The 576,716-nt window shown below is 49.5% G+C and overlaps 3 protein-coding genes across 10 annotated transcripts; 2 read left to right on the top strand and 1 right to left on the bottom strand.

Annotated features, from left to right (window-relative positions):
• Nucleotides 1-92,818: 92,818 nt before the first annotated feature.
• On the top strand, nt 92,819-375,175 carry BEGAIN (brain enriched guanylate kinase associated). 5 transcript variants are annotated; one of them, XM_048486195.1, is made up of 8 exons: nt 92,819-93,631; nt 153,630-153,658; nt 235,405-235,494; nt 267,175-267,336; nt 275,120-275,186; nt 354,943-355,050; nt 365,226-365,309; nt 372,994-375,175. In XM_048486195.1, exons 1-8 carry the CDS (start codon nt 92,888-92,890, stop codon nt 374,365-374,367), a joined length of 2,658 nt encoding a protein of 885 aa, XP_048342152.1. In that variant the 5' UTR covers nt 92,819-92,887; the 3' UTR covers nt 374,368-375,175. The 5 variants fall into 5 exon arrangements, with proteins under 5 accessions (XP_048342152.1, XP_048342153.1, XP_048342156.1 ...); XM_048486196.1 differs by lacking the exon at nt 235,405-235,494; XM_048486199.1 differs by lacking the exons at nt 92,819-93,631; nt 235,405-235,494 and adding an exon at nt 148,711-148,728.
• A 34,251-nt stretch (nt 375,176-409,426) lies between these two features.
• WDR25 (WD repeat domain 25) lies at nt 409,427-535,992 on the bottom strand. 4 transcript variants are annotated; one of them, XM_048486509.1, is made up of 7 exons: nt 535,963-535,992; nt 532,677-533,414; nt 452,438-452,585; nt 436,132-436,262; nt 416,133-416,303; nt 411,364-411,504; nt 409,427-410,950 (listed from the first exon to the last, which is right to left on the bottom strand). In XM_048486509.1, exons 2-7 carry the CDS (start codon nt 533,352-533,354, stop codon nt 410,729-410,731), a joined length of 1,491 nt encoding a protein of 496 aa, XP_048342466.1. In that variant the 5' UTR covers nt 533,355-533,414; nt 535,963-535,992; the 3' UTR covers nt 409,427-410,728. The 4 variants fall into 4 exon arrangements, with proteins under 4 accessions (XP_048342466.1, XP_048342465.1, XP_048342467.1 ...); XM_048486508.1 differs by lacking the exon at nt 535,963-535,992 and adding an exon at nt 535,849-535,958; XM_048486510.1 differs by lacking the exon at nt 535,963-535,992 and adding an exon at nt 534,588-534,609.
• A 62-nt stretch (nt 535,993-536,054) lies between these two features.
• Nucleotides 536,055-575,234, top strand: WARS1 (tryptophanyl-tRNA synthetase 1). The gene is made up of 11 exons (XM_048485391.1): nt 536,055-536,159; nt 544,882-545,093; nt 545,754-545,961; nt 547,326-547,434; nt 548,998-549,117; nt 550,439-550,621; nt 553,254-553,354; nt 557,403-557,515; nt 567,773-567,946; nt 572,308-572,448; nt 574,753-575,234. The coding sequence occupies exons 2-11, from the start codon at nt 544,980-544,982 to the stop codon at nt 574,909-574,911; spliced, it is 1,422 nt and encodes a 473-aa protein (XP_048341348.1). The 5' UTR covers nt 536,055-536,159; nt 544,882-544,979; the 3' UTR covers nt 574,912-575,234.
• Nucleotides 575,235-576,716: the final 1,482 nt, after the last annotated feature.

The following is a 576,716-nucleotide window of genomic DNA, read 5'->3' as shown; positions in this document are numbered from 1 at the left end:
GCCTTTGGGAGCTCACATGCAGGAGGTGAAAGCAATGGCCTTCTGCGGCTGTTGCTCCCGAGCACCTGGACTGTTAAGGCATTTGCAATCTCAGATCAAAGAGGATCCAAGATTGGTAGCCATAAAATCAGGAAACTTTCTCCTCCATAAATCTGTCCAAGCCCCTTTTAAAAAGTTATCCAGGTTAGTGGCCATCACCACCTCCTGTGGCAGCATATTCCAAACACCAATCACATGTTGCGTGAAGAAGTGTTTCCTTTTATTAGTCCTACTTCTTCCCCCCAGCATTTTCTGTGAATGCCCCCTGGTTCTAGTATTGTGAGAAAGAGAGAAAAACTTCTCTCTGTCAACATTTTCCACCCCATGCATAATTTTATACACTTCAATCATATCCCCCCTCAGTCGTCTCCTCTCCAAACTAAAGAGTCCCAAACGCTGCAGCCTCTCCTCATAGGGAAGGTGCTCCAGTCCCTCAATCATCCTTGTTGCCCTTCTCTGCACTTTTTCTATCTCCTCAATATCCTTTTTGAGATGCGGCGACCAGAATACAATACTGATCTTGATAGACTGATGAGCTGATTCATTGTAAGTCAGCTTCACGTGAAAGGCAAAGATCACTCAGTGAGTTCCAGACTCTGGCTAGGAAGACCTGGGTTCGAATCTCTGCTCCCCCACGCAGTTCCCTGGACAACCCTGGGTCATTCTCTAGCACGGAGACATAATCTCCCTCACAGGACTAGTGGGAGGCGAAAAATGTGATCCTTGCCTCAAGCTTCTCGCATATGTATGTTAGAAACTGGAAATGTCATTCTCTTGTCACCTTTGGGCTCTGTTTAAATAGATACAGAATGGGAGCCAGATCATTTGTGGCTCTGCCAAAAAGACTATACACAACCATTCAACTAAATATTGTCAGCTTCAGGCAATTTCCCGAGGAAGCCTGAGGGGCAAACGGCAATGAATTCATGCGTCTCCTCTCCCACCATTCGTTGAGTTTGAACTTTGGTTGAATGGCATGTTCTGGCTCCCTTGATGATTAAAACAATATGCTGCATCCAGTCACAAAGACGGACTGCGTGTTCTTCCTCCAGGAAAGAACCGGGATGATCCAAAATTCATGCTCTGGGATTTACTGTTTCTGATTTTAACCATGACAATCCCCCACAACCTTCCTATCAAAATATTTCACAGAGGCTTTCAATCTCACCATCATCCACATTTCTCTTCCAGTGCTGGATTAACCTATTAGCAAAAGTAGTGTGGGGCCCCTCATTTTCAGGGGCCCCACACTAAGGACTGGGGCTTAAGAGCTCTTAGGGAGGAAGGGTCCGGGCCTGGGGGTAGGGCCAGGACTGGAAGCCGGGGGCAGAGAGGGCAGGAAAGGAGGGATATAAAGGCCCAGGGCTCTTGATGGAGAGTGAGAGCCAATCTAGACAGCCAGTTGGGTCACCCTCTCAGCTGTACAGGGGCCCCCAAACACATCTGAGGTCACAGGGCGGACTTCAACAATGACCTTTATGTAACTTATCACCCAATTTTTTGTCTAACTAGAGATGTCAGCCATTGAACCTGGGACTTTGTGTATGAAAAGCAGTTCCAGATGCCCATAGCCATGACCCCACATAAGGTAAATGGCTTTCTGTAGTGTTTCTCTTCCTACACTTTAGTTCCCCAGTCTGTCAGAAGATCCTAATTACCTTGGTGTTCCTCATGATCTGTATCTTGTCAGTTTCATTAATGCATCTGTGGCTTACGAGGAGCGGGCTGAGCTAATTTGATTCCAATTGCCTTTGTCTTGTAGAGAGTTGTGCACCCGTTCTGTTTGCATGCCCCTTGGAACCAGGAATCTATTTGTGTTCTTTAATTTGCAGATAAATGTGACATTTTAGAAAGACAATGTGTTTTCCTAGGGGGGTTACTCCTAATTGATTATGGAATAATTGCAATAATTTAAATGACTGCTATGTAATAAGATCAGGATGGAAAACGTGATAACGATGACAATGACAACATACTCTTTGACTGCACTGGCGTTTGCTCTGTGTAATGGTAGAATTTATAATTAGAGAAACTGTCTTGTACCTAACAGTGTTGCAGCCCTATCTGAGGAGGGGGACTGTGCAGTGGCCAAGGATGGCGCCACAGCCCCGCCACCTCTACAGTCATTTCAGGCAATGCATAAAGGGCAAATACGGAGCAAAAGTCAATTGAAGTGGCAGATTTATGACACGCTTTTTTGTGTTGTAACTCTGCCACCAGTATGGGGGGGCATTCCCAGGCTGAAAGCCCTGTGGAAGCTGACTACAGTTGGCTCTGCCTCCAGAAATGCCTCCAGACCATGCCACCCCCGCTGGCACAAGATGTTGTGCCCAACAGATGCCGTCACAGTTCGAACTTCCGGGTTCGGGCGCTGGCATGCCCCATTGCCCATGAATTTGCCCATCCCACTGGCATATGGAAAATGACAATCTAAGCCAGGTGTCTGCCAGTTGGCCATGCTGGAGGAGCTGGTGGGAATTGTATTCCATGAACATCTGGAGGGGCCTAGGTTGGAGGCTTCTGGTTTGTATTGTCATTTTCCATGGAAGCTTAGACTATAGTAAACCTATTAGGCTTTTAAGGTGCTAGAACAAAAACATGCAGAACATTCACATTGCCATTTACTGGGGAAGAGAGCTTTTTCTCCGTAGCTTCTGCTATGTGTGTTCTTCTGTTGTTCCAGAGTAACATAGCTACCTGTATGGAATTAACATTGATAAATATGTGAAGAAGAAGAAGAAGAAGAAGAAGAAGAAGAAGAAGAAGAAGAGGAGGAGGAGGAGGAGGAGGAGGAGGAGGAGGAGGAGGAGGAGGAGGAGGAGGAGGAGTCTGGATTTATATCCCCCCTTTCTCTCCTGTAGGAGACTCAAAGGGGCTTACAATCTCCTTTCCCTTCCCCCCACATAACAAACACCCTGTGAGGTGGGTGGGGCTGAGAGAGCTCAGAAGAACTGTGACTAGCCCAAGGTCACCCAGCTGGCATGTGTGGGAGTGCACAGGCTAATCTGAATTCCCCAGATAAGCCTCCACAGCTCAGGCGGCAGAGCGGGGAATCAAACCCGGTTCCTCCAGATTAGAATGCACCTGCTCTTAACCACTACACCACTGCTGCTCCTTATAAAAATATAAACAGAAATTATATAGGCAACATTCGTTTATCTCTTGTTTGGAATTGCGTCATTTGAATTTTATTTGTGTGTAGACTGTCCTCCATAGCATCAAGCATTGACTTCAGTAGTTATTTCACCACTTCTGTGTCTTAGACCATTTTGACAGCAACCCACAGAGCATTCTGTCGACACTCATTGTTTCAACTTATTTCTAATCCTGCACTTTTTAACACTGTGTAATAATTTTCTTTAAAGTTCCCTGCAGCAATTAATGACACATCCCTTTACTCATCAGCTTATTCATCAAGTAAGTAATGTGGGTCTCAAAACAATTATTTGGACAACAAAATACCAGAATGGCAAAGATGCCTTTTCACGCTGGCTTCCAGAGAGTTTGTTATCCCAGATTGTGTTTTACCACAAGATGTATTCTCACAAAGGGCCAAACTAGCTGCATCCGGGACAGGGAGAATCAGTAAGTATTTATCCTTCTAACCATCCATTCAAACGTGAGACTGGACTTGAGGGATGTCTTTTTTTATAACTTTTTTCTTGGAATCATAGAATCATGGAGTTGGAAGAGACCCCAAGGGCCATCAAGTCCAACCCCCTGCAATGCAAGAACACACAATCAAAGCACTCCTGACAGATGGCCAACCAGCCTCTGCTTAAAAACCTCCAAAGAAGGAGATTCCACCACACTCCAAGGTAGTTCATTCCACTGTTGAACAGCCCTTAGTGTCAGGAAGTTTTTCCTGATGTTTAGGGTGGAATCTCTTTTCCTTCACCTTGAACCCGTTACTCCTGGTCCTAGTCTCTGGAGGTGCAGAAAACAAGCTTGCTCCCACACCATCGTGACATCCCTTCCGATATCTAAACATGGCTGTCATGTCACCTCTTAACCTTCTCTTCGCCAAACTGAACACACCCAGCTTGGTTTAATTGTTTTAGCATTTTTCATGATACTCCTTATACCAGAACTGGGCTGGAAGAAAAGAGCTTGCAGCATTGGAAAACTACATGGTAAGAAAAGGGGAGAAAGTTTAACATACCTGTGCAGTCTGTTTCTATGTATAGGACCATCTCCCCAACCCCCCACTCTTTACAGGGATCAATGACCTAAAAAAACAAAAACAATGATAGCAGCTTGCACAATATTGATATAAGGAATATTGATATTATATTTCAAGGTCTCCAAAAAAAGTTGGCAATCTTCAATGTTGCGTTGGACAGGGAAGTGACCCAAAAGTGGGGTTAGGCAAGCTGCATAAGCCACCCAGCAGGCAGTGGGGCACCTGCTCATATGTACATAAGGAAATGCGAGGAGACCCCACTGCAAAGGCACCACAGGGAAAGGAGAGTCGTGGGAAGCACTTCATGCATAATAGGCCAGCATTCAAGTCAATAAGGATTGTAAAATCGCTATATTAAACCTGCCATTCTGAGAATTTGGGACAAACATGGGTTATGTCAGGAAACACCATTATGGCTTTCATCACAAGAAGCACTATATGGATGAGAAATGATATTTGAAAATAGGTGGTTGATATGTTGTGATAAATTAGACTTTTCTCAGCAATGCAAAAGGAAATCAAGAAAAGGTTTAGTTACATACCTGTCATTGGGGTTTTTTTCTATGCACAGTTTTGGAAAGATACAAAGTAGATAAAATATATAGTGGTTTTGAATTTTCTAAGACTTAATGAGAAGTAGAATTATGTATGGATGAACCATATTTGGCTCTTCTTAACAGATATTTTCGAAAAAAATGGAATTTTGTTTTTATTTAGGACATCAGCAGTGAGAGAGAATATTCCGTGCGAAAAAATTGAAAACTTCATCTATACCCACAGCAGAAGAATGCTTTGTGAAGATACTGGAATTGGCTAAGATGGCTACGCTATTTTTTTTTTATTAGAGAAAAGAACTTATCAACGTTTATCAACTGGAAACCCCTAATGGACTTTTTTTCTCAAAACAGAAAAAAAATGAACTGATGGCTTGAGGATTTGAGAATTAGGAGAATAAGAAGATGGATATAATAGAGAAAGGGATGGATCCTATTTAATTAGTAATAATGACGGAGAATTAATCGAATTATAATTTCATAATTGCAATTAGGGAGCAAGTGGTAATTCTTCAGCTGGGTTTATATTTGGTGCAGAGGGAACTGGGAGCCCTCCTTTTCCCTCTTTTAGTATTGTTTTTGGGTATATTCTTATGATGCCATCCTAAGGAGGGGGGAACCACTTAGGAGATGGAAATGCCACTTGCACCACCATAAGGGGCATTTATGTGGCGCAGGCGTACTTACGCCAGTGTTGGGGAGTCTCGCAGTAGCACAACAACTGGGTGTCAGCACAGCTGTGGCAGCAATACTCCTCTAGTGCAGGAGCCTGTTCTGGCACCAAAGTGGGCACTCTTGGAGGTGGGTCCAGCTCTAATCAGCTTGCTGAGTCCTTTTGTCCCAGGAACATCCCCATTTTCTAGTGCTGCAAAATCAGTGATGCAGCCCATTGAGCTGAATTTGCCACTTTCATGGGGGAAGGGGAGGCATCGCTGTTGGCGTCCTGTTCATGGTATAGCAAGCTCCTTAGAAGTGCAGCTGTATGCCACGGCTCAACTACCTCCCTTCAGGATCGCAGCGACAATTGTTGTTTGTCTTTTTAAAATTTCGAATAGAGTTATGTAACGAAATTCTCCTTGAGAATTGAGAAAAGTAGGGAAGCTGGGGAGCAGATCTACACAGAAGAATGGAGCCTTCTATTCAATGGAAGAAGAAGGAGAAGAAGAAGGAGAAGGAGGAGGAGGAGCAGGAGCAGGAGAAGGAGGAGGAGGAGGAGAAGAAGGAGGAGGAGGAGGAGGAGGAGAAGAACAACAACAACAAGAAAAGTTGTTTTTATACCCCACTTTTCTCCACCTTTAAGGAGTCTCAAAGCCGCTTACAAACTCCTTCCCCTCCCCACAATAGACATCTAGTAAGGTAGGTGGGGCTGAGAGAGTTCTGAGATAACTGTGACTAGACCACAGTCACCTAGCAGACTTCATGTGGAGGAGTGAGGAATTAAACTTTGTTGTTCAGATTAGAGTCCACTGCTCTTAACCGCTACAGCACACTGGCTCTCTAGGTCTGTAGACATGGGGTGAGGAGGATCACAAGCACAGCAAGAGGGCCACTGTTCCCTCTACCTGCAGCGTCCCCTGAACATTAGCTGGGAGGCTCCTATGGAAAGAATGCTTGAAAAGTTTCAGCCGGCCTGCAGTTATGATGGTGTTCTGAGTAGGTTGGTGCTTTCCATTAATATTTATGCACTGAGATTATTTATATCTTGTCTCAGTAAAAGTACTCATGAGATGGCTTCTACTAGTAAAAACGTAAGACTATAAATTCAAGATAGTAAAATAGTCCAGCATTTATAAGGTCATTATCTGTTGATTGGTGCTTTCTTTTGCATATTTATTTGTTTGTTTGCATTTCTTTGTATCCTGCCTACATAAAGGTTGCTGCATCAGAAGGGTGAGAGCATTAGATTAGAATCTGGAAGACACGGGGTTCAAGTGTCCCTTCAGCCATGGAATCTTTCCGGGCAGCCTTGAGTCCGTCACAAACTCTCAACTAGACCTACTTTGCAGGGTGGTTGTGAAGATAAAATGGAGGAGAGGAGAACTATGTAAGCTACTTTGGTTCCCCACTAGGGTTCAAATCCAGGTTCAAATCCCCATTATAATAAAACAAATAAATAAATGGAAGCTCACTGGACGACCTTGCGCCAGTCACACTCTCAGCCTATCCTACCTACAGGGTTGTTGTAAGGATAAAATGCAAGTGATGATCATTACATTAGCCTCTTTGTGCCCTCCATTGGGGAGAAAAGATAAAGTAAATAAATGCATCAAATAGATAAATAAGTGAATATATGAAGTAAAATTATCCTCATATAGAAGAAGAGAGAAGGAAGAAGAAGAGTTTGGATTTATATCCCCCCCTTTCTCTCCTGTAGGAGACTCAAAGGGGCTTGCAATCTCCTTGCCCTTCCCCCTTCACAACAAACCCCCTGTGAGGTGGCTGGGGTTGAGAGAGCTCAGAAGAACTGTGACTAGCCCAAGGTCACCCAGCTGGCGTGTGTGGGAGTGCCCAGGCTAATCTGAATTCCCCAGATAAGCCTCCACAGCTCAGGTGGCAGAGCGGGGAATCAAACCCGGTTCCTCCAGATTAGAATGCTCCTGCTCTTAACCACTACGCCACTGCTTCCTTTTAGAAGGTAAAGCGTATCGGCGATGACTCACATTTTAAAGAGCTGTGCAAGTGTGCGAGCAGAGGGGGCAGGCCGCTCGCACGCCTGCGCAGCACTTTAAAAGATGCATCGCCGGCAACAACAGTTTTCTGAATGAGACTTGCCAGCCACCAGGAAGCAGCACTTTGGGGAGGCCGGCCGCTGAGAAGGCTCCCCTCTCCCCACCCTTCTTCCCTCTTTTAATAGTTGGGACCTTGTTGTCCCCTTTTTAGAGGAGTTCCATCATTAGACGCCATCTGTTTGCTATTTTGATATTTTATTCTACGATTTAAATGTTATGTTTTAAATTGTATTGGTACCACTTGTGCCATTATATTATTTGTTGTTATTTGTTGTTGTTGTAAACCGCCCTGAGCCCTTCTGGGGAGGGCGGTCTATAAGTTTAACCATAAACAAACAAACAAATAAATAAATAAATAAGAGGGGAGGCAGGCAGGCAGCAAAAGAACCAGCAGAAACCCACTGGTGGTCAGGAACAACCTTACAAGCAGTGGCAGTGGCGCAGCAGGGACCCCTCAGAAAAGAGAAGCCAAACTCTCCCCCATTTGCCTTCCCCACCACAGATAGGGGGGGCAGCTGCACCGAAGGGAAGGAGCCACGCCTACATGTGCTGGGGGAAAGAGTGGCCAGAAAAGAAGAGGAGGGGCAGGCCCACCGAGCAGGGCCCACCGAGTGCTGCCTGCCTGCATTTTTTTTCTCACAACGGACTTAGCACCCAGATGTGCAGAGGTTTCATCTGGTGAATAACCACAGGATACGTCTTGGAATTAAAACAGGCCGCAGCCCTTTTTATTGAGGCAGAAGCTGGGCGAGCAAGAGGAGCACATCCGAGGAGCCGGTCAGCACCCATGGCTGAACCCCCGCACAATCCCAATCCATATTGGGGAGGACAGCAAAGATACTGGGCCACCTAGGCGCCCGCCTGCTGTGGCCCCCTTCCTGCTGGGGTGTCGGGCTCGATTGCAGAGGCCTCTGTGGCATGCGCCATGAGCCCGCCCCACCCCAAGCCTCTTATGGAGGCCCCCAATCGCGGGGAGGTCCAGCATGCAAGCTCAGCCTCCCCATAAGGGTGCGCTCCTCTGTCCAAACCGCCAGGGCTGCAACAAGTCAAGCAGCCAACCCAACTCTTTTAAAACAGGGAGGGTGGGTGAGTCAGTTTGCTCCAGGCGTCGAAGAAGGCCGGAGCAACCATGTGCTGCCTAATATATAGGGAGCGTGCTCCACCCTCATTGTGCTTGTGCGTCAATGCAATCAGGTCGGGTGTGGCTCAGCCGCCCGACCCTGGGCACGCATGCTCCCTGCTCCGGAGCTCACCATGTGCCCTGCCCCCTGTAGCAATTACGGCCTAGTTCAATCTAGTGCCGTTATTTATTGCCAGTAAATAAATTCTTACAAAACTATTGGTCAGTGATACCAACTGAACTGCAAACACCAGCTGTAGCTGCAGTGGCGTAGGAGGTTAAGAGCTTGTGTATCTAATCTGGAGGAACCGGATTTGATTCTCCGCTCTGCCGCCTGAGCTGTGGAGGCTTATCTGGGGAATTCAGATTAGCCTGTGCACTCCCACACACCCCAGCTGGGTGACCTTGGGCTAGTCACAGTTCTTCTGAGCTCTCTCAGCCCCACCCACCTCACAGGGGGTTTGTTGTGAGGGGGGAAGGGCAAGGAGATTGTCAGCCCCTTTGAGTCTCCTGCAGGAGAGAAAGGGGGGATATAAATCCAAACTCTTCTTCTTCTTCTCTCCTGTCCTTTACCTACAATGAGGCTGCCAGTCTCGGATGGCCACATCAAGCCAAGTGACTGCCTTAAACCATTTGCTTTCCAAACTGACACAGATGTCGGTTTTAGGGCCTGCTGTGTTATTGCAGCATTTCTCCACGGTTTTGTCTTCCCATTTTGTCAAATTGTTTTATTTCCAGCGGGCATGCTACCTCATTTCTGCACAATAATATATGTTTTTAATCTGGACTCTGAATTACATTTATCAGGGAGAGCGGAGATTAAAAAATAAAGTGATTACAAGAATAACTGCAAAGGGACCCCCTGAAAACTCAATGACTGCTGTGCCTCTCGCCGGGTCCCACGTCTTATCTTGCGAAGTTAATAATGACTAAAGGCTTTTAGTACATGTAGCCTTTAGAGTGATAGCCATTTCTTCCCTCGGTCTCTCAAATTTCTCACTGACACAGTTTGGTTGTCTTTAAATTGAATTGTTTTTTTTCCTCCCTACCTCCAGCTTATGACAGCTCTCTTTTATCACTTTGAAGTTTCATTTCAAATGCCAGCAGCAATTTTATGGCCAAAATTTTCTCAGTGGGTCCCCCCCCCCCCCCGTTGATTACTACAATTTATGATTTATGGACCATTTTTAATTTGCAAAGTGCTTTGCTGCCTCAAAGCTCCTATGGCAAAAATCATACCGATTCCTCTTTAGCAAACCAGAATCTCTGGTAGACAGATACTAAGATGACCGAGACTGTGATCGGCATTAGCCCTTGGCAAAGGTGGGATTTAAACCCAGGTTTCATACAGGTGCATGAACTCTGACAACAAAAGAGCAATAGCAAACTCCTTTCCCTTCCTCTCCCCACAACAGACATCTTGTGAGGTAGGTGGTGCTGAGAGAATTCCAATGAACTGTGACTAGCCCAAGGTCACCCAGCAGGAATGTAGGAGTGCGGAAACACATCTGGTTCACCAGATAAGCCTCTGCCACTCAGGTGGAGGAGTGGGGAATCAAACCTGCTTCTCCAGATTAGAAGCCACCTGCTCTTAACTCCTACACCACACTGGCTTTGAGGCATCCAGGATCTCGCTCAGACTATCAATCGATACAGCTGGCTTCATCTGCATATTGATGACAACCCAACCTGAAACCCCTAACAGGGCAAGGGGAGCGCATATAGATGAAGGGCAAGGGGAGCGCATTGAGGAAAGGATTGCTCTTTGTGAGACTCCACACACCAGAGGGTGCTGTGATGAGACCCTCATCCCAAGTGCCACCTTCTGTCCCTGAATCTAAATCAAGGGGGTCTTCCCCCCCAAAAAAAGTCTACAGACACATACAATAGAAAACAGTCTTGTGCACATCCCACAATTCCCAGTTCTCAGATCTAAATGTTAAATGGCAGAAATGTTTGCTGCATGTTCTGGCTGCGATCACCTGTCAGGAGGATGGCATCTGGGCAGTGGTGGGAGTCAACTAATTTAACAACCAGTTCTGGTGGTGGGATTCAAATAATTTTAACAACTGGTTGTTTGCAAGCACCATTTTAACAACCGGTTCTGCCGAAGTGGTGCGAACCCACCACTGCATCTGGGTGATTGAAATGTACTCACAAGATATATATAACCTGCCTGACGAATGTAATGGAACTCTCATTTCTCTTGATCTTTCTTTATGGCTTCCCACATTTGTGGCTTCCCACATAGGCTGACCCTGGCAGTTTACACCCAGGGGAAATGGGAAGTGCCTGTTGCCCTGCGGGGGTAGACAAGCCAGGAGCAGTGTCTCCCTATCGCCAACCTTGGGGCACCTAAGCTCCAAACTAACTCTTTTCACACATTCTTTGGGGAAACAGGAGGGGGGAATCTTCGGGGATAAAGGGGTCAGCAAAAGCCAGGTCTGGCAGAACTAGCTTTCTAAAGCTGGGTGCTTCATTGCCTTTCAATAAACACTACTGATCAATAATCTGGAGCACAGGTGTCAAACTCGCGGGCCTCCAGATGTTCATGAACTACAATTCCCATTAGCCCTTGCCAGTATAGCCAATGCTCATGTTGGAAGGGACTGATGGGAATTGTAGTTCATAAACATCTGGAGAGCCGCAAGTTTGACACCCCTGATCTAGAGTTTTTATTGGCTAAAGATCCAAGACCTAACACCACCACAATATGTGAAAGGGCAGTTTACCTACTTATACACTATAGATGTCATGGGCTGCTGCTTCAAAAACTAGAGAAATGCAACAGACAGTGGTGCTAGGACACAGACTTAAAGCTGGAAATCGAACAGTCTTTTCCAGCCCCACATTCAGTTTTAAAGGCTTTATGAAGTTTCCAACCAACTGTAGAACAGGTCACATATTTAATGTATTGTCGAAGGCTTTCACGGCTGGAATCACTGGAGTGTTGTGTGGTTTCCGGGCTGTATGGCCGTGTTCTAGCAGCATTCTCTCCTGACGTTTCGCCTGCATCTGTGGCTGGCATCTTCAGAGGATCTGATGTTGGGAAAGCAAGTGGATGCCCTCACCTATTGACCTGGCTGTCTTCTTTGTTACTCACAGACAATGTTTCTTCACCCACCCTGGACACTCCAACAGGTATGTATACTCCACTTGCTTTCCCAACTATCAGCCCAGAAACCACACAGCACCCAAGATCACATATTTAATTCTGAGTAGCTGCTTGATGGGAGGTCAGGTGCCACAGCGTAACCTAAATCTTGAATGCTAAGTAGGATCAACACTTAGAAGGGAGACCACTTACTCAGTGGAAGGCAATGGCAAACCACCTCTGCTTAATCAGTTCCCTTGAAAAGCCCAGCTGGGATCAAAATAAGTCGGCTCCGACTTGATGGCACTTTACGCACCCAACTGCTTGACGGCCAAAGGCGTAGCCAGGGGGGAAAGCCCCCGGTGCACTGGTGTGTCCTCCGCCCCCGTCCTGCCCCAGAATGCCCCTGTCCCACCCCGGAATGTCCATGCCATGCCCTCACCACACACCCCACAAGGGTGCTTGCCCGGTGCGTCACACACACCCCGTCCCCTTGGAGCTACGCCTCTGTTGACGGCTGCACGTGCCCCTGGAAAAAGTGGAATTAAAAATGAAATTTAGCAAATAATGGGCAAGCCACACCAGGGCGGAATTTTGGCCAAGCTGTGGCAACGAGAGGAGCTTATCCCCATTAGGTTTCCTGGTAGCATCTCTGAGGGGGGAAAAAATGAATATGGTATCTTTTCTGTCACGGAACAAAAGGCAACCAGGTCTGATGTATTATTTATGTGCTAGCAGAACCAAGGATCTCATTAGTTGCGTTTGTTTAGGCTGGAATTCCTTCATTTTGCATGAAAACGTACAACCAGAATTCAAATACTGACCTTGCCAGCTACTTAAGGGTCTGAATTATTCCTAGCTGGTTCGTAACGCACAGTGTCATTAAAAATACAATGCTCTGGTGTCCAATTAGTGATTCTCTCCTTCTTTGCACATTCATGGCTGCCTTCTTCAACTCTTGGCAAAGTTTTTTGGCTCAACTTTTTTAAAGATAGAAACTTTTTTTAAAAAAAATTAGCTATACCACAAACAATCCTAGATAGAAATAGTTTACATGCATAGAAGAAGAACTGTTTTTTATACCCTGCTTTTCTCTACTATAAGGCGTTTCGAAGTGGCTTACAATAACCTTCCCTTCATTCTCACAACAGGCACCTTGTGAGGTGAAAAAGGCTGAGAGAATTAAGAGGGAAACGTGACTGGCCCAGCTTCATCCAACAAGCTTCATGTGGAGGAGCAGGGAAACAAACCCGGTTCTCCAGATTAGACTCTGCCGTGCTTAACCACCTCACCATTCTGGTGGAGCTGACCAAACCTGAATATTGTTAAGGAACTTCTCTCCAAGAGATTGCAATGTCTGTCCATCCCTCCCTAAGATTCATTTGCTCTGAAACAATCTGTTTTGTAACAGAAGAGGAGGGCTTTGGCCCAGTAGTGTAGAGCCTTTGCTTGTTATGCAAGCTCTACTTCCTTGTTATAAAGGTCCTGGGTTCACTCCTCAGCATCTCCAGTTGATCAGGTGAAAGATCCCACTTGAGACCCTGGAAAACTGCTGCCAGTCAGAGTGGACAGGACTGATTTGAATGGAGAGTGGTCTGATTCAGAATAAGACAGCTTCATGTGTTCCTATGTGTGCTGTGATTGAGCCAGTGTGGTGAAGTGTGGTATTGAGCCAGCGTGGTGTAGTGGTTAAGAGCAGGTGGGTTGTAATCTGGAGAATTGGGTTTGATTCCCCACTCTTCCACCTGAGTGGCTGAGGCTTATCTGGTGAAGCAGATGTGTTTCTGCACTCCACATTCCTGCTGGGTGGCCTTGGGCTAGTCACAGTTCTCTCAGAACTCTCTCACCCCCACCTACCTCACCAGGTGTCTGTTGTGGGGTGAGGAAGGGAAAGGAGCTTGTAAGCCACCTGGAGTCTCCTTACTCCAGAAAAAGGTGAAAAAAGGAGGAAAAGGTGGGATATAAATCCAAACTACTACTACTACTACTACTACTACTACTACTACTACTACTACTACTACTACTACTACTACTACTACTACTACTACTCTTCGTCTTCGTCTTCGTCTTCGTCGTCTTCTTCTGTTGAAGGAGACTGTCTAAAAACATTAAAATTAAAACATTTATATGAATATCAGTGCCCCATGATATTATTGTGGTACTCTAAAGAGTTGGGAGGGAAGGCAGTGTGGAATTGCCCAATCTTCTCAGATCTCAGAAGCTAAGCAAGATTAGTACTTGGATGGGAGTCCACTAAGGAAGGCTTTGCAGAGGAAGGCAATGGCAAACCACTTCTTCTTTTATTCTGCCTTGAAAAACCCTTGCTACTGTCACTGTACGTCAATTGCAACTTGACAGAACTTACATAATACCCTAAAGAGTTATATGGAAACCCGTGGCACAGAGTGATAAGTTGCAATATTGCAGTCAAAATCTCTGTTCACAACCTGAGTTTCATCCTGATAAAAGTTAGTTTCAGGAAGCCAGCTCAGGGTTGACTCAGCCTTCCATCCTTCTGAGGTCGGTAAAATAAGTACCCAGTTTGCTGGGGGTAAAGTGTAGATGACTGGGAAAGGCAATGGCAAACCACCTCTCATAAGTGTCTTGATGTGATGTCACCAACTGGGTCAGTCATAACCCGGTGCTTGCATTGTAGCAATAGTCTGGGATGAGCTTTCATGGGTCAGAGCACGCTAGTCCACACTAGGGTTTTTGTCCACAAAAAAAACCTAATATCAGAATGTATCTGCTATCTGTGGATCTTTAAAGTGGTCTTTAAACCCTTATCTGAGCGTGATGCAGCCTTGCCCTAAACTTTGTCCAGAATTGTTCTGTGCCGTTGAGATAAAACTCCAACGATAAATCTGTTTTATTTATTTACTGACTTCCTTTTTTGCTCCTCTTTTGCACTGAGATTCCAAGGTGAAGTACACCAGTTAAAACAAGGCAATCGAAGCAATACAACACGTACAACAAAGAATGTGATAAAAACTAGTTGACAAAATCAGAAAATGTGCTAGAGAGATTTGATAAAGCAAGATTACCGACCTGGAAAACAATGGAACAAAACAATATGATACAGGTAACGGAAACTTTGTCTTTAGGGTAGCTCGAGACTCTTTGTTGACTGAGGGATCCAACACGGAGTGTTCTCACTTAGAAGATAAGGGATTTCTGTACTTTTATTCCTGGAATTTGAGACACAGAAGGTGCTGAAGGCCAGGCGTGGACTGAGAAGATTAAACAGCCCAGGAGCAAGTTGGACTGGCGGTTCCCTTCATCACATGTAGAGCTGTTAGAATCTGGGCTTTTTGTTTTGTAAAAAGGGGCGTAACTGGTGAATCAGCTGAGGCTACTTAAACATGGTCTTGACCACTGCTGGGTATCCGGAACACACCCAAACTACCAACCTGCACTTTTGGGTCAAGTGTGACCCTCCCTGTCCAAGACAAAGGCCTTTTCCACACACCACTCTTATCCCATTTCCAAAGTGCTTTCGATCTCATTGTTTAGAACAGGGGTCCCCAAACTACGGCCCGGGGGCCAAATGTGGCCCCCTGAAGGCATTTATCCGGCCCACCAGGCATGGCGGCGATGGCTCCATTCATGTGCAGTGGGGGCTCGAGGGAGAGGAGGAACCGGCCCCAATGGCTGTTGATTGCAGTTACATGATGGCACCCCCAAATCTCCATGAATTTTCTGACCCAGAGTTGGAAACCTTACATGTGGCAACACCCGCCCCGCCCTTCCCTCTCAGCTACTCCATGTGTTGCTCTCAGCGGGCTTTCTGTTCCTACTTCACTCCTGACATTGGCATCAGCCAGACGCAGGCTTAATCGCTTCAGCTGGCTGCTAGGGAGGAAAGAACCCAGGAAGATACCTGATCCTGGGTTAGATGGAATGTTTCATTGGGAAAGTTCTGCTTTTTTTTTTTTTTACAGGGGAAGGTATTCCACAGCCTCCCCAACAATATTTGGAGCCCACCCTGTACTTGACATACTTTGGTCACTGTTCTAAAAATAGACCATGACAGAAAGGCTGAAAGGTGAAATCAAACATTTTACAATCATTTGTGCATAGGAATTTGTTCATAGTTTTTTTTAGTCCGGCCCTCCAACAGTCTGAGGGACAGTGAACTGGCCCCCTGTTTTAAAAGTTTGGGGACCCCTGGTTTAGAACGAAGTGCATCCACACTCCCCTCCTCCAAGTGTTCTTTTCTGGCGGCCATTCTTTTCTTTTTTGCTTTTCTCATGCACGAGCTGCAGCAATGATTCATAGCACTGCTGATTTGATGGTCCCAAAACACCGGGATTCAACAACTTGGATTCACAATAGCATTTCTACCAGCGCAAGGATTTCCACCTGCAGAGCAAGACTGTTCCACTTCATCCTGGCCACCACAGTTCCAAAAGCCTCCTCCTCAAACTCTGCCCCTGACGGACAGAGCGGCATTTTGGTTTTCCACAGAAAAGAGAAGTGGGGAAATGAACTCCATAGGCAGAAATTCATATGCCCAAACATTCATCTGGATCCAAGCAGGTGCCCTAATCAGTTCATGGAAGTTGGATGTTTTGAGCAGAGGCGTAGCTGCATGGGGAAAGGGGGTGGATGATGCACTGGGCACACGCCCCTGTGGGGGTGTGGCGAGGGCATGGCGGTGGCAGTGGCAGTGGCGGTAGCAGTGGCAGTGGCAGTGGCATAGCGTTCCAGGGGCGTGGTGGGGGTGTTCTGGGGTGGGGGTGTTCTGGGGCGGGGTGGGGACAGAGGACACACCAGTGCACCGGGCGCTTCCCCCCCTTGCTACGCCTCTGGTTTTGAGAGAGGACATCATTCCAAGCCAGGCTTCTACAGGGAAATGAAAAGGTACTCATCTGCTTGAGTGTGCTCCTCCCAGAGCATCCTCAGTCCGTTGCATTTCGCTCCACAACATGGCCTTATCAGGCACTGACCTTGCATGTACCTCGTGACAATCGACGGCTTTGCAAGCAGCGCCTCCTGGATATTATCAGGGCTCGATGCTGAAGCTGTCAATCATCAGGGTTTTTTTCCCCCCAGCGCCCAGGCCGGCTCTCTCATCAGTGAATAATCAGATTCCCAGCTGCACTGAAAATGCCTCCTGAATAAACATTGGGAGAAAAGACATCCTGTGGATTTGGTTGCAATTTTAATCACGGATTGCCACTGTTTCCCCTTCAGAGACGCAGCTCAAGAAGACTTCCTTGTTGAGCAAACAGCTCGTAGGGAAAGGCCAGCCTCCCTCCCCACCCCAATTTTTATCCTACCCTGGTAAGTATCTGTCTCTTCCACAATCAAATAAATGAGAAGTTGCCCTACCTCAAAAGAAAAGGATTTTAAGGAGAACTTTCTTTTCCCATCCCTCAGTTTAGTTCTTACCTAACTGCACCTTAAAAAGGGTATCTGGCATGGATCCATTCCATCGTAGCTGTCTCTTAGATCCTGGCTGTTTTTCTTACTCTTTACCCTGCAGAAAGGGAAGGGAGTCTCATAGCAGGAAAGTCTGTTGATCATTTAAAAGTCGGGTTGAAAACCAGAATGGTGATAATTTCAGAACAAACACAATGGACCCTAGGACTTGCTGTTCTGGCAATCAAGTTGCTTGTTCACTTGTGGGTTTACTTTAGCCTGTTTCAATGTTTTTGTTCCTAGTTTGAACCAAATGCTGCGCAAAGCAGTTTTGTGTGTGTGTAGTAGCCAATGATAACAATACCACCCTTGTAGCAATTGTAGACTTGCTGCCCACTAGAGGGTGCGTTGTTATTTGTCAGAAGTGACTTGAAAGTGAGCTGATGCTCTTCAGTGCTATTTCCAGAAGACTCAGTGGGTCAGACCGTTATTGCAAGAGAGAGAGAAAGGGGGAAAAAACCCTCTTCCAACTTGCGCTGCTCATCTTGACTTGCATCCACTACAATTATATGATGAAGCAGCAAATGCTTGCGAAAGCTCGTTCAACAAGACAATTACTAATCTGTTCAGTCATCTGGTTCTTTTATGTTGTACCTTAGTAGTCACTTCTTTGTTGCAAAACAAACGGGGGGGGGGGGTTAAGAAAATCTCTGTACATTCCCCACCCCCACCAAATTAAGTGTGTGAATTTACTACGTTAATCAGCTATCTCCTCACCAGACACTCAAAGAGAATATTCACCAAAAACTCACACGTAAATCATATGAAACAAGAAGGCAAGATATCGCAGGAGAAGCGGAATAGTTCCAGCCCAAACCTAGGCTGAAAGACTTTTGAAGATCTGCACTTTCTGGTGAAGAGTTGGGCCTTTTCCACACAGCAAATGTAAAGTGGGTTGCAGGCGGGATAAATGAACCCATCGTAGCCCCAGGCACGTGGTCAACAAGCGCATTGGCCGGGGCACGCGCATTCGCACGGAGGTGTTTCTTTCACTCACCTTCCTCCACTGCGTAGCTATGAAGCCTGGCAGCCATGGACCTCCACAGCCATGCTGCCATCCCTGAGCCCCTCCGTAGCTATGCAATAGAGAGGCAGGGACTGAATAAAAAGGGGGGAGCTCAGCCAAGTAGTATGTTTCCCGGGGCAGCCTTTTGCTCAGCCGAAGCTGCAATCCACATTGAAACAAAAGAATAGCGGGGTGGGGGGACTGCAGAGTGGACTCGCGTTAGGAGCGGGATTTGTGTGAAGCCCCCCCGCCACCACCAACATGGGTTTTATACCATGGTTAGCCCATTTTTATTGCCCCGTGCGGATGAGGCCTCTGTGAAATGAGATGTTGAGACTCTCTCAGGAAAGCTTTTCCATAAAAGGAAGGTATAACATAAGACACTATATAGGAAGGATCCCCGGTAGTTGGTTTTAAGGAACCCTTCCTATTATTTCAGTTGTTTTTCTCTTCGCTGCCACCAATATAAATTAAAGCCCACAAAAACTGATTTTAAACGGTCACCACCCTGACTGGGGAACACAGACACACAGACAAAAATAATAATAACTGGAACGGATTGTCTTGAACAAAAACTTAAAACTTTTATTGCTGGCTTAACAGAGGCTTCTCAGGTAATTTTGAGAGGATGTAAGCGTATTGGTTTCAGAGGAAGTTTGTTAAAGCTTAACGGTTGCAGAGTAAGTTTGTTTCTTAAAGCTTAACGGTTGCAGGCACTTCACTTAAGTTCTAAAATAAGCTTGAACACTCGCAGGTGTCACGTTATTTAAAATTTTACTTCAGGATAGATGTTTCAACAAAGATGTTTCTTTGGCGGTTTCACACTCCCTCTTTAAAAATACTTCAGTCCACTGTACCTCCCCACAAAAATAAAACACCCAGTCTACGCCCTGTGGGATTCAGGCATAACAGCCTCCCTCTCCCACAATCCCAAATTTGGCTTCTCTGCCCCAGGGACTGGGCCTCCCCAAGACTGGTGTTCACTGGAGGACAGACTTTTTAAAACTTTACAGAGGTTTCCCTCACAAACAAAACACCTGAGGGCGGACACTCTCCTCCAAACCCAAAGTTTTAGTTGACTTAATAGCCTCCTCGGCTATTACTAAGCCACAGCAGTGAGAGATCTGGCGGATTCTCCTCACGCTGCTACAAAAAGTACCCGAGGGCACAGAAGCTCACACAGAGCCAAAAAGTCATAAAGACCAAAAAGCAAGAACCCCTCAGCACTCTCGCTGACAGTATTTATAGTATCTGCGTTTTTTCCTCTGGCCAATCAGGGCTGGCCAGGGCTTAACTCTTTCAGGGGTGGCTCCACCCTGTAACCTGAATGCAGTATAAATGCATTCGTCACAAAAGGGCTACCAGTAGGAATACCCTGTTCAGTACAGTGGAACCTCAGTTTTCATTGCCTTCGGTTTGTCTCGGTTTTCATTGATTTGCCTCGGTTTTCATTGATTTGCAGTAAGGGGCATTAACTGTTTGGGTGGAACTTGCTATGCAAAGGTGTGGTTGAGTGCATTGTATTGCGGGTGGGGTTATCAGTCTATTTTTTAAGTACTGGGAGCCAGGCCCTGCTAATCTTCAAAGTCTCTTCTTTCTTATTGAAGTTGTCCTGGTGTTTGTGAATTTCAATGGCCTCCCTGTGCCGTCTGACATAGTAGGCTTCTGAATTGTCCAAAATTTCAGTGTTCTCAAATAAAATGTTACGTCCAGTTTTGTTTAACACATGTTCTGCAACTGCAGATTTTTCAGGATGGTTAAGCCAACAGTGTCTTTCTGCAGGAGTATATCGCATACCCCTGTAGCTGTGGAAAGGTCTACATAGGAACCACAAAACGCAGCATTCAGGCCCGTATTAAGGAACACGAAAGACACTGTCGGCTTGACCATCCTGAAAAATCTGCAGTTGCAGAACATGACGTCTAACATCCCCTGGAGAACAGAACTATCACCTCGCTAAGGATGAGTGGGGATGCTAGCCAAAAAATGAGACTGAGCAGAAAACTGACCCAAGTCACAGTCATTTCCACAGGCTGTAACGCTGGATCCCCTCTCTCCATTTTAGCTGTTGTTGGTTTGAGGCTTTGGTTCGCCCATGGTGTGGGTGACACTTTCCTAACTTCCAGTCAGTTCAGAAAGTGCGACTGATAATTATCTTGGCTGCCATTGCTGCCTGGGAGAGGGGTGAGCTCGGCCAATGCAAGCAGGGGCAAGTAGCTGGAGAGGGGGGGGAGCTGTGGCCTTATAAGGGAAGGCCAGACCAGGCCTTCCCGTGACTCTCTTCCGCTAGAGCTACAACAGCTTCTTCCACCCAACTCCCCTCATTTTTTCGACCTTGTAGTGTTGTCCTATTCTTTTGTTGGGCTTTCTTGTTAGTTGCATTCATCCATCACAGCCTGGCGGGTTGTGCATGGGGACTGATCTGTTCAGGGGAGGAGGAGCCTGCGTGCTGGTCCTCTCCTTTCGGTGCGGGCCTCCATAAGCCTAAGAGGTGGTAGCAAGCATGTGTATTGTATGCCCAGGCAGGGGCTGTGGGTGGCTTGCAGTCCCTGGTAGCAAAGGGAGTTCATCCAGAGACCAGCGCCCAGATGGCTCTGACTGTCTTGCTGCCCCATGCATTGGGTTGGGGGAAGGTTATTACTGGGGGACAGCAGACATCCTGCCCAGTGGTCACTGCGGAACAGCAGATGTGCTGACCAGTGCCAGATCCATCCCCTATGCTGCACCTCTGCTACCTTCAGCCAGCATACCAATAAAAAGGGTGTGGCCAAATTTTATTCCATACAAGGGGGTTGTCTGTATTGCCTTTCCGCACCCTCGGAGCTCGTTCTTCCCTCCCTCAGGCTGCAAGTATTACACAGTTGCCTAGGCAACTAGGAAACTTTCCCTAAACTCCAAATCAAAGTTGCAGCAGTGTGCCAGAATAAAAAGAAGTGTCTGTGCATTGCCTAGGCAACCAGGCAATTCCCAGTCTTCCAGCTCTGAGCTTTGCACCAGAGGGAAAGGAAGCATGCTCCATGCAATAGGCAAGCCATGTGATCGGTACTCACCATCGAAGTACATCTGGGGCTATTTTAAAAGGCCAATTTATCTACATATAAGTAGCCCAGACTATCTCATCAGAGCTCAGAAACTAAGAATGGTCAGCCATGGTTAGCTTTGGACGAAAGAACACCAAGACCTCGGTTGCTATTCAGAGGAAGTCCATGGCAAACCACCTCTGCTCACTTCTTGCCTTGGAAACCTCACGAGGGGTCACCATGAATCAGCTGCAACTTGGACGGCACTTAACATAATTTACAATTTATCCACAGATTCCTGCTAGGCCATCAGGGACAACCGTGGCTCAGTGGCAAATCGTCGGCACGCAGGAGGTTCCAGAGTCAGTACTTGGTACCTACAGTTAAAAGAATTATGTCATTGATGGTGTGAAAGATCTTCACCTGAGATCCTGAAGAGCCACCACCGGTCAGAGTAGACAGTATTGACCTTCATAGACCCATGGTCTGACACACTTAGTTTTGTGTGTGTGTGTGTGTGTTTGTGTGTGTGTGAGTGTGAAGTACCATTCAGTTACAGCTGACTTCTGGCAACCCTGTAGGGTTTTCTAGGCAACAGACATTTGGAGGTGGTCTGCCACTGCCTGCCTTTGTGCGGGTTGAGAAAGTTCTGAGAGAACTGTGACTGGCCCAAGGTCACCCAGTGGAGGAGTGGGGTAACAAACCCAGTTCTCCAGATTAGAATCCCGCTGCTCTTAACCTAAGGTGACCAGATTGTCACCTTTTTAAACCAGGACCAGGGTGGGCGGCCGAGCGGCCGCAGGAGCGCACTGCCTTTTGGGGCGCTCCCCGGTTTCCCACCCTGTCACAGGGCGGGAAAAGGGGAGCGCCCCAGAAGGCAGTGCGGCAGCCTTCCAAAAATCAGGACAGTAAAAAAACCTGCAGGACGCGGGACAAATTGGTTTAAGGCAGGACTGTCCCACCAAAAGTGGGACGTCTGGTCACCTCCTCTTAACCACACTGGCTTTCCATGTGCATTTCCTTCACGCTTTACAGAATACATGAACCCAGGAAACGACCTGACACTGAACCAGACCTTTGGTCTATCAAGATCAGTACTGTCTCCTCAGGCTGGAAGCAGCTCTCCCAGCTTTCAGACAGAGGCCTTCACATCAAGTACTGCCTGATCCTTTTAGCTGGAGGTTCCAGGGATTGAACCAGGGACCTTTTGCATGCCAAGCGGATGCTCTACCTCTGAGCCATGGCCCTTCCCCTAATGTTAGGAATGGCCTCTCTGATGCCTACAGGTCAGCAGCAGTGACAGCCTTGCACTGCCAGGGCCACGACCTCCTGTTCTGACAGCAACTCTTACGTTCTTATGTTCTTAACTCTGTCTTCTTCCCACATTAAAATCTAAAGTCGTAACTCGGCCTTTGAGCTCGCTAATGAAGCCAGATTTTTCAAATGTGGCCTCCTGTCACTGAAAGCCTCTCCCTCAACTTCTTCTACCCCGTGCCCATGCTTATTCCAGGAATATATTTGGATTAGAGCCTGCTTCACGCCAATACAGGATTGTGTGGGTTGCAAAACGCTCAAAATTGTCTAATTTTCTACTCAAGGAGACATTTTCACAAATCATGAGCAGTGTTTTTAGCAACACGACTCCCATTAGAATCAATGGGAGTCTCGTAACTGAAATCCCACAGGAGGTCTAAAAATTCATGGTTTAAACTGGTCCTCTTGGCAGCCTCCCCCCACCCCCGTTGGAAATTTCTAATGTTGTTTCCCCCCGTCTGTATATGTAGCTGCTTAGTTACCGGAACGGTTACTACGCAAGACAGTTGTAGAATGTTTTGAATATAGATGGTCATAAAATTGCTGTCTCTAAAAACAATTAGAGTTGGCTGTGATAGAGTTCTGGGAACTAAATACACCCCCTCCCCCACCAACTGGGAGACAATGCCGTTGCTCATATGTTTGGCCGTTTAAAAGTAGCAGAGCAGGTGCCTTGTGCCAGCGTGGCATGGTGTTTAAGAGTGGTTGGCTCTAATCTGGAGAACTGGATTTGGAGAACTGGAGAACTCATTCACATAAGCAGCAGGGCAGAGGTGGGATCCAGCAGGTTCTCACAGGTTCCCGAGAGTAGGTTACTAATTATTTGTGTGTGCCGAGAGGGGATTACTAATTGGCGATTTTGCCACGTGATTTTTGCCTTAGTTACATCCCTCCTCTCAGCAGTAGCGCGCAGAATTTGAAGCAGTCTAGCAGGAGGTGCACCGGTGTGCGTGGCAGCCTGCGCCTGCGTGCATTCGTTTCCTGCCCAAAGACCTGCGCAGCGGCTACGTCCTTGCCACAGCCCTGCCCAGGAATGCCCCGCCCCCAGAATGCCCAGTCACGCCCCATTGTGCCCCGCCCAGCCCCATTGGCGCTACGCCACAGTTTGAATCCCACCACCATGGGAACCTGTTACTAAAATTTTTGGATCCCACCACTGCAGCAGGGTTTATCTGGTGAATTGGATTTGTTTCCCCATTCCTACACATGAAGCCTGCAGGTGACCTTGGGCTAGTTACAGTTCTCTCTGAACTCTCTCAGCCCTACCTACCTCACAAAGTATCTGCTGAGGGGAGAGGAAGGGGAGGAGTTTTTAAATTGCTTTGAGACTCCTTATGATTGAGAAAAATGGGATATAAATCCAAACTCCTCCTCCTCCTCCTCCTCCTCCTCTTCTTCTTCTTCTTCTTCTTCTTCTTCTTCTTCTTCTTCTTCTTCTTCTTCTTCTTCTTCTTCTTCTTCTTCTTCTTCTTCTTCTTCTTCTTCTTCTTCTTCTTCTTCTTCTTCTTCTTCTTCTTCTTCTTCTTCTTCTTCTTCTTCTTCTTCTTCTTCTTCTTCTTCTTCCCCTAAACATAAGAAAAGCCTCAGTGGATCAGACCAGTGGTTCATCTAGTTTCACACAATGACCAACCAATTGTCTTTAGAGAGCCTATGAACAGGACGCAGAAGTCAAGTCCTTCCCCTGATTCTGAGCAGAACCAGAGCTTCTTTGAAGACTTACAGCCAGTTTTGAGAGGAATGGTCTGATCCAGAGCACCTGGGTCTCAAAGCTGCATACCTCTCCTATAATAGAAGCCAGCACCAATCATAAATGAGCCTAACATGGTAAGTCCACATTTGTTGTCTCACTCACTGACTTAAGATCCAAACAACTTAAGATGCCCAGTAATCACAATCCTAAGGACTGGAATTATGCCTTCTGAAAGCACTATATTCTTGAGAGAAAAGTTGACAGGCAAAATACCATGGATGATCAACACACACACCACATGAATCAAACCATGGGTCTACAAAGGTCAGCCATGTGTATCTGACTGGCAGTAGCTCTCTGCAGTCTCAGATTTTCACGTAACCTACGACATGATGCTCTAAAGAGGAGGCACTTTGGCTTGAACCTGAGACCTTCTGCATGCAATCCAGATGCTTTATTACTGACCATATCATGGAATAATTTGTTGTACATCTGTCAAAGTGTTCTTTGGCTCATGAAAGTTTATGCTGCAATAAATAGGCTGCTCCTTAAGGTACCAGAAGACTTAAATTAGCCTACAATAGGTTAAGACTAGTCTCAACAACAGGCTGATCTTTAATATGCAAGATGCCCTCCTACAAATGGTTTGATAATTGACAACTGTGGACTTTGATGGTCTCTGGGTGCACATTCAAGGCTAAACTCATGGGTGCGAAAGTTAGGCAACGAGGAAAGCTGACGGGAAGAAAGTAGTCCAATTTAAAATGTGGTGTTGGAGGCAAGTTTTATGGATAACGTAGATGGATTCTACACAGGGCAAATAAAACGGGTGTAGGCAGTGGTGGGATCCAAAAAATTTAATAACAGGTTCCGAGGGTGGTGGGATTCAAACAGTGGCGCCGCCGCACACACGCCCCTCCAGTCCCTATTGGGCAGGGAGGTTGCTTTAGTAACCCCTTCTCGGCACTCAGAAAAAATTAGTAACCACTTCTAGAGAAGTGGTGAGAACTGGTTGGATCCCACCTCTGGGGGTAGGGTGCAATACAAACCATTTGAGAGGTAGGACTTCGCACAGGTCCCGTCCCCAAAACGAGTCTGCCCTGTTTTATTTCCCTCAACCCAAGATTTCTTGATCTGAGGTTGCAAATGCCTTAGCAGACCAGGTGCTCAGGAGCAACAGCCACAGAAGGCCCTTGCTTTCACATCCTGCATGTGAGCTCCCAAAGGCACCTGGTGGGCCACTGCGAGTAGCAGAGAGCTGGACTAGATGGACTCTGGTCTGATCCAGCAGGCTTGTTCTTGTGTTCTTATGTTCTTATTATAAAAAATCATGAAACCAGCAATCCTTTTGCAAAATCTCGGGTTGGAACCACTCCTGTGAGAATGGTCAGGAAGGAGCTGCTTTATTTCCAGTCAGGGAGAATCTGCCTGCCATTGTCCTGTCATTGCAGGGAGGCCTCTTTTTCTTTTAATTTTTTTTTTTGCATGTTGCACATGTGCAACTACGCAGGTGCAGCTGGTCGTTTTGTGGGATGATCGGCATGGCCGCAGAGGTTTGTTTCTGTCTGCCTGCGCAGCTGCACATGTTTTTGCAGGAAATAATTTTAAAAAAAAAATAAAAAGAGAAGTGTCTCTGTGCAAAGGCATGAAAGCAACCTGGGTTGTTTCCGTGGGCTCCAATAACTGCCTGCACAGCACACATGTGAACAGGAAAAAGGAAAATGGGTGTCTCTATAATGACTACAACCCGTTATACGTTTGCTGCGCGGAACCGACCACAGACTACCAAAAAGTAAAATAGGCAGGTTCTAGATTAAACCAATATTAAATTAGATTAAACTCCTCCTAGAAGCTAAAATGACTAAACTGAGTCCCGGTAAAAGATAATAGTGCTACAAAAAGTGGAAGGCAGCAGGAGAAGAGGAAGTCCCAACCTGAGATGTATTGACTCCATCAAAGAAGCCATGGACCTTAGTCAGGAAGACTTGAGCCAGGCAGTTAATAGGACGTTCGGGAGGTAATTAATTCATGATGTCATAATGAGTTAGAAGCAATTGTTTGCAAGTGGATTTTGCTAATCCGCACAGTAAAATCCAGCTGCAAAGTGCATTGAAAGTGGATTTAAAGTGCTTTATTCTGCATGTGTGGAAGGGGCCTATCACACACAAACTGAGAGCTACCAGTTTGGATACTCTATGCCAATGAAACTTCCACAGCTGCCCAGTGGAATTTCTGTTACAGTTAAATTAAGATGTTGGAACCAAACCATGGGCCTTTCCCCACTTACCTTAAGTCCCGCGCTACTCTCCGAAAGTAGCGCGGGGTCCCCCAGCACTCCCCACGACAGGGGCGGCGGCAGCGCAGCCGCCCCAAAGCTGCCGCTGTCATGCCCCCTCAGCGCGCGGCATCCCTGGCGCTCTTTTAAACGGCGCCTTGTGATGACCCCGCACAGAGCGCACGGTCGTGGGGACGGCCAGGCGCGTGCCAAGGATGTCGCGCGCTGAGAGTAGCGCGCGGCATAGAGGGGATCATGGTAAGTGGGGAAAGGCCCTAAGAGAACAAAATATCACCACTGGTGCAACTTCTACTGTTACCATAACATTGTGATTTGTGTGTGTGGGTGGGGGGGTGTTGTTTGAACTGCTGGACTTAGCAACCCTCAAGCTGCCATGGGGTTCAAGAGGCTGAAGGAATTTAGGATGAGCTACGTCGATTGATTCCAACTCTCTGGCAGCAGGCTCCCAATTGTAATGAATTGAAGAACCGCAAAGATGTCCCGACTTGGCGAAATCAGTTTTGTAGCAGCGGTAAATCAAAAGTGTTTGATCAGCAAACTGTGCTTTTATTCACAGATCAGTTTGACTTTGTGTCAGCAGGAATGGCAATTATTGCATTCTTTTGTACTACCAATAAAAGCTTTACAGTGTTCTGCTATTCTTCATTTCCAGGATCCAGAAAGACGAAACAGTAAGATAGAGCACACATTGACAGAAACACCGTTTGATGGAAAAGGAGATATTTCGGGCTTTACAAGGCACATCTGACCACTCTGAAAATTTGAGAAGGAGAAGTGCCAGGGAGTCAATAATTTTTATTTAACTTTGATTGGTGCCTAGCTACTCCCTGCCGTATAATTAAGTAACTGAAGGGAAGGCAAAAGACCCAATGCATTTTCACAAGGGACTCCTCTTCTCTGTTATTCTGTATAGCTGAAAGGTGCTTGCCCCCAAATTATCTCCTCCAGCTTTTCAGCAAACCAGACATTCCGCTGTATCCCATACTTTCTCCAAGGAGCCATACATGCTCATGTTTGATTGGATGAGCTAATGAGTTGAGCTAGTGAGATCATCCAAAGGGGATTTCCCCATGCCTCCCAAACTCAAGCGAGATTGTGTATGAAAACAACTCCCATGATTTTCTGGTTCCATCATCCATGGACCTTCTCCCCCAATCCCAGTGATGTTCCGTGACCTGGAATGTTTGTCTCACCTGGTCTCTCTCTCTCTGTGGTTCTAGGACACTGATAAGGGAGCTCTCTGGAAATATTAAAATGGAGAAATGGCTATTCTTGAAAACCCAGCAAGTCTACAGGAGTGCACACGTACTTAAGGACACAAACACGCATGAACACGTGAAGCTGCCTTATCATGGGTCACACCATTGGTGAATGAGTTCACTATTGTTAGTTAGTTGCAAAAGATCTGGCCAAGAGAAAATGCAAGCGAGGATACAGTAAGTCTGATTTAGCACCAATAGCTACCAGTCTTCTTGGATTTCCTTGTGCAAGAATTCTACAGCAAGTAGAAATACATCACCGGATGCAATTCCCAGAGTGGCAACCCATTCCCATTAATACAATAGTACAGGAATCTCACCCTGTTTGTAGATAAATCAGGGGTGGATTGGGTTGTAACCAAATTAAATATCATTAGACTTTGTAACAGGTTTTCAAAATGAGGGTTGAGAAACACTTCAAAATGTTGTCTTAAAACTTCACTGTTCTTTTATACATTTTGGTGTACTTTGGGGCAGAGAGAAATACTTGAATGGGGTGCTGTGTGGTTTCCGGGCTGTATGGCCGTGTTCTAGCAGCATTCTCTCCTGACATTTCACCTGCATCTCTGGCTGGCATCTTCAGAGGATTTGAAGAGGATCAGATCCTCTGAAGATGCCAGCCACAGATGCAGACGAAACGTCAGGAGAGAATGCTGCTAGAACACGGCCATACAGCCCAGAAACCACACAGCACCCAAGTGATTCCGGCCGTGAAAGCCTTCGACAATACATTCACGATTGTTAGCTTTGCATGGTGGCATCTAGCCAGGTTCTCTGGTGGAGATCTTTCATAACACCTACTACCAGATCTTTTTGGATGGAAATGGCAGAGGCTGACCTTGGGACTGAACTTGGAACTTGCATGCATCTATTGGAGAGTGCTAGGTAGAATATGTAAGGCCCAGATTCAAATGCCCACTCCATCATAGAAGATTATTCAATGACCTTGGCCCAATCGGTTATGGCTCAGTCTGGTTTAGTTGAGGACCCCTGGGAGCAGGACTCAGATGGAGAGGAGGGGACAGTTTTGGTTTCAGATGCCCAGGGTCTGCCTATAAATGCAGAGCCTGACCAGTCATTAGTCCCTGCAGGACCCAGTCCAGAGGCTCAGACAGAGCAGGCAGACAGGGATCCACAGCCAGGTATAAGCTCTAAGACTCTTCAGCCTCTTCTCAATGAGCCAGAAGGGACCCTGCCAGCCCTGTTACTCCCCCTGTCTCCAGAGCTCCAGGAACAACGCAGGAGGAGACTGCATGCTAGGTTACAGCCACAGCATCCACAGAACTGTTTCAGGCTGGAAAAATAGGAAAGGGAGGGATGGATTTATTTTATTTTACTTTCAAATGTCTTATCCCGACCTTCCCCCAAGGGCAGGGACAGAGCGAGGGGGGAAAGTGCCCAGTGCACTGGTGCGTCCTCTGCCCCTGCCATGCCCCCGTCCGCCCTTGCCATGCCCCCACCCCAGAACGCCCCTGGAACTCCCCCACCATTCCCCCGGAACGCCCTCACCACACCCCCACAGGGTCTTGTGCCCAGTGCATCACGCACCACCACCCCACGCCCTTAAGAACATAAGAACATAAGAACAAGCCAGCTGAATCAGACCAGAGACATTCTAGGGAACATGTGTGCATACTAACAGAAATTTTATAAGCCATTCTTAAAATCTGCTCCAACAGCAAGATAAGGACAGAGTTTTATCAAAACAAGTAGCAGTACTGGCGAACCAGAGACAGTAGAAACAGGTAAACTTTTCTGTCCAATCCTAAACAGTTATAGCCTTCCAAACCCATTGACTTCAAGAGGCTCAAAAGTGAAATGGCTCTGCTTAGGACTGCAATGTGTATTGTGGCTTTATTTATTTATTTATTTATTTATCTATCTATCAAATTTCTAAACCGCCCACCCCCGAAGGGCTCTGGGCGGTGTACACCAGGCCAGAAACAGTATTACATACAATAGGCCAAAACAACAGTACACAGAATAAATTAAATTAAATCAGGTTAAAACAATTTACAACGTTCATAAAACTAGCAGCATCAATAAGAACATAAGAACATAAGAACAAGCCAGCTGGATCAGACCAGAGTCCATCTAGTCCAGCTCTCTGCTACTCGCAGTGGCCCACCAGGTGCCTTTGGGAGATCACATGCAGGATGTGAAAGCAATGGCCTTCTGCTGCTGCTGCTGCTCCTGAGCACCTGGTCTGCTAAGGCATTTGCAATCTGAGATCAAGGAGGATCAAGATTGGTAGCCATAGATCGACTTCTCCTCCATTAATCTGTCCAAGCCCCTTTTAAAGCTATCCAGGTTAGTGGCCATCACCACCTCCTGTGGCAGCATATTCCAAACACCAATCACACGTTGCGTGAAGAAGTGTTTCCTTTTATTAGAGCTACACCTCTGCCCAAGGAGCCTCAGGGCAGCAACGACATTTTTAAAACAGACACAATAAAATCTTATTAAATAAATTAAAACAATATTAAAAAGTGCTAGAAACTAAGTCCAGATGGCGACTTACAAAATTCAGTATTCTGTATTCCCTACCCTACCCTGCCCCCGGGAGGCCAAAATAGCTGTTAACCCGGCTGGCCGTTAGGTAAAGCCCGATGGAATAACTCCATTCTATAGGCCCTGAGGAAAGTACTCAAGTCCTGCAGGGCCCTGATCTCAGTTGAGAGCATATTCCACCAGGTAGGGGCCAGAGCTGAAAAGGTTGATGCCCCTCTTCCATAAAACTTGGTTTTCGTTGGAATTGGGCACTGTAGGTGTGGGAATTGAGGAAAATTTGCAACTCTCATCTGAATGTGTAACATCTAACACAGGGTGAGGATCTAACCTGTACATTCCACAATAGGAGACTTCTTTGATCAGAAATCGCATTTCTCTCCTCCACATCTGTGATTGACAGCATGAGCATGATTGCCAGGTTCAGACTTCAAGAAGTCTCCTATACTGTTATTAATGTCGCAGATGCTAGAAATCCCTTACGATGCACATCTTTAAACGAGACAAGCACCCGCTCTGGATCTGGACTTGGAAACCGTGAGGGATTTCCAAGCCAGTATGAGTTCCAGCATCTCCATTTCAGAAATTAACTTGACTCTCTCTAGGAAGATTCAGATTGTAGTGTTTAATTTTATACTCTGGAGGAACTTGAAAAGATCATCCGTTACTGAATACCATGAGGGGGGAAAATGGTGACCTCAGGATTACTGGATAGGATGAGGGGGAAATGGCAACCGGGGGCAGACATCACGAGGGGAAAATGGCAACCTGAGGTAAACACGAATTTACACAAATTTGTTGGTGCTTTTTAGAAATGGCACCAGGTGATTTTTTTTTCAAAATGTTATTGGTTTTACTGGAGGAATTTTTATTTAATTTCAAGAAGCTCCCTGGGAGAGCAGAGACAGATGGAAGTGAATTTATGCATGCGTAGTAGAGTATAACTAATTGTTTAAAATTATTGGCACGGGGCTGAGGTTTTCAGCAACAGATAGGCCTTACTCAAAGATTATGAAGTAGAACAGACATGCGAGAATGGAACATAATGAAATCCAAGGATGTCATTTAATTATTTCTTTATTCAAGGAGGAGATTGTGGAATTTACTGCCAGGAGATACAATGATGCCTACAAGTATAGATGACTTTTGGGGGGGGGGGGCGCGGTTTTAACGGCTTCATACAGAAAAGTTCCATCAGTGGCTACTAGTAATGGTGATGAAAGGGAACCTCCACAGTCAGAGGCAGCAAACTTGTGAACATCAGCATTACAAAGCAACATAATGAGAAAGTATTGTCGAAGGCTTTCACGGCCATACAGCACCCCAATAATGAGAAAGTCTTGGCTCTCCTTCGCGTTTGTTGGGTCTGCAAGACAACTGGTTAGCAACTGTGTGAGGTAGGATGCTGGGCTAGATAGACAGCAGGCCTGATCCTGCTGTTCTCTTCTTATGTCGTTATTTTTGGAGAAGAAGTTACGTGAGCCACTTTTTTCCATGAGATATATAGGAGAGCAATGATAGGAAAAGGCTACGTGAAAATGTTAGGGTTCTGAGGTAACTTTCCCTGGACAGGATGACTCCACAGTAAGGAACCTAAGTTGGGGCTAATACCCACATTGCCTTGCTTCGAGAAGCTGTCATGATTCATTAGCCTCAGATTATTTTTGTCATTATTTATTTAAAGATAATAGTCAGAAAAGTCACTTTTATTCACCATTTTCTGCTCGGTGACTATGAATGTCAAACATGACTTCTCATGTTGAGATCTGACATGTGCCCCATTCCCCAGAACAATCAGTTTTTCAGCGGCTCCTGAGGAATCAAGGAAGAGAGCCGAGCCAAAAATGGCAGGGGAGGGCAAAATTGCTATGTGAGGCTTGGCTCGAACGGCTCATCCAGCCAATGCAACATTCTCACTGATATGTAGAATTATACTTCTTCCAACTGGTGTCTTACAGGCTCCCCAGTGAACCCACCCACTTTGGCCTCAGGAAAGCCTGATCATTTCCCACCCCACTGGCTATATTGTTGGCTGTTTTTGCAGAAGAACTCAGCAAGCAGTTTAAAGTACAGGTTTGCTGTTTCAGACATTTCCCCCATTCATTCAAGCTTGCTGACTTCATTCCGTATGCACAAAAGTGGTTCAGTCTCTTTTTCTGAATCTCGGCAGGTGGTGACGGTGGGCTTGGTTTAGCCCTTCGCATCAAAATCTCTCTGGGGTCTGTAACAATTGTAGCGTCAGTTTTCCATATGTGAAAAGGAAATAACAGGGACCTATCTCAACGCAAATAAGCTGCTGTTGAAGCAAGGCTGTTCAGAAGAGGGGATATATCAATTCTGGCTATTAATAGCCCTTTTTTTTTAACCTGTTATCAGTAGGGATGTGTGTTCAGATATTCCAGAGTGAAAAACGTATTCAAAATGTGCTGTTTTGTATTGGTTTGGGGATAAACAACATGACCCTGAAGGCCCACAATATTCCAAGGGTAACAAAAAGTGACGTTTTTGGAGTGCTGCAGGTTACAGAGAGATTTGTTAGATGGAAAATATCTCTCTGCTGGCAAGCATTTCCCTGTTTGATGTATTTCAAGTAGTTAATTACTTCAGTCAATATTGAAAAATGCTTTTCAAAATAATCTAATTTAGAAGCTTTCTCCTGTGAGTACGCTATAATCAGGGACGGTGTTCTCTAATGGCTGAATCTCCTGTCAGCCCTCCATGCGTGTTCATTCCTCACAGAGATCCATGTTCTGGCTGCACCAGTCTAGGGCTACATTCATGATCTTCTCATGTCTACCTTCTCACCTGACCTTCTCATGCTTGCTGCTCCCAGAACAACTGTAGCTCTTAGTTAAACACTGAAAATGAGCAGTAGCGGTCAGCAGTGGCGTAGGAGGTTAAGAGCTCGTGTATCTAATCTGGAGGAACCGGGTTTGATTCCCTGCTCTGCCGCCTGAGCTGTGGAGGCTTGTCTGGGGAATTCAGATTAGCCTGTGCACTCCCACACATGCCAGCTGGGTGACTTTGGGCTAGTCACAGCTTCTCAGAGCTCTCTCAGCCCCACCTACCTCACAGGGTGTTTATTGTGAGGGGGGAAGGACAAGGAGATTGTAAACCCCTTTGAGTCTCCTGCAAGAGAGAAAGGGGGGATATAAATTCAAACTCCTCCTCCTCTTCCTCCTCCTCCTCCTCCTCTTCTTCTTCTTCTTCTTCTTCTTCTTCTTCTTCTTCTTCTTCTTCTTCTTCTTCTTCGTGCAGATGTGAGCTGGCATGATTTTTGTACCCCACAACTCAAAAGTTTTTCCATAGATAAAAGTATCAAGTGGAAGGATTCTCCGTTGCTATTATTTGGCATATTCAGCATTTTCTTTTGTCCAGAGAAGAATTAAATGGTATGAAGCTCCACCCCCTTGGAGTTCTGAACTTTCCATCTTGAGAGCCAGCATGGTGTAGTGGTTAAGAGCAGTGGGCTCTAATTTGGACAACTGGGTTTGATTCCCCACTCCTCCACAGGAGCAGCAGACTCTTATCTGGTGAACTGGATTCGTTTCCCCACTCCTAAATATGAAGTTCTCTCAGAACTCTCTCGGCCTCACCTACCTCATTTCCCCACTCACCTACCTCGTTTCCCCACTCCTAAATATGAAGTTCTCTCAGAATTCTCTTGGCCTCACCTACAGTTCTCTCAGAACTCTCTCGGCCTCACCTACCTCACATTGTGGGGAGGGGAAGAGAAGGAGTTTGTAAGCTGCTTTTTAGACTCCTTATAGTAGAGAAAAGCAGGGTAAAAATCCAAACTCTTAATCTTTCTAAAGGGCAATATAAATGATTAATAATAATCGGGTTTGGCAGGTTCTGCATCAGATTTTTGGATGTGTTCCCCAACCTCACTCATAAACGTCAATTTGTGAAACGTAGCCTGTCAAAGAGCTTAATTATATTCCTTCTCCCTAGCAACTGCTAATTATATCCCACACTGCCTAAAGTAAAATAACTGGGCCAACTATTTCCCGCCACATCAGTTCTTGCCTCTGAACTGACTGGACACTTTTCAAGAGTCTTCTGACCGTTACTGCTCATTTTCAGTATTTTACTAAGACTGTATAATATGCAAATGGAGTAATATTCATGATTGCATCAGCCACTGAATGCATTTTCCCCATAATGCATTTGATTACTCGTAATGCGAGAAAACCGCAATTGTGAAAATAATTAGATTGAACAACTGTTACTGTGGATCATGATGAAAGGTAAAAGTGACAGCTGTCATATATTACACACTCACGCAAACAAGCATAACAGAGAAACTCAGCAATTGGAGATTGTAAGCCCTATTGGTCTGATCCAGCAAGGCTTCGCTCACTTTCCAAGTTATTACCTGATATCTTCCTCCAGTGGTGGGATCCAAAAATTTTAGTAACAGGTTCCCATGGTGGTGGGATTCAAACAGTGGCACAGCGCCGATGGGGCTGGGCGGGGCATGACGGGGGCGTGGCCGGGCATTCTGGGGGGCGGGGCATTAATAATTTCTGTTACTGTAAAAAACTCTTACTGTAAAAAAAAAGTTCCTAATTTCCAGCTGGTATCTTTCTGTCCATAATTTAAACTCATTATAGCAAGTCCTATCATCTACTGCCAACAGAAACAACTACTTCTCCTCTAATTGACTGCCTGTCAAATACTTAATACTTCCAAATACTTAATTTTGTTTCTAGAAATCAAAAGAAGGATACTTTCCTTAAACAAGGAACTTTACCATATTTCTAAAACATGTTTTCTACCGTTTTCTACCTTCGCTAACCAGCCACATAGGAAACAACAGGACTTTATGATTTTTGGACCTAATGGAATTTCTAACGGAAAAGCAGACCGAATTAGTAACCCCCTCTCGGCACACACAAATAATTAGTAACCCACTCTCGGGAACTGGTGAGAACCTGTGGGATCCCACCTCTGTCTTCCTCTGTTTTACTCCTTCTCAACACCTTGGGAAAACTGAATATTAAGGAGAGAGGTAAGTTGAGATCTACAAGTTAAAAACGCTTTCTTCTCCTCCTCATACGTAAATGCTGTCCCCTCCATTTTCCTCTGCCCGTTGGTGATGTGACCATTGGGGAACTGCAGAATTGTCAATCAACAGAGCAACGTGCACCTCATGTGGCGAAGATGATGTATAGCAGAAAGACAGGAGAAAGATGATCTCAAAAATCAACCATGTAAAGCTAAAAATGTCGAAGCACTTGTGCACACGTACATTTACAGAAATGCACAAAAATATAAACCAACATTCAGTCAAAAACACAGATAAAGATCAAACTACATACTCAAATTCCCACAATTTGGAAGAAAACACAGAAAATGACTTTCAACTACAATCAACTTTTTTGACTTCAAAAGACAGATCATAGTTTTCAGACTCTGTCTACAATAGCTGGGTATTAATGTTCATAAGAGAATATCAGTATTATGATCAGTCCCCTGTGAGGGAACTTCAAAAAATTATTCCAGATCAATGCTGGTAAACAATTATAATCCCATCCTTATTACACTCAGGAAATCTCCATGAAGATTTAACCCATACAAGCACATACACTTTTGTATTACATTCATGGTACCGGTTAATTTTCAGAATCTGGTGAGTAGATTCAGTTCTCAGAGTTTTAACATTTACAGACCTGGAAAAGGAATCTGAAATATGAGCCATTCTAGGGAACATGTGTGCATACTAACAGAAATTTTATAAGCCATTCTTAAAATCTGCTCCAACAGCAAGATAAGGACAGAGTTTTATCAAAACAAAGTAGCAGTACTGGCGAACCAGAGACAGTAGAAACAGGTAAACTTTTCTGTGCAATCCTAAACAGTTACAGCCTTCCAAACCCATTGACTTCAATGGGCTCAAAAGTGAAATGGCTCTGCTTAGGACTGCAATGTGTATTGTGGCTTTATCTATCTATCTATCTATCTATCTATCTATCTATCTATCTATCTATCTATCTATCTATCTATCTATCTATCTATCTATCTATCTATCATCTATCAAATTTCTAAACCGCCCACCCCTGAAGGGCTCTGGGCAGTGTACACCAGGCCAGAAACAGTATTACATACCATAGGCCAAAACAACAGTACACAGAATAAAATAAATTAAATCAGGTTAAAACAATTTACAAAGTTCATAAAACTAGCAGCATCAATACAGTGCAATACAATACAACAAGATTATAACAAAATTATAAAAGTGTGGCGCCCGAACCCAAGGCCGAGTGGGGGCAGCAGTGTAGATTAGATGTTATATTGGACGTGCCGATGATGGAATGGCACGCAACACGGGGGCATCCCAGAGGGGAATCCGCGGCCGGCCTCACCAAAAGCCCAGGGGAACAAAACTGTTTTACAGGCCCTGCAGAATTCACCAAGGTCCCGCAGGGCCCGCACATCTGATGGAAGGGTGTTCCACCAGGCAGTATGGCCATGGCTGGGAAGGAAAAATTGAAAAGGCATCTTTCTATAAGCAAAAGACTTATCTTCTGTTTCCAAGGGCCCAGCATAAGGCTGAACTGTAAAGTCATTTTTCTTTTGCATTACCAAGATGCCCTCAGTTTTTGAAATGTTAAGACAGTTGTCGCATTTGAACTATCCGTGGCTTGCACATTTGCTGTAAAACCTGCCGTTGTGTGCGGGGGAGTCTAGAGTGTTGGGCTTTCAAGCCCAAGGTCTGAAATGAAATCTGAAGGAGAAAGATATGGTGATATGACAGATCACACCCCAACAAAATATATATCTCTTATTTACAAGACATTTCTAGGCCAGGCCACATATAAGTATTCTGTTAGTGCTTTTATTTATAGTTACAGGTACGCTCTGAAGTGATAGACTTTGATGTGGTAGTCATGGCAGGGATGCCCAAGATGAAAAAGAAAGTGCAAATTTGGGGAAGATGGAGGGCTGCAGAGTGGTAACCCAATGATCTAACTGTGCCTTTATCATACATTGAGAGACAAGGTAGCTGCAGATCCATATACTTGTCCTCAGGCCATTCGACTATGTAGGCCTCAGGCTGTAGCAGATATTTGGGATAGTGTTCAAGATAACCGATCATTCTGTCTATATGTGTGCATGTGTGTTAAGTGCCACCAAATTGCTGCCGCCTCTGGTGACACTATGAATTAACGAGTTAATTAAGGAGCCTACCACATACCATGTAGCTGTGGACAAGTCTACATAGGAACCACCAAATGCAGCACTCAGACACGAATCAAAGAACATGAAAGGCACTGCAGACTATTTCAGCCAGAAAAATCAGCAAAAGCAGAACACATAATAAACCAACCTGGACACAGAATATTATTTGAAAACACAGAAATTCTGGACCACTCTGACAACCACTACGTCAGACTACACAGAGAAGCCATTGAAATCCAAGCACATGGACAATTTCAACAGAAAGGAAGAAACCATGTAAATGAACAGAATTTGGCTGCCAGTTTTGAAAAACACTAGAGGCAAGACAGTGACTAATCAGCTCCACACAGACACAGGATGACTACAGATAATCAAAGGGTACAAAGGCCGGACTACTTCTATTCAGATACCTCACCTATTGGCCTTGCTATCTCTTTTGTTACTCACATGCTACACTTCATTGTTACTCACTTGCCAGGCCACTCCTATTCAGATGCCCTCACCTGTTGACCTTTACTCACAGGTGTATATACTCCACTTGCTTTCCTTTCCAACTATCAGATCCTCTGAAGATGCCAGCCACAGATGCAGGCGAAACATCAGGGGAGAATGCTGCTAGAACATGGCCATACAGCCCGGAAACCATACAGCACCCCAGTGATTCCGGCCGTGAAAGCCTTCGACAATACATATGAATTAACTATCTCCAAAATGTCCTATCATTAACAGCCTTGCGCAGGTCTTGAAAATGAAGGGTTGTGGCTTTCTTGATTGAATTAATCCTTCTCTTGCCGGGTCTTCCTCTTTTCTGTTGTCTTCAACTTTTCCTAGTGTAACCCCTGACAATTTTATTTCCATTGGAAGATTTGCCCAACTGCAGGAGCCTCAACCCCCTTCAGGCAATCTGGGCTACAGCAGAAGGGAAAAGGCCCAGAGCTTGACTGAGGAAACTGGTAATTTCCTTGCAAACAGTGGTGGGATCCAAAAATTTTAGTAACAGGTTCCCATGGTGGTGGGATTCAAACAGTGGCGTAGTGCCAATGGGGTTGGGGCCCGAGAACCGCTGGACTTGGGGAGCATGTTAGCCCAGACATTCGGTGGCAGGGCATGCCTGGGTGAGGCTGTGGCTTGGGGCGCTTGAAGGCGCTCGCCATGATCCTTGGGCGGAAAATGAATGCACGCAGGCACAGGCTGCCACACACGCCAGTGCACCTCCTGCTAGACTGCTTCAAGTTCTGCGCGCTACTGCTGAGAGGGGCGTAACTAAGGCAAAAATCACGTGACAAAATCACCAATTAGTAATCCCCTCTCGGCACACACAAATAATTAGTAACCTACTCTCGGGAACCTGTGAGAACCTGCTGGATCCCACCTCTCCTTAACAGATATGTGGTGGGCCAAAAGAGGGAGAAATATGAAATAGTTTCCCATTAGCAGTTGTTATAACAAAAGGATTTGCCAGGATTTTAGTTCTGTTGTGGTTCAAGATAATGGCTTAAAACTTTTTTCCACCCAGCCTTTTTATAATGAGTTGCAATCATCATTAATGAACCCATTTCCCTTTTTCACAAGTGTGTTATTTACACATTCGGAAAGCAATTTGAACCCATGGAAACCATTCCGGTTGTTTTCGCACGAAAACGCTTCCCTTTTTCTTTTCTCTCTCTCTATTTTTTACAACACATATGTAGCTGTACAGGCACAGATAAATGAGACCTCACAGTCATGCTGATTTTTCTGCAGTCGGGTTGGCTGCACCTGCATATGACTGCACCTGCATAGCTTTGCATATTCAACACACTTTTTTTTTAAGAAAAGGAAAAGGGACTGTCTTGCAATGGCCAGGCAATAATTAATGTGTTACTGTAGATCTATGAGTGAAAATGTAGTTATACTCACTGCCACTGAGAGAAAACATGCTTGGGCGACTTGTACAATGGTGGGCACTCAGAGGACTGCCCTACAAGGTCTCCTGCTGTTGTACTTGTGCTGGAGCATCTTCAACCAAAATTTTCCAGAAAGGTACCCTGTTTCCCCTAATATAAGACATCCCCGAAAAATAAGACATAGTAGAGGTTTTGCTGAAGTGCGAAATATAAGGCATCCCCCGAAAGTAAGACATAGCAAAGTTTTTGTTTGGAAGCATGCCCGACGAACAGAACACAGGAAAAATAAGACGTCCCCTGAAAATAAGACATAGGGCATCTTTGGGAGCAAAAATTAATATAAGACACTGTCTTATATTCGGGGAAAGACGGTATCTACTTAAGCAATTTTTGGAAAACCCAGTTTAAGAGAAATATAATGGGCAAAGTTCTTCCCAAATGCTATTCATAAGGTCCTAAAGAAGTTATGTTTGGGCTGTGTGGAAACCACCAATTTGCTTTGCAGAAGGAGAGAGAAGACCTAGATCTTGACTGAGGGAACTGGTAATTTCCTAATACTAGCATAATGCATTGTCTTTTCCAGTGACTCTTGTCTTCTCATGATGCGACCACAATGCAAAAAGCCTCAATTTAGTCAGTTTAGCTTCTAAAGCCATGGTGTCAAACTCACGCCCCTTCAGATTTTATGGACTACAGTTCCCATCATCCCCTGCCAGCAATGTGCTGGCAGGGGCTGATGGGAACAATAGTCCACAACATCTGAAGGGGCGTGAGTTTGAAACCTATGTTCTAGGGAGAGTCTGAGCACACCATTACATTACACTGCATTTGTACAAGATATAACTCTCCGCCAGAACCAAACCGTTGCTGATAAGCATTGGTGGTATTTTTGATGAACATACCCAGGGCATCTTCAAGGAGATGCTGAAGTACTGCAGGGTCATGTTACAACTAGGGCTTGCCAACCTCCAGGTGGGGCCGGGAGCTCTTCCAAGAATTACAATTAGTCTCCAGACCACAGATTAGCTCCCAAGGAGGAAACGGCAGCTTTAGAGGACATCACATCCACATGGAGATGCCTCTCTGCCTCAGACTTTACCTTCCCAAGACTCCTCCTCCAAATCTCTAGGAATTTCCCAACCTGGATTTGGCAACCGGAGAAAAATCAGCTCCTGACATTTCTTGAGGTTTTCGAAGAGGAAGCAGCACCGTTTTGGAAAAGGGAACCGGTACAGCGTTTGTCCTTGTGAAAAACAGGGAATGTCCTTTCGGAAGCAACAAGACCTGTGTCTTTCATCCAACTTCTGTTGGCAGGAAATCAGAGCAATAACGGCATCATAAGAGTGGGCTGGGCATAGGGAATTCTCTAAAGCCTTTCACCCGCGCACATTTTCTATAATTAGGCATTCCATTTTCTTTCTAGGTCATGCCCCTGTGCCTTTGTGATTTTTTTCCCCCCCTGATTTTCAAGAAGAAGAGTTTGGATTTATATGCCCCTCGTTTCTCGACTGCAAGGAGTCCCAAAGCAGGTACACACTCTTTCCCCTCCTTTTCCCACAACTGACACCTTGTGAGGTAGGTGGGGGTGACAGAGTTCTGAAAGAACTATGACTAGCTCAAGGTCACCTAACATATGTAGGAGCAGGTAAACAAATCCAGTTCGCCAAATAAGTCTGCTGCTCATGTGGAGAATTGAGGGTCAAACCGAATTCTCCAGATTGGAGTCTACCACTTCCAACCACTATACCATGCCCCCATTTTTGTTTTTGAAAGTCTGTTGTTAAAGGCAGAGAGAGAGGGGGGTGTCAGCCCTCTTGAAATCCTTAAAAAGCCCTCCTTGCCCTGCTTTTCTTCAGAGTGGGGTATGCTTTTATTTTATTTTCAAACCATGCACCCTGATGCCTCCATGCAAGGGTTCAAATTATTTTTAAAAAATTTCAATTGCGTAAAAAAATACAAATTAAAAAATGGTTACAAACGAAACAAGGCAAACAACAGGAAGTTACAATACATTTCCAATAGTATGAAAGGCCTTCAGGAGACATTCAAAGCTTGGTCTCAGAAGTAAGGGAATCATTATTGCATCAAGAAAAAGATGCAAAAAGCATGGCTCTCTCACTAAAATCATCCAAAGATTTCCTAGACCACCAAGCAGTGGCGGAGCTACAAGGGACAGGGGGTACGCCGTGCACTAGGCGCATGCCTGGGGGTGGAAAATTGCCCCCGGGGCCCTGCCCCTTCCCCCTGCCCCCCGCAGCACCCCCTTGCAGCGCCCCCCACCCCCCTTCCCACACTTACCTTAAGGTACCTTCCCACACTTAAAAGGCCTATTCACTGTACAGGCTAAAAATGGCCTGAGGAACTACAGTTCCCAGGAGACCTTGGGGCTCACAAGGTCTCCTGGAAAGTATAGTTCCCATCAGGCCGTTTTTAAGCCTGAACTGTGAATAGGCCTTTTATCAGCCTGAAAAAGTTCTAGGAAAAGGAAAGGAACTAAGGTAAGTGTGGGAAGGGGGGAAAGGAAGAGCTTACAGCTTGTGGGGCCATGGGGGCAGCAGAAAATATAGACTACGCACCAGGTGCAGTTTGGCCCAGCTACGCCTGTGCCACCAAGGAAGATTCTGCAAGGAAAGGCATGGTAAACCAGTTCTACTTCTCATTGCCCTTGAGAGCCGTGGTCTGGGTCACCATATGGGCCCTTTCCGCACGAGCCATTTAGACCGGCGTGGGGCTGGTAAAAACACCGTTGTGAGGGAGAAGATCACACAGCTGCATCCCCCCCGCCCACAACAGCGTTTTCTTGAGTCACTCCTTAAGCAAGTCTTTTTGAAAACGCTGGCTTCCATCCGTTTTCCCCACGCTGCTCCTGGTCCCCTTTTACCTCCTGCTAGCTCCTGTCGCTATGGCCATGGGCATCACTATGGCCATGGGGGCGTGTCCCCTGGCCTTCACAGACCGACAGGAGCCAACAGGAGGCAAGAGGGGACTGGGAGTGGTACGGCCCATGCAGAGGCTGCACTGCTGACTGCTGAGCCAGCAGGGCTGTTCATGTGAACGGCCCCAGGGGGTGCACCACTAGTGGACTATGCCAGTACACCGCCACTCGTGTGGCCCATGCGGAAGGGGCCTAAGTCGTTTGCAACTTGATGGCACTTGCATACATATGTAGAGGTTCCCTACAGGACAAAGATCATCACCCTGAACCTCAAGATCTCACCACGAAACAAATAATCACATATTAGGTATGTGGGTTTTTTTAACATTTCCCAGGTCTGTTGTCTAAACACTTAAATTGTTTTGGCAAATAAATTCATCATTCAATGATTCCCCATCACACAGCAACACAGGAGAGTACGCAAAGAAAACTGATTTAGCAGGAAAGGTGCACAAAAGCCACCTGAAACAAATGTAATAAATGGAGACTTCAAATGGCAGCCAGACAAGCGAGGAAAAGCTCTTCCAGATGTCCTCATGCAGCTTCCTGCCCTTTCATAGTTAGGAACTCTTCCAGGCTAATATCGGTGTCCATGTGGATGAAGAGCTCAAGGAGAAACTATGTCAGCCCGGCAGAGCACCCACTTTGCGCAAAGAAGGTCCTAGTTTAATTCCCTGGATTCATCATTAGAGGAGCCAAGCAGGAGTTGGTGGGAAAGTCTTCTCCTTGAAAGCCCAAAGAGCCACTGCCAGTCACAGTAGACAATACTAACCTTGAGAGACCAGTGTTCCCACTCAATATAAAGCAGATTCATGTGTTCCCTAAACCATATTTTTCATAAATAGACTAAGCCGATTGAGTGCTTTGAACGAATATGGCACTTTATAAAGGAAGGTCCTTGTTTCTTACAGTCCAATGCATGACTTACGGGGAAATGTGATTTTTTTCTTAATAACCACAGATACTTGAGTGCCGATCCACTAGAGACAGGATCAAGACCTTTCAGAGGAATTTGAAAGAAGAAAAAGATGCATCATACAAGAACATAATTATACTATTCCAGGCATTTAAGGCAACAAAGGGAAAAGAGGGCAATCCTTGGAAGAATCTGAAAAACTTTGAATAGCTGAGGTTAAGGATAATTTGTTGTTCGCAGAAAAACTGAAAAGTGAACTTACTATTTGAAAATTGAACGTACTTTATTCAGAATGTCTGTTTAGAGTTCCAAGAACACTACTGCTTCTTTGAGTCTAGCGATGCTATGAATCTTGCATGTCCCATCTTTGCTCAGGAAGAAGAAGAAGAAGGAGGAGGAGGAGGAGGAGGAGGAGGAGTTGGATTTCTATCGGACTCAAAGGGGTTTACAAACTCCTTGCCCTTCCCCCCGTCACAACAAACTCCCTTTGAGGTAGGTGGGGTTGAGAGAGCTCCAAAGAACTGTGACTCACCCAAGGTCACCCAGCTGACATGTGTTGGAGTGCCCAAGCTAATCATGTTCACCAGATAAGCCTCCACAGCTCAAGTGAATGAGTGGGGATTAGAGTGCACCTGCTCTTAACCACTACACTACGCTGGCTCTATTAAACTCAAATTAGATATACTGTTCAGGATCTCAAGGTGGCTCGCCCCCTCTTCACTAAATGAAAGCTGCAGGTGAAGCCCGAGGGTGGGGTTCAGGGAGAGGAGGAACCTTAGTGGCTATTATGTTATAGAGTCCACCCTACAAAGTTTCCATTTTTTCCAAGGAAACTGATATCTGTAGCCTGGAGATCAGATATCATTCTGGGTGAACATCAGCCCCCCCGCTCCTCCCCAGGATGGTTACCCTACAGCAGTGGTGGCGAACCTTTGGCACTCCAGATGTTAAGGACTACAATTCCCATCAGCCCCTGCCAGCATGGCCAATTGGGGGGCTGATGGGAATTGTAGTCCATAACATCTGGAGTGCCAAAGGTTCGCCACCACGGCCCTACAGGATCAGACCAGAAGAAGTACTTCCTTGGTTAAGAAAGAAGGTTTGAACTTTGGGGATGGGAGGAACAGCTGTAAAAACCCTCTTTCTTGTGGAATGTTCAGTACAAATTAAAGACTAAAAAGCACTGCTTCAGATAACAGCCATTGTTGAACGTCTATTGCCCACACAATATGATTCAATGGCAGAGCTACAAGGGGACGGGGGTGTGCCGTGCACCGGGCGCATGCCTGGGGTGTGGAAAAATTGCCCCCAGAACCCTTCCCTGCCCCCCCCCCGTCCCCACACTTACCTTAGTTCCTTTTCTTTTTCTAGAACTTTTTCAGGCTGCATAAGAACATAAGAACAAGCCAGCTGGATCAGACCAGAGTCCATCTAGTCCAGCACTCTGCTACTCGCAGTGGCCCACCAGGTGCCTTTGGGAGCTCACATGCAGGAGGTGAAAGCAATGGCCTTCTCCTGCTGCTGCTCCCGATCACCTGGTCTGCTAAGGCATTTGCAATCTGAGATCAAGGAGGATCAAGATTGGTAGCCATAGATTGACTTCTCCTCCATAAATCTGTCCAAGCCCTTTTTAAAGCTATCCAGGTTAGTGGCCATCACCACCTCCTGTGGCAGCATATTCCAAACACCAATCACACGTTGTGTGAATAAGTGTTTCCTTTTATTAGTCCTAATTCTTCCCCCCAGCATTTTCAATGAATGCAAAAGGCCTGTTCGCAGTAAAAATGGCCTGAGGAACTACAGTTCCCAGGAGACCTTGGGGCTCACAGGGTCTCCTGGGAAGTATAGTTCCCATTTTTACTGTGAACAGGCCTTTTGCAGCCTGAAAAAGTTCTAGAAAAAGGAAAGGAACTAAGGTAAGTGTGGGAAGGGGGAAAGGGGGGCGCCATGGGGGGCAGAAAATATAGAACACGCTCTGGGTGCAGTTTGGCCCAGCTACGCCTCTGATATGGCTCCACCCTCATACTCATCATCGAGGCCATTGCTTTGCCCATTGCTCCCCAAACTTCACTCATCACCCTGATGAGGTCAGGAGTTAATCTGGGGTTACCAACTCTGGGTTAGTAGGAAATTTCCGGCAGTTTTGCGATGGAGTCTGGAGAGGACGTGGTTTGGAGAAGCAAGGGGCCCTCAGTGGCTTGGAATGCCATCCTGACCAGCCTCTGAAGCAGGCATTTTCTCCAGGGAAACTGATCTTTATCGTCTGGAGACCAGCTGTAATTCTGGGAGATCTCCTGATCTCACCTGGGTGCTGGAAATCTAGTTTCATTCCCTCCCAAGCTGCATTTAGAAGCACAACCACCTTCCGTTTTCCCTTTCCCAAGCTCATTTCCTTTGAGGGTGAGTCATTGGATCTATATTGCTTTTCCTTGCACCAACGGATAGTGGGAAGAGGTGGGATGGTTCTGACTCAGAAGGCAATGTAGATATTTTTGTGAAACGGCCAGAACACGGGAAATGCAACCCCTCTTGTCCTTCTCAGTGTCCTTTCTACCACCAGCACACAATCTCTTTCGTCCCTATGCCCTTTACTTAGGCAGTTTAATGCCAAGTAGTTTGTGAACATTCCGTGATGTCACCGCAGCTCAACCAATGGTGCTTAAAAAGAAACAGGGACCTCATTTCACTAACTGGAAATCGATGAACTTCGACCTCTATGCTTCGAGACATGGCAGCTCAAACGAAAGGTTGGGAGGCTTACAAACTGATAGTTCATTGCTACCCTATGGCTATCTTAGAAGTTACTGTCTTTCCAAATTCCTGTGACCTTTCTGGGAGCGAATTGGCAAAACAATGAATTAGGTTTTTAAAAGGTGCCTTTATGTCCTGTTCTTTGATTGCTCATCCCCATAAGTGTTTGTGTCATTTATTGATTTGGAAAAAAAACCCTCCATCCTGCCCCTTTGTGCAAAGTTCTCTCAAAACAACAGGCAGCCCAATCCATAGGGGAGGGGGTGGTATAGTGGCATCCGGGGATAGTACTGTTGCTCTTCCTCAGTGGCATGGGCACCCAGGAAGAAGGTAAAGACCTTTAGTCCCCTGGGAAAGCCCATAGTGCAAAATGATTTACACTACCCTTTTTGGTGGCATACGTCTGTGCTGCTTGATCTCAGATTGCAAATGCCTTCGCAGACCAGGTGCTCGGGAGCAGCAGCAGCAGCAGAAGGCCATTGCTTTCACATCCTGCATGTGAACTCCCTAAGGCACCTGGTGGGCCACTGCGAGTAGCAGAGTGCTGGACTAGATGGACTCTGGTCTGATCCAGCAGGCTCTTTCTTATGTTCTTATGAAGGGGCATTTCTGGGCCAAAGTGCTCCAGGAATGCCCCTGGGACTTCCCCCTCCATGCCAAAACAGGCATGTACAGCAGTTTGGTGTGCTGCAGTGGTTTGGGTGCTGCAGCGGCTAGCTGCCAAGCTGTCCCGCCAGGCCTTTCCATCGTGCCAGCCAGGTTAAACCATCAAGTTTTGTCATGGCCTCTTGTGGGTTTGGATTGAGAAGCCGCCATCTGGGTTTTACGGTTTTTAAAGTTTTTAAAACATGTTTGACTGGTATTGTTGCTGTGTTTATTGGGTTAAATGTATTTGAGTCGGAATGTGTCTTGTTGTGGGTTTTGATGTACGCTGCCCTGAGCCCTTTCGGGAATGGGAGGCCTAGAAATCCAAGAGAAAAAGAAAGGGAAAAAAAGAAAGTCCCTCAGTGCCAGCATTTTTGTCATTTTATGCTGTGCTGTGGTATGGATGCCAGTGGAACCCTTCTGCCATCTCCAATGTGGCTACACCTCCCACCCTTTTTTGGATTGCCCTGTAACAGCATAAATCAATCTGAATTACAACACAGCTATAGACTGCTTAGACCCGTGGTGGAGAACCTATGGCACTCCAGATGTTCATGGACTACAATTCCCATCAGCCCCTGCCAGCATGCTGGCAGAGGTTGATGGGAATTGTAGTACATGAACATCTGGAGTGCCATAGGTTCACCACCACTGCCCTATGCTAATAGCTTAATGAGTCAACTGCTGGGGGGGGGGGTGGGGGGGGGGGGGGGTGGGGGGGGGGGGGGGTGGGGGGGGGGGGGGGTGGGGGGGGGGGGGGGTGGGGGGGGGGGGGGGTGGGGGGGGGGGGGGGTGGGGGGGGGGGGGGGTGGGGGGGGGGGGGGGTGGGGGGGGGGGGGGGTGGGGGGGGGGGGGGGTGGGGGGGGGGGGGGGTGGGGGGGGGGGGGGGTGGGGGGGGGGGGGGGTGGGGGGGGGGGGGGGTGGGGGGGGGGGGGGGTGGGGGGGGGGGGGGGTGGGGGGGGGGGGGGGTGGGGGGGGGGGGGGGTGGGGGGGGGGGGGGGTGGGGGGGGGGGGGGGTGGGGGGGGGGGGGGGTGGGGGGGGGGGGGGGTGGGGGGGGGGGGGGGTGGGGGGGGGGGGGGGTGGGGGGGGGGGGGGGTGGGGGGGGGGGGGGGTGGGGGGGGGGGGGGGTGGGGGGGGGGGGGGGTGGGGGGGGGGGGGGGTGGGGGGGGGGGGGGGTGGGGGGGGGGGGGGGTGGGGGGGGGGGGGGGTGGGGGGGGGGGGGGGTGGGGGGGGGGGGGGGTGGGGGGGGGGGGGGGTGGGGGGGGGGGGGGGTGGGGGGGGGGGGGGGTGGGGGGGGGGGGGGGTGGGGGGGGGGGGGGGTGGGGGGGGGGGGGGGTGGGGGGGGGGGGGGGTGGGGGGGGGGGGGGGTGGGGGGGGGGGGGGGTGGGGGGGGGGGGGGGTGGGGGGGGGGGGGGGTGGGGGGGGGGGGGGGTGGGGGGGGGGGGGGGTGGGGGGGGGGGGGGGTGGGGGGGGGGGGGGGTGGGGGGGGGGGGGGGTGGGGGGGGGGGGGGGTGGGGGGGGGGGGGGGTGGGGGGGGGGGGGGGTGGGGGGGGGGGGGGGTGGGGGGGGGGGGGGGTGGGGGGGGGGGGGGGTGGGGGGGGGGGGGGGTGGGGGGGGGGGGGGGTGGGGGGGGGGGGGGGTGGGGGGGGGGGGGGGTGGGGGGGGGGGGGGGTGGGGGGGGGGGGGGGTGGGGGGGGGGGGGGGTGGGGGGGGGGGGGGGTGGGGGGGGGGGGGGGTGGGGGGGGGGGGGGGTGGGGGGGGGGGGGGGTGGGGGGGGGGGGGGGTGGGGGGGGGGGGGGGTGGGGGGGGGGGGGGGTGGGGGGGGGGGGGGGTGGGGGGGGGGGGGGGTGGGGGGGGGGGGGGGTGGGGGGGGGGGGGGGTGGGGGGGGGGGGGGGTGGGGGGGGGGGGGGGTGGGGGGGGGGGGGGGTGGGGGGGGGGGGGGGTGGGGGGGGGGGGGGGTGGGGGGGGGGGGGGGTGGGGGGGGGGGGGGGTGGGGGGGGGGGGGGGTGGGGGGGGGGGGGGGTGGGGGGGGGGGGGGGTGGGGGGGGGGGGGGGTGGGGGGGGGGGGGGGTGGGGGGGGGGGGGGGTGGGGGGGGGGGGGGGTGGGGGGGGGGGGGGGTGGGGGGGGGGGGGGGTGGGGGGGGGGGGGGGTGGGGGGGGGGGGGGGTGGGGGGGGGGGGGGGTGGGGGGGGGGGGGGGTGGGGGGGGGGGGGGGTGGGGGGGGGGGGGGGTGGGGGGGGGGGGGGGTGGGGGGGGGGGGGGGTGGGGGGGGGGGGGGGTGGGGGGGGGGGGGGGTGGGGGGGGGGGGGGGTGGGGGGGGGGGGGGGTGGGGGGGGGGGGGGGTGGGGGGGGGGGGGGGTGGGGGGGGGGGGGGGTGGGGGGGGGGGGGGGTGGGGGGGGGGGGGGGTGGGGGGGGGGGGGGGTGGGGGGGGGGGGGGGTGGGGGGGGGGGGGGGTGGGGGGGGGGGGGGGTGGGGGGGGGGGGGGGTGGGGGGGGGGGGGGGTGGGGGGGGGGGGGGGTGGGGGGGGGGGGGGGTGGGGGGGGGGGGGGGTGGGGGGGGGGGGGGGTGGGGGGGGGGGGGGGTGGGGGGGGGGGGGGGTGGGGGGGGGGGGGGGTGGGGGGGGGGGGGGGTGGGGGGGGGGGGGGGTGGGGGGGGGGGGGGGTGGGGGGGGGGGGGGGTGGGGGGGGGGGGGGGTGGGGGGGGGGGGGGGTGGGGGGGGGGGGGGGTGGGGGGGGGGGGGGGTGGGGGGGGGGGGGGGTGGGGGGGGGGGGGGGTGGGGGGGGGGGGGGGTGGGGGGGGGGGGGGGTGGGGGGGGGGGGGGGTGGGGGGGGGGGGGGGTGGGGGGGGGGGGGGGTGGGGGGGGGGGGGGGTGGGGGGGGGGGGGGGTGGGGGGGGGGGGGGGTGGGGGGGGGGGGGGGTGGGGGGGGGGGGGGGTGGGGGGGGGGGGGGGTGGGGGGGGGGGGGGGTGGGGGGGGGGGGGGGTGGGGGGGGGGGGGGGTGGGGGGGGGGGGGGGTGGGGGGGGGGGGGGGTGGGGGGGGGGGGGGGTGGGGGGGGGGGGGGGTGGGGGGGGGGGGGGGTGGGGGGGGGGGGGGGTGGGGGGGGGGGGGGGTGGGGGGGGGGGGGGGTGGGGGGGGGGGGGGGTGGGGGGGGGGGGGGGTGGGGGGGGGGGGGGGTGGGGGGGGGGGGGGGTGGGGGGGGGGGGGGGTGGGGGGGGGGGGGGGTGGGGGGGGGGGGGGGTGGGGGGGGGGGGGGGTGGGGGGGGGGGGGGGTGGGGGGGGGGGGGGGTGGGGGGGGGGGGGGGTGGGGGGGGGGGGGGGTGGGGGGGGGGGGGGGTGGGGGGGGGGGGGGGTGGGGGGGGGGGGGGGTGGGGGGGGGGGGGGGTGGGGGGGGGGGGGGGTGGGGGGGGGGGGGGGTGGGGGGGGGGGGGGGTGGGGGGGGGGGGGGGTGGGGGGGGGGGGGGGTGGGGGGGGGGGGGGGTGGGGGGGGGGGGGGGTGGGGGGGGGGGGGGGTGGGGGGGGGGGGGGGTGGGGGGGGGGGGGGGTGGGGGGGGGGGGGGGTGGGGGGGGGGGGGGGTGGGGGGGGGGGGGGGTGGGGGGGGGGGGGGGTGGGGGGGGGGGGGGGTGGGGGGGGGGGGGGGTGGGGGGGGGGGGGGGTGGGGGGGGGGGGGGGTGGGGGGGGGGGGGGGTGGGGGGGGGGGGGGGTGGGGGGGGGGGGGGGTGGGGGGGGGGGGGGGTGGGGGGGGGGGGGGGTGGGGGGGGGGGGGGGTGGGGGGGGGGGGGGGTGGGGGGGGGGGGGGGTGGGGGGGGGGGGGGGTGGGGGGGGGGGGGGGTGGGGGGGGGGGGGGGTGGGGGGGGGGGGGGGTGGGGGGGGGGGGGGGTGGGGGGGGGGGGGGGTGGGGGGGGGGGGGGGTGGGGGGGGGGGGGGGTGGGGGGGGGGGGGGGTGGGGGGGGGGGGGGGTGGGGGGGGGGGGGGGTGGGGGGGGGGGGGGGTGGGGGGGGGGGGGGGTGGGGGGGGGGGGGGGTGGGGGGGGGGGGGGGTGGGGGGGGGGGGGGGTGGGGGGGGGGGGGGGTGGGGGGGGGGGGGGGTGGGGGGGGGGGGGGGTGGGGGGGGGGGGGGGTGGGGGGGGGGGGGGGTGGGGGGGGGGGGGGGTGGGGGGGGGGGGGGGTGGGGGGGGGGGGGGGTGGGGGGGGGGGGGGGTGGGGGGGGGGGGGGGTGGGGGGGGGGGGGGGTGGGGGGGGGGGGGGGTGGGGGGGGGGGGGGGTGGGGGGGGGGGGGGGTGGGGGGGGGGGGGGGTGGGGGGGGGGGGGGGTGGGGGGGGGGGGGGGTGGGGGGGGGGGGGGGTGGGGGGGGGGGGGGGTGGGGGGGGGGGGGGGTGGGGGGGGGGGGGGGTGGGGGGGGGGGGGGGTGGGGGGGGGGGGGGGTGGGGGGGGGGGGGGGTGGGGGGGGGGGGGGGTGGGGGGGGGGGGGGGTGGGGGGGGGGGGGGGTGGGGGGGGGGGGGGGTGGGGGGGGGGGGGGGTGGGGGGGGGGGGGGGTGGGGGGGGGGGGGGGTGGGGGGGGGGGGGGGTGGGGGGGGGGGGGGGTGGGGGGGGGGGGGGGTGGGGGGGGGGGGGGGTGGGGGGGGGGGGGGGTGGGGGGGGGGGGGGGTGGGGGGGGGGGGGGGTGGGGGGGGGGGGGGGTGGGGGGGGGGGGGGGTGGGGGGGGGGGGGGGTGGGGGGGGGGGGGGGTGGGGGGGGGGGGGGGTGGGGGGGGGGGGGGGTGGGGGGGGGGGGGGGTGGGGGGGGGGGGGGGTGGGGGGGGGGGGGGGTGGGGGGGGGGGGGGGTGGGGGGGGGGGGGGGTGGGGGGGGGGGGGGGTGGGGGGGGGGGGGGGTGGGGGGGGGGGGGGGTGGGGGGGGGGGGGGGTGGGGGGGGGGGGGGGTGGGGGGGGGGGGGGGTGGGGGGGGGGGGGGGTGGGGGGGGGGGGGGGTGGGGGGGGGGGGGGGTGGGGGGGGGGGGGGGTGGGGGGGGGGGGGGGTGGGGGGGGGGGGGGGTGGGGGGGGGGGGGGGTGGGGGGGGGGGGGGGTGGGGGGGGGGGGGGGTGGGGGGGGGGGGGGGTGGGGGGGGGGGGGGGTGGGGGGGGGGGGGGGTGGGGGGGGGGGGGGGTGGGGGGGGGGGGGGGTGGGGGGGGGGGGGGGTGGGGGGGGGGGGGGGTGGGGGGGGGGGGGGGTGGGGGGGGGGGGGGGTGGGGGGGGGGGGGGGTGGGGGGGGGGGGGGGTGGGGGGGGGGGGGGGTGGGGGGGGGGGGGGGTGGGGGGGGGGGGGGGTGGGGGGGGGGGGGGGTGGGGGGGGGGGGGGGTGGGGGGGGGGGGGGGTGGGGGGGGGGGGGGGTGGGGGGGGGGGGGGGTGGGGGGGGGGGGGGGTGGGGGGGGGGGGGGGTGGGGGGGGGGGGGGGTGGGGGGGGGGGGGGGTGGGGGGGGGGGGGGGTGGGGGGGGGGGGGGGTGGGGGGGGGGGGGGGTGGGGGGGGGGGGGGGTGGGGGGGGGGGGGGGTGGGGGGGGGGGGGGGTGGGGGGGGGGGGGGGTGGGGGGGGGGGGGGGTGGGGGGGGGGGGGGGTGGGGGGGGGGGGGGGTGGGGGGGGGGGGGGGTGGGGGGGGGGGGGGGTGGGGGGGGGGGGGGGTGGGGGGGGGGGGGGGTGGGGGGGGGGGGGGGTGGGGGGGGGGGGGGGTGGGGGGGGGGGGGGGTGGGGGGGGGGGGGGGTGGGGGGGGGGGGGGGTGGGGGGGGGGGGGGGTGGGGGGGGGGGGGGGTGGGGGGGGGGGGGGGTGGGGGGGGGGGGGGGTGGGGGGGGGGGGGGGTGGGGGGGGGGGGGGGTGGGGGGGGGGGGGGGTGGGGGGGGGGGGGGGTGGGGGGGGGGGGGGGTGGGGGGGGGGGGGGGTGGGGGGGGGGGGGGGTGGGGGGGGGGGGGGGTGGGGGGGGGGGGGGGTGGGGGGGGGGGGGGGTGGGGGGGGGGGGGGGTGGGGGGGGGGGGGGGTGGGGGGGGGGGGGGGTGGGGGGGGGGGGGGGTGGGGGGGGGGGGGGGTGGGGGGGGGGGGGGGTGGGGGGGGGGGGGGGTGGGGGGGGGGGGGGGTGGGGGGGGGGGGGGGTGGGGGGGGGGGGGGGTGGGGGGGGGGGGGGGTGGGGGGGGGGGGGGGTGGGGGGGGGGGGGGGTGGGGGGGGGGGGGGGTGGGGGGGGGGGGGGGTGGGGGGGGGGGGGGGTGGGGGGGGGGGGGGGTGGGGGGGGGGGGGGGTGGGGGGGGGGGGGGGTGGGGGGGGGGGGGGGTGGGGGGGGGGGGGGGTGGGGGGGGGGGGGGGTGGGGGGGGGGGGGGGTGGGGGGGGGGGGGGGTGGGGGGGGGGGGGGGTGGGGGGGGGGGGGGGTGGGGGGGGGGGGGGGTGGGGGGGGGGGGGGGTGGGGGGGGGGGGGGGTGGGGGGGGGGGGGGGTGGGGGGGGGGGGGGGTGGGGGGGGGGGGGGGTGGGGGGGGGGGGGGGTGGGGGGGGGGGGGGGTGGGGGGGGGGGGGGGTGGGGGGGGGGGGGGGTGGGGGGGGGGGGGGGTGGGGGGGGGGGGGGGTGGGGGGGGGGGGGGGTGGGGGGGGGGGGGGGTGGGGGGGGGGGGGGGTGGGGGGGGGGGGGGGTGGGGGGGGGGGGGGGTGGGGGGGGGGGGGGGTGGGGGGGGGGGGGGGTGGGGGGGGGGGGGGGTGGGGGGGGGGGGGGGTGGGGGGGGGGGGGGGTGGGGGGGGGGGGGGGTGGGGGGGGGGGGGGGTGGGGGGGGGGGGGGGTGGGGGGGGGGGGGGGTGGGGGGGGGGGGGGGTGGGGGGGGGGGGGGGTGGGGGGGGGGGGGGGTGGGGGGGGGGGGGGGTGGGGGGGGGGGGGGGTGGGGGGGGGGGGGGGTGGGGGGGGGGGGGGGTGGGGGGGGGGGGGGGTGGGGGGGGGGGGGGGTGGGGGGGGGGGGGGGTGGGGGGGGGGGGGGGTGGGGGGGGGGGGGGGTGGGGGGGGGGGGGGGTGGGGGGGGGGGGGGGTGGGGGGGGGGGGGGGTGGGGGGGGGGGGGGGTGGGGGGGGGGGGGGGTGGGGGGGGGGGGGGGTGGGGGGGGGGGGGGGTGGGGGGGGGGGGGGGTGGGGGGGGGGGGGGGTGGGGGGGGGGGGGGGTGGGGGGGGGGGGGGGTGGGGGGGGGGGGGGGTGGGGGGGGGGGGGGGTGGGGGGGGGGGGGGGTGGGGGGGGGGGGGGGTGGGGGGGGGGGGGGGTGGGGGGGGGGGGGGGTGGGGGGGGGGGGGGGTGGGGGGGGGGGGGGGTGGGGGGGGGGGGGGGTGGGGGGGGGGGGGGGTGGGGGGGGGGGGGGGTGGGGGGGGGGGGGGGTGGGGGGGGGGGGGGGTGGGGGGGGGGGGGGGTGGGGGGGGGGGGGGGTGGGGGGGGGGGGGGGTGGGGGGGGGGGGGGGTGGGGGGGGGGGGGGGTGGGGGGGGGGGGGGGTGGGGGGGGGGGGGGGTGGGGGGGGGGGGGGGTGGGGGGGGGGGGGGGTGGGGGGGGGGGGGGGTGGGGGGGGGGGGGGGTGGGGGGGGGGGGGGGTGGGGGGGGGGGGGGGTGGGGGGGGGGGGGGGTGGGGGGGGGGGGGGGTGGGGGGGGGGGGGGGTGGGGGGGGGGGGGGGTGGGGGGGGGGGGGGGTGGGGGGGGGGGGGGGTGGGGGGGGGGGGGGGTGGGGGGGGGGGGGGGTGGGGGGGGGGGGGGGTGGGGGGGGGGGGGGGTGGGGGGGGGGGGGGGTGGGGGGGGGGGGGGGTGGGGGGGGGGGGGGGTGGGGGGGGGGGGGGGTGGGGGGGGGGGGGGGTGGGGGGGGGGGGGGGTGGGGGGGGGGGGGGGTGGGGGGGGGGGGGGGTGGGGGGGGGGGGGGGTGGGGGGGGGGGGGGGTGGGGGGGGGGGGGGGTGGGGGGGGGGGGGGGTGGGGGGGGGGGGGGGTGGGGGGGGGGGGGGGTGGGGGGGGGGGGGGGTGGGGGGGGGGGGGGGTGGGGGGGGGGGGGGGTGGGGGGGGGGGGGGGTGGGGGGGGGGGGGGGTGGGGGGGGGGGGGGGTGGGGGGGGGGGGGGGTGGGGGGGGGGGGGGGTGGGGGGGGGGGGGGGTGGGGGGGGGGGGGGGTGGGGGGGGGGGGGGGTGGGGGGGGGGGGGGGTGGGGGGGGGGGGGGGTGGGGGGGGGGGGGGGTGGGGGGGGGGGGGGGTGGGGGGGGGGGGGGGTGGGGGGGGGGGGGGGTGGGGGGGGGGGGGGGTGGGGGGGGGGGGGGGTGGGGGGGGGGGGGGGTGGGGGGGGGGGGGGGTGGGGGGGGGGGGGGGTGGGGGGGGGGGGGGGTGGGGGGGGGGGGGGGTGGGGGGGGGGGGGGGTGGGGGGGGGGGGGGGTGGGGGGGGGGGGGGGTGGGGGGGGGGGGGGGTGGGGGGGGGGGGGGGTGGGGGGGGGGGGGGGTGGGGGGGGGGGGGGGTGGGGGGGGGGGGGGGTGGGGGGGGGGGGGGGTGGGGGGGGGGGGGGGTGGGGGGGGGGGGGGGTGGGGGGGGGGGGGGGTGGGGGGGGGGGGGGGTGGGGGGGGGGGGGGGTGGGGGGGGGGGGGGGTGGGGGGGGGGGGGGGTGGGGGGGGGGGGGGGTGGGGGGGGGGGGGGGTGGGGGGGGGGGGGGGTGGGGGGGGGGGGGGGTGGGGGGGGGGGGGGGTGGGGGGGGGGGGGGGTGGGGGGGGGGGGGGGTGGGGGGGGGGGGGGGTGGGGGGGGGGGGGGGTGGGGGGGGGGGGGGGTGGGGGGGGGGGGGGGTGGGGGGGGGGGGGGGTGGGGGGGGGGGGGGGTGGGGGGGGGGGGGGGTGGGGGGGGGGGGGGGTGGGGGGGGGGGGGGGTGGGGGGGGGGGGGGGTGGGGGGGGGGGGGGGTGGGGGGGGGGGGGGGTGGGGGGGGGGGGGGGTGGGGGGGGGGGGGGGTGGGGGGGGGGGGGGGTGGGGGGGGGGGGGGGTGGGGGGGGGGGGGGGTGGGGGGGGGGGGGGGTGGGGGGGGGGGGGGGTGGGGGGGGGGGGGGGTGGGGGGGGGGGGGGGTGGGGGGGGGGGGGGGTGGGGGGGGGGGGGGGTGGGGGGGGGGGGGGGTGGGGGGGGGGGGGGGTGGGGGGGGGGGGGGGTGGGGGGGGGGGGGGGTGGGGGGGGGGGGGGGTGGGGGGGGGGGGGGGTGGGGGGGGGGGGGGGTGGGGGGGGGGGGGGGTGGGGGGGGGGGGGGGTGGGGGGGGGGGGGGGTGGGGGGGGGGGGGGGTGGGGGGGGGGGGGGGTGGGGGGGGGGGGGGGTGGGGGGGGGGGGGGGTGGGGGGGGGGGGGGGTGGGGGGGGGGGGGGGTGGGGGGGGGGGGGGGTGGGGGGGGGGGGGGGTGGGGGGGGGGGGGGGTGGGGGGGGGGGGGGGTGGGGGGGGGGGGGGGTGGGGGGGGGGGGGGGTGGGGGGGGGGGGGGGTGGGGGGGGGGGGGGGTGGGGGGGGGGGGGGGTGGGGGGGGGGGGGGGTGGGGGGGGGGGGGGGTGGGGGGGGGGGGGGGTGGGGGGGGGGGGGGGTGGGGGGGGGGGGGGGTGGGGGGGGGGGGGGGTGGGGGGGGGGGGGGGTGGGGGGGGGGGGGGGTGGGGGGGGGGGGGGGTGGGGGGGGGGGGGGGTGGGGGGGGGGGGGGGTGGGGGGGGGGGGGGGTGGGGGGGGGGGGGGGTGGGGGGGGGGGGGGGTGGGGGGGGGGGGGGGTGGGGGGGGGGGGGGGTGGGGGGGGGGGGGGGTGGGGGGGGGGGGGGGTGGGGGGGGGGGGGGGTGGGGGGGGGGGGGGGTGGGGGGGGGGGGGGGTGGGGGGGGGGGGGGGTGGGGGGGGGGGGGGGTGGGGGGGGGGGGGGGTGGGGGGGGGGGGGGGTGGGGGGGGGGGGGGGTGGGGGGGGGGGGGGGTGGGGGGGGGGGGGGGTGGGGGGGGGGGGGGGTGGGGGGGGGGGGGGGTGGGGGGGGGGGGGGGTGGGGGGGGGGGGGGGTGGGGGGGGGGGGGGGTGGGGGGGGGGGGGGGTGGGGGGGGGGGGGGGTGGGGGGGGGGGGGGGTGGGGGGGGGGGGGGGTGGGGGGGGGGGGGGGTGGGGGGGGGGGGGGGTGGGGGGGGGGGGGGGTGGGGGGGGGGGGGGGTGGGGGGGGGGGGGGGTGGGGGGGGGGGGGGGTGGGGGGGGGGGGGGGTGGGGGGGGGGGGGGGTGGGGGGGGGGGGGGGTGGGGGGGGGGGGGGGTGGGGGGGGGGGGGGGTGGGGGGGGGGGGGGGTGGGGGGGGGGGGGGGTGGGGGGGGGGGGGGGTGGGGGGGGGGGGGGGTGGGGGGGGGGGGGGGTGGGGGGGGGGGGGGGTGGGGGGGGGGGGGGGTGGGGGGGGGGGGGGGTGGGGGGGGGGGGGGGTGGGGGGGGGGGGGGGTGGGGGGGGGGGGGGGTGGGGGGGGGGGGGGGTGGGGGGGGGGGGGGGTGGGGGGGGGGGGGGGTGGGGGGGGGGGGGGGTGGGGGGGGGGGGGGGTGGGGGGGGGGGGGGGTGGGGGGGGGGGGGGGTGGGGGGGGGGGGGGGTGGGGGGGGGGGGGGGTGGGGGGGGGGGGGGGTGGGGGGGGGGGGGGGTGGGGGGGGGGGGGGGTGGGGGGGGGGGGGGGTGGGGGGGGGGGGGGGTGGGGGGGGGGGGGGGTGGGGGGGGGGGGGGGTGGGGGGGGGGGGGGGTGGGGGGGGGGGGGGGTGGGGGGGGGGGGGGGTGGGGGGGGGGGGGGGTGGGGGGGGGGGGGGGTGGGGGGGGGGGGGGGTGGGGGGGGGGGGGGGTGGGGGGGGGGGGGGGTGGGGGGGGGGGGGGGTGGGGGGGGGGGGGGGTGGGGGGGGGGGGGGGTGGGGGGGGGGGGGGGTGGGGGGGGGGGGGGGTGGGGGGGGGGGGGGGTGGGGGGGGGGGGGGGTGGGGGGGGGGGGGGGTGGGGGGGGGGGGGGGTGGGGGGGGGGGGGGGTGGGGGGGGGGGGGGGTGGGGGGGGGGGGGGGTGGGGGGGGGGGGGGGTGGGGGGGGGGGGGGGTGGGGGGGGGGGGGGGTGGGGGGGGGGGGGGGTGGGGGGGGGGGGGGGTGGGGGGGGGGGGGGGTGGGGGGGGGGGGGGGTGGGGGGGGGGGGGGGTGGGGGGGGGGGGGGGTGGGGGGGGGGGGGGGTGGGGGGGGGGGGGGGTGGGGGGGGGGGGGGGTGGGGGGGGGGGGGGGTGGGGGGGGGGGGGGGTGGGGGGGGGGGGGGGTGGGGGGGGGGGGGGGTGGGGGGGGGGGGGGGTGGGGGGGGGGGGGGGTGGGGGGGGGGGGGGGTGGGGGGGGGGGGGGGTGGGGGGGGGGGGGGGTGGGGGGGGGGGGGGGTGGGGGGGGGGGGGGGTGGGGGGGGGGGGGGGTGGGGGGGGGGGGGGGTGGGGGGGGGGGGGGGTGGGGGGGGGGGGGGGTGGGGGGGGGGGGGGGTGGGGGGGGGGGGGGGTGGGGGGGGGGGGGGGTGGGGGGGGGGGGGGGTGGGGGGGGGGGGGGGTGGGGGGGGGGGGGGGTGGGGGGGGGGGGGGGTGGGGGGGGGGGGGGGTGGGGGGGGGGGGGGGTGGGGGGGGGGGGGGGTGGGGGGGGGGGGGGGTGGGGGGGGGGGGGGGTGGGGGGGGGGGGGGGTGGGGGGGGGGGGGGGTGGGGGGGGGGGGGGGTGGGGGGGGGGGGGGGTGGGGGGGGGGGGGGGTGGGGGGGGGGGGGGGTGGGGGGGGGGGGGGGTGGGGGGGGGGGGGGGTGGGGGGGGGGGGGGGTGGGGGGGGGGGGGGGTGGGGGGGGGGGGGGGTGGGGGGGGGGGGGGGTGGGGGGGGGGGGGGGTGGGGGGGGGGGGGGGTGGGGGGGGGGGGGGGTGGGGGGGGGGGGGGGTGGGGGGGGGGGGGGGTGGGGGGGGGGGGGGGTGGGGGGGGGGGGGGGTGGGGGGGGGGGGGGGTGGGGGGGGGGGGGGGTGGGGGGGGGGGGGGGTGGGGGGGGGGGGGGGTGGGGGGGGGGGGGGGTGGGGGGGGGGGGGGGTGGGGGGGGGGGGGGGTGGGGGGGGGGGGGGGTGGGGGGGGGGGGGGGTGGGGGGGGGGGGGGGTGGGGGGGGGGGGGGGTGGGGGGGGGGGGGGGTGGGGGGGGGGGGGGGTGGGGGGGGGGGGGGGTGGGGGGGGGGGGGGGTGGGGGGGGGGGGGGGTGGGGGGGGGGGGGGGTGGGGGGGGGGGGGGGTGGGGGGGGGGGGGGGTGGGGGGGGGGGGGGGTGGGGGGGGGGGGGGGTGGGGGGGGGGGGGGGTGGGGGGGGGGGGGGGTGGGGGGGGGGGGGGGTGGGGGGGGGGGGGGGTGGGGGGGGGGGGGGGTGGGGGGGGGGGGGGGTGGGGGGGGGGGGGGGTGGGGGGGGGGGGGGGTGGGGGGGGGGGGGGGTGGGGGGGGGGGGGGGTGGGGGGGGGGGGGGGTGGGGGGGGGGGGGGGTGGGGGGGGGGGGGGGTGGGGGGGGGGGGGGGTGGGGGGGGGGGGGGGTGGGGGGGGGGGGGGGTGGGGGGGGGGGGGGGTGGGGGGGGGGGGGGGTGGGGGGGGGGGGGGGTGGGGGGGGGGGGGGGTGGGGGGGGGGGGGGGTGGGGGGGGGGGGGGGTGGGGGGGGGGGGGGGTGGGGGGGGGGGGGGGTGGGGGGGGGGGGGGGTGGGGGGGGGGGGGGGTGGGGGGGGGGGGGGGTGGGGGGGGGGGGGGGTGGGGGGGGGGGGGGGTGGGGGGGGGGGGGGGTGGGGGGGGGGGGGGGTGGGGGGGGGGGGGGGTGGGGGGGGGGGGGGGTGGGGGGGGGGGGGGGTGGGGGGGGGGGGGGGTGGGGGGGGGGGGGGGTGGGGGGGGGGGGGGGTGGGGGGGGGGGGGGGTGGGGGGGGGGGGGGGTGGGGGGGGGGGGGGGTGGGGGGGGGGGGGGGTGGGGGGGGGGGGGGGTGGGGGGGGGGGGGGGTGGGGGGGGGGGGGGGTGGGGGGGGGGGGGGGTGGGGGGGGGGGGGGGTGGGGGGGGGGGGGGGTGGGGGGGGGGGGGGGTGGGGGGGGGGGGGGGTGGGGGGGGGGGGGGGTGGGGGGGGGGGGGGGTGGGGGGGGGGGGGGGTGGGGGGGGGGGGGGGTGGGGGGGGGGGGGGGTGGGGGGGGGGGGGGGTGGGGGGGGGGGGGGGTGGGGGGGGGGGGGGGTGGGGGGGGGGGGGGGTGGGGGGGGGGGGGGGTGGGGGGGGGGGGGGGTGGGGGGGGGGGGGGGTGGGGGGGGGGGGGGGTGGGGGGGGGGGGGGGTGGGGGGGGGGGGGGGTGGGGGGGGGGGGGGGTGGGGGGGGGGGGGGGTGGGGGGGGGGGGGGGTGGGGGGGGGGGGGGGTGGGGGGGGGGGGGGGTGGGGGGGGGGGGGGGTGGGGGGGGGGGGGGGTGGGGGGGGGGGGGGGTGGGGGGGGGGGGGGGTGGGGGGGGGGGGGGGTGGGGGGGGGGGGGGGTGGGGGGGGGGGGGGGTGGGGGGGGGGGGGGGTGGGGGGGGGGGGGGGTGGGGGGGGGGGGGGGTGGGGGGGGGGGGGGGTGGGGGGGGGGGGGGGTGGGGGGGGGGGGGGGTGGGGGGGGGGGGGGGTGGGGGGGGGGGGGGGTGGGGGGGGGGGGGGGTGGGGGGGGGGGGGGGTGGGGGGGGGGGGGGGTGGGGGGGGGGGGGGGTGGGGGGGGGGGGGGGTGGGGGGGGGGGGGGGTGGGGGGGGGGGGGGGTGGGGGGGGGGGGGGGTGGGGGGGGGGGGGGGTGGGGGGGGGGGGGGGTGGGGGGGGGGGGGGGTGGGGGGGGGGGGGGGTGGGGGGGGGGGGGGGTGGGGGGGGGGGGGGGTGGGGGGGGGGGGGGGTGGGGGGGGGGGGGGGTGGGGGGGGGGGGGGGTGGGGGGGGGGGGGGGTGGGGGGGGGGGGGGGTGGGGGGGGGGGGGGGTGGGGGGGGGGGGGGGTGGGGGGGGGGGGGGGTGGGGGGGGGGGGGGGTGGGGGGGGGGGGGGGTGGGGGGGGGGGGGGGTGGGGGGGGGGGGGGGTGGGGGGGGGGGGGGGTGGGGGGGGGGGGGGGTGGGGGGGGGGGGGGGTGGGGGGGGGGGGGGGTGGGGGGGGGGGGGGGTGGGGGGGGGGGGGGGTGGGGGGGGGGGGGGGTGGGGGGGGGGGGGGGTGGGGGGGGGGGGGGGTGGGGGGGGGGGGGGGTGGGGGGGGGGGGGGGTGGGGGGGGGGGGGGGTGGGGGGGGGGGGGGGTGGGGGGGGGGGGGGGTGGGGGGGGGGGGGGGTGGGGGGGGGGGGGGGTGGGGGGGGGGGGGGGTGGGGGGGGGGGGGGGTGGGGGGGGGGGGGGGTGGGGGGGGGGGGGGGTGGGGGGGGGGGGGGGTGGGGGGGGGGGGGGGTGGGGGGGGGGGGGGGTGGGGGGGGGGGGGGGTGGGGGGGGGGGGGGGTGGGGGGGGGGGGGGGTGGGGGGGGGGGGGGGTGGGGGGGGGGGGGGGTGGGGGGGGGGGGGGGTGGGGGGGGGGGGGGGTGGGGGGGGGGGGGGGTGGGGGGGGGGGGGGGTGGGGGGGGGGGGGGGTGGGGGGGGGGGGGGGTGGGGGGGGGGGGGGGTGGGGGGGGGGGGGGGTGGGGGGGGGGGGGGGTGGGGGGGGGGGGGGGTGGGGGGGGGGGGGGGTGGGGGGGGGGGGGGGTGGGGGGGGGGGGGGGTGGGGGGGGGGGGGGGTGGGGGGGGGGGGGGGTGGGGGGGGGGGGGGGTGGGGGGGGGGGGGGGTGGGGGGGGGGGGGGGTGGGGGGGGGGGGGGGTGGGGGGGGGGGGGGGTGGGGGGGGGGGGGGGTGGGGGGGGGGGGGGGTGGGGGGGGGGGGGGGTGGGGGGGGGGGGGGGTGGGGGGGGGGGGGGGTGGGGGGGGGGGGGGGTGGGGGGGGGGGGGGGTGGGGGGGGGGGGGGGTGGGGGGGGGGGGGGGTGGGGGGGGGGGGGGGTGGGGGGGGGGGGGGGTGGGGGGGGGGGGGGGTGGGGGGGGGGGGGGGTGGGGGGGGGGGGGGGTGGGGGGGGGGGGGGGTGGGGGGGGGGGGGGGTGGGGGGGGGGGGGGGTGGGGGGGGGGGGGGGTGGGGGGGGGGGGGGGTGGGGGGGGGGGGGGGTGGGGGGGGGGGGGGGTGGGGGGGGGGGGGGGTGGGGGGGGGGGGGGGTGGGGGGGGGGGGGGGTGGGGGGGGGGGGGGGTGGGGGGGGGGGGGGGTGGGGGGGGGGGGGGGTGGGGGGGGGGGGGGGTGGGGGGGGGGGGGGGTGGGGGGGGGGGGGGGTGGGGGGGGGGGGGGGTGGGGGGGGGGGGGGGTGGGGGGGGGGGGGGGTGGGGGGGGGGGGGGGTGGGGGGGGGGGGGGGTGGGGGGGGGGGGGGGTGGGGGGGGGGGGGGGTGGGGGGGGGGGGGGGTGGGGGGGGGGGGGGGTGGGGGGGGGGGGGGGTGGGGGGGGGGGGGGGTGGGGGGGGGGGGGGGTGGGGGGGGGGGGGGGTGGGGGGGGGGGGGGGTGGGGGGGGGGGGGGGTGGGGGGGGGGGGGGGTGGGGGGGGGGGGGGGTGGGGGGGGGGGGGGGTGGGGGGGGGGGGGGGTGGGGGGGGGGGGGGGTGGGGGGGGGGGGGGGTGGGGGGGGGGGGGGGTGGGGGGGGGGGGGGGTGGGGGGGGGGGGGGGTGGGGGGGGGGGATTAGTGAACTCCATTCTGGATAGAAAGGTAGGTAGATAGAGTCACTATGCTATCTTAATCTAGCTGGATGGAGATGGATGCGAGGAGCATCCATCCTCTCTCTAGGCATGGTAGGAAGAAGTGGGAGAAGGGGTCCAGGAAGAAGCCGGAAGGAAGGAAGTCCCTGAGAATATCAGTCTAACATCAAAGGGATAGAACCAGCATGATAGAGTAAAGGTGTCAAATCCCTAGTCCCTATCTAGCCACTAGCTCTCTAGTAAAAAACCCCCTCTGTAGGTTGAGGCAGGAAACAGCGTAACAAAGTCCTTCACTTCCAACAAGGGGCAGGAGCTGTGTGAAGTCCCCCCCTCCCAACGGGTTTTATCCCATTGTTACCCCGGGTTCATTGGCCCTGTGGAAGTGTGGAACTTTTCAAGAGCAGACCCATGTAAAGTACAGTACAAAAGTCTAGTGTTATTGTGGAATAGATCCAGGTTGCCAGATCAGCCAGGGCAAGTTAGGAAGCCATCTTCCAGGCTAAGTTATGTTGTGAGAAAGTACTTTTTACAGCTGCATGAAGTTCCTCCTTCAGCAGTAAAGCTGTATCCTGTATAATCTGTAGTTTCTCAACCCAGACAGCATCAGCTAAACTCCACCAGAAGGTGAACACTGAGGGGGGGAAAGAGTTTGAGATTATACCCTGCTTTTCTCAACCGTAAGGAGTCACAAAGCAGCTTACAAACCCTTCACCTTCCCACAACAGACACCTTGTGAGGTAGGTGGGGCTGAGAGAGTTCTGGGGGAACCATGACTTATAGCTTTAAAAGGGGCTTGGACAGATTTATGGAGGAGAAGTCGATTTATGGCTACCAATCTTGATCCTCTTTGATCTGAGATTGCAAAGGCCTTAGCAGACCAGGTGCTCGGGAGCAGCAGCAGCAGAAGGCCATTGCTTTCACATCCTGCATGTGAGCTCCCAAAGGCACCTGGTGGGCCACTGCGAGTAGCAGAGAGCTGGACTAGATGGACTCTGGTCTGATCCAGCTGGCTTGTTCTTATGTTCTTATGTTCTTATGACTAGCCCGGGTCACCCAGCCGGAATGTAGGAGTGGAAGAACCAATCCAGGTCAGCAGGTAAGAGTCTGCCCCTCATGTGAAGGAGTCAAACCTGGTTCTCCAGAGTAGAGTCCACCCCCCCCCTTAACCACTACACCACACTGGCTCTCCAAAAGCTGGTGCAGTTTGGAATTGAACAAACCGATGGAATTATGTCCCTATAAAGCACTCCGCTTGTTAGTGTTCAATCCACTTTGAATGGCAGTTTCTTGGTGAACATGTAAAGATACCTGATACTGAGTCAGACTGTTGGCCTATCAGTGTCATTATTGTTACCCTGATTGACAGCAGCTCTCCGGGTCTCAGACAGAAGCCTCTGACAGAACGCACCTCTGGGTGCTTTCCAAGCAGAGATCCTGGAGATTTAATTTGGCACCTCCATCAGGCAATGCAGACGCTCTGCCACTGACCCACTGCCCATGGTTAAACAAACACACAAACTGCTGTGCCAGAATATAAAAATGTCAACTGTATTGGAAGCTGAGGGCCCTGGTAATTCGGCGATCAACAGATGCCAACTCAGATATTAATTTAGAAGAAAAGAAGCTGGTTTTTCTACCCTGCTTTTCTCTGCCTTCAGGAGCCTCCAAGCAGCTTAAAATAATTTACCTTCTCTTCCTTCCTGCGGAGGAGTGAGGAATCAAACCCAGTTCTCCAGATTGAGTCCACCATTCTTGAGCCCTTTTCACACGAGCCAATAAACACAGGCTAATCATGGGATGAAACCCGTGTTAGGGGGAACTTCACCTGGCAGATTCTGTGCTCTGCAGTGGCTCCATTGTAGCCAGTGGGGAATTTCTGAGTGTGTAAGCAGGCTGCGCATTTTTGAAGATAGAGGCACCAGACTTTCAAGGTGACTCCAGGAGGCCCTCCTGGTAATAGCCTCCAGTATTGGTGAACTTTGCTTCTGGGGTGGTGGGAGGGGGTGCATTGAGAGAGTTCTGAGAGAACCCAGCCAGCAGGCTTCATGTGCAGAAGCGGGGAAACAAAATAAGCCTTTTGGGGGCACATAACATTGAACCCCCAGAAGCAAAGTTCACTAAGCCTGGAGGCTATTACCAGGAGGGCCTCCTGGAGCCACCTTGAATGTCTGGTGTCTCTGACTTCAAAAATGTGCAGCCTGCTTATACACTCAGAAATTCCCCACTGGCTACAATGGAGCCAAGGCACTGCAAAGCAGAGAATCTGGGCAAATTTCTTGAGGTGCCTGTCAGGGGTGCATTTGTAAAGCTAGTGGCACCAAAATTTCAGAGTATCATTTGGAGACTGTCCTGATAATACTACCTGAGTCTGGTGAAGTTTGGTTCAGAGGGGCCAAAGCTATGGACCCCATCTTCTGTTAGCTCCCATTGGAAACAATGCGGGTACCCCCTTTGGGGGTCCATAGTTTTGGCCCCCCTGAACCAAACTTTACCAAACTTGGGTGGTATCATGAGGACAGTCTCCAAATGATATCCTGAAATTTTGGTGCCCTGCAGGCCAAAAACGTGAAAAAATACCAAAACAAAAAACAAAAAAAGCCCGAATACCCTCATTCGGATTCATTCATATTTGGGCAGGACATATTCGACTGATTTTGGCCCGAATACGTCCGAATTCACCCAGATTCGGGTCGAATCCAGTATTTGTTGCACCCGAATCTCCAAACCTAACCCCCTCAGCACTAACAGTGGAGACAGCTTCTCCAACTTTGTGCAGCTGTAGCTTCTCCACTTTCCCATCAGTGGTGGCTTCCCGACCTCTGAAGCAGCAGCAGTGGTTTATCCACCTCAACAACAGCAGGGACCCCTTCTCCACCTGCGTGCAGCTTTGTAACCAAGAGGAGGGTAGTGGGGACAACTCAAATCCTCCATACTGGCAGCTTCACCACGTGGAGTGCTGGAAGCGGTTAAAAAAACACTACTTTTTATTTTTCAAAATTTTCTGCAAATCTGGGCGTCTCCCCAAGTTTGAAGAATTGTCTGTTTACAGTCAGTATGGCCCCAATCCACAGCTGCCTATTTTCCCTTCCTACCAAAGATTTTTTCCCACTAGTTCCCATCCAAATGTGTCGATGAGATTTCTTTCAGAACTCCAGTCCCTGTTCTTCTTCTCTTTCAGAAGGTGTGGCAGTCCTTCAATCTGACTTGCCTCCTCTCCTGTACCTATCAGAAGTGCTAATTAGTTCTTTGCAGGTTTCTTCCTCTTCCTGGAGAACCTGTTAAAGTTAACCTTTTTTCATACTGTCACTGAGCACCCTTTCTAGTGGTGGGATTCAGCAGGTTCGCGCCCCTTCAGCAGAACCAGTTGTTAAAATGGTGCTTGTAAACAACCAGTTGTTAAATTATTTGAATCCCACCAGCGGAACCGGTTGTTAAATTATTTGAATCCCACCACTGATCCCTTTCCCAATGCCAAGTTGCACACTGTCAATGCACGTGGCTAGTGCATATATCATTCAGCACACTGACGTCTTGTGTGTGCTATCATAGACCTGCACAGATGGTGCATGCTCATCTGTTTTCCTGTCTGTGTGCCCTGGGTTCTGCCATGCTAGTCAGATCCAGCTTTTCTCCTTTGGACTAACTGGCCGGCATTACCCACTTATCCCCCTTATGAAGCACCTGTTTGGGGGTGCACACCCCAAGTCAGAGCCCCTGTGCCAGTCTGAGGGTCAATGGAATGAGGCCACCCCAAACAACTTGTCAATGCAATAAAAAGGATATGTATTGTTCTCCCCCATCATTTCAACTTGCTTCTCCCTTCTACCACTTATTTTCTGAGTGGTGGTAACTACCATGCAGGTGCCAAAACAAAGTGCTGGTACTGATGGGCAGCATTGTATTTTGCTGAAATGTACAGAAATACTGCTCCGACTGCTTCCCTGATTCTTCTCGATACCCCATCTCTCATTATTCCAATTTATTCTGGCTTTCTAAGCCTGCTTTAGAACTCTGTCACTTTTCATTTCAGTCCCAACTCCCTGAGCACACAGTATTCATTCCCTTCCATCTGAGCTTGGTTCTGAGTACTCATTACATGGAAAAGGAAGTTTACACATGGTGCCCTCAACAAATTTGGTACTGAGCAACACCTTTATGCCTGCGCACACTGGGAAATCATGGCCTCCAAATTTCCTCATGTTTGTGGAACCTCCCATTGGTTTGTGATTAGTTCCCTCCCCCAAGTGGCAGCCATTTTGGAAAGGCGCCCACAACTTTTTCTCAATATTCTAAATGTGTCTGGAGGCTCAGTAAGGTTGGGACTGCTGATGCTCCCCATGACAAAGGTGTCTAGAAAATATGAATGTTATTTGATAAGCTCTATAAATTTTTTACTCACAGCCCCATCTCTTGGAAAAAAAAGTGTTTTAAGCCCTGCAAAGCTCTACATACATCAAAAGTCAGATTCCTTCCATTGCCTGGGGCAAAGAAACAACCAATCCCATATGCTTAAGATTCCACGGCACCTTTTGAAAGCCTCTTCAATTCTACCTCCGGGCAGAATTTATCTCAAGACTTATTTATTGTTTTGGTGAGACTTTAGCACTCTATATGATCCTTGGCAGATACCGCCACACAAAGAAGACAATTAGGCACTCATTATGAAAGCAGATTTCTCTGTACATTTAAACATTTGTTAAATTATTGATGCTTTAATTACCAGCTAAAGGAGAGAAGCCACACAGGTTGTGCATGCGTCCATCCTGATATGCAATCATTCTGAAGAAAAGTTTGGATTTATGCCCGCCTTTTTCCCCTGTAAGGAGTCTCCAAGTGGCTTATAAACTCCTTCCCTTCCCCTCCCCATAACAGACACCTTTCGAGGAAAGTGGGGTTGAGAGAGTTCGGAGAGAACTATGACTAGCCCAAGGCTTCATGTGGTGGAATGGGGAAACAAATCCAGGTCACCAGATAGGTCCACCGCTCATTTGGAGGAGAATCAAACCCAGTTCTCCAGACATAGAGTCCACCGCTGTTAACTACTACACCATGCTGGCTGGCTGCCATCTTTCCATAGACTGTGGGCCAAACTAGACTTGATAGTGTTGCTATGGCCACCACAAAGATGCCACTGCCATGTAAAATTTAAAAATACTGCAAAGGCTGGATCTTGATTGGCTCCAGAGCATAGCGCTCTTGTTCCCCACCCCCATATACTTTTTCAAATGCTGAAACAACCTGGGTGAAGGTGAAGTTATTTTGGCAATTGAAAAGCTACAGATAGTGAAATGAGTGTCCTCACCCAGCATGCTTTGGACCCAATCAGGCATGAGGACACTGTCACATCTAGAAGAAGAAGAGTTTGTATTTATACCCTCCCCCTCCTGTAAGGAGACTCAAAGGGGCTTACAATCTTCTTTCCCTTTCCTCCCCTCACAAGATCACCCAGCTGGCATGTGTTGGAGTGCACAAGCTAATCTGGTTCCCCAGATAAGGCTCCACAGCTCAAGTGGCAGAGCGGGGAATCAAACCCGGCTCTCCAGGTTAGAGTGCACCTGCTCTTAGCCACTACGCCACTGCTGCTCCATCTAGTATGGTCCTGAGGCGAGGCTGGTGCTGCAGGGAGACACAGGGCAAGAACAAAAGGGCCACAATCTACACTGAAGCACGACCAGAGGATTCAGGCGGGGCGGGAAGATAACATATTTGTCGAATTTGTCTCTGTATCATCCAACATGCCTTTGTTTTGATCTATCCTATTCTTCGGGGAAGGTTGAGACAGGCAAAATAGGTACTTCAGCCTCAACCAAATCACAACAAGATGTCATAAACATTGATTCGTTGCAATCACCTGTCCCTTAAAAATGTTTATATCCATTTGAAAAGACAACATATTGGATCATCATGCTGCTGTAAATGCAGCCAGCCGCTTTACACAAATTGCTGCGCGCCGAAAATGTTCATATTATGATTGTTTTATGAACATTTTCTCCATGAAAGCAATTTGTATAAATCTGCTAGCAGTGTTTAAAATATTATGGTGATCAGATGTGCTGCTGTTTTGTTTTATTTTATTTAAAAAGGATGGGTGATTGTAACAAATATATTCTTGTGATTTGTTTTAGGATTTAAAATGCCTTGTTTACATGTTTGAAGTTTCCCTTGAAGCAGAGAACAGATCAACCCCTGTGCATAGTTAGATTTTTAAAAATCACATTTAATACTTAACTTTTTTTTTACTGTACTGATAGGATAAATACACTGGGGAGCGCAGGCAGCATGACAGAGTCCAGTTTGGTAGGATCTCAGGAACTAAGTAGGATCAATTCTTGGATGGAAGACCACCAAGAAAAACTCTGTAGAGAGAGACAATGGTAAACTTGCCTTGTACATATATTGTCGAAGGCTCTTGCTGCTGGAATCAACTGGCTGTTTTGGGCTGTGTGGCCGAGGTCTCGTAGAGTTGGATCCTAATATTTCAGCCACATCTATGGCTACCATCTGCAAAGACATGGCACAGTGAGATGTATTTTTCTCCCTGATGCAGTGCAGAATGATTGTGGGGTAGATGTTTTGTCCACTTCACAGGGAGGTAAGACACATTTGCATGTGTCTGGGTAGTGTTCATTTGCTGTTGCATTCACAATCACAGCTGCAATCACAGTTGCAACTGCATTAGTCTGTATCTGAGTTGAGTACATTTGCAGTTGCCTTAGAATCAGAGGTAGAATCAGAGGCCTTATAGTCCCATACCAACACTTGGTGCAGTGGTTAAGAGCAGGTGGATTCTAATCTGGAGAACCGGGTTTGATTCCCCACTCCTCCACCTGAGTGGCAGAGGCTTATCTGGTGAACCAGATGTGTTTCCACACTCCTACATTCCTACTGGGTGACCTTGGGCTAGTCACAGTTATCTCTGACCTCTATCAGCACCACCTACCTCACAAGGTGTCTGTTGTGGGGAGAGGAAGGGGAAGGAGCTTGTAAGCCACCTTGAGAGAAAGGTGGGGTATAAATCCAAATTTTTCTTCTTCTTATAGAGTGTGGTGCATGTGGACCCTTTCTGGGCTGTTTGATATTTTATCTTGATGTGGAAAATCCAGTCATTGACTGCAATGCATACTGAATTTGAATGACATTTGAAACGTCAACCTGTAACTAAGGATGGAAAAAAGTAAAGACCAAATATGCAAAATCCTGTAGTATGTATTTGCAAAGACTGGGAACTACCACTGACCCTTATTTTTAAATTGGGGCAGTATGAGGAGGGGATAACTAGGAAACTGAATTATAAAGGATGCCACATGCTCCAGGATTCAAAAGTCAACATTACATATTCACACCATGTAGAAATGTACTGAACAAAGATTCAACGGAAATCACAAACCATTCTATTTCCCTAAACATGTTTGTTTCCAAATGTAGCTAATGCGCAAAATAGTGTTCTTCAATACATTCCATACAATATTCTTCATTTTACCACCCATGGGTTGAAAAATATATCTTGATCTCAACAAGTCGAAAGAGGCTTATTCACCATGTGTTGTCATCTGAAAGATGTTTGTGTAGGCCCAATCCAGTTTGTGTAGGCCCAATCAGAAAAATGTAGAATTTTTCAGAAGTCTTAGTCAGCCGACTGCAACACAGCACATCCCAGTGGCATAGCGCCAATGGGGCAGGGGGGCACAACGCCCTGGGTGCATGCCTGTGCGGAGGCGTGGCCGGGGCATGGAGGGGCGCGGAGGGGCGTGGCCAGGGCACACGTGCCCCAGGTACAGTTCCCCCTTGATCCACCCTGGCACATCCTACTTTGAAAATTTGTTGTGTAGGTCTGATCTACTAGAGTAGTTTGGAATTTCATGAACGAGGATAAAATGGGGTAACCCATATAAGCTCCTAATAAGCTCATTTTCTCTGGGTTTCTTATACTGGCCTGAATCCCAGTTATCAGTAATCCATAGACATTCTGCGTCAAGGAACAGCAAATATGCTGCAAATTCAAAGTGCAAAAATGATGCTAACTGTGCTGTACTGTTTTTTGGATGTAGGAAGGGCTGTGGCTTAGTAGCATAGTGTTAAATCTCAAACCTTGAAGCAACAAACGGACTCTGTATTGTTGATCAGCAGTGTTTATTGACAGGCATCAAAGCACCCAGCTTGACAAAGTCCGTTCTGGCAAACCTGCTACCCCCTTTATTCCAATGTTAATCCCCCCTCCCATTTCCCCAAGAAATGTTAGAAAGAGTTAGTTTTGGCAATAGATAGAGATAGAGCCACCTGGCCTCCTGCCCCCACAGGATAACGGAAACAATCCCGGTTCCCATGATACCAAAATGTCAGGAGAAAGCCTAGTTATCTATTCAGTGTGTGAAGCCATAAAGGAAAGAATGTCCCAGGATGGCAGTGATAACAAATAGCAGGCGGGTTACATATATCTTGTAGCAATTACACTGAGCTAGGAATGTATCTCAATCACCTAGATACAATCCCCTTGACACACAGCATCAGTGTTCAAACCCCAGTATCTCCAGTTGAAAGGATTGGACTTAGGTGGGTGATGAGAAAGACCTCTACCGGAAAACCTGGAGAAGAACTGCAGGTCTGAGTAGATACAACTGACTGATGGACCAGCTTCATGTGCTCATGTGTGTCCTTTCCGTTCCTATTCTGAGCTTTGTTTTATAAGCTCTCCCTCTCATTGGTTGGCAACTAGGAAATACCTGCTGCGTGAGCATTTAACTCGCAGGCTATTGAAGCCAGCATTAAATGCTGGTGAAAAAAAGGCACTCAAGAGAGAGGATAACATACCTCATCCCGGAAAAAATATTCCCTTCCAGCCATATTTGTAATCTGTTTCCAATGCCGTAAATGGCACTCCATTACAGAGGCAATGACTGGGGCAGTCAGAGGAAATTGAGGATGGCATGGAACCCCAGCATCTGCATGCGACGGAATAAGTAAGCGAGCCAGGCTTCCCGCCTCTTCAAAACCTGCAATTTGGGCTTGTATTACTATAATTTAGGCAGTGTGGAAAAGTCCGACCTTCGATTGCGTTCCACCGCTATTATTTGCTACATGGGGTGTGCTTGTGTGTCCAGAGAACCTTTGGCAAAACACCAGCAAAATGCGGCCCGCTAACTCCTTAGTTGTAAGGGGATCTAATTTCCTTAATAGCTCAGTAAACAGAAGAAAGGTAGCAATCACGTAATTGGTGGTGGTGGGGGGGGTGTTCAGGTGGACGGCTGTTCCAGTTTGGAGGTTCTGGTCTAAGAGTAAGGCCACTGTCTTCACCGCAATTTTGACGGATGCAGCAGGAGGGACGCACCTTTCTTTGATAGTGATAGAGCTGCTGTTTTGCATGCAGAATGACCCGGACTCAGCCTCCAGCATCTCCAGTTAAAAGGATCGATGTAAGTAGGCAATGTGAAAGATAGTCACCCCCATTCAGAGTATGACACTGTCCAAGGAGCCAGCATGGGGTAGTGGAAGAGAGTAGGTAGACTCTAATCTGGAGGACGACGTTTAATTCCCCTCTCCTTCACATGAGCAGCAGACTCTAATCTGGAGAGCTGGGTTTGTTCTCCACTCCTACACATGAAACTTGCTGAGGGACCTGGGGCTGGCCACAGTTCTCTGAGAACTCTCTCAACCCCGCCTATCTCACAAGGTGTCTGTTGTAAGGAGAGGAAAAGAAGGAGTTTGTAAGCTGCTTTGAGACTCCTTATGGGTGAGAAAAACAGGGTATAAATCTAAACCAGCGGTTCTCAACCTGTGGGTCGCGACCCCTTTGGGGGTTGAACGACCCTTTCACAGGGGTTGCCTAAGACCATCGGAAAACACATATTTCTGATGGTCTTAGGAACCAAGACACAAATAATTTTATGGTTGAGGGTCACCACAACACAAGGAACTGTATTAAAGGGTCGCGGCATTAGGAAGGTTGAGAACCACTGATCTAAATGCTTAAGAGTCCAAATTATCTAACACAATATAAAAGCAATTCAGTTTGTTCCTTGGCTGGAGGTCACACTGAAGTCCTGCTTCGTTCTCCAAAAGGGTATTTCTAGATGTTGCTGTGCTCTCAAAAGCAAGCACTTGAATGGAACATAAAACTTTGAAAAAGTTCTCCTAACTTATTCAGTTTCATGCCAAGATTATTTTTTGAGGGGGTGGAAAGAGATGTTTATTAGTCTTTAGAACCACAAGGTCCCACGTAAACTGTGAAAAAGCTACTGGAGACTTTATTGCAGATAAAAGACTTCTAAGGATTCCAAGTGGCAGACAAACAGATGTCATCTTTGTTGTAGTCTCACTGCGCTCACATGCATTATGCATCATTAGTATATGTTGAAGAGTCTGGCCAGATGTTCAGAAGAATCCAGATCAGTAGCGATTTCCCTGTGATGAGATTCATTTGAGGTGAACCTATGGAGGAATAAGTGGAACGAACACGTGGAAGTGGATCTTCCTCACCTGCTCTTTCCCCAAGCTGCCTCCTTTTCATGGGCCACCAAAGCCCTGTACTGTGGGTTAGGGGGACCACTGGACTGGCTGAAGTGAGCTGGGGGAATCCAGCCTTGCCCACTGCCAGATCAGAAGGGTCCATGCAGAAGGAGCAAGGCTCAATTCCCAGCATCTCCAATTAAAAAGATCAGATGGTTGGTGACATGAAAGACCTGAATCCAGGTAGTGCAGCTGCAATCTAAAGTAGACAATACTGCCATTGAAAGGCCAATGCTCTGACTCAGTAGAATGGAGCTACATATGTACTGTGACTCTCCTATTGAATGCATCTGATCCAAGAGGTACTTGACACTGGGCAATCAGGCAGAGGTGTAGAAATGGGGGAAAGTGCCGGTGCACCGGTGCGTCCTCCGCCCCCCGTCCTGCCCCGGAACACCCACACCACACCCCCAGAGGGGCGCGCACCCAGTGCATCGTGCACCCCCCTCCTGCCCCCTTGGAGCTATGCCTCTGCAATCAGGACAGGACAGGACAAGGCTTCAGTTGGTTCAGAAGTAAGCTTGGAGGTGGTGTCAGATACCCCTCCCCAGAGATTAGGCCAGACAAGAGCAGCTTGTCACATTTATTCTGATTTGGGTACTTCTTTAGGAACAGCCTGTGCCAGAAATGTTGAGAGCTTCCTCCTGTCCAATTTTATTAACTGTTGACAGCTGAGGATGCGGACAAAGTGCTCGGCACTGTTTGCTTTATTGCATGCTCACAAGGCACCTATCTATCTTGGAGAGTGTCAGCCTGTTGAACCGGGCTATTGGATTTTACTGCCTGATTGGGAATGCTTCTCTACATGACAGATGGATGCAATCAGTCCTTAAAGAAGGTAGCAAGAAGAAGGTTTACTTAAGGAGCTATCTGTAGAATCGGGGGATTCTAAACCTATGTCGGGTCATCCCTTTCTGGTTGGGGTGGTCAAGTGGGTGGTGATATAACAGCTCCAGGCACTTTGGGAATAAAAAAGGTTACCTGCATCCGTTTCAGTCTGACGCATAGCTAGAATACGGGAAATAAATAGCTTTGATAGTGCATGGAAGATGATCTTACCTGGCTAGAGTCAGGAGTATAACCCTTTCGATTCACCTATATCTGTAGTTTTCGATTCACCTGCACCTTTCGATTCACCAGTATCTGTATTTTTTGATACTATCAGCCATGATATTTTTATTTATTATTTTATTTTATTTTCACCCCTTCCCCGAAAGGCTCAGGGTGGAAAAAATATCATGAAACAACAATAAAATCACAATAAATGTGTTTGAAACAATTACATAATACCTGCTAAAACAACCCAACCCAAGATGGCGACATACCAAACCCAAACATATCCCCCCTAGGAGGTCAAAAAAAAGATGTCAGTCCAGCTGGCCTCCAGAGAAAGCTTGGCGGAATAGCTCTATCTTACAGGCCCCGCGGAAACTACTGAACTCCCACAGGGCCCTAATCTCAGTTGGGGGCATATTCCACCAAGTATTCCACCGAAAAGGCCCTTGTTGAGGCCAGCTGGACTGCTTTTGGGCCAGAGACTACCAAAAGGTTCTCCTCCAGAGAGTGGAGGGGCCTACTTGGGCAGTATGGGGACAGCTTGTGTGAATCAGGAGAATAGTCTTGCAGTGACCCTGCTGCTGTCTTGTAGGATGGTCTCAAAATGTGGGCTAAGGTCCTATTCCTCTTCCCGTAGGGATTTTTCTGCAGGATTGCTTCTTGACATGCATTTTTTGATATCTGTCGAAGACTGATGGATTTGGAATGCAGCAGCATCAGTATGCCGATGAACCCCAATTTTACTTCTCCTTTCCTTCTGCACTAGACACAGCAGCAGAGGTGGAGCTACCAGGGGAACAGGGGTGGGCGTTGCACCAGGTGCACACCTGGGGGGTGGAAAATCACCCCACCCCAGGCGCCCCACACACACGCACTTACTTTCATCAAACAGTGCAGGCTGGAGAAGTGGCCTGTTCCCTTCTGGCTGAAAACGGCCTGGTGGGAACTACACTTCCCAGGAGACCTTGCGAGCCCCAGGGCAGCATGGGAAATGTGGTTCCCACCAGGCCATTTTCAGCCTGAAGGGAACAGGCCTTTTCTCCAGCCTGCACTAAGGTAAGGGAGGGCGAGGGGTAGGGAAAACACAGAGTGTGCACCGGGCACACTCTGGCCCAGCTACGCCTCTGCACAGCATCACTCCCCACTCAGCCAGTAATGAAATTGACGAGGTTGAATTAATTGATGAAGATGGGGATGGTAGAACGACCCTCTGTTTATGGTCGTAGGAGTAACTCTGTTCTTGACATGCAATTTTGGAGCACTAGAAGGGGCATTGTTTTAGGCTGGCCATAAGTGCTTTTTTTTCACTTACAGGCCGTTTCTCAACCACATCTTATGCTGAAGGGAAAGGCTAGGCCATGGCATTGCACTATATGCCTGGGCAAGTTTTCAGCTTGACTGCTTGAACACACTTGTCTGTTCAGCTACCCTTAGAGATAATTTGGAAACTTCAATACATCTAGAATGCAGACGCCTAAAGGTTAACTGGAGTCAGTAATGGAACACATAAGACAACAGTTTTTTTACCATTTATATCGGTATTAATTTCGTTTCCAATACGAACGGAAGGTGTGGCTCCTGAAGGGGCTAGATTCAAGCTACCTGTTGTGTGGCCTCCATATGGTCTTTCGATGGAATACTTCTTTAGGTGTTGCTGCTATTCGAGAGCCAGTGTGATGTGGTGGTTAAGAGCAGGTGGACTCCAATCTGGAGAACTGGGTTTGATTCTCCACTCCTCCTCAGGAGTGGCGGACTCATTTCTGGTGAACAAGATTTGTTTCCCACTCCTACATTTCTGCTGGGTGACCTTGGGCTAGTCACAGTTCTCTCAGAACTCTCTCAGCCCCACCTAGCTCACAGGCAGGCAGAGAGCATTGCTGCCAAAGATTGGCTATTTATGATCAATTCCACCCCCATACCTACCAGCTCCCATTTGCACTGGAATACTGTGGTCATCAAACATCCTTTTCCAGGTAATGATTTCTTCCAACTGCTACTAATAAGCCTTCCAATACCCTGTAATAAACTTTAAAGTTTCCACACAAAGCCATATAAGAAGAAGAGTTTGGATTTATATCCCCCCTTTCTCTCCTGCAAGAGGCTCAAAGGGGCTTACAATCTCCTTGCCCTTCCCCCCTCACAACAAACACCCTGTGAGGTAGGTGGGGCTGAGAGAGCTCCGAGAAGCTGTGACTAGCCCAAGGTCACCCAACTGGCGTGTGTGGGAGTGTACAGGCTAATCTGAATTCCCCAGATAAGCCTCCACAGCTCAGGCGGCAGAGCTGGGAATCAAACCCAGTTCCTCCAGATTAGATACACGAGCTCTTAGCCTCCTACGCCACAGCCCAGGGACATGTTTCCATAGATAAACTCTAGAGGACCCAGGGGCCAATTCTCTTGTTGCCTTGCAGAGAGCAGCTGCCAAGAGGACTAATTGGTCTGTGGTTATTTTTGCTGTTATTTTTTATTTAAGGTAATAGTGGCAAAGGTGGCTCTTATCAACCATTTTCTATTCAGTTACTAATTTGTTCAAATGTGCCTTCTCATGTTGAGATCTGAAATGTGCCCCATTCTGCCGAACAATCAGTCGTTCAGCGTCTCCTGAAGAATCAAGGAAGAGAGCCAAGCCAGAAATGGCAGGGGAGGGGAAAATTGCTATGTGAGGCTTGGCTCAAAGGGTGCATCCAGTCAATGCAAAATTCCTCACTGACATGTACAATTATACTTCTTCCTATTGGTGTCCTGCAGGCTCCCTTTGACAGCATGGCGAACCTGCCCACTTTGGCTACAGGCAAGCATATTCCTTTTCAACCAAAACTGGCCGTATTTTTTGGCTATTTTTGAAGAGAAACTCAGTGAGGATTTCAAACCACTGGGTCGCCGTTTCAAACATTCATTCATTTCACCCATTCATTCAACCCACCTATTGCATGTGCACAAAAGTTTAGTCTCGTTGCCAGTATCTTGGCCTACGGAGAGCAGCTGGCTTTAGACTTTCCCCTCCATCAGAATCGCCTTGGAGTAAGCAGAAGTTGCAGCTCCAGTTGTCCATACATGAAAAGGAACTAACAGGGACTTAGGACGAATACAGCACTGTTAAAGCAGTACTGTGCTGTGTGACTATCAGCCAGATTCACCTACAAGCAAAACTAGGGTCCTACATTTTTGAGGCCCTTGTACTAAATCAGTGGTGGCGAACCTGTGGCACGCGTGCCAGAGGTGGCACTCAGAGCCCTCTCTGTGGGCACGCGCGCAGAGTTCATCATGTGGGGTGAGTGGAAAATCACCCCCCCACACACACACACATCTAGGCTGGCCTTGCTTCTGAGTAAACCCTCCTAGGATCGTGATTCACTCATTCGAAGTGTTGCACAGTTGCTTCACCAAGCTTACTCCCAAGTAACGCGTGCCTCAGAGCAAACAGGTTTTTTTCTAAACTAGAACCTCAGTATTCAGGTTAAATTGCCATGTTAGCACTTTGCGATAAATAAGTGGGTTTTGGGTTGCAATTTGGGCACTTGGTCTCGAAAAGGGTCACCATCACTGTACTAAATGTTTGCAAGCTGTTTGGTGAAATCAACGTCTCAACATATTCTCATGATCAGGCAGGGCTGTGGTTTTACATGTCAATTAGTTCCATAGGAAAAAAAAGTTCTTTCCATCTTCAGGTGCTTCTTCAAATGGATTTTGAAACATTCTTCTTTCCTTTTCATGCTTATGGCAATCAGTGAATCTGGAGCTCCATTCAGACCCGTAATAAGGAACACAAAAGACACTGTTGGCTTAACCATCCTGAAAAATCTGCAGTTGCAGAACAGGTGTTAAACAAAACTGGACATAACATTTTATTTGAGAACACTGAAATTCTGGACAATTCAGAAGCCTACTATGTCAGACTGCACAGGGAGGCACAGGGAGGCCATTCACAAACACCAGGACAACTTCAATAAGAAAGAAGAGACTTTGAAGATTAGCAGGGCTTGGCTCCCAGTACTTAAAAAATTGACTGATAACCCCACCCGCAATACAATGCACTCAACCACACCTTTGCATAGCAAGTTCCACCCAAACACTTAATGATTGGTTCCTCACCCTGGGACATGGACAATTTACCACACTAAACTTTCCCTTCTCACTTAGACACAGTGTGTAACAGACTTCCCTCTGTGATACACCTCTGAAGATGCCAGCCACAGATGCAGGCGAAATGTTAGGACCACCAGACTTCGGCCACACAGCCCGGAAAACCCACCAGAACCATTTGAAAAGTATCTTCACTAATTTACTCCCTCACAATGTGTAGTTTTGCTTCAAAAGCTGTCAGTTGAGAATACATGTGACACAAGCTTTCTTTTTCCCTGCAACCTCAGATGCTCTGTGATATCAATGAAGAAAGCCAAATCAAAAATCCATTCAGGGTCAGAAAGTATTTCTTGACCTTTTCCCTTCTCCTTGAGGAAAACATCAACTTCATGATAAAGGCTGGAAAAGTGTTTGAGGACTCTGCTAAGCCATCTGACTCCTGCATGGCACAACACATTTCCATATTCTGCATCTATCTCTGAGAGAAAAAAATTGAAGCTGATAATGAGTAAGGCCATGAAGCCTGATGTAATTAATGCTGGATACAACAACACACATCACACTTTCCCACTGAAGAATCTTACTACCCAAGGCTTGCTAACGGACGATGCAGTGAAATTGCGTGGGAAGCATACCATTTAATTTCATTGATTCTTGCAACTCTTCATTGATTCTTGCAACTACACCAGTTTTACTTCCCACCATATTTCTTGCATCATCAGTTGTAATGCTTTTAATTTATCCCTTTTCAGACGAAGATTTTCTACTGATTTACACACCTTCAGAAATATGTTTTCTGCAGTTGTCGTGCCTTTCAAAGACTGCAGCACGCATAACCGTTCTGAAATTCTGAAGCTGGAATCTCAAATGTTATTGCTCTCATCTAATGCCAAAGGGGGAAAATATCAGAACTTTTTGTCTTAACAGTCAGTGACATATACGGCTCTTTTTCTAGTTCTTCAACATGCCTGGTGATTTGTAGATGCAGATAAACTAACACAGCTAATACAAGATACCTTATTGGGGCACATTTCCTCCATTACTTTAACCGTGCACTTCTTAACAAATTTGCCATCACTGAATGGTCTACCACTCACAGCAATACATTTAGCAACATGGTAGCTGGCCTTCACAATAAACAGGTACTCCCCTACATGCTTTTTAGCACTATTTTGCTGCAAAAACATTTTTAAGAGACTGTATCTGGTTCACTCACATCTCTCCTAGATATATGTGACAGGACTGAAAGTCTAACATTGTACTTCTTCAATACTGTCACTGGTTCAACACATATTAGGCAAACTGCTTTATCCTTGTTTAAAACAAAGAACTAGTAGTCCATTTGTCATTAAAGACACAATGCTTATTTGTAATCTTTTGTTTCTTTGAAACAGTACTTTCTTTTGCAGACATCTTCTTATAGAATTTTAGCAGAGAAGCAGTTTCAGAGCTTCAATACTATCCTTAAAAAAGTTTAATGAGATGTTAGGGGCCTAACTCTTCCCTTTCCCATCAAATCCACCCAACTCTAACTGCTACTAGCTGAAGGTGTTCATTTCAACCAGGGCAAAGACCAGAAGGGACCTTTGTCTCCTGATCCATTAGCTCTCAGGAATATTGAGTAATATGCACAGGTCAGGAAGAATTTTTATTAAAAAAATGGATTATGAATCAGACCCACCAGATGGTAGAGTTGCAATCCTAAGAACATTGGATGCTATGAGGTTTATTTCTTAATAAACACACTGCCTTTAGGTTTAAATCCGCACATGCTAATATTTAAAAAAACGGAGGCTGTCCCCAAAAAAGGCAAGTAGAAAGAAAGAGCAAATGGAAGCCTCCCTCCTGGAGCAGAGGATATGTCATTAAGTTGACTTCAAATTATAGAATTATTGAATCATACACTGGCAGATCTTGTTGAAGCAGTGGATTTACTTGGAGTAGACCACCTTGCAGGATGCAATGTAGACAAGAACTGACAGACACACAGATCTAGGGGGGCAGAGGGAGCAGATACCCAGGTGTCATTTGCCTGGGTCATGTGGGGGTGCATTTTGGCCTCCTGCCCCCTCTTGCCCTCCCCATCCCCAGGCCTTGGCCAAACTCTCCCCTGTCATTAAACTCCCATGCCGCCATGCGTGTAAACCCTCCAACAAATCTTCTTCTCTTTTGAGTGGTGCCAGCTGGCAACATACTGGGAATGGGGTTAAGACCAGGGGAGGAATATGTCTTCCCTGGCCTTAATCCTGCTCCCAGTGTGTTGCCAGCTAGTGCTGGCCAGAGGAAAAAGGGTTTGTTGGGGGGGGGGGGGGTTGCAGGCATAGTAACAGCAAGGGGTTTGGTGGGGGGGAGTTTAGCAGTGGAGGTGGGGGTGGGAAGCAGGGGGAGTTCAGTGGAAGGGTTTCAGGGGGAGTTCGGCCAACTGGCTTGCCCCAGGCGCCATTTTGTGTCAGTACACCACTGGAATCATAGAGTTGTAAGAATCCATAAGGGCCGTCAAGTCCAACCCCCTGCCATGCAGAAAGGCACAACCAAATCACTGCACAACAAAAATTATATGCAGGGTGCACATACACATCACTGCCTGCCGACCAATCCTCAATGACGAGAAGCAAATTGGCAGTTGAAGGGAGGGAACTTGGCTGGAAGAAAATGTGGGAAGGGAAATCCCATCGGTTTCCCTGCTAAAAGTACTCTTTCCCAATCAACCCAAGGGGCCACTCACTGGCTCCAGCAATCACAGATGCAAGAGAAGGCTCCTAGCTGGAGTGGGTGGGGGAGGAAAGGCAGAAACAAGCAAAGCAAGTCAGAGCAGTCAGTTCTTGTTGAGAAAGACAGGCCCTTTCCGCACGGGCACTGAGTGGGGGTGCGTTGGCATAAACAATGCCGATGCACACACACCCCTCCCGGGACCGTTCGCACAGACGTTCCTGGTAGGAGCGCAGGGGAAGGCGCAGCCTTTGCACAGGCTGCGCCTCCCCCAGCCAGCTTACCTGCTCCTGCTGGCTCCCATTGTGTTGTGGAGGCCAGGGAACACGCCCCCCTGGCCAGAGCGACGGCGCTGGAGACGGAGACCAGGGGGTCGTGTCCCCTGGCCTCCACAATGCGACGGGAGCCAGCAGGAGCAGGTAAGCCGGCTGGGGGAGGCAGGAGGGAAACGCCACCTTCCAGCTGGAAGGCACCCCTTTTGAAAAACCTTGCTCGGGGAGCGAGGTTCAAAAGGGGCATTTCTGTGCTGCTGGGGTGGCGCGACCATGGCGCTGCTGCGTTGCAGCAGCACCTGCTATGCGAATGCCTCCCCAGGGATTTAGGCGTCTTAGTTGATAGTTCCATGGGAATGTCAACTCAATGCATGGCAGCTGTAAAAAAGGCAAACTCTATGCTGGGGATAATTAGGAAAGGAATTGAGAATAAAACTGCAAAGATTGTCATGCCCTTATATAAAGCAGTGGTGCGACCGCACTTGGAGTACTGTGTCCAGTTCTGGTCGCCGCGTCTCAAAAAGGATATTGAGGAGATAGAAAAAGTGCAGAGAAGGGCATCAAGGATGATTGAGGGACTGGAGCACCTTCCCTATGAGGAGAGGCTGCAGCATTTGGGACTCTTTAGTTTGGAGAGGAGGCGGCTGAGGGGGGATATGATTGAAGTCTACAAAATTATGCATGGGGTAGAAAATGTTGACAGAGAGAAATTTTTCTCTCTTTCTCACAATACTAGAACCAGGGGGCATTCATTGAAAATGCTGGGGGGAAGAATTAGGACTAATAAAAGGAAACACTTCTTCACGCAACGTGTGATTGGTGTTTGGAATATGCTGCCACAGGAGGTGGTGATGGCCACTAACCTGGATAGCTTTAAAAAGGGCTTGGACAGATTTATGGAGGAGAAGTCAATTTATGGCTACCAATCTTGATCCTCCTTGATCTGAGATTGCAAATGCCTTAGCAGACCAGGTGATCGGGAGCAACAGCTGCAGAAGGCCATTGCTTTCACATCCTGCATGTGAGCTCCCAAAGGCACCTGGTGGGCCACTGCGAGTAGCAGAGAGCTGGACTAGATGGACTTTGGTCTGATCCAGCTGGCTTGTTCTTATTTATTTATTTATTTTTATTTATTTTTCAGTTTTATAGACCGCCCCATCCCCTGAGGGCTCTGGGCGGTGTACAACATAATAGCCATCATATACAAATAAAACAGATAAAACCTTTAAAAGCAGCGGTAAAATGAGAGACTAAATATAATAGTTAAAATTAATTTGTAAAATGGCATCCGACAATTTCGTTTCCAAATCCTCTTTCAAGGAGGGAAGGACAGCAAATCCCAGAGTAACAAAGGCACAGATGTAAAGGCCGTGGGAGGGGGCACTGTCAACGGCTGGTACCTCCAAAGGCCCGACGGAACAGCTCCGTCTTACAGGCCCTGCGGAACTCCATAAGGTCCCGCAGGGCCCGGACAGCTGGTGGAAGAGCGTTCCACCAGGCTGGGGCCAGGGCTGTAAAGGCCCTGGCCCGCGTGGAGGCCAGCCGTATCATCGAGGGGCCAGGGACCACCAGTAAGTTGGCCTCTGCTGAGCGAAGAGGCCGTATTGGGACATGTGGGGTGATGCGGTCCCGGAGATACGAAGGTCCCAGGCCGCGTAAGGCCTTAAAGGTCAGCACCAACACCTTGAAGATGATTCGGAACTCTACTGGGAGCCAGTGCAGCTGGCGCAGCACAGGCTGGATATGATCCCAGGTGGCACTGCCTGTGAGCAGGCGCGCAGCTGCATTTTGGACCAGTTTTAGCTTCCGAATCAAACGCAAGGGAAGGCCCGCGTAGAGCGAGTTACAATAGTCTAATCTGGAGATGACTGTTGCATGGATCACTGTGGCCAGGTCGGTCTGGGAGAGAAAGGGGGCCAGCCGCCGGGCCTGACGAAGGTGGAAAAAAGCAACCCGGGTTATATGGGCCACCTGAGTCTCCATTGATAGAGACGAATCCAGGTGGACCCCCAGGTTGCATACGGAGGGGGTCGGTGCCAATGTGACCCCCTCCCACACTGGCGGCTGAAACACCGGCGGCTGAAACATCCCCCTCTCCCCCTCGCGGCCCAGCCAGAGGATCTCCGTCTTCGATGGATTCAGTTTTAACCTGCTCTGTCGCAACCAACCAGCGACCACCTCCAAACAATGCTGTAGAGCTGCCGGGGCAGTGGCTGCTCCCCCCTCCATCAACAGAATGTTCTTATGTTCTTATGTTCTTATGTTCTTATGATGGCGTTCTACCGTCCCTGGAGCGCTCTATTCCACTCATGTGGAAAGAGCCGAAGAATGCTTCTGCCTGTAGCACCAACCTAACTAGTATCCTTGGAAGCCTCTTGGAGGAGCTTTGATGACTGGCGTCTCTAGAAATGTTCAGTATGCAAAATTATCCTTTTCTTGCATAAATACTGGCTTTTTTATTGTCCTTTCCCTCACTTTTTTTAAAGCAGGTCAGACATCTCCTGTACCCATTCACACAGCTGCTGTATCTTCCTTACCTACATATAACCTTCAGCATGGTAATGCTTTTGCTGTTGTTGTTGTTGTTGTTGTTGGAGTTCTGTGTTGAATTGACACTTCATAAGAACATAAGAACATAAGAACTAGCCTGCTGGATCAGACCAGAGTCCATCTAGTCCAGCATTCTGCTACTCGCAGTGGCCCACCAGGTGCCTTTGGGAGCTCACTTCAGTGCCTCACAGCCTTGTGCTGCATTTTATACCCCTCGCACACTTCATACTTTGAAGATTGCCCCCCCCCAAAAAAATATTAAAGAACAAACAAAAAAATGCAGTGGGCGAGCTCAGAAAATGGCTCCGAGGAGGAAGATCAGGGCAGCAGAGAAGCATGGGAAACGTAATCAACAGATCGCACAGCTACTGAAGACACTTTCACGACGTTTCAGCCAGAGAAATGTTGTAGAAGGGGATTGATTTAAAACATTCCGAGGGCTGGAAATAAACATTTGGGAGTAAAAACAATGAGGCACTCCATGGAGGAAACATTTTATTTCCTGCCTCAAACTGTTTTAAACGGTTCGTGTGGAAAGGGCCAGTGTGGGTCTGAGGTAAAAAACCTTGAGGGGGATGGCAGCAAGCAAGCAGGTTAGAGGGCCACACGGAAAGAGCTCAGAAACCGCATGCCACCTGCAGGTTGGGGATCCCTGATTTACATAATATACTTGCCTTCCTACTAAGCTCACACACACACACACACACACACACACACACACACACCATCACAACAGGCACTTAGCCTGTGGGGAGAAAAAGTGAGATTGAAACTGGTAACACAGCATGGCCCGCTGATAATGTTCCGTAGGAGGCCCTGTGGCAGCCATGGGTATCCTGCTATCAATGCTTTCAGCAGTGGAGTATCAACCTCAGAGATTTAACCCACCAGTGCTACACACACACACCCCTTAGGGTTCAAAGAGAAAGGGGGAAATGATTGTTATGAACTGTAACAGCAGGTGGTATATAACAGCTCCAGCCACAAAATGAAAACATCTTTCCCTGCTCTTCTGTAGGAAACTTTCAGTTGTCATAACAACCTTTTCTGCAGTGGCCCCCATATTGCCATAGCAGATTTAGTTTGCTTATGGCAACATTCTCCATAAAGCACTCTCCTTCTCTAGTTTTTTAAAAAATTAAACAGAAATACAGTCAGGGGGGCAAAAGCTCCTCTCTACCTGAAAGTAAGATGTATCGTCATTTCACAACAGAACGTGCCCACCCTCCCGCTTGAAGATGTAGAAGTCTCCAGAGTTATTTCTCTGAAGCTTCCGTTCTGTTCTAATTTCCACACCAAACCTGCAGGTATATGTATGAGAGGTTTTGAAAAAGGCATTTGGCATTTGGCGCATAAAATAAGCTCCAATTAACCTTTGCCAAAAATCTTTATATGCCCTCAGCCATACAGCTAACAATATATTTACTGGAAGTGCTGCCCAAATGCATCATTCCAAGACCTCCAAGAAACCAAACTATATACACCAAATATCAATCAACTGTGCAACATGCTTTTGATGTTTATCTACACAGATTCCTGGAGCATTCAGTCCACAGGGGAATTCTGGACAAATGTTCTAAAGAACCACTACAAGATAAACAAAAAATGAACTCTGTTGAACCTCTTTGGAGTTTCAGCAATTTACCTCAAGACTGTAGCATTTAGCACACACACATAACCGAGCTGGGAAAGCTACCGTGATGCTTTAGGGCCAGAAGACAATTCCCAAGTCGATTCAAACTCTTGAGGAATTACATTGAAAAAACAGGGAATTGTATAAGGTAAGAAAGCCAATTGCCCCATTAAATTTTCATTGTTATTGGAAAGAGAAAAGCCGTTCTTAGAAACTCTGTGAAAGTTAACATTCACTAGTAATTCTTAATTTTTTTACAGTAGAACCAGCAAGAAATGTTTGCCTCATAAAGCTTTTTCTTTTTTTAAACTATTACACTAAGAGAACAGTACATTCTGTTTACCGGTACATTACGGAAACAAAAGTGACATCTGGGTATTTGTAAGAGATATATGGTTGGTTTTGCTCTTTACCAGCACACGCCATAATTTCCTCTGAGCCTCTTAAAATCCTAAGGATTACAAACAAATGTCAGCGTTTACCAGATGTCTGGATCTCAGTGCAGGTAGGGGCTGGAGATCTCCTGGAATTACAACTGATCTCCATATTACATAAATTGCTTGTTTATTTATTTTCCATTCGTTTAAAACATTTATTCCACTCGAGAAAGCAGCTGCTTTGGAAGGCGGCCTGCGTAGCATTAGACCCTCCCTAAAGCTTCTCACTAGGCCCTTAAATCTCCAGGTATTTCTAACCCTGGAACTGGCACCTCTATGCAACATGCATATGCACATATTGGCCCGTGCAGAGGCATAGCGAGGGAAAATGGCGCCTGGGGCAACACCGAGGGGCACCCTGTGGCGGCCCTGCCAGGCCACTCCTTAAGCTGGTGGAGGCTCTGTTGGCTGAAGGAGAAGCCTGGCAGAGCCGGGCTGAGGGGGGAAGGAGGAGGGTATGGGGGTAATTTTCTGCCCCCCAAGCAGAGGTGGGATCCAGCAGGTTCTCACAGGTTCCCGAGAGTAGGTTACTAATTATTTGTGTGTGCCGAGAGGGGGTTACTAATTGGTGATTTTGCCACGTGATTTTTGCCTTAGTTATGCCCCTCCTCTCAGCAGTAGCGCACAGAACTTGAAGCAGTCTAGCAGGAGGTGCACCGGCGTGCGTGGCAGCCTGCGCCTGCGTGCATTCGTTTCCCGCCCAAGGACCGGCGCAGTGGCTGTGTCCTTGCCACAGCCCCGCCCAGGAATGCCCCACCCCCGGAATGCCCAGCCACGCCCCCGTTGTGCCCCGCCCAGCCCCATTGGCGCTACACCACAGTTTGAATCCCACCACCATGGGAACCTGTTACTAAAATTTTTGGATCCCACCACTGCCCCCAAGTGACCGAACAGCGGTCTGCCCAGGGCATTTGTCCCCAGATGGCTTCATGGAAGTGTAACCTCAGCTTGTGGGCTCTGTGGGGCAGAACTTGGAAGGAGTTTGCAACAACCAAATTTTAAACAAAATGGTTTACTTTCTTTAACATATGACACTTATCAAACATTAACATTTAACTTAACACTCCAAGGTCCTGTTCAAGTTTCATTCCAAGTCCTTCTAATCACAGTCTGATAATGCCAAGTCCATTCTTCCTGCTGGTGGTTGGCTCATGGAGACTCCAGAGGCTTGGTGAACTGGATTCAAGATGCTGAAGGTCCCCAGAAAAAACTCTCACCATTTACATACACAAAAAAAAAACAGTAAATTCTAACATTTACAATATAGCAAAAATAAACAACTCCCTTCCCACTAGTTCCCAACAACATTGCAGTTACCTTAAACAAGGTGTTAAGGGCTTAATAAAATCAATCAAGGTCCCAGCCTGGCAGCCTTGCTTCCTCCAACCTCGTGAGTTCTGCAGCCTTCTACTTCTTTTCAGACTCCACCCCTTTCTGGTCATCTCATTCTTAGCATAGGGATTACAGAAGTTCTGCCTCAGGGCCCATGATCCAAATCATTATGCACAGCCTTCATCACAATGGATTTCCAGACAAAGTTTCATTATATCGTACCATTGTTAAAAATTCAGATTTAATTGAGAACCATTTTGTCTTCCATTGAGGAGGGATATATGCCATCAACTGAAATGTTTAAGGAAGACACCGAGCCAGGACTCTCTTGAGAAGCTGTTTCAAGAGAATAGCTCTGCTGTGTTTCCTAAATCGGCACAACTGGGCCCCTCAAAGGCTTTCCCAATCATAACAGAATAATGGTCTATTTCTCACATTATATGCGATTATCTCCTGTAGAAAAAGCCATTTTTGTCTAGAAAGCTAAATCTTTAGAAGTGTCTGCACACACTGTGTGAAGCTTTGGCTTAAAAAACGATATCCATTTCTTGGAGAAGGCAGATTTTCACTAGTAATATATTGTTACAACACTTCAAGGCCAACATGGTGTAGTGGTTAATGACACCAGGTTCAATTCTCACTCCTCCACATGAAGCCTGCTGGGTGACCTTGGGCCAGTCACAGTTCTAAATATGAAGAATGAGCCAGAAACAGTATGGATATATGAAAAAAATTACTCTGCCTGGCTCAAAAGAACAGCAATAAAACCATAAACTTTAATAGAAATGAGAAGGAGAAGAAGAAGAAGAAGAAGAAGAAGAAGAGGAGGAGGAGGAGGAGGAGGAGGAGGAGGAGGAGTTTGGATTTATATCCCCCTTTCTCTCCTGTAGGAGACTCAAAGAGGTTTACAATCTCCTTGCCCTTCCCCCCTCACAACAAACATCCTGTGAGGTAGGTGGAGCTGAGAGAGCTCCAAGAAGCTGTGACTAGCCCAAGGTCACCCAGCTGGCGTGTGCGGGAGTGCACAGGCTAATCTGAATTCCCCAGATAAGCCTCCACAGCTCAGGCGGCAGAGCGGGGAATCAAACCCGGTTACTCCAGATTAGAATGCACCTGCTCTTAACCACCACGCCACTGCTGCTCCACTGATTAAAAGTACAATAGCTGAAATATCAACAATGGAAACAATATTGCAATACACGAACAACACTGACAGACAGAAAAGGGATCCCAAAATATGCACAAAAGATAACAAGTCTCTGTATGAATAATATCCCTTCAGTGAAATCCTTGCAATTCAGTTGTAAGCATCAAGCAGACCTCCAGTAATCAAATCAAATCAACTGAAATGAAATGAAATGCTTGTCCTTCATCAAAACATTGGATTATCCAAATAGTCGGCTGCTTGCTGCTCTGATGATAGAGGCTTGAAGTGCCCCAGTTGCCAGATCTCACCTGGATACCATGTAAAGAGATAAACTGGCTATGCATAAGCATGAATAAATATCAAAAGTTGGAAGTACTCCAGTTGCCAGATGTTCAGTTGGATGCCGTGTCAGGAGATAAGCTGGCCACATGTAAACATCAAATACATATCAGCAGTGTTAACCTAGGTAAGTTAAACACTTTCAACCTTTGTCTTCTTCAGCCACAACAATTATACACAGAAGTTATCAAGGCATCTAGCCCCAAAGTATCATTATTGGGGATGCTTCATCCATTATGCTTAGATGCATCTTCTTCTTTTATTTATCCCTGAGGTTGCGGTGTTGTTGTTGTTTTGTATGTACTATGTAACAGTTTAGCAGTCCATTACCAAACATATATTTTTAATGTCACAGTTGTCCGTTCTTTAGCTGGTTGTTGGCTTTTCATTACAATTTGAGCCTCACCCAGAGGCCTAGGAAGTTGTAAAGTATTGGCATGGTATTCGTGAGGATCCCAGCAGAGCTGCCTTCTGAATCTGACAGATGTTAATTTTGTCGATCTGAAGATATTTCAAGTGCCACCCTAGTGTTTTCGGAATGGTGCCCAGGGTGCTGATTACCCTGGGACAACCTCAGTTTGTCCCCCGGGACAATTATGGTTTGTGCCATAATTGCTGAATCTCGATTTTCAAATTGTGATATTTGGTGGCCTTTTCATGTTCTTTTTCAGTTACCCCGCTATGTCAACAATGGTCACTTTCTTGTCCTCCATCACTGTGATTATGTGCCAATGCTTTGTATGTTTGAATCTGAAAGTGCCACAAAATCTCGATGGTCTTATTTTCCATGACTTTCTCTGGACAATGTTCCCACCAGTCTTTAGATGTTCTAATACTGTAATTCTTCCATTAATTCCAGTGGATCATTTTGGCCACTAAGTTGTGCCTCTGTTGGTACCCAGTCTGGGCAATCTTTTTGCAGCAGCTGAGTACATGATCTATAGCAGCCATTCTCAACCAGGGTTCCCTGGTACCCTGAGGTGCCATGAGCATGTCCCAAGGGTACCACAGCAACACTACCGCCCACCCCCCTCATTTTGGTGGTGTCTCCCACCGGCGCCAGCAAGGACATGGAGCTGGCCCATGGGGCAGGGCCTGCCACAAGGTCAGCAGCCACCACCCCCCCAATGCTATCCTTCACCCTGGGAGGGGAAGGTGGGGGTGTGGCAAGCAGGGGCAATGGGAGGGGAAGGTGAAGGGTGGCGGCAGGGGTACCGTGAGATATGAAGAGTGAGGTCAAGGGTACCCTGACCTCAAAAAGGTTGGGAAACACTGATCAATAGTTTTGTTGGCTTCCTTGTTGTTGTTGTTGTTTGTTGTTGTTGTCGTCGTCCGTTGGTTGCTTTTATGCAGTGTCTATGGCTCAGTCCTGGAAGCGATGGTGTCTTGATGGCACAATGATCTAGGATTTATCCTAAACTCTATGGTTTAACATTAGAGTTTTGGGTGAATCCTAGAGTGCCCCACTGATGCAGTTAGGTTAGTTCCAGTTTTGTGCTGGAATTGAAGTTGCATGCCAGTGCAGCTCCAAAGAAATTGTTCCAGCCCCAGCCCCATTTTTCTGCCAGAGCGAGGGCAGACAGCAACAGAACCTCAACAATCACCTGGCAGTTTGATAGCTCTAGAGTTCTCAAGCTAGAAGTGTGCAATGATCAGCACTTCATTTCATTCTTGGTATCAGTTCCATGGTGCTAGACTCCGGAACAGTTCCAGTACAAGTTTTATTAACCTTTGGAGATAAGCTGGCTAGAAGAACTGATATGAAGGACTATAGCAGGCATGTGCTCCTTCATTCGTTTACTAGATGTTTATGAAAGAGCCTATCAGCATCTTCCCGCAGCTCTTACAAGATAGTCCTGGAAGTCTTCCAGAGTCACAGCTGATCTCCAGACAGCAGAGAGTAGTTCTCTTTGCTTAGCTACTTTTCAAAACTTCACCCTCCTCAGATTGTTCCGAAATCTCTAGGAAATTCCTAAACTGGCAACTGTACTTATATAAAAGTACATGTTTCTATTCCTATGGGTATACAATACAATACAACAACCTTTATTAGGCATATTAAAATAGGCTCCAGAGCATTACAGACATTTCTGAAGTACAAATCAAAAGTATATTCAAAACACAGACAGATAAACTGTATCTAGCATCGGACGTTACTTAGAAAATTCTGTCACTTGTAAAATAAATTTTGCTACTTTTTCCAAGAGTATTTTCCAAGAGGCTCATTCCGCACATGCAGAATAATGCACTTTCAAATTGCTTTCAGTGCCCTTTGAAGCTGTGCGGAATGGCAAAATCCACTTGCAAACAGTTGTGAAAGTGGTTTGAAAACGCATTATTTTGCGTGTGCGGAAGGGGCCAGAGTATTTTTCCAAGAGTATTCATGCTGAATAAAGCCTCTGTGTTATTTAACAAAAGCTCCACAACAGAGTTGTCAGAGTCTCTTTCAGATTTGTCTAAGATCGCTCAGGAGAGACATTCCTAATACCCACATACCTCGGACAGTCAAGTATAATGTGAGCAAAAGTCTCCACTTGTTCCTATGGGTATGATCCAGTCCTACCACAGGTGCAGTGTAAAAGAGTTTCCATGGGATCAATTAGGGTTGCCAGACCTCTGCCAGTGGTGGGGGGCTCCCTCCCCGGTTTTGGCACCATTAAGGTGACCAGTAAACAGACCTACCAGCAGCAAACTGACACCTAGGCCTGTGTCACTGGTGGCGCATCAATGGCACTTTCTGCACTCAATGGAGGTGGTCATTAAGTCACTGGCAACATAGGGGAACTCCGATATTTGGACAAAAACTCTATGATAAAAACAGCTCTTACTGTAGAATTCTTGCCCAAATACTAGAGTATCCCCATATCGCCAGCAAAGCAGTGACATTGCTGCATTGCCACAACAGAGACCTAGGCTTCAGTTTGTTGCTAGTGTGTTCCCCGAGCCTAGGATCAATATAGACCAGTTTCCGTCATGACACGCGCATACACACACTAATAATAGGATGCTTTCATTCATGCTGAATGAAGCACTTTCAATTCGTTTTTCAACACACTGTGACCGAGGTGCAGCTGGGCCAAACTGCGCCCAGTGCACATTCTATATCCACCCCCCGCAGCGCCCCCCTATGACACCCCCCACCCTCCTTCCCACACTGACCTTAGTTCCTTTCCTTTTTCTTGAACTTTTTCAGGCTGCAAAAGACCTGTTCGCAGTAAAAACGGCCTGATGGGAACTATACTTCCCAGGAGACCTTGTGAGCCCCAAGGTCTCCTGGGAACTGTAGTTCCTCAGGCTGTTTTTACTGCAAACAGGCCTTTTGCAGCCTGAACAAGTTCAAGAAAAAGGAAACGAACTAAGGTAAGTGTAGAAAGGGGGTGAGGGGTGCCATGGGGGGGTGCTGCGGGGGTGTGGGGGAAAGGGCCTGGAGTGATTTTCTGCGCATGGCGTGCATGGCGCTCCCCACGTCCCCTTGTAGCTCCGCCACTGCACTGTGCAACTTGACTGCGTGAAATGCCAAAACCCACTTGCAAATGACTGCCAAAGAGCATTCAGAATGAACTGAAAGTGCATTATTTAGCATGTGCAAAAGTGCCTAAAATCACCAGAAAAGGACCTATTTCCATCCAGAGGTTCCTTCTTGTTCAGTACAAGTCAAATATGCTCCAGATCATTGGGTAGAAAGGAGGACTGGATGGAGAAATTGGAAGCGCTCACAACAGACTTCCCATGTGCTCTGGTTTCTCTTCAGATCGTATAAATCTTTCGCCTTTTGCAACAGACTTCCCATAATGTACAATTCCATTACCTTTGAATATATAAGTGAAGAAAAAGACCTTACTGATCCTAAATGAATCCTCCACACTTCCCATGAGCTAAACACCTTTTTCTATCATGTGATGGATCCTTATAGATTTACATCCCGTGAACAAGAGGAGGGCACGTCAAACCATTACACAACCTTCAGGATTATCTGATTTTTAAAAAGCCCTGACTGCATTGTAACCACCCAAGAGCCTACTTAGCATGAATTGATTCACATCACACCAGATGAGTTCACAGTTCAACAAGCAGGCATAGATCGTAGGCTAGTCTAGATCGATGGAAGCCCACGTTTCTCAGCACCCTGGAAAACAATTTTTTTAAAAAGAATGTGCAAGTGCTGAATTATGGATCCGGTTAATTAGCACAGCTAATTAAAACCACGCAAAGTTGCCATTGGTCCAATTTAGGTGGCATCACACACGTGTGTGACTTCAGGGTTGGAAAGTCTGGGAACTAGACCAGAGAGGGCAAAAAGCATTTCGCAAAGGATCTGCTCTGTTTACATGGAGGGAAAATGGGGAGTCGTGCTTTGTGAACTGTAGGTTACGTGGTGAGGCATACAAGGCGTTGTTCTCCAAAAGATCTCCATCACCTATCAAGTTAGAGACTGGAGCACATAGGAGACTCCGGAAACAAGCAGGGCCTATAGGAATGGCGGAACAACGACCATGTCACAGTGGTGGCTATCTCTTCCCCTCTGAAGAAGGACGTGCCCAGGAGAAGAGGCTTTCGAGTGTCCTCGCCATGGACAGCTATTCTAAACCCAGCACATCCAGCGAGGACAGTTTTGAGCTGCAAAGCAGCCCTGGGTCAGACATTAAAAGCTTTGTTCACGGCATCAAGAAGGAGGAAGGCTACCAGCCTCATCGATTAAAAGCCAGCCAGAAGAGGGGTGAGAAAATCCACCCTCTGGAGCACTCTTTGCTCTACCCAGACAGAGCAAGGAACCCCAGACAGACGCTGCAGAGGCAAAAGGCTGCCCAGAACAGAACCAGCTCGTCCACGTCTGACCTCAGCGTGGTGAGTCAGGGGTCTTCGGGGTCCTTGTCGGTCGTGGAAGAGAAAATTGAAGCCAAACTCAAGTTCTCTCAGTTCCTGAACGAGGTGACATTCCGAGTGCTGGACCCTGCGAGCCTGCAGGCCTTCCGAGCGGCCGAGGTGAAGAGTAGCCTAGGCTCTGGCGGGAGAAGCCTGGACGACTTGCGTATTCAGAAGAAAGGCCTCGAGAGCTGGCAGAGGGAGGCTCCGGTCCGAAAACCAACTCCAGAAGCCGACCTCGAGAGCCTGCGAAGCGACGACACCATGGCCAGTGCACAGCTGCACAAGCTCGAGAAATCGTTGTCTTTAGACACCGACCCCTCACTTGGGCAACATGGTAATGAAATCTCTCATCAAGTCAGACCAATCTTACCAAGAGAGACTTTCGTTTCTCAAAACAATGAAATGCCTGCGAGAAAATCTGCCTCTCTGCCTCGAAGTATCAGCACGGTAAGCTGAGGGGATACTGTCTTTTTTACTGTAAGTTCTCCATTTGGGATTCACACCAGCTTGGTGTAGTGGTTAAGAGCAGGTGTATTCTAATCTGGAGAACCGGGTTTGATTCCCCACTCCTCCGCCTGAGTGGCAGAGGCTTATCTGATGAACCAGATGTGTATCTGCACTCCTACATTCCTGCTAGGTGACCTTGGGCTAGTCACAGTTCTTCAGAACTATCTTAGCCTCATCTACCTCGCAAGGTGTCAGTTGTGGGGAGAGGAAGGGAAAGGAGCTTGTAAGCCACCTTGAATCTCCTTACAGGAAAGGTATAAATCCAAAATCATCATCATCATCATCACCTTCTTCTTCTCCTCCTCCTCCTCCTCCTCTTAGTAGCTCTTTTGGCTCACTGGTCATCTGTCCCTTGTGGGCAATGTGTGTTCAAATGCCCCCCACCCAACAGCCTGGGAGGAAGCAGGGCCCTTATACCTTTGGGGACAGAGGGATCCACAGCTCAAGCATACAGTACATACTTTGCATTCTCAACGTCCCAGGTTCCACCCCTAGCATCTCAAGGTAAAAGGGGCTCAGGCAGCTAGAATGAGGAATATCCTTGTCCCGAAGAGCTATAAAGATTGTCATAGATGCTGCCATGCTATGGAAAGTAATGGTCCACACTCAGAGAAAGATGTTCATACGGTCAGTTGAGGTGCAGTGGTCAAGAAAATCGTATACTTCCGCATTAGAATATAGTCCTGAATGAATATGAGAATTATCATTCATTTTTACGTGCCGCCTTTGTCAAGACCATTATTTTGTGCCTTATTAAACATGGTGCTTTGATACAAGAGCAGGTATTTTTTTTACTTTCAAATGGATGGTGGGGAGCAGGTCTTGGTAGGCACTAGGACCCAGGCATTGCATTCTGCAACAAAGAAGGTCTGGTATGTTGAGCTCTGTGGTGGAGGAATATAGGACCCTGCTTTCATCTTTTTCTGAGACAAACCATGACCATCTAAACTAGCAATTGCACATGTAGCTGTCATATGGGTAAGCTTTCTGAGTTGCAGCACGGTGAGATCTGTCACGGAGGTAGATGTCCCAGTCCCTCTTGGTTTTCCTCTACTTCCCATCTTCTGCTATTAGCCATTGTGAACAGAAATGTGTGTTCACAGTGCTGCCAAGTTGCACTCAGTAGGGGTTTCAAGACAAGAGACTAACACGGGTGGTATGTTATTGCCTTCCTCTGCGTAATGACCCGGATATTCTTTGGTGATTTCTCATTCAAGTACTAGCCAGGGTCAACCCTGCTTAGATACTAAGATCTGATGAGATCAGGCTAGCCTGACCCATCCAGGTCAGGGCAAAAACAGAAATGTACTACCAAAAAATGTGTGGGTGTCTTTAGAGGAACAGCAGCAAAGGCTCATCTGGTATCAAACTGATATGTGAACAGGGCTAAGCATAGTTTTAGTGGTTAAGAGCAGGTGGGTTCTAATCTGGAGAACGGGGTTTGATTCCCCACTCCTCCACCTGAGCGGCGGAGGCTTATCTGGTGAACCAGATGTGCTCCCGCACTCCTACATTCCTGCTGGGTGACCTTGGGCTAGCCACAGTTCTCTCAGAACTCTTTCAGCCCCACCTACCTCACAAGGTGTCTGTTGTGGGGAGAGGAACCCCCTTTTAAAGCTATCCACAGGAGGTGGTGATGGCCACTAACCTGGATAGCTTTAAAAGGGGATTGGACTGATTTATGGAGGAGAAGTCGATTTATGGCTACCAATCTTGATCCTCTTTGATCTGAGATTGCAAATGCCTTAACAGACCAGGTGATCGGGAGCAACAGCCGCAGAAGGCCCTTGCTTTCACATCCTGCATGTGAGCTCCCAAAGGCACCTGGTGGGCCACTGCGAGTAGCAGAGAGCTGGACTAGATGGACTCTGGTCTGATCCAGCTGGCTTGTTCTTATGTTCTTATGAGGAAGGGAAAGGAGCTTGTAAGCCACCTTGAGTCTCCTTGCAGGTGAGAAAGGTGGAGTATAAATCCAAACTCCTACTCCTACTCCTACTCTTCTTCTCCTTCTCCTTCTCCTTCTCCTTCTCCTTCTCCTTCTCCTTCTCCTCCTCCTCCTTCTTCTTCTTCTTCTTCTTCTTGAAGTTTAATTTTTTCCAGTGATTCTAAAGAGAATGGGGTGTGTGGGGTGAACAAATGAATGCCTTATACTGAACCAGACCCTTGGTCCATCAAAGTCAAGAATGCCAGGGGCTCTTCAGCATCTCAGGCACAGGTATTTCACATCACCTGCTACCTGACCCTTTCACTGGGAATGCTAGGGATTGAATTGCGGATTGTTGGCAGGCAAAGCAGATGCTGTACCAAGCAACACTGCAAGCACCAAGATCGCTTCGCAGGGCAGGCTGCTTGCTCCTTCTCATCTGTTCGAGATGTCTGCCACAGAAGGGACAAGCAATCTGACCTGGGTGACTGCATAATTCCACTCTATTCACATTGCTGATGCCTTCAAGCTGAGCACTCATATCCTGACAGATGTTAAGTCACTTTAATGTCAAGCATCGCCAGTCCAGCTATAAAGGCAACGTTTGCCGCCACAGAGGGCAGAAAATTTCTCTGCTTCTATTCATTGGCCCCGTTCAGACCGGTAGCCTTTTAATATCAAAATTGTCTGTTTGCACCACTGTAATTTTATAGGGAGTCTCTAGTTGTTTGTTCCATGTCAGAGAGGTTTGAGGGGAGGCAGAAGACAATAACTGGAGGAGCTGAGTGCTCCAGCTCAGGTCATAACTCTGAATAGCAAATGCAAGAGTATAAAGAGCTGCCCACTCTTCACAGCTCAAATGATTCCAATTGGAGTTTTGGGCCATGCATTCAGAAAAATGCAACCGTCAAGCAGGCAGCTGAATTATTCCCGTGTGTCAGTTTCAACCACACAGGCAGTAGCGTCTATGGCTGCAGCTTGCGGGTCAAGTGAAACCAAGCCACTGGCACCCGGACCAAAGCTGGCCATCTTTGGCCTGACAGCCAAGCAACACCGCAAGCACGGTTTGTCTCCAGCTATTTGCCATGATAGCCGAACGGAACACCCAGGTATTGTTGCAGTATACCTTCAAATAACAGATGCTGGATACAAGCTAGAGTCCTAGCAGCTGATGGAACCTTAACAGCCATCTAGACCAACACGCTGCACCAAAGTTAGAACATCTCTTTCGTGCGCTGCTTACGTGCCATGAGGCACACAGCCAGCCTCTGCAGGAAACAGAAAGCTCAATCTAGCGGGAAAGTTTGCAGAAAGAGTCACTAGAGCAGAACCCGTCCGTACAGCCTGCCATTTGTCCCACAAGGGCCAGGAGAGCTTCGCATACTAAACGGTGCTCCGTAACCGAGTGCTAGAGTGAAAAGTGAAATTGTCTTCTCTCCCTGATTTGAATCTGCAGTGTAACATGAGTAGAGGGAAAACCTTACAATTTTTTTCAGCCAGCCTGATCTTTCATAGCCTCGAAAAATATATCTGGCTGATCTCCCCTGCCCACCCCCTTCCCCCAACGAGGCTAATAATAAATTAAGAGAAGAATCTGGGAAATGGCTTAGGGAAAATGAATGAAAGCCTTCTCTTGACCAAATGGGCCGAATCTGACCATAAAAATATGTTGGGAGGTGCATATTGCAACTATTATCAGAGTTAAACCTTTCTAAACCCATTGAATTGGAAAGGTGTAACTCTGTTTAGGATTACACCAATCGTCATGGAGCTCTTGCATAACATCTAGTTCAACCTTCGCCATGTCACCAAGACCTCAATTTCCAATTAGTTTAATTTCCACTGCATCTGTAGCTAATCTACAGAGGACAGTGGTTTCCTATTCTGGTGACTTTGACGCCATTGAGTCATAAAACCTCTAACTCTCTTGCTACGAGAGATGAGAAATTTGAAACTTCAAATAATCTTTCTTCGATAAACTTCTCTTCTTCCTGTTGTGACAGAACTTATACTTTCAAGATATTCTGTGATATTAGTCTAGGGGGTGAATTTGAAGACTTTCCCAAGGGTGACGCACACACTGAAGGAGACAGTTCATTTAGTTGAGAGTGACTTCATGAACTTGTTGGAGTTGGTCCTTTGATTAAAGTTGTTAGAGTTACTCCTGCTTCTTCTAGTCCAGGGGTCTGCAACCTGCGGCTCTCCAGATGTGCATGGACTACAATTCCCATCAGCCCCTGCCAGCATGGCTGATGGGATTTGTAATCCATGCACATCTGGAGAGCCACAGGTTGCAACCCCCTGTTCTAGTGTCTATTTTGGAACCCAGAAACATTAGCCCTCTCCTTTTACAGTATTAAAGTGTAGTATCTCCTCCTCCAAGATCTACGTCTTCTTTAGAGCTTTCCCCCCTCTCTGCAATGTTTGAAACAGGTTTTTGGCGTCTGAGAGATGTTGAGAAGGAAGTAGGTGGCAATCTGAGTTTTGTAGCAATGCAGGCATGAGTAACGTTTGTAACTTTAATGTTCATTAAAGCCACTTTGAATCCTACTATCCAGGGGAAAAGCCGCATGTAAATATTTAAAATCAACAAATAACAAAAGTACCAGTTGAGTTTGGATTTATGTACCACTTTTTTCCAACTGTAAGGAATCTCAAAGCGGCTTACAAATTTCTTCCCTTCCTCTCCCAACAGTCAGTTTGCTTAGATGGGTATAACTTTGCTTAGGTTTGCCCTGTAAGTAGCCTGTTCCCAGACCATTTAGGACATTTACCAGTTCTCAGACCATTTAGGGGACAATTGTTTGGTACCTCTCTATATGTAGCCTTTCCAGGCTTCCAGGTTCAATCCCAGGCATCTCCAGTGAGAAGGAACAGGAAGAAGAATCCCTTCCCAGGCTTAGGGCAAAGTCCAACATTTTACATGAAACCATAAAATCAATTTAAAACATCATTTAAAACAACATGTAACAGTGGCGGAGCTACAAGGGGACAGGGGGTGCGCCCAGTGGTGGGATTCAGCAGGTTCTCACCACTTTGGCAGAGCCGGTTGTTAAAACGGTGCTGTAAACAACCAGTTGTTATTGAAATCCCACCACTGGGTGTTCCGTGCACCGGGCGCACGCCTGGGGTGGAAAATCACCCCCAGGACCCCCCTTCCCCCACCCCCCATGTGGTGGGCTCACAAAGTCTCCTGGGAAGTATAGTTCCCATCAGGCCGTTTTTAAGCCTGAACTGTGAATAGGCCTTTTTTCAGCCAGAAAAGTTCTAGGAAAAGGAAAGGAACTAAGGTAAGTGTGGGAAGGGAGAAAAGGGGGGTGCTGCCTTGGGGGGCGGAAAATATAGACTGCACACCGGGCGCAGTTTGGCCCAGCTACACCTCTGCCATATAAACCCATTTTGACCATCTGTGGTGGCAGTTCATTAAAATAAACTACTGAACCCACTGAAGTGAAGAGGGTGGAAGAAGAGGGAAGAGAGGGAGGTCAAGATGGAAAAAATAGCAGCCTCTACCATATGTCTGATGGAACAACCAGACTGCAGCTTGGTTGTAATGCACCCCTAAGAAGTGGCGCCCGGGCCTTTTGCGCCCCCCTCCTTCACCTCGTAGCTACACCACTGGCCACTCTGAGACTCCTCCACTCTGAGACTCCACTCCTGGAGCAGCAGTGGCATAGGAGGTTAAGAGCTCGTGTATCTAATCTGGAGGAACTGGGTTTGATTCCCCGCTCTGCCGCCTGAGCTGTGGAGGCTTATCTGGGGAATTCAGATTAGCCTGTACACTCCCACACACGCCAGCTGGGTGTCCTTGGGCTAGTCACAGCTTCTCGGAGCTCTCTCAGCCCCACCCACCTCACAGGGTGTTTGTTGTGAGGGGGGAAGGGCAAGGAGATTGTAAGCCCCTTTGAGTCTCCTGCAGGAGAGAAAGGGGGGATATAAATCCAAACTCCTCCTCCTCCTCCTCCTCCTCCTCCTCCTCCTCCTCCTCCTCCTCTTCTTCTTCTTCTTCTTCTTCTAGGGAGAGAAAAGCAGGGTATAAATCCAACCTCTTCTCTCCTTCTAGAGGACCTCGCCTTTTGTATTTAACCAAACTTTATTTTAAGAAATTCCATTCTAGATAGGATATAGTAAAGTTAGCATTCTAAACAAACAAGCCAAACTAGGATGGCTGAAGGTGCAAGAAAGCATGTTCTGCCCTCAAGATGGAGAGAGAATGGTAGCAGGAAGAAAGCAAGATCCACTTAGAGGAACAATCTACACATCAAAGAGATAGCACCAGAATAGTAGAAAGGAAGGGATCCACAGCTCCTGAACTACCTATCTCTCTCTCTCTGTAGTCCCTCTTTGGAGTATCAGGCTAAGAAACAGCACTAAAGTCTTTCATTTCCAACAGATGGAAAAACAAGATGTAAAGCAGTTCCCATCATGTGCAGGAAGCGTTCCACATTCTTCTTTTCATGCACATGAAGTACTAGATTGTGGCCACTGCAGGCTATGTTGCGGGGGCAAAAAGTAATTATACTTTTAGATTAACGAAACGAATCTCTTGCAAACTGAAAGAAAAGATAATTATAGAAAAAGCAAGACAAAATGTACTTGCAAAAGATCCCATTTTGTTTGCATTAGCTTACTCACTTTCTCCTGTGCCATTCTAGCTATCTTTCTTTTCTTTTCTTTTCTTTTTTTACCAAAAAAGCCTTACCTGCATAATTTCCCCGTGAGAACGGATTTTTAAATAGTCATTTTCCATTGATATACTTCCTTCAGTGATCACCCTGTATTTATCATTTCCTTGATTTAACATCCTGCTCTATCTTGGTACAGATGTCAAATATTTCAGACACCGAAGGAGTGGAACTGGGGATGAATTTCAAAGGGGATGTAGTCAAATCCATTGTCATAATAAATAACTTCCAGATATAGGCGCCATTTGAATGAAGACTTAAATATGCTGACTTTTGGATCCAAAGTGAATTGAATTTCTTACAGTTTGCGATTAACATTTCCAAACCCCATGACAAATCTGGGGATTTGTATCTTGTTCCTCTGAGAAACTCATTCAGCTGCATTAGCTTTTCATTAATTTCTACTATATAATCCAAGCGCGCGGCTACAAGTTCTGCCTTAATTATGGGATGGATCCGTACTGGGTCTGAATTAACACAAGGCTTGTAAGGGGGTGGCAGTTGAGGGAGCTTGCAAGAAGGCTCCCATACCTAGGAAGTGCACCTGAAGAAGGCTCCCATACCTAGGAAGTGCACTACCCTGTTTCCCTGAATATAAGACATCCCCTGAAAATAAGACATAGTAGAGGTTTTGCTGAAGTGCAAAATATGAAGAAGGCCCCACACCAACTAGGAAGTGCACCTAGGAAGTGCACCTGGAAGAAGGCTCCCATACCTAGAAGTGCACTAGGAACACAGAAAAAATAAGACATCCCTCCTGAAAATAAGAGCTGGGAAGTGCATGTTTGGGAAGTGCACTGGAGTGCACTAATAAGACACGAAGTGCACCTTAAAGTGCACTGAGGCTCCCATGCCTAGGAAGTGCACTAGGAAGTGCAGCCTAGGAAGTGCACCTGAAGAAGGCTCCCATACCTAGGAAGTGCACCTAGGAAGTGCACCTGAAGAAGGCTCCCATACCTAGGAAGTGCACCTAGGAAGTGCACCTGAAGAAGGCTCCCATACCTAGGAAGTGCACTAGGAAGTGCACCTAGGAAGTGCACCTGAAGAAGGCTCCCATACCTAGGAAGTGCACCTAGGAAGTGCACCTGAAGAAGGCTCCCATACCTAGGAAGTGCACTAGGAAGTGCACCTAGGAAGTGCACCTGAAGAAGGCTCCCATACCTAGGAAGTGCACTAGGAAGTGCAGCTAGGAAGTGCACCTGAAGAAGGCTCCCATACCTAGGAAGTGCACCTAGGAAGTGCACCTGAAGAAGGCTCCCATACCTAGGAAGTGCACTAGGAAGTGCACCTAGGAAGTGCACCTGAAGAAGGCTCCCATACCTAGGAAGTGCACTAGGAAGTGCACCTAGGAAGTGCACCTGAAGAAGGCTCCCATACCTAGGAAGTGCACCTAGGAAGTGCACCTGAAGAAGGCTCCCATACCTAGAAAGTGCACCTAGGAAGTGCACCTGAAGAAGGCTCCCATACCTAGGAAGTGCACTAGGAAGTGCACCTAGGAAGTGCACCTGAAGAAGGCTCCCATACCTAGGAAGTGCACCTAGGAAGTGCACCTGAAGAAGGCTCCCATACCTAGGAAGTGCACTAGGAAGTGCACCTAGGAAGTGCACCTGAAGAAGGCTCCCATACCTAGGAAGTGCACTAGGAAGTGCAGCTAGGAAGTGCACCTGAAGAAGGCTCCCATACCTAGGAAGTGCACCTAGGAAGTGCACCTGAAGAAGGCTCCCATACCTAGGAAGTGCACCTAGGAAGTGCACCTGAAGAAGGCTCCCATACCTAGGAAGTGCACTAGGAAGTGCACCTAGGAAGTGCACCTGAAGAAGGCTCCCATACCTAGGAAGTGCACCTAGGAAGTGCACCTGAAGAAGGCTCCCATACCTAGGAAGTGCACCTGGCATTTTTGAAATCTTCAGATGTCCCAGTGCCCCTGATGCTCCATAAACATGCAGGGAAATCTGCCTTTCAGCAAACTGGCGGCTTCCATGAGACAGCTTTCACAGGGAAGGAATCCCAGTCCCAACAGGTGGACTCAAGTCACAGTCACACGTTACTTCTGTATTGTCCTTTTTTCTCTCTTTCTCACAATACTAGAACCAGGGGGCACTCATTGAAAATGCTGGGGGGAAGAATTAGGACTAATAAAAGGAAACACTTCTTCACACAACGTGTGATTGGTGTTTGGAATATGCTGCCACAGGAGGTGGTGATGGCCACTAACCTGGATAGCTTTAAAAGGGGCGTGGACAGATTTATGGAGGAGAAGTCAATTTATGGCTACCAATCTTGATCCTCTTTGATCTGAGATTGCAAATGCCTTAACAGACCAGGTAATCGGGAGCAACAGCTGCAGAAGGCCATTGCTTTCACATCCTGCACATGCGCTCCCAAAGGAACCTGGTGGGCCACTGCGAGTAGCAGAGAGCTGGACTAGATGGACTCTGGTCTGATCCAGCTGGCTTGTTCTTATGTTCTTATGTCGTTCTTTCACTCATGTGCCATTCATGCTTCAGATGGGTACTGTGGTGTTTTTTCATAGAATACAGCTATTTCATAAAATCATAGAGTTGGGAGAGACCACAAGGATCGTCCCCTACCATGTTGATCAAAGCGTTCCTGACAGATGGCCATCTAGTTTCTGTTTAAAAATCTCCAAAGAAGAAGACTCCACCACTCTCCGAGGCAACTTATTTTACTTTCAAACAGCCCTTACCATCAGGAAGTTCTTTCTAATATTTAGGTGGAATCTCCTTTTCTGCATCTTGAACCCATTACTCCTTGTCCTACTCTCTGGAGGAGCAAAAAACAAGTTTGCTCCCTCTTCAACATGATATCCCTTCAAATATTTAAACATGGCTATCATATCACCCCTTAACCATCTCTTCTCCAGTCTAAACCTAGCTCCCCAAGTTGCTCCTCACAGGGCTTAGAATCCAGATCTTTTACCATTTTTATTTATTTACCGCTTCATTTATTGTCTTCTGAATTGCTCAGCTTAGCCCAGGTTCATCACAACTTGATTGCTAAGCAGGGGTAGTCAGGGGCAGTACATGGTTGGGAGGCTACCAAGAGCCAGGGTGGTGCAGTGATTAAGAGTGACAGACTCTAATCTGGAGAACCAGGTTTGATTCCACGCTCCTGCACATGAAGCCTGCTGGGTGACCGTGGGCTAGTCACAGTTCCCTCAGAACTCTCTCAGCCTCATGTACCTCACAAGGTTCCTGTCGTGAGGGGATAAGGGAAGGCAACTGTAGGCCACTTTGAGACTTCTTTATGGTAGAGAAAGACTGCGATTGCTACAAGAAGGAAGGCAACCTCTCCTTGTCTCTTGCCTGGAATACCCTGTGAATGGGTTATCATGAGCTGGTTGCAGCCAGAGGCGTACCAGGGGTAAGTGGCACCTGGAGACAAATTGTCTCCAGGCACCCCCCCACCTGGGGGCCAGGCTCCGCCAGAGACAAAGCTGCCAGGGGATGGGGGGTGCGCATTGCACTGGGCGCCCCCTTATGCGGGGTGCAAAAAATGCAGATTCGTTTGTGTTTTTTTGGTATTTTAGTGTTTTTTCAGTTTTTGGCTTGCAGGGGGTGCAGCTTTTAGACTAGTGGCACCAAAATTTCAGGATATCTTTAGGAGACTCTCCTTATGATACTACCCAGGTTTGGTGATGTTTGGTTCAGGGGATCCAAAGTTATGGACTCCCAAAATGGGTGCCCCATCCCCCCATTGTTTCCAATGGGAGATAATAGGAGATGGGGCTAGAACAAGAAGAAGAAGAGTTTGGATTTATATCCCCCCTTTCTCTCCTGTAGGAGACTCAAAGGGGCTTACAATCTCCTTGCCCTTCCCCCCTCACAATAAACACCCTGTGAGGTGGGTGGAGCTGAGAGAGCTCCAAAAAGCTGTGACTAGCCCAAGGCTACACATTTGAGGGTCCATAACTTTGGACCCCCTGAACCAAATTTTACCAAACCTTGGTGGTATCATCAGGAGAGTCTCCTAAAGATACCCTGAAATTGTGGTGCGGCTAGCCTAAAAACTGCACCACCTGAAGGCCAAAAACTTTAAAAACACTAAAAAAATACAAAAAACACGAACGAAAGGGGGGTCACAAAACTTAGATTTTTGCGCCAGGCTCCATTTTCCCTCAGTATGCCTCTGGGCTCTGTCCCCCCGCACACACACACACACACACCTGGTTGCAGCACAACAGTACATTCTTCTTTTCTCACTAAGACACAATGCTTCTATTTCGGCACATCCCCACATTCTATATCCAAACCCTCTTCTGAACCTCTGAGTCCTTTCTGATCGATGGTTGCCAAGTCTATAAGCATGGACACCATCAGCTGCCTCTGAGGAGCCAGACATTTCCCTTTCTAATTGTTTTTGAACTCTGATTCTGATGAATCACCAGCTTGAGAAAAAAAGATGTCAAAAAGCTCTAAGGAATAAAGAGACTGCACAAGCCTAGACAGAAGGAAGCAACTGGTGTCCTTAATATTTTACATAACGTCTCTTCTCCATCGCCACAGCCATAAGTGCTCTGGCACTACTTCAGAAACGTTTATCTTTTAGGAGTCTGTTGGTTCCTGAGGTGTTGACAACTCCAAAGCAGGATCCCTGATGAGCAAGGCTGGAAGACTGGAGAGATTCCTTATCAGAGATGGCTGTTACCACAGCCGCTTCTCTTATTCTCAGGAGCACATGACTGCTGTACCGTGTCTACCACAAATGGCCACCTTAGGTTCACATTACCTCAGAGAAGCAAGATGAGGCCTTCATAAGTAAGCTGAGTTTCTGGAGAACAACTCTAGAAAAAGTAGGTGGGACAGAGAGGGGTACAAGCTAGGACCATGGTGGCGAACCTTTGGCACTCCAGATGTTAAGGACTACAATTCCCATCAGCCCCTGCCAGCATGGCCAATTGACTCTTTTCCTAACCCTGGAATAAACAACTATGCGCTCAACAGTCCAGATGGCCATAACATCTGGAGTGCCAAAGGTTCGCCACCACAGCATTAGAGAAACAGCAGCCCCAGCCTTTGCTCACTGACTTTTAGGTCAAATTGGTGTAATACATACCCTGTCAGTTTTCCCTTCAGCTTGAATACTGGTACGGCTGCGTACATCACATTCATCCTCAATGTCGGATACATCTTCTAGCTCTTCTGCAGTCTGGGAAAATAACATGAGATAAAGAGATATTACTCTTAGGGACAAACTCATTTCCAGTCTGGAAACATCCCAGGTTCTTTTCTGGACTTCTGAGGTTCATCTGGTAACATGGGTGCATGCTGGTCTCACCCTGGTCCTAATAAAGGCATCTTTGGCATCTTCTTCCTTCTTCTACCGAACATGATCAGACAGGAAAAATGTAGAAGTTCAATAACATGCTAGTTCTCCATGACCCTGTATGTATACAGCATGTTCAACATTCATTTGGGTACCAGGTAAAATATATGTGTCCAGTCTGTTTATCCTGTATTTTCATTTTATAACTCTTGATTTTGTTGTCAGTTGTACACAGCAATTGTATATCGTCTTTCTCTAAATACAATACTGTATTTCATTGTTACAGAATCACAAGATATTTTATTGTTACCTATATATCTTGTTCCCACGTGGGCCCTCTGCCTGTGGATACTTAAATCTGCAGATGGGGACCCCCTAAGTCTGCAAAAATCTGAAAATTAAAAATAAATTATTGGGCCAGTTAAATTCCCCCATTTAAGAAACTGTTGATTGTGAATATGCAGACAATGCTTTTACCCATTCAAGTGATGGTTGCCATCTCAAAATCAACACTGGGCCCATTGTGACTTCAGTTTGGCTGGGAGGGGCCTCTTTCACTTGCCCGCCCAAAGCTGTGCAGGTGGTGAGGCTTACAATTGACATGGCCCCATTCTCCCCAGCTTGCCTTAAGCTATGCTAGGCGCTTTCCACACACACACGGAAACGCACCTCCACTGGCATTAATTATGCCAGTGGAGGCTTGGGGACCATTGCAGCCCAGACTTTCCCCTCAGCCAGAGAGGCAGCTCCATAAGGAGCCACTCTGGTTGCCCCCCTCAACTCACTGTCCCATCCAGCGTCGCTCTGGAGGACTGCAGGACCAGCCCCCTGCCCTCCAGGGGTCAGAGGGCAGCATGGGCAGCCCTCTGCAGCCCTCCAGAGTGATGCTGGATGGGACGGTGAGTGGAGGGGGAGGGGGAAAGCAGCGTCTTCCCTCCAGTGCTGTTCGCATTGCGCTGACGGGAAGATGGTGCTTTGGAAAAACCTTGCTTGTTTAGCAAGGTTAACAGGGGCGGCTTCACGCCACTCCCGGGCGGCCACTCCTGTGCAAACAGCAGCCCAGGGATGCCGTTTTTGCCATCTCTGGGCTGCTGTATTACGCCCGTGCGGAAAGGGCCAAGGGCCATCAAGTTCAATCCCCTGCAATGCAGGAACACACAATCAAAGCACTCCTGTCAGACAGCCATCCAGCCTCTCTTTAAAAACCTTCAAAGAATGAGACTCCACCACACTCCAAGGTAGTGCATCGTACTGTCAAACAGCCCTTTCCATTTGTGCAAGAGTTTTGCATGAGAAATTATGGGATCCAACCCCACACGATTTCAGGTTCCAAACCACATTAGAGTGTTGCTTTGTAAAATTTTATATGGTGCTCTAACTTTTGCAAATATCATATTTAAACAGGAAATTTGGCTTGAAAACGATCCACGTTCCCTCTTGAGCTGAGTACCCCACACTTCTCACGTTGATGATTCACGCACAATTTAACAAGTGGAATTTGTGCATATTTGTGTCTGCTCAGTCAGTGGCATTCATCCTCACAGATGCAACCTTGTTGATGTACGCTCCAAATTTACTGGATTGCTGGGGATGATGAAAACAGTAGTTTTTGTAGCTTTCCAATTCAATTTGAGAGGCTGTAAAAATTGCCATTTCCACAAAAACCGCATGAACCCTGGCAGGAAATCATGCTTGAGAAATCTAGAAAAGGTAAATTACAGCCCTGGCATGGAGCTGTTTAAACAACCATTCCCCACGCCCAATCAGATTCTTTTCAGAAACTTAAGGTTTGCAGTTTGGATAGGGGTTGATGGGTGAGTATTCATGTTTCACGTTTCCTTATTGAATGAGCTCAAGGGGCCCGCCCACATTCTATCAAAAATGTGAACAGATACATGTGAAGCAGGAAGGTTCCCAACCCTCACTCATTTTATGAATTTTAGCATTATTGATTCCTCAGATTTATTTTTAGATTCGCATTTTACTGTAACAAAGGAAAAAGCTACTTCCTCTCGAAAAAACCTCTGTTCTCGTTTCTGGTATGCACTTAAATGCTATCAAGGTACTACTTACTTGCGGCAACCCCAGCAGGGGGTTTTCAAGGCAAGTTTGCCATTGCCTTCCTCCGCAGAGACTTCCTTGGTGGCCTCCCCTCCAAGTACAGACCCACCCTGCTTAACTTCTGTTGGGCCCAACTTTCTTTCTTACCAAATATCCAGCCAACAGAAGAGATTTTGTAATAGCTCTATTTGCAAAGAAAGAGGAGCCGGCCCTAAACGGGGCAGACTCCGCTGAAACATTCCAGACCTGGTCATTTATAGCCTATTATTCAGTGGCGGGATCCACAAATTTTAGTAACAGGTTCCCATGGTGGTGGGATTCAAACTGTGGCGTAGGTGGGGCATGATGGGGGCATGGCCGGGCATTCTGGGGGTGGGGCATTCCTGGGCGGGCCTGTGGCAAGGACGCAGCTGCTATGCCGGTCCTTGGGCGGGAAACGAATGCACGCAGGCGCAGGCTGCCACGCACGCTGGTGCACCTCCTGCTGGGCTGCTTCAAGTTCTGCGCGCTACTGCTGAGAGGAGGGGCGTAACTAAGGCAAAAATCATGTGGCAAAATCACCAATGAGTAACCCCCTCTCGGCACACACAAATAATTAGTAACCTACTCTCGGGAACCTGTGAGAACCTGCTGGATCCCACCTCTGCTATTATTCCCGACTGAGAAAAATCCTCTCCATCCCCCCACTGGCCAATGGTAGTAAGAGTCACAGACTTCCTGTTCCACCTATATGCATGTTTCCCCTTGGTATGCTGTCCCCCTCCCTTATTTTTCCTGTATGTTCATTATAATATAATTTGTCATCAGGGCAGGAGGCGAAGTTAACATTTAATAGCCTTTAAGCACACATAGCTTAAACTATTTCAAGCAATGTATTCTCGAAGGCTTTCACAGTCAGATTCAACTGGTTATTGTGGGTTTTCCGGGCTGTGTGGCCGTGGTCTGGTGGATCTTGTTCCTAACGTTTTGCATGCATCTGTGGCTGGCATCTTCAGGGGTGTATCACGGAGAGACGTCTGTTATACACTGTACTTGGAGGGGAGGCCACTGTACTTGGAGTCTGTACTTGGAGGGGAGGCCACTATGGCCAGAGACCTCTGCAAACCTTTGGAAATTGTGTCACACTCGATTGCTTTAGATAAAAACCAAAAAACTGTGCAGCCTTGAATGTGGCCAGCGACAAGGAAAGGGTTTTGAGCATGCAACGGGCTGCAAGAGGCAGCTGACTTCCAGAGTGGAACAGTTTCAGACTATGAGTGGAGTATCTGGTATTCCCAATTGGTCATGAAGATCACCGGGTGACTTTGCATCAGTCACTACTCTCAGACTCATTTATCTTACATGGTTGTTAAAAGGACTGGGCTGTGGCTCAGTGGGAGAGCATCTGCTTTGCGTGCAGAAGGTCCCAGGCTCAAACCCTGGCATCTCCCAGTTAAAAGGATCAGGCTGTATGAAAGTCCTTGACTCTGGAAGAGCTGCTGTCAGTCAAGACTAGACAATACTGACCTTGAAAGAATAATCGACTGGTTTGGTATATGTCAGTTTCTTATGTTCAGCATAAACTGGAGAATGGTCTACCAACCTGAGAAAGGACAGGGTAAAAATGTAACTGATATATGTATGTATGGGATGGGATGGGATGGGATGGGATGGGATGGGATGGGATGGGATGGGATGGGATGGGATGGATGCATGGATGGGATGGGATGGGATGGGATGGGATGGGATGGGATGGGATGGGATGAGATGGGATGGACCGGGATGGGATGGGATGAGATGGGATGGACCGGGATGGGATGGGATGAGATGGGATGGACCGGGATGGGATGGGATGAGATGGGATGGACCGGGATGGGATGGGATGCATGGATAGATGCATGGATGCATGGATCAATCCGACGGGATGGATTTGGACTGACGGGATTTGACGGATGACGGACGGACGGATTTGGATTTGACACCGGACGGACGGACGGACGGACGGATTTGACGGATTTGGGATGGACGGATTTGACGGATGGATTTGACGGGATGGATGGATGGATGGATGGATGGATGGATGGATGGATGGATGGATGGATGGATGACAGATGGGCAGGCAGCTTTCAGATTTGCAGAAGCAGCAACTGGGACTGTTAAATGTTGGGACCAGCACCAGCTATTGCACCCTTGCTTCACATCAGCTTTACCTGTACCAAAGATCAAATGACTAAAGAGCAAATATCTAGCAGAATAGGACATCAGCTTTACCTGAACCAAAGATCAAATGACTAAAGAGCAAATATCTAGCAGAATAGGACGAGGGCAGTTCTACCAGACAATAGAAAGGGCAGTTCCCTTTCTATTGAAATACCCCTTTCTATTGAAAGAAAACCAGCAATCGCAAGCGTGATCCAGCCACCCTGTGCTCAGTCAGTTTTCTGTTATCTGTCTTTAGTAGCCAAGTGGTTCGGCTCAGCATCCTTTGAGGGAGAAACTCACGCAATGTCCTCAGCAAATCCTATTTCAGGAAACTCGGGCTCTGAATCACAGTCCACAGGAAGCGAGGCAACCGAAGAGCAGCCGGCAAAGTGGCAAGTGGTGCGGGGAGAAGCAGCAAAAACACAGCAATAGGCAGCGAGACCCGCTCAGTAGGAAAGAATGCTCATAAACACTAATCAAAGTGAGGGGACTGGAGAGAAGAAAACATTTACAAACAGACGGTCTCCAAGCCTAGGGAATAAAGTCTGCCGCAATTCCTGAGGAAAAAAGACGGTGCCTTTTTGTCCATGTGCTTACTGCTCAGTCTACAAAATATTAGCTTCTTGCTAATCGCAAACCACTTGAAAGGGCGGGGGGGGGGAGGATATAGTTGGGCTGTAATTCACAGCTGCCTTATGGTAACCCCCACCAAGGAATTTTCAAGGCAAGTGAGAAGAAGGTTTACCATTGCCAGAGTGTTCCTTGGTGGCATCTCAGCCAATTACTGGCCCTGTTTGGCTCCTGAGATCTGACAGGATTGGGGTATACCATGCAACTTTTAACCCTTGACTTTCCAAGCATTATTACAATCTATGATGTATAGGGTGGGTTGTGTTGTGGCACCAGTTTGCTGGGTTGCAATCACGACAGAGCCACCATTTTTGAAAAGATCTGCTACTAGTGTGCATGAATGTCATAATTTTTGCCCCTCAGCATGCATTCATGCTGAGAGGAACAGCAGAAGGGAGAAGTCAATATTACTCAGTGGTAGCGAGGATTCCTCCATGAATATAACCCTTGATCTTGTCATTTATGTGATACACCTCCTGGGGATCAGCTTGTGTTTCTGATCCCTATATTTTTTGGTTTAGATGAATGGTTTGGATTTATACCCCAACTATCTCTGCTGTGAGGAGACTCAAAGAAGGCTTACAAACTCCTTTCCCTTCCTCTCCCCACAACAGAGGTAGGCGGGGCTGAGAGAGTTTTGAAGAACTGTGACTAGCCCAAGATCAGCAAGCAGGCATCATGTGTAGGTGTGGGGAAACAAATTCAATTCACCAGGTAAGAATCCACTGCTCATGTAGAGGAGCAGGGAATCAAACCTGGTTCTCCAAATTACAGTCCACCATTTTTAACCACTACACCACTATACACGCCACCATTTTGAACTGCTGGCTCTCAGTCCCACAGCCTCAGTCCCAGCATCAGCTCCAATGATGTCATAACCCTGGCCCGCTGTCTTCCTATCATGTGATTTTGGTGGTCAAAGGGTTTGGAAACATTGAAGTCCAATGCCTTAATAGACAGCCTTACCAATCAGGACTCTGAAGTAAAACCTCTAACAGTGCAATCTATGCAGATTTGCTCTGTGGTAGGAACTTAACTATGTGAGTTGGTTTAGGAAAGACCAGAAACTCAATGCTTTTATCATAGAGTTTCTGGCAATTTCTAGAAAGGTGAGATCCTGCTTGTGGGATTTGCCATTACTGAACACCACCCACCATGTCTCCACCCACCCCCTAGACCACAGGTGTCAAACTCGCGGCCCTCCAGATGTTATGGACTACAGTTCCCATCATCCTCTGACAGCATGATGCTGGCAGGGGATGGTGGGAACTGTAGTCTGTAAAATCTGGAGGGCTGCGAGTTTGACACCTATGCCCTATTCCCACTGATTGTCAGGTCATGCCTGATAACCCTAGAAAGCCCTTCTCCTCTCACCAGGGACGTAGGTATAGATTTTTTATGGGGGGGTTCAGGGGTGGGGCCACACCCACATCCATCCCTGGGGCATGGCCACACCTCCCCAAGCCCCCCCTGGCCCCAGTGCTTATAAAAGCAGCTCTCCGAGGCCCTCCCCCACCAGCTGGGCTCCCAGCCAGCAGCCGGCAGTCCCTTCTGCCCTCCCCTCTGGGCAGAGACGTAGCTAGGGAAAATGGAGCCCAGTGCAAAATCTGAGTTTTGTGCCCCCCCCCCACAGCAGCCACTGTGATGCTGGAATCCACCCCCAAACAGCATCACTTTCAATGGCGTTTCAGCTAGGGAGCCCAAATTCTCCTTCTAAATCCACCTTAAAGGGAGAATCTGGGGTCCCCAGTTAAAACAACATTGAAAGTGATGCTGTTTTGGGGTTGATTATCCCCCACACTGAAACAGCATCACTTTCAATGTTTAAACTGGGAACCTCAGATTCTCCCTTTAAATCCATGCCGAAGGTGGTGGATTGAAAAGGAGAATCTGGGGAAATTTGGGGGGTGCTTGCTGTCAGCGGTGAAATTGTTAAGCTATCAGCACCAAACATTCAGGGTATCTTTAAGAGACTCTCCTGAAGATGCTTTCCAGGTTTTGTGAAGTTTTGTTCAGGGGGTCCAAAGTTATGGACCCTCAAAGGTGTAGCCCCCATCTCCTATTAGCTCCCATTGGAAACAATGGAGGATGGGGGCACCCCTTTGGGAGTCCATAACTTTGGACTCCCTGGACCCAATTTCACAAAACCTGGGTGGTATCAATAAGAGACTCTCCTGATAATAAATCCCAGGTTTGGTGAAGTTTGGTTCCGGGTGTCCAAAGTTATGGACCCTCAAAGGTGTAGCCCCATCTTCTATTAGCTCCCATTGAAAACAATGGAGGATGGGGCACCCCTTTTGGGAGTCCATAACTTTGGACCCCCTGAACCAACCCTCACCAAACTTGGGTAGTAACATCAGGAGAGTCCCCCAAACAATCCCTGAAAGTTTGGTGCTGCTAGCCCAAACAATGTGGCCCTTTCAGGTCAAAAACTGAAAAAACACTAAACATGTTTTTAAAACCCACAAACGGAGGGGCGGAGTTTCGGACATGAATGGGGGGTTCTGAACCCGAGAACCTCCCCTTTACCTACGTCCTGGGCTGCTTCTTTGTCTTTTAAAAAAACAGAGAGAAGATTCAGCTATGGCTTTCCCAGCGAGAAGACCTCAACTCTTCTTCTCTGGATAGACATATCCTTGGTCTTCTACAACAACCTGAACCACTCCCACTTGTGGCCATACCCAAGATTTGCAGTGGGGGAAGGCTGCCTGCATAGCCTTGTTAAATGGTGACCGGACTTCAGTGGGCAATCTGGTTGGGAGTCAGGGCTTCCCATGTGACCCAAACCAGCCTGTGAGGGCATGCCATTTCTGTCAGCCAGCTTTTCTAAAACCGCCTCAGGCAAACTTTGCAGGAGGCATCTAGGCAGGCTCATCTAGATCATTCCTGTGGTTTATAGCAGTAATGGACTGGCAAAATGTCTACAGAAGAGGGTTTTTAAAACTTCCCCTCCAGCACTTCATCGTCTGGCTTCTCCTTGACACGTTAATGATCACTCTGCTGTCCATATTGTCTCCTCACAATAGCCAATCTTCAGTGAATTTTGAGCCACCTGACTGTAAGAAAATATCACCAGAAAAAACCACCAAGGTTTCTCTCCCCTCAGTCAGTTTTAAAAATATACATTCAGTAAAAACTGAAAGATGAGTAGCGTAATGAAAAATAGTTCACACCGTTTGGGTGCAAAAACATAAACTTTCAGCAAAATGATCTCTAGGAATTTTTTTCTGAAACAAAACATGTTATCAGGAGCAAAGGAGATGTGAGGCGAAGCTGGTCAAGTGGAGCTGCGTGAATGAAATCGAAGGAAAAGTGCTTTCTTAATGTGCTAGTTGTACATGTCTTATCTTGCACTGGGTTAAACGTCTTGGATCAGAATACAAAGCTATCCACCCATGGAGAAGACAAAGAAAGGAAACCATCAAATTATGGTGTTTGGAGCAACATAAATCAAAACAATGAGGATCCTGAACAAACCGAAAAAAGCTAAGCAAATTCAGTGTCCACTGTAGCAGAATAGTGAGCATCAAATAGTGTTGTCAAATGAGTGTTTGTCAGTGAAAGGGATCCCTCACATTGAATTATGCCTCTGTTCCCTGTAACTAGGTAAGAAAGTCCAGGACATCACATCATCACACCACATACATCACAGCACAACTACCCACCTGCAGCCAATAAGGTGGACAGAGAAAACATCGCCACACATGTTTGCTGAATGAAATTAATATAAAAATGCACACAATGTGCACCCATAAAGCACGGCCATGATTTACCATGAATGCCGTTGCTACCCGGGAAGGGCTCAAGCAAGGGCCCCCTCTGGTGCCTTGCCCTGCTGAGGGCAGGTTGGCAGAGTCAGGGCCAGTTGTGGGCATGCGCCCCACTCAGGGCTGGCATCATCAGTGGGGGCCGGCCAGGCTGCCTTTAAAAAGTGGCAGCATACTGGAGACCCCCCCCCCTCTTTGCTCATCAGCCTCAGCGCAGTTACCCACCCTTCCCTTTGTTTGTTTTGTGTTAATGCGTGCTTCCATGCCATAGTCATGTTTTGCGGGTTACGCATTGGGGGTGTGTGATCCGTTGGAAAGGGGGAGTTGGTGAGCTAACCCTATTTTGGCACCTCCTTAAGAGGTTGGGGATGGAGCAAACCATTAGTCAGAACGCCCAGCAGGGACTATGGAGGCTTGCGCCCCTAGAAGCAGAATGGGGGGCTACAGACAGGGGCCCTGTGCCCACCTGGAATCTCCCCCATTCTTGCTGCTGTGGTGGGTGGTGGAGCAAGCCATTGGTTGGAACACCCAGCGGGGGCTACAGAGGCTTGCGCCCTTAGAAGCAGAATGGGGGGGGGGGCTACAGACAGGGGCACTTTGCCCACCTGAAGTCTCTCCCATTCTTGCTGCTGGGGATATTTTCCTCCAGCAGGCAGGTTGGAGGAAAGGTTAGCACTGGGGGACAGCATTCGGGCTGCCCAGTTGTGTGGATCACCCCTCCCATGCTGCGCCTTTTGCTTCCTGTGCCTTTTGTCAATAAACCTCTTGGCTATGGCCACATATTTTACCCACAAAAGCTGTTGTGTGCGTCTTACTGTTGGGTGAACCCTAAGCTGCCAGGTTCCTTCCTCGGGTGACGACGTAAAGGAATCTTCAAGACTAACCTTGACAATTCAAAACTAACAATGGAAATCTGAACAAATATATTCTTCTCATTCCAAGTCTAGCATTGTGTTTACAAAGCAAGCAGCTGGGCTACCCTTCCCAGATTCAATCTCCTTCTGATTTCCTGGTTGCAGACTTCCTTTTGGTTGGTGATTTAGCCATACTATAGAGAATCATGAAAATTTATTCATTGTGAACCGTGCAATTCCTCAGTAGTCGTTCCTTTTGTCTTCTTAACATTCAGCGCTCTGTTTGACACAGAATAGAATCACAGAATCGCAAAGCTGGAAGCGACCTCCAGGGTCACCAAGTCCAACCTGCTGAACATACAGGAAATTCATCGCTATCTCCCCCCACACCTCCAGTGACTTCTGCTCCATGCCCGGAAGATAGTAAAAAAGAACTCCCCCAGTATCCCTGGCCAATTGCTTATTGGCCTTAACCCTTCTTGCCCTCCCTCTCATGATCTGCCTAAGTTCACAGCTTCAGCATTGCTGCCGAATGGCCATCTAGCCTCGGTTTAAAAAACAAAAACTCCAGAGGAGTGCCCACAACTTCCTGAGAAAACCAGCTCCACTGAGGAACCACTCTAATTCCCCACTCCTCCCCATGAGCTGCGGAGTCTTATCTGGTGAGTGGGATTTATTTCCCCACTCCTCCACATGTAGCCTGCTGGATGACCTCGGGCCAATCACAGTTCTCCTACCTCACCACCTACCTCACAAGGTTCCTGTTGTGGGAACAGGAAGGCAAGACAACTGTACGCTGCTTTGAGACTCCTTACAGGAGAGAAAGGTGGGGTATGGTACACGGGAAGTAAGGGAAGATGGCCCTTTGGAGCCATGATATAAAAACCAGTGTTTATTCTTACGCAGATTTCGGCATTTGGGAATGCCAATAAAAGTCTCCGGAGAGGAAAATACCTTGTATTTCTGTGAATAGCAGGATGCAGCTTACCTAACCTGTTTTGTATTTCCATAGATATTTTTTAGAGCACTGGAGTCCTTTGGTCAATAATTTATTTAACCCAGCGACTTTGTGTACAGGTTGCAGCTTCTTCAAAGCAGACTCTTACTTAAAATTCCAATATGCTGCTTAGATGTTAGACTGAACGTCTCATCTCTTGGCAGCCTAATTGAGGTTTTCCTTCTCAAAGAAGTATAATGCAGAATTTCAGTTCAGGGTTAGCCATTCCGCTACCAGTTTTTCTATGGACGACATTTTTAAAAAAATCTTCACTTTCCTCCAAAGAGCTCAAGGTTATGCGCATAGATCTCCCCTGCTCCATTTTACCCTGACAACAGCCCTGTGAGGTAGATTATCCTGGGAGGGAGTGACTGGCTCCAAATGAACTTCACAACTGAATGGGGTTTTGAACCCAAATCCCCCTTCTTAGGCTGAAATTCTAACCACTGCATTGGTTCGACTCCCCACTCTGCCATAGAAGCTTGCTGCATGACCTTGGGCCAGTCACAGTGGTGGGATGCAAAAATTTTAGTAACAGGTTCCCTCGCCAGCCCCCCCTCAGCAAAGGGGGCAGAGGCGTACCTAGGCAAACCTGAGCCCTGGGCAAAACCTGAGTTGGATCCCGCCCCCCCATGGGCAGCCACCCTACCACGACCCCAAAAAATTTTTTTGCACCAGGTCATTTCTAATTCATCATCACATTATAGAAAATGCCCCAACTCACAAATCTGAACACAGCAATGGTGAGATAAAAGGTACGAAAGGTTGAGAATCAATGAATTGCACTACCTGAAAGGGATTAGCCCAGTTCAGGGAATTACATTATTAGTCACAATTGCTATATGGAACTTTCACGTTCAAAGGCAGTATGCCTCTCGGGGAGGCGAGGGCATGGAGATGGAAAAGCAGACCCAATTAGTAACCCCCTCTCGGCACACACAAATAATTAGTAACCCACTCTCGGGAACTGGTGAGAACCTGCTGGATCCCACCTCTGGCCAGTCATATACTCTCAGCCTAACCAAACTGACAGGGTTCCCATTGGGGAGAAAAGAGGGCTATACTGAAATAAAATAAACACACCACACTATATGAGTGCCACTCTGAATGTGCTAGCCTTGAAAACATTCATTTTGAATGTGTTTATTTCATTTTTATCCTTCCCTTCCTCTGAGGAGCTAAGAATGATATGCATGGTTCCCAAAAGCTCCTTCGTTTTCATAACACGCCCGTGAGGTAGGGCAGGGCAAGAGATGATGGCTGCGTATCCATGCTGTGAACCATTCGTCATGTGACAGCATCCATGCTGTGTACCATTAGTCAACTCACCCCCAGCTCAGGGTGGTTTTCAAAGCAAATGAAGGGGTTTGCCGATGCTTTCCTCTGCAGGGCCTTCCTTACTAACCCTGCTTCGTTTCTCAGATCTGATGAGATCGAGCGATACTGTGCCACTTTCCACAGTATCTGGAGTTCTTATAATCCCACAAATCAGGGTTGCCAGCTCCAGATTGGAAAAACCTGGAGACCTTGGAGCAGAGGTGGGATCCAGCAGGTTCTCACAGGTTCCCAAGAGTAGGTTACTAATTATTTGTGTGTGCCAAGAGGGGGTTACTAATTGGTGATTTTGCCACGTGATTTTTGCCTTAGTTATGCCTCTCCTCTCAGCAGTAGCACGCAGAACTTGAAGCAGTCTAGCAGGAGGTGCACCGGAGGGCGTGGCAGCCTGTGCCTGCGTACATTCGTTTCCCGCCCAAGGACCGGCGCAGCGGCTGCATCCTTGCCACAGCCCTGCCCAGGAATGCCCCGCCCAGGAATGCCCGGCCACGCCCCCATCATGCCCCCCCCAGCCCATTGGCGCTTTGCCACAGTTTGAATCCCACCACCATGGGAACCTGTTACTAAAATTTTTGGATCCCACCACTGCCTTGGAGGCAAAGTCTGAGAATGGTAGCTTTGGTGGCGGGGAGAGACATCAGTGGAGAATAGTGCCATAGAGTCTATCTTCTGAAGCAGCCATTCTGTCCAGTTGAACACATCTTTGTCATCTGGAGATCTGTTGTAATCTCAGGAGAGCTCCAGTCACCATGTGGAGCTCAGCAGCCCCGCCACAGGTCCATATTCACAAAAGGTTGCCAGTTAAAATACTGACCCACTTAAAAAGATCAGAACCAGGGCATTGGTTGGCCAACCTTGGCACTTCGTGAATAACAAAGCCAGAACAGCATAGGGAGAAGACTATACATGGAGTAAACCATTTTATTAATATGATTTTTAAAATTATTCCATATTCTTAAACCCAAAATATATTTCTGTCACCTTTATATGCTACCCTGAGAAAACTCAGCAATGAAGGAATAAGAGGGGAAGTCCTCCTATGGATTAAAAACTGGTTGAGAAACAGGAAGCAAAGAGTGGGTGTAAATGGGAAATTCTCACAATGGAGAGATGTAAGGAGTGGTGTCCCCCAAGGATCCGTTTTGGGACCAGTGCTCTTTAACCTATTCATAAATGACCTGGAAGTAGGGGTGAGTAGCGTGGTGGCCAAGTTTGCAGATGATACTCAAATTATGTAGTGTAGTGTGGTTGAGAACCAAGCAAAGGATTGCTTGAAGAGCTCCAAGCGGACCTTGATAAATTAGGTGAGTGGGCTAAGAAATGGCAAATGCAGTTCAATGTAGCAAAATGTAAAGTGATGCACATAGGGGCAAAAAATCCAAACTTCACATACACGCTACAGGGGTCAGTGCTATCAGTCACAGACCAGGAAAGGGATTTGGACGTCTTAGTTGATAGTTCCATGGGAATGTCATCTCAATGCATGGCAGCTGTGAAAAAGGCAAACTCTATGCTGGGGATAATTAGGAAAGGAATTGAGCATAAAACTGCAAAGATTGTCATGCTCTTATATACTAAGAAACAGTTAGGTGCTGGACCCCGCATTCTTCGTTGAGTACTGTGTTCAGTTCTGGTCGCCACATCTCAAAAAAAAGGATATTGAAGAGATAGAAAAGAAGTGCAGAGAGAAGGGCAACGAGGATGATTGAGGGGACTGGAGCACCTTCCTTATGAGGAGAGGCTGCAGCATTTGGGACTCTTTAATTTGGAGGAGGAGAGTCTGAGGGGGGGGATATGATTGAAGTCTATAAAATTAAGTGCATGGGGTAGAAAGTGTTGACAGACAGAAATTTTTCTCTCTTTCTCACAATACTAGAACCAGAGGGCATACATTGAAAATGCTGGGGAAGAATTAGGACTAATAAAAGGAAAACACTTCCTTCACACAACGTGTGATGTTGGTGGAGTGTTGGGAATAGCCACTGTCACCAGGAGGTGGTGTGAGTGGGCCACTTTTGCTGGATAGCAACTTGGGTAAAAGGAGACTTGGACCAGATTCTATGGAGGAATAAGCTTCCAGTACCTTTATGGCTACCAATCTTGATCCTCTTCGATCTGAGATTGCAAATGCTTTAACAGTCCAGGAGCTCGGGAGCAACAGCCGCAGAAGGCCATTGCTTTCACATCCTGCATGTGAGCTCCCAAAGGCACCTGGTGGGCCACTGCGAGTAGCAGAGAGCTGGACTAGATGGACTCTAGTCTGATCCAGCTGGCTTGTTCTTATGTTCTTATGTTCTTACCCTCTCTCCAGGATGTCATACTTGGTTGTCCTTTTCTCCATTTTATCCTCAAAACAATCCTGTGAGGTAGGGCCAGGCAAGATAAACTGACTAACCAAGTAAGATTCATAGTGGAGTACAGAATCTGAACCCAAGTTTTCCCAGCTCTAGTCTTACAACCACTATGTTGCAGTGGCTCTCATCCATCCCCTCTTTTAGCTGATATAATCAGCACAAAGGCCACAGTTCCACTCACTGACCACAGGGTTTTGGGACCAGACAAGGCAGCTACAGGGCAGAACCGTAGCAAGGAGGAACTGTGCCCAGGCACGTGTGTGCCCTGTGCCCCTGCCACACCCCCACACCGGTGCCTGCCCGGGGCAAGACGCCCTTCCCGTCCCCTGGGCGCTACACCACTGCTACAGAGCCAGATAACACAGCTGCCCTGCCCTAACCAATCTACTTAACCTTATCTTCACGATGTACAAAACTCTTGAACCCATCTTATCATGACACGTCTCTGAAGACGCCAGCCATAGATTCAGGCAAGACATTAGGAGTTAAAACAGCCAGACCATGGCCACACCGCCGAGAAAACCCACAACAGCCAGTTGCTGGGTAACTTTGGTCTGGTCGCTCTCTTCCGGCCTACCTCACGGGTTGTTGTGAGGATTGCATGGAAGAGAGGACAGCTCCTGAACTCTTTGGAGGGAAGGATAAAAAAATGCAATCGATCGCTTGAGGGAAATAGAGGTTTTCTACCAACTCTGAGACTTTTGCGCGGCCAGCCTGTATGACACAGTCTGTATCACGTTCACAGCCACTGTGCGTTCAGAAGCCTCCAGATGCCCGGGACAACATCTGTCACTTCCTTCCAAATGCCTCTTCTGCCCTTGTGGTGACTTTACCTGCTGCCATTAATTGCTCATTCACAGTCTTGGCAGCACCTGACTTCTTCTGCCTTCACAGAAGAACAGGGAAATCAGGACTGCCCCCTCCATTTCTTCCTTTCCGCTAATAGAGAAGAGCCAAGCAATGCTGAGACGTGTGTGTGTGTGTGTGTGAGAGAGAGAGAGAGAGAGAGAGAAAGTATGCGGTAGCAGGTGGCGGAGCTGAGAAGGCTGGAAGGGATCTCTGTCTGTTTCTGCAGATGCCCGTGGCTATTGACCGTGTAGCCATCAAGAGGCCCCAGAAAATGCGCCGGCTGCATCACAGGCTGCTGTATGAACTGGGCCACAGTCGAAGGATGTTTTGCAGCACAGTGCAATTTCAGCCTTTGCCGCAAAAGAGAGCTGCCCTATTCAGCACACGGAGGAGTTTCAGGTTTCCCAGTGGGCTGAACGGCCCTTGCACATCCGGCTGCTGCTTCTTTTAATTTAAAGCAATCGCTTGGGAAAGAGTGTCATGTTACAAGAGACGCCAGGCTACCACTGAAACAGAAGTCTCGTGTCATTCCCCTATTTCGCTCATAACTTGACTCGTGTCCTGATGGCCTTATGCTGTTGGGGGGTGAAGGGTGGGGGGAAGATTAGTGCTCAGTATAATAATAAGGCATGAGGTTATTTGTACTACATTTTACAGGGAGAGGGACGAAATCTGACACAGAGATCCTGTTTTCTGTTGAAGTCTGACATTTCTTATAATGTGCACCTGTGCATTGGGAGCAGCAGTGGCGTAGTAGGTTAAGAGCTCGTGTATCTAATCTGGAGGAACCGGGTTTGATTCCCAGCTCTGCCGCCTGAGCTGTGGAGGCCTATCTGGGGAATTCAGATTAGCCTGTACACTCCCACGCACGCCAGCTGGGGGACCTTGGGCTAGTCACAGCTTCTTGGAGCTCTCTCAGCCCCACCTACCTCACAGGGTGTTTGTTGTGACGGGGAAGGGAAAGGAGATTGTAAGCCCCTTTGAGTCTCCTGCAGGAGAGAAAGGGGGGATATAAATCCAAACTCTTCTTCTTCTTCTTCTTCTTCTTCTTCTTCTTCTTCTTCTTCTTCTTCTTCTTCTTCTTCTTCTTCTTCTTCTTCTTCTTCTTCTTCTTCTTCTTGTTCTGCCCCCCAAGTGAATCTGTTTTTGGTGCCCTGTACTTGGCTAGGACAGAGTGTGGGAGACACAAGCCAGGTTCAACAGTTCTTACAATGGGTGTATTACTTGAGAGAAACAAGACCCTAACTCCTCCCTTGGGTCTATCTAAGTCATAGTACTGTTTGTCTTGAGCAGGTTTGAAGCTGTAGACTGTGTCTTCTCTTGGTTGCTTTAGGAAAGTCCACTGTGTCTTGCTTCCTTTCAGCTCTTTCAGTCTTTTTCTAGTTCTGCCTGCGATTAAACTTGACTTGTTCTCTTTGGACCATCATATAATAATATGGACGTCACGAATATTCTGGTTTCCAACTACCCTTAACATCTCTCTCAGACTGACTGACTAAAACTAAAACAGGGGGTTGCTGGGTAAAGAAGGAAACTGCCTATTGGGAAATGTCTTAAAGGGACAGGGGCTAACTAAAATACCCTCCCTTAGAAGACTTAACAAAGAACTAAAACTGTGCTAACCATGGGGAAACTGAAGCTTAATGGGGAAATAACAAAAGCCTCTGTGGGGGCATGACAGATGTTGTATGGTTTCTGGGCTGTATGGTCATATTGTAATAGCATTTTCTCCTGACGTTTCGCCTGCATCTGTGGTTGGCATCTTCCTCTGAAGATGCCAGCCACAGATGCAGGCGAAACGTCAGGAGAGAATGCTGCTAGAACACGGCCATACAGCCCAGAAACCTCACAGCACCCCAATACATCTGTGCATTGTTCCATGCAAACCCTTGGTTTGCCCCACCTACATTTTTTCCCCCAAAAAGACAGGCACTTTAATCTGTGATGTGGACATCCATTTAAGGAGTAAGTACATTTTTAAAAGAATAGCAAATTTTTTAAAAGAATAGCAAACTAGCAAAATCTAGTTTTAGAGAAATGCTTGAAGCTGGATCCTCTCCCATTCTTCAGGCTCCACCTAAAACTAGAAACGTTGCTGTCCTTTTAAAAATGTACTTACTGGATCTGGTTAATTTTGCCTGCCAAAGATTCCCTTTAGTTTCAGGTGGATTTTTCAAGATCATATGGCTGTATTCGAACCGGTATAGCGCAGTGGCTGTGAAGCTGGGCTGGAGAAACTCAGACTGAAATCCCCTTTCAGTCTTGAAGTTTACAGGGTGACCTTGTTCTTTCACTCTAACCTACCTTGCAGGGCTGTTGCAAGGGATAACATTGAGAGAGGAAAACTGTATGCACTGTTCCAGTCTCTTCAGAACAATGGTGTATCATTGTGGCTGGTCTGTCATGCTAATATGATTCTGAAGATAAAAAAATCTACATTTAGCTGTTGCATCTCAGACCACAGTGAGATGCTCGTCCATTCTTTAATACTAATAATTTTCAGACACTAAAATACACAGGGACACTTAGTCCTTGTGAGATGTCTGATGGCTAGAAAGGAAATCATGGGTTTTTGCCTTTATTTCTTTGTACCATATTTGGACATATGATGGCCCCACTTTGCAAGGGATGTATGCTATAGCCTACCACTACTCTACAGAGTACTGGCCAATACATGTCTACTGCTTTAGAACTCTACAAGCTGTCTGGAAAACAAAGCACGTGAGTCAATTTACTGAACAAAGCATTATGGATTGTTTTTAAGCCAGTGGAAACCATTGCGCTAATTAAGTCTTTCAGAACACACTCATAAGCATAAGAAGAATATATTTTCTGACATACGATCTTGCCATATGGAGAGTTCTATTCTTCCCTCCGTGCCCATCCTCTTCTAAGCCACCCGGCTTAGGTTTCATCCTTCTGTTTGGTCTTGTCACTTCTTGCCATATGGCATGTGGAAGACTGGGAGGGTGACCTCTTTCAGCCACGGGGTTGTCATATGGGGAGTGGCTCAGATGTCACGGAAAGAGCAAGCGAGAAACAGAACCTGAGTCCACCCAACCAAGTAATAGCGATTTTCACATGTTATGCCAGAAACCTGAGACTCTCGACCTGATCCACGGCCTTTGGGTTACATTTCGAGAGCGAAGAGGGGGGAAACGGGTCTCTCCTCCTTGAAGTGGATGGCTGAAGGTCTTGAGCAAAAGATGTACTCGGAATATATGAATCCCCGTTTTCTTTGACGCTTTTGTGTAGCTGTTTAAATCATGGCAAGAATAAATTAAAATGAATTTGGCTTTCTGGAAGCATGGGCCTCTCTTAAAAACAGTGGCATCTCCAATGCGTAGTTGCCATAACTACCATCTATGAACACCTTTTAAATACACTGATGGTGATTATGGATTCCTCCAAATAGGGAAATGGCACAGTTCTATTACCGGGGTCGTGTATCACACTAGTTCCTCCTTAAAACCACCTTTCCCTAAAACCACTTCCTCCAGCCTGAGGAAACACACACCAGCACTGATTATTGTGCCTTTTTGAGAATTCACATATAACACAGGTGTCAAACTCGCAGCCTTCCAGATGTTCATGAACTACAATTCCCATCAGCCCTTGCCAATGCTCATGTTGGGAGGGACTGATGGGAATTGTAGTTCATGAACATCTGGAGGGCCGCTAGTTTGACACCCCCTTCAAGTTGCAACTGACTCATGGCAACCCCTCAATGGTTTTCGGGACGAGAGATGAGCAGAAGTCGTTTGCTATTGCCTTCCTTTCCTTTGCATAGCACCTCTCTTGATCATAATGCCCTTTTAACATTCCCAGATGGAGGTCTGGGGCTAAGAAAGTAATAGTTGACTTCAGGCCACCTGGGGGCCAAGGTGAGCTTTGAATGAGGCTTGCCCACAAGCCACCATAGCTCTTGGTTTGAAAACTCTGTTTTGAGTGAAAGACCTTTCTGTTTCCTGTGCAGACAATTTATGAAGGAAAGAAGGTTGTATTTGCAGTTTCGGGTGTCAATACCTGGAAGACAGGCACCCACACTTCTTTAATTCTGCAAACGATATAAAATAATTGGGAGGTCACCAAGGAAGTTTGGGGTAGAAGAAGAAGAGGAAGAATTGTTTTTTATATCCTGCTTTTCTCCAGAGGCGTAGCTGGGCCATGCTGCGCCCGGTGCACACTCTGTGTTTTCCGCCGCCCCCCCCCCCCCACGCCCCCCCCCCAACACTTACCTTAGTTCAGCCTGGAAAAGTGGCCTGTTCATTTCAGGCTGAAAAAAGTCTGGTGGGAACTACACTTCCCATGAGACATTGGGGAATATCAAGGTCTCCTGGGAAGTGTAGTTCCCACTAGGCTGTTTTCAGCCTGAAGGGAACAGGCCGCTTCTCCAACCTGCACTGTTTCACTAAGGTAAGTGTGAGGGGGAACCAAGGGGGGCAGGAGGGGCCACCACATGGGTGTGTGTGTGGCAGTGAAAATTTTCCACTTGCCAGGCATGCACCTGGTGCAATGCCCCCCCCCCCGTCTCCTGGTAGCTCCGCTTCTGCTTTTCTCTACTGTAAGAAGTCTCAAAGTGGCCTTCTGATCCTCTCCCTGCAACAGACACCTTGTGAGGCAGGTGGGGCTGAGAGAGTTCTAGAGAACTGTGACCTGCTCTTAACCACTATACCATGCTGGCTCACAAAAGGCAATAGCAAGCCACTTTTGAACATCTCTCACCTTGAAAATCCTACAGAGTTGCTATGTCAGCGGTGACTTAACAAAAATCATACCTTTTTTTTGCATTGATGTCATAAAATTCTATACAATTAATGATAAAAATGGCGTATCATGTAAAAATGTATTGAAATGTCATAAAAATTCCATTAAACGCCATTGAAAATGAATAAATCAAACACATGAAGTTGCCTTACACTGGCTTACACTGGTCAGCATTGCCTACTTCATCTAGCAGTTCTCAGACAGACAGTTTTCACATCCGTGATTACTTGACCTTTTAGCTAGAGATGCTGGCAATTAAACGTGGACCTTCTGGGTGTCAACTAGATCCTCTAGCACTGAACCCCAGACACTCCCTGAATCAAATTTGAAGAATTAATAGGCTCACAATGACCTAGGAAAGCAAAAAAGAAAGAAGAACATAAGAACGAGCCTTCTGGATCAGACCAGAGTCCATCTAGTCCAGCACTCTGCTACTCGCAGTGGCCCACCAGGTGCCTTTGGGAGCTCACACGCAGGATGTGAAAGCAGGCAGGTTAGGATTCCTTCATATGATTAGCATATACTCCAAACGGAATGTCTGTTTTCAGAAAGCATGTTCCCATTCAAGTTGTTCCCAGCCAGACAGCTGGATCTGACCAGATGAAGACAAGGGAATATCGGCTGCCATGGCAACAGATGCTCCTCCCCTGGACACCCACCCTCTTGCAAACAGTTTTGCATTGCAGGTTGCCAGGTTTCCCCTGATCACTGAGAGGGAATTGGGGGTGGGTGGGTGAGAGTAGGATTGCCAGATCCTGGCTGGGGAAACCCCTACAGATTTGGGGATGGAGCTTGGGCCCCTTCCGCACCTGCAGAATAATGCCCTTTCGGTCCCCTTTCACAATTGTTTGCAAGTGGATTTTGTTCTTCCGCACAGTAAAACCCAGCTGCAAAGTGCATTGAAAGTGGATTGAAAGTGCATTATTCTGCATGTGCGGAAGGGGCCTTGGGGATAACAGGGGTACGATGGGGGCACAATGCCACAGAGTCCACTCTCCAAAACATCCGTTCTTCTCTGTAGTCTTTAGATGAACTACAATTCCAGGGGATTCCCAGCCCCCACCTGGAAGCTGGCTTCCCTATTGGCACCATTTCACCCAGGCGGTATCCCCCTCCAACAAACCCCCCCTTCCAAAGTGGGGAAGGGCTTTTATGCAGGAAAGCGAAAGGCAAAAATGTTTCCACAACATCCCTTACATTTTGGTTTAGTGCTCCAGGGAACTGAGCCCTCTTCAGTAACCATTTACCTGGCACACAGATTCATCCACTTTTATGCGCCTTTCCACTAACTGAATTATGCATGAGTCCAGCAGTACAGCTTCCTATATCCTAACACATCACTGAAGTATCTGGCTCAAGTCTTCTTGTGAGGCATGAACCTCACCAATATTCAACGTCTAAACTTTGTTTAAGGCCTAATACTATTAACATACATTTTAATGGCTATCGGGGGCAGCCTTCTTCGAGGATCTATGGTTGCTAGGAGACTGTTGCCTCAGTTGTGTGAATCTTGCATGCTGCGTACAGTATCCTGTATCAGATTTTGTCATCTGGAAGCCTTACAAAGCATAGATTGGTGGCAGGGGGGGGGGGGGGGGGGAGATGACACACATTTCCCACCTTTTTTAAAAATAAAAAAGAGTTTTGATCAGTTTAATGCCCCTGCTCACTTAAAGGAGAACAGCCTGAATGTCCTCAGCGTTGAGATTTGCTTTGTTGCCTTGTAATCCTGAATCAATGTTGTTCCACAAATTGGTACAGATTTTTCAGAGCTGTACATTGATAAGTCCTGAGCACAGCAGAGGCGGAAGTAAGAGAGCTCTGGTTTAGGGGTGGAGTACACCGCTTGAAGCTTCTACATATCCCATATGACTGACATGCTTCCCACACTTGAGTCCTGGAGGGTTGGAAGAGGTTGCATCTATTTCTGGGATCTTTTCATATATGCATTGCAGGGGGTTGGACTTGATGGCCTTTGGGGTCTCTCTTCCAACTCTATGATTCTACTATTCCCGTGGTGGCGAACCTTTGGCACTCCAGATGTAATGGACTACAATTCCCATCAGCCACTGCCAGGATGGCCAATTGGCCATGCTGGCAGTGGCTGATGGGAATTGTAGTCCATTACATCTGGAGTGCCAAAGGTTCGCCACCACTGTCTATTCTATTCTATATCAGCCACCCAGTGGCACAATTGGATCGCGTGGCGATTCTTGCTTGAACTGATTTTTCGTGCTACACTGAAGAGCATTTATTGATCTAGTTTGTGCTCCCATTTTCGCAGGAGTTCCGTGTCCTGCAGATAAACGAGGGGCCAAATTCCCATTTGGATGGATATTAAGTCCATTCCAATTGGATCTACGCACGTAACTCAATTTTTCAACTTTTGTAATTAAGGCTATTGAGTCGGCGTCCGCTGGGATGCTGCAATTGCTTCAGAACGTAAGAGGCGAAGTGTAATCAGCGGAAGCCTGCTCTTTCTGCCCGGCCAACTAACCTTGGGAGCATATGAAACCCAGACTTCCCCTGTATCTCATGGAGAATTATTCATGAGTCCACTAGGCCAGCTCGATATGTTGTAGTTTAATTAATCTTTAAAACAACACCTTGGCATTATTCAAAATGAGCATCTTGAAAGTTTGTTTTCCCTGCATTAACGTCTTCAGTGTTGCTGGTTGACCTTCCTTTTCCGGAACCCTCGATAATCTCTGAGCAAAGAAATGGAGTCCGTTGCCGGGCTTAAAACGGGGTTTTACAAAACCCTGCTAGGAAGTTGCTAGGACATAGGTGTCAAACTCGCGGCCCTCCAGATGTTATGGACCACAGTTCCCATCATCCCCTGCCAGCATCATGCTGGCAGGGGATGAAGGTAACTGTGGTCCATAACATCTGGAGGGCCGCGAGTTTGACACCTGTGTGCTAGGAAGACAAGAAACAAAGAGGTAGTGTTGATCGTGGATCCAAAGAACCCCATTTGCAGTAGAAGGTGGGTGGTAGTGGTTCTGGCGGGTCCCAGAACCAAAGAACCCTGTTAGCATTAACAGCAGGAAGGTGGAACGGTAGTGGTCCTGGAGGTCCTAAAATCCAACTTGGGCCCCTTCCGCACATGCAGAATAATGAACTTTCAATCCACTTTTGTTTTGCAAGTGGATTTTGCTATTCCGCACAGCTTCAAAGTGCATTGAAAGTGGATTGAAAGTGCATTTTTCTGCATGTGCGGAAGGGGCCCAGGATTCACATTTGTGTAACAGCAGCAACAGAGCTTGGAATAAAGGGGTTAAATTTAAGGAACATGGCTGCTTTCCCCCCCCCTCCCCCTTCCCTTCCACTGCTGCCTAGAAGAAAGCAAATGGGATCCATCAGAAAAACAGCCGGTCTCGTTCTCTGACCCCAATCAAATTTGCGCAAGTTTTCCGCCTTCCCTGTTTCTTGCAAGCTGCGCCTCCCCCCACCCACTGCAGGGCTCAGTGTAGTTTTAGAGGCCTGCTTCCTGGGACTGTTTTGGATCCAGTCTAGCCTGATCTGCCATTAGGGGCTGTTAAGGGAAACGTCTCGTTCATCATCAGCTAGCTGCAGGGCACTTTGCGAGAGATTGTTAACTGCATGTTCATTTTCGAGTTGTAATTTTCACACCTTTCATTTGGTATACGCTTCTGTGATTTTTTTTAATATAAAAAACTCTCTTCTATACATACAGAGAAGCTTTTATTTTCGGGCTACGGGAGCTGCTGCTCCACCGCATAAACAAGAAAGAAAAAAAGCTGCTGCCGTCTTAGTAACACTTTCCTAGGAGTAAGCCTCACTGAATAAAACGGGACTCGCTTCTAAGGAGACTTGCTCAGGATTGCTGCCTGAAAGAACCTGGTGCTCTGGCCAGTGAACTGATTTTTGCAATTCTCTGCCCTTCCTTCATTAAAAAGCCATACTTAAAGTGTTCACACTTTCAGTGGCTTTCGAGATGAATTCCAGTGGTCTCTGTTCATTGCACGGATATCCAGTAGGTGTCCAACAGGTAGGGCCAGAGGTGGGATCCAGCAGGTTCTCACAGGTTCCCGAGAGTAGGTTACTAATTATTTGTGTGTGCCGAGAGGGGGTTACTAATTGGTGATTTTGCCACATGCTTTTTGCCTTAGTTACGCCCTCCTCTCTGTAAGGAATTCCAAAGAGCAGAAATAAAAAGGCTTTTGATTATAAGTCCGTTTATTCAGACATCCTGGAAAGCACACACACACGACATGGCAGGAATGAGCATCCCCGCTCAAACAACAGGTTGTAATGCTTACTAACCCATCCCCCCTGCCCCGTTCTCATGAGAACGGAATTCTACTATGCAAAAGCGAGATAAGCATTCTCACAAGGTTGGTGCAGGTCCTGGCCGGACGCCCGGCCAAAAGAATCTCCGTCAAGGTCAGGTTAGGCTGTAAGGGAAACAAGAACGACTGAGATCCTTACACTCTGCCTCCCCTAAAAGAAATCTCCTCTTTTTCCCCCTCCCCCGGTTTGTCCGGAAAAGCTTGGTGAAATGCAGCAATTAAAGAGGGGGCATCGATATTCTCTTTATACACCCATTGATTATGGCCAGAAGAATAGCCAACCCATGACACCAGATATTGTAGACGTTTGCGAAAGAAGCGAGAGTCCAGGATAGCGTCTATTTCATAATGCTTATGTCCATCAATTATAACTGGCGGGGGTGTCTCCGGAGGGTCGTGCCAGGCATCTGAAGCGGGAGCCTCCTTGAGCAAGCTGGAATGGAAGACGGGATGAATGTTACTTAGTGAATTAGGCAGATCTAAGCGAGCAGTAAGATCATTGATCACTTTTGTAATCTGAAAGGGACCCACAAATTTCTTGCCAAGTTTTGAGTATTTATGCACGTCTGGAAGGTTTTTTGTGGACAAATAAACCCAAGCTCCCACACGTAAGGGGAATTCTGAGCGGTGTTTATCTGCCTGAAACTTTTGGGCTTCTTGAGCCTGTTTTAAGGTAGACTGAACTGACTTCCAGCCTTCAGCTAGTGACAAAATCCATTGATTGAATTCTGGTGGCTGCAATACCTCCGCCGGCAGCTGGGGCAACGGCGGGAAGGATCGGCCAGAGACTACTTCGAATGGGGTTTTCTGCGTACTGCTATGAATTGCATTATTGTAAGCATACTCTGCGAAGGGAAGCAATTCACACCAGTTGTCCTGATGGTAGTTTGTATAACAACGTAAATATTGCTCTAGTGTTCTGTTCGTCCGTTCACTTTGCCCGTCACTTTGAACGTGGTAGGGGGCGGCGACTGCTGGTGTGGTTCCCAACAATTCCAGGAAAGCCTTCCAAAATCGAGAAATGAATTGAGGGCCACGATCCGACACCACCTTCTCAGGAGAGGAATGTAGGCGGTAGATGTGTTGAATGAACAACCGGGCTAGTTTGGGAGCTGAAGGTATGGTGGTGCAAGGAATGAAATGCGCCTGTTTGGAGAAGAGATCCACCACCACCCACAAAACAGTGTTCCCGTGACTGTTCGGCAAGTCAGTGATAAAATCCATTGAAATAACCTGCCAGGGTCGGGAGGCAACGGGGATAGGTTTCAGTAACCCATGAGGCTTTCCCGGTATTGACTTGGCCTCCGCACATATGGAACACCCTTTAATGTAAGACTCAACGTCCTTGCGCATAGAGCGCCACTAAAACTGGCGGCGGGCTAGATGAAGGGTTTTCACAAACCCGAAGTGCCCAGCCTGACGAGCATCATGGCATGCTTGAAGAACCTGTTTTCGGAGGGGAGTAGGAACGTACCAACACCCCCCCCCCTTTTCCAGACACCATCCTCCAAGCGTAGGTTGGCTAAGGAGGAAGCCCGCTACCGTGCGGGTATCGCTTGGAGGAAGCCCACTACCGTGCGGGTATCGCTTGGAGGAAGCCCGCTACCGTGCGGGTATCGTCCCCCTGCAATTCATAAAGAGAAACAAACCACTCAGCGGCTACCCCGTCCAACACCGACCCAATGTCTCGTATTTTTTCGCGTTCAGAACGATATAGATCATGAAATTCTTGCATATGAGCATCGAGTTGCAGAATAAAGTAAGGAAGTTTGGACGCGGTACCATCAAAACGAGCTGGGATGGGGGGTCTGTAGAACCCTCTTTCAATCGCTCTAGGTGCGTGTTGGGGTTGCTGCTGCATGTAACCTGGTTGTTGTACTGGATAGGGTAGGGGCGCTGGAGGAGCAGGGGGTTGAGGAGGTGCCCCAGGTTGAAAAGCTGGAACCGGGCCGCGAGGCGCCGCGCCTCCGGCAGGAGGGAGGGCCGCCGGTGCGGGGGTGAAGGTGTAGGCACCAACTGGGGCTCTAACCAACGTCTCACGTTGCCGTCGTAGAGTTTGCTCCTGTTCAGCCAATTCCCTTTCCTTGCGTGTTAAGGCATCTTGGTGCGCGTGCAAAGCTGCCCTCTCTCGATCCAATTTAGCTCTTTCATCTCGTTGAACGGCTAAAGTCAGTTCATTCTGGGTTTGGATGGCTTTGATGTTGTCGCGCTGGCGCTGTAAATCCAGTTTGGACTGATCCAGCACTTTGTCATGAATCGTTAGATTCTGTTGATACTGTTGACGCAACGCTTCTCTTTCACGGTCCAACTCCATTTGGATTTCCTTGCGTTGCTTTTCACGGTCCCGTTGCAGACTTTCACGGTCCCGTTGCAGATTTTCGCGCTCCTCCTCCCACAGTTCGCGCTCGCGCTCCCAGGCAAGTTTGGCGTCCCGCAGCATGGCCACCGCATTGTCCCAATTTTCTTTCGAGGGCATGGGTAACGATTCGGGATCGGGATCCAGTTCCTCCTCTGATGGTTTTTCCTCCACGCCTCCAACTGCTCCAAGGATTTCACCCATTCGCTCGTTCGCTCCCGGGTTTGGTACGGCCGAGGTGGTGTGGAACCCTCTTCCGATCATCGATCCAACCCTCGTCATCGTCCCTGCTTCCGCTGTAACTTTGGGACGAGCTCCGGTGCTATGCCACTGCTGATCTCTGGGAATGTCCTCGAAGTATTTGTCCAGGAACCTTTCAATGGATTCTTGGGTGTCAGCATGAATGGTAGATAATCCAAACTCCTCAGGGACTGGCTGCATCTGGGGTTTGTAATCCACACGTTGCCGGGTGGAAATGAACCGGTCAACAGGCGCTCGATCCATAGATAGCGCCCCAAAAGTCTCATGCATCTCCACACGATCTGAACCATGTCGATCGTCCCAAGGGAAGAGAGGCAGACTCGAACTGGACCGAGGTCGGGAGAGAGGCACCAGAGAAACCGGATCATCTCCCAGATCCTCGGAGTCTGGAAGGGAAGGCTCGAAACCCTCTATGGGGGCTATCGTGCCTTCCACATGGTCAAGAGTACTCAATCTCTGCATGTTAGAACACCAGAGATCCAAACACAGTCAAGAGAAAAAATGAGTTAGATTCCTGCCATAATGTAAGGAATTCCAAAGAGCAGAAATAAAAAGGCTTTTGATTATAAGTCCGTTTATTCAGACATCCTGGAAAGCACACACACACGACATGGCAGGAATGAGCATCCCCGCTCAAACAACAGGTTATAATGCTTACTAACCCATCCCCCCTGCCCCGTTCTCATGAGAACGGAATTCTACTATGCAAAAGCGAGATAAGCATTCTCACAAGGTTGGTGCAGGTCCTGGCCGGACGCCCGGCCAAAAGAATCTCCGTCAAGGTCAGGTTAGGCTGTAAGGGAAACAAGAACGACTGAGATCCTTACACTCTCAGCAGTAGTGCGCAGAACTTGAAGCAGTCTAGCAGGAGGTGCACCGATGTGCGTGGCAGCCTGTGCCTGCGTGCATTCGGTTCCCGCCCAAGGACCAGCGCAGCGGCTGCGTCCTTGCCACAGCCCCGCCCAGGAATGCCCCACCTCCGGAATGCCCGGCCACGCCCCCATCGTGCCCCGCCCAGTCCCATTGGCGCTACGCCACAGTTTGAATCCCACCACCATGGGAACCTGTTACTAAAATTTTTGGATCCCACCACTGGGTAGGGCTGCATGTAGCTCCAGCATGGGAAATTCCTAGACATTTAGGGTGCTGCCCAAACTCCACCCCCATCTCTCCAGGAGTTTGCCAACCTGGATCTGGCAGTCCTACTCCCCAATCCCCTACTGACAGCCAAGGAGGACACCGAAACCCTATGAGCAAAGCTTGTCAATGGTAGGATCTTTTGGAATCATTCATTTGTAAGTCAGAAGCAACTTGACAGCACATAACACGCACCTACACATGCAGAGGACTAATTCTCGAGTTAGTACCCTTGCATAGCTCAGACCTTTGCAGTCTTTGCAGTATACTTGTGTCAAAGGCTGTCCTTAAAGGGGACCCGTGTGCCTCCTGACTATCAGGGCATGGAGTCCGAAGCCCTTCCCTGATGCTGCTTCCTATCGCTGACATTCCTACCAGTGATGTTCTGATTGTGGGTCACCTACATTACTGTCAATAATATAAGCACAGTGAGAAATGGCTATGATTCAGTGGCAGAGCATCTGCTTTTCATGCAGAAGGTCCCAGGTTCAATTCCTGGCATCTCCAGTTAAAAGGATTAGGTAGCTGATGGTGTGAAATACTGGAGGCCTTGGAAAGCTACCAGTCAGTGTCAGACATAGATGTGGGTGAAACTAGCCTCACCAGACTAACTTGGTATAAAGAAGTTTTGTGTGTTCAGATTTGCTGTTTGAGGGAAGTAACCAGTGGTGGGATCCAAAACTTTTAATAACAGGTTCCGATGGGGGTGGGATTCAAACAGTGGCGCCACCGCACACACGCCCCTCCAGTCCCTATTGGGCAGGGAGGTTGCTTTAGTAACCCCTTCTCGGCACTCAGAAAAAAATTAGTAACCACTTCTAGAGAAGTGGTGAGAACTGGTTGGATCCCACCTCTGGAAGTAACTAATGACCCTCCCAGCCATAACCCCGTAATAATCACGCAACAACTTTAAGATTTTGTGTATGGAAAAAAGATTGGCCATAACCATTTTAGTAACATATTGGTTCAAGGTAAATGAAGCGTAAGGCGCAGCATGGGGGTCTGATCCAATCTGTGTGCTGGGCAGCTGAAGAGCTGTCCCCCAGACACCTAATTTTTTCTTCAGCCCGTCTGCCGAGGAAAAATTATCCCACGCTGGAGCAGCTGTGAGATTCCAGCTGGGCAGTAGCCACTTTCTGAAGACTCTTTGCTGCCGGGGTGGGGGGGGCAAGCCCTCTAAGCCCACATCTGGGCATGTTCCCCAAATATGCCTTGACTTCACAATGAATTGTGGACCAGTACCTGGATACATGGCAGTCGGGGGAATCACAAGCTCAGCTGTACAGGCATTGATTGTAGCATGAGAATTACTCTGTGAGCCTTTCCCCACTTACCGTAAGCCCCGCGCTACTTGAGGAGAGTAGCGCGGGGTTCCTCCTCCCTCCCCACGGCAGGGGCAGCCACAGCGCAGCTGCCCCGACGCTGCCGCTGTCGCGCCCCCTTAGCGCGCGGCATCCCAGGCGCTCTTCCGAACGGCGCCTTTTGACGACCCCGCACAGAGCGCGGGGTCGTGGGGACGCCTGGGCGCGTGCCTGGGATGCCGTGCGCTGAGAGCAGCGCATGGCATAGGGGGGATGGAAGGGAGTGGGGAAAGGCCCTGTATGTGCACAAAGTACAATCCAGAGGGCACGAGCTATACATGCATTCACTGTAACTTGGGAACAGGCAGAGGTGGGATCCAGCAGGTTCTCACCAGTTCCCGAGAGTGGGTTACTAATTATTTGTGTGTGCTGAGAGGGGGTTACTAATTGGGTCTGCTTTTCCGTTAGAAATTCCATTAGGTCCAAAAATCATAAAAGTCCTGTTGTTTCCTATGTGGCTGGTTAGCGAGGGTAGAAAATGGGATAATTCTCCCTGTTGGGCTGTTTTAAAAACATGTTTTAGAAATATGGTAAAGTTCCTTGTTTAAGGAAAGTATCCTTCTTTTCATTTCTAGAAACAAAATTAAGTATTTGAAAGTATTAAGTATTTGAAAGGCAGTCAATTAGAGGAGAAGTAGTTGTTTCTGTTGGCAGTAGACGATAGGACTTGCTATACTGAGTTTAAATTATGGACAGAAAGATACCAGCTGGAAATTAGGAACTTTTTTTACAGTAAGAGTTTTTTACAGTAACAGAGAAATTATTAATGCCCCGCCCCCGGAATGCCCAGCCACGCCCCCATCGTGCCCCGCCCAGCCCCATTGGCGCTACGCCACTGTTTGAATCCCACCACCATGGGAACCGGTTACTAAAATTTTTGGATCCCACCACTGGGAACAGGGCTAGCATAAGACAGTTCTATGTGTACAAGAATCTAGCACTGCTAACATAACTGTGATAGCTTTTCCTTCTTCTTTTTTAACTGAACATGTAGCCTGAAGAAGATTCTGGGGAACTTGAACACTCGCTTGCTGTTCTGTGATGTTTCCATTGATCCTCATAATGAATTATTCTGATAATTAAACCCCTTTTGAATCACAGGCAGCAGGCTGATTTGCCTACATTAAATTCCCTAAATTTCAATTCCTAAATTCGAGACATTCCCATTCCTCTCAGTGATTTTTTAATTAATTAATGGGGGGGGGGGAGAGATGAATTCAGAAGAACATAAATCTTGTTCAAAACTTACATTTAATAGGGCTTTTTTCAGATGACTTCAGTATGTGGCCGATTTACACACGTGAAATTTTCCCGGTCAGACTATCAAATGCAACAACATGAGAAGATCCTGGCCGGGTGAACTAGGGATGCCAACCTCCAGGTGGGACCTGGGGACTCCCTGGAATTACAAGTCATTTCTAGGCTTCAGAGATCAGTTTCCCTGGGGGAAAAATAGATGCTTTGGAGGGTAGATTCTATGGCATGCGTACCCCCACTGATGTCCCATTCCCCCTAGACTCCATACCCCACTCTCCAGGAGTTTCCCAGCTTGCAACTGGCAACCCTACAACCCCTTTCCCCACCGATGGTCAGGGAGAGGGGGACTCTGGTAACACTAGTACAGTGGTGGCAAACCTATGGCACGGGTGCCAGAGGTGGTACTTAGAACCCTCTCTGTGGGCACGCGCAAACAGAGTCGCCCCCCCCCCCCACTCATCTAGGCTGGCCTGGGCCACTGGGCTCGATTATTAGCATTAAACCTAAGACCTAGTTTTAGGAGGCAGTGTAGGTAACCCTGTTAAGTGCTGTTAAACCCCACTGATTTTCATGCAAAGAACTTAAGCGCGATCATTTACCTGGGAGTAAGCTTGGTTGCTGGCAATGGGGCTTGCTTCTGAGTAAACCTTCCTAGGGTCGTGATTCACCTGAAGCATAGTTGCTTCAAAGCAAAACCACCGACTACCACCAAGCTTACTCCCGAGTAACGCATGCCTCGGCGCCAACCGTTTTTCTAAACTGAAACCTCAGTATTCAGGTTAAATTGCCATGTTGGCACTTTGCAATACATAAGTGGGTTTTGGGTTGCAATTTGGGCACTTGGTCTCGAAAAGGTTCGCCATCACTGCCCTAGTACATAGTAAGTGAATTTGTTACATTTCAGTCCCGCCCCTCTTCCAAGGATCTAATTTCATCCTCAAAACACCCCGTAAAACAAGTTGCACTGAGAGTGGTGTTTTGTCCAGGGTTCCTCTCTTAACGGCAGAGACATTATCCAAGATTTGGTGTGGTAAAGCAATTAGTGTGTTAGGACAGGGGTCTGCCAATTGGCCATGCTGGCAGGGGCTGATGGGATTTGTAGTCCATGAACATCTGGAAAGCTGCCGGTTGCAGACCCTGGGCTAGCATAAGGCAGTTCTGCATGTACAAGAATCTAGCACTGCTAACGTAACTGTGATATGCTTTGCCGTCTTCTGGAGAGCCGCAGGTTGCAGACCCCTGGTTTAGGAGGTACAAATCCCTAAACTCACGGGAACCTCGTTGGGCCTCGGGCCAATCACTTTCACCTAACCTACTTTGCAGGGTTGTTGTAACAATAAAATAGGGAAAGGGCAATCGTGTCCATCACTCTGAGCCCCTTGGAGCAATGGCTGGCTGAATACTACCCCCGAGCTCCCCCCCGCCCTGTGAAATCTGGTGCAGACCAAAGAATCCCGGGGCTTGCATTCTTCCCAAGGATGCAGACAGAGTTAGCAACAGCCAGCGCCGCTGAATCATTGACAAATTCAGCCTAAACCACTCTCTCGTGCTTGCCTTGACAACTAGTCTCCTGAACGGCAATTGGATGAAACCCCTGTCTAAAAATAGCCTCGCACAGGAAAAGAATGAGAAGCAGGGAGCCACTAGACAATATTCGTGCAACGTTTCTTCAGCTGGGTGCGGGAGGAAGAAAAGGGGATCGGGGAGGGGTGGGAACCAGGGCGCCCGCGAGGAGTCCGCGGCGAGTTCAGTAAATATGGCTTCCTTGTGTCAAAGGAACCTACAGAACCTGAAAAATCCTAACGACTCCCCATTTTGTGTGGGAGTTGAAGAACTGACTTTTCCTTAACTGGCAGAAGAGACTTGCCGACAGGAATGCTAATGCACTCGCAGCGAAAGGGGGGGAGAGGGTTGACTTCTTATGACCTTACAGCTATTAAAATATCATCCAAGCCTACTGCCACTTTCATAGCAGCCTCTTTGGTCAACTGGCAGTATTTCAGTTACGCTATTCGGTTCCACTGGAGCTAGTGCGGTGTAGTGGTTAAGGGCAGTGGTCTCTTTTCTGGAGAACGGGGTTTGATTCCCCACTCCTCCACACGAGCGGCAGACTCTTATCTGGAGAACTGAATTTGCTTCCCCCCTCCTCCACGTGAAGGCTGCTGGGTGAACTTTGGCTCCCAGTGGAATTCTGAATCATCTTCAAGGTGTGGGTTTTGACCTTTAAGGCCTTACGCGGCCTAGGACCCTCGTACCTTAGAGACCGCATTACCCCATATGCCCCTACTCGGCCTCTGCGTTCGGCAGAGGCCAATTTGCTAATGGTTCCTGGCCCCTCAGTGATGCAACTGGCTCCACACGGGCCAGGGCCTTTATGGCCCAGGCCCCGGCCTGGTGGAACACTCTCCCTCCAACCGTCCGGGCCCTGCGGGACCTTGGTGAATTCCGCAGGGCCTACAAGACTGAGCTGTTCCGCCAGGCCTTTGGAGTGTCCAGTCACTGAGTAGGGCGCCCCCCCTTTGCTCCCTTATCTTTACAACTTTGAGGGAGGAGTCCAGGCGTTCCCTCTTTTGGGGGAGGTTTTTAATGAACTGGGTTATGGGACGCCTGTTATTATTGTTTTGACCGCTGTTTTAATGGATTTTAATGGATTTTAGTCAATGTGGTCACTATTGTGATCCTTGTTATACCTTGTATATTTATTGACACTGTTGTGCATCGCCCAGAGCCCCTTGGGGATGGGGCGGTCTACAAATCTAAATAAATAAATAAATAAATAAATAAATAAATAAATAAAAAAAAATAAAAATAAAAAAAAATAAAAAATAAAAAATAAAAAAAACTCGGACTGGTCACAGTTCTCTCCGAACACCTTCAGCCTCACCCACCTCACAAGGTATCTGTTGTGGCGAGAGGACAGAAAGGAGTTTATAAGCCACTTTGAGACTCCTACAGTTGAGAAAAGTAAGCTATAAATCCAGACTCTTCTCTTCTTCGATTTTTCCCAGGTCCTTTACAGGAGAGATCCGAAAAGTTAAAGGACGATGGGTTTTTCTGTGTTTTATGGGGTGGGGATTAGGGGAGAGATCACAATAAACACGTTAATTCAAAAATATGGATGTCAATTCATTTCATCCAGTATGCTGGATGCGACATAAACCCTTGAGTGCTATGGCCATAAAGAAGTGCTTTACAAGACCCAGCTGAGACCTTTCTTCTGTTTCTAGGACCGCCAGTTATATGGAGGGTCCCCCTTGCATCAAGTACTCACTCTTGTGGAATGTCAGATTCATATGGCTCTGCATATGTAGTCACAGAAAGCAGCCTTCTACGATCAGAACCACAATTTTAGGGCTGCCAAGACCAGCTTCAGCAATTCCTAAAATGTACGTTCTACGGATTCATATCCCTGCTGATTCCACCCAAACTCTCCCCTCCCCAGGCTCCTCCCCCTTCTGCCAAATCACCCAAAATTTCCCATGTGGCTTTAGTAACCCCAGGTACAATTGTTATTCAGCCACACTGGCCAGTGTGATATAGTGGTTAAGAGCAGGTGGATTCTAATCTGGAAAACTGGGTTTGATTCCCCACTCCTCCACCTGACTCCTCCATCCTGCACGTGAGCTCCCAAAGGCACCTGGTGGGCCACTGCGAGTAGCAGAGTGCTGGACTAGATGGACTCTGGTCTGATCCAGCAGGCTAGTTCTTATGTTCTTATGAGTGGCAGAGGCTTATCTGGTGAACCATATATGTTTCTGTGCTGCTACATTTCTGCTGGATAGCCTTGGGCTAGTCACAGTTCTCTCAGAACTCTCTCAACCCTACCTATCTCACAAGGTGACTGTTGTGGGGAGAGGAAGGGAGAGGAGCTTGTAGGCCGCCTTGAGTCTCCTTACAGGTGCGAAAAGTGGGGTATAAATCCAAACTCCTACGCCTCCTTCCCCCCCTTCTCCTCCTCCTCCTCCTCTTCTTCCAGATCATTCCATTGAAGTATCCTGTATTGCAACAGGCTACCCTATCATGTGACCCTTTTGGAAAGCCACCAGCTTCCTCCCACAATGAGAAGACCTGGCTGCTCATTGCAGAGCAATCCTGCCCAATCAGGAGGACAGCTTGCACTGCAAAAGGTCCAAGAAGGAAGATCAGAAGAGTCTTCCAGAGGACAAATCCACCATGCCCCGGAATTTTGACTGCCTGTCAAACATCACCGTGGATGAACACTGAATAGCAGACTCCAAGCCTAAATGGCTTGAAGCAGTTATAGGCATCCCAGTTAACTATTTCTCTGTATTATGTTGCACGCCACTGGCGGACCTACCTAGGGGACAAGGAGTACCCCTTGTCCCCGGGCGCGGCAATTTTGGTCACGTGGGGGGGTCACGTGGGGGCGCCGAGCCAAAACGCCCCCACACACACAGACTGCACCATCATCATGGAGCTGGCAAGCTGCTGTACACAGAAGTCGGCTCGGGCTGTCTTAGCCCCGCCCACTCTGTACGGTGGCTCACTGGGTCAGTTCCAGCTCTCAGTTCATTAGCAAGCTCCACCTCCCTTTGACCCAGTGTGCGTTGCCTTCTGCCAGGGTCAGGATGTGGTTGCACAGACAAACCTCCTCCCCTGCTGCTGACTGGCCAGTGGCCACCAGCACAGAAGGGAAAGAAAGGTGAGCAGGCCCAGGAGGAAGCCCTCGCAGCAGCTGCCTCGTCACAGCCTGAGAAAGGTTTGTTTTTGTCCCTCCATTGTTCCCCCCTCCCTCCCTCCCCGCCCGCCCCAACAGGCTGAGAAAAGTTGGATTTTGGGACCTCTTATTGAAACCACTTTGGCTGGATTGGGTCCGATGAGCTTAAAGGAAATATTATTGTATTGTGGGGTGGAGGGCAGGGCATTAAAGGCCAACTATTTTTGGCTGTTGTGGGTTTTCCAGGCAGTTTGGCCCTGCCTGGTCTGCCAGTTTTTGCTGCTAGCCTTTCGCCCGCATTTACGCCCGTGGACTGAAGATGCCCCAATGCCCGGGGAAACCCACAACAGCCTGTTGATTCTGACTCTGGAAGCGTGCAAAATACAGCCTGGTGTTTTAGGATTAGAGAAATCCGACAATACATTCCAAGCAAGGAGAAAACGCTCATTCCAAAGTGTGCGTTACTCTCTGCTCCAGGCAACTGGCTTCAAGCATCGATGGGAAGCACCTGGCTGGGGGGGGGGGGTGCCCTCCTTCCCAGCGCTGGGGATCCCGAGCACAAGGCTCTTGTATGCGTTGCAAAGGCAGAGGCAGGCAGAAGCCCCAAACCTCCTTTTCAGTGCCAGGACTCTGCCCTGGAAATGGCTCCTCTAATAAAAGAAGAACGAGCCTCTGGGCATGTGTAGAATATGACCAGTCAGAGTGCTGCTGGTATAGAGCGGGCTTCTCCGTTGGTATGGGTGGCTCTGGAAGGAGAGGAGAAAGACAAAGGACAAGCTCCAGGGGGTGGGGTGGGCGCAAAGTCCTTGGAGAGGTGGGCTCAGGTTTCTCATGAGTTGGAGGTCGGGAGGAAGTGAATCCCCTCCCAAGCCCAAATGAGTGAATCCCTCCCCAGCCTCCCTTCTCTCTCTCTCTCTCTCTCTCCCCCCACCCCCCGCAGCACATCTGCAGATTGTCACTCAGCAACGGTGCTGATTTCAAATCCGGGTGGCTTGTTGTTGTGGGAACCCCAACTCGGCCTAATTGTGTGCCTCCCCAAAAGGACCTCTCTGGCTTTGATGGATTTACTTTTCTAATTTCCAAGTTATGTTTCCTGGCATTGCTTGCCCGACGCATCAGGGGGACAAAATGCCCCCTTCCTTTGGATCTGAAAGCCAGAGACGCGGCCCCGCTGGCTCAGCTCCCAACTTTTTCACAATCAGTTTTTTTGGGGGGGGGGAGGGACCCTGTTAGTCTGTTGCATCAAAGTCAAATAGTAAAAGAAAGCAGGCATCTAGGGGCACCTTATGGGGAGAGCTTCTAATCAAGACTCCTCTGAAGTAAATCCCAAGATCCCTTCTGCACATGCAGAATAATGCAATCTCTTCAGTCCCTTTCACAATTGTTTGCAAGTGAATTCAGTGATGTTCTGCACAGTAAAATCCAGCTGCAAAGTGCACCTGGAAAGGGATTGAAAGTGCATCATTCTCCATGTGTGCAAGAGGCTTAAATGGTGCAATGGGCTAAGCCTCCTTACTCCCAGACAACAGTCATTCAGATCCCGGCAACCAGTCCAGTGGGATCCACTTCCAAGTTGGGACTGGTGTTAGTGAAGCTATATAAGTAGACAGACACAGGTCTTGGTGGTTATAAATATCTAAGGTGCATTCTTTCAGGCTATCACCTTATATAGTTCACTTTCTTACCTGCATCAGTGAAGGCACTGGAAACCACCCGGTTAACAGAGTCTGCCTGGTGCAAAGGTAGTGGGATGTGATGTCTGTTAATGAAAGAAGAGTGCACCTGCACAGCCCATCACTTCTCCCTCCCCCCCCCAAAGCCTCTCCCTGCTTCCAAGGGCCAGTGGCTCCAGCTGAAGGAGGAAGGTTTGTTGTTGCTGGCTGTGGGGGGAGTGATGGGCCAGCGGGGCACATCCCTCTGTCATCTGGCCCTGAAGAGAAGAAACCCCATTTTTGTCTTGGGAGGGGGGGTTAAACAGAGACACATGAGCAGGTGCTCTGTTTTCCCAAAGACAGATTTTTCCTCCTCCCACACTTCCAACAAAAAAGTGCCACCTCCTGTACTCATCTGATTTTGGGAATAAAAATGACTCCTCTTCCCAACCCTGTGCCTCATCCCTTCCTGCTATTATCTGTGCTCTTTTACACATAAAGACAATAATACTGAGTTGTCACATCCTGGGCTTTTAAACACTAATTCTGTACAGTTAATTTGTGGGAGTCCCTCTGTTGGTTAGGGACTGTGAGAATTTTTTTGCTGGATCAGATGAGCTCTCCAGTCCTCTGCCTCCAGTGGCCAGTGGGATACTGTTGGATAGCTCTAGACACAGAACGCTATAGGCAAATGACCTCATTCTGTTTATACCCAAGTGTGTGTTTAATCAGAAGAATAATTCTTCTGGAAACATAGGAGGGTTTGTTTCCTCCATTATTCTGCCTTAATAGCAGTTGCTGCACATTCATGTTTACTCTTTATAAGCATAAAACATAAGAACGAACCTGCTAGATCAGACCAGAGTCCATCTTAGTCCAGCACTCTGCTACTCGCAGTGGCCCACCAGGTGCCTTTGGGAGTCTCACATGCAGGATATGAAAGCAATGGTCTCTCTGCTCCTGCTGCCCCTGAGCACCTGGACTAGATAGCAAAAGCCATCTAAAACATCTTGTGGCAATGAATCCCATAGGAATATTTTCTACCTATCACATTGTAATCCAGTCCCTTTCCTCTAAAGAGCTGGACTGTGGTTCTCCCTCATCTGCATTTTCTCTCGCCCAAGGTTACCCAGTGAAAGAAGAAGAAGAGTTTGGATTTATACCCCCCCCTTTCTCTCCTGTAGGAGACTCAAAGGGGCTTTACAATATCCTTGCCCTTTCCCCGTCACAACAAACACAATTCTGTGAGGTGGGTGGGACTGAGAGAGCTTTAAGAAGAACTGTGATCTAGCCCAAGGTCACCCAGCTGGTGTGTGTAGGGAGTGCACAGGCTAATTTGAATTCCCCAGATAAGCTCTCCACAGCAGAGCGGGGAATCGAACCTGGTTCCTCCAGATTCGAAAATGCATCTTGCTCTTTAACTACTAAGTGCCACTGCATAGGAAGGTTTGTTGTTGTTGGCTGGGGAGGGGGAAGAGATGGGCCAGCGACCGCGATCGATCGCATTGGGAGTACACCTGATGGCCCATTGCTCCCCCCCCACCCTGGCAGATTTGGAGATATGAGAAAGGGGAGTGGGCACTAATACAAAATGACAGGCATGGATTTTGGGCCAATCAGAAAATACTGGAAAGGTTGGAAGATAAAGGAATCTTTTTTTGCAGATGTAAAGGTGATGCTTTATGGGTTTTTCATAAGCATCTAGTGTGCCACCTGTATTGTGGGAAGAAGAAGAAAACTCTGACATGATAGGAAAACTAGTGGAGGGGCACTTGGCTAGGTTGACCAACTTCTTGGAGAAAAAAATCCTGTCCCTTTAATAGAGGCTTAATGGGTTACATGTGATGTTAGTTATAATGTGATGGTGATTTAGAAATGACCTGGTGCAAAAAATCATTGTTTGGTCGTGGTGGGGGAGGGTGGCTGCCCATATGGGGGGGGGGCACCAAACTCAAATTTTGTCCCCGGGCTACAGTTTGCCTAGGTACGCCCCTGTTGCACGCCCACACAAGTTATTTAGCAAAGTACGATAAACAGAGATGTGCGCCAATTCACTACAAGCGCACTCTTATCCTCGGTCTGTTTGGTTTCATACCGCCTTGGCTTCCCAACGCTTCTTCCAGCAACATTCTCTTCAGACACAGTGTACCTTGCGAGGGCACGCTAAATTGAGTTTGTTGAGCTGGCTGTGAGTGAACTGCAAACAAGATGAAGAGTGTAGGGACCCAATACCATTCCCTCCTGTATTTAACCTTCTGTATATTCAGTGCAAAGTCAGAGCTGTTTGTGTGTGTGTGCGTGAGTGTGTGTGAAGTGCTGTCAAGTCGCAGGCAATTTCTAGGGACTCCATCATGCCTGCCTCGGCATTGCGACCCTGGGCTTCCTTGGTGGTCTCCCTTCCAAGTTCTAAACAGGGCTGACCCTGCTTAGCTTCTGAGACCTGACAAGACCGGACTAGCTTGGGCTATCCATGTCCGGGCAAAGTGGAAGCTCCTTTGTAGTGGGCACTTTCACACTTGCAGAATAATGCACTTTCAATCCACTTCCAATGCACTTTGCAGCTGGATTTTACTGTGCGAAATAGCAGAATCCACTTGCAAACAATTGTGAAAGCGGATTGAAAGTGCATTATTCTGCATGTGTGAAAGTGCCCAGAGTATAAACAAATCAAAGGACACAGAGTCGGAATGCCAGTCTTCAAGGACCTGGAGCTCCCTGGAATTACAGCTATCTACAGACTACAGAAATAAGTTCCCCTGGAGAAAATGGAGGCTGTGGAAGAAGAGAAGAATAAGAGTTTGGATTTATATTTCCCCCCCTTTCTCTCCTGTAAGGAGACTCAAAGGGGCTTACAAACTCCTTTCCCTTCCCCCCTTTCAACAAACACCCTGTGAGGTGCGTGGGGCTGAGAGAGCTCAGAAGAACTGTGAGTAGCCCAAGGTCACCCAGCTGGAATGTATTGGAGTGCACAAGCTAATCTGAATTCTCCAGATAAGTCTCCACAGCTCAAGCAGCAGAGCGGGGAATCAAACCTGCTCTTAACCACTACGCCTCTGCTGCTCAATCAGAGGGTGGACGCTGACATTGTACTTTACTGAGTTTCAGGTACTGTGGCTCTCCCTGCAATAACCAGACTCTTGGTTGCAGAAATTGGTTTACTGAACAGGATTGACAGCGTACAGCAATTCTTTGCTGGAACTAATGTCGACAGAGCAATTCTGGGTTAATAACTATTCCCTTCCAACCACCTCCCTTGGAATCCCAGTGGGATGAAGTAACAAGCAATATACTAAGAAAAGCTGGATCTTCAAGGTTGTCCCTTCGATAAGACAGGTATTGCTCAGCTAGAAGGTGAGAAGGCATTTGTATGCCCAAAGCAAAAAGGAAAACAGGACAGAGATTTCCCACCCCCGACCCACCCCCAAGATCCAGGGCAAGAGGAAAAACTGACACCTGAACAGGTTTTCACAGGATCTTCTCACTGAGTTCCTTGTCCTCTCCAAGTTCCATCCCTAAATCTCTAACCTGGATCTGGTAACCCTCCCTCTCCATCCCCCTTTGGTGGCCAAGGGAGACCTGGCAACGCGACCACTGAGTAATTCTTTCCAAACTGAACCTGGGAAAGGCAATCTTTTCCAAGTATAAGCCAAACGCCACCTGCCCGTTTTGAAATGTGACCTGCCGAGTGATTGACAACCTTCAGGTTTGCGGTTTGAGGCCAAGGAGCAACAGTAGTTAGGCTGGGGTTGGCTTAGCGCACAGGTGTCAAACTCGCGTCCCTCCAGATGTTATGGACTACAGTTCCCACCATCCCCTGCCAGCATCATGCTGGTAGGAGATGATGGGAACTGTAGTCCATAACATCTGGAGGACTGTGAGTTCGACACAGCGGGTCACCAGTCACGCCCCACTGCTGTATGGAATAGCTCATATGTGGGTTTTAGTCATATTAAGTACTGTTGAACTGCAACTACATTGTGCAAAGAATGTGTTTTAAATGAGGATATTTGAGTCATGTACCACTGTTTACGTGCCAGCCAGCTACACACTGTGGGATGTGTATTCCAGGAGCGTAATGCCCATTGGGCAAGGTGAGCAGCTGCCCAGGGCACCACCTTGTGGGGGGCATCAAAATGCAGGGTTCATTTTTGGGTATTTTTAGTGGTTTTCCATTTTTGGCCTGCAGGGGGCGCAGTTTTAGGCTAGCGGCACCAAATTTTCAGTGTATCATCAGGAGACTGTCCTTATGCTACCCACCAAGTTTGGTGAGGTTTGGTTCAGGGAGTCCAAAGTTATGGACTCCCAAAGGGGATGCCCCATCCCCCATTGTTTCCAATGGGAGCTAATAGGAGATGGGGGCTACAGTTTTGAGGGTCCATAACTTTGGCCCCCCTGAACCAAACTGCACCAAACTTGGGGGGTATCATTAGGGAAGTCTCCTGATGAGACCATGAAAGTTTTGAGACTGTGTCTTCAGAAATGTGCCCCCCCAGCCTGCAACCCCCATTGACAGCAAATCAGAAAACTCAATGCAGAACAAAGATTCTTGGGCAAATTTCTGGGATGTTCCTGCAGGGGGTGCATTTTTTTGACATATCAGCACCAAAATTTCAGGGTATCATCTGGAGACTGCCATTATGGCACCCCCCATGTTATTGGACCCTCAAAGGGGTAGCCCCCATCTCCTTAGCAAAGAATGCGGGGTGGAGCACCCCCTTTGAGGGTCCATAACTTTGGACCCCCTAAACCAAACTGCACCAAACTTGGGGGGGGGGGGTCCCATAAGAGAGCTGTGACTAGCCCAAGATCACACAGCAGGCTTCATGTGGAGATGTGGGGAATCGAACCTGGTTCTCCAGATTACAGTCCACCATTCTTAACCACTACACCATGCTGGAAACAATTTGTATAGGTTTTTCCCCAAAACTCATCATGTGCAAAGACTGAATGGTGGCCATTAGTGTCACTAAGGGTGGTTCAGACAAACACTAGAGGGTAGGACTGACAGCATTTTTATGACTCATTTATAGGATTTGTGACAGCCATATTTGAATCCAATAGCACCTTAGAGGCCAACTAGATTGGGGGGGGCGGGGTCTGAGCTTTTAAGAAGAAGAGTTTGAATTTATATCTCACCTTTCTCTCCTGTAAGGAGACTCAAGGTCCTGTCCTCTCCCCACAACAGACACCTTGTGAGGTAGGTGAGGCTGAGATAGTTCTGAGAGAACTGTGACTAGCCCAAGGTCACCCAGCAGGAATGTAGGAGTACGGAAACACATCTGGTTCACCAGCTAAGCCTCTGCCACTCAGGTGGAGGAGTGGGGAGTCAAACCCAGTTCTCCAGATTAGAATCCACCTGTTCTTAACCACTACACCACGCTGGCTCAACAGTCACAGCTTTCTTCATCGGATACAAGATTTAACTCTGAAAAGCTCACACCCCCCCAAACCTTGCTGATCTTTAAGAAGCTGCTGGACTCCACTCTAGCTGTTCTCCTGCAGACCAGTGCATCTTCATAGGATTTGTGAGTTGATCTAATTTTCCATTCCAATTATTGCCTGCTGAGCGGGAGCGGTTACTCAGTGTAGGGAGGGGTAGTAGAAATCGAGTGGGCTGTGTGAAAACGTGCCTGTGGGAAAAGGCAGTGGCGTGGCCCTGCGTGGTTAGCAAGCTGTACAGTACAACCACCTGCGGAACACCCACAAGCAGATAGACCATCACACCAGTCATTGAAAAATCAGGTCTGTATTTGCAATTGAGGAATACAACACAAGCCAAAGCAGCATACCCTGTTTCCCTGAATATAAGACATCCCCTGAAAATAAGACGCAGTAGAGGTTTTGCTGAAGTGCGAAATATAAGGCATCCCCGAAAGTAAGACATAGCAAAGTTTTGGTTTGGAAGCATGCCCGACGAACAGAACACAGAAAAATAACACATCCCCTGAAAATAAGACATAGCGCGTCTTTGGGAGCAAAAATTAATATAAGACACTGTCTTATTTTTGGGGAAACACGGTATGTTTAAGCAACCCTCCTATAGAGTGCCCCCTGTCCTGTTCTATCAGAGCAGACGGTTCAATAAAAGTCATGGTCTGCGCCATTTATGACACCACTGGTCAAACAATCCAGAGAGGAAAAGTATTTTCTGTTACCGCTAACACACAGTGACGACCACCTTGTCGTTTTTGTTCCCAAACAACTTTGCTCCTAACCTTCCGCACTACCACACTGAGCTTACTCATGGAACGATGCGTTTGAACACAATGAAAAATTGATGCGGACGTCTTTGCAAAGCAAACACCGAATGAAATATAAAAGCCTTTTGAAAGGTTAGCACGATTCTGAAAGCCGTCGCCCCCCCCCCCCCGCCCCCACAGACGGGCAGATCATAGCCATAAACTGTAAGTAAGGAAATGGTCTTTTAAGGACAGGCGGTCCTGTTCACATGACGTACCGAGGGAGATGGAACATGGGAGTGAGGGAGAAGCCCGGGATAGCAAGCTTTGCTTCTGTCTGGTGTGCAAGGCCAGATTAAGCTAGTGCGGGGCCTGTAGCACGTGTTATAAGAGACCCAGTGTGGTGTAGTGGTTAAGAGCAGGTGGATTCTAATCAGGTGATCTGGGGTTGATTCCCCACTCCTCCACCTGAGAAGCAGACTTTCATCTGACGAACAGGATTTGTTTCCACACTCCTGGTGGGTGATCTTGAGCTAGTCACAGTTCTCTCAGAACTCTCTCAGCTCCACCTACCTCACAAGGCGTCTGTTGTCAGGAGAGGAGGGGAAAGCAGCGTGTAAGCCACCTTGAGTCTCCTTACAGGAGAGAAAGGTGCAGAGGTGGGATCCAGCAGGTTCTCACAGGTTCCCGAGAGTAGGTTACTGATTATTTGTGTGTGCCGAAAAGGAGTTACTAATTGGTGATTTTGCCACATGATTTTTGCCTTAGTTACGCCCCTCCTCTCAGCAGTAGCACGCAGAACTTGAAGCAGTCTAGCAGGAGGTGCACCGGTGTGCGTGGCAGCCTGCGTCTGCGTGCATTTGTTTCCCGCCCAAGGACCGGCGCAACGGCTGCATCCTTGCCACAGCCCCGCCCAGGAATGCCCCGCCCCAGGAATGCCCAGCCATGCCCCCGTCGTGCCCCGCCACACCTCATTGGCGCTACGCCACAGTTTGAATCCCACCACCATGGGAACCTGTTACTAAAATTTTTGGATCCCACCACTGGAAAGGTGGGATATAAATCCAAACTCCTCCTCCTCCTGCTTCTTCTTCTTCTCCTTCATCTCCTTCTCCTCCTCCTTCTATAAAGCGGCCCTTGTCTCATGCTCGCTGCATTGGCACAGGTACAGCCTTTAGCAGCGTAAAAGTGCATGTTGCAGTGGCTTGGGAGAGTGGGAGGCGGCACAAAGGACACCCCGCCTGTGTACCCGACACAGCAAGGAGCCAACACATTCCTGCACACCTGCAAAACCCACAACATGTACCATGCGGCTCCCGTGGCATGTTAAAAGCAGCATTGCCAGCTTGTGAGAGCACAGAGAGAGGCCAGTGTCCCCAGACAGCTCAGAAACGTTTCATGCAGGGTCCTTGAAAATGCAGGACCCGTAGCCTGTACTATTTTTGCGGTTAGAGTAATCTGGCACTGCTTACGTGGGGTATAAAGGCGCTGCATGTATAAATGCCTGTCAATAGGATCAGGAACAATCCAGCATTTGATCATTCCATGAATTCCAGCATAAGAACATAAGAACATAAGAACTAGCCTGCTGGATCAGACCAGAGTCCGTCTAGTCCAGCACTCTGCTACTCACAGTGGCCCACCAGGTGCCTTTGGGAGCTCACGTGCAGGATGTGAAAACAATGGCCTTCTGCTGTTGCTCCTGCTCCCGAGCACCTGGACTGCTAAGGTATTTGCAATCTCAGATCAAGGAGGATCAAGCTGACGTCCCACCCCTCCACAAATGATCAATACGATCAGTGCGGCTCTTGATTGCAGGAACAAAGTCCTGTACATAGAGGAAAGAATCATGGCTCAGTGGTAGAACATCCGACGTGTCTGCAGAATGTCCCAGGTCCTGTCCCCGGCATCTCCAATTAAAAAGATCAGGAAATTACATCCATAAGTGCCGACAATATGCAAGGAACTTCTGGTATCCCCAGCAAGGGGCTTTCAAGGCAAGTGAGAGGCAGAGGTGGTTTATTGTTGCCTTCCTCTGCAGAGTCTTCTTGGTTGACCTACCCATCCAAGTGTGATGCGGCAGCCAAGAAAGCCAATGCGATTCTGGGCTGTGTCAATTGGAGCATAGTGTCTAGATCAGGGGTAGGGAACCTGCGGCTCTCCAGATGTTCAGGAACTACAATTCCCATCAGCCCCTACCAGCATGGCCAATTGGCCATGCTGATAGAGGCTGATGGGAATTGTAGTTCCTGGTATCTGGCTGGATCTGGTCTAAATCAGGGAGAGATATAATTGGCCTCTTCTGCATTGGTTGGGCTCTTCACGGAATATTTGGCCTGAATTCACGGAGCGCTTACGTTCGGAAGGTTATTGACAAAAGCTGGAACAGGTCAGAGGAGGGCAACAATGTGGTCAGATCTTGGGAATCCCGCGCTACCGGAGAACTTGAGGGAGCTGGGGATGTTTAGTCTGAAGAAGCAAGCGTTAAGGGGGGACATGATAGCCATGTTTAGATATTTGATGGGATGTCATGTTGGTGAGGGAGCAAGCTTGTTTTCTGCAGCTTCAGAAGCTAGAACCAGGAGTAATGGGTTCAAGGTGAAGGAAAAGAAAGTTCACCCTAAACATTTAGGAGAAAAAACTTCCTGACGGTAAAGGGCTGTTGACAGTGGAATGCACTACCGCAGGGTGTGGTGGTCACCTGCTGGAGTTTTTAAAGAAAGGCTGGATGGCCATCTGTCAGGAGCATAAAGAACATAAGAACTAGCCGCAACGGATCCAGACTAGAGTCAAAATGCAGTCGCTCCTTTACTACTTGATGGCCCACCAGGTGCCTTTGGGAGCTCACGTACGGGACGGTGAAACGTGGCCTTCTGCTGCTGCTGCTCCTGAGCACCTGGTCTGCTAAGGCATTTGCAATCTGAGATCAAGGAGGATCAAGATTGGCAGCCATAGATCGACTTCTCCTCCATAAATCTGTCCAAGCCCGCTTTTGCTACCCCAGGTTAGTGGCCATCACCCGCACCACCAGCAGCATATTCCATAATCACCGCGTTCATTGAAGAAGTGTTTCCTTTTTAGTAGTCCTAATTCTTCCCCAGCATTTTTTTTCAATGGATTGCTGGTTCTGGTGTTGTGAGAAGAGAAAAAAATTCTCCCTGTCCAACATTTCTACCCCATGCGTAATTTTATAGACTTCAATCCATATCCCCCCATCAGCCGTCTCCTCTCCAAACTAAGAGTCCAAACGCTGCAGCCTCTCCTCATAAGGAAGGTGCTCAATCCTTCAATCATCTCGTTGCCCTTCTCTGCTTTTTTCCCCATCTCAACTGCGTGCTCCTTTTGAGATGTAGTGACTAGGCTGACACAGTACTCCAAGTGCGGGCGCTCCACGGCTTTGATTGTGTGTCCCTGCATTGCAGGGGGTAGGACTTGATGGCCCTTGGGGGACTCTTCCAGCTCTGTGATTCTACCGACCCTGCTGAGCTTCCAAGATTTGATGAAACCAGGCTATCCCACCCCACCTTCCCTCCCTATCAGGTACTTGGGTGAAATGAAAGACCTCTGTGTGAGATCCTAGTGAGCACCTGACACTCAGAGTAGACCCTTCTTCTGACTTCGCATGGAATGCACGGCTGACGGTTTCCAATGCGGATTTAGAAGTGCCAAAAGGCTGCATCTCGTCTGGCCAGCCTGCCCAGCCATGTGGCATTTGCAAGCAGACTTCTCCTCTTGTACACGGAGTGAGTTGCAAGAATGAACATCATGAATTGTTGGATTCTGCCAGCTTTGCCAGGCTGTTTACTCGCGATTGCCAAGGCAACGCTGGACACAGGGGGCTCTTGGCCTCCACGGAAGGGAGCGAGCTGGAGGGAACAGACTCGGGGGGAGAAAAGGAAAGATGCCGGCTGGCTTGGATCTCTTCAGTATAAAACACCAGCAGCTCCCCAGGTTTTTCATTCCAGCTTCGTTGCTTCGCTCAGCCTGTTTCATAGCATATGGTGCAGAATTAGGACTATCTAACATAGCAAAGGAGGCTTTTATTTAAAGCAGGGATTTAAAAAAATATAGCTTATGCGTTAATTTCATGCAACTGGGATGCAAAAAGATAAGGAAGGTCCGGCTCCGCCCCCCCTCCCCCCGGAGAGTGGGGGGTGGGTTTAAAGGCAGTTGTGGTCAAGAGACCGCGTCTCATTAAACAGCTACAGTATTAAGCCCAATTGTCCCAAGGTTTACAAATTTAGCAGGGAAACAGGTTGGATTACGACGGCGGTCCCGGAGCACTTAAACTGGTTAATCTGCGAATGACAGGTCTCTTTAGGTGTAGAATTTAGGATGGAGTAACTTTAGGTGTAGTTACTCCACGCTAAACGCGCCCGTTCGGCTAGGAGTAACTTTCCATAGGATCACAAGGAGAGATTTCCAGCATAGCAACCTACAAGGGTCCTGATCCGGGTCTGGGGAGAGAGAGAGAGAGAGAGAGTGTGTGAAATCTAGCCCCCCCCCCCACCCGTAACACTATGGGTTGAAGAGTCAGAGGCCCCACCCCCACCCAAGATTGCCTTTCGTGCCAGGAAGCTGCGTGGTATGGAAAGGGTTAACGAGAGTCCCTTCCCTCCCCCCCCCCCCCCATAAACTTTCCTCGGGGCCCTCAAAAGGATGGAGAAAGAACGAAAATCTGTGGGGAGGGGGAGGAATGCGCGAGGAGCTTTTGCACTGGGGGGTGCGGAAATTTGGGTGCCTGGAAGTCTTGCCAAAGCCGCTCTGCGTGTGCGCAACTCCACGGGGGGGGGGGGAGCGGCTTGCAACGTGCTCCTGAACCCAACACGCCCGCCTGGAGACGCGCGGGGCGGTTGGAGGAGCTGCCGGCGGATCCGGAGCCGCTCCGGCGTGGTCCTCCCTCCCTCCTTCCCTCCCTCCCTCCCGGATCGCAACTTTCCGCTCTCCGGGGCGCAGCAGGAACCTGTTACTGGCGCCCGGCGAGTCCCCGCCGGTCCCTGGGCCGCCGCGCCTCCGTCTCTGGCGTTCGCCCCTGTTTGCTCTCTCTTTTGCAGGCCTCTGCGGCAGAAATGGAGAAGATCAGGTAAGGGAGACCCGTTTTCCTCCTGTTGCCCGGGCGAGGGTCCCGGCAGCCCGCTCGGGCAATCGCACATTTTGGTGATCGGAGAAAATGGCTGAGGGGCGGAGGCCGTCGGAAACGAGCGGCGGGCACGCGTGTCGCCAGCGCCAGCGTCTATTGATCCGCTCTGCACGCGGACATGCTGACCCGCCTGGAGTAGGAGGATAGGTGTCGCCGGGCGCCAGCACACGCAAGCGGATAAGCCAGCTCCGGAGGGAGTCCAGGAGAGGCTGCTGGTTTTTTCATAGAAAGGAGCAGGGTGGGGGGGGGGGGGGACTACTACACCCGACCCTCCACTGGTTCAACCTGGTTGCCAGTCTCTGTTTCCGTGTAACGTTGCAGTTAGTGGTGTCGGTTCTTCTGTCTGACCTTTCTGGAATTGCTGAGATTTTTATTTTTAATTTTTCAAATATATATTTATATATATGTTGTTTCCTCTGTGTTCGAAATGTGACCAGCCTGTGCGATTCTGTTTCCAAGCCCGGATCCCTGCTTTAAACCCAAAGGGACGTGGCGTGTTTGAAAACGTCCAAGTTTCCCCATCTTGTGTCTGAGTGTAAAGTCTGCTTTTCGAGGTTTGGCTTCTGTGTGTGCTGAATGCCCCAGCGTGGGTTGTGAGTTGCTAAGTGGTCCTCTTATTTTATTTTATTTTATTGTACTATACGAGGTGTGGACAGAACTCAGCTTTGACTTGGGAAGAAACCCTGTAAGCTCTGCGGGGCTGATTTCTGAGTCAACAGGCGTAGGCTCAGACTGTAGGTTGTTTCCCCTGAGCTTGGGGACTGTCCCCCGGCTGGGTGTGATTTTGGGACCCTGATAGCCTTTAAGGTCTCTTGAGATCTTTTGTGTCTGTTTCTAGTGGGCCATTCAAGGCAGTTCGTCCAATGGGATTCAGCTTGCTGGTTCTCCAGTATGCAAACTTCCTTCCAAACTTGGTGGTGCTACCTGAGGAAAGTTGGGAGGTTCTGGGGACGGTGAAGAGAAGCCTGCCCGGGTGAAAATGAACATTTTGGAGGGGGAAAAAAACAAGTCAAAAATCTGCTCCAGCTGGAGTTTATTGGGTCAAGTGTAGACAGAATTGGTTCTGATAGGAAGTAACAGCAAAGGTACTGCCAGGGACCGTTTCTAGGGTGATGCAATCGGTGGCATGGTGTGGTCAGTCCTTCATAACGGGCCCCTCAAATGGAAATTCTTCAGATTGCTGACAGAGGTCTGGGGATGTTCTCTGGCCCATTTGGTGTCAGGAGAGAGATGGGAACGGGAGCCATTCTGGACATTCGTGGGTGTTTTCGTTCTCTTCCTTTTGAGGAACGTGGCAAAATGCTCAAGGGAAGGTTCTGCGCATGAAGTGGTCGAGGGGCCTGTTTTTACGGGGAGAGGGTTGCGAGGCAAAAGAAAGGGGCGTTGAAGAGCCCAGTTGCACAAGCAGCAGGAAGCGTCGCCCAATCCTGCATTTTTGTTTCCTTCTTCCTGAGGAAATGTTTGGTCTCTGTGGCGCCAGAAGCTGCGAGAAGCCACGATTTTCATTAGCGGCTGCTTTCCCCTGATCAAGTGTTATATGCTGAGGAGTGCGCTCCCTCTCCCAGCTTCAAAAGTGGGGAAAATAGGGATGAAAAGAAAACGGCAGGACTAGAAAGATGTAAACCAGAAGGGATGTCGTTTGGACTTCAGCATCATTTAGAGAAAGGGAGGCCTGCCCCCACGGCAACCAGCCAAGGCAGCCGTGTTTCTAACCTACTTATTGGTTTGGACTACTGAGTAACTATCTTGAGAAACAATTCAATAACCTTCGCTGCAGAAAGGCACGCCTAGAGTTGATGTGATGTTGTTACAGCGTGGTGGCGAACCTTTGGCACTCCAGATGTTATGGACTACAATTCCCATCAGCCCCTACCAGCATGGGCAGGGCTGATAGGAATTATAGTCCATCTGGAGAATATGATTCTACTAATTCGAATTTGAGAGAAAATCCAGGTTCAAATCCCCACTCAGCCCTGAGGTTCACCGGTTAACTTTAGACCAGTTGCTGTCATCCTGTCCTACCTGACAGGGTTGCTGTGAGGCTAAAAGTAGAGGAGAGAAAAACTATATGCTGTCCTGAGTACCAGGCTCAGACCCATTCCCTTTCCCCAGCTAGAGTGCCTTGTGCTAATGCTGCTATAGTTATGCTGAGGTATGAAAAGTCAACACAGTGTTAAAACACTTTCAAGCTTTTGGTGGATTAGGATGCTTTCAAGTAGCCCAGTCTCATCAAATCTCAGGAGCTACGGAGGTTGCCCTGGTTAGTACATGGATGAGATACCACCAAGTAAATCCAGGGTCATTATGCAGAGGCAGGCAATGGCAAAACCACCTCTGTCCATCTCTTGCCTTGATAACCCCATGGCATCGCTAGAAATAATCTGTGACTTAATGGCAGAAAAAAAAGGAGATATGGGGCTCAGAACTGACTGAGGATCTTACTTGCCCTCCATCCCAGATCCTTTGAATACACAACCAGTTGGGCATCTATTTAGTTGCACAGGGTAGCTGTTGAATGGTGACACCTTAGGACACAGGTGTCAAACTCGTGGCTCTACAGATGTTATGGACTACAGTTCCCATTATTCCCTGCCAGCATGGCAGGGGATGATGGGAACTGTAGTCCATAACATCTGGAGGGCCACGAGTTTGACACCTATGCCTTAGGAGGTCTTTGCCCCTGAAGAAGAGCTTGGATTTATACCCTGCCTTTCTCTCCTGTAAGGAGTCCCAAAGTGGCTCACAAGCTCCTTTCCCCTCCTCCCCCCACAAACTGCTTTCCGCTCCTCTCCCCACAACAGACCGCTCATGAGGCGGGTGTGCCTGCCTCCTACTTCATGTGTAGGAGCAGGGAAACAAACCCTGTCCACCAGATCAATCTGCCTCTTGTGTGGAGGAGTGGGGAAACCAACCCAGTTCTCCAGACAACAGTCCACCACTCTTGGCCGCTACACCACGCTGGCTTTCTGGTGCGTCTCTTCCTCTAGCCAGCGGAGAAATGTCAAGTGTGACTGGGGGTTGCGTCGTATTCACGGTTCTGCAGCACTTCTGTTTGCATCGCCCCTGCCTGCCTGCCTGCCTCCCTCCTCTCTAGCGAGGCTTTCGGTTGAAACAGGTTGGCACGAACGGAAGTGCTGTCTCACTGGAAACGTTGGCTTCGCTGTCTGTGCCGAAGCATCGCAGAAAGACAGAAGAAACCCAGAGGTGAAGCTTTCTCCTTAAGGGAAATCAGCCTCCCTCCTGAAATAATATACATGCTCAGCCTACGGGCTTAGCTTTTCACCTGAGGGCTTGGATTTTTTCCCAGCATATGCATTTGTCTTTGGAAGGATTTCTTTTTGGAAAGAGTAAGACTCTGTGGCAGCACCACACTTGCCCCAGAAATCTCCTGGCTTAGGAGAGTCGTGCCTTCCCTAGACAGCTATGTAGCCACAAATCATGAAATGCCAATCCGCCCTTCAAGCCCAGCCCAAGTCCCACCACCCGTGGTTTATCTACTTATTTTATTTATTTTTAGATTTTTACCCCACCCATCCCCGAAAGGCTCAGGGCGGCAATAACATCATAAAAACAGTATTACAAAAACCACTATAAATACATTAAAACAGTTATACAAACTCATACTAAAACAACTCAAGATGGTGATTTACAGACCCCAAATATATCCCATGGGGAGGCCAAAAAAAAGATGTCAGCTCAGCCGGCCTCCAGAGAAAGCCCAGCGGGATAGCTCCGTCTTACAGGCCCTGCAGAAACTACTGAAGTCCCGCAGGGCCTGATCTCAGTCGGGAGCATATTCCACCAGGTAGGGGCCAGGACCGAAAAGGCTCAAGGCCAGCTGGATCGTTTTGGGGCCAGGAATTACCAAAAGATTCTCCTCCAAAGAACAGAGGGACCTACTTGGGCAATATGTGGAGAGGCGGTCCCTAAGGTATATGAGTCCAAGACCGCTCACCTTGAATACCTTGAAGATAACCCGGTAGTCGATAGGCTGCCAGTGAAGGTGGTACAGGACAGGTATTATGTGGTCCTTACTAGACGCTCCAATTAGGTTGATCTCCTTTTGTGCCCCAAACAAATTTCACACAGGAATCCACCCACATGATGCTGGCAGGGGGTGATGGGAACTGTAGTCCATAACATCTGGAGGGCTGCGAGTTTGACTCCTGTGAACTAGATCATGTGAGGTTCTTGTAGGTCACCTGGGTAAGTCACATGACACTTCAGCTATCCATATGTTTGGATTGCAAATGAAAAGAAAGACAGCTTGTTTTCTAATGCGAGTGCTCTGTGCTTTCTCCTGTTCTGAGCTGGGTGGAAGCTCAGCAGCCGGTCACTTTTGATCTTTTACTCATCCCATACACAGGTGCCTTGTAGTGAGTTGGAACATTGATTTGTCGAGGTTGGTCTTGATTACTCTGGTGGGCAGCAGTTCTCCAGGGTCTCCAATTGAGGTTTTTCACATTGCCTGAACCTTCTAGCTGGAGACCTAACCTGTAAACTTGTCCACACAATGTCGTTGCTGCACCGCCTGATGGATGTCCTGTGCAAAGTATCTCCAAGTCAGTATTGTCAATTTTTCAGGGAGGACTTTCATGTCACCTACTAACTGATCCTTTTAGCTGGAGAAGCCAGGGATTGAACCGGCGACTTTGTATCCATAGCAGGTGCTTTACCATGGAGCCACATCTCCATCATTTATAGAAGTCTGTCTTGCATAGTAGTGCTGAAGAACAGCTCCCAGTGTAGAGAATTTGATGGTAAGAGGTAAGACCTTTCAGTCTCCATAAACCAAATCTTTACAGGCAAAGCAACTACATGGAAATGTCTGTGTGTAAAGTACCATGAAGATCCTTATAGCAAACCCTGGTGGGGTTTTCAGGACAAGCGATTAAGCAGAGATGGCTTGTCATTCCTTCGTCTGCAGAGTCTTCCTTGGATGTCTTCCTTCCAAGTAACCGACCCAATTTAGCTTCTAAGATCTGACAAAATCTGGCTATAGGATACCATTCCAAATCCCAGCAGGAGGAAGATACTGAAGAATATTCCATCTGTGCTGAATATCCTCCATTTTCAACTCTGAGAATAAATCTAGCAGGTTTGATAGGTCAGAACTGCAGCCTTCCATAACACTTAATGTCCAGCACCACAACAACCCTTAGATTCTCTTTCCTGAATTAGTCACAAGAGAGATCTAACCCATTCATCCAGTATGCATTGAATGGGAGAATGCTGCTGAAAGTCAGTGCAATTTTGGGCTACATCAATTAGTATAGTGTCTAGATTGAGGAATGTAATTGTGCCTCTTTTCTGCATTGGTTGGATCTCACCTGGAATATTGTGTACAGTTCTGGGCACCGCAGTTCAAGAAGGATATTGACAAACTGGAATGGGTCCAGAGGTGGGCAACCAAAATGGTAAACGATCTGGAATCCATGCCCTACGAGGAGAGACTTAGGGAGCTGAGGATGTTTAGTTTGGTGAAGAAAAGGTTAAGAGGTGACATGATAGTCATGTTTAGATATTTGAAGGGATGTCATGTTTTCTGCTGCTCCAGAGACTAGGACCAGGAGTAATGGGGTTCAAGGTGAAGGAAATGAGATTCCACCGAAACATCAGAAAAACTTCCTAAGGGCTGTTCGACAGTGGAATGAACTACCTCGGAGTGTGTTGGAGTCTCCTTCTTTGAAGGTTTTTAAAGAGGCTGGGTGGCCATCTGTCAGGAGTGCTTTGATTGTGTGTTCCTGCATTGCAGGGGGTTGGACTTGATAGCCCTTGGGGATCTTTTCTAACTCTATGATTCTATGTAAACAGTGAGGTTTGGTTTCATTATGATGTCACTGTGAAAGTGAAGACAATTGTGCATGAGGGCAAGTGATGGCAGTGGCAAGTAATGGCAACAAGAGCCTGTTATGTATATAAATATATGTCCTCAGTCTTTAGCCTTGGAATTTAGGGCAAGTTTGCTTGGCCGAGGAGGTACAATCTTTGTGTCAAAACTCGGATACTTTTAACACACCTCCTGCACGTCAAACCTTCTCAGTCTTCAGTAGCCATCTGATGCTGTAACATAATTCAGTAAGATAGGAACACTTTGCTTTAGAGTGGCTCCAGAGAGCAGTCATATGCCAGAATAGATCTGGCATTGGTGAAGCAGCGCTCAAGAGAAGAGCATGAATCTTGCTGGTCTCTGCCACATCCGCTCGTTGCTCGCTGTCTCGGATATTAAATTCATTGCCAGTGATTTCTTCACCCAGAGAGAGAGGCTTGGCTGTTTAATCCTGATTATCCTACAGACTCAGTGGTCCGACCGCTGAAGAGGGAGATCACAAGCCCCTGCTTTGCACCAAATCCTATTGAAGTTTAATCCAGTTTTCACTTTAGGCTGTAAACCTGTTGGGGGGAAATGACCTGTCCTTTGTTTCCAGCACAATGTAAACACTCCATGGACAACTGCAGCTGTTGTGTATCAGTGTGGATAATATTGACTGAAAGCAAGTTAGGTATTTTAAGTTTCCATCAACTGGTTTCAAAAACTCATTCTGCATGTTAATAGGGTCTAGTAATTTTGAGCAAGGAGCTTGCCTGGACTGGAATTGACTGGACAGAGAGAGGGGAGTGGAAAAGGAGACAAAAAGCTGCCTCGATTTTTAAGTCCCTTCCTGGGCCACCTGTTCGACCCTCAGTCTAGATAGCCGCTGCTAATCCCAGGGATGGGTCACTGATACGATAAAATTGGGCAGTTGGTAATTTGTCATTAGAGACCCTGCTCTAAGGTTTGCGGTGATTCATACTATTCCAGAATGCATCCTCTCCCTCCAGAATGTCTTTGATTATTAGAACTCATCCCTAGTAAAACATTGTTCTTAGTTGGTTCTGGTGGGTTTTCCAGGCGCTGTGGCCGTGGTCTGGTGGATCTTGTTCCTAACGTTTCACCTGCATCTGTGGCTGGCATCTTTAGAGGTGTATCACAGAGAGAAGCTGTGTAACAGACTTCCCTCTGTGATACATCTCTGAAATACCCGATCACAAGTGGCTGTCAGAGCTAAGATCCACAAACCACCAGAACCAGTTGAATCTGGCCGTGAAAGCCTTTGAGAATACATTGTTCTTAGTGTGTCCTGGTTTTATTGTGGAGGATGATTTGGGGGTCATCTTCTTTACTTGAACAAAAACATTCATGTCTACCTGTCCACCATAGTTATCTTCCTTGAGATTTCAATGCTCTTCTCAAGGAGCTACCTCTATGAGCAGGGCTAGAACCACTTAGGCATCGAGGTACGTTCATTTGCTAAAGTGCCACATAGCTCACAGCTTGCTATTTCATATTCCACGGTGGGTGAAATTTATTTATAAGTTGATAGCTCACTTCCAGCATCATCCAAAACCGTTTTTCAGCTCACTTCCAACATCATGCAAAACCGTGGTTTGTTTGTTTGTGAACTCAGCTCTGGTTTCATAATCATTCATACCCTTGATTGAGTCAACAAATGCTGGCTTGAGTGCCTTCTGTCTGTAGCCTGGAAGAGTGTTGCCAGGATTAAACCAAGAGGGCGCATATACAGCCATGCAGTTACTTCGTTACAATGGCATTTCCATTTGTGGAAGAAGTGGCAGCATTTCTGCCAATTTCCACCCCCTGCCCCCTATTGCAAACTCTCCCAGTCTACTCCTGTGTAGTTGGGTTCCCTGCTCAGAAGAGCGGCGAGCTTAGCAGACTGTATAAAATGCAGGCAAGTCCCCTTGTGTTTGGTCTTTGGATGGCTGGAAGCACACGGTGTTAGACTATCATAATGCACATTTGAATCCAACGTCTTTTCATCTCCAGAGCTGCCTAGCCCAGGGGCCTGCAACCTGCAGCTCTCCAGATGTTCATGGACTACAAGTCCCATCAGCCCCTGCCAGCATGGCCAATAGTCCATGGAAACAGTTGCTCAGGTATGCAAGATTGAAGTCAGATGGGTAGTTTTTTTAAAATGGAAAAACAGGATTGTTTGGAACTGAAAGTCTGACCATTTCATTATGGCCTCTGATGATACAGAGTCAGTAAAATGCTGATTTGAAACAGAGGTGATTTTTTGCTGTGGGAAGGATATTTTCCAAGCTTGGGTTGAGTAGCACAGATTAGGAATAAATTTATGTGAATAAATGTGGCGGCTATAGAACTGGTATGGAAACAGCAGCAGTTGGAGTGGGAAATTTTTGCCAGTGCTTTTATTTGTTTCTGCTGTGCTTTATTTTTCTGCATTTCTCAAGTTTTCATTGTCTTGTAAAATTTCGTTATACGAAAAGAGCGCCATCACTGATACGATAAAATTGGGCAGTTGGTAATTTGTCATTAATTATTTTTAGGAGATTATCCCTGAGAACCGTGTACGAGAGTACCTGTAGGTCTGTCTCGCCCCTACCTAGCCACTGAGATCCAAGCATCACTCTCTTTCAAACTAGACTACTGGAACTCCCTCTACACAGGGCTGCCCTTGTGGCTGCTCTGGAAACTTCAGCTGGTCTAAAGTGCAGTGGCCAGGATCCTTATGTAGACCCCATTAAGATCTCATGCTCGGCCTGTACTCAACCAGTGGCCCTGGCTCTCAGTTGAAAAGGTTCAAGGTTTTGGTGTTAACCTTTAAAGTCTTAAGTCTATGGTGGTGAACCTTTGGCACTCCAGATGTTATGGACTACAATTCCCATCAGCCAATTGGCCATGCTGGCAGGGGCTGATGGGAATTGTAGTCCATAACATCTGGAGTGCCAAAGGTTCGCCACCACTGTCTTAAGTGGTCTGGGACTATTGTACCTCTAAGTACAATACAATCCCTAGAGCACAGGTGTCAAACTCACAGCCCTCCAGATGTTATGGAGTACAGTTCCCATCATCCCCTGCCAGCATCATGCTCTGCTGGAAACAATCTGCTAGTGGTCCCTGGCCCTAGAAACATCCAGCTCTCCTCAACTAGAGCCAGAACTTTTTCAGCTGTGGCTCTGGTGTCAGGATATGTGTTCTCCTTCCATCAAAGCAATGCCCTCAGTTGAGGGCATTCGTACCTACTCCAGGGAAGGGGCTCCCCTCTCCTATGATAATGGACCTTTCCCTTCCTTTCATTTCCTTTGATGTCTGCAACTAGGAATGACCCTGGTGCCAACTCCAAGGGGGGCGACAGCAGGTGGCTGGTCTATTGCTTCTCTGGTCTTGGGGATGCTTGCCTCCCAAGCGGCTCTTTCTTTCCGCTGTGTCTGTCTCACATTCCATGAGGAAAGGGAGGGGGGATTTATTGATGTTGCATGGGGATAAAGACAGGGGCAATGGCAAGCTAGGACTAATAAAAGGAAACACTTCTTCACGCAGCGTGTGATTGGTGTTTGGAATATGCTGCCACAGGAGGCAGTGATGGCCACTAACCTGGATAGCTTTAAAAAGGGCTTGGACAGATTTATGGAGAAGTCGATCTATGGCTACCAATCTTGATCCTCCTTGATCTGAGATTGCAAATGCCTTAGCAGACCAGGTGCTCGGGAGCAGCAGCAGAAGGCCATTGCTTTCACATCCTGCATGTGAGCTCCCAAAGGCACCTGGTGGGTCACTGCGAGTAGCAGAGTGCTGGACTAGATGGACTCTGGTCTGATCCAGCAGGCTAGTTCTTATGTTCTTATGTTCTTAAGCATAGTCAGGACTGGCTTTTGCAAAGCAGGTATGTGCTGTTGTTATCAATAGAGACTTCTGATCAAGAATCCAGAGTCCCTTATTGAGTTCAGTCATAGAATGTGACACCTGGTCTAGTGGAACTGTGTATAAACTGAGACTTAAGCCCTGTGGGATCTGCAGTTCTGCAGTGGCTGCATTTCCACAGGGGCTGTAATATACGGGTGTTTTGTCAGGCCTATAGGTGAGGCAGCAACAGTTGTGTCTCTGCTGGCCTCCCTACTTCCATCCCTACCCCTTTTTCATTACCTTTATGTGTTTGATTAGGTGTTTTGGTTTTTGATCATTTTCCCCCCTAATGTCCGTCCCTCCTTGGTTGGTCGTCCTCAGTAATGTGAATGAAATGAAATAATTGGAACGCCAACATGGATTTTAATTGGTGAGGTTTTAAATTGTATTATGTATTTTAACTGAATGCACATTTTTTAATGTGATTAGCCGCCCTGAACCCCACTCTGGTCAGGAAAGGGCAAGATATAAATCTAATAAAATAAAAATAAGTCAGTGTATTGTCGAAGTCTTCTGTGCCCCAGAGAGAAACACATCTCACTGTAATATGCCTCTGAAGATGCCAATTATAGATGTGGGTGAAATGCAAGGAGCAGAAACTGCCAGACCATGGCCATTTAATTCTGAACAGCAAGAATTTAACACACTCAAAGTCCTAGGATATGAGCAGTGTTGAGGGGATAGGTTTGGAATAGATGTACCGAATTGGGGAGTAAAGGTTATAGTCACCTGATCTTGGAGCAGAAAGGTCCGATGAACAGAACTGGCTGACCCACACTTAGCTCTGGTAGAAGAAACAACAGCATGTTGTGTACAGTATCAACAGACAGAGAGATGTCCAGAGATATTGAACACTGGCTGTTGGGAGAGGGGACTATTTATAGGGAAAAGGAGACCCTCAGGGTTTTGCAGCATGGCTCATCTCCCAGGACTAAGGGAAATCCTGCTTTTCCAGGGAAAGACAAGAGGCAGGCATCAACTTTAAGTGTTGAGATGTTAATCTGATGGCTTGGGTGCTTAGCTTGATGGGCTAAGCTGGGAGTGCCCGGAGGTAGGCAGAGGGTTGAGTCAATCAAAGCTGTAAAACAATGACATTGTAAATGCCGTGGTCATTAGAGGGGTATTAGTCAGACGTTCTTGGGTTAGTACAATACTGGCAGAAAAGCTTGGGTCAAATACATTGACACATCCTTTGTCTTTGCAGGACAGGTAATCCGGGGCTGCAGATGGGAACAATCTCTAGGACAGGGGCATTGTGTTAACATTGATCTCTTCTGGAAGGGTGTGAGGCAAGTATTTTGCAGATATGAACGAGGGCAAGTCCAGACAAGCTTTTGCTGTCCTCGGGGAATACTAGCCAGTGCAGAGAACAGGCTCCCCATTTTGGCACGGCACTGCTAGGCACCCCAAGGATTGGCAGGATGGGTAGAGCCATTGTTGTCTTAAAACAGAGCTCCCCTCCACCCACCATGGGTTGGTCTGGTAACACAGTGACCTCCTTGGAACAGAGCCAAATTCTGTTGCAAGAGATGAGTGGATATTTACTAAAAGTCACAGACCATTCAAAGCAGAGTTCCACCGTATTGTCGAAGGCTTTCACGGCCGGAATCACTTGGGTGCTGTGTGGTTTCCAGGCTGTATGGCTGTTCTAGCAGCATTCTCTCCTGACGTTTCGCCTGCATCTGTGGCTGGCATCATCAGAGGATCCACAGATGCAGGCAAAACGTCAGGAGAGAATGCTGCTAGAACACGGCCATCCAGCCCAGAAACCACACAGCACCCAGAGTTCCACCCTTTGCAGGTAGTGTTTAAGATTGAAGCTAGTATTGAAGTTAGTGCTTAACTTCCAAGTTTGTGCTTGGGAATCAGGAACTTCCTCCTTACAGTTAGTTGAACTATGTGCATGTCACAATGTCTTTAAATCTTTACAAGCATTGTTTTATGAGTAATGATATTCACATAAAGCTTTGATTTCTTTGAATATAGCATTCAAGCCATGTTTGACTGATATTTTTTCATAATCAAAATATCTCAATTTAAGTATCTGTTGTTGTTGCTGTTGTTGCTATTGGGACATAACATTAAGACAAGGGGGACCTTTTAAGATTTGCTTAGTAAATATATGTCAAGCATGCTATCGTGTTGTATTTGGTGCATTTTCCAACCCGGGGGCGGGGGGGTGTTGGAGTTTTCAACTGACATTTTTTTTTTTTTGATTTTCTGGAAAATCCACATCACTGCAGAGGTCAAATCTTGAATAATTAACCTGGCTGTACGTAACTGAGCAGGACAGGGAGGGTTTTGATTAGGCAAAACTCGATACAATGTACAGAATGAACATAAATTCACTTGTGGTGTATGGTGCAAAGTGCATCAAGTCATAGCTGATTTTTGGCGACCACGTAGGGTTTTCAAGACAAGAGACAATGGGAGATGGTATAACAAAATAGGTCCAATGACATGTTTTATTGCAGTGATGGCGAACCTATGGCACAGGTGCCAAAGGTGGCACTCAGAGCCCTCTCTGTGGGCACGCGCAAACAGAGTTCATCATGTGGGGGGAGGAAATCGCCCCCCCAAACACATATCTAGGCTGGCCTGGGCCGCTGGGCTCAATTATTAGTATTAAACCTAAGACCTAGTTTTGGGGAAGCAGTATAGGTAACCCTGTTGATGCAAAGAACTAAAGCGTGGTCCTTTACCTGGGAATAAGCTCGGTTGCTGGCAATGTGGCTCGCTTCTGAGTAAACCCTCCTAGGGTCGTGATTCGAAGAGTTGCTTCAAAGCAAAGCCAACAACTACCACCATGGTTGCTTCAAAGCAAAGCCAACAACTACCACCAAGCTTACTCCCGAGTAACGCACGCCTCAGAGTCAACCATTTTTTCTTAACTAAAACCTCAGTATTCAGGTTAAATTGCTGTGTTGGCACTTTGCAATAAATAAGTGGGTTTTGGGTTGCACTTTGGGCGCTCGGTCTCAAAAAGGTTCACCATCGCTGTTTTATTGAATTCCCCCATTTTTTCTGTGTGCAGAAGTGCATGCAAATATATGCAGATTAAGAGTTTGATTTAACTCTTTAACTCTTGCATGCTTTCCCACTGATTTCAAATGTTTCACTGGACTGCACTACCACACTAACTTTTACCACCCTTTTTTCAAACAAAAGAGCCACATCTATCGATTTATTAAATCAGGGACTATACAGCACCTGCTTAGCACACAGAAGTCCCATGGTTCAATCCTAGGTCTCTCTACTTAAAAGAATCAGAAAATATTTGAAAGGCCTGCAACCCCAGAGGGCCAGTCAGAGCGGACAGTTCTGAGCTTGATGGACTGATGATCTAACTCTGTAAAAGATACCTTCACGCGAGTGCTAGTTTCATCATGTCAACTGCATCATATTCTCAGATTCTATGAGATCTTGGTCTGAGCTAAATATAAAATCTTTAAGGGTTGTAAACATTGATCAGAATGTTGTCCTCATCTTCAAAAAGGGAAAAAGAGGACCCAAACAATTACCAGTCAGTCTGACGTCAGTGCCACGAAAGATTCTAGAGCAGATCATTCAACGGACAGTCTGGAAGCACATAGAAGGGAATGCTGTGATCACTAAAAGTCAACATAGGTTTCTCAAAAACAAGCCACATCAGACTCATCTTATCTCTTTTTGATAGAGTGACAAGTTTGATAGATGAAGGAATGTATGAATGTAGCATACTTTGATTTCAGTAAGGCCTTTGACAAGGTCCCCCATGACATTCATGCAAGCAAGCTAGTAAAATGTGCGCTAGACAATGCTACTGTTAGATGGATTTGTAATTGGTTGACTGACCGAACCCAAAGGGTGCTCACCAATGGCTCATCTTCATCCTGGAGAGTAGTGAGGTGCCACAGGGTTCTGTCCTGGGCCCAGTGCTATTCAATATTTTCACCAATGACTTGGATGATGGACTAGGGGGCATGCTAATCAGATTTGCAGATGACACCAAATTAGGAAGGGTAGTGAATACCCTAAGGACAGGATCAGAACTCAAAATGACCTGAACAGATTAGAGAGCTGGACCCCAACTGACAAAATGAATTTCAACAGAGATAAATGTTCTAAGCAGAAAAAAATGAAATGCACAGATAACAGGATGAGTGACACCAGTTTGACAACAGTACATGGGAAAAGGATCTGGGAGTCTTAGTAGACCACAAGTCAAACATGAGTCAATAGTCTGATGCGGCAGCCAAGAAAGCCAATGCAATTTTGGGATGCATCAATAAGAGTATAGTTTCTAGATCGAGGGATGTAATAGTACTGCTCTATTCTGCATTGGTCAGACCTCACCTGGAGTACTGTGTCCAGTTCTAGGCACCACGATTCGAGAAGGATATTGACAAGCTGGAACGGGTCCAGAGAAAGATGACCAAAATGGTAAAAGGTCTGGAATCCATGACCTATGAGAAATAATGTAGGGAGCTAAGTGTGTTAAATCTGGGGAAGAGACAGTTAAAGGGTGACATGATAGCCATGTTTAAATATTTGAAGGGATGTCATGTTGTAGATGGAGCAAGCTTGTTTTCTGCTGCTCTAGAGACCATAACATGGAGTAATGGATTCAAGATACAAAAAAGAGAGATTCCATCTAAACATCAAGAAGGACTTCCTGACTGTCAGGGCTGTTTGACAGTGGAATAGGCTGCCTCAGAGAGTGGTCGAGTCTCCTTCTTTAGCTGTTTTTAAACAGAGGCTGGATGGCTGTCTGTTGGGAGTGCTTTGAGTGTGTATTCCTGCATGGCAAGGGGGCTGGACTAGATGGCCCTTGTGGTCTCTTCCAACTCTATGATTCTTTAGCTGTTGTACAATGAATCCTCAGCAAGGCAGTGAGACAAAACCATCTGCATGCAAACCTGCCATGGACACAAGTAACTGGGATTTTAGGTAGGTTTACGGCATCAACTGACTGAACTGCAAAGTGTTATGGAAATCAGATTGATGATGCCCACTGGCAGGCCTCATGCCAACATATTTGATGTTCACAGAGCTGGGCACAGTTGCCTGTTGATGGACACAGGGCTAGGAATAGTCATGATCACCCCTCTTTAAAGAAGATATCTTCAAACTAGGATGAATACAGAAAAGAGCAACTAAAATGATTATCGGGTTGGACCATCTTTCTCAGGAGAAAAGTGAAAAGATTTGGAGGCTTTTAATGTTCAGAAACAAGGTAGCAAGAGTTTATCTGTTCACCTGTTTCTCCAAGGCACTTGGGGTGGCACAGATGACTTCCTCTCCTCCAACTTTATGTTCACAGCAACTCTGTGATGTAGGCCAGGCTGATACAAAGTGAGAGTTCCAGGGCCAGGCTGTTAACTTCCTCAGAGAGTAGGCTGTGGACCTACCAACAATCACTGTACTCATCCCAAGCAGCAGGACTTTTAGCCTCCAGAATCAATAGCACTGCCTGGAAATTGTTGAAGTCCAGCCTTTTACCTCAGTTGCCTCATGTCACATTTACTTGGAAACTCTTGTGTAAATGCCCTGTTTGGATCCTCTTTGGACTCTTAGCCCACTCCCATAATCCTCAGCCCTGTCCCAGAATGAACATTGAGAAGACCACCACCCCATTTCACTTCAAGATTTTTTTTTTGTGATCATTTCTCCAATTAATATACAGGTTTGGGGCCGTTTCAGGTGGGTAACCATGTTGGTCTGCAATAAAAGAGCAAGATTAAAATCTAGTAGCACCTTGAAGATCAGCAAGATTTCCTGGGTACAAGCTTTTGAGAGTCAAAGTTCCCTTCATCAGTTATCAATGAAGTAACTAACAAAGGAAACCTGGATTTTTGAAAGCTTACATCCTTCTTTGGAGCACTGTTAGTACCGAGAAACCTGGACGATGGAGAAACAATGGGCACTCCTCTATTTATCTAACACATTCATATGCTGCTTTTTAAGCACCTCTTTTAAGCAAGCTTGCAACAATGAAGGTAATAAAACAATAGTTTAAAACAGTTTAAAAAATGCAACGGGACACAAGCCGATCAGCCAGTCACAATTTTTAAAGAAGTGAACACCGATCTATGGGAAGGCACAATCTCTAAAAACTAACTGGATGAGCAAAGTTTTACAACTCTTTCTAAATACGAGAAAAAAAGGAACATTTCTTCCAGAAGGAGATTCTTCCACAGCCTCGGGGCCACAGGTGAAAAGGCCCTGCTTAAGGCAACTGGCATTTGTGTGACTTGCAGTTGTGATCAGTGAAGCAGGACTTGACTGGACTAACAGTCACGATGGGAAGGTTAATATGCAACACGGGGCATAGTTGGTGTCCTTTTTAAAAATATTATTTTATTTATTTATGTGATCTATAGTCCACCTTTCTTACTGAGAGTCGAGGGGGGCTATATAGTGTCAGTCAATAGGATGGGATAGCCAGTGAATGGTACAATAGGGCTTGGTTTACAGAAATGTGAATACAAGCAAAAATATAAAGCAGAGACGAAACCAATGGTAAGCATTTAAACACTGCATGCTAAGCTGTGTAGAAACTGCTCAGTCGGCGCATAGCTACACTGAGGGACAAAGATATAGTAGTGTAGCCCACAGCCTCTGTAGGGATGTTCCTTCTTTGCACTGTTTCTGTCCATAAGCGTTGGCAAAAAAGCAATGAGATAAATAGTGTGTGGGCGATGCTCAGCAGCTGACGTAAGAACTGTGTGCCTGCAGACAGGAACACACATACACTCGCTCTTGCATGGAGTTTAGTATTATAATTTTATTCTCTTTGTCTGCGAAGGAGATGCCACTGCCCTGCTGCGTTTCATCTCGTCTTTCTGGTTGAAAAGCCGCATTTGCAACCAGAAAGGTATCTGGGGCGGAATATGGGAAAACGTTCCAAAAACTAGCCTCAAGTGCAAGGGAACTCCCTGCAAAATAGAAGCGTGCTGTTTTGCTCTAAACATAGCCACGGCTGGAACACCCGCCAGCCCGCATTCTTTGCACTGTGAATAATCCTTAGATGCGCGCAGCACCGTGGAGTTGTGTTTGCAAGGATGAGGCGCGGGTTCTTTAAGCCGGGGAGTGAGACCGGAGTTCCTAATCACAAAGCTCTTATTGCAATCTGCATTTATGTAGGTTGGCTGTGTATATTTACCCAAAGTCCTTAAGCACTAATTATCGTTGACTCGATTGCAAGCAGCCCAAACCGTGTCTAAAAGCAAGGGCAGAAAATTCCAGTCCTTCAAGCGCAACTGGAAGTGCAGTTTGAAAGTATATGCTGGGTTTCATTACACTAGTCTAATGAGCTCCTTACAGCTGGAGCGGCAGGGAGGCTGGGTTTTTATTACTTGTGCCTTGCATGCAGAATTCGTTTGTGGAGTTGGACTCGCTCCTGTCGATCGGCCTCGGTTCCTGATGTCCTTAGATACCACGAGCTGGAAACGTCGTTGCGTTTCTGGTTGCCTTAGAGCTCTTGTGCAAGCATAAAACCATGATAACTGCTGGCATTGAGTCAAGCCTGCCGTATCCCTAGTTGTGTTTCCGCGCTTGCACATGCAGCCAATTTCTGGGAACTCAGCAGTGGCATAGTGGTTAAGAGCAGGTGTACTCTAATCTGGAGGAACCGGGTTTGATTCCCCGCTCTGCCGCCTAAGCTGTGGAGGCTTATCTGGGGAATTCAGATTAGCCTGTGCACTCCCACACACGCCAGCTGGGTGACCTTGGACTAGTCACAGTTCTTCTGAGCTCTCTCAGCCCCACCCACCTCATTGGGTGTTTGTTGTGAGGGCGGAGGGAGGGAAAGGAGATTGTAAGCCCCTTTGAGTCTCCTACAGGAGAGAAAGGGGGGATATAAATCCAACTCTTCTTCTTCACTCTAATATGTAACTGGAAAATACTGGGTGTTGCGGAAGATCTTGCGAGAGTGGAACTGTGCTAAGTCTATCTATGCTTCTCTTGCACGTGACTGGATCCAGGCCTGTGTTTTAGACAATGTGCACACACAACTGGAGACCCTTCTGAGGCGGCATCTACTCAGGGAGCACATTGTGCCCAGTCACGACAGCAGCAAGCGAGGGAAAACAATCTGGCATGGCATTAAGCGCTCTGCCCTATCCCCTTGCCTCTCACTTCGACACCCCATACTCTGCACCTAGCCCCATCCACTTTTGTGCACGATGGTGATTGTGTCAAAATCCCTGACGCCTCATCCATTCCCTTCTCCTTGCCTGCCATGCCGCCCTTTAACATGACAGCATTGCTCAGCAGGGGAAGAGGCAATAATCCTTTTGAGGGCTAAGGAAAAAGAAGAGAAGTTTGGATTTATACCCCTCTCCCCTTTCTCTCCTGTAAGGAGACTCAAGGTGGCTTACGAGGTCCTTTCCCTTTCTCTCCTCACAACAGACACCCTGTGAGGTAGGTGGGGCGGAGAGAGTTCTGAAGGAACTGTGGCTAGCCCAAGGTCACCCAGAAGGAATGTAGGGGTGCGGAAACACCTCCGGTTCACCGGATAAACCTCTGCCGCTCAGGTGGAGGAGTGGGGAATCATACCCGGTTCTCCAGATTAGAATCCACCTGCTCTTAACCACAACACCACACTGGGAGGGGGAGCAGCATATTGCCCTGTATTGGTACACAGCAGCATATTGCCCTGTGGTTTTTTGGGAGTGGAGTTTTGCTCCCGACCCCCTCACTGTAGGATGTTTACATGGCTCTGCCACTATCCCACTGATTCCCCCAACTGAACTGGGTTAAATCGGTGTTTTTTTTAAAAAAAACATGGTTTAGAGGAAATGCTTTGGCAACACCCCAAGTAATGTTTGGCATAAGAATGACATCATGTGGCTATTCTGCTTGATTGCAGGGGCGTCCTCCTTTCCATATAGCAGTGATGGCGAACCTTTTTGAGACCGAGTGCCCAAACTGCAACCCAAAATCCACTTATTTATCACAAAGTGCCAACATGGCAATTTAACTTGAATACTGAGGTTTTAGTTTAGAAAAAAACGGTTGGCTCCGAGGCATGCGTTACTCGGGAGTAAGCTTGGTGGTAGTCGGTGGCTTAGCTTTGAAGCAACCATTCAACTCTTCCAACGGGTGAATCACGACCCTAGGAGGGTTAACCCAGAAGCAAGCCCCATTGCCAGCAACTGAGCTTACTCCCAGGTGAAGGATCGCGCTTTAGTTCTTTGCATGAAAATCAGTGGGGTTTAACAGCGCTTAACAGGGTTACCTACACTGCTTCCCCGAAACTAGGTCTTAGGTTTAATGCTAATAATCGAGCCCAGTGGCTCAGGCCAGCCTAAATGTGGGGGGGGGGGCAACTCTGTTTGCACGTGCCCACAGAGAGGGCTCTGAGTGCCACCTCTGGCACCCGTGCCGTAGGTTCACCACCACTGCTGTATAGGGAGACACACACACCCCTACACACACACACCCCCCGTTGCTTCCCTGGACTCAAAAAGCAGGGCAAAACTTTTCCAGCCACCGGGCAGGCCATGCCTGCTCGCTCCAGCCGAAGTAGAATATTCAGGAAGCTTCACACCTCTAAATATTTAATGCGAGGATCTGCAATCATACACCATTGTAGAATACAGGATGCAGCTCCGCAGGTGGAGAATTCCAAAGCACTGACAGTTTGCTTTCCCTGCCAAGGCAGACGAAGCGTCATAATAAATAAAACCAGCTGCAATTTAATTACCTGGTGTGCTGCTCACAAAACCAGAGCTGGATGGAGTGGGATTTTGGGAAAGAGTGGGTGTCTTGAAGGAATTTTGGGGAAGAGGTTACTGAGTGACTTGCTCTGTTCTGGCTGCTATTCATTCCAATTTAACTTTTGTTGTTGTTGCTGCTATCGTGAGGCCTGCCGTTACGTGCAAGGCTGTTGGGAGAATAAGAAGGGCTGTACTGAGCTCTTTAGGAGGAGAAGAATAGGATACACAGCTAAATGTTTTTTAAAGGTTTCGTAATTACAGCTCGAGGTCCGGTCTTATCAGCCTCTTGCTTATAACCCGTTGACAAACCAGCACATCTCCACGTGATCCGTACGGCTTATATCAATTTAGACACCCCTTCTTCACTTCCAATGTACTTCTTGGTGTATTTTGAGCCACCTGCTGTGCCACCTGCGTGACCATGTAAACTATTGCCTTTCTCCAACATGGTGAGGGACTTCCTCTGCTGTCTCAGGTATCTCGGAACGTACCGGAGTTCACAGTGCCAGACTAATAACTGCAAATATGTGGCCTTCCCTTGCGGCTAATCTGAAAATTAAAACTGGTCCAGCCTATGGCAGCCTGTGGCTTCTCACAGGGGAATCTATTAGGGGCCACATCTCCCCTGTTCTGCGCCAACTGCACTGGCTCTCAGGGGAATACCGGATCACTTTCAAGATGTTGGCTTTGACCTTTAAGGCTCTTTGCTGCCTGGGGCCTTCATAGCTTAGGGACTGTCTCTCCCCTCATGTCCCTACTCAGCTTCTGTGATCTGCAGAGGCAAACTTGCTGGTGGTCCCCAGCCCCTCAATGATGCAACTAGCCTCTACCTGGGCCAGGGCTTTTACTGCCTGGTGGAATACACCCTGCCTGGTGGAATGCTCCTCCTCCGGCCATCAGGGCCCTCCAGGACCTTGGACAGTTCTACAGGGCCTGTAAAACAGAGTTGGTCCACCGGGCTTTGGGAGAGGCTGGTTACTGATTGCCTTCCCCCACGTACCATCATAACTGGCTGCCCCTGTATTGTGCCCAGTCCCCTCCTGGGGATAGGAGGTTCTTCGAGTTGCTATCTGATGTTAGATTTTTCTGGTTGTGGTGGGTTTTCAGGGCTGCGTGGATGTGGTCTGGTGGATCTTGTTCCTAACATTTCGCCTGCATCGGTGGTTGGCATTAATTATTTTAGTTTAAATTATTCTATTATATCCTTTTAATGGTTTTATTTTCTGTACATTCTCAGAGCCCTTCAGGAATGGACGGTCCAACAAATAAAATAGAATGAATGAATGAATGAATGAATGAATGAATGAATGAATGAATGAATGAATGAATGAATGAATGAATGAATGAATGAATGCATGAATGCATGCATGCATGCATACATACATACATACATACATAGGATGCCTTCTCATTCAATTGGAATTAGTGTTCAAGGCGCTCTATGCAAAAAAAAAAAAAGCGGTCAATCATATTCCAGTTTCTTCAGTATCAATTTTTGAAAAAAAAGGGAAAGATGGATGGGGAGATGGAGTCAAGAGAAACTCAAAGGGAAACAAGCAGTGGTTCTCTTAAAATTACTCGGCAATTCCCCCTCTCCCCTGAATCAAGAGGAAAAAAAAGTATTTCTCTCTATAAGGCAAGGTGTATTTGTGATGACTCATTTTTTAAAGAGCTGCGCAGGTGCGTGAGTAGAGGGGGTAGGCCGTGTTTATGTGAGTGTGTGCAAGGCGTATTGGCAATGATTCAGTTTTCCAGAGCCTGTTACGTTTTGTCATACAACAGGCTTTATTGCTAGTTAGGAGATCATGAGGATGTGGAATGCTCTGCCACAGGATGTAATGATGGCCGGTGTGGCCACCCCTGGTGGGGTTTTCAAGGCAAGAGACATTCAGAGGTGATTCACCTTTGCCTGCCTCTGCATCACAGCCCTGGTACTTCTTGGAGATCTTCCATCCCACTAATTCCCAGGGTTAACCCTGATGATAAGAGGATGTGACAGGCTCAAGGTTACCCCATGAGCTTCCATGGCAGAGTGGGGTTTCAAACCCGGATCCTGCTCAGATACTATAACCTCTAAACCACACTGAGTCTCTTTTAAAGCCTGTAATGCTTTTGAACCACACTGAAATGCACAAACATTAGCAGTGAAAAGGAGCAGCAGTGGCATAGTGGTTAAGAGCAGGTGGATTCTCATCTGGAGGAACCAGGTTTGATTCCCCGCTCTGCCGCTTGAGCTGTGGAGGCTTATCTGGGGAATTCAGATTAGCCTGTGCACTCCCGCACATGCCAGCTGGGTGACCTTGGGCTAGTCACAGCTTCTCGGAGCTCTCTCAGCCCCCACCCCGCCACCCCACCTCACAGGGTGTTTGTTGTGAGAGGGGAAGGGCAAGGAGATTGTAAGCCCCTTTGAGTCTCCTACAGGAGAGAAAGGGGGGATATAAATCCAAACTCTTCTTCTTCTGCTGATTTCTGTGGCTTGAGGGTGCAGAACCCATGGGTTTGGGTTTGGTCAATTCTGTTGGCATCCCTACCTAGAGAAGCATGAATGGAACAATTTATTCTGAAGGCATTTTGTCATATTTACTATGTTTCCCACACCCACCTGTCCCCACTGGGGAGAAGGCAGAATAAGAAATACATGAGATGGTAGTCATATTAATAATAGGTTCTTGTGGCTCTCTGTCTTCTTATCATGTGACCTGAGGCCTCTGTAATGCCATGTCTCATCTGCAAAACTCAGTGGGGCCCGGTAACGAGAAGCACCACAGCACTACATGATAACTGACTGGGTTTGTAGATTCTAGAAATACATCTGTCTTGTAACAAAGCCAGGCTTCTACCTGCTAATGGCTACGGAGAAATGTTCTTCTTTTGAAAGACAAAAATACCACCCTCTTTTCCTTTCATCAAACAGAATTTCCTGGCATAGGGTGAATTTTTTTTGTCTTTTTTACTGAAATATTTTGTTAATATGAAACAATAAAAAATTGACAAGGGTGAAATTTCTATCGGTGTATGAACTTTGCTTCAAAACGAGTCTCTTCGGTGAGTCATAGCTTTTGGCCATTGGGGTAGATCTTTTCTTCATTTCCATCTGTGGGGGGCCAGGATAAACAGCTGAACGATTTGCTACTGAGTTGTTGCTGGGAATCTGACAAGAATTCCTCCAACAAGGCATTTCAGCCAGGGTTCCTCTGCAGGTTCATTTAACACAGATTAGCTGTGCCTCAATTGTTAAGAGTTTCTGGGCCACGGGGATCTCATCAGAGCTTATCATCACCCAGTTCAGAATTTTAGCAGATATTGGCATGCAGGCAGCAGGCACCTGTAGTTGAAACCTGGCAACTTTCCTGTGATATTACCTCCCTGTCTCAGAATGCACTCAGCTGAAGAAGAGCAACCAAACGGGTCCAGAGGAGGGCAACCAACATGGTAAAAGGTCTGGAATCCATGCCCTACGAGGGGAGACTTAGGGAGCTGGAGATGTTCAGTTTGGTGAAGAGAAGGTTAAGAGGTGACATGATAGCCCTGTTTAGATATTTGAAGGGATGTCATGTTGGTGAGGGAGCAGGCTGGTTTTCTGCTGCTCCAGAGACTAGGACCAGGAGTAATGGGTTCGAGGTGAAGGGAAAGAGATTCCACCTAAACATCAGGAAAAACTTCCTGACAGTAAGGGTTGTTCGACAGCGGAATGCACTACCTCGCAGTGTGGTGGAGTCTCCTTCTTTGGAGCTTTTTAAAGAGAGGCTGAATGACCAACTGTCAGGAGTGCTTTGATTCTGTGTTTCTGCAGTGCAGGGGGTTGGTTGGACTTGATGGCCCTTGGGGTCTCTTCCAACTCTATGGTTCTATAATTCTATTATTCTAAGAGCTTGAACTCCCTGTTTGCATGGGCATCTGTGGGTGCCTTGTGGAAGGCAAAAGAGATAGGAAAACAGACAGACCATCTTTTCTCTTCCCTTCTCCTCATCAGCAGCAGCTCAGCTGCCAGAGTCCCTAGGAAATGTGCAATTCCTTAGCACATGTGCTATGATCTCTGGGATATATAGTTTTCAGTGTGCCATCTGTATGAAGAACATTGGGTCCTCTGGAACAAAACAACCCCCCCCCCCCCGATTTCCTTGAGTCTTTGGCATCTGGGATGCTGCCATAGCTGTGTCCAAAATACTGGAGAGGGAGGGAATAAAGGTGGGGTGTCATCAGGAGGGCAGTGGGGTTTCCAGATTCTGAGTGGTGCCCAAAGAAGTCACGTATGAATGCAGCAGAGCTGACTTCATCCTTTATTGCTGAATGCACACAGTGCAGAGGCGTAGCTGGGCCAAACTGCACCCAGTGAGCAGTCTATATTTTCCACGTCCCCCCCCCCCCCATGGCACCAACAGTTACCTTAGTTCCTTTCCTTTTCCTAGAACTTTTTTCAGGCTGAAAAAAAGGTCTGTTCACAGTTCAGGCTTAAAAACAGCCTGATGGGAACTATACTTCCCAGGAGACCTTGTGAGCCCCAAGGTCTCATGGGAACTGTAGTTCCTCAGGCCGTTTTAAGCCTGTACTGTGAACAGGCCTTTTTTTCAGCCAGAAAAAGTTATAGGAAAAAGAAAGGAACTAAGATAAGTGTGGGAGGGGGACTGCAGGGGGGCACCATGGGGGTGGGGGAGGGGCCTGGGGCGATTTTCCACACCCCCCCAGGCATGCGCCCGGTGCACAGCGCACCCCCTCCCCCTTGTAGCTCTGCCACTGACTCAGTGGCTGCTGGGGGAATGAGGAGGTGGGGAGATACTTGTGCAGAACTAAGGATGAGAAGGCAGCCACAGTGGTAGAGCCTCCATTTCGCATTCAGAAACTCTCAGGTTCAATCCCTGGTGTCTCCAATTAAATAGATCAGGTTTTTGAATGGTGTGAAAGACCTGCGCCAGAAATCCTGGAAAAGTAGTGTCGATTTGAGTAGATAGTGCTTACCTTGATGCATCAGTACTCTGACTCAGTGTTAGATGGCTTCGTATGTAAAGCACTTTGGTGGATCAAGGGGGCTCTCTTGCAAAGAAAGTGGTCCATGCTAGATGGAAGCCAGCCCATCCCTGAACTCCGTAACAACGTGCAAGCTCCAGGGAGAAAATCTTCTTCCCCGCCATTCCCCTATAAACTCATTTTCTGTGTTTATTTTAGTGCCGCTGAGTGTCTCTTCTGCGAATTAGCTCCGAGCTGATTGGTGCAGACCCGGGATCCTTCTAAGAAGAGTCCATTCACTCTCTTCTTTTTACTCCCCCATCTTACATCTTCAGGGAAAGATGAGTACTTCCATTCTTAGAACGTTCTCATTCGGAAGCCGAAATTAGAGCTCGTGAATGTAAAAATAATCTCTCTGGAAGAAAATAGCTCGGCAATTACGAGCAGCCTGCAAATTGTGCTGACAAGCCACAATTAAAGGCCACAGCAAGGACCCCGCAGAAAACACAATTACCCAGTTAACCCTGTGGAGATGGTCACAGGCTCATTCTGCAGCCCCATTTAATGCTATTATATTCATTTGAGCGAATGCCACCCTGCTAACGTGCTGACATTGTCTCGACGGAGATTTGGCGAGCGCAACCCCGTGCCAGGAGATTGTCAGCGTCTTTTCGGCTTCCGTGCCTCCGTCATCTCGAGATTGCCATCGGCAAGGCAGGGAGACCTGTCACGTCCAGCTCGGAGTCCCCTGTGCTTTTATGGGCTCTCCCTGATTCGTATTTCTCTTCGTTAGATGTTTGCATGCTGGATGCACAAGGTGCGCTCCGGATGAGTCACGACGCTGTCCCCTGATGACTTTGCCAATATTTCCCTTGAACGGCAGCAGCTCTTGGAGCCCGGCCCACATCATTCCACTCGGCTCGCTGAAACTGAGCAAGATAGATGGCTGAACGAGCTGCATGGGTGGATTCTGGAATCGGCAAGCAGCAGCAGCAGCAGCAGCAGGAACTCTGCCCGGGGTGCGCTTGCTTCCTCATTATCTACCACTGTGGGACAATTTAGGCAGCACTTAGCCCCTGTGGTTGCCACTGGAAAGCCTGTGCTGCAGCCGACGTGGTGTTGTGCCCCCGGACTGTTCAATAACGAGACTTTGCATTCGGACTATTTCTTTTATTGGTAACGGCATCAAAAAAAAAAGGCATTTAGACTTCTGTTGCCAGGACTAAGGTTTAGGCGCTAAAGCAGTGATGGCAAACCTATGGCACGGGTGCCAGAGGTGGCACTCAGAGCCCTCTCTGTGGGCACGCACACACAGAGTTCGTCATGTGGGGGGTGGAAAATCACCCCCACCCACCCACCCACCCATCCACACACACACACACATCTAGGCTGGCCTGCGCCACTGAGCACAATGTGCGCACACCGCAGTGAGCAGGGAGGATTCGCCTGGCGGGCCTGATGCCTGTGCTCCGGGTGGCTGCTGCCCGAGGGGGGGGGCACAGGGGAGGCATAGATGCTAGAGAGGCACAGAGCGGTGCGTGCGGGACTTGCTGGAGGCTAGAGCAGGCTGGCCCCTGCTCAAGCGGGTGGGGCAGAGGAAGAGGGGGCCAACCGTTTTTTTTTCTAAACTAAAACTTCAGCATTCAGGTTAAATTGCCGGGTTGGCACTTTGCGATAAATGAGTGGGGTTTGGGTTGCCATTTGGGCACTCAGTCTCAAAAAGTTTCGCCATCACTGCGCTAAAGCGACAACCATTATTTTCATTTATTGATTTGTTTGTTTAATTTGATATACCGCCCTATCCCCAAAGGGCTCTGGGTGGTGTACAGCACAAATCACCATACATAAAATCATCATAAAACAGAGGCATAACAAGAGGAGCAAATAAATAACTGACCAATAAATAAATACCTAAAGTTAATAACTCAAGCTCCACGAACTATAAAATACTGATTTTCATTAAAACAGTGATTGCTACACTAAATCAGTGTCCCACGAAAAACCCTTACTTAAACCCACCTAAAGAAGAAGAGGGGGGAATGGTGGATCCCAATGATGTTAAGGGACCCTTAGAACAGGAGAACAGAGGGGGCACATCGCTCAGCGGCTGGTCTCTCCAAAGGCCCGGTTCCCAAGAGCAGTGCTGAGCTGGACCCAGTAGCCAAGGGAATCAGGCCCCCACTCTTACCCATCACCATGCTCCCTTTCCATGTCTCTTCACGTCACACAACACCACCCCTCTGCACCGGTTCCCAAGGAGGGGCCACCTCATGGGAAAGAGACATCACGGCCTTCACCGAGCAAAACAACTCACACTCGCCAGCCTCTTGAAATGCAAAAGCCAGCAGGTATCGAATGAGCAGATCAGACCACCCCTGGGAAACAACACTAAGCGGCAAAGAACAGATTGCAGTCCTAGGGAGGGAGGGATCCATGGGGAAAGGATCCTATATATTGCGTGCGGGAGACATGGTTGGAGCAGGCCCGGACTGGGCAGATTGTGACTCATGGTAAAGGGTAGTGCTGAATGATTGCATCGAGCATTGAGCCTATATGGTTCAGGAACTTCCGTGGGAGCTTCTCCCAATAAACATGGACTACAATTCCCAATTGGCCATGCTGGCAGGGGCTGATGGGAATTGTAGTCCATGAACATCTGGAGAGCCACAGGTTGCAGACCCCTGGTCTAAGGGCAGAGTGTTTGCACTTTGTGGGCTGCTGTAGCCCTGTGGGGAGGCTCCCATCTCTTGCAAGGGGTGGAATTTGCTGTGCCCACATTGCTGTGCTCCTTTAATGGATACTCTTTTCCCCCCAATCCAGATCCAATATCAGAAATGGTTTGAGCTGCAGAGAAAAGTGCTTCAGCATCTGAGTGCATTGAGGTCAGGCAGGGGAGTGTACCCTGTACCCTGGATCTGTATCTTTTGTACCCTGGGTCTGCATCTTTTAATGCCATGTAAACATAGCCTTCCCCCCAACCTCCCCCCCCACACACACACAAATTAGTCACTGTAGATGGCTCTTAGGGAAAAGTAAACACAGGTCCTCAAACTTTTTGAACTTGCACGCACCCTTGGCATTATGAAGCAGCAAAGAGGGCATAGCAACAAGATGGCTGCCACAAAATGGCTGCTGCTGGAGAAAGAGCCAGCCACAAAAAGGGTTGCTATAGCTGCCGTTCAATAATACAGTGCAGTTCCTCGTGCTACAGTGGAAGCTGCTGCTAAATCAATGTTTTAAAGCATCCAATTAGAAGCCTTGGTGGGCGCCAGAAAATGTGCCAATTGGTGCCCACAGGCAGAACATTGGAGACCACGATTCAGAATATTTGTATCTCATCCTTTTTTTCCAAGGAAGCCGCTGTCCACTGTGGGCCCTCCTGGCTTCCCCGGACTTTCTGAGGCTCTCTGCTCTCACCAGGTGACCACATCATGGAGCAGGGCATTGGCCAGGATGTCCTAGGGGGACACTGAGTCACCATGGTGAGGCCAAACGCGGCCATACATTGTGGCTGAGATGCCCTCAGCCAAATTAGAGCCCATTGGCTTGCAACACAAGGATGCCTCACAGCCAGCCAATGAGACCTAGGTTGTGAGAGTGGCAGCCCCCACAGAAGATGCGACTCAGGCTGCAGAACAGGGGGATGCAGCAGGAAAGCCTTGCCCAGAAGAGTGTTGGTAAGGGAAGACCTCCCAGTGGAAAGCAAGAGAGCAGGAAAGAGGAAGATGGATCAGGAGTTTGGCGTGGTTTAGAGTGGTGGAAAAGGGGAGAAAGAGTATCAAGGGAGGAGTTGCCAGGTGACTGAGATGGAAGATACCCAGAAGGATCTGTGGTGCTGAGCTGGACCCAGTAGCAAAGGGAATCAGGTCCTCTAGTTGAGGAGGCCCATCCCGTTCTGAGGCCAGGCAATGACTCCCGAACATGACAGAGGGAAGAGGAGCGGCATCAACTTCTCTTTCCATTTTATCCTCACAGCAAACCAGTGAGGTAAGCTGGTTCGAGAGAGTGTGACAGGCTCAGAGCTACCTAGTGAGCTTCATGGCCATGTGAAGGTTCAGCCCTGGGTTTCCCAAATCCAGTCCATGACTTTAACCATTACATACTGCTCACCCTCTTCCTGTGAAGTGGAAATAAGGCTAGGGAGCATTGGACTCTGTGTTCAAAAAGAACTTCCATATTCAGAGGCAATAACTCTCTGAATCCCAGTGCCCAGAGGCCTTCAGGGGAAGACCTTGGCCTCTATGCCCTGTCTACTGGCCCTACTCCACCCCCACACTTACCTTATTGAGTCCAGTGCAGGCTGGAGAAGTGGCCTGTTCCCTTCAGGCTGAAAATGGCCTGGTGGGAACTACATTTCCCAGGAGACCTTGTGAGCCCCAAGGTCTCATGGGTAGTTCCCACCAGGCTGTTTTCAGCCTGAAAGGAACAGGCCACTTCTCCACCCTGCACTGGATTCAATAAGGTAAGCGTGGGGGGCGGGGGACACAGACTGCGTGCGCACTGGGCACACTCTGGCCCAGCTACACCTCTGATCCATCATGCAAGAAGCTGCCTGGTACTGCCTCAGACGCTTGGCCCAGCAAGATCAGTATCGTCTACTCAGGCTGGCAGCAGCTCTCCAGAGTCTCAGGTGGAGGTCTTTTGCATCATCTACTGCCAGATTATTTTCATTGGAGGTGCCATGGATTGAACCTGGGGACTTTTGCACGCCAAGCAGATATTTTCCCACTGAGCCACAGCCCCTCCCCAAAGCTGGTGGAGGTGAGTCCAGTGGTGGGATCCAAAAATTATAGTAACAGGTTCCCATGGTGGTGGGATTCAAACTGTGGTGTAGCGCCAATGGGGCTGGGCGGGGCACGACGGGGGCGTGGCCAGGCATTCCGGGGGTGGGGCATTCCTGGGCAGGGCTGTGGCAAGGACGCAGCTGCTGCGTCGGTCCCTGGGTGGGAAACGAATGCACGCAGGCGCAGGCTGCCACGCATGCCGGTGCACCTCCTGCTAGACTGCTTCAAGTTCTGTGCGCTACTGCTGAAGAGGAGGGGCATAACTAAGGCAAAAATCACATGGCAAAATCACCAATCAGTAACCCCCTCTCGGCACACACAAATAATCAGTAACCTACTCTCGGGAACCTGTGAGAACCTGCTGGATCCCACCTCTGGGTGAGTAGTGAACTGGCTGGGCCACAAAGCAAACATGAACCTCTGGCGTGTCTGTTGTAAATAAAATTAGCCTTTGCCGTGAAACCTCTGCATTTTTTTGTGTAGGGGCTGCCTTGTCCTTGGCAATGCTGAAAAAAGATGATACAGTGAAGTGAGCCAGTGTGGTGTAGATAACAACAGGTCGACTCTAATCTGGAGTACCAGGTTTGGTTCCCCATTCTTCCACGAGCAGTGGACTCTTATCTGGAGAATTGGATTTGTTTCCTTGCTCCTCCACATGAAGCCTGCTGGGTGACCTTGGGCCAGTCACAGTTCTCTCAGAACTCTCTCAGTCCCACCTACCCCACAAAGTGCCTGTTCGGGTGGGGGGGGAGGGTTGAAGGATTATAAACCACTTATAAGTCTTCTTTTAAGAGAGGAAGGTGGGGTATAAATCCAAACCCCTTTTCCACTCTGGGGCTTCACAACAGGACTTTCCGCATTTATTTTAACCAGCTAAGTTACCTCATTTTATTCGAGACGTCCTTTCAGAGTTCTCAATAAAGGAAGAGGTCTAAATCTGCCTGTTCTGCCCGAATGGTCGTCCTAATTCAAGCTATAACTTAACGAAGTTTTGAATCAATATGGTGTTGATGGGGGGGGGGGGGGGCGGGCGCAGGAGATGAATGGGATTATTAGTTCAGCTTGGAAAGGGAGGGAAGTCGTCCAGGGAAATCCTGGAGGTGAGCGGCTGAGATTGCTCAGCAAGACAGTGCCTCCAGCGATACGTGAATTCATTATTGGGAAATTACGTATGGAACATTAAATCCAGTGGGAGCTTCGAATGTCACCGAGAATTTTTTTTTTTTTTTTACAGAGACAGGGTCAATAACCCGGGGCCAATTTTATTCTGTGGTTATTCAGCAACTGAATAAACTGCTTCTTAAGATGAGAAGAGGAAAGGTTGAAGAGGTCTGGGGCTTCTCGGTCCAGAGAAAAGACAGCTAAGGGGGAACATGATGGAGGCTTATAAAATTATCCACGGGACGGAAGAAGTAGTAACAGCTTTTTCTCATTTTCCTATAATATGAGATCCCAGGAGCTCTCAGTGAAGCTGATGGGCTATAGTTCTAGGGTAGTAGGCGGATCGAGTATTCAGATAAGCAGTGGATTACACTCATCAGCCCCTGCCAGCATGGCAGGGGTTGATGGGAATTGTAGTCCATAACATCTGGAGTGCCAAAGGTTCGCCACCACGGTTCTAGGGCAGACGAGAGGGCGTACTTTTTTACCTAGTGAGTAATCCTATGTGAGTAACCTTATGTTTCTTATGTTCTTATGTTCTTATCCACTGGAATCCATTATGAGTTTAGATGGCTTAAAAGAGAAGGTTGGATGGATTCCTGGAGGTGAGGCCCATCCATGGCTACTAACCGTGGTGACCAAAGGAGACCTCCAGATTTAGAAACAGCAAATCTCTGAATACCAGGGCTAGGTGACAGAATCAAGGGGAGGTCTATGCTCCGTTTATTGACCTTCCGAGTCAGAGTGTGATGGGTCGCGAGTGTGACCCAAAGGGGCTATTTGAAGAAGGAGACAAATGTTGGGAGGGACGTTTACTTATGTATTATTGTATCTAATAACCAAGGATTACCCCTCCTGGTAAGGATAGACAAATCTGTACTACAGGGCTAACTACGACTGCCCTTTCTGGATGAGTTAGGTCTGGGGAATTGCTGTTTAATCCTTTTTTTAAAAAAACGAATTGAGGGGGAGAGGGAGCAACCTGCATCAATTTAGTAGCAATGCCTGGAGTTTTGGCAATACTTGGGGTTGCCATGGTAACTGAAAATGGTCCCTTCCCAGGGGGCATTCCTGATTCCTTGTGCATATCCCCTGAGTAGATCCATTCTCCCAAGGACACTTTTCCCCAGAGGAAGCCTTTGCTCCCTGGGTAGCTAGTACTGGTAGACCGTCCTGGTTAGTCCATGGATGAGAGATCCCCTAATGAAGTCCATCATTGCTGTGCAGAGGCAGGCAATTTCAAACCACCTCTGGTTGTCTCTTGCCTTGAAAACCTGCAGGCTTGCCGTAAGTCAGATATTCCTTGACTGCACTGTCCACAACTGTCATTGAAACGGCTGTTACACTGGGGTAATTGTAATTGTGACATATTCTGCTGTTGTGTAGTAGGTGTAGTACATGGTGTAGTAGTTAAGAGCAGGTGGATTGTCATCTGGAGAACAGGGTTTGATTCCCCACTCCTCTACCTGAGCAGCAGTGGCGTAGGAGGTTTAGAGCTTGTGTATCTAATCTGGAGGAACCGGTTTGATTCCCAGCTCTGCCGCCTGAGCTGTGGACGCTTATCTGGGGAATTCAGCCTGTACACTCCCACACATGCCAGCTGGGTGACCTTGGGCTAGTCATAGCTTCTCAGAGCTCTCTCAGCCCCACCTACCTCACAGGGGGTTTGTTGTGAGGGGGGAAGGGCAAGGAGTTTGTAAGCCCCTTTAAGTCTCCTGCAGGAGAGAAAGGGGGGATATAAATCCAACTCTTCTTCTTCTTCTTCTGAGTGGCAGAGGCTTTATCTGGTGAACCAGAGGTGTTTAAGCAGTGGTGGGATCCAAAAAATTTAATAACAGATTCCGATGGTGGTGTGATTCAAACAGTGGCGCTGCCGCACACACGCCCCTCCAGTCCCTATTGGGCAGGAGGTTGCTTTAGTAACCACTCAGAAAAAACTAGTAACCACTTCTAGAGAAGTGGTGAGAACTGGTTGGATCCCACCTCTGTGTTTAAGCACTCCTACGTTCCTGCTAGTCACAGTTCTTTGGAACTCTCTCAGCCCCACCTACCTCACAAGGTGTCTGTTGTGGGGAAAGGAAGGGAAAGGAGCTTATAAGCCACCTTGAGTCTCCTTACACGAGAAAAGGAGGGGGTATAAATCCAAATTCTTCTTCTCCTTCTCCTTCAGTTCAAAGTGAGTTACAGTTTCAATAGAGAAATATGAAAATGCAAAGGAAGACATTGCTTCCACAGTAGCTTCTGCCTTTCTCTTCTGTTTTCTCTTTGCTTTGCTTCCCATTGCATCCTGGGATGTAAAAGAACTGCATGTATCCTGCCTTACTTCCATGAAACCAAGGACAGCATCCCACGAGATTTCCCAGCCAGACTCTGACCACCTTGAAATTAGCTTAGCTTCAGTAAGGTTGTGGCACCATTTGACTTCAGACAATTCCCCAGACCTGGGACTATGCAGAGATCACCATGACTTGATGACCAGAGGCACAAAAAAAGTCTAGTAACTGCAAACATCCTCGCTTATTTTGTTTAGACGGTACCTGTTGGCTCAGAATGGTTGCACAGCGCGACGCTAAGTAGAAATTAACCCTTGGAAGCCTATTGACTTTGATGGGCTTACAAGGATGTCTCTGTGCTCAGGATGGCGCGGTCAATAAGCCATATAACTAATGGGCAAGGCCACCGTTTTTAGTAATGAATAGCCAGCAGCTGAAATATAGTGGCTTTTGAAAAACAATGTTGGCATTGACGTCCTGTAGCTCATTAGGCTGAAACACGGAATCAGACGAAATGTGTTTTCTTTTTTATCTCCCTGAGCTTTTTCCGTGATCACATACCAAAGGATGCTGGCAAATCAGAAGGTTTCGACGTTCTGTTTGCTCTCTGTATACTGTGTTTATCTCTCCTTCCCCAACTCGCATCTGGCATAATGGAGAGGCTGATACCTCTCTACAGGCTGGCCTGACATGAGAATTAATTGCTCTGAGCCAGCAAAGTGTCTTGAGATCATTAAGGGGGAAATAGTTATGCTGCAAACTGTTCATAGTTTAACTAGAGAGGAAGATATTTTGATGCAAGAGACCTGTAGGAATGCAGGCAAATGGTTCAATTATCTTCTTAAATATCATTTAGAGCATCCCTTACTGTATTTTTTTTTCCAGAGGGTGGAAAAAATTTAAAAGCACTTAGACTGGAGTAACGATTTATTTTCGTCTTAGCCCACCTGTTAAAAAAAATGAATGTAATTTTCAGTTTTTCGCCTTTCCTTTTTCAGAAATCTCTCTCTCTGAGGTTCTGGTCCATACATGGGCTGGTGCATTACTCGATTGTTCTGTTGACTTGGGATGATTTTGTAAAATGGTAAAAACGCCCGCGCCAGCTATCATCCAGGAGCCGCAGGCCGTCAAGGCCTTTTACCCCTGCTGTTGATTTTGCACTGCTCTCCGGCATTCCTCCACTTGCACCGTGAGGTCTTCGGCAATGTCTTCTACAACCCGCCCCCCTTCCCCCCCTGCTCACTTTCACCAATTGAGTTTACTCTGCACAAAACAGGCACTGGGAATTGGCGCCCTCACCCATCCCCATCTAAAATCCTTGCATGTGCGAGGGAATCGCGGTACTCTAACCACCACCACCACCCCTGTCTAAACTCTTTATGTGTGCAAGAGAATCGCCGGGCCTCCGCTCACACAGCACCTTTCTCACACGCTAAGGTTCCTGCAAGGTTTTTCTGCTGCTTTTGCAAGGTTTTTCCCTTTGTGTTTTTAATTCTACTACAAGAGGGGGGAGGGCACCTGTTCATTGGAGGGGCGGGCCAGAGCAGTGAGGAAGGAAAAATGGTCTGCTCCTGAGGAGGTTTCTCTGCAGCAGAAGCCCCCGGAGCAACAGAGGGGCATTGCAAAAGGCCCCCAACCTTTGTGGTTCTGGAAAGTCCTCTAGCAAAGCCACTGCTGTGAGGCAGAGCCGGGGCAACAGCATGCGTGCCTGGTGCTGTGGGGAACTCCCCGTTGTGTCGGGTCATTCCCCGTGCCAACAACGGGGCATTTTTAACGTGCAAAATCGGTCTTGGTGCATTCCAGGGAAGGACTTCACAAATAACACTGGGCTGCCACCAAAAACGTAAGCCCTGTGTTGTGTCCTCTCCCATTCTGTCATAACAAAGGAGCAAGTTCTCTGAGGGGGAAAGTTTCTGTCATAGCTGAAACTGACTAGGCATGAGACTCCATCTCCCATCATCCAGACCAGGGGTCTCCTGATCTTGTTGGCCTGTGGGCACTTCTGGACTTTTGCGAGCAGGCAACGTGTGCCACGACAACATGGCTGCCATGGGGTACTTGGGCCAGTCACACAAGGCTAGGAAGTTGTTAAGTCGGAAGTCCTTCTACTGTGAAATCAATTCCTTTCTGGGGTTTGCTGCTCCAATGAGGTGGAGGCAAGCACGGGGGCACCAGAGAAGCCTTTGGCAGGTGTGATGATACCCATCAGTACCACGATGGAATCACTGATCCAGAGAGTGCACTTCAGACGAAAGCTGAGGATGGGCCGTAGGGACAGAATTGACCCACATTTTCTTCTCCGTCTTCATTCAGCGTAGACAGTTTCTACTTGTATATGAATTTCTTGTTTGTTGACAAGAGTGGTGGTCGTGGCTGTGAAGTTATATCTGGAATCCTCAAGAACTGGGACGCAGAGGAGACTTTTTTGGAATAGGCAGTATTTATAGCAGCATTCGCAACAGTTTTTCAGACTCTAGAATTTACAACTGTGTAGAAAGGGCTGGACAAAAAGCGCAGGATGTACAATTTACACCTTCGGCTGCCCTCCTGCCAAAAATCTCCTTTGTACATCATAAGTGTTATTCTGAAGGGCTAATTTTGCATGCCATTTGCACCTGCTCCTTGGAGGAGACCCTCTTGCAGAATCGCTTGTGTCTGACTCTGGGAGATTTGGCTGAAGGCTGCCCAAAGTGGCGTGTTAACAGAAAGCTGCCTGCCGTGACTTTATGGAGTATAATTGTTCTGCTGATACCGTGGCACATCAGTTAATCATTGTGGGAATCTCCACTTTGGCTTAATGCTCGGAAAGATGAAGTGCACTGTTTCAACTAATTACTTTTGAAAAATGCTCTTCTGTTGACAATTGTTGAACGCTTTGTGTTCTCATCCAATTTGACGAACCATCATCGGAGCGTTTGTTACTGCCAGTGTGAGAAGGGAGAGTGCTTGAGCCGGTAATGCACACAATGGAGTGTTACTTATTTAATTCCCAAGTATTTGATGCACTGCAATTGTCAGCGGGAGGAGAGGCCTGTAGATGAGAGAGAACCTTGGGGCCAATCTAGATGTTACTGTTAATGCACAGATGCTTTCAAAAAAAATGGCAGCCAGTGGTATAGCTGCCAATGGAGCATTGATCCAGGGACAAACGCCTCTGGGAGTTGCAGGGTGATTTTCTGGGGCTCCTCAGAACTTTCTACAGGGCCCCCCCCGAAAATCATCACCCCCACACTTCTGGAAGAAGGAATTATTGCCTCCCACAAACCCCTACAGAAGTGTGGGGTGATTTTTCCAGGGGGCGTGAGTCCCATGGGGGCCCCCCAGAAAAATAACCCCCACACTTCTGGGAAGAAGGGGCGTGGCTGGGCCTCGGTGTGACATGCATGCGCCACCTGGGCCAAGTCGACATGCTGCAAGGAGGGTGCCATTTTCCTCTCTGACGCCACTGATGGCATCTCGTAATACCTGGTAGATTATTCTTCAGGAGAGCCACTAGATATTCCAATAGCTATCCCATCGCGGTTCCCTACCCTATCTGGTCATTAGCAGCCAAAGATAATGGAGGGGGACTGAGAATGGTGTGGCTCTCACACCATGTTTCAGTTCTTTAGATTACCTGTGGCTTCTCCAGATAGCCTCAGGATTTCATCAGCCCCTGCCACAATTGGCTGTGTTGGCAGGGGCTGATGGGATTTGTAGTCCATGAACATCTGGAGAGCCGCAGGTTGCAGACCCCTGTTCTAGATACTATGGAGGCCAAAGGGAAACCTGCCGCAAGAAGACGTTTCCCTACCAGATTTTTTTTGTCAGATGGCTGCTGAACATGCAAATTGTTAATCTGGTTGGTGACATTAGAGTGGGCCAGTCCATCCATCAGTGCCAGGCTTAATGAGGCTCAGCTATTGTCTTTGCAGCCAGTTAGGAAGAAAGGAGGATGTGTCCTCCCCTTTATCTCTGCGGACACAACAGGCTTTACAAAGGCTTACTCCAAGTGGTTGTCATCAGCCCTGGCGGCCGCAGCTAATCAGGGAGTCAGCTGCCCTCTCTTCCATCTAGCACAGTGGTGGCGAACGTTTGGCACTCCAGATGTTATGGACTACAATTCCCATCAGCCCCTTTCAGCATGGCCAATTGGTTCGCCACCATGAATCTAGCATCTCTCATGCTGGGTGGTCAGGATGTCTCTGTTATTTGAATCCTACCGCCGCAACTTTGTCACCACAGTTCCCGCCCATCTGAAGAAAAAGAGGAGGAGTTTGGATTTATACCCTACCTTTTTCTCCTGTAAGGAATCTCTGAGTGGCTTACAAACACCTTCACTTCCTCTCCCCACACCTTGCGAGCTAGGTGGGGGCTAAGAGAGTTCTGAAGAATTGTGACTAGCCCAAGGTCACCCATCTGGCTTCATGTGTAGGTGTGGGGAAACAAATCCAGTTCATCAAATAAGAGTCTCCTGCTCATGTGGAGTAATGGGGAATCAAACCCAATTCTCCAGATTAGGGCCTGTCGCTCTTAACATCACCACGCTGGTGCCACTAGGTCTGTCTGTCAGTCAGTTGCAGCTAGGCTTGGAGATTCGGGTGCAACAAATACCAGAGTCAACCCAAATCTGGGCAAATTCAGGCATATTTGGGGCAAAATCGGCTGAATATGTTCTGCCCAAATATGAACGAATCTGAATTCAAAGTATTCATGCTTTTGGGGTGTGTGTGTATTTTTGGTGTTTTTTCTCATTTTCTCATTACGTCCTGGTAATAGCATCCAGGCTTGGTGAACTTTGCTTTGGGGGGTTCAATTTTATGGGCCTCCAAAAGGCTTATTTTGTTTCCCCACTCCTGCACGTGAAGCCTGCTGGCTGAGTTCTCTCAGGACTCTCTCAACGCATCCCCTCCCACTGCCCCCAGAAGCAAAGTTCACCAAGGCTGGATGCTATTACCAGGAGGGCCTCCTGGAGCTACCTTGAAAGTCTGGTACCTCTACCTTGAAAAATGTGCAGCCTGCTTACACACTCAGAAAATTCCCCATTGACTACAATGGAGCCACTGCAGAGCACAGAATCTGCCAGGCTCTTCAGCAACTTCTATGGTGAGAAAAAATAACCTTTTTCTCCACTATGGCTTCAATGGGGCTTGCTGTTATGCCCAGCTGGCTCTGTGGTAGAGGTTTCAATGGGGGGCACTCAGGTGGGGGTCTTGCTCTGGGTAGGGGCACTTATTTCCTGCAGGGCTGCTAGTGTGAGCCTCCTGAAAGGAACCAGCCAAATTTGCTAAAGTTTGCTTGGGAGGGGCAAATGCTGTGGGCACCCAGTTGAAGGTGAACATGGTGGTGATGGTGATGGTGATGGTGATGATGATGATGATGATGATGATGATGATGATGATGATGATGATGATGATGATGATGATGATGATGATGATGATGATGATGATGATGATGATGATGATGATGATGATGATGATGATGATGATGATGATGATGATGATGATGATGATGATGATGATGATGGAGGAGGAGGAGGAGGAGGAGGAGGGCTGTAGAGTCACATTCAACTTATAGCAATCCCAGATGTGGTTTACAAGGTACTTGATAAGGCCAAGGTAGTTTGCCATTGCCGTCCTCTGCAAAGTCTTCCTTGAAAGTCTCACTTCCAACTACTGACCCAGATTAGCTTCCATTTTCTGACAAGGGCCCCTTCCGCACATGAAGAATAATGCACTTTCAATCCACTTTCACAATTGTTCACAAGTGGATTTTGCTACTCAGCACAGTAAAATCCAGCTGCAAAAGTGCATTGGAAGTGGGTTGAAAGTGCGTTATTCTGCTTGTGCGGCAGGGGCCAAGATCAGGTTATACTGAACCATTCCACATCTGGAGAACCATTCCACATCTGGAGAACCATTCCACATCTGGAGAAACTCATTGAACCTGGCCTCTTTTTGTGCAGTGAGAACTCGTTCATTTTAATTTTTTTAATCACATGTTTCTCCCACACGGAGTACCCAAGGTGGTTTGTGGAATAAAATATGCATCAGTAGTACAATTTAAATAAAAATCTACAGAAACGTCCCCCAAACTGAAAACTGACAATGAGCTCTCAAGGCAGCCCAGAATGGTGCCAATTCCGCCAATGTTGAATTGTAGGCTGCAAGCCACGGGCTAAGAGCCAGCCCTCTTTGGGCAAGCACAGACTTTAACAAGGCAATCTGAAGTTGAGTTATACCCTTCAAAGCCCATTGACTTTTTAAAAAGTTAGAAGGGTGTAGTTGCCTAGCGTTGCTCTGTAGAAGAGAGACAAAACCTCACCCTGGGTCTTGCTCATCTGGCTCCAGTGTTTTGTTTCTTTTTTTCCCCTTTCTTCCCTTCTGAAGTGTCTGTGCGCATGAAATTTAACAACCGAGGCCATTTCTTAAAAATTGATTTTCCCCAATAGAAAATAAAGATAATAGCATTTTGTTCTTGTTCGGTTTTTGTCCTTCTCAATTACCAAAGCTCCAGTTAAGTGTATTCACAGATGGACGGGGATTTTGCTGTGGGGGGAAATATACTTTGCCCACCAGCAGGCATAAAATGAATGAACTGTGATTGGGGGAGGGGGAGGGGGAGAGAGGAGAGGAGATCCATCATCACACACAGACTGATTTAGACAAATTTGGATGAAAGCCAAATGTCATACTTGGTGTCAGATTGAGCCAGGTTTTATTAAGAACATAAGAACATAAGAACAAGCTAGCTGGATCAGACCAGAGTCCATCTAGTCCAGCACTCTGCTACTCGCAGTGGCCCACCAGCTGCCTTTGGGAGCTCACGTGCAGGATGTGAAAGCAGTGGCCTTCTGCGGCTGCTGCTCCTGAGCACCTGGTCTGCTAAGGCATTTGCAATCTGAGATCAAGGAGGATCAAGATTGGTAGCCATAGGTCGATTTCTCCTCCATAAATCTGTCCAAGCCCCTTTTAAAGCTATCCAGGTTAGTGGCCATCACCACCTCCCGTGGCAGCATATTCCAAACACCAATCACACGTTGTGTGAAGAAGTGTTTCCTTTTATTAGTCCTAATTCTTCCCCCCAGCATTTTCAATGAATCCCCCCTGGTTCTAATATTGTGAGAAAGAGAGAAAAATATTCATTGCCCCCCCCCCCCCACTACAGCCCATAGGACACATGGCTTCTCTCCATTGCAATCCCATGATCCTCAACGTAGCTGGTCTTTGGTGGCCAGGGGGATTATTCCTCCCTATTTTTTTCATCAGCAAAAAGCTGGTTGACTGCAACTCAATGGGATGCTTTGTCTGATCTTGCATTGATCAAGGTGTTGGACTAGATGGCCCGTGTGGCACCTTCCAACTCTGTGATGCTAACCCCTAGAACAGTGATGGCAAACCTATGGCACAGGTGCCAGAGGTGGCACTTGGAGCCCTCTCTGTGGGCATGCACACACAGAGTTCGTCTTGTTGGGGGTGGAAAATCACCCCCCCCCTCCACACACACACACACGTGCGCACACCACAGTGAGCAAGGAGGACTCGGCTGGCGTGCCTGGTGCCTGCGCTCTGGATGGCTGCTGCCCGAGGGGGGGGGGTGCACAGAGGAGGCAGAGATGCTAGAGAGGCACAGAGCGGTGCGTGCGGGACTTGCTGGAGGCTAGAGCAGGCTGGCCCCTACTCAAGCAGGTGGGGCGGAGGAAGAGGGGGCCAATGGTTTTTTTCTAAACTAAAACCTCAGGATTCAGGTTAAATTGCCAGGTTGGCACTTTGCTATAAATGAGTGGGGTTTGGGTTGCCATTTGGGCACTCGGTCTCAAAAAGGTTCGCCATCACTGCCCTAGAATGAAGCCCATTTTCATTCTTTGGGTCACAGTCTGTATGAAATTGGCTGGGAGAATTTTCTCGAATTTCATAGCACTGATGATAGCATCCTGCAGGTCTCTACGATATCAACTTCCTCTTACACACTACTCCCCCTCCTCCACTCTGCCTAATCAAACATGTAATTGCTGAATGGCTTTGGGGCGGGCACACAAGAAAGGATCTTGCAAAGAGCACTTGGAGGAAAAAACTGTCAAGTTAATTGTTAGGAGCGGCCTTAATGGGGCAGCGCTTCTGCTGCATTAAGGCTGCATTAATTGTTCCATTATAAGATGATGACATTTTAGTGTTAAAACAGTGTCTAGTAGCTGTCAGAATTCCACATGATCACTGGCGGGAATCAGCTATCATTTGTCATTCATCTTTCCTGAGTGACAAAAGCTGTTTTACTGAGTGTTCCCGCCCAACACTGTCTAGGCCGAATGCCAGGGGATTTGAGGAATGGTGCCTGGAGAGCATGTGATGTCACTTCTGGGTGATCCACTAAGAATTTGTCTTAAACTCTATGGCAAAGATCATAGAAATTAGGGGACATTTCTAGAACATCACTATGGACGCCATTTTTTTCCTCCTACACCTCAATTTCTCAAGGGTGGGAGCAGCAGTGGCGTAGGAGGTTAAGAGCTTGTATATCTAATCTGGAGGAACCGGGTTTGATTCCCCGCTCTGCCGCCTGAGCTGTGGAGGCTTATCTGGGGAATTCAGATTAGCCTGTGCACTCCCACAAACACCAGCCGGGTGACCTTGGGCTAGTCACAGCTTCTCGGAGCTCTCTCAGCCCCACCTACCTCACAGGGTGTTTGATGTGAGGGGGGCAAGGCAAGGAGATTGTAAGCCCCTTTGAGTCTCCTACAGGAGTGAAAGGGGGGATATAAATTCAAACTCTTCTCTCTTATTTAATGATATGATTTATCCACTGGGCTCAGGTAATGGGGAAACCTAGATTTCTCATTTGTCTGATCTTCCTATTCATCCACACACCCTTAACTCGGTAAAACACTATTTTGTAAGTATTCTGACACAATTTGAAGCTGTCTGTTTAATACAGTGTAATCACTTACGAGTTGGCAAGGTGTGTAATTATTCTTAGCTTGGTGTGTAATTATTCTTAGCTTCTTTTTTCACATCGCTTGGTGGTTTTCGCTTATATTCTATCACGTAGTACCATCATTTTTCTAGAGTTATCTTCAGTACTGAATGAGCTCAACCAATTGAATTACCTGCGAGACAGTCCAAATCTTCTTGCCGAGTGTCCCATAATTACAATGGTGCCTTTGGCCTGATTTGGATACTAGAAGGACGGTTGGATCCCCCTCACAGGTACATACATAGAGGAGAAGGGAAGGAACGTTTTGTTCTGTGGGCTGTGAGTGGGTGAAAATAATACAGCTTGGCTCAAACCTATGGAAAGAAATGTGCTAGTGTAAGAATGTAAAAATACAGACTTAAAGCCTGCCCAGGTCTCCAATGGAAGCCATCCTAAGTATCCTCAGAAGTTTACACACATAATAAAGAAATATACATAAGGGCTGTTAAGTTGCAACTGACTTATGGTGGCCCCAGTAAAGGTCTTTCAAAGCAGTGGAAAGCAGAGACAGTTTGCCATTGCCTACTTCTGCAGAGTCTTCTTGGTAGTCCATCATCCACATACCAACCTGCTTAGCTTCCCAGATCTGATGAGGTCAGGTTATACCATCCCAAGTAACATCCAACCCCAGTGAAAAACTGAATGGATTTGTCATTGATTTTCTACTGTGGATGCTTTTTCATTCACAAACAGCGAACAGTAAGTGGTAACTGGCTGTACTTTGGGAACACAGTTTATTACTGTACAGTTGACAGCATCCTAAAGGGAAAAGCTATGTAGAGACATCTGAATGCATTCTGCCTAAAGCCTACAAATTCACCCCAACTATAGTTTGAGTGTTTAAGTACACCCTTAAAAGACTGGTGAAGTCTTATTGGGTGAACCCAGAGGTGGAATCCAGCAGGTTCTCACAGGTTCCCGAGAGTAGGTTACTAATTATTTGTGTGTGCCGAGAGGGGGTTACTAATTGGTGATTTTGCCACGTGATTTTTGCCTTAGTTACGCCCCTTCTCCGCTCCTCAGCAGTAGCGCGCAGAACTTGAAGCAGTCTAGCAGGAGGTGCACCGCATGCGTGGCAGCCTGCGCCTGCGTGCATTCGTTTCCCACCCAAGGACCAGCGCAGCAGCTGCGTCCTTGCCACAGCCCTACCCAGGAATGCCCTGCCCCCAGAATGCCTGGCCACACCCCCATTGTGCCCCACCCAATCCCATTGGCACTACACCACAGTTTGAATCCCACCACCATGGGAACACAGTTTATTACTGCACAGTTGATAACATCCTAAAGGGAGAAGTTGTGTAGAGACATCTGAATGCATTCTGCCTAAAGCCTACAAATTCACCCCAACTATAGTTTGAGTGTTTAAGTACACCCTTAAAAGACTGGTGAAGTCTTATTGGGTGGACCAGATTTGTTTCCCCACTTCTACATTCCTGCTGGGTCATCTTGGGCTAGTCACAGTTCTTTGGAACTCTCTCAGCCCCACATACCTCGCAAGGTGTCTGTCATGGGGAGAGGAAGGAAGATGAGTTTGTAAGCCCCTTTGAGTCTCCTTACAGGAGAGAAAGGTGGGGTATAAATCAAAACGTCGCTTCTTCTTGTATGCAGCGCAGGAGCACTGCTTACTAAAAGGGTGCCCAGGGCTCAACCTGGGCACTGTGCCCCCAACTGTGCCCTGTGGGGCATAATCAGCCAGCCCTGATCTCCACATGTAGTTTGGAGTGTCACATTTGATTCTGGCTTCAGCTGGGTGAGGCCAGCAGCAATTGGGCTGCACCACTCCCCGATTCCGTGTGGAGGTCAGGGTAAGGTGAGCCAGCTGACCCCCCCCCCCACTCCCGTGGAGTTTGGGGAAGGGTCAACTGGGTGGCTCTCCCTTCCGAGCTCCACATGGAGTTGGGAGCGTTTTACTGCACCCCTACCCCAAACTCCTTGGGCCGGGACACTTAGGGAAGACAGCAATGTTCTCCCCAAGAAGTGGTGTCCAATGCTCTAGCCCCCTTGTGTCCCCCTTATTACATCAGTGAAGCAGCATTAACTTTCAGGGATGAGGTGACACTTGTAAAAATAATAGAAACTGTTTGGCACATCTTTAGTTTGGAAGAAATCCATGAGACTTGAACACTTTTGTTCCCGTTGCCTCCAATGATGTAATCCTTTCGTTCTTAGCATCTGAGTGAGGTCAGTAGCAAGTGCTTTGTGGATGCAGGAAGTCTGGTTATTTTATTTTAATGCCACCTACTTCACTTTTAAAACTGAGATATATCTGCTGCCAAGAATATATTTCCCTTTCTGTTGTGGGCGGGGGTGTCAGAGATCGGTCTAAAAATAAAATGCAGTCAAAAATTGGAGAGTCTAACTTGTCAATGAATCCAACAGTCAGTGAATGGGATTCTGTAGGGCAAACAATGGCACTCAGTCTGGGACCAAATTCTAAGCCTTTCTAGTAACCGTAGAAACAGGTGCAACAATGGCAGTTATGAGTTAATGCCCTAGAGTTGGGTCACCACGTTAACATTTTCCCAAGAAACAGACTGCCAGAATTAAATTTAATGACCAGTTTTTTAAAAAAAGGAACTAGACAAGGTTGTCCACTTTCACCTAATTTATTTATTTGGAGCATCGAGAGCTTAATTAAAAAAAACATCTTAAAAGATGATGAAATCAGGAGTCAGAGAATCAAGCCTGAGGAATATAAAAATCTGTGCATTTGCAGACAATTTGATAGCCTGTGTGGAAGATCCATTCGTTTCATCCTTTAAATTATTTAACAGATTTTATGAATTTGGGAAAATATCAGGATTTAAGGTTAACAAAGAAAAGACTAAAATAACAGCGTATAACATGATTTAGACTTAAAACTAGGAGTGAAAGTTCAAAAGAAGACAAAATACCTGCGAATATATCTGTCAAAGAAGAACTGTTCATTGTTTGACTGTATAAAAAACATGGAAAGAAATTAAGACTTTATTGAGGAATTGGGTGATCTTCAGCTATCATTAATGGGGAGAATAGCAGCAATAAAAATGGCGGTATAGCCAAAATTGACCTTTCTATTCCAAACACTATCGATCATAACATCTGAAAAACCATTCGATCAATGGCAAAAAGATTTATCAAATTTCATCCAGCAAGGGAAAAATCCAAAAATTAAAATTAAAAGTTTATACCATGGTAAGGAAAGGGTAGGTTTAGGAGTACCAAATTTACTACTTCACTATGAAGCAGTTGCCTTTGTGTGGTTGAAGGAATGGTGTTAAAAGATAGATACTTATTAAATTTAGAAGGCCATGAATCTGTTTCCGTTGGCATGCATACGTTGGTTATGGAAAGTCCAAGCGAAGACTTTTGTAATCATTACATTAGAGCAGCTTTTAAAAAAAAATGTGGATGAGATATAAATTGTACTTTTAAAAAATCCAAGCTGGTTCTCACCACATGATGCTTTATTCAGTAAACAATCAATTGGACTGTCGAAGGCTTTCACGGCTGGAATCACTGGGGTGCTGTGTGGTTTCCGGGCTGTATGGCCGTGTTCTAGCAGCATTCTCTCCTGACCTCTGAAGATGCCAGCCACAGATGCAGGTGAAACGTCAGGAGAGAATGCTGCTAGAACACAGCCATACAGCCTGGAAACCACACAGCACCCTAATCAATTGGATTTATAGCAAGGTTCTAGTCTACAGTTCACATAAATTAAAATTGAAGAACTGGAGAAATAATGGTAGGAGAAAATGCTGCTAATTTTTTGTACCTACAGTTGCTAGAGAGGTGGAAGATTGAGACAAAAACAAATTTTTCAGACAGAAATCAGTTTGGAGAACAATTTCTGTCAGAAAGGGGATCACCTTTATATATTTTTGGGAATATATTTTTAAACAAGCTTGGAAGTCAGTTAAAATAAAACTTAGCAAAGATAAATTAATTGTTATCAGATTTACGTTTTCCAGTAGGAATTTAGTGTAATATAAAGATATCGGTTGGGGCAAAATTAGGAAGTCTCTGTTATATTGTTTGTGAACATAAGAGATGGTTTGTACGTTACCTTAGATTGATGCAATTAAGAATGTATGACTTTGTTTTAATGTGTTAATTTAATTGAATTCAATAAAGAATAAAAATACAAAAAAACATTCCCAAGAAACTGAAATGCAGAATGAATTGAGGTGGTCTGACTTTTCCCCTTGAAAAGTGGGGAAAGTACTTTATGCAAAGACTGGGAGAAGGTGAAAAAAGGCTTCTCAAATGAAAGTGAAGATTCTTTGTATTGTCGAAGGCTTCTTGGCCGGAATCACTGGGGTGTTGTGTGGTTCCCGGGCTGTATGGCCATGTTCTAGTAGCATTTTCTCCTGATGTTCTGCCTGCATCTGCGGCTGGCACCTTCAGAGGATCTGAAGATTCTTTATCCAGAGGTGCCAACTGAAACCTGTTTCACAGAGTCACTATTTAGCAGAGACTATTGCTGGTTCTGGCTCTGGCAAACGACTATTTCAGAGGGCCAATCCGGTGTTGTAATTAGAGCACTGAACTAAGACCTGGGTTCAGATTCTCACTTGGCTGCAGAGGCATAGCTGGGCCAAACTGCACCCGGTGTGCACTCTGTGTTTTCTGCCCCACCTCTGCAGCGCCCTGACCCCCCTGCCTCACCGCACACAGACTTACTTTAGTGAAACAGTGCAGGCTGGAGAATCGGCCTGTTCCGTTCAGGCTGAAAATGACCTGGTCGAAACTACACTTTCCAGGAGACCTTATGAGCCCCAAGGTATCCTGGGAAGTGTAGTTCCCACCAGGCCATTTTCAGCCTGAAGGGAACAGGCCGCTTCTCCAGCCTGCACTGTTTCACTAATGTAAGTGTGGAGGGGGGGGGGTGCCACGGGGGGGGTGATTTTCCACCCCCAGGTGTGCACCTGGTGCAACACGCACCTGCCCACCACCTGGTAGCTTTGCCTCTGCTTGGCTGTCAAGCTTACTGGGTGATCTGGGGTCTGTTCCCTTCTTTCAGCCTAGCCTGCCCCACGGAGTTGTTATAAATGTAAAATAGAAGGGGTGGGAGAGCCACGTACACAGCTTTAAGCTTCTCAGAGGAAGGGTGGAGAAAAGAAACATAGAGATTGTTTAGTATTTAAGTATCTCTCAGAGCTCACTATAGCCTGATACTGATGGTCCTCCAGAGGGTTGACTCACTGCAAGCAGAAGGAGAGCAGACTCAAGTGTTCTGACCCTGCTTCCTCCCATCTCTCTGTGGTTGTCTGGTTCTCTCCAGAGAGTAACTTCAGGGAGCTTCCAACATTTAAATGCAATCAAACCAATGAACCATAAAGAAGAAGAGTTTGGATTTATACCCCATTTTTCTCTCCTGTAAGGAGACTCAAGATGGCTTACAAGCTCCTTTCCCGTCCTCTCCCCACAACAGACACCTTGTGAGGTAGGTGGGGCTGATAGAGTTCCGGAGAACTGTGACTAGCCCAAGGTCACCCAGCGGGAATGTACGAGTGTGGAAACACATCTGGTTCACCAGATAAGCCTCTGCCGCTCAGGTGGAGGAGTAGGGAATCAAACCCTGTTCTCCAGATTAGAATCCACCTGCTCTTAACCACTACTCCACGTTGGCTCTCTGACAGTAAAAAACCAAATGACAAAAAAACCCAGTTTCCATTAAAATAATCCAGCCAATATTAGCAGTAGAGGGGAGTAGAAGAGGGAGGCCCTGTGGATGGTGTTCTGCCATTTCTGTCCTGTATGGAGTTCCTATGTAAAACAGGCCTTCTATTCCTTTCTTAAAGCAGCAAGCCTTGTGTGGACTTTATTCCATGAGCAGCAACATCTCCCCCCCGCCCCCCGCAGTGTGAACTCAGCTCCAGTGCTGCCGCAACGACAACAAGCAATTGCAAGTGATAGTCTGAAAGTTGTGTTGATCGAAAGCGCAACACCGCTTATCCCGCTGTCCTTGGGGCAGCCTGGGGCAGCATATGGTTGCTGGCGACCGCTGGTGTGTCCCTTGCAATGTAATCAACTATCAACACTGCTCCATTTGTGAAAGGAGAGTGGCTATACCTCTTGGTGCAGCCATTAACGAGGAAATGAACTGTTTTCATACATCCAGTGTATTAAAGAAGCCACTCGGGACTGCGGTGGGTGATATAATGTCAGAAGTTCTCTTGAATTCATCGTCTGTTCTCGACGATGGCTATTTGAGCTTGCCTCATTTAGTTTGTTCAGCATTTACATGCTTCCTAATGCACTTAAGGGGCACATTAGGGGAGCATTGGTGCTGTCTCTGTCTTGTTAGACACAGAGGTTGATTCCTCCAAAGCACTGTATGCGCCTAACCGCTTTTAGCATGGATGGAAATGCTACAAGCCCATCCTTGGGGCCCAATATGTCCTTTCTTCAATAGGGTAACCCGCGGCTTTGTTACGACTTTGTTAAAAGATGATAAAAGATGTTTCACTTTGCTCTTGCATTAGTCTTGGTCTTCAGGGCATGGATTAGGACCCTGGAGAGGGTCATGGAGGTCCACCTGCTAGGTCAAGGGTCTGCAACCTGCGGTTCTCCAGATGTTCATGGACTACAATTCCCATCAGCCCCAATGGGCCATGCTGGCAGGGGCTGATGGGATTTGTAGTCCATGAACATCCGGAGAGCCGCAGGTTGCAGACCAATTGGCCATGCTGGCAGGGGCTGATGGGATTTGTAGTCCATGAACATCTGGAGAGCCGCAGGTTGCAGACCAATTGGCCATGCTGGCAGGGGCTGATGGGATTTGTAGTCCATGAACATCTGGAGAGCCGCAGGTTGCAGACCCCTGTGCTAGGTCGTGAGCCTCTATGGTAGTTTGCTTGTGTCGTGAATCTCCAGCCTTCTTGAGACTGTGAACACCTTTGGAATTTTGAAAGGGTATGGTGAGGGCTGTCCCAAAATGACTGGCACAGAAATTGGAGTCCCCCGATATTGTTAACTAGATTCTGACGACATCCACTTGCTTTGACCCATATACTTGCCCTGATCTATAGGTCTCATCCCTGGCTTGCCAGCACTAACACCGACAGACATGGAACTGTAGGGCTGCTCTTCACAAACAGAAAATTCAGGGTTATCTCTGAAACTGGGGGGAGAGTGGAATTGAACACTGAAGGGCAACTAGATCGACCAGATCACAGCCACACAGCCCGGAAAACCCACAACAACCAGTTGAATCCAGCCATGGAAGTCTTCGACAATACACTGAAGGGCAATTTAGTGTAATATTGTAGATACCCTGGTCACCATTGTGGTTTCCACTAAACTGTTTTGGTCAATTCAGGCCTGTTGGAGAGCATCATGGTCAGCCAGTGAGCTCTAGGGCTGAGTTGGGATTTGCATAAAGCATCAAACTCACCATTCTGGTGGCATAAAGTGTTGTCAAGCAACCATCTTAAGGTTACCCTATAGCCGTGGTGGCGAACCTTTGGCACTCCAGATGTTATGGACTACAATTTCCATCAGCCCCTGCCAGCATGGCCAATTGGGCAGTGGTGGCGAACCTGTGCCCCTATAGGGCAGTGGAGGTGAACCTATGGCACTCCAGATGTTCATGGACTACAGTTCCCATCAGCCCTTGCCAGCATGGCCAGTTGGTTCACCACCACGGCTATAGGGCTTTCAGATGAACAGGGATTGTTGGCCATAGCCTGCCTGTGCATCGCAGACCTTGATTTCCTTGGTGATTTCTCCCATCTGAATGCTAAACAGGACTAGCTCTGCTTAGCTTCTGAAATCTGATGAGATTTGGCTAGGCTGGGTAATCCATTTCAGGTCTCCACTGTTCTACTTACCTGATAGCCATGCAGGGACATACCGCCCATGGAGTCATGTGGTATTACATATCCCCGGGCGCATGCCATCTAGTCACATGGGGGGGGGGGCGCCAGGTGCTGGCCAGGTCCTTGTGCCTGGCCTCTCCTGTGGCACGCGCCCAGCAGCTCCGTCTGTGCCAGGGCCACACTTGCCGGCTTCGGGCCTGCTGGGTGCTGTGCCACAGGAGAGACCAGGTGCAAGGACCTGGCCGATGCCTGGCAGCTCCCTCCATGCCGGAACACCACTCGCTGGCTGAGCTGTTTTCCACAGCCATAGGCCGGCTCTTGCCCTCTCCAGCCTCCCTGTCAGCCTATCAACCTGAAAATCTCCAGGTGCACATTGTGGGGGTGGGGGGGAGGGCTGGGCCCTATGAGCTGTCAACCCTCCAGAGCCAAAGCCCATGCCGGCACACCGACTCACCCTTTCCAGCCTGCCCAGTGGTAGACCTGGGCCCCTTCCGGGCCTGCCTAGCAGTAGACCTGGGCTCTCCTCCATGAGATTGGCAGACAGCTCAATCTCTCCCCCCACCCCATATCTAGGGAAAATGGAGCCCGTGTGGGAGGACGGAAAACTTGGATTTTGCCCCAGGCTCCGTTTTCCCTAGATACACCTCTGGGTAGCCATGTCACTGACTTTCTTGTAGAAATAAGGTAACACTATTCTGTTTACATTCTTTCCCCCATGCAGTTTTAAGTTTAGGACTGTTCCTCTGTATATCAGATCCGTGAGCCACAGTTCCCATTCCATCAGACACTCCTCTGTGGCTGCCTGGCTCTCTTATCTTCAGTAAGTAGGTGAACAATCGTTTTTGACTCTTCTAAGGCCCTTAAATACTGGGAAACTGTCAGTCGGTAAAAACGTTACAGTCGCAACCAAACAGCACCGTCTTTTGACCGAAATAGAACTTCCTAACCGATGTAGAGAAGCTGTGTGCTGTTGAATTTAATTTAAATAAATTGAAATGTAAATGTTACTCTAATGTAGTCATTTCAAGATATTTTTTTAATGCAGATCAAAGCCCCCATGCCCTCAAGATTTTACATGCGCGCACAGACACCCCCTCCCCGCAAAGGATTGGTGCATTCCCACCCCCACCCCCCACTTCAGAGTCTTCTGTGAATTCGTGGAGGAAGCACAAATGAACACACGACGAGAGTTATCCAGGCAGTATTAAGCCTCACCTGGAAATGCAGATTCCTTAATTATTAAATGTGACATGTTCGACAACAGTTGGTTTGGAAGGCTAGGAGGGAAGGTAATTCAGTCAGCTCATAATGGAATTATTTGTGCAATGATTACTCACACCTGGTAAGGTTTTTTTTTTAAAAAAAAAGATTATCCCAATTTTTTTCTTTTATTGCATTTAAAAGGAGCAACTTTTGAAGTTTAATAGCAAGATTTGCATTTTAATCTGTGGCTTTATATGGGGCACCTTCCGATGGAGTGATGAGTTCCCATTTGATTTATTTTTAGCCCAATATCAGATAACCCAGATGCTGGGATACCAAACAAGGAGGCTGTATATTCACACACTTTTACTGGGTTGTTTATTATTTTTTTTATCTTTTTTTTAAACTAACCATTTTATGTTGCAAACAATATTTAAGGCAGTTTAGAAGAAGAGGAGGGGGTTGGATTTCTTTTCTCTACCACAAGGTATCTCAAAGCAGCTTATTACTCTTTCCATTCCTCACCCCATAACATACATTTTGTGGGGTAGTGGGGCTGAGAGAGTTTGGAGAGAACAGTGACTACCCCGAGATTACCCAGCAGGCTTCATGTGAAGGAGTGGAGAATCAAACCCTGTTCTCTAGATTACTGTCTACCAGTCTTAACCATTATACCACAATGTAGCAAATAGAGTAAAATAATAAACCCAAAGATAAAACCATAGATGATTGTGGATCTCCCAGGATCTCCCAGGATTAACAGGGGCTTTGGTAAGTTGTTTTACTTACTTCCTCAGCAATTTGGGCAGAATCATTCAGAATCATAACATGGATTTAAATCAGTGGTGGCGAACCTAAGGCATGCGTGCCAGAGGTGGCACTCAGAGCCCTCTCTGTGGGCACGCACGCACAGAGTTCATCATGTGGGGAGAGCGGAAAATCGCCCCCCCCCCTACTCACCTAGGCTGGCCTTGCTTCTGAGTAAACCCTCCTAGGGTCGTGATTCACCTGTTTGAAGCGTTTCATGGTTGCTTCACCAGGTTTACTCCCGAGTAACACGCTCCTCAGAGCAAACCATTTTTTCTAAGCTAAAACCTCAGTATTGAGGTTAAATTGCCATGTTGGCACTTTGCAATAAATAAATGGGTTTTGGGTTGCAATTTGGGCACTCGGTCTCAAAAAGGTTCGCCATCACTGATTTAGATGAATAAGGAATTTCCAATCTGTTCAGTGAATTTTACATGAATACATGAAGCTGCTTTATACTGAGTTGGGCCATTCTTCTCTCAAGAGCAGTATTGTCTACTCTGACTGGTAGCATTTCTCCAGAGTCTCTTGCAGACTTCCTGATCCTTTTTAACTGAACCTGCCAGGGATTGAAATTGGGACCTCCTGCATGCAAAGCAGATTCTTTGCCACTGAGCCACGGGGCCATACCCATCTCAAGCATGAGATCTCCCCATAAGACTGTCTGTTTTGCTTGCTAGAACTGTGAGCATCCAACTCGTTTGCAAAAGCCAGGCAGAGAACTGAATTCCTATTTGTGTCAAGCAGTCCGGGAGAACCAACAGGTGATGAATGGCCACAATATTGCCTCACAGTTTTTATGAACACCTGCAAAATGTGTCTGAGTGGATTCATACTCAGTCATTCCCCTCTCAAATTAGGCTGCTGCAAAATTCTCCCCAAAATAGGGCAGAATTTGGGAGTTCAGTGGTATGAAGTAGCTTCTTACTCTGAATTCTAACAAGGTAAGCTTTGTGTTTTCAGACTTCCTACGCATAAAGTTGCATATAGAATATCTAATTTAACCGAGTGTTGGACAAGTTTAGCCCTTACAAAATCTTATGATGCAGTGAGACTGGGAGTAAAGTACAAAGCATATAAAAATCTGGGGTTTTATAGGATTACAGTCAGGTAGAACAAGAAGTCACTTGTCTTGAGAACTCCATGGGCCTGCCTGCCTGCCTGCCTGCCTGCCTGCCTGCCTGCTTCCTTCCTTCCTTCCTTCCTTCCTTCCTTCCTTCCTTCCTTCCTTCCTTCCTTCCTTCCTTCCTTCCTTCCTTCCTTCCTTCCTTCCTTCCTTCCTTCCTTCCTTCCTTCCTTCCTTCCTTCCACTGGCTTCAAAGTCCATGTGGGCTTGGGAAATGGCGGCAAGGAGAGGGAAGTTTTAAAAGCGAACATTCAGCTAGGTGTATTCAGCTTTTTGAATACATCTTGGGGGTTTCATCGGTAAAAGAAAAAAACCCCAAAAGCTGATATGGCTTTTTTGAAGTTTCTGTGTAATTTGAGTCTACTGAACCAGCAAGCCTAGTTGTGACAAGCGTTGGGACGCAGCCAGTGGTGGGATCCAAAAATTTTAATAACAGGTTCCGATGGTGGTGGGATTCAAACAGTGGTGCCGCTGAACACACGCACCTCCAGTCCCTATTGGGCAGGGAGGTTGCTTTAGTAACCCCTTTTCGGCACTCAGAAAAAATTAGTAACCACATCTAGAGAAGTGGTGAGAACTGGTTGGATCCCACCTCTGAACGCAGCTCCCCTATCAAGGAACGTATCTTGAGTTTGGAGAGGAAGAGGGGCTTCTGGCTTCTCTCCTCTGCCATTTGTGCCAAGTAAATGGCCTCTGCGGCCCTCATGGCTGTTTCTCCTGGCAAAAATAGCATAGGAGGGAAGCCGGAAGCTTTTTCTCCCCTCTCAAAGCACTTCCCTCCCTGCCAGCACTGAGATGAATGGAGTGCTCTCAAGGGGTGTTACCCCATTCTTCTGTGTGACCGTCAGTCAGGCTGAGCTCCTGTGTCCTGATTTTTGTCACATGTAACATCTAGTTGAGCTCTCGTCATACAGCCAATAATAAGTTAGAACCAATCCTGGCTCTCTAAAGAACGTATTATTACGATCCCCATTTTCAACAGGTGTATGTGTCATTCACCCTGACCTGGATTGCTCTAGGCTAGCCTGATCTCCTCAGTTCTCAGAAGCTAAAGAGGGTCGACCCTGGTTAGTTTTTGAATGGGCAGTTTTCAAGGACTACCAGGGTAATGGTGTGAAGGCAGGCAAATGGCAAACCACCTCTGGATGTATTCTGCATTGAAAACCCTACGGGATTGACGTTAAGTCCGCAACGACTTGATGGCGCACACACAAAGTGTTGTGTCATTCACTCAAGACATTTTCCAGTGTACACTTTGAAAAATAAATAAGCATGCAAGCAAGCAGCTGTGGTGTGAGGGATCCCTGTGATATCACGAGCTTCAATTATGAGCGTTTGGCCTTTAATGTGAGACAAATGATTGGGAAAACAGTATGTTGAAATCCGTGGGCTTCCTGTTAAAGTTCATGTGTTGTGAGGGGGGGGGAAAGGCATTACAAGTAAGATAAAAAGGCTTTTGCGCTGTTTAATTTTAACTGTTTGGCTCAGGAAGCAGTGGCATTAAATGCCTTTTAGAGTGTTATTGAGGTCAATAGAAATATTTGATTGTGAGATTTATACAGCCAGCCTGCATATGTATTCATTAAAAAAAAACTCCCTGTACTTCAGTTTGATCTTGTTTTCCCTCCAGAGTAATTCTTCAACTACATTGTAGCTTATCCCCTGTGGAGCTGGAATGATGCTTTTGGTGTCTCTTTAAAGACAAATTTTCTTTAGAAAGGCACAGAGCATATCTTCAAAGATAACTATCAAAGCTGCAGTAAATTGATGGGGCATTAAGTTTTTTTTTTTTTTTAAAGCCTGGGAAGTCCTGGATTCTAGCAACCTCTGGAAGATCTGTTGGATGGCCTCTAAATTTCTGCTCCTGAGACCTGTTTAGAATAGTAGTTTCAAGAATTTAATTAGATTATGAGAGTTCTGGGTTCAGTTCCCCATTGCATCATGATGTGATCTTGGACCGATCACAATATCTCGGTCTAGACTACCTCACAGGGTTGTTGGGAAGATGAAAATAAATAGTGGAGGGAACCCGAGCCTCTTAGAGGGATAAAAATGTAAATACCTGAAGTTCCCTTATACTAAGCCAGCTAATTTCTCTAGCAAGGTCAGTATTGTTTGCCCTTTCAGGCACCGGCTGTCCAGGATCTGAGGCTATGGACTGTGGTCTTCCATGTTACCCATTACATGATCCTTCTGAACTGGAGATGCTGGCCACTTCTGCATGCAAAGCAGATGCAACATCACGGAGCTGTAGCCCCTTCCTTGGTAGGAGGGAACTTGATAAATTGGCTGGTGAATTTGCTGTACCACAACACTGGTGTTCCTGGCCTGTTGTGATCAACCAAAGGCTTTTTACTCTTATAGACTGGTACAGAAAGACATCTAGTTCAGCACTCTGCTACTACATCTACATTTGAAAGCAGCGGCTGTGTTTTTTCCATCCCTAAGGCACTGTTATTTGGCCGTGCGGAAACGGCCTTGGTGTTGCAAGATTTCTTGCAAGCTTATTTATTTATTTTATTATTTAGATTTAATCCCCATTACTACTTCCAATGGTCTTCTTCCTGCATTGGAAGGATCCCACGTAGCGCAAATTAAATGTTTGGAGAATTGCAAACCTAGTTGCTAACATTTTTTTTTTTTGCAACCATATGCTCTGTCAATTCTGTCTTTTTGTAAAACACCCAAGGAAAAAAATGGTTCATGGATAATATAATGTAATTGGCATTAATGGAGGAGAAATTTCTTAGCTAGACGGGTGCATGGCTGTTGAGTGTCTTGGATTGATTTAATTTCCACCTTGCCAAAAGGGTAGGATATATTTGCTTGATGGAACTTCCCTTTCCTCGGTCTTTCCTTTTACAATGGCTTCCACTCCCCCTTGAATATGATTCCAAAAATATACTCCCAGCGAAGCACTCCCAGCAATCTATCGCAGCATTAAAAAGAACTGTCAGCTTCCGCATCCAGTGCTTTTAGGAGAAAGTGGGTAGATATAATCCCAAATGGGTAAATTAATGCATTCTGTATGTTTAACTGGATTTTGGGCTTTGCTCCAAAGGAACAACTGGTCTTTATGGATGTCACACATCTCCAAGAAAGCCCTTTTATGAGTTGGCACTTAAATTGAGGCTCATGCAGCTGGATCCTTTGGGTCAACTGGTGCAAGGTCTCTGTGGGTCATGCGTTAATAAGAGGAGTCCAGGATTGTCAGATGTGTCTAGCATCTGTGGCCACGGAGGCTATGGCTGTGAATTGCAGGGGCTTTTAGATGTCTTCCTACAGATGGATGGTCTGGTATCCTCTGTTGCGTATGGCACAGTCTTCACCCAATTTGGATCGATTCATTTGCTGCAGCTTTTCCTTTCTTAAGCATGACCTGGCCCCAGATAGCCACACTCTTATAACATCCTAGGGTCAGAAGGGGCCATGCAGGCCATCTAGTCCAGCCCAGTGCTCAAAGCAGGATCAGCCTTGAGCATTCCTGACAAATTCCCAATCCTGAATCCTGTTTGGGTGATTCCAAGATGCTCTGAATTGCCAACCTGCAGTATATTCACGTGACATAGACCCCGTGTTCCGTGACGGAGGAATAGTAGTAGTAGTTTGGATTTATATCCCCCCTTTCTCTCCTGCAGGAGACTCAAAGGGGCTTTACAATCTCCTTACCCTTCCCCCCTCACAACAAACACCCTGTGAGGTGGGTGGGGCTGAGAGAGCTCTGGAAAGCCGTGACTAGCCCAAGGTCACCCAGCTGGCTTGTGTTGGAGTGAACAGGCTAATCTGAATTCCCCAGATAAGCCTCCACAGCTCAAGCGGCAGAGCGGAGAATCAAACCTGGTTCCTCCAGATTAGAATGCACCTGCTCTTAACCACTACACCACTGCTCACTGCTGGTCATACCATCTTCACATACACATGTATAAAAAGCTGCCTTATACTGAGTCAGACCATTGGCCTATCAAGTTCAGTGTTGTATGTATCAGCTCTCCAGAGTCTCAGCCAAGAGGTGTGACATCATCTTCCACCTGATGTTTTTAATTGAAGATGCTGGAGATTGAACCTAGGTGTTATGCCCTGTGACTGTAGTCTCAATTGAAGAACTCAGAATTGGCTCATGATATTCTTTATTGCAGAACTATGGCAGGTTATTGGCAGGCAGGGAACCATAGACAGATCTGAAATCACAAGTTGCTTGTTGATATACATGCAAGAGCCTCCCCTCCTTTTCCAGCACCAGGTGGAATTGTTCTAAACAGACAAGAATTGGATGTTTACATAACGGCGAAGCTGGGTTCTCAGGGCAGCGAGAGTCATGTTATGCTTACACCCAGCGAAAGGAATGCAGACAAGCAGTTTTCCCACAAAGAGGCCCAGGATGATCAGGAAGGAGAGTGTGAAAGGGCAGGCAGCCACACACATAGATACCAGAGGCATAGCTCCAAGGGGGCGGGGGGGGGGCGCACGATGCACCGGGCGCGCACCGCTGTGGGAGGTGAGGCGAGGGTGATCCAGGGTTGTGGCGGTGGCATTCTGGGGAGTGGCAGGGGCATTCCGTGGTGTAGCAGAGGTGGAGGATGCACCAGTTCACCGGGCACTTTCCCCCTTGCTACGCCTCTGATAGATACCAAGGACAGTTCCTAATCTCCCGGCAGAGGTAGCAGCAATGCAAGGACTCCCAGATCCCCAGCAGATGAGGAAAGCAGCATTATGGCAGGACCATCAGGGGCATGACACAGGGACCTCCTGCATACAAATTAGATGCCCTACCCCTGAGCCACTGTCCCTGTTCACCAGAAACATTTTTTCATGCAACATGTTATTGGTGTTTGGAATATGCTGCCATAGGAGGTGGTGATGGCCACTAACCTGGATAGCTTTAAAAAGGGCTTGGACAGATTTATGCAGGAGAAGTCGATCTTGATCCTCCTTGATCTGAGGTTACAAATGCCTGAGCAGACCAGGTGCTTGGGAGCAGCAGCAGCAGGCCATTGCTTTCACATCCTGCACGTGAGCTCCCAAAGGCACCTGGTGGGCCACTGCGAGTAGCAGAATGCTGGACTAGATGGACTCTGGTCTGATCCAGCAGGCTGTTTCTCATGTTCTTATGTTCTTATTTCCTCAGCAGAGCTCACTTGCATGAGTCAGACTGCCAACTAATGGATGGTGAAAAGAGGCTATTTCGTGGATTGAAGCTTCTCTTGGTTCCACCTCTTGGTTCCTTGTATCCAACAGCTGACTGCTAGCATTTTGCGGAGGCATGGCTGCAGTGGCGTAGCGCCAAGGCAGCTGGGATTGCGTGACACACCAGGCGCATGCCTGTGCAGGGGCATGGCAGGGGCATTCCGGGGCGGGCAGGGGCATGGCAGGGATACAGGGCACGTGTGTGCCCTGGGCACAGTTCCCCCTCGCTCCAGGCCTGCATGGCTGTTCTTTGCCAGGACCGAGGGTTCTGGCCAGCCTGGAAACCCATTATGTGATGGCATGTTATTGATTGGATTTGCACAGCCTGTATTACAAATTTGTCCTGGGCTGAGAGAAATGATGTTTTGGGCCAGCCATGGCACGAGATGCTAAGAAAGCCTCAGCCGGGCAGCGCTGCAAAATGAAATAAAATAAAACCAGATTCAACAATGAGCTATGAAAAAGGAACGAGGGAAATAAATTACACGATCAAACCATCATGCAAAAAAAAAATAGCTTTTTATTTCTATCCTGAAATTCTGCATGTTCAGCACTTCGCTATTTATAGAGAAGTTTTTCCTTGCAGGAAATCATGCCAGCTTCGTACTATAGACAAAATAAAAATATTGCTATCTTATGAATGGGTGCTTATATGACTTCACCGAGTGGCTAATTTATGAAGAGCTTTCCCCCATTAAATGAAGTGAAAGTTTCCATGTTTTCAAGGAAATAATTTTTTCTTTGGTAAATGAGAAGTAATGTCTGGTTAGGCCAGAATTTCCCATTGCGCGCACTTCTTGCTCACGATGAAACCATTTCTCTTCTTATTTAGGGATGTCATTAACTCCATTTTCATATTTCTAATATGCCTGGCAAATAAACAAGTGGCATAATTGCTCATTATCTCTCGACCTTACATTTGTGAATCGGATTAGCTGGGCTACGACTGACACTGATTACCCCTGACAGGAAGTTATTAAATCGCTTTGGGAAAAGCTTTTCTTTTTTAAATGGTGCCTTGTTACATTTGCAGCACAGTCCTTTGCCCAGGTGGGTTCATGGAGGACTCATTATGCCAGAGATACTGGCAGAGAGACCCTGTGTGGTGTAACACTTAGAGTGTTGGACTAGGACCATGGTGGCGAACCTTTGGCACTCCAGATGTTATGGACTACAATTCCCATCAGCCCTTGCCAGCATGGCCAATTGGCCATGCTGGCAGGAAAATGATAGTGCTATGGAGTACCAAGAACCACTTCCTGGACTAGGATATGAAAATGTGAGTTCGAATCCCCCACTCTGCCATGGGAGCCTGCTGGGTGACTTGGGCTGGTCTTACACTCTCCACCTAACTTATGTAATGAGAATAAAATGGAGGAGAGGGGAACAATGTTTGCTACTTTTGGGTCCCCACTGAGGAGAAAGATAAGGTATAAATGAAGTAAGTAAATAAATAAATAGTCTGTATCAAAACCTGTAAAGACTGGATAGCTTTCAAAAGGGCTTGGACAGATTTATGGAGGAGAAGTCGATCTATGGCTACCAATCTTGATCCTCCTTGATCTCAGATTGCAAATGCCTTAGCAGACCAGGTGCTCAGGAGCAGCATTAGCAGCAGAAGGCCATTGCTTTCACATCCTGCACGTGAGCTCCCAAAGGCACCTGGTGGGCCACTGCGAGTAGCAGAGTGCTGGACTAGATGGACTCTGGTCTGATCCAGCAGGATCTTTCTTATGTTCTTATGACTCTTGTGCCATCATATAGACTTATAGAGCCAGTATGTTGTAGTGGTTAGGAGCAGGTGGGCTCAAATTTGGTGAATCGGTTGGTTTCACCACTCCTCCACATGAAGTCTGATGGGTGATGTTGGGATAGTCACAGTTTTCTCCATACTCTCTCAGCCTCACCTACCTCACAAGGTGTTTTTTTGTGGGAAGAGGAAGGGAAGGAGTTTGTAAGCCGCTTTAAGACTCCTTACAGTTGAAAAAGCGAGGTAAAAATCCAAACGCTTCTTACTTATTCCTATATTTATGCACTCCTTTCCTCCCCAGTAGAGTCTGAATGACCTATAGCATCAGTCATCATAACAACAGCCCTGTGAGGTAGGGTAGGCTGAGGAAAAGTGATTAGCCCAGGACCATTCAGAGAGCTTCCAATGCAGAATCAGGATTGGAACCTGTGTGGTGTAGTAGATTAGAATGTCAGACTATGATTCTAGCTAGCCCAAGTTTTCATCACATGCATCAGTTTTATAGCACCCATGGGGCGGGGGGGCGGGGGTGTTCCGGGGCAGGGGTGGGCAGCACACTTGGCAAGGGTGCAGGGGCATCGCCTGGGCACAATTCCCCCCCTCCTCCCACCCCAGAGATGCATGAAGTGGATCCTTGGTTGACGGAGGTGGATACAGAGAGGGAGAAATTGTGAAGTGGGGGTAGAAACCATATATCACTTGGTGATAATTCTATGCAAAATTTGGGAGTACAAGATTAGCCAAGTGACCCATCTCCATACCATGTCATCAAGGTCTGATCCCTTGCAGTGAATTCATAAGAACGATCTATTTAGTGTTACAGGCTGTAAAAAGAATTTTTGTATCCCTGAAAACTTGAGTTATTTTCCACAAGCCCTTGTAGCACCGTCTAGGAAGTGTAACGGTGAGCTGGCTTGTCTCGGCCAGCCTGGTTTAAGGCCTGCCAATGGGAAGGCAACGAATGCGTGGCCTGCCTGGGGCTACCCACTGCGTTTCTGACACAGACCAGATTTGAAGCAGGGATTTCTTGGTTCACTGCTCAGACTCTTCTCCACTCCGCTCACTTTCCCCTTTTGTGTGAATAAGGCTTAGCTGCAGAACTTGTGATGAAACGCCTGCTCTTTCATTACTTCAGGGCTCGCCACCTTCCTTCCAACTCAGTTCAGAGCTTGGGCTGGAGAGGTGTAGATTATCAAGCCAGAATCTTTATATCTCGAGCTATAAAACGGCAGATGATTCTGGAGGGCGAACAGCAAACGAGACTCTGCAAGATGGCACCGTGTCTGTATCTTTTACTCTCTAGACAGCTATCTTTGCCGTTGCTTTGCCGCAAGCTGAAGACGGCCCTTGTTGAGTCTGGTGCTGTGGTTTTAACAGGCCTGGATTTTTAAACTTTCTTTTTGTTAACTGACACTGCTGAAAGGCAACACAGGAAAGGGCTTTATTGAGTAGTATTTTCTACTTTGTGGGATGGAACTCAGAGAGTCTGTTTTGGTAAGGTAGAAATGTTTCAAATAAATAGAAGAGTTGGTTTTTGTACCCTTCTTTTCTCTACCGCAAGGAATCTCAAAGTGGCTTAAAATCACCTTCCCTTTTTTTTTTTTTCTTGAGCTTTTATACCGCCCTATTCCCGAAGGGCTCTGGGCGGTGTACAACATAAAGGGAACAGTGTAAAATAAAACATTTAAAAACAGCGATAACCATAAAAACTATTTCTGACAAATATATAATATATCTCAATAAACTAAATGGCGTTCAACAGTCTGTTTATAAATTTCCCTCCCCTCCCCTGAAAGGGGGGAGTGGCATCCAGTATTCTAGCTTTAAAATTCCCTCCCCTTCCAAGAGGGAGGAATGGCGAGTCTCATCGGATGACAGTAGGCCCAGATGTCAAGGGCCAGATAAGGGGGGGGGGGGCACCATCAGCGGCGGTTCCTCCGAAGGCCCGGTGCAACAGCTCCGTCTTGCAGGCCCTGTGGAGACTCACCAAGGTCCCGCGGGAACCGGACAGCTGGAGGGAGAGGCGTTCCCACACCAGGCCCATGACCAAAGCCTTTCAGGCCCTGACCCGATGTGGAGAGCCAGCCGCGCCGGCTGGGGAGCGAGGGGACCACCACCAATGAATTGGCTCGACTGATCGAGAATTAGCACAGAGGACATATGGGGTGATCTTGGTCCACAGCCTCTGATGGTCCCAGGCCGCGTAAGGCCTTAAAGGTCAACACCAGCACCTTGAAGATGATCCGGAACTCCCCTCATGGCAGACACCTTGGGAGGTAGGTGGGGCTGGGAGAGTTCTGAGAGAACTGTGACCCAAGGTCACTCATCAGGCTTCATGTGTAGGAGTGGTTGACCAGATTAGAATCTGCCACTCTTAACCATTATACCACAGTGGCTCCCAACATTGCACTGGCTCCCATAATAAATGGAGCATAATGAAAACCTCAGCTTCCTGGTTGAGAAGGGATAGAATGTGGCAGGTGTATTTCATCAGTAGAGTGACTGCTTTATATATGAGGGGGTTGGAAGGGGTCTAACAGGCCATCTCGTCTGACCCTTTGCCTGTTGCAATCCAGACTACAACATGTAGAATTGCCAGACCATGCTTTGCAAGGAGTGGGAAGGGTGGGGCTGTGGTATCATGTGGGGCTGTGGTATCATATATGCCATGTGGTGACTTCCGGGGTAAACCCAGAAGTGAAATCAGGTCGCTTTAGGAATTGTCAGAAACTCTGTGCTGTTACCCACCATAGTTCTTGTTTATAGTCCACATTTCGCACTGTGATTCAAAGCAGATTCCAAGAACCAGCAAACAAGTCAGTTCGTCACCTAAATTTGCAAACCTCCTGCTAGAGAGAGATACTACCCCCCCCCCCCCCCCCCCCGACCCTGCCCCAGTAGCCAGTTCCATTTTGAACTGCTGTTTGCATTAAGGTGTTTTGCTTCATGTTCAATAGGAACTTAACCTCCTGTAGTCCTTTAGAGCAAATTCTGGCCTCCAGGACAACAGACGATGAGAAATCTTTGCCTTCTTTGGGTATTTGAAGAGGGTCCTCTGGAATAAACTCATGGAGTTCATTTGTATACAAGGTCCTGTATTCAGTAGGGTTGTGAATATTGCCTTGACGCAAGACGCCCCTGAGCTCAGTGAGGACAGCAACCCTCCAGACCCTTCAGGGGAGCAGTGGTGCAGTGGTCAAGAGCAGGTTCACTCTAATCTGGAGAACCAGGTTTGATTCCCCGCTCTGCCACTTGAGCTGTGGAGGCTTATCTGGGAACTAGATTAGCCTGTGCACTCCAACGCATGCTTGCTGGGTAAACTTGGGCTAGTCGCAGCTCTTCGGAGCACTCTCAGCCTTCGGAGCACTCTCAGTGTTTGTTGGAGGGTGGGGGGAAGGAGATTGTAAGCCTTTTTGAGTCTCCTTACAGGAGAGAAAGAGGGGGTATAAATCCACCCTCTTCTTCTTCTAGGGCAGGGGTAGGGAACCTGCGGCTCTCCAGATGTTCAGGAACTACAATTCCCATCAGCCTACCAGCATGGCCAATTGGCCATGCTGACGAAACTGATTCTAACTGAGCCTAGGATAAAGTACTCAGTTCTTCCTGAGGTGCCAGCGATTGGGAGGACTTCACGCACTACTGTACCATCAGGCATTAACTCTTCTCCACCCTCCTCCCATTTTAAATGAAGTTCAGCCCTGTTTCCCTCAGTCCTATGAGCTTGTCTTTTTTTCCTCATTGAAGTCCTTGACAGCTGGGATGGCCATTCTGGATTTTCCTTCTGTACTATGTATACGCGTCAAGCAGGGGTCATGGCTCAGCGGCACCAGTCGCCAGTTAACTTCTACCGTGGGAAGTGTCAGGAGTCAAGTCCACTTAGAAACTCTGGGCTGTAGTGCTAGATGTCTGGGAAAGTGCTGACGTTAGTCACAGATGAGAGAGCTGCACTTGGCACACAGTAGAAAGGAGGCTCCAAGTATAAGGTCTGGTGAGGATTTTTAGCAATGAAGCCCCTGAGCACAGCAGCTGTTGTGATTGTGCAGCGGTGTGCATGCAGTTTCCAGCAAGGTCAGTCGCCAGCATGGCGTCATTGTCAGAGTGTCATTCAGACTAGAATCTCGGAGATCCAGATTCCAATCTGTACTCTACCATGCATGCTTTCTGAATGGCAGTCACTGTCTCTCAGGCTGTCCTACCTTGCAGGTTTGCAGTTGTGCTGATGGCAACAATAAAATGGAAGAGAGAAGAACTATCATGTAAGCCGCTCTGGGTTTCTCTTGGGAGTATAATTAACTTATAAAATGAATAAAAATAAAAAGTGTGTTGTGACAGTATCCGGGGAGGGGGGGGGGTGCTCCCCCTGAAACCACTGTTTGTCTACAGATGCTCTCTCTCACATTTCTATCACTTCCTTACACATAGCAGTTTAGGGCAGTATACAAAGTTCTCTTCTCCGTTTTATCCTTACAACAATCCTGTGAGGTGGGTTAGCCTCAGAGAGAGAGAAAAAACTGGTCCTAGGTCATGCTGTGAGCTTCGAGAAGATGGGAATCTGGGTCTTAGTCTTAAGAATGCAGCCTTGGTCCAACCACAATAGCTGCTGTAGAGAACAAACTGGACATAGGCTGCTGCTGAGTATTCAGATGGGGGTCCATTTCCCAATTTCCAACTATGGAAGTGAGACTGAAGTTCTGCAGTGTAATAAAGATTATGGTGTTGGGCGAGCCGTGGGGAGACATGAGCTCCAGTCCCCATTCTACCATGATGTTCACTGAGTTTATCTTAGGCCAGTCATTCTCTTTCTCCTTCTGATCCTAACCTGCTTTACAGGGTTGTTGTGAAAGTAAAACAGAGGAGAAGAGAGTGATTTAAGCAGTTTTGGCTCCCTGTTGGGTCATGGACAACCATGTTGTTAACCATGTAGTTGGAAAGGGATGTGGGAGTCTTAGTAGACCACAAACTGAACATGAGTCACCAGTGTAATGCTGCAGCTAAGAAGGCTAATGCAATTCTGAGCTGTATCAATGGGAGTATAGTGTCTAGATCAGGGGTAGGGAACCTGCGGCTCTCCAGATGTTCAGGAACTACAATTCCCATCAGCCTCTGTCAGCATGGCCAATTGGCCATGCTGAACATCTGGAGAGCTGATAAATTTCTTACCCCTGTATTATATTGAGGGATAATAATAAGTACCACTCTATTCTGCATTGGTCAGACCTCACCTGGAATACTGTGTTCAGTTCAGTACACCACAGTTCAAGAAGGATATTGACAAGCTGGAATGGGTCCAGAGAAGGACAGCCAGAATGTTAAAAGGTGCAATGATTGGCCTATTTTTGGCCGATCCTGCCATATATCCCAAGCAGGCTGTGGGATCTCTCCCTCCACCTTCTATCTCTCCTTTGTTTCTTTGTTTTATTTTTCAGGCAAAGCCTAATCTGTCCGTTAGTCACCTCCTGGCTTTTTGCACTTCAAAGTGCTGGGGGAGTGTGGGTTGTTTTGACCTAGTGAAGGTTGTGCTGTCTCCTTCTTGTGAGATGGGAGGGGTACCATTCCCCCCATGAGAACTGGTACCGAGCGGGTGGTGTTATGTGACATGGAGGGGCAGGGAGTCGGGTATAATGGAAGATACTTTGGCACCTAACTTTAGTTCCGGCAATAGAAGTCTAAATGCCTTTTCCTGAAGCTTTTTCTCAATACAAGAAATCATCTGAACATGAAGTCTCATTATTCAACAGTCCAGGAGCATAACAAAAGGTATGGATTCTAGGCCCTATGAGGAGCGGCTTGAGAGTTAGGTCTGTTTAGACTGGAGACGAGAAGGTTACGGGGTGACTTGATAGCTATGTTTAAATATTTGAAGGGATGTCTTAATGAAGATGGAGCAAGCTTGTTTTCTGCTTCTCCAGAAACTAGGACAAGAAGAATGAATTCAAGGTATAGGAAAAGAGATTCCACCTAAACATTAGAAGGAATGTTCTAATGGTAAAGGCTGTTGGAGGAATATGTTGCCTCAGAGGGTGGTGGATTCTCCTTTTTTGGAGGCTTTTTAACAGAATCTGAATAGCCATCTGTCAGGGGTGCTTTCATTGTGTATTCCTGCATGGCAGGGGGTTGGACTTGATGGCCCTTGTGGTTTCTTCCAATTTTAGGATTCTATTTACCTGCCACACTGGATGTAGAAGAAGAATGTAGTAGAGAGGTGGAAGGGAACTGGATCAGGGCCGTACTGTTGCAAAAGGGAGAAGACTTAACTCTGTAGCTGAGTTCTGTAGCTGAGTTCTGAGGGGAGGGGGCCGGCTTCTGGACATGGCCCACCCACCCTAGTGGAGGGAGGGGAGGGGTATGGGTGGCATGCAAGGGAGGGGAGGGAGAGGCCTGTCATCTGGACCTGGCCCACCCATCCTAGCAGGGGGAGGGGGAGGGGGAAGGGTGGCATGCAAGGGAGGGGAGGGAGGGGTGGCATGCAAGGGTGGGGAGGGGGCTGGTAGTAGGGGGGAAAGACAGGTGTTTTTATTGTGCTTGGATTTTTCCCCTCCCAGGGCTTTAAGAAGCCGGGAGAAGATTTCTGTCTGGAAATATGGAGATCAGAAAAAGCTACGCCTCCTCTTCCCTAGCACGGGCCTCTCTTCCTAGGGCTGCTTCTGGCAACTCAGTTCCACACCTGAGGATCCTGAGGGTCACATCTCTCTTCTCGTTGGTTGTGTTGTTTAGGGAGGGCTCTGTTTCCAAGCACAGCAGCATTTGTGACCGGAGCAGGAAATATGTTTTATTCAGCTCAAGTGGCCCTTACTGTGCTGTTGAGCTCTCACCTAGCATATTCCAGCTCCAACTGCAGGAGTGGTCTTCACATATGGTTCTGAAATAAGTTCCTTCCTATGTTCTAAGTGCTGTAGGTTCCCAGGACATCGTGCAATAATTTAATAAACCAACTTAAAGAGAATGAAATACTTTTTTTAAAAAGCCATATGTTAACAATGGACAGAAATGCTCACTTGTTGAAATAACATCGGTGCTGCAAACGACACACAGGCAATGTGCAGAATTGACTGTTTAAAAAACCTAATTAAAAATATTGAAACATTTGAAGAAGGAAAATGAGATCCTTAGAAGGGCAGGGCAGGCAAAATTGTTATCTGAATGATATTTTAAAAAACCTCAGGGACACAAAACAAGAGGGGACAGAGGTAACAAAAATAAGGAAAAATTTTAAAAATGTAAGAAACGTTGGCAGGCACAGTGACAGTTTAATTGCTGAGGGGAAGATGTTCCACAATTAAAGGACTACAACTGAGAAGGCACCATTTCTAGTGACCACCTACCTTACCTCAGAAAATTGGGTGGTACAGAAGAGGGCCTCTTAAAAAAATATCAATGAATAGTAAGGTTCGTCTAGGAACAAATGATCCTGCTAAGTTGAAGTTTTAAAAAGGCAAGAGCCAGCATTTTGAATTGTTTTGGGGAGTGAATCGGCTGCTAATAGAAATCTTTTAGCACCAGCCAGATACGTTTACGACAGGCCGCCACCGCCACCACGTTTTTCACCAATGAAAATTTCCGAACAGTCTTCAAAGCCAGGCTCTTTGCATTGCATTCTCCTGACCGACATGTGATCAGTGCGTGGTGAGAACATGTTTCTCAAGCTGGTGATCTGAATGAAGCTGGTAAAAGGCTGGAGTGACTTTTCCATTGGGTCATAGGTCAGGAGCAGCAGTGGCATAGTGGTTAAGAGCAGGTGCATTCTAATCTGGAGGAGCCAGGTTTGATTTCTCGCTCTGCCGCTTGAGCTGTGGAGGCTTATCTGGGGAATTCAGATTAGCCTGTGCACTCCCACACATGCCAGCTGGGTGACCTTGGGCTAGTCACAGCTTCTCGGAGCTCTCTCAGCCCCACCCACCTCACAGGGTATTTGTTGTGAGGGGGGAAGGGCAAGGAGATTGTAAGCCGCTTTGAGTCTCCTACAGGAAAGGGGGGATATAAATCCAAACAACTCCTCCTCCTCCTCCTCCTCTTCTCCTTCTTAAGTTGGTGGTTGCTTAGGAGCTAGTGATTCTGTAAACTGACTTAGCTATCACCATGAAATGACAGCTTTGAAGCTTTAGGAGCTGGGTTTGGATGTAGGATGTGGGGACAAGCATAAAAATGTCATTGGCTTCCATAGTTCCATGTTGCTTTGGAAAACCCATCAACTTGCCAGCTTTTCTCACAATTGCAAAACAAAATGGCATGTGTGGTGTCTGGGGTGGGCTGTGATTGGTCGTTCATGCTGTCAGTTCAGCAGGGCCAGGGCACAGTGGTGTGCTGTTGATACAAAACTCATGGGTGAAAATGTGAGATGTGATGCTCATCGTGCTTTGATTATGTGTTCCTGCATTGCAGAGGGTTGGTTGGACTTGATGGCCCTTGGGGTCTCTGATAACTCTATGAATCTGTGATTCTGTGAAAAGCACCTCATGCCCTCCTCTGGTGAATGTGGATAGAAAACCACTGTGTTAGGAAAGAGCATAAATTAATGCCTTCTCCTTGGCATCTACTCTCTTTGGCCCTTTCCACACGGGCGGAATAGAGCACCCCAGGGATGGCAAAAACAACGTCCCTGTGGAAGCATGCACACAGGAGGTTGCTGTCCTGGCCGCCCCGGAGCAGCGTGAAGCCGGCGCTTTAAACCTCTCTCATTGATCAAGGTTTTTGAAAAGCGCCATCTTCCCACCGGCATGGTGCAAACCGCACGGCTGGGAAGATCTCGTTTTTCCCCTTCCCTCCACTCACCGTCCCATCCAGAGTCACTCTGGAGGGCTGGGGAACATGCCCATGCTGCCCTCCGACCTCCAGGGGTCAGAGGCAGCGTGGGCGTGTCCCTCCAGCCCTCCAGAGCAGTGCTGGATGGAACAGTGAGTGGAGGGGGCCGACGGAGAGGCGGCTCCGTGCGGAGCCACCTCTTTGTCTGGGGAAAAAGTCAGGGCTGCTCGCACACTGCCATGCAAGCAGTCCTTGAGCCTCCACCGGCACAAATCGTGCTGGTGGAGGGGCGTTTCTATGTGTGTGCAGAAACAGCCTTGGTGTGGACTCAGGTTTCTTTTTGTATGAGAGAACATTCAGTAATGTGAGCTTCTATCTGCAGTTTGAAGTGGTCTGATTTTACTTCCTCAGCAAGAATTAGGCCATAGTTCCGAGGCTGAGAAACCAGGGACCATCTAGGAATACCAGCCACCTGGTGGGATGTGAGAGTCATTCAGAATTACAGCTCATCATTTTCCCTGGAGAAAATGGATGCTGTGGAGGGAGGATTCTATGACTGTACCCGAGAGGGGTTGCTGTCCTCCCCAGACTTTTTCCCCAAATCTCCAGGAACCCCCAACCTGAATCTGGCAACCCTACCCCTTCATTCCCTGCCAGTGGCCAGGGGGGACCTAGCAACCATTTGACCGTCTGTTCTCCCATGTTCATTAATAGCCTTCAATAATGCCAAATTCCAGTGAAAGTCAACACTACATGACACATCATCACGAAAGTCGATGGCACAGGCAGGAGCTCCTTGGCCGGCAGCCAGTAGCAACTTGTCCATCGCTCAGATTTTCCATTGGGTCACAGGTCAGCCAGCACAATGGAAATGTGTGGGACAAAAATAGCCTGCCAGAGCATCGTACCTGATCTTGAAAATATCTCTTGAAAACTTATGTGGCTAGCCTTTGACAAAGGGATTTAGCAAATAAATCTTGTTTACCATTTATGCCCTTCGCAATACTCATTCAGATGTTTGGGGAAACTGGTTTTAAACTCTGATGTATTGGTTTCATTTTAAAAAAGAAGAAAGAAAAGAAAAACCAGGAGATGCTGGAGAGATTTTCCTTTCCAATCAACACCTGACTTTTTTTTCATAGCTAGCATAAAAGCTGTGATTCCTGAGGCTTATTTAGGGCAGCCATCATTTAACCTGGACCGCCTAGCAGCATCCGTTGGTGAAGGTAATTAGAATATCCCAGGCCTATTTTTCTTCAAACCATTTCATGATAAAAGTTCCAGGGAAAGGCAGACTCAAATACTCTAGACTTTTTCTTCTTTGTGTTTACATGTGCCTAAGACAGCAGTCCTAAACTGGTTGACTCAGAATCCTTCTTAAGTCTTCTCAGGCTTGCTTCTAGGAGAGTATTAGAATTGCTCCAAGGCCAAGGTGACCAGATGGTCACCTTTGTGAACCGGGACGGGGGTAGGTGGCCACGCGCGCGCATGCGCGTGCAGCCTCAGGAGCACACTGCCTTATGGGGCGCTGCCGTTTCCCACCCTGTCACAGGGCGGAAAACGGCAGCACCCCAGAAGGCCATGCGCTCCTGCAGCCGCTTGCGCAGGAGGCTGCTGCACTGCCTTGCGCCCCACAAGACAGTGCGGCAGCCTCCCAAAAATCGGGACAATTGAAATAACCCGCGGGACGCGGGACAAATTGTTTGAAGGCAGGACTGTCCCACCAAAAGCGGGACGTCTGGTCAGCCTATCCAAGGCTTTTCTTAGATAGTTCGAATTCCTGAGCTGAAATACCTCCTATGTGACCATTACACCACACCGGAAGGTCTAAGAGGCCATTATAGTGTAGTGGTTAGAGTGTTGGCCTCGGATCTGGGAGACGCAACTTTGAATCTCCACTCTGCCATGGAAATTTCCTGGGTGACAGTCAAACACTGTCTGTATAACCTTCCTAACGAGGTTGTTATGGGGATAAAATGGAGGATGGAAGAAGGGTGTAAATTACTTTGGGTTCTCATTGAGGAGAGAGGCAAAGGATAAATGAACTAAGTAAAAAATAAATGATAAATAAATAATGAGGCACATGGAAGATGGAGAACCTGTAACTAGGAGTGGACAAAAAAATTTCAGTATTTTGGGGGGGTTATTAACCCCAGAAATGTTTGAAAAATTTGAAAATACTACATATTGGCTTTTTTCAGCTTTTCCGGAAAAAAATTGGGTTATTAAACCCTCCAAAATATGTCTAGCTCTAGATTCCACATGGGTCAGAGGGGCAGCAGGTGGCACAGAGCTGATCCCTTGCTTGCTGCTGCCTTCAATCCCTGAGTCTGGAGGCAGGAACAGAGCTGAACTCTGGGTCCAGCCTGGCCAAGCCCAGCATTGAATTGTGGGCTCCACCTCCCAAGTCAAGGTGGTGTGTACAACTGGACCTGGACAGGCTGCAGGTAAGGGAAGAAGGATGATGGGTGACAGGTTGTCTTTTTTTAAAGGTAGCAGGCCCAAAAATGCCAAAAAATTTAATCATTTTTTGGGGATCCAATTATTGGACTCCTTTTACTGTTGCCTTTTTCAGGTGACCCCCCCCCCCCCAAAAATACCAACCAGGTTTCTTTTCTGATTCGGGTTTACTGAATGTGTACCCCTACCTGTAATACTCCCTATAAAATAGGTGTTTGAAAAATCTGCAGTGCATTGATTAACATGCAGCGATCCATCAAGTTCAGGGTCATCTGTTCAGATTGGAAACGGCTCTTCAGAGACTCGAACAGAGGCCTGTAACATCACCTACGACCCAATCCATAAGATGCCTGGATCCTTCTGAATACAGTACTGATGTCTTGCCAGTCGGCCGTGGCCCCTTGGCTCCCCGCAAATGTAACGCAGTACACTGCAAGTTTAGGAGGGGGTGTATAACAGAAGGCGCTTATATATTCTACTTTTCGCTGCCACCCAAATGTAAAGTTTTTCTCTATAGCCCACTCAGACTGATTTTTCATGGTCACCACCCTTTGCTGGGGAACACACACAGACACAGACAGAAAATAAAAATAACTGGAACGAGTTTAAAGTTGGACAAAAACCGAAAACTTTTATTGCTGGTTTCACAAAGGCTTCTCAGGTAACTTTGAGAGGATTTGAGCGTATTGGTTTCAGAGAAAGTCTCTTAAAGCTTAGCAGTTGCAGAGAAATAGTGTTTTAACGCTTAATGGTTGCAGGCACTTCACTTAAGTTTTAGAATAAATATGAACACTCGCAGGTGTCACGTTACTTAAAATTGTATTTCTGGTGTCACTTTACTTCAGATGTTACTTAAAATTTTACTTCAGGAAAAGATGTTTCTTAAAAGATGTTTCTTTAAAGATATTTCCTTTGGAGGTTTCACACTCCTTCTTTAAAAATAAAGTTTTCAGTCTGCTGCACCTCCCCACAAAATAAAAACACCCAGTCTATGCCCAGTGGGATTCAGGCATAACAGCCTCCCTCTCCCACACTCCCCAAAATTTGGCCTCTCTGCCAAAGGGACTGGGCCTCCCAAGACTGATGTTCACTGTGGGACAGACTTTTAGACTGTTAGAGGTTTCCCTCAAAAACAAAACAAAACACCTGAGGGCGGGCACTCTCCTCCAAATCTCAGGGTTTTAGATGACTGAATAGCCTCCTCAGCTATTCATAAACAACAGCCATGAGAGATCTCGCGGATTCTCCTCACGCTGCTACCAAAAAGCACCCGAGGGCACACAAGCTCACACCGAGCCAAAATGTCAAAAGACTCCAAAAAGAAGAACCCCTCAGCACTCTCGCTGACAGTATATATAGTCTCTGCCTATTTTTCTCTGGCCAATCAGGGCTGGCCAGGGCTTAACTCTTTCAGGGGCGGTTCCACCCTGTAACCTGAATGCAGTATAAATGCATTCGTCACAGGGTGTTTTTCAGTAGAGAAGAGGTTGGGAGGGTTGCTTAATCTTCCTCAGCCACCTGTTTCCCCACTAAAGCTCCCACACACAATCGCAGTTGCTTCTGTTTGCCCAGAGCTTCAGACCTATATTTTCAAGTTACTCATGGGTGCAGGACACTGGGTGAAGGGCGAGCAGGGAAGGACAGGTGAGAGAAGAACAGCTGTTAAGGTTATGCTCACCCATCCCCTACCCGTTCTCTTAAGGTTGTTTTTCAGTGGAGGGCCCAGGAAGCTAATCTGTTATTGGGGTGCTGTGTGGTTTCCGGGCTGTGTGGCCGTGTTCTAGCAGCATTCTCTCCTGACGTTTCGCCTGCATCTGTGTCTGGCATCTTCAGAGGATCTGATAGTGGGAAAGCTTCTCCTCAGGAGTCATGTTGTGGCTTTCAGTGTCTCCATAGGATCCCCTCTGCATCACAGTCCTCATACTTCCATCTATGATGGAAGGCCCTTGAAACCAATATATTGTACTCTCTTGCGCCATTAGAGCATTTTGTACAGAGAACATAGACTTCATTTCTGTGGTCTATCACAATTTATTTTCCATTATGTTACAAAAGGTCTGGAACTCTCCCTGAATGTGTTCAAACACATTCAAAATTGCAGTCTTGTCTTCAGAAGACCAATAGCGGGAAGTATCTTGACATTATAAAATTGTTCTGCTTATTCATCCTATTATTAAGGAACGTTTGGCCTTTGATGGACACTGATATTTGAAGGGGGGGGCGTGCGCGTGTTTTCTAATCAGTTTTATTTTTCTATAGAGCAAGGCATGCTTAGCATTTCGGTTGCTAGTTTTATTCCGTTGCAAAGGACAATATTTGAAAAATATCAAGGGCTGTACTTTATTATATGCTGCTAAATTTGTAGGGTGGCTGTGCAGAATCTGAATGAAAAGGGACACCCCTAAAATGACACCCCTGTAATAGGCAGGTATGCTTAGTCATTATGGCCAGGAATGAAAGCTATACAATCAGAGAAAAGCTAATGCAGGTTTATGGTAGCGGAGAAAGGTGTGAATCATCTATTCAAACAACATTGTGTTTAGCATTGGAGTATAAAGGTATTTGGAACAAACTGAGCTCTGATTGAGGAATGGCAGGAGCATCTAATTGGGATTATGATAATCTGAAAGTCTCACCGTTGACTGTTAACTACACGGTGGACAGTCAGATCCAGGGACGGACTAGCCATTGAGGCCTCCAGAACATCTCCTTGTGGGCCAGTGGCCTCCCAGCCACAGGCCAGCGTCGGCTCAGTGGCAATGAGGATGGTGCGTAGCCTGGCCAAACCATGTGTAGCATGGGACTGGCTGGTCAGGCAGGTTGGCTTGCTCTTTCTCCCTCCCTCCTGCAAAATGGGGGTGGCAGAGGTGGGATCCAACCTGTTAGGCTAGGTAACAAACCAGTTCTCACCACTTCTCTAGAAGTGGTTACTAATTTTTTCTGAGTGCCGAGAAGGGGTTACTAAAGCAACCTCCCTGCCCAATAGGGACTGGAGGTGCGTGTGTGCGGCGGCGCCACTGTTTGAATCCCACCACCATCGGAACCTGTTATTAAAAATTTTGGATCCCACTACTGGGGGGTGGAGCTTTTCCAGTACCACTCTCCCCTTCTACGCTGCCCTGAACATATCTGTATGTTCCAGTTTATTGAGTGAAGCAGAGAAGAATATAAATGGTCCTTGCACTTAAGGGACCTTGTTAATCCTCAGTTTTGCTAGCCTAAGGTCTTTTTGGTGGTTGCACCTTGATTACAGGATGCCATCCCCTTTGAGTTCTACAAGACCTCCTTGCAGGGGGCTTTCAAAGACAGTCTTTATTATGTTGTGAGAACGGCAAGATTCACAAGAACACATACTCATGAAGCTACTTTTACCAAGTCAGACTATTGATCTACCAAGGAGAGTATTGTTTACTCAAACTGGCTGTAGCTTCTCAGGGTCTTCAGCAGAGACTGAATCTGGGACCTTCTTCACGCAAAGCGGATACTCTGCCATTTCGCCATAGCCCCTCCTCTTCTGGGTTTCACTAGACACCAACTGGAGCATGGGTGTCCATCTGTGGCCCTCCAGATGTTCATGAACTACAATTCCCATCAGCCAATTGGCCAGGCTGGCAGGGGCTGATGGGAATAATAGTCCATGAACATCTGGAAGACCAGAGTTCGACATCCCTGCTCTAGAATATCCAGGGGAAACTTTGATATATCCAATGATATAAATAAAGACTTATGGAGCCAGCGTGGTGTAGTGGTTAAGAACAGGTGCACTCTAATCTGGGGAACCAGGTTTGATTCCCCGCTCTGCCACTTGAGCTGTGGAGGCTTAGCTGGTGAACTAGATTGGCTTGTGCACTCCAACACATGCCAGCTGGGTGTCCTTGAGCTAGTCACAGCTGTCTCAGCCCCACCTGCCTCACAGGGTGTTCGTTGTGAGGGGGGAAGGAAAAGGAGAGAAAGAGGGGATATAAATTACAGGAGAGAAAGAGGGGATATAAATCCAAACTCTTATCTGTTCCTGGCAATTGTACTTTTTTTGTACATTCAGAGCATGTACCATGATCACATATCCATGGGGACCAGGAAAGCAGCATCAAACTGAGCCATACGTTATGTGCACTCATCAAAAAGGTAGGTTTAGAGCCTATTGATCTACAGATGTATGTGCTTCATTAAATCCAAAATCCTGTAGTACATGTGGTACATGCGTAGGCGCCATACACACCTATGAAAGAAGCCAGAATTCTGATCTAGGGGATGCCAACCTCCAAGTGGCACCTAGAGATATCCTTCTGTTACAGTTGATCTCCAGATGACTAAGAGCAGTTCCCCTAGAGAAAATCACTGCTTGGGGAGAGGGGAGTCTCTCCACTTTTCAACCCCACCCTTCGCAGGCTCTACTACCAAAATCTCCAGGTATTTCCAAACCCAGACCTGGTGACCCTACCTGATGCCCCTCTGCATATGTTCACTGAACAAACTTTGAAAATGTGAAACAAACTCTTGACTTTGGGCTTAGCCTTGAGATGAAAGAGATCAAAGGCGCTTCTGCTCCATTCCCAGTGCTGTAAAACTGCTATAAAGCTAAAAATAGCAGGAAGATAAAGAGAGAAAAAAACTCAACTGTTTAATATTGGTTTTAATATCAAAGTCTTTCTAGATTTATGGGCTTCAGCAGACTGTTTCATTATTGTAAGCCCGACTGATGGGGGCCGTTTGGATGAAATGGTGTGGGAAAATAGAGATGAAAATCTCAGTTTGTGGGCTTGGAAATTGTAGTGTCTGAAAGAATCTGGCTTAGAAGTCCAGGGCTTGTGCATCAGCAGCCATTACACTTACCTGAAATCTTCAGGGAACTAACTACCTTTCAATCGAAACCTGTAACAATAGTATTCACCTTTACAAGACTACCATACTTAGAGTTTCTTGGAGCATTCTGGATAGCCAAGCTTTCTGTGGACTGACTTGCTTTATGCTTTATGGGGGTGGGGGAGTGAGAATTTTAAAATGTCCCTCCCCGCACAACCAAACCAGCAATAATACATGAACGGGCAAGTTGTGGGTTGAATCCAGCACACAGATCGAGCAAGGCCTACAGATCTGCTGCTGGAAACAGCAGGATGAGGTAATTTCACTCCGTTCTGCCTCCCGACTGCAGCCTTCCGACCCATGAGGTTATATATTCCATATAGGTCCTGTGACATCTGAGATGGCTGCCGGGGGAGCGGGAGGAGACAGTGGAGAAGATCCACAGCCATCAGTGCTGCCGTCCACTTGTGGGTCACTGGATCAAAGAAGAAGGAGGAGGAGGAGGAGGAGGGGTTTGGATTTATATCCCCCCTTTCTCTCCTGCAGGAGTCTCAAAGGGGTTTACAATCTCCTTGCCCTTCCCCCCTCACAACAAACACCACCTGCCCAGTGGGTGCAGGAGGCTGAGAAGAGCCTCCAGCTCGCGACTAGCCCAGGAGGTAGGGGAACCTCGCGGCTCTCCAGATGTTCAGGAACTACAATTCCCATCCAACCCTCTGTCAGCATGGCCAATTGGCCATGCCTGGTAAACTGATAAGGTATGAGGATTCCTGAACATCTGGAAAACACAATTCCTATGAACTAACTGGAGTCACCCAGCTTCAAAGCGTGTGTGTGTGTTAAGTGCACGGGCTAATCTGAATTCCCCAGATAAGCCTCTACAGCTCAGGCGGCAGAGCTGGGAATCAAACCCGGTTCCTCCAGATTAGATACACGAGCTCTTAGCCTCCTACGCCACTGCTGCTCCTTAGCAACCAAAGGTATCTTATGTCCTCTTCGCGACATAGGGACGCAATGTCGCTTGAAGTCATACCCTTCAGGAAAAACTGTATCATTCGGTTCATATGCATGCATTATTAGATAGTATCCAGTGCTTTGGATATTGGGTGGTATTGCTATACAATAACAAATGGCCTGATCCATTCCAATTGTGGGGACAGCACTGGTATGCAGAGATCTCAGACAGGACACATGAGGGGGCCCAGCAACACATTAGGACACTGGGGGAATAGCGGGTCTGTGCATGTCTTTCCTATCCCCATATATTGCTCTTTTCCCCTGTGCTGTGCTCTGAAGCTGAAACATTGTGTCTCAAAACAAACAGCTCCCTCTCAAAACATTTCAGGTTTTATTAGTGGCAATGCTGTGTACACAATGGTAAGAGATGGTTACCTGGCAGAAACTGGCTCTGTTATGAGGGTACCGTGTACTTTTATCATGCTTGCCAAGCAAGATTTGCTTGCACGTACTGATTAGCCAGTAGTTACTGTATTGTGTACTAATTAATTATGGAGAATACAAATCAGATTTCCTGCGCATGGAACAGCTAGCTATTTGTATAGTTCAAGTGATAAGAGGAGAACGTCTGGTCGTTAAATATAAATGATAGCTGACTGTGTCTGACTGGGTCCTGTGTCTGTTTTGGCCTAACTTTCTCTGAGGTGCTAACCCTGGTTCTGGGCTGCTCAGGTGAGAGCCAGTGTGGTATAATGGTGTTGGAATAGGAACTGGGAGAGCTGAGTCCAAAACCCGGGAAGGACATTGGGTGATGTTGATGAATTACCTTCTCCCGGCCTAATTACATTGGGTTTTATCTAGCTGCTCTGAGCCCGCTCTGGCAGGAACAGTGGGATATTAAACCTAATAATAATAATATCCAAATGGACAAAGTGTTGGTGTATAACTCAGCGGACGTCACAGTGATCAGGATATGAAAGCAATCATCATCAGCATAGCAATACCTGGGAACAACATGAAAAAGAACATGAGAAGGTCACTAAATATGATTTGAAAATCAAGATTCAGAAACTATGGCACAAACCAGCTGTGGTCTTCCCAGGGGTAATGGGCACCCGGCATATCATTCCAAAAACACCAGGGCTGCCCTTAAGAACATATGAACATAAGAACTAGCCTGCTGGATCAGACCAGAGTCCATCTAGTCCAGCACACTGCTACTCGCATTGGCCCACCAGGTGCCTTTGGGAGCTCACATGCGTGAAAGCAATGGCCTTCTGCTGCTGCTGCTGCTCCCGAGCACCTGGTCTGCTAAGGCATTTGCAACCTCAGTTCAAGGAGGATCAAGATTGGTAGCCATAGATCTACTTCTCCTCCATAAATCTGTCCAAGCCCCTTTTAAAACTACCCAGGTTAGTGGCCATCACCACCTCTTGTGGCAGCATATTCCAAACACCAATCACGCATTGAATGAAGAAATGTTTCCTTTTATTAGTCCTAATTCTTCCCCCCAGCATTTTCAGTGTATGCCCCCTGGTTCTAGTATTGTGAGAAAGAGAGAAAAAATTCTCTCTGTCAACATTTTCTACCCCATGCATAATTTTATAGACTTCAATCATATCCCTCCTCAGACGTCTCCTCTCCAAACTAAAGAGTCCCAAATGATGCAGCCTCTCCTCATAAGGAAGCGGCTCCAATTCCTCAATCATCCTCGTTGAAACAGCCCAGGACCTGATTGAGTCCAGCCAGATGCTTTTAGGGTTGAGGACTGCCAGAAAGTTACTTTTGGAGGACCGTTGTGTCCTCCGGGGCTAATACAGGGAGAGGCGGTCCTAAAGCTAAGAAGGTCCCAAAATCAACTGGCAGCCAGTGCAGACGGTGGAACATGGGGGAAATATGTGCTCACATTGCAGTCTGACTGAGCTATCCGGGTTCAGTTGGCAGAGGCAAGAGATTCTTAATTGGAGGGCATGTCCCCACATTGGGTGTCAAAGGAGAGGAGTAATTTCTGGCCCCTTCCGCACATGCTGAATAATGCATTTTCAATCCACTTTCAAAGCACTTTGCAGCTGGATTTTACTTTGCGGAATGGCAAATTCCACTTGCAAACAATTGTGAAAATGGATTGAAAATGCATTATTTGGCATGTGCGGAAAGGGCCACAGACACAAATGTGTGCTGTAAAGCAAATCACCAGTTGCTGAGAATGCTTTTCTTTGACCACATTACTGACATCAGTACTGATTATTGACAATAATACTGAACGTAGTCCTCTTCTTTCTACTGTCTACTAATGGATACTATTGCTGATAACGTGACTGGGATTGTGCGTCCATGTTCTTGGGTACTGAATGAGGATTTTCAGCTTCAGGACTGTTGTGAGGTCAGGTTGGTTTGAAGAAAGGGTAGGATGTACTCACCTGAGATATCCACCTTATGAAGCTCTGCCAGGATGCTGTGCCTACTGCTGAGGACAGCTGCAGCTGGATTTCACTGTGCAGAATAGCAACATCCACTTGCAAGCAATTGTGGAAGTGGATTGAAAGTGCATTATTCTCAGTGTGGGTCCCCCCCCCCTTCACATGAAGCCTGTCGGGTGACTTTGAGCTAGTCCCAGTTCTCTCAGAACTCTCTCAGCCCCATCTGCCTCACAAGGTGCCTGTTGTGGGGAGTGGGATGAGCCCCTAAAGGAAGAGAAAAGCTGGGTATAAAACCAACTGTTCTTCTGGAAGAAAAGAGCGGGGATGCATCTTCATTTCAGTCCAAATGTTGTTCAAGAAAGCAACCTTGTTGTTTTAGTGGCAGTAGAAGAGACTCAAAAGATGTAGTAAACACTAGGAGCGCTGCTCGGTGTTGGCAGTTCCCAGCTATCTATTATCACACCACGACTTCTTGTTGCTTGTGTTTTGTAAGCTACCTGTTGATCTTTTGTTGGGCTCTCAATCTACTTCAGCTGTATGTGTTAACTGTAACTGGTTATATCTTCTCTTCTTTGGGTTTAATCCCCATTGTCCTTTTTGTTGCTGTTGCTGTTACATTTTGCAGCTACTGTTCCACCTCTGAGCTCAGTGCACCGCCTACAGAATCTGCTTCTAAATCCAGTTTCAATCAAATTGCCCTTGCTGCATCTTAGAAAAGATAGTTAACTGTACCTCAGTGCTTTTTCTTTGAGAGTACGGTAGGGCTGGGATGCCCAACCCATTTTTTGAGTCCATGGGTACCCATAGAATTCTGACACAAGATGGTGGGTGCAATCACAAAATGGCCACCACAGAAGCTTGAGCCAGTCACAAAATGGCTACCACAAGAGGCAGAGCAAACCACAAAATGTCAGGGAGTGATATAGTTCTTAACTCTGTTAGTCACTCTTCAGCGTTTCTGACTGAAGCTCCATTTAACAAGATGCCTTTTTAAAACATACATATTGTTTAAATATACTTTCATGCATACACTGTTAGTTGCACCATGAATATCCTTGTGCTGTGTGATTGATGCAACTTTAAAAAAAATCTGCACAGCCAATCTGAAGCTGTGCTGGGAAAAAGCATCACCTGGCCCTACCATTTTCTACAAGTTTTGGGTGTGCACCAGGAAAGGTGTTAGTGAGTGCTATAGTGCCCATGGAATCCCTGCCCTAAGGGTAGAACCACTTCAGTGTACAAGGTAATCTGGCTGTTTTTTTCTTGCCCAGACTCTTTGTGTGTGGACATTGTGTATTCAGAAAAAAGTGATCAAAAGGCAAAAAGATGAATCAACACAAAAACAATATAATCTTAGGATCTCCTGCTTGCTCTATGAGACACTCTCAGTGAGGTTAAAGGCACAGTTCCAGATGCTTTGTATCTGTCTACCCTGGGTGCATTCACACAGCTTATGTTTCTCCCCAGGGTGCAGTGATTATATTGTGGAATGTGTTGTATATTGAACACCTCTAGTCTGCTGCAGCCAAACCCACCAGCACAGGCACTGAGTCGTTAAAGTTTATATCTCAATAATTTCATATTAGTTAAGGTGCTACTTAACTCATTATCATTGTAGGAACCCTCTTTTACCATGTTTTTACCACATCTGCAGACATTAGTGGATGCTGAATAGAAGCCTGTTGCCCGAGAATCAAATGTCAATCTGGGTGTGATTGGATCTCCTGATGCTGTCTTTAATGTTAAAAAGCAGTCCCTGTGTTCCCACTACTTGTATCGTGGCATTCGTGATAAAGCATCTTTTGGGCTGCAAAAGATTCCAGGTTCAGTTCTCAGCATCTCCAGTTAGGATGATCAGGAAGTAGGTGATTTGATATCTGGTTCTGGTGGCCTTTTTGGGCTGTGTGGCCATGGTCTGGTGGATCTTGTTCCTAATGTTTCGCCTGCATCTGTGGCTGGCATCTTCAGAGGTGTATCACAGAGAGGTGTATCACAGAGGTGTATCACAGAGAGAAGTCTGTTACACACTTCCCTCTGAAGATGCCAGCCACAGATGCAGGCAAAATGTTAGGAACAAGTTCTACCAGACCACGGCCACACAGCCCGGAAAACCCACCAGAACCAGTTGAATCTGGCCGTGAAAGCCTTCAGCAATAGATTTGATATCTGTCTGAGACCCTGGAGAGCTGATGGCAGTCTGGGTGGACCATCATGACCATGTGAGCCAAATGGTTTATTTCAGTATGAGTCTGCTTCATATGTTCATGTGGATTAAATGGTGGGTATTTAGCAGCAAAATTCCAATACAAATTCCTACCCGCATTCCTCAATCTACTTTTAAATATTAAAGACAACACTAGGAGATGGTATCATGGACCTCCCATGTCCTTTGAGTCTGGAATCACCCACAAAGTGCTTAATTTGAGAGGGGAGGGCAGGAGTAATGGAGTTCCAACAGCTGGTTAATCAACGGGATCAACTTATGCAATTAGGTGGTTAACACTGACTGCTGAGGCTTCCCGTGACATCTCTTTCATGTTAATTGTTTTGTGTTAAAACCTCTTTGTGAACCAGGCTAATTGTGGAGGTAGGGCTCAACCAACTTGGCCACTTTACAGGTGCATACGCTGTCTTCATGCGTACCCCAACCTGGGTCACAGCCCATTTATTACATTTGGGAGACACTCACCAACAGCAACGACAAACAAACAGCCCCCTGTGTTGGTCCTTTTGGAGGAGCGGGCATTAGGGGCAGACCTCACTGAAGTCACAATACCTCAAGAAATGAGCTACTTATTAAGAATCCCATAACTAACCAGGTCATACTGTACATGGCTAGGTGTCTTAGCTAAGTTACCACATGGATGTCTGTTCTGAGCCGTTCCTAGCTATGGTTTATCCTCTATTCATGCTGCAGGGTACGAAATTCCTGGGTGCCAGCCTGCCTTTGGCAACCTAGAATACTCCAGGGCAGGCTCACAAAATCTTCACCTACCCTCTGGGACAGGTAATTAAACAGTCATGTTTTATCAAATTTATGCTTTTCTTGTAACTTTCTGCTGTTGCTTGTTTTCATCCCCACCCCTTCCACACCTGCAGAATAATGCACTTTCAATCCACTTTCAATGCTCTTTGCAGCTGGATTTTACTGTGCGGAAGAGCAAAATCCACCTGCAAACAATTGTGAAAGTGGATTGAAAGTGCATTATTCGGCAGGTGCGGAAGGAGCCTAAGTAGTAACTTAGTTATTCAGTGAAAAGAAATGTGGCATTTTAGAAATGTAGAACTGTGACGGTGGCTTTTGTCCTCTGACTTGTTTCATGGGGCAACAAGATGAGTTTTGAATGGAGCTGCCACCTTTTAGTAGTCCCTATTCTGGGCCTTTAAGGCCAGCTTGATATGATAATACGTCTCTATGAAATGCTGGATTTCTAAAGCACCTGCTACACTTAAAGGTACAGGACCCATGTGATGCAAGTTTTGTGGACAAATTAGTATTGCTTGTCTTTATAGCTGCTATCAGAATTTGACAATCCCTTTATTGGCAAAGATGGAACCAGACAGCTTGTCTTTCAGCTGTTTGTGATTTTTCTGCTGAATCCATGACCTCCAAAGACACAGTTCTCTCTGCAGAAGAGCAGTGATAGTATCCCTGGAGCAGGGGTCAGCAAACTTTACCACCCAAAGAGCCATTTGGATCCATTTTCCATGGCCCCGAAGATCTACCAAGCCGGAGAGGCAGTTCCACATGCAGCTGGCTCCAGTTCAGCCCCTCCACTCACCTTTCCTTCCAGTGCTGGGAGGCAGAGGCACTGGGCAGAGGGGGGATGGCGGCTGAGGCCTGCCCGGTGCCGCCGTCTCTCGTGCTGTGGGAGGCAGCAACGCCAGGGAGGGAAACCCTCTCTGCCCACCTGTTCCGTGGGGCAGAGGGAGGATGGCGGCTGCTCTGGAGGGATATGCCCACACTACCCTCTGACCTCCAGGGGTCGAAGGGCAGCATGGGCGTGTCCCTCCAGTCCTCCAGAGCAGCGCTGGAAGGAGAGGTGAGTGGAGGGGATGTGAAAAGCGGCACCCTCACACACAGAGCCGCCTCCGGTTTGGCCCTCCACTCACCTTTCCTTCCAGCGCTGCTCTGGAGGGCTGGAGGGACACCCCCACGCTACCCTCCGACCTTCAGGCCACGTGGAGCCGCAGTATAAGGCTGAAAGAGCCACATGCGGCTCTCGAGCCGCGGGTTGCAGACCCCTGCCCTGGAGGAACCCCAATGTATTCTGGTACAATCTCTACTTTCAGGGTTGCTGTCATGGAATTTGGATTGATTTGTTTTTGGTATTGTGTGGAGAGGTTTGGGGGGTTTTTAATTGGAAAATTTCCCCCTGCCAATAAAATGGTCTCTTCCCTGTTAAGTTTTATGAAAATGTTTTGAAATAGGCCACTTGTAGATCCCTTTCCTTATAGTAAAAAGTGCACAAAACAATTATTAATGTGGCAGTGGTGATTCCCAAGATGATAGCTGGTACCACAGGTCATTCTTTGGTAACATAGCTCATTGTCAGTAGTTGGGAAAAGATCCCACTAATAGTAAACAGGGTGAATGACGCTAAACATATCATGTGTCAACTCCTAGCCATTACCTGGAATCGGAGTCCCAGACTTACATACCATATAATGCAGTTCAAGTCTGCACACTCTAATTACTCATGTTTCAAGGACAAGTAGCCTGAGCATTGGAAAGAAAGGTTACTGGACAGTGTTATAAGAGGCACCCTTAGGTTTCCATTTCATAGGTTTAACATCAACAATAATTAAAAGTATGACCATTAAAATATAAAACCCTGAAAGCTGAAACATAAGTTTGGCTCCTAAGTTTCTGGGGTGCCTTGCCAAGTCAAACAAAATCTATCAAGGCCTGCTTTACACAAACAAACAAACAAAAAAAACCCACCCACCCAGTGGTGGGATCCAAAAATTTTAGTAACAGGTTCCCATGGTGGTTGGATTCAAGCTGTGGCGTAGCGCCAATGGGGCTGGGTGGGGCACGATGGGGGCGTGGCCAGGCATTCCTGGGCGGGGCTGTGGCAAGGACGCAGCCGCTGCGCCAGTCGTTGGGTGAGAAACGAATGCACACAGGCTGCCACGCACGCCGGTGCACCTCCTGCTAGACTGCTTCAAGTTCTGCGCGCTACTGCTGAGAGGAGGGGATAACCGCTGGCGTAATCACCCATTAGGCGAGGTGGAAGGGCAGCTGCCCCAGAATCACCTTAATGGGGGGGCATCATTTTGCTGGGAAAACCGTTTTTGGGTATTTTAGTGGTTTTCCATTTTTGGCCTGCAGGGGGCGCAGTTTTTAGGCTAGTGGCACCAAGATTTCAGTGTATCATCAGGAGACTGTCCTTATGCTACCCCCCAAGTTTGGTGAGGTTTGGTTCAGGGAGTCCAAAGTTATGGACTCCCAAAGGGGGTGCCCCTATCCCCCATTGTTTCCAATGGGAGCTAATAGGAGATGAGGGCTACAGTTTTGAGGGTCCATAACTTTGGCGTACCTGAACAAAACTGCACCAAACTTAGAGGGAATTATCGGTAGGGCAGTCTCCTGATTGAGACCCTGAAAGTTTTAAGACTTTATTAACACCGAAATGTGCCCCCCACAGCCTGCAACCCCCATTGACGTGAAATGCAGAAAACTCCAATGCAGAACAAAGATTCTTGGACACGTTTCTAGGATGTTCCTGCAGGGGGTGCCTTTAGGATGTATCAAACTTAAAATTTCAGAATATCATCTGGAGATGATGGCACCCAGGACACGAGATTTGGTGCAGTTTGGTTCAGGGGGGCCAAAGTTATGGATCCTCAAAACTGTAGCCCCCATCTCCTATTAGCTCCCATTGGAAACAATGGGGGATGGGGCACCCCCTTTGGGAGTCCATAACTTTGGACTCCTTGAACAAAACCTCACCAAACTTGGGGAGTAGCATAAGGACAGTCTCCTGATAATATGCTGAAATTTGGTGCTGATATGTCTAAAAATGCACCCCCTGCAGGCACCAATGTCCTGGTGCAAAAAAATTTGGTCGTGGTGGAGTGGCGGCCCATGGGGGGGGGGCATCCAACCCAGGTTTTGCCAGGGCTACAGTTTGCCCAGGGCTGCCTCGTTACACCCCTGGGTGTAACTAAGGCAAAAATCACGTGGCAAAATCACCAATTAGTAACCCCCTCTCGGCACACACAAATAATTAGTAACCTACTCTCAGGAACCTGTGAGAATCTGCTGGATCCCACATCTGCACCCACCCCTTAAGAACACAACTCTTTAGTGAGTGGGAAGGGAGACAAGTATGAAGAAGATGAAATGGCAGGCTCAGAACGGCAAACAACTGAAGGTCTGAAAAATAAAAGGACAAAGATTCAGCAATTACTTGACTGTAGATTTAGGGGAGGGAGAATGAAAAAGATCCTTTAGATGACTGAATCTGGAAAGTAACAACGGCAGGAGAAAATCAGCAGCAGGGTGAGGAACTCATTTCAATGTCTGTAAAGCTGGAGACAATTTGCCAACCAGAACAGCATTTAAGTCCTTGTTAGCAGAATTTTGACAAGTGTTTGTTCCTTGCTCAAAGCTCTAGTCTCCAACTGTGGATTGCTTTTAAAGTAATCTGCCTTGAACATATTCCTTACTGTTTTCCATCTCAGTTCAATTGACGCTTGCATAGGACAGATCATAAGGTTAGGTTATGCAGGGTAGCGTAGATCTGATTCGCAAATTTTCTCTGCATTTCATAGGTACTATAAACCAGTGGTTCGCAAACTTATTTGGCCTACCGCCCCCTTTCCAGAAAAAATATTAGCGCCCCCTGGAAATTAATTTTTTTTAAATTTTAATAGCAATTAAACAGAAAGATATATGTATTAATGTTTCTACCTGTGGCCATCACCGCCCCCCTGGATCGCTGCAGCACCCACCAGGGGGCGGTGGCGCCCACTTTGGGAATCACTGCTATAAACTTTGCCTGGTTTATTCATTATATGCATCTTCATGGTTGCAGCATATACAAATGGCTTGTTGGCTTATTTATTTACTTCATGCCTTCCATGCTATAAACCACAGGTGTCAAACTCGCGGCCCTCCAGATGTTAAGGACTACAGTTCCCATCATCTCCTGCCAGCATCATGCTGGCAGGGGATGATGGGAACTGTAGTCCATAACATCTGGAGGGCCATGAGTTTGACACCTATGCTATAAACAATGTAGAAGATACAACCAACAGTGAATAAAAATGGGCTACAAAATTGGAGAACCACGTACTAAGCCAGGGGTAGGGAACCTTTAACAGCCAAAGAGCCATTTGGACCCGGTTTCCACGGAAAAGAAAACACATGGAGCCGCAAGGACGCGGTGGCGACTGCAAATAGAAGATAACGCCGTATATATTGTTTTGGACCAATTGCAGTGTGGCCTTATGAAAGCAGTGGCTTTCACATCATGCATGAGCTTGCACACACACAGGGAGAAAGACACACACACACCCATTCTCCCTTAATGGTTTTGGGAAAACTGAAGTCGCGTGCAAAATAAATATATTTTATAAATATGAATATAATAATGGAGATGGGGAAAGTCATTTGGCTTCACTAATTCTGTTCCGTTCTGGGCAGGATTTTTTTTTTGGGGGGAGTGCTTTTAAAGGGCGCTATGCTAGTCATTATGGCTGAAGAGATACTTAGAAATCACAGCACCTGTTAAAATCTCAGAACCCAGAAGGGCTGCCATTATTCAGAACTGACCATTTCAGTGCACTTTCTCTGCCACACTGACCTCATCAGGTGTCTGTTGCAGGAAAAGGAAGGGAAAGGGGTTTGTAAAACCACCTTGAGTCTCTTTTGGGGCGGGAAAAGTGGGGTATAAGAAATCCAAAATCATCATCTTCATCTGTATTGAAAGCTACTTTACTACAGCGTCCCCCATCTACTACTCACAGAAGGCATGGAGGGCTTTGTGTGGAATAAGGACCACTGATTTAAATAATTTTTTTACAGACACTTCTGAGGCGGCATAGAAATTGAGCCCGTAAGAATGAATAAAATCTCTGGAACTCACTTGACAAAACCTTTCTTAAGCAATACAGAGAGTATGTTGGAGCGATGCTTATCACAAAATTAATAAGCCCTATTCCATGATGCAATGTTTGTGAGCTATAATGTATCTTAATCAAAAACTATATTTAGTAGGTTTTTCTTCAACTCTGCTCTGGAGCTCCCCTTCCTCCACCTGGCTGTGTGTGGCCAGAGGTGCCATCCCTCCCTTTCACTCTGGTTGGCTGGTCCCCAGCCTGGCATCCTTTCTTCTAAGGAGGGTGGGAGGTGGTATTGTGAGTGGTTCCCACCCTTCCATGTCCTGCAGTGAGCTGGGCACTTTCTGCCCACAATGTCTCTTTTGGTGGAAATTCCTGATTGCTACTCCAGATTGGTCTGTAATTGCTAGGCACAAGTGTGGCACATGTGCCAAAAAGATTGATTCCCTTTGAATTTCTCCTTGATTTCCAATGCTCTCACCCCCCCCTTTGCTGTGGCTGTCTCTGGAGTTTAATTTGCAGCCCGGGGGCATCCCCACCACCCAAATCCCAGACAGGATCCCAGGCTAAACTCAGATATTTCCTGTGGTGTTCCGTTCTGGAAAATCACCAAGTTAAACAGCTCAAGCTAATTAACACCGAAAATAATTTAGCAGCAGAGCAAGCAGGGGAACCAGCCCCACACAAAGTGTCTTTCCAAGTGCGACGTGTTGCCACCCCGGGGTGCTGTGTGGGGGCTTGCACCCATCCCCTTTCAGGGTGGTGAGTCTCCCCGTCAAGGGCCTGACAGGCGGGGCCTAGCCTTCTTCAAAACCCTTAGCTGGGTTGGAGCTAGGCAGACCGCTTCTCCTAACCCACCACGCTCTTCACTCCCTTTTTCCTCCCACTCCCAGCTGGGCTAGGATTCCTGGCTTGTCTTGAGGGGTTGTTCTTTCCCCTGAGACTCTTCCCCGTCTCCTCCCCTTCTCTCTCTCTCTCTCTCTCTCTTGCTCCATTCTCTCACCTCTGCTTCTCTCTCTCTCTCTTGCTCCGTTTTCTTTTCTCTGCTTCTCTCTCTCTCTCTTGCTCTATTCTCTCACGTCTGCTTCTCTCTCTCTCTCTCTTGCTCCGTTTTCTTTTCTCTGCTTCTCTCTCTCTCTCTTGCTGTATTCTCTCACGTCTGCTTCTCTCTCTCTCTCTTGCTCCGTTTTCTTTTCTCTCTCTCTCTCTTTGCTCCTTCAGGAGTAGGAACCCTGGCAGATGTTGCAGGTGTTTGTCCTTTCTGTCCTTGTGAGTGGCCATGCTGGTGGCTTGTCTGGGCTCCTGGTCCTGAGCTATCTCAGGCTTCCACTGAGTCCTCCTAATCTCCCATCTCTGCTTCTCTCTCTCTCTCTCGCTCCGTTTTCTTTTCTCTGCTTCTCTCTCTCTCTCTTGCTCCATTCTCTCGCCTCTGCTTCTCTCTCTCTCTCTTGCTCCGTTCTCTTTCCTCTGCTTCGCGCTCTCTCTCTCGCTCCATTAAATCACCTCTGCTTTCTCTCTCTTGCTTCGTTCTGTCTGTGCTTCTCTCCCTCTCATCTCACAGGAGGGCTGTACGTGAATGACCATGGCCGGTGTGGGAGGGGCATGGGAGGCGGCGTCATTCTGCGTCACAGGTTCAGCATTCCTTCGGCAAGTAAAGCGCCAGCGTTCTTCGGCACGGAGGAGGGAGGAGGGAGGTAAGCGATCCTTCAGCACAGGAGGGAGGGAGCCGAAGTGAATGTAAAGCAGTCTTGAGACAGACTTGTGGAAATGTCACGAGGCCCAGGAAGGGCAACCATGCCGGGAGCACGCTGCAAGTGATCCCAAAGTGCGTTTAGGCTGCGACGGAGTTCCCGACCCCTGTACTAAGCACAACGATAACAGTCTTATATAACAGCAATACATGCAATATAACAGTCTTAGATATGTGAATGGGCCAGGCATCCATTGCAGATAGGATTTAATTTCAGGTCACGTTGAACCATTTCTTTTCAGTGGCCTTTTATGAATTACTGTATTAGTGGTTGTTAACTGTAAATAAACCCTCATCCAGTCATATCTTCTGCTCATCATCAAATACATAGTAGTCAAGAAGAGAGTGTTCAAGTGATATATGTGTATGGGTATATTGGATGTTCTGTTCCCCAAGTAAAACAATCTAAAGGTGCCCTGTTCTTGGCAGGAACAGAGTGGGAGACACACAACAAGATTAGCAACGAAGTTTCAAAACAAGGTTTTGTTAACCCAGAAGAATTGCTGACCTACTCCTCCCCAGGGTCTGACTAAGATAAGGTGCTTGCTGACTGATGAACAAACTTGAAGCTGTATGGAGCTGTAGACTTTTTTATTCTTTCTTGGCTCTTTCTAAGAAAGTCCAGCATACTCACTTCCAGCTGAGTTCCTTCAGTCTTTGTCTATTGACTTTTCTTTGTCTCTAGAGTTCTCTAGAGTTCTCTAGACTATATGCACTTTAGTCTATGCACCATAGACTAGGAGCTGACCGTCCATACTTAGCAATTTGTCCCGCAGGTTTCTTCATTATCGATTTTGAGGCTGGGGCTTGGCGTTTTAGGCAGAATGAAATGTAAACCCAGAGCACAGATGCAGCATGACATGCGTGCATGCACCACTTGGCAGCAAGCAGCCTACCTCCCGGTCCCGGTTCATAATGAGTCCACCGCACATAGACATGCTTGATATTGCGGCGCTGAACTCCTAGGCACCTTGGACTGACTGAGCTAAACAGGGCATTGCTGGGTAATTAAAGGAAGACTGCCTCTAGGGAAATTTCTTAAAGGGACAGGGTCTGACTAAAATTCCCTCCCTTAGAAGACTATACAAGGAACTAAACTCATGCTAGCTATAGGGAAACTTAGACTTAATAGGAAAATAACAAGAGCTTCTCTGGGGGCATAACATTGGACCTTCATAACTGGATGCTGGACATGCAAAATGATGCCACTGGAAAGTATTTTTGTGACAGCCAATATGACTGTTTGTTCTCTGCATTGTTGTATCTGGCTCATTCACATTGAAATACCTGCCAACAGGTAGATAGACTGGGAATCACTGAACTGCATAGGTGGCAAATTATACCCCAATAGCTGGCACAGCAGTTGCAAAGAGAAAGCTGTTTACTGTAGCCATGCTGCCTTCCAAAGAGAGCCTCCCTGCCCTCCTCCATTTGTAAATTATCTGTGAATGGAGTCCATTTTAAAAAAAAAACACTCAATTCCAATTATTTTCAAGTCTCTCCTCTCCCACATACTCCCATATAATATGTATTACCCGGAAATACCATTTCAGCCTCGGGTTCCACCCAAATGCTACTACAGATGCTTTCACCAGTAACTGTTCCTGTTGCTTCCCAGATTCACCTTCCCTCTATGGCCTGTGGTCTTATGGCTTCTAGGCATGACTGTGTTGAAACAGTGTCACCCTATCATTAGCAAGAGGGATAGATTGTTCCTTACCAGTGAAACTTTCAGTGGGCCAGTGCCCCGGAGGGTCTCTGGAACCCAGGAGAACTGTGCCATTGCCAACACTGTAGGGCCCACGTGGCTCAGTCTTTTGGCTCAAACCCATCCAGTTTGACCAAGTGGTGACCCAAGAGGAGACAAGAGGTGAAGTTGGGCCCATCACCATCTTCCCCACTGACCAAGCTGGCAGAAGAGCCCTTGGCTGAGCTTTCTCCTTGGCCCTCTTTACAGGTCAGTCTGCTGCTGATTGGCCAGGCCAAAGGCCACATTTTATCTGCAATGGTGGGGATGGTGCAGGAGAATATCAATGAAAGCCAACTTTCCAGGTCGTGGTATGGCGACCTGTCCTGTAACAAGGTTTTACACTAAAAGTGGTTGGCACCTCACCTGCGGGATGTCAAATTGCTGGGACTGGATGGATGGTCAAGGATATAAATTTAGTTAGAAGGGTGTTTTACAGAGAAGGCTTAAGAGTGACGGCACTCAGGCCTTTGGATGTCTGCGGCTTTCTCTGGGAATTCCCTTGATAATCATTGAATCTGGCAGCAAGGTGCCTGTATTCTTGCCTCAGCCAAGTAATTTGTCTTCCTCAGGCATGCAGTTTCACCTCTCTTCAATATAGAGCCCTCAGAAATGTCTTGTTGATAAAAACAAGCAGTGCCATTTGAAGAATCCAGGTCAGGTGAACTGTGACCTTCAGACAGCTGTTTAGGCCTTAGCACTTCAGGACCCATCTCATGTTTATACTGTGGCTTCTCCCTGTGACATTATTGTGCCATTTTTGTAGAAGGGACAGCTTGCTTTATTTGTTTACTTATTTAACAAAATGTATGCTTCACCTTTCTGCCATTGTAAGGGTCACAAAGGCAACTAATGATTTAAAGCATACATAATAAAATACATAATAAAAGCAGTTAGGGGAGAAATGCAGAATGGATTCCTTCAGTGGAGTGACGCCCGTCCCAGAAGTCACCCATCTATTTTGAGTGGCAAGGTGCTGTAAAGCTGCCATAAAGCAACAGGTGAAATAGACCATGCTACACTCAACCTTTCCCAGTAACCAGAATGGCCAGTCCACCCCTAAACCAAGATTCACAGCAATGAGAGGAAAGGATGTTACCCAGGGACTACGTCAGCTTCTGCTTTGTTTCCCCTTCTCCATTTTATCTTCCTTACAGCGGTAAGCCCATGGAGTGGAATTGGTTGAGGGATTGGCTGGCCCGAGGTCTAGAAGATATGGGATTACCGCGAAGACACCACAAGGGCCATCAAGTCCAACCCCCTGCCATTCAGGAATACAAAATCAAAGTTCTCCTGACAGATGGCCATCCGGTCTCTATTTAAAAACCTCCAAAGAAGGAGACCCCACCACACTCACAGGCAGTGTATTCCACTGTTAAACAGCCCCTTACTCTTAGAAAGTTCTTCCTAATGTTTAGGTGGAGACAACATGAACCTTTGAATCCTACTCCTTGTCTGAGTCTCACGCTTAAACAGAAAAACAAGCTTGCTCCTCTTTCAACATGACATCCCATCAAAATATTTAGGGCTAGGCTATCATGTCACCCCTTAACCTTCTTCAGACTAAACATACTCAGCTCCCTAAGTTCTCGTAGGGCATGGATTCCTGATCTTTTACCATTTTGGTCACCCTCCTCTGGATCTATTCCAGCTTGTCACTATCCTTCTTGAACTGTGGTGCTCAGAACTGGCCACAGTATTCCAATGCAGAATAGAGAGGTACTGGCACATCCCTCAGTATTCCCTATTGGTGCAAGTTTTCCAGAAACACATTTGAATTTTCTTGCTTCCACATCCCACTGCCAACTCATGTTCAGTTTTTGGTCTACTAAGACTCCCAGATCCCTTTCACATGTACTGTGATCAAGCCTAGTGTCACCCACCCTTTATCTGTGCATTTCATTTTTTTCTACCCGAGTGTAACATTTTACATTTATCTCTTGGAAATCATTTTGTTAGTTTTGGCGCAGCTCCCTAATCTGTCCAGGTCATTTTGAATTCTGACCTCGTCCTCTGGGGTATTAGCTATTCCTCCTATTTTGGTGTGATCCACAAATTTGATTAGCATGCCCTATATTCCATCATCCAAGATAAAAAAAAATATTAATTAACACTGAATTTGCTATACATTTCTTGTGCTTGTCCCTTTTTAAATCTCAGCTCAGTTGGAAAAGTTCTTTGAACGTATCCCACCTGGGATTTCCTTAAGCACCTTCCATTTTCCCTCCTCATTGCAACTGCATGAAATTGTGCCTTCAAGATCTCACTTCTAAGAAATCCCATCCATCATGCACTCTCTTCTGTTTTAGTATTCTTAACCATGGGATCACACTCAGTAGTTTCCTAAGTTTACTTGAAATCAGCTTTCTTAAAGTCTAGAATGCTTTCGATACTGCTCATGCAGCATCACTTTCCACTGTTTTAACAAATTCCTGAGGAGAACGTCACTCCCACCTAAGTGTGAGTGTGGTGTGTGCATTCACCACTTCCACGCCATTAACCAGGCCATCATTGTTGGTTAGAAGCAGATCTAAAATAGTAGATCCCCTTGTTGCCTCTTCCACCATCTGGACCGTGTAATTGTCTGTAAGGCAAGTGAGAATTTGTTGAAACTTATTGTCTTGGCAGAGTTTGACTTCCAGCAAATAACAGGATTGGGACTAATAAAAGGAAACACTATTCACGAATGTATGATTGAGTGTTTAGGGCTATGCTACCACAGGAGGGAGTAGGCGATGGCCGGCTCTTTGGACCCATAGCTTTAAAAGGGGCTTTGGGCAGATTGTGTGGAGAGGAGGAATCCGGTTATGGCTACTCTCAATCTTGGATCCTCCAACTCTGATCTGAGATTGCAGTATGCCTTAACAGACCAGGTGATGGGGAGCAACTTAACCCATGAGAAAGGCCATTTTAAGGTTTATCCTACATGTTAACAAAACTCCCAAAAGGCTTTACCCTGGGTGAACAGGCCTACTCAGTAGCAGAGGGCTGGACTAGATGGACTCTGGTCATGATCCCAGCTGGCTTGTTCTTATGTCCGCCTTGTGTTCTTATGTTCAGGATAATTCAGTGATCTCTCCGTACTTTACTGCTCTCTTTCGTGAAAAGTTTTAGTTATCATTCAGGAAGTCTGTAATAGATGCATCACTGATGAGTCTACCTTGTTGTTTTTTCTCTGCCATTACCTTACCCAGATGCTCTCAAAGTGGCTTTCAAGATTTAAGATATAGACCTGCTGATGAGTATAATCATCCCTGATGTATAATACCGCTACAGTACTCCTTTCCTAGTTGGTCTATTTCTCTGAAATAGGTTATACCCTTCAATTATTACATTCCAATCATGAGACTCATTCCACCAGGTTTCAGTGAGGCCTACTATATAATGTTTGCTTTGCCCTGTTAAGAGTTCAAATTCTTCTTGTTTATTTCCCATGCTCTGTTATCCAGAGGATTTCTGTGGCAAATCAGGGATTCAGATTTGGGTCTCCCTGAACCAAGCTTGACACTCAAACTACTATAACATGCCATTGCTCTTTCAGTATCATCCTTGGAGGGAAAAACTTCTCCTTTTGCTCTGTGCCTTTGAAGATGGCAGAGTGCTAAAAGGGGTAACTTAAGGAAGCTGTCTTTTATTTAAGAGTGGTGTTCGCTGTAAGTCGATAAAAGCTTCTGGACTGGAAAACAGCTGTCCTTATGTGGTCAGCGTTAAACTTGATGCCCACAGGCACTAGAAGGCATAGCGCACAAGACATCGCGGGCTTCAGAAAATCTTAGAAGTGCGATTAATAGGAGTGTAAGGATATGGTTATTCCAGCTAATTTAGAAGGCTGCCACACATTACTCCCATCCAGCAGGCACTTTAAATTTAATACCGCATCAGTTACCCGGGCTGATTTAGTAAATATTAAAGGCACAATGCCTTCAAAGCCCTTCATGGCCTTGAACCTTCATATCTGCAAGACCACCTCTCCTGCCACAACAGCTTTGCTCATCTGAGCAGGGTCTTCCACAGGTGCCAACCTGCAAATAAGCAAAATCAGCAACTGTGTGTAACATGTATCCTCTCTATTGTGGCCCATACCTGGTAAAACTGCCTGCTTGAGAAGGTCAGGAATGCTCCTACTCTCCTGATTTTCACGCAAATTATACCAGAGCAACTTGTAATTAATTGAAGAGTTTCTTGATTGCGGCTACCGAAGTTTAAGCTGTATTGACTAAATGAAAATCACAAGAGTTAGCGGAAGGTATTAGGGGATTGTGGTCAATACCACTGTATATAGTTTGCTGCAACAAGGCTCCCACTGTGCAATTTTGCGCTGTTTAATGTGTCATTTAATATTTCCCCTTTGTTTCAGTTCTGCTTGTAGACTTCTGACTGGTTCTGCAACCCTAAACTTATTGCACTGATTATTGAATGCCCCATGCATCGATAGTATCGACTCACTCTATATCAGGGGTAGGGAACCTGCGGCTCTCCAGATGTTCAGGAACTACAATTCCCATCAGCCTCTGTCAGCATGGCCAATTGGCCATGCTGGTAGGGGCTGATGGGAATTGTAGTTCCTGAACATCTGGAGAGCCGCAGGTTCCCTACCCCTGCTCTATATAAATCAACCTTGAGTCTAAGTGAGAAAGGCAAACTATAAATAACATAAACAAACAAATAAGGCTGCCTGCAGTCCCGGCAGAGGCTGTTCCCATGTGTTTCATGTGCTTTGGGAGACTGTGAACTAGTGTCTGTCATGGATAGCATCTACTCAGTGGGTATACCATATAGTCTGTCTTACAAAGCACAGATCTCCACACCCCCAACCACTCAAGAAGCCCCCACCAAGGGCGGAGCGAGGGGGAGCTGCGCCTGGGGCACGTGTGTGCCCTGAGCCCCTGCCCCTCCCCGGAACACCTCTGGAATGCCCCAAAACGCCCCCGCCATCCCCCCCCACTCCCCAGCCATGCCCCCACACCAGCATGCGCCCAGGGCATCACCCCCCCTCCCCACCTCATTGGCGCTATGACACTGGCCCCCAGACCATTGTTGTGTTGTACAAATAGTACACAAAGGTATTATTCACCCCAGAAGCTATCTAGAAGACCCAGGTGAAATTCCAAATGTATAATATATGATATGGGGCCTAGGACAGTGGTGGCGAACCTATGGCACAGGTGCCAGAGGTGGCACTCAGAGCCCTCTCTGTGGGCACGTGCAAACAGAGTTCCCACACACACACACACACACACACACACACACACACACACACACACACACACACACACATCTAGGCTGGCCTGGGCCGCTGGGCTCGATTATTAGCATTAAACCTAAGACCTAATTTTGGGGAAACAGTGTAGGTAACCCTGTTAAGCGCTGTTGAACCCCACTGATTTTCATGCGAAGTACTAAAGCGTGATCCTTTACCTGGGAGTAAGCTTGGTTGCTGGCAATGGGGCTTGCTTCTGATTAAACCCTCCTAGGGTCGTGATTCACCCATTGGTAGAGTTGCACAGTTGCTTCAAAGCAAAGCCACCGACTACCACCAAGCTTACTCCCAAGTAATGCACACCTCAGAGCCAACCGTTTTTTCTAAACTAAAACCTCAGTGTTCAGGTTAAATTGCTATGTTGGCACTTTGTGATAAATAAGTGGGTTTTGGGTTGTCGAAAGCCTTCGAAAATACCAGTGTAAGTGGTTTTTTTGGTACCCCCCCCCCCCCAATTCTGTAGAGGGAAAACATTTGATACACTTATCATAAGTGACAACACAATAATAAAGGTTTTAAACAATTTGCTTTATTTGATTTGGCGTCATCCCTTAAGCCCATCAACTTTGTAGTTTACCTATGTGCTGGCCCTATTTAAAAAACAAAATCAGAGATCTTTTAAAATATCCATAAGATCAGCTGCTTTTTTTAAAAAAGACACTCATGTTTGACACAGAAACAAGGTTTCAGGAACAATGATTAGGAGAATTTCAACTCTTTTATGTTGATACCTTTCTCCACGGAGAGATAATGCAGCGTCTCCAGGCCCAGCTACTTGAGAAGGAAATCTCGTGATCATTGGCCAGCTTCACTTTCAGCTCAGAAGTGTGGAAGGAGATCGTGACCCCCAAGGAGAAAGTTAGACTGGCTGCTAATTTGAAAAATTGTCAGGACTAGAAGAATCAGTCTGTAAAAGGCTGGGAGCACGTAGCTGTGTCAATTATATCTCTTAACAAGGACTTAAGGACTTTTGCAGCAGCTTAGAGAATCAGCAATAGACCACAGTCCAGCATGATATTTTGGTTACGTCCCTGGAGTGAATATTCGGGACAACCTTTGACGCTTAAAATTTTTGGGAGAGAGCATTGCAAATGCCGTGAGCCACTGAAGTTCTGTTGAGGTAGGACTCTTATCCAGATGCCCGACTAGTTCAGTGATTTATATGTATTCTTCGTATTATGACTTTGATTCAGACACTTGGTGTATAAAAATGATACTGAACGCTTTGTGTCATACTTTGTTGCACAAGCAGTTCATTGTTGAATTGAACGTTAAGCTGTTGTATATATCGTCTATAAGATTAATACATGAGAAGTATCTGGAAGTTTGTTTCTGTAGGGTTTATTCAGGGATGTTTCTGTAGGGTTTATTCAGCCCTGTAAAGAGATATAAGTGACAGAGCCATGGGCTGTGAGCCTTTTGTGGTGCAGTTGTTCCAGGCGTGACAATTGGTTTACACTGACCCAAACTTGTTTTCATCATGACTAATTTTAAAATGTCTCTTTCAAGTAACTCCACCTTTCCTTGGTGCCTGAATGCCAGCAACTTGAAGGCCTTCCTGGCACTTGCAGGAAGGTAGTTTCGCAATGGCAGTGCAAAGAAAGGCTCTGCTCCAAGCTGATGATGGCCGTATCAGACTATATGTTGCCACCTTAAGTAGGCTGTTCAGACAACAGGAGAGTCTTTGGAGAAGTCTTTGCACAGGAGAGTCTTTGGAGAAGTGGCCTGGAAAATATGAGGGTTCCAGGCTCTGCCTGCTGCCCTTCCATGGTTTAGAGGAGATATGTTTCAAACATTTAAATAGCTACTAAAACCTTTGTTTCTATACTTGAGTAGTGCGGCATGACCACCACTCAAACTCAATGAATAATGGACATAAGCGTTCCCAGATGGACTCCAGTCCAAGTCCTGACAAGATCTAGGCTTCTTAGCTTAACAGAGTTGCTGGGTCACATTTATTTAGCCTGTGCTTTGATGATGTTCTTACATTCTTATGATGTGCCAATAGGTTTGCCATTTGCCCACCTGTGGTGGATAAACTCCCACCTTCAAGAAACTGAGGAATGGGAGAAAAAATGGCCAGAAAATGGCCTTCATAGTGAGACGCTAGGCATTTCTCCATTTCTCTGTGCTCATTATTATAAAATGTCTATGGACAATATTGTAGAGATTAAGGGAAATTCCCAGAGGGTCACTAGAAAGTAATGTCACACCCTTACCAAACTCTACCTTTCTCAAGCACTACCCTCAGAATCTCTCAGCATTTGCCAGAGCAGTGTTGGTAGCCCTGTGTGGTGAATACATGTGTATCTTTTTTTTCCTCCATTGATCTCAGGTAGTATAAACCCAGCGTATTATTGAGTGAGCCTGTCAGGTTAAAAGAGACAGAATGGCCCAATACAATGTACCCTCTGAGTCTGGGAGGAATTTGAACCCAGGTCAAACAGTATCTGTTCTAGCAAATTAGTTCATTCTCACACATGCACACACATATAACTCTTTGCCAAATACCCAAATTTCTTTACATAAAACTCTGTAAGGTAGCCCTGGCCCCAGTCTTTTCCTATTTTTTCCCTACACAATCTGAAAAGACTTAGGGGAACACTGCCTTGCTTAAGGCAATGCAGTCAGTTGAAAGCTAAATTGCAGTTTGAGCTGAGGACTTAATTTATCTTCGTAATCGCTACTACGCTGACTTTCTGTATGTGCTATTTTAAAATCATGTGGATTCTTTTGAAATAGGCATAGCAACAACCTGAATAGGATATTCAAATCCTCTTTTCATTGTGGTTGACTGACTGTCTTCCCAAAAATTATAAAGAATTGAAACTTCAACTTCCATCAAGGTACGGACGGAGACAAAAATAATTGTTGCTGTGCATAGATCAATGGCGTAGCACCAAGGATACAGGGGGTGCGCAATTCACTGGTCGCTCACCGGTGCAGGGGCATGGCGAGTGGGTGGAGGGGACGTTCCGGGGCAGGAGCGAGCAGGGCGTGGCAGGTGCGCAGGGCATAGATAGCATGTTTGGGTGAAGACAGACAAACCTTCCTTATTGTAGGGAGCACAATTTGAATTCATATGAACTACATTACAAGGGTCCATTTGGAATTCATTCAGTTAACAGAAGCTCTGGAATAAACATGTCTGTTTTCTGAAAATTCTCTTGTGGCTTGAACATAAGAATGTAAGAGGTGCTCTGCTGAATCAGACCAGTGATCCATCAGCATCACACAATAGCCAACCAATTGTCTTATAATGTTTATCTTATTTAAACCATCTGGATCCTGCCATTCCATTCATGGATCAAGAGAACTTAGATAATTAAACATCATCCTAGAAATAAGCAACATTGCTTCATGTATGCTAGTAGTGTTGTACATGTTCCCTATCATTTTGATCCTAGGGATCTGTGGTTTGTAGAACCAGTACCAGTATGGAGAACCATTTGGAAATTCTACTTCCTCCATCCCATTTTGCTACATCGTCTCAACCAATGGAATATCAATGCTTGATTTATAATAGAACTACATGGCATGACTAAGCCCCCTTCCACACATGTAGATTAATGCCCTTTCAATCAACTTGCAATACACTTTGAAGCTGGATTTTACCGTGCGGAATAGCAAAATCCACTTTCAAACTGTGAAAGTGGATTGAAAGTGCATTATTTTGCATGTGCGAAAGGGGCCTCAGAGTTGGGATCCAGCCGGCTTTTCTGCTCAGTCTTATCCAATTCTTCTCTTTACTACAGCCCCCACTCCACATGCCTTTTGTCCCCAGCATAATCCTTTTCAGTGGTAAGGAGAACAAATGCTGCATTCAGAGTGCATCTGATTCATTTTTCTTCTAGTGCAGATCTGTATTACGGCAACAAACAAAGCAGAGAAAACAAAACTTTTTACCTGTTCTTAATTTAGCTTGCCCTGTTCCATACTTTTCTTCTTTCTTCATTTTGCCCTTTTATGATATGTCTTCATCTCTCTCCACCCCTTTCTAATCCTCCATTTGCCTATCTTGGTCTCAGTTCCTCCTCACTTCATGATTGGCAGCTTAGAATGTACTTACTGATAGTATAACAGCAAACCCTTGTTAATACTTTGAACTGAACGTGGTGTGGTGGAGGGAGTTAATATTTCCCCCTGATCTATCAAGCTAATAAAAGGATACTCTTTGCATGCATGGTCATGGAATGTTAATCTGGTTTAGCAGTTTTACATGTGGAACAGAATGTTATAACTCCTTCTGTCCCTGCCATTAGATTTAATTACATTGTATGGCGGGGTATAAATGAAATGAATGAATGAATGAATGAATGAATGAATGAATGAATGAATGAATGAATGAATGAATGAATGAATGAATGAATGAATGAATGAATGAATGAATGAAATTAACACTGTTCAGGCAACAGGTTATTGTGTTGGTGAAACATCTGAAATCCCTGTGTAAACTTTGCAAACATTGCTACTGTAGAGGTCTAGCTTCATGTTATATGACAAATGACATAATCCTTTTAGGAGATGTCAGTTAAATCAATCGCAGTGGTCTCCATTTTTCTTGTCCAGTGCCACTACATAATCAGTTTACCTCTGCTTTTCTGCTAGGAAAAGGTACAAGGATTCTTACAGATTTACTTACTAAAATTACAAAATTTTGCACATCATTTGGGTGAGGGTCATACCAGGGAGGCAGGTAGAATCTTTGCCCAGGTTCCCATGGTGACAGTCGGCAGCTCTACCCTCTACTGTGTGATCCATTTAACTGGTGATGCCAGATGTTGAACCTGGGGCCTTGTGTATGCCAAGCAAAGGCCCTACCACACAGCCATGGAAGGGCATTTTGCCTCAGAATCACTGTGCTGGGGAAAGGGGTCATGAATTAGCTTTGATGTGATTAACATGGCAAAATTGTGGAAAGGTGTTATCCCGCTTTTCTAGCTCTGTAGTCCCAAACCAGTTTCCACTCGTAACAGGGTTTTTTAAAATAGAAATCTGAATATAATCATGGATCTCCCAGTGACTCATCTTGTTTAGCCCTGAATGAGTAGGATAAGAGGAAGCAATGGGAGGAAGTCACCATATGGCACCAGGATACAGTGAAACAATTTTATGATTTTATTGACCTTATTATTGTCAACTGATATTGTAATACACCCTGAGCCCATATGGGGAAGGGTGGCCTATAGAATGAATGAATGAATGAATGAATGAATGAATGAATGAATGAATGAATGAATGAATGAATGAATGAATGAATGAAAAATGACTGAGGAGGAAGGACTCAAAGCAGGAAGTAAACCAATGTATAAAACATATACTGTGTGTCATATGCTAGAAGCAGGGCAAAGGTGAGGTTTGACCAATCAAATAGAAGGAGATGGTAGAAGACCAGAGACAGCAGACAGCATATGGGTACTAGGAGGAAGTTCCAGCCTGATTCCCAGAAGGAGGTGGGCACAAGGCATCCATTACAAAAGTTACACTGGAAATGGCTTGCAGCAAAAAGCTGTGTACCTTTGAATGAATAAACAGTTTCAATAAACAAACAGATTCTCTGGTTTATTTTTTAACAACTCAATGATAAACAATAGTGCTATGTAGTAAAGAATCACTGTATACAAACAGAAAAAGTGTGTCAAAGTATATTCATCAACTCCATGCCCACTAAGCTAATCAGAATCCAAATAAAACCCGTCTCATAAACACTTCCAAAGGCTAGGGGTGCGTACAAAAAGAGACTTAGCGAGGATCGTTGTACAATTTATCCAAAAGTCCCCTTGCAATAATGCTCACGTATAGAAACCTTATTAGTAATTTGATGGTCCCAAAAATCTTTAAATTTGTTCCAAGGTACAACGGAATCAACTCAATACAACTTGTGATATAACACAAGATGAATAAGCACTATAATACAATATAAAATACTATAAAATGCAATGTAAAATCAAGTGATACCAGGACATTAACCATTTTGGAATGTGGTCTGTGCTGAAGCTCTTGCTGCTGCAAACATCTTTGGTAAGCTAAGAGCATTTGAGCTTATAAAGGGAAGACGATCACAATGTGTGACAAATTACAGATATGCAGAGAAGTCCAAACCCTGGTTCAAACTGGCTGGCAGCAAGGTACTGAGGTGAAAAATGTAAAAAATGCGCTTTCCATTTTCTGAAGTTGCTGTTGGACATTCATGTAAATGCTGCTCCCGTCGATTGTCATCAGAACTCCGAAGCGAAAAGACTCAGGAGAATGTTGTTTCAAAATTTATTTTAATTTTTCTTAATTCTGCAATTTATACCCCATCCTACACCACAGTCTCAAAGCGGCTAACAAATGGGGATGAAACCCCATTAAAACAGGCGAAGTTAACATCACAATAAAAACATAGCTAAAACAATACATGAAGTCCATTAAAACCCCATTAAAAATCCCCACCCCACCCCCCGTGGCTGACATTAAGAGGGTCCCCTGAAAATGTAGGTCATCACAGTGTCCAATGCAGCAAACAATAAAACATGAAACAGTTAATTAAATATACCAGCTAACTCCCAAATCACAGATCCCACAACTACAAAAACTAAAATACAGTGAACTAACATAGAGTCTGCTCCACCTACAGCATAACCCTCCCCAAACAGTCCCCAAATGGGCCCTCAGCGGGCGGCACCTTGGGCTGCTGGTGGAACTCCTGTTGTACCTACCAGACCCCACCCCCTCCAGGTGTTTCCAGTGGGGTGGGTAGGGAAGGACAGCAGGCGGAAGCTCACCAGGTCAACTTCTGCTTGGCTGGCTGGCTGGCAGGCAAACCAACAGGGAGGCTCTGTCCCAGGCACGGCTGAACAAGCTGGCTGCCTTGGGCTGCTGGTGGAACTCCTGTTGTAGCTGCCAGACCCCACCCCCTGCAGGTGTTTCCAGTGGGGTGCATAGGGAAGGACTCTCCTTCCCATGGGCAGCAGGCGGAAGCTCACCAGGTCAACTTCCCCAGTTTTTTATCTTTATCAGACCTATCAAGTGGGGAGTGTCACAACCCAGTAATTCCTGAATCAATGGCCATTGGCCAATATTTGTAAATAATATTTTTAATTTTGTTACATGGGAATACTTCCAAGAACATACAATTTTGTTCACTAAAGTCTTAGGTCTAGGTTGTAAAAGAACTAACCGCTGGGAATCAAAACCGGCCCCTCCAGATTAGATACATGAGCTCTTAACCTCCTACGCCACTGCTGCTCCTAAATTCAGATAAGGCAAACTTTCCAAAATCATGGATGCTGTGAACGTAATTGTGCTATGTAGGGCATTTAGCCAGTTCACAAAAGAATCTACAATCTCACATTTTCTTAGTATCATGAAAAGCTCATCAATAAAATGCTTGTATAAAATAATTGTCTCAAAAATGGATTTACAGCTGGTCTCTAATTGAGCTGTCCTCAAATTGGGACATGAACAAATTGGCAATGAAAGGACATATGGGTGACCCCATGGCGACCCCTTTAATTTGAAGATAATATGACTGGTCAGATCTAAAATAATTATAATCAAGAACCAAATCAAGTAATTCCAAGAGGAAATGTGTGGGAGGGTGTTTAACCAGTTAGCCTTCCCGCTCCCTCACACTCCCGTCCATGCCTTCCGCCTCACCCCTGTTCCATGTTGCCAGCTCCTTTCTGCCTCTCTGAACACTATATCAATATAATAGTAACAGAGAGCTGGCTTTTGCAAGAAACAGTACAAGCAGGACTTCTTGTTGGCTCCACCCCACCTCTGCTTTCTCCCTCACCGATGATCAGGAGGGCTTTAAAAAACTTTATTTCAAATAAGACTCTATTTTAAAACAAGCCTCTCTCTTCTCTCGTTGCAGCAGCAGCAGGAAGAGAGTGTGTGTGTGTGTGTACGTGTGTGCATATGGAGGGGGAAGGAGGAGGAGAGAATATCAGTCCTAGTCTTGAGACTACCGGGTATGATGAGATCTGTGCCTTCAAGGCTAAGTTGATGGGCAGAGTTAAGAGAACCAGGAGAAGCAGAGGCCCAGCAGAGTTCAGCAGACAAACTGCACTGCAGGCTGTAAACAGAAAAATGCAAGGAGACCCCACTATAAGGTCATTCTGGGAAGAGCCCCGAGGTAAGCATTCCATGTATAGTGGGCCTGTCTCTGTCTTGCAGTGGCTTAATATGGGGAAACAGGCAGTGGAAATATGTCATGTAGCGGAAGTAACATCACCTGAAAAGAATACTCATTCAACCTCTATTAAAGGAACAGAATTATATTTTTTTGCCCAAATGTTGGAATCTTGCAGTGAGGGTGATAGAAAGTGCTGTCAAGTTGCAGCTGATTTATGGCAGCCGGGTTGGGCTTTCAAGGCAAGAGGCATTCAGAGGTGGTTTGGCATTGCTTGCCTCTGGGTCATGCCCCTAGTACCCTTCGGAGGGCTCCCATACAAATGCTAACCAGGACCAACCTTGCTTACTGGTAGCTTCTGGGATCTGACTAGCTTAGGCTGTCCTGGGCCATGCAAGTCAGGACTCTAATCAATTATGGCTCATGGTATATGAATCAGTGGTGAAGCATTATGGATTAATGATCAGCACTACAGTTGTGAAAGAAAGAAAGAAAGAAAGAAAGAAAGAAAGAAAGAAAGAAAGAAAGAAAGAAAGAAAGAAAGAAAGAAAGAAAGAAAGAAAGAAAGAAAGAAAGAAAGAAAGGAAGGAAGGAAGGAAGGAAGGAAGAAAGAAAGAAAGAAAGGAAGAAAGAAAGAAAGAAAGAAAGAAAGAAAGATTTCTCTACTACTTGAATCAAAAGAATGGAATTTTCTTCGTCTAAATCTTGGACTAACTTCTTAAAGATAAATTCCTTTCCTAATCCTTTCCTTTCCTAAATTCCTTTCCTACTCTCTTTTTCATCTCCCTTATTCCTATGTAATTTTACTTGCTAAAATGCCCAATAGAAATTAAAACATCAGTGCAGAGAGAGAAAGGCAAAGGATGTTGAGAACCACATTACATGAGGCGTGAAAGTAACTTTAAAATGTAATCCTAAACCAGAGTCTCCCCCTTCTAAACCCATTGGCTTCACTGGGTATGACCGTTTTAAGCTTCCACTGTAAAATTTCTAACTGGGACTACCTTCCTCAGGGGCTCAAAACAAAATGGGAGATAACCACGGCAGCCATTTTTCTACAGGTACCCCTATCCAACAATTATCCGCTTAATTTCATTTGCGCGTCTAGCACTTTACGTTAGGTCACTGTACGCTGTATGTATTAACACACCTGTAAGGTTGTAGCAGTGCATTAAATCCAAAAATCTCACTCTTTGATATTTTTTTAACTGCTGATTCCTCTTACAGCGATGTGCATACGACATAACTCGCTCTCCCTCTAGACAAGGAAGGGTCCCAATTAGACATGCATGCTCAGTTTTTACTGGAGGCAATGGAAATTGTTCAGTCCAGAGGCAGAGAGTGACCTAATTAATTATTTTCCCCTAATATAAAACTGGGCAAGGCTCCAAGCATATTTGATCCCAAGCTGCAGCAGGAGAAGAGAACATGAAGATGTGGAGGCATTCTCTGTTTAGATCATCCCCTGCCATGGCAAAGGGTTCATTGGGACATTTCAGGGTAATGATACTGGAGCCTGGCAGATATATCAACTGTAGAACAACTGGGAATAAATGAGAAAGAAGAACACAGATTTTTATTCCCACAGGGCGAAAACCTACTGTATATATTCGCATGTAAGTCGAATTTTTCAGCACATTTTTGTGCTGAAAAAGCCCCCCTCGACTTATACATGAGTGAGGTGTATTTTTAAAAATATTTTAGGGTCTTTATTTTGTCGGCTGCCAAGGGGTGCAGTTTTTAGACTAGCAGCACCAAAATTTCAGGCTATCATCAGGTGACGCTCCTGATGATACCAGCCAGGTTTGGTGAAATTTGGTTCAGGGGGTCCAAAGTTATGGATCCCCAAAGTGGGTGCACCCATCCCCCATTGTTTCCAATGGAAGCTAATAGTAGATGGGGCTACCCTTTTGTGGGTCCCTAACTTTGGACCCCCTGAAACAAACTTCACCAAACCTGGGTGATATCATCAGGAGGGTCTCCTAAAGATACTCTGAAATGTTGGTACTGCTTACATAAACATTCCTCCCCTGACAGCCACCCTCACATTTTCCCCCTTTAAATCCCCCCCCCTTTTTTTTTTTTGAGTGGATTTAAAGGGAGAATCAGGGCTTACAGAGCTAGTTTACTGTTTTTCTTTGAAATAAATATTCAAAAACATTTAACCTCAATTACTTTAATTTTATTGGTATCTATTTTTATTTTTGAAATTTACCAGTAGCTGCTGCATTTCCCACCCTCGACTTATACGCGAGTCAATAAGTTTTCCCAGTTTTTTGTGGTAAAATTAGGAGCCTCAACTTATATGCGGGTCGACTTATACACGGGTATATACAGTATGTCCTTCCTTCTCATTTATTCCCACGTATATTAGGATTAGTTTTTTTGTAGAGTTTTTAATATGTCATGTTTTACATGTATGCAAACCACTCTGAGCCTATACTATGATCAGGAATGGGCGTGATATAAATGCAATAAAATAAATAAAACAAAATAAACATTTCCTGTGCAAGAGTCTTAAACAGTGAAGATAAAATATTGTATATGTATGCGTGTATATACATGTGCACACACAGCTAACCGGTACAGAGAGTCTGGATACTTGAGGGGCATTTACCGAAAGGAATAAGCATATAGGAAAGAGCTATGGCTGGGTTTGCCTAATCTCTTTACCATAGACATTAGGGGAAAATCCTGGAGTGCCACCTGGAAGTGACATCACATCCCCCTTAAATTCCACCTACTCCATGCATTTCCCTCAAAATTGGCCAGCATTTGTTGAAGCAAAGCTGGAGATCCTAGCAGTGACTTGGTGATAGACTATATGTAAAAGTCCAAGTTTCAAGGTCTCTGGCATTTCCATATCAGGCACTTCAGGTGGGAGGTGCTGGGGAAATCCCTTCCTCTGCTTGAAGTCTTAGGGAGTTGCTAGGCCGAAGAACATATGGCACTAAAAATGCCATAATTAGGATTTTTCACTGTTTTTAAAACAGATAACTTCCCCAGGCAGACTGGGGAAGGCTCCCTGGGTGAGATTTTAACCTTTTCTTTATGTCAAGAGCATTGTGTCGTGGTTTGAACATTGCAGTAGGACCCTGGTTCGAATCCTCACTCTCCTACAGAATCTTGTTGGGTGACCTTGAAGCTGTCATGTCATAATCTCCCTTGCAGGACTGTTGTTGTGAGAATAAAGTGGCAGAGAGGAGATTTATGCAGGCCACTTTGGGGCCTCATTGGGGGAAAGATGAGGTACCGTATATACTTGCGTATAAGTCGACATTTTCAGCACATTTTTTTGTGCTGAAAAATCCCCCCTCGACTTATACGCGAGTGCCTCGCAGAAGCCGGTTGCTTCGGCAGCCAGCTTCTGCAAGGCTTTCATAGCCCCCTCGCTTCCCCGCATGGCAGCGAGGGAGAAAGGAGGCTTTGAAAGAGAGAGGAGGCATTTCCCACCCTCGACTTATACTCGAGTCAATAAGTTTCCCAGTTTTTTGTGGTAAAATTAGGTGCCTCGACTTATATTCGGGTCGACGTATACTCGAGTATATATGGTATAAATGTAATTAATTAATTAATTTAAAACACTCCCTCCAAAACATTGAAATTCGATCTGCAAAAAGTGTGACATAGGATCTCTTTGTGTCCAGTAATCATGATTTTATACACATAAGGTCGGCTATCGTGGGCCATCTACTATGATGTGATTATTTTCATTTGAATAATGGGTGGTCCTTGTCTATTCTTGACCTTTTGCCACTTAATTCCTTGTTTGGGGTTAGGTTTGTTAATTTCCCCTTTCCTTGTTGGCTCTTAATCTGACGTTCAGGACTATTGGGTTGTGGATAGGGTTTAGCCTTGGTTAGAAGTGGGATTTGCAGATTCGGATTATGTTGGAGGTTTGAGTTGGTTAAATGCAACTGCAGTTGGACTGGAGATGCGGCATGTGCAAGTTAGGGCTGCCAAGCGGCCTGGAGAAAAATGTCCTTTTTATAAAGACTTACTATGTTATTTATGGGCAACATTATTTACCCTGATCACTTGAAAAGCTTCAGCTGCCCATTTCCAAACATGATGAAGAAGAAAGAGGAGGAGGAGGAGGAGGAGGAGGAGTTTGGGTTTATACCCAACCTTTCTCTCCTATAAGGAGACTCAAGGTGGCTTACAAGCTGCTTTCTCTTCCTCTCCCCACAACAGACACCTTTTAAGGCAGGTGGGGCTGAGAGAGTTCCGAAGAGCTGTGACTAGCCCAAGGTCACCCAGCAGGAATGTAGGAGTGCGGAAGCACATCTGGTTCACTAGTCAAGCCTCTGCCACTCACATGGAGGGGTGGGGGATCAAACCCAGTTCTCCAGATTAGAATCCTCCTGCTGTTAACCAATACACCACGCTGGCTCTCTTTTAAGCTTCTTTTATAACAGAAGTCTTCAAACTATGGCCCTCCAGATGTTTATGGACTATAATTCCCATCAGCCCCTGCCAGCATGGCCAAGTGGCAGGGCTGATGGGAACTGTAGTTCATGAACATCTGGAGGGCCGTAGTTTGAAGACCCCTATTTTATAAGGACAAGTCATTTTTCTTCAGGCCGGTTGGCAACTTGAATACAAGTTGATTTTGCAGTACATCAGCCCATTTCACTCTATGCACCATCAAATCTGTCTGAAAAGAAATGTGTTTTATGTGCTGGAAAGCAAACTTTGCCGACAGTTAGCGCTGTGCTATTGTAGACTTTCATCTCTCTTTTATTTTAAGTGGCACAACACACATATAGTAACGCAGTCATTTGGACTGGAACTGATATTTTGTCGTCTTATTGATTTTTGAAATTCATCGATGTGTTTTAAAACTCTCGGATCAGGAAAGAAAGAACAATGCAAAATTAAATGAGGCAAATCTCTGTGCAACCATTTCTCATTTTTGAGTGAAAAAGGGGCCTAAGAGTGCAATCCAAAGCGAGGGTCAGAGTCGTAGCAAGGGGGGAAAGTGCCCGGTGCATCCTCCTCCCCATCCCAGAACACCCCCTAACCCTAACCCTCACCACACCCCCTCAGGGGCGCCTGCCCGGTGCATCATGCCCCTTCCCCTTGGAGCTACGCCTCTGGTGGTGGTGAACTGTGAATGGAGCCTTGGAAGTGGTACAGGATTCCACTGACACGGGTGTCCACTCCGGCAGCATAAGGGGCAAATATGCTGGCAGAGGGCTACTATGCCAGTGCCAGGATGCTACACAACTGCCCCCCTCCACCAGCTTGGGTAGTGACTGTCTGGGAGCATTCCCAGGGGTGGTGCAGTTTGGGAGTGATGCTGTTTATGGGTGGATTCCAACATCACTTCTTCAAACTAGGGAGCCCAGATTCTCCTTTTAAATCCACCTTAAAGGGAGAATCTGGGGTTCCCAGTTTAAATAACATTGAAAGTGATTCTGTTTCCCCCAATTGGGGGGTCTGGATACAACACCATGAAATGTTTTCATAGCAGTAATAAAACATTTTGAAAGCATTTTGAAAATGTTTTCAAAAAAATTATTTCTGCTGTGTGGCATGGCCGATTGCTGTGTTCAGATTGGTGAGTTGGGGCACGTTCTATAATGTGATGGTGACTTTGAAACGACCTGGTTTAAAAATGGTGTAAAAAATCATTGCTTGGTCATGGTGGGGGAGGGCAGCTGCCCATGGGGGGTCACCAAACTCCAGTTTGCCTAGGCGTAGCTGGGCGAAGCTACAAAGGGGCCAGGGGATTGCGCATTGCACCGTGCATGCGCCGGGGGGGGCATCAAACTCAGGTTTTGCCCAGGGCTCCAGTTTGCCTAGTTACGCCACTGCCATTGATTTAGGTGACCCCATAGAAGTTTCAAGCAAACGATGTTCAGAGATGATTTGCCGTTGCTTGCCTCTGTGTATCAACCCTGGACATCCTTGGTTGTCTCCCATCCAAACAATAATTGGGGTCAACCCCCTTAGCTGCTGAATCTGATGAGATCCCTAGGTCAGGGTTTATACATCTATACCCCCAGTTTAAACTTGTATATAAAATTTGGACCTAATCCTCCTTTGTTAAAACAGGTCCTCAGATTTGAATCTGGACAGCTTTTCCACTTAGCCTTGCCCAGTTCCATTTCTTAGCACGGCCATGTTCCTGCATGAATTTTTGTCCCTATAGGCTCCATGAACTCCACTATAGGTTTTTGGTGGCCCTTTGTTCACCAGTGGGAAAACTGGCTGGATCAAACCCACTGCGTGGAATGTATTCCCATAGTTCTTCAGTCAAAAGGCAGATTGTAAATATTTTGATGAACAAAATTAAGCATGTGCTTAAGTGTTCTAAGCAGGCCATACTTACAACCTCCCACAAATTTCAGAAAACAGAGGCTGTTTCCGCATGGGCCAAAAACAGCAGTGTGAAAATGGTGTAAAAGGGTTTAAAATGGTGTAAAAGGGTTTATACTGTTCACATCACTTTCACCGCTGTTTTTGGCCCATGCGGAATCAGCCAGACTAAGAAGCCAGCTTGTAACTGATTGGGCACGCATTTGTTCTCTGTGCTGAGTTACCTTTTCTCCAGATGTTTAACTTCCTCTGTTAATTGGAGCACAATGATCAACGTTTATTGCAAATGTAATGGAATTAAAAAAAAAAAACAATGGTTGGCAAAACATTACATTATTTCCAGTCTCTTGGTTCTAGTCACAGCAAACGGATGACAATTTCCAGTTCACTTCTCCTTAACTGATCTACGCTTCTGCAGTTTAAAAGAACCGGATTGTCAGTCTTATGCCTTTAAGATTACCACAAATTGTGCAGGGGTTACCCTTTCCGTTGCAACGCCTTCAATAAATCCCTTCCAGAATATTCCCATTCACAAGCTGAGGAAATGGTATAGGTGCTGTGAATCCAACCTTGCAAGTGATAAAGAAAGCCAGGATTTACTTCGGCGGACTTAGAAGAGTCTAACACTGCCGTGGATTATGCTGAAATATATACCGCGGTTCGCAAAGGCTTCCCTGCTCACTTGCAATGAAGTTGTTACGAAACGGAAGCATGGGCACGGGTGTATGAACACTGCAACAAAAAGCCAAATTGCTTGACAGAAATTATTCTTATGGGATGCTTTTAGAAGATGCCCTTAAGCCCATTTTGGGGAGCACGTCGAAGGAAAATAGACATAATTGCCCATCCTCCTTTTAAAAAATACTCAAGAATACACAGTCCGGCTATGGTTCTTTTTAAATTGCAACGTGCATCTGAGTGATATGTCCTCTTAAAACCTTCCTGTCTTCTAAAACATGTATGCAATTCCGGATTTCAACAGTGTGGGGAACATAATAAGTTAAACTCTCCATTTTACCAACAAAGGGTCAAATGAGACCCAGGTCTGGTACAGTTCTGTGGGGCTTTCAAGGCGGAGCTATTCCACCATGCGTATGGTTGAAGGCAGCTACAGCATTCCGACACAGCGTTCTGACCTCCTTTGATCCCTTTCTCTTCCCTTCTTTCCTCTTCCTTTCTTCTTCCCTTTTCCTTTTTCTTTCCCTTCTCTCTTTTCTTCTCATTCTTTCCCCCTCTCCATTTTCCTGTTTCCCTTTAATTCATTCCCCTTAGTTAGGAATTGATTTCATGGCACCATTGTGAAATATATTGGGAAATATATTCACATGCTTTCACATCCTGCACATGAGCTCCCAAAGGCACCTGGTGGGCCACTGTGAGTAGCAGAGTGCTGGACTAGATGGATTCTGGTCTGATCCAGCAGGCTAGTTCTTATGTTCTTATGAGAACTGATAGTTAATTTTAACTATGGGTTTTTCTTGCATGCCACCTTAAGCCCATTTGATATAAATCAAATTATAAATAAATAAATGAACTTGCAGAGTAAAGAATGGATTTTGGCCTAAGGTCACCCATGTACCCCCAGCCGTAAAGCTGGCTCTGTATTTATACTATGGCATGTACTCCTCAGTTTTCAAGACCTGAGACTTAATGGGATGTTTGGGAGGATGTTGCTTCATAGGGTTTCACATGTGCTGAATAGTGAACTTTGAACCCACTTTCAATTCATTTTATTGATTATTTGCAAGTAGCTTTTGTTTCACACAGTAAAATCCAGTTATAAAGTGCGTTGTAAGTCAACTGGAAACTACCATTGGTACAAAAATGTGGCCGCCCATCAGGGCAGGTTGCAGGTGACATCTCAAACCTACTTTGCATTCTTTGCCTTGGCTAACTGTTGGCTTCCATGTCCAGTTGGTGCTCACTGTTGAAGTCCTTCATAAAGTCCTTCAGGATGGAGTTCCCAACACTGCCTTGGCAACTGCCAAGAGATTTTGGAGTGGTGCCTGGAGTGGGTGGAGTTTGGAGATAATGTGATGTCAGGTGTTCTAGGCCGCCTCAGCTAACCTCTTTGATCTTCGCAATAGAGACTAGGGGAAATTCTTTACTATACGCAGGTCATTTTTTCCCTCCTGCTCCTCAGGAATGGCAAACTGGGCCTGGGGACTGATAATACTTGATTCTTCTGACCGCTGCAGTATGACCCTGCGATAATTCTGACCCTGTGTTTCAATTCTGCCTACTCTGTAAGTGCTCTGGTGTGGAATAGCCTGCTGGTGGAAATAAAATCTGCGTTTCTCTTGCCATTTTGGAGGGCTTGTAAACTGGAATTCTTTAGAAGAGCTTTTAACTGTTCAAGATGGTTGCTTTGTGGATGTTTTGAAAGACACCAATCTGTGCTGATCTTTTTTCCCCTGTTGGTTGTTTTGGTTCAGTTTTTACTTTACAACAACAACCTTTATTTGGCATTTAAAAATAGGTTCTAGAACGTTGCCAGACATTTTTGAAATACAAATCAAGAGTACATTCAAAGTGCAGACAGAAAGACTGTATATAGCCGTATACATTACTTAGAAAGTTCTGTCACTTGTAAAAGAAATTTTTATACTTTTTCCAAGAGCATGACACCTGTGTTGTTTAACAGAAGTTCCACAACAGAATAGTCAGAGTCACTTTCGGATTTGTCTAGGGCCAGCTTGGGAGAGAAATTCCTGATGGCCACATATCTCGGACAGTCAAGAATAATGTGAGCAAGAGTCTCCACTTGATTTTTACAGTGTGGACAAACCCGCTCCTGGAGAGGGATGGATAAGTAACGACCCTTTGTAATGGCCGATGGGAAGGTATTGGTTCTGGCCAATTTTTATCATTATAGTATCTTGAGCTGATTTTATTGGTGTTACCTGCCTTAAGTCCCAGCAGTCTGAAAGAAAGTTAGGTTTTTATGTTCAGTAAAGTCGGATGCCTAGGTGCCCAGCCTAAGGTGTGAAGTGTCTTCTGTCAGAGGAAGACTCTGTAGGCTCGAGGAAATCTTCAGACGTCACTGCTCAGAGTAGTAAGATTCAAGGCACTGTTTTTCTTTATGGGAAACAGAGTGGTCACGGAGGGTGAGGGATCATTTACATTCTGTCTTCTGCTGTAATAAACTTTGGCTACGTTTATTAGCTTATTATTCCCCAACCTTTGTTTCTTTTTAAACCAAAACATGCTACAGTCTGGAGCATCTTTCTAAATGTGAGTTTGTACGTGATTTTGAGCTTTTTTTTAGCTTCAAGTTTTAAAACTGCTGATCCAGACTTGATTTACAGATTTTTTAAAAAACTGATGTTGAATGTTGCAAAGATATAATTTATGAATCTAGTTGCTTGAGAACCTTTGCAGAAATGTTGACCCGCAACCTTATTTTTTTCTTTCTAGCACGCTGCAAGAACAGAAGGGGGAACTGCGCAAGCGTCTTTCCTACACAACCCACAAACTGGAAATGCTTGAAACAGAATTCGATTCTACGCGCCAGTATCTTGAAGTAGAACTGAGACGTGCTCAGGAAGAACTTGAAAAAGTGACAGAAAAGCTGAGACGGTCAGTTCCTTGTTGGTTGGTATAGCAACAAAAGAGGCTACACGTGTTGTTTTAAGGGACTGTCAGAAAAATCAAACAACACCAGAAGGAAAAGAAAGAACTCAAACAGGAAATCACAGGGAGCCTCAAAGGTTGAGCTAAAACTGTAAAATCAGTAACAAAATATATTTATTACCATATATACTCGTGTATAAGCCAACCCGTGTATAAGCCAAGGCACCTAATTTTACTGTCCAAACCTGGGAAAACATATTCTCACGGGTATAAGCAGAGAGTGGGAAGCTGGGAGACAGAGGGAGCTCCTTATTTGGGCAGTGACATCAGGGGGAGTCACTGCCCAAATAAGGAGCTCCCTCTTCCTGCCAGCTGGGTTTGACAAAGCCTGCTAGTGGGTAGGTAGAGGGATATTTGGGCAGTGACTCCCCCTGATGTCACTGCCCAAATAAGGAGTCCTCTGCCTGCCAGCTGGCTCTGACAAAGCCCAGCCAGGCACTCCAGCCAGGTTGCCCCTGGGTTCCCTTCCACCTCCTAGGAGGAGGCAGCAACAAGCTGCTTCCCAAGCAGGGAGGTTGTCCTGGCCTCACTCCCAGCCCTCCCCTTGCAGACAATAGAAAATGGTGATTTGAGTATAAGCCGAGGGGGCTTTTCTCAGCCTTTAAACAGGGCTGAAAAACTCGGCTTATACGCGAGTATATATGGTACATGGTATGTTTATTATGTAGTATATATAAAGAATACAGATCCTAGAATACAAGCTGCACATTAAAAGTCAGTATAAACTGTTGCACAGATCTCAGACAATGATGATGCTACAATCAGTTGTTGTTGTTGTTGTTGTTGTTGTTGTTGTTGTTGTTTTATATACCACCCTTCCCCTAAGGGCTCAGGGTGGTGAACAACAGTTTAAAACATACGTAAAACCGTAATTTAATACATCAGTATGTATAATACAAGAACCCATAAAAATACAGATGGCATCTAGCTGCACTCCCCTCCCCCACCCTCCGTGCCCACGGGAGGCCAGATGGAACCGTAGATGTATTTAACCAGGCTGGCCAAATGCCTGGTGGAACAGGTCCACAGGGCCCTGATCTCTTTAGAGAGCCTGTTCCATCAGATAGGGGCCAGGACTGAAAAAGCCCTGGCCCTTGTAGAGGCTAGCCTGATCACTTTGGGGGCAGGGATCACAAGTAGGTCCCCTTTTGAGGAGCGGAGGGGCCTAACGGGGCAATATGGGGAGAGACGGTCCCTCAGGTATGCAGGTCCCATGCAAGTGATATCCGATTAGTGTTAGGTTTACATGGTAGCTTTAGCATTTTTCTTCCTGATAAAATATCAGAAGCCTGTGGCTGGCATCTTCAGAGATCCTCTGGAAGAAGCCAGCCACAGATGAAGGCGAAATTAGAGAAAAAATGCTACTAGAACACGGCCATACAGCCCGGAAACCACACAACACCCCAGTGATTCCGACCGTGAAAGCCTTTGACAATAGATATAAATGATGATATCAATACAATATAAATGACCAGTATAGGCAGTGTAGACCATACCCCAAAGGCATATCTAGGAAAAATGTAGCCTAGTGCAAAATCTGAGTTTTTTACCCCCCACTCCCGGTATGGGCAGCCACCCTCCCCCATCATGACCAAACAACTTTTTTTTGCACCAGGTCTTGAATTCAGTGTATGGACCCAGGGGGGAGGAGGAGTGGGGGGCGATTTTCTGCCCCCCACATGACTAAATGGCCACAGCTCGGGGACTTTTGACCTCATAAGTCCCCCTGGGCGGTACCCCCCTGCCATACCCATTTCAACCTGCTTTTCTCACTGGTCATAAATACAAAACAATATTCACACAAACCAGGGGTATTTCATCGCTGAAATTGGCCAGTTCCTTTTATCATTGGCTGATGTTACACACATCTGGAAACATTGGTAATCAAATGCCAGATTTCAGTGTGAGTGAGCCAGTTTCAATGTTGAAAGACCCATGGTTTCTGTGAATAGGCAACATCAGGCCACACAAGATATAAGGGTTTCCATTTTCAGATATTAATATCTGTAAGGTGTATTTCCCAATGTGTTTTCTCTACTAAATAGACTGAAATGGACATGGTCTTATACTGCTCATTTATAATCATTCTATCATCAACAGTGTCTGAGATCTGTGCAACAGTTTATATTGATTTTTTGAAAATATGTAGCGTGTATTTTCACGATCTGTGTTTTTAACAAACCATCTCCTCTGAGCCGGAGGATGTCTTGTGAGTGTTTCCCATCATCCAATCAGAGAGGCAGGAAATTATTTTTTTCTTTTCTTCCCCTTCCTGCTGGAGTGGGAACACCCCCTCCCCCAGTTCTATTCCTGCCTCAAGGGGAGAAGTATGTAGCTAGGTTACCTGTGCTAATTCTTTGACTCTTTAAATTTCTACTTCTCGTTTTCTGTCCTGTTCCTATCATGCCTCTCCCTCCTTTTCACCATATAATAAATATAATTATTTTGTTATATAATTTCAGAAAACTGACAAAAGCCAACATCCACTCCACATTCTAAAGGAGGTTAGTCGGAAAATGACACTGAGTAGATAATTTAGAGGCTAACCTGCCAAACTTTTTTTATTTATTTTTATTTATTTATTTATATTTCAAATTTATAGGTCACTTCTTCCCTGTTGCCTCTTCTCCCCAAAAGCCCTCCCCTGGCTGGCTTTTCCCTATCACTTGTAAGTGAAAAAGGGCTTTTTCCCTATCACTTGTAAGTGAAAAAATAATTTTCAACCTTGCCTGGTTGCAAATGTCAAAAAGTAAGTCTTACGCCTCACTCCTTTTTGACATGTACTGGTACATTTCAAGAACTACAAGAGCATTAAATGAATTAATCATTTTACCCATCTTTCTTTAAGTTTTCACTAAACTTCCTGAGACATGTTGAAGGACAGCCTCTGTTAGGCAAATGATATTTTCACCCAACAGCCTGTATCCAAAGTGGTCCATCATGTGACTTTTTATACATGGCTTCCTCAAGGTGCCATCAGCCATAACTCATGTATCTGCCTTACATAGTCAGTAATGAAACCATACATTAAACAAAGGGCTGAGCCCTGTGGGGAATCTATGTCCCGATAGTTCTCATCTGGTTACTATAGGTGAGATCCAGCCAGAGACTGATCCCACCTTCACGCTGCTGACCCAAACACAGCCAAAACTTATAGATCACAACCCAAACTTATAGAAGATCCACTTGACCTCTCAGTGCTACAGTGGGCAGAAACAAAGTAATGTTAGGGGAGAATCTATTTCTAGCAGATATGTACACATGACTTGGGTATGTCTGAGTTAATATTGTAGAGTTGTATAGTATTGGATGCAGTAAAAAAAAAAACTCCAAGGAAGTAAATTGCAGGGGGGGAACACATTTATTGAGGTAGAATCAATTCACATCCGTGTTACAGCTGAAAGGAGAGCAAGAGAAACCGAATTTGAAGAATATTGTTCCCTATCACAAATGGTTAGCTACTCCAGCATCATGTGTGTTCAAGTAATAGGAGATGGCTTTTACAAGAAAGAGCTGTAGATGTGCCCTGCTCTTTGAACAGTCATGAGGAAAGACAAAAGACACATGAGGAGAGGAGGAGGCAGAGAAAAGCTTCCAGATTGAAACAAAGAGGCATCCCATTCATTACGGAGGTAACATATTCATGTTACAGACATATTCATATCTAAAGCAATAGGACACCTCCCAATATTCAGGTATGTTGAGTCGCTCTACTCTGAGGCTCCTTCCGCACATGCAGAATAATGCACTTTCAAACTGCTTTCAGTGCTCTTTGAAGCTGTGCGGAATAGCAAAATCCACTTGCAAACAGTTGTGAAAGTGGTTTGAAAACGCATTATTTTGCCTGTGCAGAAGAGGCCTGATATTCTTTCTGTACTGAAACTCTTTAAGCAGTGCTGTACGCGAAGAGAGGGCCCTTTTGTAACCCTCCTTTGCCTTCTACAGGCCATTTTTTGCTATGTTGTTAGAAAAGAAACTTCACAGCTTTGTGCTGTGGAAACAGATCAAAAGAGTTACCATCTTTCCAGGTCAGAGCTGGGCTGTGGCTTTGATCTGACGCTTGTGACGTTCATAAATCACACCCTCATTCAAAGCTGATTACTTTTGAATAATTTCCTCGGAAGATTGTGGAACGGTTTTGCTCTCAGAATCACCAACATGAATTGGAATTTACAAAGATGAATTAACAAAGCCATTTCCAAGGCAAGGGGGAGGATTTTTGAGTGCTGAGAAAAGAGTTCCCACAAATGCCTTCATTGTTCCCCTCAATTTATAGGAATGGTTTCCCTTCCTGTGTTGTTACTTCTGCGACATTCTCACCCCCTGGGTCCTTCTTCTTGAAGTAATTCCACCTAATGAGAGTCATAATTACTGTCATGATGCCATGTGGCCAGTAGGCATATCCATATGACAATATCGTACGGGCAGTTCAGAGTAAACAGAGGCAAAACAGACTGTTTTGTGGGGATATATGCCTGTGAATCTTTGGTTTGGACTCTTTAGTTTGGAGAGGAGATGTCTGAGGGGAGATATGATTGAAGTCTATAAAATTATGCATGAGGTAGAAAATGTCGACAGAGAGAAATTTTTCTCTCTTTCTCACAATACTAGAACCAGGGGGCATACATTGAAAATGCTGGGGGGAAGAATTAGGACTAATAAAAGGAAACAGTTCTTCTCGCAACACGTGATTGGTGTTTGGAATATGCTGCCACAGGAGGTGGTGAGGGCCACTAACCTGGATAGCTTTAAAAGGGGCTTGGACAGATTTATGGGGGAGAAGTCGATCTCTGGCTACCAACCTTGATCCTCCTTGATCTGAGGTTTCAAATGCCTTAGCAGACCAGGTGCTCCGGAGCAGCAGCAGCAGCGGAAGGCCATTGCTTTCACATCCTGCATGTGAGCTCCCCGAAAGCATCTGGTGGGCCACTGCGAAGAGCAGCGTGCTGGACTAGATGGACTCTAATCTGATCCAGCAGGCTCTTTCTTATGTTCTTATGAATATTTTCATTCTGCTTCACAGCCCGCACGCAGTTACTGTAGGTAGTATTGTTGTGTACAGAAACATCCATTAAAAGAGCCTTCTCTTGTGTCTCATCAAAGTTAAATGATGTGAAAATGTGTTCCTGCAATATAAATTCAATTTGGATGTTCCAAGTGTCAGAACAGTGACACGGTGCATTTCAGACCTCCTCCTCGACCCATTTGGATCTATTTCATACATTACACAATAGCAAATTTTGCTTTTGCAACTGAATGTATGCTCAGCATGGAGTCACTGCTGATTCTCGCTTTCTGCTAAGAGTTTGGATTTATATCCCCCTTTTACCTCCTGTAAGGAGACTGAAAGGGGCTTACAATCTCCTTTACCTTCTTCCCTCCACCTTCCAAACACCCTGTGAAGTGGGTAGGGCTGAGAGAGCACTGAAGAACTGCAACTAGCCCAAGGTCACCCAGCCGGCATGTGTTGGAGTGCACAAGCTAATCTAGTTCACCAAATAAGCCTCCATTCAGAGGCATAGATACCATGGGGTCATCTGGGGACAAATGTCCCGGGCGCCTATCATTGGGAGCGCAGAAAAATTTGGGCTCATTTCTACTTTTATTTTTATTTTTGGTATTTTTAGTGTTTTTACGTTGCCGGACAGCAGGGGGCACATTTTTAAGCTAGCCACTCCAAAATTTCAGTCGATCATCAGATGATACTCCTGATGATACCAGCCAGGTTTCATGAAGTTTGGTTCAGGGGGTCCAAAGTTATGGACCCCCAAAGGGGGTGTCCCCATCCTCCATTGTTTCCAATGGGAGATAATAGTAGATGGGGCTATCCTTTTGACGGTCCATAACTTTGGACCCTCTGAACCAAACTTCACTAAACCTGGGTGGTATCATTAGGATAGTATCTTGCTGATACCACCCGGGTTTGGTGAAGTTTAGTTCAGGGGGTCCAAAGTTATAGACACCCAAAGGGGTGCCCCATCCACCATTGTTTCCAAAGGGAGCTAATGGTAGATGGGGCTACCCTTTTGAGGGTCCATAATTTTGGACTCCCTGAACCAAACTTCACTAAACCTGGGTGGTATCATAAGGAGAATCTCCTGAAGATAGCCCAACATTTTGGTAATTATTAGTTAAATTATGTTTCTCCAGATGTGAACTACATCCCATCAGTTTCTACCAGCATGGCCAATTGGCCATGCTGACAGAGGCTGATGGGAATTGTAGTTCCTGAACATCTGGAGAGCCGCAGGTTCCCTACCCCTGGCTTAAACATTTTTCCCCTAACAGGCACCCTCAAATTTTCCCCAGGTTCTCTCTTTAAATCCACCCCCTTTGGATTCTCCCTTTATCTGGGCTCCCTAGATTAAAAAACATTGAAAGTATTGTTGAAGGCTTTCATGACCAGATTCAGCTGTTTGTTGTAAGTTTCACAGGCTGTGTGGCCGTGGTCTGGTAGATCTTGTTCCTAACATTTCGCCTGCATCTGTGGCTGGCATCTTCAGAGGTATTTCACAGAGAGAAGTCTGTTATAAGAGAAGTCTGGGCACAGTGTATAACAGACTTCTCTCTGTGATACACCTCTGAAGATGCCAGCCACAGATGCAGGCGAAACATTAAGAACAAGATCTACCAGACCAGGGCCATGCAGCCTGGAAAACCCACAACAACCAACATTGGAAGTGATGCTGTTTGGGGAGTGTGGGTGGGGAATCTACCCTGAAACAGCATCACTTTCAATGTTGTTGAAACTAGGGAGCCCAGAGTCTCCCTTTAAGGTGAATCTGGGCTCTGTAGTTTAAACAGTATTGAAAGTGATCCTGTTTGGGGGTAGATTCTTCCTTTATGGGGGATTTAAAAGGAAAATCTGGGCTCCCTAGTTTAAACAACATTGAAAATTATGCTGTTCTAGGGTGGATTCCCCCCTTTCGAACAGCAACTCTTTCAATGTTGTTTAAATTAGGGACCCCAGAGTCTCTTTTTAAGGTGGATGTAAAAGGAGAATCTGGGCTCTCTAGTTTAAACAACATTAAAAGTGATGCTGTTTCAGGTTGGATTCCCTCCTTTCAAAAAACAGCATCACTTTCAATGTTGTTTAAACTAGGGAGCGTGGGTGTGTTCAGATTTGGGTGTTGGGGCATGTTCTGTAATGTGATGGTGACTTTGAGATGACCTGGTGCAAAAAACATTGTTTGGTCGTGGTGGGAGAGGGTGGCCACCCATATGGGAGGGGCCACAAAACTCAGATTTTGCCCTGGGCTCCATTTTCCCTACCTACACCTCTGCCTCCATAGTTCAAGTGGCAGAGTGGGGCATCAAACCCAGTTCTCCAGATTAGAGTGCACCTGCGATTAACCACTACACCATGTTGGATGCTGGCTTTCCCCAACTATCTGTTAAAGTCACACTGCTTTTTTAGGGGAACACTGAAAACATCAATGTATACCTGAAACATTTTCCACATGAAGACATCCCTGAGCCTATGTGGCAGGACTCTGACCGCTAAGGACTGGGTTACAAAACAGCTCTCAAAGACTAGACGGATTTAAAAAGTCTTCAGATCTTACATTCACAAAAATAAAAAGCTTCACTGAGCAGCAGAATTGATGATCAAATAGTCGTTAATTAACGTCAGTGGAAAACTAAGTTTACAGTCATTTGTGGAAAAAAATTGTGGTTAAAAAACAGTACAGAATGCTATGTTAATGACAGGATTTTATCTTCATTTCAGGATACAAAACAATTACCTAGCCTTACAAAGAATTAATCAAGATCTCGAAGACAAACTGTACAGGATGGTAAGTACAGGGATGGCTATTTTTTCACTCCGTACATCTTGGTGGTTCTTCAGTCATATACTAAATATATCCAGCATTGATTCGGTTAACCTGTTGAGTGAGTCTGTAATGCTAGTCATGGATTTCTGTGATTTGGCACTGAGAACACTTCTTAGTGTATAAGAGTAACCCCCGCTTTGTTTTTGAATGTTTCCCTCATTCAAGTGCTTCACATTTTGCAGATGGGGAAACTGAGGCTGAAGGTGTCTTGCCTAAGACCACTTAGACAATTTATGTTTGAGGTGAGATTCAAGCTAGCCCCCTTGTGGATCATGGTTTGTTGTCTTAGCCAGGTGGTACATTTGCTCTCAATGTCAAGATGTTCACTTTACTTCTTAATTGTCACTGAAAAATGAAAGGCTGGGATGGGGGTGTTCTTTTCTGCATGTAAACTACTGAGTGAATGAGAATATTGGGGGAAAGAGAAAATTTACTAGAGAGGACATGTGGTAGGGAAAGGGAAATAAGTTGTGGACCAGACGCATTCTGACTTCTCATCCAGTAAGGAGGACAAAGGAAGGGACTGTTTGAACACCTGACATCATCTCAGCAAAAGGCAGCTGAGATACTTCTGAGAGGCCCCAAGCCCCAGAAGTCTGACTGAATCTGCTCACCCTGGAATTTAGCCCTGATTTGGATTTGGACCTTCCACAGTCCACTGGCCTGGTTTGGTGAAGTTTGGTTCATGGGGGCCAAAGTTATGGATCCTCAAAAGTTCAGTCTCTAGCTAAACCATGAAGTTCACTGGACATTCTTGAATAAGCAACTGTCTTTCCATCATGGGTACCCATCTGTGAAAAGGTAATTACAGCACAAAACATTAGAAAACTGTAAAACCCTATGCATGTTAAAAATAGCTAGAAAGATTAGAGAGAAATGTCTTTTTTCAAATTAAAGGTTTCTTTCTGTAGCATTTATTTTTTATTAATTCAGCAGAAGGCACCATCAGATTTAGCGGCACCACACAACTTCCTGCCATACCACACAGTAAGACCCTTCAGATTAGTAAATCCCACGCTACACTGGGCCAGAACTCCAGCTGGCTTGGAGGAGAACTCCACCAGTTTTAACAACCACTCTAATTAGTACTGTCTAAGAATTCCACTGTACCATCTTTCCTTTAAAAAATCAATGGACAATAAATATTGAGAACATGCGGACAAGGAAAAAAACCCTCATGTCTTTCAAATAAGGAAAGCTACAATGAGGGCTATCCAGTTGATACACTTTCTCTTAATTGTCATTTTTTTGGTTCTGGTGGGTTTTCTGGGCTGTGTGGCCATGGTCTGGTGGATCTTGTTCCTAATGTTTCGCCTGCATCTGTGGCTGGCCTCTTCAGAGGTGTATCACACAGGGAAGTCTGTTACACGCTGTAACCACGGCCACACAGCCCGGAAAACCCACCACAACCAGTTGAATCCGGCCGTGAAAGCCTTCGTCATTTTTTTTCCTTGAGTATTAGTAACTTTAGTGATCCCTTGGGAAAGGAATGCTGTTTCAGAAAAGCCATTCTTGTTTTAAGATGCAGTCACCGCTGTGGCAGGAGAACATTACTATACATGGGAATGCATTTCGGCAATGGAATATCCTATCCATGTTCCAATGTGCAATTCAGTCAATAATTCAGTAAGATCTACTTTACCCTGTCACATTATCTTATACCTAGAATGCCCATGATTCCGGTTTGGTTGCCCATTCTTTGAACCAGACAATGGATATAGTATGATGTACTGGGGACCGTTGTGCATTCACAACAAAGAGCAACTGAGGTATGCTAGGTTTTCACCACATATACATTGACGCCTCTGGCACTGATAACACTGAAAACATTTTAAATAAGAATTTTTATTTATTTTACACATCTAACAGTCTCATAGCTACCATGGGGCAGGGGGCGCCCCACCCCGGGCGCGTGCCATTGGCGTAATGTGGGGGGCAGAAAATCACCCCCACACCCGCTCCCTTGCCCCATCCCGCCAGGCCCAACAGAAGCCCAAAGCAGCCTGGCGGGCCCAGCCAGACTGCTTTTTCAGCTGGCTGCTCTTTGCAGTTGGCTGAACTAAGGTAAGGGGGGGTGGGGCCCCATGGAGGGGCAGGGCCCGGGCACCATTTTGCCTCGGGCACCATTCCCCCCTACAGCTCTGCATCTAAATAGCATATACATAGAAAGATAAAGAAAAGACCCCCTTCCCCCCTATTCGATCCCTTCCAGTTTCGATCCCTTCCAGTCCGGCTTCCGTGCTGGGCATGGGACGGAGACTGCTCTCGTCGCCATCACGGATGCGCTCCGTATACAGCTTGATCGAGGCGGATCGGCGCTGCTGGTTTTGTTAGATCTTACCGCAGCGTTTGATATGGTCGATCACGACCTTTTGACCCACCGGGCCGTCTTTGGGGTGCGGGGCACTGTCCGTCACTGGCTTGCCTCGTTTCTCCGGCGAGCCAGCAAGTGAGGTGCTTGAGGGATGAAGCCTCCGGTGGTGCCCGGGCTTCATTGCGGAGTACCTCAGGGTGGGCACTGCTATCCCGCTGTTATTTAACATCTATATGTGACCACTTGCTCAGCTGGTACGGAGTTTTGGGCTGATTTGTCATCAGTATGCTGATGACACTCAGCTCATTCTGTTGATGGAGGGGGGAGCGATCGCCGCCCCTGTGGCTCTCCAGCATTGTTTGGAGGCGGTAGCTGGTTGGTTGAAACAGAGCAGGCTGCAACTGAATCCATCGAAGACGGAGGTCCTCTGGATGGGCCATGAGGGAGAGGCTGGGATTTCCAGCCACCGGTGTGGGAGGGGTCTCATTGGCCGACCTCCTCCGTCCGCTGTCTGGGGGGTCCACCTGGATTCATCTCTTTCTATGGAGACCCAGGTGGCCCTTACAACCCGGACTGCGTTTTTTCCATCTGCGCCAGGCCCGTGACTTTCTCTCCAAAATGGACCTGGCCACTGTGATCCATGCAACGGTCACCTCCAGGCTAGACTATTGTAACTCGCTTTACGCTGGCCTTCCGTTTGATTCGTAAGTTAAAGCGGGTCCAGCATGCGGCGCCTCGCCTGCTCACAGCAGGCGCCTCTAGAGACCATATTCACTCTGTGTTGCGCCAGCTGCACTGGCTTCCAGTCGAATTCCGAATCATCTTCAAGGTGTGGGTTTTGACCTTTAAGGCCTTGCGCTGCCTGGGACTCCTCGTACCTTCTCGACCGCATCACCCCATATATCCCTACTCGGCCTCTGCGATCAGCAGAGGCCAATTTGCTGGTGATCCCTGGCCCCTCTATGATGCGGCTGGCCTCCACGCGGGCCAGGACTTTTACAGCACTGGCCCCGGCCTGGTGGAACACCCTTCCTCCAACTGTCCGGGCCCTGCAGGACCTGGGTGAGTTCCGCAGGGCCTGTAAGACTGTGTTGTTCCACCGGGCCTTTGGAGTGTCTGGCCGCTGATATGGTGCCCCCCTACTGCTCCTTATTGCCCTCTGGTTTTCAGGGCTGTTACATCAGGGTCCCCTCATATTGAGGGGCCTACCGTCCCCCCCTTTTTTCTGGGGGTAGGTTTTAAATTTGAGGTTGGACGCCTGCTTTTATGCTTTTATGTATTAATTTGTTTCCGCTGGTTTTAGGTTATTTTAGTGCTGACATGAGATGGAGCTTATGTCTTTATATTGTATATGTGTTTTGCTCCTGTTGTCTCTGAATCCTTGCTGTTCACCGCCCGGAGCCCTTCGGGGATCGGGCGGTATAAAAGCCGAATTAATAAATAAAATAAATAAAAAATAATAATATTAAATGAAAAGAAGAAGAAAAACACCTACACAAACACCTACACATATATATGGTGGCTTCCAGCTACCTTACTAAGGATCCAAGAATCAATCTAACTCCGTGCTTATAATTACTATCCACATTTTTTTCACTTTTAGTCCTCATAAAGTTGTCCCCGATAATACTGAAAACATTGAAGCTTTGTGTTGATAATACTGGAGCGGATCTCTGCCCCCCTCCAATGGAAGACCCACTTCAGTTGGAGGATGTTTCTTGAGACTGGAGGACGGCTTCAGACTTTGCTCAGCAGAGTGGTAGGATGAGGTATGAACCACCCCAAAATATGACATACAGAGATATAACTGAGATATAACTCTGTGCCTCAGCGCTAACGGGGCTTGACTTCCACATCCAAAGAGAGGGCAAATCCCCCCCCCCATGGGAGCAGCACGCAGCTGTGCTGGCAAATTTGCCCTCCCCTGGTGCTTGCCTCGGCAGAGGGCCAAATCCACCAGTGTGCAGTCGCTATGGCCCTTCCCGGTGCTGGGAAATCAAGCTGTATAACGTGGCAGCATCCCAGCGCCCCTGTTGCGGCTGTTGTAGCAAGCCAGTGGCATGACTGGGGGAGGAGCCAATGTTAGTTGACTTTTTCCTGGCCATTTGCTGCCTTATGCCGGCAGCCTGGGCCTCAGACATAAGCCACCCAAAAGGTGGTGTAAGTCTTTTGACCCCCATGAGGGCTTCTTGGCAGCAGGGAGGCTTTTTCACTTTGCATGCCTCTCCACACCACTAGGAAACCTCTATGGGAGCGTCAGGGTGGGGAGGCACAGCTGGGCACCTGGCCCCTTGGATGGGACTGCCTGTCTGCTAGCTTAGCAGGGGATCTCTTCCTTGAGACTAGAACCACATGATCCAGGGGATCATGGATTTTGGGAAACTCAGGGCGGAAAACTCAGATTTTGCACCGGGCTACATTTTCCCTAGATTTTTAAAAATTTATTAATTCGATTTTATAGGCCGCCTCATCCCCAAAGGGCTCTAGGCGGCTCACAACAGTTCCAAACAACCACATAATAAAACAAGTAATCCAATAGGATACATAAACCATCTAAAACAATAGTAGATAATAAATTAATTAAAATACCATGCAGCAAATCCCTTTAGCACAACGGTACAATACATGATTAAATTGGAGGCACCCGATCAAAAAAGCCGGGAGGGGCTGGCCAGCGCAGAAAGATGGAAAGATATGCCTCCGACTTGCAGTCTGCTTCTTTGGCTTCTTACACAAAGGTCAGAAAGTGTGTTAGATGTTCCACACATGTGGATGTCTACCATGCTGTGGTTATTAGTTACACAAGCCACATCATGCCTGCCTTCCTGAACACGACATCACTTCTTTGGTTGCTCATTGCAATTAACAGCAACCCAGAGCGGAAAGTGTTGGACGTTCTCTGATTTGTCATGCAAGAAAGTGTAGGGAAAGCATTGATCATGTCATTAACAGCATGTCCAAAGGAGGCCTTCCTTATTAGATGGTTCACAGATTTTTGAAGTATTTGGGTATTAATGACGAGGGGTAGAGCCTGTTTTCTAGCCCTTTTGATATAAGTTTTGATGATTATTGCTGGTGTAACCTTCATGAAGATGCATGTTTTAAGATACTTGATTTTTATTAGGCTCGCAGCGATAATCGTGATTTGAGAAGTACACTGATTTGATCCATGTCTGTTGTAGCTTTTAAATACCCTGTTTCCCTGAAAATAAGACCTACCCCGAAAATAAGCCCTAGCATGATTTTTTTGGATTTTTGGAGGATGTTTATTAATTCGGCTTTTATACCGCCCGATCCCCGAAGGGCTCCGGATGCTTGAAATATAACCCCTACTCCAAAAATAAGCCCTAGTTACAGATTTCCCGGCACACCTGATCTGGTCACATGGGGGGGGGGGGAATAAGACATCCTCTGAAAATAAGCCTGAATGCAAAAATTAATAACTCTGTCTTATTTTCGGGGAAACACTGTATTGTTTTGGTCTTTTGAAAGGATCATATTTTTAATTTGCTCAATATCAATTCCTCCACTGAGTTGGGAATTAATGTGGTACATGCAAACCACTCGAAATGTTCTGTAAGATCATTTACGGTGTCCATATTTATATTCTGTCCTTGAAATTCAGTAACTCTAAATTGAATTGCTTTGCCCAGGCATGTGACATCTTTTTTATCCCTGAAAGATTTTATTATCCATTATCATACGGGGAGTACTACTTTCATATAGAAGGCGTAAGTTGTTCTTCTCGTGCGCCTCTTTGTAAAATGAATTCTTTGCTGAAGAGGAGTCATTGATTTTTTTTTATTTCATATACCACTCGTCTGCCAAGACACTTCAGGTGATTTACGGTTTCAGATAATAAGCTACAGTCTAGGAAATGTCTTGATTAAAAGGTGGGGGCAGGGAGGGGAAAGGAAACCAGCAAATTCGGGTATTCTTTCATAATGACTGTTTCTGCAAACTGAAGTTACTCCTGATTTTCTGGGGAGTCCATCCACAAGCATTGGAATCAGTTTGGGCAGAATTCTTCTGCATGGCTGACCCCCTGTGAATGTTTACAGTAGTGGATTCTGTTTTCTTCCACACGTGGCTTAAATAATGAGGAATTTCAAGGGAGGGTGCTGTTGTAATTGGTGTCATTATCGGCATTGTAGGGCCCCCCCCCATTTTTTTACAAAAGTGATAAAATACTGATAAAATGCTGCAGTTCCACAAGGATAGTTTGAGCAGGTGCTCTGAATTCCCAGCTTTCAATTTTAAAATAGTAAGTCTCTTGGCCTTTCCATCACTGAGATAGGCCATTGTCCTTCATCTCCGTGAGTGACTAGAGAGTTACTTCAAAAACAATAAAGACTTGGAATTCAGACAACTGGCTTAAAGTTTCATTGTAACACTGCAATATTATATCACTATATCATGTGCCCCCCCCCTACACCCCTCTTCCTTCCCCCCTCGCCTCAGCCCCACCAGGCTGCCTGGGACTGCCCCCACCAACTAAGTGAGGCATGGGGGAGGGTGCGGGGAGCGCCCAGAGCAGGTGTTGCCCCAAGTGCCATTTTCCCTCCCTACGCCTCTGCCTGGATGAATTTGGATTTGGATGTGTTTTTAGGGAAAGGGGAAGATTTTCAATTCATCTATCCTCTGCTGTTCCCCTCCCTGATTTCCCCCTCTGCCCCCAGATTGGTCTCTTTAATTCCAACGCCCATGCCTAGCAGGGCAGAAAAAACGGGCCATCCATAGAAAAGAAAGGGATTTTTCAATATATTCTGGCATAACAGGAACACTTGATGGGGGAGAGTGGTTTATTAATCTAACAATGATGATGATGTAAATTTAAACAGTTGAATATTATTCTCTTCCCCTCTGTCCTACAAAAATGACCTGAAGACCCCTGAGCATGCTGTTGATAAGGAGACGTGGCAGATGCAGTATCATAAAAACTGTCTCTTTGAGTGACTCCCAACAAGCTGAGAAAAGGAACGTCCAGTGCCACTAATGAAGACATGAAAGCCCCATATTATAGCAAATAGGGTTTGGAATATTGTTACACATTGACTTTGATGCTGATTTGGAATATTGTCATATACCTAGAGGCATTTTCCAGACGGACATAATACCCCGGGAAAAACTGGGATCATACCTACCGGGATGTTTGTATCTCAGTTTCTCCCACTGGACAGCAGCCTGTCAGCGCATTCAGGCCGGCAGGAGGAACTCCAGGTGATTATGCACGGCCCCAGTTTAGTTTCATTTTCCTCGCCAACGTTGCTGCGCATGTGCGAACTGTCCTGTTTTTCTGATGTTCTGATTGGCTGCAGAGGGCAAGGTGGGAAAAATAAACTGGTCCATCTTACGCGGTGTTTGCATGGGAACGGGAGCAGCACGTTTTTTAAAAAAAAGAGCCACCAGTTTATAGTTTTTTTGAAACCCTGGGATAAGGGAAATCTTGCAGGGCAAGCCCAAGTTAGACTCGGAAGCCATGCAGAGGGCCGAACCTCCTTATTCCAGGATATATGGTCTGTGCGGAAAACACCAGAAATTCTCATGGACTGTGATGCATAGAGGACTTAAATTCCTAAGAAATTTATTTATTTATTTATTCCACTTATATACCGCCCTCCCCCGAGGGGCTCAGGGCGGTTTACAACATGAATACAAACAAGTGGAAGGATAAAATACAATATTAAATATTAAATATTAAAATGCAGCGCTTAAATTCTTAACCATTTAAAATACAGATGGCGTATGACCATTTAAACTCCTCTGAGAGGGGGAACAGCGGGTCCAAGAAAGGAGTGTGCATTATAATAATAGGATGTCCATAGTCTTTTTAGTTTGTTTACCTGTTTCTGTTGCACCTTTGCATATGAATAGAGCACCTTTGTATATGAATAGAGCACTTTTCCCCTGTTCGTGGTTTTTGTATGTAATAAGTGTGGGTGGCCAAAAGGCATAGTGTATTTTGGTGTTCTGTTGACCGCTAAGCATGTTCCAAGAGTCAGGGAATGTTAATGGTTGATATATGTCTGTTAGGTGCCCCTGCCCCTCAACTTTTGCAATTCATTTTTTTTATAAAATGGCCATCCAATATCCTGTTTGGACAAAAGCAGTGAGGGATATTGTAACATTTATAAGCATAAGCATAAGCATAAGCATTTTATTGTCATTGTGCACGCACAACGAAATTTACAGCAGCATTCCTCGATGCACACAATTTCAGACTCATACATCATCCTCACTTTCCCCTTCCTCCACCCATCCCTACACAGCCCCAAATACATCAATATGAAGCAGCGGAGTTTAGCATAGCCACAGCTCTAGAGTAGAAGCTGTCTCTAAGCCTCTTTGTCCTAGTTCTGAGGGCCCTGTATCGTCTGCCAGATGGTAACAGTTTAAAAAGAGAGTGTGCTGGATGAGACGGGCAAAAAGGGTGGCTAGATCCCAACCCCTCACATGAGGCATCCCACTCAGTGTGAGGGAAATCACCTTTCAGTGTGGAAATCTCATTTTCAAAGTAAGAAGAAATGTGTAGAGAGGAAATATTTCCTACGCTCTTCTATCTTCCCCACCCCTCACTCTCTGTGCAAAATTGCCCCTCTTGAAACTAGTATTCATTATGAAGAAGAAGAAGAAAAAAGCACTGGCGCTTTATTACATCTGTTTGCTTATAAAGTGCTGCTCTGCTCCTTTGGAGATTGCCAATCTCTTCCTAAATCTTTTTCATTGTTACAGCAGCGGGGGGGGGGGGACCACTGCCTTGCTTAGATAAGGGAGGCTGAGAGGCTCGGAGGGGGCCATGGGATGAATCAAGATATGAGCATTACAGTTTGTGTGGTACGAAGGATAGCTTGAGTATAGATTTTTTTAAAAAAAAAAAATTAATTGGCCCCTCCAGACTCCTGCGACAGCATTTGGAGTGTATGGAACGCTACGACGTCGACTGTCAACATTGTTATTAGTTTGCCCATAGTTACTTATTGATTTAATTATTTGCTGTACATTGGGGAAACAAGCTTTTCCTTTATACGAGCGACAGTGTCAATGCAATCTCATCTCTGAAGGTAGCATTAGAGGGACTCCGGGGAATTAACCGCAGATGAATTTCCCTCCTTTTCCCTACAGCTGGAATGGGCTTGCATAATGCGTCATTACAGCCACCAAGTCCCGCTTTACTGTTCGATGCAATTTGGCTCAAACTCGGCACGATACATGCCTGGTTTCACTCATGTAGCAAACCATTTGCAATTCAGTAGAATGTTGGAGCCGATCTGAAGCCCCCGGCACCCCCCACGTGCAAATTCTAAGCAGTTAGGCTTGTGGTAAGACGCTGAGGTAATCGCTTTGGCTTGGATCCTGTGGTAAATCTCTGCCAACAGAATGGAGTTCTGTCAGCAAGGCAGGACTTCCTGCCACCCTCCTTCCCTCCACAACCCAAAATGTCCCCCAAATGAGGGTCAAGGAGCGTGTGTTTGAAGTCATAGCTGACTTAAAGCAACCCCTGCTGGAGTCTTTCAGGCAAGTGATTAAGCAGAGGTGGTTTGCCGTTGCCTTCCTCTGCAGTCTTCCATGGAGGTCTCCCTTCCAAGTCCTGACCCAGCTTCGTTTCTCAGATCTGACAAGATCTGCCATTCCATTCCACATCCTGCTCATCTGCATAGCTCTGTGTATTTAAAGCCAATCAGCCTGCTATTTTTGCATACCTCCAGGGCTCTCATCCCTCCTGACTCTTATCAGCTGCCTTTCCAAATCTGAACTGTCTGCTTTTTTTCTTAAATGTTTTGGCTGAGATGCTTCATTCTCTCAGCGTCCTGATTATTGAAGAGCTTGCACAAGTGAAAGCGTTCTCTGGCTTTTAGGAATGATGCGTCACATTGATGTGGGCCCCTCCCAGTCTGTGCATGAAGGTTAAGCAGATGTAGCATGATAAGTGTTGAAGGGGGCGGAAGGGATTGCTTGTTTAAGCCACTGTGACTATGCCAATACCACAGTTAAAAGTTGCAAGCCGTAATAAGCAGCCATTCCCCAGTTTTAGTGGGCATCCATGTTGATCTGCAGTAGAGCAGTCCACTAGCACCTTAGAAACTTATGCAACTTATCCCTGAAATCTGCCTCCATCCCTGAAGACTGGAAGATGGCCAATGTCACACCAATCTTTAAGAAAGGGTCAAGGGGGGACCCAGGAAATTAGAGGCCAGTCAGTTTGATATCTGTTCCTGGTAAATTAGTAGAATCTATCATTAAAGATAAAATTATTAAACATGTAAAAAAGCAAGACCTGCTGAGAAAGAGTCAGCATGGCTTTTGCAGAGGCAAATCCTGTCTTACAAACTTACTAGAGTTCTTTGAGGGTGTAAACAGACATGTAGATAAGGGGGAACCAGTGGACATTGTCTACTTGGATTTCCAAAAGGCTTTTGACAAAGTTCCTCACCAGAGACTATTGAGAAAACTCAGCAATCAAGGAATAAGAGGGGAAATCCTCCTATGGATTAAAAACTGGTTGAGGAACAGGAAACAAAGGGTAGGTATAAATGGGAAGTTCTCACAATGGAGAGATGTAGGGAGTGGTGTCCCCCAAGGATCCGTTGGCCCTAGTAGAGGCAGCCAGACGTGTTTTGGGCCAGGGACCACTAATAGGTACTCCTTTGAGGAGCAGAGGGTCCTAGCAGGGCAATATGTGGAGATGTGATCCCTCAAGTATGCAGGCCCAAGGCCGCTTTTGGCCTTAAAGGTTAAAACCAGCACCTTGGACAGGTGGGAGGCACGAGAGTGGACGGAACGGAAGTGGGCACAAGTGGTGGTGAATAGAGGAGGGAAGGGGACCCCAAGAGCCCTCTGCTTGCAGCCCTCTGGAATCAGTCCTGACATAAACTGTGGGGTTAGATCCAGACTAAACTGGCATTTGTTCCCATTCTCCCTTTCTGCTGCTGCCCCTATTACGACATTCTTTAGCATTCCCAACCCCAACTCCCCCCCCCCCCCCCCCCCCCCCCCCCCCCCGGTAGCATTTTATAGAGATTAGTGGGTTGCAATTAAAAGAGGGAGGCAGGAAAGCTCCATTCCACCGATGGAAGATTTCCTGTTGATCCAAGCCTCTAGCTTTCAAGACTGTAACGAAGCCCTCTATTGCACGGTTTCCATCTCATCAACATTCTCGTCATTTCTGGGCTTTCGTGTTTAGAAACTTCCACTGGGTTGTAAATAGTGAGAAACGAGGAACAAAATTTGCAAAAGTGCACAGCATAGGAAAAAAAGAAGAGCCGCGAGGCCTTATTATGAGCCAAGAAAGAGGAACGGGAGGTAGATGGACCAGCTGTTTCTGCGGGTGACATTTTCTCCTCGTACACATTTTCTATAATTAACTCTGCTTAGTGCTGATTTAGTACCATTATAACAGAAACAAAGAGCATTTGATCCATTGCCAACCTCTTCACTGAAGTGTCTCAAACTAGATTACTTGTGGCTTTAATGTCTACAGAAAAGAAAAGGGGGGAATTGTGCTCTTTAAACATCTCTATCAATAAGGTTGCAAGAAACTCATGCATCTGCTGTTTCTTGGCCCCGAAACTTCAAATGCCTGAGCTCTGCTGACAATAGCAATGTATTAAGAGGTGTTGCTGAGCCACAGACATTAGGGCAAATAGAACGCTTGTTCTGAGTGGAGGCCGCAAAACTGTTCATAGCTTCAACTCTGGATCCAGCACACTTGCCAGTGCAGAGAACAGAGGATGCCAGAAAGAACAGAAGCACTTTCTAAAGGTAGTCCATGCCAAGGGCCTCCAATCTTTTTCCACTCAACCTGTGAGCGCTTTTGGAATTTTGGCACAGGGTTGTCGGCAGAAACACAAAATGGCTGCTACAAGAGAAGAAGAAGAGTTTGGATTTATACCTTTCTCTCCTGTCAGGAGACTCAAGGTGGCTTACAAGCTCCTTTCCCTTCCTCTCCCCACGACAGACACCTTGTGAAGTAGGTGGGGCTGAGAGAGTTCCAAAGGTTTGTGACTAGCCCAAGGTCACCCAGCAGGAGTGTAGGAGTGCGGAAACACATCTGGTTCACCAGATAAGCCTCCGCTGCTTAGGTGGAGGAGTGGGGAATCAAAACTGTTTCTCCAGACTAGAATACAGATTAGAAGAGGTGGAGACAGGTACAAAATGGCTGCCACAGAAGGTGAAACCAGCCACAAAATGGCTGCCACGGGAGGTGAAACCAGCCACAAAATGGCTGCTGCAGGAAGAAGGAAAACACACACAGAGAAAACCCAAATGCAGGGGAAACAAGGGGTAATTTTTAAAATAGAGATAAATCCAAGTGAGAGAAAATAAAAGCAATTTTTTAAATAGAGAGAAAGCCAAGTGAGAGAAAATAAAAGCAATACGGGTGGTAGCTGCTGCTGAAACGTTATTTTGATCTGCCCAATCAGAAGCTCTGCTGGGCAAGAGCCCTAGGTAGCCCAACCCACTTTCTAAAACCACTTGGCGACATCACCACCACCCCAAAAAGCTGTTGACAGGCGCCATAGTGCCCGCAAGCACCATACTGGAGACCCCTGGTCCATACAGTGGAGCAGCAGTTTATCCAACAGTAGCTGTGTAAATGAGTCCGGAGTCTACTGCAGCCATAAGTAAAAGATGCTTTATAAATAAAAACGTGATGACCCTGCAGACTATTCGCTTGGTTTCTGTCCACAAAATGTGCAAGAGAAAACTAGAGGGTTTTTTTTTTGTTCTGCCTGCAAAAGGCTGAATTGCAGCCTTTTGGATGCTCCAGTGATTGGATATCAAAGCAAAATTAATTTAGGAGCTGGAAGCATGTTCGGAAAGCTTATGCTTTTGAAAGCGTACACCATGTATGACCAGGAATCACTTTTGTGCACTTTGTGTGTGTGATATATATATTTATCCCCAGGGAAAAATAACAGATAGAAACATCGACTAGGAGGAAAACGTACCGCTGAGAATCTGGTAGCAATAAGTTGTTAGCAGCTCTGGGAATATAGAAGCTCTGATCTATGAAATAGTAACACCACTAAAAGTTATTTTTAAATCCAGCATGGTACAAAACCCCAACTTTTGCCTCCTCCTGATTAGCTCTTCAGGTAGTAACTGCAGAGGGTGTTTTTGCTTAGCTCTGGGCTATGGTGGTGACACTTTTTGATCCATTATTAAAGCAGATCTGACTTGAGTGAAAATGTGTGAAGTCTTGGCAGAGCTTAACTTAGTAGGTTGCTAAAGAGGAGAACAGATTTTTTTTCCTTGGGCTTATTTTTTTTTCTAAAATAAAAGGCAGGTCTTTTTCTGGCAGCTAGAAAGGTTTCATGTTGGCCTTCTCGGAAACAGTTCATCTATTTCAACAATAAACCCAAGAGAAGGAGAAGGAGAAGAGTTTGGATTTATATCCCCCCTTTCTCTCCTGTAAGGAGACTCAAAGGGGCTGACAATCTCCTTTCTCTTCTCCCCCGCACCAAACATGCTGTGAGGTAGGTGGGGCTGAGAGAGCTCAGAAGAACTGTGAGTAGCCCAAGATCAGCCAGCTGCCGTGTGCTGGAGTGCACAGGCTAATCTGAATTCACCAGATAAGCCTCCACAGCTCAAGTGGAGGAGTGGGGAATCAAACCCGGTTCCTCCAGATTAGAGTACCTGCTCTTAACCACTACACTGCTGCTTTCTCAACAGGCTGTCTCACCTGCTCAATAGGATGTAGTTAAAAAAACTAAGAGAGACATGCTACTGTGGCATTTAGAACCATGTCTGGATATTAAATATTTGTCAACATTTCCTCTAAAGAATTCGGAGCAGTGTACATAGTTGATTCTTTCTCCATTTTATCTCCACCGCAGCCATCTGAGGTCGGCTGAGGGAGAATTTAAACCTAGATCTCCCAAATCCCAGCCTGGTACTCTAGCCACTGCACTCTGGCCCTGTGACGAGGCTGTATATTAATGTGATCCAGCTAGTTTATGTGAAGGCCAGTTGGATGAGAAGTAGGATACAAAAAAGCAACAAGCTCTGAATTTCCTGTCATATGAGACAATGACTTGCCAGTTAGAAACATTGCAAGGAGCTGTCCAGTGCTGAAGTCATTGGCTGGCGCCTGCTAGAACGGCTTCATGACTTCCATACTGGTCTCTCCTGCTTTGGGGGGCTCAGGTGGCTAACCCAGGGCCTAAGCATCCAAGGTTTATCTGGGAAGAACTAATTCGGGGGCCCACAAGCATGGCTGCAGCATAGAATACTTGCCTTTTCCCTGTGTTGCAGTTTTGCCTGAATCGCTCTCTCAGTAGAGGTAGAGGTAAAGTCACAGGGTCTGTGCAGGGAGCGGCAGTAGAGAGCCATAGTGAGGCCCCAGAAAAAGGGTTATGTAGAGATGAGAACTTAAACTGCTTGGTGAGGACAGCTTTAGAGCTATTATCCCACCAAAGTACCTTGCTTGGCTTTTGAGGCAATCCACTCCCCGGAATTTTGTACCTTGGCTGCCACACACAGACAAAATCCCTGCTGCACAGAACTGTGATACTTACTCCATGCTTCTGAATTCACTTGTCACATTTGCCAAAAAGGTCTGACCAGCTGTAACTTGGAGAGCTTGTGCATTCTGAGGATGGAATCCTGGCTGAAACACGGAGGCCGATGGACTGGTGTGATCATGGAAGATGTTAGAGTATTCCTTAGGGAAATCTGTTGTGTGGCCAACAAAGTATTTACACTCTAGGACAGGGTTGTAGAATTCTAAGGGGTGAGTTGCCCAGAGACCTGATCAAAGACCTGAGCCAGGGTACAGTAACAGCATATCTGTTCTGATCAAGTGTCTTGTATTGTTTTTAAATGTGATGGTGGGGAGAGGGGGAACAGTGGTCTTCATTCCATGGGCTGGGACCTTCAAGTGCATTATGAAATCCCTATAGAGCTCTCTTTTTCTTGCTTTTATGAATGGTCTGCTTCTAGAATGTATGCTGTCCTGCCTTTTTAACACATGACTCTGCCATGCTACTTTCTGTCATGCCCTTGCAGCTCCATGGATCCCATACCACTGCTGCGTGGCTGGCGGAATCTCACATCTGGCATCTTGAAGGCCGCTGCTTTACGAAACCTCAGAAGAACATTTCTGAGCTCTTGGAGGAAGTGCAGGATAAAAATGTGGACTTGGCCAGCTTTGCTATCTGTGCCTCTGCCTGGAGAGCAGAGGCAGGTAGCTTTTTTTCGGTGGGGGCCCTACACCTTTGAAACATCCTCACCCAGAGGTTTTCCTGGCCCTTACTTTCACACCAGGCCAAAACATTTCTTTTTATGCAGGCTTTTAACTGAGAGGTTCTAACTTTTTAAACCTTGTTGCTTCTTGCTTCTAGCATGATGATGGGAGTTTTATGACCACCATTTTCGGAAGCTAAATGTTTTATTGCTGGGAGTTTATGGCTTCTTATTTTGTAATGATAATTTTATGCTTCTCATTTGATTGTATTGTTTTACTTGTATGACAACTCAAGTAGGTCTTTGGAGAGACAACGTAACACATTTTCCAAACAAATAGTAAAAGGGTCTTAGATTTCATGTTCATACACCAACCAGCGTGATGTAGTGGGTAAGAGCAGGTGGATTCTAATCTGGAGAATCGGATTTGATTCCCCACTCTTCCACATGAGCTGCAGACTCTTATCTGGATTTGTTTCCCTGTTTGGGTGACCATGGACTAGTCACAATTCTTCAGAATTCTCTCAGCCCCACCTGCCTCACAAGGTGTCTGTTGTGGGGAGAGGAAGGGAAAGGAGCTTGTAAGCCACCTTGAGTCTCCTTACAGGAGAGCAAGGTGGGGTATAAATCCAAACTGCTCCTCCTCCTCCTCCTCCTCCTCCTTCTTCTGTCTTCTTGACACACCGTATAGTGTTTGGGAAATCATCATACCTGGTTTTGCAGGGGGAGGGGCTTCTATTTTACTGTCTCTAATTACCATGGTTAATCTTTGCAGTATTTCCTTATCAAATTCAGGATTATTCAATATTATCTTAAACAGGCATACTTGGTGACTTTCCAGAGCATGGGCAGTGTTTGGAATTATGAACAGTAACGTTTGACAGCCATTTAACAATCCCATCAATCATCCTGACTGTTTGATTACTGAGCTTCCATGCAAAGAATTGCAAGGTCCTGTTAAATTCAGTAACTTTTAAATGTGAGCCAAAATGTATAGGAAGACTTAAACAGAAACCTCACTGGATTGACTCCATTGTTTCAGCAAAGAATTTTGAGTATCAATTTAGCTGTAGATCACATTTTGAAGCACCTCAGTATGAATCCCGTGTACTTCTATGAATACAGATCTTAGGGGGGGAAAGGTATGCAAAAATTGGGTGATACCCCAAATGTGACAGAATGAATACATTTATAAACTTATAAATGCACAAAGCCTTATAAACTCAAACCCTTAATCAGTATTGTCTGCTCTGACTGGCAACAGCTCTTCAGGTTGACAGGTGAAGGACTTTAATATTTCATACTACCTGATCCCTTTAACTGGAGATTCTAGTGAACCCTGGACTTTCTTCAGGCAAAGTAGATACTATTGAGCCATAGGCCTAGAGATAGTGTTAACATTTTCAACCAGGTGCACTTAGTGAGAGACGCCCAGGTTGAAATCTCCACACTGCCATGAAAACTCGCTAGGTGACCTCAGCCCAGTCATTTCTTCTCATCTTAAAGTACCTCACAAGGTCTTTTTAAGGAGGAGGAGGAAGAGGAAAAGAAAGAAGAAGAGTTGGATTTATATCCCACCCTTTCTCTCCTGTAAGGCGACTCAAAGGGGCTGACAATCTCCTTTCCCTTCCCCCCTCACAACAAATAACCCTGTGAGGTAGGTGGGGCTGAGAGAGCTTAGAAGAACTTTGAATAGCCCAAGGTCACCCAGTTGGTGTGTGTTGGAGTGCACAGGCTAATTTGAATTCCCCAGATAAGCCTCCACAGCTCAAGCGGCAGAGCGGGAATCAAACACGGTTCCTCCAGATTAGAGTACACCTGTTCCTCCAGATTAGAGTACACCTGCTCTTAACCACTACGCACTGCTGCTCTGAAGAAGAGTTTGAATTTATATCCTACTTTTCTCGACCGTAAGGAGACTCAAGGTGGCTTACAAACTCCTTCCCTTCCTCTCCCCTTCCTCTCTTCCTCTCACCCAGCAGGCTTCATGTGGAGGAGTGGGGAAAGAAACCTGGATCACCAGATTAGAATCTGCCGCTCATGTGGAGGAGTGGGGAATCAAACCCAATTCTCCAGATTAGAGTCCACCACTCTTAACCACTACACCACACTAGCTCCAGTCAAACAGTAGAATATAGGAATGGGACCAGTACATGCCAACCTGACTTCTTGGGAGGAAAGGCGGGATAAAAAAATGTGCTGAATAAGTTATGAATAATAATATTCACCTGCCACTTTTCAGATGTTTTAGTATAATTGAACCTCCTTGCAGAGGCCGTCCCTGAAATGCCAAAGCCTGCCAAACGGATTATGACATTTGAAAACCATCCTATATCATCACCAACTAGGCAGATCCTTTCAATAATCTGAAACGATGAAGCCGCCTTATGGTGAGTCAGCCCATTAGTCTACCTACATCATTGTTATCTACTCTGACAGCAGCTCTCCAGAGTCTCAGGCTGAGGTCCTTCACATCTCCTACAGCTTGGTCCTTTTAATTGGAGTTGCCAAGGATTGAACACGGGACTTCCACCATGCAAAACAACTCTATCACTGGGCAATGGCCTCTTCCAGCTTTGGCAGGCAACAGTTCTGAAGGTTTGTTCTACTCTCCAAGGTCATTTTATCTGAAGAGTCAAAGGTTGGAAAGTAGTACCCTTTGCCGGGAAATCATGAGGTTTGCCCACCAACCAGCATGTCCCTCTTTTATTGACTTCTTTGTATTTCTGCTTAGTGTAGTGCCAGCGTGGTGTAGTGGGTAAGAGCAGGTGGATTCTAATCTGGAGAACCTGGGAAGGAGAGGGAGGGAGGGGTGGCATGCAAGGGGGGGAAGGGAAGGTTCGATTCTCCACTCCTCCACCTGAGTAGTGGAGGCTTATCTGGTGAACCAGATGTGTTTCCTCAATCTTACATTCCTGCTGGGTGGCCTTGGGCTAGTCACAGTTCTCTCTGAACTCTCTCAGCCCCATCTGCCTCACAAGGTGTCTGTGGTGGGGAAAGGAATGGAAAGGAGCTTGTAAGCCACCTTGAGTCTCCTGACAGGAGAGAAAGGTGGGGAACAAATCCAAACTCTTCTTCTTAGTGAATTCAGAACAGTGTGCAACACAGACTACCTGAACAGGGCCAGGTTCTATGGTTAGCAAGCCTCATTGCTGGTCAAGCTTCATTCATTAAGTCAAGCACATGGTAGCAGCCTTCTAGTTAATCAGTAGTCAACCAGCATCCATTTTCATTAGTCAAGGTTCCCTGGGAGATTTCCCAATAAAGCTGTGTTCCTAATTAAGCTGAATCCAATTAATTCAGTCATGATTGAGAGTTTTTTTTGTTTTTGGGGAGGGGGGTTGCAGCCTCTTTTCCGACTGTATTCTAGGCTGACGTTCCAATGGGAAATTTTATTCAGGTGACCAGAAGATGAGCGCATAGCACACTTTGCAAAGCATCAAGGATGAAGGACATTAATGTACTGACCCCTTTTAACGTGCGCGGAACTCTGCACACCTTGCGTTAATGCAGACGAGGTCCTTCATGGTTCACGGAGATCAAGCGCCGGCTTATTTCCAAGTGTTCGTTCAGTTTGTTTTTCCCATTTAGAAATTGCAACGGGCGCTTTTTTTCCCTTCTCGTGCCTTGCCTGGAAGAACATAGTGAGTTTTGCCAAAGTGTATTAAAAGCCTAGATGGTTGCACATTTAGTCATTGAACCAAAGCATCTGTGCCTGAATTGTACTAGACAATTTCCAGTGAAATCCAATGATAATCAAATCAGTTACAAAGTTTTACAGAATTCAGTTAGATAGTGTGAATGGAGTGTAGCACATCTTTTCAACTGATTCTAAACTGTTCTAGTCAATGTATTGTACTCAGATCTCTTGTATATTTAATTTTTATCTCTTTTAATGGCAGTAATGGCTTGTGGTATGGTGTGTGTGTGTGTGTGTGTGTGTGTGTGTGTGTGTGTGTGTGTGTGGGAGAGAGAGAGAGAGAGAGAGAGAGAGAGAGAGAGAGAGAGAGAGAGAGAGAGACTCTGAACTCTCTTGTTGCCATAGGACTGCATAGGACCTTTGAGATTTCGAAGGTGGGAATGGTTTCAGGTGTGTAGCCATGCAGGTCTGCCATAGAAGAGCAAGATTGAAGTCCAGTAGCACAATAGAGACCAACAAGATTTCCAGGCTTTTGAGAGTCGAATTTCACTTTATTATCTACAAGATGTGGAGTTGAACTCGCTTTTTGATGCAGAAGCAGATTGGCCCTGTGTGTTATGGGTCCTGGATTCAGCTGAACAAAGTCAGCCATATAGGGGTTTCTCAGCACCAGCCTTAGAAGCAGTGAATGCAAGGGTGGACATAGACCTGTCTGCCAGCTTCTTTTGCATCACCATCAGGTGGCAGCTGTGCAGGATAAGCCAATAGGAACATTATCATTGGTTTCTGTCAGAGGCCCTCCAAGGCAGTGTCCTCTGGGAACTTTCCCATTAATTAAAGAACTAATCCACCTACTGTACAGAAGCAAGCTGGTCTTAAATGAGACTCCTTCTAGGATTGCCCATAGGACAGTGGTGGCAAACCTATGGCACTCCAGATATTCATGGACTACAATTCCCATCAGCCCCTGCCAGCATGGCCAATTGTAGTCCAGGAACATCTGGAGTGCCATAGGTTCACCACCATGGCCATAGGAAAAGGGATCATAAAATACATATTTGTCTTCTTCTTCTTCGTCTCCGTGTCCGTCTCTGTCTCCGTCTCCTCCTCCTTCTCTTTGTATCATACCATTGGGAACTCAAGCATGTGCACGCATGCCATTTTGAGAGTTAAGCTAGAGTAGATATTTGGTGCTTGAATTGCCCTCTCTGGAGAAGGAGGCTGAACTCAAAATGTACGGAGGAGGCTGGTCTCCAATTAGTCTCCTTTCAGGGTTTTGTTTTTCTTTGTTCTGTTTTTCCATCAAGTCACATCTGACTTAGGGCAACCCCTTGTTGGGTTTTCAAGGCACATGATGTTCAGGGGTGGTTGGCCATTGCCTGCTGTCAAGAGGAAGTATATTCTTGAGTAAATACTATTTAAAAGCAGTAAAAATATTTCTGTAAAGAAAAAGGGCGAAGAAGTCAGCTGGAAATAATTTAGTTTCAGGCTGGAAGATAATGTGCTTTGTGAAGTTGAAACACCTGACTGGAAGAAGGGGATTGGCTGTGGCTTAGATAAAAGGAGCTTAGAAAAAGTTGGGCGTGGGGGTGGTTTGTGGGTGGAGTAGATTGAAATGCTGCATATGGAGGAACCTGTGTAGTGTAGCTGAACAACCCGGACTGGAAAACGACAGCTCAGGAATTGTCAATTGAGTCTGCTATTTGTCTTGTAGCTGGAGAAGGGTTAGCTAGCACCCTAAAATGGGCCTACATATGTTGCTTTAGTTTTGCATGAATTGAGTACTGGTTTTGAATGCTCTTCCTGTAATAAGTCTTCGAGCTCTCTTGTTCTCTTACAGACCGAATGAGCCCATTGGTCACGCTACTTGCCTGCCTCCCAGGAAGGTTGGGTTGGAACTGAAACCCCTCATGGGAATAATTCAAGAGGTTGGGAAACGTGAAGTCCTGCCTTAGGGCAATTTTCCTCCCACCTACTTCCACGTCATGACCCTGATATTTCTTGGGAGTCTCCCATCCAAATACCTGACGGGGTCCACTCTTCTTAGCTTCTGAGATCTGACAAGATCAGGCTAGCGTGGGCTATCCAGATCAGGACCCTTTCAGTATTGTTTGCAGGAAAAAATATATTTCATGGCTTGCTCTTTGGTGCTGAGTTACCTCACAGGAGCTGGGAGATCGCAAATGAACAGGCTTTTATTTAACAAAAGGACATCATCGGCTTACATACATGATCCAAAATAAGAATAGATGGCAGGGTGGGTTTCATTTAAGTCCAATTGATTTGGAAGGAACTGAGCGAGCACTTAAAAACTCTTGATTTAAATCGGTTTAATTTGTGAGGTTTTTAAAGTACTCACTCAGCTCCTTCCAAATTTCACAGCAGCAGCAATGAAGCAGTTATTTTTTTATTTTGTTTAAAGCTTCAGAAATGGGTTCCAGGATTCTCATCATATCTTCAACATTCCTCTTAAGCCCAATGGCGAGGACTTTGGCCATAACAGCATTATCTATTTTCTCCCAGTTTTGTTGACAAAATATTGTCAGAATAGACCAGTTCTTGATATACTGCTCCAAACAGTCCACTGCAGAATTCCATCTAACATCTTGTGGGAGCGTTAGCTGGCTTCCACCCATTCCTTTCAGAGCTGGTGCTGCAAAATGATTATTACAGACGTATTTAGCAATTTCGTCAACATTCATCTTTCTTTCTGGGACACCGGAGTCTTTGGCTAGGAGGTGTGGCAGATGAGCACAGCAGCCGTATGTTATTAGCTTTTTATTCTCTTCATGCTCTTCTAAATTTCTTCTCATCTTGGGTACATTTGCAGCATTGTCCATGACTAAACTACATACTAGACATTTGAGTGTTTGTTCATATTTTATTATAGCTTTTGCTGCTACTTCTTTTAAGTATTTTGCTTTATCTACATTTTCTAACATATTAGCTGTTTCTTCAAGAAAGACATTTCCTTCTTCTGGTGTTATTCAAGCACTGTGGATCACTGTGGACATTATTCCACCCATCAAGAATTAGGTTAACAATTTTACCCTCTAGGCCTGTTGCACACTGCTCCATTTCTCAGGCATATGCTTTATCCAGAAGTTTCCCTGCAACATCTGCTCTGCTGGGTGGGCTGTATCCTGATCTCAATGACTGAACCATATTAATGAAATATAGGTTTTCAGTCAGACGGAAAGAAGAGTGTGTTATGTAAACCAACAAGACAGTTTTTTCATCAATTACCGTTTTTCTAATCTACTGATTTTTATCACAAACTCAGAGGTGGGATCAAGCAGGTTCTCACAGGTTCCCGAGAGTAGGTTACTAATTATTGTGCTGAGAGGGGGTTACTAATTGGTGATTTTGCCATGTGGTTTTTGCCTTAGTTACGCCCCTCTTCTCAGCAGTAGCGTGCAGAACTTGAAGCAGTCTAGCAGGAGGTGCACCGGCGTGCGTGGCAGCCTGCGCCTGCGTGCATTCGTTTCCCGCCCAAGGACCGGCGCAGCGGCTGAGTCCTTGCCACAGCCCTGCCTAGGAATGCCCTGCCCCTAAATGCCTGGCACACTGCCTCAAGCAGCTCCAGCCCAGCCTCATTGGCGCTACGCCACAGTTTGAATCCCACCACCATGGGACCCTGTTACTAAAATTTTTGGATCCCACCACTGCACAAACTTATCTATGAGGGTTTCTGGATGGTCAGATTTTTTTCATTTTTAGGTGATATGCAGTGGATATGTGATGTATTTGATGTGACCGAAACAGTATCCTGGACTAATAACTGCAGAACAGTAAGATGGTGATCTCAAAGGTGGATACTTACAAAAAAAAATCCTTTACACATTGATGATGGATTCCCCTAAACAAAATGATACCATTTCAGCTGATTCAGTATTTCTCCCTGTATTCACTGCCACTCAATATGGCCCCCAAAAAGAAATATTTGCTTATTTCAGCTCTTTCGCTCTTCATAATAACTGTATCAAGATGACAGTGACATGTAGTAATAATAACAAATATGTTTTGCTCAAATATGACAATTCCTCAAGGCAGTCTTTAAGAAGTGTGAGGAAATCAAAACATTTACCAACCTGAAGATCCTGCCTCTTCAAATATTTTCCTTTTGTCATCTTCATCAAAGGGCCACTCATTATGTTGTTTCATTCGGGCCACCAGGCCTTGCATTTCTTGGTTGCAGTGTTTGCATTTTGCCTGCATGCCTGCCTTTTCATAGCACAAGGAGCGTCATTAAAATATTCTCTTTTGCGGCCTGCTGCCATTATAGGTTTTCTCCTCCAAGGAGAGAATAATGTGATCAACCTCAGGCTATCACACACAAAGATCCCAGACTTGTGGAGTATTCTGCTCAAAAGGTTTCATTTTCATTTTTGCTGCTTGTCCTTTCCTCTATACACAGAGCTCCTTATGCATATCAATAAACTTAGCACTTAAGAGAGAAGAGGTTGATTCTGTTTACATAGATTTTTCAAAGGAACAATGAGGCTCAGGTCTTTTTCTCAACTCTGTATGTTTTATGTTATAACAGTTTTGCTGTGAAGAAGCACGTTAGCTCACTGCAAAACCAAAAATCCTTAATAATATCTACTAGATCAGGGGTAGGGAACCTGCGGCTCGAGAGCTGCATGCGGCTCTTCTGCCCTTGCACTGCGGCTCCACGAGCCGAGCTGCTGGCCCCATCCTTGCCCGCAGCCGGCCCCATCCTTGCGTGCATCAACTGCCCGCAGCCAGCTGGGCCGCGCCACTGGGCTTCCCTTCACTGCTTGGAGCCGGGCTGCCTCGCAGCCGGCGAGGCCGGTCGGGCTGGGTCCCCATCCTTGCCCCGCTTCCAAGGGCAGCAGGTGGGGACGCATCCATGCACTTCTTAGAATGAGTGGAGTAAAAGGTAAAAAACCCCAATATATACAGTGTTATCTTTATTTTAAATGTCAAAAATTATTTGCGGCTCCAAGTGTTTTCTTTTCCCATGGAAAACGGGTCCAAATGGCTCTTTGAGTGTTAAAGGTTCCCTACCCCTGTACTAGATGGACAAATTGAGCAAAACAATCTTACAGAAACCTCTGGAAGAGCTTGACATTGCGAACGGATTAATGGGATTCATTTACCAAAAAAATGGTAAGCATCGCATGCACATACAGCCTCAGGCAACATAATTAAAAACTAATCCTTATTTCACGATGAATAACTTTTGGACTATAATGTATCTTAAGCAGAACATTATCTTTAGATAGACTTTTCCTCAAAAAAAACCCTTTCAAAAAATCCAATTTAATTTTTTTAATCTAATTTAAATTTTTAAAATTTGATTCATTTGTATTTTTTAAAAAAATTATTGGTTTTTATCCACCCTGACAGGTGGCTCTGATTTCTGTGCAGAGGGAAGCTGATCTACCATTAAATAGGGAGAGGAATTCAGCTATTAAATCAAAGTGGGAAAGGTCATTCTCATTAAATGTCCTATCAGATCCAAATGGGGAAAATAAAAACACTGAGTAATAAATGTCAGTCCTTCACTGTATCCATTTTTCTGGCACATGAACATCTAGCTTGGGCTAACTCGGGGGTGAGGAGAACTGGAGCGAAGGAGCAGAGTTAATCAGTGCACATACTTTACCCAGGGGCAGGGTGTTCTTTGGTATTGCATGCTAAAGACTGAAGTAATCATTTTGTTTCCACCCCCCTAGATCAGAGGCAATGTACAGAGGGGTAGAAGAGAAGAGTTTGGATTTATATCCTCCCTTTCTCTCCTGTAGAAGCCAAGTGGTGTAGTGGTTAAGTGCTTGCACTGCCACTCACATGGTCAGGAGTTCGAGCCCCCTGCGGATCAGATATCCTGGCAGCTGGCTCATGGTCAACTCAGCCATCCATCCATTTCTTGGTCGGTTAATGAGTACCTAGCTCATAGCTAGGGGATAAAGAATAGCCGGGGAAAGCAATGGCAACCTAACCCACAAAAGTGGCTTGCCTATAAAATCACTGCTTGCAGTGGTACCCCAGGGTCGGATACAACTGAAGGGGAAACTACTTTCTCTCCTGTAGGAGACTCAAAGGGGCTTACAATCTCCTTGCCCTTCCCCCCTCACAACAAACACCCTGTGAGGTAGGTGCGGCTGAGAGAGTTCCAAGAAGCTGTGACTAGCCCAAGGTCACCCAGCTGGCATGTGTGGGAGTACACAGGCTAATCTGAATTCCCCAGATAAGCCTCCACAGCTCAAGCGGCAGAGTGGGGAATCAAACCAGGTCCTCCAGATTAGAATGCACCTGCTCTTAACCACTACGCCACTGCACTTTACTCCACACCCCCAGGATGCCTGGCAATGTGTACTGCAATCAGAGAAAGAGAAAGCTGCTTTAAATGGAAGCAGATTGAGTGTGACAATTTTCAGTAGGAAAACGCCTGGTGGGTAACCCTTCCCTTGAAACTGAGAAAGGGGACAGTGTAAGAAATATACACAATGCAGCTGCTAATGATGAACATTGGAATTTCAGTTTGGAATTTCCCGGCCAATAGTGGACAGCATAATTAGTTGCTCCGTTCGTATGTCAGCTGTTGCGAAAATGCATTCGTTTCTTTCCATTCCACTAGACAATACAAATCCTCTTACTGATGTCAGTGTATTCTTTGGACCTATCTATAGCATTACTGGACAGATCCAGCCAGAAAGAAAGGATCATTTTCCTCTTTCACAGTATCATCGAGTAATCACGAGATCTTTACTGAGAATGGTCTCCACCATTGCACATGAAGTGGAGTTTTTGTTGAGGAACGCGTAACCTGGAGATACCACCTCATGCATTCTCTGTTTGTCAGGAAAGAGAGATATGGGGATGGTGGTTGCCGTGGCAGCAATGCATCCTCCCTAAAATTCAGTTCCGACTGAGGTTGCTGACAGAATTTGTAATTACCTGCTGAGAATATGAATTGCCGTGGCTCATGGTGCTCAGGTCTATTATGAATCAAATGTCGTTTCTCTGAGCTAGTCATCTACAACTTGAACTATAAATTGAGATTTTTTTAAAGAGAATTATGGTTTGTTTAAGATTAGGTTTTTTTTCAAGCCATGGCCTCTAATGAGAGCTCAGATTATCCTAAGCAAACACACCCAAATGGTGATTTCTGAGGCTCCAGGGAACAATGAGCATTCCCACAGATACTCCAGAACCTTTAAAAAAAACATATTTTATTGTATTTTGTAAATGGCATATATCCATGTACATATAGTGAAATTCTATATCTTTTCCCCCCTTTGTAACTGATTGTAACCCTCGAACATAAGCAATGTAATTATAAACAATAAACACAATAAGTATATATGATAATACTATTGGAAGAATTCAACATACTACTATTCGATAATAAAAATATATAAATAACATATAAACATTGACATGCAGAAGAAAGCCATATCTTTTTTGAGAAAATTGACTATGACAGGAAAAAATAAGAACTATCTAATTTATAATAAACTGTATAAATTATACGCATAGCTATTTGTTACTTTGGAAATATCTATTTTAAACATGTTAATGTGTTTAATGTCAGTAAGCATACACACACACACACACACACCCCAGGGGTCTGCAACCTGCGGCTCTCCAGATGTTCATGGACTACAATTCCCATCAGCCCCTGCCAGCATAGCCAATTGGTCTGCAACCTGCGGCTCTCCAGATGTTCATGGACCACAATTTCCATCAGCCCCTGCCAGCATAGCCAATTGGTCTGCAACCTGTGGTTCTCCAGATGTTCATGGACTACAATTCCCATCAGCCCCTGCCAGCATGGCCAATTTGTAGTCCATGAACATCTGGAGAGCTGCAGGTTGCAGACCCCTGGTATATACAGATACTCCAGAACCTTAGCGGGGAGGGGAGAGGCTGTGCCCAGCCCATGAGCTTCCCAAACCAAACTCTGGTCCCTTCCACACGTGCCAATACATGGGTGTAGGATGCTAAAAAAAACTTGGGGGGGGGGAACTTTGCACAGATTCCACCCCCAAAACAACTCTGCCTTGGGTTATTTTCCCAAAACCATGTTCTTTCAAAATCATTAAACTAGTGAGTCTTTTCAAAAATCCCGGGTTGCAGCTGATCGCGAGCAAATGGCCAGGCAGGAGGTGCTTTATTCGCCTCCCTTTATTTTTTTGTTTTGTTCCCTACATCTGCGTGTCTATGCAGGTGCAGATGGATGTATCGTGAGACATGAGCATGGCTGTGGAGGTTAATTTGTGCATGCCCGCATAGCTATGCACGTGTGGGAAGCGTTAAAAAATATAGAAGTGTCTCCGTGCAAAGGCGCAACAGCAACCTGGATTGTTTCTGTGGGCTACGATTGCTGCCTGCACAGATGCATGTGAATGCAAAAACAGGGAAACAGGTTCCTGTATCTCGACTGCAACCCATTATACATTTCCTGTGCGGAAGGGGCTTCTGTAAAGTTTTCCACTAAGCTTGAGCAACATCAAAAAAATTCGGGCAAATTCGGATTCGGCTTGATTTGGTTGTAAAATTGTCAGTATAGCCAATTCAGCTGAATCCCTGATTCGGTGTGCCCAAATTTATTCGGGTATACTGAAAAATTCAGGTTCAGTAGCATTTTTTTGGCATTTTAAATGATTTTTTCCTTTTTTGGCCTGTAGGGGGTCATTTTTGAGCTAGTTTCACCAGGATTTAAGGGTATTTTCAGGAAACTCTCCTAATGATACCACCCAGGTTTGGTGAAGTTTGGTTTAAGCCGTGGTGGCGAACCTATGGCACTCCAGATGTTCATGGACTACAATTCCCACCAGCCCCTGCCAGTATGGCCAGCTTGCAGGGGCTGATGGGAAATGTAGTCCATGAACATCTGGAGTGCCATTGGTTCACCACCACTGGTTTAGGGGGTCCAAAGTTACGGACCCCCAAAGGTGAAGCCCCATCCCCCCATTGTTTCCAGTGGGGGCTAATAGGAGATGAGGGCTTCAGAACATGCCCTGAGTCCCTTTATCTTCCCTTACAATTGTGCGGTAAGTCGGAAAATAAGTCTCTGTGAATAATCAATGTTATGAATCAATGTAGAACTGTAAAAAAAAAATTTGAAAGAACCTTTCTGTATTAATGTTCATGATATAATCTTACACCTGAGGCTGAGGAATGGACCGGCCAGTAGGCCTCAAAAGATCCTTTCCCTCCTGCAGAGGTGTTGAACCTTGACTTTTATTTTTCTGCAAGCCTACATTTCTCAGGCACCCTCCAAACCTAGGGTTGTCAGTTCTGGGTTGGGCAACACCTGGATAATTTAGGGGGTGGAGCCTATGGAAGGCAGGGTTTGGGGAGAGGAGAGACCTTATCAGGGTACACTGGCACAGGGTCCCCCCTCCAAAACAACCATTTTCTACAAGGGGCTGATCCCTGTCATCTGGAGACCACTTGTAATTCTGGGAGATCTCCAGCCACTTCCTGGATGATGCAACTCTGCTCCAAGCCCCAGGATTAGCCTGGGGAAAATTGAGGGGAAAACAGGAGATCGTTGCTGTTAAAGAGGCAGAGCATTTAATACCCTGAATCTGGGCAGAATTGAGGCTGCTTTTGGAGGGGGCGGATCTTTTGCCCCAACTGAGGTTGAATCTGACCTAAGGCGGATCAGATATTGGGATAAAGTTACACATCCAGTAAGACAGCCGTGCTAGGGAACTGCCAGCTTCTTTTCCTGAAAATTTTGCCTTGGGGGTTATAGTGTACCAGATGTTAATACTTCTGTACTGTCTTAACCATCTCTTGTTTAATTAGTTGTTACAGTACTATATTTACTCGAAAGGAAGAGGGCCCTGAAGATAAAATGACCCCCTTAAAAATATTATATGTAAATAAAACGTAAAAAATATTGGACATAATCATAATTTGCATGCAATTGAATTATTTTACCCCTTGGGTTTTGGTTTGGGGGGTGTGTCAGTTTTTTTGGATGGAATAAAACTTCTGAGAAAACCTAGTCCAGTGGTTCTCAACCTGGGGGTCGGGACCCCTTTGGGGGTTGAATGACCCTTTCACAGGGGTCGCCTAAGACTCTCTGCATCAGTGTTCTCCATCTGTAAAATGGATAAATGTTAGGGTTGGGGGTCACCACAACATGAGGAACTGTATTAAAGGGTCGCAGCATTAGGAAGGTTGAGAACCACTGACCTAGTCTTTCCTTTGTGTAAATACGGCATTTGTTTACTAAGTTGGCTTTTCTGTTCCCTCTGCCTGTGTCCTTCATTCCTCATATGTGGTCACACAGAATAGCTTGTCCTGAACGAAGAGTGTTTTCCCCCGGGGGGAGGGGACATGGAGGGTGGTGTGGGCCTTTCTCAGCCAAACCCCAGAACCAGACTGGTGGCAGCTAATCAATCTGCTTGCCTTTTGGGGGGCTGAAGAGGGATGCAGGGGATTATGTGGGGGTTGGAAACTGCTTGGGAAGGAACCTCTGCCTACAGGAAAATCACGCAAGGCCTTCTTCCTGCAACAGCTCATAATTCTCATATCAACCGATCTGGGGAGGGGGTCCCATCACTAGTTAAACTTCTCATTCATAAACATAATTCATGATTTTTCATTGGATGGAGTGGAGCAATTTGCCCGCTTCATGTTTTGTGTGTCGTTCGCTGCTCAACCTGTCGCAGGGATCACACATGGCAATAAGAACGCCATTGGCCTTTGACGCCCTCTCCCCCATTCTGCAGGCTGTGAAACGGACTAACCCTTGGGTAATCCGTGCACTTAGTAGGCATAATGATTGTAAACTTTTTAAGAAAAGTAATTACATTTGTCTCTCCCTTCTTTAGTAACTATTGTGGCAGCCGTTGAAGTATCCTTCATTAGCAGTGGCAGGAATACTCTACTGAGCAATAAAAATCCAGGATTTCTTTATGACTCCAGCTAAACGCTATTAAGATGATGAACAAACTAGTCTGTGTTATTATTTCTTGCTAACCCAGCACTATTCCCACAACCCCTTTTAAAGGACTGTGTAAAAAGGAGAGAGAAGGAGACTGCATCAACACAGCAAATTGGCTTTCAAAGAGTGTTTCTGCTGATTGAAGGGGGATATTTGCTAATTCCACCACTCCCGCTGCAGCCCTCCCTTTCCAGACGTTCCTAGTGGTTCCAGCCCTCCCCTCTTCCCCCAGAAATATTTCAAGTAGCATTGGCAGCTATTGGGGAAATCACATTCTGGTGATAGGAAATCCTTCTCTTGGTCAGTGTTTCTGGAAGAATCCTTTTGTTTGGTCAAACATACACCACATTGGTCAGGCCACACCCAGAGGTGGGATCCAGCAGGTTCTCACAGGTTCCTGAGAGTCGGTTACTAATTATCTGTGTGTGCCGAGAGGGGGTTACTAATTGGTGATTTTGCCACATGATTTTTGCCTTAGTTACGCCCCTCCTCCGCTCCTCAGCAGTAGCGTGCAGAACTTGAAGCAGTCTAGCAGGAAGTGCATTGGCATGCGTGGCAGCCTGCACCTGCGTGCATTCATTTCCCGCCCAAGGACCGGCACAGCAGCTGCGACCTTGCCACAGCCCCGTCCAGCAATGCCCTGCCCCCAGAATGCCCGGCCACGCCCCGTTGTGCCCTGCCCAGCCCCATTGTTGCTACGCCACTGTTTGAATCCCACCACCATGGGAACCTGTTACTAAAATTTTTGGATCCCACCACTGGCTTATGTATGGTTTTGGAGGTCTCACGTCAAAAAGGATACTGCCAGAATGGAGCAAGTATGTAGGAGAGTGACGAGGAGGCCAAGCCCTAAGAGGAAAGGGTGAGCGGTTGCAGAAGGAAACATACCAGCTGGATATTAGACTTTGTTTTAATGGTAAGAGTTGTTCAACAGTGGAATTGGCTACTTGGGAGGTGGTGAACTTTCCTTCCCCAGCAGTCTTTAAGGAACAGCTGGACAAACACTTGTCAGGAATGCTTTCAGCTGCTCCTGCATTGAGCAGGGGGTCGGACTAGATGGCCCCTTTCAACTGTGTCATTCTCTGAAATGTTCTATGGGGCAAAGACTGTTGATGGTATCAAATGGCATCCAACATAGAGGCATGTCTTCAGTGACAAACATCCCCAGTTTGAGTTTCATATCCGTTGTGTCCCAGTAATAGAAGCGGGGTATGTCACTTCACCACACAGTGTGTTTTCCCACATGGCATTGTGGGAGAACACAATTTTCTCCACAGAATTGGCTGTGGGGGATGTCATGATTTAAAAAATAAAGGTTCACAAAAGGGTCATCTTCTAATTAGCAGAAGTTGGCAACGGCAAAGCCGGAGACAGTAAGTCTAGGGCAGGGGTCGGGAACCTTTAAGATCCAAAGAGCCATTTGGACCCATTTTCCAAGGATAAGAAAACACTTGGAGCCGCAAGGGAGTGGGTGGGGACAAGTGATTGGGCTCCGAGGACGCATCAGTGGCGAGGCCCCTTGCGAGGGGAGAGACATGGCTTGGGCTGTCAGGATGCTGAGCAGTGCTGCCACAGGTGGGGGAACTGTAGTGCAGCTCGCTGCATGTCGGGCTTTGGAGCGTGTCGAAGAGCCCCGCGGAGCCCAACAAGGGCAGACAGCCGCTTGTAGACTTGGTTGGAAAGCCCGGATAGCTCCACACTTCTTCCACACTTCTTCTCCAGAGGGCACCTCTTGGTCAGGGCTGCCAAGCTATTGCCTCGGGCTGTCTCTCAGATGCGGCACCTCCTTTCTCTCTCCTCAACCCACATTGCTTGGAGCCCTGCAAAGTGATCCCGAGGCGCACTCGGTCCGTCCCTTGCTGGGGAGGTCGTTGCGAGGAAGCGCTGAGCTGGAGCAGGGGATAGGGGAGCTGCCCTGCGCCTCCTGCTGCGGCCAGTGGGAGCTTCCGCGGGGGGGAGGGGGACCTGGCGGAGGAAACTTGGCGGGTGCCGGACGGCCTCTTTCCCGCTTCCCGCTGAGGCCCTTTATGCACAGGGGCTGGAGGGTTGCCTGCTTTCGGCTGGCTTCTTCTCCCCTGCTCTGGCCCCTGCAGTCTGGAGTACCGCCAGGTAGCTGAGGGGTGTGCTGGTGGTGGAGGGAGAGGGAGGTGCCCCAGAAGGGCGTGGGCTGGCCCGGGCCCGGCGGCAGCGCAGCAGCAGCAGCACTTTGCCATGTGAAGGACCGAGGCTGGGCCGAGGCGTCTCCGCCTGCCAGCCTGCCCACCCTCAACCTTTTTTTTTGCTGCCCTGCGCCTCCCCTCGGCTAGAGCTCCGGAGCGCGCGGAGTAGACCTGCCAGGAACCTCTCTTTTTCTGCCCGCCCCCTCGGCGGCATGCTGAGGGAGTGGTGTCTTCCCCCTCCCTTCCTTCTGCACAACCGGGCACTGCCCCAGGAGCCAGTTGTGGGGCTCGGCGTTAGCCACGCTGGGGGCAGACGCGCCGCCTCTCTCCCTGGCCCCTAAGTGTTGAGCCGCTAAGCTGCCCCAGCAAATGCCCCAGGGTCCTGCAAGGGAGCCATAGAACAAGAACAAAAGAGCCGCATGCGGCTCGAGAGCCGCACGTTCCCGACCCCTGGTCTAGGGCAAAGGAAAAACAGTTGACCTTTAACATGATTGGTGAGTTCAACTGTGGCTCTAGACCAATGAGAGGCTGTTGCTGGGGTGGGAGAAAAGTATCTGATTGGATGTATAAGAACCATTGCATTGTATATGCAAAGTTCTGAGTAGAGTCTACATTGAGAGTGTCTAGCTCTGTGTGTGTTCAACTTTGTTCTTGCTGAAGAGTTCTGTATAGTTTTATAGTCTTGTATAGCATAGACTTGTGTAACCTTGCAACTGCTAAAGTGAAACCTTCCTATGGAAAGAACATCTTGTGTGGAGAGTATTCTTTTCCAAGTGTGGTCGGAGGCTACAGTGAGTGCAAGAAGACTATAGACTTTCTCATCTTACCAGACTAGCTCCGCTTTGAACTCTGCTGATAGGGGAGACCAGTGTAGAGGCAGAGAAAAGTGGTAAGAGCACACATTACCACATGTTGTGGGAGTGTGGAAGGGAATCACAATACAGAGATGATGTTCACAGGAGCAATCCCTTGTTTTAACAGATGCCTGTTCTACCCTGAATGCATCCCAGCCCAGAGAATCAGATAAAACATTTTTTCCAGATTAGCGAACTAATAGTTAAAAGTTCTAATGACTTTCATTTATGCAATCTGGCCTTGTTGTGAAATAGCATCAGTGGAATTTTTTCCAGGTAGGGTTTTTTTTAAAAATGAAGATCGGAAGATTAAGCCTCAAAGCAAATGCATCTGAGTTTCTTCTGGGTTTAATCTTAGCTCAATGAATCCCCTGTAGATTCCAATAAGGAACAATGGTGTTCAGATCAAAAGCTTTCCGATTAAGTAACCTAATTAAGAGATGCGTGAAATCAGCATACTGGCAATATTTTTCCAACTAGCAGGATGAAAGAAAACTTTCCTCCTTTTTTTTTTTTACTGAATGAAGGATAAATATTTACTTCCAATGGCACTGGTGTCCACACTTCCTGCTAATTAGTGCCTATAAAGTTAAATCCCTTTTCTCATCTTATTTTAACATAGTATAGATCAGAGGTTTGAAAAAAACAAGGATTTGAAAAATTTAGATAAATGTATATGTATGCTGGGGAAAAGGGAGGAAAATTAACAGTGACAGTAGATCCTGGAAGATGAGTGGAGTTACCAGGTTACAACTTGGAATATACATAGATGTTTCTGAATTGAATCTCACATGGACCTTCCTCCAAAATGTCTGATTTGATACTGTCTGCAAGAGATCTCTTCGGCCCCTTCCGCACATGCAGAATAATGCACTTTCAATCCACTTTCAATGCATTTTGCAGCTGGATTTTACTGTGCGGAATAGCAAAATCCACTTGCAAACAATTGTGAAAGTGGATTGAAAGTCCATTATTTTGCATGTGTGGAAGGGACCTTCTTGTCCTGCTAATGGTTTTAATTATATTTATACTTGTTTTGAGATTTTATGTTGTACACCGCCCGGAGCCCCTCGGGGATGGGGTGGTATAAAAGTCTAAATAATAAATACATACATACATACATACATACATACATACATACATACATACATACATACATAACCAAGGTGCGTTGAACTGGGGACAGGGCCATAGCACATAAACCACTGATTTACCCTGTCTAAGTTTGAGGGTAGAGGGTTATTAACTTATGACACCCAATCATTTATTCACTTCTAACCTGCCTTATTCCCCAATGAGAACCTGAGGAACTCACAACACAAAGCACAACTCTGTAGAAAAAGCAAAGGAACTGGAGAAGGGAGGAAGAAGGCTTCTAAAATACACCACAGAGTACATTCTTTCTTGCTGTGTGTACACGTGCTCAAGTGCATGCATGTCAGAAGATATTTCTGCTGGTTTGAGGATATTGCCCTCAGGTTAAGAATGCTTCCCCCCAGCCATGCCCAGGCCTTAAGTACCTACAACATGGCAGGGAAAACCCTTCCGCCTGGATCTCACAAGCTGGTAGAAATCTTCCTATGATTCCTCCTCCTGCTCAGAGCTTCCATTGAAGTAATGATGGATTGCTTTTAGAATCCATGTTGGGGGGTGGGGGGTGGGGTTAACTAAGGCAGCTGGAGCTCCCTAAAAGGCATATTGCTATACACTCCACAGATCCGCTGACCTCTGACTCCTCTAGGCTAAGGGTGATCCTTTATAGTGTTGTGAAAGCTGGCTCTAGTTACTGTGATCTACTCTATCCAATGGCCTTGACAGAAAGCAGCTTGCCTCAGGGGGAGCGGGGAGACAGAGTCTGTGATAATAAGAATGGGGATGCTATTCAGTGACTGTAAATATCTCCTCAGTAGACCTCAATTGTTAGAAACTGGCTATGTCCAAGATGAACGCTGACTCCAGCGAAAGGGAGAGTGCAAATCAAATGTGATTCTGGAAGTGAGAGAGAAAAAGACATATACAGGATGAGATGTCTGAAACAGCTTTTAGTGTGCAGGATCCTTCTCTGTTCACATGTTACAGTGAACACACAACTTGCACGGGCACTCATTTTCCGTTTGTAAGAAAGAGCCAACATGTGTTTATTTTGCTACTGAAACCAGGAACCACCACTTAGATAAATGTGGGGTTTGAACAGTCTCTCTCTGTGTATGTCTCCCTCTGTGTGTGTGTGTGTGTGTGTGTGTGTGTGTGTGTGTGATGTGATGTGATGTGATGTGATGTGATGTGATGTGATGTGATGTGATGTGATGTGATGGAGTGGAAATGGAGCAGAGTCTCTTCCTCTCCCAGTGATCTTTTCGTATTTTTGTAAATAAGTCTCCAGTTTGTTCTCCTCCAAAGTGGACTAGCATGGGTAGGCCCTGGCCCTGGAGTGTCTTACTTCTTGGACAAGTGAGTAGCAAGTAACAAGCGTTATTATGAGTGAGAAGGGCCAAAAGTTTCCAATGGGGGATGGAATAGTTAAAGTAAGTGATTTATTTAAAGCAGGTAATCATTATCAGCAGCCTCATAGCCCAACCTGGCCCAGTCCTGTTGGAGCTAGAAAGCTCAGCAGGATCCGCCAGTGGCTGGTATTTGGATAGGAGACCATCCAGGAAGTCCAGTTGCTACGTACAGGAAGGCAATGGCAAACCAACTCTGCATATGTTTTGTCTTGAAAACTCCGTGGTCCTGGGGTCGCCATTGTTGCATAATCTCCTCGTAGAGATTTCCCATTCGCACAACGAGCAGAGTGCGTGGAGGCTGAGCACAGTGGAGCATATCCCGAGCATGCGTGTGAGCTTTGACACAAAGAAACAACGGAATCGTTTGTAGTTTCTAATCAAATAAAAAGAGTATTTATTCGTGAACTCCATTCTGGATAGAAAGGTGGATAGATAAGTTCACTATTCTAATCTAAACTAGCTGGATGGGAATGGTTGCACTCAGCATCCATTCTCTCTACACACATGGTGCTGTGGAAGGTTTGAGATCAAGAGGAATGGTGAGAGAGAGGAGAGCCGGAAGGAAGGAAGGTCCCTGAGAATATCAATCTAACATCAAAGGGATAGTGCCAGCATGATAGAGTAAAGGTGACAATCCCTGGGTCTAGCATCTGGCTTACTAGTAAAAACCCCTGTGTTGTTGAGGCAGGAACCGTAAAGTCATTCTCTTCCAAGAGCCATGAGGTGATTGTGATTTAGCAGCACATGACAATCCTCATCATCAGTACAAGTAACATAAGGTAACCAGATGGTCACCTTTGTGAACCAGGATGGGGGTAGGCAGCCGCACACGCAGCCGCAGGAGCGCACTGCCTTCTGGGGCGTGGGAAACGGCAGCGCCCCAGAAGGCAGTGCGGCAGCCTCCCAAAAATTGGGACAATGGAAATAACCCGTGGGATGCGGGACAAATTGTGTGAAGGTGGGACTGTCCCGCCAAAAGCGGGACGTCTGGTCAGACTAAAGTAACATCATCTTCATTTTTTATACCTAGCGTACAGTATATTAATAATCCATAAACATTAAAATAAAAAACATTAGGGAGGTGGGTAGCTGTGAACATCAAATTTCTGATGTCGAATTTGTTGACCTGTTCTTCCTTTGTTGATTTGGTCCTTTCTGCCACTTAATTCCACCCACTGTTCTATCATAATTCTTGCACCTGATTTTCAATTCTATGCCTGTTTTGCTAACAAGGCTTTTAATGGTTTGTGTTGTTTTATGATGCTGGTATGCTGTTTATGTTGTTTTTCTTGCATTGTATGATTGGAAATAGCCTCAGGCACATTTTGTTAGGAGAATTCAGCGTGCAAAACCCATGAAACATAAGCACTTGGCTTCTGGCAGATTAAAACTGTAAGCTGTTTCAGCTGCTCACACCATCAATATAAGAACTTGTTTATCTTTGTGAAAGAAATGCCTCCTCCTGTTTTATCACACAGCCACAGAGATCCATTTCTTGACAGCTCTTCAGCTTGACTGAAGCCGCTGTGTCTTGAAAACAGCATTATTACAGGCGTGACAATTTATCAGTTACCAACTTTTATCTAATCACGAAATCCACAGGAAGGAAAGGGACAGGAACATTGTCCAGAGATCAGAGAAAACCATGGTTTCTAAAGTATGGTTGGACAAACCCTGGTTAGCTGTGGCATCACTACTGTAGAGATGACATTGTAAGGAAGACATCTTTCCTACTGAAAGGTGGGAGCAAAGGAAAAAAACAGACCTACTCGGATTAATGTTACACACTAATCCCAGTTTGTTACTTATATCTGATAGACTAGATATCTTTAGTATGTTACCCCTGGGGCCATGGTGCCTACTGGTGTGTTTCCTGGACTCACAGTTGTTTCTTCCCCAAAGTAAACAGCCATTCCTGGCTTTCTACCATCCCATTGGAGCAGGAAGTGCTTCAAAAGACACCCCCCCCCCGAGTATAACCTAGAGGTCTGCAGGAAGACTGTATTTGGAAATAGCTTGCCCTATCATAGAAGGATACTTGGCTTAGAATCTCTCAATCAGGGGTGGAGCAAGGGGGAACTGTGCCCCTGCCACATCCTTGTCCGCCCTACACTACCCCGGAATGCCCCTACCAGGCCCCGCAGGGGCACATGCCCGGTTCATCGCACACCCCTCTGTCCCCTTGGTGCTACGCTACCGCTCTCAATGCTTAGTAATTTCCTACCTCTTTGCCATTTTGTGGTGGCTTTCTAAATACTCTGAAAAATGCTCACAGGTGCAGTAAGGTTGCGAGTCCCTGTAGTAGCAAATCTAACCGATGTGAATCTAACTGTTCTGCTGCAAACTCATTCCCTGAAAGTGTAGCTTGAGTATAGCTGTTGTACAACTGGTAAAGGAGTTCTGGCAAACTTTCCTCAGTCACTTCTGGGTGACCTTGACATTTTCAAGGGCTAGATCCTGTGGCTGCAGTGCTGTCCTCTGCTTTGTACGCTAGTAAACAGGTGTAGAAAAATAGAAAAGGCTAAATGTCACAACCCCAAATGTATTTGCAAAGTCCAGAAAAGTGAGCGATCGAGAATTACCTGCTGTGATAGCTGCTGCGTGTTGAATAGATATTTTAATTCTTGGCTGATAGAGTTGTTCCAGCCTCTTGGGCTCTCGGCTTTATGATTTTCCAGATGGACAAGCGACTACATACTACATATAGTTATGTGAGTCAGAGTGTTTATACGATTTTGAGATCAAAGCGCACTCTGGAAACCCTCCCAAAACAATGACTTATTCCATTCAGCTTCTCAGCAGTCTCCGCTTGTGGGAGTGTGAAAGAATAAAGAAGAAGGGATGTGCTCGGGAAAGAAAAACCAAGGAATCAAGACTTGAAGACAGATCCTGACCTCCAGACACAGTTTCAACAAACGCTACTTGTTTTGTTGTCCTTCTGAGAAAGGGAAAGCACTTCTTATAGAAGAAGCAGAGCATGATTATATAATTTGGCCTCAGGGCTATGCAGAATCTTAGTTATTCTGGAAGTATGGGGTGGCAGAGGCACGTGCATCCTCTGCTCCTGTCCCACACCAGAATGCCCCCGGAACGCCCCCAGAATGCCCCCACAGGGGTGCGCCCTTGGAGCTACTCCTCTGTGGGGTGGTTCCTTTCCCCAAAGTTTCTTCCAAATTGCACCTCATTTGGACTTTCTGGGGGAAAAAATAGTTTCAGAGGATTGGTGTGTTGGTGTCCAGTAAGTGCCCTCTGTTAGGCTTCTGTTCCGTTGTGGCATTTGTACGCTACCTTTCTTCCTCCATGAATTACAAGGCAGCATACAGAAAATTCCCAGCAGATCTCTCATCCAGGCACAAACAAGAGCCAGATCCATTTCGCCATAGCAAGGTGAACTTCCGGTCACCCCGCCACACACTCCTTCCCTTGACTGGTCTTCAGTTTTATGTGCAGGTATATTCTTGCCAGTTCCATTGAAGAGTTTTTCGTAAGCTCTGCATAAACTGCGATGCCTCCCTTGGTCTTTCAATATTTTTCTGCCTTCGGTCGCCAACACTCCCCCACCCCCATCGGCTGTGTTCGCTGGCAGCAGCAATAAAACGATTTTTGTATTGCCCAATAAATAGAAGTTCAATGATGCCCTTGAGGAGTGTGGTAGCTAGCAAGTTCTGCCCCCCCCCCTCCTCCCAGTTTCTGTTTTTCTGGTATGGGAAAGTGAATCAAAATGAGTTCTCATCTGTGGGGCTCTCTCTCTCTCTCTCTCTCTCTCTCTCTCTCTCTCTCTCTCTCTCTCGTTCGCTCTCCATTTTCTCATTTGGTTTTAATGTAAACTCATTTGTCTTGGCTCTTTTCATGGTAAATCTAGAAAATTTGCTTCGAACATTGGCAGGGTTGCTTTCTTATTGAGCTATTTAGCTGACATTCACCAGGAAAAGAAAGTACTTAGTGTTGCCTGAGATAAATGTCCAATTACCTAAGAGGTTGGGATAAAAATAGAGGAGAAATCCAAAGCATATGATGTCTCCAGGGATCCAGGAGTCTTTTCTTAGGGGCAGGGGATCAACATACAGAGCTGACCTTAAAAATGTTCAGTTTATTTGCTTTTTTTTACCTCAGCCTTTCTCCCTGAGACTGATAGTGGATTGCACAATCAAAAACCATGTTGTAGGAATAAAGAGACAGATTATAGGCCCACTTATTTAAGTATTGTCTATCCCAGGGGTAGGGAACCTTTAACACTCAAAGAGCCATTTGGACCCATTTTCCACGGGAAAAGAAAACACTTGGAGCCGCAAATAATTTTTGACATTTAAAATAAAGATAACACTATATAGAGAGAGTTTTTTAACCTTTTACTCCGCTCATTCTGAGAAGCGCATGGATGCGCCCGCCCTGCTGCCTGCAGGGCGGGCAAGGATGAAGCCTGCGGCTCGGCCTTGCCGGCTGCCGGGAAAGCGCCCACCCCGCTCCAACGGGGTGGGCGAGAGGGGAAGCCCGTGGCGCGGCCCAGCCAACCGTGGGCAGTTGGTGCGCTCGGCTTGTGGAGCCACAATGCAAGGGCAGAAGAGCCACATGCGGCTCTCAAGCCGCAGGTTCCCTACCCCTGGTCTATCCTGATTGGCAGTTGCTCCAGGGTTTCAGGCAGTAGAAGGTCCTTCTCTCCTCCCTGAGGGTCAGACTATGAAAGGCAATAGGAGATCCATGACTGGACCTTCCTGGTGATTTTTAAAGAGCTGTTTCAACCTCACAAGATCTCAGTTTTAGTTGGATCCAAGAGTGAAGAAGTGGTTTTACCCTTTTCCTGTAACTTATGAAGAGTTCTGCCCCACCCAGTCACGTGACTAGGGATGAGCCTTCCTCATTCGTTCATGCATACAGTAAGAAGAAGAAGAGTTTGGATTAATATCCTGCCTTTCTCTCCTGTAAGGAGACTCAAGGTGGCTGACAAGCTCCTTTCCCTTCCTCTCCCCACAACAAACACCTTGTGAGGCTCGTGGGGCTGAGAGAGTTCCAAAGAACTGTGACTAGCCCAAGGTCACCCAGCAGGAATGTAGGAGTGGGGAAACACATCTGGTTCACTAGGTAAGCCTCCGCCACTCAGGGGGAATCAAACTCGGTTCTCCAAAGTAGAATTCACCTGCTCTTAACTATTACACTATGTTGGCTCTCAACAGTAAGGTATCTGGCTCTCAATAGTAAGGCATCTGCCTACTATTTTTTCCACAGGGAAGAGCAGTGTTGGGAGAGGAAAGTTTTGGTCACCAAAACTGCAGAGGGGTGGAGGAGTTAAGCTCCTTCATTTTGTGTGCATCAGCTGTTTTCAAGATTTAGGCAGCTTGGGGAGCATTTTGCTAAAATAGTACAGGGTTGGCTACAGTTGAATCAGACACTGAGGAAACAGAAAGGAGCTAGGAAGAAGTAAGGGCTCGTTCCGCACATGCAGAATAATGCACTTTGAAACTGCTTTCAGTGCTCTTTGAAGCTGTGCGGAATAGCAAAATCCACTTGCAAACAGCTGTGAAAGTGGCTTGAAAATGCATTATTTTGCATGTGCGGACGGGGCCAAGGTGCCAACAAAGACAAGGGTCATGTTTCCATACATATTTCAACCATTTTGGGTAAGTATTTCACCAACAAAACAAGAAGGTTGAGAATATGTCCTTCAGTGAACAAGTAATTGAAGTCAGTTCCCAACAGGTCATTCCACCTGGACCACAGGGTAAAAGATCTGGAATGAACATTTTCAGCTCCAACCATGAAGGAAAGGTTTCCAAGAGTGTTCTCTCCACATTTTGTTATCTTCTTCACAGTCAGTTTTCAGCATTGTGCAAGGTGGCAGCTGTGTTCTTGCTCGCTGCTGCTTGGTGCCATATTTTCTTTGGCTACACGGTACAGTGTCAGGTTTAGGGCAGGAAGCGTTGCTCTCTCTCGGGTATGGCTTTGGAGTTCTAATCAGATAGGATGACATGATTGTAAAGCCAAATCAGAATAAGGGCAACGCTTCCTGCTCATATTCTGGCCCTGCTTTATGAAGCTGAAGGGGAAAATCTTGATAAGCAACATCAGGGAGTGCGGTTGACATAGGCAGATTCCGCATGGGCCAAAAACAACACCCCGGGGATGGTAAAAACTCTTATCCCTAAGGTGCTGTTCGCATGGCTGCCACCTCCACAATGAGGCAGCGCTGTGTGTCCCCCCCTCCTCCCCCGGGCAAAATGCTGTTTTTCTGCCATGCTCAATGAGCTGCCGAGTGGCTTTGGAGCACAACATTCTCCCAGACTGTGTGGAAACACCGCTGGGTTGAAGGCATCACTTTTTGGCACCTCCATTGTCACCCACATTTACCTTCTCTCCCTGTGGAGCTCCACAGGGATGGGGAGGCACGCCCATGCTGTACAGCTCCACAGGGAGATAAGGCAAGCAAGGGGAAAGAAAACGGAGGCACCTCCGTGGGCTGTAGCCGCTCTGGGGCCACTTGCACCTCAGCATGCGAATAGCCCTGGGGCTCCACCGGCATCATATATGTCGGTGGGAAGCTGCTCTAGTGGCCCGTGTGGAGTGGGCCATAGCTAGGACTGTCACTGATAAGTTGTGTGAACAATTTGTCCCTATTAGGAGGTACCACCGAAGAACTGTGGAAAGAAGTGTTTTGTGCAGTGCATTTTATAGGGTAGCAAAAGATGTATTAGTATACTTTGTTTTTCTCCCCATTGGGGCCCCAAAGTGACTTCCAGCACCATTCTCCCCTCCTCTATTTTACGTTCTCAACAAAAATCCCGTGAGGTGGATCAGGCTGAGAGTGTCTGACCCAAGGTCATCCAGCTAGCTGCCACAGGGAGTGGGGATGTAGTGCCGTGGTGGTGAACCTTTGGCACTCCAGATGTTATGGACTACAATTCCCATCAGCCCCTGCCAGCATGGCCAATTGGCCATGCTGCCAGGGGCTGATGGGAACTGTAGTCTATAATATCTGGAGTGCCAAAGGTTCGCCTCCATTGATGTAGTGCAACCATTCTAGCCACACTCAAACACACGCGCACAAACTCACGTGCATGTTTCTTAAGATGACGCATTCAAAACTGACCCCCCCCCCTTATTTAGTGTTGCCAAAAATAACTATTTGCTATTGAACGGCTTCATCTTCTGGAGCTAAATGTGTACATTTGTTCTGAGATTAAATACACAGCCATCTACAAGCACTGTTCCCAAAGCATCTGCTTATCTGCAAAACCTCCCTTTCTGTAGCTGTTGCACAGAAGATTTAGTGAGGCTCAAGGTCTTACTGTGCTTATTTCCACAGTAAACAAAAGGCAGAGGGGATTTGAGGCAGGGCTTATTACCTAAATTGCATTCTCAATATTCCGGGGGTAATATCAGACAGAGAGATCAATTACAACCTACTTATGCACGGCCTTCCTTGTCCCCCCTCACATGAGAATAAAAGGGAACAATCGAGTCGATTTGAATGTTTGCGAACCTAAGGAAGGAAACGAAGCAAAATGAAGTGAAAGACATTTGCAAACATTTTCGTTTCGTGGGCTTCGTTCCGCCGGGCTTGAGGGGGGGGGGGCAGCTGCTGAGGGTGCCCCCTGCCTTCTAACCCCTTCCCCCTTGTTCTTCGCCTTTCATTATGTGGCCCATTTTATTTATTTATTTGTTTATTTTTAAATTTTTAATTGTACTTTATTGAAAAATTAAAAGAAGTTACAAAATTAAAAAAAGAAAGAGATGAAAGAAGAGATATAAGAAGCACAAATAAATATATCTATATTAATAGAATAGAATAGAATAGAATCTTTATTAATTAATCTTTATTTATTAATTTTTATTTATTTAGTAATTAATCTTTATTTATTAATTTGGCTTTGTACATTTTCTTACTGTTTTAGCTTCAGTTTCATTAGCAAGTTCATTCACTTATTGCTCATCATTTAATACAAAACGATAACTTTTCATAAGAACATAAGAACATAAGAACAAGCCAGCTGGATCAGACCAGAGTCCATCTAGTCCAGCTCTCTGCTACTCGCAGTGGCCCACCAGGTGCCTTTGGGAGTTCACATGTAGGATGTGAAAGCAATGGCCTTCTGTGGCTGTTGCTCCCGAGCACCTGGACTGTTAAGGCATTTGCAATCTCAGATCAAAGAGGATCAAGATTGGTAGCCATAAATCGACTTCTCCTCCATAAATCTGTCCAAGCCCCTTTTAAAGCTATCCAGGTTAGTGGCCATCACCACCTCCTGTGGCAGCATATTCCAAACACCAATCACACGTTGCGTGAAGAAGTGTTTCCTTTTATTAGTTCTAATTCTTCCCCCCAGCATTTTCAATGAGATGCCCCTGGTTCCTAGTATTGTGAGAAAGAGAGAAAAATTTCTCTCTGTCAACATTTTCTACCCCATGCATAATTTTATAGACTTCAATCATATCCCCCCTCAGACGTCTCCTCTCCAAACTAAAGAGTCCCAAATGCTGCAGCCTCTCCTCATAAGGAAGGTGCTCCAGTCCCTCAATCATCCTCGTCGCCCTTCTCTGCACTTTTTCTATCTCTTCAATATCCTTTTTGAGATATAATAATATTGGTTATAGTAATAAAGAAACGACTTCATATGAAACATAGTTTTGTTGCATAGAAAAGGGAGGAGAGGGTTAGGGTTAGGGTTATGTGGCCCATTTTAGTGAGGGGCCTTTTAGGTTCCCTGAGAGGGTTTAGTTTTAGTTCCCGGATGCTGGTTTTGTATATTGTAATGCTGCAATGCTGTTTTAATGGTTTTAGTAATGACAGAGCTTATATTATATTTGTATTCGTTTTAACTTATGCTCTGTCTGTTTATGTTCCTCTTGTACACTGCCCTGAGCCCTTTGGGGGAGGGCGGTATATAAATCCAATAATAAATGAATAAATGCAAAGCACTTTTACTTGCCCATTTAATGTAATGAACATAGCAGTATATTTCCATCATGTCGCACATGATCAGGTTGGATCTTATGGAGGATTTTCATGTTTTCCTGCAAGTGAAAACACTAAAATTGTTTCTCACAGTCTGCTTGCACTAAGTAAATGATGGTGTCCTGACTGTATTTGCAAGACACAGCAAAGGTATTGCGATTTCAAATACAAATGAAACAAAATCATTCAAACCACCTATTGTGCACTCTGTAGCTCTATACTTATATTGCTAAAAAGTTAAAGAGCTACGTGCCTCAGAAGCTCGTGGCTGTCTCACTCGTCGAACTGTACTAAATACATTTTCCGCTTATGCATCGGTGTCTCCAAGCCATTGCTTGGTAGCGGAAATGTTCAACTTGTACATTAGTAAACAGAAACAAGCTGGAAAGAGCCTGTAAGGAACTGTAGGGAGGATAAATAATTTGGTACTTCTCCAAACCTTAATTTCCTCTGCCTCATTCTGCAAGCCCTCAAGAGATTACTGAAGTTTAGCATCGCCCTGTATTTTTCCCCTTTAATTAACTCTCCACTTGCCTCAACATTCCACATCACCTAGAACATCACATCTCTTTAGTGTTGATAACTCCAGATCGGGACCTTCCTGGATATTTTGAGCTGGAGCCTGGGAAAGGTGGGGTTTGTTGAAGGGAGAGACTTCAGTGAGGTATAATTCCATACAGCCCACCCTCCAAAGTATCCATTTTCTATAGATGAACTGATCTTTGTGATCTCAAGATCAGTTGTAATTCCAGGATATCTCCTCACTCCGCACAGAGATTGATAACATAAGAAGGAGCCTGCTGGATCAGACCAGAGTCCATCTATTCCAGCACTCTGCTACTCACAGTGGCCCACCAGGTGCCTTTGGGAGCTCACATGCAGGATGTGAAAGCAATGGCCTTCTGCTGCTGCTGTTCCCGAGCACCTGGTCTGCTAAGGCATTTGCAATCTCAGATCAAAGAGGGTCAAGATTGGTAGCCATACATGCAGTGATGGGATCCAAAAATTTTAGTAACAGGTTCCCATGGTGGTGGGATTCAAACTGTGGTGTAGTGCCAGTGGGGCTGGTGGGGCACGACGGGGGCATGGCCGGGCATTCCGGGGCGGGGCATTCCTGAGCGGGGCTGTGGCAAGGATGCAGCCGCTGCGCTGGTCCTTGGGCAGGAAATGAATGCACACAGGCGCAGGCTGCCACGCACACCGGTGCACCTCCTGCTAGACTGCTTCAAGTTCTGCGGGCTACTGCTGAGAGAAGGGGTGTAACTAAGGCAAAAATCACGTGGCAAAATCACCAATTAGTAACCCCCTCTCGGCACACACAAATAATTAGTAACCTACTCTTGGGAACCTGCGAGAACCTGCTGGATCTCACCTCTGCATACATGCCTCAGAAGGCACGTAACCCTACACCTCTTTGGGATCTTCCTGTTTTTCTTAGGTATGATTTCTAGTCCTGTTTTTCACCATACCTGGGACAGCCGCGTGAGTTTGTAGACACCCCTGCCTCAGCTCTTTGGCCTGCTTTTGTGATTGGCACAAACCATCCACTTTACAAAATATCTCCACTCTTGTCTTTTCACAAGGAAACTGACCCTAGAGAAGGTTTCCTGAAAAGTCTTAATTTCTCAGAGAAGTGAAAGGGAACCAAGCATTATTTAGGAATCCCCCCAACAATGTTGTACTAACAGGAACAGATGGGACTTGGGTTTGTTTTAAGATTATCCAGTTGTTTCAGAACCTCTCCAACTTTTCATTTGCGGCACAGAAGGAGACACTTTCAAAAAGACCAAGACCGGAAAAGATCACATGTAAATTGCATCCTGTATCCAACCATGGATGCTAAGAACCATGAAGTGTTCCCATTTTCTTCTCCATTCCATCTTGTCCTTGTGACCCATATGAAGAACATCCCTGATGGTTGTGTTGGGGTTGTTGTGTCAAGGAGGAGAAAGGTAGCAACAGTGCCCCTTCCTTTTCTTTTCTAACAGCAGAACTGTATTTATGAAGGACACAGAGAGATTTCACCCTCTTCCCTGCAGAGACCCAACCTTCACAGATATTTCTTTGCATGAGTCCCACGACCCAAGGTGGTGGCCTTTTTGTGGATCAGAAGGGCTTCCAGAATAGAAAGGGAACATAGAAATATCAGTGTTCCATGTATACATAGATGGATACAAGCCTCTATTTGGCTATAATTTCAGCAGAAGCTATGGAACATGATCTGCACTGCAGTAAATATTCAGATAAGGGAACAGTACAGACCTAGCTGCCATAATAACAGGAAGGAGATCCTGAAAACAAATTATGTCTAGTTTACTGTGATTATTATTATCTCTTTTGTGATAGAATCTAAGATTAGGCCTTGGGGCAAAGAGGGAAAACAGCCAAGCAGCTCATGATATTATTAATATAGTATTTGGTACCTCAATAACACTACCTCAGGGGCGGAGTGAGGGGGAATCGCGCCCAGGGCATGCATGCACCCTGCACCCCTGCGACGCCCCCGTCATGCCCCACCCTGCCCCTTCCACGTGCCATGCACACACCCTGTCCTCTTGGCACTACGCCACTGCAGTAAAACCAGTAATAACATACAGCCATGCATAAATTTTGAAAAGCAGAGGGGAAGAATCTGACAGGGGAAACACAAAGGGCAAAGGAGATCAGGTTTTTGTGTAAACACTCATACTTGAACTATTGTATACTAGAAGAATCTGATTTGTAAACAGAGCATTCTCGGTCCTGTGGCCACATATGAGGCATATGCATTCAATTCAGAATGATATTTTTTTAATGCAGAAAACCCCATTTCTTTTGGAATGAAAATGAATAGGAATTCAAGTTAATGTCTTTATCCCACTGTTTGTTTCTGTTGCTTTCCATAGGAAACACATTTCTAGCTGTAATACCTTTTTTGTTTTCCACAATTAGGGGGTGACATTTTCAGAGAATGTCTTCTTACCTGAGGGAATACATTCTAATGGGTAGGAGAAAAGAGTCTCAATTTTTATCGGCAGTTGAAGCTGAAACAAATTTATGGATGCAATGACCATTTCCCATCCATTTAGAATGACATTCTCAAGGAATATAACCCCTTGCTGAAAGAATTGTGGGAGGAAGGAATCCAAAATAAAATTTCATGGATCTAAATCAAATTGGACAATGTACGTTCTGTTTATTTATTTAAAATTTTTAGCCTGCTTTGCTTCTGCATGGGTGGGCTTAAATTAACTTACAAGGTAAAATCAACAAGTTACATAGACATGCAAAGAAAACAGTCTCACTATTCCCTCCTCTACTAAACTGAACTTTAATAGTAAGAAGACTCAAGTAGAACTGGTCTTAATCCTTCCTCAGGCAGGACTGGGCCTCAGTCCTATAATGCCTCAGGCACAGGAGAGGGCTAGACTGCAGCTGGTTGAGCCCCGACTCTCCCCATTGAAGTAGGCAACAGCTGGCAATGTCTAGAAAGCTACTTAGAGTAAACAGGGAGTAACCACTGCTTGAAGCAGACAGGACACAGTCAATAAACAGGAAGCGTTTAATCAATCACCAATGTGAAACAGAACTTATGTTTGTGTTGTCAGAGGGAAGGAGAGAGAAAATCAGAATGCGCAAAAACTGGCAAACAAGGCACATTCAACCAATAAGATTCATTCAGTCAGCAAATTGATCTTTTACTGGGTTGTGTGTTGCCGCCCGAGGACAGGACCACCCCTTCTCTGAGCCCTTTAACCCAATGAACACGCAACACTCATGGCTGGGGAAAATTATTTGGCGATATCCAATCATGTTATTGCAATAAGGAGCGTGAGGCAAAGCATGGGATTCTGATCTGCTTTGTAACACTGGGCAGCCCCTCCTCGGGGGTGCCTCCCAGGGCAAGCCGCTCTTCCCTGCTGGCTGACGGATGTCCTTGCCGCTGCTGCAGAGCTCCAGCGGGCGGGCAGCCTCTTTCTGGAGTTTCTCTGTGATGCTCAGCTGGGCGGTTGGCCTCTTGCCAAAGCATTTGTACCACAGCGGGGGGGGGAGGTGGCTCCCTAGCTTCCTCCCCCCCCCCAGCCTTCAAATCAAGTCCCATGCGCCAAACCACCACAAGAGTGGGGCTCACCCCATTCCCACCAAACGCTTCTCATGCCCCCAGCCACTCGCTCAACACTGTCCAGATGTCATGGAGCCACAGGTCCAGAGGTGGGATCCAGCAGGTTCTCACAGGTTCCTGAGAGTAGGTTACTAGTTATTTGTGTGTGCCGAGAGGGGGTAACTAATTGGTGATTTTGCCGCGTGATTTTTGCCTTAGTTACGCCCCTCCTCTCAGCAATAGTGCACAGAACTTGAAGCATTCTAGCAGGAGGTGCACCGGCGTAGGTGGCAGCCTGCGTGCATTCGTTTCCTGCCCAAGGATCGGCGCAGAGGCTGCGTCCTTTCCACAGCCCTGCCCAGGAATGCCACACCCCCGGAATGCCCAGTCACGCCCCCGTCGTGCCCCACCCAGCCCCATTGGCGTTACGCCATGGTTTGAATCCCACTACCATGGGAACCTGTTACTAAATTTTTTGGATCCCACCACTGCACAAGTCCATCCCTTTTTCAGTCAAGTGAACCCCGTCTCCCCAGAATAGGGAAACGTCCCTGAACGAGATCCCCAGGTGCAGGATAGTCCTGCTTATAAGGAAGGCTCTGCAGAGAAAAAGCAATGGCAAACCATCTCTGCCTCTCACTTGCCTTGAAAGCCCCTTGCTGGGGTTTCCATAAATGGCACTTGATGGCACTTTTCCCCACACACATTTATGTTTGGCCTCATGTTGCATATAAATCTGGGACTCCTCCTCCTCATTGGGTTTCAGTCCATGAGAGTTTTCATTCCAACTGGATAGGAAACAAAGAACTTCCCACTGGAAATATGCTTTGACCATAATTGCCTATAAAACTGGGACCCTTTCTCCCATCTGTCTGAAATTTGGCAGGGCATGTCCTTTGCACGAGAGGTGCAGCAGATGAAAGTCTCATCCAGATGGGATGAAAATAAAAGAAATCTGTGGAAAACAGACACAAATTACAGCAAAAAAATTAATTAAGAACTTAATAACCGATTAGAGTTCTTGTGGCGGCAAAAGGGAGACCGGGAGTCGTATATGCTTCTTGGGGTATAAAATTTAATAAGTAGAATGAATTTAATAAGTATAAAATTTTGGGAAGCATGAAAGAGAGCCCCCACAAAAAACAGTGGCAAATTGGACACATAATGAATGAGCTTCAGAGTCATTACCAAGTGCAGAGTCAGTAGCCGAATTCACTGAGGAGGGGGGAGGTTGTGAGTGGAAAAGTCCCTGCCCAATAAAGTCCAACATATTTTGTACAAAACGGGCTGATTTTTGGCAGCCGCTCTTCGATGCTGTCACTTATTAGAGCTCGCTGCGCTCTGTTCCCATTTCCGTCTCTTTCAGACTCATTTGTTCTGTGCTACTTCGTATTCCCCCTGCTGCTCTCCCCTCCCCCCAATCCTGCCCTCTCTAAACATTTGGAAGGATCTTCTTCCATCGCAGCTGGCTGACAAGGGTAAAGAAATAGGGAAACGGCCACGGCAAGTCGCCGATCATTCCCTAATGAGTCAGGAACACGGTCTGCACATTGAGCTGGTGTTGAAACGGAGATGAAAAGCAGAAAGCTCATTTACTTCTGCTGTCAAGCAAAAACCTTTCCTTTCTTCCCGAGCCAAGGCCAGACAGCTACCTTGACATCAGCTTACAAAATAAGAAATAACAGTTGTGTTCACCTATAAGATTGCGGCGTAAAAGAATGGGAGTGTCAGGCTAGGATTGGGAAATATAGATGTGCATCTTTACCGAATCATGAAACTCTCTTGGTGACTTTGGACCAGACCCATCTGAGAGCCAGCGTGGGGTAGTGGTTAAGAGCAGGTGGATTCTAATCTGGAGAAGCAGGTTTGATTCCCCACTCCTCCACCTGAGTGGCGGAGGCTTATCCGGTGAACCAGATGTGTTTCCACACTCCAATATTCCTGCTGGGTAACCTTGGGCTAGTCACAGTTCTCTCTGAACTCTCTCAGCCCCACCAACCTTAGAAGGTGACTGTTGTGGGGAGAGGAAGGGAAAGGAGCTTGTAAGCCACCTTGATTCTCCTTACAGGAGAGAAAGGTGGGGTATAAATCCAAACTCTTCTTCTTCTTCTTCTTTAGCCTCACCTGGTTGTAAGGATTAAGTTGGGTCTACTCTTTCCTTTAATATATACTCGACAGCCACTTTTTTGTAATTCTAATTATGAATAAAGGACTATTATTAGCCAATTTGGCCATGATGGCTGTTTATAACAATTTATGTTGAAGGCCTTATTTGTCCACGTCTACCTGTTTCCTCATTTGTTTTTGATCAGCAGCACCCTGTTGTTGCTTTTTAATTATTGCATCCACACCTGGATAGTCCAGGCTAGCCTAATCTTGCAAGTTCTCCGAAGCTAAGTCCTAGTCAGTATTTGGAAAGGAGACCACCAAGGATGTCTAGGGATGCTGTACAGAGACATGCAAAAGCAAGTCACCTCTGAACATGAATTGACTTGAAACTCCTACAGAAAAGCCTATAAATCAGCTGCAAATTGATGGCAAAAAAACCCATCTGCAGTTACTTAGTGTTTCTATAATATACGGGTGTCAAACTCGCGGCCCTTCAGATGTTATGGACTGCAGTTCCCATCATTCCCTGCCAGCATGATTCTGGCAGGGGACGATGGGAACTGTAGTCCATAACATCTGGAGGGCTGCGAGTTTAATATTTTCATTGATTTAGTATTTGTAGGGAGGATTAGCAGAGGGCTGACTGCACAGTCACACATGCTTGCTGATCTGTGCATACAGGAAACTTGCTGTTCCTACAACGTACCAGCATTGCACATTCCCCTCCCCCAGTTACACCGGAAGTGGGTCCCGTCGGAGGATAGGCTGTAGGCCAGGAGTCCCCAGCCTTTGTGAGCCAATGGGCATATTTGGAATTCTGACACAGCATGTTGGGTATGGAGACAAAATGGCTGCTGCAGGAGGCAGAGCCAGTCACAAAAGATTGGTACACCTTAAATCCACTAAACAGTGCAGCTGTGGCCTCTGTTTGTGAGTTCTGTAGGGCAGAACTTGGAAGGCGTTTGCAGCAACTAAATTTTAAACAAAATGGTTTACTTTTCCTTAATATATGTACACTTATCAAACATTAGCATTTAACATCACACTTCAAGGCCCTATTCAAGTTTCATTCCAAGTCCTTCTAATTACAGTCTGATAATGCCCAGTCCATTTCTTCCTGCTGGTGGTTGGCTCATGAAGACTCCAGAGGCTTGGTGAACTGGATTCAAGATGATGAAGGTCCCCAAAAGAACTCTCACTAATTATATACACACAAAAAACCTCTGAAACAATAAATTCTAACATTTACAATATAGCAAAAATAACAACTCCTTTCCCAGTAACACTGCAGTTACCTTAATCTGCAGTTACCTTAAACAAGGTGTTAAGAGCTTATAATAATCTATCCAATTCCAGCCTGGTAGCCTTGCTTCCTCCAACTTCATGAGTTTTGCAGCCTTCTGCTGCTTTCAGTCTCCACCCCTTTCTGGGTCATCCCTTTCTGAACATAGGAGTTACACAGTTACTTATGTTGCAGCTAGAGCTGCTGTCAAAGAACACCTGTAAACAATCTGCCCAGCCAATCAAATCTCCAACAGTCAATCAGAAGTATTGCTAGACAAAAGCCCTACCTGACCCCACCCACTTCCTAAAAACATGTGGCAGGTGCCATGACACCCATGGGTAGCGTTTTGGGGATGCCTTCTATAGGCCATGGTAGCTATGAATGGAAACTCCATATTCCCACCATATTCAGAGGCAGCAGATGTCTGATTCACAGAGGCTGGCAAAAAAGCGTAACTATCTTTATTTGGGGATATGGAATGTTATGGCTTAACCCAATCTTGGAAGTTAGGAAGGGTAAGTACTGGGATGGGGGACCCCCAAGGAAGACTGTGCTGAAGAAAACAATGGCAAACCACCTCTGCTTCTTCTTTGCCGTGAGAGCCAGGTGCTGGGGTCCCCATGGGTCGGTTGCAACTTGACAGCACATTCATATGTTTATTGTGCTTTTAAGATTCTGAGGGTCGGTAGGATGACTTCTGTTGAGTAGGCTTTCAGGTCATAACAGTAACGATTCATACATCCTTATCTTAGTATGTTTCTTTCTATAGCTTTGGGCTAAGCTGCGTTATTTTCATCCATCCCCAGCCCAAATAACAAAATTCTCCTTCTCTTCTCTCCCACCAATGTACCTGAGGGGCAGATTTAACTTTCCTCCAGCCTAATGACCTTTCTTTCAACTTAAGTGGATCTTCCTTCCATAGAGTGGAGGGAGAATTCAAACTTGGGCCAAAAGGAAAAGTAGGGTATAAATATTTGGATGCATACATAAATGGGTCTTAACTCAAAAGCATAGGAAAATATCTGAAGAGAAGTCATTCTCGAATCAGTACTATAATCGAATCAGTACTATAATTAGGCATCTGTTAGGGCCCTGCGGGGCCTTGGGGAGTTCCACAGGGCCTGTAAAACCGAGCTGTTCCACCGGGCTTTTGGGGAGGCTGGCCGCTGAGTCCGCCCCTCTTTGTTGCCCTATGTGTCATCGGCTTATCTGAACATCTGCCAGTCCCCTCCCAGGGTTTAGTACCGGATGTCATCCACTTAATTTAATTAATTATGGAAAGGTTATTGCCGCTACTGTTTTTATTGTATTTATTGTTTTAATTGGGATTATTCTATTGTTTTCTAGTTGTAATGTATTGTGTGTGTTTGGCTTGTAAACCGCCCTGAGCCCTTCGGGGGTAGGGCCAGAGGTGGGATTCAGGGAGTTCCGAAGGTTCTATAGAACCTGTTGTTAAAATTTAAAATATCACTTTTTTAATACTTGAAATATTTTTAATTAAGTATAAATATTTTTAATACTTAAAATAAAAACGTGATATTAAAAATATATTTTTAATACTTTTTAACAGTCATTATTTGAATCCCACCACCATCGGAACCTGTTGTTAAAATGTTTGAATCCCACCACTGGGTAGGGCGGTCTACTAAATTGAATTAATAATAATAATAATAATAATAATAATAATAATAATAATAATAATAATAATAATAATAATAATAATAATAATAGCAGCGTATCTCATGTGCCATACGTAGTCCATGAAGAGAAGAAAACAAAGCTCGGTGAGAAATGTTTCATTTATAGTTCTAGATCCCCCCACATTTCGCTCGCTGCTTCCCCAGAGGATCTGACTAAAAACAAAATTAAGAGAATACAATACTAACAGAAAATTCAAAGCCCAGTGCAGACGGTGATATATGTAGTCAAGTTCTTCATGTAATGTTGGGCATCCTTGACCAAACTAAATTGTCTATGCACCACCACCTCTTATAATTGAACTAACCACCAGCATTATGGAATGGGGAAATTAGAATACACAATTGAATAAATAGACTGCTCTGGGAAAATGGAACGGAGGGTACATTGCTTGGTCTAGCATATCAAACATAATTGGAAGTCAGACACTCTCTTCAGTTGTCTATTTGCATAATGGCACAAGCCCGTTTTTAAAAAATCCCTTCTCGTGTACATTCTTTAATATACTTATTTGGCTACAGAAGCTCGAATAAACAAGATGGCTGTTAAAAGATATTTGAATTAGGAGGATGGGGAGGGTGGAGAATGGGATGGAAATGGAACAATTTGTATTAATGATTTTTTCTTGCTGCCTTCGGTCAGGAGGAGGCTGGGGTGCTACATATCCTAGGGAACTTCACTTGATTGCAGGAAGCCTGAAATAGTGTTTTCAAATTGAAGCTCTTTTAAAAACAAAAATGAAGATTAGGGGGTCTATGACTGCAGAGAATAATTCGCAGACCAGAGGGAGAGAGAAAGAGAGAGAGAGGCACAAGTATATATGGCCGCAGCTTATATCGAAAGCAGCTTGAAGTGGAATGCAAAGAGCAGAATCCGCAAAGCATACTGTTGAAACCCTGAAACAATTGTCCTGAAGATCAGGATGCCAATTGAGTTTGTTTGTTTGTTTTGTGGTGCTTATGCTTGTGTAAGGTTGTCTGTCAGCAGACATTAATCAGACTCTGATACTGATAATGGTAGTCATTTTTGAAAGTTTGTGTAAGGTAAGGCAGCATACATTTCATAGCCAGATCTGAGAAACGTGAGGAAGTCCAAGGGAGATATAGTCAGCCCCCTCTTGGCAGTTGGCGGGAAAAGCAGGGATTTTAGAATGTTTACGTCTAGTGAGGTGATTTACATTATCTGGTTGACCAACACTACAGGGGTTGGGGAATATGACGGCCAAGTGGAGTTGGGAGAATCTGAGAAGTGAGACCAGTTAGAGATTAGGACTATAAATGAGATTATATCGGTTCTGAGGTGAACAGGCTTTTGGGTGCCAGCCTCCCGGCAGGAAACACTAATAAACTGTCACCGAATTAGGCATTTATTAACTGAAACTGTGAAAAAGATTAGATGGTTAATAATAGTCGTTGTAGAAGCACTTAGGTGAGAAGTACTTGATCACTTAGGCGAGAAGTAATATCTTTTATGACATGGTCCAAAGTCGGTTACCCATCTTTTAAGGGAATATTCTTAAGGAATTAAACTTTTTCAACACAATCCTAAACCGGGTTTATGAGAAATAAGTCCCATTTTATTCAGTGGGGCTTACTCACTAGAAAGGGTTTTTTAAGACTGTAGTCTGAAACACAAATAACTTGGATATTCAGCCCTCATAGCAACCTCCTAAAGTGCTGTCAACTTGCAGCCAACTCATGGCGACTCTGTAGGGTTTTCAAGGCAAGAGATGTTCAGAGGTGGTTTGCCATTGCTTGCCTCTGCATGGTGATGCTGGGCTTTCTTGGTGGTCTTCCATCCAAGTACTAACCAAGGTCTGATAAGATCTTGGTAGTCTGGGCTATCTAGGTCAGGGCATTTTGATAGCCAGGTCATAGTTTGGCTTGTGCTCCTACATAAAAGGTTGGGTCCAGACGAGTGTTTTGACCTGTGTCACATAACTTGTCTACTTCCCTCCTTCCAGTGCAGTCTGAAATGGCCCCTGAAATCTTGACCCTGGGACCCCAGACTAGTTTGGATCCAAGCTAAAGAATCTTGCGGCATGAATACTGTGTCACAGCAAAGGAAAACAATTAGAATGCCAGGCTGCTTGATGTTCTAACCCTATGCTTTTATTACATGCCTCTTTTTTTTTTGCATGGGGAGTGTTCAAAAATAAAGTCCCCTGTATCTAAAGTTTGAACAGTACAGTATAAAAGCCCATCATGTTAGCCTGTATGCCGCACTGAATGGAGCCATAACATTGTTTAGTTTGATTTATGTGAAAGCGTTTATTGTTTTGTGAAATCAGCAAAACAAATAAGTCTTAAATCAAATACTAGCCTTGTTTCCCCGAAAATAAGACAGGGTCTTATATTAATTTTTGCTCTAAAAGGTGCATTAGGGCTTATTTTCAGGGGATGTCTTATTTTTTGCTCTCCCCCCCCCCCCCATGACCAGGTCAGCTGGGCCGGGGAATCTTTAACTACGGCTTATTTTTGGAGTAGGGCTTATATTTCAAGCATCCTCCAAAAAATCCTAAAAAATCATGCTAGGACTTATTTTTGGGGTAGGTCTTTTTTTCAGGGAAACGGGGTATTAATTTAAAAAGAGCTATCTGAAAGCATCAGTGAGAAATTTAGAGTATGCAAATAAATCACAAATCATGTACTTGTAGCTTGCCCATGTCAGATCTAGCTCCTCCTGTGTGCTTTAGGTGAAACAGCAACTAACTCCAGCTGGCAAGATACCAGAAAACATATTGCTGGAAAATACAGTAGAACACAGTGGAGCCCATGGTGCAGCTCTTGCCTGTACCACAACTCCTTCCCATGTTGACATTGCCCCTTCTAGGAACCAGTTTCTGGGAAGAAACTGTGAACTCTTGTTCTCAGATGAGAATACAGTGAAGAGGTCCCCACATTCTCCATAAGGGCTAAGGGCCAAGCTAGATGAGAGAGTGTCCCCATGGGTTGTGCCACCATTTTATGGAATGAATTCCCACAAGGGAACTCCTTTTAACACTAACAATGCTTAGTTCTGATCAGGGACGTAGATATAGATTTTTTTATGGGGGGTGTTCAGGGGGGACCACACACCCCACCCGCCCCTAGGGCATGGCCACGCCTCCCCAAGCCCTGCCCCCGGCCTAACGCTCATAAAAGCAGCTCCCAGACTGGGGATGGAAGACTTGCCCTCGCCTTGCCCTCCCCTGCCCCCAACCAGCTGGGCTCCCAGCCGTCAGCTGCCAGTCCCTTCTGCCCTCCACTCCAGGCAGAGGCGTTGCTGGGGAAAATGGAGCCTGGTGCGAAATCTGAGTTTTACGCCCTCCCCGGGCAGCCGCTGTGATGCTGGAATCCACCCCCAAACAGCATCACTTTCAATGATGTTTAAACTAGAGAGCCTAAATTCTCCTTTTCAATCCACCTTAAAGGGAGAATCTGGGATCCCCAGTTAAACAACATTGAAAGTGATGCTGTTTTGGGGTGGATTATCCCCCACCGTGAAACAGCATCACTTTCAATGTGGCGTAGTGGTTAAAAGCAGGTGCATTCTAATCTGGAGGAACCGGGTTTGATTCCCTGCTCTGCCTCTTGAGCTGTGGAGGCTTATCTGGGGAATTCACAGGCCAGCTGGGTGACCTTGAGCTAGTCACAGCTTTTCGGAGCTCTCTCAGCCCCACCCACCTCACAGGGTGTTTGTTGTGAGGGGGGAAGGTCAAGGAGATTGCAAGTTCCTTTGAGTCTCCTACGGAGAGAAAGGGAGGATATAAATCCCAACTCTTCTTCTAAACTGAGGACCTCATATTCTCCCTTTAAATCCATGCCGAAAGGGGTGGATTAAAAAGGAGAATCTGGGGAAATTTGGGGGGTGCCTGCTGTCAGGGGTGCAATTGTTAAGCTAGCAGCACCAAACTTTTAGGGTATCTTTAAAATACTCTCCTAATGATACCATCCAGGTTTGGTGAAGTTTGGTTCAAGGGGTCCAAAGTTATGGACCCTCAAAGGTGTAGCCCCATCTCCTATTACCTCCCATTGGAAACAATGGGGGATGGGGCACCCCCTTTGGAAGTCCATAGCTTTGGACCACTTGGACCAAACTTCACAAAACCTGGGTTGTATCAGTAAGAGACTCTCCTGATGATACCTCCCAGGTTTGGTGAAATTTAGTTCAGAGTTCCCAAAGTTATGGACTCTCAAAGGTGTAGCCCCCATCTTCTATTAGCTCCCATTGAAAACAATGCAGGATGGGGGCACCCCCTTTGGGAGTCCATAGCTTTGGACTCCCTGGACCAAACTTCACAAAACCTGGGTGGTATCTGTAAGAGACTCTCCTGATGATACCTCCCAGGTTTGGTGAAGTTTGGTTCAGGGTGTCCAAAGTTATGGACCCTCAAAGGTGAAGCCCCCATCTTCTATTAGCTCCCATTGGAAACAATGGAGGATGGGGGCACCCCCTTTGGGAGTCCATAGCTTTGGACCCCCTGGACCAAACTTCACAAAACCTGGGTAACATCATCAGGAGATTCCCCCAAACAATTCCTGAAAGTTTGGTGCTGCTAGCCTAAATAGTGCGCCCCCTGCATGCCAAAAACCAAAAAACAGTAAAAATGCTTTAAAAACCCACAAACGGGTGGGCGGAGCTTCGGATATGAATGGGGGGGTTGAACCCAAGAACCCCCCCCCCTTACCTATGTGCTTGGTTCTGATTAGAACCACCATGGTGGGTGGGGCAGGGGAGAGGCTCCTGCTTCCTCCATGCCATTTTCCAAACCCAAAATGGTGCAAAGGGTTATTATTTCTCCCCTGCTGTGGTCCCCACCAGAATTGGATCTCCGCAGCACTGTTAAAAAGGAGAGATAGGAACTCTCTCTACAAAATGGTGGCTCATGCCCGGGGTGAACTTTGTGATGCTGTCTCGTCTGGTTTGGCCCTCGGTTTATTTCAGAGATACAGAAATGGTCTTATTTCTTATTCCTCAAAAAGTGCACAGATACTTGTTAGAAATTTGTCAGTGGGGGCTGTAATGTTACATCTATTTCACCTTTCTGCTACAAAAAAAAAATCCATAGCAATCAGGTTTATATAGCCAGCTTCCTGTCTTCCTGTCATTTCAATTGATTTCATCGTATGAGTTATAATAGTGCCTTTCCTAAATCGTAGTGAATTTTCCTAAATTAAATTACTGGCATTTTTTTCATTGTTTACTTTACCTTGAATGTGTTCACAAGCTGGTCCTTGGGCCTTACCGAATGTTCCTCCTCTTCCTACTCAAATGGCACCCCTGATTGTGAGAACTAATTAGATACCAAAATAGTACTCCGCTTGGCACGGCAGAAATTATTAGCAATAATAACTGAATGCCTCAACTGTCACAGAGGTGGGACTGCACTCTGCTGATTATCCAGTACAGCTCAAATTAACCGTGTGTCTGGAGGACATCAAATGTTCTTAGATAATCTGAAGGGTGAATAAAAAGGAGCTCTGGTTTCATGGGCAGAGATTGTCTTGATTATATTGATCGTAAAAAGGTAGTTTGGGGCAAGGGGAGAAATGACCAAAAAGGTTAAAGTTGTGAGCACAAGAAGCTGCCTTCTGCTACGCAAGGCCAGTGGTCTGTCCAGAGGCGTAGCTCCAAGGGGACAGGGGGGTGCAACACACCAGGGCGTTCCGGGGGTGGGGCAGGACAGGGTCGAGGCAGGATGGGGCGAGGGTGGAGGATGCCCTTGCTGCCTTGGCCACTTTTCCCTCTTGCTACGCCTCTGGGTCTATCAACTATGGTCTACTCTAATTAGTAGGGACTGGGTAGGGTTTTAGGCAGAGGTCTTTCATATCACTTTCTTCTTGATCCTCTTAACAGAAGATTCTGAAGATTGACCCTGGACCTAGATGCGCTCCCACTGAGCCACAGACCTTCCCTCCTCAACTCTTTATATGGGTTGGGTTTGTTAGTTGAATGGAGAATGTGGATAGATACTGACCATTGTGAACATTGACCAAAAGACATGGAGAATGTGCACAAATTGGAAGGGTAAATAGGAAATTGTATAATTGCCTGGTAACCTCACATAACCTCCAAATAATGTTAAAAGACATCAGGAATTCACTAGTTGCCTGGCAAATGTGCATAGTGTTCAAGCATTATGAAAAGGGACAGGAAAATATATGAAATACCATTTATCCTATTGAATTATGCATTTTCACCAATATCTTTTAGAGAATACAAACCCTGACGGTGCACATATGCAGCATCCTTGATTTATGAAACTCCTTTGTATACATTCTCTGTTGTTTCTAGTGGGTGTGTGGAATGGCATGGGATATGCACATTCTCACTGTAACTGCAGCTCATGACGGAGAGATATGGCCTTGGATCCTATGACATTGTTCTTCTCTAGCTTCCACTGAGACTTTCCTCTCCTATAGCACTCACTTCCTCTGTCCCTGTGTACACTAGATCACTGTTTTTAATGGAGGCCTTCTGCACATGGAAGAGCTAGCAGCAGAGAAAATTAGCACCACAGCAAAGGAAAAGAGTAGCCAGAGAGAAGGAGGAGGAGGAAGAGGAGGAGGAGGAGGAGGAGGAGGAGTAGTTTGGATTTATATCTCCCCTTTCTCTCCTGTAGGAAACTTAAAGGGGCTTACAATCTCCTTGCCCTTCCCCCCTCACAACAAACACCCTGTGAGGTGGGTGGGACTGAGAGAGCTCCGAAAAGCTGTGACTAGCCCAAGGTCACCCAGCTGGCATGTGCTGGAGTGCACAGGCTAATCTGAATTCCCCGGATAAGCCTCCACAGCTCAAGCGGCAGAGCGGGGAATCAAGCCCGGTTCCTCTAGATTAGAATGCACCTGTTCTGAACCACTACGCCAATGTCAAATAATCAAGACATGGATTTTGGTTTGGGTCCTGTGCATGGTTTCCAATCCATGCAGGTACGGTTCTTGTTCAAGAGACCAACTGATGGAAGAAACAGGAGAGACAAGGGCGGTTTGGCAGTGGAATTTACTACCTTGGAGTGTGATGGAGTCTCCTTCTCTGGAGGTTATTAAAGAGAGGCTGGGTGGCCATCTGTCAGGAGTGCTTTGATTGTGTGTTCCTGCATTGCAGGGGGTTAAACTTGATGGCCCTTGAGGTCTCTTCCAACTCTATGGTTCTATGACAATTTCACTGGCTTCTTCCTCTTCATTGCAACCACCCATGTTGACAAGTTTCTTGGAAGGCCACCACTGGTCCTATGACTCCTTGCCCATCCCTCCTTTAAAAATCATGTGAAGACCACTTCAATGAATCCTTCATATCTATTTTAAACAAATTACTAATGCAGGGCACCTTCCCTCGACCGCTCAAAGATGTGGTTATTTGTCCACTACTTTTTTTAAAAAAGCATCCCAAAATGATGCCACCCGTTATTGCCCGCTCGCTAATCTGCCCTTCATAGGCAAAGTGATTGAGAGAGCAATAGCAGGCCAACTCCAGGTCTTCTTGGATAACTCATCTTCTCTAGACCCTTTCCAGTCTTGTTTCAGACTATGATTTGGGATAGAGATGGCTCTGCTGTCTTTAGTTGAAGACTTCTGTCTAAATGTAGACAAAAGTCACATCTCCCTTTGCTCCTGCTGGATTTACCTGCTGCTCTGACACAGTGGACCATGCCATCTTGTTGAGGCACCTGGAGGTAGAAGTAGATATCAGGGGTTATACATCAGACTGGTTCAAATGACTTGTCATGGCCCAGACCCACAGAATTACCATTGGGGACCAGTTATCATCAATGTGGGACCTATCCTGTGGGCAATTTGATTCCCCCATACTCTTCAGTCTTTATGTAAAGCCTTTATGCCAAATAATTTATAAGAACGAGCCTGCTGGATCAGACCAGAGTCCATCTAGTCCAGCACTCTGCTACTCGCAGTGGCCCACCAGGTGCCTTTGGGAGCTCACATGCAGGATGTGAAAGCAATGGCCTTCTGCGGCTGCTGCTGCTGCTGCTGCTTTTGCTGCTGCTCCTGAGCACCTGGTCTGCTAAGGCATTTTCAATCTCAGATCAAGGAGGATCAAGATTGGTAAATTTATAGTTTTGGGATGGCTGATGTTAATATGCAGATATATATATATCTCCTTATCCAAATCTCCTAGGGTTGTGGTATAGATCCTAAATCACTGCTTGGATGCTGCAGTTAAGTGGCTAAGAGCAAACAACTTGAATCTAAACTCTGGAAAGACAGGATTAATGCTGCATGGGAAGGCAGAGTCTTGAACGACACGATGCATCCCTCTTTCAGCACTGTTCCGCTGATCCTTTTTGACTCAGTTAAGAGCCTCGGGTTTATGTTGGGCCCAGCATAAAGCAAGTTAATGCAGTCTCAAAAAAGGACTTTCTTCTAGTTCAGCCTAGCTCAAAAAATGGCCTACTAGAAGAAGAAAGAACGGCCCATCTCTGCTGCATAAGATCCAACCCAATATTTTGATTCAACATTTATTGGCTGGAACAGAAATCTCCCCCGCCCATCTTGCCTACAGGCTTATTATCCTCTTAGCTCAGAGCTAACTGTAAATAGCTATTCTCCAACAGGCTGTTTTCCCTCTTCCCAAGGACAAGCCCTAAGAAAATAACAAATATCTTCACCGGTTAGGGAACCATCCAACCAAGGCGTCTTTATTTTCCGATGGCAAGTTATCCGTGAGATTTGCGTTTCTCTAGTCTGACTGGCTTTTTTCTCTCTTGTTTTTAAAAATGTCAAAAGGTAGCTTAGGAACAGCACACACGGATCTCAGAGTAAACCTTTAGATGATGGTACTTTTGGTATCAGTAACCTTTAACGGCATTCAAAAGACAAAAGCAGGCCTCGTTACACATGAAAGACAATATCAAAATGTAAAAATATATACATAACGATGGCTGCTCCAGAAATTGCTGCTCCAAAATTGGACATTGTTCAAAAAGGCCAATCCTCAATTGGTTACTCCTCCTTTTGATTTAGTATTCTACCTGAGTTTTCTCAATCAGTGCTGTGGCCAAAAAGAGTGCCACCGAGGCCGTGGCACCTTTTAAAAATATGTTGTTTTCAATTTAATATAGGTTAAGAGTGTTTCATTTGCTGAATGATAAGCCAGTAAAATTGTTAATTTTTTTTAAAGAACATATATGATCCAGCCAAAAGGTAAGGATTTTCTGTGACCATAGATTTCCATGAAAGCAATTGGAATAAATGAGGGTTGGCAGCATTTTGGTTTTAATGGACCGTGACTCCTGCCTTACCCATTAATTTATGTTCCTACATTTAACCTCTATTTCCCCAAACTAATTTCCGTACTTTTTTATGTCTTCTCAGGATAAATGATCATTTCTATTCTTTTTCCCCTCTCCTGTCTCATAAATTTACTAGGCAGAAAGAAGAAGAAAAACCCCAAAATTACATTTGAGCAAATATCTGGTTATATGGGGCTCCCACAAGTTAGGCAATAATTGACTTGATGATCTGTTTTCTGTTGCCCCAGAAGGTCAGACCACAACCAACAGGTTAAAATTAAATCAAAAGAGTTTTCAGCTAAACATTAGGAAGAACCCCATGACAGTAAGAGCGGTTTCTCAGTGGAAAAGTCGTCCTCAGGAGGTGGTGTGTTCTCATAAGAACATAAGAAAGCCTGCTGGAACAGACCAGTCTCAAAAGCTTCAGGGATGCAGCAGAGAGCCAGTGTGACTGTCAGACTAGAACTGGAAAGAGTAGAGTTCCAGTTCCTACTCAGCCACGCAACTCACTGGGTGACCATTGGCCGACCACTGTCTCTCTCTCACTTCCTGATCTGGCCTCACAGGGTTGCTATGAGGATGCAAAACGAAAAGCGTGCCAATAGGAGTTTCTTGGAGAGTGGGTGGTATAAATTGAAGTCGGCCCGCGAGGGTCGCGAGGAAGAGGCGAGACGCAGCGATATCATCCGGTGGAGAGAGCCAGCGGCAGGAAGCGTGATCCGTGGATCTGGCAACTCTACCGTGGTCTGGTCCCTGGCACCTTTTATTAGGGTTTCAATAGGGGCGGATCGGGAGGCGGGAGAGCGGGAGAATACTGTACAGTACATGACTCATGGGGTTGCCTACGTGCGGGAGGAAACGTTCCTGTCTGGGTCTAATCCATACCTGGGGGCAGGCGCCCCTTTGTCCCTTTGTCTGGGACATCTTGTGACCATGAGTCAGGTAGTTCATGACCTGTGACTCATGGGGGCTTGGGGGACAGGTGAGCGTGTGCACCCAGAAGGGCACAGATGGCACAGGCATTCCTGCGCTCTTTCTGAGGCTCTGCTGGGTTCGCGGGGCTCATCCCTACAATAAATAAATGTGTGTAAGGTAAGATCTATCAGGGTAAACCTGTTTCTGAATTCAAACCAGCATGCCCTGTAAGGCATTTGTAGGTTGACTGCTAATTCAAATCAACATGCCCTGCAAGGCATCTGTAGGCTGTCTGCTAATCTCTCCAAGAGGGATGAAATGGCCAAGGCGTGCTTGCATGTTACTTCATTTAGCTGTATGGAGATTGATAACATAGCCTGTGGCCTAGTGCTGAAGACAAGCCAAAAAGTGAGTAGACAGGGGGTAGACTTTCCTTTCCCCTTAAATCCAATCAAGTAGCATCCATTGTTGATACGTGTCACACTGTATTTCTGTCAGGCCTTCAATTTATTCAGATTTGGAAGGAAGAGTCTGCGCTGAAATCCAGGGGACGTTGCTTCTCTCTTTCATTTCATCCATTTTTGTTCCCATCTGGAAATAGATTCCTGTAATAGATAAATGCCCTAAGGTAGATGGAGTGCAGAGCAACAACTTATTTTTCTTGACCCTGCCAAAAAATATGTGCATATTTTAGCATCCGTAATGCTGAGAAATTGTTTCGGCAGGCTACTGCTTTACCTTGGGTCCTCGTATTTGCAAACCAGTCAATCTCTCAACACAAATATGTGGTATGCTGCAGAATGAATATAACGCATTTCTAATTACTCTATTGACACTGAAAGCCAGACTGAATTAACAGTATGGAAAGGTATTGAAGCAGGAGGAGTATCCTGAAGCATAATGCAGTGGGAAACCAAATGGGCTTTGCTTTGGCGTAGCTTCATGTACTTTGTCTGCTCCTATAGCAGTGGATTGATGACATGTTTGCTTTTCAGATGCTAGAGCCCTATAGGGACATCATTAGAGTCTATTTGGTAGACAGTCTGTGTGGGGGAGAAAGATGGCTGTGTATTTCTTCTGCTTTCTTGCCAACGTCTCCTCTAGAAATTATGGATAAACCTAACGACACCATGTCTGGTAAGAAAAGTCGCTGCTTGGTGACTTTTCCCAGTTGTTCTGCAATGGTGAAGTTTGTTGTAATTGTGTCTCCCTGGCAGCCCAATTTCTCCATAACCACTCAATGAAAGTATGATCAAAAGCAACTTCTTCTAACTACGCAATGTGTAGCAGAGTACAGGGATCAGCTCAGAAGGGTGAAGTGCAGTTTTCGTAGATTGCTGCTATTATTTTTAAGGAACCATACAAATAATTTTTAAAAGTTGTAATTATTGAGCACAGGGAGCAAGTTGTTTCAGAGCATGTTCCTATATTTTATGTTACAGAGGGAGGTATTCTCCCAATTAAACACCCCTGACAATCTGTGGGCATTTCCCCACTCTCCTCGATCCCCCCCTATGCCGCGCGCTGCTCTCAGCGGGGTCATCAAAAGGCGCCGTTTGCAAGAGCGGCAGGGATGCCGCGCACTGAGGGCGCGCGAGAGCGGCAGCGTCGGGGCGGCTGCGCTGTCGCCGCCCCTGTCGTGGGGAGTGCTTGGGGACCCCGCGCTACTTGAGGAGAGTAGCGCGGGGCTTAAGGTAAGTGGGGAAAGGCCCTGTGTTATCATTCCAAAAACAAATACATTGTTGTTAACATATTTATCCCAAAGTGCCAACGTGGCAATTTAACCTGAATAACCCCCTTGAGCAGGGGCCAGTCTGCTGTAGCCTCCAGCAAATCCCACATGCACCTCTCTAGCATCTCTGCCCACCCCCCACCCCCCAGGCAGCAGCCACCTGGAGCACAGGCACCAGGCCCACCAGCCGAGTCCTCCCTGCACGCTGAGGTGCACGCACATCAAGTCCAGGGGCCCAGGCCAGCCTAGATGTGTGGGGGGGGAGATTTCGCCCCCACGAGACGAACTCTGTGCACGCGTGCCCACAGAGAGGGCTCTGAGTGCCACCTCTGGCACCCGTGCCATAGGTTCGCCACCACTGTTCTAAACAATAAAGGCTTAAGGGAATGGAATGTTGCAACGACAAACCCTCCACCAATTGGGGAGAAGGACTCATTTTGTGAGTGGACGACACTCCATCCTCTTCCCAGAGTAGTGGTGGCCCCCACCCCAACAGCCAGCCCAGTCCACGGGAGGCCTCAGAAGCCCTCCCGCCCAACCCCCAACAGCCAAGCCGGGCCCTTGGATCACTTGATCTGCGGACCTACAGAAGCTCTCCCGCGTTCCCCACCCCACCCCCAACAGCATTCTAAATATGTGAGGGTATTAAGTGCCTGTTTTACTGTACTATGTGTTCAAGTCTGAAAAGAGAATAATTTCTTCATAAAGGCGAAACTCACGATCAAGTTTTGCTGAACTTTACCTCTCCCCAGAAGCTGTCCATATTTTTCCCTTTGAGAAATTCTTATGTTATGTTGAAAACATTTTGACTTTCATAGAACTTTTCCCAACTCTCTTGGAGTTATAAACATTTTTCAGTTACAAAAGAGTGGGAGAAAATAGGGTGTAATTTAGAAAATAGTGATCAGCTTGAATGAGTTTCAGCTTTTACTTTTCCCATAATACAGGCTGGGGCTTTATTTTATTCTTTTTTCTTTTCTTTTTTTGCTTTTTGTTCTTGCATTTCTTGGCTTTTCTGTAGGGAAAATGACTCACTGGGAATATTTAAAAGAATGTTATGCATATTATTATTCTTGCATGCTGAAAAAAACTATCTTGGGAGAACACTGTGGCTACTCGTGTATTTTTGTGATTCATTCTGTTCTGAATGGGGAAATTACTCTCTTCCTAAGCTTGGTGTGGGCTGTGAAAAAAGGATACTAATGAATGGGTCATTTGACAGAGAAGGTTTTAATGCTAATCGCTTGGAGTAGACTTTGGTTCATAGCTTTCTGAATCACAGAAAGTTGAAGCCGATTTGCCCAGACTAAGGCCCTTTCTGCACGGGCAGAATCGAGCGGCCCAGGGACGGCAAAAACGCCATCTCTGGGGAAATGTTCGCAAAGGAGGTGCTGCTGCAGTGTCCTGGCTGCCCCAGAAAAGCAGCGTCTTCCCGCCGGCACGGTGCGAACCGCACCGGCGGGCTGCCGCCGCTTTTCCCATTGCCTCCACTGACCTGCCTGTCCAGCGTTGCTCTGGAGGGCTGCAGAGACCCGCCCATGCTGCCCTCTGACCCCTGGAGGTCGGAGGGCAGCATGGGCAGGTCCCTGCAGCCCTCCAGAGCAACGCTGGACAGACAGTTCAGTGGAGGTGACGGACCGGAGGCAGCTCCGTGCGGAGCCGCCTCTCCAGTGTGGTGGATCTGCGGGGCTCCACCAGCATAATTTTTAAGGAACCACAAATTAACTAATAGAAATGAGGAAAAGTAAGCTATAAATATAATGAATCCTTTGAATGTCGCCCTTGAGTTTCATAAAAGTTGAGTTTCACACGCCGCTGAGTGTGGTGCCCCCTTTCCACTCTTCTGCCCTTTACATCTGGGCAACCCCCCTATGGAGGGGTCTAGCCGTTCCCCCTTTTTGGGGGTAGGGTTTGAAAAATGGGTTTATTGGATGCCTTTTCTTGCATTAATCGCTGTTTTTAATGGAATTTTAGTAAGTCTTAATGATTATTTAAATGGATGGAGCCTATGTATATTGTTGTTGTGGATTTGTATGGTTTTCTCCCCTATTTAATATTGTATTTTATTTATGTATTTATTTATTTATTATTTAAATTTATAGACCGCCCAATCCCCAAGGGGCTCTGGGCGCTGCACAACATCATCTATGTACAATATATAACAAGGGTCACAATAGTGACCATATGTACTGATTTTATGTTGTACACAGCCCGGAACCCCTTGGGGATAGGGCGGTATAGAAATCTAAAAAATAAATAAAATAAAATAAATAAAAGGAAGGAGGCCCCATGTTGTAGAATTAATCAGTATCTTAGAGGGGCCATCCATAAGAGAGGGAATCTTGTATTCTTTGCTTGGCAAGCGTGGGGAAGAGGCGGGACAGACTGCTGTCTCTATTGTATTTGACTGTTTTTGCGTTGCTTTTCTTAATCTCCTTGTGCGCTTTCAGTTTTTGATGAACCTGTTACTGTGCTAAAAGCTGGCAGTTTTGTTGCAATAAGCCGAGTGTTCCTGAAGCAAATACTTGCGCTCTCCATCATTTTTGTCGGATTGAAAATCGAGTGTCGTCTATAGAATTTTTTTTTTTAAAAAAAAGACCAGGATAGCCACAATTCTGTAAAGAGGCGGTTTTTGCAGCTACAATTAACCGGGCCCCAATGGGACAGAGAAGAAGCTTGTATTATCAAGCATGACAGTACTACTACTTGTGGTTTATATGGAATTTGGAAAGTCTTTGCTGTTTTTATGGTGTTTGTTCTCTCCACAGAAAAGTTGGTCCCTCTTTTGGGCAACGGGAAACTGACTTACTTTTCTGTGTAACGAGTGAACGCCAACCTGACCTCTAATTAAGACTGTGATTCGGAGTGTATGGTTTCTTTGGCAGAATATGGGAAGAGTTTAGGGATTCTGTTGAACTTGGCCTTTCTCTGCTGAAAAAAAGAAATTGGGGAAATTCCTTCTTTCCCCCTGTTTGCATACACATAACCGTAATGATCCATGCTGCTATGAATTTCAAGCATGGACTACTGTAATCCACTTGATGTGGCCCTCATGGGTTGGCTCATGCTGTGGGGGGCAGGCAGGGAAGGCAAAAAGGGAAAATGAGATGCCCCCTTAATACACACCTTGAATACTGACTATCTAATAAGCATTTGCTTCCGTACTCTCTCAGCATATTTCAGTGCTAGAGGTTGTAGCAGGAACACTTTATTTTTCCAAGCAAGAATCTCATCTCTAAAAATACCGAGCCTTCCCCACCAAAGTGTTTTGAAGTGCTTCAGTGCAAACATTGTGGATGCATCAGACTGTATTCCACGATCAACTCGCCATTCATGCAAGCAGAAAGGCAGCACAATATGACCTCGATTATCCAAATATCCAGGAGGCTGCTTGAATCGCTGGGGTATTCACAACTGCAGGTGAAAGATAAGTGCCATCGGAATTCTGCAAACATGGGACCTTTAAGGAATGCACATTAAAAATCAGAGAGCAGGTATTGCTTTGTGTTATTGCCTTCTTAGGCAGCAGCGCAAGCTTATTTCGCTAAGTGTTCGGCTATAAGGAACACATTATGCTGAGCTCCATATTCTTTTTAGTTAATTGGTATTGAACTAGCCTTAATCACCAAAGCTTGGAATGGCTACAGATGTCTCTGAAAATTAGGGTCAGGGAGAATCTAGCAGGTTTACAGGAATTGTAGCCAGGAGCTCTTAAGGCTGGGAATTGTCCAACAATGATTGTTATCAAGTTTTGCCCAAACCTGCTAGATTCTCTCTTCCCCTCCAATTAAATGAAATCTAAGAAGAAGAAGAAGAAGAAGAAGAAGAAGAAGAAGAAGAAGAAGAAGAAGAAGAAGAAGAAGAAGAAGAAGAAGAAGAGGAAGAGGAAGAGGAAGAGGAAGAGGAAGAAGAAGAAGAAGAAGTAGTAGTAGTAGTAGTAGTAGTAGTAGTAGTAGTAGTAGTTTGGATTTATATCCCCCCTTTCTCTCTTGTAGGAGACTCAAAGGGGCTTACAATCTCCTTTCCCTTCCCCCCTCACAACGAACACCCTGTGAGGTGGGGCTGAGAGAGTTCCGAGAAGCTGTGACTAGCCCAAGGTCACCCAGCTGGCATGTGTGGGAGTGCCCAGGCTAATCTGAATGCCCCAGAGAAGCCTCCACAGCTCAGGCGGCAGAGCGGGGAATCAAACCCGGTTCCTCCAGCTTAGTTACACGAGCTCTTAACCTCCTACGCCACTGCTGCTCTAGAAAGAAGAGCAGTAAGAAAGGGTCAGCCAGAGAAGGATTTGTTTCTTACTGGGCGAACATAGCGTGTTTTGAATCCCTCATGAGTTTGCCACTGAGGCTAGGGGGTGACACAAGAGCAGTTTGTTTGCGATGCTTGTCTCTGTGTTGTCCTAAATATGCAGCCATTACGCACGGTTCAGTCTGCAGATTGCTGTACCGATGCTGAACGGTTCACAGTTCCCCGCTCACAGCCCCCAAGCGCGTTTTATTGCTTTGCTCTATTTGCTGACACAAATTAACATCATTAGGGTCTGTTCTGCAATCTCTCATTGTTTGACAAAAGTTATGCAAATATTTATGAGGATGTCTCTAAATAGCTCGGGCACGGAAGGAACGGAATCGGTCGTCTTAAGGGTTCGAATCTGCTGTTTAAACTTTGAATGGGTTTTGCAAGAATCTGGCGGTCAGCCGTGCCACCACGGAATTCTACAACTGTGCCACGTGTGGTAATTAGAGATCATCCAGTTCAGCCCAAATAGCCCCCACAACGATCAAATAACATGGCATGGTAATATTGTAGATTACAGAGAGTCAACAGATTAGCCAGTACTGACTAATCTTGTAGTGAGCTCGAAAAAGGAAGCAATAGAGGAAACAGGCATGCCTGGATTAGATCTTAATATTTATGTAGAAGCAATCACGGGGAAGACAGATTACATCAGAACTACTGCATTGGAGGAGTGTGAGTTCAGTCTTTTTCTGTAATGCACTTTCCCAGTCAGGAAGCCCAAAGGAAAGAGGGGGCGTGACAACCGAGGAAGGCACTGCGGCTCCACCTCCACAAAAGCCATCGGTGGCATGGACTCTGGGGGAGAAAATCCTCTTCTCTCCCGGGGGAGCCCATCATCCTGAATGAGTTATGCCACACATTGGTCTGTAAGTCAATTTTCCCAGTTTCCCAGTTCCCCGGGCTGAAACTTCACTGGAAGCCAAATAGAGTTGGCACCGCCCACTTGAATGCCCCCCTCCACGCCAACCAGGCCCCAAAGGCACAGAAGTGACAGTCTTGGGGCAAACGTCCAGATTTCAGTGCTGCAAATCCACACAGCACCCAACTGCCAAGGTAACCTCTGTGCCAGCGTCCGTGCCACTTTGTGTGGCACTAGTGGCAATGGCTTAGGCGCAAGCATCATGCCGCTGCCAATGCGGATCCCCCCCCCTTTGGATTACACAGTAAATCTCCCCACTCATTACTGCACTTTGCCTCACTGGTAAAATCCTACAGGTGGCATACAGCAGCTTCACAAGATTAATATAAATATATTTTAAATGTTTAGTTTTATAGTCTGCGATACAAAGTGGAGTACAAAATTATTGGGCAAAGATAGGAGAGGGGATAGTTTTAAAGAATCTTCCCCACAGTATTAGACCCAACCCAATTTAGAGCCCACGCAGTCGCTTTTAAATAAAATTAAAAATGTCAGGAGATCCAATTACGGCGCTTTCATGTTTACCTAGCTGTCTGCTAAGATGCATCGTCATACGGTTCCATAGAATAGCAATGTGGAGAGATCCCTCCGGCGAAATGGCTAGCCTTCCCAAAATTATTTTGTTCCTGGGAAAATTGCTGTAATGAACACGCTATGCACAGTCTTCACATAATTAGATTATTTGAATTGCTCCTAACATTTGGGGTCCCAACAAACTCCATGCATCCTTTGAGCCTAGGAATAGCTCTGACTCACAATATGTCGTGACTTCCCATTTATTTCACTATTTAGCCTCTAGTGGACGGCATCCCTAAAAGTTTTAATAGTAAAAAGCCAGCTTTTTCAACTCGGTGGCTTTCCCCCAAGCCAGCTATGCATTATTGTATAAGTCACTTTGCTCAGTCCTGGTTAACGTACACATTTCTGCTTGATATCCACACTCAATTATGGCGTCTGTTTTTTTAATAATTTTTCAAATTAATATCCAGGAAAATACGGACAGGAGCGCAATTGGGTCTGAGTGTTTCTTAGAGATGTCCTGGGTAGACCCACCAGTCAATACTGCTATGCTGCTAAAAACTGACTTACTGGGGAAACTGGGAAAATTGACTTACAGACCAGATTACTGGGAAAATTGACTTACTGGGAAAACTGATTTACAGATCAGATTACAGACCAACGTCTGTTTGACTGAGAAGGATTGGGTCTCACACAGAGAGGGTAGGGTTGTGTACTTCTGAAAAGTTTCCCACAGTTCCTCTGAGCCCAGTAACACAGAGAATCAGAGTCCCAATTAAAGCACGTTCTATTTAGCAGTAGAAAGACAGACAGAGCACTTCAGCAAATCTCCTGTCACCCCAAGAGGCAACCGACCAGCTTTCCCCCCTGGCAGGAAAGCAGGAAAGCATCTGCCATAAACAGAAACAAACACACACAGAGATAGAGGCCAGGTTTACCTGTCCTGTCAGCACGTTATGATGCTTGGGTTTCTGAAGCTAGCCAGCATCAGTTCCCCCTGCAGCCAGGAAACTATGAATCTCTTGCTGTTCTAAAGATCCTCCTTACATGGGTCATCCAAATGAACAGTTTCCCACACCTACAGTACATCACCCTGCTTGTGCTGAACACGTGTGCATTCGCATGCTCTGCGTGGTCACTGTGCGTTGCAGGTGTTTTGGAAGGACAGATCAGGGCACAGCCTTCTGGGGACTTCTCTGGATTTTAGACACTGTTTGTTCCCCTAGGGCATTGTGGTGGGCCAAACTTGCATTCTCCACAAAGCAGTGGATCATTAGTTCCTTATCATCCCCTGCCAGCATGATGCTGGCAGTGGATGATGGGAACTGTAGTCCATAACATCTAGAGGGCCGCGAGTTTGATACCTGTGCCCTAGGGCAGGGGTCTGCAACCTGTGGCTCTCCAGATGTTCATGGACTACAATTTCCAATTGGCCATGCTGGCAGAGGCTGGTGGGAACTGTAGTCCATGAACATCTGGAGAGCCACAGGTTGCAGACCCCTGTCCCAGGGCAAGCCTCCCGAGGACCCTAAGAACATAAGAACATAAGAACAAGCCAGCTGGATCAGACCAGAGTCCATCTAGTCCAGCTCTCTGCTACTCGCAGTGGCCCACCAGGTGCCTTTGGGAGCTCACATGCAGGATGTGAAAGCAATGGCCTTCTGCGGCTGTTGCTCCCGAGCACCTGGACTGTTAAGGCATTTGCAATCTCAGATCAAAGAGGATCAAGATTGGTAGCCATAAATCGACTTCTCCTCCATAAATCTGTCCAAGCCCCTTTTAAAGCTATCCAGGTGAGTGGCCATCACCACCTCCTGTGGCAGCATATTCCAAACACCAATCACACGTTGCGTGAAGAAGTGTTTCCTTAGTCCTAATTCTTCCCCCCAGCGTTTTCAATGTATGCCCCCTGGTTCTAGTATTGTGAGAAAGAGAGAAAAATTTCCCTCTGTCAACATTTTCTACCCCATGCATAATCTTATAGACTTCAATCATATTCCCCCTCAGCCATCTCCTCTCCAAACTAAAGAGTCCCAAATGCTGCAGCCTCTCCTCATAAGGAAGGTGCTCCAATCCTTCAATCATCCTCGTTGCCTTTCTCTGCACTTTTTCTATCTCTTCAATATCCTTTTTGAGATGTGGTGACCAGAACTGAACACAGTACTCCAAGTGCGGTCGCACCACTGCTTTATATAAGGGCATGACAATCTTTGCAGTTTTATTCTCAATTCCTTTCCTAATTATCCCCAGCATAGAGTTTGCCTTTTTCACAGCTGCCATGCATTGAGTTGACATTCCCATGGAACTATCAACTAAGATGCCCAAATCCCTTTCCTGGTCTGTGACTGATAGCACTGACCCCTGTAGCGTGTATGTGAAGTTTGGATTTTTTGCCCCTATGTGCATCACTTTACGTTTTGCTACATTGAACTGCATTTGCCATTTCTGAGCCCACTCACCTAATTTATCAAGGTCCGCTTGGAGCTCTTCGCAATCCTTTGCAGTTCTCACCACACTACATAATTTGGTATCATCTGCAAACTTGGCCCACGCTACCCACCCCTACTTCCACCCCTACTCTTCTGTAGCAACAAGTGACCTTGAAGGGCAATAAGCTGGCTTCTGATTATTTCTTGCCAACCCAACAAGATACATTCCTTTCTATAGAGACAGGCTATTTCTGTGCTTCTAGGAAGGGCAGAAAGGCCTGGAGAATTGTTAACATGTCTGTGGTCTGAACAATAGAAATGTCCTGGCTGGGGCCTGGAAAATGGCTTGGAAATAGCAAGAAAATGACTCTGTGTTAGAGGTAGGTGGCCCTACACTGCAGGGTTGATTTTCTCACCTGTCAATATGGAAGAGCGTGTTTACTCAGTTGCATCTTTATGCTGATCCTTCGGACCTGGTTCAGATACCTGCTTGTCGTACAGACCGCTAATGTCCTCTTCTGCATCGTTGTTTGTTCAAACATTATTTACTAACTCTCTGATTATGATTCTGTGCGGTTCTCTTCTCCCCCGGGGAACTGAAAGGAGACAAGTTTTCTTTTTGTCTGTGTGTGTGTAAAAACTGGAAGCCAACCAAATGCGTTAACATTTTTGACCTTTTAAAAACTTTTAAATTGGGTTTGGGAAAAGGAAGCAACGTGCTTCGCCCACATCACGAGTTGGGCTGTTGATAACCACAAAGCAAATTTCATCCCGGATCTTTTGTGCGAAGGGAGTACTCAACTAAAAGAGCATGCTTTGATGTGTTTTAAAATCACCCCCAGAGTCGCCTTAATGTTTGCTTGTCACCCCCTTTCGATTTTCACCAACCCTGTTTATCACTTCTCTACCCACATGTAGATAATTAACCTTGATTTTTGTTCAGGGCCCACAAGACAAATGGCTCCCACGGCTGTCAGTTTGTCAAATGATGCAGAGACTACAATGATGGAAGGCTATGTTTATACTGGTACACATGAGGTATTTGGGAGGCTGAAGCATAGGCTAGTGGGCCTATTACAGCTAATCATTCATGTTTTGTTGTAATAAACATAAATGAGAAAGGAGGGGGGGGGGGACTAAGTTCTCAATACTGGAAGCTCTGCTCCAAACAAAGATCTGGAGAAATGTAAGGGAAACTCTGTGAAATAGTTTTACGGAGCAGCTGTGCTAGTCTGTTAAGCAAAACAGAACAGGAGCCCAGGGTGCTTTAGAACCTAACAAAGGCCCCTTCCGCACATGCAGAATAATGCACTTTCAATCCACTTTCAGTCCACTTTGCAGCTGTATTTTACTGTGCAGAATAGCAAAATCCACTTGCAAACAATTGTGAAAGTGGATTGAAAGTGCTTTATTCTGCATGTGGGGGAGGGGCCAAAGTTTATCCCACTGTAAGCTTTTATGAGTCAGAGCTAACTTCAGATACATACGGTGTGGAGAATCTTTTCAGAGGTTCTTCTAACCAGAAGTACAGAAAGGTGGTGGAGAGACAGGGTTCCCAACTTCCTGGTGGGACCTGGAGATTTATTGATGTATTTATACAAGGGAAAGGAGGAAAAACTGGACCCCGGGCATGTCAATAGTTCTATAAGGGTCCAGTTAACTCCTATGCTTTATAATTTAAAAAAAAGAATTTGTGAGGCCGGCCGCGGATCGGCTGCCCCCATGTGAAGCCCTTCACCTCTCAAATGGAAGGATGTCTTTCCTTAGGAGACAAAACTCGCTGCTAGTGGAAATATAAGCACCTGTAGAGATTTTTTTAAATGGAGAAGGGAATGCTAAAATAATGACATATATTCAGAAGAAGAGGGGAGAGATGACGGCCTTCTGAAGACACAGAGATATAAGTTAAATTTGCTCACGTAATTCAATTCCCACAGCCCTACCTCGGAGAAGCTAGGCTTTCTTTTGTTACGTCTGTTCCAATAGGGAATTATTGGGGAAAGGGGTCAAGAACATGTTCTCAAGCTCAATTTTCCATCCCAGCTCCCCTTAATTTAGTTCAGTCTAGTGAAGTCTATATACAAAAACCTTTGAGAGTAAATTCAAGATAGCACTGCAGCCAGAGAACATCAGTAATGTAGAAGTTTGCTGCACACTTTACATTTGCAAGGCTTAAGATGCTTTCAATATGGACCTTGACATCGATGTGACAAATGCGTTGAGCAGCTTTAGCTACTGCCCAGGCATGGCTCGACCCAGCCTGCACCACACAAGACAAGGCCTACCAGCAGTGGTGGGATCCAAACATCTTAGTAACAGGTTCCCATGGTGGTGGGATTCAAATTGTAGCTTAGCGCCAATGGGGCTGGGCGGGGCATTCCTGGACAGGGCTGTGGCAAGGACGCAGCCGCTGCACAGGTCCTTGGGCGGGAAACGAATGCACGCAGGCGCAGGCTGCCACGCACGCCGGTGCACCTCCTGCTAGACTGCTTCAAGTTCTGCACGCTACTGCTGAGAGGAGGGGCGTAACTAAGGCAAAAATCCCGTGGCAAAATCACCAATTAGTAACCCCCCTCTCGGCACACAGAAATAATTAGTAACCTACTCTCGGGAACCTGTGAGAACCTGCTGGATCCCACCTCTGCCTACCAGGAGTCCAAAACAGGACCACTTGGGAGAGCTGGGGATGGAGGTGCCAGCAGCCCTGAGGGTGAATTTTGACTCACCAGCCACCCCCACAATGGCCGGGAGGAAGCTGCTGCTGCTGCTGCAGAGAACAGGCCCAGAAAGGCTGGACATGGCCACTGGTGGTACCATCAACTGTGGATGGCTTGCCAAAAGCTTACCCATCCAGGAATGGGCCTCACAGAGGGCAACCAGTGGCATTGGGGAAGCAGATAAGGGGCCTAGCAATATCACATGGGGAAGAGGGTCCTTGTCAGGGCCAAACCTGAACTGGCAGAAGGCACAGGAGGGTCACAGCCCAAATCACTGGGCAAGCGTGGAAGGCAGTGGGTGAGCAGCAGGCCCAGAGGAGGCAGGGTTTAGCCCTCCTTTTTTGGTTACCTTTGAGAGGGTGGAGCCAGAGCCATATTGGGCCCAGACTAACCAAGGGCTTGGGGGCCATACAAAAGGGAAGTTGCCACCCAGCTTTCCACAACCGGAATACCATTCAGTCAGAGGATGGTTGGATACATGCCTCATGTCTCCAACCTAAAGACTGAAGTGTGTTATAAATGCTCTCAGTCACCCGCTCTATCAGGCTCTCAAGAGACTCTTTGTAACCTGCCCTTTCAGGTTCAGGAGAAACAAATCATCAAACCCAGTGGTCAGATTTCAAAGCAACTTTATTAATAAAGGGATCAGAGAAGGTGGTGTTTCCTGTTCTACTCAAAGTAGCATAGAGATTACATCAGTTTATATTTCCCTTCCCCTGATACTGCCACACCCTCTCTGTTCCCCACTGGCTAAGAGTACTTTAGAGTCACAACTTTCCGATCCACTTATTCACATGTTGCTCCTTGATATGTTGCCCCCCTCCCCTATTCTTCCTGTATGTTCATTATTGACGCCCCTTATTCAAGCCGGGGTGTAAAAGTTAATATTTATTAGCCTATTAAGCATGTTCCTTTTATATGACCTCTTGCCCTTGGCTTGCGGGTATGTCTAAGCAGCCTTGTGAGTTGGTACTTTCCACCCCATAATTCTGAACAAACATCTTTATATCATCTGTTTTCATCTTGAGGTTGATAAATTCTGATAAAAGCACATTATTCTCTTTATCATCTTATCTCAAGGTTGGAAATTCTTGAACAAACATTAGTCTGTTAAAAACATTTAACCCTTTTATAACAAGTGGAATGGTACAGTCAACATCTCTATCCACCATGTGTTACTGTATTTGCCTGATTGTGATTGAGAACCTCATTTCCGTAGTCTTGACCCCAGCAATCCAAGATTCAGACAAGTGTTTTGCTTATTGTACTATATAATTGAGCTGCCTGTTTCTGATGCTGAACCAGAAAAAAGTGAAGAACCCTGGAGATGTAGTCGAGAGGGTGCCATTTCTCATGGGGGGGAGGCCTTACCAAGCCCATCCAGAGTACTCCAGATACAGTACCAAGAACTGGACTCGGGGTGAGAGGAGAGAGTAAGAGAGAGTTGGAATATTTCCCATGTCCGAGTTGTGCAGTGTAATCAGGAGCTTCAGAAACTCCCACCTGAACGAGACATTCAGAATAACTTGTCTAAGAGAGCATTGAGAACAGAGAGAGAGCTCAGAGATGTGCAGATGTGGGGCAGAAGCCTGATGTGGTGTGGTGATTGGCGTATTGCAGTAGGGACTGGGAGACCTGGATTCAAATCCTCATTCTGCCACGGAGAGCTCACTGTGGATGACCTTGGACCAGTGACGCATTCTCAGCCTGACCTACCTCAGAGGATTGTTTTGGGGATAAAAAGGAAAAGAAGAAGATGTTGTAAGCCATTTTGAGCCAACGGAGGAGAAAAGTAGGATAGAAATAAATAAATAAATAAGGTGGTTGGAGTAACATCAAACATTCACATTGAACGTCACACTTCAAGGTCCTGTTCAGGTTTCATTTCAAGTCCTTCTAGTTACAGTCTTCTGATATTGCCAAGTCCAATTTTTCCTGCAAGTGGGTTGGCTCCTGAAGACTCCAAGGGCTTGGTGAACAGGATTCAACATGATGAAGGTTTCCAGGAGAACTCTCACCCATTACAAACACAAAAACCCTGAAACAATAAACTCCAACATTTACAACATAGCAAAAATAAACAACTAACTTCCCACTAGTTCCCAACAACATTGCAGTTACCTTAACAAGGTGTTAAGTGCTTATACCAATCAAGGTCCGAGTCTGGTAGCCTTGTCTTCTCCAAACTACATGAGCTCTGCAGCCTTCTGCTGCTTTGAGTCTCCACCCCTTTCTGGGTCAACCCATTCTGGGCATGGGGGTTACATTTGCACTATGTACGAATGTTATGAATGAGACAGAGTACCAAATTGAAGACATGTTGCAAGGACCCAATCCTGACTCTTGTCATCTTCCCCCATGCCTTTCCAAATGGTGAAACAGCCACAGGGGAAGGAAAGAAGCACTCGAAAAACATGGGGCGTTGAGGAGAGTGCCATTCTACAGGCTGGACCAGAATCAGGTCTTTACAGCATTTGGTCTTTAAAATGGTGGCAACTTCTTCATATCAGCCATAGCAACACCATTACATTTACAGTGCAATCATAAGTAAAGTTACTCCTGTCTAAGCCCATTCATTTTAGTAAGCTTAGACTGGAGTAACTCTCCATAGGATTGCACTGTTATTTTGACCTAGCACGAGAAACCTACTGTACTTTCTTGCCGAAGTTGGGTTCTAAATACCTATTAGAAGAAGAAGAAGAGTTTGGATTTATATCCCCCCCTTTCTCTCCTGCAGGAGCCTCAAAGGGGCTTACAATCTCCTTGCCCTTCGCCCCTCACAACAAACACCCTGTGAGGTAGGTGGGGCTGAGAGAGCTCGAGAAGCTGTGACTAGCCCAAGGTCACCCAGCTGGCGTGTGTGGGAGTGTACAGGCTAATCTGAATTCCCCAGATAAGCCTCCACAGCTGAGGCGGCAGAGCTGGGAATCAAACCTGGTTCCTCCAGATTAGATATACGAGCTCTTAACCTCCTACGCCACTGCTGCTCCTACAGACCAATTTAAGTTAAAGATGATTACAGGCCAATTTAAGTTAAAGATGTTTTTATCTCTGCCCCAAGTGATTCAAGGTTTCATTTTTTCAGTCTGGGCTTTCTATTCATACCATCTCTTATTTAGTAAGAAAGGGAAAGTAGTTGGTGGAGTATTCAGAAAGGACGGGGGAAATAATGTTTCTTGCTGGCTTGGAAAACAATATTCTATGGTGTGTCTTGAGGGGGGAAAACATTGACTGAATTGTTTTTGCACACAGGGTCAGCATTACGAAGAAGAAAAAAGAGCTTTAAGCCACGAAATAATGGCCCTCAATAACCACTTAATAGAAGCCAAGGTGACAATTGATAAATTGTCCGAAGATAATGTAAGTATTGAACGGCAGATGTTTGTCACTGTCATGCACAAAAATAAGAGTATGAAATTACAGATAACTGGGTCAGAAATGTTGAATTATGTCTCTCACTGTTATTAGTTACTCCATTTGTACCATTTGGTTGATTTACCGCAGTGATAACTTTTAAAAGGTTTTCTTCTAATCCTATAATTATAGGACCACGTAGGGAATATGCTTTTGACCATATTCCTAGAGCAGTAATAGCTGCCTGTTCCCCACAAGTTCATACCAAGCTGTATATTGTCCATTTTCCGGTCATGCATAACATGCTTTTTTGCTGCATGTAGACTGTTAGTTCTTCCATTGGGCAGGAGGAGGTAGCTCACCTCCAGCAGAACCTGATCTTAGGGTACTATTTATGGGCAGCAAATTACATCATTTAGTGTAATATATTTTTTCCTTTATTGAAAGTTCCATTCTGGATTTCCTGCCCCGGGCAGTGAAATGTCTTGAGTCTGTCTCTGAAAATCAGCAAGCTCCAACCAAAGTTAAACTTAATGTATTAAGTGCCATTGTGTCCAAAATACAGATTGTACATGAAGCTGAGCATTGGTAGCCCCAACACTCCTTTGAAAAGTGAGCACTTTGAAGCTGAGGCGGTAGCAAGAACTTAATCGCCATTCTCTGTGGCTTGCCGGCAGTGGTGAACATGTGTTTGGAAAGGAATAAAATGTCTCTAAAACACTACAGTACAATACAACCGTGGGGGGTTGGGGAGAAGCAATTTAGAATCACAAAAGAGATACGTACTTCCTCCCTGTTCTGTTTTCCAGCTCCAAACCATCCCTTTTTTCCAGTTCAATTAGATTAGTTTGCTGGCAGCTCTATTACCTCTAACAGACCCATCCCAAAGGGGGGAGGGTGAATCTGCCTGTGGGAGTAGAACATGGCTGCGCCAGCAGATTTGCCCTCCCTGGGGCACTTATCTGGGGCAATTGCACCAGCATTCGGCCACCACAGCTCTTCCCGGCATTGGGATGTGGTGCCAAACACAGCGCCAGTGCCCCTGCTGCCACTGTGTAGCTTAGGTGGGTAGGGGGCATCGCCAGAGGCAGAGGCGTAGCTGGGCCCAGTGCACAGTCTATATTTTTTCGGGGGGCCCAGAGGCATAGCTGGGCCCCAGTGCTCCCCTACTCCATTATCTTTACTTGAGCCCCTTTTTTCTAGAACTTTAGAAAAAAGGCCTGTTCACAGTTCAGGCTTAAAAACAGCCTAATGGGAATCCATATACTTCCTAGGAGACCTTGTGAGCCCCAAGGTCTCCGGGGAACTGTCGTTCTTCAGGCCGTTTTAGCCTGTACTGTGAACAGGCCTTTTTTCAGCCTGAAAAAGTTCTAGGAAAAGGAAAGGAACTAAGTGTGGGAAGGGGGGGTGGGGGTGCCACAGGGGGAAGGAGGAGGGCCCTGGGGGCGATTTTCTGCGCCCCCCAGGCATGCACCCAGTGCACGGCGCGCACACACACCCGCCTCCTTGTAGCTCCCCTACTGGCCAGAGGAGGAGCTGATGTTAGTCAGCTTCCACCACCACTCCCAGCTATTCACTGTGTTACACCGGTGGACAAGTCCTCCACCATACCCAACTGAAAAGGGTGGTGTAAGTCTGTTTAGCGCAGTGGGCTAAACAGCCTCCCTACACTGCCAAGAAGCCTCTATGGGAAAGACTGCATGGCACAGCCGCGGTGCCACAGCCAACCACCTGGCCCATTGGAAAAGGCTGTAAATCTAGTCCTTTTTTCTGAAGAGTTCCCCCCCCCCACCCAAAATTGCTTGTCTTTTGGCAAGTTTGCCATAGAGAAGGCCTAGTTTCTAGACATGTTTTCTCAGGCTGACTTTCGATTTGTCAGTAAGATGTTTCAAATAGGATTTTGAGTCCAGTGGCACCTTGAAGAACAACACATTTTTCCAGGGTGTAAGTTTTTTGTGAATTGAAGCTGTTATTTATTTGTTTATTTCACCATATTTATATCTCACCCTCCCCTTGCCTAGGCTGGGCTCATGGTGACGTCTATCATAAAATGAATACAGATTCAACAACTGTGTCATAACAGACCAGGTGATCGGGAGCAACAGCCGCAGAAGGCCATTGCTTTCACCTCCTGCATGTGACCTCCCAAAGGCACCTGGTGGGCCACTGCGAGTAGCAGAGAACTGGACTAGATGGACTCTGGTCTGATCCAGCTGGCTTGTTCTTATGTTCTTATGTTCTTAAATATATAAACAGTGATAGAATTGGAAATCTGATAGGTCAATAAACAAATCTAGACAAATCTACAAAGAAATTCAGAAAGTGATGGCGCCTAGAAATGTCATGTTGTCCTTCCCACATTTAGAAAAATTGTGAATTCGGTTTTCCGGGGTTATTGGACTTGAATGTTGTTCTACTGCTACATACTAACCCAGCTGCCCACCTGAAACTGTTCTTGGAGTGGCACATTTTAAAGACCTTGATGGACTGGCTGACTGACACATGATAAATAGTATGGTGGATGCTGGGAAACACAACCACATGGAGCCTGCCCCATGAGACAAATTATTTGTGCAGAATTACTCCCTAGGCTCTCACAATTTCTTTGCCATTGAGAAAGATGATCCACCAGTTTAGAATCCTGTTTCAAACAGTGGCTAGCCCAGGGATCTGCAACCTGCGACTCTCCAGATCTTCGTGGATTACAATTCCCATCAGCCCCTGCCACCATGGCCAATTAGCCATGGTGGCAGGGGCTGATGGGAATTGTAATCCATGAAGATCTGGAGAGCCGCAGGTTGCAGATCCCTGCCACTAGCCAGATGCTCACCGCACCATCCTTGGGAAAGCCTACAATCGCAGCACAGAGGCTGAGGACTTTAACTCTTGTTGCCCCACCAAATAATCCTTTTTCACAGCTCTGAATATGGAGGTTCTATTTGAGTCCAACAATGATGTTAGCAATGATGGCTATCTTCCAGAGAAACTGGTTGGCCCCTGTGTCAGTCTAGTATGCTGACTAGATGGACCACTGGTGTGAGCTAGTTCACAGTTGCTATGTCAAGGAACAGTTCGGATCGCATGTGCGATGTTTTTCCTTTGTGGATATCCAAAATGTCTTTCTGCCGTTCATATTCCACCTAGCAGGAAATACTGGTTAAATGGTTCTGGTGGGTTTTCCAGGCTGTGTGGCCATGATCTGGTGGATCTTGTTCCTAACGTTTCGCCTGCATCTGTGGCTGGCATCTTCAGAGGTGTTATCACCGAGGGAAGTCTGTTGCACACTGTAACAAGATCCACCAGACCACAGCAATACAGCCCGGAAAACCCACCAGAACCAGTTAAATCCAGCCGTGAAAGCCTTCGACAAGTCACTGGTTAAATGGTTTACAGTGCAGTCGGAAGCTGAGTTACACCCTTCCAAATCCATTAATTTCAGCAGACTTGGTGGTGAAAAGTGCCGTCAAGTCTCAGTTGACTTGTGGTGACTCTGTAGGGTTTTCAAGGCAAGAAATGTTCACAGGTGGTTTGTCATTGCCTGGCTTTGTTTCGCCACCCTGTGCTTCCTTGGCGGTCTCCCATCCAAGAAGTAACCAGGGCCAACTCTGCTTAGATTCTGAGATCTGACGAGATTGGGCTAGCCTGGCCCATCCAAGGCAGGGCTCAGTGGTCTTAAAAAGGATTCCATTCTGTAAAGGATGCCACGGCCCTCAGTTTGCAGAGCCTGAGCAAGGCTGTTAACAATAGCACATTTTGGAGGACATTGATTCACAGAAGAAGAGGAGTTTGGATTTATACCCCGCCTTTCTCTCCCGTAAGGAGACTCAGGGTGGCTTACGAATTCCTTTCCCTTCCTCTCCCCACAACAGACACCTGTGAGGGAAGTGGGGCTGAGAGAGTTCTGTGAGAACTGTGACTGGCCCAAGGTCACCCAGCAGGAATGTAGGAGCGCGAAAACACATCTGGTTCACCAGATAAGCCTCCGCCACTCAGGTGGGGAATCAAACCTGGTTCTCCCAATTAGAATCCACCTGCTCTTAACCACTACACCACGCTGCCGTGAGCCGAAAGCAACTTGACAGTACTTAACACAGACACAATTCTGCTTAGGGCTGCACGCAATTCCAGTTAGGACTACGTTGGTAGGATGCCTTCTAAATATGAAATATATTCACACACCACTATTAACTGCTCCATAACGGCACAAAGTGGCCGAGCAAATGCACGGGGGTTTGCTAGGAAGGCTTACTGTGGGATCATTGAAACATTATTTCCTGTTGCCATTTTGATGGCAAGCATGGGCAGGCAGTGAGCTCTTAAGTGGCTCATTTTCAAGAAGTTACCCTAAAGCTGATTGCAAGTGTGATTCAAGCCTAAGAGTATTATTGGCACAAATGATAAATGAGAGCACTTGGTCCCAGCAAACATGTGCCTCAGGCAACTTTTCATTCATCATAATTATTTCTTTTGTTACGCCGTTGAATGTTTCCCGGCAGCAATCCTGGTTGCTGTAAATAGCATCAATCTGTCCTTCGAGTGCCACATGGAGAGTGTGTTTGGTCCTCAGCTCGATGCTTCTTTTAATGTCTCTTTGTCATCTTTTGGGCACGTTATATGCTTAGATACATTTGAGGCCCCCGGAGGGCAGGGGATTGTAACTCCACAGTATGTTCAAGCAAGCCATTTCAGACTGTACCTGCAAGCGAAAACTGTGATGACCTTATCAATGAAAACATATTGAGCTAAATTAATTTTGAGCCATTATGGAAATTGCGGTCAAGCAAGCTACGTAAGAAAGAACCCTGCGTGTAATGCATGTGTTGCACAGATTACGTCAAAAACATTTTTGCAATTAAGTGGCTGAAGTGTTTTGCTCACACCTGTTCGGCCTCGCCAAGTTGCCATGACAAACATTCTTGTTTTTCTGGAATTCAGCCGTCAGGGATTACATCAACAGTAACAATTCTTTATTGAATCGAGACGTATGAGAGCCTATCAATAAGTTTTGTCCTCCCATGCAAGGAGTTGAGCTAGAATTGTGAAACTGGTATTTCCTCGCTCGTTCAGGGACACAGCATTGGAACAAATTGTCGAAGGCTTTCATATCTGGAATTGTTAGGAATTGTTAGGTTTCTGGGCTGTATGGGCTGTATGGCCATGTTCTAGTACCCTGTTTCCCCAAAAATAAGACATCCTCTGAAAATAAGACGTAGTAGAGGTTTTAATGTATTGTCGAAGGCTTTCACGGCCGGAATCACTTGGGTGCTGTGTGGTTTCCAGGCTGTATGGCCGTGTTCTAGCAGCATTCTCTCCTGACGTTCGCCTGCATCTGTGGCTGGCATCTTCAGAGGATCTGAAGTAGAGGTTTTGCTGAAGTGCTAAATATAAAGCATCCCCCAAAAGTGAGACGTAGCAAAGTTTTTGTTTGGAAGCATGCCTGTCGAACAAAACACCAGAGCATGCAGCTGTGGAGCGGAAAAATAAGACATCCCCTGAAAATAAGACATAGTGCATCTTTGGGAGCAAAAATTAATATAAGACACTGCCTTATTTTCGGGGAAACACGGTAGCACTTTCTCCTGACATTTTGCTTGCATCTGTGGCTGGCATCTTCAGAGGATCTGAAGATGATAATCCTCTGAAGATGCCAGCCACAGATGCAGGTGAAACGTCAGGAGAAAATGTTACTAGAACACGGCCATACAGCCCGGAACAACATTCCGGCATTGGAACGGCTTCCCCTGTGGCCAGTGTGCAACCTATTGACCATTCACTCACATGTCATCCATGGCAAAGGTTTAATTCAGACGTAGCTCTGCAGGTTCCCGGCATTGGTGTTCAATTTTTGACATGGTCTTTTGAGCTTGAGACAGCATGGCACATGAGTTAGCCAGAGTGGAAGAAAATCTGCACCTGCCACAGGCTCAAGAGGCCATGTGACATAATATTTGGTCACGATCTGATAGGAGCTGTGAATGCAGATTTTTTAAAAAATGTCTTATGAAAAGCTAAGTTCAGTGCCTTGCATTTGTCCCTCCTTTGGAATAAGCCTTTCAGAGGTATTAGTGCAACTGGGCAAACAAGATACAGAAGAATGCACAGCCAAGATAGCTATAAACGTTTGCTGATTGGATGACCAGCAAAGAATACTGCCCAATCAAGAGTCTTTATGCTGGCTGCCAACCACAGGATCAATTCTGGCACATTTCAGATCTTGTCTGTGTCTGAGGAGCCTCCATTAAAAGTATTTCACATTTATATTTTCAAAAACTCTTCATATTTTAGGAGCTCCACCAAACAGTCCCCGGCCCCTCTATGATGCGGCTGGCCTCCACCCGGGCCAGGGCTTTTACGGCCCTGGCCCCTGCCTGGTGGAACACTCTCCCTCCAGCTGTCCGGGCCCTGCGGGATCTTGGTGAGTTCCGCAGGGCCTGTAAGACGGAGTTGTTCCGCCAGGCTTTTGGAGTGTCCGGCCGCTGATGTGTGCCCCCCTCCCTCCCCCCTTCTACTCTAGTTCTTGTTCTAGGGTCCCTACACCATCTATGGGACCCCTCCCCCCTCCTTTGCGGAGGTTTTTAAAATTGGATTTTGTTGCTGACGCTGTTTTATATGTTTTATATGTTTAAATGCTGTATCTATTTTAAATCGACTTGATTGTATGTTTTAAACTGTTGTTCACCGCCCAGAGCCCTTCGGGGGTAGGGCGGTATAAAAAACCCAAAATAAATAAATAAAATAAATAACCAGTAAAGAAAGTAAAAGGTAAAGTTTCCCCTTCAGTCATGTTCGACCCTGGGATACCACTGTAAGCAGTGATTTCATAGGCAAGCCGTTTTTGTGGGGTAGTTTGCCATTGCTTTCCACGGCTATTCTTTACCCCCTAGCTATGAGCTAGGTTCGTGATGGCGAACCTATGGCACTCCAGATGTTCATGGACTACAATTCCCATCAGCCCCTGCCAGATGGCCATGCTGACAGGGGGTGGTGGGGATTGTAGTCCATGAACATCTGGAGTGCCATAGGTTCACCACCACTGAGCTAGGTGCTCATTTACCGACCAAGAAATGGATGGAGGCTGAGTTGCCCATGAGCCAGCTGCCAGGATATCTGACCCACAGCGGGCTTGAACTCCTGACCATGTGAGTAGCAGTGCAAGCACTTAACCACTACGCCACGCGGCTCCTAAATTCCAGTAAAGAAAAGGATTGTCCATATTTTCTGTGACAGCAAAATTGTCCATCCAAGTGACCTTGAGTCACAGTGTCCTTCTCTTTCCAAAATAAGTGTTTGTGAGAAAAAGGTGCTTCTTGATGCAACAAAGAACCATTTTGTTTATTTTAATACAGTCAATTTGTTTTGTTATTGTATCTTATTGATTTCCTTTCATCGCCACTCAGAAAACTGAAATTATTGTGTGAAGGAGATTATAATGACAGTGGCTTGAATCCTGTACTGTTCTCCTTCCCACATAATGACTTTCCACATCACAGTTTTAACTGACCGCAGATGGACATTCTTTCCCCCCCCCACACACACACACAAAACCCCACAGCTACGCTCATTTGGAGGTCTGGGTCTCCTCCCTCAGTGCATCATCAAGTTGCTTACCCAATCAGAGTGTAGAGTTATCATAACCAGTCAGGTGGCTTACCTGTTCCTAGGCCTTTATGCCTCATTCTGAATGTAAACACACTCTGCTTTAGACTTATTAAATTAGCTTTTCCCCTGCAGTCCATCATGTCAGGATGCCATTGCTGTGCGGGGGGGGTGTTGCTTTGCAGGTGCTTATCTACTGTCTGTCCTTGGAGTTCTGTAGTGAAGACGAACTCTCCGCCTGGACTCTTAACTATTGCTTTGGTTCACATGGGGGGGGGGGGGGCTTGGATTGCTGGAACATATTATCAACAGTTTTGGCGCCTTCTTGTCAGAACTGTCTTTCGCTGTTATTCTCTTGTCATGAATACAATCCTTGAACCCTTCAAGCGAGTTATTGTATGAATGGGGAGTTTGACACATCATCCGGTATATTGATGATAGGAAGATCACTTAAAATATTAAATGGCAACACACATGTCCGAATGACCTGAATTATATGCACAGTACTATCCTGAACAGAATTACACCCTTCTGATTCTATTAAAGGCAATAGACTTAGAAGGATGTGACCAGTGGTAGGATTCAAATAACTTAACAACCGGTTCCGATGGTGGGATTCAAATAATTTAACAACTGGTTGTTTACAAGTCCCACTTTAACAACCGGTTCTGCCGAAGTGGTTCGAACCTGCTGAAACCCACCACTGGATGTGACTCTGCTTAGGATGGCCCTGGCAATGACTAACACTATGTACAAGTGTGAACACCACAACACTATGCCTCAATGAAACTCAAATCAGTCAATAAATGATTAAATAAAGGGTGAAGAGCATAAAGGTGTCATCATAAGAACATAAGAACATAAGAACAAGCCAGCTGGATCAGACCAAAGTCCATCTAGTCCAGCTCTCTGCTACTCGCAGTGGCCCACCAGGTGCCTTTGGGAGCTCACATGTAGGATGTGAACGCAATGGCCTTCTGCGGCTGTTGCTCCCGATCACCTGGTCTGCTAAGGCATTTGCAATCTCAGATCAAGGAGGATCAAGATTGGTAGCCATAAATCGACTTCTCCTCCATAAATCTGTCCAAGCCCCTGGACAGATTTATATGCAAGGTCAATAATCCATTGACTCACATATCATTGACATCGTATTGGCTGATATTAAATGGTCCAGGCTGGGTGATTGGTACATATCTGTCGTGTGGTTTGATGTTTTAAATTTTTATTTATTTATTTATTTATTAGATTTTTATACCGCCCTATCCCCGAGGGGCTCCGGGCGGTGTACAACAATAAACATAATATAACATAAAATGGCTAAATCTTTAAAAGCAGCGATAAAACAGTAAAAGCTAAATCTCATAAATACAATACGAAAATACTAGCATAAATATAAATGGCGTCCAGCAGCTCCATATTCAAAATCCTCTCCCCAAGAGGGAGGAATGGCAGGTCCCGTTGAATGACAAACGGCCCAGATGTAGAGGGCCATGAAAAGGGGGGGGAAGGAGGCACTCTTAGCATCAATACATCGCTTTTGTATTTTGAACCCTAATATCCCATACTCTGTTTTTGCTCCATATAGATCTGTCTGTTTGTTCTCGTTTGTGATTAATGATTTGGCGGTCCTAGTTTAAGATAAGATAACATAAACTTTAATGTCATTGTGCACGCACAACGAAAATTCAAACATCCCCCAATGCACATTTCTGCAGTCCTCACACCCCATATTCCACAATCCCCTTCCAACCATCCCTACACAGCCACAGCCCCGTCAACGCAACACCACAGAGTTCGGCGTAGCCACAGCTCTAGAATAGAAGCTGTCTCTGAGCCTAGCTGTCCTTGATTTTATGATCCTATATCGTCTGCCAGATTGTAATATTTCAAAAAAAAGAGTATGCAGGGTGAGACGGGTCTTTCAGAATATTCTGAACTTTCTTTAAGCAGCGGGAATTATACAGTTCTTCCAAAGAGGGGAGAGGGCATCCAATAATTCTCTGGGCTGTAGTAATCACCCTTTGGAGCACCTTCCTATCTGCCACTGTGCACTGTGCAACTGCAGTATGTCAGGACACTCTCTATGGCACAGCGGTGGAAGGTCACCAGCAGTTTTTCATTCGGTTGTTGTTTTCTTAAAAGTCTCAGATAATACAATCTCTGCTGGGCCTTCTTAACCACTGCAGCAGTCTGAACGCCCCAGGTCAAATCCTCTCTAATCATAACACCCAGGAACTCAAAACTAGCCACCCGCTCCACTCGATCCCCATTTATCACTAAGGGCTGAATTTCTGACTTGTTCCTTCTGTTCCTTAAAATGCGACATCCTTAAAGCAAAATCATCCTGTGTCTGGTTCAGTCCCATCACCAGATTATAAAGCCCTTTCCCCCTTCCCATGACCACAGCCTCCAGCTATTATTGGACCATTCAGGACCTTTTCGTCCCAGACCAGATCAATGCCTTACTTGAATTTTTCACACATTAATCGTATTCTGCACTTTCCCAGAATTGCCATCTGTGCAGATTGAGTTGCTGGCTGTAAACCTTGCCTTTCTTTATATATCCTTGTATATTGTTTTTGCAGGAGATCTACAGAAAGGATTGCAATTTAGCTGCTCAGCTGCTTCAGTGTAGCAAGAATTACGACAGGGCGCATAAACTTTCTGAGGTAAGGTAAACAAAAATGCATATTTCTGAAATGCAATAATGTGGCTATGGCTTCCTACTGCTGGTCAGGGAAAGGAGAAAGCCAAATGTGTGAGTTTGTTGTTGAGTGTAGTCAAAGAACCACAAGATGACAGAGGGAAGCTACCGGGCTTTTGGTGAGGCTGGCTGCGGATTGGCTGCCCCCTTGTGAGCCCCCGCCATGGTTTGTCATCCGGCAATGCCCATACTGGTTACATCTTTGGGCGCTGCCAGCCCCGCCCCAGCTGTAAGACCGGCCTAAGACCGGATGCCACAAATATGGGTTTAGTTTGTTATTATTGCTACATATTGAATTTTAAATGTTTTTAGATGTTTTTAAAAATAATTTATTGGTCCTTACTGTACTGTGAACCACCTAGAGCCCTTTGGGGATGAGGCGGTCTACAAAATATTATTATAATAATAATAATAATAATAATAATAATAATAATAATAATAATAATAATAATAATAATAATAATAATAATAATAATAATAATAATAATAATAATAATAATAATAATAATAATAATAATAATAATCCCAAAAACACTAGAGCAGCACTTGAAACATCTTTGAATTGACAAAATTAACATCTGTCAAATTCAGAAGACAGCCCTGGGATACGCATGAATACTACGCCGATACATTAAAACTTCCTAGGCCTCTGGGTGAGGTTCGAATTGTAATGAAGGCCAAAAACCAGCTAAAGATCTGGCAGCTGTGAAATCTACAACAACAACAACAACAATAATAATAATAAGCCAGAATTGAAAATAACAAGCCAGAATTGAAAAGTCAACTACAGATCCCAAGTGCAGACTCTGCAAGGAAGCAGACGAAACAATAGATCACGTACTTAGCTGCTGCAAGAAGAAGAAGAAGAAGAGTTTGGATTTATATCCCCCTTTCTCTCCTGCAGGAGACTCAAAGGGGCTGACAATCTCCTTGCCCTTCCCCCCTCACAACAAACACCCTGTGAGGTGGGCGGGGCTGAGAGAGCTCCGAGAAGCTGTGACTAGCCCAAGGTCACCCAGCTGGTGCGTGTGGGAGTGTACAGGCTAATCTGAATTCCCCAGATAAGCCTCCACAGCTCAGACAGCAGAGCTGGGAATCAAACCCGGTTCCTCCAGATTAGATACACGAGCTCTTAACCTCCTACGCCACTGCTGCTCGTGCAGATCGGACTACAAGCAGAGGCATAATACTGTTGCTCAGAAGATTCACTGGAACTTGTGCCACAACTACCATCTGCCTGTGACAAAGAACTGGTAGAATCACTGAAACCTAAGAAAAAGGTCCACTGAAAAAATGAACACGTGAAACTACTCTGGGACTTCCGAATTCAGACTGACCAAAGGTTTTGGAACACAATACTCCTTGACCCTCACGACAGTGGAAAAAAAGAAAGTGCGTGGATGAGTTGATGTTTGCAATTCCTGGGTGACAGAAGGATTGATGAGAAGCCAACTGGGAAAAAAAAACTTCTACACGATACGCAGGGATTTAAGGATTGAACTACAAAGACTCCTGGCACAAACCAGTAAAGGTGGTCCCAGTGGTGATCGGCACACTGGGTGCAGTGCCTAAAGATCTTGAACGGCACTTAAAAACAATTGGCGCTGACAAAATCACCATATGTCAGCTGCAAAAGGCCACCCTACTCGGCTCTGCACGCATTATTCGTCGATACATCACACAGTCCTAGATGCTTGGACAAAATCCAGCATATTGATCTTGTTTGCTGTGTATAACTGTTTTGTATCAATAATAATAATAATAATAATAATAATAATAATAATAATAATAATAATAATAATAATAATAATAATAATAATAATAATAATGGATGAGGACAGCCACTGCAGGAGTGAAGTGATTTGTCTAAGTGAGCATTAATAGCTTGCTAGGAGGGGAGTTGGGTAGCATCACTTAGAGACATAGAGAAAGGGATTTGGCTTGGGATCCAAAATCAGGATGTCTAGAATCATAGGCCATTTCCACACGGGCAAAAAAAGCTGGTAAAACGACAGTAAAAACAGTGTTATGGGGGGAGATTTCACGCGGCCACCGCTGCAGAAATGACGCTGCAGCGATGCAGCAACGCTCCAGCAGCCCCTCAACGGTATATTCGAAAATCACTAAACTAGCGAGTCTTTTCAATAACGGCACTCCACAGCCGGCGTCGTGCAAAGCGCCCGCCAGGAATGGTGCTGAATGCCCATGACATCTACCCTGGGGAAAAAAGAATGGCGTTTGCGAAGTGTAGTCGCACGAAGCGCCGCGGTTCAGCCGATGCACTACCTGTCCACAGAGCAGCTGGCTATGCGAACGCTTCGTTGCTGCAGCGTTGCCAATAACACCTACAGCACAACGCTGTAATTGGCTGTGCAGAAACGGCCATAGAGATGGTAAACACGACAGTTGTAGCATCATCATGCGCAACCTAAGCAGCAGTATTTTTTCAACAGCTGGAGAGGATGTATACACCCAACCTGCTGCACTCATTGGTTCTCAAAGAGGTCTTTCCTTATCAGATAATTCCTTCTTAAATGGAGATCAGCAATTCTCCTTTATAGGATCTGGCTAGCCTCAGGCTTTGCCTGAATTTTTGACTTCTCTTCTAAGAGGACAAAGCAGCTCTCCCACACACCTTGTGGAAACAGTGTGTAGGTTAGGGGTTTATTTTAGCTGGAGCTCATTTCAGCCCACCCTACAAAATGTAAAACAATGAGAAATGCACGAGTTTCTCTGAGGGAGCATTGTTCAGAGTACATTTTGTTATCATTCAATAAACACAGCCTGTGATTTCATGCTTCTGGGTTGAGGTTTCAAAGTTTGGTAAGCTTGAGGTCTCCCTTGAAACTCTGCTGCTGGTGAGAGGTTAGATAAGGAGGAGGGATGGCAGGAGAATTCGTGACAAGAACAGAGATATTTCTACTTCTTGTTCACAATTGTAATAAGCTCAGTGGTGGGATCCAAAAATTTTAGTAACAGGTTCCCATGGTGGTGGGATTCAAACTGTGGCGTAGCGCCAGTGGGGCTGGGCGGGGCATGACGGAGGCGTGGGTGGGCATTCTGGGGGTGGGGCATTCCTGGGCGGGGCTGTGGCAAGGATGCAGCCACTGCGCCAGTCCTTGGGCAGGAAACGAATGCATGCAGGCGCAGGCTGCCACGCACGCCAGTGCACCTCCTGCTAGACTGCTTCATGTTCTGCGCGCTACTGCTGAGAGGAGGGGCTTAACTAAGGCAAAAATCACGTGGCAAAATCACCAATTAGTAACCCCCTCTTGGCACACACAAATAATTAGTAACCTACTCTCGGGAACCTGTGAGAACCTGCTGGATCCCCCCTCTGAATAAGCTGCTTCAGCAGAAATGGGAGGCACATATTTTGACGTAGGCCCGATAAGCACTATTAATTTCTGTTCTGTTCTCACAGTTCCTCATATCACTCAAAGCTAATCAGTCAATAAGCTAATGATGTAAGCAGAGTGATGTTTTTTGAAACAGATTGTTAGGAAAGTTTGACAAGGAAGTCCGGGAGAATTAGAAGAGTGCTCGCTACAGGCCTCTCACCCTTTCTCTCTTTTCTACATTTATGCGACCATTGAATTCGTTAAAATAAAGCCACTGAGGTCAGTTTGAAGCCACGTGATGCTGTCACAGCATTTCCCCCATACTGAGTATTTTCGTTCTGCACTTCCAAAAAGAAAAATCCTGCTGTTCCTCCCAGCAGCTTAGAATGGCATTCCAAGTTCTCCCACCCACTTATTATATCCTCACAACAACCGCCCTGTGAGACATTTGGCAGTGAGGTCCTGTGCGGAGTAACTGCATTACATTGCGCAGTTGAGAGAGATCCCTCTTAAGGTCACTCAGCGAGCTTCATGTTTTAGAAGAAGTTTGGATTTATATCCCCCCCTTTCTCTCCTGTAGGAGACTCAAAGGGGCTTACAATCTCCTTTCCCTTCCCCCCTCACAACAAACACCCTATGAGGTGGGTAGGGCTGAGGGAGCTCCAAAGAACTGAGACTAGCCCAAGGTCACCCAGCTGGCGTGTGTGAGAGTGCACAAGCTAATCTGAATTCCCTATATAAACCTCCACAGCTCAAGCAGCAGAGCGGGGAATCAAACCCGGTTCCTCCAGACTAGAATGCACCTGCTCTTAACCACTGCGCCACTGTTGCTCTCTGCAGTGGGGATTTCTGGTCCTGCTCTTACCTTCTAACCACCAAACCACAATGACTGTCAGTTAGCATCACTGCAAAGGATTGCCAATATCAGTAGGGAGGACTGGATGGTTTGGATAACTGCACAAGGGTTTTGGTGAGGAGAAATAAGCCTTCCTTTCAGCACTACTGTTTTGGAATGACATGCCCATGTTTCATAGCGTATTGGCCCACACTGGCGAGTGCTTCTTTGCCAGTTCCACAAAATGGATACATGTGAAGGTGGGAGTTTTAAAAACTAGTTTAAATGCCATAGCGCACTGTGTAGGTTGACCAGTGCAGTCTTTCCCCCAGCCTCCATCTGGCAGATAGACATTAAGTAGCTTCTGAAAGCAATAATTCCAGATCAGATTTGAGGTACAATGGGAAAAAACAGTAACTTCTGTGAATTTTCTTGATGGAATAAAATTGTTCAGTCATGAGATCTGAAACTATGTACAAGTACAACACACACCATTTGGCTGGCTGACAAAGTTATTAAGTTTCATCAGGAGTACAGGTAGAGCCATCAGCCAAGCTTTGATTCCTGAGGTGAATCCTTGGCCTTTCCTCAAACTTAGGAATCCCGCAATGAGGGGGAGGGGAGCGGTGGAGTCAGAATAACTAGCTACTTTTCTGTAGGCTGGAAAATTATTGAAATGCTGAATTGGGCTCTAGGTAATGGTAAAAACATAATTGCTGTTTGTAGGGGCTTGAGACCTGAGTCCACGTTTGTATTTGCAAACCAAAATCAAGACCTTCTTCTCTTCCTCCTATTTCAGGTTACTTATTAAAAGCTACAGGACAATGTGGGGGGGTGGAATCAATTTTCCAACCCTGTTCCCCTGTTCACCTACAGTATATCTGGGGAAAGTGAGAATTACGGGAATCAGCTACTCACCACAGCACGCTGGTCCATGTTAAATGGCTCTGAAAACATTCGCCGCACCAAATACGTTTTCATTTCTTCAGTCTTTTTTGTACTCAAATTAGGCTGGTAGCGAAATGTTAGGTTAATTTATTTATTTTATTTATTTATTGTTTAGTTTTATATCCCGCCCTATCCCCGAAGGGCTCTGGGCGACGTACAACAAAGTTAAATCATAGTTCGACTAAATACAATCAAAACTAAACAATTAAATTCCAATATAAATAAATTACTAGATCCCCATTTAAAACAGCGGTTAATACAAGTTTAAAATCGAATCGGGCTCCCAGCAAACCCATTTTTTTTAAAACCCTCCCTAAATGGCAATAGTTGGCAATAGTTAGTCAGAGGTTGGCAATAGGTTGGCAATAGTTAGTCAGAGAGATGAATGAATTGCTAGAATTTGCATTCATTAGAGCATTGTTCCTGCAAAATTGTTTCAACCGTACCCCTCCCCCAAAGCCTGGCTGCTGAATACAAGACCTCTACCCTCAAAACATTTAACTAACACTTGTCATGGTAATGAGTTGTTTTCCCGCAAACCACTTTTGGGCAGTAGAGCTGTACAGCAGCACTACAAAAAAAGCACGGACAATGTAGGTTCAGAGGGTTGTTCAAATTATACTTAGGGTTAGCTGCTTAGGTCAGGCTTACAGGATTAGGGTTAGAATGATATTTAGAGTTACTATTAGGGGGGAAATTAAGAGTGAAGCCACTTTACAAAATTAGAATATCAATAAGGTGGCTTACAATACAATTGCGTCTAATGGATTCCGCACTAAATTCCTGTCTGTGCCGGAGCTCTTGTCCGAGCAGAAGTGCTTCCACAAGATCTTGTGCTTCCACAAGATCTTGTGCAATCCATTTCTGGGCCATGAAAGGAAAAGTAATGTCTAATGTAATGTCTAATGTGTTGGGAGTGTGGCAAAAGATTTTGGCACAAGCAGAAGTGTGCTGAGTCCATTTATGTTTCCACTTGAACATCGCTGGATCCGAGCCAATGCGTACACAACCTGGCCGAGCCTTCTCCCATTCCCTCCAGCCTTCTAATACAACATACTTGCAAGGCAGCTGCTTCGCCCTAAAATAACTGGGAAGGTTTTGCAGTTGGGGTGTGGGGAGATCCACATGGTAAGTGCAGGTGAGGAGCAAGAGACAGCTGGCATCGGTGGGTGTGGCTGAGCAGAGAGAGAGAGAAGGCAAGGGAGAGAGCTATGCCGTGCAGGGAGATTTCTTCACTTCCTGGTATTTGGCTTGTGCTTCCTGCCCCTGGCTCACTTGGTGTGTTGCTCATACTTCTGATCTTGACTCTGAAAGTCATAAATCTGCTTCCCTGTACTTTCTGCCATCTGACTATGATGTCACCTGTCACATGCTTCCAGCTCACTGGATCCCATGCTGCCTACTGGGGGTTGAAGATGGGTCCCATGACTGGAAAACGTTGAAGGACACTGAGACACATTTTTCTCTTTCCTGCACTTATAAGAAATCATGCTGTTGCAGATTTGGGCACACAGAAAAAGGTCAGCTGTCAGTGGGGAGTAGGAGGGAAAGTGTAAACAAGCAAACCCCTAAATTTTCTTAATCCATAGCATTTTGTGAACTTCAGCTTCAGAATTGCCTAGAATAACAGTACAAGCGGCAACAGAATAGAACTGTGTTTAGGGTTACCTGGTCTCCCCTGGCCACAGGTGGGGTAGGATTTATTTATTTATTGACTCCTTTATTGACAGATGGAGGGGTTTGATTGATTGATTGATTGATTGATTGATTGATTGATTGATTGATTGATTGATTGATTGATTGATTGATTGATTGATTGATTGATTGATTGATTGATTGATTGATTGATTGATTGATTGATTGAATACCCCACTTAAATTTCCACTGATAGAAGGATTCATAAGAACATAAGAACATAAGAACTAGCCTGCTGGATCAGACCAGAGTCCATCTAGTCCAGCACTCTGCTACTCGCAGTGGCCCACCAGGTGCCTTTGGGAGCTCACATGCAGGAGGTGAAAGCAATGGCCTTCTGCTGCTGCTGCTGCTCCCAAGCACCTGGTCTGCTAAGGCATTTGCAATCTGAGATCAAGGCAGATCAAGAGTAGTAGATATAGATCAACTTCTCCTCCATAAATCTGTCCAAGCCCCTTTTAAAGCTATCCAGGTTAGTGGCCATATTCCAAACACCAATCACACGTTGCGTGAAGAAGTAACCTGTCAGTGCAATGTGATTTTCTTGCCTCCCCTTTCCCACTGCAGCCCAAAATGGCCCTTTGCTCCTAGGGACTGGTAGGCTCCCAGAAACAGCATGAGTGGGAAATTAGAGGTCTACACCAGGGGTGGGGAACTGGCAAAAAAAATGCAGCCCATTCCATCAACAGAAATCTCCTGCAGGATTTCCATTTCAAGAGCCATACTAGTGGCTCCAGTATCTGTGGCGTCCAGACAACAATACAGGCCACAATGGCAAAACCCAGTTGACATGTATCCCCCTTTCTCCTCCCTTCTTCTGTCTTTCACAGCTACCAACTGAATTTCAGGAACGTGTGAGCATCCACTTGGAGAAGCATGGATGTAGCCTTTCAGTACCTCTGTGTCACACATCATTTGCAGACAACATTCCAACTTGCGTCATTGCTAAAGTGCTAGAAAAGCCGGACCCCAACTGCCTGTCTTCACGGCTGTCAAGCCCATCTGCTAGGGACATGGCCTTCCAAGACTCAGTGGGAAAGCTTGGCCCAAGACCTCAGTATAAGTCTGACATCTACTGCAGCGATACCGCCCTTTACTGCCCTGACGAGAGGAGGAGGGAAAGGAGGCAGAGTGTCGATATGCAGGTCAAAGACGTTGGCTTTTTGAGGTCCCAGAATTCCACGGACAGCACTGTGGAAGAAGACGGCTTCCATTCCAGCTTCTCTCATGAAGCTTTTCCAGAATACGTTACCTCTTTACCTACATCCAGCTCCTACTCCAGTTTCAGCGTTACATCGGAGGAGAAGGAGAATGCCCAAGCTAGCACGCTGACCGCCTCCCAGCAGGCAATTTATATGAGCAGCCGTGATGAGATGTTTGAAAGAAAGCCATCTTCAGGTTACGACCACCAAGGGAGTCCACGGTTTGCCAAGTCGAAATCCATTCAGCACATGGAGCTGGCGGACGACAACGAGGACTCCCCAACCTTCACCAGGACTATGTCGCCTTACTCAAGCGAGCCTTATCATTTCTCGGCCATAACGACTCAGCAAGCTTTATCGGCTCAGAAAATGCGTAGCGAGTGCAGGAACACCCACCTGTCCGAAGAAGACCTGCCAGGACGGTGGAGACAGCTGAGTGTTGAGGATATCGGGGCGTATTCTTACGGAAACAGTGGCAGGCTTTCGCCCTGCAGCTTCTCAGAGCAGTATTATAGGAGCCCCATAAAGAAAGCAGACAGCCGAGCGAGTCCCATTTATGCTAGTTACAAAGCAGATAGCTTCTCGGAAGGGGATGACGTATGTCAAAGCAGGCTTGTAGACTCTTGCTTTCTGAGAACAGACAGTGGCTTGAATATTGACATCAGTGCTAGTTGTAAAAAGGACAAGCTGGCCTCGTACAAAACAAAAGAACTGAGAGACAAAAAAACCGAAAGGATCACCGTCCAGGTGTGCAGTAGCAAAAGCATTGAAGGGAGCCCAGTTTTGAAAAGAGAATATGTTGACGTTAGTCCAAACAGTTCAGCCGAGTCCCTCAACCAGAGCTCTATGGAGGCGTCGGAGATCCATCAGTCTTCCATCGATCAAGGAAGCCATTCAAGCCTTCATAGCAAACAGCAGCAATTCCAACGAACTGGAAGTACCGGCTTGAGCCGGAAGGACAGTCTCACAAAAGCACAACTGTATGGGACTCTCCTAAATTAAACATCTTCCAAAGCTGCAATAAGGAGACAGACCACAACGACGATGACAGAGAGAGGACCTTTGATACTTCTAGTGTACGGTAGGCTGAGAAAAGCAGGATTATTATACAATATATATTCATATTCACAATGGTACTGTTTTAAAAGGGAGGGGGGAAATTCCCCCCGTTATGACGAAAAACATGACTCGGCACTTTTCACACAATGACTTTTCCATCTTGGATACCAACCCTTAGCCCGCTTTTTTACCCTGATATATTTTTATAAACAAAATTGTATTTATTAGACTGTCCTTAGTACTCTCAAGCGCTTTGAGTGACATTTTTTGTCCCCTTCAAGTAGATTTCTTATTTATTTTTTGTGCATGAGGCCACCTGTGCCTAATCTCTTGGAGGAAAAGGGTAAGAAAGAGAGAGAGAGAGAAAGACCCCTTATCACAATGACAAACGAAACCCCTGTAAGATTCTTTTAAAATGTGGATGGTGTGCAGTGCAAGATATACAAGAATGGTGATGTTATTTTAAAAATAAATCTATTTTTAAATGAAATGGAACTGAAATGACCTGCTAAGTTATTTAATAAAGATGTATTTAGGAGGGAGGGGAAAAAAATTAAAAGAATGCACATACGGATATTTTGGTTTGTCTGTCCCACTGTGTTTCTACTCTGCCCCTGTATACTACCTCAACATTAATTGAGGGTTTGTCACCTATTTTTCTGTAGGCTTGCATTTATATTGTCTCAGATGCATGGAGTGTCATTAATTAGTACTGTATTTTGCATTACTTAATAAAAGACACCAGTGAAAATGTTCTGAGGTTTTTTTTCCCCCTTCGTTAAAAGATGCTCCAAGAGGATCCCGTTACCAAGTAGTTTTTTTTTCAGTAAAGTCCTGTTGGAACTCTGCTCCTGTTATTTTTTGTTACCTGCTGAAGTAAGTATATTCCTGCATGGCAGGGGGTTGGGCTTGATGGCTCTTGTTGTCTCTTCCAACTCTATCACCCTTTCCGCACGGGCGGTTTATGGCAGCCTGGGGATGGCAAAAACGCCGTCCCCAGGGAGCCATTCGCACAGGGGGCGCAGCTGCTTCGAAGCCGCCGTTTCCCAACCTCGCTTGGCAAGGGAAACGGCGGTTTGGAGTCGCTGCCGTGCGAACGGCAGCGGCTTCCAGGCGCCTTCCCCCCCCCCCCACCGGGCGACTCACCTTTCCTGCGGCCCTCCGGCGTGTCGCCGAGGCCTGGGGACACACCCCCTTTGCCCTGCGACCCTGGAGTGGTTGCGCAGGGCAGAGGGGCGTGTCCCCTGGCCTCGGTGACATGCCGGAGGGCCGCAGGACCGGTAAGTCGCTCTGACGATGGCGCAGCTCTGCGCCGTCGTCTCGGCCGAGTCTGGGACCGTCCATGCGAACGGTCCCAGAGAGGTCGGGTCGGCGTGGATTACGCCGACCCGACCCCTTCCGCCTCCGTGCGGAAACGGCCTATGATTCTGAGTAATTTTGTGCCAATCATCAAGGTGTGGCATTCTGATCCACTTCAGTGCAAGTGAGAAATGGGTATTGCTCAAGTTGAAAAGCCAAATTCTGAATATTCACAACTTAAATAAAAGATAGCTTAGATCTAGTAGAGCATTTCAATGGCTGAAAGAATTTCCATCTATGAAGCGGGTGACTTTCTTGCTTCCTCTCTTCTGGTGCCGCCCAAAATATCCCCTGGAACGTTTTGGGGAAACGTTGGGGGCTGTGGAAAGTCAAATTTGCAGATGAAAATCTTTCTGTTCACTTAAATGATCTGTGGATTCAACTTTTTGTCAGTAATATGCTGTTGTTTCAACTGTAAATTGTGTTGTCAGAAGAAGCAAAACATGGTTTGAAAAAAACGCTTTCAATGCTAGGCGAAGAACCCTAATCAAAGTCAGAACAGTGGTGAAATACTCCAAGTGGGGGTGGGAGGCAACAAAGATAAAATGATGAACGAAAACATAGTGACCAAAGAGCATTTTTTAAAATGTCTCATCAAAACTGATCTTTGACAACTTTATCAGCAATAGTTTGAGAACAAAACATGGCATTTATGACCTCAAGACTGGACAACTGTCACTATCATAGGCATAAAGCACATGTTATGGCTGTCATAAGCACGCCACCCCGTCATGTTGTGAATTTTTTTTGCCTCCAAACATTAGAAACATTGAGTAGATACTTAGAAATGCAGTTAAGTCACATGTTGAATTCTTTAAAACCTTATAAGTCAGGCAGAGACCATCACCAGGGGAGTCATTGCTGGTAGAACCCCCTGTGGTAACCACATAACTTTTCAGTCTCTAAATGGCATTGTTAAGGAAGAGACATTTATTATACCTTAACCTGGGTAATCCAGGTGGATCTCATCAGATCTCAGAAGCTAAGCAGGGCTGGTATTTGAATGGGAGGCCACCAAGGAAGTCCAGGTTGCTATTCTCCAGCAAGTAATGGCAAACGACTTCCCTCCATTTCTTGTCATGGAAACCCTATGTGGTCACCATACATAAGCTGCAACATGATGGCACTTTCTACCACTATATGCTACAGTTATAAGACCTGGGCAACTCTCATCATACATGACGGAGAAGGAGGTTTTCCCATACTTTGGATGACAACATTTGACTGTGGGAAAACCTCAGTGTTTAAAACTCCATGCTCTCCACATGAATGTGTCCAAAGCATCCCCAAAGTGGAGAAGTACATGTGCCCAGAGAAAGTCCCAGAATGACACTCCCATTCTTTGACCCTCCAACAAATATGGCGTCCACTTTGTTGAGTTTTCCATTGCAGCAGTGTAGTGATAATTTCTCTGTAGTGATAATAATGACTGGTGATAATTTCTCTTAGCATTCCTCTGGGACCTTCCATTCTTCTTGTTTATAGACCACCTTTCCAGCCATTCATGTGTACAAGGTTCTGTCCAGTTTAGTTCTTTAAAAAAAACAATCTTTCTTGGTTTCAGAATAACATTGGCCTTTTCTTCACTCAGCAATTGCCCCATTTTGAAGGTGTTTTCAGTCTCATCATTTATCCGTGTTTATCTGGGCTCCCCTCCCCAAAAGATTGTTTTCTTGCCACCATAATTCTACATAGCGTCACTGATTTGATAATATCTAAAAATGGGGCAGGGGAGAGTAGATGCACAAATATAGGGGATATTAAGAGGAGGAGAGCAGTGAGGTTTGGGACCAAAAAACACAGGTTTGGCCAACCACACAGGGGTTTGGGGAAAGGCCCGTTTTGGTGGGAAAGAAAGAACGTTTCAGTATAAGCGCACTATGAGAGAAGTCGGCTCGAAAACATCTCAGCAGGAAACATCGCTGTAAAAGTGTTTTCAGAAACAAAGGGGAAAAGGGCGACTGGAAACATTTCCACAACCAAACAGGGGAAACAGTTCGGAACGCCACGGAGGAAACATTTCATTTGCAGGTTGCGAATGACGTAAATAGCCTGTGTGGAAAAGGCCATTAAGATACAAACTCTGTGTTGAAAACAAACAGTAGCATTGTCTAGAGCAGGGGTCTCCGATCTATGGCCCTCCAGATGTTCATGGACTACAATTCCCATCAGCTCTGCCAATTGGCCATGCTGGCAGGGGCTGTTGGGCATTGTAGTCCATGAACATCTTGAGGGCCATAGGTTGGAGACCCCTGGTCTAAAGGCTGAAACGAAGGTGAAACAGCACATCAAGCTGGGTTTAGACAAAGGGTCTTTGGGGTTCAAATACCTCTTCAGCTCTGGAAACCATTGGATGGTTTTGGTCAAGCTGCTGTCTGCCAATATAGCCTCCCTCACAGGAAAGCTGAAAAGGATTAATTAGGAGAGCCCACAAATACCACACTGGTTTGACTGGAATAAAGAAGAGTATGCAAATATGTTTCTGGTGAATAGCGGTGTTGGTCTGCAGTAAAAAGGGCAAGATTTGTGTCCTGTTGCACCTTAAAGACTAATGAGATAGATTTCCAAAGAGTGAATGCTCTGATTATTTATCAGACAAGAGCTTGGGCTCTTGAAAGCTAATACCCTGGTCTTTATAATGCTACAGAACTTAAATCTTGCTCTACATAAAATCTGATTACTAATTAAAGACTTTGCATGTTGAGTTTAAAAGGGGGGGTCTCCTTTTTCATCTGTATAAGTCCTACAGCAATGTTCTTTCACATTACCTTGTTATAGCCATGTGGTTTTGGACAAGGTACAGGAAAACCCTGTGTGTACACTCACCTTTTCTACACTTGCTTTCTAACATTTAGAGCCAATGCCACTTGAAATAAACTCTCAAGAGGTGCAACCATGTGAGAACGAAACCATCTTGTGTCTCCTACACGCCTGCAGACATCCAGGCCTCAAACACTCCTTTGATCCCTTCCAGGAGTACGCCCATTATCCCCTGAGTAGAGACACGAGGTGCACATAAAAATTAATCACACAGCTCTCTTTGGCTTTGATTAAGCCGCAGCAGGAGTTGAGTGAGCTGTTCAGATAAGAAACAGAAGAATGAGATGCTTGAAAGGAAGCCAGTGAAAATGATAAAAGGGTTTTGACTGAATGACATGCGGTGCCTGAAAGAACTGGGTTTTGTTAGCATAGAACAGGAGAAGAGGGAGCGATAGAGCAACCAAGAGCACGTTCAGATATTTAAAAGATTTCTATAAGATATATATAAAACCCCAGTCCTTCTCCTCCTTGCTCGAACCAAGTATGTTCGATGCAGAAAGAAAATAACAAATAAGGAACAGATAACAGAAAATAACAAATAAGGAACAGAGATTCCATTCTACTGGTGTGGGTTCTCATAATAATATTAAGAACATAAGAACAAGCCAACTGGATCAGACCAGAGTCCATCTAGTCCAGCACTCTGCTACTCGCAGTGGCCCATCAGGTGCCTTTGGGAGCTCACATGCAGGATGTGAAAGCAATGGCCTTCTGCTGCTGCTGAGCACCTGGTCTGCTAAGGCATTTGCAATCTGAGATCAAGGAGGATCAAGATTGGTAGCCATAGTTCGACTTCTCCTCCATAAATCTGTCCAAGCCCTTTTTAAAGCTATCCAGGTTAGTAGTCATCACCACCTCCTGTGGCAGCATATTGATCGTACTTTCATTCTGCCCTTCCTCTAGGACACTCTGGGCAACACCTGTAGTTTTCCCTTCATTTTCTCTTCACAATACCTCGATGAGAGAGTTTCCGGGCTGAAGAAGATTTGAACCTCATTCACTCCCAGTCCAAACCTGCTGTTGAATCCACTATGGCGTGGTGGTTCTATGCATGGTAAATAGTAAGGTACTGTTACCATCCATTTGACAAATGGACACATGGCAAAGTTTATGGACAGAGATGAGACCGAGCCCAAATTCAGCACAGCCCCACAGCAGAGTTGTCAATTCTGATATGGAAATGTCTTCATTTATGGACCAAAGGTTTCCAGGACTACAATTTTAGGGTTATTCATTTCCTCAGGGTCTCCAAAATGCTTATTTGCAAACAATGCTTTTTTTAAAAAACCATTAATAAAGAGAATTCAATCAGTGTTGTCACTCATTACTACTTAAATCTTGGGGTCTTCTGTCTGGGTAATGTGCAAAAGTATGAAACCAAACTCTGATGACCTCCCTTTTTTCAAAAAGGTACTTCAGAAGGAAGCTATACTTGGAACAGAGACTTGGCATGAAGAGCATGGGTCCTTAATGTTGGCAGGAATTGCTGTGCTTCAAATCCTCCTCACCAACTGTAGCCTCCAGGGTTCCAGACATACATTTGTCCTGGGGAAAGAAAACAGAGGAGGGAATTGGTATTTCAACCCTCTCTTGGCTGCTTTCCCTAGTCAAATTCCTTCTTCTCAATGGTGTTTCCGGGGGAGGAATTTAGGACCTCAGAGAATAGCTAAAGTGGAGTTAGACCCAAGCATTTGCCTCAGAATACTAATTAAAAATGTGTTGACATTTGAACTGTCATTTGAACTGTCAAACTTGAATTTGAACTGTCAAACTTGGATGTAGAGTTCATTTTTAAGTGTAAAGGTGGTCTTCCTATGCAAGCACCAGATCACCACATCACATCACGACGTTTACTAGGCAGACTTTGTTTACAGGGTGGTTTTTCCATTGCCTTCCCCAGTTGTCTACACTTTCACCTAGCAAGCTGGGTACTCCTTTTAGCAACCTCCAAAAGTTGGAAGGCTGAGTCAACCTTGAGTAGGCTCCCTTCTGCCAGGGTCTAACTCAGTTCTGCAGCTTACCACTCTGCACCACAAGGATCCTTTGAATTTTATTTTAAAAACTTTAAAATGTTCAATTTTTTGGCTGAAATCCATTTTTTGCATGCAAAAGTCAAAAGACAGACTAATTTGTTAACCTAACCTTGAGCCTCCCTCAAAAAATGCATGTCCTGTGTTATTTTACTGTAGTTATTGTAATGAAATGTTTGTGTTAAAATTCATTTTAAAAATAATATTTTTAAAAAAAGTAAATGCATGTGTGGCATCCACAGGTGTATTTAGGACAAATGTAGCCCGGTGCAAAATCTGAGTTTCCCCACCAGCACTGGGCATTTGTTGGCCCCCCTCCACCACCACTTAACCTCAAACAACTTTTTTTGCACCAGGTCCTCTCAAAGTCACCATCACAGAAGGGGGAGGCGATTTTCCTCCCCGGTAGACTAAAATGGGTACGCGAGCCCTCGACATTACTCTGACTCCCTCACAATGCCCCCCTGGATGGTATGCCCCTGGCATCCATCCCATACAAACCAAAAACTAATTGGAACAGTTTTCTGCAGTGGAATGCTAGGCACAGTTGCCCTCTTGTAAAGCCATTAAAGGAAATGGATTCAGCAGTCAGTGACTCTGCTTAGGATAGCTCTAGCACACAGGTGTCAAACTCACGGCCCTCCAGATGTTATGGACTACAGTTCCCATCATTCCCTGCCAGCATCATGCTGGCAGGGAATGATGGGAACTGTAGTCCATAACATCTGGAGGGCCACTAGCAGTTCCGTCATGCCGCAGATCTCCAACTGTCTCAGCGATTCACTTTCCAGTTGCCCTTTTTGCCTTTGAAAGTCTCCTGCTTAACATATCTGACTGATGAGAATTGACTTTGAATTTTGTCTAGGTCAATATTTAATTCCTGGATCAATAAATCTTCACATTGGCTGCACACCTCAAGCAGTCAGTAGACTCCGAGCAGCCATTCAGCTCAGGATGTTATTTCATTCCAAAAAAACCCAAGATTCAAAGAACTCGAGATACCCACGAGCCACTTGATTGGAAAGGGGGAAAATGCATTTCAGTAAGACGCACAGACTTACCTTGTTATTCAAAAGGTTAGTACTACACAGGGAGACATAAATGTCAGGCGGATGATGGGAGAATAAAATAAACTATGGAATTTAATGGGGTTGCCAGCAAAGAATAACCGGCCTTAAAAGATTTAAGTACATAGTAGTAGACTTGTCAAAAGGAAGCATCTCTAATGAAGAAACAGCAAGATACTGTATCACAGCTATGGAAATTCAAAACATCTGAGCCTCAATCCGGGTCGTCTTGCACCCAAATGTAACCAGTTGCATTGCCCTGGCTGGGATAGCCCAGGATAGGCTGATTTTGTCACATTTTGGAGGCTGAACAAAGTCAACCCCAATCCATATTTGGGTGGGAGACCTCTAAGGAATGTGTAGAGGCAGGCAATGGCAAACCACCCCTGCTTGTCTTTTGCCTGGAAAACCACATGGGGGCCGCCACAAGTTGGCTGCGACTTGTCAGCAAAAAAAAGAAACCCTACTTGCATTAGTGTTAATTGGGATAAGCATTTAAACGTGTGCTCCACTGAAATCAGCATGGAATGATTTTATTTATCTAAAAACATTTATTAGCTGCCTCTCGACCTTACAGAATTCAAGATTGCATACCAAGTGAATGAGAGAACAATGATTTTTAAAACCCGCAACCATGGCACCCGCATTCAGCTGTCTGTTTGTTAAGTGTCACCAAGCTGCTTCCAACTCATGAATCCATGTCCTCCAAAACATCTTCTCATTCACAGCTGTACTCAGGTCTTGCACACTGAGCAGCGGCAAAGCTACCAGGGGATGGGGGGGGTGCCACGCACCGGGCACATGGATTTAGGTCACGTGGGGGGCGCAAAATTCCCCCGGTCCCTCCCCTTTCCTCCCCCCCCATGGCGCCCCACCACACTTACTTTAGGAAACCGAGCAGGCTGGAGAACAGGCCAGCCTGTTCTCCAGCCTGCTCAATTTCCTAAAGTAAGAGGGGGGGCGCGGGGGGGTGTGATTTCCCCCCACAGCGCCCCCCCGCGACGCCCCCCCCCCACACTCTTACTTTGGGAAACAGAGCAGGCTGGAGAACAGGCCTGCCTGTATGGGAACTACATTTCCCAGGATACCCTGGGAAATGTAGTTCCCACCAGAACAGACCTCCAGCCTGCTTGGTTTCGTAAAGTAAGTGGTGGGTGGTGGTGGGGATGCCAGGGGGGCGCTGTGGGGGGGGGGGGCAAAAGAGCCAGAGTATGCACCAGGCGCACTCTGGCCCAGCTGTGCCTCTGACACTGAGGGATGTGGCTTCCTTTATAGCAGCGGCTCTCAACCTGTGGGTCATGACCCCTTTGAAGAAGAAGAAGAAGAAGAGTTTGGATTTATATCCCCCCTTTCTCTCCTGCAGGAGACTCAAAGGGGCTTAAAACCTCCTTGCCCTTCCCCCTCACAACAAACACCCTGTGAGGTAGGCGGGGCTGAGAGAGCTCCGAGAAGCTGTGACTAGCCCAAGGTCACCCAGCTGGCGTGTGTGGGAGTGCACAGGCTAATCTGAATTCCCCAGATAAGCCTCCACAGCTCAGGTGGCAGAGCGGAGAATCAAACCCGGTTCCTCCAGATTAGATACACGAGCTCTTAACCTCCTATGCCACTGCTGCTCCTTTGGGGGGTCAAACGACCCTTTCACAGGGGTCACCTAAGACCATCGGAAAACACATATACAGTTACAGTTATGAAGTAGCAACGAAAATGATTTTATGGTTGGGGGTCACCACAACATGAGGAACTGTATTTAAATGGTCGTGGCGTTAGGAAGGTTGAGAACCACTGCTTTATTTTATTTATTTATTTATTTATTTATTTATTTATTTATTTATTTTATTTATTTATTTATTTATTTATTTATTTATTTATTTATTTATTTATTAAGCTTTTATACCGCCCCATCCCCGGAGGGGATCACTCCGTCTCATGTTGGGTCTTCCTCTCTTCCTACTGCCTTCAACTTTCCTAGTATTACTGTCTTTTCCAGTGATGACAGCCTCCAAAGTACGACAGCCTCAGTGTAGTCATTTTAGCTTTTAGAGAGAGTTCAGGTTTAGCTTGATCTAGAACCCAGTTTTTTCTGTTTTTTGTTTTGTTTTTTGGCAGTCCACAGTATCTGTAACACTCTCCTCCAACCCTGTTTGCTGAATTTAAAACCAAGTAGTATTGACAGTTGCGTCACATTTAAAAGGCCTGTACCAATTAACAGTTTCTTTTTTTAACTTCACTTATACCCTGCCTTTCTCCTCAATGTGGATCCAAAATGGCTTCAAACATTCTCCGGTCCTCCATTTTAACCTCACAACAACTGTGAGGTAGGTTAGTGCGAGAGTGTGTGACTGGCCTAGGGTCATCCCAGCATGTTCCCATGTCAGAGTGGAGATTCAAACGGAGATCTCCAAGATCCTCATCCAGCATCGTGCAGTGGTTAAGAGCAGGTGGATTCTAATCTGGAGAACTGGGTTTGATTCCCCGCTCCTCCACCTGAGTGGCAGAGGTTTATCTGGTGAACCAGATGTGTTTCCGCACTCCTACATTCCTGCTGGGTGGGCTAGTTAGCCCCACCCACCTCACAGGGTGTTTGTTGGGGGGGAGGGAAAAGAGATTGTAAGCCCCTTTGAGTATCCTGACAGGAGAGAAAGGGGGAATATAAATCCAAAATCCTCCTCCTCTTCTTTTTCATCTTTTCATATATTTTTTATATATCTGGGAACTTGGTGGCAGAGCATCTGGTTGCCATGTAGAAAATCCCAAATTCAATCACCAGCATTTCCCATGAAAGAATCTGGCAGTAGACAATATGAAAGACTTCTGCCTGAGAACTCGGGCAGCTGCCGCCAGTCTGTGTAGGCAACTTTGAAGGACCAAGACTCTGACTTTGAAGGATACTGACTTTGAAGGACCAAGACTCTGGTTCAGAGTAAAGCAGATCCATGTGTTCATGGGGCTCATTTCTGTCAACAATTACTCTGCCCCACCTGTTAGGGACAGGTCAGGGCCCTGTCCTTAGAGCAAAAGCTCTGTCCGGTTACTCACAAATAACCATCCATAAGCTTCTTCAGTGTTAAGAGTTTTATTGTTCAATTCTGCGCAGAAGAGGGAACTCTCCTCTGTCAGCAACAGGGAGGAGGTTCAAAGAGCTGCTGCCTGTGTAACATAATTTATACCTTCTTACAAACATTCCTCCTTGTCTTCTGACTATTGGTTTGAGTCAAGAAGACGTACAGACCCGGTCATTTCCATCCCACCTTAATATCACACACACCTTTTCATCCCATATTTGGTGCAACTTAAGTTAAAAAGACATCTTAATGAAAGCTAGTTTTTATATAAACAAACTAAGTTTCTATTTTACTGTTATCTGTGTATTTGTGAGCTTCTGCTAATTCCTTATCTCCTTGGTGGGGCCCTGTTCTCTTTCAACTCAAGGCCAGTGTCGGGCTGCTCTGAGTTTTGTTTTTCTCAACAAAAATAAGTTTCTGAAGTGCTTAGTGCCTAGTGAATTACACTCATATAACTTATATGATTAAATACAATGGCTTAAAACATTACAAACTATTTGTTCATATCACACCCACCCCCAACTTTGAGCTTTGAAGTCTTTCAGATTGATATGGGGAATGACATATCTAGATCGGGAGAATGAGCCTTCTTGTGTAGTTGCATGTCAGCTTTGAATACTAGCTGGTGGACGAGTAAGTAACTTGACGGCAGCTCTTACGCTGAGCAAAGGATACCAGCAGTCGCCTGAGCAATTAAGCTACTTAGCGTGAGCTTTAAAAGATGATTGAAATTTTTGCCTTCACGGCTTAGAAGAACAACCAAGGGAGGCAAAAGCACTTCCAAACTGATTTTGTGGGCTGCTCTTTCTGACAGTGACCATTTGTACCTGGCTCCTGAAGGCTGGTTAGCCTTTCCATCAGAATCTTTCCCCTCATTTTGTTCCAGCCAGAACACCTTCAGGAGGTTTTTCCATTTGCTTTCTTGGCTTAAGTGCAGAAAGCATCCTTGCGGGTGATAGGTTTCATTTCACAGGCTGGTGACACTGATTGACGAGGAGAAGTGGTCCTCTTTCTATGAAGACGGGAGCAATTAAAGCAACAGGGAAGCACAAGGGGGCTGCCTTTGTGTCACAAATAGCTGGTTCCAAAAGCTTGACTTCCTGGGATTTCATTAGGTCCTGCTAACAGCACTCGCGTTGGTGTTGAAAGTTCTCAGAAGACGTCTCGCCAATTCTTTCTGTGTCCCATTTTCCATTATCAGAGGTGGTCTCATTTCTGCCCTCGCAACGGAGCTCTGAAGTCGACAAGTCTTGAACAGTGATTTGCCCCAAGGCAGCCGCTGAGCAAAGATATATTATAGGCCCAGGCAGAGGCTCTCAGTGATTCTGGGACCCTGACAAAAAGTCAAGGATGAGGCTTCCAGGCCTTCTTTGTTCCCACCTATTCATTCTGAACAAAAATATAGGTGGTTCCAATTTATCAGTGGGTTTAAACTTAGGTGTTTTTTTTTCCTAATTAGGTATTTGACACTCAGAAGGCATATTATCCACAGAGAAGCAGATTGTGGTTAGGTTCCCTGGTTAGCACAGAGTATCCTATTTCACCCATAATTTAGCTCCAATACTGTTTGTTTCCAATGAGAATCAGATGACAACAAACTGATAACGTGTTGCAGAAGAGGAGGAAGACAATGACGTCTGTTGTAGCTGGGCAACAAGGAAGAATGCTGAGCATGCATCACCCAGGCTGCCTCGGACAGCACTGTGCAGTGCAGCCTGGGCTGGGATGAATGGGTGAACACATGAAGCAGCCTTCAACTGGCCCATCAAAGTCAGTGCTGTCTACTCAGACTAGCAGCAGGACTCCAGGCTCACAGGAACAACTCATCGTATACTGGCTGGCAGATGTGATCCCCCAACCTCCATCTCTGCCAAACAAGTGTCATCTCTGGGTGTCTAGCCCACCCAGCCACCTTTAGCCCATTTTTAGACCTGAGCCAAACTGGGTGGGGGTGGGGCTCGGCCAGGGGTGGGGCTCGGCCTACATGGAGGCTGGGGTGGGGGGCAAGTCTTGGCCTGCATAAAGGCTGGGGTGGAGCATGGTGGAATGTGGTCCCGCCCCTTGTGCCCTGCCCCCCCCCGGCCTCCATGCAGGCCTCCCCAGGCCCTGCCAGCCTGCACGGAGGGTGGGGTAGGGTTGGGATTCAGCAGAGGGCTACCATGCCCCCCGAGCCCCACCCCCCAGCCTCCGTGCAGGCCCTTCCCTGGCCCTGACAGTCTGCACTGAGGCCAGGGGTGGGGGGACAGGGCTCAGCCTCAGAGGCTGGGGGGGTGGACCTCTGCCTGAGAACGTGGAGAGCAGCTGGCAGTCTGAGTATGCAGTACTGACCTTGATAGACCAATGGCCTGATTCACAAAAAGGCAGTTTCATGTGTTCGTGTGTACTTCTCTGTACCCAACATATACTGATGTGGTGGTCTCCCATGCACAATAGTTTATGGCCCCTGGAGGGCCTCCCTATCTCATTTTAACCTAAGAGAGACTGTAACCAGCATGGTATACTGGTTAAAAATGGTGGACTCTAATCTGGAGGACTGGGTTTGATTCCCCATTCCTCCACAAGCATGGCAGACTCTTATCTGGTGAACTGGATTTGTTGCCCCACTCCTCTGCGTGAAGCCTGCTGGGTCTCAGCCCCACTTACCTCACAAGGAATCTTGGGGAGAGGAAGGGCAGGAGTTTGTAAGCTGCTTTGAGACTCCTTGTGGTTGACAAATTTCCTTGAAGTATCTGTACCACTTCTTTTCCAGTGAAGGTAAGAGGAAGAATTAGTGATGATATAAGGTACAGGGAAGTAGGAGGGAATCGCCACCATGTCAATAACGCCTTGTAGGGAGAGCAGAAGCGTAGCTCCAAAGGGGCGAGGGGGCGCGACGCATCAGGCGTGCGCCCTGCAGGGGTGTGGTGAGGGCATTCCGGGGTGGGGCAGGGGTGTTCCGGGACGGGATAGGGGCGGACGGGGAGTGGCAGGGGTGGAGGACACACCAGTGCACTGGGCGCTTTTCCCCCTCGCTCCATTCCTGAGGGAGAGGACAAAAAAAAGGCTACATTGCTACACTGCTCCTCTTGCCACAAATAGAATACTTGAAGTTGTCTTAGTATATGAGTTATGCAGACTCTGTCTATCATGAGGTCAGTATTGTCATCTCTGACTGGCAGTGGCTCTTCAAGGTCTCAGCCAGAGGGTCTTTCACATCACCTGGTACCTGGCCCTTTTCACTAGAGTTGCCAGGAATTGAACCTGGGATCTTCTGCCTTTGAAGCAGATGCTTTACCACTGAGCTCCAGCCCAGCCAGAAACTACTGGGCTCCTCTTTTCCTCTTGGCTTTAACCTGTAACGTTTTGTTATTGAAGCCATCCTCCATGTCAGCCATTTTGTTTAGCGCCCAACATGTGTTCGCAACATTCCAAATTTGCCCACAGGTTTGACAAGACTGCTTCCTTCACCACGTATGTTATGAGAGAGAGATAGAGAGAGAGAGAGAGAGAGAGAGAGAGAGTCACTAACTACAACTCAGTTCTGTCTGAATTTGTCCTCAAGGTTTGCATAATGGATGCACAGGAGCAACATTGATGACTTGATGTTTCTTGCCACAAGTAAACTGACTTCAATGCTCACACAGCGCCAGAGTTTAAAAATAGAAACAGCAGTAGGCCCTCAATTAATTACTCTCCTCAGTTTCCAACATCAATAGCTGTCTGCATCATTTTTTATCCCCTACAGGGTGTTTCATAGCAACACAAAACACTCGACAAGGCACCAAAACCCAGAGCAGCCATTTCATAGCTCCTGCACGGCTTGCATTTAAAACCCACCGGAGCCGCCGACTTGTATGGGATTAATCACAGGGCCGAGGCGCTAAAGTGGTTTCATTCAGCCCTATGAAAGTTTGCAGATAGCTATTTGGAAATTATTCCAATCAGGCTTTTTCTTGCTGTTTCAAATTGTTCCTGAAATGGTCAGTCTGAAACCCAGAAAACTCGAAACCTGCATACGCTTAAATGAATACAAAAATAAGCAATGGCTTAGAGAAGTGTGGTTTATGATGCAGTGACAGAACATATGCTTTGCATGTACAAAGGTCCCTGGTCGGATGCTTGGTTTCTTCAGTTAAAAGCAATCAGGTAGAAGGAAAGGTTTAAAAAAAAAAAAAAAACCACCGTGGATTCCGATTAATTCGTAATGCTTAGAGCATAGGTGTCAAACTCGCACCCCTCCAGATGTTATGGACTACAGTTCCCATCATCCCCTGCCAGCATGATGCTGGCAGGGGATGATGGGAACTGTAGTCCATAACATCTGGAGGGCCGTGAGTTTGACACCTGTGGCTTAGAGCAACAAACTAGGATCTGGACGATCCAGGGTGGGATCTCTGTTCTGTCATAGAATCTTACTGGGTGGCCTCAGGCCAGCCTCTCTCTGGCCCACTCTGCGCGGGCCAGTAATCTCTGTTCTGTCATAGAATCTTACTGGGTGGCCTCAGGCCAGCCTCTCTCTGGCCCACTCTGCGCGGGCCAATAAACACGGGTGTAAGACAGTAAAAACATGTTTTGGGGGGAGACTTCGCACAGATCCCGCATCTTAAATGAGTCTGCCCCGCGTTATTCCCCCAACCCGGGTTTTTTTGAGAATCACGCTATTAGTGAGTCTTTTCAAAAATCCCAGGCTGGAGCTGCTCACAAGCAAACAGCTGGGCGGGAGGCACTTTATTCGCCCTTATTTTCCTTTTTAAAGCAAGAAGTTACAAAAATTGCAGGCAGAAGAAGCACTTCAGAAGAGGCACCCCACCCCCCCAAATTATCTTTCAAACCTGAGCGAATGCATCTTCTAAAACCATCCCTGTTGTGCTAGGTATTTGTGCTGTCTAAAAGCAAAAATATTTATTTCCTTTGTAAGTAGTTTCATTATGCAGATGTAATCAATGGATCGGCTAAAACGCAACCAGTTAATAGACTAAAGTTTATTAATCAGATGACAGCCCCACTAGAAATGCAATAATTGTCTGGTAATCATAAGTCATCAATTCCAGCTCAAGGTCACATCCAAATTTACATACTCTAGGTAGGACATGGTAGACCCTTAATGGAAGTTCATGAGCATGTTCCAAAGAGAGGGGTCCATTAACCTTTGAAAAGCCAAATGTTTGGCAATGGACAGCTCGGTTTCCTTCCCAGAACCATTCTGATACATGGAGGGATGTATCCTTCCCAAATCCTGAAATTAGCAAAAAAAGCCAGAATGGGATTGTGGTTAAGAGCAGGTGGATTCTAATCTGGAGAACTGGGTTTGATTCCCCACTCCTCCACCTGAGTGGCAGATGCTTATCTGGTGAACCAGATGTGTTTCTGCATTCCTACATTCCTGCTGGGTGACCTTGGGCTAGTCACAGTTCTTCAGAACTCTCTCAGCCCCACCTGCCTCACAAGGTTTCTGTTGTGGGGAAAGGAAAGGAGCTTGTAAGCCACCTTGAATCTCCTTACAGGAGAGAAAGGTGGGATATAAATCCAAACTACTCCTCCTCCAACTTCTCCTCCTCCTCCTCCTCCTCCTCCTCCTCTTCTCCTCCTCCTCCCATGCATGTACATTAATGCATATCTCAATAACCACAGACGTACCCCTCAAGCCATCTATACATGTTATAACACACATAACTCATACATACACTGAAACAATGTACACAAAGGGGGAGCAGTTACAAGCACAGTAGTCCCACACTAAATCTATGCACGATCATGAGTATGGAGTCTATAACAGGAGGAAGTGTACATGCATAGACTCTATACTCCCAAAATTGGAAGCACTGTTTCTCACACATCCCCTTTTTTTGACAAGGAAAAATACATGCCGAACTGCCCACCTACATTAGATGCCACGGCTGAGAGTTTGGGGAATATGTATAGCTGATTGTGGTGCCCCTCTCCACATGGTTGGGTGGACCTACAGAGACTGGAGGAAGATTTCAAACTGTGGAAAAGCGGATGGGAATCACACTTCAGAAAACCATCTTTTCCTCCTCCAACTGTCCATGCCGAAAATTTCACATTGCTATTTCCAACAGACTGAGACACTCGAGTGGGACTAACACCCTCAAAGATGAAGGTGACACTTTTATTGGGGCTGTGAATAGCACTAATAATTTAAAAATCTCCAGCCTTTGCCTAGGTGCCAGGTGAGCCAATCTGTTTGTTTTCATGCTCTCTTGTCCTTGGCACTACTCTCTTTGTTTGGTATGAAAAGGCAGCCCAAACACATTTATTATCTTTCAAGGCTCTGAGTCCAGGAGAAGGAAGTGGAAGGAAGGCTGCAATACTGCTGCGCTGGTGTCGTTAGCACCTGCTGTTTCCACAAACAAACCCTGGTCTCCTCCCACAGTGATCACCACAAACAGCAACAGGTGTTACCGTACCAGAAGCTTTCCAGAATCCAAACAAACATATCCGAAAATGTGTTTTGCATTCAGATTAAACAACCTGAAAATTATAAGGTCTTCCATTCAAGCAATAGAGCACCTGGTTCAGATTTCAGCAGAGTACTCAGAAGTATCTGAGGTTCTATCAGCTTTCATGCAGACTGGAAACCTGGATGAGTGCATCACGGTAAGTTTCCCATGCTGAGTTCCTTAGTAAGGTCGGCTACCATGACAAGTACAAATTTCTACCACTTGCAGTGGGATTCAACTCTGGAACCAATGGAAAACTTGACAGAAGGCCATACCTGTTCTGTTCCCCAAGTAAAACAGTCTTAGATCTTGTCCTAAGCTTTTAAAAGGGCTTTAGCTTTAAAAAGGGCTTGGACAGATTTATGGAGGAGAAGTCGATCTATGGCTACCAATCTTGATCCTCCTTGATCTCAGATTGCAAGTGCCTTAGCAGACCAGGTGCTCAGGAGCAGCAGCAGCAGAAGGCAATTGCTTTCACATCCTGCACGTGAGCTCCCAAAGGCACCTGGTGGGCCACTGTGAGTAGCAGAGTGCTGGACTAGATGGACTCTGGTCTGATCCAGCAGGCTAGTCCTTATGTTCTTATGTTAGGTCCCCTGTACTTGGCCAGAACAGAGTGGGAGACTCACAAGCAAGGTGTAACAGCTCAAAAAATGGTTTATTGCTAGAAGAATTGAGACCCTAACTCCTCCCAAGGTCTGACTAAAATAAAGTACTTGCTTGACTGGAACAACTTGAAGCTTGAGACTTTTATCCTTTCCTGACTCCCTCCGGGAGGGTCCACTTTGTCTGGGCTTCCTCTTGGTTCTTTCAGTGTCCTTTATCTGGATTCTACTTTCTGTTAACACCTTAACTTGATTCTCTATACTTTATACATCTTAGACTATACACCATAGACTTAAGAGATACTGCAGCCTTCCAGCTTCCCTGGCACCTTAGACTGAAAACTAAACTGAACAGGGGCACTACTGGGTAATGAAAGGAAGACTGCCTCTGAGTCTAGGGGGACTCTTAAAGGGATAGGGTCTAACTACAGTTCCTTCCCTTGGAACACTATACAAAAGAACTAAACCCATTATAACTATAGGGCAGTGGTGGCGAACCTTTTCAAGACTGAGTGCCCAAATTGCAACCCAAAACCCACTTATTTATCGCAAAGTGCCAACACGGCTATTTAACCTGAATACTGAGGTTTAAGTTTAGAAAAAACGGTTGGCTCCGAGGCGTGCGTTACTCGGGAGCAAGCAAGGTGGTAGACCGTGGCTTTACTTTGAAGCAACCGTGCAACTCTTCCAATGGATGAATCACAACCCTAGGAGAGTTTGCTCAGAAGCAAGCCCCATTGCCAGCAACTGAGCTTACTCCCAGGTAAAGGATTGCACTTTAGTTCTTTGCATGAAACTCAGTGGGGTTTAACAGTGCTTAACAGGGTTTACCTACACTGCTTCCCCAAAACTAGGTCTTAGATTTAATGCTAATAATCAAGCTCAGCGGCCCAGCCTAGATGTATGGGGGGACGACGACTCTGTTTGCGTGTGCCCACAGAGAGGGCTCTGAGTGCCACCTCTGGCACCTGTGCCATAGGTTTGCCTCCACTGCTATAGGGACAACTGAGACTTAATAAGAAAATAGTACGAGCTTCTTGGGGGCATGACAATACCCAGAAGGACTTCTAACTCCTGTATGGATGCAAGGCATTGTGTTCAGACACGTGTCATGCTTCAAGAGAAGGAGAAACCACCCATAGCTCTTCTAAGAGGCAACAAAGCCACCCAGGCCAGGAGCCCCCAATTTATCTGAGTATTCAGGAACCTTTGGAACTCTGACCCAGAGTGGTAGGCACAAACACAAAATGGCTATCACAGCAAGTGGAGCCAACAACAAAATGTTGAAGTTAAATACACAAAGCAAAATGCAAAAAAGCACTGAACCAAGCAACATGACAAAATAACTCAATGGTAAACAGAGTTTAATTCCAAACAGTGATATATAGTACAGTACACAATAAGCCTGCAATGCAGCTCCAAATGCTCTGCCCAATATGAGAATCCAATCAGAAAGACAGGCTAGGTCAGTGATGGTGAACCTTTTCAAGACCGAGTGCCCAAATGGCAACCCAAAACCCAATTATTTATCGCAAAGTGCCAACACGGCAATTTAACCTGAATACTGAGGTTTTAGTTTAGAAAAAACAGTTGGCTCCAAGGCATGTGTTACTCGGGAGTAAGCTTGGTGGTAGTCTGTGGCTTTGCTTTGAAGCAACCGTTCAACTCTTCCAACGGGTGAATCATGACCCTCAGAGGGTTCGCTCAGAAGCAACCGAGCTTACTCCCAGGCAAAGGATCACACTTTAGTTCTTTGCATGAAAACCAGTGGGGTTTAACAGCACATAACAGGGTTACCTACACTTCTTCCCCAAAACTAGGTCTTAGGCTTAATGGTAATAATTGAGCCCAGTGGCCCAGGCCAGCCTAGATGTGTGGGAGGGGGAGGGGGCGACTTTGTTTGTGCGTGCCCACAGAGAGGGCTCTGAGTGCCACCTCTGGCACCTGTGCCATAGGTTTGCCACCACTGGGCTAGGTGCAACAACCATGTATCCTTGAATGTGACACAGGGATCCAAATCTGTAGCAGAATCAAAGTCCAAATCTGTGGAGGAGAACAATAGTTCAAGTCAATCCAGTATGATTTCCCAGGTCATTTCCCGCTTCATGGAAGCCGGTCTACTGCTTCAGTTTTTTTGTGTCGATATTTGCCCTTGGCTTTTTAGGAACAACATTAGAAAAACAATTCATGTATGTGTTCCTTCCTAAAGAGCTAAGCTGCATCTTGCATATTTTCAGTCGCCAGCTTGGTTTAGTGCTTTTTGCTTTGGGTATTTACCTTGTCTGCACTTCATATTTAGTATAGGAATGAAGTAATTCTTCAAAGTTTTAGGCAAAAGCTCTAGTGCCTTTTAAAATGAAAATACTGTTTGATAAATATTTTCTTACTTCCAGACAGCTTTCCTGCAGTCATGCAGTGAATTTCTTTGTGTTGGGGAGGCAGGTATTACTAAAGCACTGTTTTTAAAATCTGCATAGGCAATCAGGTCTCCAGTGGCCAATCAGAAGTCCTGCAGGGCAAAAAGTCCCACCTGTTCCCGCCTACTGTCTAAAAAACGTTAGGAAAGGTATCAGTGAGCACAATATTGAGGGCTCTAATCTAGTTCTTTCGCCTGGCTTTCTGCCTTGAGTCTGTTTGTATGTTTTAAACATGTTTTAAATAAATGTATTTTATAAAAAGTAAAAGGTATTCTATAAATTTTCAAAAGAGTGATTTGAAGTCAATATATTATATTGCAACATCCTTACAGAGTTTTACTAAAACAGACATACAGAGTGGAATTAACAAAACTCTCACTGCGCTACCTAACCCCTGAAAGTTTAATCCAGACAAGATGAAATTATTGTGCATCCAGAATAAAATATGATCCTACAGAACGTAACTATAACCTGTGGAATCTCTACATGATTGATGATCATCACTACATCACTTTACAAGTGATTAACATAAAAGGTTTCAGATGGGAATCATAATGGGCAGAAGAGAAGAATTTTACCCTACTTCCAATTTCATCTAGGATAACAAATTCTTCACTGAAGGACCAGAGGCCAGACGTGCAGGGGCCATATGAGCTTTCTGAGGAAGAGGCATTGCTTCCAAAGGGAGCAAATGAATTTAAAAGCCCCAAATAAAATAGCCTGACACATGAAATGAAAACAAATTGTGATGTTATTGTATTTTATTGAATTTTACTGGTTGACCACCACCCAGAGCCCTTCTGGGGTGGGCGGTCTATCAAACAAACAAACAAACAAACAAACAAACAAATAAATAAATGCATTTAAAATGAGGAATATGATGATCATTATTTTATGTGTTAAAAAAAAGAAATTGGCAATCCACAGAATCATAGGCTGATTCCACATGGGCCAAAAACAGCAGTGTGAAAATGGTGTGAAAATGGTGTAAAAGGGTTTAAAACGGTGTAAAAGGGTGTAAAAGGGTTTATACTGTTTTCACACCATTTTCACACTGGTGTTTTTGGCCCGTGCGGAATCAGTCATAGAGTTGGAAGGGACCACAAAAGGAGCCATCAAGGCCAACCCCCTACTATGTAGGAATACACCAGTTACAGATGACCATCCAGCCTCTGTTTAAAAAAACTCCAAAGAAGGAGACTCCACCACCCTCTGAGGCAGTGCATTCCACTGTTGAACAGTCCTTACTGTCAGGAAATTGTTTCTAATGTTTAGGTGGAATCTTGTTTCCTGAACCTTGAGCCTATTACTCCTGGAGCAGCAGAAAACAAGCTTGCTCCCTCTTCAACATGACATCCCTTCAAATATTTAAACAAGGCTATCATGTCATCCCTTAACCTTCTCTTCTCCACACGAAACATACCCAGCTCCCTAAGTCTCTCCTCATAGGACCTTTTACCATTCTGGTCACCTCCTCTGGACCTGTTCCAGCTTGTCAATATCCTTCTTGAATTGTGGTGCCCAAAACTGAACACAGCATTCCAGGTGAGGTCTGACCAATGCAGAATAGAGTGGTACTGTTACATCCCTTGATTTGGACACTATACTCCTGTTGATGCAGCCCAGAATCACATTGGCTTTCTTAGCTGCCATATCACACTACTGACTCATGTTCAGCTTGTGGTCTTAAGACTCCCAGATCCCTTTCCCCTATAGTGTTGTCAAGCCAGGTGTTACTCATCTTATATCTGAGCATTTCATTTTTTTCTGCTTAAGTGTAGTACCTTACATTTCCCCCTGTTGAAATTCATTTTGTTGGTTTAGGCCCAGCTATCTGTCCAGGTCATTTTGAATTCTGCCCCTGTCCTCTGAGTTATTAGCTACCCCTCCTAAATTGATGTCATCTGCAAATTTGATTAGCGTGCCCTCTATTCTATCATCCAAGTCATTGATAAAACTAATAAAAAGTACTGGATCCAGGACAGAACCCTGTGTCACCCCACTAATTACCCCTCTCCAGGATGAAAATGAGCCATGAAGATGAGGTCTGTAAACAACTATTAGCCAAGATAGATAAATGGAATCACCATTCACAGAGGCAGGATTTTTGACTGGGAGAACACCAGAGAAAAGTCACCATTTGCCATATACTAAGAACTAAGAGGCATCTGGTTGTCTGTGGATGGAAACAGTATTCAGATGTGGTGGACTTGGATCCATTCTACCAAGACAATTTTTATATTTTGGTTTTGGAGCGTCAGCTGAGATCCACTGTAGAGTTCTTCTGGCCATTCCCAGCAAGCAGGGGGAACGGTGGTCCAAAATCAAAGTCTGCCTTTTGCCTAGAAATAATTGGGCTTTGGAAGGGAATTAGATCGATGGAGAAGAAGAAGAAGAGTTTGGATTTATATCCCCCCTTTCTCTCCTACAGGAGACTCAAAGGGGCTTACAATCTCCTTGCCCTTCACCCCTCACAACAAACACCCTGTGAGATAGGTGGGGCTGAGAGAGCTCCGAGAAGCTGTGACTCGCCCAAGATCACCCAGCTGGCGAGTGTGGGAGTGCACAGGCTAATCTGAATTCCCCAGATAAGCCTCCACAGCTCAGGCGGCAGAGCGGGGAATCAAACCCGGTTCCTCCAGATTAGATACACGAGCTCTTAACCTCCTACGCCACTGCTGCTCCTTGAGAAGAAGTCAATCAATGGCTACTAGCTGTGGTGGCTAAAGGGAGCCTTCATAGTCAGAGACAGCAAGCCACTGGCAACACTAGGGAAAGGCCTTGGCTTCTAAGCCCTGTTTGTTGGCCTTCCAGAGTGACTGGTTGGCCATAATGTGAAACAGCTAGATAGACTTCTGGCAAGTCTCTTCTTATGCTTTTATCCTTGTATCATTTTATGTTCCGATACTGGACACTTATGGTACTTCAGTTCCAAGAATGATTGCCTCGCTGAAATATTCCCCATTTCGTAGTGTAATAGCCTCATAATCACTTCAGACTTCAAGGACATTGTAATTCAGCAGGATATATGGGGGGGAAATGTGGTCAAAAGTAATTCAGCTCTGTTGAAGATCTTAATTTTAAGGAAGTATTCAATTATAGCTTTGTAAATAAGAGAGATGAGTAAAGAATACTTAGTTGGCTTTTCAGTCGAAACTCTCAAGTGCTTTGGAAACATTAGTGACTCAAATCTTACAACGTATGCTCTTATACAAGAACTGCAATCAACAAGCAAATAATGGAAGCAGGTAGAAATCACAAGCATCGGTCTGGAAGTGTGCTCCTCAGTTGTGAAGAATTGTGAAGAGAACATTATCGCTTCGAGGACTCATTACGCTTTGCCGTCTCAAAAAAATCTTTATATTATTTTATGAAATAGAAAGTGATTTCACAGACGTATAGGGCTCAGTGAGATATAGCAAACACTTTTCACGCAGAAGCTCCCGAGTTTGAATTCTGGTTGTTCCATCACCCTCTAGAAAAACTGAGGTGCTCGGGGTTTCAGGTGACTTGGCATGTAATTATTATAGGCTGACCAGATGTCCCGCTTTTGGCGGGACAGTCCCGCCTTAAAACAATTTGTTCCATGCCCCGTGTGTTTTTTCCAGTGCCCCGATTTTTGGAAGGCTGCCGCACTGCCTTCTGGGGTGCAAGGCAGTGCGGCAGCCTCAGCAACAGCGCGCTACGGACCACACAGAAGCGCCACGACCTTCTGGACCAGTAGCTCCCGTTTCCCGGCCCTGTCACAGGGCGGGAAGCGGGAGGTGCCCAAGGCTTCAATCAGCGGCTCCTGCGCGACTGCGATCAGCAGCTGCCCACCTACCCGTCCGTCCCAGTTTACAAAGGTGACCATCTGGTCACCTTAAATTATTATGATGATGATATGAAATCACAGCCACCAGATCTTCAGCCAGTGTTGGCCTTCATATAAGAACATAAAAATGAGCCTGCTGGATCAGACTAGAGTCCATCTAGTCCAGCACTCTGCTACTCACAGTAGCCCACCAGGTGCCTTTGGGAGCTCACATGCAGGATGTGAAAGCAATGGCCTGCTGCTGCTGCTGCTGCTGCTGCTGCTGCTGCTGCTTCCCAAGAACCTAGGATGTCATGATGCACCAGCAAAGTATATGCGCAGATCTAATCCGTGTGACCTTTTGTAATTGATAGATGGAGATTTTATCAACGTGTAGATGATTCAAGTGCCGTCCAAGGATGCTATTGTGTTTTGTTATTATCATTATCATGATATTTCCTTCAGTCAAGTGTTTATTGTTTAACCAAGTATATTATTAGAAGACTTAGTTGCAGATGAAATAAGCAAGTAATGGACTGCCTCATAATTATTTCAAACTTCAAGGACATTGGAATGCAATAGAACATATGAAAGAAAAGAAATATACAAAAAATTGTGGTCAAAAGGAAGTCAACTCTGTTAAACTCTGAGCCCTTTGGGGGAGGGCGGTATATAAGTTTAATAATAAATAAAAATTTTAAAAAAATATATGAATTCCAAGTATTCTTGGCAGCTGTACTTCCAGAGCTCCACCACAGTACAGGAGTTGCTTGTTGCCAGCCCATGCATTGGGGACACACACACACACACACACACACACACACACACACACACACACACACACACACACACACACACACACACACACACACACACACACACACACACACACACACACACACACACCCCTACCAATCAAAGAAAAGCAACCCTCTGATGTCCCTATGGATGGGATGCACAGGCATAGCCAACCATTGCCTGGCCATTTGGTTATGAGCCCTCTGATGACATGCTAGGCCTACCCACAGGAGGAGCACTAGAACTGTGGAAAGCCTGTGGCACGAGTGGCAGGAGACCTGGAGCCAGTGAACTCCAGGAAGCCCATACATATGTGGGGCCTACCACCTGTCTACAGCCAAGCTCCCTTTAGTCAGACTGGACAATTGCAATTGCCAAGGTAAATACTCTGGTTTCTCTTCAGATCGTATAAATCTTTGATTTGAATTGCCAGGGTAGGAAGAGGAAAATGCATGGCAGCACAGTCGGCCAAGGCTGCTCCACACACCCCACCACTCACTGGGGGAGGGCACCCCCGTGTGACAAGCAGGAGGAGTCGTTTTCATCCCTAGGAGGGGGCATGGCGACCAAAAGGCAAACTCTGCCTTTTGCCCGGCAATTGGCCAAAGAGCAGAGAAACACAAGGCTTGAACACAAGGCCAGCGTCCTAAGCACTGAGCCCACCAGACACTCACTAAAGAGAACAGCATCAGGCATTCCCCACCAGCCCTGTCATCACCAGCAACCAGATAAGAACATAAGAAGTAGCCTGCTGGATCAGACCAGAGTCCATCTAGTCCAGCACTCTGCTACTCGCAGTGGCCCACCAGGTGCCTTTGGGAGCTCACGTGCAGGATGTGAAAGCGATGGCCTTCTGCTGCTGCTGCTCCTGAGCACCTGGTCTGCTAAGGCATTTGCAATCTCAGATCAAGGAGAACTGAGATTGGTAGCCATAGATTGACTTCTCCTCCATAAATCTGTCCATAAATCTGTCCAGATGCAGCCAGGCAGGGAGAAATACTGAGACAGGCCTGGCCCAGAGGACAAGCAGTGGGTTACATGGTCAGGACCTCCCAGCCCAGTTCCTAAAGAGGGGGAGGCCAGGCCAGTCATGCACAGCATATGCCCATAATTCATCATGTTGGCTGATACACCCCCCCCCCCCAACTTGGTACCTTCCCCCTCCCATGCTCACCACTACCACTAGTTCCCATGATGCATTGTTCTCAACCTTATGTCCTTCCATTCAACTGCTTGGCTTCCCAGATGCTAGAAGTGCTGTGGAGGGGTGTGGTTAGGGTTGCCAATCCCCAGGTGGTGGCTGACTATCTCCAAGATCATTTCTCTGGAGAAAATGGCTGCTTTGGGAGGTAGATTCTATGTCATTTATACCCCACTGAAGTCCCTCCCTTCCCTTCCCTTCCCCAAACCCCGCCCTCCTCAGACGTCACCCCCCAAATCTCCATGTATTTCTCAACCTGGAGCTGGCTGTAGAATTTAGCTAATTATGGACCAGCCCAGTAATGTGTGTGAGTGCCGTTTATACAAACTTCCCAAGAAAAAAACGTAAAAGGAAAAACTGACATTTATTCAAGTATCTCCAGTTCACAGCTTTGTTTCAGGTAAGAGGTAGATAGAAAGAAACCCTAATCTGAGAAATTACTTTCCCCTAGGACAAGTGGGCGCTCTAACACACCATCATGTGTGTGCAGGTCAGAAGCTGCTTCTGTGGAAAAGCTCCACAGAGAGGCTCATTCCGCACAGGCAGAATAACGCACTTTCAAACTGCTTTCAGTGCTCTAGGAAGCTGTGCGGAATAGCAAAATCCACTTGCAAACAGTTGTGAAAGTGGTTTGAAAACACATTATTTTGCATGTGCGGAAGGGGTCAGATCCATGCACTCAGGACAAAGGACAGGAAAAATGTGGCTGCGGCATGAAGAAGAAAGGAAGTTAGTGGGCAGTCTCCTAGCCCAGAGAAGGAGGGCAAGCATCCCCTGACACACAGCACACACACACACACCCAGTGTCCAGACATGCAGAAGTCGCTCATTCCAACACTGGCAACTCTAAATGTGGAGCCCTCCCTCCACCTTTCCCTCTTGCAAAAGTTGCACCAACTCACTCGTCCCCTGAGCTGCTGCACACTTGACATGGCAGAGATTGAGAACAATAAGAGACTGGGACGGGGGCGGGGGGGGGAGGAGCAGGCCTCATCTGCCCAACCACACCAGGGGTGACATCAGACTATTTATTGAGCAGCAGCAGCAGGGAAATGGCCAGGAGGTCTCATGGAGACATGAATCTACCTTGTACTCAACCAGACCTTTGGCCCATCAAGCTCAGCCTTGTTTACTCTGACTGGCAGCAGCTCTCTGGCTTCTCAGGCGGAGCTCTTTCACAGCATCTATTACCAGTGTTGTGTTCTTAACTAGAGATGCTTGGGATTGAACCTGGGACCTTCGGCATGCCAAGCAGAGGCTCTGCCGCTGAGCCACAGCCCCTCTGCATAAGGTGCAACGAATGGGGCTGCTAGCTCCCTTTGTCCTGCACAGCTCAGCCCCTGTGCTTTTGCAAGCTGCACTGAGACACTCTGCAGAAACAGGCTGAGCTGTCCCAATCACTATGAGAGGGATGGCTGCACAGGCTGGATGCCCCCCTGTGCAGCTCAGGTTGATGCAGAGGCTCAGCTGGAATGGGTGAGATGGCAATCCTATCAGCAGAGTTTAAAGCGGAGCTACTCTGGTAAGATGAGAAGGTCTAGTAGTCTTCTTGCACTCTCTGCAGCTTCCTAGCATTTTTGAAAAAGAATACTCTCCATGCAAGATGTTCTTTCCATAGGAAGATTTCACTTTAACAGTTGCAAGTTTACACAAGTCTATTCTATACAAGACTATCAGACTATACAGAACTCTTCAGCAAGAACACAGTGAACACACACAGAACTTAGACACTCTGAACTTAGACTCAGTCCCTACCGTTTCCCCGAAAATAAGACAGTGTCATATATTAATTTTTGCTCCCAAAGATGCACCATGTCTTATTTTCAGGGGATGTCTTATTTTTCCGCTCCACAGCTCTGGTCGACGGGCATGTTTCCAAACAAAAACTTTGCTACATCTTACTTTCGGGGGATGCTTTATATTTAGCACTTCAGCAAAACCTCTACTACGTCTTATTTTCAGGGGATGTCTTATTTTCGGCAAAACAGGGTATCTGAGCTTAGCATATACATTGCATTGGTTCCTATACATCCAACAAGATACTTTCCCCCTGCCCCAGTAACAGCCTCTCATTGGTCTAGAGTCACAGTTGAACTCGTCAATCATGTTAAAGGCCAACTGTTGCTACTTCGCCCTAGAGTCTCCAGCCTTTGTGTTGGCAAACCTCTGCTGATTAGAAAATGAACCTTTTATGAACCTTTCTTTTTTATATATCATGACAAATCCCACAGCAGAGCAGTAAGATCATCACTGGTCCCAGCAACCGATAGTTGTTGTCCCTGCTGAATTGCTGCCTCCACAGATGGCTTCGGTGAGTGCTGCACCTGACCAATGGTAAGAATGGTGCCTGTAATGACCTGGTGGGGTCTGCCCCTCCCTCTTCCATCTCCACAGGTGAGGCTGCCCTTCAAAACACAATCTACTTCATACTGAACCAGACCTTTTGGCTCCTCATGCTCAGCATTGCTGGTGTAGCAGTCAAGAGTGCAGGGCCTTAATATGGGGAACCAGGCTTGACTCCCCACTCCTCCATGGAGTGGAGCAGCAGTGGCGTAGTGGTTAAGAGTAAGTGTACTGTAATCTGGAGGAACCGGGTTTGATTCCCCGCTCTGCTGCCTGAGCTGTGGAGGCTTATCTGGGGAATTCAGATTAGCCCGTGCACTCCTACACATGAAGCCTGCTGGGTGGCCTTGGGCTAGTCACAGCTCTTTGGAGCTCTCTCAGCCCCACCTACCTCACAGGGTGTTTGTTCTGAAGGGGGAAGGGTAAAAAGTTTGTAAGCCCCTTTGAGTCTCCTACTGGAGAGAAATGTGGGATATAAATCCAACTCTTCTTCTTCTTCTTCTTCTTCTTCTTCTTCTTCTTCTTCTTCTTCTTCTTCTTGTGAGCGGTGGACTTTTGATTGTTTTTAACCTCTCTGGCAATCCTGATGAGGCCAGCTTTGGTCATAAATTAGTAACCTCGGTGTTAGTAGCAATTTCTGCCTTTACTATTCCTCTTCCGTTGCCTAAGCCTTCGCCTCTGTTCTGCTTGAGGATATTTTAAGAACTTTGCACATGTACTGTTGACTTCTTATACTGTTTGCCTGCAAGTATTTCTTTCCAGTAAGTAGACTTTTGTGTTGTAGTTTTATTGTGTACCTGGAAATGCGGTTGATCTTCAAGGTGCTACAGGACCTTCTACTGCGTGGCTACCCACCTGAATGTAGCACATTTAAATTTGCCTTGCCTTCTGGTGTTTCAGCAACTATCCTGTGGGACTACGGAAGAGTGGCAGCAGAGATTAGAGCCCAAGGAGGAATTTACCTCCGTAGATCTAACCTCCTCCCTCCCGTCCCACTGCTAGATCCTCTACTAACTGCAAGTTCCATTGTGAGAGGTAAGTAGCTTGCTTTTACTCGCTCCCCGGGCGCTCTCTCAAAGCTCAGCAGGACACCGTTTATAAAATGAGGCTTTAAAATAAAAGATTGTATCGACACCATCGTTCTGCGGGGGAGCCGAAATTGCCGGTTGTGTATTTCAATGGGTTTTCAAATATCAGAAATCTGAAAGCTTCGAATAAAGAAAATAACAAATTAATTTAAAGCCTGCTGCTCGGTGTTTGCCACCCAGATTTCGCAACCAAAGTGAAGGCGAGGGAGTCTGGAGGAGAAGGGTTGTTTTTTTAAAGGAAGGTTTTATGCGAAGAAAATATTAATTGGATCAGATTAATTTCTACCCAAATTAGCCTCTCCTGCTTCAGTGGACTGTTGGCGGAAAGAAGTCTTTGACTGTGTTGGTGGTCCAAACCATTCAGGAGAGCAGTTAGTTGGAGGCAGATGTTTCTGTAGGTTGATATATTCAATAGAGATAGTAGCAGAGATGCAGAAGCAGTCTCATGTGGAAAAGAAAGATAGACAGAGATACTTGGAGTTGCTTTTTGTATAAAAATAGTTTACTAGCTTAAAGGATGGGTTGCATGGAATAAAACTGCTGTACTGCTCTGTTACCCATTTACAGTAGTAATTACAATCTAGGCTACAACTTGTAGCTATCTGCTATCTAGCCTCGTGGCTTTTGTTCTCCTGTCCTGAAAGAAACAGAGTTAACTTTATAACTTCTGGCTACATGCTTACCAGTATGGAGTCCATGCTTACCAGTATGGAGTCCATGGGTCTGGAGCCCATTCCCTATGAAGAGAAGCTTAGGGAGCTGGGGATGTTTAAGAAGCATAGGTTAAGGGGTGACACGATAACCATGTTTAAATATTTGAAGGGATGTCATGTTGAAGAGGGAGCAAGCTTGTTTTCTGCTGCCTCAGAGACTAGAACACGGAGTAATGGATTCAAGGTGAAGGAAAAGAGATTCCACATAAACATTAGGAAGAACTTCCTGATCGTCAGGGCTGTTCCACAGGGGAATTCACTGCCTCGGAGAGTGGTGGAGTTTCCTTCTTTGGAGGTTTTTAAACAAAGGCTGGATCAGCATATGTCGGGAGTGCTTTGATTGTGTGTTCCTGCATTGCAGGGGGTTGGACTTGATGGCCCTTGGGGTCTCTTCCAACTCTATGATTCTATGTAAGCAAAGATGGTCTCACTGACCAACAGCTAATCAATAGACTAGGTCATAAAACAGCTTATTTACATACAGTTAACCCCCTTAGTAACTGAAATGTGACAAACACTTTCAAATACCAACAGTTTCAAAGCAGCAACCAGTGGCTCAGACTGAAGTGTCAGGTCAGAATCAGCAGCTTATCTGACTAGACAGAACCTTTTCTCCACCCGGTGTCACGTGTCAATGGTTGGTTCTATTCCACATTTGACCATCCTGGAATCTTTGGTCCTTTTCAGACAAAGGATGATCCAATTTGAACCAGACCATCCATTTGTCATGGAGATCCAGAGCTGTTACCAAGTGCTGGAAAGAGGTGGGGCTATATTGTGTAGGGCTCAGATTGGTAAAAGTAGCTTCAGAGATGGGGATTTGCATGGGATTGGAGAAATCTGCTCATCGTTCTTACAAAGGAGGCTGGCTTAGGTCCAGTGTTTAGCATAAAGATCTGGCTATCTGGGTTTTCTTTGTCTTCAGTTTTCAGCGGGAATTGGGTCCACAGGAAGTTGGGTAGGGGTTAAGGAATCCTTCAGTTTCTTGTTACCACAAGGAACTCTGCACAGAAACCAGCTATAGCATAGGTAATGTGTTAGCACAACTGTGGCCCTTTCCACACTTACCTTTGTGGGCCCTTTTCTGCGTGCTGCTCTCAGCGCGCGGCATCTCTGGCGCATGCCCGGACGTCCCCACAACCCCGCGCTCTGCACGGGGTCATCAAAAGGCGCCTTTTTGAGGAGCGCCAGGGATGCCGCGTGCTGAGGGGGCGTGAGAGCGGCAGCGTCGGGGCAGCTGCGCTGTTGCCACCTCTGTAGTGGGGAGTGCCCCGGGACCCCGCGCTACTTGAGGAGAGTAGCGCAGGGCTTAAGGTAAGTGGGGAACGGGCCTGTATTGCTTTTCATTTGAATAACTCTGCTGCTGGGTACTTTCTCCTGTATTCTAGGTTGCTGGGTGCTTGCACCTGTATCTTTTTCTACCCTTCTAAATCTAGCTACCCTTTCCTAGTTTTCCCTCTTTTTTAAAAAAAAAAACAATAAATCTTTTTTATCAGGACATTTTTTCAGCTTCACTTAGTTCAACCTATTTCTCTGGGCTATTTTTCTTCGAGTGCAATCCTGAAGAGAGTTACTCCAGCCTAAGCCCATTGAAACGAATGGGCTTAGACTGGAGTAACTCTCCTTAGGATCGCATGTATTGTTAACCTCTTTCCTCTGTGCTAGATTGTGACCATAGAATCATAGAGTTGGAAGAGACCCCAAGGGCCATCAAGTCCAATCACCTGCCATGCAGGAATAATCAAAGCACCCCTGACAGATGGCCAGCCAGCCTCTGTTTAAAAACCTCCAAAGAAGGAGTTGTATTCCACTGTTGAACAGCCCTGTCAGGAAGTTCCTTCTAATGTTTAGATGGAATCTCTTTTCCCACACCTTGAACCCATTACTTCTTGTCCTAGTCTCTGGAGCTGCAAGAAACAAGTTTGCTCCCTCACTAACATGACATCCCTTCAAATATCTAAACATGGCTATCATGTCACCTCCTAACTTTCTCTTCACCAAACTACTCGTCCCCAGCTCCCTAAGTCTCTCCTTGAACAAGGTGACCAGACGTCCCGCTTTTGGCGGGACAGTCCTGCCTTAAACCAATTTGTCCCATGTCCCGCGGGGTTTTTTAACTGTCCCGATTTTTGGAAGGTTGCCGCACTGCCTTCTGGGGTGCTCTGGGAGCGCCCCAAAAGGCAGTGCGCTCCTGCAGCCGCGCGTGTGCACCCGGTTCCCGGTTTAAAAAGGTGAAACTCTGGTCACCTTATCCTTGAAGGGCATGGATTCCAGACCTCTTACCATTTTGGTTGCCCTCCTTGGGACCCATTCCAGTTTGGCAATATCCTTCTTGAATTGCGGTGCCCAGAACTGAACACAGTCTTCCAGGTGAGCTCTGACCAATGAAGAATAGAGAGGTACTATTACGTCCCTTGATCTAGACACTATACTCCTAGTGATGCATCCCAGAAATCCATTGGGGTGTGTGTGGAATTTTGGGCTGCAATGAGAGAGGGGAGGAAAGAAAGTCACACAGTTAGGATGGATGTCCCTTTTGACAGCAGAAACTTGGAGTGGATCCAAGCCAAAGTGCCAGCCACTGGGCCCTGTCTAGTGTCAGCTCCAGCATTATATTTTCAATTGGGACCAAGATCTGGGAGAGTCAAGTTTAAATCCCTGCGGTGCCCTGCAAACTTGCTGGGTAACCTTGGGCCGGTCACACACAGCTGCTTTGGGTCTCCATTGGAAAGAAATATGGGGTACAAATGCGGAAAATATATGTGTGTGATTCAGAACTGCTGCCTAATATATTTTTAAAAATGCTTTCTCTTCCCTTGTAAGAGGACATCTTAAAATGACACCATACTTTCTAAGTGCCAATGCCTCATCCTTCAGTCATGTTTCCTTGTAAGATGCTGCTAATTTAATTGTCTCAGGCCAAACCATAACATTTCATTATTGGTGTTAATGGTACCTCACATGCATTGACTGCAGTAGTTTCGAATCAATACTATTATGATAAATTGCATTGTACTTCATGGACAATTTCAGGAAGCTAGCTGTCTTATCCCATATATTTTGAGATCCGAAGCCTGTATCATGTGAGTCAGTATTTCCTCTCCAACACAAAATGTACATTAAGACATGTTTAAGAATTGGCTGCAATGGCAGCAAAACCACCAGGTCAGATCCCAAAAAGGCATGAACCACCATTAATAGCCATCATTTTGGAGGCTCAGTTTACATGTTCCCTTGGATGTGCAAGAATTAAATCCTTAGATATGAGTGAATATTGAAGGAGAGTGGAATATGCTGCCACAGGTGGTGATGGCCACTAACCAGGATAGCTTTAAAAGGGGCTTGGACAGATTTATGGAGGAGAAGTCGATCTATGGCTACCTATCTTGATCCTCCTGGATCTGAGATTGCAAAGGCCTTAGCAGACCAGGTGCTCAGGAGCAGCAGCAGCAGAAGGCCATTGCTTTCACATCCTGCATGTGAGCTCCCAAAGGCCTCTGGTGGGCCACTGTGAGTAGTAGAGTGCTGGACTAGATGGACTCTGGTCTGATCCAGCAGGCTCTTTCTTATGTCCTTATGAGAGCAGTACCTGTAAGACATTAGTCTTCTTGAACCTGGCACTCTTGTAATGATATCCAAATGCATCTGAGCCACCAGGATGACTTGGCAGATGTTGACTTGTACCACAGTGCTTACACCACAGTTCACTGCACCATAGAGCCAAATACCACCAATGGTCAGAGGGCGGTTATTATGGTAAGAAGGGTAGGAAAGAGGCCTGAGGGACAGAACAGAAAGAAGGACCATCCTGCTTCAGTGTATTTATGTATTACATTTTCATCCCACCCTTCTTCCAAGAGTGGTATATGTAGTTGTGCTGTCCTATGACAGGATAATCAAGACTGAGACCAAGAAGTAGGACTGGCCAGAGTCAACCAATTTGCACCATGGATGAGTGTGGAATGGAACCCTGGCCTTGGGGTTATATTCAAACATAACAGCCACTACACCATGCTGATGCTCGTTCAAAGTTGTAAGGACAAAACTCTCCAGATGAGGCCTGGGTGACAAGAAGGTCAGCGGATTCAACTATAAGAGTTATCACTTGATCCTGTACTCATCAATTGCAAGTCAACCAGTTGGATTTAAGAAGAAGAAGAAGAGTGGGATTTATATCCCCCCTTTCTCTCCTGCAGGAGACTCAAAGGGGCTTACAAACTCCTTGCCCTCCCCCCCCTCACAACAAACACCCTGTGATGTAGGTGGGGCTGAGAGCTCAGAAGAACTGTGACTAGCCCAAGATCACCCAGCTGGCGTGTGTTGGAATGTACAGGCTAATCTGAATTCCCCAGATAAGTCTCCACAGGTCAGGCGGCAGAGCAGGGAATCAAACCCGGTTCCTCCAGATTAGAGTACACCTGCTCTTAACCACTACGCCACTGCTGCTATGGTTTACTGATTATTTTAAATGGTTTCATAGTTTACTATTGTAAGTTCCTTTATTATTATAAGTTATCTCATAAATTTTAAGTTGACAGTGTGGGATAAAAAATGGTTCTAAATACATAAATGAAGTGATGAACACGCATAGGGTAAGCCTGACTTGAAGTGTCAGAAGAAATCAGAAACAGATGATGGTCAGAGTTCTAAATCATCCTCATTTATGCTGGAGAGGAACAGGGCCTTCTTGGGAGTGGCCTCCACAATTTGGAAAGCATGCAAGCTTTATTTTAAAAAAATCCAGCTATCATTTGAAATAGTGACTGATATTTAATCACAGGATGCTTTGATAGTCTTTTAATTTTGCTTTAATTGCTTCTTTGGGGGATGATAAGCTTTATTGTGCTTTTTTAGTGCAGTAAATTTATTATATGGTTTAAACTGCCTGGGAGGCTTTTTGGTGATTTGTGCTAGGGTACTGTTAAGTGCTTGCACTGCCACTCACACGGTCAGGAGTTCAAGCCCCCTGTGGGTCAGATATCCTGGCAGCTGACTCATGGTCAACTCAGCCATCCATCCATTCCTTGGTCGGTAAATGAGTACCTAGCACGTAGCTAGCGGGTAAAGAATAGCCGGGGAAAGCAATGGCAAACTACCCCACAAAAACGGCTTGCCTATGAAATCACTGCTTGCAGTGGTACCCCAGGGTCGGACACGAGTGTAGGGGAAACCTTACCTTTACTGCAGTAAAAATAAAATTAAATAAAAATCAAAACATATAAAGGCATAGCAATTAACCCTTGACAAGGGAATCTGAAGACGCAGACAGGGAAACCAGCATTTATTGAACTTTACAGGATTATTTTCTTTATACACTTTAAATATGTGAATGCGAACACCTTTCACATACATGGAATATTTTTTTAAAAAATCATTTTCTCTAGCACAAGAGAGGAATGGTGCAGTTCCCAACGGTCATCTATGGCAGATCATTACTAGCTCTGTCCATACAAACTATGCATGGAATTCATACTTAATGTTTTCATCCACAACATCAGCACCTTGACAGCTTCATTCCCTACAATCCAAAAAAAGTTAGGAAAGAGATGAAACGTTGTAAATATACCTGAAAATAAATGGGAACCGAACTCTGCCATTTCTGGTACGGAGACAGTCAAAAATGGATTGGTGTACAAAAAAACAAACAAATCAGGTGTCTTTTAAGCGTCTGTGAGGAAAGCCTTTTTAAATCTAAATCATGAAGCCCTCCCTTTGGTTTGAGCTTTCCCCCTAAATAGTGGGAAACAGAGTGGGTTGGATCCCAGGAGACTCTTCAGCTAACCTGGAACTCTCTTCAAACTCTTACATCAACAAAACGGTCCTCACACTGGTGGCTGCTGCTGTATTTGGCCAAAAAAAGATCCATGGGATCCAGCACAGTGATTTTAAGATCGGGTTCCGACAGGGCCGGAGGGAGGGGGAACTGGGCCCGGGGATGCATGTGCCCTGTGCCCCGCCCCGGAACACCCACACCTTGGCGTGCGCACTGTGCATCGCTCGCACACACATCCCCGCCCCCTTGGTGCTATGTCACTGGGTTCCGACAGTAGTGTTGTGTCCTGGATAAAACTTCTATGGTTGCATTGGCCATTATGCCCAATGAAAGCTGTGGCAGGACCCTTAGCAGTAAAGAAGTAAAAAGAATTAAAACTATAGTGCAGATTGAGTTAAACTCAGGTTTATGTGCTACCAGAGGCCTTTTCAAGGGACATTTTGTCTCTTCCCGTTCTACAACTTGTGTCTTCTTGCAGCAGGTGAGTCATCAACTGGACGGCCCTTGGGACTGCCAAGTAGCCAAACAAAGCTTGCCCTTAATTGTTAATAACTGGAATTGGGTGGAGACAGCTGCAGGAAGGTGGTAAATAAGTCACATCTCTGTGCACATGGGGGAACCCCACAATTATGGTGCAAAGGTCCTGGACCTGGTATGAGGCAGCCAGGAAACCAAACTCTATTGCCAAACAAGCCACACCCAGTCTCACAACACAGAATTTCAAAACAAATCCTTACAGATAAAAAAGGTAGGAAGCTAGAAAGCCAGAGAATTCACAGTATTCTACATCTTTCATCACTGCCATATCTTGATCTCTCCATCCCAACTACAGGTAGCAAGTAGGGATGGGAGGACTGGGTTAAAAGTGGCACTCGTACAAGCTGACCCATGCGCAGACAACATGCGCACAATTCGAGAGGTATGATAGCTATAGAAAAACACTTTGCCCTCGGAGCTCCCAGTCACAAGCAGCGTTCCATCTGGAGAGAACTCACAGCCGACGGCAAATCCCTCAACCTGTATGAGTCAAGCGATGAAAGAGAGTTTTGATCAATCAAGATGCTTAATTAAGGAAATGTGATATGATCTATAACCTCCTGAAATTTCATGGTGTAATAAACATGTCAATTTTCGCCATAATGCTCTAATTGCTTCCCCAGGTGTTTATTAAGACAGTCCCATTAAGGGATTTACATTGTCAGTGGCACTCAGTGTATATGCGAGAAGGCTATTAGCAATTAATAATGTTCTCAGTTATTTTAAGCTCAGCCCGCATTCAGTTTTTTTTCTAAACTGACTAAAAATATAGAGAACGGGGCTGAAGTCTATTAATTTTTATCCCTGTTATAAATCAACAGCATAAGTAGCCACACTAAAAAGACTATAAAGGGGTATGCTATACATGGTAAGAGTTTCTAAAGATTACCCACCTTGTGCCCTTCGTATCTCTTCCTTTTATTGATCCGGTAGGGTCGGAGGCTTGAGAACAAAGCCATGTAGTTTCCATTTGTTTGAGCCACGAAGATGGAATCTTTTGGGTGATGAGTGAGACAGGGGCAGGTATAACGCTCCTGGAAGACATTGGGAGAAAGTGTCAAAAAGGTTTAACAAATATTTAACAAAATTGGGTTGCATCCCCAGTGCTCTCCTCAGGTCAGACGTAACGGTCAAGGAGGGGGGTCAGCAAGACCCAGTCATAAGCTGATGTTCCTCAGGGTAGGCAAGGCAAGATTGAATCAGGAAATGGTGGTGGAACATGCTGTCATGTTGCAAGCAACTCATGGCAACAACTTATGCGGTTTTCAAGGCAAGAAAGGAACAAAAGTGATTTGCCATTGCATTAACGACCCTGGACTTCCTTAGTGGCCTCCCATCCAAGTGCTAACCAGGGCTGACTTCCTTAGTGGCCTCCCATCCAAGTGCTAACCAGGGCTGACTTCCTTAGTGGCCTCCCATCCAAGTGCTAACCAGGAGGGCTGGCACCCTTCATAGTGGCCCTCCCATCCAGGGAGTGCTAATCAGGGCTGACTTCCTTGAGTGGCTCTGCATCAGAAGTGCTAACCAGGGCTGACTTCCCTTTGTGATCTCCCATCAGAAGTGCCCCAGCCAGGCCCCGGCTTCCCTTAGTGGCCTCTCATGTCAAGTGCTAAGCAGGGCTGACGTCCTTTGTGATCTCCCATCCAGTGCAATCAGGAGATTCCAGCTTCCCTTAGTGGCCTCCATCCAAGTGCTAAGCAGGGGGCCCCGGCTTCCTTGAGTGGTCTCTCATCCAAGTGCTAAGCAGGGCTGACTTCCTTAATGGTCTACTATCCAAGTGCCCCAACAGGGCTGAGCTTCCTTGGTGGCCTCCCCATCCAGGAGTGCTAACCAGGGGCTGACTTCATTGGTGGCCCCACTCCCATCCAAAGTGCACTTAACCAGGGCTGACTTCCTTGAGTGGCCTCCCATGGGAGTGCCCCAACCAGGGCTGACTTCCTTTGTGATCTCCCATCCAAGTGCTAACCAGGGCTGACTTCCTTTGTGATCTCCCATCCAAGTGCTAACCAGGGCTGACTTCCTTAGTGGTCTCTCATCCAAGTGCTAACCAGGGCTGACTTCCTTAGTGGCCTCCCATCCAAGTGCTAACCAGGGCTGACTTCCTTAGTGGCCTCCCATCCAAGTGCTAACCAGGGCTGACTTCCTTAGTGGCCTCCCATCCAAGTGCTAACCAGGGCTGACTTCCTTTGTGATCTCCCATCCAAGTGCTAACCAGGGCTGACTTCCTTAATGGTCTACCATCCAAGTGCTAACCAGGGCTGACTTCCTTAGTGGCCTCCCATCCAAGTGCTAACCAGGGCTGACTTCCTTTGTGATCTCCCATCCAAGTGCTAACCAGGGCTGACTTCCTTTGTGATCTCCCATCCAAGTGCTAACCAGGGCTGACTTCCTTAGTGGTCTCTCATCCAAGTGCTAACCAGGGCCAACTCCCTTTGTGATCTCCCCTCCAAGTACTAACTAGGGTCTATATCCTTAGCGGTCTCCCCTCCAAGTACTAACCGGGACTAACCCTGTTTAGATTTCAAGTTCTGATGAGATAGGACTACCTGGGCCATCCAGGTCAGGGTAGTCAGGTAGTAAGCATGCCAGATAATGCAGCAGAATTGTTAACAGTATATACTAGTCCAATAATAAATCAAAGGGAAAAGCAAAAATCCAACCTACCGGTCATGAGTCACAACAATAAGAAAACTCCTACAATTAGTTCCTGATTCAGCTACGATTACTTCCTGATTCAACAACAAGGCTGAGGAGCTAGTTAAAACCTAATTGATAAGGTGTGGCTAGTACACTCCTCTTCTGTCCTCTGTCTCTTTCTTCTTTCTTACTGAAAAAAATACTTTTAAGCATGCCCCCTTTTTCTTTTTTCCATTTTTAGAAAGATAGAAATAAAAGAAATGGAAGAAATACCCTTCTAAATGAGGGATGGATGGACAAGTTAAACCTTATTTTATCAGGGAGGAAATTTGCTACAGGTGGCATCCATAATGGGCCGTTTCTTCTGGCTGAGAGAGAACAAAAGACTCAGAGACAAAAGTCAGCTGCTGTACAACAACAAGAAAGAAAACAAACAACACAAGTTCCCTTGGCACAGTAAGTGGTGTTTTGGAGGGGTTCAAAGTGAAAACTGCCTTCTCAGTACATTGGGAGTGCACACAAGCGCCCATCTGAAGGATTAGGAATGGAAATTTATGTAACTGAAGGCAATTTTTTGTAATTGTTTACCAAAAAAATCACCCTCAATTTCATGCTAGCTCGGGAGAAGTAAACTATCCAATTCAATAACACTCTTTTGCCCCCCCAAGGAAATCATCTTGTTTAAGCTGCTGAATACATCAAAATTGAGCACTCTGCTGTTTCTTATTCACAAAAGCACGCTGCTTTTGAAGTACAAATGACTAACCTACTATCACAATTCACGCACCGGATTGGACATCTGCAAATCCGGACAAAAGCATAATCATGGCAGTTGGGCATGGAAAAGTTCTATTGTATCATCCACTCCATCTCTCTGCCAGGCCAGGATCGTTTCTTTCAGAGATAAACAGTTGCCAACTGCCCTCCTCAGCCATCTTTGTTTGAAACTGATGGAAATCACACAGAAACTGCCTTGCTTTGTTTTTAAAATCTTCTCAGATCAGCATTTTGCACACATGTCTTTTTCTGCAAAAGGTGCAGGAAATTCACAGTCAAGACACTGTGTGCTTCCTGCAGTGCAGAGATCCTTGTACTGACGCCATTGTCCCACAGGACCAGCACCCTCGCTGCAGGGCAGAGTGCTGGTATATAATCAGCCTCTGTGAAAGCAAGGCCCCAAAGGCCTGAGTATGAAATCCAAGAACTGGCTCACATTTCACCCATATGTAAACTCTGTTGGAATGAGCGACTTCTGCATGCCTGGACACTGGGGGGCGCTGTGTATCTCACTCTATGTTGTTGCCTCTCTTGTCTGCCCTCCTCCTCTGGGCCAGGAGACTGCCCACTAACTTCCTTTCTTTTCCATGCTGCACACACTTCTGTCCTTTGTCCTGAGCGTGTGGACAGTGGCTGTCTGCCTCTGTGGAGCTTTTCCACAGAAGCAGCTTCCTACCCGCACACATGTGATGGTGTATTAAAGCGCCCACTTGTCCTAGGGAAAGTAATTCTCGGATTAGGGTTTCTTTCTATCTACCTCTTACCTGAAACAAGGCTGTGAACTGAAGATACTTGAATAAATGTCAGTTTTTCCTTTTACGTTTATTTCTTGGGAAGTTTGTATAAACTGCACTCACACACACGTTACTGGGCTGGTCCATAATTAACAAAATCTAACAAACTCTTTGCCCAATCAAGGGGCAAGAACCCGTTATTGTGGCCCTTCCACACGTAACATGTCAACTGCTATGATCAGCACCAAGAGTTGTATGTCAAAAGCATCCAACAGCTAGCAAAAAGTATGGGAAAACAGCAGGATTGTTGTACAATCTATCAGGAAGTGCTCCAGCTACACACTCCATTAAAAGGAATGTGGTTTGCACAAAGGAAGTTCCCAAGTAGTCAGCTCATGGTCACAACTACTATTGAAGTTCACTTTCCAGACGCTAACAGCAATTCAATGACCCCAAAGTCAAGATGCAAAACCGGCAATTTGAAACCTGCATCCACTCTCGAGTTTAAGAAATTAAGGCTGATCTTAGCATGCAGTTTTTAAATTTATTTTTATTTACCTATCTGTACACTTGTTTCCTGCCCATCACTGAAGTTCCTGAGCATGGCACAGTTTAGCTTGTATTATTTTTTAATCATCTAAAAACCACGTTGATCTCCTATGGCAGGGGTGTCCAACTCTGGTGCTTCCAATGTTCACGGACTACAATTCCCATCAGCCCCTGCTGGCATGGCCGATTGGGTATGCTGCAGAGGGTGATGGGAATTGTAGTCCATGAACATTGGTAGCACCAGAGTTGGACACCTCTGTCCTATGGCAATCAGTAAACAAAACCCGATCTATGCACATATAGTTGCAAGTACATGCTTTGCATTCAATGAGATGTACTACTAATTGAGATGGATCTGCAAAGGTTAACCTGTTCTGGCTAAATGGGCTCATTCAGTTTCCAAACTCCGGAGAATACACCTTCGCCTCATCAAGGGGATCCAGTGTAATAAACTATATTTTGATCTCACCCCTCACAGCAAGCTGCATTGATTCATTTGCTGTAGACAATTACTTGCTGAGCGATCATCTACCCCTTCTCCTTACCCTGGATCTGGTTAGAAGCAATACTTCCTCACTTGAACAAATTTACCCACAATACATTAGACTGAAGTGGAGCGCAAGGATGGAGGGGGTGTGGCTAGATATACTTGGCTCTCAAGAAGCTTTGATCTTGAAAGATAAGTTAATTGAGAACTCAGTCCCGGAGGAGGCGATCACTGGGTTTGAATCTCTTGTAAAATCTATTTTCTCAAAACTGCATGATTGGCAAAGAATGACGAGATGGATCTGCCCTTTCCGGGGGTGGGGTTGGGGGAGACATAGTTCTTTGTGGTACAGCAGCTGGCAAAATGTAGGTTTCTTTCCACAGTTCTTACAAGGAAATAGCCATTGAATGTTCATTTTTGATGACCAGGGGAACTAGACATCTTAACAACAACAAAAATCAGCAGATAATCATCTTACGTGGAAAATCTGATTGGAGATCTTTGCACCCGTTTGGAAGTCCCAAGCCATGATGGTACGGTCAGCTGAATCTTGGCTCACCACGTCCGTGCTGGTAAAGAATTCTTTTCCTTCGGGGAGGAACATGATATCCAAGGTTTGCTGTACTGCAGCTTTATACTCTTTAATTGCCTATGACATCAAAACAAGAAATACATTTGAGACATAATAACAGGGAGCAACCAACCGGGCTGATGCAACCATCCAAGGACTCTGTGCAGTGGGCTCTTCCTGTTGACACTTTAGCTGCAGCTCACTGAATCCGCGCTCTCCAGTGCAGAATCCTGAATGGGAAAGGGGAATATGGGCAACCATTGCTGTCAAGGACGTAGGTAAGGGGGGGTTTCCTCGAGTTCAACCCCTCATTACATGTCTGAAGCTCCGCCCACCCCCGTTTGTGGTTTTTTGGGGGTATTTTTTAGTGTTTTTTTTGTTTTTGGCCTGCAGGGGTGCGGTTTTTAGGCTAGCAGCACCAAAATATCAAGGATTTGTTGGGAGACTCTCCTGATGATACCACCAGGTTTGTATGAGGCAACTAAATTAAAGGGTTTTGCCTGCTACTGTCTCAAGGCTAGTTGACTTGTGGAACTCATAGCCGCAAGATGCAGCTGCAGCACTGGCTAGAGTAGACTTATTGAAAAGGGCACTGAGAAATTATCTGATCCAGCATGACTACTCTTACTTTCCTAAGATGAAATTTGTTTCAAGAGAAGCGCTGCAACTTATCCTGAAGGCTTAGAAGCATGTGTCTGTTTTTAACAAAACATCTGCGACAGTACTTGTTTTGTAACCAAGCATCTTTTAGACAAGAGTTGCGGTTTCATATTTTAGCAGTTCCTATTCTCTAGCAACACATTCTCTCAGAAGTCTCAAGTTTTATTTATTTGCTTGAAATATTTATATGTCTGCTTTTCTCTTGACAGCTTAGAAACCATGCCTGCTTCAGAGGACGGAAGGTGATCCTCTGGCTCCCCCTCAGAAAGAAGTACAAGCAGCAACAAAAAGAACATAGTTGGAATTTGTTCAGGAAAGATTTTTACAAAGAGGACCCACACACGCACACAGAAGCCAATCCATTCTAGAACCCGTATAAAATTGTCCCATTCACGCCGCCATTTTAATGCCCGTGTTACAGAACTGTCATGCTGGTGTCCTGTGATAGCCTTCAACTGCATGTGAATTTGGTAACTTCCCCCAACATGCACCTTATTAAAGAGTAAGGAACATCTGCTCTGATTCTGGAGGGCCAGGCCCCCCTTCTTGGTATCCAGGCAGAAAACCCAAACTGGATTTTAAAATAAAAATCAGTCTCGTTCTTCGGCCTGCCCAATGTTATTGCATCTGAGGCATATGGTTATTGAAGGGGAAAGCAAGATGTAAACCCACACTTACGAGTACAAAGAACTCAAGGGAAAGGACTATAAGATATGTATTGTCGAAGGCTTTCATGGCCACATTCAACCGGATTCATACCTGGACACAGTGCATAACAGACTTCTCTCTGGGATACACCTCTGAAGATGCCAGCCACAAATGCAGGTGAAGTGTTAGGACCAAGATCTACCAGACCGCGGCCACACAGCCCGGAAAACCCACAACAACCAGCTATAAGATATCTTCACGTGAAAGATTCTGATGAGAACTCCAGTTTCAGAGAAGTGGTCATAGGAGAAAATATGGTGTAAATAGCAGTAGCACAGAACCAAAAATGATAGAGTTAAAACTAACACAGGTACAAAACATTAAGAGGGTCATGTAGCAGAACACCAGAAGGAGAAACTCTTTTATTGCCCCCTTTCCCCCTCAGTAACATCTAAGACAGGGGTCTCCAAGGTGATGCCCATGGACACTATGGCGTCCACCAACACCTTTCCTGGTGCTTTCCAGATGTTTTCAGAAATTGGATGGGTTCACATGGGGCTTTTGGCCAGCAGAGCTTCCGACTGGCTAGGCAGATTAAAATATCACTTCAGCAGTAGCTTCTACTAATGTTAGTTTTATGCTCTTTAGTCTAGAGAAGAGAACTTAGTCTGAAGAAGAGAAGGTTAAAGGGTGACACGGTAGTCATGTTTAAATATTTGAAGGGATGTCATGTTGAAGAGAGAGCAAGCTTGTTTTCTGCTGCTCCAGAGACTAGGACAAGGAGTAATGGATTCAAGGTGCAGGAAAAGAGATTTCACTGAACATTAAGAAGAACTTTCTGACAGTAAGGGCTGTGCAACAGGGGAATACACTGCCTCCGAGTGTGGCGGAGTCTGCTTCCTGGGGGATTTTTGAACAGGCTGGATGGCCATCTGTTAAGAGTGCTTTGAGTGTGTATTCCTGCATGGCAGCGGGTTGGACTTGATGGCCCTTATGGCCTCTTCCCACGATAGGATTCTAGGATTCTCGCTCCAGTTTCTCAGGAATTTTTAAATTACCCCTTACCTGCATCTGGGCTTCCTCTGTGTGTGGTTCCACTTCCTGAAGTAGCCATTTTATGATAGGCTCTACCTCCTGTGTGCTCACCATACTGTGTCAGAATTCCCAAAGTGCCCACTGGTTGAGAAAGGTTGGGGGCTCCCCCGAGCGAAGAACGCCAAACATGTGAGCGAGATGTCACACCACATGTGAGTTTTTCCACTCTACAAGCAGCAACCGAGGATGTGGAACAGGGGCAGAGAAAGCTCTCCCACAGCTGGCATTACCAGACATTACTGGGAGAAGGAAAGAGGATGCAGGGTTGCTTTTTTTCAGTGGCAGTCCTGTGTCTTCCATAATGATTAATTCCAGCCTGAACAATCAAAATGTACCAATGGAGCTGGATGCCGGCACTGCTAATTGTAGGCCATGATCCATGAAGATTAGACCACAATAAAAAACATCCAAAGCCATAGTAGCTCACCGGTAGCATTGGGCTGCTCACAGAGGCAGAGATACCGGGGGGGAGGGGAGATCGTCCCCCGCGGCACCCTCTCCCCCCCCCCCGCGGCACCCCACCCACACACACTTGCCTTCGTGAAACAGGAGGCTGGAGAAGCGGCCTGCTCCCTTCAGGCTGGAAACGGCCTGGTGGAAACTACGCTTCCCAGGAGACCTTGCGAGCCCCAGGGTCTCATGGGAAGTGTAGTTCCCACCAGGTAGTTTTCAGCCTGAAGGAAACAGGCCGCTTCTCCAGCCTGCACTAAGGTAAGGGGGGAGGGACAGGGCACCGTGGAGGAGGGGGGGCGGAAAACACAGAGTGTGCACTGGGCGCACTCTGGCCCAGCTACGCCACCAGCTGCTCACAACCTTGCAGCCTAAACTATTTCATAATGTTGTTGTGGGGATAACAGGGAGGATGAGGGAAGGCAGCTGTCTATGCTAACCTGAGTTTACGGATGAAAGGGCAGGGTATAAAAAATGCAACAAAAGATCAAGATTTCTCCTCCTAATGAGGCACATTAATCTAAAGACATGACATAAATGCTCTTGCAGAGCTGAATGAAATTAATGGAACTTTTTGGCGCTTGTTTCCTCAATAGTTGAATAGGTTCTTCTCTTTTGTAATTGTTTTATTTTAGCTGGCAGGTGTGCTATTACCTTCTGTTCTCTTCTTATTCCTATCCATTATAAACTGGATGTGTGTTGTATGCAGTGGTGGGATCCAAAAATTTTAGTAACAGGTTCCCATGGTGGTGGGATTCAAACTGTGGCGTAGCGCCAATGGGGCTGGGCAGGGCATGACGGGGGCAGGGGCGGGGCATTCCTGGGCGGGGCTGTGGCAAGGACGCGCCGGTCCTTGGGCGGGAAACGAATGCACGCAGGCGCAGGCTGCCACGCACGCCGGTGCACCTCCTGCTAGACTGCTTCACTGCTGAGAGGAGGGGCGTAACTAAGGCAAAAATCACGTGGCAAAATCACCAACCCTCTCGGCACACACAAACAATTAGTAACCTACTCTCGGGAACCTGTGAGAACCTGCTGGATCCCACCTCTGGTTGTATGCACAAGTTAGATGCAGAATCTGTGGCAACAAACAGTCCTGATACTCTGGCTTGAACAGGCTTGCAAATATCATTCCTGTGCCGTAGAGGAGAGGAATGCTGATCTGCTTGGGAAAACACAAGCAGGTGCAAATCCAGGTCTTTCACGCTTTCACAGCTGCTGGTGGCGTTCTTTATTCAGTAGGTGCCATATGAGGTTGCCAACTCTGTGCTGGGAAACTTCTGGAGATCTGACGGTGGAACCTGGGGAGAACAGAATCTGGGGAGGGGAAGGGAGGTGCCTCAGCAAGGCAGATTGTCATAGAGTCCATCCTCCAAAGCTGCCATTTCCCCCAGGGGAACTGATCTCTGTTGTTTGGAGATTTGCAGGGGTGTACCTATCAGAGGGACATGTGGGTTCACATGTCCCCAGGCGCCACCCATTTGATCACGTGGGGGGCGCAAAATCGCACCCCAAGCTGCAATCAAGGGCCGGGAGCTTGCACATGTTCCTCTGGCAGGTACAGACACAGCAAGCCTGTCAAATGAGGCAGGGGCAGCCTCCGATAGAGGTGGGAGCCCAGCTTCGGAGAGCCCATAAATGGTGCTGAGTGGGGGTGCGGGGGGCATGGGGGGCCGCAAACATAAGGTCTTGCCCTGGGCACCATTTTATGCTGGTACACCTCTGGAGATTAGTTGCAATTACAGGAGCTCTCCATCCCCGCTCCCACGCCCGAGACTGGTAACCCTGCGAAACTTCTGGCTCTTTCTGGAGCAAAAAATCAAGATTTCTGCAATGACGGGGACAGAGAATGTGGAATATGGAGTACAAATGCTGCACTCGCTCCTCCGCATTCAGGACTGTCACAGCCACTATAGCCCACCCCCACCCTCAAAAGGCTATCTCTGCTCCTCACCCCCATTTTAAAAAAAATCTCATTATGGAAGGAAGGAGGAGATTCATCACAGCCTAATGGAATCAACCACTTCTCTAGAACTCCATAATCACCCATTTTAACCCTTCACTTAACTGGAAAACAGAGCAAGTACTTCAGGAGAGTATTTGTTACTATTTCCACTCAAGGAAAGGGTTAAAATCAGGAACTACTACTACTATTACTACTACTACTACTACTACTACTACTACTACTACTACTATTATTATTATTATAAATATTATTATTATTATTAATTAATTAATTAATTAATTAAATTTAGTATACCGCCCTATCCCCGAAGGGCTCAGTTTCAAAGGTGTGCATCTGTTGTTGGTTATTTAGAACTATGGGTTCTAAATGGCTGTATGGATGTTGCTGAAGTTCTTAGATTACAGGTAGAATTACCAGATCACCCACGGTGGTGGAAAACCACCCACCATCTACTTGCTTTTTCCATCACTGCTCAGCAGAATGGTGGTGGGGAAAAGGAGGGAAGAATCATGCCAACGATCCAATGTCACATCCACCAGTGACCATAGAGTTTGGGGAGTCCTAGAACATTACATCGACATGGTGACACCATTTATAGTGTTGCACCAATGGCACAACATTGTCCGTCCGATGCCTGCCCCCTCCTTCTGATGGCTGGTAACTCAAATACTGAAATTTGCAGATGATACAACAGTGATTGGTCTCATTCGAGACAATGATGAAACCGCATACAGACGGGAGGTTGAACAACTAGCCTCGTGGTGCCACTGGAACAATCTAGAACTGAACACACTTAAAACCGTAGAAATGGTGGTAGATTTCAGGAGAAACCCTCCCATCCTACCTCCTCTCACAATATTAGACAACACAGTATCAACAGTAGAGACCTTTAAATTTCTAGGCTCCATCATATCTCATGACCTAAAATGTTATGGTCACCTAACATCAAAAATGTCATCAAAAAAGCACAACAAAGAATGTTCTTTCTTCAAGCCAACTCAGGAAGTGCTCAAACTGCCCATAAGGAGCTGCTGATTACAGTTCCTACAGGAGAGGAATCATTGGAGTCTGGTCATCTGCACCTCCTATAACTGTGTGGTTTGGTCTCTGCAACTCAACAAGATGCGCACACAGACTTCTCTGTGAGAATAATCAGAACTGCAGAAAAAAAACGAATTTGCTTGCTAACCTGCCTTCCACATTGAGGGACCTGTATATGTGCTTACGGGTCAAAAGGGCCTGTGAAAATATTTACTGACCCCTACGGTGATCCCTGGACATAAACTGTTTCCAACTCTTCACCCTCTAACGCCGCTACAGAGCACTGCACACCAAGACAACTCAGACATTAAGAACAGTTTTTTCCCCCGAATGCTACATCACTCTACTTGTAAACAAATAATTCCCTTCGATAATGTCAAACTATTTTATTATATATTTATTATATAATTACTGCACTACTTTTTTCATTATTCCTATTATCTATCTCCTCCCACTTATGACTGTATGACTATAGCCTGTGCTGACATTTCATTCATTTTATTTCATGATTTTACATTTTATGTTTTCATTACTATTGATTGTTTCCTGATGCTTACTAGACCTATATGACAATCATTAAGTGTTGTACCTTATGATTCTTGACAAATGTATTTTTCTTTTATGTACACTGAGAGCATATGCACCGGAGACAAATTCCTTGTGTGTCCAATCACACTTGGCCAATAAAGATTCTATTCTATTCTATTCTATTCAAATTATAACAAGGTTAAAAGTATGGGAATAAAATTTGAGCAGGTGGACTTCTCATGACGCCCAGAAAAAAATTGGGTCTGGTAAATTTTGCACCAGTCCCCTTCACCTTGATGGCCTTACCTACATTTGACAAAGTTGGTATTAGCCTACAAAACTCGTTCTCTTTAAAATAAAGAATTGTCTCACAGACGCAAAGTGAATTTTCTTTACAGACTAGCACAGCCACAGTTTAATTTTCACAGCTTAGTCTTTGTCGAATGATGGAAAAAAGTGAGCTTACGGCGAGGCCAGGGGCAGGGATGTAAACCAGGTTTGCTAGAATAAAATCGGTTCTTGCATGAAGCACAATTAAATTGGTCCCGGGAATCTTACATAGTGCACTAAGCAATCAAGCGTTCTTTAAAAAGCGTTACCAATATTTGTATAGTCATGGTAAATGCATCCATACTTCAGTAAAATAAAATAATTGCACTTGGATAATTCTATTAAAAAAAGGAAAGAAAACATTAGCACAATTATAAATGTAAACTCTCAGTTTAGAAGCAAATAATACTTTACATATTTTGAAAGACCACCGTGGCGGCTTGCAGTAGCTGTTTAGAATGGAAATTTAAACAGAAGGGTGCGGCAGGCCTGACCCCATGAGCAATCCGCAGCAAAAAATATATATATATTTTTTAATCATTTAAAGTTGCACCAAGAATGCGTAGGCTTCTGATGGAAAGGGGGTGCTCCGATGAGCACATTGTACAGGAAATGGTCGCTTAGCAACCCGAATCTTCCGAAAGGAAAGGAGTTAATGTTGACAACTGGAAAGATCAGAAGCGAGCACAAAAGTGCACCCGAATGCCAGACAAGCAAGCGGGGGGACAGAAACTAATTAGCTGTGGATTGGGGGGGGGGGGGAGAGAGCATAAAAGCAAAGGGAGAAGAAGGAGGGAGAAAGTAACTGGAAGTCCCAGAGCAAGCATTTGTGTTTTATGACTGATTAAGATAGCGCAAACATTTTTTTAAAAAAAATCATCATTAAGGAAACTGTACATTTGTTGGACGATCTTACAAAATGTGGCTTTAATACATAAATATATATGCATAAATGTTGTGCTTGTACCCGAGAGAAGCCACAGGAAACTGCTCTCCCCATATTTAACGTCGCATCATTACACTAACCACAACAATGTTGAAAGCAGGAAAAACAGAGAGAAGAGACACAACCCACCCACCCTTGCTTTCTAGTTCCCTTCTATTTTGTTGGGTAAACGTGTTCAGCCATTTAGAATTCTTCTGTGAAATAGCCGAGGGCTGGCCACCACACGTGTATAAGCGTTGTCAAGTCACTTCTGACTCACGGCGACCCTATGAATCAATGTCCTCCAAAACATCCTATCTTTATAAGCCTTGCTCAAGTCTTGCAAACTGAGGGCCATCATGGCTTCCTTTATACCAGGAGCAGCAGTGGCACAGGAGGTTAAGAGCTCGTGAATCTAATCTGGAGGAACTGGGTTTGATTCCCAGCTCTGCCGCCTGAGCTGCGGAGGCTTATCTGGGGAATTCAGATTAGCCTGTACACTCCCACACACGCCAGCTGGGTGACCTTGGGCTAGTCACAGCTTCTCAGAGCTCTCTCAGCCCCACCCACCTCACAGGGTGTTTGTTGTGAGGGGGAAAGGGCAAGGAGATTGTAAACCCCTTTGAGTCTCCTGCAGGAGAGAAAGGGGGGATATAAATCCAAACTCTTCTTCTTCTTTATAGAGTCGATCCATCTCATGTGGCGTCTTCCTCTTTTCCTGATGCCTTCAGCTTTTCCCATCGTTTGGCCACCACGTGGACAACAAAATCTGCACAATGGAGCCAACCACAGTTTAGGGTTCTGCAAACCCAGAGGACCTGATCGGTTTAAAAATATAGATAGCCTGCCTAAATCATTAAGAGATTACATTCCCCCCCCCCCCAACCTCACAACCTCCCCCAGAAATCGGATTGTCATCGCATTTGCCACAGGATTTAATTGTCACAGCACTGCAGAAACAGTAACTAATAGCAGGAAGAAGTGAGGAAAACTCAGCTGTAGCCAATCAGGGAGGTCACACACACACACACACACACACACACACACACACACACACACACACACACACACACACACACACACACACACACACACACACACACACACACACACACACACACACACACACACACACACACACACACACAAAGTTCTTTGCTCCTTATAATTAGTTAGAACCTTTCTGGGTGAAAGGCAGAATATAAATGTTTATATAAGTAAAATTAGCCCAGGATTGCAGCATGTCATGAACCAGCTGGATCCAGGACTGCTCTGATGAACAGTCAGTTGACCTGGCCCCTATCCATAGCCAGCAGAAGAAGTGGTACAGGAAGAAGCAGCCCCCGTGGGGCCACACTCTCACCCGCAGCCAGGAGCCAGTGCAGTGATCCTTCCTGCTTGTACCTCTGAGCAGCTGCAGAAAGCCAGATACCAATCTGTTTACCTCCCTTGTCACGAAAGCCTTGAGAATGGCAAAGGAGGGAGGGCAAAGTGTGCACCTGGCAGTCCAGAACAGGACCAGAATGGACAGCGAGGACGAAGAAGAGGAGTTTGGGTTTATACCCACTTTTTTCAACCATAAAGAGTCTCAAAGCACCTTACAAATTCCTTCCCTTCCACTCCCAACAACAGGTTTGTGAGGTGGGCGGGGCTGAAGGAGTTTTGGAAGAACTGCAACTAGCCCAGTGGTGGCGAACCTATGGCACGCCAGATGTTCATGGACTACAATTCCCATCAGACCCTGCCAGCATGGCCAATTGGCCATGCTGGCAGGGGCTGATGATTATAGATCCATGAGCCTCTGGCGTGCTCATAGGTCTCCTGAACTTCAACAAGAGTTCCCCAGAAGGCTTCGTGTGTGAGAGCGGGGAAAACCATCTGGTTCACCAGAATCGTGTCTGCCGCTCACGTGGAGGAGTGGGGAATCAAACTCAGTCCTCCAGATTAGAGTCCACCTAAGGCAGCTGACAGAAGCATGTCGTTTCAGGCCCTCTGAGTAGCCTGGTGTTTATAAGCCACTGGAAAGGGCATAGCTGCAGGGAAGCGAAATATCTAATTGCTATTGACTTTGCGGCTCTTGCTCCGAATTGTTTGCTCTGTCTTAACCTTGCCTTGAATCTCTAGATTTGTGCTTCTGAATTACTCTGTGACTTATCGCTGTGAGTTTGGGGTGCTTGACCCTTGGAATTGAACTTTGGCAACTGAAAATGGACTGTGTGTGTGTACCAGAGAAGCATGACGCAGCAGGTGTGTGGCACAGGGCACATCTGGAGAGCATTTAAGTGACACAGGGGTTAGTTGCGCTGGATCCTTACACAAAGTGGTTTAACCCGTGGCTTCTATCACATCCAAAGCCACTAGAAACATACCCATGTTTATAAAATTAGTCACAAGACAACAACTGGAAAATGTTATTAGAAAATAAAGACCGCCATGGAAATCTCAGCTGCAGTGGGTCTCTGAAGTCTTACCATGCCAGTGGTCAGAAGATAAAAGGGGCAGAAATTCTACCTAGGTAACCAGAATGTCAGAGGCGTAGCTAGAGGGGAAAGCACCCGATGCACTGGTGTGTCCTCCGCCCCGCCCCGCCCCGCCCCGCCCCGGAATGCCCTCGCCATGCCCCCGGAACACCCCCACCACGCCCTCGCCACGCTCTCACAGGGGCGCGCACACGGTGCATCGCGCACCCGTCCCCCTTGGAGCTGCGCCTCTGCAGAAAGTACCCCTTCCAATGGCTTCTTCTGCAATTGCTGAAAAACACCTCCTTGACAACAATTCAGAAATCATTGGGGCTATCTTTAGATGGCAATTGTCCCAACCCATTGGGCTACAAAAATAATCTTCTTTTAAATACACAGGCTTATTTGATACCCCCTTGGTTAAGCAAACTTGAACGTTTACCTATAGACAGAGGTGGGATCCAGCAGGTTCTCACAGGTTACCGAGAGGAGGTTACTAATTATTTGTATGTGCCGAGAGGGGGTTACTAATTGGTGATTTTGCCACGTGATTTTTGCCTTAGTTACGCCCCCCCTCCCCTCTCAGCAGTAAGCATACAGAACTTTAGAAGCAGTCCTGGCAGGAGGGTGCACCCGGCGATGCGTGGCAGCCTGCGCCTGCGTGCATTTAGTTTCCCTTGCCGGGGACCCGGCACTTGGCTGACTGCGATCCTTGCCACAGCCACCGGGAATGCCCCTGCGGGGAATGCCCGGCCATGCCCCCATTGTGCCCCGCCCAGCCCCATTGGTGCTACGCCACAGTTTGAATCCCACCACCATGGGAACCTGCTACTAAAATCTCACCACTGCCTATAGATGCCCAGAGATTTGGGATGATACAGGGGTTAGCCACTCATGAATCAAGAGTTAGCAACCCATGAATGGGGCTGGGACGGGGTGGGCATTTTATACGTTTTGGGTGGTCAGGATTTTGTGGGGGTTTAGTGCTGGTTATTATTGGATTACTAATCAGAGTATTAGGAGAGTGATGATAATGAGGAGGAGGAAGGCCAAGGTTGGGCCAGGGATTCCAGTCATCAGGGGGCAGAAAGAAATAACAAAAATTAAAAAATTGAAAATTGGAAGGCTCTACAAAAGGCACACAGTAGCTTCTGATATTAATAACATCTGGTATAGTGATGGCAGAAATTCCCTCTGTGGCAAAACGGGTTTGAGAGTGATGGCTTATGCCATATAATAAGATAATTCAGGCACAACAAAGTCATTTTAGAGTCATTTCCTCTTGATGCTGTGAACGGCACACAGGAAGTTGAATTTAAAGCCTTATTTTTTGTACCAACGGTCTGTCAGCCTTCAGTCCACAGTTGTAAACTCTTGTTGGTGTAACAAATCCAAAGTCTACATTTTTGTACTATCTGGCTCAGAGCACAAGCTAGTTGTTAGCTTTAAGGCGTGAAACAGGGTTAGTTAGCCACCAGAAGCGGCAAGGGCTATCCCACCCCATAAGCCTTTTGCAAGGGAAAAGCAGGGGATGAACATGTCACTCGGGCACACCTTCGTCCTTCCCTCCCACTCTCAAGCCAACAACAATCATCCTCTGTCACTTGTTTAAGGCAGGAAGTGGAAGGGAGGGGGGTCAACATTGCATTCTGAAGAAGAAGAGTTGGATTTATATCCCCCCTTTCTCTCTGGTAAGGAGACTCAAAGGGGCTTACAATCTCCTTTCCTTTCCCCCACCCCCCCCCACAACAAACACCCTGTGAGGTGGCCAGGAGACTGAGAGGGAGCTCAAGAAGAGACTGCAAGGCTAGCCCAAGGTCACCCAGCTGGCATGTGTTGGGTGCACAGGCTAAACTGAATTCCCCAAAGAACCTGCAGCCCTATCTCTGCCAAGGGGCATCTGATGCAAAAAAAACCCCTTTGTTCATGGTGGGGGAGGTCAAGGGGCACCCACAATTCAATTAGCAGTAAAGAAATACTCTTTTTCTGTCATGTCCGCCTCCCCTTGTTACGCATCTGAATATTGGCTATGTTATGTCCAATCCTTTTCCTAATAGTCCTAACATTGGGTCTACACAGAGCCACATGACAGTGGGCACCTGGTGCAAAAACACTTTGTTCATGGTGTTCACGCTCATGGTGTTCACGTTTGTTCATTGTTCATGCCCACCCTAGCGGAGGGAGGGAGAGAGAGGGGAGGGAGGGGTGGCATGCAAAGGAGAGGGAAAAGGAAGGGAGGGGGCCCGGCATCTGGACCTTGTGGGATTGTGGGATTCACTGCCAGTGGATGTAGTGATGGCCACAAGCATCAGTTTATTTTTTTGCTTACAGTATTCTGCAATGTATGTATTTATTTCATCTATACTGTGCCTTTCTCCCCACCAGGGGCCTAAAGCGGCTTGCATTGTTTATTTTGTTCTTATCCTCTTTCGCTCCACTCCTCCATTTGATCCTCACCCAGAGGCGTATCGGGGGGGGGGGGAATGGCAACTGGAGACAACTTCTCCGGGCACCCCTCCACCCCCAGGACCCCCACGCTTGGGGGCGGAGCTTGGGGGCATGGTCTCACCCAGAGCCCTGCCCCTGCTTCCATGCAGGCCAGCTTTGAAAAGCTTCCGACTTTTGAAAGCTGTCCTGTACGGAGGTCAGGGAGCCTTGGGGGCGGAGCCATGCCCCTGAGCCCCGCCCCTTGGCCACCATTCAGGCCGGCTTTTGAAAGCCAGCTTTTGAAAGCTGGCCTGCACAGAGGTCTGGGGGGGAGGTTGCCGTGGCAGCGGGCAGCCCAGGTGGGTGCCATGGCAGTTTGCCATCGAGCCCTACTTCCTCTCCCTGCAGGCCGGCTCCTGGGGTGTGGGGCTTGGTGGCACGCGGCTGGGGCGCATACCATTTGGTCACGTGGGGGCATCCAGCGCCCCCCACGTGACCATATGGCATATGCCCAGGAACATGAGTGCCCCCATGTCCCTAGGACAGTACGCCTCTGTCCTCACCACAGCCTTCTGACGTAGGTCATCTGAAGGCATGTGACTGGCCCTTGCTCTAAAATCTAATTGTCCCAGCTGTCATTTTGGTGTTGCATATATAATTTTTCCAGTAGCTGGTTCAGTTCTCCTAGTTTTCAGATGGAAAAACATATGCCTTGCAGGCTGTAACCGAAATCTCTATGCTCATCGTGTAAAACAGAAGCACTTCTCCTTCAAACACTATAACGGTATGTAATTTATACCCTGGAGTATACAAATAAAAGATAAAATTTCAATAACAACTAATTCCATTAACTCATTATTTTTTAAAAAATTCACAAACGGGGGTCCATTAGTCCCCCCAGCCCTAAAAATTTTTCAAGGAAAGATAATTGTTCTTTATGGATCTGAAATCTGGGGCTGGAAATTAAATATAATTGCCCAATTAGAAAGCATTCAGAATAAGTTCCTTAGAAAGATCTCAGGCCTCCCAGCTCCACGCCTTGAAACTGGTGTTCTGGCAATAAAAACAAGAATTCACCTCAGGCTGCTCTTACACTATAAAAGATTAACAGGTCTATCTCAGGGACATCTAGTAGCTAGTCTCATATTTGGTCACTGACTGTAAATAAAGTCTTCTTCTTCTTCTAGTAGCTAGTCTCTGTTTAGGTTATAGGAATCAAACTAATATGTGGGAACAACAATTATGTACATGTAACCTCCTTCTGTGGGTTCTGTGGGGCAGAACCTGGAATGAGATTGCAAAGAACCAAATTTAAACAACAAAATGGTTTACTTTTCTTTACAATTAACTTGCTTTTTTAAAAAAACATCAACATTTAACGTTACAATTCAAGGTCCTGTTCAGGTTGCATTTCAAGTCCTTCTATTTACAGTCTACTGATATTGCCAAGTCCAAATCTTCTTTGCAAGATTGGCTGGCTCACTGAAAGACTCCAAGGGCTTAGATAGAACAGGTTTGCAACTTATGATGAGAGGAGTCTCCAGGAGAACTCTACACCCATTACAACCACAAAAGAAAACCCTGGAAACAATAAACTCCAACATTTACAACACAGCAAAGCAACAACACCTTCCCAGTAGTTCCCAACAATATTGCAAAATTACCTTAACAAGGTGTTAAGGGCTTACTAGAAATCAGGTCCGAGGTCTGGTACCGCATGTCTTCTCCAAAGAGCTCTGAGTTCTGCAGCATTCTGCTTCCCTTCAGACTCCACCCCTTTCTGGGTCAACCCATTCTGGGCCAACCCATTCTGGGCATGGGGGTTACATACACATAAGAACATAAGAACAAGCCTGCTGGATCAGACCAGAGTCCATCTAGTCCAGCACTCTGAATCTTGCAGTGGCCCACCAGGTGCCTTTGGGAGCTCACAGGCAGGAGGTGAAAGCAATGGCCTTCTGCTGCTACTGCTGCTCCTGATCACCTGGTCTGCTCAGGCATTTGCAATCTGAGATCAAAGAGGATCAAGATTGGTAGCCATAGATCGACTTCTCCTCCATAAATCTGTCCAATCCCTTTTTAAATCTCTATGAGATATCCTCCCTCGATTGTACAAAGACTGGGAAGTTAGTAAAATACGAGAGCAACTATTTAAAAGAGACGCCCTCATGGATGAAGAAAGTGCTGCAACGTCAAATTTAGCTCCCTGGTTTTTCAGGGTAAAGAAACACAAGTGCCGGGCCCCCTGTCTTCATCATCTCCCAAATGCAAATCTAAGGAAGGCTTTTACTCGCCCTAGATTTCAATCCTTTCCCTCTATTTAAATGGAAGATATGCAGATAAGCCAATCACCCAACGTATTTGTGTTTGTGGTTCCGGCCAGATAGAGGATGCTCTACATCAGGGGTAGGGAACCTGCGGCTCTCCAGATGTTCAGGAACTACAATTCCCATCAGCCCCTACCAGCATGGCCAATTGGCCATGCTGACAGAGGCTGATGGGAATTGTAGTTCCTGAACATCTGGAGAGCCGCAGGTTCCCTACCCCTGCTCTACATTATGTAATATCTTGCCCTCTATGCCTCCATATTAGAAATAAATATCCTACAAACATATTGGAGACATTGAAAACATATTGGAGACAGTGAGAAAAATAAATTGTGTTTTCTTATGGCTGATGTTTTTACAGAAATCATGCAGGAAGTGGGCTCTTTTCTGTTCTTATCAATTAAGCATAGAAGGAAGGAGAGCAATTGTGTTAGCATACAGACCAGAGGTGGGATTCAAACAATTTAACAACCAGTTCCGAAAGGACTCAGTGGTGGGATTACAACCAGTTCTCTGAACTAGACAAAAATTAGCAACCGGTTCTACCGAACTGGTGCGAATAGGCTGTATCCCACTACTGGTACAGACATTATCATAACATGCTGTTCTAACGTTCTTAGGATTTTAATTTTGCCTTATGCTATATCACTTTTTAATTTCTTTATCATTTTAATTTCTATATCACTTTTAAATTTATATCACTTTTTAATTTCTTTTGTAATTCATATGTGTAATTGCTGACATCGTTTGTATGGCCTATGGCTAACAAATAAAAGACGCCGGTGTGTAATGCTGCTAAAATGACAGTATGCAATGCTGTTAAAGCTGCAAACTTGTTTCTCCACTGCCAGTTAATTTTTATGAATCTCAAAGAAGATTTACCATAGATGTCGGATGAGATAACCCCACTCCAACAAACCAAAACAATCCTGGGAAAACAGCCAAAGAAAAAAGGGAGCTCAGTATTTTTCTTTTTCAAGTGTTTTTCCCCCGTTTTTTTTTTTCAAGCGTTTCCAGCCTGAGAGGCAATTTGTTCACAGTATCATGCTTTTGTTCATTTTAAAAGGAGAAAAAAATGGAATAAGGAGCAGCTTTGCCCAGGGACAACAACGTAATGAAACTGGGCCCCCTTCCACACATGCAGAATAATGCACTTTCAATCCACTTTCAATGCGGTATAAAAGTTGGGGCGGTATAAAAGTTTAAGAAAATAAATAAATAAATAATGCACTTTGCAACTGTGTGGAATAGCAAAATCCACTTGCAAACAATTGTGAAAGTGGATTGAAAGTGGATTATTCTGCATGTGCGGAAGGGGCCTGGGCTTTGTCTACTATTATGTTTTCATAGAGCAACAAAGGCTCAGAAGAGCATTAGGTTCCCCCCTCCCCACCCCATATCAGCTGAACACTTCTAATCAAGGGCCAGTCTGATTTTGTGAACCCAATTTGCATTCATTTCCTGCATGTTCAAGTATTTCAGCAGAATTCATATCTTCAGCGATGATGGGTACAGTCAAGGCCCTGAAGTACTGACAGAACCCCCAAGAGTTCTCCTCTGTTCAGGATGGGAGGCTTAAAAAAAGAGTTTGTTTTGCAAAAAAAACAAATCATTTATCAGTGGCAAATTGATTTAAGAAGAAAGCTATACTAGAGAAAAGCATGAAACTTATTAGTAACAATAATTAAGAATTAATTTTATAAACGTAATTAGAGAGGAAGGAGCAATTCTTTGTGTTAATACTTGGAGCCCTTTTGTCAAATGCATTTTCTGTGGTTTTTTCCTCTTTTTAAAGTTTTTAAAGTTTTAATAGTAAAAAAACATTGGCACATTAAAAAAAGGGATAGGATAGAAATACTTTAAACTTCCGTTATGAAATCCATAGTGTTCTGTTTGTACATCAAACTATGGTAGGGTGACTATCCTATCAATCCAACACTATGAACGCAATGTCAAATCAGTATATACAGTCAATAAATCACTCGCTGCATTCAGGCTGTGGTCACAAACATCAATTAATATTTTTAAGACAATTCATCAAATGTAACAAATGTACCATGATTTTTTTTAAGATACAGTGCATTTAAATTATCATCATTTCAGCACAATAAACTGGAATATATCATTTTTCACTTCCAAACCAAATTCTGGAGTCTTCATTTAAGTCAATATATATTCATTTAATCATCCATTTCGGATGGTGAATACCAAGTACCGTAACATTTATCCATCCAATTCTATTGGTAAGCGTTCAGTCCCATACACCCAATTTTATTAGTAAGAATTCAGTCCCATAGACACGCGTATCCAGCATTTTTCAAAAAACTTCTTCAGTATCACCAGTTGGGTAACTTCTTCAGTCAGACATACAACATAATAGTGTATTTATAGTTTAGGCTGTCAATGGATATATTTCAGTCGGGGTCAGTTGTCTACGTGACAAATTTACTATCAAGTTTTCTTCCGTTCGCGCCACACCGGCCGAAAAACCGATGTCGGGCGTCGGTCTCAAGAACCGCATCTCCTACCTCTTCCTTCTCTAGAATCCCGGACATCTCCTCTTCCTTGTCTGTCCTCATCCCCTGAAGAGGATAAGAAATCTTCCCGATCTGTGGTCTCATAATCTGACGAGCTATATCCGTCAAACCACCGGACTCTTCGTTGTCTCCTGGATGTCCTTTCACTTTCTAATTGCCACCTATAGATCCGATTAGCATCATAGTCTTTCTGATCTCTTTGCCATTTTTTACTTTTAAACTCTAAGAGCTTTCCTTCGAATTCATTCACAGAATCACTGCCTAGTGAACGTGTTACCATTCTAAACTAGGAATTTTTCATTAGCTCACGGCTTCTTGAATTGTATGGATATGAGATTACGCTCAGCAATGTATTAAGTTGAATTATGCACTGAAGAAGATATGTAGTTTGAAAATGCGACTTCAGCGTGCAAGTGTTTTGTCTTTCATCTTTGGTGATGTCTTTACTCTTTGATGATTACTCGTACCTTTGCCTTTGCTGGTGTTTGAATGCCGCCTTTGCTGGATGCTGAATGTTCTTTATGATCATCCTTCAGTTGCTAATTTCACCAGTGGAATACATCCACCTATTTTGACCTATCGACTTTGAACATCATTGAACTTTATTCTGGTCCATTTTGGCATTTATGGACATTCATAATATGTATGTGTATTTAATGATGATGTTAATGGTTATGTTTCATATGTGATTTATGCACTTAATAATAGAAGTTCACACCAAGATTTTTGACTAATTTATTATTCGGGATTTATGCCTAATAGATCATTTGTTTCTTCCTTCTTTGCTAGCGTTCTTCCAGCCTCCACCAGGCTGTTGTTTCTTGATTGTGTCTTTCCGCTGCAATTTTCTTTTCCTTAAAAGCAGATTGCATCCAAGTAGGGTGGACGCTTTCCCCATGGGTGGGCTGGTGGGCTAGGAGACATTAACAGAAGGTCAACAAAAAGGCTGTCAGCTCACCAGGCATGACTCAGACAGAAGGAAGCGGCAGAGCACTTTCATGGTGCTACCACCAGCTTGAGACTGGAAGGCGCAGCACCACTGCGAAATCCCAAGAACCTTAATGCTACAAGGGGAGGTGCTTCACCAGGTAATTGCCCTCCTGGGTGGGGGGCGGAGCTTGAGCCCCATTCGCCCTCCTAGTTCACACCTCTGTGCCTTAGTAATAAAAATTCCATACCAAGAAAAGTCAAGATCTGTCATGTACATAAATCACACATTTGCATAATTTATTTTTTTAGACACAGGAGGGCAAGAAGATAAAGGTATCCCTAAATATGCTGGAAATGTTATTCAATCATCGCTCTGGCTTCTGGATTTCAGCATGTCTTGTCTCCACATTGAAACTCATGTTTGTAGTGAGAAGGACTAGAAACTTGCCTTATTTTTTAAAAAAAAGAAGCAGAGGAAAATGAGATGCTCATAAAGCTGTCTGTATCAAATTCCACATTCTCCACTTTTTCCCCCTTTGTGACAGAATCATAGCAGTCCCGCACCCCAATACTAGATTTTTGAGTTTTGCCAATGAAAACAAGCAAAAGGCATGCATATAACAAGGGGAATATTCGGAAGCCACTGTTTCAGCACAGGCAAATCTGAGCTGCTCGCACCAAGTTAAGACCAATCTCACGAGGAAAGATTTGGAAGTACAGTTTAAGACAAAACATGATCTCCACTGCAACAAATGTATGAGGGATTGGAAAGTAGCGCATCTCTTGTGACTACCTAAAAAGAAGAAATGTATTGTCAAAGGCAGTGGTGTTCCTAGGCAAACTGGAGCCCTGGGCAAAACCTGAGTTTGATGCCCCCCCATGGGTGGAGTAGCCCAGCCGCGGCACTCACCCTTCCCAGACGGCCCCAGCAGCCCAAGTTCAACGGAGGCGGAGCTCCCCCACCCTGCCTCTGGTGGCTTGTGGGCCACCATCCAGAGTGGGCGGGGCTGAGGCAGAGTGGGCGGGGCTTACTAATCAGGCACCCCCACGGGACTAAAAATTTCTGCACCTTGGGCAACTGCCCACTTTTTCTAATGGGCGGTACGCCACTGGTCGAAGGCTTTCAAGAAGCTTTGGTTAGAAAAGCTGCCCATCACCAACTTCCACGGATGGGTTGCTGGAATAAGCCCAGTACACAGGTTTATAAAATACAAAGAACTTCTTATAAGAAGACAAAAGACAGTAATGCTGAAAACCTATGTTTTCTTATTGCTTCTGTTGCTCAACTTAACGTAGCTCCTAGAATTTGGGTACTAACCGAGGATGTTACAGAGAATTAAGTGATTTTCCTTTAAAAAAAACCCAAGCTCTTCCATTTTTCTCCTTTTCGGTTCCTATTTCTTGTAGAGAGAGTACAATAGGGAAAAGCTATTTGCTTTTAAAAGAAGAAACAAGCATGATTGGTAAAGTCACATTCCCACGGTGATTTAACAGAAAACACCAATTATCTTCTCCGAAACAGCATCATTACCGGCCCTCGCTTCATTATCAAGGTAGTGAAATGTGGTATTGTTTTCTTTTACCTTGCACATCCTTATGTCCCAGGCTTTAACCTCTGGACTGAATCCTCCACAAATAAAAACATTAGGATCAGCAGGGTGAAACTTCAGGGTGCCGATTCGAAATTCACTCCTACCACTAAATACCTGGGCTCCTGAAATATAGAAGAGAAGAATGAGTGCTAATTTTAGAAAACAGAAGAAATAATTTGCAGTTCTGCAAATTTTAGCTCTGTACAAGCTACAATAATAAATCTCACCAAATATTTTTTTTAAATGGCACAATAAATAAATTTATTATTATTACTATTACTATTACTATTACTATTATTAATACTTCATTAATCGCTCAACCCCCGGAGGGCTCTGAACAGTGTACAGAGCCCGTGAACAAGGCTGATAAAACAATAATACAAATATAAACATTAACATTAAAACCCTTAAATTACCATAGCATCATCTACATAAAAATGAATTGAAAATACATTGTTTATTTTTGTGACGTCCGATCCAAAGGTTGGGAGGGGGCCAGCAGTGCCAAAGATGATGGACTGCAGGACCGGCAATGCTGTAGATGGTGCAAATACAAAGCAGGGGTGTCAAGAGGGCATCTAGAGAGGGCAGGCAATTCGGGGCCGGTCTCGCCAAAGGCACAGTGGAACAACTCTGATTTGCAGGCCCTGCAGAACTCACAAAGGTCCCGCAGGGCCCTATCAGCTGATGGAAGAGTGTTTCACCAGGCAGGGGCCAGAGCGTAAAGGCCCTGACCCGAGTTGAGGCCAGCCGCATCATTGAGGGGCAAGGGACCACCAGCAAATTGGCCTCTGCTGAGCGCAGAGGCCTACCTGAGGCATATGGAGTGAGACGATCACGAAGATATGAGAATATATGAGAACTGACTGATCCTAGCATACATCAGATACACCAGTTTTAATTTCACCCATTGAAATTAATGAGGGAGCACCTGCTTCTCAAGAACTTGCATACTATATATTGGCAGAGGAATGGTCAATAATTTCTAAACTCTCTGGCTTAAGGCAGACATTTTTCGTGACTTGAAGAAGGAGGAGGAGGAGGAGGAGGAGGAGGAGGAGGAAGAGGAGGAGGAAGAAGAAGAAGAAGAAGAAGAAGAAGAGGAGGAGGAGGAGGAGGAGGAGGAGGAGGAGGAGGAGGAGAGTTTGGATTTATATCTCCCCTTTCTCTCCTGTAAGGAGACTCAAAGGGACTGACAATCTACTTTCCCTTCCTCCCCTCCCAACAAACACCCTGTGAGGTGGGTGGGGCTCAGAGAGCTCCAAAGAACTGCGACTAGCCCAAGGTCACCCAACTGGCATGTGTTGGAGTGCACAAGTTAATCAGGTTCACCAGATGAGCCTCCACAGTTCAAGTGGCAGAACTCAGTATGGAAGAATCATCCCTAGAAAGGAAGAACAAGAAGTCACGGACCAAGCCAGAGAGGTCCGAGAAGGAAGAAGAACAAATTGAGTGAATAATAGCAAAAGGAAGACCAAAAAAAAAAGATGAGGAGAAACTGCATGGAAAAAATAGAGCTGCTTATTTGATTGGGAGGGATTAAATAATCAGTTTCAAGAACCCTAAGGGATTTCTAGTTGCAAACCTTCCATAGAAGCTTCACGGATGGAATGAAGGGAGCACAATGTGAACTCATTTCTATGCAAATCTCCAAAATAGATGTACTTCCTTGATTATAGCAGACATCAAGACTGAGATTTTCACACTTTCTCTCAGAAGAATGAGAAGTTCTCTTGTCAAAACATTAAGAGATGCAACGTAACTGTTAGCAAATGTCCAAAACTATGTTTTGTTCCTTGCTAGGGCCACAGAATTTTACTCTCAAAGCAAATAAAAGATTTGCATATCCTCTCAAGTAAAGGCACTTGGTTGTTCCCATGGATACGCTCTTTTCTAAATTTAATTGTATGTGGTAATCTTCACAGAATCCTGTGGCTTAATACCAATCGTCTTTGTAAACAACCCTTCCTGAGTCGTAAATTAAGGCCACAGGAAATTCAGCTACACGGATTTGAATTTTATCTCCAGTTCATTGCCATTATACTTATCAAATTAATGATGATAATGAACAGTTCACTTCAAGGTGCTAAACCAAATGTGTTCTTGCCATTCTCATTGCCTTTTATATTGTGATGAATTGCATACCTTGTAAATTTGAGCAATCTTGTTTTTCTTTATATGTATTGCAGAGATGGGAATTTTTCCCAGTTTATGGCAAAACCGGAGCTAATGCTTAGGTTTTATCTGGCCTCTTTCTATTCATTTCTTAACATGCTGAAGGAATCCTCAGGTAACAGTGGCGTAGTGGCTAAGAGCAGTGGCTAAGAGCAGGTGCACTCTGATCTGGAGGAACCGGGTTGGATTCCCAGCTCTGCCGCTTGAGCTGTGGAGGCTTATCTGGGGAATTCAGATTAGAGCTGTACACTCCCACACATGCCAGCTGGGTGACCTTGGGCTAGTCACAACTTTTCGGAGCTCTCTCAGCCCCACCCACCTCACAGGGTGTTTGTTGTGAGGGGGGGAAGGGCAAGGAGATTGTAGGCCCTTTTGAGTCTCCTACAGGAGAGAAAGGGGGATATAAATCCAAACTCTTCTTCTTCTAACAAAGCAAGCATGCACCAAAGTTTTTAATTCCAGAAGTAGATCTCAGAAAACCACCATACTCTGGTTTTGTACCAAATCTGATTAGAGAAACACTAAGAGAAATTAAATTGTGGCATTAAGTGCCAGTGGAATCAGTGATGTTCACGAACGTAGAGTTTCATGGAGGATAGCTCAATCAATAGCTACTAGCCATGGTGACTACTTTCACGTTCACAAGCTTTCATATTAATACCAGAACTAGGAGGCAACACCAGGGGAAGGCCTTGATCTCTATGCCCTGTCTGCTGCCTTTCCATGGCAACTGGTCGGCTGCTGTGAGAAACAGAATGCTGGACTAGATGGACTATTCTGATCCAGCAGGGCTCTCCTTATTTATTTATTTATTTATTTATTTATTTATTTATTTATTCATTCATTCATTCATTCATTCATTCATTCATTCATTCATTCATTTATATACCGCCCTCCCCAAAGGCTCAGGGCGGTGTCCATCAACACTAAAACAATTTAAAACATCAAATACATAATTTACAATAAAATAATATATAAAATACTAAAACTACAGATGGCTTCAGATGCAATAAATAGAGTCATAAATTTGCCATCCTCTTATCAATTTGACTGCAAGTACCAGTTAAAAGCAAGTTACAGGGATAGCTTTATCCACCGACCCTCCCGGCTTCCAATAAGACTGCAAGACAGTTATTTCTGTGTGCTTTTGGGCCTACCCGAGACTAGGCAAAGGGGGAGCGCCCCACTGGGGGCGGTTCAACACGTTTCATTTGTTGCCAGTCTACATGAATGATAAGGACTAATGCGGTGTCAGTGTTTTCCACAAGCCTACCTGGGTGGCGGGTGGGTGTAGGGTGGATACCTTGCCCTGGAACATATCCTGGACTCTTGGTCACATGCTGCAAGCAACTGATTACATGTGTGCCTTAAGACTCTACAGGTAGCTATTCGGAACCATTAAAAATATCCTGAAATCTGACGGCCAACATTCCTCTGACCTCCAATTCAAAAATACCTTCCATAGCATGCATATGCATAAAGCAAACTTATGACTAAGCTCTAGACAGCCAGTTTGGTGTAGTGGTTAGAGTTCCAGATTAGATCTGAGAGACTCGGGTTGAATTCCCTCACTCGGCTATGAAACTCACTCTGTGACCTGACTCCAGTTACTCTCTGCGAGAGACACTCTTGTGAGGATAAAACAGAGGCATGGATAATGATGTATATAACCCTGAGCACCTTGAAGGAAGGATGAGATAAAAATGTATTAGGTAGATAGACGATAGACGCTCTATTTCTAGCTGAGCTGGGGGCCGGGAGAATGTAATTTCCTGCATAGTTATTTGAGTTTGCTGCCCCCACCCTAGAGAGAGGAATAGAGAAAGAGTGGGCAGAAAGGGAGAGGAGTGCTGATTTTAAAAATGCCCATCAGAAGGGGAAAATACACACACCAAAGTCTGCTCTTCCTTTGAATCCATACTTGGAAGAAAACTGTGGAAATACAGTGGAAGTTTTCCAAAAGAGAAGCATAGAGTATGGGGAATTGAGGGTAAGAGGCAGACAGAAAGGTCAAACGCTACTAAAGGAAAGATAGATTTATAAAAATACACTTCTCTGAAAAGGAATTTCTACATTTTCATGTATCAATATACCCCCCCCCCTCTCCATTTTATTCACAATTATCAGGAGGTAGAAACATGAGAAAAGAATTCAAGAATCTGAAAACTGAGAGCTGGATATTGCCAGTGGTGGGATTCAAATAATTTTAACAACCGGTTGTTTACAAGCACCATTTTAACCACCGGTTCTGCCGAAGTGGTGCAAACCGGCTGAATCCCACACTGGATATTGCTTGCCAAAAGGCAAACGGAGGATGCTCAGGATCACAGACAATAAACTGAAGATTAAGAAGCAGGAAACTAATCTGCAATAATGAAATTACTTTTCTAAAAGCAGAACGCTAGGGTTTCCACTATCAGCACAGCAAAGACATTGCCTTCCACGCGCTGCCATAAAGGCAGCTTACTAGCAGCACAGAAAGAGTCCAAATCAAGCTCTAAATGGCTTTCTGTGAAAATGCACATCTTTCCCAAAAGGAAAACAAGTCTCACCAGTGTCGACTGTGGCAAGCCCTGTAATGCTGTGCCGAGCCCCAAGTCCAAATCCTCCCTTGTTCTATCTAGAAGAGGATCTGCAGGCACAAGATCAAGGCCAAGCACTGAATCTAAAGAGATTTGGGGTCCATAGCCGTGTCCAGAAAAAGCACAGTATAGAACAGTGATTCCCAACCAGAGTTCTGTGAGCACATCCCAGGGGTACCGCGAGAATGCCAATGGCCCCTTGCCCCCCCCCCAGTGCTCCCCCAAGACCCCCCCTCCCCATGCCAGCCCTCACGTGCCTGGAACAGAGCTGGTTCAAGCAGCACCAGTTCATTCTGCCCGCCTTCGACCACGAGTACTTCAGTGGTTCCCTGCACGTGTGCAGAAAATAAGCCCTGCCCTGTTATCAGGGGCTGCCCCATTTCCAGAAGGCCAGCTTGTGTGTCTGTGGGAGCCAGCAAGCACTCCAAGTCTTCTTCTATCAACAGAGCAAAGTAAAGTCTACTTTTGATTTCATTTCCTAGTTCTTAGGAACATTAAAAAAAATGTGGGAAAGAGAAGGTGGTGGTGTGTGTGTGTGGCAGGGGCATATCCCCCACAGGGTACCATGAGATATGAGGAGCGAGATCAAGGGCACCAGGATGTCGAATAGGTTGGGAAAGATGCTCAGAATCAAGACAAAGAAAGGGGTACAAAAGTAACTAGCAACAATATTTAAGTGTGCTCTATAGCATTTATTTTACTGTTTTAATTCAGCTATTTCTATCCAGCTTTTCTTCCCAATGGGAACCCAAACGGGCTTATATGGTTTGCCCTTCCTCCATTTTATCTTCTCAACAATCCTGTGAATAGGAGTGGGCAAAAATATTTTTCGGTGTTTTTTTGGATTCAACTTTTAAAAGACTCAGACGTTTTCCAAAAACAGATGAAAAATGCCAAATCCCCATGTCATTTTTTTCGGCTTCTTTAAAATTCTTCATGTTTTTAAAGCCGAACCTGAAAAATTACTAGCTGCACAACTGTGTGCAGGGATCAGATCACCCAAGCCCTGAAAACAGCTCTTGTGGCTGGGCGTGAACTCTGTAGTCTACTCCAATTTTAGAGGCGGGGGAGAGCTGTTTGCAGGGGTTGCGTCTCTTGGATAGTCTGCAGGCAGATCTGCTGGCTGCCCCACCTCATTGAAAGCCCACTTGGGTTTCCAAGATGGTGGGGGAGAACTGAGTACAGCTATTGGCTGCCTGCATGGATGCATGTGAACGCAAAAACAGGACAACGGGTTGCTTTACCCCAACTGCAACCCGTTATACATTTGTTGTGCAGAGGGTGCCTCAGACTCAAACACTAGTCATTCATTACTGCAATGAAAAAAGTACATGAGGAGGGGGATGAACTACAACAGGGGAATAAGGTTGAGGAAGACATGGAGTATGGGGTCAGGATAAGACTGATAAAATTTTGTTTTCAATTTCCATATCACTTTTCCAGGTCAACCTGACCCTATTTTTTTGGTCAAGGGTAACACTCTCACACTCAAGGTGTAACATGAGGACTCTTGTTCTAAAATCAAGGGACTTTTTTAGAGTGAAGACTGTTCAAGAGAGCTTTGGGAAGGAAAGCTCTTACTGGTAACTTTAAAAGTCCTCTAGCTCCTCAGTGTTACATGTGTGACAGTAATTAATACTTGTGCTGTCTATTTCATTTGCAAAGAATGCCTACCCAGATTATTTGGAGTCAAACAGGCTATTTAAAAACTCTAAAATGAACGAATAAAAAGAATAAAATTTGAAGCTGGAAATTCTTAAGTATTACTTCAGAGTTCATTCAATGGTTTTTAATGGGTTCTTCTAGAATGAGTGACAAAGGCAGACTCACGGTGAGAGTTTCAAAGTCTAGGCAGTGTTTAAACGAAGAGTCAGTTCTGATTCTGTTGACATTAATGACAAAACTATTTTCTCCTATATTAGTAATTTTCAAGAAGATATTTACTGAGCACTCTTGAAAAATCCCAACATTGCAGACCAGTCCCAAGCATTGTTGCACCAACACATACAGACACACACAGAAGGCGCTTTAGATTAATCTAGGCTTGCCATTTGCAAGTCCATGGCAGGGGAGAAAAACAGCCTTAATCCCCCATCTTCTACAATTTGAGTGGAGAAAATATCATAGATAGTATCACTCCAGCTATTCCCATAATCTCTATGTTTAAGATCATAGAGATTGCAAAGATTCCTCAAGCATCACCCAGAAGTGACATCACATTGTCTGTCCCGCTACCAGAAGTGATGTCACATCCTTTATGATACTCTAAGAACTTAAACAGGCTCTATGGTCTTCAGCATAATGATTAAGGAAATTTCTAGAACATCACAGAGGATGTGGTATTACATCCCCTGAAATCCCATCTTCCCCAGGCAATGCTCCCCAAATATCCCAGCATTAGTTGGTTCTGAGCTGGCTGACCTAGGTGAAACATAGCAATAGTATGTCAATGAAAGGAGACACTATGGAAAAGATGGCAGCAATTACATCAGTACAAGTGGGGTTGTATTCCCACTTCTAAGCAATATATTTCAACAATCAAAACAAAGTGCAGGGAATCTGAGACTGGAACCATGGAGGTAGGGCTAACAGGAACTTTGGAAATCTTGGCTAGGCTCCACTTCATGAGCTATTCAAGGTGTTATGCTTGCTTCTTTGTTTAAAACATTTCTTTGCCACCTTTACACCCAAACAGGGTCCCCCACTTTCAACATTCAAACATTTTAAAACATTAAAATGGCATTTAATATAACATATACATCAAATATTTAATCAATTCAATAAACATATAAACACACATAACAGAATCAGAGAGGAGTTTCTGATCCCACTTCAGGCCTGACAGGTTGCAGAGACCTCTTGGGGAGACATACAGTAAGAGACTTTCAAATGCAGAATCAGGTATAAACACCAGAAAGATGCCCCTTAACTCTTCGCCAGGTCAATTAGAATATGCCTGTCTGTAGCTCCTTGGGCTCGGAACTCCAACCAATCCAAACCGGTTCAACATAATGCCAACTTACATCCATTCTCTGACAACCTGCTTTCTTTACTATTAGCAAAGGATGCTTAGGCTTTCAGCATAAAGATCTTGGGCTCCCATTTATTCGGTAGCAGACCTGTCAGATGTATCTGCATTATTAAACCTATATGTTCACAACAACAATATGTCAGGTGAAAGAGCGGGGAGGAAGGAGGAGGAAAGCAGAGACAGTTTCACCCAGACACACACATTCCAAAAGGCAGATAACATTATTGATGTGGTAACTCTCTTTCTCAGGCCAAAAGTGTGAGAAGAGCCTCTCACCAAACAACATGGCAGGAACCGAGCTAATTTTGGCGAGGGTCACGACAGCCATACTGAAAAGGTAGCCTGGGGGCGGGGCTGTAGCTCGGATAGAACATATGATTAGCTTCAGTCCTGCAAGTCCCCAGTTGAAACAATTTCAGGTAAGAGGTGTTACAAAATACCTACCTCTCCCTGAGACCATGGAGAGCATCTACGAGGCTCCTAACCCTTTTGAAGATGTGGGACCAAAGGCGTAGTGCCAAGGGGGCGTGAACAGTGCGACGCACGGGGTGGGCACCCCTGCAGAGGCGTTCTGGGGTTGTGGTGGTGGCGGGATGGGGCATTTCGTAGGCATTCCAGGGGCGGGGCGGGGCGTTCCAGGAGCTTGGAGGGGCACACGCACTGGGCGTACTTCCCCCTCACTCCGTCCCTGTGTGAGATTTTTTGGAATTTTGAAAATAGGCATTGAACACCACAGTGGGCACCTCCTGAGATACTGGGAGGAGATTCAACCCAGGAATCTGACCCCCTGGACACAGCCCCTGTTATTGGCCCTCTCCTCTATGAATGAGCTTAATTCCCACTTAGAGCCACCTTGCAGCCATCACTACACCCACTGGCAGTGAATTCCACAGTGTAATTACTCATGGAGCAAAAGAAGCATTTCTGTCACTGTCTCCCATTCAGCATCTCAAGAATTACTACCACGGAGCTTTTTGGAACGTTGGACTTAATGTATTTATTTGAGTACTAAGTAACCTACATGTCTCCCTTAAAACTTTATACATCTTATTAAACTCCCTATTTATGATGGAGATGCATTTAAACTATTTCTAATTCATGAACTCTAATACTGGGCGATCTCCAGGGCACCAAATAAAAAGCTTCAAATCATCCCAGAGTGGCATTTCCATTGAAATAATAGGACTGAACTGGCACCCGTGGCATCCAAATACACATGATTTTTGCTAGCTATCTGCAGGTGCTGTAGCATTGTTTTATTGGTGATGAAATGCTGGCAGTTTAATTAAAATGTTCACTGTTATGCAAATGATCCAGCATATGAATATAATTTTAAAAGCAACATTAGCATGCCAGATTTTGCTGAGGTCTAGGAACTAACAGCAGTTACGACACACTGTAAAAATGGCTAGTTTATTATTATTTTTCAAACTGGAATGGGGAGGGCCTAAGATTTTGTGCAAACAACAAATTGGAAGCTGTAAACTTTCTGGGAAATATCTGGCATAACCTTGTTTTTAGCTCTGAATCAAAGTGCCGTCAAGTGTTTTGTGGGTGTTCTTTATTTATTTAGAAAGTTTCTATGCTGACTCTCCATAAAACCTGGGGGTGCTAGGGAACCCTTGGAATTACAGCTCACCTTTAGATTACAGACATCAGTTTCCCTGGAGAAAACGGATGCTTTGGAATGAGAACTCTAAGGGCATTGCACCCAGTGGCGTATCTGCCAGAGGAACAAGGGAGGTCAATTGATCCCGGGCGCCCCCCACTAGATCACATGGAGGGCACCCAGAGGGCCTGCGGCAGGCTCCAGGTCCCACCAGACTGCCTGGAACTGCTGCCTGCTAAAGTAAGCAGGGGGGCACAGGGGGGCATCCGGAGCAGGTGTTGCCCTGGGCACCATTTCCCCCTGGTACACCTCTGATTATACCCCACAGAGGTCCCTTTCCTCACCAAGCTCCATCCCCAAATCTGCAGGAGTTTCCCAATGTGGATCTGGAAACGCTACACAAACACACACACACTGCCATTGGTCATGGGGGACCTGGCAACCCTACATGAGGTTGCTTACAAAGTAAAACATAACTGAATCATAAGATAATATAACCTTTGTTAATAAATATTAAGAACCAAGCTTTAAAAACCCAGGAAGAAAGAGCATACAATACTGAGCTTCTGAAAACAAGTCTCATAAAATGGTTCTCAGATTTGAAGCACATTATTCAGAACATGTTATCAGATCAATCTCTTAATAAAACACCTGGGTAAAAAGGAATGCAGGCCAGCCCCAGGAGCAAGGACTGTGGTGCCACAGCTGGAAAAGCCCCACCCTGTGATTGCCCCCAGTTTCACCTATGACTATGGGGTACAGGCAGTGGTGGGATTCAGCAGGTTCGCACCACTTCGGCAGAACCGGCTGTTAAAATGGTGCTTGTAAACAACCGGTTGTTAAATTATTTGAATCCCACCACTGGGTACAGGACAGCTAGGGTTGCCAACACTGGGTTGGAAAATCCATAGAGTTTTGAGGGCAGAGACCTCAGCTGAGTGTAATACCATAAAGTCCACCTTCAAAGGAGCCATTTTACTCCAGTGATTTCTGTAGTCTGAAGATCAGTTGTAATTCTGGAAGATCTCCAGGCTTCACCTGGAGAATGGTAGTCCCTTGGAGTTTTACTAAGAGCAAGGCTTGTGAGGAAGAACTTAGCTGATGAGCTGGATTTAGCCGGAGTACCCTAACATCAAGCCATTCAGACACACAAAATATAGAACTTACTGCAAATTGGGGAGGTGGAATATCACCTTTCCCCCTTTTTCAGGGAATTAATGCAACTTTGTTTTCAGACATAAGAACTGGAAGTTCCCGGTTCAAATCCCACTTTGGTCAGTGCAGAGTTTGAACTTTTTGCACTCCTAAGGTACCATGAGCTCTGCTACATAGGAGGAATTCATCCTGAAATTCCTTGCCACAACAGTATCACCCTTCCTAAAAGGGCAACACAATGTGTAAGTGATATAGCACGGACTATTTTTTACTGGCCCGAGTGTGTCACATGACCTCAGCAGCACTGGAAAGAACTGTGCTCCAGTGTCTCCTATGTAGTCAATGTAATGAGTCAGGGGTGGTCCCACAAAGGGCCAGAAATGTGTTGGAATTTGTGTTGAAACAGCCAGAGAATTCAATCTGCTGGCTTTGTGTTGTGTAGGCCTGATTTAGAGGCAGGAGCCATTCCTCCAAGCTTGCAAGGAAAAGTAATTAGAAAAGCGAAAGTGGGGGTTTTTTTTTGCAGAGGTGCAGTTGGAAGACATCTAAATGAAGTTAATCAAAGATAAAATAAACCCTGCACTGATGAAGCGCAGTGGAAAGAGGTGAACGAATGGTTCAGTGCAGTAATGCAGTTCTAATCTGCCCAGCTGTCTTCATGTTTTTTAAGTGAGAATAAAACCTATTTGGATTCCAGTAACAAGTTGCTCTCCTGAAAGTGTTACTGATGTGTTCGTTTGAAATACAAGGTAACCACAAAAAAGGAGAACAACATAAGCTGGGTGTGTGTTATTTATTCTGCCCTGTCTTTCTATTTAAAATCACACCTAGAGGGGCATAAATAATATTGTAAAACCCATAACATATCTCCAAAAGACATAGCAGTCTATGATAAATGTCACTTGACAGGCAAAATTGACTGCTTGCACACTAGACTATTTAAAAACAAATATTTTAACCTGCAATTGAAAATGACCACCAGGACTCTTTGTACAGGATGTATTCCGTCACTGTTTCACCAAAGAAGGGGACTTCTCCTGAGCACCCTAAGCAGAGCTCCCCCTCCAATTTATGACTCAGAAAGATGCTATTCCCACAGATAAGCTGAAACAAGTCTCTCACCTCTGGTATCTTCTCCAACTGCATTCTGACATCCCAACAAACCACAGTTTGTCCCACAACCTACTTTGTTCTAGCTGATGCACGTAACAGACCCCAGTTTGTTCAGAAATCTCAGTTAGTCTGCTGAATGTCTCCTGTCTCACCTCGAAGCAGAAATTCCAGATGCTGAGTATCCTTGGATTGCCGCACCTCACTATATAGCCTGTTTGCTACTGGTCTACCCTGAAGGGTATTTACCTGAAAGGAAGATTACTCTGACTTGAAGATGTCTTCCTTTTAAAAAAAGTACTATACTGGGGGAAAAGGAATATATACCAGTACCTGTAATTTGTATGTGAATTTTAGGTGACTACTTTTTTCCTTGACAGCACTCCGGGGGGGGGGGGGGTACTAGTCTTCCTGTCAGATAAATAGAAAGGAATTGGAGTAAGAAGAAGAATATGGTAGACCAAGCCCTCTTACTCACTCCTTGCTACACAGTATCCCTTTTCTTTTCGGCCTAGGTGCCTTACTGATTTTTTAAACTCCGAAGCAAAATAAAACTTTTACAGCCCTCCTCTTGCCCTTTCACCATGTTTTAACATTATGTTCTATCTAAAATTTAAAAAAAACTTGACCCATGGGTATTGGTCTTTGCAACCATACATAAGTTTGAACTGAGAACAACTGCACTGTTGAATTAAATCAAGCACTAGACTTTTCAGCGTTTCTGTAACACTACAGCGGGAGCAATTAACTCAAATCACAGGTGGGGAAACTATGGTTGCTTTCCTTTAAAGACTACACCTGTTGGATTTAATTGAAAAATGGACTTTGCTATACTGTGGTTGAAGCAATTTGTTGCTAGCCTTCTTTAAATTACAAATGGGAGCGGTGTGTTTGCTTTCCTTTGAAGACGTAGCAGTGATAAGAGAATGCAGTAGAAACTGCAGTCTGGGAAAGACGACACATATATGTTGTGATCCTAGGCCCTAGGAGTTTGAATATAGTGACTTGCACCCCAGGAGAAGAATAGGCTTGATAAAACCTGGGTGAAATAACAACTAATCCGGAAGTGTTATTGCGAATCGCTTATTTTCTTTGTAAAGGCAGTTGGCCTATTGTGTATGTTCTTTGTAAAAGCAGTTGGTCTAACACGCATTTTTCTCGTATATATTTAATTATTGTGAAGGCATCTGTGCATGCCAGATATTTTGTATTGCATACCAGTGAGTAAAAAGAAGAGGTTTGGAAACGTATTTTTGGAATCTGTAGGGTGTTTTCATCTTTTAGCTTTCAGAGCCAGAGTGGTGTGATTATTACCCACCTGGAGGCTAGAATCCCTGCTTTTCATCTTCTCTCATACACCATTTTTCATCCTCCCATCCTCTCCACCAAGGGCTATTTTTTTTAATCCCTTCTCTGTCCTAACGCTTCAACATAGTAAGAAATGAGAGGATTGGGTTAGCGAGCAGCTCAGAACCTCATTAAGCAGGACCACAATACAGTAGGCCTGTTTGGTATGGTGACCATCCAAACCATGCATAGGTTGCAGGAAGCTGGCTGCAACAACAAACTGGATTCCAATATAACGTGAAAAATAATGTTAATGAAGAACAGGCTCATACAAATGTCACAGTATGTATAGCTCCACTGCACATTGACAATTGGGAACATAAGAACGAGCCTGCTGGATCAGACCATCTAGTCCAGCACTCTGCTACTTGCAGTGGCCCACCAGGTGCCTTTGGGAGGTCACATGCAGGATGTGAAAGCAATGGCCTTCTGCTGCTGTTGCTCCTGAGCACCTGGTCTGCTAAGGCATTTGCAATCTCAGATCAAGGAGGATCAAGATTGGTAGCCATAGATCGAATTGACGCACAGCCTCTCATATGGGTAACAGGGTAGACGTGCCCTGTCTGGGAGCGGGGGTAGCCCCGACCCCCTCCCCGGCCGTAGCCCCGACTCCCTCCGCGGCTGTGCTCACTGGACAGGGACCGGCGGACGGCCCCCCGCAATGCAGGACGCCGCAGGAGGAGGGGAGTCCCGTCGCCAGCTGGGCCAGCTGTGGGCAGCCGGGGCATCCTGTGGCTAAAGCAGCTGTCCCACTTAGTCCACTCCCCGGAGAATGGGAGTGAGGCCGGAAGTTCTAGCATCCGGGCAGGGGAAGGTGGGTTGGCAACAGGGGTCCCGGCGGGGACCCCGCCCCGGGCGCAGGACATGCCCTTAAAGCTACTGGTGAATTGGCACAATAAATTTTGCATCACATATCACAAAACATAATATGTTTTATTTATGCAGTGTCCTTGTAACTAAATACACATCTATATAACATGCCCTCTTGCAATCCACAGCATTAATGTACATTACTGCAAATGTCCAGAGATGACGGAAGCTACTGGGCACATCCTGCACTGCTCTGAAGCTTTGGGACCTTCAGCCCATTAACTTCAGCTAGGAATTGGCTTTGACAAAGAAAAAGTAAACATCACTGAAATGTGGATGTGAAAAGAAAAATGACCTGGAGATATAATGAAGAAACGGTTTCTCTGAAAAGAACGTTTCACTACATTAATTCCCTTTCCCTGTCCGACCTGCAAGACAAACAGCTCTGGAAGACTCATACATAATAAGTAATAAAGCTTGACGAACTTAGAAACGTTACGATTCCAAAGGAAAATTTAATGGATCACTCAGAAAACCCTTTTGGCCCTTTTGGCATGTTTAAAAAAATATCCCATGAGAAATGTGAAAGAATTGATAACTGCAACAGACACTTTCTCTAATTACTTGTACGAAAAGCGCTGGATTTTTGCATAAAGAACTCAAATCACTTTCTACTTGATTGTGTCTCCTGCTTCTGTCCCCCCAAGTCCTTCTGAACATTCAAGGGGCATGAAAGAGAAGCAGGGAATCCCTCTCATTTACACTGAGGTGGGAAGAAAGTATGAATCTTGGGTGCTGTGTGGTTTCCGGGCTGTATGGCCGTGTTCTAGAACACGGCCATACAGCCCGGAAACCACACAGCACCCAAGTGATTCCGGCCGTGAAAGCCTTTGACAATACAAAGTATGAATCCACGTGAGATAGTCACATAGGCCCCTTCCACACATGTAGAACAATGCTCTTTCAATCCACTTTCAATGCGCTTTGCAGCAGGATTTTACTGTGCAGAATAACAAAATCCACTTGCAGACAATTATGAAAGTGGATTGAAAAAAATATATTTTTAAAAAATATACTTTTAAATTGTGCTCAATAATGTATTGTTGCCAGGGGCGTAATGCCCATTGGGCAAGGTGGGCAGCTGCCCAGGGCACCACCTTGTGGGGGGCATCAAAATGCAGGGTTCGTTTTGGGGTATTTTTAGTGGTTTTCCATTTTTGGCCTGCAGGGAGTGCAGTTTTTAGGCTAGTGTCACCAAAATTTCAGCGTATCATCAGGAGACTGTCCTTATGCTACCCCCCAAGTTTGGTGAGGTTTGGTTCAGAGAGTCCAAAGTTATGGACTCCCAAAGGGGGTGCCCCATCCCCCATTGTTTCCAATGGGAGCTAATAGGAGATGGGGGCTACAGTTTTGAGGGTCCATAACTTTGGCCCCCCTGAACCAAACTTGCAGACCCCTGACCTAGACCTTTTGGAATGGAATGTGATAGACATTTTAACTGAATGGCTTAAAAGACTGCACCACAGTGTCATCCCCAGGTTTGTGCAAAAGACGGGCATGAATGTACCACCTAATCTGACATTTGTGAGAATCAAGGAAAAGTGGGTTCTGTGAGGCCACGCTGTGAGTTCACAGCCTAGGCAGAGGCGGAGATGCAATGGGGACATCCGGGGCAACTCGCCCCGGGTGCCGCCACTGCAGTCACGTGTCAGGAGCGTGGACATGTCGGGGGCGGGGTGGGGTGTTTCGGGGGCAGGAGGGGCGTGTGGGCAGTTCATGTCCCGGGCACAGTTTCCCCTCCCTTTGTCACTGAGTCCAGGCCAGGCAGGACATCCCTGCTGACACTTAACCAAAGTTACACATGGGCTGAGGAAGCTGGTGATCATCTCAGTGAGCCTCATGAAAAGTGTAAGAGAATGCAAGAGCATTCTGAGTATTCTGATTCAAAACTAAAAGATAACACAAGACACAATTAAATGCTGACAGGTCAGCCCTTAATCATATTGCTTGGAAATGGTCCTATTGATTTCAGTGGAACTCAACGTTCAAGTCAAACGTACTTAAAATTTATTCACTCTGAGGGTCAGTTTAGTCAGCCAGTGGCCCCCACTGAAAGTTTCAGACGTGAGCTGGAAAGCTGATGAGGGTGGAATTACATGAAGGTGCTAGAACAGTTCCATGAAGAAGTTGTTCAGTACCGTTGCTTACATTCTTTAGTGGGGGCATCCACGGTTGAAGTTATTCCTACATCAAAGCCTCTTTGCCCCAGGTAAGCTCGTGTGTTAACAAGAAAGGCTGCAGTCTTTCTGATACACCAGCTTTTAAGATAAAATGTCAGTGTTTTTCCATCACTGACTTTATACAACACCAACTAACGGAGGTCATAGATCTCTGCGAAACACCACAACTAGAATGAAAATTATCCACCTTTCCTTTCTCCTGCAACAGGCAAACACACAGAATGGCAAGGATATTCACCTGTCTCAACATCTGTTAAATGAAGCATTGAATCAAAGCCCCCGCTGAGAATGCAGATTCCAGAAGAGGACCACTGGACATCTCGAACAGCACCGGAGTGGCATGAATATGTCTTTAAGCAACAGCCTCGGTCCACAGCATCCCAAACCTTAAAAGGAAACATAATTACATTTTTAAAATGTGGATTAACAATTTATGATCAGCAAGGATCGCAATCGAGCTCTGAATGACCTTTTAAAATACAAAAATAAAATTACAACGCAAGCAATTTACACATTAGGGTGTTGTGGGTTTTCCGGGTTGCATGGCCGTGTTCCAGTAATATTTTCTCCTGACATTTCGCCTCCATCTGTGGCTGGCATCTTATGAAGAAAATACTACTGGAACACGGCCATGCAACCCACAAAACCCACAACACCCTAGTGATTCCGGCCATGAAAGTCTTCGACAATACAATCGACACATTCATTTTCTGAAAGGACTTTATTCCATAGAGCTGCATTTCAAAATGGGGCAAATAACTCCCCTTGCCGGGCCACTTTGACATTTGAAAATGGCATGAGGAGAAGGGGCCACTCTCCCCTCAAACCAAAGTTCCAAGCCAAATTAGCCTCCTGCAGATTTTTAACATGCCCTTCTTCATAGCTGCTATGTGCTTGTGAGGAAAGTAAGTCAAGTCTGGGTATCCAGACCTGACTTGTTAGAAAACGTAATTTGTAGCTTGGTCCCCAAATGCTATCATTCTGAAAAAGCAAGGACTGGAAGTTACCCCCTAGCTCTGTGGTGGCGAACCTTTGGCACTCCAGATGTTATTGACTACATTTCCCATCAGCCCCTGCCAGCATGGTCAATTGGCCATGCTGGCAGGGGCTGATGGGAATTGTAGTCCATAACATCTGGAGTGCCAAAGGTTCGCCACCACTAGCTCCAATTGACCATGCTGGCATGGGTTTGAAGGAGCCAAGGGGAAGGAGCCAAGGGGAATATCGTTTGAAGGAGCCAAGGGGAATAGCATTCATTTATTTATTAACATTACTTATAGCCTCCCTTTCTTGCTGAGATTCAAGGTGAACCACATTATATAAAACCATGTAAATACACAGAAAAACACAGCCAATAAATAACACAATGGGAGTAGGATTGCAAAGTTAGAAAAGCAATGCAAAAAGAAAAAGGTATCAGACGACTCGATATATCATGAACAATCCAGAAAACAGAATGATAAAAGTAGAAGACAATGTAGTAAGAGAGGGATAAAACACAGTTCTTTGCAGTTAGAGTACAATCCTGTTCCGTCCATAAAAGGTCCTCCTAACCATTCTACCATAGCCCTGCTGTGTTATGAAAGGTGCTGCTGCAAAACATAAACAGGCAACATATCTTGATGGGCTTTTAAAGATAATTATCAACACTTTAATTTTCCTCAGAAGTATATAAGTAGCAAATGAGGTGGAATAATATACATATGTTCCCTGAAGCCCATCTCTGTCAGAAGAAGAAATAATGAAGCTTCTGCTAACTATGGAACGTCGGAACAACCAAGCTGCAGAAATCTCTCCCCAGGGAAATTTGCCTGTCCCCTTTGGTTGCTGTCTGCCAACACTGGGTGAAGACTTTTTGTTTGTTTATTCAGCATTCCCTCATTGATCTCGCCTTCCAGACCAATGTTTCAGTTGCTATTTTTATGTCTTTGTACATATTTTAACCCTTTTTAACTGTTTTAATGGTGTGCCTGTTTTGGAGGGTGTGATTTTAATGATTTTAAAATGTGGTTTTATCATGTATGTTTTAAACTGGGGTAGCCCTATCCAGATGCAGGAGAGGCAAATCGGCTATGTGATCAGTGTAGGGTGGCGCCGGGGCATTTACTCCTTCCGCTGGTGGAAGGGGCACCCCTGCCGGCAGAGAGGGCAAAGGTGCCGGGTGCCCCTCAGCGGCAAAACCCGGGAGTCAGGGTCACTATGGAGCAACCCTGTTGTCCTTTTGTTCAGCTCCAGATATGGATTGCCAGCAAGGGCAACCACAGTTGTCTGTGGTACAGCTCCAGAAAATCCAGTTCCAGGATGTGTTCTACCACTGTTTGATCACTTTGTCGAAAGGAAAAATTAGGATTAGTCCACACAATTATTCAAGAAAGCCAGACCCAAGGAGGGCTTCTCCTGAAATGAACAGATCACCTCCCTCTTTCAGGTAGCTATCCCACCTTGATAGATTTACCACAAGCATATATTTAGAGCCTTATGTATTTATCAGCCAGGAAAAGCACAGGATGAGAGAACTTGGTAGACTTTAGATCTTCAGCACCTCACCCAGAGCGACGCTAAAAAGTAGATTTAGAGTAAAAGGGCAGTCCCTTACCTTCTGAAGTCACAATCTTTCTCAAAGTAGGAAGATATTAAAAGCAATAAATTAACGTATGGCAGCCACAATTTCCTGGAGCACTGGAACCGATCATGAAAGATTTCTGTGGCAACATTTATCATCCCTGTCTTATTCCTACCCGATTGTACCACATAAACTTCCTAATCTCTTTAGGTTTAATTTCATTTAAAAGTGCAATCTTTTTCTCATTGAGGGATATGGAATTCTAATGTATGTGGGTATAAACTGCCATGAAGTCACGGCCAACTTATGGCACTAGCTAGCAACACTAGCAAGGAGCTTTCAAGGTAAGTGAGAAGAAGAGATGATTTGCCATTGCATTTCTCTACAGAGTCTGTCTTGGTGACCTCCCTTCCAAATACTGATCTTGCTTAGCTTCCAAGAACTGACAAGATGGGGCTATATACCATGCTTCCTTCCCTCAAGATTGGGTTATACCATGCTTCCTTCCCTCAAAATATATAGGGGTGTTTTTTTAATTATACATTTACCTTTACCAACGTGTTTGATTTTCACAGCCAAGCCCGAATTCTTGGAAATTGTACTTTCGCATACAAAGTTAAGCAGGAAGATAAAACCAAACTTGTTTTACTAATAGCAAAATAACTCTTATTCTCAAATCACTTCACTTTTCATCACAGGTTGAAATCTGCACTTAGCATTACTTCAGTCATTACCAGCAGAGGTGGGATCCAACCAGTTGGTTACTAATTTTTTTCTGAGTGCCGAGAAGGGGTTACTAAAGCAACCTCCCTGCCCAATAGGGACTGGAGGTGCACGTGTGCGGCGGCGCCACTGTTTGAATCCCACCACCATCGGAACCTGTTATTAAAATTTTTGCATCCCACCACTGATTACCAGTATTCAATAGCCCCAGCCAAACTGCCTACATTCAAATCGAGCATTTTGCTTACGCACCATGATTCTCAAAGGCACGAAACAATGGAAGAAGTTGTTACAGCAGGTATATTTTTCAAATGAAAAAGCACAGCTAGTTCATATTTAAAAAAAACCATTTTGAGAAAAAAGGAGGAAAAAAATAAGAACAGACTTGTGTTCCACAAAACTTTAAGAGATAGTAATAATTACAATTTGTAATTATGTCTGAGATTTCATGATCACTGAGATACCTCATTAATCAAACGCAACGGTCCTCTCAGACACTGTTTTCATCTCATTCCGATAACAAATTTATCTACAAAAATTATCAGAAAAGTAATATCCAGCTAGCACGCTAATGGCTCTTTATGAGACATTATGTTGATTTACTTCTTCTATTAGAGCATAAACGCTAATAACCTTTGGCAATAAAAAATGCTGAAATTCCATGCTAGATTACTATCTTCTTCCTGGCTGTATCAGAGTCCGCTGCTTAGTTTTCAAGATGCATATTTACTACAATTAGTTGTTCTGGGCCTCCTTAAGCTGATTGCCAGAGGGCTTCCAGTAAATAAGTGTTCCAGTGGGAATGAGTGTGTGGACAAACATGGCATACAGGTGGACAGATGGACCTAAGTTAAAACCCCAAAGTCCTTCTTTGATCTGATGATCGGTTTTTGTTCAATGCTACTTCTTCCAGTGCCTTCAGAAAGTTGCTCAGTTGGGCAGTCAGAGTTTAGGATTCCAAGAAACGTGTTCAATTCCTTGGACAACAGCCACTGAAATTAATCCATAAAATTGGGCTAACACCTCCCCCAGACCTGCACTAAACAGCACCTAACCTTCTGAAGTCACAATCTTTTTCCAAGTAAAGATAAATTAAATAAATACATAAAGCGATAAATACATGGCAGCCACAATTTAGTGAAAATGCTGGAACCCACCATGAGATATTTCCGTTGCTATATTTATCACCCATTGCCACGTTAACACGGACCAACAAACCTGGGGAATCCTCAGGCTCATATGTTCCCACCTTCTGTGTGCAGCTCTATAATTAATAGCTTGGGGAGGGGCTATGGCTCACTGGTGGAACATCTGCCTCCCACACAAAGGGTCTGAGGTTCAATCCTCAGCAACTCCGCTTTAAAGGATTAGATAATCTTTAAAGGATTAGATAATCTTATTAAAGGATTAGATAATATTTCATAGACTGCCCAATCCCTGAAGGGCTCTGGGCAGTGTACAACAACAAAACAATAATAACAATATACCACAAATATAAATTAAAACAAATTAATACAATTAATATAAATTAAAATAAATTAATAACATTTATTATATATATTAATATATAATATACATAATAAAATAATATAAATTAATTAATATAAATTAATACAAATTAATACAAATCATTGAACATTTAAAACCCTTAAAATCATCATAGTAGCATCAAAGAGCGTCCAACCCAAAGGCCGGGAGGGGGCTGGCAGTGCTGAAATTGGTGTGGAATATAATATCAGAGGCAATGCCGAAGATGGTATAAAAGTATGGCATGGTACAGGGGGCATCAGGAGGGGGCAGGCAATCCGTGGCTAGCCTCTCCAAAAGCTCGGTGGAACAACTCAGTTTTACAGGCTTTGTGGAACTCACCAAGGTCCCGCAGGGCCCTAACAGCTGGTGGAAGAATGGTGGAAGCCCTGAGCCAGGTAGACACTAGCCGCCTCATTGAGGGGTGAGGGACTACCAGCAGATTTGCCTCTGCGGATCACGGATAATAGGTATTGTGCAAAGCTCTGAGTCCTGGAGAGTCATCACAATTCAGAGAAGACATCCTGACCTTGATCTACTAGTGGTCGGACACAACAGAAAGCACCTTCATGTATCATTAAAACAATCATCCCAAACTATGTTTTAGGCTTTTTCCTTCAAACCAAGATTAAATTTAATATAAACTATTATTTAAATAATAAAAATTAATAGATTTAATTTTAAAATATCGTTATTACCGTCATTTTCATTTAAATGATAACATTTAACAATATTTAATATAAAGCACTGATTAAATAACAAAACTATTGCTGAACTGCACGTACGGAGAAGAGGAGAAGGAATGAGACAAAAAGAATCCCCCAAGTTCATTCATGTAACCATCAACCATAGTTTGTTGTTACAGCTGAACCAAGTCTTTGAGGGCATATTTAAGACAAGCCTCTTTGTCGACAACATTTCCTTTGTCCTATTTGCACAGAAAAGCTTTTGGAAACACTACTACTACTACTACTACTACTACTACTACTACTACTACTACTACTACTACTACTACTACTACTACTTCTTCTTCTTCTTCTTCTTCTTCTTCTTCTTCTTCTTCTTCTTCTTCTTCTTCAAGAAGAACACGTCCGGGGACTGCAGCCCCAAACTTTCCTGGCCTCTGCAGCAGCAGTGATCCAGCACCTCACCTGCCAGCCCCAGCGCTGAGAACATTGACAGCTACTGCTGGACCAGCTCACCTGAGCCATGATTAGGCGGAGGGGGCTGGGAGGAGGAAAGGCAACAGCAGACCCCACTCGGAGCTGGCCTGTTAGGGCAGGGGACATCCAAGGACGGCCCAGAAGAGCAGATGGCTGGGGCAGCTGGAAGAACTCCAGCAGAGAGGCAGACTGGGCCTATTGGAACAGAGGCCTCCCAAGGCCAGATATGCCCTGGACAGCTGGGAGATGGCCACCTCGGCCAGAAATTGGTCCCACCCACCATTTGCTGAAGCAAGAGAACAGAGAGTGGGGAGAAGGGCTTTAAAGGCCATGGTCCAGGAAGGGCTCAGCCATGGAGGTGGGCCCAAGGGTGGGACAGAAGGAAGGGACAGAAGGACCAAGGGTCTGGAGGGCCAGGGAGGAGAAAGGTAGCTGGCTGCAGCCCACCCCTGGACCAAGCAGCCACTGGAGTACATAACCTGGGGGACTTATCCCAGCGATGACCCACTCTGAAAAGCCCTTGGAATCAGGTAATCAAGGTGGCTGGGGAACCTGGCAGTGCAGGGCGTGGCAGACACAATAACTCAGTCACATTTTGCTAGACGAAGAAAGAGTAAAGCACAGTCAGGAGGAATCTGGAAAAGGGAATTTCTATCCAACTCTCAGCTCTTGGGGGCGTCGTTACAATTTGCACCTACACGCTGATATTGAAGTTGAATGCCATTTTCTTTGTGTAGCCCACTGACAACCAAGAATGCTATTGCCAAACAATCCACGAAAACACCATCATAAGTTGAGGTCAGAGAACAAGACAGCAACATGGCCTTAGAAAAAAATGTTTTACAGTAACACAGCAAACACAACCGTAGGTTCAAAAGGATGCCACTGTAATGCATCTCTTTATACTCTAAGAAGAGTAAGCAGTCTGGTAGTCACAGAGACAATTGAGTAATCAAATACTAGTTCTCTCTGGACATTACAAGGTAATCAATGTTTGCACTTGTTAGAGGAATTATATGAAAGTAAATCCCTCAGAAACCAATTATAATGATAACTGCACACAGCAAAAATATAGCAGGAAAGGTAATGTGCCATTCCTTGTCTCACAGAAAGATAGAACCTCAATGTTGAATTAATCCGCAGCCACTTCCTGGATCTTCTTTGTAGTGAAAGGAGGTGGTAGCCATCTTAGGGAACCAGGAAAAAATGATGAAATTGGCAGGTTTGAGTTTTGAAAAACTGATGGGGGGAGAAGAATCCCTAGATGACCCCAAGCAGTATGCAGTTAAAACCACTGTGATAGTCCAAAGGATTCCAGATGTTCATGGACTACAATTCCCATCAGCCCCTGCTCTACATGAATTTGGGTGCTGTGTGGTTTCCGGGCTGTATGGCCGTGTTCTAGCAGCATTCTCTCCTGACGTGTTCTAGCAGCATTCTCTCCTGTGAAGATGCCAGCCACAGATGCAGGCGAAACGTCAGGAGAGAATGCTGCTAGAACACGGCCATACAGCCCGGAAACCACACAGCACCCAAGTGATTCCGGCCGTGAAAGCCTTCGACAATACATCTACATGAATTAGTCACAATAAACAACTGAGCTCTGTGAAATCCACTAGTTGGAAACAGGTTTTAAGTACAGTATCCAAGCAAAACTTAAAAGACCACAAGTTCGTGCCACACAATTAATCTGCAAGCACCTGCAAGAAATGGAAATGATTACCAGCAATCAATACTGTTTCATAAACGAACAAACAGGATTTTATTGTTTGCCAGAGGCCATTACAATGAGTAGAGTACAAATCAATGCAACGCATAAATCAAAAGAAAGAATGAATGTCAGACCGACATATTAGCATAGTAATCTGCTCACTGGGTGTTGCTGTTTGGAATTAATCCTTGGCTTTTATGTGGACATTACCTTATGACCATAATATACATATAACCATAACATTTTTCTCATTACTTTCAAGGAAAGACAACACCCTGATAAATCATGTCAGAACAGGCCAGAATGATATACCAGATAAAACAGAAGCTAATATGCCTAATTTCTTTAAAATGGAATAGATCAGTAGACATTTCAATATATCCTCACCCGCACTCTCTCACATAATCCAGCAACGATCCAGACTTGACATTTCCATAGGCACAAGAATTTGAACATATGAAGTTATGTTATACCGAATCAGATCTTTGATCCATCACAGTCAGTAATATCTACTCAGACTGGTAGCAGCAATCCAGGGTCTCCGGCAGAAGTCTTCACATAATCGACTGCCTTTTAACTGGAGATGCCGGGGTTTGAACCAAAGACCTTCCACATATCAGGCAGACATTTTATTCCTGAGCCTCTCTCTCTAGTGGATTTAGTGCCTGGATTCAGCGGCATGGACACTCCTAAGAAAATGTATTAAAAAACCCCAACAGCACTAAGCTTTGAATAAAATAGCTCAGTTAACAGCACTATTACGAATGTAGCCAGGACCAGTCACAGGTAGTGTCAGGAGCACCAGAAGATGATGAAGAAAAAGAGTTTGGATTTATATCCCCCCCTTTCTCTCCTGTAGGAGACTCAAAGGGGCTTATAAACTCCTTTCCTTTCCCCCCTCACAACAAACACCCTGTGAGGTAGGTGGGGCTGAGAGAGCTCAGAAGAACTGTAACTAGCCCAAGGTCACCCAGCTGCCGTGTGCTGGAGTGTACAGGCTAATCCAGTGGTGGCAAACCTATGGCACGGGTGCCAGAGGTGGCACTCAGAGCCCCCTCTATGGGCACGTGCAAACAGAGTGCCCCCCCCCCCCACATCTAGGTTGGCCTGGGATGCTGGGCTCGATTCTTAGCATTAAACCTAAGACCTAGATTTGGGGAAGCAGTGTAGGTAACCCTGTTCTGTTAAACCCCACTGATTTTCTTGCAAAGAACTAAAGCGTGATCCTTTACCTGGGAGTAAGCTTGGTTGCTGGCAATGGGGCTTGCTTCTGAGTAAACCCACCTAGGGTCGTGATTCACTTGTTGGGAGAGTTGCATGGTTGCTTCAAAGCAAAGCCATTAACTACCACCAAGCTTACTCCTGAGTAATGCACGCCTTGGAGCCAACCGTTTTTTCTAAACTAAAACCTCAGTATTCAGGTTAAATTACTGTGTTGGCACTTTGCGATAAATAAGTGGGTTTGGGGTTGCAATTTGGGCACTCGGTCTTGAAAAGGTTCACTGTCACTGGGCTAATCTGAATTCCCCAAATAAGCCTCCACAGCTCAGGTGGCAGAGTGGGGAATCAAACCCGGTTCCTCCAGATTAGAGTACACCTGCTCTTAACCACCACGCCACTGCTGCTCCTTTGGATTTGGTATGAGTTCAGTCATCTTGCTTGAACGTATTGTTTGGTTGTGATATTCTATAAGGTTCTGGAACCTAATTCATGTGCAAAACTGGAAATACTTTGCAGATATCCAAATATGGTGAAAGCTGAAAAATTTCATAGAATCATAGAGTTGGAAGAGACCCCCAAGGGCCATCAAGTCCAACCCCCTGAAGTGCAGGAACACACAATCAAAGCAATAGTCTTAGACTGTAGCAACTCTGCCAAGGACGGCACAGTCACAGCACAGCCATGCTGGCTTCAAAGAGGACGATGGTGCTGCAGCCAGGCAGGAATGCCCCCTTTGGTATCAGCACCGGATGAGCACTAGCGTCACAGCAGTGTTGGCGTCCAGGCGTTGCACTGCTGTGCAGGCTCTGCATTAGTGTAAATGGCCCTTATACTGGTGTAAGCGGCACTAATGCCCGTGCCAGGGTCACACTGCATCCAGAGACCTTTCAGCCCCTCTGCCCCCTTCTGACAAAGTTCCTCTTTTGACAAAGTTCCTCACCAGAGACTGTTGAGAAAACTCAGCAATCAAGGAATAAGAGGGGAAGTCCTCCTATGGATTAAAAACTGGCTGAGAAACAGGAAGCAAAGAGTGGGTGTAAATGCGAAATTCTCACAATGGAGAGATGTAAGGAGTGATGTCCCCCAAGGATCCATTTTGGGACCAGTGCTAAGTGGCTTGGACAGATTTATGGAGAAGTCGATTTATGGCTACCAATCTTGATCCTCTTTGATCTGAGATTGCAAATACCTTAACAGACCAGGTGCTCGGGAGCAACAGCTGCAGAAGGCCATTGCTTTCACATCCTGCATGTGAGCTCCCAATGGCACCTGGTGGGCCACTGCGAGTAGCAGACAGCTGGACTAGATGGACTCTGGTCTGATCCAGCAGGCTTGTTCTTATGTTCTTATGTTCTTCTGGATTGCACAGTAAGAGTTTTAACAAGGTGCGCTGTTCTGGGAGGGAGGGACGCTATGTCCACAAAAGTAGGTCAAATCAATGTAGAGTAAAGTACATCAAGAATGTTTAAAGTGTGATAATTCAATTGCTGGAGAGGCAGAGCAGGTAGTGGGATATTTCCATGATCAAAAATGGATGCATCAAAGACATAAGTGAATAAGACAGACCAGGAAGGGCTCAGTGGGGCCCCTTGACAGAACGTTTAAAGCTCATTCTTAAAAAACAGTCGGGCACATCTTGCTTAACTAAGACTTCGAAGCAACAACATTTCAGAACAAGTTGCATTTAGTAATCATTTTACTAGAACATTAACTCAGAAATAGCTCAACCTCTAGGGATATTTTTACTTGCTCTAGTTCAGTAAGCAATTTGTCACATTGCCAATTATCTCTACATAGAGGCAAGTGAAAAATCCAGCAACTGCCACATGTCAGATATGCAATGGGAATAAATCACTCAGATCCAGCACCAATTTATCAAAATGTCTGTCTCGCTGCAAAGTTTCCATCTTGGCGAGTGAGTCTCAAGAAATGGGAAGTTTCATCGGTGGTCTTGGGTTTATATGGGCAGAAATGCAAAGAGAGGTGGAAAACAGAATTTGGGATCTGTTAAAGTAGTAAAATGTACAATTGTCATTTTTAGAGATGTAAAAATTCCCATGCAAAAGGCAGGTCAAGTCAAGGGATGAATTTTTCAACAGAACAAAATAAATGTTCTATTTGCGTGTGTTAAGTGCTGGTCAAGTTGCTTCCGACCAAGGCAACCCTATGGATCAATGTCCTCCAAAATGGTTGTGGTGGGTTTTCCGGGCTGTGTGGCCGTGGTTTGGTGGATCTTGTTCCTAACGTTTCGCCTGCATCTGTGGCTGGCATCTTCAGAGGTGCACCACAGAAGGAAATTCTGTTGTCAGCAGCCTTGCTCAGGTCTTGCAAACTGAGGGTCATGTCTTCCTTTATAGACCCAGTTCATCTCATGTTGGGTCTTCCTATTTTCCCTCCTGGCTTCAGCCTTTCCTAACATTATTGCCTTTTCCAGCGACTTTTCTCTTCTCATAATCTGACCAAAGTACAATAGCCCCACAGTTTAGTCATTTTAGCATTTAGAGAGAGTTCAGGCTTGATTTGATCTAGAACCCACTTATTTGTTGTTGGGGGATTTTTTTTTTTTGCATGGTCCACGGTACTCACAATACTCTTTGAACACCATAATACTCTTTGAACTTGAAGAAGAAGAAGAGAAGGAGGAGGAGGAGGAGGAGGAGGTGTAAGGAGACTCAAGGTGGCTTACAAGCTCCTTTCCAGAGGTGGGATCCAACCAGTTCTCACCACTTCTCTAGAAGGTTACTAATAGGTTACTAATTTTTTCTGAGTGCCGAGAAGGGGTTACTAAAGCAACCTCCCTGCCCAATAGGGATTGGAGGGGCATGTGTGCGGCGGTGCCACTGTTTGAATCCCACCACCATCGGAACCTGTTATTAAAATTTTTGGATCCCACCACCGCTCCTTTTCCTTCCTCTCCCCGCAACAGACACCTTATGAAGTAGGTGGGGCTGAGAGAGTTCCAAGGAACTGTAACTAGCCCAAGGTCACCCAGCAGGAATGTAGGAGTGTGGAAACACATCTGATTCACCAGATAAGCCTCCGCCACTCAGGTGGAGTGGAGAATCAAACCCATTTCTCCAGATTAGAATCCACCTGCTCTTAACCACTACACCACACTGGCTCCCAGGGGGGGTATTCAGTGGTGGGCTCCAAAAATTTTAATAACAGGTTCCGATGGTGGTGGGATTCAAATAGTGGCGCCGCAGCACACATGCACCTCCAATCCCTATTGGGCAGGGAGGTTGCTTTAGTAACCCCTTCTCGGCACTCAGAAAAAATTAGTAACCACTTCTAGAGAAGTGGTGAGAACTGGTTAGATCCCACTTCTGGGGGTATCCTTGTGTTTCCTTGTTTACACGCAAGGAAGTGCCCCACTGCCTACTGCCCGGTTTGCCTGCCCTCACTTCCAGGTCACTCCCCGTTGATCACAATATTGATGGCTTTAAAAAAACCCTTTAAATTTTATATCTGCATCCTTCCATGTCACAGTCTTGGTCCCTCCATCTGTTGCAGTGCTGCAGAGCTCAGGAGGGAGCCAGGCCAGGTATGATCAATCACTGGCAATGGAGGAGGAGGCCAAGGTCAGGCAAGCCTCTGCTCCTCCCCACCCCCAAGAAAGCAGAAAGACCCCAGAGGATGGGAAAAGGGGGAGGGAAGAAGAGGTGGGAGCATATAAATGGGGCTATAACGATATTTGTCACAATATTGCAAGACTGCTGGCTTCTGTTCGGGAGACCAGAAGGAGCGGAAACTCCAAAGCAAGGAAAAACATTGGGGTTTGCCACTCTCATGAACCATGGGGCTTCTCTGGACATGCAGCGTTATAAGTGTGAGCATGTCTGCAATGAAAACTGCCCTGAAGGAAATGTACCCTCACTGCACGGCAGAGCACCGCATATAATCAGCCTCAGTCTCCTGATTTCTTGGTTGTAGTCACCCTTTGGGTCGATGATGGAGCCAAGGAATAGAAAGTTTTGAACAACATCAGTTTCCTCATTGTCCACCTTAAAGCTGAGTCCAGACTTTTGTCTTAGAATCATAGCACTGGAAGAGACCACAAGGGCCATCAAGTCCAACCCTCTGCCATGCAGGAATACACAATCAAAGCATCCTTCACAGATGGCCACCCAGCCTCTGTTTAAAAACCTCCAAAGAAGGAGACTCCACTACACTTCAAGGCAGCGCATTCCACTGTTGAGAAGTTCTTGATGTTCAGCTCAGCTGTAGTCCTGCTTTAATAAAACTGCTGTTCTCCGGGATTTTCTCGAGGAAAAGCAGATGGACTTGGCATGTGTCACGGAGACCTGGGTGGAGAAGGGAAAACTGTTGCCCTCAAAGAGCTCTCTCTCGCTCTCGCTCTCTCTCTCTCTCTCTCTCTCTCTCTCTCTCTCTCTCACACACACACACACACACACACACACACACACACACACCAGGCTTCGCGGCAATCCACCAACCCTGGACACAGGGCCAGGAGGGTGACGTGGCGATACTCAACGGGGATTCCATTCTCTTTTGAATGACCCCTTCCCCGCCGATCACCAGTACAGAGTCTTTAGACCTCCCCTGGGACTCAGAGAGACCAGATATGCCAGTTGCCTAGATAATGGCTGATCATTCTGCTGACTGCAGAGTGCCTACTTCTACCTCGGTGGGCGGCCATTTTTTCTCATGGTTCAGTCTACAGTTCATGGCTCCATGGGATCACAACCAAAGCCTGATGGTGAAAAGTTGAGAGGTCGACAGCAGACATAGCCAAACTCAGTCAAAGAAACCCCTGCAACTTACACGTTTAGCAAAACAAGTTACTACTTTTAACTCACAACGTCAGCGTTTTTTTAAGATGCATACCTGATAACCTATCAAGAGACAATTCTGTAGCTTGGATAAATTATTTGAAAGGAAACAATCTGTTTCCTCAATATTACTTGGGTTTTTAAAACTTGATTTATATAGTAATAGAGGAATATATATATATGTATAAAAATATATGCCCCTCAGTAGGAGGACCTTAGAGAATGTGTGCTGTTTATATATTCCACATGAGTCACTTGGTGATTTTCGCTGCAATACAGCATACATTCCAAAGAGTTTTAGGTCATGTGAGATTTCTTTCATACTTGTATTCTCTATTTTGGCAAATGTTGTAGTTCAAGTCTGACTGCCATGGCAACAAGCAATACAGAAAATGCTGTAGTAGACACTTTAACAAACCACCCTCATTAGAATCTTGTAATATTTATTTGCTGTAAGAGGGCTTGATTAATCCAATCCTTCTTTTACTTAAATGAAGCGATTTCATTTTCACCACTACAGACTGCGGCCTACTAGAAAAGGTCTCTAGGGACACAATATTGGGCTAACATTATCTATCTTACTATAATAACCTGAACTTACTCTTCCCCTAAAGAGCTGAGGGAAGCGTACATGATACTTCCCTTCTCAATTTTATCCTTGCAATAATCCTGTAGGATAGCGGCTGGCCAGAGGTCATTAAATGAACTTCATGGCAGAGTGGGGACTTGAACCCAATTCTCTCCCATTGCAGTCCAGAACTCAATTTGATATTAATATTACAGTAATATTTACAGCCCTTTTCCCCTCATGATTCCACTTGGATAGTTCAAATAATAGTTCAAAACATTTTCTGTTTAAAAACAAAAGTAAAACAACAAACCACAAATCTCTCCCTCCCACCCCTCTTTAAAAGATGCCCTCAAATGCCCTGGCAAATAGGCAGGCCTTTCTGCAGCTTCTGAAGATCTCCAAGGAGGGGGCCCTTCTTGTGGTGTAGCGGTTAAGAGTGGTAAACTCTAATGTGGGGAACTGGGTTTGATTCTACACTCCTCCACATGTGTACCAGAGTCTTATCTGGTGGACTGGATTTGTTTCCCTGTTCCTACACATGAAATCAGCTCGGCTAGTCACAGTCCTCTCCGAACTCTCTCAGCCCCATGTACCTCACAAGGTGTCTGTTGTGGGGAGAGGAAGGGAAAGGAGTTTGTATGCCACTTTGAGACTTCTTACAAGAGAGAAAGGCTGGGCATAAATCCAAACTCTTCTTCTTCTCTTCATTCCACAGAACTGGAGCCATGGCAGAAAAGGCCCAGGCCTTGGTTGATGCAAGTCAGGTCTTCCTAAGTAGTCGGACAACAGATGACTGCCAGATATCCATAGCTGGGGAACAGGGACATATGGAAGAGGACGGTCCTTCAACCTAACCACTAATCCAAACTGGCTTTACTGGAACATCATGAGATTCCATCTCTAGCTACATTTCTTGTACATTTTTGTATATGTTGTGGTCATAACAGAACTTTTTTCCAGCGTCATATATGACCAATATGGGAACAAAGTAAGCTACAGTAGAAGGGCCTATTCAAATGACATTTGTGACTTTCTCCTTCACAGATTCTACCTAAAATCCTTGCACTTCCTCCTTGCCCAGATTTTGAGCTTTTCATCAAGTCCCGCTTTGTGTGTGTGTGTGTGTGTGTGTGTGTGTGTGTGTGTGTGTGTGTGTGTGTGTGTGTGTGTGTGTGTGTGACAGACAGACAGACAGACAGACAGACAGACAGACAGACAGACAGACAGACAGACAGACAGACAGACAGACAGACAGACAGACAGGGCCTCTAAGCCTTATGGATCCAGACATACAGAGGCGTAGCAAGGGGGAAAAACACCCGGTGCACCGGTGCGTCCTCCACCCTGGTCCTGCCCCGGAATGCCCTCGCTGCCACCCCCCATCCCCTTGAAGCTACGCCTCTGCAGATATATGAGGCAATATGTACAGGTGATGTTCTGTGATGAGAAACCAGCTCATTCCTGGCTTCCATTATTCTAGTGTCATAGCTATGATGGACTTGCTACATCTCCTTTGGCAAGTTGTGCTCTTGTCCAAGAAGGAAAAAAAGCATGTTCAAATCCTGGCATGAGCGTGTGGTGGGGTGAAAAGATATTTCTTCCAAATTTCCATCAACTGTTGTACTAGACTCAAGGAAAAGATACAAGACTAATCACAGAGCATGTAACAATGAATGTGTGTGATGCATGCAGCCAGCAATTTGTACAATAGGCACATAAATTTGCCTTGATTTCAGAAATGGAATATGGCAACCCATTTCACTGCGAGGAGAGAACACTGAGTAAAGCTCCGAGCAAGAACAAGGAGTCCTATGGAACGGTAAAGACTGACACGTTTATTTACTTCCTGCAAATCAAAGTTTACTTTCCCAGATGCAGGAAGTGGCAGTAGTTGGTGGGTATCTATACCTTAAATACAGAAAGGTTGTCATGAGCCAGTTCCTGGGAGATGAGGAATCTGATGTAGAGCCTGATTCCTTCCAGGAGCGGAGCAAGGGGGAACTTCACCCGGGGCGCACACGCGCCCTTTGCCCCTGCCACGGCGCTGTCCGCCCCACCACGCCCCAGAACGCCCCGGGCACATCCCTGCCCCACTGCGTGCCAGGGGCATCACACCCCACCTTATCCCATTGACACTACACCACAGAGCCCTTCCCTGCAGCCAAGGCAGAGACAGAGCCTGATGCCACACAGCTGGGAGAGCCATCAGTTACCTCAGAGGAGCTGAGTAACAAGTCATCTGCATGAAGAAGGCAAAGACAAAGGCAGCAGCTAAGTGCTAAGAGGAGAAGTGCTCACATCACTGCTAGGTAGGGCAGAAAGCTGTGCAAAATGAAGGCATCTGCATCTGAGGAGGACTGAGTCTATTGCAGGAGTCTAGCCTCATTAGCCAGGATCTCCTATGTAAACACTGTCTACGGTTTATTGAGCTTACCACTCTATATATCTAAGGTGGAATATTAAGCATTTTGAATAAACACATAAAAACCAAATCTATCAACTATAAATCAAGAACTCCTTGGATAGATAACCAAGGAATGGTTACAAAGGAACGACTGTGTTATACTCCGAGCATATCTGATGAAGTTTTATTAGAAAGATGCCCCCATACCCCCATAGCCTTGTTCAACAAAAGTAGACAGTCTGTTTCTGAGCCAAGCAATTCTGATTGCAAAGCCATTCGAAACCTTTCAGACCCATCAAATTGTGTGGATTTTGTAGAGCAGTGGTGGCGAACCTTTGGCACTCCAGATGTTATGGACTACAATTCCCATCAGCCCCAATTGGCCATGCTGGAAGGGGCTGATGGGAATTGTAGTCCATAACATCTGGAGTGCCAAAGGTTCGCCACCACGGTTGTAGAGCAATATGGCGGGCTTACTCAGTCTGCAATTCCCAACATTGTCATTTTTGGGAAGAAATCATTCAGTAAAGTACAGGTATCAAATGTTTATTACATTTAGAGTAAGCAGGGGGTCTCAGTTTCCCACTCTTCTCTGTTAATCGCCAAGTTAGGAAGCGAAATAATCCTTCTCAGGAATCCATGTGGGTGCAAATCAATGCATAGAGAGTGCTATTAGAATTCACCTCTGCTAGTCCGATCCACTGACCGCTACTTGGTCAAGGGACAGAGTTGCACAGAATTAATGTGTACATTTGCATGGAGGCTCCTGTTTCTATTAAAATCCTATGCATGAGTGGGAACCTATAAAAATGAAGGGTTGGATATTGTTCACAGTTTTAGGTGGGTAGTCACGTTACTGTGTACTAACAGAACAAAATTCGAGCCCAGTAATATGGTAAAGAACAGCAAATTCCAACATTTTTGTGAGTCAAAGCTCCCATTGTCAGGTATTTTAAAAAAGAGAATTTTGACTCATGAAAACTTGGTGGTGAAAGGTGATGGAGCCTGCTGACATCTTTCCTGGCACCTGCCAAGTGGCCAGGGTCAGGTGCGGGTTCTGATTGAAGAAGAAGAGTTTGGATTTATACCCTACCTTTTTCTCCTGTAAGGAGACTCAAGGTGGCTGACAAGCTCCTTTCCCTTCCTCTCCCCGCAACAGACACCTTGTGAGGTAGTTGGGGCTAAGAGAGTTCCAAAGAACTGTGACTAGACCAAGGTCACCCAGCAGGAATGTAGGAGTGCGGAAACACATCTGGTTCACCAGATAAGCCTCTGGCACTCAGGTGGAGGAGTAGGGAATCAAACCCGGTTCTCCAGATTAGAATCCACCTGCTCTTAACCACTACACCACGCTGGCTTCATTGGCCACTGGAGATTCGATTGCTCCATGGATATTTTTTAAAAAATGTTGGGTTTGGCGGCAGCAGCCACTAAAGCACAAGGATCTTCATTGTAGATCAAAGGTAAGCTATGGCAGCCATTTTGTGGCTGTGCCCACCATGCTATGCCAGCATTCCAAAGGTGTTTGCTGGCTGACAAATATTGTGAACCCCTCTTACATATTGGGAAATGTTGCTGGTCTTTAAGGTGCAACTGGACATGAATACTGAGCACAGACGCTGTGGAAACACGATCTTTGAATGCATGGGGTGTGGATCAGACCAGCAGGCACAAGCCCAGCCAGTATCTCCCGCTCATTTGTTTCTACCAGAATGGACCTTGAACAAGACGACCTGTCATAATTCATCCATTTATGTTACTTTGACTGTGTCGCTGTACTAGCTAAAGTGGTATGAACATCTTGGAATGCAAGTAAAAATGCTAACAGAAGAAAGGAGGGGCGAGAAAGCCACTGGCCAAAAGCCAACCCGTATGCTGATATCCCCGCCATCCCAAGAAAGATGGTGCCGTACTGCCAGAAGCGAAGAGGGAGGACACCAACTCTGCCAAGGCCAATTGTGAAGGAATCATTCTCTTTTACACACTTCATAAATATGACTCATGTCATATTTCAAAGGCACAGAACTCAGCCTTTCCTCTGACAAAAGCGTAACAACATTCATATGTCTTAGGAGGGCTTACAACTTATATTTGATTGTTATTCCAGCCTTGGCAAGGCCAAAAAGCACTCATCCTAATGCTTTTCTGACATTGTTAACTCTGCTTTCTCGTCACCGCCTGGCTACAAAAGCAGCAGAGAGACCCCCTCTTGAAATATTTATGCTGTTCTCTTTTAATCGCGTTACTGTCCACGTACCAAAATATTTAAATGGCATATGACTCTGGCATCAATATTGCATGACGACTTCGTCTGTGAAATGTATTGCAGAATTTATCTGAAAGCCCCGTGATAAGCCAATGGGGGTAATTCAGACTGATGTCATCTCGCTGATTTGTCTGAAACCATCGGGGAGCTCTCTGATTAATCATATGCTGAAACTACATCTCCATAATATATTCCCATTTGAGTTGTGTTGCTAATTGAAGTTAATGTTGAGAAAGAGTGGTCTGACTGCTGCCGTCGACCTGCTTCTCCATGCTGAGTGCTATTATGAATACTTTTTAAAAAAAAACCTGTGCTCTCATTTTGAGGACAGGAGAGAGCCAGCGTGGTATAATAATTAAGACCTGGTGGATTCTAATCTGGAGAACCGGGTTTGATTCCCTACTCCTCCACCTGAGTGGCAGAGGCTGATCTGGTGAACCAGAGGTGTTTCCACACTCCTACATTCCTGCTGGGTGACCTTGGGCAAGTCACAGTTCTTTGGAACTCTCTCAGCCCCATCTACCTCACAAGGTGCTCCCCCGCCCCAGTTGCTTCACTAGTTGGTTGCAAGCTATTTTGCAGGTTTATTTGAAAGGCAGAATAAGCCAAACAGGCTTGTTGAAGGAAATTGTGGTCATGATTATTAAAAATTGAGAGGGAAGTGCTCCAAAGCCACAGAGCAGAAACTGAGGGAAACAGTGCTGATGTTTATTAACCAAATTCTGTCATACTAGGGCAGTGGTGGCTAACCTTTGGCACTCCAGATGTTATGGACTACAATTCCCATCTGCCCCTGCCAGCATGGCCAATTGGCCATGGTGGCAGGGGCTGATGGGAATTGTAGTCCATAACATCTGGAGTGCCAAAGGTTCGCCACCACGGTACTAGGGAAACCCAACAACCCTCACACTGGAGCAAATATATGTTATAGTCATGCCACAGGAACAAGCTTTCTAGATTCCACAAATGAGAATGCATCGTTGCAATTGGTCACACGGGTGCAGCAATTCTGGACTTGGTTCTGAACAAGATATAAGCATTGTTATACCAATTAGGGACAGTGATCACAATGCTATTCAGTTCAGTATTCACGGCAACTGATAGTTGCCCCCAAAGTTCCCAAACTCTTTTGATTTCAAACGAGGGATTTTTGCTAAAATGGAATAAGTCAGGAGAGAGCTCAATTAAGAGAAAAATCTCTTCAGGAAGCCTGGAAAATATATGAATTGAAGCCCAACTTCAATGCATGTGTCAAATCTCAAAAGATGCTGTATGGCTAAAAACTCAAATCAAGGAAGCTAAAAGACAAAAAGGTATCTTTTTAAAACGTTTCCCTGCTCTAACATGAACAACAAAGCAGGACACGTTCCAGCAAAACAAATATCCAGTTGAAAATTCGACAAGAAAAAGAGAACGGCCAAAAAGGTAAGACAAACAATACGTATTTCTTCAGACATACCAAGAGCAGGAAAACAACTAAGGACGTGGTTGGGCCTTTAAATTAACAAGGGATAAAAGGATTACTTTAGGAAGACAGGGAGATGACAGAGAAAAAGAACAAATTCTTTGCTTCTGTTTTCAATGTGGAAAATGTGAGGCACATACTAGAGTCACTTTTGGGGGGGGGGGGAGTCTGAAGAACTGTCTAATTGAGGCAACATGGAGTTCTAGGGCTACTACCCTGTTTCCCCGAAAATAAGACAGTGTCTTATATTAATTTTTGCTCCCAAAGATGCACTATGTCTTATTTTCAGGGGATGTCTTATTTTTCCGCTCCACAGCTGCATGCTCTGGTCGACTGGCATGCTTCCGAACAAAAACTTTGCTACGTCTTACTTTCGGGGGATGCTTTATATTTAGCACTTCAGCAAAACCTCTACTATGTCTTATTTTCAGGGGATGTCTTATTTTCGGGGAAACAGGGTAGGCCAACTAAAAACTAATACATCCGCAGATCCAGATGGCAAACCCCTGAGGGTTCTTCGAGCATTCAAGTGTAAAGTTGCTGATCTTTTCTAAATTGGTTAAGTGAGCCACAAGAGGGCAAACGAAGTTCAGTGTGGGTTAAGTGTTAAGGTGATGCTTGTCAGAACAAAATAAACTATAAATACATGTTGTTCTCTTCGATCCTTCCTGTCAGAGGAAGGGGAATGCGGTGGGAACAGAAGAAATTGGAGGTGACCCACTGGCTGCAATGGTGGTGCCAGCAGGAACAATTTGGATTCTGGGACCACGGGCTATGTTTTCTGGACAATGACCAACTAGCAGTAGTTGGACATCATCTATCAAGGTCAGGGAAGAATGTGTTTGGCAGAAGATTTATCAGGAGGGCTTTAAACTGATGCCACAAGGGGAAGGAGATGACCAATATGGGGGTTTCAATTAAGGAGGGTAAACAGCAGAGACCCACTTGGGATCAAAGTCTTCAAACTCTGGCTCTCCAGATGTTCATGAACTACAATTCCTATCAGCGCTGCACATTGGCCATGCATTGGCCATGCTGGCAGGGGCTGATGGGAATTGTAGTCTGTGAACATCTGGAGAGCCGGAGTTTGCAGACCTCTGGAAGGATAAGTGAAAAGTTTTACATCTGTGTAACAACAAAGGCATAACATCCAAATCACAAGATGGCATAGTCCCACTGTACCCTGTATTGCTCAGGCCTCACCTGGAGTATTGTGTACTGTTCAAGAAGCATGTTGTCAGAATGGAGTGCGTACAGAGGAGAGCAATGAGGATGATCAGGGGCCTGGAGACTAAACCTTATGAAGAAAGGCTAAGGGACTTGAGAATGTTTAGTCTAGGGAAAAGGAAATTGAGGGGGGACATGACTGCTCTCTTTAAGTATTTGAAGGGCTGTCAGAGGACAGAGCTGGTTTCGGTTGGCAGCAGGGCAGGGGTGAAGTAAGAAGGAACTGTGCCCAGGGCATGCATGCACCCCACACCCCCGCCATGGAACACCCCCTCCGCAACCCGGCCATGCCCCTGAAAAGGTGCGTGCCCAGGGCATTGTGTCCCCCTTGTCCCGTTGGCGCTACGCCACTGCAGTGGGGAATAGGATTTGCAATAATGGGATTCATTTATGGACAGAAAGGTTCAGACTGGATATTAGGAAAAAAGTTTACAGTAAGTACAACGGTGGAATAATTTAGCTACCTCCAGAGGTGGTGACCTCACCCTCACTGCAGTAGTCTTTAAGCAGTGGCTGGACAAACACTTGTCTGAGATGCTCTAGGCTGACCCTCCATTGAGCGGAAGTTGGACTAGATGGCCTGTATGGTCCTTTCCAACTCTGTATTGGCTGAGACTGAGACTGGAAAAGATTTTGGGGTTGTAGTGGCAAGTTCAACGCAAATGTTGACCCAGAGTGCAGGAGTGGTGGGGGGAAAAAGGGAAATTCTATGCTAGGAATTGTTAGGGAAGTTATTGAAAATAAAATAGCCAATATTGCAATGCCCTTGCAACCCGCGGTGTATCCTCATTTAGAATACTGTATGCAGTACCTCAAGAAGTATATTGTAGAGCTGGAAAAAATACAAACCCAGCTGACTAAGGGGCAGTTTTCCTATTAGGAAAGACTGGTGAGTCTGAGACTAGAGAAGAGATGACTAAGGCGATAGAGATTTATAAGATTATAAATGGGGTGGAGAAAGTGGATAGAGTGAGTTCTTTTCTCTCCTATTAGGACGCTCCTGTTAGGACAAATTGCCAGCAAATAGCTTCAAGCTAGATAAGAGGAAATAATTCTTTGCTCGATGGGTAGTTAAACAGTGGAATTCATTGCCGCCAGAGGTGGCGATAACCACAAGAGTGTATGTGTGCGAAAGTGCCGTCAAGTCACAGCTGAACTATGGCAACCCCAGCAGGGAGGCCTTCAAGGCAAATTATCAAGTAGAGGTGGTTTGCCATTGCCTTCCTCCACAGGGTCTTCCTTGGCGGTCTCGCTTCCAAACACTGATGCTGTTTAGCTTTCGAGGTCTGTTGAGATGGGGCTATACCATGCTGCCTTCCCTCCTGACCACAAGCATAGGCATGTTTAAAGGCCTCCCTTTAAATGTGCCTATGCTTGTGATCAGGAGGGAAGATTCATGGTAGTTTCCATCTGCAGAGCGGAAACCTCTGAATGCCAGTGCTGGTCTTTGGCCTTTAAACTGTTTGTCCTCCCTCCCAAGTCAGCTGGTCAGCCACTGTGTAAAACAGTACACAGGATCAGATGGACCAGTGTTCTGGTCCAGCAGGCTATTCTTACGTTCTTAAGCTTAGAGTTGCACTGACTTTGGCCCCTTCCGCACACGCAAAATAATGCGTTTTCAAACCACTTTCACAACTGTTTGCAAGTGGATTTTGCCATTCTGCACAGCTTCAAAGAGCACTGAAAGCAGTTTGAAAGTGCATTATTCTGCATGTGCGGAATGAGCCTTTGTTACAGAAGTTCTTACCTACGGAGTAGCAGCATTCATTAATATTGTGTTGAGTTTTGATCAGGTTCATGGAGGTGTCAAACTTACAAAGTTATTAAGAATTATATAGATTGTTCTCTCCAGGCCAATGCCCGATTTCAAAAGCACAAACTCTGGATGCAGAAAGTTGCCAATTCACCACTCTGACATACTCCTTTAGAAGCACCATTTATTTCAACAGAAATTACTTCTAAGCAACTATACTGTAGGAATACAGTATTAAGTTGCTTTCCAGATTCCAGAGTTGTATTGCTCTTAAAGGGTAGACATTCTCTCCCTCTCTCTCTCTCTCACACACACACACACACACACACACACACCCCATGAGCAAAAAGCAATTGCATCCTCAAGCCAAAAGAACAGTGGTGCAGAAGGTCCTTGGGATGTGGCAAGAATAGCAGATAAACACGAATGCATTAAAAAAAAAATTCCACACAGCACACACCGTCCTTCCAGCTCCATGAGATGACTGCAGCAAAGCTCCAATTAGTATAGTTATTATACTTAAATGAAGAGGCTTGCTGCTGGCCATCTGTTCAGGAAAACTAAAATACCCAGCCACTCGGTCTTCGGAATGCATACCTGAAACGTCAGAAAAAGCCTCTCAGCAAACTTACGCAGAGTGCAAATCTACTTCAAACTGTATAAAACAGGCAGCCTTTCCTGCCACTAAAAATCATTAGGGCTCCATAATGCACAACACATACATAAACAACGTCTGCTTCAGAGGAAGAAAAAATTGGAGAGCAGGAGGAATTCCCCCCCCCCCCTGCTTCAGGCAACTGCACAGCGTTAAAACATTGCAAAGACTGAACATGTATATAGATTAGGTCTGAGCTTGCACTTACAGTATTGGTAAATTACCAGGGGTACACATTCAGATGCCGAAAGTATACTCAGGAAAGTTTTGGGATACAAAAAAATTGGTCCTGAAAGATACCAGAAATATTCAGGATTTACCGAGAACCAGAGTTTGCAGGCTCTAGGGAACTGTGCGCCCCATTTTCCCTTTGTTCCTGGTTCTCATAGCCTTGCCAGGCAACTTGTGTCAATTCCAAGTGTATTTGTCAATTTCAAAAGGTTGTTGCTTTTCTTCTTTGCCAGCCTTGCCTCTTGCCCCCTTCACAGTTTTTACAGTGTTGCACAGCACGTGCAAAATCCACACCGCTTGCATTTGTTCTGCCAGGGTTTCACTTTGATTCTGCTGAGCTTGCGCTGCCACAGTGACACAGGATTCGGCTGAGCATTCTGCACGTTGCAATTTGTTCTGCTGGGCTTGCAAAAGCGCCCCCTCCCCACACACAGAGAGAGAGAGACTTCAGCTTTTACAATATATTGGTTTGACTGTTGGGCTTGCACTGTCATAGGGGCACTGGGTTCTGCACGCTGCAATTGGTTCTGCTGGGCTTGCAAAGTGCCCCCCACACACACACACACACCTTGAGTATCCACTGCAGAAATTCTCTGGTTTGATTTTTTATCACTCTGGGCTTTGCATATTGTTCTACTGGGATCTGCAATGGTTCTATTGGGCTTATCAGAAGATAATAATGGACCTGAGAAATCTGGAACTCCCCCCCCCCCCCAACTCACATGAATCTGAATATCCTACTGGTATTTTGTATTCAGGTATATCAGTTTGGGTGGGGATTTCCAATACAGCAAAAGCCAAAATAATACTGAATTTGTTTTTGAACACCCCTATAAATCACATCATGGTGTTTATCATGCCAAAAACACAACTGCCTGTAAACAAGGCACAATGGACTGCTTTTGACCAAAAATCCCAAGGTAATTCCAAATAAATTAATCTCCTCTGCAAGTATGGTTTTGTTCAGTTTCATTTCAAAGTGAGAAACATTAAAACATTAAAACAAAATAATTATAGACAAAAAATTCCTGCTTACAGTTCCAAGCACAATGAAGATCTATGTATTTCATCCGACTTTCACCATATCCCATTCCAAGAGTTAAGGATATGTATTGTTATTACTTCTATCCAAGCCGTAACTTCCAAAAAACAGCTTGGGTCTTACAAACATTTTTGGAAAATGTTTGGGGTCTGACAAGGGACCAGAAGAAGAGCAATCATATTGAAGCAAATATTTCTAGTTTTGTTGAAGGTTTTCACGGCCAGAATCACTGGGGCCTTGTGGGGTTTCCAGGCTGATCCTCTGAAGATGCCAGCCGCAGATGCAGGCGAAACATCAGGAGAAAATGCTACTGGAACACGGCCATACAGCCCGGAAACCCCACAACACTCCAGTATTTCTAGTTTCTTTATTAATTATATTTTACAAGGTTACTCTCTGCCAAGGAGAGAAACACATCTTACTGAGACATGCCTCAGACACGGATGAAACGTTAGGAGCTAAAACACAGACCGTGGCCCCACACAGCCTGGAAAACCCACAACGGCCACTTGATTCCAGCCACGAAAACCTTTGACAAGTCGCTTTCCCATCAAAATAGCAAGAAACAGACTAATTGAGACTGCTGCAAAACACTTGTTAAAAATAAAGCCTGATGAACCTTTGAAAATGCTGACGTTCCAACTCATTATGAAATGATCTCTTGATGGTAAAATTATCTCACAGTAATCCCCACGGGGATCTCTTCAAAACTCCATTACCAAGCCATTATTGTAATAGGTTTCAGTGGGACAAGGTAGTTCATTACAAAATGAACTTTGCCTTTAAAAAACAGAGGCACGAGAACTGATCCCAGACTTGTAGCTTGACCCCATGTAGATTTACCTAGAAAGAAGTCCAGCTCACTTCAGTGGATCTTGAGCCCATAGAGGGCAGAACCACACACTGCCATGGCAAATAATACAATAGTAGAAAGTGTTGTCAAGTCACAGACTTATGGTGACCCCATATCAGAGGTGGGATCCAGCAGGTTCTGACAGGTTCCCGGGAGTAGGTTACTAATTATTTGTGTGTGCCGAGAGGGGGTTACTAATGGGTGATTTTGCCACGTGATTTTTGCCTTGGTTACGCCCCTCCTCACAGCAGTAGCACGCAGAACTTGAAGCAGTCTAGCAGGAGGTGCACTGGCGTGCGTGGCAGCCTGCGCCTGTGTGCATTCGTTTCCCGCCCAAGGACCGGCGCAGCGGCTGCATCCTTGCCACAGCCCCGCCCAGGAATGCCCCGCCCCCAGAATGACCGGCCACGCCCCTGTTGTGCCCCGCCCAGCCCCATTGGCGCTACGCCACTGTTTGAATCCCACCACCATGGGAACCTGTTACTAAAATTTTTGGATCCCACCACTGCCCCATACGGTTTGAAGGCAAGGTGGAAGTGGTTTACTATTGCCTATCTCTGCATGGGCTGGGAGTGCTAAGAGAACTGTGAGTAGCCCAAAATCACCCAGCAGGTTTCATGTGGAGGAGTGGGGAACCAAACCCAGTTTTATCATTCTTAACCACTACACCAGACTGGCTCTCAGGCCAAATAACATCCCCCCCACAAACAAATATTTGCCAAGGCAATGCAAATATGGGAAGGTAGAAGAGCATCTTTATGGTAGAATCAGTGGGTAAAGGTGCTGATGCTGTCATTTCCCCTCCCCTTCCGTGCATCCAGACACTTTCCTGAGCTCCCTGTCCTTCCAGCCAGCTCTCTAACTGGTGGGCTTACATCCACTTCCAGAATTTGTCTGGAGGAAAAAATCAAAACATTAAATACACAGAAAAAATGTAGAAGCATGCAGAAGAAGAGTTTGGATTTATATCCCCCCCCCTTTCTCTCCTATAAGGAGACTCAAAGGGGCTTACAATCTCCTTTCCCTCCCTCCCCCCACAACAAACACACTGTGGGGTGGGTGGGGCTGAGAGAGCTCTCAAGAACAGTGAGTAGCCCAAGGTCACCCAGCTGGCATGTGTTGGCACGCACAAACTAATCTGGTTCACCAGATAAGCCTCCACAGCTCAAATGGCAGAGCGGGGAATCAAACCCAGTTCTCCAGATTAGAGTGCACCTGCTCTTAACCACTACACCACGCTGACTTTCTGTAGTTGGAGAGCAGAATCTTTTGGCAGGGAAGGGTTAAATCTCCAGCTCTAGCCCACCAATTTATTTTATTTAAAGTCTGCCTTTCTCATTGAGACTGAAGGTGGATTACAGGATGCAAAGGGATCCAACAGCACAGAAAAACCAATGAATTAGTACTGGGATTGCAGAATTAGAGAACGATGCAAACAACAAACCAAGGCCAAGGATACTAAACACAGAAACTAGATTATGATCGTTTTCCCCCTTACGAAATGGTGGACAATAGCTGCGGTTTCCTTTGCTGCAGGACCATTTCAGCGCGGGCTCATGGTCCCCACCGCAGCTTCTGCCCCTTGGTCGAATGAATGCTGCAGCCGCGCAGCAGCTACGCAGGACTCCCCACTCCGCTCAGGGGCTGTCCTGATTGGCTGTTGCGCTGTTCTGGGGTGGGAACTTTTTTTATTTTTCAAAAAGACAAATCCACATCTCCACATTCTGCCGAGGAATCTACAATATTTATTTATTTATTTATTAGGTTTATAGAATATGCATCTGCCCATGTTCGCCCAAAAGGATGTGGAGACATGGATTTTCAGAATTACAAATAAAAAAAATTAAAACCCAGGCTGGGCGCGGATGGCGCACACCCCGCCGTTGCCTTATTGGACGGATGGCAGGAAACTTAAACCCAAAGTCACCCTCCGGGCTTCCCCACTACCCCGCGTGCCCCCGCGCTCGGCACGGGGTTTTCAAAATGGCGCTCGAACATCCAGGAACTGAAATAGCGCGCGCAAAGGAGGAAGGAGAGCAGCAGAATCGGGGTTGCTGCGTTCCTGCCGCTGAGGTAGTGGGGAACGCAGCAGGGCCCCGGATTATTTGCTGCAAGTGCCCCGCAACTAAAGGTGAGTGGGGAAACGGCCTATAATTCTGTTCTTCCTCCTACATTTGCTTGCCAGCAAAGGCACCAGGTTGGGAACCTTTTATTTTCCTCCTGGTGCCTTTAAAGGTGCATGGGGTTGCAGGTCAAATCACCAAACGTTCAGGGAGCATCCCTCTGCTCAAGGGCATCCATTCTCTCATCTCTATCCTCAAATTCTCCAACATTCATTGTCCAAGTAAAGATTATACAATAATTAATTTGGGCTGTTAAAGAGCAAAACCACAAATCAGATCCTAAAAAGTAAGAAGGCAGCAAACTAGATTTGCTTCTCAAAAGACCCAGCTTTGTACAGCTACTGCAAATGGAGCTTATGAGGGTGTATATTCATCATGATTTCTCAGGCATTTACTTTCATTTATGCTCAATATCCCAGCCATCAAACCTGCCAAGGTTTTTCTCCTGAGAGATGCACAGATTGGACAACATCAAAGGCGACAGGCATCTGCTTCCTAGCGCTCCTATATAGGAAGCCGTTGATTTAATGGCGCACAGCAAGGTTCATTTGATACTGAGAGCTTTTGGTCTGAAATGTCAGAGCAGAGAAGGCAGCACGCAGGTGCGGTGTGCTAAGTCATGAAAACAACCTGACAGATGCCGGGTCGTTGTTATGTGCTGGCAGAATTAGTAGAAACACCACCTCTTTCTAATAAGGACTCCCACAAACAGGGTTTCAGTTCAGACACGACAAACCGTGGCTTCCTCTAACCGCAGAAACAAATGTGGTTTGTGCGTCCAAATGTGATTCAATTTCCCATCGAGTACGTGGTCAGCATCACAAATTCACTTGGGTCTCTGTGGTGCATAAGGTCCAAACGTGGAGTAATAGATACCCTGGTGCTTGTAAATTCAGATATCTTGCCAAACCATAACAAGCCTGACCTAATGTTTCCAAACCCACTTCGAGCCATGATTTCTGGTTTCAGTTCGCTAGTCAATTGAAAACTATGGTTTTGGCAATCCAGACTTCACACCAAATGGATAAGATTCCTTAACCATGGTTTGGCATAGTACAGGGGTCTGCAACCTGTGGCTCTAAGATGTTCGTGGACTACAATTCCCATCAGCCATGCTGGCAGGGGCTGATGGGATTTGTAGTCCATGAACATCTGGAGAGCCGCAGGTTGCAGACCCCTGGCATAGTAGAATTGAGACAGAGGTTCTGCGAGAACACGGAAGAGGAAAAGCCCGAACAAATTGAATTCTGATCAGAAAGACATGTCCATGTATGACACACAATGATTTACACACGAACCTGCAGGGAAATGAAAATCTAGCGGTCTCTGAAGTCAGTTTGTAAATCTCTGATTTGGACTGAAAACTGGAAAGCATTATTTGACTTGAACAAGCTACATGCTTGCATCAGCACAGTTTATAGAGAAAGGTCAAAGCGGTGACTTTCAAGATCTCAAGTCATGCAACATCAACTACTTCTGCATAGTTAATTTCAGAAAATAACAGAAAAGGGGACTCTTTTGAATGTCAGATGGGAGTGTCAAACGAACAGCACGAAAACCAGATTAATTTATACAGATTCTTTCTCTTGCTGAACAGTAAAGGTCATTTCTTTAGACATAACTTTTTTTTCCTTGTATGTAGGTTTGCGATAAGTTATTTACATTCAGTCCATACATAACCTTGATGCCGTTTTCCACGTTCTCTGACAAGGCATTGAAAATTCCTGACTTCTTATAACTGTTGAATATAAGCCAATTTTTGCATTACTTTATTTATTCCTTACCTTTCTCCCCTATGGGAATCCAAAGCAGCTTACAATGCTCTCTTTTCCTCCATTTTATCTTTACAACAACCTAGTGAGATAAATTAGGCTGACAGCATACAACTAGCTCAAGGTCACCCAGGAAGGTTCAATGGCAGGGTGACTCTCATAGCCTGACTCTCTAGCCATTGTGTGTGTAAAATGCCATCAGGTCACAGCCAATTTATGGGGACTCATTAGTAGGGCCGGAGCGAGGGGGAACTGCACTGTGCCCCCGCCACGCCCTGTGCCCCCGCCACGCCCTGTGCCCCCGCCACGCCCCCGCACTGGCACATGCTCAGTGCATCACTCCCCCCACGCCCCCTTGGTACTACGGCTATGCCACTGCCCATTAGGGCTTTCAAGGCAAGAGACTAACAGAGGTCGTATGCTACTGCTTTTCTCCTATAACCACTGTACCTCCCTCCCTCCCTCCCTCCCTCCCTCCCTCCGTGTGTGTGTGTGTGTGTGTGTGTGTGTGTGTGTGTGTGTGTGTGTGTGTGTGTGTGTCACACCAGTGGTCCATGTATTCCAGCAGGCCTGTTTTTCTTTGCTTCATTAAACCTCTATCCGATGAAAACGACAGTTTCTGAACTAAACGAGAATGAACTTTAATTTGGAAAAGTTTAAGGCAAGTTAAGTGTTTCTGCAAGCGTGCATTTAGAAGCTGCGTTAGCACCACAAAGCAATATTAGTCACCATGCTTCATCAACTACTTAAAGAGAAATGTCTAGGGGGAGGGAAACTGGCCCATGTGTTCTTGCCAGATTAATGGAACCTTCCCTAGCAAGTTCATTTTGTTCATAAATAAAGAAGGAAAATAAGGAAGCTGAACCCTATCTGGCTTGCTTTCCCTTTTCTGACAAACCTGACAATCACCAAAGAAGGACAGCCTATCCCACCCCCCCACCCCCAAACTATAATAGGGGATATGAGACAACAGCCGTAAGAATCCACTGGAAAGAAAGAGAAAATGAAAACCAAGGTCACTAAAGCAAAACTCCGGACTTTGTGTGCAGCGAAGGAAGTCTTGCCCTGAATTTAAATGTACTATTTCATTATGCTGTTAGTGGCTACAAACTCCTCCCTGCCCAAGTAAATTCAAGCCTTGGGGAATAGCGGCTAATACATAAAATGAACAAGATGCTTTAATAAATAATCCCTCTGCTGCTTTCATTCAGCTTCTCTTTCATTTAAAAAGTAAAGTTAATAACAGAGGCTCCCCGCCCCGCCCCCTGCCAATACCAGGCAAACCTATCGTTAGACGGGGGAACTACAGTACCCTAAAGGTCACAATGTTCATATCATATACAGCCCATATACAGCCCAGCCTCATGGACAAACGTAAGATGGATGCCAACCTTAATTTAAGAGACACATGTCAAGAGACACATGACATCATTCTTTCCCCTCCCAAATTAAGAACACAGAGCTTCAAACAAGGCAAATCTGGTTAACAGTAGCCCAGCCTTGAGATTGTACACCTGGCTTTGGATCCACAAAGAACTTGCAAATGTCCATACTTTGATCTCATCAACAAAACCTACTGTATTGCCCTGCATTCTTTCCCCCTAATGTTAACTTAATCTCAGACCTCTTGTTCAACTATTAAGGGTTGTCAAACCCAGCGGTGTAGCGCCAAGGGGATGGGGGGTGCGCGACGCACCGGGCGCGTGCTGGTGCAGGGGCATGGCAGGGGCATTCCAGGGGCGTGGTGGGGAGGGGCACGGGCACGGGGCGCACACTTGCCCCAGGCGCAGCTTCTCCTCCCTCCGGCCCTGGTCAAACCACTAGCGTTTCTTTGTTTTAACAGTTCAAGTTCATCAAGACTTGGAATGTCCCTGTTCTAATTTCATCAGGACTGCCCAAAGTCTTGTGCTTTCCCAGGTTTTAACCCCATCAAATCTCTTTCCCACAGCATTTCTGTGCCTGAAAACAGAATTTTGGTTGGTCCCAAGAAGACTGCCCCTTTTATCATTGCCAGAGGTCATTTTTTCCTATAATGAGACCCACAAAATCCACGCCAATTGGCACTTGAATGTCCTCCTGTTGTTTTGTTCAGCGAGAAGCACTGGCCATTTCTCCCGCTCTCCTCAGATCTTTTCAGTTTTGGATGGTAAACATCGCCCGCTCAACACCCTTTTCTATTACTGCTATTGCTCGTCTCTCTATTTTCCTAGGCTTCTTAAATTCTGTTTGCTTGAGAGTACTACTATTGACCACTGAATAAAATTGTACCCTTTTCCACTTCGATTCTGGTTTCGTATGGATTTCTTAAGGGACTGACCTTTGTATACACTGCTACCTGATCTGTTTCCAGTTAATTCCCCCAACTAATTTAGGGGACAGAACAGACCAATTCAGGTAACACCACACACACACCTGGCATTAAAGGGCTGGGATGGAAACTGCCCACAATCAACCATGGTAGTTATATTTCCATCTAGGGTGATTTAGCCATTTTAACAATTACTAATTTGGGATCTCACACACAGTCAACACACTGCTATTGTGAACACCATAAACAAGCTCTACAGAAAGACTGATGTCATCACCTTCGCCCCCTATGCTTTTCCATGTTTGGGGGGAACTGATGACCTCAACGGCAGTCATTGTCATGTGATGACCCAGTCCCATTCTCCAAGGCTCTTCTTCCAAAGTTCATAATGTACTCTAGTAGCTTGATGATACTTTGTCTTTTTAGGAAGACAAAACATTCTTAAAGTAAATGCCAGTTGATGCAATCCTCGAGATTAGGGCATAAGAAGAGCCCTGCTGGATTAGACTATCTAACTCGGCATCCGTTTCAAACAGTTGCCAAATTGGTTCCCATGGAGGGCCAAACAAATAGGCATATGAGCCTGATGTTATCGCCAGGCACTGGTACTCAGAGGTTTCCACCTCTGGATGTGAAGTTACCATTAGTCACCATGGCTAGTAGCCATTGAGGGATCCCTTCCCCCTCCATAAATCAATCTAATTCCCTTTTCAAGCCGTATGGAGGAGGAGGAGGAGGAGGAGGAGGAGAAGGAGAAGGAGAAGGAGAAGGAGAAGGAGAAGAAGAAGAAGAAGAAGAAGAAGAAGAAGAAGAAGAAGAAGAAGAAGAAGAAGAAGAAGAAGAAGAAGAAGAAGAAGAAGAAGAAGAAGAAGAAGAAGAAGAAGAAGAAGAAGAAGAAGAAGAAGAAGAAGAAGAAGAAGATCTTGTTCCTAACGTTTCGCCTGCATCTGTGGCTGGCATCTTCAGAGGTGTATCACAGAGGGAAGTCACTGGACAGAGTGTATAACAGACTTCCCTCTGTGATACACCTCTGAAGATGCCAGCCACAGATGCAGGCAAAACATTAGGAACAAGATCCACCAGACCACGGCCACACAGCCTGGAAAACCCACCACAACCAGTTGAATCCGGCCGTGAAAGCCTTCCACAATACAATTATGCTTCCTGTTAAGTTGTTTTGCTAAAGCGAAGCAACAGGAAAAATCATGTTTTGCTAGCATTTGGAAACCAAATATAAATATAACCGTGGTGGCCTTGCCAAAATTAAATGATAATCAGAAAGATCTAAATAACAAATTTAATGTATGTAACAAATGCGTCACTGGCTATAAAGCATAACTTTACTACAAATAAATTACAATTGATAAGGCCTCTACACAGAGTAGGGATGAAAACGCGGCCTTAATTATAGGCATATAAAAAAACTTATTTGGGGAACACATTCCTTACAATGCACTTTTAACAGTTAGAGACAAAACCTCCTACAATTCAGTGCCTTTATGATTGGGAAATCGTCCACTCACAATATGAAAGAACACTTCAGTGTGCAGACTTAAAAACTGTCAATAAATGTGTAAGTACAAACAATCACTCCAAATGTTTACACACTTTTGCAAAGTTAGCTTAAATAAATACATGCAGGCCTGGCTTATTTCTCTGGGGGAAACCTCCTGGTAGCCCAGCCCAATCTGCTGAAATCAAGAAGCAAGGTGACAATCTGGTAAGTTACAGCCAAACACAATTCCTGAAGTAAATATTTCTGTGTAGGCTTACTTACCCTCAACGCTTATCATGTAATATATTACAGTCTCAGCGTCTTGCTGGTATGGTTTGTTCACAAAGTGCTACAGTGGTGTCCAGAAAGTGCTTCGCAAATGCCTAATTATATTAATATTTAATATTTTCAGGTCTTGGAACTGAAGTCAATAAGCGGACTCTGGACGTTGGCTCAGAAGTCTTTACTGATAACAGCAAGTACCAAGATTCCAGGGAAGAAATATAATTTTTAAAAATTTATATAATCTCAAAATAAGAGAGGAAGGGTACTTTTCTACTGTTCTCTTCCGCCGGCTCTTAATTAGTGTTACTATACTATTAGAACAGCCTTTTAGGCACTCTCTGACCTACACATTTCAGACTATTACTGTCACATGTTTAAAGCACTAGAAAAAGATGAGTTCAGAAGGGCAGCTATTTGAATGGCAACACAGTACAAGAAGCAAGCAAGTTATGAGAAATGTCACAGACGATGCAATTTTCTAAATAGGATTGGTGATTATACAAAGTACACAGATTTCCGGGGGAGGGGGGGGCTGTGTGGAGAGAGAACAATTTCTTTCCAAAGTTCCACAGTTGTTTCTCAAAATTAAACCTCCAGTGGAAACCAGCCCACTATCAGTGGCAGACTCTACCCTGGACAGCCAGATTTGTTTCCCCTCTCCTCCATATGAAGCCTGTTGGTTGACCTTGGCCTAATCACAGTTCTATCTATCAGAACTCTCTCAGACTCACCTACCTTACAAGCAGTGGGTGGGATCAAAAAATTTTAGTAACAGGTTCCCATGGTGATGGGATTCAAACAGTGGCATAGCGCCAATGGGGCGGGGCGGGGCACGACGGGGGCATGGCCGGGCATTCCGGGGGCGGGGCATTAATAATTTCTCTGTTACTGTAAAAAACTCTTACTGTAAAAAAAGTTCCTAATTTCCAGCTGGTATCTTTCTGTCCATAATTTAAACTCATTATAGCAAGTCCTATCGCCTACTTCCAACAGAAACAACTACTTCTCCTCTAATGGACTGCCTGTCAAATACTTAATACTTTCAAATACTTAGTTTTGTTTCTAGAAATCAAAAGAAGGATACTTTCCTTAAACAAGGAACGTTACCATATTTCTAAAACATGTTTTTAAAACAGCCCAGCAGGGAGAATTATCCCGTTTTCTACCTTCGCTAACCAGCCACATAGGAAACAACAGGGCTTTATGATTTTTGGACCCAATGGAATTTCTAACGGAAAAGCAGACCCAATTAGTAACCCCCTCTCGGCACACACAAATAATAAGTAACCCACTCTTGGGAACTGGTGAGAACCTGCTGGATCCCACCTTGCTTACAAGGTTGCCTGTTGAGGGGAGGGGAGGGGAGGGGAAGTCAATTGAAGGGTGCTTTTTCTTAAAAAGTAGAGAAAAGTGGGGTATAAAAACCAGCTGTTCTTCTAAACTGAAAGGGCCATTTCAAAACTGTACATGCAGAAAGGCTCTAAAAATGGGTCCATGAGCCAGTTACCATTGTTTATTCCAGGTACCATTTGTAGATTCAACCACAGAAGAGTTCCAGAGATGCATGCCCCACAGTTTTTCCATGTGTAAAAATTCTCCTGTCAACAGAAAGACAACCTGTGCAGTTTTCACCAACCACCCCTGTTTGGCTAAGGCAGGTGAGTATGAATCCCATCCATCATGACTGCTTAGGAAGGCATGCACAATTCAGAGGGAGGTGGTAACTGACCCTTTGGTACACAAAAGGAGGAGTCATCACACTTTGAGGGGAGGGGAGGCCCAAGCCATTCAGAGGATCCCCATGCCACAACTACCCCAACCCTCAGAAAGAGAGAGAGGGCTGCATTGGCTGCTGTTGTATAGTAGTAATAATGTGGAGCTTTTTAAACATGGGAGAACCGCTGTCACTCCTGAGCCTGCAGCTGTCCAGGTTTCCAGGTACGCTATCAGAAGAATCTCATTCACAAATAACATTTGAACGTTATCTTTTTGCAAACTGGACTCGCCACCCCAGATAACATCTTGTTATGCTCTGAGAACTCCAAGTGCTCCTCTGCTCTTGAACCTGGCACTGGTGTGTAACTGGTGCAACTGGTGAGCTAACTTATCTCAGAGCCCTTGCACCTCAGGGTTATTGCACAGTAATGTGTCCTCCCCTCCCCAGCCATGGAGGGTCAGCATGTCCTGCCTAGCAGAGGACATTTCTGATTCCTGCCCTTTGCCTCAAGGCAGAGAGAAATGTTAATTATGTGTCCATGACAGCTTTCCATACACTGGGCATCACTTCACAGAAGCAAAGTAACGTCAAGGCAGGAGAGATCTGCAGGGGAAAAGAGGGAGAGGATGCTTAATGCTTCTCCCACCTATTGCTTCACTCCACCAGCCAACTTTCACTCAGACAGGGTTCAGAATATGTTCTCTCTGTCCTGTTAAAATGTTCACATGGATGATCAACAGCTCAGGTGCTTTCCAAGGAGGGAGGAGGCTGCGGCTCAGTGGTAGAGCATGCAGAAGGTCCCACGCAGAGCTGTAGCAAGGGGGAACTGTGCCCCCACCACACCCCGCCGTTCCCCCATACCAGTGCACGCCTGGGGCAAGATGCCCCCTCCCCACCTCCTGGGCGCTACACCACTGGTCCCATGTTCAAGCTCCATCATCTGCAGTTAAAGGATCTGGCAGTAGGTGATAGGAAAGATCTATTTCTGAATCCCTAGAGCATGGCTCCCCAAACTTTTTGAGCCTGTGAGCCTATTTGGAGTTCTGACACAGCTTGGTAGGTGCAGCAACAAAATGGCTGCCACAAAACGGCTCCTACAGGAGGCGAAGCCAGTAACAAAATGACTGCACAGCTTAACTTCAGTAAGAAGAGAAGAAGAATTTTTGATTTATACTCCGCTTTTCTTTCCTGTAAGGAGCCTCAAGGCTCCCTTCCCCTACTCACAACAGGCACCCTGTGAAAGAGTTCTGAGAGAACTGGGACTAGCCCAAGGTCACCCAGCAGGTGCCATGTGTAGGAGCAAGGAAATAAATCCAGTTCATCAGATTAGAGTCCGCAGCTCATGTGGAGGAGTGGGGAATCAAACCTGGTTCTCAAGATTAGAGTCCACAGCTCTTAACCATTATACCACATAGAGCCTTGTGCTGTGGTAGCAGCTGCAGCCAAACCAATGCACAGCCAATCAAATCTCCAACAGCCAACCAGAAAGCCCTACCTGGCAGCACCTACTTCCTAAAAACACTTGATGGGTGCCAGAAAAAGTGTTGGTGTCCACTGGCACAACATTGGGGACCCTTGTGGTGGTGTAGTGGTTAAGGACAGGTGCACTCTAATATGGAGAACCGGGTTTGATGCCCCGCTCTGACACTTGAGCTGTGGAGGCTTATCTGGTGAACCAGATTAGCTTGTGCACTCCAACACATGCCAGCTGGGTGACCTTGGGCTAGCCACAGTTCTTTGGAGCTCTCTCAGCCCCAATTACCTCACAGGGTGTTTGTTGTGAGGGTGGAAGGGAAAGGAGATTGTCAGCCCCTTTGAGTCTCCTTACAGGAGAGAAAGGGGGGATATAAAGCCTTTGATGGACCAAGGATCTTTCTGAGCAGAAGGCAGCTTCATGTATTCAAGGTTACTTTTAGTGCCGCAATTTCAACACAACCTGAAGCGTCTGCAAAAGAGCTTTTTAATTAGAAAATTACCTCAGCTATTTTATCTGGATATATTTCTTAAACACAGAAAAATGCTCTCAGAAAATAGCTGTTTCATATACCTCAAAGGTCACTGTATTTTTCCACTTAAGTGTTAAGCCCGCTCTTGACATATGAAACACAGTTGATTATAAATGGTACACGTCTCATTGCATTAGGGCTAAAGGTACTTGGGAGTGCTAACTTCCCCATAAAAGTTGAGGTAGGAAGTGGAGGAGGAATCTGACATTTCTTTTGAACGAAAACACATTGAAAGAGAGGGAAAGTGCATGAAGGGATATTCAAAATGGTCGCTTGCGCAGAAGCAGAAAATTTCATTTCAAAGTTATGCATGAATTTTTCAACGGGGCTTAAGATGTCTGAAGAACACAGAGTGTAAAAAAAATTAAGGCCTTCAAAAAGGAGGAGGTGCAGACAACTACCAAGGGAAAGAGCATGGATTCCTCCTCAAAATGTCCACCCTTTCCATCACCTCCTCTTGCCTAAATTTGTCTTAGTGTTGCCCTCAAGTGGGGCCCGGAGATATTCCAGAATTACAAGCAATCTCCAGATTACAGAAACCAGTTCCCCTGTGGAGAAAAATGGCTGTTTTGAATCATATAATTTTTAATATGGGTGATATGATTTAAATATAAAATATGATTATCGTATAGTTTCATAGTGTCCCCGGACATCGTTCCTGATACCCATTAAGTGTTTTTAGAAAGTGGGTGAAGCATGGTGGAACTTTTGCTCAGCATGGCTTCTGATAGGCCATTGCAGATTTGATGGTCTGTACGTCAGATAAATATCACTTTGCAGTTCACTGTGTGACTGAAGGAAAGCTGCCATTTTGCATCTGGCTCAGCCTCCTATGCATTCACCACATGTGGCAGAATTCTAAAGATGCCCACAGGATCAAAAAGGTTGGGCATCCCTGTGATATGGTATTATACCTTGCTGGGATCCCAGCAGAGGTGTAGCTCCAAGGGGACGGAAGGGTGTGCAATGCACGGGGCGCGTGCCCCTGTGGGGGTGTGGCGAGGGCGTGGCGGGACGGAGGGTGTGACGGGACGTTGCAGGACAGAGGCAGAGGATGTACCAGTGCACCGGGTGCTTTTACCCCTTGCTATGCCTCTGTATGCCAGGCTCCTCTGCAACATCCCTAGGAAATTCCCAGTCCAGAGTTAGCGGCTCTAAGTTTTGTACATCTGTTCTGGTGAGAAGAAGGGTAGAATGCCAAAACTCTTCAATTAATTAAAGGATGCACATCTTAAACATTTCCTCCACCTTTCAGCAAGTCTTGGTTATCTCCACATTCCCATGCTGCTCAGCCTCCAAAAACATACTTTCAGCTGCCAGCTGAAACATTGATCGGTCTCTCAACTCTGTAATGAAGAAGCATTACACTTTTAAAAAATTTCATACTAACCATTTTGGTCAGAAAGTTCTTTTGTTGCAGCTTGGGTATGTGATAATTGAATGAAATTATATACCCAGCCTTGGGAATCTGCAGCCAGAGGGAATAGGAAACACTTGTTCAGTGTTTGGAATGGAATTAACACACCTTGCAATCATGGTGTAGTGGTTAAGAGCAGGTGGATTCTAATCTGGAGAACCAGGTTTGATTCCCCACTCCTCCACCTTAGTGGCGGAGGCTTATCTAGTGAACCAGATGTGTTTCCACACTCCTACATTCCTGCTGGGTGACCTTGGGCTTGTCACAGTTTTTCGGAGTTCTCTCAGCCCCACCTACCTCATAACGTGTCTGTTGTAGGGAGAGGAGCTTGTAAGCCACCTTGAGTCTCCTTACAGGAGAGAAAGGTGGGATATAAATCCAGACTCTTCTTCTTTTACCATGTGGGAAGAGAAAGAATTGTGTGGGGTGGGGGTGGGGGGGAGAAAATAAAGGTCCAACAAATACTTCACTGAAGCGGCACCAGCTATTATCAAATAGGGATAGAATGAACCAAAAGAAAGTAGACATCGGAAATTTTAATATAAAAATATTTCTGGGAATCCTGAATTTTTGTAGATGTCACCCTAAGGGCAGTACAAGCTATGAGACTTGTGGGTTATGTATTTATGTTCCCCTTAAACTTCCTCCTAAGCTCCTTTTGTGGAGCAGCAAAATAGATAATAAAATGTTTTCACAGTTCATACCCTTCTCTGTATTTTAGCAACAATTCCCTCAGTAGTATACTTATTTATCAAATATAAAGTCAATAGTTAGTTAAGTTGTAAATACATTTCCAGGCAGGGCATCTGGAGATAAAACAGAAGGGAGGTTTTTAACGATATAAATGTATAAGGCAATGTAGTGTGGAAATAAAAATTGTTATCGCAGAAGTTCCAGAGGCAGGACTTAGGTAACTAATATGCTTTTTGAGAATTTGACGAGTACAAATGCTATTCCTTTGCACAGGGCAGATTCATCACATTATCTTGTTTCTGCCTTCCTGTGTAGCATAGAACTATTCATTACCCTATCTACATCTTGGGTACAGTTTTTTAAATTCCCTACATTTTCCCAGTTGGTTTATTAAAAAATTAATAGGAAGATAAATGAAAAATGTGAAATTTCAAGTTGGGCCTATTTAAGAGGTCTACTTTCTCACCACACAAGTTACTAAATGCAAAACTTCTGCCCTACTGGTTGCGAGAAGGGTTACCAACCATACCCTTTTAAGAATCCATGTACCCTTTTGAGGTGGTAAAACAGCATATTCTTACTTTTCATTGTTTTCATTGTTTCCAATGGGAGCTAATAGGAGATGGGGGCTACACCTTTGAGAGTCCATAACTTGGACCCCCAGAACCAAACTTCACCAAACCTGGCTGGTATCATCAGGATAGTCTCCTAAAGATACCCTGAAATTTTGATACTGCTAGCCTAAAAAGTGCGCTCCCTGCAGGCCTAAAACAGGAAAAACACTAAAAAATACAAAATACAATTCTTTCACTGGTCATACTCAATACTAGACAATGTCTTGCTTTAACACTCGGCTAATATGCAACACATTTTGGAATTCACAACTACGATATTACTGGGAAAGAGATGGAATATCCCTGTTAATCTATGGCTTAGTGTTAGAATATCTCAATGGCGTTAGCAATCTACACCACAGGTGTCAAACTCGTGGCCCTCCAGATGCTGTGGACTACATAACCTGCTGACAGGGGATGATGGGAACTGTAGTCCATAACATCTGGAGGGCAGCGAGTTTGACACCTGTGATCTGCACAATTAACACATGTCTCCATATTGATGTGATCACCTCTATTATATCACTCCGAATTACCAAGTAAATTAAGAATTTAATGATATTTTTCCACAGACCGCAAATACAACTACGAATATCAAAAGGCCTTCTGTCAACATGTAGCCCTCTGCAGATTACAAAAAGAGAAGGTGATTATTTGGGTGGAAAAAATCCTTTATGCAAATATATTAATACAACTTTAACTGAGATGACTCATTCAACCCAAGAAATGTAGAAAAAAATCAAAGTAAAAAAATCACTCTCTTCAACTTTTCACTCCTATTATGAATTCCGCAGACTGACCCACCTATTGTGACTTTGATTTGAATTTTTATAATGTTTTGAGCCCACCTGTGCCATAGAGTGCATCCAAATGCTACAAGCCCACAGTTCTTTAATAACAGCATGGGATCCATTCATCAGATTTTATCACAAAACAGAAACCGTATCAAAAATAGGAAGCATCACGGTAGTCCAGAAGACTACCAGATAAACTCCTCATCCCCATTGTGAGTTTAGATTTCTATTTTGAATAACAGATAACTATTAATCACAAGACCTGGCATAGATATCCCAGGCTAGCCTGCATAATCAGACCTCAGAAAGTTTGGCCCTGGTTATTACTTCATGGGAGACCACCAGGGAATTCCAGGGTCACTATGAAGAGGCAGGCAATGGCAAACCACCTCTGTTTGTTTCTTGCCTTGAAAACCCTACCGCCATCACTGTAAATCAGCTGCAACCACACTTTTTACCATCAGTAGCAGTGAATAGGCTTCTCAAAAAAGGAGAAGAGTTTGGATTTATACCCCGCTTTTCTCAACCATATGGAATCTCAAAGCAGCTGACAAACTCCTTCCCTTCCTCTCCCCTCAGCAGACACCTTGTGAGGCAGGTGGGGCTGAGAGTTCTGAGAGAACTGTGACTGTTCCAAGGTCACCCAGCAGGCTTCAAGTGCAGGAACGGGGAAACAAATCCAGTTCACCAGATAAAAGTCCGCTGCTCAAGTGAAGGCGTGGGGAATCAAACCTGGATTCTCCGCATTACAGTCTGCTACTCTGAACCACTACACCTCACTGAAGGGAGTTTCAACATCAGCAGTTCAAAGCAATAGTTTGGTTCCAAACATGTTTCTGTGGGTGCAATGATTTCCCACTCATAAGAACATAAGAAGAACATAAGAACAAGCCAGCTGGATCAGACCAGAGTCCATCTAGTCCAGCACTCTGCTACTCGCAGTGGCCCACCAGGTGCCTTTGGGAGCTCACATGCAGGAGGTGAAAGCAATGGCCTTCTGCAGCTGTTGCTCCCGAGCACCTGGTCTGTTAAGGCATTTGCAATCTCAGATCAAGGAGGATCAAGATTGGTAGCCATAAATCGACTTCTCCTCCATAAATCTGTCCAAGCCCCTTTTAAAGCTACCCAGGTTAGTGGCCATCACCACCTCCTGTGGCAGCATATTCCAAACACCAATCACACGTTGCGTGAAGAAGTGTTTCCTTTTATTAGTCCTAATTCTTCCCCTGCAGCATTTTTCGAAGATACTAGTTCTAGTATTGTGAGAAAGAGAGAAAAATTTCTCTCTGTCAACATTTTCTACCCCATGCATAATTTTATAGACTACAATTCACTCATGAAGCGCGGTCCCCTTACTGCTCCCCCCCCCCCCGCTCCTTCTCCCATGACAGCCGGAAATGCTCTCCTAAACCTTCTTCCGGGAAACCTGCTCTCCTCCAAGAACAGGATTTCAGGGGGACATTTCATGTTGCCAGAGGAAAGGGGAGACAGGAAATGGTGATCCACAAGGGAAAATCAGCAAACAAGGGAGCAGTTCAGTCTTCCACATATTACTTCTCCTCCCAAGCAAATACTCCTGCCCCCGCCCCCAACCTTGCCTTGCACACATTTGCAATCTAAAGCCTACACTGAGCCTATGTGCAACATAGCTGTGGAAAGGTTAAAAACTCCCCTTGCTGAAACACAGAGGGTAAGAAACATCAAAAAACCTAAGTACAGTCTTTAGTCATTACTGTTAATTAAACTAGCAATATGGCAGCATTTCGAAATGTGACATTTAAAGCACCTTAATGTGAACAGTCACTGGAATAATTCAAACTCATCTGCTACAAGACCTTGATTCCTGCACATCTGAAAACACCACTTAAGCTATCATTAAATCTGTAATCAAGTATTTTGTTGCTCTAGAAAATTAGGTACGCTTGCTTACTCACCTGAAAGTACAGCAATACATGCTCAAATTTGCCAGGAAGTACCGCCTAGCTAGCAGTACAATCGCATGTGAAGTTACTCCAAGATAAATCTAGGGCTTAGATGGAAGTAACTCTGCAAAGAAGTGGACAATAACGCTCTTTAAAGCATGGCTATATTACGATTTGTTCAAGGCCTGCATGTGGCACCACTCCAACATTATGACAAGCTGCAATTTAACTGCAGTCAAACAGTACAGCACTTACTGCATTCTGTCCCAGCCGCACAAGCGCAACGATTTCCTGCATCCATTCCAGCTGTGCTAGGGTCTCCAAATCATGAGTGGAGTAAATCACCACTGTCTCCAAGGCTGAGACCTCTGCACCTACTGCATAGAGCTGGGCAAACTGGGTTAGGTCAGCTCCAGTGGCTGTTGGATGAGAATGGCTGACTCTGGGAAGCCACCACGTTCCCGTGTGTTCAGTGAAGGGACCTAGTCGGATGGCTATGGCTCAAGCTTCCGTGGTTGTCCACGAAACTTGCTCATTTATGGTCTTGGTGAGGTCATTTGAAGCTCATTTTTCAATTATCTTAGTCCTAACAGGATTTATGGGAGCCGAGTTCTCCCAACTGGGATTATAAGGGGCTCTGTTGGAGAATGTTCAGGGAATGCCCCCGGCAGTACAATGCAGCTCACTGATGAAGCCAGTGATTGTGTGTTGATGGCTGAACAAGGTGATTCAGGTGGTGAAGGAAAAACCTTCCAACCCAAAATAGTCGCCACTAGGTACAAACACACAGAACTCAGTCACACACACACACACACTGTGGTTTCTATTAAAAGCGTCTTTCTACGTCTGGGCCACAAATAGGTGCATCCATGTTATTTTGAGGTACAGGGCAATACCTGCATGGATCCACCAAATTTGTTACCTGAAAGGGTAGGAATGTGTCCCTTTTAGAGTGGGAGAATTAGCGAGCACAGACTCTTGGTAGGTCAGGCAAGCTCGGCAGTTTTGTTGCCTATGTATACCAAGGTCAGCTTTTGCAAGGAATCCACAGGACAGCAAAATAAAGTTTAACAGTTTTATTAAGGGTACACAAGCACACAATAATCAAAGCAGCATTAACACACATACAGTACTAGAATATAAGCAATGTTGAGAGGATAGGTTTGGAGCAGATGAAGGGAATTTGGGGAGTAAGGGTCATAGTCCCCGGATCTTGAAGCAGAAAGGTCAGATGAACATTGCTAAGCGACCTGCTCTTAGCTTTGGTAGAAGAAAGATCAACTTGTTGGGGACAATATCAATAGACAGAGAGGTCTGAACACGAGAGGGGGCTTCTTACAGGGAAAAGAGACCCTTGGGGTTATGCAGAGTGGCCCTTAATTTCGCATAACAAAGGGGTATCCTGCCTTTCTGGGGAAAGGCAAGAGGCAGACATCAACATTAAGTGTTGAGTCATTAATGATTTGAGTGTTTAGCCTGATGGGCTAAGCTGGGACTGCCCAGAGATGAGCAGAGTGCTGAGTCAATCACCACTACAAAACAATGGCAATATAAAGTGGTCGCTAGAGAGAGATTAATCAAAGGAAGGAGTTTTGGGGTTAACACAATACTGGCAGAAACACTTGGGGCAAACACATTAGCAAGTCCTTTGTCTTCGCAGGGTGGAGATTCCAGGGCTGGAGATGGGAACGCTCACCAACGCAAGGGTATTATGTTCTCTTAATCCCTTTAGGAAGGGTGTGAGAAAGGTACTTTGCAAGGCAGATATGGGTGAGGGCAAGTCCAGAGAAGCTTTCACACTAGCCAGTGCAAAGAATGGGCTCCCCATTTTGGCATGGCATTAATAGGCACCCAAAGGGTTGGAAGGATGAGTAGACACACTGTTGTCTTAAAAACAGGGTTTCCCCCAATGCACCATGGATTGATCTGGTAACAATGTGAACATGGAAACCAAAGCTTATTGTTTCAGAGAAAAAAAACAAAAAACAAAAAATACACCGAGGACCTAGAAGTATAATTATAGTAAGAAGTGGCACTAGCGCTAAAAAAACCTTACACATATTTGATAACTCACAGCAGACATAAAGCAGGCTAGCAGGGAAAAATATTTATGTATGTATTTGACACATTCATATACTACCTTTCTATCACTGCTCAAAAGACTGTTTACTGTTCAAAACAACTCCTGATACATACCATGCAAACAGAAGAATGGATGGAAACACAAAAAGAAAACAAGAAAATGCAGGTACTGACGCTCAGATAACGTATATAATTGCTCCATGGTGAAAAGATTAAATTCAAAGATCTGCAAGCGGTAGTTAACAAAATTATTGCAGTCATTGATTTTTTTAAAAAATCTCCCCTTCCATTCATGTTTGTTGTGCCTTGGGTGCGTTGCTAGGGATCACTTTCCAAAGTTCATTACACTTTTATATTCCTTTTTAAAAATCCCATTAAAAATTATATTGCTGTGACCATTATATGTTCTTTAATTCCATATGCATGAATCTCAGGGCACAATTTTGTATGATACTAGGTGATTCCCTCATTGAGTGTCCTTATTTTCTCCAGTAATCAAAAGTTGAACTGAACTTAAAAGTCCACTTGCATCTTTTTGTAAAAATGGTTCCATATCAGGTCATAGAAGTCCACTTTTCTTGGCCTAGTGTTTTGGATTTGCTTGATGTTTAAAAAGTCCTTTAGCTATGAAATCTGGCCACCGGGCTTTCAACCTAGACCGTAGTCTGTAAGTGTGTGGGCCATCAAGTCACAAGTGACTTATGGCAACTGCATAGGGTGTTCAAGGCAATAGATGTTTAGAGGTTGTCTGCCATTGCCTGCCTCAGCAGGGGTTAAGAATTGTAATGAGCTTCTGGAAAAACTGCGTCTAGCCCAAAGTTACCCAGGAGGCTTCATGTGGTGGGGTGGGGAATTGAACACCGCTGTTAGCCAGTGGCGAAGCTCCCACAGGGACATCTGGGGACAAATGCCCCAGGCGCTCCCCATGGGAGTCACAAGGGGGGCACAAAAGCACAAAATGGGGGGCACAAAATCATGCCCCACCCCCTCCTCTGCCCAATTGCACCCCCTCATCGTCCTCCCTCCTCTCGTCCTCCTCCTCCTCGCCTGCTCTCTCTCTCTCTGTTTCTCTTCATCTATAAAAAAACCTCACTCAGCTTGGTATTTATGTCTCCGCAATCAGCGAATCTTTCAAGTTATGGTGAGTCCCAATTTCATTTTACACAGTTTCCCAGCATCCTCAGGGCATCTGAAAATCACTATTTTGTAATTTGCCCTCATCCCTTTCTGCCCCTCCAAAAGGATATTTCCTCCAAATTGTCCCCCAGCACCCTCAAAGTCTGCATGCAAATGAGCCTTCTTCTGTATTGTTGACAGCTTTCACAGTCAGATCCAACTGGTTGTTGTGGGTTTTCGAGGCTGTGTGGTCATGGTAGATCTTGTTCCTAACATTTCACCTGCATCTGTGGCTGGCATCTTTAGAGGTGTATCACACAGAGAAGTCTGTTACACACTGTGTCTAGTGAGAAGAGAATGTTTAGTGGGATATATATTGTCCATGTCCCAGGGTAGGGAACCAATCAGTAAGTGTTTGGGTGGAACTTGCTATGCAAAGGTGTGGTTGACTGCATTGTATTGCGGGTGGGGTTATCAGTCCATTTACATTTGTAGTCGCATTTGCATTCCCTGCAGCAGCAGCAGTATTGGTGGATGCAAACCTTGTGTCTGGGTGGAGTCCATTGTCCATAAACTTAGCATGCCCTTGGCCTTTAATTCTGGTGTTTTTAAGTACTGGTAGCCAAGCTTTGTTAATTCTAAGAACATAAGAACAAGCCAGCTGGATCAGACCAGAGTCCATCTAGTCCAGCTCTCTGCTACTCGCAGTGACCCACCAGGTACCTTTGAGAGCTCACATGCAGGATGTGAAAGCAATGGCCTTCTGTGGCTGTTGCTCCTGAGGCTAAGGCATTTGCAATCTCAGATCAAGGAGGATCAAGATTGGTAGCCATAGATCGACTTCTCCATAAATCTGTCCAAGCCCTTTTTAAAGCTATCCAGGTTAGTGGCCTCCTGTGGCAGCATATTCCAAACACCAATCACACGTTGCGTGAAAAAATGTTTCCTTTTATTAGTCCTAATTCTTCCCCCCAGCATTTTCAATGGATGCCCCCGGGTTCTAGTATTGTGAGAAAGAGAGAAAAATTGTGAGAAAGAGAGAAAAATTGCCGACCTTGTTAAGAAACTTCAAGGCTGCTAAGTAGAATAGAGTTAAAGACTCTCAAATGTGAAGGATGTCTGCAAGAAGCAGGAAAGAACCGGCAGAGTGCAGTCCGGTGGATTACTATTGTTATTACATTGAGAGTCTTTATCTCTATTCTACTTAGCAGCCTTGAAGTTTCTTAACAAGTTTGGCACTTATCTAGATTCCGACTAGCCTTGCTTTATTGCTTGTTTTGTATATTTACTTGTAGGTTTGTGCATATATTGTTATTGTTACTTACAAGGAAAATTACTTCACTCCAATGGGAGGTATTTGCTTTTGAAGCAGTTGTTTCAGCCTGGTTGGTACATACCCTGTTTCCTCGAAAATAAGACCTACCCCAAAAATAAGCCCTAGCATGATTTTTTGGGATTTTTGGAGGATGATTGAAATATAAGCCCTACTCCAAAAATAAGCCCTAGTTACAGATTCCCCAGTGCAGCTGATCTGGTCATGGGGGGGGGGGGGGGGGGGGGGGGGGGGTAGGGGGGGGGGGGGGAGGGGGGGGGGGGGGGTGGGGGGGGGGGGGGGTGGGGGGGGGGGGGGGTGGGGGGGGGGGGGGGTGGGGGGGGGGGGGGGTGGGGGGGGGGGGGGGTGGGGGGGGGGGGGGCTGGGGGGGGGGGGGGGTGGGGGGGGGGGGGGGTGGGGGGGGGGGGGGGTGGGGGGGGGGGGGGGTGGGGGGGGGGGGGGGTGGGGGGGGGGGGGGGTGGGGGGGGGGGGGGGTGGGGGGGGGGGGGGGTGGGGGGGGGGGGGGGTGGGGGGGGGGGGGGGTGGGGGGGGGGGGGGGTGGGGGGGGGGGGGGGTGGGGGGGGGGGGGGGTGGGGGGGGGGGGGGGTGGGGGGGGGGGGGGGTGGGGGGGGGGGGGGGTGGGGGGGGGGGGGGGTGGGGGGGGGGGGGGGTGGGGGGGGGGGGGGGTGGGGGGGGGGGGGGGTGGGGGGGGGGGGGGGTGGGGGGGGGGGGGGGTGGGGGGGGGGGGGGGTGGGGGGGGGGGGGGGTGGGGGGGGGGGGGGGTGGGGGGGGGGGGGGGTGGGGGGGGGGGGGGGTGGGGGGGGGGGGGGGTGGGGGGGGGGGGGGGTGGGGGGGGGGGGGGGTGGGGGGGGGGGGGGGTGGGGGGGGGGGGGGGTGGGGGGGGGGGGGGGTGGGGGGGGGGGGGGGTGGGGGGGGGGGGGGGTGGGGGGGGGGGGGGGTGGGGGGGGGGGGGGGTGGGGGGGGGGGGGGGTGGGGGGGGGGGGGGGTGGGGGGGGGGGGGGGTGGGGGGGGGGGGGGGTGGGGGGGGGGGGGGGTGGGGGGGGGGGGGGGTGGGGGGGGGGGGGGGTGGGGGGGGGGGGGGGTGGGGGGGGGGGGGGGTGGGGGGGGGGGGGGGTGGGGGGGGGGGGGGGTGGGGGGGGGGGGGGGTGGGGGGGGGGGGGGGTGGGGGGGGGGGGGGGTGGGGGGGGGGGGGGGTGGGGGGGGGGGGGGGTGGGGGGGGGGGGGGGTGGGGGGGGGGGGGGGTGGGGGGGGGGGGGGGTGGGGGGGGGGGGGGGTGGGGGGGGGGGGGGGTGGGGGGGGGGGGGGGTGGGGGGGGGGGGGGGTGGGGGGGGGGGGGGGTGGGGGGGGGGGGGGGTGGGGGGGGGGGGGGGTGGGGGGGGGGGGGGGTGGGGGGGGGGGGGGGTGGGGGGGGGGGGGGGTGGGGGGGGGGGGGGGTGGGGGGGGGGGGGGGTGGGGGGGGGGGGGGGTGGGGGGGGGGGGGGGTGGGGGGGGGGGGGGGTGGGGGGGGGGGGGGGTGGGGGGGGGGGGGGGTGGGGGGGGGGGGGGGTGGGGGGGGGGGGGGGTGGGGGGGGGGGGGGGTGGGGGGGGGGGGGGGTGGGGGGGGGGGGGGGTGGGGGGGGGGGGGGGTGGGGGGGGGGGGGGGTGGGGGGGGGGGGGGGTGGGGGGGGGGGGGGGTGGGGGGGGGGGGGGGTGGGGGGGGGGGGGGGTGGGGGGGGGGGGGGGTGGGGGGGGGGGGGGGTGGGGGGGGGGGGGGGTGGGGGGGGGGGGGGGTGGGGGGGGGGGGGGGTGGGGGGGGGGGGGGGTGGGGGGGGGGGGGGGTGGGGGGGGGGGGGGGTGGGGGGGGGGGGGGGTGGGGGGGGGGGGGGGTGGGGGGGGGGGGGGGTGGGGGGGGGGGGGGGTGGGGGGGGGGGGGGGTGGGGGGGGGGGGGGGTGGGGGGGGGGGGGGGTGGGGGGGGGGGGGGGTGGGGGGGGGGGGGGGTGGGGGGGGGGGGGGGTGGGGGGGGGGGGGGGTGGGGGGGGGGGGGGGTGGGGGGGGGGGGGGGTGGGGGGGGGGGGGGGTGGGGGGGGGGGGGGGTGGGGGGGGGGGGGGGTGGGGGGGGGGGGGGGTGGGGGGGGGGGGGGGTGGGGGGGGGGGGGGGTGGGGGGGGGGGGGGGTGGGGGGGGGGGGGGGTGGGGGGGGGGGGGGGTGGGGGGGGGGGGGGGTGGGGGGGGGGGGGGGTGGGGGGGGGGGGGGGTGGGGGGGGGGGGGGGTGGGGGGGGGGGGGGGTGGGGGGGGGGGGGGGTGGGGGGGGGGGGGGGTGGGGGGGGGGGGGGGTGGGGGGGGGGGGGGGTGGGGGGGGGGGGGGGTGGGGGGGGGGGGGGGTGGGGGGGGGGGGGGGTGGGGGGGGGGGGGGGTGGGGGGGGGGGGGGGTGGGGGGGGGGGGGGGTGGGGGGGGGGGGGGGTGGGGGGGGGGGGGGGTGGGGGGGGGGGGGGGTGGGGGGGGGGGGGGGTGGGGGGGGGGGGGGGTGGGGGGGGGGGGGGGTGGGGGGGGGGGGGGGTGGGGGGGGGGGGGGGTGGGGGGGGGGGGGGGTGGGGGGGGGGGGGGGTGGGGGGGGGGGGGGGTGGGGGGGGGGGGGGGTGGGGGGGGGGGGGGGTGGGGGGGGGGGGGGGTGGGGGGGGGGGGGGGTGGGGGGGGGGGGGGGTGGGGGGGGGGGGGGGTGGGGGGGGGGGGGGGTGGGGGGGGGGGGGGGTGGGGGGGGGGGGGGGTGGGGGGGGGGGGGGGTGGGGGGGGGGGGGGGTGGGGGGGGGGGGGGGTGGGGGGGGGGGGGGGTGGGGGGGGGGGGGGGTGGGGGGGGGGGGGGGTGGGGGGGGGGGGGGGTGGGGGGGGGGGGGGGTGGGGGGGGGGGGGGGTGGGGGGGGGGGGGGGTGGGGGGGGGGGGGGGTGGGGGGGGGGGGGGGTGGGGGGGGGGGGGGGTGGGGGGGGGGGGGGGTGGGGGGGGGGGGGGGTGGGGGGGGGGGGGGGTGGGGGGGGGGGGGGGTGGGGGGGGGGGGGGGTGGGGGGGGGGGGGGGTGGGGGGGGGGGGGGGTGGGGGGGGGGGGGGGTGGGGGGGGGGGGGGGTGGGGGGGGGGGGGGGTGGGGGGGGGGGGGGGTGGGGGGGGGGGGGGGTGGGGGGGGGGGGGGGTGGGGGGGGGGGGGGGTGGGGGGGGGGGGGGGTGGGGGGGGGGGGGGGTGGGGGGGGGGGGGGGTGGGGGGGGGGGGGGGTGGGGGGGGGGGGGGGTGGGGGGGGGGGGGGGTGGGGGGGGGGGGGGGTGGGGGGGGGGGGGGGTGGGGGGGGGGGGGGGTGGGGGGGGGGGGGGGTGGGGGGGGGGGGGGGTGGGGGGGGGGGGGGGTGGGGGGGGGGGGGGGTGGGGGGGGGGGGGGGTGGGGGGGGGGGGGGGTGGGGGGGGGGGGGGGTGGGGGGGGGGGGGGGTGGGGGGGGGGGGGGGTGGGGGGGGGGGGGGGTGGGGGGGGGGGGGGGTGGGGGGGGGGGGGGGTGGGGGGGGGGGGGGGTGGGGGGGGGGGGGGGTGGGGGGGGGGGGGGGTGGGGGGGGGGGGGGGTGGGGGGGGGGGGGGGTGGGGGGGGGGGGGGGTGGGGGGGGGGGGGGGTGGGGGGGGGGGGGGGTGGGGGGGGGGGGGGGTGGGGGGGGGGGGGGGTGGGGGGGGGGGGGGGTGGGGGGGGGGGGGGGTGGGGGGGGGGGGGGGTGGGGGGGGGGGGGGGTGGGGGGGGGGGGGGGTGGGGGGGGGGGGGGGTGGGGGGGGGGGGGGGTGGGGGGGGGGGGGGGTGGGGGGGGGGGGGGGTGGGGGGGGGGGGGGGTGGGGGGGGGGGGGGGTGGGGGGGGGGGGGGGTGGGGGGGGGGGGGGGTGGGGGGGGGGGGGGGTGGGGGGGGGGGGGGGTGGGGGGGGGGGGGGGTGGGGGGGGGGGGGGGTGGGGGGGGGGGGGGGTGGGGGGGGGGGGGGGTGGGGGGGGGGGGGGGTGGGGGGGGGGGGGGGTGGGGGGGGGGGGGGGTGGGGGGGGGGGGGGGTGGGGGGGGGGGGGGGTGGGGGGGGGGGGGGGTGGGGGGGGGGGGGGGTGGGGGGGGGGGGGGGTGGGGGGGGGGGGGGGTGGGGGGGGGGGGGGGTGGGGGGGGGGGGGGGTGGGGGGGGGGGGGGGTGGGGGGGGGGGGGGGTGGGGGGGGGGGGGGGTGGGGGGGGGGGGGGGTGGGGGGGGGGGGGGGTGGGGGGGGGGGGGGGTGGGGGGGGGGGGGGGTGGGGGGGGGGGGGGGTGGGGGGGGGGGGGGGTGGGGGGGGGGGGGGGTGGGGGGGGGGGGGGGTGGGGGGGGGGGGGGGTGGGGGGGGGGGGGGGTGGGGGGGGGGGGGGGTGGGGGGGGGGGGGGGTGGGGGGGGGGGGGGGTGGGGGGGGGGGGGGGTGGGGGGGGGGGGGGGTGGGGGGGGGGGGGGGTGGGGGGGGGGGGGGGTGGGGGGGGGGGGGGGTGGGGGGGGGGGGGGGTGGGGGGGGGGGGGGGTGGGGGGGGGGGGGGGTGGGGGGGGGGGGGGGTGGGGGGGGGGGGGGGTGGGGGGGGGGGGGGGTGGGGGGGGGGGGGGGTGGGGGGGGGGGGGGGTGGGGGGGGGGGGGGGTGGGGGGGGGGGGGGGTGGGGGGGGGGGGGGGTGGGGGGGGGGGGGGGTGGGGGGGGGGGGGGGTGGGGGGGGGGGGGGGTGGGGGGGGGGGGGGGTGGGGGGGGGGGGGGGTGGGGGGGGGGGGGGGTGGGGGGGGGGGGGGGTGGGGGGGGGGGGGGGTGGGGGGGGGGGGGGGTGGGGGGGGGGGGGGGTGGGGGGGGGGGGGGGTGGGGGGGGGGGGGGGTGGGGGGGGGGGGGGGTGGGGGGGGGGGGGGGTGGGGGGGGGGGGGGGTGGGGGGGGGGGGGGGTGGGGGGGGGGGGGGGTGGGGGGGGGGGGGGGTGGGGGGGGGGGGGGGTGGGGGGGGGGGGGGGTGGGGGGGGGGGGGGGTGGGGGGGGGGGGGGGTGGGGGGGGGGGGGGGTGGGGGGGGGGGGGGGTGGGGGGGGGGGGGGGTGGGGGGGGGGGGGGGTGGGGGGGGGGGGGGGTGGGGGGGGGGGGGGGTGGGGGGGGGGGGGGGTGGGGGGGGGGGGGGGTGGGGGGGGGGGGGGGTGGGGGGGGGGGGGGGTGGGGGGGGGGGGGGGTGGGGGGGGGGGGGGGTGGGGGGGGGGGGGGGTGGGGGGGGGGGGGGGTGGGGGGGGGGGGGGGTGGGGGGGGGGGGGGGTGGGGGGGGGGGGGGGTGGGGGGGGGGGGGGGTGGGGGGGGGGGGGGGTGGGGGGGGGGGGGGGTGGGGGGGGGGGGGGGTGGGGGGGGGGGGGGGTGGGGGGGGGGGGGGGTGGGGGGGGGGGGGGGTGGGGGGGGGGGGGGGTGGGGGGGGGGGGGGGTGGGGGGGGGGGGGGGTGGGGGGGGGGGGGGGTGGGGGGGGGGGGGGGTGGGGGGGGGGGGGGGTGGGGGGGGGGGGGGGTGGGGGGGGGGGGGGGTGGGGGGGGGGGGGGGTGGGGGGGGGGGGGGGTGGGGGGGGGGGGGGGTGGGGGGGGGGGGGGGTGGGGGGGGGGGGGGGTGGGGGGGGGGGGGGGTGGGGGGGGGGGGGGGTGGGGGGGGGGGGGGGTGGGGGGGGGGGGGGGTGGGGGGGGGGGGGGGTGGGGGGGGGGGGGGGTGGGGGGGGGGGGGGGTGGGGGGGGGGGGGGGTGGGGGGGGGGGGGGGTGGGGGGGGGGGGGGGTGGGGGGGGGGGGGGGTGGGGGGGGGGGGGGGTGGGGGGGGGGGGGGGTGGGGGGGGGGGGGGGTGGGGGGGGGGGGGGGTGGGGGGGGGGGGGGGTGGGGGGGGGGGGGGGTGGGGGGGGGGGGGGGTGGGGGGGGGGGGGGGTGGGGGGGGGGGGGGGTGGGGGGGGGGGGGGGTGGGGGGGGGGGGGGGTGGGGGGGGGGGGGGGTGGGGGGGGGGGGGGGTGGGGGGGGGGGGGGGTGGGGGGGGGGGGGGGTGGGGGGGGGGGGGGGTGGGGGGGGGGGGGGGTGGGGGGGGGGGGGGGTGGGGGGGGGGGGGGGTGGGGGGGGGGGGGGGTGGGGGGGGGGGGGGGTGGGGGGGGGGGGGGGTGGGGGGGGGGGGGGGTGGGGGGGGGGGGGGGTGGGGGGGGGGGGGGGTGGGGGGGGGGGGGGGTGGGGGGGGGGGGGGGTGGGGGGGGGGGGGGGTGGGGGGGGGGGGGGGTGGGGGGGGGGGGGGGTGGGGGGGGGGGGGGGTGGGGGGGGGGGGGGGTGGGGGGGGGGGGGGGTGGGGGGGGGGGGGGGTGGGGGGGGGGGGGGGTGGGGGGGGGGGGGGGTGGGGGGGGGGGGGGGTGGGGGGGGGGGGGGGTGGGGGGGGGGGGGGGTGGGGGGGGGGGGGGGTGGGGGGGGGGGGGGGTGGGGGGGGGGGGGGGTGGGGGGGGGGGGGGGTGGGGGGGGGGGGGGGTGGGGGGGGGGGGGGGTGGGGGGGGGGGGGGGTGGGGGGGGGGGGGGGTGGGGGGGGGGGGGGGTGGGGGGGGGGGGGGGTGGGGGGGGGGGGGGGTGGGGGGGGGGGGGGGTGGGGGGGGGGGGGGGTGGGGGGGGGGGGGGGTGGGGGGGGGGGGGGGTGGGGGGGGGGGGGGGTGGGGGGGGGGGGGGGTGGGGGGGGGGGGGGGTGGGGGGGGGGGGGGGTGGGGGGGGGGGGGGGTGGGGGGGGGGGGGGGTGGGGGGGGGGGGGGGTGGGGGGGGGGGGGGGTGGGGGGGGGGGGGGGTGGGGGGGGGGGGGGGTGGGGGGGGGGGGGGGTGGGGGGGGGGGGGGGTGGGGGGGGGGGGGGGTGGGGGGGGGGGGGGGTGGGGGGGGGGGGGGGTGGGGGGGGGGGGGGGTGGGGGGGGGGGGGGGTGGGGGGGGGGGGGGGTGGGGGGGGGGGGGGGTGGGGGGGGGGGGGGGTGGGGGGGGGGGGGGGTGGGGGGGGGGGGGGGTGGGGGGGGGGGGGGGTGGGGGGGGGGGGGGGTGGGGGGGGGGGGGGGTGGGGGGGGGGGGGGGTGGGGGGGGGGGGGGGTGGGGGGGGGGGGGGGTGGGGGGGGGGGGGGGTGGGGGGGGGGGGGGGTGGGGGGGGGGGGGGGTGGGGGGGGGGGGGGGTGGGGGGGGGGGGGGGTGGGGGGGGGGGGGGGTGGGGGGGGGGGGGGGTGGGGGGGGGGGGGGGTGGGGGGGGGGGGGGGTGGGGGGGGGGGGGGGTGGGGGGGGGGGGGGGTGGGGGGGGGGGGGGGTGGGGGGGGGGGGGGGTGGGGGGGGGGGGGGGTGGGGGGGGGGGGGGGTGGGGGGGGGGGGGGGTGGGGGGGGGGGGGGGTGGGGGGGGGGGGGGGTGGGGGGGGGGGGGGGTGGGGGGGGGGGGGGGTGGGGGGGGGGGGGGGTGGGGGGGGGGGGGGGTGGGGGGGGGGGGGGGTGGGGGGGGGGGGGGGTGGGGGGGGGGGGGGGTGGGGGGGGGGGGGGGTGGGGGGGGGGGGGGGTGGGGGGGGGGGGGGGTGGGGGGGGGGGGGGGTGGGGGGGGGGGGGGGTGGGGGGGGGGGGGGGTGGGGGGGGGGGGGGGTGGGGGGGGGGGGGGGTGGGGGGGGGGGGGGGTGGGGGGGGGGGGGGGTGGGGGGGGGGGGGGGTGGGGGGGGGGGGGGGTGGGGGGGGGGGGGGGTGGGGGGGGGGGGGGGTGGGGGGGGGGGGGGGTGGGGGGGGGGGGGGGTGGGGGGGGGGGGGGGTGGGGGGGGGGGGGGGTGGGGGGGGGGGGGGGTGGGGGGGGGGGGGGGTGGGGGGGGGGGGGGGTGGGGGGGGGGGGGGGTGGGGGGGGGGGGGGGTGGGGGGGGGGGGGGGTGGGGGGGGGGGGGGGTGGGGGGGGGGGGGGGTGGGGGGGGGGGGGGGTGGGGGGGGGGGGGGGTGGGGGGGGGGGGGGGTGGGGGGGGGGGGGGGTGGGGGGGGGGGGGGGTGGGGGGGGGGGGGGGTGGGGGGGGGGGGGGGTGGGGGGGGGGGGGGGTGGGGGGGGGGGGGGGTGGGGGGGGGGGGGGGTGGGGGGGGGGGGGGGTGGGGGGGGGGGGGGGTGGGGGGGGGGGGGGGTGGGGGGGGGGGGGGGTGGGGGGGGGGGGGGGTGGGGGGGGGGGGGGGTGGGGGGGGGGGGGGGTGGGGGGGGGGGGGGGTGGGGGGGGGGGGGGGTGGGGGGGGGGGGGGGTGGGGGGGGGGGGGGGTGGGGGGGGGGGGGGGTGGGGGGGGGGGGGGGTGGGGGGGGGGGGGGGTGGGGGGGGGGGGGGGTGGGGGGGGGGGGGGGTGGGGGGGGGGGGGGGTGGGGGGGGGGGGGGGTGGGGGGGGGGGGGGGTGGGGGGGGGGGGGGGTGGGGGGGGGGGGGGGTGGGGGGGGGGGGGGGTGGGGGGGGGGGGGGGTGGGGGGGGGGGGGGGTGGGGGGGGGGGGGGGTGGGGGGGGGGGGGGGTGGGGGGGGGGGGGGGTGGGGGGGGGGGGGGGTGGGGGGGGGGGGGGGTGGGGGGGGGGGGGGGTGGGGGGGGGGGGGGGTGGGGGGGGGGGGGGGTGGGGGGGGGGGGGGGTGGGGGGGGGGGGGGGTGGGGGGGGGGGGGGGTGGGGGGGGGGGGGGGTGGGGGGGGGGGGGGGTGGGGGGGGGGGGGGGTGGGGGGGGGGGGGGGTGGGGGGGGGGGGGGGTGGGGGGGGGGGGGGGTGGGGGGGGGGGGGGGTGGGGGGGGGGGGGGGTGGGGGGGGGGGGGGGTGGGGGGGGGGGGGGGTGGGGGGGGGGGGGGGTGGGGGGGGGGGGGGGTGGGGGGGGGGGGGGGTGGGGGGGGGGGGGGGTGGGGGGGGGGGGGGGTGGGGGGGGGGGGGGGTGGGGGGGGGGGGGGGTGGGGGGGGGGGGGGGTGGGGGGGGGGGGGGGTGGGGGGGGGGGGGGGTGGGGGGGGGGGGGGGTGGGGGGGGGGGGGGGTGGGGGGGGGGGGGGGTGGGGGGGGGGGGGGGTGGGGGGGGGGGGGGGTGGGGGGGGGGGGGGGTGGGGGGGGGGGGGGGTGGGGGGGGGGGGGGGTGGGGGGGGGGGGGGGTGGGGGGGGGGGGGGGTGGGGGGGGGGGGGGGTGGGGGGGGGGGGGGGTGGGGGGGGGGGGGGGTGGGGGGGGGGGGGGGTGGGGGGGGGGGGGGGTGGGGGGGGGGGGGGGTGGGGGGGGGGGGGGGTGGGGGGGGGGGGGGGTGGGGGGGGGGGGGGGTGGGGGGGGGGGGGGGTGGGGGGGGGGGGGGGTGGGGGGGGGGGGGGGTGGGGGGGGGGGGGGGTGGGGGGGGGGGGGGGTGGGGGGGGGGGGGGGTGGGGGGGGGGGGGGGTGGGGGGGGGGGGGGGTGGGGGGGGGGGGGGGTGGGGGGGGGGGGGGGTGGGGGGGGGGGGGGGTGGGGGGGGGGGGGGGTGGGGGGGGGGGGGGGTGGGGGGGGGGGGGGGTGGGGGGGGGGGGGGGTGGGGGGGGGGGGGGGTGGGGGGGGGGGGGGGTGGGGGGGGGGGGGGGTGGGGGGGGGGGGGGGTGGGGGGGGGGGGGGGTGGGGGGGGGGGGGGGTGGGGGGGGGGGGGGGTGGGGGGGGGGGGGGGTGGGGGGGGGGGGGGGTGGGGGGGGGGGGGGGTGGGGGGGGGGGGGGGTGGGGGGGGGGGGGGGTGGGGGGGGGGGGGGGTGGGGGGGGGGGGGGGTGGGGGGGGGGGGGGGTGGGGGGGGGGGGGGGTGGGGGGGGGGGGGGGTGGGGGGGGGGGGGGGTGGGGGGGGGGGGGGGTGGGGGGGGGGGGGGGTGGGGGGGGGGGGGGGTGGGGGGGGGGGGGGGTGGGGGGGGGGGGGGGTGGGGGGGGGGGGGGGTGGGGGGGGGGGGGGGTGGGGGGGGGGGGGGGTGGGGGGGGGGGGGGGTGGGGGGGGGGGGGGGTGGGGGGGGGGGGGGGTGGGGGGGGGGGGGGGTGGGGGGGGGGGGGGGTGGGGGGGGGGGGGGGTGGGGGGGGGGGGGGGTGGGGGGGGGGGGGGGTGGGGGGGGGGGGGGGTGGGGGGGGGGGGGGGTGGGGGGGGGGGGGGGTGGGGGGGGGGGGGGGTGGGGGGGGGGGGGGGTGGGGGGGGGGGGGGGTGGGGGGGGGGGGGGGTGGGGGGGGGGGGGGGTGGGGGGGGGGGGGGGTGGGGGGGGGGGGGGGTGGGGGGGGGGGGGGGTGGGGGGGGGGGGGGGTGGGGGGGGGGGGGGGTGGGGGGGGGGGGGGGTGGGGGGGGGGGGGGGTGGGGGGGGGGGGGGGTGGGGGGGGGGGGGGGTGGGGGGGGGGGGGGGTGGGGGGGGGGGGGGGTGGGGGGGGGGGGGGGTGGGGGGGGGGGGGGGTGGGGGGGGGGGGGGGTGGGGGGGGGGGGGGGTGGGGGGGGGGGGGGGTGGGGGGGGGGGGGGGTGGGGGGGGGGGGGGGTGGGGGGGGGGGGGGGTGGGGGGGGGGGGGGGTGGGGGGGGGGGGGGGTGGGGGGGGGGGGGGGTGGGGGGGGGGGGGGGTGGGGGGGGGGGGGGGTGGGGGGGGGGGGGGGTGGGGGGGGGGGGGGGTGGGGGGGGGGGGGGGTGGGGGGGGGGGGGGGTGGGGGGGGGGGGGGGTGGGGGGGGGGGGGGGTGGGGGGGGGGGGGGGTGGGGGGGGGGGGGGGTGGGGGGGGGGGGGGGTGGGGGGGGGGGGGGGTGGGGGGGGGGGGGGGTGGGGGGGGGGGGGGGTGGGGGGGGGGGGGGGTGGGGGGGGGGGGGGGTGGGGGGGGGGGGGGGTGGGGGGGGGGGGGGGTGGGGGGGGGGGGGGGTGGGGGGGGGGGGGGGTGGGGGGGGGGGGGGGTGGGGGGGGGGGGGGGTGGGGGGGGGGGGGGGTGGGGGGGGGGGGGGGTGGGGGGGGGGGGGGGTGGGGGGGGGGGGGGGTGGGGGGGGGGGGGGGTGGGGGGGGGGGGGGGTGGGGGGGGGGGGGGGTGGGGGGGGGGGGGGGTGGGGGGGGGGGGGGGTGGGGGGGGGGGGGGGTGGGGGGGGGGGGGGGTGGGGGGGGGGGGGGGTGGGGGGGGGGGGGGGTGGGGGGGGGGGGGGGTGGGGGGGGGGGGGGGTGGGGGGGGGGGGGGGTGGGGGGGGGGGGGGGTGGGGGGGGGGGGGGGTGGGGGGGGGGGGGGGTGGGGGGGGGGGGGGGTGGGGGGGGGGGGGGGTGGGGGGGGGGGGGGGTGGGGGGGGGGGGGGGTGGGGGGGGGGGGGGGTGGGGGGGGGGGGGGGTGGGGGGGGGGGGGGGTGGGGGGGGGGGGGGGTGGGGGGGGGGGGGGGTGGGGGGGGGGGGGGGTGGGGGGGGGGGGGGGTGGGGGGGGGGGGGGGTGGGGGGGGGGGGGGGTGGGGGGGGGGGGGGGTGGGGGGGGGGGGGGGTGGGGGGGGGGGGGGGTGGGGGGGGGGGGGGGTGGGGGGGGGGGGGGGTGGGGGGGGGGGGGGGTGGGGGGGGGGGGGGGTGGGGGGGGGGGGGGGTGGGGGGGGGGGGGGGTGGGGGGGGGGGGGGGTGGGGGGGGGGGGGGGTGGGGGGGGGGGGGGGTGGGGGGGGGGGGGGGTGGGGGGGGGGGGGGGTGGGGGGGGGGGGGGGTGGGGGGGGGGGGGGGTGGGGGGGGGGGGGGGTGGGGGGGGGGGGGGGTGGGGGGGGGGGGGGGTGGGGGGGGGGGGGGGTGGGGGGGGGGGGGGGTGGGGGGGGGGGGGGGTGGGGGGGGGGGGGGGTGGGGGGGGGGGGGGGTGGGGGGGGGGGGGGGTGGGGGGGGGGGGGGGTGGGGGGGGGGGGGGGTGGGGGGGGGGGGGGGTGGGGGGGGGGGGGGGTGGGGGGGGGGGGGGGTGGGGGGGGGGGGGGGTGGGGGGGGGGGGGGGTGGGGGGGGGGGGGGGTGGGGGGGGGGGGGGGTGGGGGGGGGGGGGGGTGGGGGGGGGGGGGGGTGGGGGGGGGGGGGGGTGGGGGGGGGGGGGGGTGGGGGGGGGGGGGGGTGGGGGGGGGGGGGGGTGGGGGGGGGGGGGGGTGGGGGGGGGGGGGGGTGGGGGGGGGGGGGGGTGGGGGGGGGGGGGGGTGGGGGGGGGGGGGGGTGGGGGGGGGGGGGGGTGGGGGGGGGGGGGGGTGGGGGGGGGGGGGGGTGGGGGGGGGGGGGGGTGGGGGGGGGGGGGGGTGGGGGGGGGGGGGGGTGGGGGGGGGGGGGGGTGGGGGGGGGGGGGGGTGGGGGGGGGGGGGGGTGGGGGGGGGGGGGGGTGGGGGGGGGGGGGGGTGGGGGGGGGGGGGGGTGGGGGGGGGGGGGGGTGGGGGGGGGGGGGGGTGGGGGGGGGGGGGGGTGGGGGGGGGGGGGGGTGGGGGGGGGGGGGGGTGGGGGGGGGGGGGGGTGGGGGGGGGGGGGGGTGGGGGGGGGGGGGGGTGGGGGGGGGGGGGGGTGGGGGGGGGGGGGGGTGGGGGGGGGGGGGGGTGGGGGGGGGGGGGGGTGGGGGGGGGGGGGGGTGGGGGGGGGGGGGGGTGGGGGGGGGGGGGGGTGGGGGGGGGGGGGGGTGGGGGGGGGGGGGGGTGGGGGGGGGGGGGGGTGGGGGGGGGGGGGGGTGGGGGGGGGGGGGGGTGGGGGGGGGGGGGGGTGGGGGGGGGGGGGGGTGGGGGGGGGGGGGGGTGGGGGGGGGGGGGGGTGGGGGGGGGGGGGGGTGGGGGGGGGGGGGGGTGGGGGGGGGGGGGGGTGGGGGGGGGGGGGGGTGGGGGGGGGGGGGGGTGGGGGGGGGGGGGGGTGGGGGGGGGGGGGGGTGGGGGGGGGGGGGGGTGGGGGGGGGGGGGGGTGGGGGGGGGGGGGGGTGGGGGGGGGGGGGGGTGGGGGGGGGGGGGGGTGGGGGGGGGGGGGGGTGGGGGGGGGGGGGGGTGGGGGGGGGGGGGGGTGGGGGGGGGGGGGGGTGGGGGGGGGGGGGGGTGGGGGGGGGGGGGGGTGGGGGGGGGGGGGGGTGGGGGGGGGGGGGGGTGGGGGGGGGGGGGGGTGGGGGGGGGGGGGGGTGGGGGGGGGGGGGGGTGGGGGGGGGGGGGGGTGGGGGGGGGGGGGGGTGGGGGGGGGGGGGGGTGGGGGGGGGGGGGGGTGGGGGGGGGGGGGGGTGGGGGGGGGGGGGGGTGGGGGGGGGGGGGGGTGGGGGGGGGGGGGGGTGGGGGGGGGGGGGGGTGGGGGGGGGGGGGGGTGGGGGGGGGGGGGGGTGGGGGGGGGGGGGGGTGGGGGGGGGGGGGGGTGGGGGGGGGGGGGGGTGGGGGGGGGGGGGGGTGGGGGGGGGGGGGGGTGGGGGGGGGGGGGGGTGGGGGGGGGGGGGGGTGGGGGGGGGGGGGGGTGGGGGGGGGGGGGGGTGGGGGGGGGGGGGGGTGGGGGGGGGGGGGGGTGGGGGGGGGGGGGGGTGGGGGGGGGGGGGGGTGGGGGGGGGGGGGGGTGGGGGGGGGGGGGGGTGGGGGGGGGGGGGGGTGGGGGGGGGGGGGGGTGGGGGGGGGGGGGGGTGGGGGGGGGGGGGGGTGGGGGGGGGGGGGGGTGGGGGGGGGGGGGGGTGGGGGGGGGGGGGGGTGGGGGGGGGGGGGGGTGGGGGGGGGGGGGGGTGGGGGGGGGGGGGGGTGGGGGGGGGGGGGGGTGGGGGGGGGGGGGGGTGGGGGGGGGGGGGGGTGGGGGGGGGGGGGGGTGGGGGGGGGGGGGGGTGGGGGGGGGGGGGGGTGGGGGGGGGGGGGGGTGGGGGGGGGGGGGGGTGGGGGGGGGGGGGGGTGGGGGGGGGGGGGGGTGGGGGGGGGGGGGGGTGGGGGGGGGGGGGGGTGGGGGGGGGGGGGGGTGGGGGGGGGGGGGGGTGGGGGGGGGGGGGGGTGGGGGGGGGGGGGGGTGGGGGGGGGGGGGGGTGGGGGGGGGGGGGGGTGGGGGGGGGGGGGGGTGGGGGGGGGGGGGGGTGGGGGGGGGGGGGGGTGGGGGGGGGGGGGGGTGGGGGGGGGGGGGGGTGGGGGGGGGGGGGGGTGGGGGGGGGGGGGGGTGGGGGGGGGGGGGGGTGGGGGGGGGGGGGGGTGGGGGGGGGGGGGGGTGGGGGGGGGGGGGGGTGGGGGGGGGGGGGGGTGGGGGGGGGGGGGGGTGGGGGGGGGGGGGGGTGGGGGGGGGGGGGGGTGGGGGGGGGGGGGGGTGGGGGGGGGGGGGGGTGGGGGGGGGGGGGGGTGGGGGGGGGGGGGGGTGGGGGGGGGGGGGGGTGGGGGGGGGGGGGGGTGGGGGGGGGGGGGGGTGGGGGGGGGGGGGGGTGGGGGGGGGGGGGGGTGGGGGGGGGGGGGGGTGGGGGGGGGGGGGGGTGGGGGGGGGGGGGGGTGGGGGGGGGGGGGGGTGGGGGGGGGGGGGGGTGGGGGGGGGGGGGGGTGGGGGGGGGGGGGGGTGGGGGGGGGGGGGGGTGGGGGGGGGGGGGGGTGGGGGGGGGGGGGGGTGGGGGGGGGGGGGGGTGGGGGGGGGGGGGGGTGGGGGGGGGGGGGGGTGGGGGGGGGGGGGGGTGGGGGGGGGGGGGGGTGGGGGGGGGGGGGGGTGGGGGGGGGGGGGGGTGGGGGGGGGGGGGGGTGGGGGGGGGGGGGGGTGGGGGGGGGGGGGGGTGGGGGGGGGGGGGGGTGGGGGGGGGGGGGGGTGGGGGGGGGGGGGGGTGGGGGGGGGGGGGGGTGGGGGGGGGGGGGGGTGGGGGGGGGGGGGGGTGGGGGGGGGGGGGGGTGGGGGGGGGGGGGGGTGGGGGGGGGGGGGGGTGGGGGGGGGGGGGGGTGGGGGGGGGGGGGGGTGGGGGGGGGGGGGGGTGGGGGGGGGGGGGGGTGGGGGGGGGGGGGGGTGGGGGGGGGGGGGGGTGGGGGGGGGGGGGGGTGGGGGGGGGGGGGGGTGGGGGGGGGGGGGGGTGGGGGGGGGGGGGGGTGGGGGGGGGGGGGGGTGGGGGGGGGGGGGGGTGGGGGGGGGGGGGGGTGGGGGGGGGGGGGGGTGGGGGGGGGGGGGGGTGGGGGGGGGGGGGGGTGGGGGGGGGGGGGGGTGGGGGGGGGGGGGGGTGGGGGGGGGGGGGGGTGGGGGGGGGGGGGGGTGGGGGGGGGGGGGGGTGGGGGGGGGGGGGGGTGGGGGGGGGGGGGGGTGGGGGGGGGGGGGGGTGGGGGGGGGGGGGGGTGGGGGGGGGGGGGGGTGGGGGGGGGGGGGGGTGGGGGGGGGGGGGGGTGGGGGGGGGGGGGGGTGGGGGGGGGGGGGGGTGGGGGGGGGGGGGGGTGGGGGGGGGGGGGGGTGGGGGGGGGGGGGGGTGGGGGGGGGGGGGGGTGGGGGGGGGGGGGGGTGGGGGGGGGGGGGGGTGGGGGGGGGGGGGGGTGGGGGGGGGGGGGGGTGGGGGGGGGGGGGGGTGGGGGGGGGGGGGGGTGGGGGGGGGGGGGGGTGGGGGGGGGGGGGGGTGGGGGGGGGGGGGGGTGGGGGGGGGGGGGGGTGGGGGGGGGGGGGGGTGGGGGGGGGGGGGGGTGGGGGGGGGGGGGGGTGGGGGGGGGGGGGGGTGGGGGGGGGGGGGGGTGGGGGGGGGGGGGGGTGGGGGGGGGGGGGGGTGGGGGGGGGGGGGGGTGGGGGGGGGGGGGGGTGGGGGGGGGGGGGGGTGGGGGGGGGGGGGGGTGGGGGGGGGGGGGGGTGGGGGGGGGGGGGGGTGGGGGGGGGGGGGGGTGGGGGGGGGGGGGGGTGGGGGGGGGGGGGGGTGGGGGGGGGGGGGGGTGGGGGGGGGGGGGGGTGGGGGGGGGGGGGGGTGGGGGGGGGGGGGGGTGGGGGGGGGGGGGGGTGGGGGGGGGGGGGGGTGGGGGGGGGGGGGGGTGGGGGGGGGGGGGGGTGGGGGGGGGGGGGGGTGGGGGGGGGGGGGGGTGGGGGGGGGGGGGGGTGGGGGGGGGGGGGGGTGGGGGGGGGGGGGGGTGGGGGGGGGGGGGGGTGGGGGGGGGGGGGGGTGGGGGGGGGGGGGGGTGGGGGGGGGGGGGGGTGGGGGGGGGGGGGGGTGGGGGGGGGGGGGGGTGGGGGGGGGGGGGGGTGGGGGGGGGGGGGGGTGGGGGGGGGGGGGGGTGGGGGGGGGGGGGGGTGGGGGGGGGGGGGGGTGGGGGGGGGGGGGGGTGGGGGGGGGGGGGGGTGGGGGGGGGGGGGGGTGGGGGGGGGGGGGGGTGGGGGGGGGGGGGGGTGGGGGGGGGGGGGGGTGGGGGGGGGGGGGGGTGGGGGGGGGGGGGGGTGGGGGGGGGGGGGGGTGGGGGGGGGGGGGGGTGGGGGGGGGGGGGGGTGGGGGGGGGGGGGGGTGGGGGGGGGGGGGGGTGGGGGGGGGGGGGGGTGGGGGGGGGGGGGGGTGGGGGGGGGGGGGGGTGGGGGGGGGGGGGGGTGGGGGGGGGGGGGGGTGGGGGGGGGGGGGGGTGGGGGGGGGGGGGGGTGGGGGGGGGGGGGGGTGGGGGGGGGGGGGGGTGGGGGGGGGGGGGGGTGGGGGGGGGGGGGGGTGGGGGGGGGGGGGGGTGGGGGGGGGGGGGGGTGGGGGGGGGGGGGGGTGGGGGGGGGGGGGGGTGGGGGGGGGGGGGGGTGGGGGGGGGGGGGGGTGGGGGGGGGGGGGGGTGGGGGGGGGGGGGGGTGGGGGGGGGGGGGGGTGGGGGGGGGGGGGGGTGGGGGGGGGGGGGGGTGGGGGGGGGGGGGGGTGGGGGGGGGGGGGGGTGGGGGGGGGGGGGGGTGGGGGGGGGGGGGGGTGGGGGGGGGGGGGGGTGGGGGGGGGGGGGGGTGGGGGGGGGGGGGGGTGGGGGGGGGGGGGGGTGGGGGGGGGGGGGGGTGGGGGGGGGGGGGGGTGGGGGGGGGGGGGGGTGGGGGGGGGGGGGGGTGGGGGGGGGGGGGGGTGGGGGGGGGGGGGGGTGGGGGGGGGGGGGGGTGGGGGGGGGGGGGGGTGGGGGGGGGGGGGGGTGGGGGGGGGGGGGGGTGGGGGGGGGGGGGGGTGGGGGGGGGGGGGGGTGGGGGGGGGGGGGGGTGGGGGGGGGGGGGGGTGGGGGGGGGGGGGGGTGGGGGGGGGGGGGGGTGGGGGGGGGGGGGGGTGGGGGGGGGGGGGGGTGGGGGGGGGGGGGGGTGGGGGGGGGGGGGGGTGGGGGGGGGGGGGGGTGGGGGGGGGGGGGGGTGGGGGGGGGGGGGGGTGGGGGGGGGGGGGGGTGGGGGGGGGGGGGGGTGGGGGGGGGGGGGGGTGGGGGGGGGGGGGGGTGGGGGGGGGGGGGGGTGGGGGGGGGGGGGGGTGGGGGGGGGGGGGGGTGGGGGGGGGGGGGGGTGGGGGGGGGGGGGGGTGGGGGGGGGGGGGGGTGGGGGGGGGGGGGGGTGGGGGGGGGGGGGGGTGGGGGGGGGGGGGGGTGGGGGGGGGGGGGGGTGGGGGGGGGGGGGGGTGGGGGGGGGGGGGGGTGGGGGGGGGGGGGGGTGGGGGGGGGGGGGGGTGGGGGGGGGGGGGGGTGGGGGGGGGGGGGGGTGGGGGGGGGGGGGGGTGGGGGGGGGGGGGGGTGGGGGGGGGGGGGGGTGGGGGGGGGGGGGGGTGGGGGGGGGGGGGGGTGGGGGGGGGGGGGGGTGGGGGGGGGGGGGGGTGGGGGGGGGGGGGGGTGGGGGGGGGGGGGGGTGGGGGGGGGGGGGGGTGGGGGGGGGGGGGGGTGGGGGGGGGGGGGGGTGGGGGGGGGGGGGGGTGGGGGGGGGGGGGGGTGGGGGGGGGGGGGGGTGGGGGGGGGGGGGGGTGGGGGGGGGGGGGGGTGGGGGGGGGGGGGGGTGGGGGGGGGGGGGGGTGGGGGGGGGGGGGGGTGGGGGGGGGGGGGGGTGGGGGGGGGGGGGGGTGGGGGGGGGGGGGGGTGGGGGGGGGGGGGGGTGGGGGGGGGGGGGGGTGGGGGGGGGGGGGGGTGGGGGGGGGGGGGGGTGGGGGGGGGGGGGGGTGGGGGGGGGGGGGGGTGGGGGGGGGGGGGGGTGGGGGGGGGGGGGGGTGGGGGGGGGGGGGGGTGGGGGGGGGGGGGGGTGGGGGGGGGGGGGGGTGGGGGGGGGGGGGGGTGGGGGGGGGGGGGGGTGGGGGGGGGGGGGGGTGGGGGGGGGGGGGGGTGGGGGGGGGGGGGGGTGGGGGGGGGGGGGGGTGGGGGGGGGGGGGGGTGGGGGGGGGGGGGGGTGGGGGGGGGGGGGGGTGGGGGGGGGGGGGGGTGGGGGGGGGGGGGGGTGGGGGGGGGGGGGGGTGGGGGGGGGGGGGGGTGGGGGGGGGGGGGGGTGGGGGGGGGGGGGGGTGGGGGGGGGGGGGGGTGGGGGGGGGGGGGGGTGGGGGGGGGGGGGGGTGGGGGGGGGGGGGGGTGGGGGGGGGGGGGGGTGGGGGGGGGGGGGGGTGGGGGGGGGGGGGGGTGGGGGGGGGGGGGGGTGGGGGGGGGGGGGGGTGGGGGGGGGGGGGGGTGGGGGGGGGGGGGGGTGGGGGGGGGGGGGGGTGGGGGGGGGGGGGGGTGGGGGGGGGGGGGGGTGGGGGGGGGGGGGGGTGGGGGGGGGGGGGGGTGGGGGGGGGGGGGGGTGGGGGGGGGGGGGGGTGGGGGGGGGGGGGGGTGGGGGGGGGGGGGGGTGGGGGGGGGGGGGGGTGGGGGGGGGGGGGGGTGGGGGGGGGGGGGGGTGGGGGGGGGGGGGGGTGGGGGGGGGGGGGGGTGGGGGGGGGGGGGGGTGGGGGGGGGGGGGGGTGGGGGGGGGGGGGGGTGGGGGGGGGGGGGGGTGGGGGGGGGGGGGGGTGGGGGGGGGGGGGGGTGGGGGGGGGGGGGGGTGGGGGGGGGGGGGGGTGGGGGGGGGGGGGGGTGGGGGGGGGGGGGGGTGGGGGGGGGGGGGGGTGGGGGGGGGGGGGGGTGGGGGGGGGGGGGGGTGGGGGGGGGGGGGGGTGGGGGGGGGGGGGGGTGGGGGGGGGGGGGGGTGGGGGGGGGGGGGGGTGGGGGGGGGGGGGGGTGGGGGGGGGGGGGGGTGGGGGGGGGGGGGGGTGGGGGGGGGGGGGGGTGGGGGGGGGGGGGGGTGGGGGGGGGGGGGGGTGGGGGGGGGGGGGGGTGGGGGGGGGGGGGGGTGGGGGGGGGGGGGGGTGGGGGGGGGGGGGGGTGGGGGGGGGGGGGGGTGGGGGGGGGGGGGGGTGGGGGGGGGGGGGGGTGGGGGGGGGGGGGGGTGGGGGGGGGGGGGGGTGGGGGGGGGGGGGGGTGGGGGGGGGGGGGGGTGGGGGGGGGGGGGGGTGGGGGGGGGGGGGGGTGGGGGGGGGGGGGGGTGGGGGGGGGGGGGGGTGGGGGGGGGGGGGGGTGGGGGGGGGGGGGGGTGGGGGGGGGGGGGGGTGGGGGGGGGGGGGGGTGGGGGGGGGGGGGGGTGGGGGGGGGGGGGGGTGGGGGGGGGGGGGGGTGGGGGGGGGGGGGGGTGGGGGGGGGGGGGGGTGGGGGGGGGGGGGGGTGGGGGGGGGGGGGGGTGGGGGGGGGGGGGGGTGGGGGGGGGGGGGGGTGGGGGGGGGGGGGGGTGGGGGGGGGGGGGGGTGGGGGGGGGGGGGGGTGGGGGGGGGGGGGGGTGGGGGGGGGGGGGGGTGGGGGGGGGGGGGGGTGGGGGGGGGGGGGGGTGGGGGGGGGGGGGGGTGGGGGGGGGGGGGGGTGGGGGGGGGGGGGGGTGGGGGGGGGGGGGGGTGGGGGGGGGGGGGGGTGGGGGGGGGGGGGGGTGGGGGGGGGGGGGGGTGGGGGGGGGGGGGGGTGGGGGGGGGGGGGGGTGGGGGGGGGGGGGGGTGGGGGGGGGGGGGGGTGGGGGGGGGGGGGGGTGGGGGGGGGGGGGGGTGGGGGGGGGGGGGGGTGGGGGGGGGGGGGGGTGGGGGGGGGGGGGGGTGGGGGGGGGGGGGGGTGGGGGGGGGGGGGGGTGGGGGGGGGGGGGGGTGGGGGGGGGGGGGGGTGGGGGGGGGGGGGGGTGGGGGGGGGGGGGGGTGGGGGGGGGGGGGGGTGGGGGGGGGGGGGGGTGGGGGGGGGGGGGGGTGGGGGGGGGGGGGGGTGGGGGGGGGGGGGGGTGGGGGGGGGGGGGGGTGGGGGGGGGGGGGGGTGGGGGGGGGGGGGGGTGGGGGGGGGGGGGGGTGGGGGGGGGGGGGGGTGGGGGGGGGGGGGGGTGGGGGGGGGGGGGGGTGGGGGGGGGGGGGGGTGGGGGGGGGGGGGGGTGGGGGGGGGGGGGGGTGGGGGGGGGGGGGGGTGGGGGGGGGGGGGGGTGGGGGGGGGGGGGGGTGGGGGGGGGGGGGGGTGGGGGGGGGGGGGGGTGGGGGGGGGGGGGGGTGGGGGGGGGGGGGGGTGGGGGGGGGGGGGGGTGGGGGGGGGGGGGGGTGGGGGGGGGGGGGGGTGGGGGGGGGGGGGGGTGGGGGGGGGGGGGGGTGGGGGGGGGGGGGGGTGGGGGGGGGGGGGGGTGGGGGGGGGGGGGGGTGGGGGGGGGGGGGGGTGGGGGGGGGGGGGGGTGGGGGGGGGGGGGGGTGGGGGGGGGGGGGGGTGGGGGGGGGGGGGGGTGGGGGGGGGGGGGGGTGGGGGGGGGGGGGGGTGGGGGGGGGGGGGGGTGGGGGGGGGGGGGGGTGGGGGGGGGGGGGGGTGGGGGGGGGGGGGGGTGGGGGGGGGGGGGGGTGGGGGGGGGGGGGGGTGGGGGGGGGGGGGGGTGGGGGGGGGGGGGGGTGGGGGGGGGGGGGGGTGGGGGGGGGGGGGGGTGGGGGGGGGGGGGGGTGGGGGGGGGGGGGGGTGGGGGGGGGGGGGGGTGGGGGGGGGGGGGGGTGGGGGGGGGGGGGGGTGGGGGGGGGGGGGGGTGGGGGGGGGGGGGGGTGGGGGGGGGGGGGGGTGGGGGGGGGGGGGGGTGGGGGGGGGGGGGGGTGGGGGGGGGGGGGGGTGGGGGGGGGGGGGGGTGGGGGGGGGGGGGGGTGGGGGGGGGGGGGGGTGGGGGGGGGGGGGGGTGGGGGGGGGGGGGGGTGGGGGGGGGGGGGGGTGGGGGGGGGGGGGGGTGGGGGGGGGGGGGGGTGGGGGGGGGGGGGGGTGGGGGGGGGGGGGGGTGGGGGGGGGGGGGGGTGGGGGGGGGGGGGGGTGGGGGGGGGGGGGGGTGGGGGGGGGGGGGGGTGGGGGGGGGGGGGGGTGGGGGGGGGGGGGGGTGGGGGGGGGGGGGGGTGGGGGGGGGGGGGGGTGGGGGGGGGGGGGGGTGGGGGGGGGGGGGGGTGGGGGGGGGGGGGGGTGGGGGGGGGGGGGGGTGGGGGGGGGGGGGGGTGGGGGGGGGGGGGGGTGGGGGGGGGGGGGGGTGGGGGGGGGGGGGGGTGGGGGGGGGGGGGGGTGGGGGGGGGGGGGGGTGGGGGGGGGGGGGGGTGGGGGGGGGGGGGGGTGGGGGGGGGGGGGGGTGGGGGGGGGGGGGGGTGGGGGGGGGGGGGGGTGGGGGGGGGGGGGGGTGGGGGGGGGGGGGGGTGGGGGGGGGGGGGGGTGGGGGGGGGGGGGGGTGGGGGGGGGGGGGGGTGGGGGGGGGGGGGGGTGGGGGGGGGGGGGGGTGGGGGGGGGGGGGGGTGGGGGGGGGGGGGGGTGGGGGGGGGGGGGGGTGGGGGGGGGGGGGGGTGGGGGGGGGGGGGGGTGGGGGGGGGGGGGGGTGGGGGGGGGGGGGGGTGGGGGGGGGGGGGGGTGGGGGGGGGGGGGGGTGGGGGGGGGGGGGGGTGGGGGGGGGGGGGGGTGGGGGGGGGGGGGGGTGGGGGGGGGGGGGGGTGGGGGGGGGGGGGGGTGGGGGGGGGGGGGGGTGGGGGGGGGGGGGGGTGGGGGGGGGGGGGGGTGGGGGGGGGGGGGGGTGGGGGGGGGGGGGGGTGGGGGGGGGGGGGGGTGGGGGGGGGGGGGGGTGGGGGGGGGGGGGGGTGGGGGGGGGGGGGGGTGGGGGGGGGGGGGGGTGGGGGGGGGGGGGGGTGGGGGGGGGGGGGGGTGGGGGGGGGGGGGGGTGGGGGGGGGGGGGGGTGGGGGGGGGGGGGGGTGGGGGGGGGGGGGGGTGGGGGGGGGGGGGGGTGGGGGGGGGGGGGGGTGGGGGGGGGGGGGGGTGGGGGGGGGGGGGGGTGGGGGGGGGGGGGGGTGGGGGGGGGGGGGGGTGGGGGGGGGGGGGGGTGGGGGGGGGGGGGGGTGGGGGGGGGGGGGGGTGGGGGGGGGGGGGGGTGGGGGGGGGGGGGGGTGGGGGGGGGGGGGGGTGGGGGGGGGGGGGGGTGGGGGGGGGGGGGGGTGGGGGGGGGGGGGGGTGGGGGGGGGGGGGGGTGGGGGGGGGGGGGGGTGGGGGGGGGGGGGGGTGGGGGGGGGGGGGGGTGGGGGGGGGGGGGGGTGGGGGGGGGGGGGGGTGGGGGGGGGGGGGGGTGGGGGGGGGGGGGGGTGGGGGGGGGGGGGGGTGGGGGGGGGGGGGGGTGGGGGGGGGGGGGGGTGGGGGGGGGGGGGGGTGGGGGGGGGGGGGGGTGGGGGGGGGGGGGGGTGGGGGGGGGGGGGGGTGGGGGGGGGGGGGGGTGGGGGGGGGGGGGGGTGGGGGGGGGGGGGGGTGGGGGGGGGGGGGGGTGGGGGGGGGGGGGGGTGGGGGGGGGGGGGGGTGGGGGGGGGGGGGGGTGGGGGGGGGGGGGGGTGGGGGGGGGGGGGGGTGGGGGGGGGGGGGGGTGGGGGGGGGGGGGGGTGGGGGGGGGGGGGGGTGGGGGGGGGGGGGGGTGGGGGGGGGGGGGGGTGGGGGGGGGGGGGGGTGGGGGGGGGGGGGGGTGGGGGGGGGGGGGGGTGGGGGGGGGGGGGGGTGGGGGGGGGGGGGGGTGGGGGGGGGGGGGGGTGGGGGGGGGGGGGGGTGGGGGGGGGGGGGGGTGGGGGGGGGGGGGGGTGGGGGGGGGGGGGGGTGGGGGGGGGGGGGGGTGGGGGGGGGGGGGGGTGGGGGGGGGGGGGGGTGGGGGGGGGGGGGGGTGGGGGGGGGGGGGGGTGGGGGGGGGGGGGGGTGGGGGGGGGGGGGGGTGGGGGGGGGGGGGGGTGGGGGGGGGGGGGGGTGGGGGGGGGGGGGGGTGGGGGGGGGGGGGGGTGGGGGGGGGGGGGGGTGGGGGGGGGGGGGGGTGGGGGGGGGGGGGGGTGGGGGGGGGGGGGGGTGGGGGGGGGGGGGGGTGGGGGGGGGGGGGGGTGGGGGGGGGGGGGGGTGGGGGGGGGGGGGGGTGGGGGGGGGGGGGGGTGGGGGGGGGGGGGGGTGGGGGGGGGGGGGGGTGGGGGGGGGGGGGGGTGGGGGGGGGGGGGGGTGGGGGGGGGGGGGGGTGGGGGGGGGGGGGGGTGGGGGGGGGGGGGGGTGGGGGGGGGGGGGGGTGGGGGGGGGGGGGGGTGGGGGGGGGGGGGGGTGGGGGGGGGGGGGGGTGGGGGGGGGGGGGGGTGGGGGGGGGGGGGGGTGGGGGGGGGGGGGGGTGGGGGGGGGGGGGGGTGGGGGGGGGGGGGGGTGGGGGGGGGGGGGGGTGGGGGGGGGGGGGGGTGGGGGGGGGGGGGGGTGGGGGGGGGGGGGGGTGGGGGGGGGGGGGGGTGGGGGGGGGGGGGGGTGGGGGGGGGGGGGGGTGGGGGGGGGGGGGGGTGGGGGGGGGGGGGGGTGGGGGGGGGGGGGGGTGGGGGGGGGGGGGGGTGGGGGGGGGGGGGGGTGGGGGGGGGGGGGGGTGGGGGGGGGGGGGGGTGGGGGGGGGGGGGGGTGGGGGGGGGGGGGGGTGGGGGGGGGGGGGGGTGGGGGGGGGGGGGGGTGGGGGGGGGGGGGGGTGGGGGGGGGGGGGGGTGGGGGGGGGGGGGGGTGGGGGGGGGGGGGGGTGGGGGGGGGGGGGGGTGGGGGGGGGGGGGGGTGGGGGGGGGGGGGGGTGGGGGGGGGGGGGGGTGGGGGGGGGGGGGGGTGGGGGGGGGGGGGGGTGGGGGGGGGGGGGGGTGGGGGGGGGGGGGGGTGGGGGGGGGGGGGGGTGGGGGGGGGGGGGGGTGGGGGGGGGGGGGGGTGGGGGGGGGGGGGGGTGGGGGGGGGGGGGGGTGGGGGGGGGGGGGGGTGGGGGGGGGGGGGGGTGGGGGGGGGGGGGGGTGGGGGGGGGGGGGGGTGGGGGGGGGGGGGGGTGGGGGGGGGGGGGGGTGGGGGGGGGGGGGGGTGGGGGGGGGGGGGGGTGGGGGGGGGGGGGGGTGGGGGGGGGGGGGGGTGGGGGGGGGGGGGGGTGGGGGGGGGGGGGGGTGGGGGGGGGGGGGGGTGGGGGGGGGGGGGGGTGGGGGGGGGGGGGGGTGGGGGGGGGGGGGGGTGGGGGGGGGGGGGGGTGGGGGGGGGGGGGGGTGGGGGGGGGGGGGGGTGGGGGGGGGGGGGGGTGGGGGGGGGGGGGGGTGGGGGGGGGGGGGGGTGGGGGGGGGGGGGGGTGGGGGGGGGGGGGGGTGGGGGGGGGGGGGGGTGGGGGGGGGGGGGGGTGGGGGGGGGGGGGGGTGGGGGGGGGGGGGGGTGGGGGGGGGGGGGGGTGGGGGGGGGGGGGGGTGGGGGGGGGGGGGGGTGGGGGGGGGGGGGGGTGGGGGGGGGGGGGGGTGGGGGGGGGGGGGGGTGGGGGGGGGGGGGGGTGGGGGGGGGGGGGGGTGGGGGGGGGGGGGGGTGGGGGGGGGGGGGGGTGGGGGGGGGGGGGGGTGGGGGGGGGGGGGGGTGGGGGGGGGGGGGGGTGGGGGGGGGGGGGGGTGGGGGGGGGGGGGGGTGGGGGGGGGGGGGGGTGGGGGGGGGGGGGGGTGGGGGGGGGGGGGGGTGGGGGGGGGGGGGGGTGGGGGGGGGGGGGGGTGGGGGGGGGGGGGGGTGGGGGGGGGGGGGGGTGGGGGGGGGGGGGGGTGGGGGGGGGGGGGGGTGGGGGGGGGGGGGGGTGGGGGGGGGGGGGGGTGGGGGGGGGGGGGGGTGGGGGGGGGGGGGGGTGGGGGGGGGGGGGGGTGGGGGGGGGGGGGGGTGGGGGGGGGGGGGGGTGGGGGGGGGGGGGGGTGGGGGGGGGGGGGGGTGGGGGGGGGGGGGGGTGGGGGGGGGGGGGGGTGGGGGGGGGGGGGGGTGGGGGGGGGGGGGGGTGGGGGGGGGGGGGGGTGGGGGGGGGGGGGGGTGGGGGGGGGGGGGGGTGGGGGGGGGGGGGGGTGGGGGGGGGGGGGGGTGGGGGGGGGGGGGGGTGGGGGGGGGGGGGGGTGGGGGGGGGGGGGGGTGGGGGGGGGGGGGGGTGGGGGGGGGGGGGGGTGGGGGGGGGGGGGGGTGGGGGGGGGGGGGGGTGGGGGGGGGGGGGGGTGGGGGGGGGGGGGGGTGGGGGGGGGGGGGGGTGGGGGGGGGGGGGGGTGGGGGGGGGGGGGGGTGGGGGGGGGGGGGGGTGGGGGGGGGGGGGGGTGGGGGGGGGGGGGGGTGGGGGGGGGGGGGGGTGGGGGGGGGGGGGGGTGGGGGGGGGGGGGGGTGGGGGGGGGGGGGGGTGGGGGGGGGGGGGGGTGGGGGGGGGGGGGGGTGGGGGGGGGGGGGGGTGGGGGGGGGGGGGGGTGGGGGGGGGGGGGGGTGGGGGGGGGGGGGGGTGGGGGGGGGGGGGGGTGGGGGGGGGGGGGGGTGGGGGGGGGGGGGGGTGGGGGGGGGGGGGGGTGGGGGGGGGGGGGGGTGGGGGGGGGGGGGGGTGGGGGGGGGGGGGGGTGGGGGGGGGGGGGGGTGGGGGGGGGGGGGGGTGGGGGGGGGGGGGGGTGGGGGGGGGGGGGGGTGGGGGGGGGGGGGGGTGGGGGGGGGGGGGGGTGGGGGGGGGGGGGGGTGGGGGGGGGGGGGGGTGGGGGGGGGGGGGGGTGGGGGGGGGGGGGGGTGGGGGGGGGGGGGGGTGGGGGGGGGGGGGGGTGGGGGGGGGGGGGGGTGGGGGGGGGGGGGGGTGGGGGGGGGGGGGGGTGGGGGGGGGGGGGGGTGGGGGGGGGGGGGGGTGGGGGGGGGGGGGGGTGGGGGGGGGGGGGGGTGGGGGGGGGGGGGGGTGGGGGGGGGGGGGGGTGGGGGGGGGGGGGGGTGGGGGGGGGGGGGGGTGGGGGGGGGGGGGGGTGGGGGGGGGGGGGGGTGGGGGGGGGGGGGGGTGGGGGGGGGGGGGGGTGGGGGGGGGGGGGGGTGGGGGGGGGGGGGGGTGGGGGGGGGGGGGGGTGGGGGGGGGGGGGGGTGGGGGGGGGGGGGGGTGGGGGGGGGGGGGGGTGGGGGGGGGGGGGGGTGGGGGGGGGGGGGGGTGGGGGGGGGGGGGGGTGGGGGGGGGGGGGGGTGGGGGGGGGGGGGGGTGGGGGGGGGGGGGGGTGGGGGGGGGGGGGGGTGGGGGGGGGGGGGGGTGGGGGGGGGGGGGGGTGGGGGGGGGGGGGGGTGGGGGGGGGGGGGGGTGGGGGGGGGGGGGGGTGGGGGGGGGGGGGGGTGGGGGGGGGGGGGGGTGGGGGGGGGGGGGGGTGGGGGGGGGGGGGGGTGGGGGGGGGGGGGGGTGGGGGGGGGGGGGGGTGGGGGGGGGGGGGGGTGGGGGGGGGGGGGGGTGGGGGGGGGGGGGGGTGGGGGGGGGGGGGGGTGGGGGGGGGGGGGGGTGGGGGGGGGGGGGGGTGGGGGGGGGGGGGGGTGGGGGGGGGGGGGGGTGGGGGGGGGGGGGGGTGGGGGGGGGGGGGGGTGGGGGGGGGGGGGGGTGGGGGGGGGGGGGGGTGGGGGGGGGGGGGGGTGGGGGGGGGGGGGGGTGGGGGGGGGGGGGGGTGGGGGGGGGGGGGGGTGGGGGGGGGGGGGGGTGGGGGGGGGGGGGGGTGGGGGGGGGGGGGGGTGGGGGGGGGGGGGGGTGGGGGGGGGGGGGGGTGGGGGGGGGGGGGGGTGGGGGGGGGGGGGGGTGGGGGGGGGGGGGGGTGGGGGGGGGGGGGGGTGGGGGGGGGGGGGGGTGGGGGGGGGGGGGGGTGGGGGGGGGGGGGGGTGGGGGGGGGGGGGGGTGGGGGGGGGGGGGGGTGGGGGGGGGGGGGGGTGGGGGGGGGGGGGGGTGGGGGGGGGGGGGGGTGGGGGGGGGGGGGGGTGGGGGGGGGGGGGGGTGGGGGGGGGGGGGGGTGGGGGGGGGGGGGGGTGGGGGGGGGGGGGGGTGGGGGGGGGGGGGGGTGGGGGGGGGGGGGGGTGGGGGGGGGGGGGGGTGGGGGGGGGGGGGGGTGGGGGGGGGGGGGGGTGGGGGGGGGGGGGGGTGGGGGGGGGGGGGGGTGGGGGGGGGGGGGGGTGGGGGGGGGGGGGGGTGGGGGGGGGGGGGGGTGGGGGGGGGGGGGGGTGGGGGGGGGGGGGGGTGGGGGGGGGGGGGGGTGGGGGGGGGGGGGGGTGGGGGGGGGGGGGGGTGGGGGGGGGGGGGGGTGGGGGGGGGGGGGGGTGGGGGGGGGGGGGGGTGGGGGGGGGGGGGGGTGGGGGGGGGGGGGGGTGGGGGGGGGGGGGGGTGGGGGGGGGGGGGGGTGGGGGGGGGGGGGGGTGGGGGGGGGGGGGGGTGGGGGGGGGGGGGGGTGGGGGGGGGGGGGGGTGGGGGGGGGGGGGGGTGGGGGGGGGGGGGGGTGGGGGGGGGGGGGGGTGGGGGGGGGGGGGGGTGGGGGGGGGGGGGGGTGGGGGGGGGGGGGGGTGGGGGGGGGGGGGGGTGGGGGGGGGGGGGGGTGGGGGGGGGGGGGGGTGGGGGGGGGGGGGGGTGGGGGGGGGGGGGGGTGGGGGGGGGGGGGGGTGGGGGGGGGGGGGGGTGGGGGGGGGGGGGGGTGGGGGGGGGGGGGGGTGGGGGGGGGGGGGGGTGGGGGGGGGGGGGGGTGGGGGGGGGGGGGGGTGGGGGGGGGGGGGGGTGGGGGGGGGGGGGGGTGGGGGGGGGGGGGGGTGGGGGGGGGGGGGGGTGGGGGGGGGGGGGGGTGGGGGGGGGGGGGGGTGGGGGGGGGGGGGGGTGGGGGGGGGGGGGGGTGGGGGGGGGGGGGGGTGGGGGGGGGGGGGGGTGGGGGGGGGGGGGGGTGGGGGGGGGGGGGGGTGGGGGGGGGGGGGGGTGGGGGGGGGGGGGGGTGGGGGGGGGGGGGGGTGGGGGGGGGGGGGGGTGGGGGGGGGGGGGGGTGGGGGGGGGGGGGGGTGGGGGGGGGGGGGGGTGGGGGGGGGGGGGGGTGGGGGGGGGGGGGGGTGGGGGGGGGGGGGGGTGGGGGGGGGGGGGGGTGGGGGGGGGGGGGGGTGGGGGGGGGGGGGGGTGGGGGGGGGGGGGGGTGGGGGGGGGGGGGGGTGGGGGGGGGGGGGGGTGGGGGGGGGGGGGGGTGGGGGGGGGGGGGGGTGGGGGGGGGGGGGGGTGGGGGGGGGGGGGGGTGGGGGGGGGGGGGGGTGGGGGGGGGGGGGGGTGGGGGGGGGGGGGGGTGGGGGGGGGGGGGGGTGGGGGGGGGGGGGGGTGGGGGGGGGGGGGGGTGGGGGGGGGGGGGGGTGGGGGGGGGGGGGGGTGGGGGGGGGGGGGGGTGGGGGGGGGGGGGGGTGGGGGGGGGGGGGGGTGGGGGGGGGGGGGGGTGGGGGGGGGGGGGGGTGGGGGGGGGGGGGGGTGGGGGGGGGGGGGGGTGGGGGGGGGGGGGGGTGGGGGGGGGGGGGGGTGGGGGGGGGGGGGGGTGGGGGGGGGGGGGGGTGGGGGGGGGGGGGGGTGGGGGGGGGGGGGGGTGGGGGGGGGGGGGGGTGGGGGGGGGGGGGGGTGGGGGGGGGGGGGGGTGGGGGGGGGGGGGGGTGGGGGGGGGGGGGGGTGGGGGGGGGGGGGGGTGGGGGGGGGGGGGGGTGGGGGGGGGGGGGGGTGGGGGGGGGGGGGGGTGGGGGGGGGGGGGGGTGGGGGGGGGGGGGGGTGGGGGGGGGGGGGGGTGGGGGGGGGGGGGGGTGGGGGGGGGGGGGGGTGGGGGGGGGGGGGGGTGGGGGGGGGGGGGGGTGGGGGGGGGGGGGGGTGGGGGGGGGGGGGGGTGGGGGGGGGGGGGGGTGGGGGGGGGGGGGGGTGGGGGGGGGGGGGGGTGGGGGGGGGGGGGGGTGGGGGGGGGGGGGGGTGGGGGGGGGGGGGGGTGGGGGGGGGGGGGGGTGGGGGGGGGGGGGGGTGGGGGGGGGGGGGGGTGGGGGGGGGGGGGGGTGGGGGGGGGGGGGGGTGGGGGGGGGGGGGGGTGGGGGGGGGGGGGGGTGGGGGGGGGGGGGGGTGGGGGGGGGGGGGGGTGGGGGGGGGGGGGGGTGGGGGGGGGGGGGGGTGGGGGGGGGGGGGGGTGGGGGGGGGGGGGGGTGGGGGGGGGGGGGGGTGGGGGGGGGGGGGGGTGGGGGGGGGGGGGGGTGGGGGGGGGGGGGGGTGGGGGGGGGGGGGGGTGGGGGGGGGGGGGGGTGGGGGGGGGGGGGGGTGGGGGGGGGGGGGGGTGGGGGGGGGGGGGGGTGGGGGGGGGGGGGGGTGGGGGGGGGGGGGGGTGGGGGGGGGGGGGGGTGGGGGGGGGGGGGGGTGGGGGGGGGGGGGGGTGGGGGGGGGGGGGGGTGGGGGGGGGGGGGGGTGGGGGGGGGGGGGGGTGGGGGGGGGGGGGGGTGGGGGGGGGGGGGGGTGGGGGGGGGGGGGGGTGGGGGGGGGGGGGGGTGGGGGGGGGGGGGGGTGGGGGGGGGGGGGGGTGGGGGGGGGGGGGGGTGGGGGGGGGGGGGGGTGGGGGGGGGGGGGGGTGGGGGGGGGGGGGGGTGGGGGGGGGGGGGGGTGGGGGGGGGGGGGGGTGGGGGGGGGGGGGGGTGGGGGGGGGGGGGGGTGGGGGGGGGGGGGGGTGGGGGGGGGGGGGGGTGGGGGGGGGGGGGGGTGGGGGGGGGGGGGGGTGGGGGGGGGGGGGGGTGGGGGGGGGGGGGGGTGGGGGGGGGGGGGGGTGGGGGGGGGGGGGGGTGGGGGGGGGGGGGGGTGGGGGGGGGGGGGGGTGGGGGGGGGGGGGGGTGGGGGGGGGGGGGGGTGGGGGGGGGGGGGGGTGGGGGGGGGGGGGGGTGGGGGGGGGGGGGGGTGGGGGGGGGGGGGGGTGGGGGGGGGGGGGGGTGGGGGGGGGGGGGGGTGGGGGGGGGGGGGGGTGGGGGGGGGGGGGGGTGGGGGGGGGGGGGGGTGGGGGGGGGGGGGGGTGGGGGGGGGGGGGGGTGGGGGGGGGGGGGGGTGGGGGGGGGGGGGGGTGGGGGGGGGGGGGGGTGGGGGGGGGGGGGGGTGGGGGGGGGGGGGGGTGGGGGGGGGGGGGGGTGGGGGGGGGGGGGGGTGGGGGGGGGGGGGGGTGGGGGGGGGGGGGGGTGGGGGGGGGGGGGGGTAATAACATCTGGAGGGCTGCGAGTTTGACACCTAAATATGTGGACTGCTTAGAATGTTAAGGGTGGCCCAAGTTACATCTGATTCTGTTTCCAGTTGTTTCATAGCACATGCGCTGGATTTTTGCAGCTTATCCTTTTTCCTTGCTGTTTTATTCATTTTGGGATCCTTGTTGTTGTAAAGCAACGTACAGATATTATAGAGAGAGGTGGGGGTGTACACATTTTAAATTAATAAATGCTATCTCTGCCCCACTGGCCTGAGATATTACAATGCCAGTTTCCCTCCGGCGCAACTAAAGCAGAGAATGGGATCAGGCCACCTTGCGGAGGACTATTATCTGAAATCTCTATTACTCATACAGATTCATGAAAAGTCAGCATGGTGGGAAATTCCTAGAATAATTGTCTATTAATCTTACACACTCTACTGATAGCTCCTTGAAGGGCATTTTATACAAGTTGATCTCAGTTCAAAGACTAAATCAGTTTCCTGGTTTCTTGCCCAGGAGACCTAACAAAGCCTTAGTAAGAGATTGGAAGTAAATAACGTCCATCATTTTCCCCTCCTTAATTTTACCTTGTCAGTAAATAACACCTCTGAGTCCAATTCTAATCAGTATTGAAGGACTTGAACGCTTTTTTTTCATACCCTCTGTACAAAGTGTGAGGTTGGTTTCAAAATGAATCCACTCAGAAATATGATTGTAAGGCCAGTAATTTATTTTATTTTGGAAATGCCACCTTCCCAGCCAAATACAGTCCTCAAAGCAGCAAACATCAAATATCTTGGTGTGGAGTTGGAAAATCTAGTTTCTGAACCCCAGGAGCGGCAACAGGTACATAAGCGATCATTTGTTGCCTTCTTAATAGGATACCAGCATGAGTCACCTATAATGGGACACCAACACCAGACATTATGGCTAGAGCAATAGCAACAAAGGCTTTGTTTGCTACGGAATAATTAAAGTGAAGACCCAACAGTTTAGAACCCCTTTAGCAAAGGTCAGCAAACAAATAGTTCATTAAGGGATACAAAACCTTTAAAAAGTTCAAACACTGTTTGAAAGCTGATTCTGATTTAGATTCAAGAAGGAAGCAACGGGACATAATTCAAAGGAGGAAACAAAACCAGTGAAGAATATTACAAACAAGTCCTGGAGTAAAACCAGGGCAAGTTTTAAAGTGGATCTACTACTGTCAGTCCACGTAGTTCATTTGCCCTCTGACTGCCACTGGGTTCAGGATAAGGCTTTTAAGATTTCAATGTTTCCAAATTCCCTAATACAGCAGTCTAGCATTATTACCTTACAGTGGCACACGTGTATGTTCCTAAAGACACAATTCCATTATTAGTGAGACGTTTAAAACAACTTCTGGACAGTCAACATCAATTATGAGTTCACACTCTCAAGAGCTCTTACAAGACTGAAAGGAAAAGAAAATCATGAAGATAATACCCTTCACCATCCTTGTTTCATGCAGAAACGCCACATTTGGTAGTGGGGTAGTGGAGTGGTAGAAAAAGTTGTCATGTTGCAGCCAGTTTATGGCAACCCCATAGGGTTGTAACCAGAGGGACAGATAATAATTATTTTGTTTTAATAGATATATAATGCTAGTAGAATTTAGGTTTGATTTTGATTTTCTGTAAAAGGCTTTCCTTCCTGCTGTAAAACGTATGACTCCCTGAAACCATTGTCTAAGTCACAAGCTTGCGGAAACAAAAAAAAATTAGATTATGCTAAAGGTGGAGCCAGAGAAACAGGATGCAGAAAAACAATGAATCAGGCAACCGTGGTGAGAGCTAACTGAGCCACCCTGGGGCCAGGCACCTGCAAAATGCCCCCTAGAGGACGACTGGAGGGAGTGCAGGGGATTACAACAGGAAAGGCGGTCCCATAAATATGAGAGTTCCCAGACCATTAAGGGCTATATGGCAGCAACCCTCCATCAGCAACATCAAAATTCCTCTGAACTTGGGTTTGTCCTCTTGAAACTACACGAAGCGATTCCACTGCCCCCTTCCTCCCCAAAACCATGAACAGAGCTAGAAAAATATCCAAATGACTCAGGACAGATGGAAAGGAATTACACTGCTACAATCTCTCAATTTCCAGTTTTTCTGCAACCCAAACTGGCACTGATCATCGAGTTCTCCAGTGGCTGTGCTTTTTATCCACCCCTTCAATGTACAGAAATCAGCACAGTACAAACCTTCACACAACCTTCACACTAGTTTGATGCAAAAACACTTTACTACAAAAATAACATGCACCATGGGGGAAGAAAGGCTCACGGTGTGTCTCACAATGCACTGAATTTCATATTTTATCCTCCATCTAGAAAGCATTCGTTCCTTTTGTCTGTAAGCAGGGAATGATGCAAACTCATCCATTCTGTTCTGAATTACCTTGACAGTTTTATCCATAGATGCAGAAAGCAACATGTGACCCCACTTCTGTACAGGACACCATCGGACAACGTTGACGGGATCTCTGTGCTCAGACATATGGAACACCAAGCTGGTGGGAATTGCTGTGACGCCATAGTTAGATCCTATGTATGGCACGATGTATTTGGAAATTTCAATGGACATTCCATCTCCTGCAACACCAAGGTTGGCTGACTTATTTGCACTGTCTCCACCCTCTTTAGGGTCTTTTTCCTGTCTCAGTCTCTTGGGAATGTATGGTCTCAGCCCTTGCAAAGTAGGTTCACAGTCCCCAGGGGCCCTCTTCTGAGAATAATTCTCATTTTCAGAAAGTACTCGAGGCTTCTGCATGGAACTCAACCACTGCCCCGGACTACAAGTAGCCATCTGTAATGCAGCAGGATGTGCTACTGCCGAAGACTTTTTATCTGCCTGCATGTGATATAAAAGGGGATCGTTGTGGAAGACATTCTTTGTGGAGCCAGCTGTGTAGTCTACAGATTGGATTCGCCTCTCCGAAATTGCGTCAAATCCACTCCTGGACCCCACAGTAGTCATAGTGGGACTTGCAAGGTTAGCTTCACCGTGAAGAGCATCTTCGGATGTACCAGTATCTGTCTCAGAGTCCGAATCATCATATGCGACTAATGAGCTCATTGAGTCAGTTATGTGAAAATTCTGCAGCTTCTGCCTTCACAGCCTCATGGTGAATAGTCTCTACAATGAAAAGAATCGACATTTCAAATCAATGTTTCCCTGTAAATGTTGTCTGTCAAAGAAACACAAGGCGCTCTTACAATCACTTGCCAATTCAATATGCAAAGTTTAACCCCTATATTAGATCATCATCTTAGGGCTGGTTCCAAGGTTTGGGGGCTGGTTCCCTTTAATCGCCCACCAGGCACCCTGCCTGTGCCTCCCTTCCACCTCACCCATGTGCTCTCACCTGGGCGTCCTTCCCACACCTACTCCCCAAGTTCAAACACATGCTAACCCTTTGTCCAATTGTTCTGGGCAGTTCATACAACTGAAAGCGCCTATCAGCCAATGCTGGGCAGCACACACAGCCAGGAATGTTGGTGAAAAAGAACTCACAAGTAAGCAGGGTAGAGAAAAGTAGGTGTGTTTCCGCACTCCTACATTCCTGCTGAGTGACCTTGGGCTAGTCACAGTTCTTCGGAACTCTCTCAGCCCCACCTACCTCACAAGGTGTGGGGAGATGAAGGGAAAGGAGCTTGTAAGCTACCTTGAGTCTCCTTACAGGAGAGAAAGGTGGGGTATAAATCCAAACTCTTCTTCTAGGTTATGAGGTCAGTGGCCACGGGTCCTATTTAGAGCTCCAGGCCCTGGAAGCTGCCTCACCTCAAGGAATGTGGACACTAGCCCTGATTCATAGAGTGTTATCACTCTGCTCACTACATTCTCCATTGGTCATTTTACAAGTCTTACTCACACTTCATTGTAAATACTATTAATACCAGGTTGGCCTATGACAATCATCCCAAAAAACCTTATATAGTGTGGATGCTAGAAACAAACAGGCTGGAGAGTTCTAGGTTAAAGCCCTTAAATAGTAGGAAAGTTAATGGATTACCTCAGCCTCGTTATTCTCTCTCAACCTAATCTATCTCATAGGGTTGTTGTGATAAGCAGAACAAGGCAAATTGCATACCCTGAGCTCCCTGAAGGAAGGACAGCATAAACAGTGCAGCTGACTCAGTACTGGGAAGGATCCAAAGAGGAAAATAAAGAAAGCTGAGCTTTCCAGAGGACAAGTCCCATGAAGAAAGTTTGATGGTGCCTACCTAAGAGAAGACTGAAGAGAGACACAATCATGCTCTTCAACTACCCAAAGGTCTTTCATATGGAAGAGGGTGAACATTTGCTTACCATTGAAGACAAAACTAGATCTAATCGGCAAAAGTTACAGAAGGATAGATTTCAGTTGTACATTAGGAGAAATTTCCTGACAATAATAGTGGTTTTATAGCAGAACCAATTACCTACAAGACTTTGCTGATGGTTTTCAACTAGGGATGCTATTTGCTTGCTATTAGAAGGCAAACCCTCAATGGGACTGGGAAGGGAGAAACAGCATCATTTCTGGTTGGAAACCAGAAGTGACACCATTGAAATGCTCTAGGAATTGTTCCACTCTCTATGGTTTTTACCATAGACATTGGGGGAATCCTAGAGTGCAATGCAGTGACATCATTTCCACGATCCTAGGAAGAAGTGACTTTGCAAAATGGAGCCATATAATTCTGCAAGTCTCCACCCTCCAAATCAGTGGTTCTCAACCTTCCTAATGCCACGACCCTTTAATACAGTTCCTCATGTTGTGATGACCCCCAACCCTAACATTTATCCATTTTACAGATGGAGAACACTGATGCAGAGAGTCTCAGGCGACCCCCTGTGAAAGGGTCATTCGACCCCCAAAGGGGTCGCGACCCCCAGGTTGAGAACCACTGCTCCAAATGCTCCTACCACTATGTGGGTCCGGGATGACAACCATATCTTCAATCACAGCCATCAGCTGAGAACAGGGTTGCCAGTTGGTGGCTGGAACTCTCTTGATATTGCAACTGACTCCAGGCTACAGAGCTCAGTTCTCATGGAGAAAATGGCTGTATTGGAGAATGACATTATACTCTGCTGACATCCCTCCCCTTCTTAACCCCTGCCTTCCCCAGGCTTCACCCACAAAATAACCTGGAATTTCCCAACCCAGAGCTGGCAACCCTACAGAATGCTCCATTTTTGGATACCATGAATTGAGCGAGGGAGTGGACTAGATGCCCTATGAGGCACCTTCCAACTCTGGCTGCATAAAATTAATAAAAGGGAAGAGAGTTTGTCGTTTGCTTGGGGGGGAAAGCATTCTGCATGGGACTGGCACTGAAAGGAAGCTTTATCCCACCCCCCACTTCTAAGACATTTGTGGAGGTATAAGTTTTGCAACCCTTCCTGGTGCCACTGGACTCTTGCTCAATGATCCTACCCAGCGTTATTCCACTTCAATTCTGCACACTGTCAAGGAGCTTTCCTCCCCGCTTCCAAGGGGCAAAGGCAGCTCCTGAGCTCAGTGCCTTGCAAGTCTCCTGGGGAGGGAGGGAGCGAAGAACTAAACTATTGTAGCATCACTTACAGGCGGAGCGGGGAAAGAAGCATTGCACTTATGTATTCCCCCAAGCGGCATCCCTCAGGCATCACTACGACAATCCCCCCCAAGAAACTCGACCCCAACCTCAAACGTTCCTACCTCTTTCTTTCGCAGCCGCCTGACTCCGCCTCCTGCCGACGTCACTGGCGTCCGCGTTCCCTTCTCATTGGTTCCGGGCTGGGAGCGTGTTTCCTAGCCGGACGGAAAGGAGCGACGCACCGCCCTGCGCATGCTGATGCAACTCGGTTGACATCGGCCCCACAGGCGACCGGGGAAGCGGCCGGTTCCGTGGACAGGTAAGAAGGGAATGCGGGGAGATCCGGAGGCGGCTTGATCCAGTGGCTGTCCGCTCTTTCAGGGCTCCGTGAAGTAGGTACCGGAAAGCCTGTCTTGTTAAGTCCCGGCCAGTGGCGCTGTCCTACATTGCAGGAACCGGCTGGTGACCGGCTGCGTCGAAAAACGCCTCCACGGTCTGGACAGGTCACGCCTGTCCCCGTGCAAGAATAAAGTGGTAGCTGTGAGTGTTCTTTTGCGTTAAGGCGAAAATCTTCTTGCAAAGCGCAAAAGAAGTGCGGTAAAAAGAACGATTCATTCACCCTTTTTCGTTTATTTAGATGTTTACATCCTTGTTTTCTCTCCCCAAATGGGAGTTCGTCAGTTTTATCCTTCTAGCTACCAGCTTGCGAGGTAGGTTAGGACGAAAAGAAAAAAAAGAAAAGTTTGGATTTATACCCTGCTTTTCTTAACTGTGAGGAGTCTCAACAGAGTCCTCCCCCCCCCAAAAACATATACCTTATGAAGTAGGTGAGCTGAGAGAGTTGTGAGAGAACTGTGACTGGTCCAACCAACTCTAGACAATCCAGTAAGGTTTTTAAGGCAAGAGACTTATAGAGGTGGTTTGCCATTGCCTTCCTCTGCACAGCAACTTTGAACTTCCTTCGTGGTCTCCCATCCAAGTACCAACTAGGGCCAACACTGCTTCTTTTCTCAGATCTGACAAGATCAGACTAGCCTAGGTCATCCAGTTCAGGGCCAAGAGCCCTTACTGAGCCAAATAAATAATTGCTGAGAAGCAAGAATACATTCCATCCTTAAAATGCTTTACCATACATGTAGCAAACTGAAGAAGCACTGTGTAGCTAACCATTCCTGCATCTGTCATATTATAGAGATAGTGAATGTTTTGACACTCTAGGAATCTTTTCCAGTTCACCCCAAGCATTACACAAGATTCTGGAGAGTGACTTAGGCTCTTAGGTCATCTGAGTTGGCCACACCTCTTGGGCTTAGTTGTCATACTGCATGAATTAAGAATACTTTCCATAATTTGTCTCCTATTGCTGCACATTGCAGTGGGAAAGTCATTTCTAGAAAGGCCTGCCAGCCATTATTGATTTTCCCAATTACATATTCTATTCATTCAGCCTTTATTGGCATTAAAATCAGTATAAAGCACAAAGTGCAAAACATGTAATCAGTTCTTAGAATCATGCACAAAACCCATTACAATAACTTACATTTGACTTGGCAACTCTTTCACAAACATCAGCCGTATCTTTGTTGAGGAGAAAATTTATCAATTCAATCCCTGCACTATTCATTTTTTTCTGCAAGGATAGGAGAGATCAGTCTTTCATGCAATGCTCTGTGAGTTGGACAGCCCAATAAAATGTGTTGAACTGTTTCAACAGCTCCCACTGCACAGGGGCATACTCTCTTATCTAATGGTATTCTTTGAAATCTCTCAAATAACTTAACGGATGGAAGGGAATTAAAACAAGCTAATGACTGTTTTGGATTTTTGAGGAGAGATAAATATTCAGCTATTTTGCCTGGCGATAATTTAATTCCTAAGGAGACAGGGGAACAACTCGTGCCCACTTCTCTCAACAATTCATGTTCATTTTCTAGGATCATTCTATTTATAACAGGTTTCTGGGCCAGAAGTAATAAAAAATAGGTCCAGCGATAAACCCATGGAGTTTAATTTCTTTTCCATTATATTTATCCACTTAAAGTGACATGATTCTGACTGCAGTTGATACAATAGGCTATGAGAATCTGTACGAGAAGTGTACTCGAATCCAGAATTTAAATGCTCTGAGTTTCTCTCCCATTTGAACAGGGCCACTTGGCACACTACCTGTATTGCTTAATAAACCCTGCTCAAAGGAGAGCCATAATGCTAGCCAGGTTTAATGTTATGCCTTCTGCCTTATTACATGGCAGATTTAACAAGCAAGAAAAGGCTAATAGACTGTGCTCGTGTAATGATGGCTCAGTTGAATCTCTGGCCCACCAATTACTTCACTGTCTCAGATTCAAGGAAATCAGATCCAAGTATGTGAATCTTACTCCTTTACATTTACCCGATCTCCCCGATTTATTTAGATTACACTACTTGCTGGACAATCCTGATCCTTCTCTCTGTATGATAGTGGCAGACTTTCTCCTGGAAATTACTAAATGCCAGTAGATTTCCCTCCACTTAACATTTATTTCCTGTACTGTATATGTTTTAAATCAGTTTTTTACTTTTGTTGTACTGTTGTCTATGCCTATAAAGGCTTGCTGAGAAAAAAAATGCTCTGAGCCAAGCCAGTGTTTCCATCTTGTGTTGTCCCATTTCCATACGCGGTACTATGTTGTCCCGTTTCCATATATGGAACACATTTTGGTACACTCAAAATCCTCCACAAAAAGCCAGACTGTAGATTCTAGTGACTGCTTGACCGAGTCAGTCCATATAGGGGGCCCATATAGTAATTGGGCACTTATTTTAGCATTAAATTTTTTAAATGCAGCTGGAATAAATTGTTGGCCCTTGTTATAATAGAAATGACTGATTGCCTCGGCTGAATAGTTGGCTTTATTAATTTCAATAACAAAAACTTGTTATATAATTTACCGATAACAGACAATAAGCTTATAGGTCTAAAGTTAGAAGGGCACTTGGGGTCCCCTTTTTATATATGGGTTTAACTGTAGCATTTATCCATGACTTAGGCAGGATACCTGAATTGTTAATTGACGTGAATAATGACACCAGCAAAGGGGCCCACCATTCGGAGTTGACCTTTAATATCTCTGGTATTATTAAATCAAGTCCAATCAGTTTGCCAGATTTAAATTGTTGAATGAGATCTAAGATCTCTTCAGTTGAGACACCACTCAGGGTAACCTATTTGTATATCCTCTGGGCTTATGTCAGATACCTTTTCATCATGAAATAAGAGAGTGTTATATTTTAACCAACCCTCAGGTGTAATGCACTCTGCATCGGGGGAGTCCCTTCTTATTCCCCCATTAACTAACATCCAAAATAACCTACTATTGCTAGAGACTGTGGCATACTAAATCTGCTCCCAGCATTGCTTAAAATACTCTGCTCTTTTCTTTTTAATGAGTTGGCTCTGGGTATGTTTGAGTGCAAATATTTATTTGGAACGTGTTGTTGCTCCCATTGAGCGAAAATGACTGCACAATTCCCTAATGTGGGTATTTAGTAATTTACACTCGCCGTCAAACCAGCTGACACCCTTCACTCCATTATTCCTTGTTTCCATCTTAACAGTTAAAAGGTTTGTGATATAAAAAAATGAAAGACTCAAAACTGTCAATTCTCTCTTGCGAATTATTGTAATTACTAAAAGATGTCCCAACATTCAAATTATCAGAACTATTTAAAATTGTCAGAATTGTAAGGGCAACACTGAGAAGGAGCCACTCAGCTGATCTAATTGTCAAGTCCTAACAAATATCAGGTGACCAGATCATTTGGGTCATATCATAAACCGCTACTTTTTGTGTTTGTGGATCTTGTTCAATTTGGAAGACACTAATTAAGGGAAGATGATCGCTAATAACGGTGTCTCCAACAGTAAAAGATCTTAAATAATTTTTCATAATCGGGGAGATTAACAAGTAATATATCACAACCCCTTGGGATTATAAATGTATACTGTCCTGCATTTGCAAAATAGCATACACCATTTAGCCGGGTTTTATTGCAGCTTAAAGCTAATCTTGCTAATTTGCGACCAGCCTTATTGACTATCCCATCTTTAAAGTTGATGAAAGACTATTCCATACTTCTGGCAAGAACTCCTTATCTTGGCTTGAGGGCATATATACATTGACCATAATGACCCTTAGGTTCTTAAAGTCAGTCATTTAAGAGAGAGCTATAGTATTACGTGAACTCAGCTCACTAGATTTAAAAGCATGAGAGATCAAAATTGAGTGTCCCCCTGTGGGTCAGCCGTAGTCTTTTTGTCAGGAACAGTATACATAGTAAATCCATTAATACTAATAGGAGTGGTAGTCTAGGTTTCTTGCAGTAGAATGATATCAAAATATTGTAAATAACTGAGAAACACAATATTATTAGCCTTATTCCCCCAACCAGCAGTGTTCCGCGAGATTACTTTAATATCACCAGAGGGCTCATTAGCTGGACTTAGTCAAGTTGATACATCTGAATCCTCAACAGGTGAGTTGATGTTATGCTGTATATATCTACTATCAGTTCCTTCTGCAACAACTGAAACCTGTTGGCTACTTGTCCAATTCTTTGTGGAATTTGAATGGTTGCTCTGAACTAACATATGTAAGTAACCTTCTCATGAGAGATGGCGCCAAACAAGGTCAACGGTTGCGTTGCTCCCAGCTGTTAGGCAGCTAAGATCGCTGGGTTCTTCATCTTTTCTTTTGGATTTGGAGTTGGGGGTCACTTATACTGATTTTGAACATAATTTGTGAAAAGCACTCTGAGAACTGAAACTATTATTCTGTCCTGCTGTTTGTGAAGAGTTTGTTCTTAATTGGCAATCACAGCAGCAGTTGTAGGCAAGAATGGGAGCAAGGGAACTCAAACACTCTTCCCCTCTCTCACAAGAGCTGAAAAGAAAGAGGTAAAGCAAAATGGAGTATTATTTGCAAGATAAATCTCCTGCAGAGGATCTGTTAGACGGTCTCCCTCTTGAGAATAGATTTACAGCTGTGGATAATTTACAGTCTTCAGACATTTGGATGAAGGCTCGGTGCAAACAGAGCCAGTAAAAGTGTTTGTAGCACAGGACGATTCAAGACATACATTAATTGAAAGAACTCTCAACTACATCAGAGGTCATTTCCTACCAAGCCTCTTTGATACCCTCAACCCTGGAATTACTACTGGAAAATTTAAAGAGCCTGGCTGCCAAACCGGACTCCCTGAATAATTTATGCCAAATAGTGGAGCAAGATAGCACACAAAGGGTCTGTGAATGTACACGGAACACCTTCAGATCTCGCAGGACTTTTCCCTCTCCTAGACCATATGTTCAAAATGGATTGTCATTATTGGAGGCTCTGAGCTGAACTCAAAGAAATGGCATAACATTCACCCAATCAAAGAATCTCTGAGGTTAATATTGAAATGTAAAACAACTGAATTAAAGTTACTGGGATGTGATATGCTCCCTAAAGAAGGCTAGCATCGCAGACTTGTACTAACCTTTGCACACAGGGAGACCCCAGACCGTATATTTTATATGCAGAAATTTTTGTTTTACAAATGTGACATCAGAGTGGTAAAAGTGCTTAAATATCTAAGCATAAATAAAATCACAAATAGAAGTGAGCCATCTTGCCCCTGTATTGGGAATAATCTTTCAACAATAAATGAAATAGAGATGAATTGGAAACAAATGGCTCTGAATTTAACTTCAATTAACAGTGCTCTACCACGAGCTACAGTAACCCTTCAGGATAACAACTTTTATATAAAACCTAGTATTTCAATGAGATGGTTAGATAAGGATTTTCTGATGGAGGACACAAATAAAAATCTGCCTTCCTCATGCATTTCACCTCCTCAGTCAGCAGACTCTTTCAATGATGCTGAACTGGTGACTGTGGATAGTTCTTCCAAAGAGAAGGTTGATACCACTGACTTCTCATTAGCTGATGTTAAACAAAAGCAAGACTCTTTATGGCAAAATAAGTTCCCCATGGAATGGGAAGTCGCTCTGAGGTCAGAGATATTATTACAGAAAGTCACAGAGTGTGCAGAGATGGCAAGGCTGATGGCGGTTATTAGAGACAAGAATACCAACAATTTTCTGAAAGACTGGAAATCCTTTGCAGAGTATTTATTGACAACATAGTCAAACAGAGAAACAACGGCAGGATCTGAGGCTTAAAGGAAAACAGCATATTGGATTAAGACAACTTCATAAGGAGGACTAAAAGTGAAAAAAAAATGGATACCCTGTTTCTCCGAAAATAAGACATCCCCTGAAAATAAAACATACCAGAGGTTTTGCTGAAGTGCTAAATATAAGGCATCCCCCGAAAGTAAGACGTACCGGTAGCAAAGTTTTTGTTTGGAAGCGTGTGCGCCCCCAAATCCCTCCCGCTTCCTGCCTCGCTTGGCTCCACCCCAACAAACTGGTTTGTGATGACAACTATTGTACAGTCTATAATAAATGTTCATTTTTTTTTGTTCAACAATAAATGTGAATTCTTCTTCATGGAAAAATAAGACATCCCCTGAAAATAAGACATAGTGCATCTTTGAGAGCAAAAATTAATATAAGACACTGTCTTATTTTTGGAGAAACAGGGTATTAATTATACAGCACGAGTTAGACTTATGTTTGGATCCTTAGTGAGGTAGCTGGAAGTCACCATATATAAGCGTAAGTGTTTGTGTATGTGGTTTTTTTCCCATCTTTTCATTTAGTATTACTATTATGGGGGGAGGGGGATTAGATTGGATTTTTTCTTTATCTTTCTATGTATGTGTTATTCAGATGAGTAAAATGAATAAAAATTCTCAGAAAAAAAGAGAGAGACATGTGGCCGAACGACAGGAAAAACGCAGGTCCAAGAACTTTTGGAGCTGGATCAAATAAGCACCATGAATTTTATTGAACAGAGTCTTTTTCATCAAACCTCCAAAAATGTCTCTCTGGCTTCAATATCTCCAACAGAGGATCTGATCTTTGAGGAAGAAGTATTTGAGGCCTGTAAAGAAATTTCACGAAAGGAACAGACTGCAGTAACTAACAGATTAGAAAGAACTAAAGAGCGGCTTCAATCAATTTCAAATGAGCAGATCAATATCCAAGTTGGAAAATCTGATAGAACCAACATATTTTCACAGGAAGATCCCTAATGAGTTTGATTGGAAAGGAAAGAACATCATATCGAAGTTCAAATCCATATGCCTCACCCTAAATTGGCTGTCAACATGCCACATGGGGGCTTCTAATTACACAATGTTGATAAGCTTTCAAGGAACCAAAGGGGTATCCAAAGAGCAGTTTGAAGACTATTACCATATTGCATCACTGAAAAGAAAGTTTTAAAAAATTAAGGATATTCCTTAAAACTCTAATCAGCTGCACATTGTTGTATATAATGTACTTTGATCTTTACTGATTTCCTCATGGAACAATCAATAAGGAACTAATCCATTGCATTGTGTAACTGTGAGTTTTAAAAGTCCTGTGATAACGCAAAGCCTCCCAGCAGCGTAACTGTAGAAAGGAAGTATTGTTCTGTTTAAATAGCTTGGGAAAGGGAGCATCTGTGAGGTTAGATTACTTCCTCAAATGAGAGCTTCGCTATCTTCTGGGGTAGAAAAACTGCGTGCTTTAAAATTCGGCTATGGATTATTCAGCAAGTGAACAAGCTGCTTAGGAAGGCTGGAAAATCTCATTTCCTATTCATTTTTCAATGAAAAACTTGGCCTTTTTTCTGCTAGGAGTGCGCTAGCTTTAATTGTGTTGGATATTCTAGCCTGCCAAAAGAATGGCTAGAGGGCCTAGAAAATTAGTCCGGCCTTCTAAATTCTATTCAGACCTGTGATTGATGTAGGGGATCAACAACTGCAGTAGCTGTTCGAAGAACAAGTGAGAATTGCAGGGAGAAGAGGGGCCAACAGCTGATGATGTCCCAGTCTGCCATTGTAGAACACAGTCTCAGCAGCTGCACTGTACAGAAGTTCTATTAAAAGAGCCTCAGAATTCAAACCAAACTCTGTCTGAAGAAGTATCAACTGGGGTGGGGGGCTGTTCTGTTCCCCAAGTAACACAATCTAAAGGTGCCCTATTCTTGGGTGGAACAGAGTGGGAGGCACACAAACACGGTGTCACAGTTCAAAAACAAGGTTTGTTGCTTAGAAGATTTGAGACCCTAACTCCTCCCAGGGTCTGCCTAAGATAAGGTACTTGCTTGACTGATGAACAAACTTGAAGCTGTAGACTTTTATTCTTCCTTGACTCCTTTCAAGAAAGTCCGCTTGTCTATACTTCCTTCTGATTCCTTCAGTCTTTTGCTGGATACTACTTTCTGTTGACACCTTAACTTTATGCTCTCTCTATACACCTTGGACGTAACAGATATTGCAGCCTTCCAACTACCCTTGGCACCTTAGACTGACTGACTGATTGACTGACTGAGCTAAACAGGGGCATTGCTGGGTAATGAAGGAAGACTGCCTTTAGGGAAATTTCTTAAAGGGACAGGGTCTGACTAAAATTCCCTCCCTTAGAAGACTATACAAGGAACTAAACCCATTGTAACTGTAGGGATGACTGATGCTTAATGAGAAAATAATAAAAGCTTCTCTGGGGGCGTAACAGGGGCTGTAGCAGCACCATAATGAGAAAAGGGAACATTGCCCAAGACGACAAACAAATGTGTGGCTTGAGTGGGTTCAAGCATGGAGGGGGGTTTTTTGTAAACATCATGCCTAATTGCAGTAGCACATCAGCTGTGTTGTGTCAATGCCTGTGACCTTACGCTTTTGTGAAGATGACTGTTTCTAATAGTAGAAACCCTGGAGGGGCTGGCAGCTGAGTGCTAGATGCTCTTCTTCAGGAATCCTCAGGGTTTGTTTGTTTGCAAACAGGACGTTTGAAAATGTTAATCATGTCGCCGCGCTTGCATGTAAGAAGTATATTTGAACAATGCATTATTTATAAAAACGGCAACAGAGGACTGAACGTGGCTTGTCTCACTTCCTAGCGTCGGCCCATATTTTGGAAATTTCCGGACAGAAAGAAGTTGCGGGAGGCGCTGTCGATTGTGAAGAATCACGGTAAAGATCTTCTACACTCCTAAAAATGGCAGACCTTCGGGAAGGCGACTTTTGCTCTTGTAATCCACTTGAACTGTTTGAACAAGTAACCGCACAAGGAGAAAAAGTCAGATCGCTGAAAGCAGAGAAAGCGCCAAAGGTATGGATCCTGAACCTCTTCTTTTTTTATATAATGAATTTTATTAAAGTTTCGGATAGTATATTTACAATAAACAATCTGTATGGTTTACATTAGTAAAAACATACAAAAGACAAACTGGAGGACAAACCAGGACAAATCAGACAAAACATATGAACCAACATAAAAGACTAATAGCGGTCTCGTTGACCTAACTATTAGTCTCTACAATGGGTGTATATCAACCCTTCTATATTCTCTTTCCAAAATCCTAAAGTAGATCCTGAACTTTTCAAAACATAGAGTGCACACTGGGCACAGTATGGCCCAGCTATGCCTCTGCTCTCCCTCACAGTCTCCCTCTCACCCCTGCTCTATGCCCAGAAGAAGGCAAAACACCTCTAGGATCCCTGACCTACAGGAAAATTCCTTGCTGGCCCCAAAGTGATGACAGGCATAATCCTGCATGTGTAAGAAAAGGCCAGAAGAAGCAAGCACTGGCTCTTCCCTTCCTGCCCTACCTCTCATGATCTGGCGAGTTCATAGAATCATCCTTGCTTTCAGAATGTCTCCCGTTGAAATGTAACTTCCTTGTGTGTGTGCAAGACAGAGAAACGACACCATACCGCCACACTTCCTTAATCTGACTTGTTCTTTTTTCCCCACCTCCTTTACCTGCAGGATGAAATTGAAGCAGCAGTTAAGTTATTATTGTCATTAAAGCTGAGTTATAAAACAGCGACGGGCCAGGAATATAAAGCTGGTTCCCCTCCGACAGATTTTGCTCCGGTCAGTAATGGTCCCGGGGATGCTGGAGACGAAGATCTTGTGGACCCATGGACAGTGCAGACATCCAACGCCAAAGGGGTAGATTACGATAAACTTATTGGTGAGTGATGCTATATCTGTTTTTCAAAATTATTTTAATTGGTCATTTACAGTGGAATGAGCTGGTTTTCATTGTTCTCCGTTTCCTGAGCACAGACTTCCCAAAACAATAGTAGTGAACACATATGTAGCTGCTTTATAGTAAAGTTGTCAGTCAAGTTCAATATCAAAGTCATAGCTGGGTCAGAGTGTGCCTGGTACGAACTCTGTGTTTTCCGCCCCCCTCCCCCCACTTACCTTACTTCAGCCTGGAAAAGCAGCCTGTTCCCTTCAGGTTGAAAGTGGCCTGGTGGGAACTACACTTCCCATGAGACCTTGGGGCTTGCAAGGTCTCCTGGGAAATGTAGTTCCCACCAGGCAAACCCAGCTTCGACCCCTAACCGAGAGGAACTGATCGCTTCTGCCAGCCTGCACTCTGGATTCAACAAAGGTAGGAGGGTGTGGGGGGGCAGGGGGCACTGTGGGGGGCTGGGGGAGTGGGATGCTGCGGGGGGGGCAGGGGGCGATTTTCCACTCAGTGCAACACGCACCCTCCCATCCCCATGGTAGCTCCACCTCTGTTCAATATTGTCTACTCAGACTGGATCTCCAGGGTCTCAGGTGGGAGTCTTTCACATCACCTCCTGTCTGGTCCTTTTTAACTGGAAACACCAAGTCTCGAACCGAGCACCTGCTCGGTGCAAAGCAGAAGCCACATGAAGGGAGTGACGGCCAATGAAACGAGAAAGCTTCAGTGAGATATGTTTTGCTTTGAGAGCTGCAATCTGAAAACAAAATTATTAGTGTAAGACCCCTTGGAACATATTGGGACTTGCTTCTGAGTAAACATGTTTCTGTTCATCTTTGAAAACAGGAGGCTTTTCCTGGGAAGTAAGAATAAAGTAGTAAGTTCAGAAATGAAGCTCTCAGCCTTGAAATGTGAAGGAACACAAATTAAGTCCATGTTTTGGTTTGGCTTGGTCTTCCCGTCAAGTCACCGATGACTTACGGCAACCCCATCAGGTTTTCAAGGCAAGAGAAGTTCAGGGGATGTTTACCACTGCCTGTCTCTGCATAACAACACTGGTATTCCTTGGAGATCTCCCATCCAAATACTTGTCAGGGTCCAGACTGAGAATGTGTAATGGTTCCAAGGTCACCCAGCAAGTTTCCATGGCAGAGTGGGGATTCGAACCTGGTTTTGCCAGATCTTAGTCCAGCACTTCAGCCACACCATGCCGGCTCTCCATATTCTGTAGGCATGTCATAATTCAAGAGTGAGGGCATTCCACCTTAAAAAGTAACTTGTAACATTTCTTTAGTGTTGTGCTCCTGTGGTTTTATGGCAGTGCACCATGTGTAACCTAATCTGCCTTTTATTTTCAGTTCGATTTGGCAGCAGCAAAATTGATAACGATCTAATTAATCGGATAGAGAGAGTTACGGGGCATAAACCCCATCACTTCCTACGCAGGGGCATCTTCTTTTCTCATCGGTGGGTATGTTAATCTGTTGGAGCAAAAGTAGTTTTAAGCAATGCCTTGTTTTCCACACACTCCAGAGAACAGATCTGTAGAGAGGCAGCATATAAACTTTCCAAATAAATATTTGCCATATAGGAATAAAAATAAGCTTCCGGGGACAGGGCGGAGATTGAGAGGACTTGTTGTCTGTCCTTCCCATAGTGCACTTCTCATGCCTACCATCAGGGAGAAGAAACGTAGCCACTCACAGATGAGTTGGGAGCTGTTACGTGCTCAGATGACTCACCAGGAATACAGAGAAATGTTGCTTTGCAAATGTAAATGGATACAACTGTGAAAATCAGCCCAACATAGCATTGCCCACTGATAGTTGAAAACTGCAGAATGTTCTGGGCAACTGAGCACCAGTTAAAGAGCAGAGGAGAGGAAATTGGCTTTTAAACACTTTGTGTTCCTGAAGCAGGGATTAAGATTGGGTTTATATCCCACTTTATCTCTTCCAGCTGAAGATGGGGCATATAAGCCATCAGAAGGGGCAACCCCTGATTCTTCTTCCCTTCCTCCGTGAAGTCATTAGCATAAAGGTGCAAGAGGCTTAGTGAGGGGGTTAATTAGGGCCCATTGTGCATGGACCGCTTACCTCGGGGCTCTTAGCTGCGCAGTGGGGCTGTAGTGTGGTCTCCTTGCATTTCTCTGTTTACACATGAAAGGGCGTTCACTGCCTGCTCCGGAGCACAGTGGCCTGCCATTGCTTTCTCCTGCAACGCCTTCCTTGGTGGTCACCCTGCAAAATAATAGTCCTGTGTAGCTGTCGGGATGTGACGGGATCGGGCTATCCCACGCCACCATTCCTCCCTCGTGGTCCTCACCTGGTGATTTTTTCAACTCGTTTTAATATTGCAAAAGTGGAAATGTTTTTTGGGGGGTTCTGCAGTTTTACATAAATGCTATTTACCGTATATACTCATGTATAAGTCGACCTGAATATAAGTCGAGGGACCTAATTTTACCACAAAAAACTGGGAAAACTTATTGACTCGAGTATAAGTGTAGGGTGGGAAATGCAGCAGCTACTGGTAAATTTCAAAAATAAAAATAGATACGGTCGGGTGCTATTTGGGGGTCTCTGCCACCGACCTCTGCATCCCGCAGCTTGTCAAGCTCACCCAGGTCAACTGGCTGTCACCCGCCGAGAGCCAGTGACCAGCTGCCGCCAAGAAGAAGGCAGAGGCAGAGAAAGTGGCTGAAAGGGGGAAGGCAGAGAAGAAGGCAGAGGAGAGAGAGGCAGAGAAAGCAGCTGAAAGGGAGAAAAAAGGCAGGAGAGAGCGAAGACAGGAGAGGGGGAATGCCACACAAGAATTAAGTGGGACCTTCATTCACATATAAGTCGAGGGGGGCTTTTTCATCACAAAAATGTGCTGAAAAAGTAGACTTATACACGAATATATAAGGTAAATGACAGTATTGTGTTTTGAATAAAAATCGAAAGGCATAAAAGCAGGTCTCCCACACTCGTTCTCATTTGATTAAGCTCTTTAAAAAGGCATGCCATGTTTCTTTTCTTCCGCCTTTAGAGACATGAACCAAATCCTTGACGCATATGAAAATAAGAAGCCCTTTTACCTGTACACAGGCAGAGGCCCTTCGTCTGAAGCCATCCACGTTGGCCACCTTATCCCATTCATTTTCACAAAGTAAGTAACTTCTGTCTGGAGACTCTTCATTTTCCATTATATGCTTACTTACTATGTTGAACGTGGTTGGTGCTGATGATTCATGCAGTATTGCACAGTCAATAACGCTGATTCAGAGAACTCGACTCCTACTTAATGCAGTTACCCCATTATTATGAGAGAGGGGGAAAAACCAATTTCCCATGGTGCTCTGATAACTAAAATGCTATTACTCTGCTGTTCAGCCTGAGAATGAATTCTGCCTTGCCGGCATCTTAAGATTCAGGTGAGAAAAGATGTAAGCTAATCCTGTGCAGGAACACTAACAGATTTGTTTTCCAAGAGATGGATCTCCTGCCAGAGTCAGCCAACTACATTTATTTTCTGGGAAATAAATGGATGTTACGTTTACCATCAGACCAGAGCCAGCGTGGTATAGTGGTTAAGAGCAGTAGACTCTAATCTAGAAAACCAGGATCGATTCTCCACTCCTCCGTATGAAGCCTGCTGGGGGACCTTGGGCCAATCTCAGTTCTCTCAGAACTCTGTCAGCCCACTACAGAGGCAGGCAGTGGCGAACCACCTCTGAACGTCTCTTGCCTTGAAAACCCCACAGGGTCGTCGTAGGTTAGCTGTGACTTGACAGCACTTTCCGCCACCACCAGACAAGGAGGTATGCACACCAAGTCTTGGAAGTTCAGCCAGGTAGGGAGGTCAAAAGTGTCTTTAAACCTGAGCCAGTGTGGTGTAGTGGTTAAGAGTAGGTGGGTTCTAATCTGGAGGACCAAGTTTGATTCCCCACTCCTCTACCTGAGTGGCAGAGGCTTATCTGGTGAACCAGATGTGTTTCTACACTCTTACATTCCTCCTGGGTGACCTTGGGCCAGTCACCGTTCTCTCAGGAACTCTCTCAGCCCCACCTGCCTCACAAGGTGTCTGTTGTGGGGAGAGGAAGGGAAAGCAGCTTGTAAGCCACCTTGTGTCTCCTTGCGGGAGAGAAAGGTGGGGTATAAATCCAAACTCTTCTTCTTCTGAGTGACACTTGCAAAAGGCCACCCAGTGAATTAATGAACAAATGACATTTGAACCGAGATCAGGCCCTCCCATACAGATCATCATGACAGCTTGTGACATATACGAGGATGCTACTCGAAAATGCTTGAATAAATCTCTGTTTAAAATTTATTTTATTTTAATTATTTATTTTCCTAGATTTGTGTCCCTCCCATTCCCAATCAGAGTTGGGCTCGGGAGGCTTACAAAAGTTTAAAACGTAAATAATCCAATAAAACATTTCAATAAATTTATGATACTAAAACCTAACCTATTTTGTTTTTATCAGGTGGCTTCAAGATGTATTTAATGTTCCTTTAGTCATACAGTTGACTGATGATGAGAAATACCTCTGGAAAGATCTAACGGTTGAGAAGGCATACCAGTATACCATAGAAAACGTCAAGGACCTCATAGCCTTAGGATTCGATGTCAATAAAACCTTCATCTTTTCTGATCTGGACTATTTGGGGTAAGTTTCTGATAATGTTTAAAAGCTTCATGATCAAATCTCTTTTACAGTTTTCTGTAAACTTTATTTCTTTTCTTTTCTGAGTGTCTCCTTTTTTTCTTTTCTTTTTCTTTTCTGGTTTAAAATTTTTTTTTAATTAGTGATGCCATTTATACTGTTGCATGACGAAGGAAAGAACTGAAGATAAGTGAATTGGATGTTTGTACAACATAAGTGGAGTTTACATTTTTGGGGAAAATGGGATGGCTATTTTTGTAACAGGAGGGAAGACCAGCTAACAGAAGAGCGTGATGTCTTATTTTGGTAGATTTATGTTCTTGTGTTTCAAATGTGATTGAGACGATCACCCACATTCTGTCACATTATGAATTTTACAGGGATGTTCGAACTCTCTTAATCTTTCCCCTGCTGACTAGACCTTTTGGATATTCTAGTTATTCTAGTCACTCTGACTTACTGTTTAAATTTTTACTCGAAGATAAAGATTCCACCATTTCATATGTAATGTCTAAGTTTTGCTACATAGCTAACAGAAACTGTTACATTACATTGCTAGCAGGAATCGTTGTTGCCTTGTGAAATTGCTTGTTAACTGTTCATTAACATTATTCCAGTGTTTGTTTTAATTTTTTGCTGGTCTGTGATTATGTTTCATAAAATGAATGGACTTTTTGTTTTTCATTCAAAGCCCAATCAAATAATCAGCAGGGTGAGTGAGATATCTGGATAAGTTTACCATACTATTTTTAACATTCATTCCAAATAACGCAGAAGCTACTAAAGCATGCATGAGGTATATGAACTCCTTACTGCTAGCTCCACTTCTTACAGTTCACAAGTTAAATGCTTTTTGCACTTACGGTAAACCAAAGTGTGCTATCTCATGTGAATCATGAACTCTGGTTTGTTCGTTCCCTACCAAAGCACAGTTTAATCCTAATCAGGAGACAAGAGAACAAACCGTAATATATGATTTGAAGAAAACAACTATGGTTTCCCATAAAAGCAGAACTATTTAATTTCTCAATCCATGCACAAGAGGAGTGAGGAAAGAGCTAGCAAGACAGAGGCACTCCCACGCTGATTTTTGTGATGTGAACCAACTACAATTCCTTACTAGGTACTCTTGCTATTGTAAAAAAGAAATGTATATTAAAAGGGACACAATATAACAGAGGTTCTCAACCTAGGGGTCGGGACCCCTTTGGGGGTCGAACAACCCTTTCCCAGGGGTCGCCTAAGACTCTCTGCATCAGTGTTCTCCATCTGTAAAATGGATAAATGTTAGGGTTGGGGATCACCACTACATGAGGAACTGTATTAAAGGGTCGCGGCATTAGGAAGGTTGAGAACCACTGCAATATAAGCAAAAGGAATGCTACTACAAATCATAATTGTTTGGGATGTTGGTAAAACCTTCACTTAGATCATCCAACTTGCTTGTAATTTAACGGAGAACCAAGAATTTATCTTCCTTGTTGCAGAATTGTTGAGAATAATAAACAGCATTCGCATACGGTCACCCTTTCGAAATCCAGTAGGGGGTGCAATAGTGCAACAACTGGTTCAAATTATTTCAGCTTCTAAAGAAACGGCCACTTAGTACAAGAGGAACCAAACTTAGAATCAGGGGTCATGTGTTTTGATTGTGTGGCTGTCCAGTGAGGAAGCTGCCCATATGCTTCATCAAGTGTTTTGAACGTTCAAAGGGTTTCTGGCCTGTGAAGTGTAAAATAAGAATGTTGCATCCCCAGAGCTTCACTTGCTTGTGTCTGACAACCTTTCAAATCTGGTGTTTGGATCTCCTTTGTCGTTGTTTTGTCTTATTCACAGAGTGGAGAATGAGAGGGGAGGGTGAAACTTGGCAATCTTTATTTACGTAAGGCCCATTGTGAAACATTTCGAACAGTTCTTGGAACAGCCGGAACAGCTTATTTTGTAAATAAGCCTGACCTGGGCTATACTTAAGTTCTATCTTTATTGTAGCGTGTGGTTCTGGTGGGTTTTCCGGGCTGTGTGGCCGTGGTCTGGTGGATCTTGTTCCTAACGTTTCGCCTGCATCTGTGGCTGGCATCTTCAGAGGTGTATCACAGAGGGAAGTCTGTTACACACTGTGTCCAATGAGAAGGGAATGTTTTTAGTGGGGTACCACTGGAGTGTTGGGGGTTTCCGGGCTGTATGGCCGTGTTCTAGTAGCATTTTTTCCTGGTGTTTCGCCTGCATCTGTGGCTGGCATCTTCAGAGGATCAGGAGATTCTTCACTGGATCATGGGATTTTTATGGGCTTGGTCTCTTATTAGGTTTATATATATTGTGAAAAAAGTCTTGTTGTATTCCAACGTCCAACGTGCCGACATTATGTCAAGTGGAGGGGCTTTCAGTAAGCTGGAATATTGTCTTTCTGTCATGCTGCTACTTAGGCTCTTCATTTGAAAAAATGTATGATAAAAATTACATATGGGTTTTATTTAAGCTGAAATTACTAGTGCTTAAAGTTTGCATGCAGAATGCCCGAAGCCCATGGTTGTTGGGAAATAGATTGATGCTTGCAAGTATTCTGTGGAAGGCGGGTTTGCCCTTCCCCGTCTAAATTTCTCCATTTCCCTCTCTGTCTCCACTCCTGCTTTGCTAGAACAAGTCCAGAATTCTACAAGAACATCTTAAGAGTTCAAAAGCACGTTACGTTCAACCAAGTCAAGGGAATTTTTGGCTTTACAGACAGTGACTGCATCGGTGAGTTCCTGAAGTGTTTATAGCAGCACATGAAGGCAGGTAACTGGGAACGAGCCCAGTGGGTTGCAAAGCAAACTGGGGGCAACTTTCTCTTTTCATTAATGGGCCACTGTCAGGAATAGGTGCTGCTGTCCTCCGCTTATATCCTAACGGGCGTACCGCTTAGGGGTCAAATATATATGGGGTCAAATGTCTCTGGGCTGCAGCCATTTAGTCTTGTGGAGGGCAGAAAATCGCCTCCCACACCCCTCCTCCTTCCCCCTGGGTCCATACACTGACTTCAACACCTGGTGCAAAAAAACATTGTTTGGTCGTGATGGGGGAGGATGGCCACCCATGCGGGGGGGGGGAGGTGGGCGGGGCGGAAAACTCATATTTTGCACCGGGCTACATTTTTCCTGGATACGCCTCTGTATCCTAACCACTGGCCCCTGAAAGGTTCTCAGAGCGGCTTCCAAAATTAAGAAAGACAAGTTATTTAAAAGGATTATGATAGGTTTACAGTGAACACTTAAACTGCACTTAAACTACAGATTTCATGGAAGGTTCTTTCAGCTAGGAATACTGATGTTGCAAAAGAATATGAAAAAGCAGAATTTATTTTTTAAAAGAATGTCAGCCATTAAAAGGTAGGGGAGAAATCAGACTTGTGCTGTAAACCATCAGCGATCTACACATCAGAATACAAAATCTGAGTCCAGCAGTACCCCAGAAACCAGCAACATTTCCCAGCTTTTTTTGCATTGAATCTCACTCTGTCAGTCCAACAACATGAACTTTGACTCACACATGGGTGCTGTGTGGTTTCCGGGCTGTATGACCGTGTTCTAGCAACATTCTCTCCTGACGTTTTGCCTGCATCTGTGGCTGGCATCTTCAGAGGATCTGGGTTCAGAGGATCTACAGATCCTCTGAAGATGCCAGCCACAGATGCAGGCGAAACGTCAGGAGAGAATGTTGCTAGAACACGGCCATACAGCCCGGAAACCACACAGCACTCAAGTGATTCCGGCCGTGAAAGCCTTCGACAATACTTTGACTCACACAGCTTATACCCAGGAAACAGTTGTTGGCCCACAAAGTGCTACAGTACTCAAATGTTGTTCTGCTGCTTCAGACTGACGCAGTTGTCCACCTGCGACTAAAATCAGAATGTGTGTGCAAATCATCATCGAGTCATAACCAACTTACAGTGACTGTGTAAGGTTTTCAAGGCCAAAGGCCAGCAGAGGGTGTTGCCATCGTCTACCTCTGTGCAGTGACCCTGGTATTCCTTGGTCGCCTGCCATTCCAATGCTAATCAAGGCTGTATCAGCTTAGCTTTCGAAATCTGACAAGATGGGGCTAGTCTGGATCAATCTAGATCCAAGAGTGATCCGCACGCAGTTTAATTCTGCGGCAGCCCCACATAGTGCATGTTGTTTTTTTCTTCAAACCCCTGGATTAAAGAGTTATCAGGCATTTATATATTTTTCAAATCCTATGTTCTGATATCACAGATTACTCCTTGGGGGGCGTTTTGCTCCTTGAGATACCACATTATTTAGATGCAATACAACGTTGATGTCCAGGCTTTTAACACTTATGAAATGTAAGATGTCCTGTGACCCTATTGCAATTCAAGGCAAAGAGACATTCCTTCTTTCGTTGCTGTATTCAGATGCTGCTCCAGCCAGTGATGAAACGTATCTGTCATAAGCGCACTAGTGTTGTTCATCTGTCGTTGAATAGCTTCTAGTGGAGAATGACTTGTCTCTGTGAGGCTTTGAATCTTAAATGGCAGTTTAATATGACTAAGGATAACAGTGTTGGGTCCCTCTTAAGAAATCAGGAAGCTCTTTAGAAATCAGTACACCCTGTTCCTCTTGCCTACCCTTTAGAATGCCTCCCTTCTCAGTTTAACTGTGGCTAAGGATAAGAGAACCAACATGGCGAAGGAGAGGTGGTTTTTATACCCCTCTTTTGTCTACCATAAGGAGTTTCAGAGTGGCTTGCAATTGCCTTCCCTCCCCCACACAACAAGGCACCTTGTGAGGTAGGTGGGGCTGAGAGAGTTCTGAGAGAACTGCGCCTGGACCAAGATCACCCAGCTGACTTCACGAGGAGGAGAAGGGAATCAAACCTGGCTCTCCATATTAGAGTCCGCCACTCATGTGGACAAGTGGAGAATCCATCCCAGTTCTCCCAATTAGAGTCGGCCACTCTTAATCACTACAACACACTGGCTCTGTGGTGGTTAAGGTTTCAGACTAGGATCTGGGAAACCCAAAATTTGAATCCCCGTTCTGCCATGGAAACGTGCTTGGTAACTGGTTGTTGTGGTTTTCCGGGCTGTGTGGCCATGGTCTGCTAGATCTTGTTCCTAAGGTTTGGCTGCATATGTGGCTGGCATCTTCAGAGGTGTATCACAGACTGGACACAGTGTGTAACAAACTTCTCTCTGTCATACACCTCTGAAGATGCCAGCCACAGATGCAGGCAAAACGTTAGGAACAAGATCTACCAGACCATGGCCACACAGCCTGGAAAACCCACAACAACCAGTTGAATCCGGCCGTGAAAGCCTTTGGCAATATATTGCTTGGTAATCTTGGGCCAGCCACATACTCGCAGCCTCAGCCCTGGCAAGTATTTGGATGGGAGACCTCCACGGGGTACCAGGGCTATGATATGGAAGCAGGCAGTGACAAACCACTTGTGAATGTCTGTTGCCTTGAAAACGCCAGCAACAGTTCTGACATATGTCAGATGTGACTTGACAGCAAAAAAGAGGTATAATGGGCACCACCCTTATCTGTGCAGAATACAAGCCAGGTTTCTCTTTTTAGCTACAACCTGAATCTACCATTAAAACACAATTTAGGTGCTGGTTAAGTGGGAAACCTGCTGGACCAGAGGTGTCCAACTCTGGAGCTTCAAATGTTCATGGACTACAATTCCCATCAGGCCTTGCTGGCATGCCAATTGGGGCTGATGGGAATTGTAGTCCATGAACATCGGAAGTGCCAGAATTGGACACCCCTATACTAGACCCTAGTTACAGATCGCAGATATCTGGGTGGACGTGTCTTTTTTGAAAGGGGGTGGGTGTGATGAGAGAGAGTATGTGTTCCCAAAGTAACCTCTGAGTCAATGAACTGCAGTTCCAAGAGTGCCAACATCACGCCAGCATCAACCCTCAATGCCATCTGCATTAAGTTTACCATGTCAGGATTCATAATGCCCCTTGTGTTGCTTTCTGGCCCAAGGCTTTAAGAAATGGTGTAAGAAGCTGACTTATAGAAGGGTACTTTGCATAAAGGGTCTGATAACACACACCTTCCTCATCAAGTGCAGCTGTGCCAGTAAGACCATGCCACTAGAGGGAGGCCAAAGAAACAAGGAGCCTGGTATATTATCATTCAGAACTAATAGGTTGGATCCAACAACTCTTTTCCAGCAGGGGTAGTACACTGTACGGGAATAGTATACTGAACTCTGGCTAGCAGATTATCCCTAGCACTAGTAATACAGAATGGTAGGATCCAACCCACTGTTCATAGAATCATAAGAGTTGGAAGAGACCCCAAAGGTCAACAAGCCCAACCCCCTGCAATGCAGGATCACACAATCAAAGCACTCCTGACAGATGGCCATCCAGCCTCCAAAGGAGACTCCATCACACTCCGGGGTAGTTCATTCCACTGTTGAACAGTCCTTACTGTTAGGAAATTTTTCTTGATGTTTAGGTGGAATCTCTTTTCCTTCACCTTGAACCCATTAGTCCTGGTCCCAGTCTCTGGAGCAACAGAAAACAAGCTTGCTCCCTCACTAACATGACAACTGTCGTTCCATCTGTGTTCTGTGCAGCTAAGCTGTTGTTCTCTGTTAGCAGCCGTGCTGTGAAGATGGCTATAAATAGTTGTTCTCATACAGTTCAGATTGGAGAACATGAGAGAACCGGATGTTAGAAACATTTTTTTCCACACTGTTGCTGACAAGTGCACGGGGGGGGGGGGGTGTTCACTATGGAAAACAACTTCACGAGCAAACGTTTGTGCCTTTCTAGGAAAGATTAGTTTCCCTGCCATTCAAGCTGCTCCATCCTTCTGCACATCATTTCCACAGATCTTCAACGATAAGAAGGATATTCAGTGTTTGATCCCATGCGCCATTGATCAGGTACGAAGCCAATTGTTTAAGGTCTTTTAAGCTTGACTGGACTCTTGGTAATTGTGCGATGGTCGGACTTTGATCTGGGAGGCCAAGGCTGAAATTTCCACTCTGCCATGGAAGTTTGCTGGTCAGTCATGTACTCTCTACCTGACCTATCTTGATTTGCAGATGAAATGCAGAAGAGGAGAATGACTTTGTGAGCCACTTTAGGTCTCCACTGGGGAGAAAAGCCGAATATAAATTTATTATCAGCAGAGTTTAAAGCGGAGTCACTCTGGTAAGATGAGGTCTAGTAGTCTTCTTGCACTCACTTCAGCCTCCTACCACTCTGGAAAAGAATACTCTCCACGCAAGATGTTCTTCCCTGAGGAAGGTTTTACTTTAGCAGTTGCAAGGTTACACAAGTCTATGCTATACAAGACTATAAGGCTATACAGAACTCTTCAGCAAGAACAAAGTTGAACACACACGCTGAACTTAGACACAACTCAGTCTCAGTACTTATCATATACAATGCAATGGTATTTTATACATTCAACAAGGATACTTTCCCCGCCCCGGCAACAGCCTCTCATTGGTCTAGAGTCACAGTTGAACTCACCAATCATGTTAAAGGTCAACTGTTGTTACTTCTTGTCCCTAGACTGACTGTCTCCGGCCTTTGAGTTGGGCAAACTTCTGCTGACTTGAAAATGACCCTTTTGTGAACCTTTTTTTATTTATTTATCATAACATTTATAAATACATACATACATATAATGAAAAAGCATTATAAATACCAGTTCTGGATATATTCTGGTGAAAACCCTTTAGTCCCCCGGGAAAGGCCATAGTGCAAAATGACTTACACTACCCTTTTTTGGTGGCATAAGACTGTGCTGCTAGGAGGGGGCATTTCCGGACCAGAGTGCTCCAAGAATGCCCCAGGAACTTCCCCCTCCATGCCAGAACAGGCATTTGCAGCAGTGCCCAGCTACCACAAGGCCCAGCTTCCAGGTTTGGGTGCTGCAGCAGCTAGCTGCCAAGGTAAGTCCCTCAGTGCCAGTGGTTCAGAAAGCCGGTGTGGTGTAGTAAAGAGCAGGTGCACTCTAATCTGGAGAACTGGGTTTGATTTCCCACTCTTCCACTTGAGCTGTGGAGGCTTATCTGGTGAACCAGATTAGCTTGTGCACTCCAACACGTTCTAGCCGGGTGACCTTGGTCTAGTCACAGTTCTTCTGAGCTCTCTCAGCCCCACTCACCTCACAGGATGTTTGTTGTGGGGGGAGGGAGGGAAAGGAGATTGTAAGCTCCTTTGAGTCTCCTCACTCCCCTTCCCTTGCATGCCACCCCTCACTCCCTCCCCTTCCCTTGCATGCCACCCCTCACTCCCTCCCCTTCCCTTGCATGCCACCCCTCACTCCCTCCCCTTCCCTTGCATGCCACCCCTCACTCCCTCCCCTTCCCTTGCATGCCACCCCTCACTCCCTCCCCTTCCCTTGCATGCCACCCCTCACTCCCTCCCCTTTCCTTGCATGCTACCCCTCCCTCCCCTCCCTTGCATGCCATCCCTCCCTTCCCTTCCCTCCCCCTCCCTCCGCTAGGGTGGGTGGGCCAGGTCCAGATGCCGGGGCCTCTTCCCTCCCCTTGCATGCCACCCCTCATTCCCTCCCCTTTCGGTACCATCAAGCATTACATTCTTCTGTAACACCCTTTCCACACTGGCGGAAGGGCCAAATAGCTCGCAGAGGGGCAGCTTTTCCTCACAATGGCCTTCCTCATGATGCCGTTCCCTTATTGTCATTTGTGAGTGATGGCCTTCCTCTAAGGAAATGGTGTCCCTGCACGGTCTCCTGCACTTGTATTGCTTGAGAGATGGAACAACATCCAGGATCTGCTGCTGTTTACCCATTACAGTCACGTCCTTGGTTTCTTTATAAATCCAAACTCTTCTTCTTCTATTCCGCATCTGCTTAATTGCAGTCTCAGCTACATAGATCAGCATGGCCAGATCAGCTGAGTCTAGGTAACAGGAGAGTTGGTGAAGCTGATGTAGTGTAAGGAATTCCATAGAAGCAGAAATAAAAGGCTCTTTGGTGAAAAGGACCGTTTATTCAGACATCTAGAAAAGCTCAAGTACACGCAGTGGCAGGAATGACACTTCCCGCCAGAAACACAGGTTATAACTCTATTCACCCCATCCCCCTTCCTGCTTCCCATGGGAACGGAGTCCTCATCTCCCGCGCAAAGATAAAGTCTCCGCCGTTGAAGCTGGCCCATCGCCCGGGCGCTGTGGAATGCACTCAAGGTTACTTCACCATCAACACCATTGAATCCTTTACACTCTGCCTCCCTTAAAGAAGACCCCTCCCCAGGTTTTATCGCGGAGAAGTGGAAAGCAAGAAATAAGGGTGGAGACGCCAAAATATTTTCGGAATAAATCCATTGATTATACCCAGAGGAATATCCCACCCAAGCGACTAAATAATGCAAGCGTTATCGCGATTAAAGCGCAGAGTCCAGGATAAGCTGCGTCAATTTCGCCAGAAAGTGCTTTGTGGCCATCAATAATAGTCGGTGGGGGGCCTCTCCGGCCGGAGATTCGTGCCAGGCATGTCCGGAAGCGGGGAGCCTCCTTGGAGCAAGCTGGAATGGAAGACAGGATGAATGTTACTAAGAGCCAGTTAGGCAAATCCAATCCGGGCAGTGACATCATCATTAATCACTTTAGTAATCTAGAAAAAAGGTCCCACGAATCTTTGCCCAGTTTGGTGTAAATTTATGCACGATCTCTGAGATTTTTGGTGGACAAATACCACTCCAAGCGCCCACACGCAGAGGGAAATCCGAAGCGGTGTTTATCCGGCTTTGCAGCTTTTGGGAGTCCTTAGCCTCGTTGTAAAGCGGTCTGGACCGATTTCCACCCTCGGCTGAGGGACGAAATCCATTGTTGAAATTCTGGAGGGTCCCAAAGCTGTCATCGCGGGTAGTTGTGTTGCAACGGGCTTTGGAAAAGGAAGTCGAACCAGACACAATTTCAAAGGGGGGTTTTCTTTTGTACTGCTATAGGGACCCGCATTGTTATAGGCGTACTCACTTAAGCGGAATAAGCTCGCAGACTCATATTGTCTTGGTGGTAGTTGGTGTAACAAGCGTAAAATGCTCGCTCCTAGAGGTTCTGTTCGCTTCTCTCCGTCTCACCCGTCACTTTGAACGTGGTAGAAATTTTGGGGGGCGGCGACTGACTGGGCTGCCCCCAACAACCCCAAAAGCGCGCTGTCAGAACTTCTTGAAATGAATTGGGGGCCGCTGGGTGCAGGGGAGACCACACCTTATCGGGGCGGAATGTAGGCGGTAAACATGTTGGAATGAACAGCCGTGCCAACTTAGGAGAATGGAGGGGATGGAAGCACATGGAATAAAATGGGCTTGTTTAAGAAAATAAGTCCACCACCACCCACAAAACCGTGTTTGCCATGGACTTTTCCGGGCAAATCTGTAATAAAATCCATGGAGATGACTTCCCAAGGGCGGAGGCCAACGGGAGAAGGTTTCAAGCAGCCCATGGGGCTTTCCCGAGAGATGGTTTTGGCTTACTGCACAAACCGAGCAGCCCTTAATATATGCCTCAATGTCGCTTGCTAGCATTGCGCGCCACCAGAACTGGCCGGGCCCGAGGCCAAATGCAGAGGGATTTTCAGAAATAGCCCAAAATGTCCAGCCGAAGCGGGCATCGGTGGCGAGCTTTGCTAGAACCTGCTTAAGCGGAGGGGAGGCGCGTACTTTCAACATTCCCCCCCTCCGGGCCAAACTCCATTCTCCAAAGCGCAATTGGGAGTCACTTTCTTCCGCTGGAGGGCTCGTGGCAGCCCCGCCTCCTCGAGTTCCCCGTGAGGAAAGGAGAGACGAGACTAGGGAGAAATGGGGGGGGTGTGAGTAGGTGAGTGGACGTTTGAGATCGAGGGTGACAGCCAGCCCCAACTGGGAGGGGAGGAGAACAGTCGCGTGGAGATGTCTCAAATGTGAAGGCAGGCTCCACCCTCCCGGGTAGGCTGGCGAGAGCAGCGTCAGCCAGTTTATTATTGGTTTTCCGGGGAAAAAATGGACTGTGAAAGAGAACGAGAAAAGAAATGCGGCCCAACGGAGTTGTTTTGCGGACATCTTGAGGGGGGGGGTAGAAAGAGCTGCCAGGTTTTTTGTGATCCGACCAAACCTGAAAGGGGTGTTTCTAGCCCCTCCAGCCAGTGGCTGCCAAGTGGAGAGTGCTACTTTGATGGCCGCAGGATCTAACTTTATCTCCCTACAGTCCAGTTGGAGTTCAGCACCAGAGAACTTCTTAGACAAATAAGCACACGGAACCAGCCTACCATCTTTATTTTTCTGCAACAGGGCTGCCCTTGGCAAGTGCTTTGTCCGAGGAGCATCCACGTGAACCACAAAGCGGGGAGGTCTGGGTCGAGGGATTAGCTTTAGGATAGGTTCGGAATTGGTAAAAGCAGACTTTAAGAGGTTGAAAGGCTGTTTTGACACTCTTCAGACCAGGGAAGGGGGGGCCCGGGCTTGGCGGACATTGGATCTTTTACCTTTGAGGGGGGTGCGTAAGAGGTCTGTGAGGGAGGAGGAGAGAGTCAGTTCAGCGAATTGGGGTATAAAGTCACGATAGAAATTAGCAAAACCAAGAAAAGATTGGAGTTCTTCTAGGCGGTTGGTGGGGGCAGGCCATTGGAGGGACCAGCGTCAATTTTAGCAGAGGTCCATTTTTCAAGCCCTCGAGGCGAGATCAAAGGTAACCCCAACATTAGTCCAATGGAGGTCTGAGGTGAAAACAGCATCGTTTGGAGAGTTTGGCAAAGAGAGAGTTGTCAAGCCAAGCGTTTTCAATACCTCTCGAACTAACAAGTACGTTTCATGCTCTTCCATGTTTTGAGGAGTAGAATTCAACATCGTCATCTAAGTATACCACAACTCCCTTTGTACAATAAATCATGGAGAACTTCGTTGATAAGGGCCATAACCAAAGCGGGGGGCCCCACACTTAACCCGAATGGCATTATCAGAAGTATTCAAACTGTCCAAACTTTGTGTTAAACGCAGTCAAGTGTTCATAGCCTTCAGCAATTCTGACCCTGTAGTAAGCTTCTCTCCAAGTCCAATTTTAGTGAAAATCGCCCTTTGCGAGTGCATCTAAAAGGTCTTTGATCAAAGGCAAAGGATATTTATTGGACAGGGGAGACCGCATTGAGACTCCTCGGGATAATCTGTGCAAAAGCCGTAAAGAGAGCCATCTTTCTTTTTTTACAAACGACAAAGAAAGCGGGGAGCAGCATGTGTGTGTTTGGTAGCCCGCCCGTGCATGAACCACGCTGAGCGAGGAATTCTTGTCCAAGAAGGCACGAAGTTCCTTCTCCTCATTTAAGGACTCATGCAGTAGATTCTACCTTTGGGGCAGTTGCGCCCCTGGTTGTATAACGGTGATTTTGCAGTCAGTGTCTCTGTGGGAATTTGGCAACTGGTCGCGATTCTTGCTCCCTGAAAAACTCTGGCTAGATCATGATACGCAGGTGGGATGCCAATAGAATCGGGAGGCACTGCGGCTGAAGAAGCCAGGGAGGGGGGTGTGTCAGGAGAAGTTGGGTTTTCCCCCCAATTCATGTGTTCACCGCAAGGAGGGTCAGTGAATTCTAAGATCCGTTCTTCTTCCAAATGAACTTTGGTTCATGTAACAACTAACCCATGGCATGCCCAAGACTATGGAGTGTTTGGCCACTCGGCTTCAAAATAAAACTAATTTTTCTCCCAATGGTTACGAGCGCAACGGAGGAGAACCGGCTGTGTTTTTTTGAACTGGGCCGGTCCTTACGTTCCCGAGGAGCTGCCGTCCATTTGGGTGAATGGTATGGAAGCTTAGCCAGGGGAATTTGGTCCAGACTCTTAGCTCCTCCTTCTCTACCACCTGGGGCCGCATTAAGCAATGGGAGCAGCCAGAATCCACAAGGGCCGAGGCTATAATCGCGAGGTGTGCTGTTTAGCGGGGTTGGCCAAGCGGCTTGGACAGTAATGGGGAGGCGCTGCCTTCACTCACCAGCGTCAGAGCTCGGGGCCCATGTCCATGGGGGGGCTGAAGAAAGGCACACAGCTGCTTCCCCCCTCCTCTGGGTAAGCCGCCTTCGGAGGCCGGGCTTTTAAGAACCGAGAAACCCGTCGGAGGCGACCCGATCTGCGTGGTGGCTTGGCAGATGGAGATGCGCGTAGCGGGAAGGCGGTTGGTTTTTTTTGTTTCTTTGGGACAGTTGGCGGCTAGATGACCTGGCCCTCCGCGAGTAAAAGACACAATCCCAGTCGGGCGACGGCGTTCGAAGTGGTTTCGGTAGAGGCGGCTGGGCTTGGCTTTGGTGGGCGCCAGTGAGGTGGCCAGGTTTTGGCGCGTGGGGCGGCCTCCGGCACGCAGCGTATTCCAAGCGAGACGCCACGTGGGACCCCAAGTGGGTCCGATCGGCAATAGTACGGGGAACCCGAATTAAAAACACCGTTTCACGCAGCTTGCCGGCCCACAGCATCCGAGAAGTATTCGCATTTCATGCGTTCAGGCCACTCAGGAGGAAGTCGAGCAGCCGCCGCACGAAATTCACGGGCAAATTCTGCAAACGGGCGGTTGCCTTGCTGGATAGTTTTGATGGTGCGGATAGCTTCATTCTCGGCGCCTGGATCTTGGAAGCGCGCTCTTAAGGCTTGGAGGAATGCGGACACCGTGCGAGAGTCTTCATTTTGCAAATCCAAAAGAGTCACGAACCAGTCGGCTGCTGCCCCATCCAGGACTGAGCCGATGTCCCGTATTTTTTCGCGCTCAGACCGGTATAAATCATCATAGTCTTCCAAGTGGGCATTGAGTTGCAAAATGAAGTAGGGAAGTTTGGAAGCGGTCCCATCAAAACGGGCTGGTATCGGGGGCCTATAGTAGCCCCTTTCCACGGCTCTTGGCACCTGCTGGGGCGGCGGTTGCGCGGGTTGAGCAGGTTGGGCAGGCAGCTGATGTACAGGGGGGGCCGGAATCGGGCGCTGGCGGTACCGCTGGCGTTTGGGTGGCGGGACCCAGATGCGTGGCCCCTGACGCCCGGCATGATCAGTAACAGCATAGACTCCAACTTGGGGCTTCCTGGTCTGCTGCCTCCTTAGCTCCCTCTCCAACGCAGCCAGCTCCCTCTCCTTGCGGGTCAATGCATCCTGTAGATGCGCATGCAGAGCAGCTTTTCTCGTTCCAATTTAGCCAGTTAGATCCCGTTTAAAAGCTTCAGTGAGCTCACTTTGCGTGCGCAGGGCCTGAACGCTTTCGCGTTGCCGTTGTAAATCCAGTCTGGAGTGTTCCAGGACTTTATCATGGACTGACAGATTCTGGGCATATTGCCGTTGGAGCGCATCCTTGGCACGGTCCAACTCGAGCTGGACTTCTTTGCGTTGCCGTTCCCGGTCCCTCTGCAGGTTTTCGCGCTCTTGCTGCAACTGTGCCCGTTCCTCCTCCCATAGCTGACGTTCACGGGTCCATGCTTCTTGGGCATCTCGCAGTCGTCCCACTTCCTCATCCCAGGTTTCCTTCGATGGGAGAGGGAACAGATCCGGCTGGGAGTGCAGGCTTTCCTCGGACTCTTCGTCGTCTGGAAGCGAGACATCGGAGACTCCGTAGCCCCCGGTGGCTCCCCGAGGCACCTCCGGTGCGGCCGCTGACCCAGGGTCAGGGGGGTCCGATTGGCAAACAGTACGGACACCCCTCCCAATCCCAGGTTTAGTCCCGGTGTCCTTTGGACGGGCCCCAGTGCTGTGCCACGGTGGTTCTTTGGGAGCATCACCGAAATACGAGTCCAGGAACCGTTCAATGGATTCCTGGGTTCCGCATGAAAGGTGGTCAGGCCCGTCTCCTCCATGACAGGTTGCATCTGAGGTTTGTAATCCACACGAAAACGGGTGGAGATCCGATCCACAGGCGCTCGATCCATAGACAGCGCCCCAAACGACTCATGTAAGTCCCCATGGTCGTCGTCTCGTCCCTCGTTCCAACGGAGTAAAGGAAGACTCGTGCTGATACGAGGACGGGAAAGAGCCACCAGCGAGGCCCGTTCTCCTGCCGGTTCCTCCAGATCCAGAAGGGAAAGGTCGGAGCCCTCTTTGGGGGCTACCGCACCTTCCGCAGTAACATTCAACCTCTCCATGTCGAGACACTAGAGGTCCACTGCACTAGTAAAGTAGATGGATTAAAGATTCCTGCCACAATGTAAGGAATTCCATAGAAGCAGAAATAAAAGGCTCTTTGGTGAAAAGGACCGTTTATTCAGACATCTAGAAAAGCTCAAGTACACGCAGTGGCAGGAATGACACTTCCCGCCAGAAACACAGGTTATAACTCTATTCACCCCATCCCCCTTCCTGCTTCCCATGGGAACGGAGTCCTCATCTCCCGCGCAAAGATAAAGTCTCCGCCGTTGAAGCTGGCCCATCGCCCGGGCTGTGGAATGCACTCAAGGTTACTTCACCATCAACACCATTGAATCCTTTACATGTAGCTGATGGAAAGTGCTCCTGGCTATCTTGCGGACCTGCCTTTCAAACAGCCAAGGCAGGGTCTGTGAAGCTCCCCCAAACTCTTGCCCGGCTTTTGACAAAGCCACCATCTAAGACAAACTGATTCAGTCCCTCTTGTCAGCCTTTCCCGCCAGCATTAAATCCGGCTTCAGTTTGTAATGCCTGAGCCCCCACCTAAAAACACTGGTTCAGAACCAAGACAGATGCATCTGGAGGCTTGGATGATGAAATATAGAGTTGGGTGTCACCTGCACATTGTTGACACCCAACCCCACATCTCTGGATCTCATTCAGTGGCCTCGTATGTATGCTAAAGAGCGTGAGTGAGAGAATAGACCTCTGGGGTGCCCCACAAGATAAATTCCACCCAGATGATTCTGGTGCAGTCTCTTTGTGTTCAGTCAGCCAGAAAAAAGTGAAAACACCTTTAATACCAACTCCAGATTCAAACCAGAGAATAACAATGGAATAGTTAACAGTATCTAGAGCTGCTGTTCTGAACTTGCCTTCCTTGCAAGATTTGTGTCTGTGACTATTCAGTGGCAATGAAAACGAACTCTCTACATCCTCAAGGACATTTCAGTTAATACCTACTCCCTATGCTTCCGAGTTAAACCATGAGAGTTGAAAACTGCTCTTAAGGCTTAGCTTCCAGGAAAACTGACACAGATTACCTTGTTCCAAGGAATCCATGCATGCTTCTTCATACCTGGCAATGTTGTCAAGGCACCCTCTCTAGCCAAGGCTGAGTTAACTACAGGGCTTCAAGAAGTCCTCTCCTTCCTTTACCGAGGTTCCCATACCTTGGCACAGTGTTAAACAATATCCTTCTCCACTATTCTTAATATGCAGGGGAAAAGTACACTGGTGTCCGGTGTTCCTCATTCATGCTTCTCACAGACCCTTCCTCATCTCTTGGAACATAAGAACTAGCCTGCTGGATCAGACCAGAGTCCATCTAGTCCAGCACTCTGCTACTCGCAGTGGCCCACCAGGTGCCTTTGGGAGCTCACATGCAGGATGTGGAAGCAATGGCCTTCTGCTGCTGCTGCTGCTGCTCCCGAGCACCTGGTCTGCTAAGGCATTTGCAATCTCAGATCAAGGAGGATCAAGATTGGTAACCACAAGTAAGCTGTGACTTGAGAGCGCTTTCAGCAGGAACAAACCCAGTGCTTTTGTTTAAATATTACCCCTTTTCTCCTCAGTGGGAGCAAAAAATGGCCTATACCATCTTTCTCCCTTACTTCATTTCATCCTATCTTTCACCCTTTGGTGTAGGTTAGGCTGACAGTGCATAACTAGGGGATTCAACCCAGGCCTTCCAGACCTCAAACCCTACCTCTACATGATGCTGACTGTTTTTATGAGACACCCCCCCCCCCCCCCAGTATTTTGTGAACAAGGTCTTAGGGTACAGGACTGGTAATTTAATTTCACTACTTCATTTTGCCTTGACTTGGATGGTCCAGGCAAAGATGGTCCAGGAAGATGTCCAGGGGGAGGCAGTTGTAAGCTCCTTTGAGACTACTTACAGTAGAGAAACACAGAATGGAAAAACAACTTCTTCAGTTTGAGGTGAAAGTCTGTGTTAGGTGGCTGATGTTGTCCAGATAACAGAGATGGAGCTAGTTGAGTGCTAATCAGATAACCGCGTGTGCTGTCTTTTACACAAGGCTGTTCATGCTTGTCTTTTTTTTTCTCTTCTTTTGTAAGGATCCCTATTTCAGAATGACCAGAGACGTGGCCCCGCGGATCGGCTACCCCAAGCCGGCGTTAATGCATTCCGTGTTCTTCCCAGCCTTACAAGGGGCCCAAACGAAAATGAGCGCCAGCGACCCCAATTCGTCCATCTTTCTCACCGACACACCCAAACAAATCAAAACAAAGGTACGAGAAGAAGTCTTACATTGCAGCATGCAAATACCTGTGGATGTTTTAAAAAGTAGATTTCTGTGTGTTTTCTCAGTTTTATTAACTGGTAAAGGAGAAAGGCTAGATTTACGTGACAAGAGCAGTTTGGTTTTGGGAAGCTCAGTTTTCAACATTGCTGTCATGTCATGCGTGCCGTCTTCTTTTGAGGTTCACAGAAGACAAGTTCTGCCAGTTTGAAGTAGAAGGGACTGTGGAGAGTACTGACTGGACGGACAGCTGTGACAAAACATACACAGCCTCTTTGGAAGCAGTCTTTCAGCTTAAAAATAGCTATTGGACTTTGAAAGTAAAAAAGCAGAAAGCACTTTGTGATGGCGCATATAAACAGTGCTTTAAACAAAAGAAAAGGCCACGTTAGAGTTCCTTTAAAGCATGGGATCCTAAAGTGCCCCTGGGCATCTTTTCTAAGATTGCCCCAAATGTACCCCTGACAACTTTTCTAGTGCCCACCAGGTGTTTTTAGGAAGTGGGAGGGAGCAGGTAGAGCCGTAGTGGTTAAGAGCAGGTGGATTCTAATCTGGAGAACCGGGTTTGATTCACCTCTCCTCCACATGAGTAGCAGAGGCTTATGTGGTGAACCAGATTTGTTTCCGCACTCCTACATTCCTGGTGGGTGACCTTGGGCTAGTCACAGTTTTTCGGATCTCTTTCAGCCTCATCTACCTCACAAGGTGTTTGTTGTGGGGAAAGGAGCTTGTAAGCCACCTTGAGTCTCCTGTAAGGAGAAAGGTGGGGTATCAATCCAAACTCCTCTTCTTCTTTTGCCCAGCAAGGCTTCGGACTGAAGGTCTGACTAGCTGTGCAGATTTTTAAAAATGTTTCTTTGGCAGCAACCACCACCACAGCCCAAGGATCTACACTGTGTTACTGAAATTAAGCTGCGGCAATCATTTTGTGGCTGGTTCCACCACTGGCAGGTATTGTTTGGCAGCCATTTTGTAGCTGCGCCAGCCGTGCTGTGTCAGAATTTCACTAATGCCCACAGGCTCGAAAAAGTTGGAAAACTTTGATTGAAGGAGTGAAAGCAGCAGGGGAGCCCATCTTATCCTATTTGTAGAGATATCAGAGGGAACTCTTGTTTTTTACGTATGTTAATTGGCACCCTGATTGGGACACCCTTTCCATTTCTTCTGCTTTCATTGGGGGCATTCATTGAAAATGCTGGGGGAAAGAATTAGGACTAATAAAAGGAAACACTTCTTCACGCAACGTGTGATTGGTGTTTGGAATATGCTGCCACAGGAGGTGGTGATGGCCACTAACCTGGATAGCTTTAAAAGGGGCTTGGGCAGATTTATGGAGGAGAAGTCGATTTATGGCTACCAATCCTTGATCTGAGATTGCAAATGCCTTAGCAGACCAGGTGCTCAGGAGCAGCAGCAGCAGAAGGGCATACTTCTTTCACATCCTGCATGTGAGCTCCCAAAGGCACCTGGTGGGCCACTGCGAGTAGCAGAGTGCTGCACTAGATGGACTCTGGTCTGATCCAGCAGGCTAGTTCTTATGTTCTTATGTTCCTATGCTTTGTTTTGCTATAATTTGTATGAAAACATATTTTGAAGCTTCTGAATCACACACACATGCAGCTGTACCCATCTGATCCTGGCCTTGGCAACAAAGCCAACAGGGTAATATTTAATGTACTGAGCATCCTGTTTGTTCACCTGGCATGTGCCAAGCGCTGGCGTAAGTGTGAGGTCTCGTGATGTCATTTCTTCTAAAAATACAGAGCCGGTTTCCATGGCTCTAAGAGTGACAGACTCAGATGTAAATTAAGCTAGCAAACAGTCGTCTCCATTGGTCGCCTGTCCGTAGCACCGGAACTGCAGGCTACATGGCAACAGTTGCTACTCAAGCCAAGCTTTCTGGGCCGGTCTGTGGCTTGGGTGCTGCCATGTATTCTGCCAGTCTGATCAGCTGTGAAGAAGTAAATTTACACTTCTTTTGAATCTGAACTCTCTGTGATCACGTGTGTTCCAGTCTGAGGTCTCTGCATCCTGAATGGGTTGGATCTAGCCACCTTTTCCATTTGTGAATAGGGGAAGCAAGCATCCCCTTTGACCACCAAATAGGGTCGTGGGACCTGCACGGAAAAAAGCCACATAGGCCAGGAGCTATATTGAAACAGTTCTGGGCCTGACTGAGCAAAAAAAAAGAAAAGAAAAAAAATGGCAGGGGCCAACCCTGTATGTTGTGGGTGTGTCACGCTGTGGCATTTGTACAAAACAGTGAGTCACCAAAAAAGAATGTTTGACAGGACAAAACATGGTCTTTAGGTGTGTTGTGAAATACTTCCAAGATACTTTGACAGCTGTGTGTGTTCTCCTTCGCCTAAGAGCACACGCCCCAGCACTGCGATGTGTGACACTGGAAATAAGTCTCAGAAACAGGAAAGTTGTGGCTAGCAGAAGATCCTTTTGGATCAGCGAAAACCAGTCCACAGGATCCTGAGAGCCAGTGTGGTGTAGTGGTTAAGAGCAGGTGGATTCGAATCTGGAGAACCGGGTTTGATTCCCCACTTATCTGGTGAACCAGATGTTTTTCCACACTCCTACATTCCTGCCGGGTGACCTTGGGCTAGTCACAGTTCTTCAGAGCGGTTGTGGGGAAAGGAAGGGAAAGGAGCTTGTAAGCTACCTTGAGTCTCCTTACAGGAGATAAAGGTGGGGTGTAAATCCAAACTCCTCTTCTTCTCCTTCTCCTCCTCCTCCTCTCCACCATAGCTCTGAGGAGGGGAGGATTAACTCCTCACTAAGCATGAAAGTCAGGCCATTTAGTGAGGGAGGAATATTTGCCCCTCATCTGTTCTCCCCATGCCTGAAGTCAGCAGGTTACCTCAGTTTGGTGAGCTGCTCCTCCTTTCCAAGTTGGTCATTCCCATATGTTGCATGAATACTTTCACAAGGCTATCTTTTATTCTCTCTGCAGCCATATTGTGGGGACATAGTTTGTGAGCGTTTATTCATCCAGACCTGTTGGCTGTGCTTGCACCTTGGTAGAGCCGATCCCTCTGTCAGTGACTTGCTGTAGTCCAGATGGATATGAGTTAGATCAGAATTCCCCGACACGGTGCCCAAGTGTGCCGTGGTACCTGCCAGTATTTCCTTTGACACCCACCTAGCTTTTCAGAAAGTGGTCAGGACCACTGTAAGGCAGGGTCGTTATTGGCTGCCCTTATTCAAATGAAAGAGTTTCCTCCCGGAGGATGAGGAAGGCTGGTAAGTATTTGGGTTTTCCTTAGTACGTGTGGTTCTCCTGGAGACGGAGGACATCTGCCTGGCATAACCTTGATGTCTGCCGCTCACTGAAGGCCTTTATTCTCAGACCTGAGGGAATTAGACAAACCAAAAGTCTCTTCATCACTGTCTCCCCACCTGATCTGGGCAGACAAATCTCGACTGCAGCAGTCAGTTCTACCTTAAAGGCTTGCATCATCGAGGCCCATAAAGCGCCAATTTGCCCATCCCATCAGGCAACACAAGAAAACAACAAACTGTTCTGGAGACTTAACGATGCACCAGGGAGGGCCAAGATGTCCTCCTTGCCTACCAGGAGAAGGACCCTTCACGGTGAGTATCCAGTGGACTGCTCCATTTCCTCTTCAGGACGTCCTTCTTCCCAGGAGATGTGAAGAGGGATCCCAGGAAATGTGAAGAGGCATTCCATTTGGCTCCACTTCCTGAGGCGGCCATTTTGGGGTGGAGTTCACCAGCCCCTCTCAAAAATCCAAAGATGCCAATGGGCTCAAAAGGTCAGGGGCCCCTAAGTTAGAGGTTGAGTGGAGAGTGGGTTGTCTTTAGAAGTCCTCTGGTTCTTCCTGTCTGTGAGATTCCAAGAGTCACTCTATGTGCCATTGGACTGAACACACAGAATCTATTTTACTTACTGGTTCTGTAGGGTTTTCCGGGCTGTGTGGTCGTGGTCTGGTGGATTTTGTTCCTAACGTTTCACCTGCATCTGTGGCTGGCATCTTCAGAAGTGTATCACAGAGAAATTTCTGTTTCTCACTGAGACTTTTCTCTGTGATACACCTCTGAAGATGCCAGCCACAGATGCAGGCGAAACATTAGGAACAAAATCCACCAGACCACGGCCACACAGCCCGGAAAACCCTCCAGAACCAGTTGAATCCAGCCGTGAAAGCCTTCGACGATTTTACTTACTGTGATTTAATATGTCGGTTGCTCTTCTATAGATGTGTACAGAGCAACCTGCAATTACAGTGAGTTCAGATTGCTGACTGCCACGGTAGGATGAGAAACGCAATCAAAACAATCATCTCGCCGTGTCCTGAAATCCCTTTTATCTTGTTCTAGATCAACAAGCATGCCTTCTCTGGTGGGAAAGACACTGTCGAAGAGCACCGGAAGTACGGGGGCAATTGCGATGTGGACGTCTCTTACATGTACCTCACGTTCTTCCTTGAAGATGATGAGAAGCTGGATCAGATCAAACAGGTAAGCACTGAGGACTGCCACCTCCCCGCGGGGATGCTTATCCATCACCACTTTATAGAACCCCAGAGGCAATCAGCGTTTTGCAGTTCTTGTTAAAAGTTTTCATTTCTCCCTTCACTAAAGGTTGTATATATGTTCCATTGAAATAATGGACACTGCATAAATCCAGTGGTTGCAGAGATAGTTGCTTTAGGAGCAGCAGTGGCATAGTGGTTAAGAGCAGGTGTACTCTAATCTGGAGGAACTGGGTTTGATTCCCTGCTTTGCCGCTTGAGCTGTGAAGGCTTATCTGGGGAATTCAGATTAGCCTGTGCACACACCAGTTGGGTGACCTTGGGCTAGTCACAGCTCTTCGGAGCTCTCTCAGCCCCAGTGACCTCACAGGGTGTTTGTTGTGAGGGCGGCAGGGAAAGGAGTTTGTAAGCCCCTTTGAGTCTCCTACAGGAGAGAAAGGGGGGATATAAACCCAACTCTTCTTCTTCTACTATAAACTACCTCAAAAAGGATCAAATCCATTTTCCCATCTCAGAATAATTCCTGTAAAAGCCTCAAAATCTAGGGAACTCTAGCCATGTATAATATTTTTGGCAAATTCCTGCTTATTCCACAAAATGTTTACAAATTTCAGTTATGGCAAAAGTTTTTCACAGTGTTAATGTTGATGTTTGTGCATTTTTTTCCAATCCCTTCTACAGTATTTAACATTTACATCTTATGACCTTTAGAGGAGGAATTGTGAATTGCAGAATTTTAAATACCCGTCATCATCCTCAACTTTACTCAGTTCGGTTTAAAACATCTTCCATCTTCCTCTAGTTGTGAGGATGGGGGATTGGAATGGTCCTCATAAGTAAAATAGCCTAGAAGCAGGGGTGGCCAACCTATGGCATTGCAGATGTTCATGCCAGTTGGCCAGGCTGGCAGGGGCTGATGGGAATTGTAGTCCATGAATATCTGCAGCGCCATAGGTTAGCCACCCCTGGCCTAGAGCCTCTCTTCATCTAAATCTGGCACTTCTCCTGGCCCTGATATTCAGAGGTTTACTGCCTCTGAATGTGGAGGTTCCATTTAGTCATCCTGGCTAGTAGCCATGACAGAACTATCCTCCATTCCCAGACGTAAATTAAAATAGTCAAAAGTCTGTCACATGCTGTGGAACACATATGACACACTTGTTTCTTGTGGAGTGGCTCTTTTAGCCCTTGTGGCCAGAAAGAGCAAAGCCAAAGTGCTTGAAAGGAAAACTTCAATGCTGAGTGGCTGACCAATTTTATCTTTGTAATAGATTGTGCTCTGTTGTGAGTTTTGTGTCTTTAGTTTTTGTTTTGTGTTGTAATGGTTTTTGACTAAATGCAATCAATTTTACTACTACAGAGTGTGGGGGAGTTTTAAAGGGCTTAAGAGCCCTCTGGAGAACCGGGTTTGATTCCCCACTCCTCCACCTGAGTGGCAGAGGCTTATCCGGTGAACCAGATGTGTTTCCACACTCCTACATTCCTGCTGGGTGACCTTGTGCTAGTCACAATTCTCTGCAAGCTCTCTCAGCCCCACCTACCTCACAAAGTGTCTGTTGTGGGGAGAGGAAGGGAAAGCAGCTTGTAAGCCACCTTGAGTCTCCTTACAGGAGAGAAACGTGGCATATAAATCCAAACTCTTCTTCTTCGTGAGGAATAATTAATCCCTGCTGTATATTTAGAACAGCTTGTTAATTATAAGTGCAGGTGGGTCATGACAAGAGCAAGGTGCAACTCATTCCCCTCTGTCTGTCTTCAAGGTCGTTTCCTTAACATCCCACAAAGTGAGCGTTGTTGTCGGTACTGTCCCAACGCTATGGACTCAATCCCTCATATCCTGCTTTACTGTTCGAGGTATAATGATATTAGAACCGATCTGGGAGCTTTACTACCTCTAGAATTTATGTTTCTCTCAGACAAACTAAAAATGTCTAAGCTATTGAACAGCCCTAATGTAGAAATTTCTGAAGCAGTTGCTACATTTTTAATCCATGTTCTACATGATATATAACAATGACCCTGTTTTTGTACTTGGAATGTATGGTACTTCTGGTTTATGCCTAATAAAGGTTTTTGGATTGGATTGGATTGGATTGGAGTATGTGCTCCTAGGGCCCTCCCCAAGTCTTCCCTCTTGCCCTGTGTTTCAAGTGCCCCATTTTGGTGGCAACCAGAGGCATCGTTCCCTCTCACTGAACGAGGCAGAGAGCTCTGCATGCCTGTCAGGGGGAAGAGAGAAGAACTCTTTCCCAGATGTTACTGGCCATAACCACTCATATTCTCTTGTCAGGCTTATACAAGCGGAGCCCTTCTAACAGGAGAACTGAAGAAGCTGCTGATCGAAACGCTCCAGCCCGTGATTGCAGCTCACCAGCAAAGGCGAAAGCAACTCACAAGTGAAATGGTGAAGGAATTCATGACTCCAAGGAAGCTGGCATTCGATTACTAAATTCCAGATGTGCATGTTAATTGGTCTGTAACCTGTAGCCTAGTGGATCAACGTTAACCTTTGCATTTTTGTTACGTTGCCACTCCCTAATGTACGAATTGGTGTTACCTCTTAAGGCAATTACCTGCATCCTCCCCAATTGCTCAGCCTCAGCAGCTGTTTAGGAAAATGTTGAGATACTCCCTGTACAATTCTGGCATTGGGCGAAGACTCGGTTGGGCTATAGTAATGGATACCAGAATTACCTGATGAACCTCTCTTATGGACTTCGGTGTCTGAAAATGCTAAAATCGCATTAATTAAAAAAAATCACAATTCCATCAGCATGTACTACCTTGAGACCTTTTAAGCATATTTTCATAACAGGTAGGAGTTCTCATTTCAGACAGGTTTGTCCTGGATCCCTTCATTTCTTTAAAGAGCTTAAGTACAGATTCTGACAAACTGGTCCCATGATGAGAAGAGTCGCTGGCAAAGACAATAATGCTGGGAAAAAGTTGAAGGCAGCAGGAAAAGAAGCCGACCCAACATGAGATGGATTGACTCAAGACAGGAAGCCACGGCTCTCAGCCTGCAAAACTGGAGCAAGGTTGTTTATGCCAGCTAGGACATTTTGGAGGTCATTAATGCGTAGAGTTGCCAAAGGTGAGAAGTTACTTGACAGCACTTACACATACATACACACACTGTTTCTTCCCAAAGTTCATTTTCTATATTAGAAGAAACTGTACATATATTCCAGCCATTTAAAAACCATAGGGTGGTTAATATTTCTGTGAATGATGCCTGCTTGTCATTTATGTTGGCTTCTGGATCTGACTCTTCCAGGGGTGGGGCGGGGGGGAGGTACAAGGTTTCAGAAAACATGTGATGTACAATTGTACCCTCTAAAACAGGGAAATGGCCATTATTTCTCGAGAACAGTCTGACGTACCAGAGTCAGTGTGGGCTAGTGTTTAATCTGGAGAATTGAGATCGATTCCCCCCTCCTTCACGTGAAGCCTGCTGGGTGACCTTGGCTCAGTCACAGTTCTTTCAGAACTCTCTCAGTCTACACAGAGGCAGGCTATGACAAACTGCCTCCAAATGTCTCTCTCCTCAAAACCCTACAGGATCGCCATGACTCAGCTGTAAGTTGACAGCACTTTACACCAGAGGCATAGCTGGGCCAAACTGCACCCAGTGCACAGTGTGTTTTTTCTGCAGCCCCATTCCGCCCCCCTCCCATGGCACAAATTCCCCCGCCCCCCTTCCCACACTTATCTACGTTCCTTTTCTTTTTCTATTACTTTTTGAGGCTGAAAAAAGAGGCCTCTTCACAGTTCAGGGGAAAAACTGCCTGACAAACTATACTTCCCAGGAGACCTTGTGAGCCCCAAGGTCTCCTAGGAGCTGTAGTTCCTCAGGCAGTTTTTAACCTGAACTGTAAATAGGCCGCTTTTTTCAGCCTCAAAAAGTACTTTAAAAAGAAAAAGAACGTAGGTAAGTGTGGAAAGGGGTGTGGGGGATGTGCCGTGGGGGGGGCACCGCAAGGGGGCTGTGGGGGCGCGGAAAAAGGGAGAAGGACGGGGGCGATTTTCCGGGGGGGCCCAGGCGTGCGCCCGGTGCACAACGCACACCCATTCCCTTGGCACTCCCCCACTGTTTTACACACAGAGACGCATGTAGAGTACTAGAACATATCCCATAGGGATGATGTACTAAGATTCACAACTCCCATGTAGCAACTGAGAACTGAAAGTCATTGAGCTACACTGTGCTTGTAGAGATATGTCTCTCAGCAAAGAATTGTCTGTCTTTCTTTT

The sequence above is a fragment of the Sphaerodactylus townsendi genome, linkage group LG02 (genome assembly GCF_021028975.2).
Source record: "Sphaerodactylus townsendi isolate TG3544 linkage group LG02, MPM_Stown_v2.3, whole genome shotgun sequence".
NCBI classification, from domain to species: Eukaryota; Metazoa; Chordata; class Lepidosauria; order Squamata; family Sphaerodactylidae; genus Sphaerodactylus; species Sphaerodactylus townsendi.
Note: the sequence above shows the minus strand (reverse complement) of the source record. Positions and strands in the feature narration are given on the sequence as shown.

What these genes read in the sequence shown, in the direction of transcription:
- BEGAIN (XM_048486195.1), top strand. Translation starts at nt 92,888, where the DNA reads ATGGACAGCTATTCTAAACCCAGCACATCCAGCGAGGACAGTTTTGAG. An exon ending in GTGACAGAAAAGCTGAGACG is followed by an intron (nt 267,337 to 275,119) that starts GTCAGTTCCTTG and finishes TCTTCATTTCAG; the next exon opens with GATACAAAACAATTACCTAG. An exon ending in AAGACAAACTGTACAGGATG is followed by an intron (nt 275,187 to 354,942) that starts GTAAGTACAGGG and finishes TTTTGCACACAG; the next exon opens with GGTCAGCATTACGAAGAAGA.
- WDR25 (XM_048486509.1), bottom strand. Translation starts at nt 533,354, where the DNA reads ATGAGCTCATTAGTCGCATATGATGATTCGGACTCTGAGACAGATACT. An exon ending in CTATGGATAAAACTGTCAAG is followed by an intron (nt 452,586 to 532,676) that starts GTAATTCAGAAC and finishes TTTCCTTTTAAG; the next exon opens with GTTTGGGATGCTGTGGACCG. An exon ending in AGAGATACGAAGGGCACAAG is followed by an intron (nt 410,951 to 411,363) that starts GTGGGTAATCTT and finishes TGACTCATACAG; the next exon opens with GTTGAGGGATTTGCCGTCGG.
- WARS1 (XM_048485391.1), top strand. Translation starts at nt 544,980, where the DNA reads ATGGCAGACCTTCGGGAAGGCGACTTTTGCTCTTGTAATCCACTTGAA. An exon ending in AGATTACGATAAACTTATTG is followed by an intron (nt 545,962 to 547,325) that starts GTGAGTGATGCT and finishes TTTTATTTTCAG; the next exon opens with TTCGATTTGGCAGCAGCAAA. An exon ending in TCTGATCTGGACTATTTGGG is followed by an intron (nt 550,622 to 553,253) that starts GTAAGTTTCTGA and finishes CTGCTTTGCTAG; the next exon opens with AACAAGTCCAGAATTCTACA.